The sequence below is a fragment of the Seriola aureovittata genome, chromosome 5 (assembly GCF_021018895.1).
Source record: "Seriola aureovittata isolate HTS-2021-v1 ecotype China chromosome 5, ASM2101889v1, whole genome shotgun sequence".
Classification (NCBI taxonomy): Eukaryota; Metazoa; Chordata; class Actinopteri; order Carangiformes; family Carangidae; genus Seriola; species Seriola aureovittata.
In genome coordinates, this window is record NC_079368.1 from 7176900 (window position 1) to 7723397 (window position 546498).

Below are 546498 nucleotides of genomic sequence, written 5' to 3' on the forward strand. Positions count from 1 at the left end.
ACATGCTGCGATGCAAGCAAGACACCAGAAACTGCTGAGTGCAACACACTGGTCCTTAAAGTCAAAGCAAAATGCTTTTTTGTACCTCTTTCTCACCAGTAAACTGAAGCCCAGCCTCTCAGTCTGCTCTTCCCCCCCTCATGACAAGATGGGTTTTGACAGTCCTGTGCCAAGTGTTTGATCCGTGGGCCCGGAGTGAAGAAGCGTGGGCCCCAGGGTTTGACAGCGACAGTGCTGCAGAGCCCAAGGGACCGAGCATCAGCCACCGCTCTCAGATGTGAGCCGAGCATTTTCTCCTTCCAACATCGGCCAAACATTCCCCAGACCTCGGCACGTCGACATACACAATGCACCGGGCCGCATGCGCTGTCAGGGAGGAACAAGAGCATTTCACTGCGCTTCCCGTGTGGCCCCGATTCACTCTAACCGTTCAAGACAAGGCCAAGGCGCTCGGGCTCTGTTGTGTTGTTCCTCATGCAGTTGTTTCAGTGGAAATGGAGATTTGCTTTGGAGTTTGATTTCATTACTGTGTGTCTTGTTTGTTAGTGTTTGCTTGGGATTATAATTTCCATAAAACCACATCCTGCAAGCATGAAATATTTTATTGATGCAACACAAAATGGTTATTATTTGGTTTTTCAAAATGTCAGCGCACAGGAATATCATCAGGATTAATTTAAATGATAATTCCACCTGTCGTTACTGGTACGAGTGAATTCAGGTCCAATTTAAAGGAAAAGAATATTTATTTGGAATAAAAATGTTATATTCATATTTATATTATTATTTGTGCATTTTGTTGTCTAAGTCAATTGGTTTGCCGATTTTTAGTCAGGGTTGAGTGTGTTGAATGTGTTTCTAGAGATAGCACTGTGTGCAGCGCTACCTGTGCACCGCTGGTCCTGACTGACTGTAATATCTCAACAACTGTTGGGTGGATATCCCCAGAAGACTAGAAACCTAGTGCAACTCTTACGCCCTGAAAAGAAGAGATATGAATAAAGACGTTCTGACATAATGCTTCCTCTCTGGCTCTGAGAATCTACAGTATTATGTTCCAACAGTAATATTAATAATTCTTCTTTCAAGGTCAAATTTCCAGCCTACTTGTCTTTTTCACTTTTCTCTTACAGGTAAGCGTATTGTCATTTCTCACCTTTCCTAAAACAAATAAAATCAAAAGTTACAGGTATCTATGAGAAAAGTCCATTAATCAGTAAACATAAACTTAAATGATCAAAATAAACACTGTTATATATCTTGTTCCTAGTCATAAACAATTACTTCAGAAAGGTAGACACACATCAGTAATTAATCACACAGACAGTAAAAGTTAACCACACATACACACATGAGTAATCTTGTACTCTGAATGTGTGTCTTATAAGCTAAACATGATCAAAATGCACACAAGATGTGTGGTACCTTTGCTGGCTACTGAGGGAACGGAGCCTAGCTAGCTGCCTCTATAGCCGTATATGACTAGCAATCTAAAAATTGAAATAATGCTTCCAACACTTAACGTACAATTAGCATGTTAACAAAACACAAACAAAACCATTTCAAGTCCAAGAGCATAAATACCTGCTTTTATACCTGAAAAGGGGATATATCAGTGAAGATGTTCACACTCGTTGCTTCGTCTCTGGCAGCTTCATTAAGATTGAGGCATCGCAAATGAGAGTTTCCCCTTCAGAGCTCTGCAGGTATGATTAATCAATTACAGGTCCTCTGATAGGTAGGCAGCCTTATGCTTATTTTCTAACCCTGTTTAACTTTTTTAAACATTTTCACCTCTTGTGTAAGTTGTATATTGAGCCTCAATTGGCATCCAATACTTGTGATGTCACTAATTATGTCACTAATCATGCTTGTAGCCACATGCACGTCTCAAACTGAGTTTTAAGGTGAGGACGGAAAAACTTTCACTGTTCAACAGATTGAAAACAACCCTCTTCTGCCATACTCTATTTATACATCTTTCTGCACAGTGATGCTCAAACATGCAAGTGACATAACAAAATGTCAGCGTTTTGGGTGGAGATAAGCTTTTCTACAATGTCTGCAGCCCAAAATTGTACTACAGTGCTCTTGTTAGTCATTACTGCCATAGCGTTGCCCTGTCATATTGTAATCCAGATGTTAGAGAGGTTGTTGAAGTGTTTTTGCCATTCATTTGTTGTACCCAGATGTGAGAACATCTGCCTTCCACATGGCACTCCTTATTTATTAATGGGAATATTTCCAGTGCAGTAATAATTCATGAAATTGAACTTTGACGAAAATGAAACATAAAATCATGGCACCACGGCTGTGCACATAACAGTCTTTACCGCCTGTTACTCAGTTTCCACGGTGCCATGCGTGATGTTCCAGCCTGCTCTCTATGACAGAGGCATTGTTTCACATTTCATCTGTGCTTTTACTCTTACCCCCCAAAAATCTGAGCGGCAACCTCCAGGGATGAAAAATGAAGTCAACATGGAAGTGCCAAAAACTGCAGTTCCTTGAATGGCTACTTTAGACTTGCTCCGAACGAACAAGTCAATCCCCATAGACTCCCATGTTAAAATGCCCAACTTCACAGAAGAAATGAACATGTTTACAGCCTGGTACAAAAAAACGTTTTGGTCTCTATGGCTAATTTCCCCCTTCATGACAACTGCATGGGGGGAATTTTTATATAACTCACCCATTTATATTTTATTAAGGCTTAAAGTTTTGCATAATTGAGAGCAAGTGCTTTGGGTGACAGGTGGGTGCTGTCACAGGCTGTTGACTCATTGGCTGTTTGTGCCTTGTGTGTTTGTGTTATGCAAATATTGCATTAACATGGCTTCGTGGTTAATTGATTAACAGAACATGAGGTAGTCTGTGCTCCTGTATTTTGAGGACAGCAAAATTCTTGTGTTATTTTATTTATACGTTAGCGCTAATTAGCAGGTATCTGTGTGCTCACCACACCTGGCTTGGCCTTAGCTTAGCCTGTTAACCAGCTAATGAGCCAGCAATTGAATTTGCTTTGAGTTAGCCTTCGAACAACAACAACCAGCTGTGCTAACGATGCTAACGGGAGTGTCCATATGTGGTCTATGAAAAAATCACACATCACCCATTGAACCTGTTCATTGTGTTGAGGCAGCTCTGGAGGAAGAAAAAAACTGATGCTACTGAAAAGTAACAGTTTACCACTATAGATACAAGGTGAAAGTAAAGCTGCCTTCACAGGTCTGATGATGAATGGAGGAATGAAAAGAAAAAAAGAAGAGGTTTTGGCCAGTGTTGGGAGAGGAGTCATTAAAGCGCACAGTGCAGCCTGTCCTCCTTTTCAGACTTGGTGTCACAGGTCAAATACAGTTGGCACGAGAAAAGCGTCTTCAGTGCCAGACGATGAGAAGACTCCACTTAACTGTTTAATTAGTACACACAGACTGAGTTCATCAGGTTTGTTTTGTGGAGGTTGAAAACTGAAGAGCCGGACTGATGGAGATATATCATATTCAACAGATACACGCACTAGTTTAATACATAATTTATCATTTTCAATTGATTGTTTCCTTACTAAGTGCAAGGCCTAATATTGATTTTAAAAATAATAAATCAGTTCGGCATGAATTGTAAAAGAAAATTTGATGTTATATAATTTTTCCTCTTTAGTGTGGTCCCCTGCTGGATCCTCAGTGTTTATCAGTGTTTATTGTTCAGTAACAATTATTCAGAGATAACGAGTGTAGATTGGAAATTTGTTTGATTTGTTGTTTGTTAGATGTTCAAGAGTAATTAAAGTGTTAATTTAACATTACCGGTGTAGATAAAACATGGGCACAACATTGACTGGTAATCAGTGGTAATGGGAAAACCTGCATATTTTCAGTGCAGCGACAATGGATACTGGCAGCAGAGAATGTTTTGGGCTATATTGCAATGTTCTGGTGTCAGTCAGTGAAAATCATAGAAAAATCTTCAGCTACCCCTTTTGAATTGACAGCCACCAATTTTACAGTTAGTCATAGTATATAGACTCTTCCAAAAGTTAGAACCACCTGGATGGTTGTAGAGATATAACATGATCAGGAACAGGAGGGGAAAACACAAAAGAAGATTTTGTCCGTAATAGTGCTGACTTTTATGTGTAGTATAATATTTGCCATGTTGCAGTCTGGAGAAAGCACAATTCATAGACACAACTGCATGCAAGTAAACATGTAGGGGTAAGACTGCTCAATATATGCAATAGCCCTATGATGTTTTGAATTAAAACTATTTAATTTACTTTGACTTCATTTTCATTTGTGTAAATATGGTGATGCCACTTAAATACATTTAAATTTGAGGAATACTGATTAAACAACATACAGTTTCTCCTATCAGCTTTAAAATACCTGATAGACAGACCCAGAGCCATATGTAAATTGAAAGAGTCTTTTATCAAAGAAAGCAGAATGGATACACAGCTTTGCTTTTTATACAGTGGACAGAGGAAGTAAAGTAGAGCTTGAAAACCTTGATTGTTTGTCCTTACTGATACAGTGTCAAGACATCATTTTTTAATTTAAATGAACCATGATGACGTTTGCTTTGTACAATAACAAGGTTTCTGTTTTCTGTCTCTTTTACACTGCAGCTTCTCCTCTTGTGCTAAATATGCTCATACTTGTACAGTGAACAATACCTAATGATGGACACTTGTAAGCTTGAAGGATGTTAAGTCTATTTCTCTGCCTGGCTGTGTAACTGTCTTGGCTGGAAAATGTTTGGCTCTGAGAAGATGATCTTGAATGATGGAGTGAACACTGACTGCTTAAAAGGAGAGAGAGTAACGTGCTGCTGCTTGGAAAAGAAGTGCCCGAGGAGAAGAATGCTTGTGCCATTTTAAGATACCAACCCATCTCAGCTCTCAGATCCATTAAGTGTGACATCATCGTCTGACTTGGGTGATAGGAGCATGAACATGGTACTTCAGATACACAACAGTTATTTTCTGACATATAATACATCAGAGAATAATCCCATACAGCACCAAACAGGAGACAGGCTAAGCTAGCGCAGGCAGGTAAACATAGTGGAGCTTTTAGCAGCTAAAGAAACACTTGCCCTCATGAACTGATGGAGACCAAAACAGAGCTAAAAGGAGATTGAACACACTCACACTCCAAATTAATTCTTAGGGAGTAAGCAACTGATCGTTAACAGCTAACAAGTTCGCCATAGCAACTTGGTATTTTTCAAAGATGTCTCTGTGATGTCACAGTTGTGGTTACAGCTTTTTTTCCAGTTAATGCAGGTTTAAATTGTAATTGTTTCCCTTTGAAAGTGCTCTCTGGATCAGTGCAGGGTTACGCAAGATTTGCTTGCCTTGAAAAATTTATGTCAGTTTCACTCTTTATACAAGAATATATAGTATTTGACACACATAATAATTATTTTATAAGCCTTAGAGCTGAAAACACTTTGGCCCAGTCCATTGACCTGCTGCTGGTAAATAAACAATAATGGAAAGTTACTGACTTCTTTCTGTTATTTTTCCTCTAGAGTACTCCTTTATATTTTGTACTTTTCAGGCCAGCGCGGCTCAGTTGAAGGAAAACTTTCTCTCAGCTATCAAGGCACAGCATGCGGCTTCTGTTTCTGTAGCTACAGTATTTATGAGAGATTAATGCTTTTGTTTAATTTCAGCCCAAGGGAGGGCTGGGTATTAAGAAAAATAACCCAGGGGAGATCCATTTAGTTCCTTACTTATGGAGTTTTAATATCTTTCATGATGGCATGAATTTAATGATGCACTTATCATTAGTGTTTTAATAATGACTAAATTGAGTGTTTGTGACTCTGGACCTTTGTATCATTGTTTGAAGCAATACAGGAACCTTGGTGAGAGTTCGATGAGAAGATCGATACCACTCTCACTCTGGCTTTATATTTACTATGCAGACATGAGACTTCTCGACTAACTCTTTGCAAGAAAGCAAATAAATATATTTTACAAAATGTTGAACTGTTTCTTTAAAATTCAGCAATGTTTAGGGCCTACTCTATTTGCAGAAAATGTAAGTGTTTTCACACAAAGTTTTAACTGGTGTTCATGTTGCTTTGCGGAGGTTTGCTAAAACAGAGCAGAGCACAGGTGGCAACTGACAAAAAGGATGTAGAGAAAGAAAAAGTACAAATTCAATAGGTACTAACCAGGCACCTTATTACAGAAACTTCCTAACTTGCAGATCTTAACTGTTTGGTAACCATGGTAATTGTAAAAAAGCCACTGTAGTTGAATAGTTCCTATAAGTCAGTGTTCCTATCCTAACTTCAGATAGGGAAAGTGTATTACACAAGCTTCCCAACTATGATCAGCTTTGAAGAGGTCTCTCCCTGTTGTGGTGCAACTGACAAAGGTGCCGTTTTTCTGCCAAAGTGGCCATTTGTTGTGTTTCTCAATGAGATAGCTAAAGGGTTACAAAAACAGCTCAGTGAAATGAGTAAAATCGTGTTGGTTGCTAGGTAACAGACATAAAAGTTGATAACCGATGTTGGGTTGAATATTTAGGATTTCCTAACCTGAGATAAGATAGGATGAAGTAAGATAAGATAGGATTCCTAATGTTTGCTAGGATTTGCTTCTGTAATACAAAATTGTAATCTTATAAATCTTATACTCTTAATTTGAGAATTAAGATAGGAAGTTTCTGTATTACAGCTCCAGATGATTAAATTAAATGAGAGATTATCCATAAAATTGAAAAATAAATGCAATAATCATGAACAATAATGGCAGGATTAATGTAGACAGCACAGCCCAAAGCTTTCCAGAATAAGCTGTGTATTTAATATTTGTTTTTTGCAAGTGCGTTACACATCTCAACACCTCTCTAACATTTTACTCAACATGAAATATTGTTAAAGAGGGTCCTTGGTGTATTTGGTTTGAAGTCATGCTCCAGACGGCTGAGTAGTGAAGTAGCCTTGGGCATCCTTGTAATTCTAGCGCTGATCCCAAATGGCATCTGTTTGTGTGTGGAATTATTCAGCTGGCCTCTTGTTCAATTCATTCATTAGTTTTTTTTTTTCAGCTAAATTCTACTAAACTACTTCAAACTCGTTAGTCATGTAGCTAAAGTTTATGCACCCTCAGGGACTGAGAGGCTTCTGGGTTTGTGGAAATGAACAAACTGCATTAATCTTGTCTTTATTGTAGCAACAAACTAAATAATCTTCACTTAAACCTAGAACATATAGTGCGTACTCTCACATCTAAGGCATAACACAAGCATTTCAATCCTCAACCTTCTAGTCCAAACCGACCATTTCTTAAATGCCCTTATAAAGTCACAAAAAATGAATGAGTTCTGTTGATAAATAAAGAGAATGAGATGAATAAATGACAAAGAGTTTTTTGGCTTAACAGTATGAGAGATTCACATTCCTCCAAAAACTACACAAAAACCCCTATCACCAGGCAACAAGAAAACGAGAGAAAGAAAGCCAAGATCTCATAAAGTCGTCCTAATCCACCTCTAGCTGATTTGAGACTAGATACATGATTACAAGCACTTTTCAGTGTGGTGACCTTTTAAGAGCATAATCACAGTCAGTGTAAATTTAGAGCCTTTAGAGCTCAGCAGCTGGGTAAAGATCATGAATGTTAGATATAAATCACTACCACCTGTACCATTCTGCAAAAACGAGGCATCAAACCCAGGACATGGGTTTGATCCTAAATGTAAAAGAAATTATCTGCATCCATATCTTCAAAGGTTTAACTAACTGATTGTTCAGCACCTGGAGGTTTACATCACACAGAAACTGGAGCAAAGTCAGAGATCTCTATTGTTTCTTCTCTGTAACATGGCAGTAACACTACTATCATTAAAGATTTCTATCTTTCTAGGCCAGAGACACCATAAATGTGTGGCCACCTCTCAGTGTACCACACATTGTAACACTTCTGCCTCAATAATAATAACAATAATAATAATAAAAGCATGTTACACTGCGTGTTATGATAAGATGTAGCTTGTGGATTTTTAGCAGTAACAATCTTAGAGGATGAGAAGCCGCAGTTGCAGTATATCACCGCTCTCTGCAATGCCCTTTATAGCCCTATAAACTGTAGCACAGCTACTCTTGGTTATACTTCATGGACGGATGATATAAAAGCACATGACTTTATTACACATTACTCTGTGTCTGTTGGATGTGTAAATATGAGCAAACGTTTGCTAACACGTTAGCTATATCAACTTACAGGGTGATAATATGCCAGTGTTGTGTCTTGTTTCTGCTGGCCACCAATGAGCAGTGGTTTGTGGAAGCTTTACACATAGTCTAACCAGATCTGTGATCAACTCGGTATGCTGCAGAATGTATTTGTCTTTTTATTTGTGTACTTTATATCTGTATTTGTGTATTGCTAGTTTTTTGTTTTATGTTACCTTCCTAGGGACTACAGATGTAAATTAGGATTTTTGCGACAATCCAGTATGTTTACATCATGTATTTTATATTGATGTACATTAACATGCATGGTCCCTATCAAATAAACAAATAAATACATAAATAAATTACTTTTTACTGACTATTTAATCTTTTTTTTACAAGCAGGAAACATGGGGAATGAAAACGAGATGGGTATGATATGCAACAAAGATCCATGGCTGAAACTGAACAGGGGAGTGAGGAAGATAGCAGTTATATGGTACACATTGTAACCAATAGACCACCAGGATACCCCTTCTTTACCATTTCAATTTCGTTTTTTTATTTGAGATGCAGGTAGTGTAGCAGTTTACAGAGGAGATCCTAGGGTATTGAACATTTCAGTAAAAAAAAACAAAAAACATCCTGTGGTCTACCTGAGGAGCCAAATCCATACAGCCAGCAAACATCAGCAGGCCTCTGTGGCTCAGACATGTTACACAGGGAGAAGAGGCAATGGTAGGAAGAGGAGGAGGAGTAGGAAGAGCGAGCTCATTCGGGCTGCCAGCCAGTGTCCCCCCAGGCTGCATGGAACACTGATGAACTTGATAGATTGGTGAGATCGCCAGGAGGTTTGGGCCGAGCGGAGCGCTGACCCAGCTCCAGTGATGGGAAGAAAAATAAATCTGGCTGACACCAGCCGGACAAGATCCGCTCCACACAGAACCTCCATCCACCAATTCTGGCTTATCGAGGAACAATCAAAAGTTAGATTGTGTTTGAGGATAAATTTGCCATATGTGGTCGCTGTCATAGTGAGGAATGTCTCCAATCACAAGTGCAAAATATGGCTGCTGATTTAATTTCCTGTCAAAGCATAAATAAAGAAATATGGAAAGATATTCATTATTTTTGGACTTTGATTGACGTGGAAAATGGTTTATTATTTCAAACCTGCCACAGGAAAGACTTGATGCATTGAATAAAAAATGCACAATGAAGCGTCAATACCAAGCATTTCTTTTATGGTTGACAAAGACAGGGACATAACACATGAAATCATTCTTTCACTATAAATATACATATACCATGTAACATGTCAAATATGTATGGTTGCTTATATAGACACAACCATATATCATCTGTCACTGACGGTGTCTAGCCTGAACCCAAGGTGTTATTTGGCAGGGGTTTTAATCAACCAAAGTAAATATTGTCTCTGGATCCCCCAGGGGGTGCAGTGAGGGAGGATGTTGGAGGATGGAGGGTGCAGGCAGTGACAGTGATGTGCCTCCTTCCATTAGCCAATCGTGGCGTGATGGAGACCATGCTAAAGCTCCTGATGGAATCTCTGCTGTGCCACAGACTCAGGCTCCGTGCACGCAGCCAGCCATCTCCATCATCTGTCTTCCCACATGAAATATAATGGAGAAAATGGCCAATGGGTGATGGAGACTGATTCAAAAGAAACATGAGTGGTAATCAATATGGTTCCCTACGCAGCCAAGCAACATAAGACTCCCTGCAACCACCCACTGCTTACCCCAGGCTAGAGTTGGGTGCCATCCTATTGCCTGCATGTAATTTATGATGAAGGTGTCACTCTCAGAAAGATACACCACGGCTGAGGGAGCCCAGCTCATAATGAAAATAAGAGCTTTTTGTCCTTGCAAAGGAAAAAAGAAGTTACTTGCGCCGTTCAATTCTGTTTCATTCATGAATTGTGATGATGGATTGATCCAAAGTATCCCATAAAAAGTTTGAAGTGAGTAATGCATTTAAAGTGGCAGTGAATGACAAATGATACAGATGAAATGTTCTTAAGCCTCTGTTGCGGAATAGTTTTAATTTCAATTTACAACACTTATTTAAAGGAATAATTCGACATTTTGGGAACTTTCTTGCTAATAGTTAGATGAGAAGGTTGATACCAATGTTATCCTGCAACTTTTTTTTGCAACGTTTTGCTATTGCTAGCCAAAATTAGCATTAACAGCTGTTCACTTACCAGCCTACAACAAACGTTGTGAGTTCAGCATCAAACTTCATTTCTTTACTCACCAACAGCTGTCTCCAGAGGCGGAAAGCAACACCAATGATAACTCTTAGCACGCTAACCATCTAGCCAATCTTGTCACTTTCCAATAGCGACTCACTGTAGCTTCCAATCTGCCCTGAAGACATAGCACTGCTCAGAGGGCTTATTGTGACCTTTGTATTATAAATACAAGGATGGCTGTAGCTTTTGTCAAGCAACAATCACCACTACCTGCTCCCAGCAAGAAACCACATTCGTTGGCAGAGAAAACGTACAAATGGCCCCTTTAACCAAAACACAAAATAAAGTGTTAATCAGTGAGCTTTAGAGGTACTGGTAAGTGGATGTTTTTTGTTTTGTTTTTTCTGCCTTTCGACAGAACCAAGCTAACTGTTTCCTCCCATTTCCGGTCTCTATGCTAAGCTAAGCTAATTGCCTGCTGGCCCCAGCTTCATATTTAATGAACAGACATGGGTGTGCTATTATCTTCTCTTCTAACTCTGCGTAAGAGAGCAAATAAGCATATTTCCTGAGATGTTGAACTACTCTTTTCCCTAAACGAGGGCAAGGTGCCAAAGTGTAATTTTTGGATGCAATTATGGATGCTTTAACTTCAATACGCAGCTCATTAGATTTGCATTGCTTCTGATTGAATTGATTCAGTTCAGTTTTTACCACATTGACCTTGAAATGCCCAAACAATGACTGCAACCTAAGTTGCTCAGCTAGCATTAATGTATTGCAGGAAACATTCCCAGTGATTTCCTCAACTTTCTTCACCCTAAAGATAAAAGAGACAAAGAATTCAGTGAGATGACCCCATTGTGTCTTCAGTACAACCTCAGCAGATCAAACTGTTTCTTTATCAAAGACATTCTTATTTCTTTTGAATTGCACATGGAAGGAGGCTTGTAGGCCAGCGTGGATGCTTATAGGTAGCCGAGGCAATTCAGCAGCAACAGAAAGCAGTGATCAATAATGAATATGTGGCAGGTCATAGCTCAAGAGCAGGGTAGTTGGGGGGGTGAAGTGTAGGTTTCTGTATCCACATGGGGTGCATACAAATACTCCTCTTTTCACAGTCAAAGTCGAGAAAAGGATGTTGATATGCTTGAGTTCTCCGAGGTTAACTGTTCCTGTTTTATCAGTGCGCAGACAACAGGCCAGTCATGACAGCAGCCCAGCAGGGGGAACAATATCAGTAGATGGGAGGTTAGAAGGGGGGTTGTAGAGATGAAATTTTATTTTCACTGTCAGAAATCATTTGTATGTGACGTATAGTGTGGTGGAGAGGGGAGAACCATATGCAAGGAGCGTTTCAGTCATGGGGGATGTCATTTTGCCAACAAGGGCTGGATAGTATACAAACTGACAGTCCTCTCTGACAGCGTCTACCCAGCAGGCTCCACTTCATCCGCACACTGAATGTGTTCTCCTTTATTTATTCATTCATTTCCATGTGGCCAAGTGCTGTCACTGTGATGAATGGGACTGGAACTGGCCAATTGTTTTCACTCGATGGGACAAGTCTCACACGCCCTGAACTTAAACGTCCACCTTGTCAGAGGAGCTCTGCCATTCTCGCGCTTTTTAGAAACCCACATAACCGCCGCCACCTTTTCTCACACGTACACGGACACCAGCCCTCCCACCTGACTTCCCTGGGGCTTTTCTTATTAGGATCTACCTGAGGAATTGGAGCTGTTCGCTGCAATTTCATCTCCACAGCTCAGAATGCTTCATGCTAGGTGGAGATTATGAAGTCAGCTCTGGCTTCTCAGGTGAGTGGTGAGGACGTAACCATGGTGGATGTGTGGAGGCACTGTGGTGAGGCCTCGGAGCGATTGCTGCTGTCTTGTTTGGACTTTTGACGGCTAAACAAGCCAGTTATCCGCCTGAAGCTGGTTTGAATCAGTGAAGCTCATTTAGTCAAAGTCACATTAGCAGTCATACAAATTTCAATAACCCAACATTTAATATTCTTTCCTTTCAAACTGATACTTGGTACATTGGTATCCAGTTTGATTAGACCAGTTTGAGATATCAGTTAGGTGGTTACTATGCAGTACTTTAACTGCATTTAAAGTCAGGCTGATGCAAAAGACCTGGAGCCACTCAAATGAATATATTACAATTGTCAGAGGTGAAACGGAGTGGAAAGATCAGAACTGGAGGACAGAATTAAAATGGAAGTAAAACTCATGAATGTCTGATTCTATTTCAGCATGAATTTAGATCATACCCACCTGTCAAATCTCTACTGCTGCTGTATTTAATGATGATAGTTACAATCGTCATTTACTCTGCCACGGTAATGTTTATAATTAATGCACAGAAATTAACCATATATGCAACAATTGACCTTTGACCTTCTTTACTACATCCATGATGCAGACTAATAATTGCCTCAGAGAACACTAAAGACAATGAACATTCAATAAAGCTGCTCAGTCAGCCTGACATAAACTGCATCTGAATGTAAAAAGGAATGTTGCATGAGCGCTATCCTTTTAATTTCTTAACGATTATGACATTCAGCTGGAGATTTGCGCAGCAGCTCTGAGCGGATGTGGATATGAGCTGAAGCACAGACACTGGAGCCGAACATGTCATTTGAAAAGTAGATGAGAAAGGCCAGCCGCCTGTCACTGATGACAGGCGATAACACATTTTCATTCTACACGTAGGGAAGAAAGAAGTGTTTACAATCCATCCGATGTGACAGGCTTCACATCTGCTATCAGTGTGCCCACAGTGTAGAAATAACACTTTTATTCTCAGATGATGTTTACCATTTTAAAACTTTTACACCATGACAGGTGTACTTGTTGTCTCTGGGAAACCTGTACTGCTTCTTATATGACATTGTGTTTGGATTTCAGACAAGTGTTAATGTAATTATGATGATTATGCTACATTATTATAGTTTGCCTGTGTCCTTTTGTCACTGTGCTAATGTTTAACAACATAATGCTTAGTTTCAGTGGATAATTGGGTTCTCATCACCATCATTATCAGCCTGCTTTCAAACTCTACTTGATAGTAAAAATAAATGAATAACTGTTTTACTTTTTAAAACAGTACTTTAATAAACATATCTCATGTTGTAAATATATCAGAACATTTTTATTTACCACAAGTTTCCACTCCACTGATTCACCAAACAAACTGATTTCCTCTTCAGACCAGCAAGTCTGAAATCAGTCTACTCTATATGCATTGATGGATGTGCCATTGGGAATGCATAGTCTTCTCACCTGTCTCAGGTGATAGAGGGGAAGGAGAAAACAAATTATCACCCTTTTTAAAGCAGTTTTTTCTCACGTTATCAGTGTCTCTGTAACCATGGTGAGGCCCATGGAGTTGAGGGAACTGGAGAAAGCTGTCAGTCTGCAACTACAGCTGTAATCTTCTTTCTGTGGTGATGTCTGTGGATTGTCGGCTTGCGTGAGTTGCCTTGGCAGAATGAACAAAGAGTGCAGGATGCCCGAGGAAGCCTCAGCACCATGTGAAATCCCTGTGTTGAGCGGTATCAAGTCTCACCCAGACATCGGTTCTTTCATGCATCCCTCGTCTGCTCATCCCTCTGTCTTTTCATCTCTGCCAAATGACAATGATAGGCTTATTTGACATATAATAGACATGAATCATTTATATTACATCCCTGAACAGTTGGCAGCTGATGGGTGCCAAAAAGGGCAACCAGGAGCCAGAGTAGCAGTCTCGTTATAGAGAAAGTGCAGTGGTTGAATGCAGCACATTATGTTTTTATGCCTGATCCTACTATTGTGACTTTAAATGTATAAAGTAACTGCATGACTGATATTTTTGTGACTACTTTCTGATAAATCACCCCTTTCTAGGTGGTTTATTGGATGTCACTAATATCTTTATTAATGCTTTTTTCCATCAGTTACAAGCCACCAATAAGAACACTTTTTGAGTTGCAAGGTTGTGAAAGAGCCTTCTGACTGGTGTGTTTACCTGTTTTATTTGGTAATAATGTACTTCTAAATGCTGGTAATACATAATAAATGCTTGAGAGTTTCACTCTTTCTAATAAGCCATCAAGTCAGCACTTTCACGTTTTAATAATCAGTTAATAAATGGATGTCAATTCAGATTCTCTGCATGTTTTTTTCCAGAGGGTAAGAGGTCTATTAAAACATAGCCAACATATGTTGACTAATAAATATACTTGTGTGAGCGGTCCAGTTCCAGCACTTAAGTGTTTTCAAAAATAAATCCTTTCAGTTCCTCCGGATAAATAAATAATCCTCTCCCAAATGATTCCTCTTCCTGCCAGAGGTAATATCTCTTCCTGGGAGATTGAAAGGGTAATTAACTGCTGTATGTGACCAACATTTACTGTTAAGTGTTAAACAGTTTAACTACCACTGACCAGCAACGACAAAAATAACGGCAACGAAAAAATACAGCAAACCGTAAAGGCATAAGCTTTACCTTTCATCAGGAATTGGTATCTTTTGCTGCAAAACAATCAGCCACCAGGTTGAAGTTTTAATTCAGCTATGGCACGGTGAAGGTCGACAGCCATGGGAGCTGAATGTGTTTTTGTTTTTTTGCACCCCTCCGCTTGAGAATGGTTGTTTGGGCAAGTTGCAAGGCGTTGTGGGATTGTGGAGCCCCAGCTGCACTTTGCAGATACACAAGCATGCGCTTTCATGCCCACACCCATCAAAATGGCCCTGTCAGGCTGCTATCTCCTGGGACTTGCTGCTACAGTACAGGGGGATTAAAGCTTTTTATGAAGCATTTTCACAGCCAAAGGTGTGCGCAGTAGCAGCCAGTGTGCCATTTTCCACAACAAGGGTGGACTTAACTTCGCTGGACTCTTAAAGCTGGAACTGTGCTGGAACGAATTTTGCATCCAATTTGAACAACTAATTAGGCTACAAAGGGGGCAGACACTCACACAAGTACAGAGCAAGATGGAAAAAAAAATAAAGAAAAGACAATCCCCCTTTTTTAGCACATTGTTCAAAATCCAGTTAATTATGCTCTGAGAGAAGTGTGGTAAACTGGGCCAGATTGTACTCCATCTCCTGTGGACTGTGAGGTGTACATTACAATGAAATGTTATTGTTTATTTTTGCTTGAGGGGCAGCATTTACACTGATGCGAGAACTGTGAATCTTGGGGGAAAATACCAAATGAAGACTGTGTATTCATTAAATCATTTGATATAAAATGTTTCAAATTATGGAGTTGTAGTAAATATTTTTACACCTCTATATTTCAGTTTCTTCTCAGCAGAGTTTATATTTCACTGATGACTCCTGACGCATAGACCGGTCTGGATACAAGCTGTAACAGCATTTTTTAAATTTAGCTCACAATCTGTGACAATTAACAATCCCTTCGGCCCATGTGTGATAAATTGCTTGCAGGAGAAGCCCGTTTGTTACAGCCTTATCTTAGAGGCTGCTGTTAGGAGGACTGAATTATCCATTATCAGACAGCACTGGAAATGAGTGGAAACCAAACACAGATTAGGGCTGCAGATTTGAGCTATCTCTGACTGGGGTACGTTTGCATGTAGTCTACCCCAGGACATGCTTGGGTGTTTGGTGTCCAATAACAGTCTAATCAACGACCACAGACAGCCACAGCAACACACTTTGCTCCATGTTGCTCCAAATGGATTTAAAATAGCTCTTACTGCATTTCAAATACATATAAATTTTAAGTAAGTATTTTATGAAAAATATTAATGGTTTAGATTACACCTCCATATAACAAGCAGCGCACACATACTCTTCTTTTGTTGTAAAAATCAGTGCTCATTCCTCCAAAATCCAGCCCTTCAGTTCAGACAGTTAGAATGAGATTTACTTATTCCTGTTCACCTTGGATATGTGATATTTTCAACAAACCTCCATGTCCACTACCCACTTTCCCTCAGAATACCACGGAAGCATTGAATCCATTAATAAATGTCAAATCCAACATATGTTCCCTATTTTTTTTAACCATTCTTTCCTTCCTGTACTGTCTGCTCTACCTTGTGTAGTCATGTAGATGCTGTCCATGGTGCTGATACGTGTTTTATCTGTGTGCAACCTCTGCCATCCAGTGGCTGACTGTATGAAACGTGTCTGCTCAGCGACAAGGTGGAATAAAGCAACTTCCGGAACCACGGTGTTTGTTCCTACCCGAGTAACAAAACGTAGTGCACCATTACTACTGTTTTGCATTTTCGATAACGAAAGCAAAGCTCTTGGTTTGCGTTTTAATTAGTAAGTAGGAGTATTTTGTCTCGAGGGACGTCACTTTTATGTGTGCCAGGATACAAAGCAGAGGTAATATGTTTAGTTCGCCCTAGACAGGACAAAATGACAGTTTGCTGGTGCTTGCTAGTTGAATCTGTTTTAGCTTTAGCATGCTGGAGATGCTAACCAGTGAATTAATAGGATTTCTTCCTTCGCATTAAACCACTGACGTATCTGTTATCGTGAAATAGCGACCCCGTTTCCTGTCTAAATAACTTACCTAAGTAGTGCTGGTGGAAAATATCGTAAAGAAGTGACTGACGGGTTAGCTTTGGGTGGGAGATCTCGTGTTTTACGCCTAAACTGATTTTCATTCACACCCTTTAAATAAATAAATTGTAGTGGACATAATCTAAGGTTTATATCTCAAAAACATTTTTAGCGATCTGTTGCTCATCAACAAAATCCACTCTTCACTTCGGCGTACGTCTCATCAAACAAGCACTATGTTATGTTATGTTATTTATACGTTTTGAATTGGTGCACTCTACTCACTGGCATTTATTGCGTATTCTGGAGGTCAGCAAGGGCAGTACGTGGTGAAATCAAATATATATATATATATGGAATGTAAATTAAATTATGTCATTTATCAAATAAATCAATGTGGGATTATAGTTCACACCACATAGTGGAGTATATGTATGCACATATATATGTGCACTAGACAGATCTGAATTGCAAATTTAATAGCCATCTCTCATTCTACTTAGCTGCATGTTAACCCTACTTTTCTACAACTCAACTATTATTTTCTTCCTGTTTCAATCCTCTGCTTCCCTCCTCTTTATCCAGCCAATGGTCTGACATAAACCAGCAGAGATGCTGTTCAAAGATCTTCCCAGAGAGGCCCTGATGCGGCCGTTGTCCAGGAATGAAGTGGTGGGCATGTTGGTGAGGTTGACCATCTTTGGTGCAGCCACATACTACAGTATCAAATGGGTTATAGAAGCTATGGATCCTACCTACAAACAGAAAAACCAAGCTAAGAAAAGGGTATGTAGAACTGTTGCACATAATATAAGCATGAAGAAGTTGTTAAATACTATGAGCTCAAGGGGGGGGGGGGGGGGGGGGTGGTGGTGCTGCTGTTTGTTGTTAAGAAATTAAAGGAATGACTGGAGCAGCATGTTGCACTGTCTGTTATCCCTTTCTTCAGCTGAGTTGTGTGGTTTAACTCTCCAGGCAGAACAGCTGATGAAGAGGATTGGTGTGGAGGGGGTCAAACTAACAGAGTATGAGATGAACATTGCATCTCACCTAGTCGATCCACAAACAATGAAGGTAAGAGTTGTAATCCTCACTCCATGACAGAGATTATCAATCAACTGTAGACAATTTTGCCCTTTTTTTGTGAGTGCACTTTCCCAGACAAGAAGTCAGACACAGTCCTCTACCCTCCTGCAGGTGTCCTGGAGAGATATAGCAGGCCTGGACGAGGTTATCAATGAGCTGCAAGACACTGTCATCCTTCCCTTTCAGAAAAGACACCTTTTAGCTGGATCCAAACTCTTTCAGCCTCCCAAAGGTATCACAACATGTCATTCATAAAGAACTGAAATGGTCAGATTTCATCAGTTTTTTAAAATTATGGGAAAAAATAATAAAAACTTCGTATAGTAATTGTGAGTAATGTACTAATGGATTGGAAACTATGCATATATCTGGCATTATTTAACCACCATTGCTTGTAGAAAGTGTAACGACATTGGCACGTTTTTTTGTGCTGGCTTTGTTCTCCAACACATATTTCAAATGAAATAATGATAAAGTGCTGACTGTCATCCTTTAGTTTAAGTATGTTTTTGTCCACATTAGGTTCACTTTGTAGGAATTGTTAATCTTTTTACACATGCTCGCTCAATTTTAAGGAACTGTCAGTTTCATTTTATTTGATTTCTTTATTGTTTCCCTCCAGCGTACACCCAGAAAAACAATGTTCCACACAAAATATAAGATGTGATTTGTCACAGAATAGTACACGTGTAATGATTGAAAAAGAGCAGGAAGAAGGGAAAATCTTGTGCTGTGTGTCCCGTTCTCACAGTAAATGAATAACATAAGTGGTCTGCCATAGATGATCTACAAGTACCATCAGCATCAGGTTTCTTAACCGGTGAGCTGCCAGGCTTGTACTGTGGCCAGCTTGTTTATTTTAGGAATTCTGTGCTTTCAGTCTGGTTTTTAATGAAAGTTGGGTTGAGATCAGGAGAATGACTTTGCCAGTAAAGACTGGGTTGCCTTGCGTGATCTTTGTCCAACTTCTTTGTGTAAAAACACAACAGCTACACTGTTCACTAAGTATGAATGTTAAGACCCTCAAGAGAGTCAGCTTTTTAACCTCATGGTCAATATTTATTTCTAAATCCAGTGCATTAGTATGTTAAACTAAAACAAACAGAACAGAGTCATTCCTACAATTTCTGACTGCACTTTCTATCATAGTTACTAATCATTTCAGTTGAAGTGCATAAAAAACTACAGATATCAGAGCTTGTTATAATTCTTCTCAGTTTGCCGTTGTCTTCATCATTATTTTTAGAAAGCCATTCACTACATCACGCTTCCATCTTTGTGCCAAATAGCATCTGACAAGATTTATGCACATGGCAGCGTGACAGCAGATGATTTCTTAGAGGAATACTTTACTTTCTGTAGAGAGTTTATGCTCTTTGGCACAAAGCTCTATACAGAGCTTCAGGATGAGTCAACATCCACAATTAGCTGCTTTGGGAATCCAGTTCCATCCCTTGACTTCAAGCTTTGTTTATATCTTGTAACTTATAAAAAGATAGGCCTCTAGGAACAGATTGGCCAAACTCTTTGTTTGTATATGAGCTAAAGAACACCAAGTTAGGGAAAAAAGATCCACAGAGTTGAGATTTTTGAGTCATTTTTACAGTTTTGCTTAAATGGGGAATATTTTACAGATATACAAGTATTGTGCACTCTTGACACATGCAGGGATTTTAGAAGAAGTTTGATCAAAAATTTAACACAATGTTGAAAGACGATGATTCCTAATTTATTTTTTGTCCTTGCAGGTGTTTTATTATTTGGTCCTCCAGGATGTGGGAAGACCATGATCGCTAAGGCAACAGCCAAAGCCTCAGGGTGCAAGTTTATCAACCTTCAGGCCTCCACTCTGACAGACATGTGGTACGGCGAATCACAGAAGCTGACTGCTGCAGTCTTCTCATTGGCTGTGAAAATCCAGCCCTGTATCGTCTTCATTGATGAGATTGGTGAGTTCATCTTAACTGGGTGCCTGTCAAGAGTGATTTCATGGAAAATGTAACTTTTATTTATCACACTTTTATTACACTGTCAGGTGTGATTTATCTTCATCTTGACTCTTTCAAGTAGAGATGATTTTAAAAATCTGATACTTAAATAATTTTGATGTTTTGACAGTTTTCAGGGTTTCCTTCACAATTTCATGCTTGTTGAACTGAGTCTAAAGCAGCACTTAAAATGAGAACAAAACATTTCTTCGATAGGTTACCAGCTTAGTGAGGTATCCTAGCACATTTTACAGACTGCCATCCCCGAATTTGTGAAGTTCATTCTTAATGTCCTCGGTATCATGCCAGGGTCGGGGATTGATTTGGACACAGTGAGCACCCACCACAGACATAATCTTGTTTATAGTTTGATAAATTGACATTTTTAAAAGAATGTAACTGTTAGCAGGTAGCTAACAATAGCTGTTTGCAGTGTACCATGGATCTACAGACAACTATCACTGGATTGTTCTGATGCTAAAGAAAACTTAACTTAATTTCTAAGTGGCTTTATGGACTTTTATTTATGATGTAAATCGATAGCAGCTAAAGTTAATCAAAAATATTTGTGTCTTGTGTGTGTGTGTGTGTGTGTGTGTGTGTGTGTGTGTGTGTGTTTGTGTGTGTGTTTACATTTGAATGTGTTCCTAGATGGAGGATGATTTTTGACACAAACTGTGGTAATCAGGCGCTAAGGTGCCTTCAATGGCTCCATGAGCTGTGTTTCACAGCCGCTGCTGCAGATTCAACTGCTGCCTGTGTTTGTGAATGCACCAAATCTCCTGGCCAAACTATAATAACTAACTTCCTGTTGTTTGCAGAACACCAGCATGCACCTGTGCGTTTTATTAGATAGTGAAAGTAGAGACGTGGAGATGGGAAACATGGGAAAGAGAGTAACAGACACACATTGAACTCACTGCCAAGGGCATGTACACCCATGTGGTATAGGCCCTTACCATTTGGCTCTGGGGAAGCCCCTCCTCATGCAGTATTTTTGCCTCACATCTCTCCCTCTGTTCTTTGCTTCTTGTCTCTTGTGTGTTAGAGTCATTTCTAAGGAATCGCTCCAGCCTAGACCACGAGGCCACAGCCATGATGAAGGCCCAGTTCATGAGTCTGTGGGATGGCATGGACACGTCCTCAACCACCCAGGTGACACAGCCAGTACTCTTTCCAATTTTGCAATGTACCCACTAGACTGAGTCATACTGGTAGGTGCTGGGTAAGTGGGAAAAGTAGATGAAAAGAAGCACCTATCCCATCTTGCATGCAGGACATAATATCGGTCAGCATTTCACATTGTGACTCTTTGAATTGTAGGTGATGGTGATGGGAGCTACAAACAGGCCACAGGATGTGGATCCAGCCATTCTGCGCAGAATGCCTGCCACTTTCCATGTTGGCCTCCCAGTAAGACACCAGCACAGTTCTCACCTCTGTACACAAAATTAACACTATATCTTATCTGTATTTTCAATTTACGTACTTTTACATTTTTCAAATATACACTGCAATTTTATCCATTGTAAATTGTAAATTGAAATGAAAACGCTAGAATATACTTCTATTTGCAGATAATTAACTGTGGGCCCCACTGCAGCACAACTCCTCTATATTCAGTGATAGAAATTGTGTGTTTTTCTGAGTGCTTTCAAATAGACATCAAGCAAAAGAGAGTAGCTTAAACACACACACTGTATGTCTCAGATTGTCTCATGGCTGCTTGCCAAACCACAAATAGCATCTTTGAACCGGTACAATAAACAGTGAGTCCCTTATCACGTCAGATGCACAGTAAGTGTTTGTGAGCTGTTAATGCTTAACAGGGGAAAACCGTAAATGAGAATTAAACACTGAGGTGTCTCTAAACTCTAATGTATTGACTTTGACAATGTAATGATGACTTTTTGCAGCAAATGTATTCACACATTGTTTATGTGGAACATGTTCGGGCAGTTTAAACTGCATTTATACAGTGTCTGATGATTAGAAAGTCTTTAAACGTGTGATTACTTGTGTATTGATAGGTCCATTGTTTTTTGATTCATAAACTGCACATTAACCTGTCTTTTTCCCAATAAGAACCACTGTCCCTCTGTCTTTGCAGAGCATAAGACAAAGACAGGACATCCTGCGGTTGATATTAGCAGGAGAAAACGTAAGATATGATTCCTTTTCATCCTAGTCAGCTGGGGAACAGGTTACTCCATTCACAGCACTCTTGTCATTCTCAGAGAACATTTCACACTTACATTTTCACTGTCAGGTCAAACTAAAGTAAATCTGATTACCCACGAACAGTTGGCACTTGAATGGCAGTAACAAAAACAGCCAAAGACTAGTGACAGCAAACGGATTAATGGTAAATAAATGTCTCATATTGCTGTCCTGCTTTTCTGTTCAGTTGAGCAATGCTATTAATCTGAAGGAGATTGCTGAGAAGACAGATGGCTACTCTGGCAGTGACCTGCGAGAGCTTTGCCGCGATGCCGCCATGTACCGAGTCCGGGACTACGTCCGCAAGGAGCAGATGAGGCAGATCGCTCAGCAGCTCCAGGACTGCCAGGAGGAGGAGGAAAAGTATGACTCATGTTCAAACACCCACAAGATTTCATAGCCTTTGTGTCCATTGACGTCTTTGTTGAACTACAAGTACTTACCCTCAACATTGTGTGGTTAGACCAGTGCTGGTTTTTGAAAGTTGCCATCAATATGACATGAAATGATGTACATACTGGTACTCTTAAACCATAATATTCCCTGAAATTAAGCATTCTTTTACTTTTCTTTGCAAAGCTTTCAAGCTTTTGAAACAGCACACTCATAGATTCATAGATCAGGTTAAACTCTCACATGCACAGCTACTGGAATACCGATCACAAACTACTGTGTGTCATCAAAATGAACAATACTAGAGGTGGATCTGGTTGGTTTTAAATACAAAATAAATATCTGATCTGTGTAACCCATGCTTCAGCTGTTGCTAAGCAACTACTGAAACCCACTCTTGGAGCAAGACAATGTTGCTAAAAGAAGAAATATTTAAAACTTTTAGTTTTCAATAATCTAAACAGTACACTCGTGGCTGAGCTCTCTGCATTTATGATGCCAGGTGTCAGCATGTGGTTTCAAGTGAACTATAGGATGCAGAAGCAAATGCTAAAGGCTCTCTACAGACATGCAGCCTTTCCGTATTTCTCAAACAGAGGGAAATAAATAAATATTCAAATAAACAGAAAAAAAATACATGTTGCAGGATTGATTGAACAGAATTGTGACTTTTTCATCTTGTCAGGAAGAAATATAAAGCAATATAATGTCAGCACAGAGCTGTGCAAAATAAGCTCAGTAAAACTTACTGCGATTTAAAAAACTGAATAGGTGATATGAAAAAGGTGATATGAAATATGTAGTGAGTCATACATATTTGAAGGTAACTAAGCATATTCAAAGAGAGATTATTGGGGGATTTCCAGAGGACATTTGGTGCATCTCAAATCCGTACTGCATACTAATTCTAAGCTGGTGTTGAGTGTGTTCATACTGGAAATATGAAAAGTGACTGTACTGTAAGTATACTCAAAACAGTCCATACTTTAAAACCCTTGATTTATGAGTGAGCTGTTAATTGACACTATTCTCCCACAATGCAATGCAGAAAATAAAGGAGCTGCACACAACTGGAAAAAAATGTAGACTAACTCTGGGTGGAGGTGAAACACCTCTGCTGTCTGTTTCTGAGGATGAATTTTCATTAACATCCTGAAGCCAGTTTGTTTGATGTCCAGCAGCTGATGCATAATTTCCTGTTAGGTTAAAATAGTTAAGTACAGTATGTTGATTTCATACATACTACAGCAATAACAGTATAACAGTTATTGTTTTTGTTTGCCTCAGTTCCTGACCTCTGCTCTCTTGCTCTAGACCTGTGGATGAGGAGCGGTTGCGCCCAGTCACCCAGCTGGACCTCCTCTTCGGCCTGGACAAGATGAAGGAATCTAAGCGGGCCACAGCCTCCATGTTGCCCAGTGTGTCAGAGGTTCCCCTGGACTAAACACCAACACCAGCGCAGTATGCTCCAGCTCACCGAGCAGAGACTCCTCCCACATGTGTGAGGTGCAGTTGGGCAAAGCCAACAGACATCAAGATAGCCATATTTTTCTTAAACTTGATTTCTCCGGAAAGGTTGTTTTGACCATGTTCATTTTCAGCACAGCCCCACCACATGTGTACAGTCACAATACATTCAGAAATCTACATTTTCCTCCTACCGACCACTGACAGCTCCACTGGAGAAATTTATAGTCGGTGCCTTGCTCAAGGGCGAAATTTCAGTTTGTGTGGAAGAGGTGTAAGCATTTTCCACAAACTCTATGAATCTTTCTGAAGTTACTACAAACTACTTTACTACCCCACTATACAGTTTCATATACCACCCCACCACGACTTACACATGATCATGACCGGGGGGGTTGAGTCATTCAGTCTGAACTCCAGATCGGTGTAGTCCTTTGACGTTTGCTGCTCGGTTTCTAAATCAGCTATCACTCCTATCATTCCTCTTTGAGCAAACACATTTTCGAATGACAAAGACTTTTAAATCACTTTACAGTGATGTTATCCAAGCACTTTGGAGGAAATGATTCAGCTGATCCTAGCGGTCTCAAGTCTCATTACACTATAATCTCTGCAAATGTTGTTGTATGATAGCAAATTGTTCAGTAATGCTTTTCAGTGATATCACACTTTCAAATAACAAGGTGTCTAACAAAAAATTGTTTCATTTTCAGGGATATCAGTATCCATATTCAGTCATTATGAATGTATTACTCGTTTTAAATTATATACTGTATTATATATTCAAGTTTGAATATTCGAAAACGACTCCACCTCCGTTTCTTAGCTGTTTTCCTCTTAACCTGAATCATTGATCTCTGCTTTTCAAAGTAAGAGAGGATGCATTTAGCCAGCATGAGGTTGTACCAGCAGTAATACGATTCTCATCATGTCATGAGTTACTGCTCCCAAGGAGCGCTAATTCAAAGTGTTTCATGTAATAGTCAAATCTATGTCTGCAGTCCTGAGGTCAGCACTGCTGTGGATGCTGTCAGGTCACAACATGTGTACGACAAGGAAGAGAAAGAGCAGAGCAAAGTCAGCCACAGGTGAAATAACATGTTGGCTGTCATTGTCAAAGAGCTCAGATAAACACCACTACATCATTCCACTGGGGGAGACCATAGTCATTGTACATCGTGTCAGTATTAGGCATAAAATCAATCACAACACAATGCATTGGGTCTGACGTACCAATATCAATGCAGCCCGTGTGCAGTTATTTCCCAGAGCCGTCAGTTTATCTGTGTAGACAAAAGCAGATAATGAAACAAATATTCACATGTCAAGTGGAAACAGGGTCACCACTTAAACCCTTTAATAGAAACCACAGCTGTAGTGATCTGAGCCGGGTGCAGCAATAAAACACACCATTACATCCTATTATCTCGATAATCATTATCCTACTACTAAATGGCTGTAAAAATATACTTAACTGTTGTATCACTGCTCCGCCGTCCCAGCTGTTAGCAGGTGTTTCATGCGTGTTGTGCCGTATGCATGTGTGTGTAAACGTGGAAGCAAAATATTGGCTTAGAGTTAAGGCCAAGATTTTGAATGCAGCTGAAGTTTCTCTTTTAGTGCATTTAATGCTGCTGTGTAACTCAGAGTCTTCAGACCTTCATATTTTTTTTTTTATCCCAGAAGACAATAGTTGACACATCTTCATGTTAAAATCTCACCGGTGTTTTTTTTGGAAACAAGTTTTTTAGTGTCATATTTATTGTGCCATTATCATTATTGGCAAGTCCCTGTTGTTTTACTGGGAATGTTTTTATAATGAACTTCTCTTGTCGTGTTACATGCATCAATCAGTGACTGACAGCAGCGGCTGTCACCGCAACACACATCAGGGTTACTTTTATTTTCACTTTATGGAGAGTACGACTTTAAAATTCAAATGCTTTCAATCAGCTGTCAGTCTGAAGTTCTGCCTCTCGTCTGTATAAAAAGCCTCATTATTTTACATATGATCACAGCATTTGCTCAGAGATCTGTCAGTGGGTCACAAACAGACCTTTCTCCCAGGCAGTCAGAGCAAGCCAGGGCATGTTTGTCATTCAACCAGGACCATGTGGTGGCACTGTAGCTTCACTATCCTGTGACTGAGGCAGGTGTTACAGGCTAAGATATGGACTGCTTTTATTTAGAGCAGTTTTATAACATTATGGTTGAGACAATGAAATGGAGAACCCTGCATACTGGATTGTTTCATTCAGTTATATTTAGACATCTGTTGCTCTTCATCAGAGCACCTCAGGTGACAGTTAAAGGTCAAGACTTTAGCCATGTAAACCACTAATTGTGTCACTGCAGCTTGCAGGTCCTCGTTACCTTCCATGGAGAAAGGTAACACCCGTGTAAAAGCTTTTCCCTCCATGCAATCTCACTCGCCAGGTCGTTCACCGGTTATGTGGCGGAGACTTCATTCTATGAATACAGTCTCCATATGCAGTTACTGTAAATGATACTGTCAATTATGTGTGTGTGTGTGTGTGTTGAATATGAAATGTTATTGTAGAGTGTATTTATTAAATCACACTGAAGAAAATAAGTTTTGTTTTTTTTCAACCAGCAAAATTCTACTGCTGTTACTTCCGCATGGATTTCATTTGTCTTTCTCCTCTCCTTGTTAAAGTCTATTAAATGTAATACGTCTCATCAGGTCACTAGCACTTGCAATGACACAGCAGTATTTAGCTCAAGGCCACTCTAAGCCTGTTCTTCTCTAAGATCCAACACCTGACTCTGGTCTGGGATTTCCAGACTAAGTGAACTAGTGTATTTGAAGAAAGTGATGCCAGTAAGTGCAGATAAATGTTGTTGCCTGTAGCCTGCACAGATGGAAAGGTAATATTTGCAATTCAGGCTTTAATGAGGCAAAGTCTGGAGTGTTTTCCACCAAATAAGTTCTGCAAGGATGCGTGTCTGATCTTTGACTAGGAACCATTGATTAGTTATTCATAAAGCTATTGATGAGTTATTCATGAAGAGGGAGTCGAAGTGAAAGTCTCCATTCCAGCTCTTTTCAATTAGAGGACAGCTCCCAGTCGATAAACATGATGGAAGAAGCTCTCCCCCGTAGCACAGCTGGCTGGAGATGTCAAAGACTTCCCATGGAGAGGAGAGCTCAGACACAGATAGATTCACTTTTGTCTAGCCACGGTTTGTCAGAACAGCAGCTCTCAGCGTTGGTCTGATGGTCTCAACCCTTTTTTCCATTAGCAGCAGAGGGGGGGGGGGGTGTGTAATGGCCCCACTCTGCTCTGTGACAGTCCTCTGAAAGCTTCAGTGCCATCAGACGTGATTGAGCGAGCCCAGAGAAATCCGCAGCAGCTGTTATCCCTGACATATTTCTCAGCAGGATATCCTGTTGCCTGCTGATGCTCAGGGTTTTATAGCTGGAGCAGATAACTCACAAAGGCACATTGCATAATAATATGAAGGGCCGCAAATTGGATTCAAGGAATCCTAGAAAGCCACTGCTGGGTGAGAGGACAAGGTTTATTTATCCTGTTTTGGGATCATTTTGCATTTTCTTAGCGTCATTAGATAGAAAAAAGAGGATGTGCAAAATGGTGCTGGGTTGGGAAGTTACATCTAGGACTGTGTCACTGCTGAGGTTTTAAACAGGCAACTGCTTCAGCTTTTTCTTCAACATAGGTTTATCATGCATCTCCCCCATCAATCATTCAGATGCTCTGGGCCTGAAATGTTGCATGTACTATGCCCGGCATTTTTTTATTTATTTTATTTTATTTGCTTTAGAGGTGGTATCCAGGGTGGATTATTTTACCTTTAGACAGAGACAGGCTAGTTGTTTCCCCCTATTTTCAGTTTTAATGCTAAGGTAAGCTAACTGGCTGCTGGCTTTAGCTTCACATTTAACATACAGACATGACAGCTGGTATCTTTTGGTAAGACAGAGAATAAGCTCGTTTCTCAAACTACTCCTTCAATTGGTAGACGCTGTATTCAATAAGAAAGTATTTATTCATGTCCTGTCACTTGTATGAGCTAGTAGCACAGCCTTCTTGAGAATCTACAGCTGTGAACAAATCATTCAGTCGCATGAAAACTTTATACAAAAAAATGGCAGTTATTCAGTAGCTAAGCAGCTTCATTTTAACTCGTCTTTAACAACTGTGTGTTTTGCAATTTATCCAAAAAATGTTTTCAAGTAAGTGATCATGTGTACTTTTTTATGACAACAGTTATTTGTATAGTGTCTTGCAGGTTATATAGCAAAAACTACAACTACTGCACTGGATCAGTATGGTAAATCATCCGCAGGCGCTGTGTACCACCTCCATGAGTTCCTGCAGCCACAGGGTCTCCAGAGCAGCATCAGTGGCTCTGGAACCTCTTTGGTTGCATGTTGTCTGTCTCTGCTGGATGGAGAGAAGAGGTCCTGCCTACATTAACCTCCCAGACCGATCTCTGCGTGAGCTGGCCCTGAAGAGAACACTCTGATGATGCTTCTGTGAGTACAGTGTAATCGTAAAAGTCACTGACATAATCCATAGGAGCCTCGCTCGCCCTTAACCAGGATGATGTAAAGCAGGGGCAGCAAATGATGCAGTTCATCTGTTGACATCACATTAAAATGTCCTTACAAATCAACCGAGCTTTGTGTAATCATTGTGGACTTTATGGCCCACAGGGTTTTATTGAAATTTCAAGAAAAAAGCATCATGGCTACAAGAGACAGTCCTGCAGTAAAAACTCCATGTGGTGATTCTTAAAAGGAAAAATTAATCCTTTTATGCTTAAAGAGCAAACATGTGGAAGCAAGAGGCCGTAAATTATATTACGGACATATATGAGACCAACAGTAAGTGTGAAGTAAAATTCAACAGAATTAGCTTTACGCTCCATCATGCTTCATGTTATTACAGCTATGGAGTTTATATTGACATTCCTGTAATGGCCCTAACATAATGTTTACTCCAGCTGCAGGCTGTGTAATAGGCTGCCAGGCATAATGATGCATGATGAGACAGCAAGATACACAGCTGGCCAGCACCCCCTCAGAGTTAGCTGTCTGCCTACCTGCGGAGAGGTTGAGTCGACTTATGCACCGTCTCTGCCCAGGATAGATAACAAGGCAGCTGATTTGTCATAAGCCACAATCCAAAGGTTAGCAATTTGAATTTGGTTACTGCTGGGCTGCACGTCCCAATTCACAAAGGGGACTGTGACTTAAACTATTCACAAAAATAGTTTTAATTTAGTTTTAATGATCAGGTGGTCAACTTTATTGTGCAAATTCAGTGCCTGGTAGGTTATGTGGTTAACTCTCTAATAAATCGATTTTTGTCAGTGAAAATCTGTTTTTAGTTTAGGCAACCATAAAATAGAATAAAAAATAGATGTCTTCACAACTTGAAGTGAAAAATCCTAAATAGTTTTGTTGGACCTGTCTACGTGCTGAAACTTTGAAGCACGTTGGATTCGTAGTGACGCCACCACCAGCTGTGATCACTGATTGGTGTGAGGCCACAAATACATGTTTAATGGTTTGAACCTGGTGCAGCAGCAGATTTCTGCCCAGTACGATTTCAGTGTTGATTTAGCTCTTAATGAAACTGTTAGCATCGAGGAACTGAGTTGTGGTGTTGAATGAGTAAAGCCATTTGTAGTTGTTTGAATATTCACTGCTTCTTTTTTTCTTCATAAAGCAACAAGTACTACTCTCCTGAGTGCTCACGGCCCAGCTTTTTTTTATCCAGCTATACTCTCACCTCTGCTGCCTCTCACCTAACTAGATAGAAGGGCAGATTGGAGAAGAGGCTGCTGCATTAGCAGATGTAATTGGAGTGTCTGATGGCTGTCGCACACTAAATGAAAGGTAATCAGAAGGTGTGTTGCTGTCAAGAGAAGGGTCACGGCTTACTGCTGCTGTTATTACGCATCCCCTCTTGGGCTGAGAGCACTCCAAAATCAAAGGCACAGCTCATCTTTTCCACGAGTGAGTACAGTGAAATTGTTAATCAAGTAGAGTGTGTGCAAGTGTCACTAAAGGATGAATTGTGACGCTGCAGTTACAACCTCAGATGTATCTATTCCCCAGACATGCAATAATGCCTATATCATGGTTTTCTGCATATGTTTAAGTCCATGTCAACATGTTATTCTGTGTCAGGCACATGTATTGTACAGAGCTACAACAACTCTGACTGGTGTCCACTTAGTTTACTGCGATGATGGTAGCAAAATACCAGATTGTTTACATGTAACGCGTAAAATATAATGTCAAAAGCCACCTGCACACTGTATGGATGTCCGAAGCCAGGACTTCACATTCTCACACAGCGGTCCTGAAGCTAGTGGAGTTAGAGGGTCTGCAGGGATGTGATTCCTTGAATTGATTTTACTTTTGGCTACAGCAGGGCCAGCACTATAATCGTGAATGTATATGTGAGCACCGAGAGTGGGAGAGAAGCAAACTGGCTGAATTCATTTACGACACAATGATGTCAGTTGTTCACAGCAGTTCCTCAGTTACATTGACCATGTTCGGTCCAGACATAGGTTTTGACCTGCTCTTGTTCTTTAAACCGCTGCTGCTCATCAGTTGTAAATTCATGTAAGGTTTATCACTCAATCACTCTGGATCTGAGAAGAAAACACAATGGATTGTGAAGGAATCTTCTAGATCAAAGCTGTGAAAGTGCAAACTGGATCCCTTGATTTAAAGTTACTCCATAATCACACAGTATACAGCAAAAGCAGTTGACTGTAAAGGTACAACCTAATCTTAATTTTATTTGAATCAGTTACACTGGATAATCCATAGCTATTTAAGAAACTACAATTCTTCTGGAAATGTGTCATACAACTGAATATTTAAACACACTAAGTATATTTCTAAATCTAGGCCATTACAAAGATGCATCATGCACAATTAGTCTTATGCATTTAATTTGATGCCATGTTTCAAAGTATCTTTACTCACCCATTTCATTACAGGCTTTGGCAGGGTTTCATTTTCAGATGTTTTTAGATTAGGCTTTTAATAGTTTCAAATTAACCCCTGCTCAGATAATAACACATTGTTGGTACCAGGACAGCCAGTCTTTTACATGCTGAGTGGTTTCAACTTTAAATTCCCTTATTTTCAAAATAAGAGTTATCCAAGGCGATGTCATCCAATATTAGTCCTCTAATCAATTAAAGCAAACTGGGGTGAAATAACAACTAATAATAACAACATCAAAAGGACATCAGCCTGCATTATAGTTATAATTGGCACACAACGAACACAAGTATCTAGTGGCTTCTCTGACTCATCAGAAATCTTCTGCTGAAAACATTTTGCATTAGTGCACCAAGATGTCAGTGACAGGGCTGTCATTATTCTCCAAATCCACGATCCGATTAGATATTTGGTTCAAACAATTTTTTACAGCAATATCAGTTATGCCATTGTTGGACTTATCGCATCTTGATTTGTAAAGATCAGCAGATCATTCGTTTTATGCCCTTACATCTGTCATTTACATTTTCAAATTCCTCTTTAAAATGATTACATGGCTGCATGGTATCAAGTGTGATACAACCACCATTTTTCTTTGGAATGTACCACACGGCTATGTGGTCAGATTTCAATAATTTATTTAAAATGTGAGACTGGGAACAAAAACACAGGAGGATCTGTCTCACAGGTGCAGCTGCAGGTAACTCATAACTTGCTGCTACTTCCTCATTCTACTTGCAGTGTCGACTGTCAAGTGTTTTCTGTTTTCTTCCTTTGGGTGCATGCCAGATGCGACCAAGTAGGCGGGGGTGGCGAGAAAAAAACACTGTGCGAATCGACAATCCTGCTTTTGATTTCGAAGGTTGAAATCGATAGGTCATTTGGAATCAAAATCGTGACACCCCTAGCGTGAAGGCAATATTTCTTGAAAATGTCCAAGCCACAGATAGAGCACCAGTCCATGAAAACTGGCATAGTGCATGTTTTTTGATGAATGAATATTAATTTAAACCTTTGTTCAGTTGTGTTTTTCCATGAATGAGCTTCTTTTTAAATGGAGCACAATTACTCTGATGCTCACATCACTCTGAAAGAGGTATAAATACACCCTGTACATTTCCTTCCTTCCTTCCTTCTTCCTTCCTTCCTTCCTTTTCATCTTCATTTTCATCTCATGTGAAGAAAGACATGTTAACACAGCACCAAAGCGTCTGATCAGAATATCGGACAGTCTGTGCCAGACCTCTGCAACACACACATTCCCACGTTCCAGAGTCACGTCAAAAGGCAGTTGGTAGTGCTGCTGGCTATGTTAATAAAGGCGAGGACAAAAGCAAAGCACCCACTGAGGAGAGCGGAGATGGGATAATGATCACTAATTAATCATGCACTGGGGTCATGTGGCTCATCTCTTCACCACCGACACAGGAGCAGGAGGGGATGACTCACTTCCCGCTGAAGGCTCCACATAGGAGGCAGCTGAATGAAGTGAGACATGGCTATCTCAGCAAGACGCCTTTTATTAGTCTGAGCCAGTGATGCAAATGTGTGAGCTGCTCTGAGAAAGAAAAAAAAACTGTTGTTTATGCATGTCCAATCATTTATTAATTAACACACATGTATATTTAACACAGCATCACACTTAGCAGAGTATTAAATTTCATCAAGCACAAAGCCTCATACTCAGATAAGCAGAAGAGTGGAAGCAACAAATTACTATTGTTACTAGCAGCTTAATGCTGTTGAATATATTTGCTATACTAATACTATACTAAGAATCATTATTGTCATGAGTAGGAGGAGAAGTTCACCTTTAGCCAACAGCTGCAGCCACACTCCAGGGATTTATTTGTCGTAGTTATGTGTTCTACTGCATTGTATTACTTTGAATAAGGACTAATGAGGACAAGTCAAGAAAATGTGCTCCTGGCATGTTCATCCAGCAGTTAACAACAGGTACGCTGGAGTAGACACCAAACGGACGAATAATCTTCACAACAATTTCGAATTAGTTGTCGGCCTATAATTTATTTCTGATATTCTCTAAACTGGGGAGAAGCTGCCGGCAGTGGTGGTGAAGACAACAACTCCCATGATCCCACGCTATTCCACAATGTAGCCTAATCAAGCGCCGTCTTTTGTTTGTTTTGTTTTAACTGAGAGACCCCCGGCAGCAGAAGTTATAAACTGTGCATTTTAATGCCTGCAGGGACCAGAAATATTTAACAGTAGTGAATATTTTAATAGTACCTGAAATATACAACAAAATTACACTATAAATTACAGGCTGTGTTTCAAAATGTTACCAAATATTACAGATTCTCTAATCCAAAACAAATCCCTGATCTAATTTTGTCTCATGTGGGTTTTACTTTCAGTGTCATTTTCGTTTTCAGTGTGAGGTTCCCCTCAGTTACTCTCTGTATATTACAGTAGGATATCAAACCAAATGTCTTGGTAGTTAGTTTGCAGGCTGCTTCCTGAATGTTGTCTGATGTGTTGTCTACAGTGTTGTATGTTGCATTATTATTATAAGCTTTTAATGTTATTGTGCATATTTTACTGCACAAAATAGCATCAAAGCTAACAGGAAAAACACTTTGTTCTTCACATAATGTTTAAAACTTTTTTATAATGTATTCCTCAGCACTGTAATTACTTTTTCTGTTCCTTTTTGTTTCTTCTCACACTCTGCTATCTGACTGGTAGCTTGACATTTGATTGCTGTGAATTACTTTGATAATTACTGACAGTTTGACAGGCTCCGTGGTTGGCTGACTGGTCTACACCTTCACCAGTGAAATAGCAGGAGTGAAATAGACAATAGTAGGATAGAAATAGACTTGACAGGACTGGTTGGCCATGCACATCACGGCGTTTTGACTTCATGGCACTGCACTAACAGACATATTACAGCAAACGCTTTATGTAATGACAACAAGCTGAATCTGGATCCTCAGTCAGAGCATGAGAATGAAACGTCAGGAGAAGCACTGTATCCCATCGTGCATATCAAAGCCGTTTTGCAGTGTCTCCCATCTTTAACATTAACATTTAGAGGTGCAGCTGATTACACTTTCATGCAGTTATTTAAGCGGATGAGTCCGACTGTGCTCATAAAGAAGGGGATTTCTAGAAAAACTTCAAGTGGAAAGGTTCGCTAATGAATATTCAGATAGGCACTTGAAAGGGATTTTAGAGGAGGGGGCTGTAAACGCAGCTCCAGTTGTTTGTGACAGTGGTTGCTGAATATGTATTCTCCATCATTAGCAAATGTTTGCTGTAACACAGCTGTGATGTAAATATTCAAACATGTTTATGGTTTGAAAGCAGGTCTTTAATGGGTCTTTGGATTTTCTGGGGAGACAGCAAGAGTCAGTCTGGCTCATAAATGTACCGGTAGATGAGCGATAATGGTAACAGGCATGTATTCGAGTGTGTGTTTTGTAGATTAGTATGGTCAAAGCTTACAGTTTTTCATACATACAACCACAGCATCTAGCACTATGCTCCATTAGCTTTCCTGTATGGTTTTGAATAGACCAGAGGTCATAAGAATGATTGAAATCAATTTAACATCAACTTGTGCTTTTCACTTTTTGTGGCCTTATTCCCTGAACTCAGCCTAAACTATTGTCTCGACAATACTTTGTAGTCTAACACCACAAATTGAAATGTACAGTATTTTCAAATTTATTGTAAAAGAAAAGGGTCTGCAATCACTGGAAACACACTGCGTACATCAGGGAATGAAGGCTCTCACTCATGGCTGCACTTGATTTCCTGCTGTGATGTTTGTCTTTAGCTGTGTCTTATTTCTGCAGTGGTCACTCAAACACAGCCCAGGTCGTCTATTATTTATTCCAGATATGAAAGAAACATAAAATACACCCTGAGCTGCAGGAAAGACTCTGACTTAGTTTAGAGTAACAGAAGACAGAGCTTTTCATGAACTGTATCTGCTTGAATCTCAACTGCATTACATTAATTATTGATGTTTATTGTTAACAGTATTTCAAGCTCACGTCCACACACTGTACTTTGGCATGAACCGATCCACCGTTCTTTACATTGTGTCCAGGCCGAATATTCAGTGTAGATTAAATCAGGCATCAGCTCCTCAGCACCATCAGTTCTGCGGACAACCATCAAAATACTCCTAAATGTAAACTAGGTGTTGGAGTCCCATACAATGCTCCATCACATGATCAGACTGTGACCCTGGTGCTGCTGCACTTTTTTTTACCATCAGGAAAAATATCAAGCACATTTGTAATAGTTTATATCATGAAAGCCTGAGTTTGCATCCACAGTTTCTTATATTTTTAGGTTGCATAACCACATAAAAGAAACAAAGAAACATTAAATGGTAAAACATGCACAGTTGTCTACATTTTGCTTTGAAAGGGGCCACACTTTTCCTCACTAATGGCAACCTGTCCTTTGAAGTACCCTAATCACACTACAGGGGAAATTTTCTCCAAGTCATATTAGAATTAATCATTTCCTTTGCTGAGGTGGCGCTTTGTCAAATGCTGAGCCCGAGGCTGGAGAAGCAAAGGAAAACTTCCTCGAGAGGATTTGGGCCAAGCGCTCACATTTTAGGTGCCATGTAAGTGATGAGCAGAGAGCATAAGACCCTCTCAATTAATTTCCTGTCTGTGAAATAATCACACTCATCCATTCAAACCCTCCGTATGAGGATTAAGGAAGCTAAGCAGTAACACATTTTGGGGTAAAGGAAATGCAAAGTTATGGATGATCATCCATAGAAATGGCTATTTCCCCCTGAATTATGTCTGACTTTATTCTACTTATTTGGTATTTACTTTCGGTATAGTTCTATTTCTCGTGCCTTTTTTGGCATGAATACATTAGCAGGTTTAAGCTATATCTAAACATATATATTTTTTTTTATCATTTTTTAAACATAAGTGACAATAAATCAACTAAAACGAAACATCTAAAATCCTGTTATTTCCCAGAGGCCAGATTCTGTCTCGTGGCCTGTCATTGATCTGACCCTGTGGGAGCCAGCAGCAGGACCGTGACACTGCGCTCGGATCTCTACAGCATAGTCAACAAATTCAGACTCTCGTACCTTGTCGCCCATCTCTCTGTCACTGTTTTTTTTTTAAGTACAGTACAAAAGCACCATAAATACAAGTTCAGACTGATTGATGAGACACTCTTGCCATCGATTGCAGAGACTCTTGGATTTCATGACTGAGAAGAAGTTGCATAAAAAACCTCCAGGTCTCTGGACTCACTGAGGAGTGATAAGATTGGCACTACCCACATCCACATCACTGTATGCTGTTTGATGGCTGATCTGAGCCGAGACATGCAGATATGTCATTTGCGCCTGCTGGCTGCTTAGCTGAAAGTTACATTTTTACAACTTTCCCAGACACAGAATCAAGGTGAGTATCACACATCAGTAAATGTGTCTGTGCTTATTGAAATGACATTTGGCAGCTTGTTCCTCGTGTGGTTTGTGGTGTGAAGAGACACCGAGGCCTTTTCACGGCCTGTTGTTTACTGCCCTAGATTCTACACTCACCACAAAGAAAGAACTGCATATATCAAGGAAAAAGAAGTCACGTGTACTTGAGGTATATTTCAGCGCGTACACACACGCCTCTTGGAGGGGGAAAGAGTGTGGTAGTGGTTGTATTCAGTTGTGTCTGCGTTGCTTTTGAGTTGATGAGTTTTGGGTCCTGGGAGTCTGGTGACTCGTCTTACTCAACGGGTGACTTTATTTTCTCCTCTGTGATTCAGCGCAGGCTGATGCTGCCATGCTTGACGTTGTGATGTGGAGCAAACAGCCAGCGGCCCACTGGCTCAACCTCATCAGCAAACACTGTTTGTGTCCATCACTTTTCCTCCCTCCCTTTTGCATCCTTTCTTTCTTTCTTGTAATTACTTTGATTGGTTAAGTCTGCTTCCCTGCAGTTTCACATAGCTGTCAAGGGAAGGTTGTTCAACTTCGTGCAGAGGCAGATATTTACACTATTAGAGACACATTCAAGCCCTAGCCCCTCAAGGATTAAGATGATTAGATTTTGGTAGTCAAAGGTCAAGATCACTGTGACCTCACAGAACACATTTTTGGCCATAACTCTTCATCTGCTTATTATGATACTATTTAACACAAACATCTAATGAAATCAAATGATTTCTGATTCATTCAGTTCTGAACTGAAGAAGCCTTTCGGATCAGTCCGGTTGCCTTTGTAAAGCTCTAAGAGATACCATGAACAGGACGACGGGGAATCTTCACAGACTTAAAATGATGAAGTGATGATATCCATATACTCAAAGGTCAACTTCACCCTGATATGATGTTCTGCAAAAACACTTCTCAGAACAGAATTGTGACTATTTTCCTGTAACTTTACTTGTTGGCAAAGAAGTTTTGTAAGCTGTAACTGATAAATGTCTCAGGCCAGGACAGAGATAAGACTGTCTCAACCAGTCCTGTAGAGAGATTTTTTTTATGGTAACAAAAAGGGCAAAACGTGACCATAAAATTACTTCAGCCAACTCAAGCGTAATAGGTCCTGTCACTGTCAGCTCTAACTGATGTTGGCAAAAATCTAGAAAAAAAAACGCACCAGAATTTGATATGACAGCAGCCCTCCTGCAGCTCTCCTCTCACAGGCTTATGCACACACCTCATACAGGCATGCAACACAAGCGACTCAGCCACAGCAGAAGCCTAAACTATTAGCAAAATTCAACATGGCCATTCTTTGCCTGTTTTTATGGTATATCAACCTATAAAACCAACCACTACAACACATTTAGATATTACCGGAAAATGAAGTTAGGAGCCTGTTTCCTGCCCGGGAGAAGTACAAGAAGTTCGCTCCATCTCTGACACATTTCATCAATAGTGCTGCAGGTGTGAGTCCTAAACGCCGGAAACTGGTTAGCATTTTAGCACTTCCATCTCCCTCGCTTTTCTTTAAGCCTTGGTGTGTTTACTCGTGCTCTTGCAAACTATTACTAACTTTATAAGAGGGAAGCCTTTTTTTAGAAGAGATTAGAGTGATAAATTAAACTACAAGTTGGAACGGCGGTGTAGTTCGTTTATCATCTGCATTTGTAGAGCAGCCAATACAGGAACACTCTCTCACTCTGAAAAGATCTGTGATTGGCCAAACTCTCAGACTATTTGAATTACAATATGTTGAAGGTGATTATGGAATTTTTAATGCAAAAACGACTGCCTACCCCAGTTATCTCCACCCACATTACATTTTAAAATGCAGCCCATTTGCATGTTTACACACTGGTCTACTGTAAGTCACACAAAAAGGAAAAGACCTCAACCCTTTTTTATTTAAAGTTATTGAGCAAAAAGCGCTCTCATGAAGTTGTAAATCAGAAAGTCTATAAATCAAACAAATGTATTTATTTATTTTACACCCCAAAATATCGATATTATTATACAAAAAAATTGGAGTTAACTGTCAGTGGCATCTTCTGCTAGCCAATCCACAGTGCAATGTGCCATACTTTATATAATATATATACTAATCATTCAAAACTTAGCAGTTGTGCAATGCTAATGCAAAATGGCAGTGATGTGTCAGAAACATCAGTTCGCTGCTCACTTTAGGATGACTAGTTTAAAGGGAAATGAAAATGAGTCATCAAGGGGAATGATTTTCAACACAGTCCAGGTTTCTTCCGTGTTGATGTGGCATGCTGCTGTAAGATGGCCAGCTGCACCCATCCACGAAAGGTTGTCAGTCTGCTAACTTTCAGTCTGATTTTGATGTCTTTTGGTTGGCTCATTCTCAGCTGACTCATTCTCTTGCTCTGACAGTCTCTATTTATAAATGCTGTGCACCCTCTGTGTTGTGTTACTTTGACAATGGGGACCAGCGTCTTACCAACTCAGACATACATCCTGAATTCATACATTTTGAAGATTAAAAAAATAAACTTATAGTCTAAAATCTCACCTTTTTTATACAGTAAATGTACAGTGTAAAAAAAAAGAATTTTAGATAACAAGCAAAAACACAGGCCTAACTGAGCTACCTGACTGCAAGCCTGTCAAGCAATAGACATACCTTTCCTGCACCGTAACTTGTGACTGACCTCTCATAAACAATGTTCAGATTTTTGGCTACTAGCTGATTAATTTGCTAAATGAAATAGTCACTCTCACAGACAGACTGACAGAGGTAGAGTTTCTGTGCCCAGTGCAGGCTCAGCGACCACCACCTGAAATTAAAACATAAAAGAAGTCGTCGACTCACACACAGACAAGGTGTAATCTCATTTACTTCAATGTCAACAGATCATGCGGAGTGGAAAATTAAAGACTTCAACCAGCAGCTTTTAGCACCAGTTTGAGTACACTCGCATCAATCATTGTGAGCAGTTGTTCAGCATATAGTTAGAACAAATGGAAGTCTGATTACTTCAGAGGTTGGAGATGTGACAATAATAAGGATGTCACAAAATTACAGCTCTTAATAATAGAATACAAAATGGCACAAATAAATGAGGTTGTTAACGTCATAAGAGGTTGCTCTGCAGTTACCACCCAGTTCCCTGACACTGTCTCTGATAAGTCACACTCCTGTTGTTCTCAGAAGAGTCAGAGTAAAGTCAATCTACTCGGACATTGGGCCAGATGGAGCGACAGTGGAACAACTTAGCTGCAGCCCGCTTTCTCTGCACAGCCTGCCCTGACACTAATTACAGCTCTGAGTGTGTATGATTGTTTGTACAGTAAGTGTGCGGAGAGTGGGGCTGGCAGCCCAGGTACAGCCTGAGGCGAGGCCCCTTGGAGACAGGTGTGGATGGAGGGTCGTGTCACTGCAGAGACAACCTTTTGAATGAACGCCGCTTCCCTGTGAGGAGTCCAGGAGAGCAGACAAGTACATTTTTATAAAAAGAAACTCAAAATGCAAACTCATTCCTCCTATTCCAACTAACTTTGTTCATCCCTGTTTTATAAGTTTCGTCACAGCCAATAAACACAAAATAACACATGAGAGTTAATATCTTGTTTGTGGCCAAACTACAAAATGACGGAATAAGCCGCCATCAATGAACTCTGTGCCAACAAGTGTTATCTATATTGTCTGGACAAGCTTACCCACTCCATTTATGCACCACAGAATCCAAAGTCATTCTGAAATACGTCTGAACGAACTTTTTATTAGCAATTTTTCCACGGTTCTGCAGACTGCCGCTCTGGGCTTTCTGTTATAAATTGCAGTCTCCTGTTCACTCATAGCTGCTAGGTGGGCCGTCAATGCTTGTCCAATCATGTGCTTGTATGCAAACTATGATAAGCGCTTATCCAGTCGGTTTCCTCAGTGGTGGCACTGCCTTGTCTAATTGTGTGAATGCATGCAAATTAAGTTCAAGTGAAGTTCAGCAATGGTTCGACAGTGATAGTCAGTGAATACACAGAGGAAACACAACTGGTAACTTACCTTATGTTCAACTTGACAACAGATACAGAGCGTATACTCATATAGAGCTGCACCATGGGACCGGATGAAGGATGTTTTAAGCTTGTTTCTAGTGATTTGTAGTTCTTTTCAGTTTAACAATGCCTTTTTTGTCGTTCATGTCCGGTCATGTTTTATCTTGCCATGTTTACAGCACAGTGGTGTGTCGCTGAAGCTCTAAACTCACCAAAACAAAGACTGACTCTCTAATACGCCTAATGGTTTAAACCAATCATTTATCCATCTCTCTGTTTTATTTTCATTTTTTGAAAATTGAATACATATGCGTTTTAGACTGTTGGTTGGACAAATAAATCAATATGACATCACTACGAGAAACTGTGATTGAAAAATCTGTCATTACCTGTCACCTTACAAGCAAACAATACATTTAGAAAACAGCTGGCAGAAAAATAAATCCTTCACATGCTGTACAAAGAGACATCTGAAATAGATCATGTCTGTTCTTTATTGAGACATATATGATTTTAAAAGTGAAGTCAAGGAATAGTTTGACATGTGAAATACACTAATTTGTCTTCTTGCAGAGACTTAGATGAGAAGATCAATACCACTGTTTTAACTGTCTGTTTGATGCGAGGCTGCAGCCATGAGACAGCTTAGCTTAGCAAAAAGACTGGAAGGAGGGAAAAACAGCCAGCTCTGTACAAAGGTACAACTGGTTATTTTTTACTATAGCTGTGTAGAGTATGGAAAAGAGCAGTCGTTCTGCTAAACTAACTTAAGCTAAGCTAAGCTAACTGTCTCCTGGCTGTAGCTTCATATTTACTGTGCAGATTTAAGAGTGGCATCAGTCTTCCCATCTGAATCTGCAAAAAAGGCCCATTTTCCATAATATTGAACTGATTTTCTTGGGAAAAAGTCACTTAAATCCTTACAGCTTAACTTTATTAATCTCCTATCATCCATTTTAAGCAAAGGATGATAGGTTCTTGGACCGCTCAAAGAGATATTGTATCTCTGTTGCTTTTTAATGGAGCTGGCAGAGTCCAAATTTCAATTCTCGGAGCAGCTGAGAAAATCTGCGTGGGAAAAAGGACACGAGTAACACGCTCCCCTCATTCAGCAACCTCTAACACAGAGCAGCTCACTGCCAACCTCTGCACTGCAGCTGTGTAGTGGCAACAAGTAGTGGAGGATACAACAGATGGGAAACTCTCAGTCGAGAGACAGAAAACATCCAACACAAGCAGCAGCTGGCAGGCGACATATTGCATGATTAATAGAATATATAGCAGTAAAGCTGTTGTTAAACTGAAGTAGCATTTCTTTTAAACTAAAGATATCATTAGGAATTTAAATTTAAGACACATCCCAGTGTCTAAATGTGAGCAACTGTAACACAGGAGCTTGGACTTTTATTCTCAGGGCTAGTATTGTTTCTGCAAGTGATTTATTTTTTTCTCGTAGTCAGACAGAGCGAGTGATCAGCACGCAGCAGTAAATCCTTCCTCTTCCTCTTCCTGACTCTCTCTGCTCTCATGCATCACTTCTCCACTCCACTCTCCTTGAGGATAGTGAGGATGTGGGGGGAGGGTGGGGGGTGGGGGGCTGGGTGGGGGGGGCAGTATATAAATCAAACACTCCCACGCCTCCGAGACATTTGTTCATGCAGGGTGTCCAGGGTGGGACTATGTTCCAGCATGGAGGATTTTTAATCTGTTCTCACAGCTCTGCTCACTTCTACCACTTACAGCTCCATTCAGTGGATCCTCCATGCTGTCTGCGACTGTGTTTACTCATACATGTTGATAATTAATGTGCAGTGTGTGCTGTGTGATTTCATCTACTTATGGGGTATATTTAAGCTTCTCCTTTGGGGAATACCCAGATGTTAATTGTATATATCCTCTATGCCTCAGTTGATCTGCAACATAAACAATGTGCACAGAGCAGAGCTCTGGCCTTTGGTGAGATGAATAAAGACAGTATGCTCCTTCTCTTTTAATGTTTTTCTAATTTCTTTTTTAAGAGGATACACCAAAGCTAGAGAGTTACATTTTTTGTATCATCGTCTCTGCTTCTTTTACAGCAGGTAAAGACTCGGGTATCAAATGTTGTGCACTCTGTCGTGTTGCACAAATCACTGAAAATGTTGCAGTAGATGCTAACTCTGTGGGCTTGTCTTAACTGCCCAGAGGGATATTTCTTTCCTTTTTAAAGCTTGAGTATGCCCCAATGTCTCACCACTTGTCGCTCATCTTGACAAGCTTACCACCCTACAGCATCTAGCCTGCGGCTGAGGTTACCAGTGTCTGTCATGTTACTGTAGGATTTCAATTAAAATTTGTGACAGTAATTAAACAAGGTCAAAACCTAGCAGCTTTATGACTGGACTGCCTACGGTCAAAGCCTGATTTTATAACTGCATTGTCGTCTGATAATCACCAACCACATAAATTAAAGACAAAGACTGCGGCAAGGACTAAGCCTAAATGGCACGCGCTCTCCCAGGTGAGACACCGGGGCTCAGAGATAGACTATTTTTCTTATTTTGTCTCTCACACAGAGCACAGCCTCGGGCTGGGATCCACAATAGTTTAGACTTTATTTACTTCCAACTCCAGAACGTAACAGACTTTTATTCTTCTTTTTGTCTAACTCCCTCTGTTTGATATGTAGAGTTGGTCATAGCGGTTAGTATGAAGCCTTGTTACCGATGACTTCTCTCTCTCTCCCTTCCTCTCTCCTACTCTCTCTGCTCGCTGTGTCTTATGTTTAGCTATTCCTCTGTCTCCTTTAGTAATAATGATACATGTAATGAAAGTAGTTTATTTGCCATAATGGAGGCAAGGCTCAGTGTATTAGAGGTGCTCCTCTGCCTGCCTTGGGAACTGCGCCCAAGCAGCTGGGAAACCAGAGCAGACTGCCTCTAAAAAGAGGTGTAGCTGAGCCCCTGGTTGGCATCCGTACACGGTCCAGACATGTACCAGGTTTATACCCAGTCTGTTTTGAAAAAAAGTCTCTAAATCTAGAGACAATATGCTAAATTGGCATCACTGCAGGGTGTAAACATCCCCTAGTAGAAACTGTTTGCACCAAAAACTCTTACGCTGACCAGTGGTGGAAATATGATCAGTCAGTCAGTCAGTCAGTCAGTTACTGATATTCCTGATTATAGGGCTGGCCCTGCTGTTGCGTGTCAAATGAAGCAAGATTGAGCAGGAGACTAATTAACGTTCATTGAGCCAGTTGAGAAGGTTCAATTCAATTTTATTTTTATAGCACCAAATGACAACATACATTATCTCAAGGCACTTTACAGTGCAAGGTCAAGACCTTACAAGAGAAACCCAACAGTTCCCACAGTGAGCAAGAAGAATTTTTTTACCATGGAAGAAACCTCCAATGGAACCAGACTCAGGGTCAGCGGCCATCTGCCTCGACCAGTTGAGTTGAGAGGAGAGAAATGGGGGAAAGAGGAGAAGGGGGGGGGGGGGGGGGGGGGGCAGTGATTGGAGTAATGATAGGAGCAGAAGGACCCTCACTTGTGTGATAAGCCTGTGTATATTCTCATTTGTCCAGGTCATAGTATCCTAAAGGAGTTTTTTAAATCGAAAACAACTGGACTAGGTTATTTGTCTGTGAAGAAGGACAAGGATGATGATGTCACTGGTCATCATCATCCTTGTGAACGCCCACAAGAGGTTAAATACCTGGGTCTCCACACCAGAAAGTAGGACCAGTCCTAGCCTGGTCAGATGCGTACACGAACTGATGAAGCCTCTTGGATGAGAGGTGAAACGTCTTCACAGACAAATAACCTAGTCCAGTTGTTTTCGATTTAAAAAAACTCCTTTAGGCTCACTTGTGTGATTATCTCTGCCTGTGAGTGTGTGTGTGTGTGTGTGTGTGTTGTGTGTGTGTGTGTGTGTGTGTGTGTGCGTCTGCTCCTCTGTCTCACTCACTGTTCAGACACTCTGATTTATTTATTTATTTATTAATCAAAAGTGCCAGAGAGTTCTGTTCTGCCACTTCGACCCCTGTGTACTTGTGTAAAGTATATATAGCAGAAACCCTTATTACTTTGAAAAACACTGATATTGTAAGGCACGTAAGCATGTAAGGCTTCTGTCACATTTGCCTTGGGCTATGGTTGCATCCGCTGTCACATACATTTTTTAGATTTTACATTAAATTTCCATTTTTTTTTTTTTAAGTTGAATTTAATATGAAAATCCTGCAGCAGCTATCTCGACATAAGTTAGTTGACTGAATACAAATCATCTGCGTTTCCAAAGCATAAAGGGATATAGTGCATTAAACTTGTCTTTTATGAAACGAAATGTAATTCATGACTAGATTGGGTGCACACCCTTTGACACTCTCTGTCTACAGCTGCTGATAGTGGAAGTATTCAAATGCAGCATCCGGTGATGATTAGAAAAAAAAATCTGCTCATCCAGTCACTCAGGCCACCTTGCCTGGGCACCTCAATCATGTTGTCTTATTAGGCTTTAGGACCCTCAGCAGAATACCCATGTGTAAGTTGAATATAACTGTGGTTGGGAAATGAACAGAACAGTAGGGAGAAGGATTTACATATCTTACCACTCTGATGTGAACTCTAATCAAGTCAGGAAATAACATGAATTATTTCAACAAAGACACATGGACGCAAAAGGAAATATCTGTTTAATATGTGACCTCGCTTTGCATTTTGACATGTGTGCTCTATCAGCTGTTGCTGTAGTGGGAAAATCATAACTACCAGGCTACAGCTACCAACTTTGCTGTTATATATAATTGTCCTGCCCCCATCTTTTAATGAAGGCTTACGGTGATTGTGATTACAGCTGCTCTCCTCGCTCCTGAGTACCACTGATTATAAGTCGCTTTGCATAAGAGCCTTGCTATATGGCGAAGATGTAAATGTGAATTAGCCTCAGCGCTAAGGATGCCGACAAGGGGGCCAGAGATGCTGAGAGAGCTTTTCTCTGGAAATTGAACTGACATGTTCATTTCCTGAACATTATACATTTTGACACCTGAACTTCAAAGTTAAGTATTTGTCTAAGAAGCAGGAAATACCCTGTAGAAAGTCCCCATTCGTTTCTTGCTAAATATTGCGAGTAGGTGTCACTTTTTCATGAGGAAACCTCGTTTTCGAATAAAAACTCCTCAACCAGTTCAGTGCTGTGTACAGAACATAAGTGTGTGAAGTGGATCGAGTTGACCGCTCACACTCACAGCATCAGCCCACAACAAGAGTCTGAATCCTATACTTCTTGTCAATGCAGTGTCAGCAATACAACGATGGCTTTTCTATGCTTTATATATACCAGGAGAGGGTCAGCTCACAAACCTTTCTTCTGCCTCAGTTTAAGAGCAAACATTGCATTTAGCTCCTCATATGTTAAATAGTTCACCGACACCATGTTTTATTTGTTTTCCCCAGAATTCTATGAAGTTTTGTGTGAATATTCATCTCTTGGCCTGTTCTTTTGACGCAGCACCACCCTTTTATTAAATGCTCCACTTGGGCATAAGAAATTGCACAATGTAACAGGCCAAATACTATTTGTGGAAAGTACTATTGTGAATTTTTCTGAACCCATGGCCTTTCCTCCACAACACCCAGGATAAACCATTGTTCTACAACAATGAAAATGAATTTGCATTCACAATTTCCTATTATTGGATTCAGTAAGAGTTTTAGGCCCCTTGTGTGCTGGTAGCACCATACTGTATAGCCTACTATCAGACCCTCTGGCAGACAGCAGCATTGTTGTTGAAAGGGACTGAAGTCTGACCTAATTGTATAGGCCTTATAAGCCTCGGATATAATGAACTTCATCGCAGTGAAATATGGCTCCAGAAATAGCTGCACTAAATCTGACAAACTGCCTCAGGTGATGTCATTTAAGTCAATGTCAGCAGGGGCTGAAGACCCAAGTTTGAAAATGAAAACAATCGGAGATGTGGAGTTAGAACAAAGTGAACTTACCACGTCTCTGTAGCCCACTCCTCATCTCTGCCTAAGCCTAACAGCTCGAGGCAACATTAGCTGCCATTAGCATAACGCACCTGAATCGCTGACCTGGACTGTTGGAGGCGTGCGGTGGGCCTGATCAGCACACCACTGCTGTCAGTATTTGTGAGAAGTGCTGTAGACGCAACACTCCAGGGCAGCAGCAGTTCTCCAGAGCATGTGGGCCTGTTGCCTCACAAACTGCATGCAGCATGCAGAATTAACTGAAATCTGGCTCCACATCCACTTCCAGCCTTTCAGTTCGACCAATCAAATTTTGCCACAACCTTTCAAGTCACAAATTCTTACCTTCAGAGTGACTTCTGGATCTGCGCCCATGTACTTGAACTCAATCATGCAGCCTTATGCTCCTTTCTCAGCCACTGCGTTCCTCCAAAGAATGTCGTCTGGCATTGCCATCTCTGCACACAAGACAGTCTCAGTCCAGACTGTTCTGGTCTGTAAAACATGTTAAAGACACGTTAAAGATAAGACACATACTAACTTCAATAAATCAGAGCGTGTTCATTGCACCCTGTTAGAGTGGTGCTGTATGTTTCCAGTGTGGTAGATGAAGACTTCAAGTACTTTAAGTCACATATTAATATATTTCATGAACAGTCATTCCCCTTAATAATGATAATTCATGCTCTTTTTTCATGTCAGCTACAGCTTGTCTAATTAAGCCTAATTAGGAGCAGCTAAATGTCAGTGGCATAGGTACCACTGGTGCAGAGCTGTGGTTTAATGTTAATACCTTTGACATGTACTTTTCCATTATGTTTCATTTGAAAGGGTTTTGTATTGTTGCATTCATATTTAATCTGCAAGTGCATTAGTTGGTGCAAGTTGTCAATAGGCCTGTATATCACTAGTATCAGTTTTGAACATTATAGAGCTGGTTTTATTATTTGAGTGGTAACTTTCTAGGATCCAGGCAAACTGCTTGTCATTTAACCCTTGGGTTGAACGGTTTGTATATTCCTCTTATTCTGGTTTACCCCTGTTCATAGCCAAGTGTTGGATGACACAGTGCTGATGTGTTCTTCTGGAGGGCAACCGAACAACACATATCGTTTTGTTTGGAGGACGTCTTCACAGACCACTTCTTCACCACTGACCTATATGTTAGGTATATTCCAACAAATACAGTACAGGAAATTCCCAAATACACAATGTCCAGCAGAGCTTTGGAGATCTGAGGAAGCAAAGGCACAGCATTGTGGAGAAAGTTGTTTTTTTTTTTGGCCAAGCAGTGGCTGTGCAGAGGCTTTAAAAGTGATGTCAGTGCATAATATCTGTTATATTTCTTTGTTATGCAGGAGAGACTTCCTGTAATTCATAAGGTCTGGATAAAAAACATAAATTATTCACCATCAGTAACCCATAAGCCTTAATAGCCAACCTTACATTATTTTGTTCCTTTCAGGATGTGAAAAAGGGGTTTTTATATAAACAAGCCAAAGTAATGCATTAAAAAAATCAAGAACAAGACATTCGCTTAGTCATTTCAAGCTCTGTCTAAAATTCTTATAATATTTCCAATGGGCTAGAGTCTGTTAGTATTGAATTTATTTCTTCCTTTCATTTATCACAAGTCGTGTTTAGTGCTAACAGTAACAGTAAAGCTAACAGCTTGTTTCTTATATTCATCTCTTCATTCACTAGACCATTTTCTAACATTCAGGGAAAGCCATTTGCTGCCATTCACTTTATGCTGTAGGTGCAGTTGCTTTCCCCGCTGACGGGTTTCTCATCTGCCTCAAGATTCTTCGTCTAATTTCACTGTCCAGATCTGTAGGACCTAAAAGGCAGCGACATTTTCATGCACACATACCAAAAAGCAAACTGTGAGGATTTTTTGATACTTTCAAATCTTGCAATAGCAAAGTGTGAAGTCTGAGGGTGTCAAGCAGAGAGGTGTTATTTTTTTCATGCAATTGTGTGATTCATTCTCTTTAGCATTTCAACACTCTGCTCCATAACAGAGGAAGCAGAATCAATCAGTTGGTGCAGAGAGATCAAGGTTTGTAGCACCTTAGTTTTTTTTCGTATTAATAAATATCAGTTTTTCTACTCTGTATCACCTATTTATGTTTCTTAGTAGTCATTCAATCTTTGGCTTTTCAAGGAGATCTCTTTATCCAAGTAAACCCTCTGCTGCCCAGGAAATGACGCATTTCACATTCATAAAGTTAACATCAGTAAGTGTTTGAAATATGTAGAAGAAATCTTTATTATTTTGTTATAATATGGTAAATCAATGCCAAACTCATAAATAACAAAAACAACAGTTTCACTTTTTAATATGTACCCCTATTTCATGTTGGTGCAAAGATGAAGGTAGCTCATTTCTGTCAGGTACTACAGTGTTAATGGTGGGAAGCCGGTGAGGGATCATGTCTTTGTTGCTGCACAAATGACGTCTACTGATTGTTTGTCCAGCGCTACAGAGTGTGGGAGGGTTATTCTCCACCATTAAAGCTCTTCGCTGACGCTTTCCTGTGTATGAGATGACGCACCTGGCTGGCTGTCAACACCCGCCCAGGCCAAGAGTGGCGTCAGCAGCAACGAGGGTTGTGGTTCTCAGTAAAAGACTCTGCAAACTGGCAGAAAAGGAAAAACAAATTGAAAAATGGAAAAAAATGAAATTGCTTTAGAGATGTGTGTGCGCACTGCATATGGTATGTATGATTTTGAGATATACATTACTATTATCTGCACATCCAATTACTCATGTGAGATTGGTGAGTTTATTTTGAGGATGTTTTACTGTGTTGGTTACAAACAGGCACAGTTTATATCATCATTGGTAAATGAAGGGGTTGTCAAATATGTTGAGGGTATTGTCAGCGATGACATTTTGTCAGTACCACTCCATGTAACACAGTTGTACAAGTACAGCAGCTTTACCGCACTTGAAATTCACTTGAAGTCAATTGGCAGCCTGGATGGTTCATCATGCTGCTAAGCAGGAAAGGTGAGTGTATTACACTAAATGATCTAAATTTGATGCCTTAAAAATAATAATAACTTACCTCAGATCTCCAGTTATCACAAAGAGGTGAAAGGTTTCCTAACAGTGAAAGTCCATTCTTAGGTTCTGCAGAATAATACTCTTCATGATGTAACTCAGACATGTCCAAACATTTCAGCTCTGTTGTGTGATTCCATCAACAGATGAGGATCTCTTCACTGAGCTGCTGCCAGTGTATTATTCCTGTCCTGTAGTCAAGTGACTCTGAAGAGTGTTGAAAGCGAAGATAAAAATGATGAATGCACTGATGAAGTGTCTCATTTTAAATTATATAATCAACACCAAATTCAAATCAAATAAACTCATGATTTGTTTTTACGTCCAATTAATGATTACCCTCAGTTTTTTCTTTCAAGGGCTCTGTGCCTCCACTTCTTTTTCTTTTTATTCATTCCGGGACGCGTACAAAGGGCTACAAATATCATTGGACAATATTTGGAATATGTAACCATGACAGAGCTAAAAAGAAATATCCCATTGTCAATTAATTTAATCTTATCGCCTGGCAGAGTGAGCAGAGCACTGTGGAGTGGCTTTTCCAAAGTAAAAGTATTTGTGTTCTTTCTCACTTCAAGATAACAAGCAAGCTGCATTCAGATAAAAAGTGAAAGGAATTTATGCCCCACATTGATACTGTATCTGGAGTGTGTGAGCACGAGTTCCCTGACTGACGTCTGCCATGATAACAAGCAGTGATTGACTTATATCCAAACTAACCAGGAACTCCTCTGTCTCTTATCATTCTCTACTTAACAGACTGAAAATATTTGCTTAATCATTCTGAAATGAACCTCACCCTCTGAGATCATCAAAACTTAAATTATTCAATACCCAGTGTTGTTTACATAATTTATTCTATTTATTCTTGAGTATATTTTGGTTAAAAAAAAAATTAAATCTGCAGGACTTTCCTATGGCACAAACATCCTCTTGCTTTAGATTGCTGTATTCATATTAAAAATAAAGGAGTACACTGACAAGTCCAGATGTGTTATAGTCCTTTGACTCAGCTGGATGTGTAGCATCAGCTGTTGTTGTAACTAAAGCTAGTACAGTCCAGCAATCACGTTGACAGGGAATTGTCTTTATTTCAGGGACTTGAGTTCCTTCTTAATTCTTGATTTCACTTGGATAGGCAGATAGGGTGCATTCACAGAAATGAGGACAATGTTGTAAAATTATCCACAAGCCCAGAAGAGATTTTTGTGATCCCTTGTGGTCTGAGACCCTGAGGAATTACTTTCCGTGTCCATATAAACAAGTAGTACTGGATTACTAGTGGGCGGAGGACCTGACAGAGATATAGAGAGACAGAGGAGGTAGAGGAGGGCCAAGAGCAACCATCCATCCTATCATCAGTTTATCACTTGAAGATTGAAATGTCATGTGAACCAGTCCCACTCCTTCTTCGCTGAGAAACAGGTGCTTCAACTGTTACTCCAACTCTCTGAAGATAATCTCTGGTCAGGTCTGTGCAGACAGCAGCCAACTGTGCAACCACTGTTCTCATTATGATTTATAAGTGACCATAGTGCTTTTAGACATTGTAGACATTAGAGACTGGTTGTCACAGTAACAGCTCAGAGCATGAACTCCAACACCTTTGGATGCAGCAACAAGCTGGTAATATAATTGTCTGGTCTGCTGTGAAGGTACCCCAACTGTGTAAAGCAGCTAGCAACAGATACATGTCTTATAAGGCATCAATAAGACTGTATCAAATTTCTTTTGGACATGTGTCTATTTTATTATAAGATATGTTGTTGGTGTGATGTTAGCTGTAGTAACAGGAGAGTTGTGAGTATCACTATCTGGAGCAGGTGTGCAGTCTATGGGAAACTGACTCGTCTTCTCTGCATGTTATCTTTGCAGCAGCAACTGTAGTCACAGTTTGCTGTCCTATTGTTTGCACACTGGATTTATTTGGTTGGGTGCCTAACTCGAAATGCTATGCCAGGTAACGTTACCTCCCTTGTTAGCTTAGCTACAAACCTGCAGTTCTCTCCTCTGTCACTTTAGCTTTGTAAGAACAATCTAAACAACTAACTCTCACTAGTTTTTACTCTGCTGTGTTTTGGATGGTGTGTTTGTGTGCAAATGGTTATTTTAGCCCACATCCTTTCAGTCAGTAGAAGATAATGTTGGAATCTATAATCTTTAACTGTGTAGCAGTAAAGATTTTGAAGGTGTATACTCCAAATGAATTTCCACCTAAATTGATAACTTTATTGTTTGAGTCTTTCGTGTTTGAGAATAATGCATAATGGCTCAATTGCATTTCACTCAACCATGTCAAATCTTAATTTTGCATGTACTGTATGTTATTTCCCAAAACAGACTCATCACAATGGAACATTTTTTTAGGAGGAAGAAAATAGTATGATATCAAATAAAAGTGATGGATAGTAGTGTCCATGGTATCGCTGTTTCATTCCTCCCACATAACAACATGTACATGAGTTCATTTTGGAGCACTGATGTCTATCAAATATGCATTATGCACATGTCGGCTGATCCATTCAAGCAGCACCGAGCTGTCCTTTGGAGGGTGAGTAATACAAGCTGAGCTATCAGCAGAGAAAATCTCAACAACTAAATCTGCTCTCCCACTCTCGCCTCTTGCATGCAGACAGGGTCACAAATGGATACGACTCCAACCAAAATAAATCCTGATTGCAAAGCGCACAGTGCACGGCTCTTCCAGGCTTTCTGACTTCCCAGTACGTTCAATAACCTTGACCAAAATAAGAGTTGCCACTGCTGACTGAGCCGTGATGCTATCGTGGATAATGGATGTGGAAAATTCCACCTCACACCTACTAGGTTTGGGAAAATGGAAAGGAAGTGAAACATTGCTGAATGAATAGACTGCAAGTTGTCTGCCCAGATGGAGTACATAATTCATTAGCAAGGAGGATTTGTTTTGTTTGCTGTCTTTAAAGAATGTAATAAAGGAACCAACAGTGCTCTTCTCACATGTGTGTTGTTGGCAAGTTGTTTGTGTATGGGTGAAAGAAAATATACAGAACTGAGTCTGTGCACTTTGAATCTCTGTAATAAGGTTGACACTGTTAACTGGCATAATGAAAGTTGACAAGGCAGTTTTATACCCACAAAGTGAAAATCAAGGAGCATATGATGTGTGTTTGTGTTTGTATGTGTGACTGCATATAGAGTGTGCATACACTGTATTGTTTTAGGGAAAATTTATTCATTTGCTAATGTTAAGTCTGTTAAAAGAATTTACATGTGCAGTGTATAGATGAATTAATACTTTTTAATTAGATGGTCCATCCATCCCACATGGGATGAGATGAAATACTTTGAAATAATTTCACACTAATCATTTAATAATTTCATACAGTATAAATAAAGACTTCAGGAAGTTTAAATTCGTGTTCCATAGAAAAACAAATCATTGCTGCATGTTACATATTATACTATAGTTGATTCTTCAACCAGACAAAAAAGTTGGACTTTTGTTTATGTCCTGTTTTATTTTGAAATAATTTACCTGTTTTACTTCCTGTTTTGTCGTTGGTTTTTTCCACCATCATGCTTGATATGTGTCACCTGTGTCAATTACCCATGCCTCCCTTATGCATGTAAGTCTCTATCTTCCCCTTTGTCTTTGTCAGTCCATCTGCTATGTTTACCCGGTGTCTCCTCAGTCTTCCCGGTTTCTCCTCATCTCCAGTCAACCAGCCACAGGCCTGCTAGCCTTCAGCCTGCACCCCTGCCAGCTAGGCTCAGCCCCAAGTCTCCAGCAACCAGTCCGAGCCTCAGCACCAGGTTTTTCAACTGCCCAGCCACCCAGAGCCCTAGCTGTCCAGTGACCATGAGCCTCCACAGCCCAGCATCACAGCGCCTCATCTGTTCCTGGGTCAACCACCCTGGCGGACACCGCACCTGTTCCAGCGTCAGGGTGTCCCAGGCAACATCTCTTGTGATCCAGTATTGGGGTTCCACTTACATCCAGTGTTTTCCTGAGTTGACTAACATGGCCGACACCTTCTCTGTTCCTGGGTCAACTGCCCCGGCCGACACATTCCCTGTTCCAGCATTGGGTCCCAGTGGACGTCACGTCTGTCCCTTAGTCAACAGCCCTGGTCAACGCATCAACTGTTCCATTGTTGTGGATTCCAGTCAACATCTCATCCCCTCCATGTCTGTTCCTGAGATCTTTCCTGAGTCAACTGCCCTGGCTGACACTTCGCCTGTTCCAGCGTCGGGCGTTCCAATCATCGCCTCGTCTCTTACTTAGTTGTCCGCCCTAGCTGATACATCACCTGTCCTGGCATCGGGGGTTCCAATCGACATCTCATCTGTTCCTGAGTTGGCGGCCTTGGCTGATGTATCACCTATTCCAGTGTTGAGGGTCCAAGTTGACATCTCATCTGTTCCTGAGTCGGTGAGTAGTTAATAGTTTAACAATAGGCTGCTTGTGAGATCAATGTCCTATTAACAAATCCATGTATTCGTCAAGATAAAAACCTGTGAAAAAGAGTCTGTATTGATGATGAGAGGCTACTGTTCTACTGATTCTGAGAAAGACTACTAGACCGTCTGTGTGAAAACATGTCACCATGCAGGTTGTGTGATGCACTTAAATGAGGAGGCGGTCAGTTACTTTCAATCATAGCTGTGAATCTGTATGTGTCTATATAATTTTACAAAAGAAAAAAAAAATTGTGGCAGTCACTCTGTGTCACGTAGAGTTATACATGGGCTTTTAATTTTCTATCAAACAAAACAATCTATTCTAAAACCATGAATCCTGTTCATTACTATGATTGGATCGGCTCCTCCACGCTTTCAAATCAATAATCATAGATCAGCTGAAGCCATGAGGGCGCCTTGTGTCAGTGAGCACTGAAATCTAAAGATGGAAGCAGTAACCAATGCTGTCCTTTGAAGCTTGTGTCTTGATGGGTCATTTGGGCTGCACGAGTTGCGTTCAGCCTCTGCAGAGCACCCCTGCCCACGCAAAGGTCATATATTCCATACAAATATCACAAAGCCAGTATGTCATTGCTGGTATCTAAGCATGGAGTACAACTAAATAGTGTCATGGATCAATATAGAAAAAAAATGTGAATTAAATGACACATCTGATCTGGGAGAGACGATTTGGAAGTCTTAATCCACATATTATTTGTACAATTTCATTATTTAATCTCAGTTTTGGGTGATAGATACTTATTGCACTTCCTTTATACAGTATCATTTATGAAACTGCATAAACTGCAATTACTATGGCTGGCCCTAAACTCTCTGTAGTGAGTCCTATACTTCAGCCTCTACTGGCTGCTTACTGAAACTCTGATTGTTTCGACGTGTCCTCGGAATAATGATATCCAGTCAATGCTTTGTATCATGATGTGTCCGCAATCTGCAAGGCCCATAAGGTACAATAAGACTTGTATACAAAACAAGTTAAACAAAAAACAGCCACAAAGTTGTGTGAGAAAAGTCAAAAACTGTTGGATCTTTACAATGAGCAACACCTGTTCACTGTAAGAGTCGTCAGGAGCAAACACAGCTGAGATTTGAGAGCAGTCAGACAAGGTGTCAGGATGAGAATTTCCTTGCACCAGCTCAGACCCACAGATCAGCAACAATGTGCTGTGACAACAGGCAGGTGCAGATTGACTGCTGCTGTAACTGGCTTAGACAGCAGAGGAACACCTGAGAGTACTTGAGTCTATGTTCACAGACCAACTGCTGTCAGTCCTCACTTGACACCCTGCTGCACCACCAGAGCTTTAACAAACTGACATAGGCAAGCTGTGCAATTTAGTTCCCACCTCACCCACTCACATCTCGGACTCCCGGTACACACCAACACAATCAGTCGTGTCTCCACGACTTCAGAAGACATTACATTGACTTACATTCTTACATTTCCTAGAGATTTACTGTAGTCTTTACCATAACTACTACTTGCTTAACCGTTATCCCAACCCTAACCTTAACCTAAACCCAACCATAACTAACATAATGATGTACAATATGGGGCCGTGCTTTTTGCCCCCGTAATACGAGTGTATAAAGAGATTTAGGTCCCCACAACATGAGTAATACATGGAACACTCACACTCACACTCACAGTACAAGTTTTGTGCATTTAGTGGAAAAATCGAGAATAAACTTGCACTGTTGTCAAATACAAATCCAGTTAAAGGTGGATTTCGAGTGCACGGCAGCAGTCAGTTTGCACAAAACTGAAGTTGCGTTTCAGCTGAGCCATATAAAAACATGCTGAGTGTCCTTGTTGGATATGATAAAAGGGTTCATGGGGATCAGTGCACAGAATACTTTGGTCTGTTTACATAAATGAACTTAGGAAGCCTGTAGAAAATGGTCTATGAGAATTTTTTGCAAATTATGCAAGGGGAGATGAGAGTTGCTCAGTGTTTGGCTTCCCAATCATCATAATGTAAATAAGGTAAAAGCTGCAAAAGGCACAGATCATATTAAAATCTTATCAACTAGGAAATCGGGGGGGGGGGGGGGGGGGGGGTTATTGGAAACTGCACAGCAAAGTACAAACTGTCTCCTCAACTACAGTGAGTACTTTTGGGTATTGAGGTTCAAATAAGTCCCATTGTCCTCTATTGTGAAGTTGTCTACTGCAGCTTTAAAGTGACTACATTATACTCTTAAGTTTGTTACACCAACCATCGAGGTAAGTGAATGTCAAAGCCACTTTGTGTACAATTTTGAATTTCAAATTAGTTTAAAGGATCCGGCAAAAACATAATTCAACTCATAGTGACTTTAACTAATTTATCTCTTGCATAAAAAGCCTGCTACTTAACGTCCCACAGCATGATTCATAGTATTGCGTTTTAAATCTGAATATAGCAGACAATTACTGACAAAGAAATAAGTCACACTAAATGATGTTCTTTACAGGTCAAGACATTTACTTGTCATTTATACATAGGCTGCTGGGTGCAAAAGGCAGCCCATTATCTTCATTCTCACCAAACTGCTATTTTCTTTCACTGCTCTCAAAAGACAGAAGAGGCAATCAAGGCAGTGGAGCAGACGGCAAGTAGGTGACCTGGTGACTGTGTGTGAGGTGTACAGAGTAAATGATGGTCAACTAATGTCTCCTGTGCAAACAGTCATTAGATTTGCCGGGTTACTAAAAATCCAGCAAATCAAATCTGTTGTTTTAGATCAGGAATATTGTTGACATTATTTTACACCTTAAAATAATTTTTTGTTTGAGGCTGAGGTATTTCAGTGGATTAAACAACTGACTATATTTTGAGACATAGTCAGTAGGTTGCAAATAATATTCAAGCATCCTCCCCAATTTTTTGAGCCAGGCTTTTCCATCAAGTGGGAGTTTTAAATTCTGGAAAATCTAACAGCAGGGCTTATTATAGGTCTGTTTGAAAAATCTGCTTCACAAGATGCTTTACACTCCACATTTTCTGACTGCAGCATATCTTTAAAGAGGAAAGAGATGTTCTCTTTTAAAGTTTCCAGTTTATGTAAATGTTGAATTTTAATTAATAAAAGATTAAAAAAAAAAAAACAGGCCTGTGACAGCGACTTGTAATACTTATGTGCATATGGACTTGTGTATTAATTACAAGGTTTGTGATCAGTGCACAAAGTCAATGAGCTCCCTGACAAGGGATGATTTAGGAAGTGCAATCACTTTGATATTTTAAACATTCAGTGAGGTCCAAAAGTCTGAGACCACTTTCCCATTCACTTGAACTTCACTTGACTTCAACATATGGATGTGCACACACACACACACACACATATTTAACAGACCTGTAACACGGATGAAGTGCAGCACAATGGACAGACTCACCCCGTATTCGACGTGTAGGAGGACTCTGATTCTTGGCAGTCTGCAGTGTGAACATGTGTGAAAATACAAGGTGATGAGTCAACACTCAGATACTCCACAACTAGAGTAAATCACAACATACGTGGCAGTGAAATCAATACAGTGTAAGCAGAGAGATATCTACTGTGTTCACTTTGAAGCGCACAGGGGCTGGTGCCCTCATGTACAGTTCCTTTGATGCTGGCACCCCTAAAAAGCATGCATTTACCTTCCAGCACTATGACAGAACCTAATTACACAAAACCTGCCTCCAGAAAATAAAATGAGGGGAGAGAAACTATTTTGGCTGTCACTTTGACACACTGCAGATAACTTCCCTGTGTGTTAATTTGCTACAGGCCCATCACCTCAGGAAGTGACATAAACTAATATCAGACTCTCTTGCTGCGATTGGCTGCTGGTGGTGGCTGTGGGAGGAAAATGATATTTCAGGACACACCACATAAATCGGATTAACACATAATTGACATGTTTACTGGGGTATTTATAGCTTCCATTTGATTGGAAAGTGGGAAACAAGGCTACATTCATTGTCCAGTTACATTTGAGGATATAAATGTTATGGGTGCACACGTGCCCAAACTACATTACAAATCTGATCAGATTTTGATCGCTCTATACTTGAAATTGGATGGTAACCTTGGTAAGGTGTAGGTAATTCATACCACTACTTAACTAAATGCTTTACACTCCACAATTTAATTGTATTTGAAAACATTTCTTGCAGATGATGTTGCTAAATGAATGGCCACTTTAATGTTAAACGTAAAAATAGTGAAACAAAATTTATATATAACAGAATTATGCAAAGTCACATAGTGGGGCTACAAGAGAAAGGCATTCAGCAAGTGAGACACTGAGCCATATTTGTCTAAATTATTTTGTGTGTGTGTGTGTGTGTGTGTGTGTGTGTGTGTGTGTGCAACAAATAAAAAAGAAAAAATAGTAGTTACTGAACGTAACTCCAGCTCTATGAGTACACGCAGGGCCTTCTAATGGGCTTCCCTAATGGTTAACCCCCTCCATACTCCGCCTCAGCACCCTGAGACAGATCGTTGCACTCATCACCCAATCAGGCGGTAGTGACCATCCCCTGTTGTCCGCAATAAAACCTCAGCTCACACGCTTTGCAACGCAAGTGGCCAGCTGTGCCTGCAGTCAGAGGTCTACACACGCACTCATAGAACCAGATTTACATCCAATAGCTCCGCCCTCTAACGGGCGTAGCTCACGGGTTAGCATACTAATTAGCTGCATAGGCAATCGGAATGTTAGCGGCCGAGTAAGCATAATAGCCCGCTGCATACACAGCCTATATTTTAGCAGCTGAGTTAGCATACATGCACAGTTTCTGTTTACCTGTGTCAGTTAAGCTTTGCCCATCCTCCAGATGTGTCCTCCTGGGAAAGCATTGTGGCCATTCTGTTATTCACTGTTGACATGCTACAACACCGGAGGGTGGCAGAGCCTTTGTAGGTACTATACAATTAATATATACACATACAAATACTGCAAACTCAAAGTTTGTACACACTGAACATACCAACAATCTTAACACCACACTCTTTCATACAGGTTTCATTCAAGATCAGACTGTAATATATGTTGTATATGACAAATGAATATCTTATAGTCCATATATGTTGTTTGTGTCATATGCAACACACACAAGACATTATACTACTACTTAACTAACAAGTGTAAACTTGACTGAAATATTTATAATGTATGACGAGACAGATGAATATTGTGTGTTCATATTTGCATGATTTGTTCATATGAGCATATTGTTTCGCTCCGCTACTCCTCTATAGACAGCAGTGGAGAATAGTATAGTGGATTGTAGTTGTTTGTATGAAAATTATTAATTTTTTTATTTATTGCTGTGGGCGCCGTCAAACATAGGTTGGCTCATAATCACTGAGTGTTTACATATGGGGGTGAAAGGGACACATTGCAAGATAGTAAATTCATAGCGCTTTAATTCTCTTTCCCCATGCTTAATCAAAGCGTCCCCACTTAATTACTGGGGCAGATTAAAAATAGCAAAGTGAGAGTGTATGTTCCCCCCGTCAGCCCCCGCAGCCTGTCAGAGCCGGCAACTGAGCCTGTGGGCAGCATATGTGAAAGACGCATCTGCTACTATCCTTTTTCCCTTTGATGAATATACGACATCACACGAAAACATTTCACCCTCTTCCCCCGTTCACTGATAGTGATGACACACATTGGGAGGCAGCGCAGGAGGCGAGCCACACTGTCTGCAGCACTCCTCTCAGGCACAATGGTGCTCATCCCCTGAAAGTAACGCCTGTTGACATGGCTGCTGGGAGACTGGACGTTTTAGGGGAGACACACAAAGTCCAGTACGGCTGCCTGCTATTTCATGTGCTAAAACAAATGTCAACATGCTGGCTGAGGCCATTTTCCTGCTCTTTACTTCAGGGAGTTTTTATGTCACTGCACCCAAAATAGACACATGTTTAGCCACAACGCCCCATTTAAATAGATTTTGCCCCAAGGACTCTGATATGAGTTTTTTTTTTTGTATTGAATTAGAGCTGAATTATGTAACAGTGTTCAGTGGAGGGATACTCATGGTGAGAATGAAAATTATAATTAGAAAATCCTTATGCTCTAATTGGGAACTGTCCCTCCAAATCATTTGACAGACGGCAACATGCAGGAATTGGCCAAGTGCACCGCCAACCCAAACAAGCAGATGATTTTTGGACTGTTATGTTATGACACAGAAAATAGGAAATGCTAGAATAGTAGTAGAAGTAGAAAATAATAGTAATAAATAATAGAAAATAGAAATACTGAGACAGAAATTTGAACTGGCCCTGCGGGAGGCAGACACACACAAAAAAACAATGTCACTTTTTTGGCATTTTATACACATGATGTAAACCATCAGCTCCACCTCTATTCAACAAAATTCTTGATACATTTCAGTGAATTGCCTCTAGTGAATTATAACAACCCCTGCAGTGATGTTTTAGTATGATGATATCTCATTAAAACATAAATACCAGACTGAAGTGTCTCATCAACTGTTGGATGGATTGCCATGGGATTTTGTACAGACATTCATGGTCCCCTGAGGATGATTCCCACCAGCCTTTTCACCAAATGTAGCGCCATCAGCAGTCAAAATGATTATGATAAAATACCTGAAAAACTAATGATGTTTCCTTCACCCTTTGTTGTGTTAAGTGCTAATTCACAATTGTAACAATCCAAACGGCTAAACTAAATGGCATTAGAAATGACATTAGAAAACATAACCTGCAAAATATATGTATGTTAAAGCAGCTATACTAAATATTTTTTATAATAACACTGGATCAAATGACAGAGCAGCTTGTGGTGATGACCACACAAATATTTAGCACCTGACTCCAGCTCTATGAGCTCCTTCTCTATGTAGCTGCATCAGTCTATCTGAAAATGAAGCATTCATGACAGTTCGTCATCCATTACAGCAGCAACTCACTCATGCTTGCTTCTTGTGTTGAGCTGCAAAGTTTAACTTGTGACCATCTAGGGCTTGTAGGAAATGTTGTTAAAAGGTTGCTAAAAACATAGATACTGAAGTATTGCAGTAGTACAGAAGTATTTTTTTCCCATCCTGCAGTTTTCTACCGTCCTTAAGATAGGAAGCAAACCACAAAACATGCTGTTGAATAAGGTTCTTTTCCATGGCTTTATTTTTAATTATCAGCATTGTTACATTGTCAGTGGGATTTTGAACAGAACCCGGAGGTTCACTTTGGCTCTCAATAAAGAGTCTGACATTTCCATCAGGAAATGGTGGAAACCAATAGAGCTAAAAGGAGACTGAAGATTGTACTTATTTTTGACAGGTGGCCAAACATTACTGTAACTGAATGTGAATATTTTTCTGTATGGGCAACAAGGTCACATCATCTTCAAAGGTGATAATATGTCTCTGTAATTACTGTCTGTGCTGAGATGCTTGCACAAATGAACACTCCTGAACACCTTCTGACCACAGGCCACAGCACATGACACATGTCAGGCTGTCGCCCATCCTCGTGTTTCAACAGGACAGCTGCAGTCATGAAAGCAAGCAGACAGCTGTCACCTAAACTCTGAATAAAAGATTTACCTCCAAGCAGACAGAGAATAAAGGCATCTTTTTTTGGGTCGCCATCCTCAAACACATCTCCAGAGTCCCGTAGCATGGTGGCCTTGGTACTAATTCTAATGCTATGAATGTTTTAAAGACATCTATCGGCCCTTAAGGTGCGTCCTTATTCCTCACGGGAGACGTATCAGTCTAGTCAGTGAGGATGATGAATTTTGTAGAACAAACTGCGTGTCAGGCTTTTGATGAGGATATGCTCTGTGGGGTTAGAAAGTGAAGGGGATCTGTGTGGGTTGTCTCCTGTTTGAAAATGTGGGGGGATCCTTTGATTCCCAATCTCAAGAACTGTAACTGCAACGCTGAACCAGTTCTGTTTGCATGAACGTATGAGGTTACCAATGTAGGCCACGGTGGTATTTTAAACAAGTGTTTCTTTATTTACAATGTGTGAAATGCTTTGCCACTTCCCCAGCTTGTTTCTGAAGGTAATGACAAAGCGGTCAAACAGAGCAAACACAGTAGTTGTAGACAGATTGATTTTACACCATATAAAATAGCAGTTAATTACAAAATGATGCAAGACAGCGCAGTACATCTGTTTGGAGGAAATGTACTGTAAACTCAAAAAAATTGAGGTAGAAAAAGCACACACTGCTGAACTGATGGCATTTGACACAGGCTCTTACAGGTCACCACAGAGTTCAGACAGAAGTGTGGCCAAGAAGGACGTGACCACATCCTGATTCAAAAGGAAAGATAAACACTGTTGACAACCAGTGGAGCAGAAGAGTCTGAGAAACACGTAAATTCTCTAAGTGAAAACTGCAGGGTTCAGCAGGTTTCATGTGCTGTACCATCCAAGAAGGTCAGCAGCCAAAAGTGGGATGAGACCGATCAAGGCAAAATAAGAAGAGTGAAAACGGTCCACAGTATCATGGTTTCTGAGACCTGGTGTCTGAGTTCATATTGAATTCAAGTGTGCAATAAAGTATTTGGGTGAAACATGGAAACCTTTCTGCCAAACCGTCCTTCACTATTCAAAATCTCATGATTTATGTATACAGTGGCGTGTAAGACAAATATGTTTCATGCAGACACTAAACAAACTACTTTCAGTTTCTTTTTATAGCAACAAACACTGAGATTCCATGAATGGAGGATGTTCCCTTCATGTTGCATCTTAACACCATTTTCCACCCGCCCCCGTTCATTTGGCATCATCACATTTTAAACATTTGTGAAACATTTAAGGTGCTCCTGGTAAATTTAGTTAGAAGACCAAATTGAAAGCTATGACTGGAGATAAAGTGATATAAATAATATTTAATCCTGGCACAAAGCACAATACACCTCAAAGTGTTCAACTCCTGTTTGAAAATTAATCTGGGATGTCCTCAAATGCGTGTTTGATGAAGACACTGTGCACAAAACATTTACTTATCAAACATCAATTTTGATATTGTACAGAAATGTGTTTGCTTTCTGTTCCCTTTGAAAGCACTGGGATGATTGATTGTGTTTACATGTCATTTCCTTTGTCACCACATTATCCCATCATAAATCCGGAGCCAGGACAGAATCGTGGCATATGCACAAAAGCAGTGTCGACTTGAATAGCCCATCAAGTACGCTCTATGATTTTCTTCCCCAAAATAGAAAGACTGAGTCACACACACGCTCAAGTAAACGTGCTGTCTCTCTGCCGTTGCAGAGGGGCCTGAGAGCCACCAAGTGTACAAGCACAGGGCACAGGGCATACCACGCTGTTTGAGACTCAAGATGCGCTGCTCGCGTACCCTGCCTTACACCTTGAGAGCCTCGTGCACGCCCACAGCGGACAGTCGACGGTTGATGTTGCGATAGCGACAGCGGAGAAGGTCACGGTAAGTGGAGCGCAGGTCTCGGTTGAAGAAGGCGTAGATGAAGGGGTTCATGAGGGAGTTGGCGTAGCCCAACCATAGCAGCGTGCGCTCCAGCCAGATGGGCACACAGCTACACTCCACGCCACAGATGAAGGGCCTGGCAGTGGACAGGATGAAGAAAGGCAGCCAGCACACAGCAAAGACCCCGACGATCACCCCCAGCGTTGTGGCTGCTTTCTGCTCCCGCTTGAAGATGGAGATGTTTCTGCGCTCACGGTTCAGCAGGCGGGACAAGGCGGCACATTCCTCCGCCACACCAGGTGGCTTCAGGCCCTGCATGCGCAGCGCCTCATTAGCCACCGTTTCAAGCCGTTCGCGCCGCGGAAGGTCAGTGAAGCGGTGCTTGGCGCCGCTCTTGCGAGCAGCCCTGAAGATCTTGTAGTACATGACCAGCATGACCAGCATAGGGATGTAAAAGGCTACGGCTGTGGAATAGATGGTGTAGCCAAAGTCTTGGCTAATGAGGCACACACCGGCTGTGTGGACGTTTTTGGCCCAGCCGCAGAAGGGTGGCAGGGTGATGGATGCTGACACCAGCCACACTCCCAGGATCATCTTTGCCATCAGCTGACCGTTCTGCCGGGCTGGGTAGGTGAGAGGCCGCGTGATCCCAAGATACCTGTGAGGACAGGAGACAAAAGAAGTATCAGTACTGACTCCAAGGCAGATTTTCAACACAGCAAAGCACACACTGGAGAGGTCACACGCTCTTTCTGACAGAAAGGTTTCCTGTCAGAATGGAAACCCAAACAAGTTGTGTTGGTACTACCTAAACTTTACCACACAGCAACTGAAAACTGAAAAGAAAGTTAAAGAATAGAAAGAAAATAATAAGATCACAAAGTCAAGCAGGATGTGAACCCCAGGCTCCTGCATGTAAGTTCTATGTTTGCCCCATTCATCCATCACAACAGTCCCCTCTGTCTGCAGACTTTGTCAGTCAGGCAGAAGGTACTATAAAGACTTTGTACAGGTTTTCTGCCAGAGAGGCTCCCTGAGAGAAAGCCTTGAAGGCAAACTTCTCCCGGTACCAGCTGAAGCTACCTTTATATTTTCCTCCAAAATACTTTAACACTGTGTCCAGTACAGTAGCTTTCATCATCTCATCATCTCTAGATCAAGGCTGGATATCCACTCACATGTAATGCACTCAGACGCTCTGCTGAAGCACAGAAATCTGCTGCCTGTCTTCATTAAGATGTAAGTGCAGAGTAGTAGCATCAAGTACATGCCCGCTCATTTCAAAGATGGACATTTCAGTCAGAGGTCACACACTCTGTCACTGCCCAGTGGGCAATTAGCTGCTTTTCTTTGGCTTTGGAGGAGCTTAGCGGGTAGAGAGGGAGCTATCAATCAAACAGGCATCTCAGTGGTTTCAAATAGCAGCTGGCAGTGTCGGAAAAATAAAGTGAGGTGTGAAAGGTTTGAGATTGTACAAAACTGGTAAAACAGCCACTATTCTCACATGATGATAAATCTGTGTGTACATCTCAGCGTGTTCTGGCTGTGTGCCCACAGCCTTCATCGGCATCACATGCGTCATTGATGAAAGCTGTGTATTTGAGACTCCGGGCTGTTTTTCTGGTTTCCACTCTTTTGTTAATCACAAGATAAAAACCTTTAGGGAGCACTGGCCAATTCGCCTCATCGTCCGTCAGTGATGCTATCAGCAGTGTGGAAATTAAATTCAACTCAGTCAGCCTCAGTTAGGATTCTTCAATTCACATTCAGGGCTTTTACACATCATGTCTGAAAATGTTACTTTATCTTAACAGACGAGCGTCAGTGTCTCTGTGCTTGTACCAAAGGCCACGGGACTGTGTAGAATCTGCACTTCTGATACATTCAGATTAAGGCATTAACATAACTTTGGTGTCAAACATGCTAAATGCCAAAATGACTCTGAAATCCATTCCTGTGCTTTTTTAAAACTTTGCTGGCACACAGTAGAGCAACAAGAAGTTGTTTGCGAATACAAAATAGCACTGATCCAAATTTTCAGTTTGCCACAAGCTAACTGGTTTTAGTGCAGTGTAGACTGGCATCTCTGCTGCACACTGTAGCTTCTTAGCAACTGACACAGGGTGCAAGTGGTATTGATTTAGACCAGAATTACTTGGAAAGGACAATAGGGCTGCACTGCACTGCAGGTGAACCCCCTCCCCCCTCCCAAACAGTCATTTTTTTTCAGCTCCTATCTGGCCTCAGACAATTCCACAGGCACCTGAGGCATGTAACCTACATGCAACTCGTATGAGAATTTGTCAGTGTTTCCATGACAACAAGTGAAACGTCCATCATTTATCTGAGACGTGTCATTATTTTGTCGCCCATGGCAGCACGGGTGATGGTACAGAGGACCACGGGACATGAGAATGAAAAGAAAGACAAATACACATGGCTCGTTTTAGCCAAAAATTAATATCACATTTGTTTGTTTCATGGCTGTAAGTAAAACTTTGTATTGCACAGAAGCGAAATCAGAATTTAAATAAATACCATTCCTGAGGAATTTCTTAACCCTGGGCAGTAAGTCTGATTCCTGTATACACTCAGGTGCCACACTTTATTACCATGTCCTTCTTAATGATCCCCTGGCTCGGGTTAGTTGTGCTCAGTGAATATTACATAATAACTACTGTTTATTCAACCCCAATCCCTCCAACGACTGCTCTGTCTGGTTTACAACTCTCACTTAAAATGTACTTAAGCTTTACAGGGGGGACTGAACACATCCAGGCGAACACTGTCAAATAGATACAAGACAGATCCTGAGATGGGTACACTCCATGATGTGGGAATTCTCAGGAATACATAATGGATAACCAGTAATGCAACACTCCTCTCCGAAAGAATTCTTCAGTAATGAGGGTGGTTGTGGTGCTTATTTCTGGGGATGTTTGTGAGTCTGTGTGAGGTGCAGGGCGGTTTTCCTCAACCTATGACTCATCTTCAGCCCTGTAGAAGGCAGAGCTGTTTTCCGATGCACTCTCATTAGATGCAAAATCCTTTCACCATCCTCTTAGAGACAAACGACTGCCAGGTTGGATAAGATAAGTGCACATTTTAACACTTCATTACATAGCTCCCTGCATGTATATTAGCAGAATGAGCTGCTGCTGAACATCTGTGGGACCCTCCGATGCTTTTATCTTGTGTGTTTTGACACAAAGAGATTACATTTTACTGATCCCTGTGAGGCAATAACAGGATACAGCAAAAATGAAAGGTATACCATGAGGTCTACATAGACATACACAACCAACAAGCACAGCACTAGTCTACTAAATTAGGACATGACAGTATGCACAATATGTGAATATACCAGAATAATGAAAAATAAATGGAACATGTAACATAAATCATGCAACATAAAGATTTATTAATTAATTAGAGTCAAATGCATAAATCAATGAAATTGCAGAAGATTACACAAAATCCATAATATATTTAAAACCCCATGGGATACTTCACACCTCAGAGGACACACAAAGTCAATATAAAAACTAGGGGGAAAGGATTATACCTCCCATAAAACAGTGTGTGCTTAACAGAAACAGTGACACACACACTGGGAGTTTAGAGGGTTTTTTTTTCATATCTCTGGAGGATTTGGGACATATCCACAGCCACAGCAGCCCTTAGGGATTACCCTGCCACAGGCAAACAGTGTGCCCGAGCTAATGGAGAATTCCATTACTTCCGCTAGGCTACCAGTATGGGGCAGAGTAAAGTGAAGTCTTTTCTGCGCTGAAAAACTGTGACTGGCGCTGGTGTTTAACAGTCGTCAGTCATCTCCAGGAGCATCTCTGAAACCTTTTAATGTCTGAGAGGGGATACACAGTGAAATATTTACCAAGCTGCACTAGGTTTGGTGGGGTGGGTGGTAAATTTAGAACAGGTTCTCCTAAAAAGAAAGTAACAGGGACAGGGGGGAAGTTTGTCAAAGAAAATTCCCCAGAAAATTTCCACTGGAGAATCTTTGCTCATTCATCTCACTACTGAGGCCTTTATAATTCCTATGTCATTGCACTTCAGGGCAATCCAAAATTAGCCTCTGAAAAAGTGAAGTGTTGCCCATTTTAGGGATAATATGTTTTTTTGCTTCAGTCTATCTGTGTGAGTGAAGTGGGCACAGAAATGCAGACATCGCCTGAAATCAGAGCATTCCTGTTGAAGAACTGTCTCAAGTTCAGTTAGGCTGCTTTTTATCCAGCAGTCCACAGTGCGTGTAGACTGCTTTCATGCTTGGTTTGTCTTACATAAAGTGAATGAGAGCGCTGAAAAAGGGGAAAATCTGAAACCAATTCCTTATACAATTTATGGTCAGTGAAAACTCTTATTGTTGCAAATCAGATATCTGCAGAATGTATACTTAAAAAAGCTTGTGAGCTTGCTTATTGATTTTACAGTTTCTATGAATAGGTTTTGCCAGCTGGACTAACCTTAAACCCGTGTCATTATCATCACAGAGTATTTATTCTCTGCTCAGCTCTGGACTGAAGAGCACCAAATCTGCCCAGTGGGAGACAACAACCTCGGTCCTCAAGGAATGCTTCAGCTCTCATTTTATATTTGAGGAACCTCCATAAGACAGAAAGCTGCTTGTCTCACAGAGAAAAGGAAAGGAATGAAGCAAATGAGCAATCCCATCTGTTTCATACTTAATTCAGCCTTACTCTTTTCAGTTCAGATGAAGAAGCACCTGTTTAGGTCAGGCTCTGTTTTGGTTTCTGTCTTCTGCTCAGGTTAAGGTTAGAATGAGTGAGTAAAATAGCAGCAGTAGTTTTTTTTTTTTTTTTCTCATTTGACTTACATAAGCCAAACTGAGTCATCCCTGAACAGACATACTTCTTCCCCCAGATTTGTTGGAGGGAACTGCTAGCTTAGGTCAGACCTGTGTCAAATACTCTGTGAATAACTGTTGGCACTTATTTTAGTCTAATCAAGGATGCTTGGGAATTGGCAGAGAGTAAAAGTAAGGAAAAATTCAGTATACTTTATTTTTACTGAGCAGTTATGGGCTTGATGTCTGTGCTGACAAACATCTAAATATTCAGTTTGTTGATGTTGAAGATGTGATAGCAGGATTTTAACCAGGTGTCAGACTTGCTTGGCTTGATATGTAACCATCCAGAAAGCTGCTAATTATTTATTAACACATATAATTACATTTTGATGACTCTTTTGATGAAACTTTCCATGGGCTCTGATACCTGATTTTCAAAGTCCTTCAAATTGTCAAAAACTTACAGTCACAAGATAAAAAAACAAAGATGCTACTTCAACAAGCATTCAAAGTACGAGCCAAGTCGGCCATTATAGTTGAATTGTGTCCCTGAGACAGAGGGAGGAAACATCACAGAAGAAGTGATTATGATCCTGTCCAAGATTGTACCAAAACACGGTGGATATTGTGCAAAGACTGATTCAGAAAGTGAGGGCTAACATGTCCAGGCAGATCACCTTGCAGTTTTTTATGAGAACTGCCAGCGATCAAGTTTGGAAAATCTCTATAAAGGCCACATTTTGGAACGATATGAAAACCCAATTAAAGACTTCTGTAAAGAGGACAGAGAAGTCCATGCTCGCCTTTGGTCACAGGTGGAGGAGGCCTGGAAAAGGGAACTTAAAGGAGCTTTTTGTAAGTTTTGCTATTGCTACATAGCCAACATTAGCATCAACAGCTGTTTACTTACCAATCTAGAAAAGAAAATGCAAGTTGAGCATCAAACTTCATTCCTATACTCGCCAACACCTGTCTCCAGCAGTGGAAAGCAACACCAATGTTAACTCTTGTCTCCATCACTAACCAGCTCGCCCCGGCCCATATTGTCACTTTCTGAGAGTGACTCACTGTATTCTGCCCTGAAGACGCAGCGCTGCTCAGAGGACGTATTATCAAGTCAAGCAACGATCACAACCACTTGCCCCCAGCAACAAACCACACTAGGCGGCAGAGAAAACTTACAGATAGCCCCTTTAAAGCTTAAGGACATGCAGTCATTGATGGCCGTCATTTTTCCCTCACTGTCAGCAGCTGTTGGAGATACACTGTGACTGTTAAAAATGTTTTAGTCTATGCAGCGAGGCCTACATGACAAGGGGGACTAAAATGAATGGTGTGGTACGTTAAGCATGAATTACATGATTATTTTTTATTGACAGCAGTCAGCTTGTTTCAAGCTTTGTTCTTCAGAGCCAACTCATAGGGCTTAATAGTGTTTGGCTGTTGGTTAACATTCAAATTATACTGTATAGTATTTTCTTTATTGTTGTTAAATGTGAGAGGTTAAATGTTAGAGATTCATTTCCTATTTCTCTTTATGTCAAAGAATATACGCTGCTTACATTAGGTAAGCTTTTTTTAAACAGAATCATTGTGTACTTGAAAGACACACCTAGCTTTACAAAGTGCATCCACTCATCTGACTTTCAGTCCTTACACCTTTATGATGTCTGTTTTACTTCCTCCTAATTGTCGTAAAGCGTTAGCGTGGATATTTTATGGCCTTCACAGCACAGCTCACCACCTGTCCCTATCGGTGGTTTAATGGCTCTCACAGCAATAGGGATGATGGGCAGCTATTAGTGCAACAGTGATAAACGGATTCCCCCTCCAACAGTCAGCGTGTCCATCCCTGCCGGAGCTCAGTGTCCTTGGACAACAAAGCAAATACCCTACAGGCTCTGCAGAATAGATGAGAGCAGCGCAGAGAATAGGGTAATAGACTCGAAGAGATACAGCAACTACAAAACCTTGCATAAACTCAGCAGCACAACAAAGCAATTACTGCGTTTCTAATTCAGTAAAACCACAGATAATGACTGTGCATTACACTCACAGTTAGAGGTGCAGAAGAAACACCAAGGAAAAATCACAGCAAGGTGACTTAAGGATGGGGTACTCTCAGAATAACATGTTGTCTAACCACATGTGAAGGCATTTAAAAGGAGTCCCATGATAATGAAGAGTGACACGCAGCAATGATTTAAATGGGAATAGACAGTGCACACTTTTGGACAATCTTTCTTTAGATTCGTTTGTACATACAAAAATTAACAGAGATACATTTGTTGTGTGACAAATGTAAAGAGAAGTTCGAACCTCAACACAGTATGATATTGTTGTAGGGATAATTCCAACATTTGGGAAATTTCTAATTTGCTTTCATGCCAAGTGAGATGACAAGATTGACACAACATTGATTCCTGTACATTAAATATGAAGCTGTAGGCAGCAGCTGGACAGGAAACACAGGGAAACAGCTACACTGGCTCTGGTCAAAGGTAACAAAATCCATGTATCATCCAAACGGATGTAAAAACAACACACTGGAGTCTTTATAGTGGAGCCAGGCACCAGGCCAAGAAATAATCGTTTTTTACGCTTTGGTTTGGTGCAGGTACAGATTTTGTTACCTTTGGACTACCATTTATATATCTTTTGACAAAATGTAAAATCTTAACAAGCTAAATTTTCCAGCTTTAACCTTTTTTTTGTCAAACCTCTATTTTCAAGGTCAAAAATGAAATTATTTGCTCAATGTTAATAGGCTGTTTAGTCATATGAACTCTTCCTGTCTTAATGCTGTTGCAAGCTGCTTCTGTTTCTGCTCAGAACAGCTATCACTGCTGCATCACAAGCTAAAACACGCTATCTTGCCTTTATCTACACATAGTAGACAGTAGCAGTGTGCACAACTTCAAAATACTCAAGCAATGTATTGGGTGCACGGCCATTTCAATCTAAACAGAGCAAACAGACTGCCAGCACTCACATATAAATAGTCTTCTCGTCTAATGTGGGGCAAAGAACAAACGTGTTTCACCTATCATAAACAATAGTTGTGGATGTGACCATTTATATCGATAGGTGAGGTTTTCTACTGCATTTTAAAGCTGAGTATAGCATGTGCATTTCATTTTAAGTTGACGGAAAAAAAAAGAAAAAAAACATAAGCGATTTTCATCACATTATTTAACATTCTTCCCTTTTCGTTTGACCTTTTGGACGTACTGTCCCACCAGGCTCTGACAGCATTATCTGATCCTGGTCTCTCACTGGTGTTTCGACCTCTTCACTCTGATAATATCAGCATCAGAGAGATTCGCTCAGCTCCTCTCACTCTCCTCAAGATACTTGGAAAGCACTCACACATATTTGAGCTATCCATCATAAACTGGACCAGTGTTATCTGTGGCTGCACTCATTACCAAGTGTTTTCTACTGGCCCAGCATGAGATGGATGTGTGATTTGACGATGCAGCTGCTTTGAATAAACTGAACTGAACTGAACGGAATCGTTGAAATGCATAAATCATGACAATAACACTTCTCTGACTAAAGAAGGAAGCGGTTATGCTGTAAAATATTTGGTTAAGGTTGACAACAAGGCATTCATATATACACACTATATATATGGTATTCATTATCTTTAACTGTGCATGATACTTCAAACATTCAAGCAATTTTCTTTGTCTCTGACCATCCTATCTCCTAGAATTTACATTTATATTTTCATAAACTGTTCTCATAACTTCTGTCTAGATTATGTTCACAGGGAACTTTTTTTTTTTTTTTGACTGAATGACGCACTACATTAGATATATACAGTATATCTATCTATATCGGTCGGGAAACAAATGAAATGAATTTTCATGTTCAGTATCAATATCTTGCCAGTTGTCAGATATGTCTCAACCAAAATGTGCAGTATTTGTTGTTGCAAATTAGATGTATAAAAATATAATTTCTAGAAGACAGGCTTGTTCTGAACGAGTTAAAGTGAATGTGAAAGAAAGGGCTGAGGACTCCCAAGCACGCCAACACCCAGGATATTAACTTTAGTCATCATCGACGGTTACTGCCAAATTATTAACTTAAAACTGTTTCATCCAGTGTCTGGTTTTATGCCAACTTATTTTATTTGGTGCTACAAATGGTTGCTGACATTTATTCTCCTGTTGGTCTCTCTTGGTTGAATGCCCAGACTGCCATTACTTGTTGTTTAGTCCTCGTTCATAAATTCGCAGATGGTCTTCTACTGTTTCTTGTAGTTAATATTCTGGAGCCGAGGCAAATTGGTCCCAACCTTAATTTCCATGGTCTCACCTATAAATAATTATTATGTAAGCAAAACAATGAGGTTAACACAAAATTTACATATGTATGACTACAAAGAGGCTTTTTTTTTTTTTGACCTGCACTGTGAGGAAGCTTCTCAGTCAACAAAAACTTGTATTGATGCCTTGTGTCTCTGGCCTTTGGGGCGGTGTAGCCCTACGGGTGTAGCGTGTGGTGTGCACAGTTTCCTGGATCTGAGCCACAGTGTTTTCAGCAGGGATGAGAGGAGCTAAGAAAAAAAAGATTGCTCTGTCAAACCACAGTCTACATTAGTAAATGCACCTTCTCATCACATTATTGGCTTTCACATTGTGAATGGATTTTTTCCCCCTGCTTGTTGTGCATTTAGTCAGTTCTTTAATGGACTTCCATTATGGTGGCAGCCATGTTGACCAGATTTGTGATGCAGCTACAAAGCCTCTCCAGAGCTTTCTCTGTTCCAAGAAAATTACATTTGCACATGTACAGTACGTACATCCCATGATCCCACTGGCCCAGTGGGACATTGTTAGAAAGAATCTTTCATTCATGGCACTTGAAGTGCTATTACTGACCTGACCACCATTATGTACATTTACTTTGGGCAGCGACCCTCTAACAGCGCCAAAGCTGCCGGCTCATTCAGTGAGACCCCAATACACTCTCTCACATATTAATGAATATGTTAACTCCCTCTTCATTATTTTACAATGACTGTAAAAGTCTATTAGTGGAAGGTGATAAGTATGTGCCAGTGAGTCCGTCTTCCTTTCCTTTTCCTGTCATGATGATGTGAGAGAGCCAGTGTGAAGAGCCACCTCACCCCCACCACCCCCACACACACACGCCCCCACCTCGCCAATCTTTGTCACCTTCCCTTTGGTTCTGTCCGAGCGTCTTTCAAAGGACACCTCGAAAAATTAAATAAGCTCAGAGGAAAGTCTCAGATGTGGGGGAGGAATCTCATTCTTCACTTCCTCCTGTTTTTCTTCTGACCTTTTAGAAAAAAAACGTTGAACAATTTTAGTTTCCAAGGATACCTCAGGCAGCTCCTCTTTTGAGCCGACTCACTTTCTTCCAGTTTGGCATGTAGCCAGCAGTTAGTATAGCTGAAGTAGCTGCACAGCCCATTATATGTCATCATTTCGTGGCTCGGCAAATGGAAAAGGACAGTGAGGAGGAGTTGTATCTAACTTGTTCCTGAGTCAGTAGACACCACCATGTAACATAACAGCAGCAGTTGAGGACTGTGCCGTTTTCCACCTCCTATTCTTGTACTGACCTTTTATTTTCAGGACATTAAAATATCATAGACCTCTTATTAAAAAAAAAACATACCTGTATTAATTTAAGATGAAAAAGATGCTCTGAAGGCTGGCATTCTTTATAAACAATATTTCCAATTTCATATCTCCCCTGTCCATTTTGTATTAAGAGGAAAAACAAAACAACAATCCTGAAAAAACAGACTAAAATCCCTGAATCATTCATATTCAAGCTCATCTCATCATAAAGTGACACCAGGAGGCCCAACAGCATTAGCATTAGAATTGATTGAAACAAAAATACAAAATCCTAATTCACATTAGGACACACTAATCAGTGGCCATATATTGAATTATTATCTGCCTCACACAGGATGATGAATGAAAACATGTTCAGTTCACAAATTTCCACTATAATTAAATGCACTCATCAACCAACCCTCAGCTACAATACATCTCTTCCAACTTTCAAACTGTTTGTAGTCTCATTATTCCTGATTGAAGTGTATTTTTCCAAACATAGACTAAGAAAGATGAAATATCTAAGGAATTCGCTCCAGGAGCCCAAAAAACAAAGTATCACCCAGTACCAAGTATCACTGCAAAGCATATCTTCTGAGCCTCTCTTCAAAAGGCAGATACAACATGACATTATAAGAAATGATTGACAAATTCCAAAGGGAAAAAATGTCATTCATCTGCCTCAATAATGCATCAAATCTTCAACATTTTTCTACACTCATATTCTACATACCTTTCCTTTATTCCTTTTTAAGTCTTATGTGAAGGACTTTGAATTGCCTTGTTGTTGAAGGATGCTACACAAATGAACTTGCCTTGCCTGAGGCCTCTCCCAATAGACTTTCTTATACAGAACAGCAGTTGTGTTTAACATCATTGACAAAGGCGTCAAACACCATCAGAGAGGCAGATGAGTACAGATGTTCTCTGTCACTGAAATTACGTGTTCATTTCATTTCATGATAGTCTTCAAGCAGATGTTGTGTGTGTGTGTGTGTGTGTGTGTGTGTGTGTGTTTGTCATTTTAATGGAAAACATGCACCTGATAAATTAATCAGTTGAGTTGTATTCTGTAAAGAAACATTTAGATAAAACAAACGAGAAACGTTTACAAAGGGAATATTTTATGTTCAGCTATGCCAGAATAATAATTCAAGCAAAAAGTAAGGTGTCTTCTTTTTTTCACGAGAAGAAAATTAAGTGAATGTAATTTGACTTTGCGGCAGATGACATACATCAGAGCTGCAGATATGGAGGTGGAATCTATGTTCCTGTCTGAGCAGTGCGCACCAACCTGAGGAAACTATGACTGATGACAGGAATATTCATTACCAGAGCAATTTTATTGCTGTTTATCCCGCCTGTGAGCAGTGAGACGGAGAAAATAATTCTCAATTATTCAGCCTCTGCCTACTGGAATAAAAACAGTTTTAAATGTACAGGATTACATTTGTACATTGCCAGGGTTCATCTCAACAAGGCTAATTTGAAAGATAGACAGACAAAATACCATTATAGGTGAGCAAACACAGCTGTGCCAACAAGGTAATAATACTGATAATACTGATCCAGGGAAGTGAAGGTCACTTTTGTGTTGCAGAAGCAGCGCACATAATGATGGGTACAAAACTGTCAATCTAGACATAATACTCAACAGTGCAATGCTTTAACATGTAAGAAAGAAACAGAGGTGTTTAATTCTTAACTGTTACAGTATATTTGGTCTACTGCAGAATAAATATCACTTGCCTGGTGCCCATTAAAATCACAGAACCATTCATCTGTGTCTATACGCCAAGTTCTGATCAAGGGAAAATCATCACCTGTGTCCGAATTCAGGGGTTGCATCCTTTTGGGGGAAGCAGTCTACGAAGGTGTTGCCCTTCATAGCCGCTGTAGACCGCGAAGGCCGAAAACGATACAGTCTATGGAGCAAGGTTAGTTAGGTTAATATTTTGGGATTTTTCATTAGTTTTTATTTTTATTTCCATTTTACAATTTTGTTTTCAATTTCAGTTTAGTTTTCATTAGTTTTTAAAGCAGGTTTACTAGTTTAGTTTGGTTTTGATTTTTTAAAAATGCTTAGTTTTAGTTTAGTTTTATTAGTTTCAATGTTTGTTTTAGTTTCTTTGTAATATGGGCTTCTAGTCCCTAGTCACTAGCTGTAGGTGCTGCAGCTCTATGGCACATCATTGTAGGTAAAACTACCAGGCTTCTGTATGAAATAAACTGACAAAGATGAAAAGTAAAGAAAGTTTTAGAATTTTATTTGTAGCTAGTTTAGTAAACACACAATACAGTTTCAGTTATTTATCTTTTTGTTTTATAAAGCACTATTTTTTTTCAGTTAAAAAAAAAATTTCATGTCAAGTTTTTGTTGTTTTGTTAGTTTTAGTCAACGATAATAACCTTGCAATGGAGGATTTTCATCCTTACCATTGCATCGCAAAGCGTGGCTCCTGTCACCTAGCAACTTTTTTTCACAAAAACTTGAGGTTTTAAGGCCTGTGGTTTTAACAGCTGTACCGTTATTGAACTGGGCAGAAACCCAATATTTATTCTGTCTATGTTGCTTGCTTTCAGGAATGGCGTACAATGAAAATTTTGGGATAGGTTGGGTCGCGAAGGATCCACCCCTTGGATCTTTCGTTGCCCAGGAAAAGAAGGGCCCATTTCTTGGCCACATTTGAATGGGACAGCCTAGTAACGCCACTGCAACACAATCAGTTTACAAATACAGCGTCCGAAGGACACGGCTATCCATCCTTCACTTGCGCTACAGCACATTGAGTTACAGTGGGCCACGAGTTTAACTCAAAAGTTGGACCATGAGCAGTTTTAATAAAGATAAGAGATGGCAAACGTTTATGGCGACAAACTCACAGAGATATGAGGAAAGCGGAGGGAGACTAGAGGAATATAACAGCAGGAGCTGAACACAAACACACTTGAACTTGACCTTTGGGGTGGCAAAGAGAGACAGTAAATATAGCACAAACTCCGGTGTCTCACTGGGCCATATACATCCTCACAAACACACACACACACACACACACACACACACACACACACACACACACACACACACACACAATCCCTACCCAGCACTGCCAAACTGCTCTGAATGCCTACCAGCTACTTTAAACTCAACATGTATCATATGCTACAGTGTCAAATACAAAAACAAATTCTCCAACAAGTCTCTCTAACGGCATCTAATATCTACAGCTGTCATGGAATTGCAGTTGTTCAGATTTCCATTTTTTTGCAGGTGTGACAACAGCGACTTGTGGATCTTGCGGTGAGATTGGTTTTGTCAGCTGTTGTTCCCAGGGTCAAGAATGAACTTTCCTCTTCTCGGTATGTCACATACACAGACACAGTCATTTGAAAAAAAGTTCTGGGCTGCATACAGCGCAATGACCCAGTTAGTAGTCAGTTCCGGGGTTCAGTGTCTTGCTCAAGGGCGGTTTGGCAGTGATGGGGGTGCCATAACTCAATTTGCTATTTCACAGCTGGAATACAAACTCGGTTCAGCGCCGGGAGTCAAATCATTGACTTCTAAACATCAAAATTCAGCTACAAAGTCACATTGAACATTTCCATCACGCAGGGCTCTTAGATAATGAGTTTACTTTTAAATGACAACTACAATAGATTGATGCAGAGCAGTGAACATATATGAAGATGAATTAATGCCTTTGGTAGCATTACAGAATAAGCTCAACCAGAGGCCCCTATAGTTTATGCTCCCTCTAAACATGGATGCACATAAATACATGAGACCGGTCACTAGTTTGAACAGTAATCAGCTGGCTGATTCCACAGACCTTATAAATATTCAGTTATTGTGCACAAACGAGCCGAATGCCAAAACTTGTTGCATAGTTATTCTGCATAAGTAACACTATGCAAAATGTTCAAAACATATTATCTGCAATCCACAGCGTGATGTGTGTTTGTGTTTGTTTGCAGTCTCACGGCTCCATCAACAGGAAGCCCATTATCTCACCACTTGGTGAATGTTCGCTGGCCCTTTGTTCGATCTTGATGAGTAATAGACCCCACCTTTGTTATGCCAAAACACAAAGCATGATTTATGCCACAGTAAAGTCACGCAGCACTTTGCCCTTTTCTTCTTCCTGTCCCCAGAGATCGCTAGGTAAATATGGTGAGAGGCTGGGAATAGCAACATAAAACTCTCTCTGTGGAGGGGTTACTCTTCCATCATCCTCCACGTCAAATCGCAAAGGAGAGTGCGACATACCAATACTGCTGCTGATGTATAAAAACAGGGTGGGGATCCACAGCTTTTCAGGAGTGAAGGGTTTCTAACAGTTTTCATCAAGCCTATGTTCATAAAACTTCCACAAAATATCAACAATTTTGTATAATTTCACTTCAAGGAGGTAAAACAGAAACATCAAATTGGGGTCAGATGGTTTTTACCCAACAAGACCTAAATCTCATTTGCGAAATCACTCTGGCGGCATATTTTCATTCCAGTCTGTGATCCATCAATACATTGCTACAATTCAAATATGATGCAGAGCTGGATCTGATTCAAGAGCTCACTGATTAGTTATGTAGGCAAATCTGATTTAAGTGGCTCCTGACAAAGTCAACCGATAAATCAAAGACATAAATCAAATCACAGAGCACGGGATCTGTGAGTGAAGCGTGAATCTCTGTGCTGTTTAAACTCATGTAGCAGTTTCAAATATTATTTTTACTACAAATTCCAACCAAGTCCCAGAAAAACTATGCTGTTGAATGGGATGTTTACTATGACTAGAGGTCCTTGGCAACACCGCGATCACGGCTCATGATATCCCGGCCGTGTTAGTGGTTTGGCTTTATGGAAAGGTTGGTCAGTCCATCACCACTGATTCAGACTGAGATATCTCAAAAACTGTTGCTATAACTACAAATAATAATAATAATAATAATATACCAGCCAAACATCAGCATGTTACGTTGTCATTCTGCGCATGTTAGCATGCTAACAATAGCATTTCCTTAAACCACTGGTTTAAGTGCAACCTCAGTGGGCTGTTAGTGTAGCTATAGACTATTAGTCTTGATTTTCTTCCTCTTCTTCTTGTTCTGTGTATCGGATCACTTTCAGTTTAATGCTGCATTTCTGCCCTTTCTTGCAAATTAGGAGGATCTCTTCACAGAGAACAAAGTGAGAATGCAAATGTAAGAGTGAGGACAAGGGTGGAATAAAGACAAAAAGACAAAGGGGGTTGTTGATAACCACATTATGTACGATATGCACTGTGGTTTAGTCACCTCTGCCTCTAAAAAATCAAAGAAGAAAAAACGGGAGACTTACTGATGCACATTGTGCATATGCATATGTTCTTGGAAATGGCTTTTTTTTCTCTTTATTTACATTTCACATGTCAACAGTAGGTGGACAGACTACTAAATCTACTAAATATGGAAACCTACACATGCTGTGAATGCAGCATACCACGATGGACCCATGCTGCACCGGCTGTAGATGTCATAGATTTGATAACAAGCCAGAATTTAAAATATTCCCCAAGTGAGTAACCTATAAACCTATACAACAACTGTGAGCTCATGACTCTGAGTACCAATACTGTGGTAAAAGTAAAGAGTCACAGACAAACAACAATCAGCTGCCATCACATTGCTCTCCTCCTTTTGATTTGACAGACATTTCCTCCCCCTTAAGGTCGATTCCCACACACACACACCACCCTCTCTGATCACATGATCAGTGGACAATTTGTCTCTCACTTCATGTGCTTCAGTACTAAAAGTCAAACAGACAGTCAAACAGGGTGGAAACAGAACTGCGGTTGATAGTAGAAGCAGCGCTTATCAATGATTAACTTGCCAAATGCCTTCACACAGCATTTTCATTTAATGGTGCTCTGAAATATTTTCATTGATGGCAGTTTTGCTCTAGAAGAAGTGTTGTTTACAGGCTATGGGCAGTGATAGATTTTAAATTTAAATGTTGTTTGCTCTGTAAAGATGAGAGTGGTTTGTCTTCTCAGTATGAAAAAGCTGTTGTGGCTTGTAACATTAAAAACGTCCCTTGTGGTTTCTAAAACCTCTGAAATGTAGGACTATCTGTAAACTGGTTGTGATCATAGGATTTAAGAATTCAGTGTAACATCCTATCTAGTATGGAAGCACACTTTCTGTCCCGATTTAGCATTCCTTCACAAGCATGAACTGCCTTTGATCTGGTCGCGCTGGCCTAGCTGGATGCGTCCAATCCTCCACGTTTCGGCAAGGTGGCCGACAAGTGGTAAGTGAATGGAGCCCGAGAGAGATTGAGGCTCAGGCGTCACATCACATTACCTGAGGATGCATCAGCTAGGTCAAGTCATCTGTGTCTGCTGCGGGTGGATGTTCCCCAGCTGCACTAAGCAAGCACCATCTCTCCTGGGACAAACTTAGGCGCTGACCTCACAAAAATATTATCAGATGTGGAGAACAGGTCGATGCGGGAGCAGTGTGTGAACTTGGCTCATCAGTGACACATGAGTTGGCAGAAAGGATGTGAAGGCTGTGGCTAATCCCGCTGACATCTATGGGCCCTAGCTAGCGTGATTTCCTCCCTCAAATCCCCTGCAGGAGCTTACGGGTGTGATCACACCTACACTGTATTTCCTTCAGTCTGACTGGTGGAAAAGTTTACTTTACTGCAGCTATGTGATATTTTTTCTTGACCTATATTCCATCCATCTTCCACAAGTTCCCAGATAGTTAAGCCAGGCTATATTTGATTTGCAAATTTAACCAGCGTCTGCCTCTTGCTCCTCTATTCCTCAAGCATCATCTTTTCTTAGACGTCTGAGGAGCTACAGGAAAAGGGCCACCCTCTCTTCCCACTGTTGTGAATAAATCATTCATATTTGACTTCTGAATTATTGAACATACAACATATTACTCTCAGTGAAGGTAAAAACCGACTGTAGCCAAAAGAGATACCAACTTTACAGGGAAGTGGACACGAAAGCGGCTAAGCCTTTGCTGAAAGTGCATGCTTGGATAGCAGACTGGCATTAGTTCAGACTGGCCTTGGGTATATAACTTCTTTTTTATTCCCTTTTTTTTTTTGGCTGTGACTGGATCAATGCTGTGGTGTCTTGTCTTCAGTTTGCAGCATTGCATCTCCCCCTAAAGAGGCTGGAGGTGATGAATGGGTACTCATCCATAAGCGCAGCTTTCACAGCCTGCAGTTACTTTGACAGGACCTAGGCATGATCCCAATAGCTTCCTGTTATTGTGTGAGAACGGCTACTGAACCAAGCTTCATAAGGGAAGAAATTGCTATAGTAGGTGACTTTTTCAAGCATATTGCAGGGGAATAATAGGTAATAGGTTGGAAATTCAGATTTGGAATTAATATAAAATTTTATTAAAAAGTTGAAAGGTAATTTCTTACATCCATTAGCTTCATAATACATATATTGGAGGTGAGTACTAAAACGATATAGTGTTTTAGGCCATTTTGGGAAATGCTGTGAATCAGTGATGTTTAGAGGCAATATTGAATTTGTATATGATCTTTGCATTCATGTGACAAAGTCCTTTGATTTACTGGGTGTTTAATCTGCAAAATTATATAAAAGTAACCAAACCAAATGTATCTTTCTGCATATTCTATCCATTAAAAATTTCTGTATTTTCATGATATACACTGATACTGTGAAGTAAAATTACATATATCATGACTGAGAATTTCATTCATGTCACCCACCTCTAATATTAAGTTACAAATGGTATTGACTGCCCTAATCTACCGATGATTGTATATGTTAATATGGGAAGATTAATCCTGCTTCAAGCCCCTTAACCACAGTTAGAATATAATTTCCCCACATTGTTTCCTGTGACAGGAAATATGCCTTTTTACAACATGATGTGGAAATCAAAAGGTAGTTGTAGTTGTTGATTAATCTTGTGTTAAGGTGGATGGTGAACGTCAGAGATAGTCTAATCCACCGGGATGACAGCAGTCTCTCTGAGAGCATCCATGTCAGGCCTGTCAGGTCCCTGCAGGATCATAAATCCTTTTGCCTCACACACTAGGGACCTTTCCTCTAGTGCCATCCTGTCCATATAGCGTTCCCCCCTGAAAATCTAAAAGAGCTCCGAGAGACGATCAGCATCCCTCTCTGCAGTAGACCTTTTCTTCAGGGAGTGTGTAACCAGACAAACACACCTGTTCAGTCCTCATTTGCAGCACTTACTCCTCTTCAGCTTCATTTTGCAAAGCATGTCCTTGGGAATCCTGGATGGCAGTGAGAGAGAGCCCTAATTACAGCTAATCATGTGTCTAATTGGCAATTCCCACCCTAATGAATTATCTCTTTGATTCCCATTGTGAATTATATGCCAAACACACTCTGCATTGTTTAATTAAAATGAGTCTGTTTTCATGGAGATTAGTGAAAACAGTTGACAGAACTGTCGGTACAGCTTGTGTGCGGATGAAAAATAATCCCAAACTGACATCACCTCATTTTAAATTCTCAGTATAATCTTGTGCCCGGCAAAAGGCAGAGGAGCTCTGCGAGAGCGGTGTGGTTTGGTGGGTGTGCACACTTTGATTTCATAGTAACACATTCAATCATCCTCCACTCTATCTTTTCAGACATGCTAGCTCACAGGCGGGTCCATTTGTACTTTCCGAGTATATACTATGAGCAATTCACATCTCTAACCTCAGACAATGGCTGTGACACCTGACTGAGCTGCTTTCTCACACTTCCACTTATCCTCCACCGGATGACAAAGAGAGCTTTCACACACTGACACTGCTTATTTCTACACAGGTCTATGTATATTCGCTCGGGTTACGATGGAAATAATGTAATTCTATAGAAGCATGTCGCAGAATGATGTGTAGCTGGTTCCATACGGGTGGCCAGCACATGACCTCAGCGAGGAGAGTGAGGGGCCGCAGATGACACACTAATCAGAATTACTGCCCATCCATCTTCAATAATCATTGCGACCTGTGTGACCTCTAACCTAACCTCTGAAGGGCTTCTTTGCCTCTACCTAACTAATCTGGTTACCTCCTATCCAACCAGCCCAAAACACAGTCACACCTCTGTCAGCGTTACCACAGCTGACCGGAGCAATCACACTGTATCGCAGCACAATATCTGTATCTCCCATTAGCTCCTCAAGCATCAACCACTGAACTCCGTCTTGCTCAGCATGAAACATGCATGAATCTGGGTGCTACACCTGATTGACCATCAAGGAAATAATCAGATCAATACAACATTGGGCCTTTCTTCATTAATGTCACTGAGCCAGAGCAGTGACACCAGTCACTTGACCTTTATTTCATCGTGGATTACAGTGGGAGCAGTGGATGTGTCTCATTTGTCACAAGCTATCAGGCTCAGCTCTGGCTTTATAAGCAGAGACTCCCAAGAGCTGCAAGATGCAGAGTGGATCTTGATGAATGTTGATTGGTGGGGATGAGTGCTCAAGCTCAGCTTCCCCTATTTTAAATGTAGAATTTAAAGCAACTCACTGTGGGCCCGATGGGAACTAACTTTCATGAATCATTTTTGAACAGAGTTTTGATGCCAAACACCAGGGTGACAAACCTCATATTTAGTGAGACAGAAAAAAAAACTGTAGTTAAACGAGCTGCTGCACTGTGTTTGAAATGAATTCCAGCAGCTTCAGATTTGATTTTATTGTTCTGGGGCCGTAATAACAGAGGGCAGGTGCGACCTATGTGCCCCTAACAGAAATGTAGGGCCATGTTAAATCATCTATCAAAGTCACAGCAGCTGTAAGGTCGGTGGGCGCTGATCCTAAATGCGTAAAGGAAACACTGCCCATGGTCCGCTCGAGCAAATTAATTAAGCATGCTATAAATTAATCACAGTCTGCTTATTAATTTTCTGGCTCAGCGGCTTTATATTCAGAGGAACAGTTGATCTGGAATAAGGCATTTAAAAGACTTCCTCTGGTGCAAAAACGCCCATTTATTCCATGCGTTTAGATTACAATTCATTACTTCATTTGTCACTTGAACTGTTCCTTCCCTCAGAGTAGTTAAGTGGTTCAGAGCAGTTTATAAGAGGCCACGTATTTGTGGTCTTCGTGTCATATTATACTGCATGAGTTTTGTTGGTGCCTTTGCAAAATGAGCAGCGCTCAGTATCGGAGCAGCTCCGCTGCAGCTGCTAACTTTCGAAACTCACCTATCCACGCTGATCACGCACAGGGTCATGATGGAAGCAGTGCAGCACATAACATCCATGCCGATGAAGATGTTGCAAAACGTGTCCCCAAAAAGCCACTTGCCCCCGGTGAGGTCTGTCACTATGACAAACGGCATCACAACTATGGCCACTGATAGGTCCGCCACTGCGAGGGACACCAGCAGGTAGTTAGAAGGTTGCCTCAGTTTCTTCACCACGCACACTGCGATCACCACCAGCGTGTTCCCCATGACTGTGACCGCCGTGATGATAGCCAGCATCACCCCGATGATGATCTTCTCCGGGCGCCCGAAATCCTGCAGCTGCTCCCCGCACGACACGTTCCACATGGGTGTGGGACTAGTGGTGACGAGGGGGTTGTTGAGAAGCTGCAGAGTGCCATTGATAACTTCGGAAAGAGTGACCCCAATTCCCGAAGTATTGAACATCACGACAACGATATCCCGGCAGGAGTGGAAGGGACGCCTCGCCAGTGCACTCCAATTACGCGCATATTTGGATACATGTAACCTGCTCTCGGCTCCTGTCCAGCGGTTCTAGATTGAGGCTATTGCAGCTGCACCACATCAGAGCTGCCAACAACTCAGAGGGTTTCTTGACTGGTTTCCGTTCAAGAATCATCCGTCTGCAAGAAGTGCTATATGTGTGTGTGGTCCATCTCCAGAGGGTAAAATAACTTCTGCTCCAAAACTATGAAATTAAAAAAAAAAAGTTACAGAATCTAAATCCAGCTGCTTCCTGAAGCGCTTGTTTCTCACTGCACGACCCTGAGATAAAAAAGAACTACTGTGTTTGGAGGATTGCGCTGCGCAGACAGCATCTAACCATGTGACGCGTCACTTAAGACGCACAGACAGCCTACTGAACACATGCGAGAATACAGCAGCCCAGCCTATAGGAGACGGAAAACTCACCCGATTATAAATAGAATATCTCTCAAAAGCAAAACCACTTAACAAAGAGTGCATTCGCTCTTGTGCTAGAAAAGAAATATTTTCTGTTGTTATGTGGTGACTTATGTGATGATGCTTTTCTTGGACCCTCACATTTAAGGTCTGAAAACAAACCAGAAGAGAAAACCCAGGACGTGGAGACAGCGAGGACATATGGCAAAGCTTCCCAGGACTCTGGGCTGCTTGCATCATCGTCCAGGCAGGAACAGCTGTGGTGCGTTTGTGTCCTCTGGCTCTGGAGGGGCCGGTGCTGCATCCCACCCCCACCCCCCATAGTCTGTCATACCCCACCACGCTCACATGCAAGCCACCACACAGCCATGGCCTTTTACTCACCACTACCTACTACTCAGTCTGACAGACAGGCCAGTAATGATTGTCACATCAGATTAATTCCAGTGGCCACTGGCAGTTTCTGCTAGACCTCCTGCTGTCAGGGAAATTTGGCCCATTCATGCTGGGGTTATTACAGATGTGTAGATGTCAGAGAAGAGGGGTCAGGTTTCCAAAGCGTTGGAGGGGGGTTTCTGAGGAAAGCTCTAGGGGCCTATGCTAAGCAGCCTGTCAGCAATGTCTGTAGTTAGAGAGGTTAAACAGGTATGGATTACTCCTGCTCTGGGAGCAATAATGACGATGGTTAGAAAAAACCATGACAAGACAATTCTAAATTAGCTATAAATTGCTGACAGGCAATGGAGCTGTTTCATCTTTGTGGAAGCAACCACATAGACAGGCAAGAGCACCTGGGCCAGTGCCTTTGAGGCCCGTAATCTGTCCATGCATTCAGGTGTAAGTATGGATAAGTCAATGATGCTTTCAGGTGTCAAGTATGTAAGGTTTTAACTCTGGAGCATCACGTATTTAATTTACTGACAGTCAAACGTGGATGTTTCCAGGTAAAAAATGTAAAGCATGCTTTGACCACCTCTTGCTGCCCAAATCTCAAGTGGCTGGTTTGGATGTCACGTTACTGAGACTCTGTCCAGTAAAGAAGCCCCATGTGAGTGCATCTGATTTCCACTAACAAGCCCTGGATCCCTCCTAACTGGGTAGTAAGAATCTTAATGAAACCAAAACATCAAGTAAACATGTCTTTTCACAGGAATGATGCAAGCTGCCGTCAAGTTTTCCATTTACATCTCTAATTACACTAACAGGTGGATTATTTTCTGATGTTTAAATGTCAAAACACATTGCCAAAAGCATCCCTACAGGGCTAACTCAGACATGCTGCATGAGACGTGACAGGTTAGGCTGCTGACTATGTCGCCTTAGAGCCCATCTGTGCTTTTGACATATACTGACATAATGCTATCAGTCAGCTGAAGTCAGATGTTTGTTCTTTAGATGTAGATTACAGCTGAAGGCAGACAGGTGGAGATTGTCCCTCTTCAGAGGCCAAGGGGGAGATAAACATTGTTTATCTTGTTTTCTTGGCAGTAAATTGGGGATTTGCAAACGTGACCTTATTAAAGTGACATAATCAGGCACAGAGCAGGAGCTGGGCAATGAACAGGTAATTGCATCATGACAACAAAATGTAAGTGAGCAGCAGAACAGAAAAACACATTTGTTTCAGAAGCACCAGATGACCAATGAACAACACACACAGTATTTGTATGTGATTAAGTGGGATGATCACTTCCAAATGGCAAATAAACAATATCATAAAACCCATAGATGTTTTCGTGCAAGTGTGAATCTAAGCTTTATTCATACCACAGAAGCCAAGCTGTCACTCCTGTTGTCTTTACCTCAATGACACTTATATTCATGCATATTTATCTGCCTTTCTTTACTCCGTTGAATTTCATTATCAAACTATAATAAATTGGATAAGGTGAACTTAATAAGGTAAACAATTATTTGGTTTTGTCATAATCCTTTGTGATAAGGTTACACTTAAAAATCAAGCTCTACACCAGTGTCGCTGTATCAGTGTTGTTTTGAACCTAAATGGAAACTCGAATCTTTAATAGTAAATGCTAAATATAATATAAGTTAGCTAAAAGCTTGTTGTGTGATTATTTTCTATTTCAGAAAAGATCACTCTTGGTTATGACTTAAAAAGTAAGAATTAGTCCTTTTTTATGCACATATTGAAGTACAACAAAGAAAAAGGTCATGTCATTTTTAAAAACAAAACGTTAGTTAATACATATTTATGTGGACAAACAGGCCTATATCAGGCTAAAATAATGCATCCTGTGATTGCAGTCACATGACGTGAGGTAAGTGTGTTGGGAACTCTTCCAGTGTGGACAGGGGCAATAGGTTCATGAACAATGGTCTAATTTTATATGTTCCTGCATTGTCCTGGTGTTCAACATTGTGCTCCACAAGGTTTCACCGTTTCCACGCTTTGACCATTGTTAAACAGAGATATACTACCAGTGACCACAAGTGATGTTTGTGAGACTTTGATACTAATCCTTATTGAATTGATTTGAAAAATAAGATGAGGTGCCCAAAGCAAAAAAAAAGATTTTTTATTTAAATTATCTAAAACTTTGTTCATCCGAGAAGTTGAGTTGTCTGAGTGAGCAGCTGAAACTGACTCATATTCCTAATGTGCAGCATTCTCACACCTGCAAACCACCACATCTCTGCTGCTGGTCACTGAGACAGTTTGAGTGAACACGCCTTGCTCAACAGTACAATACTTACTCTACTCAGATCATTCCAGCTGCGGGGGGTTTAAATACAAAGTCACAAACTCCTCTCACTTGAGAAGTTTATTCTCAACAGGTAAACAGTTTCTAATTGCTGATTACCCCCCAGTGAATCAGGAACAAGACTTGATCTATTTAGAATAACATCAAACCCTCCCACTGACAAGATATGAGCACATAGTTTTACATAAAAGTTTTCATGAGGCGTTTTCCGAGTCACGTGTGTACAGAGTCAATATACAACATGCAAAAATGTTCCTATATACCAGACTGATGTTGGCAGTGTTTACATTTATTATGGTCAATTTGATTCCCATATCTGTTGCAGTTAACTCAATATGTCAATAGATGGCATTGCATCCCTTTAAACTAAAATCATTTACAAGCTTCATCAGGTTCCCTTTTAGTTTTTGCTGTTTATGTGGTGTGGTCCTCCAGGAGTCTGTAAAAAAAAAACACAGAAAAGATATTTTCATCAATGGAAAAATTAACTATCAAACTGTTAATAAGTGTGAATTCTTAAAAGGGGACTCCAGGAGAGTTCATTTGACAGCAGTGAAACACACTGTCCCATCTGGTCACTCCCCAAAAAACTGTAGCTAATGTAAAAGAACCAGAGGAATGGTTCCTTTCAGAAACAGTGATTACTTTTTCCCGCAGAGACCACGTAGGAGCACAAAGCCATCACCTCAATAACACTGGGAGCATGTTGGTGATTATTTCAAATGTCTAAGACTAATTGCCAATACGCCTGACCGCTGACCTGAAAACCAAAGTCCTGCAGACTCATAGACCACAGCCATGACTCTTTTTTTTTTTTTTTCATATAACAAAGAGACCTGAAGCTTTAGTCCATGTTTGAACATCTTTTCATTATTATTATCTTTTTGGATCCAAATAAATGTTCATAGTTGTGGCATGAGACAGTTAGTGAAAGCAGCAGTGATACACAATGCAAATACAGAACTTGGTTAATTTCCCAAAAGACTAAAAACTTTCATCCAAGTTTATATTAATCACACAGTAGATTTTCTGGCATTGTCTCAAGTATTTTGAATATAAACATGGTTCATGATTTCTTCTGTGTAGGTCACAGTTTCTACCAATCAGATGGGTTTTATTCTGTTTATATATGGAACAGGGACATAATTGGCTGAATGTGGGATGATTTGTGAATAATTTAGCAGATTATTGAGCTGTCAAACATATTATTCACCACCACTAAGCTGCTAATAAAAATACATATTATATCCAGGTGACTTTAGTGGGCTAGGGTTAGCAAATTATTCCTGTGGGAAGATTTTAATGATAGGAAATCTATCTAATGAATATTTTTGTTGTCTTGTTTTGCTCTTTTAGTTTGCTGCTGTTGCTCAGGTGTTGTATCTGGGGGATACGGGTGGTTACCAGCAGAGGCCGACAAAACTGTTCCCTCAGTATCATGTAAATTAACAATAAATGATTGACAGGTGCAGTAAACCAATGCCTTTCTGCTCAACTTGATAGATTATCCAATAAGGGTATCGGAGGGCAGATACCACCTGTCAACCCCTGGAGGATCAATTTAGTGCAGAGTGCGTCGACTTCTAGCTCCAGGTGAAAGGCATATCCACCGATTATATGTGAGTTTTTATGTCGTAGCTTTATTAACCAACATTGTATTCTTGTTTGCTGAAAACTTGCTGTGTTATTGGAGGTATTTCGGTTGTTTTTAATTCCTGGCTCGAGGTTGTCACCTTCAGCTGCGTCTTTTTCTTTGACACGTGTTTCAATTAGCTTGCTAACTAACTAGCTAGTTAATTTTAGCTAACAGCCGAGCCACACTAAGAGCCCGGTGGGAAAGTATTTTGTCAAAAAATAATTGCGAAGTACTAACATACCGTAATGTTAAGTATTAGTTAATTAGGTTAACTTGGTAATGAATGGATATATTGCACGAGTAAGGTTTTTGTGAAGTTTTAGTAGTACTTTCATGAGAATGAAGGCAGATTGGTGAAGTAAGGCGCCTCATGTCGAGTTAACCAATTAACATTAGTAGCTAACGTTAGCAACATTTGAAGTAGACAAGCCAATAATATCAGGGTGAACACTGTTTTTATTTTCCCTCCATGGTTAACAGCAGATATAAGAGTCCTTACATATCAATAAATTAGTATTAGGATGAATCGTGAGTTTTGTAAAAGTGTTAAATAATTTTGGTAAATTCAGTATTTTAAGTGACCACAGTTTTTTAACTGCACCAAACTGTGAAGAAAACATAGTGAAAAGCATTTTGTTGCTTTATTAATGTAATAAGTACATACCAGAGCTGTCCCATGCTTTAGAGCCACTCCATGCCAACTCACCTGGGACCTACCAGATCATAACATGGATTTTCTCAAAAAAGAAAAAAAATTATAATAGAAAGATTACGTCTAAAAATCTCTGCTACAGCTCTACTTCAAATACCTAGTTATTATTTTTGAAGTTTGGGCCCCCAGAGCTAAATTGAACTTTTTTTTTTTTTTTTTTGCAATTCATGTATGAACATTCAAAGCCTCATCAATTTCTATTTAGGTTGAGATTGGTAATTTGTACTGAACATCCATGAAACTCAAAAGCTAATTTGCATTGTCTTTTCATGTAAATAGTTGTTGCTGAATGTTTTACAGTATCACTTTAATAAAAACAAAATTTTACTTGCATGAGGAGTCTTTTTTTCAACAATAGATATGTACATTAGTTTTCACTTTTTTGCAATCAATTTTCTTTATGTAGTATTTATACGTGTATGAGTCTACCACATTTAGAGATGATTTAGTCCTGCACGTATGGAGAATCTGATTATTAGTTTTGTGTTGTCTGCACAGTGTGCTTAATGAAAACTTACTGATGGCGAATGAGCTGACATGATGGTGTTATTGAAGCTCTGTCAGGTAAGTTAGAGCTTGACTAGGACAATCAGATTTCATCCCAGTACTGAGGGAACCACATGTGTTCTGTGTAGTCCTGTAACTGTTAATATTAAACTATTATCCATGCTATCTGACATAGTGACCTAGCCATGCACCATTTCTTTCGGTAGTATAATGGTAGGAGATGTACTGGTAACTTTTATCCTATGTGTTGTTCTCTGCAGTTAATCCATTGTTGTGTTAACTGTTGGTATCAGAAGTTGACTGAATGGATCCAAACAAGCTTCCTGACCTCAGTGGTATGACGGGCGTCCCCTGGCTGGGACGCGGAAGAGGACTACAGCCTGAGGAGCTGGCTGTAGGACGTAGTAGAGGGCTGCTGCTCTCTATAGAAGGGTCTGCTGTAGGACGAGCCAGAGGTTTCCCCACTCCTGGCGATACCCCACAAGGACGAGGAGTGACTGTGCCCATTACTGAACCTGTGCTTGGACGAGCTAGAGGACTGCTGGTGCAGTCTGATATTGGAGGAGCCAGAGGACTGCACTTCCCAGCAGGTGAACCAAAGGTAGGGGTGGCGAGAGGTATCCTGCCTAGTCTGGAGCCACAGCACAGACAGACACCTCCATGTGAAGACACAACGCAAGACCCAACAGAAGAGACCCTGGCTTTGACAACAAAAGAGGTTGGAGCCAGAGACGTGTCTATGACTTTCTAAATATTATTGGCCCACTTTAAGAACTGCTAAGATTTTTGGTTTTTGTTTGTTTACAGGTTGATATGCCAACCCAAGGGCAAGGGTCAACACTGGTCTCCATGTTCAGAGGAATGGGCATTGAGCCCACTTCATGGGGAAGAGGAACACTACTAGTGGGTCTGTATTTAAACCTTTGTTGTTTGTTTTTTTTTTCTTCTTTTTTTTCTTCTTTTGTTTTTATTTAAGAGTGAAAAAATGAAACAGCCTTGGTACAAGTTATAGGTTTGACATTTATTGTCAGCTACTGTACATTAACAATGTGTAATTATAATGACTTCCTGATAGTTTTACACCTAACATTATGCATGCTGTTCTGACAGTGTAAACAAAACAGCTTTATAACTACAATTGTCAGATGTGTGCAGGTGTATCATCAATGGATAATTTCTTCTGTATCTTATGATTCATTTTGAGAATTATGGAGTAATCCTTAGTTCCTCACTAATGCATTAACTTATTTAGACAGGGAGGAGTTTTAGTTAATAATAAAATAAAATGTATGGTGTGAATGAGACTTCATACACAGAAAACATGCACTGTGTAGACTTTTATAAATAGTGTAAATCCAGTATATCTAAACATATAGTTATCAATTATTATTATTATTATTATTGTTATAATTGATTTTTAAAAAAACATGATACGTTGTGTCAGCCGTATGTAATATTTTCCTCTTTATTCATTAAACAATATTTATTAACAGAGAGAATATAAAGTTAAGTATCCTGATGGATAGGTTAAGAAAATTAAATAAAATTTTATTGATAATAAAACTGTTCCTTCAGTACAGGAAAGCCCCAGTTGAGTTGATCATGCCAGGTTATGAGGACAATAGAAAACCTCAGTGTGTCGACCCAGTCAGATTAACCGCTAAAGCTGGTATAACTAGTGTCGCTGTGTATGTGCAGAAGAACCTCGAGGATTGAAGTGTTAAGTTTTATTTCAGAAAGAGGAGCAGCTGGAGATATGGGAACCATAAAGCTGCAAGGTCCCTCCGAAGGTTTCACCAGCAGCCCGGAGAGTGTCGGCCAACCTGAAAAGATGATTGGCAGGTAGGAGACAGACGAGCGACAAGATCTATCTGTTGTCTAACAGTGTTTCTTAGACGTCCTTACTCCTTCGCTTTATTAAAGACAAAGGTAGACTACATATTTGGGGAAAAAACACTCAGCATAACGCAATATAGTTAAACAGTACACTCACTACAACCTCCATGATGGCCATATTAAGTTGTATTTGGGGTACTTGTGGAAGTGTGAGAGCAGCTTTTGACTCCTCATGTGGACAGATTTCCATAATGGTCAGTTTAGAGTTTCCTATAGTAAACAGTTTCTCAAACTTCTATTTGTAGGTTCTTGTTGGTCAAAGCAATATTTGCTAGAAAGTTAATAAAACATGATCTGTCATTAAAGACATGTGGCCAGTTCAAATACTCTTAATTATTGCAACCATTTATCAGTATTGGAAAAAAATTTATACAAACCTGGCTACTGTGGAATTTGACCTCTTACATTTTTCTATGGCAGACGTTTGTCCCCGCAGACGATGGTGGGGCTTGGAAGAGCAGCAATGCCACAGTTTGGAGTAGGAAGAGGACGCCCATCACTTCCTTCTTTTCCTCCTGGTCATGTTGAGTCAGTTTCTCCTGCTGTTGAACCACAACCAGCCCCATACTGTCAGCCTCCCCATGCAGGTAGGGTAACTTGTAGTTAAATGAAATGAATGAATTAAAGGATTCTGACATTTCATGAAACACTGCACAATAGAAATTGTTTCCTTCAGATGGGTTAAAGTGGGTGTTTAGGCTTCATTTAAAAGAACTTCTTTGTAAACAAAATCTATAATATGTCTAATGAAATGCAAATCATGTGAAGCAGCCATACCCCCTGTGCCCACCACTCAAGATGTCCTGGAGGTTTCAACTAATGCACCAGCAAAGAGAGAGCTGAAAATGGAGGCAGTCCAGTAAGTATACTGTTTCTCCTTAGCATTTACCTCCTGACACACTAAGCTGTGTCCTGCACCATTGGTTCTTGTCGAGCTTTAGTGGAGGCCATTCAGTGAGAGAGCTACTGATTTTAGCAAATCGATAGCTTGATTTGCATATTGTGAGTTCTATGCAATATCCTCATTGACCTAGTTTTCTTCCATACCAAGGACTGAGGGTGCTAGTGCAAAAAGCAAATTGTTAGATTCTCAATGTATTGTGAGCATATGTTGTGAACATTTATTGAATTAAAATGTGTAATAAGATATTTCCTCTACTATGTGTGTGTACAGTATGTGTAGGTCAGCTGTTAGCAGGCCAAATGCCATACCACTTCCTGCCAAGATAGGGCCGCAGTGCACTTCAACTGTGATTTTCCAACTTGTTACATTAATGTTTTTAACATGTTTTCATGGTCATTCAGTGTGTCCCATTAATTACCCAGATGGCGGTCCACTTCAGTCTAATTTGTCCCGCCGTCATTATAATATGTCTGATGTTGTGTTTTGTGCCGTAGCTTGACTGTAGAGTTGCTCTGTCCTCGGGATACTGAATTACCACCCAGGGTGGTGTGTAGAAATTTAAAGCAGTACAATGCATTTGATCAGTCAGCCCTTATCAGTGCTAGAGGTCAGCATGCTGTGTTGGGGTCATTTGAGATCCGAAGAAATACACAAGTCGTGTAAGGTAATTGACTGATCATGTGAGTTTTGCTGAAATTGTCTCTTTGTGCTTTTACATTCTCCTCTGGTCAGTGAGCCACTTAACAAGGCTGGAACAAAAGGAGTTCCTATAACTATTGGCTCAAACCACATCCCAATTCGCTGCAAGAATGAAGCTGTTTATCAGTACCATGTGACATTCACGTAAGTATCATGTATCATTTATTTATTTCCTCTATTAAGCAAAAATTACTGGTAGAAATAAAATTTTAAGAAAAAGAATGTTTTACTCACCTTTTTACTGTCAGAAGAATGTGTTCTATTGTTGATAGTGAATTTCATTTTGAAACGTAATTTGAACCAAACAAAAATTACACTGAAGTATCATTGTTAATGAAGTCTCCGGGGAGACATAAGTGCAACAAGGTTATTCCAAAAATAGCCATTGTTGAATACATATTGTCAGTCAACACTGATAATTAGCACTGACAAGTACTGTATGTATTCTTAGAAGTCGTGTGTATTTCTAATCGTCTTTTTCAGTCCAAATGTTGAATCAATGGCAATGCGTTTCGGCATGATGAAAGATCACCGCTCAACTACCGGAGATGTGGTGGCGTTTGACGGCTCCATACTCTACCTGCCTGTTAAGATGAATGACGTGGGTATCACAGTGTTTATTTTTGTGGCTGATTGACTAAGGTGTGTTAACTGTAGATGTGTAATTTTGAGTTGATGTAAATTATTGTGTATGTAGATGACGGATTTCTTACAGAAAGGGAGTTGTTTGACAGTATAGATTTATTTTAGTTTTCATTGTGCAGAACTGTGTAATGTAAACTCTCCCATAATGCTGTACCCAACACCAGATGCTCTTTTTGGTTTGATGTGCAGGTGGTTGTTCTCAAGAGTTTGAGACGGACCGATAATGAGGAAATACAAATCAAAATCCAGATGACAAAGATTTTGCCACCAAACTCAGATCTATGCATCCCGTTCTACAACGTAGTCCTCAGGAGGTATATTTAAAAAGATTTTAAAAAACTCCTTCAGGGTTTTTGGATTGACCACTTTAAGTTTTAATAAACTGCCATATTGAAGTACACCTGCAGCAATATGCTCATACATGGTGTTTAATGAAACCAGTAAATAATGGCAATAATCTAAAACTTAACCTTCAACAGTCAAACTTCAAACATCAACCAAATGTGTAATTTGGCCAGAGGTGCCCAAAAATCTTCCTGGTCTTTTTCACACAAAGCCAGACTGCTTAAGAAAATTAAACACTTCTGCTTGTAATCATAAAAGCCCTTTAATTACATAATCTAAGCAGCCATACTTATTTTATTCATGATGTTTACTATTTGGATAATCAGATGACATGACCCAGTGTTGTTCTTGTTTTCCAAGGGTAATGAAAATCATCGGATTGAAGTTGGTGGGGCGAAATCATTACGATCCAGAAAGTGCAGTCATTCTTGGAAAACATCGGTTGGTGCAGAGTTGTATTTTAAAGTCATAAATTAGACACCAGCTAATATCATGACATCTCTACTCCATTTATTATCCTATTCGTCTGTTTGGTTTAGGCTTCAAGTGTGGCCAGGCTATTCGACCTGCATTAAGCGGACAGACGGAGGCCTGTACCTGTGTGTGGATGTGTCTCACAAAGTCTTGCGGAACGACTCTGTGCTGGATGTCATGTGAGTTCACACAGCAAATCATTCATTATAAAATATTTGTTACTTCCATTGCACTTTAATTTTGTAAAACCATTACATACTCAGTACTCATGGAAGGAATCGCACCTTGTCTTTTAATTGCAGGTAATCTCTTTTATCTTTGTTCATACTTCTCGATTTTGTAGCACGGCCCAATTGTGCTCCAAAAGTTCTTCTCAGCTCGCTGTTAATATTGTGAAGCTGCACAACTTAAAGTCACTTAACACCGTTGTAGACAGGTGTCACACTGTGTTCAGGCACACACTGATTACATAACTTGCCCTCCGGGCCCACTGTCTTTTTTCATCTTTTCAATAGACTTAAAAACCATTTGATACATTTTGTGTATCATGTGTGTCAGTGCTAGTGCCCACGTTCATCAAATTTAAAAATCTAATTTGTAGAATTCTAGTTATTAATACTAACCTGAAAGTGTCTGCTCCGTGCAGCAGCAGAGTAGCAGGGTAATATCAAGTGACCAGGAGAGTTGACCGACAAGAGAGAAGCGGAGGATTTGGTGTCAAAGTGAAAGCTAAAGCACTAATTCTGCCATGTTTTGGATTTAACCCCAACACAAAAGAAAACCTGATAACATTGAGGAAATCTGAAAACTTTGTCTTATGAAGGATGCAGTATGTGGAGGTAACACTTGTAATCTACAGATGTTGAGCCAATGCGTCATTTCTCATAAAATGTCCAATGTATTTGGTAGGAAAATTTGCACACCGTGCTATCCCTATTTAACAACAATAACAGTGAGCTGGGAGTAAGTCTGCTGATTTTGGGTGTTCCTATAATAAAATGAAGAATACATCTCTTCTGTGTGTCGTTTGTGTACTCAGACGTGCTCATTCAAGTTTAAACGTTGACTACCATGACCAAGACACACACAGCTATATAAATGTCCAGTTCTGTCATATATTCATACATATTTAAATACCAGGTTGCAAGATTTGACGTGTTTTGTCCTCTGAGACAGAACTGAAACGTTAACCACTTTAGCCTTACACTCTGGGAATGTGGTTTGATGAAAAGGTGAGTTGGAGGGCAGCGACTTAACAGACTGCAACAGGCTCATCATGTCTATAGATTATTTATAAACAGAAATGATCTTGCCCTTGCTTTGCCCTTTCACTTGAAACAAAATGCTAAAACGAGACATACAGCCTGTCAGTTTAAATAGAAAAGGCGAAAACTATGACCTTTTGACCCTTGCTGTCTTCCAGGAACACGTTGTACCAGCAGAGCAAGGAGAACTTCCAAGACGAATGCACCAAAGAACTGATTGGCAGCATCGTCATCACCCGCTACAACAACCGCACCTACCGCGTCGATGCCATAGAGTGGAACAAGTCGCCCAAAGACACTTTCCCTTTGATGGATGGCACAAAAACCACCTTTGTGGAATACTACAGGTGAGACTGCTCTTTCCATGAAGCCTTCATAACTGAGCAAGAAAGTACAGGATAGCTGTGTTTTTGTGTACTTATGCTTTGAAATGGTGACAGCCTATTTATTTTAGAGCAGCAGTGAAAGTCTTCATTGCATCTGGATGTTTTTCTAATTAATTCTTTTGTCACAATTGTCATTGCATTGCATGGGCTTCCACATTAACAGCAAGAACTATGGAATTACAATCAAAGAGATGGACCAACCTCTGCTCATGCATCGGCCGAAGGAGAGGGCCAAGCCAGGAGGGAAGGTTAAACCTCACTTCAGTTGTTTCAGTTATTGTAACATAAGAAATGCTCTAGACACAGTCAGGTGTCTTTTTTTTATTTCCTTTTAATGATAAGGTTAATATGGACCACTCAGCTGACCTGAATTCTTGCATCAGAATGCCATCTTGTGGCTTCACTTGGTTTTGCAACCTGCTTGATTTTCAGAGTATGTCAGTCTTTGTAAATGCACTAAAACACAATTGCTCATGACAAGCTGACCCATATTTTCCCGTGTGAGAGGCACTCTTACTTGAATCTACTCGTGCATCAGTAATACTTGTTCCAAATATAAATGAAAACTGTAGATTGGTCATTAGTCCACCAGAAGCATAGTGATAGAAAGAGGAAACTAGATTAATATTATGTCAGCAAAATGTGAGAAAATACTTATTCATTTTATGATATTGATTTTATTGCAGCAAATCATTACTGGAGAGATCCTTTTAGTGCCAGAGCTTTCCTTCATGACGGGAATCCCAGAGAAAATGAGGAAAGACTTCAGAGCCATGAAGGTAAATTAAATTTAAATGTTCTTGTCCTGTTCTGGTTTGAGACTTTGCAACTTTAGACAGGTAGCAATTTCACAAGTTCATGAAGCACGCTGTCATTGCACACAGGCACACAGAGAGGACCAGTAAAGTGACAAACAGTAAAGACTTTTTTTTTTTTTTTTTTTTTTATTTTATTTTTTTTTTTTTTTATTTATTTTTTTACGCTCCGAACAGTAAATGTGCTCAGGGTTTTTGCTCCATGAAGTGAATTGAATATAGGTTTTTATTGTAAAAGTAAATTCTCCTGGGTCGACTCGACACAAACATCATACAAATGCATTTTGGAAAATGTAGTACTATTAAAAACAGCACCTAATAAGTAATTATTTAATACCCATTATTTAATTATATACTCTGCGTTTTCACCAGCACAGACCGGTCACTCATCAACCAATTGCTGTGGTTCCTGCAAGCAAGCTCACCCATGAGAAATGATGTCAACCTCAGCAACAGAGTCTTACTCTAAGCTTCCTCTTTCTTGCTTTTCTTTAGGAAAGGGGGGGGGGGTTGTGGCGAGTGCGCTTTGCCCTGCTGTGACCCGGGTTGTGTGACCATAGTACCACAGCAGATTAAGCCGATTTATGTGCATGCTGCGACGCAGATCAGGCAGCGATGCAAATTGGGCAGAGTCAACTGAAAACTTAAGAGTCTGCTTGAAAAGAGATGGCACCAAAGCAACTTTGGCTGCAAAGTGTCTGGCAGTGCTCAGGAAAGCAAGAAACAGACGGCTGAAAAGGAGAACAGGGCAAGGCTGAAACATGCTGCAAAACAGTGAGAGTGGGCCCTTGAGACTCTGGTCTAGGCAAAGAAGAAAAAGTTCTCCTCACCAGTCCTAAATAAAGCATAATATACTCTCATATTCACATGTGTAATTTTCTTTTGCTCAAAGCACCAAAAAAATACATTTGAAAAACTCAACAGCAATGTCTCTTTCCAGAAATGATGACCCGGTTACTCAAGATAATCCACAAACCTTTATTGTGAGCAGTTTCGTGTAGGAAAAGATATCATTGTAAAAGATAAAGGTCTGAAAATATATGAATAAAACTTGGTAATAAAGGAACTTGTTAAAACCCTTACTGCACACAGTGAGAATATTTTTTTTCATACATTGTAGGACCTGACCATGCACATCAATGTGAGCGGTGAGCAGCACACGCACTCAATAAAGCAACTTCTGAAGAACATCAGCACCAACCCAGAGAGTATGAAGGAGCTCAGCCGATGGGGACTGGAGATCGGCTCAGAAATACTCATGGTAAGAATATGTATCACTTCAAGGTTTTGTCTCAGGGCAAGACAGTGATGCAAAGTGTCCATAGACTTTTTTTCTCCACAAGTGTGACATGATAGATGCAACATTTGATCATTATCATACCCCTTCCTTTTAGTCTGACATACAAAACAAACAAATTCTGTCTGAATTCACTGTATTGTCAGTTTACAAGTATTAGTTTTTGAGTTAGTCACTGTGTAAATCATATTTCTTTAAAAGCAGTGGTTACTGGTCAGGGAGCCAGAGCCCATTCAGACACTGAACTGGAGACTGACTGAAATTATGACCTGAGAAATAAGATTTAAAACCATCAACCATGTTGGCATCTGTTGAATATTTAAATGACAGGTGCTCAGTGGTTAAACAGGGAGGTAGGAAGACACTAGAATCTAGTGATGATATTTGCTCTTTTTTGTTCTGCCATTACTTTTTGCATTTCATTTGTTCCTTAGCCATTTCTGATCTTCTTAGCCGTTTTAATTTTTGTTAGTATTATGTTTGTATTTGTTTCCTGTGTTGCAGATTAAAGGTCGAATTCTGCCCCTTGAAACCATCTGCTTGCAGTCTTCATCCTTTGCCACTGGTGCTGAAGTGTCCTGGTCCAGAGAGATTGTCAGGGATGCTTCAATCAGTTCTGTGAGTAAGAGAGAGAGTAATCTCTGGTGCTACCTCGTCATTTTTGATTAATATAATTTAGCCGTAATGCAAAATATGAAACTTTTTAACTGAAAAGTTAAAGTGAGGTATCAACAATGTCCAGCCTGTGACATTTTTATCACAGTTGATAGCTGGTTTAATGTTGGCTTAATTCCCAGATTCTGTCTGCAGTGATGGTGGCCAGAGTTGCTGTCTGCCCTACTCAAGCATCAGTGTTTAGCTACATTAATTATTTTGCCTTTGCCTCAGTAATGGCTGATGTATTAAGTTTATTTCTTCACCAACTGACTCATCTTACTCTTAGATCCCCTTGAACATCTGGGCCGTCTTCTACCCTCGGCGCTGTGCTGAGCAGGCTGAGGAGCTCGTTTCCACCTTTAAAAAGGTGGCCGGGCCTATTGGGGTGCGACTGGAGCGACCCATTCGTGTGGAGCTGAGGGACGATCGCACAGAGACTTACGTCAAGAGCATCCACACACAGCTCACCAGTGAAGTATGACCGTAAAATATTGAATGTAATAGTATTTAAAGATAAGGATTCACTTCCTGCACTGTTTCCCTCCACACTCTCTCGTCTGAGGTTCCCCGATGGTGGAACAAGCTACCAAATGCAATCAGAGCAGGGGCCTCTCTATCGTCAAGAATCTCTTGACTCATCTCTTCAGAAAGCACCTCCTCTCCTAGCACCTCGAGCAACTTAACATGCCTAACAAGCACTTACTGTGCACTTTCTATGCACTTCTTTACCTAATCTCCTTGCACTTGTAGAATAGATGTAGTACTTACACCAAGGTCTCCTACTGCACTGAAGCTTTGTCACTCACTTGTAAGTGCCTTTGGTTAAGGCATCTGACATATGAGTAAATGTGATGAGTAACTGAAAAGTCCTGTCATGTTGGTGCTTTCCTGTGTAAGGGAGACAAATGGTAAGTTTAAAATGCAGCTCCAAGAAGTGATGATGGAGTCAAAGAGCAGTACATATGAGCCACTGTTGGCATTTTGACATAATGTCTTAAAATATGATTTAAAAGAGGAATAATGGCTAAATGCTAGTTTGCATTAGATAGGAAAACACCTAACATCACAATATTTGTCCTGCAGTAATTGTAAATAAATTGATTGATTGATTGATTAGTGATTAAATACCCTCCTCCCTGAATTCACAAACAACAAACCCTTGCAACTAAATAGCAGTTGCTGGCATCTAGACATTGGGCTCTGCCTCTATTTTTTACTGTGTAGTAGTGGTTGCTGCAGAAACAAGACCACAAAATGACTGGTCCCTGTTAGTTGCCCTCAGCAACCTCGGCAACTGTGAAGCCCTGAATAGTTTTGCATGTTTGAGCCCATTTAGTACAAACTGCGTTGACATGACTGCTAATTCACAGTGGTTTTTCAGGTGGATCCCTGGAAAACCATGTAAAATACAAAATGACAAAAGTCCCTCTTGCAATATCTGTCTTTGTCAGTAATATTGAATCCTGTGATGAAATTTAAACGGCTGCACAAGTTTTTTGACCATGTAGAAATGTTGACACTGTCTGGTACCACCAAAGCAAGCCTACAATGCAGTTACATCCATCCCCTGCAAGTTTTCTATTTCTCATCTGTTTGCAGCCCAACATGCAGCTTGTTGTGTGCATCATGGTCGGCAACAGAGATGATCTCTACAGTGCCATCAAGAAGCTCTGCTGTGTTAAAAGTCCCATCCCGTCTCAGGTTTGTAGTGTTTGTCCAAGTGTTTTAGAGATAGAGAAAAATGGTGTATAGTTTGGAACTGTTGAAAATGATTTCTAAATTGGACATATTTTCTACTTTGAAAAAGTTTTCATTACTTGTCATCAGGCCATCAATGTGCGGACAATTTCCCAGCAGCAGAAGTTGAAGAGTGTCGCCCAAAAAATACTCCTGCAGATGAACAGCAAGTTAGGTGGAGAGCTGTGGACTGTCAGTGTCCCTCTGGTGAGTATCGTGTCTTACAAGAGCAGGAAGGCTCTCAGCTCATCTACTGAGACCAACAGTTAGAGGGAAATGTCTCGTGGATACTGTTCATTATACTACCTGTGAAAACAATGCACCATATTCGAAGGAAAAATTGACACTGGAATTCAGATGTTGTGATTCACGTGAAAATCAGAGGTCGTAACATCACTGCATCCGATGGGGGGAAATAATGAAACTCTGTCGTATGTGAATAGAAACATTTGATGGTGGTTGGCGTTGATGTCCACCATGACACCAGCAAGGCTCATCAGTCAGTCATGGGCTTTGTCGCAAGTGTGAACAGGTGAATCTTTCCTCTTTCTTTCCCTGTTTTTGACCTTGTTGAGATTGAATATTTTCCTAGGCATCTTTGTAAAGAACCGGTGGAGGTAATATCTTGACAGAAAGGCATTTGATGTTTTTTTCTCCAGCTCACTGACCCGCTGGTACTCCAGAGTAACTTTCCAGACCCCCAATGAGGAACTGATCAATGGCTTCAGAGTATGCTTACTGGCTGCACTGCAGAAGTACTACGAGGTAAATACTACCAACATGCACACCTAATTATTTTGGCCAATGATAACAGACGACTTCCCTTCACTGTCTTATCTGTTCCTCTCAGCTGAGCCAGTGCCTTAATAAAAAATGTCCTCGCAATCTGTGTCCGGATATGTCCATCTGTACAGGTGAACCACAACTTGCCAGAGAAGATTGTGGTGTATCGGGATGGCGTGTCAGACGGCCAGCTGAAGATGGTGGAGCAGTACGAGATCCCGCAGCTGATCAAATGCTTCGAGACTTTCCCCAGTTATGAGCCCAAACTGGTCTTCATTGTGGTCCAAAAGCGCATTAGCACCACCCTCTACTCCTGGGCGTCAAACAACTTTGGTACTCCTCCAGCTGGGACTGTCCTGGATCACACCCTCACTCAGAAAGACTGGTCAGTATTAGACTGTCCAATGAACGAATTGTCAGTACATCAGTTTTCTTCCAACATGAAGGTGTATCAGATCCAAAGATCCTTCACAGCTCTTTGTGTTTGAGTTAGCATTTCAAACTATGGAATACAATCACGGCTTGGCACATTGAAGGCTGACATAAATTGTTCTTTGATAAAAGGTGAAAGGTTTGTTTTTACCATATTCTCTGCAGCAAAACTCCCAGTGTGCAAAAGCATGTGTTTCTGTTAAAATCAATGAGAAGGCTGAGTTTCTTGATACAGTGTTTTAAGTCTGAATCCAGCCTTACGCCCCAGATGGTCGGCACTCTGCTTTAATTCGATTTTACACAAGCAGTTTAGTTGAAAAGAAAAATTTGTTCCGGTGTGGACCAAGAACTCACAAGTACACCACAACACAGCGGTCTGAGGTGGTTCCAGTGTAACTGTGGCACCGTTTGTGTTCAGACTGAATGAAAATACCGTCATTGTCACGTGAAGATGGGAGAGATGAATACAGTCATTGTTCTATTAGCACCCCAACATCACTGGGTGGTTTTTACCTTTTTTCACCTGTGTACATCAAAATAGCTGCAGCCCCATCTCCTGGCAACAGCAGTAAATATATGCACTTTGATAAGGAGACCGTCAAAGACTCAGTGTATCTGATGTTCTCTACTTAACGTCTCTAGCCTTGAATTGATTTTTTTTTTTTTTTCTTTTCTTTCATTCAGGGTGGACTTCTATCTGATGGCACATCAGATTCGCCAGGGCTGTGGACTTCCCACACACTACATCTCTTTGTACAACACAGCAAACCTCACACCAGACCATTTGCAAAGGTACTGATAACCCATTTTCTTTTATCATTCTCACTGGTGCTGGTATATATTCATAGCATGTTGCTAATTCAGTATATGCTATCTGAATGAATGAGTTGGTAAGTAATTATTTTATTAACCAGCTGGTAAATATTTTTCAGAAAGAGTTTATATTTCACTAGGACCATGACCAAATCAACATCATTGAAGAAAGGAATTGGCAGTATACAATAACAGACCATTTTAATTTATTACTAAACATGTCAAACATGAGCTGAATAACTCAGACAGTAAATTACTCGGTGGCAGTGATTTTATGAGATTCAGATAAGCTAACGTCAAAGGAGAAGACAAGGTTAATCACATAAACATGAAACAAGACATCTATATTAGCTCCTGTACAACATTACAGTACAGAAATAAATCACAACCAAGGAAACGCGGAACTAAGGAAGAAGCAGATGTGTTACTGTAAATACAAAAATCAAATACAAACATCAAAATTAGAAACTTGACAAACAACTGAACATTTTATCTTAATGAAGGTAAAATTATTAAGGAGTAATTGGATTAGACTGCATTAGTTTTAGCTAGGTGTACCTAATAAACTAAATGTATGCTGAAAAGAAAACTGCATTACTGGCGAGGATCAGCAGTCACAAGTTGGACCCTCACCAACAGTGACTACAAAACAGAATATGATCAGAACCTGGGGGAAAAGTTAAATATCTTTTGACCTTCACCCTGCTGCATTCACCGCAGCAAAGTGTTTCTGTTACTCTGTAGATTTGCCTTCAGGCCAGTGAAAATCACAAAGGCTTTAAGGTTAATGTTTGGTCAGTTCCAAAACTTGTTTAACATTCTTGTTTTGGTCCCACACCAGGCTGACTTTCAAGATGTGCCATTTGTACTGGAACTGGCCGGGCACCATTCGTGTTCCAGCACCATGCAAGTACGCCCACAAACTGGCTTTCCTGTCTGGCCAGTACCTTCACTCAGAGCCGGCCATCCAGCTATCGGACAAGCTGTTCTTCCTTTGAGCTGCACCAGTTACAGCCACAAACAAACTGCTCAGGTCACAGCAAAAGCAGCTGTGATGAAAGAAACTACTGAAAAACCAGAATGACAAACAATTCATTTGACTGAATGAGGAATTCATTATTAACACGTGGCACTTAAGACTTTAAAGAATAGTGAAGATTTCCAGAGGAGATTCCCATATGGATCAAGTCGTTAACAATACTGATGTTTCTGAGAAGGCTGCTTTACATCTCACACCATGATTAAAAAAAGAATGCTAACTCTTTTCATGAAGGTAATAGTGTGTTGCGTCACTGAAATAATTTAAATATGTGTGGCATATTAGTAAAAGCATGTTTTAATTTTAGAGTCTAGTGAAAAAATGTGACGGTTAAGTTTGAAATGAGTACAAACCATAAGGTTCGTGAAGTTTGGACTTTGAGTTTTCAATGTTTTACAGCCACTGTTCTGTGGCACAATGATTGGTCGGTCAGTGGTCTGTTAATGTTCAGACACTCCCACTGTGACAGATTAATGTTTACAGTTCTGTACTTTATAAAACACCATTATACAGGTCTACAAGTTATACAGCTCTACGCACTGTATGCCCATAGTACTTAAATGTGCATGTTACAAATAAAGCTTGCAGGACTGGTGGGGTTTAAGTAAAACATGAGTGTCTTATTTTTTTGACTGGACAGCAACAGTGGGGCCAGCCCTGAAATCACAAATGTCGCTGATTGACAGTCATTGTAATTCCACCATTGGTCAACCGTATGCCATGTGACTGAGTTGGAATTTCCCCATTGGCTGTTGCTCTTTCAAAATCAATTGTCACAAACAGTTTCTCTTCGAGAGGGCAATTACAGCCTGCAGCGTTGCCAACATAGTGCATTTGAAGCTAACCAAACAGGTTTAAGTTAGATTTGCTGAGATCAATTCTTAAAGGTGCACTTTAAGTCTGAGTTGTGGTTCACCTTATCTGTGCATTGTCAACACAATGTGTTTGCATTTTAGCCCTGCTGTAGAAAGATCACATGCTGTTGCACTTGGATATCAGAAACTAGAGTTACCGCCTCGTGGTTGTATGCCTTCACCATTCAGACTAGTTTACTAATTGCTGGTAAATTACTGGCTAACAGTTATTTTGTGAGGGCACACTGACCTTGACCTTCGATCTTTAACCACCAAAATCTAATCGGTTCATCTTTTGACTCCCAGTGAACGTTTGTGCCAAATTTGAAGAAGTTCCGGCATCCAGCAATGATGTTGGCTGATGAGGCCTGACCTGCACTCGGTGTTGCAGTTAAAACAAAAGGTGTTGAGGTGAAACAGCCCAGGAACAACAACACACAAATGTACACTTTGACCATATAATGTATAAGAAAGATAAATGACCCTCTTTTCCTTAATCTTTTGCAATGGATAGGGAAAGTCAACTCCTGGTAGCAACTCCTGTTTAAGGTAAAAAATGGTTGAATATAAAGATGTGACAGGTTGCAAAATATAATGGATGCTACAGGAGGCAAATTAACTGCAAAATTTGTGACTTTCATATCACTCCATAAACTCCACAAGCACGTGACTACGGTGGCCCTGAGAGCTCAACGCACTGTAAATTGAGAAAAACATGCAAATAGACAAAACACAAATTCAGAGAACATCATCAATTTGACAACACATGTTTGCAAATATTGACAACACATGCAAATGCACAAACGCGCTGCAAATTCAGAAAACATCAATTTGACAACACATGCGCTGCAAATAATCCCAACACAACAGAGGTGTTTCCAGCAAACACAAGTAGTGACAATACTGTGCACAGCATGTAAATGTCACCAGATGCAACAAACTATGCAACCTTTTTATCAAGTAACTCAACAGAAACTCAGGTTTGGTTGAAACACAGCTGTTCCTCACAGAGAATATGAACAGCTGTTGCTGTGGTAAAAAGATGCTTCAAGAAAAAAAAACATAGAAAGGTCTTGGCTGCGTGAATTGTGTGGGTGTCTCCAAGTACACTTGCTATTTTGGTTCACGTGTGAGCAGCAGAACAACGTGCCAGGGGGTAAGGTGAGGTGGATTATAGATCAGGAGTGTGTGTGGTGATTAGTAGATAACAGTAAGCCAATCACAATCACTGATCTCGGAGCTCTGACACAAGTGTGGCAATCACAGTGAAGCATGACATCAACAGCTCAGCAAATGGAAAGATGCTTGAACTAAGCAACAAAGTGCAGTGGTGTTACTCAGTGGACCACTGGCTGAAAATGTTCACATTTAAAAGGGTTTTCAACATTTTCAGTCATCATATTAACATGAACAGCAAGAGGGAAAACCACTTGGAATGGAGTGTAATCCATCTGTTATTAGGCCATTATAACAAGGCCTACAGCTTCTACTGCTGCCAGTACTGCTCCTTTCACAGTTTCTAGCGACATTACTAGAGCTGACACTCCTGTTACATGTGTATGGATACCAGTGTCTTTACAACTGCTGCTAACACTAACATATTACAGCTACTACTTCTTCCACTACAAGGACTGCAACTCGTATTATTACATCTACCACAGAAGCATACATGTTAGACGGCTCTAAATATGGTGGATGTCCACATGATTTCAGCTATATAGTAACCTGCTTAAACTTGTGATGTGCTCTGGTGAACTTATTCTAATGTTTCATCCTAACATATGCTTCTTGTTGTTCAGAGTTAAACATAAACAGGTATGGGGCTATTCTGCTGTTCCTACCTCATACTTATGAATTTGGGGAAAAAATTGCCAGGAGAAAAGCCACGATTATCTTCTTTAAGATAATTACAACGTCTGAACTACTGTCTCTCCTGTCATCTCCTCCACTCAGAGATTTTACACTTGTTTTCCTGTTAGAGATGGAGAGTGGGAGGAATTAGGCCAAACTTGTTTAGTTAAATCCCTGTCAGACTTGTTACCTGCAAATGATGTATTCAAATCTTTGCTTAAGACTTTATGTATGTAAAAGCTTACAGGAGTTTGAGATTATTTTCATTGTTCTGCACAACTCAACAACAGTAACAATCTTCCCATTTGACTCTCAGAAAGAAATCAGTTTTACCAGAATGGTGAACAACTCCTTTGAGTGAATGTTCTACACAGACCAACATTTCAACAAACAAGTCTTAACTTAAAGGCTGAATTAAAAGCTGAAATTATGAACATGAATTGCATTTTTCATGCTAATTAATACAAACTACTCAAAAATTCTTTACATACGTGGAAGTAGCAGTACCAAAATAACATAATTAAGGAAACACAATGTTGATGTTGGTCAGTGTTAGAATTAGACAATTTGACCAACATTAAGTGAAGCGATGGTCAAATAAAACCATACATTTGGAAAATTAATAAATGAATATGCCAATTTCCACTGATGAGTACTTAAGTTGTTGGTTTATGCTAAATACATGATTGTGTATAGTGTTTTATTTGCCTTAAACATGTTTAAAAGATACACATTGTCAGTTTGCAGTCAGGCAGTTCATCCTTTTACATGGTTTATCAGTCTTTATCAAGTTTCAGTTTTTCACACCAAATACGTGAATCCCAGCTTTCTTTAGCTTCAGTTAAGTATGCAGGCAAGGCATCAAATAAAAGGGTTTGTTAACACTTTTTAAGTTTTATAGATTAGTTTGCTGTTGTTTATTTTACAATTTACTAAAATCAGATGATTATCTACAAGATTCATGAATTCCAACTAGTGTGGTCATATTAATTAATATCAATCAATTAATTCAATTACTTAATGTAAATATTAATGTTAGCTAGCAAGCTGAAAAGGCTAATGACCAAACCAACTGACCACACCACCCCCGTTAAGCGGTGCGGTGCGGCCATGGGATGCGTGGGTGCGACGTATGGTGCGGCGTGGCGTAGTGGAGTTCCGGATGGTTCCGGATGAAGATGATGACGTCACCCAATATGAAATCCATAGCAACCAAAGAAAACTAACGTCATTTCGTCAACATATTGCCGCTCGTCAGCATTTACAGTATTTATATAAAAACAGACAAAAAACTATTTTCTTTTCTCGAAAAAATAATTTTACATTTATTACATTTACATTTGTTATTTAACATTGTATTCTACACAATTTATTTACATTTTTTTTTGTTTTTTTTTTGTCGTGGTTGCCATGTCAGTGAATCCTGTTCAAATTTAGCCAGACTGAATCTGTGTTTGCATATACATTTTCACTGCCAACATTTGTGTGTCTGAGCAATATTTCATGATGGTAAGTAAACTAGTTACTCACTTTATCACAATAATGATGTGGATAACAGCATGTCAGGTAGCTCGGCATCAGCTAGAAATCACTTCGTTTGTAAGTTTTAATGTGTAATTCTTAATTTTTTTTTCTGTCCAGCCATCCAAGACTAAAGACAAAAAAAAGAAGCAGAAAAAGGACAGTCAGCCCAAAGAAGAGATGCCCACGGCTCAGGTAACTGAAGTGAGAGCATTTAGCCAACATTGCTAAGTATACATTTTCCAAAGAAATTAAGTTAGTTTCCAATTGTCAATTTCTGATTTGGCAGTTAAGGAAAACTTAATTTGCTGAGCAGTTTATTATTTTTACTCTTGCTGTTGTGAAAGTTTGTTAGACATTGTAGTTAACGCCTTAACACTGTTTGAAACCCACTTCCAGATTTGTAAAACCTTATTTGTCAAAATGCAAAAAAGAGAGATTTCACTGCTTTTGTCACATCTAGACCACATTGGACCAGGTCTAGAGTAAAAAACCACTACACTTAGACTTGTCAAATCTGGACTAGATTGGATGTGACATAGCATGTCAGGATGGTAATTTACCATCAACCAGGCGCTAACCATCTGTTAGGAAACTAGCTTAGCTAGCAAAGGGGTTTTACTATATGATTCCTGCAGGGAAATTACTTTGTTACAACTGCTCAACACTCAGTTAGGAAAGAGGAAGTAAATAAGAAGCCTAAGAAAGTTGTTGATAAAAATAAATAAATAAATAATAAAAAAAAGATAATAATAATAAATACACAGTAAATTAATACAAAAATCTAAGAATACAAATGTGCTAGGTAGAATCACGGTATGGACAAAGGACGAAAACATGGAAAGGTGAAAAATAGATTACATGAATTTAACAGTAAATTAACCATTATGTGCAAAGGTAAACTGAATGAAAAGTGTAAAGTGCGCCAACAGTAAATTCACAGGAATAACAGCAGAGTACTGATGGAGATGTGCAGAAAGGGATGGTATTGTATAACTGGATGGCAAAAGGAACGAAGGACCTCCAGACTAACCAGAACACTGTGTCGATGGAGGGGTTGTCTTTGAAAGACCGGAGCGCCTGCAGGAAAAAGAGCTGACTCTGGCCCTTCCTGTAGAGAGCCACATGGCTGTCCAAGTGGACACCCTCCTCCATCATCATCCACCATCTTTCCGCTAATGACAGGAGGAGTAGCAGGAGTACTGGGTCTCCTGAAGTCAACTGAAGTGAGGTCAACTCTACAGGCCTGTAGTCAATGGTGGGATTTCTTCAGTACAGGAACCAGACAGGGTGTCTTCCACAACACAGGAACCTTCTCCAAATGTAAACTGAGGTTAAAAAGGTGCTGGAGTATGATACACAGCTGGTGGGTGCAGGTTTTGAGCATCCTTGGGCTGATGCCTTCAGCAGGTTGGCGGTGTCGTTGTTCCTGGGTGGTTTTTGATCAAAGTGGTTAATATGAGGCTGCATGTCAAAACTACAGAAGAAATGTTTCAGGTTGTTGTTCCTATCTACCATCTGGCTGTTGGGCTTGTAACCACTGATGGTCCTCATACCTCTCCAGACCTCTCTGGTGTCTACCTGCTGCAGCCTCTGCTCCAGCCTCTTCCTATAGGCCTCATTTCCTTCCCTGATATTCACTGACAGCTGTTTATTATATGTCCTGCCAACAAAGACTGAAGGGGAAACTAAGGAGTTGGTTGAGAAGTCGCCTGCAGTGGTGGACAGGCATTCAATGGCAGAAAAGACCATAGACGAGGTGAGAACTGATTGCTTACTTACAACAGTAACCATCTGCATTTGGAATTTCAGTTTCTACTAAGCCCAGTAATCACTTGAAGTTTCCCAGTGTATTTAGTTTAATTGTAAAAATAGATGAACTCTCTTCACACACTGTCACAGATGTCTTTTCCTGCAGATGTGGGAGGAATATGGAACCCTCCTAGAGGAATTCGAGGGTGTGCAGAAGGAGAAGAAGCACTTGAAGATTGAGATTGCCCTAAAATCTTCTGAAAACACTGAAAGAAAGAGAAACCTGGAGAAGACCAAGGCCAAGATGAGAGAAAGGCTCAAGTTGAAGCAGGATGCTGAGAAATGCCGCTGTGCAGAAATTGAAGTAAGCCTCACACAAACTTTTCAGACAGAGTTTTTATACTTTATTCAAGAATTGATAAATTATATTCACTTTTACATATCCAGTGGTGAAAGAAGTACTCAGATCCTTTGTTTTAGCTAAAGTACCAATAAAATAATGTAAAAAAAAAAACATGCCATTACAAGTAAAAGTCCTTCATATAAATTCTTACTTCTTAAGAAATAGAAATATTATCAGCAAAATATACTTAAAGTAACAAAAATAAAAGTACTCGTTCTGCAGAATAATGGCTCTTGAGTTATATTAATATGTAAAACATTATTAGTGTGTTTATACTGATGCATCAATGTGCAAATAGCATTTCAATACTAATCTAAAACAGCACTCTTTCTCCCAAGTTTAAAAGTTGTATACCTCACACTCTGGAACTCATTGCAGTCATTTTTGTGCCTCCACGCTGGCAACAGCCAGGGGCCATGTTTTCAGGTTGTCCATCCGTCCGTATGTCAGTCCGTCGTCCCATTCTAGTGAACGCGATATCTCCGTAATGCCGTGAGGGAACTTCTTAAAATTTGGCACAAACATTCACTTGGACTCAAAGATGAACTGATTAGATTTTGATGGTCAAAGGTCAAACTTCAAGGTCACTGTGACCTCATCTTTTTGTGAATGCAACATATCAGCAACACCCAGAGGGAATTTCATTACATCTGGCACAAAACTTTAACTTGGACTGAAGGATGAACTGATTAGAATTTGGTGGTCAAAGGTCAAAGGTCAAGGTCACTGTGTCCATGACAAATTCATACACTACACAATTTAACTCAAATGTCTATAATGATAAAATGAAGTGATGACATTTAATATCAAATTGGTCAAAGGTCAACTTCACAATGTTCTGTAAAAACACACCTCTGGCTATTATTCAAAGCTGTAGCTCAGGAAGGGGAGATTGTGACCATATTTCCTGCAGCTTGGCTGGTTGGCAGAGGCATACAACCGCGAGGCAGTAATTCTAGTTATGTAATGTAACATGAGGTCAGAGATGCTATGACTTGCCAGCCCACTGTGTTTTAATAATTGTAACTGACAGCACAAACACAGAATCTCATAAGAACTTAATGTCTTCAAGGTTTTTGCAGAAATAAAAATCCAATCACGATCCATTTTCTTAGTTTAAGCCAAATGTAACAATAAAAGAGAACAGATTACTGGTTAGAGGTGAACACAGTGTTAAGTCAAATGTCGAACTGTATATCCACAACACCAGCTCCAACCCCCCATTCTTAAAGACAAGCTGTAGAGATGGGGGTGGATCCCCGCTTCACATCCTGGATTGTGGTTTACCTGACAAGATGACCACTGTACGTCGGGCTGGGTAACTGTGGCTCAACTCTGAGTCCTGCCACATCCAGAAATACTCGGATGACACAGCTATTGTGGCTGCTATCAGGAACCGGCGGGAAGAGGAGTACAGGGATCTGACGATGGCCTTCAGTGAATGGAGCGACAAGAACTGCCTCCTGAACTACAAGCTGGTCAAAAAGGCTGGGTCTGTGCTTGGCAGGAGTCTGGAATCACTCAGGACTGTTGTGGAGAGACGGATGCAATGTAAGATGGAGGCCATCTTAGACAATACCAACCATCCTCTCCACAACATTCTGGCAGGACAGAGAAGCAGCTACAGCTGCAGCAAATGTCTTATCTCACTGCGCTGCAGAACAGAGAGGTTCAGGAGATCCTTTGTTCACACTGCCATCGGGCTGTACAACAACTCAGCCAAAGGAAGTGGACTAATTTAATTATTATTGTTTATTTATTTAATGTGCATGTCTTATGACTGTGGGAGGACCCTGAGAACACACACAAGCACAGGGAGAACATGCAAACTCCACACAGAAAGGCCCTAGGCCCAGGGTTCGAACCCAGAACCTTCTCGCTGTGAGGCGAAGGTGCTACAAAAGTCTCTGTCACATGAATGTATTGTAATGTAAAGTGTCTGACTGCAGTAAAACATATTTACTCTTCATATTCAAGGCATATGAATTTCACATCTGATCATAACATTTTATCTTTGATTCCAGGAGCACCAGCAGAAGCTGGCACAGTTGGGGAGCGCACACCACAGTGAGATCCATGAGCTGAAGATGGCTGCCACAGCCATGACTTCAAAGACCCATAAAGAGCATGTAAGGTCAGAGCTCGAGCTTCATATGAAAATAAACCTTTTACAGGCGGAGAAGAGAGAGAAAGAGACCCTCACAGAACTCTACATGAAAAAGCTCAAGCAGGTGAGAATGCACAGAGTCAAGTATATTTTATAGACTTTTGGTTCTCCAGTTGTCTCTTGTTTTATTTGTACAAGTAAGCATCTGCAATACAGACGTGACACCTCTTTAACCTTAACAGAATCAACTGGCTGAATTAAGAGAACAAAATCAGAGCAATGACAAAGAAGTTAGAGGTAAATAAACTTGTGTTCATCTCTGAGCTGAAGTCAAAAAGTGCCATCATAAATTGTTTATAAACTATGATTTCTCTCTGTTACTTCTTAAATAGAAATGGAGGTCCGATATATGAATAAAACAAAAATCATGTTAGAAGAGAACATGAAAAAAACAAAAGGAGAGGTTGAAGAGATTGAAAAGAGCATGAAAATCTTCACTGCAAGTATTATAGAGAAGCATGACCGGTCTTCGAAAGAGCTCTGTGACCTCATTAAAAATTTGAATGACTTGGAAAGGGGGACATTGGAGGTAAGAGATGTTAAAGAAACACCACAGTCCTGTCACACTAAAGGACAACAACATACACAAACCTGTCACACATGAGAGGTGAAATTTATCCACAAGAGCTCAAGTACTCAACTTTGACAGGAAATAGAATTCAATAAATAGCAAAGTGTGTATAAAACTGAATGACAACTGAATGAAATCGATATGCCATTGTTTTTTGCCATTTGATAGAGAACACTTAAAAAGGTGACGGAAACGGTGGCGTGGCAGGACAGGTCGATCGCAGCAACTAAGCGGAAGAACAAACACATGACTGAGTCTCTGCTGGAAATGGGGCAGAAGTTTTCTGAGAGCCGCCAAGAGCTGAATGTCCAGAGAAAAGCCATGGCTAAGAGAATCCAGGTTCACTGCTCCGCTTCATTTTAGGGCTTTTTGGCAGAGTTCAGCCTGCAGAAAACATCATGTGATACTTCTCTATACAAACAGGCAATGGGTACAATGCAGCAAACCAGATATGTTGTTATTTCACTGCTGATATTTTAACTTGTGCATTGATGTTCATTGCCGCTCAGGTTTAAAGGAAAACTCCTTTAATTTATGGCAACTTTTTACTCACCAGGTCAAATGCTGAGACACCAGGATTCATCTTGCTTTGCTGTTTCTGTTTATGATGCCACCGCTAGGAAAGTCAGAAATGTTTAAATCCTCCTCAAGATCATTTGGTTTGAATTTGACCTGCGGCGCTTAAAAATAGCTCAGAAATCTGTACAGACAATTATATTGATCCAAAAACATTTCAGGTGTCAGTGAAATCAAAGTGAAAGTGGTAAGTGAGCTTTTTTAACCAACTGGAGTGTGAGCTAAAACTGTGAAAATGTCTCCAACAGAGGAGCAACAAAGTGACTGCACATATACTCAAGGAGAGACGGGATCTGTATTTGAAGAACCAGCAGTTAGAGCTGAAATATGAACAGGTAAACTTAATTTTAATTTGTCATGTCACTAGTTTTAACTATATTCATTGGCTCAGTTGATGGACACTGAATGATGCATATGCCTGGTGGGTATTCATGTGATTCATGCAGGCTCAGCAGGAGCGTGAAGAACTGCAGAGGAAGCAGGCCGAGGCCCTTCTGGACGTGCAGCAGAAAAGCGACCTGAAGGTTTTGGTGCTGGAGAGGCAGATCAAGTCTTTGACAGAAAATCTGGAGAAAGAGCAGTTTAAACTCTGGGTGGCGCTCGCCTTCGGACTGGGAGACCAAACGGCTGCAAAAAACATTAAGGTGCGGTTTTATATCTGCACTTTGTTTCAGCCTGTGTTCAGTAGATGGAGGAAACACATCATGTTTAAGAGTCATGTTATTTCATAGATTCTTTGATGGCTCCATGACCTTTCCTCTAGTGCCAAACAGAACCGACTCAACCATGTTAGGTCTTAGAATTATTCTCACAACAGTTGTTTTTTTTGTGAGTTGTTTTTGTTGTTGTTTTGTACAAGAACAAATCAGAAAGTGTGCGTTCACCTGTAGGAGCTGTTTGATTCCAAACACGCCACCATCAAGGCCTTGAAGGATGACATCTCAGGAGATTTAATGGTTGGTCATCAGTGATCTCATTGTAATTTCACACATGTTTATTTGATCTGAGAGTTATTGATGCTGTGCCGTCATGTGATCGGCAGGAGTATGACAAGGCAGCTAAGAAAGCCACTGCTCTGGAGACCTCTGTGGACAAGTGGCTCTCAAGTGGTGACATGGAAAAATCCATCAGGAAGACCTCGGAGGATAGCAAGGTTTGTCATCAGTTATCTTGAAGTGTTGTCATGCATCTTTTTAACTGATCTGAAAGTAATTGCTGCAGTGTGCTTTGGTATTTTTCCAATCAGTTCTGGTGCTGATGTTTTATGTAAAAACAAACGTGTGATTGGCAGGATTCTGTCGACTTGATTCGGGGGCTGCTGGCTTTGTGCATCTCTGAGGACAAGTCTGTCCAAAGGAACGCGCTGGGACTGAACCCTGCTGGTGCTGGGTCCACACAGTGAACTCAGACCTCTGGGCTGTGCTCATCTGCTGTTTCTGGATGTTTTTCAACCCAAATCACCAAATTTTTCCACCTCTCTCTCTTTCAATTCATGATAATTTAAATAAAGTAAACTGCACAAACAGATGATGTAGTCTATTTCTATTTTCACTGTCTTGGGCTTATTTTCATAGTGTGCAACACCATTCATTTCGACAAAGACACTGACAGTGAGGTGATGAGACAGGTTGTAGACAAGTCTACAGTTTATCCAGATGACCACTTTATTTTAAAATGATAATCAGCACATCTCAATAATAATCCCTCTTTGCACTGGATAACTGTTTGTGCCCATAACTGTGGCAAGTACTCTGAATCAAAATGAGGCAGGAAGTCAGTCTGTAAACTGTGATGGATGTTTACTGCATAATAATTTTACAGTTCGCCTTCATTTTCTCTCCCCAGTAAGTTCAGCTCAGCTCGTTTCCAGTGTGTCTGATCTTCTGACTGCTTCTGTTTCTTGATCCATATGAGTTTTTTTTCTTTTTATGCGATTTTACCACTTAACTTGGCGAGTACAATGTCATTGTTACTGTTAAGAATGATATCCCAGTAAGCTAATGGTTAAGACACACACCGCATAACTTATTACTTTAAGTTGTTAGTCTTTAATTACTTTGCTAACTATCAGTAGATCAAGTTCATGGCTTTTTTGTTTGCCTCCCAGCTGGAACTTTCTCCTTTATTCTCTTTTTTCATATTTATAACCTATTACAATAAATACCTCCCAAAACAATCACACAAAATAACAATGACTGTCACCCCGACATCCATTCCCCTGCATCCCCCCCACATAACATTGTACTTTCTTAGATACACCATTGGTGCACCTGGACACATCATCAGTATGCCATACATAACATTGTACATGATATAGAATAAGGAAGTACTGAATACTGTAGCTGTAATCTCAATTATGTCTGTACCTTGATGTCTGTCAACATCTGTTTCTTTATTTTACCAGTGTGAGGAGCCAGACGTTTGAAGGCTTTCAGGCTCTTTGGTCTGTGTTGAAGCTGCAGGGCACTGACTCTCTTCATGTCTTTTCATGTATTTTCCAGGAGCTTCTGAGTGGTAAATGATGTGGGTGCTTGAATTGCTTTAATCATTTTGTCATATCTTTGCCTGATAATTTGTTTTGGCTTGATAATTTGTTTTGTCACATAATTCATTATTTTTATCAGATAATTTATTTTTAGACTACAAGAAATGTATACACAAAAGAATAAAAGAGCAGTAATGGGAGGATACTGACCAAACATACACCAGTTGTAAATTTTACTATATAAAATAGTGATAAGCACAGAAATCTGTCACCAGAAAAATGCAGATAAGCTACAATAACTAAAATGCCACAACATCCCTGTCTTATGATGTATTGACAGCTTTTGCTCATCACTCTTGCACAGTGTTGTAAGGTTTGGATGTCATTGTCTTTTTATTTTGTTATTTTTTGTTATTCATTGAGCAGTGAGGGAAATGTTTTGGCCAGAAATGTGTTTGTCACACTGCCATCAACTGGTTGTACAGTATAATTTATTTCTCAAGTGGTGAACAAAAACTGCAGAGTACAGGGGAAACAGTTTGGCCACTGTAGGATTTCTGATCCAAATGGTCTTGTGTGTGTGAAGGAGGGTAAATGTGAAAGACTTCTGAAACCTGACAAAAGGAATCAATATTTGCCAGAGCAAATGGAGCATGAAAACATAACATCGAGCATACAAGTATTTTCTGTGACTTGATTGTGTGCTTTCAGGCTTTGTAAATAAATGAAAAATTAAGGGGGTTTCTCCACAGCCAGCCTCCACTGAGAGTAAACAGCTGACAGGAAACACGACCACTTTCACCGGAAAGGAGGAGCAGCTCTTATTGTAGCCTGAGAGCTGCTGTAATGGCGGTGTCCCGTCGTTCCTCGCAGCAGCAACAACAGCAGAGTACCTTACAGTCTCCGCCGAGAAACAGCTCGCTTTCGGGAGCTCCTCCGGCCTCTCCGCCGATGGCTCTGCTGACCTCGGCCGTCGGAAGCCCGGAGAATGAAAGGGAATGCAGCGGAGGCATTGACATGGCCCTGGCCTCCCCGGACCTACCAGCCCCGGTCCTAGCGAGCAGTGCGAGCTCCACCACGACAACCTCTGGCGGCGGCAGCAGCAGCGTCTCAAGTCCCGGATCTGGAGCTACGAGTCCCACCGACGGTAGCAGCGGCATCGGCGGGGCGTTCAGGGAACTGTTCGAGGCCTGTCGTAACGGGGATGTATCCAGAGTAAAGAGACTTGTCGATTCGGTCAACGTTAACGCGAAGGACATGGCTGGTCGAAAATCAACTCCCCTGCATTTCGCTGCGGGTAACGATGAGCTAAGCTAATGATGCAGCAGCGCTATGTTTTGTAGCTAGCATGATGTCACGGGCAGTTAGCCAACGTTGTTGTGTTTTGGTGGACGTGTTTACAGCTAACTTGTTTTTTAGTCCCTCCTGATAAGGTTAAAGACAACTACAATTTACCACTTCTGCATTAATAGCTAATTAGCCAAACAGCTAATTTGATCCAGTTTGATTATCAAGCAGACGACCGTCAACATTTGCTGAAAAAACACATACCGACCCCTACTTTAGCTTGGCAGAAAAAATAAGGAAAGAAAACGTTAATTAATGGATAATATTAGCAAGAACGGCAGCACAATGCGAGTTTACGTTTTGTGTTAAGTTTGCGTTTGCACAAGTTGTCCTGAGCAAAATAAACGCTAACTCTGCTGACACGTAAATCATGGCAATGAAGTATGTTTACAATGATGTTGCAGCGTCTCGATGCGGATTTTATAATTTAATAATAAGATCCCTGCAAATATTTCGCAGGGATTTCCATCTGAAACCTGCAGTTGTGATTATTCTTATACGCTTAGATTTACATAGAGTAAAAGCTACATTTAAATACATTTTAATCCTCTTTCAGGTTTTGGCAGGAAAGATGTGGTGGAGCACCTCTTGCAGACAGGGGCCAATGTTCATGCCAGGGATGATGGAGGACTTATCCCCCTGCATAATGCCTGCTCTTTCGGCCACGCAGAAGTTGTCAGCCTCCTCTTGTGTCAGGGCGCAGACCCCAACGCCAGAGATAACTGGAACTACACCCCGTTACATGAGGCTGCCATCAAGGGAAAGATAGATGTGTGCATTGGTAAGGATCCCTGCTGAGTATGTCCAAGCACAGACAACTCTTTAAATCTGATAAATGTTTTTCTAGGCTGTTTTAGTCTTATGTGTCATTAGTTGCAATTTAGCTAAGGTTCTGGAAAAGTTTGATATCTGGATTCAAAAGTCCGACTTTGAGACAAAGGTTTTTGAAGTATGTGAGTGCTGGTGCCAGGAAATTAGTTAGTTTTTAGTATTCGTTATTATTTTTATTAGTTATTATTATCAATTACTTTAGCAAACACTGAGGCGGTTTGTCTACCTAACTCTTTGCTGTATAACCAACTCATGTCTTTTTTTTATCTGCACCTCTGTCACTCAGTGTTACTCCAACATGGAGCTGATCCAAACATCCGCAACACTGATGGAAAATCTGCTCTGGATCTAGCTGACCCATCAGCCAAGGCTGTTCTCACAGGTCAGTGCTTTTCAGCTGCTTATCTCTCACATTTACCCATATACATTTTACTCACACTCTCACAGCAAGTGACTTATGACTACGGGATTAAATAAGGCCTCAGCTTGCAGATAATCATCATTAAATTTAAAATTATTCAAAATGTCATGGCCAAGTGAGCTGCAGATCCACATGTTTCTGGCCTGACATCAGTAAACCATTATTACACTGAACTGGGCATTTTGCAATTACACTGTAGGCTAAGCATGACCACCAGGTTTTCTGACCCCTTGCTCCTTTTGAATCCTAGTTTTTGTGTATCACTGTGGAACAGAGGCATGTAACTGCAGCACGGTGCTTTGTCAACAGCCTTTAATGCGCCTTCTCTTTATCAACACCCCAAACTTTCCACCTGAACAAAGTGTAAAGGCTAGCAAACTTAGTTTTGGTATTCCCCTGGCATGGAATGATTGCCACAAACCACAGGGTGCATCCCTTTACCAAGCAAATATGAGCAGTAAAGGCTTACATACCACAAAAAGTTACATCACATGCTTACATTTAGCTCTAATCTTCATGTTTATTTTCATTCAGGTGAATACAAGAAGGATGAACTTTTGGAAGCAGCAAGGTGAGTATTATCCTGACTGGTCATTACTATAATTTCCTGTTGGCCAGAGTCAAACAGCTGCATTGTTTTCTTCTTATCAGGTTTAAGTTTGACTTTACTCTTAGAGGGGACATTTTTAGCTGTGTTTGTGGCTATAACAAGAAGTGGCTAAGGTACAGTGAGAAGTAGACTACTCACAAGTTTATAACCACAGTGTGCCTGTAATAGTGGGTAGTATATGTTTATACATACATGTGAACGTTAAAAACATGTGAGTAACAAAAGCAGTACGTAGTTTAATCTATTATGGAGTTCTTATCATCTGTGAAATCCTGTGAAATGACATTGAGATTATGGCATTCAGTTTCTCCATTAAAATCCCAGGAGATAGTGATTTTGATGAGGAACACTTAATGAAAGTCTTTTCCATGTAATTACAGGAGTGGAAATGAAGAAAAGCTGATGGCACTGCTGACTCCATTAAATGTCAACTGTCATGCCAGTGATGGCCGCAAGGTAAATGAGCCACTAGCACCACACCACATCGCACCAGACATAACTTTCACAACAGTGTTGATACAACATGTTGTGCAGAGTTTCAAAATCATTTTAATGTATTTTAAAAAATAGCAAGAACGTTCCTGAGTCAAACTTCGTGTGATTAGTCTGATGATGGCTGGATTAGTTTGTGTGGTGCAGCTATAAAGAGGATTTTTATATCATTGGATTCGTGGGAGGCTGTTAATGGGGATCACTATAGAGGTTTTCTTTCTCTAATTATGCATGCGTGACTCTCATTAGACAATCCTTGAAGTCCATTTGCCCCTGTCATAACATCTCGGCTTTTACTTTACCAACTTCATTAATTGTGTGGAGGTTCAGCTTTTAATTTTTAATCTCAGTTTTTTCAATTGTCAGGTCTTTTTTCACAATAAACAATTTTTTTGGTTTTCATTTTCTGGAGCTAAAGTAAACAGACATCTCATTCAGTAACAGTTATGTGCTTTTGTTAATAATTTTTCAACATGTTTTAGATGGAACTAACTTTCTCTACTTTCCCATAATCACTTTTCCATATCAGATGCTGGAGCAAAGCTATTTGTGATCTTGAAATCTATTTAGGTTCACAGGCATCCCCTCAGATCAGAAAACAAGACTTCTATCTAAATATTCTGCAGCAGCCTGTTTTTGTAGTTTATTTGTCTGTATCGTTCTAGTGTTTCCTCTGAACTCCAAAGTCCATGTTATTGGAACTTGCTCATATGGTATTTGTGGCATGAATTTTTTTCCCTCTTTATTGGCAGATGGACTAGAAGTGTAATTATACAAATATGCACTTTTTATAGAATGTACTTTGCAGTTATTTTCTAACATCAGCATTTAGCATTGCTAATTTAAGATTGTTTTTGCATTTCATTTCCCTGTCGTTTTTTTTGCATTACTTTTCTTAGAAATAATTGAAGTATTTCCTGTCTTATCTGGCAAAATTGCTTTCTTTCAACCTCACTGTGGCATAAAAATCCATTGAAACTAACACTATATCAGCGTTAGCTCATTTCACTCATTTCTAACCACATTTTCTTCAACAGCAGTTAGAGTATTACTCCCTCCCTGCCTCCTTCGCAGTATGTTTAGAGTTTGCATGCTCTAAGTCAGTGTGCCAGTGTAGATTTGGCCGGGTACCATTAACCAGTCCTTGCCTTTTCACAAAGCCATAGAGAAAACCGAGGAGGAGAAGTCACACTTATCCTCCAGCTATCTACCTCTCTGGCCTGGTGTCACATTTCATTTCAAGCCATGTTTGATGGATCACACAGGGGTTTATAACTAGAGCTTGTGTTTCACTGACTTAGGAAGGGACAAAAGAATTGCTGTGAAAAGATACTGTCATTTTGTAATTTTTGTTTCGTTTTGTTTTCCGTGTGACTCTGGCAACATTTGTCGATCAGTCAACATCCCAAAAAATGCTGGTAAGTTGACCTTGATAACGGCCACTTGATTGATGCACTGTTGTGATCTCTTTTTTTTTTGTTTGTTTTATTCCTTTAATCCATTGTTTTTATTTGACCAATAAGCTGGCTGTCACTTGTTAATTGCACATCATGGACCTGGGTGTACGGGTCACTCATGTATCCTACCCTGATGCTCCTCTTTGTGTGTGTGTGTGTGTGTGCGCGCGTGCGTGTGTGAGAGCGTGCGTGGCATGTGATCTAGTGAGTGAGTTGGGTTGGTGTCTTGGTGACAACTCATCTTTTTGGATTTGGAGAGGAGCTCAAAATGTCCACTGCCTGCTTTCTTCAGCGTCTGTCCTCTCCTCTGCACACTCACCCACACTTCTCCAACTTTCAGTCACTTGCTCTCGAGTCAGTCTCTGATGTGGCTTTTAATTCACTCATTCATTTATTGTTTTGATGATGATCACTCATGCATGCCTGAAGGCCTGCCCCTCTGCATTTTGTCAAGCGAATCCTGAATACGTGTCTGTGAAATTTGTGTCTACTTCACGTTCCCTGTTGGATCAGTTGGTATGCAACATGAATGGACTACATTTCACCTGTCGTTGTAGTGCTATGCTACCCTCCATGGTAATGACTTTTGATTGCTCGTGTCATCCCACACTGAATGATGCCCACATGATTCGAATCTTTCGTCCATCTGATTTTTATCACTGTGGCTTGAGATCTAACGGCTGGCTTTCTGGGCTTTACATTAATAGCACTGCATGGAAATTGAATTGAATGATGTCCCTCCTTTTTTATTGTAAGCTTGACCTGAGCTAGACTGTTGAGTAGAGAACAAATGCCACTGAATTTTGGATTTGCAGCTTTGCTTAGACTAACATTTATTTCTTTTTGGCTGAAATAAGTAAAGCAATTTGATTAGCTTGCATAGATGCTTTCTCAAACACCTAACCTGCTTATTGTGGCTTCATTGCATCCTATTACGGTTGGGGTTCGATAGCATTTTATCAAACCTGAATCCAGTATTGAACCCACTTGTGAAACCTAAATTCTAATTAAATCTATTTACTGAATGTTAAGCTTTCAAGAATTTCAAGTAACATAATATATAAATATATTTAAGAGCCAAAACTCAATGATTGGCGTTCAAAGAACTGATGGTTTGCCAGTTTTTCTTATTTAGCCAGATAACTGCATACATCTCTTCTACTCTCCAAAAAAAATATAAAGGACTTTGAGCTTAACAACTTTTAATAAGTGAAACTGGATAAAAATTGAACGGGCTATTGAATCCCAACCATAATTCCTTCCCAGTCATTCTGAATTTAATATTCTAACAGTTGCACCAGTGGATTCTTTCTTGCCAGCTTACTGCATAAAACCTCTTTTTAACCCCCAAGCCCCAGAAGAATATTTTATTTTGCTGATCTTACCAAATGGAAGTTGAGGTAGATGAGTAATGATGTTAAAGTTGCTTGTTGTCACACACTCAGGTCAGACACAATATGGAAAGCAAATGAATTTTTGCCGCTGGATTTGCCCACAAACTCCATTGACCTTGCATCATATCCTCCATTCATCTGCAACTCACTGAGCGTAGCCTGCCATAGCACAATGCTTCTGGCCCTAATCAGCCGCTTGCTCCCGTGGCCATCTAAGGCAGCACACAGTAAAGCAGCCAGCGGCCCGCATGCGCTAACAAGCCGTCCTCTCTTCCAGTCGACACCCCTCCACCTGGCTGCAGGCTACAATCGGGTCCGCATCGTTCAGCTCCTCCTCCAGCACGGAGCCGACGTTCACGCCAAGGACAAAGGGTGAGACATCATGGACGTGTGAAGAACTAAATTTGTCATTCAGCCGTCTTTGTTGACCTGTCTTAACCTGACTGTCTTGTCCCCACAGTGGTCTGGTTCCTCTTCACAATGCTTGCTCCTATGGTCACTTTGAGGTCACTGAGCTTCTGCTTAAAGTAAGACCCGCTAAAGTCTCAATCCTTAATTCATGCACTTCCCATGTCAGGGTAGTTTTAATCCAGCAAAGTCAAACTTGACCCTGGTTACGGACATAGTTGAACACAGTATATGTACATTGGTGTTTACTGCCACCACAGCTCCATGTTTATTTTCCCTAGGGACGTGAATTCAAAGAGGTTTTGGTCTTCGATAAAGTGCAAATTCTCTTTGACTACATCAAAAAACAACATTACATTTAAAGATTTAAACATGACATAATGGTAAAAAATACCCCATTCCAGAGGAGTTTTTTGTTTTGTTTTTTTTCTTTGTGTGAAAGAAAATTGGGACTTTGAAACAATCCCTTTCTTTTCCAAACTGTGTGGAAGGTTTCACTCTGTGATGATGCAGCCAGCACACGCACATCATTTGGAAATGCTGTCAAGTTCATTTACTGGCAGGTTACATTACATACATGTATTAGGCCTTAGGTATATCTCCAGTGTGTTTTAGCGAGAAACACTGAACATAAACATATTTTGATTGTTTACAATAAACAAACAAATTAAATTATAATTTTAAGTACATAGTAAATACCATTGTGTGGTATAAAAACATATTGTCCACAATTTTAACCAGGGATTTAAATCTCCAAATACATATATATTTTTATACACATTTTGATCAGTCCGAATTCTGGGAAGTAAACAAATGTCATTTCATTGTTCTGTACATCATATCCTGTGCTCTGATGTGCTCTTCTCTCTGCAGCATGGAGCCTGTGTGAACGCCATGGACTTGTGGCAGTTCACTCCTCTCCACGAGGCGGCGTCCAAGAACCGAGTGGAGGTCTGTTCCCTGCTGCTGAGCCACGGGGCCGATCCCACCCTGCTAAACTGTCACAGCAAGAGCGCCGTGGACATGGCCCCCACCCCAGAGCTTAAAGAAAGGCTCACCTGTGAGTTCTCTCTCAGTCGCACAGCAAACACACACACACACAACAATGATTGGATCACATTTTATGGAGAACACTCACAGACGCAATATACTTATATTATAAGTTTAGTCCAAAAGCAATAGCTGTTGACTTCAAAAACCCAAATCAGTCTTTGCAGAATGCATCAATACATTCGAATAAGTAGCTTGACATCACTCGAACTGCACTCAAAAAATCAGAACATAAAACACTCAATTTTCTGTTCATTTTCCTTGTTTTTCGTCCATGTAGATGAGTTCAAAGGTCACTCGCTGCTGCAGGCAGCCCGGGAGGCAGACATGGCCAAAGTGAAGAAGACGTTGGCTCTGGAGATCATCAGCTTCAAACATCCTCAGACCAACGAGACAGCCCTGGTCAGAACCAACCTGAGTACTTGTGTACATTTGAGTGTAGCTTGTAAATGAAAACAGTGATGATGGAGCTCCTTTTCCCAGCTTCTTTATTGGTTACAAATTATGTTTATGCCAACAAACAAAAAAATTCCCTGATTTCAAATTTTGAATTGAATTAAAATTGGATCTCGCTAGCAAAGCTGTGTGTGATTAATGCTGATATACAGATAGTTAGTTGTATGGAATTGACTGTTGTGTTTAGTGGTTTGGTATTTACATAAAACATTTTTCCAAGGTTGCCGGTCTTAGATTCCAGTGCACAAATGTAATGTTGATGTCTATTTCAGCACTGTGCCGTCGCTTCCCCCCACCCTAAGAGGAAACAGGTGACGGAGTTGTTGCTGCGTAAAGGTGCCAACATCAATGAGAAGAACAAAGAGTAAGTCCACAACATTTAGGTTTTGCATTTTGAAAAGGAAGTTAAGTGTATGTTCCAGCACATTAACTGATAACAAGAAAAGAAATAACAAAACAGAAAGTAGTGATACCTTCCTGTCTGTTGTGTTCTCCAGCTTTATGACTCCCTTGCATGTTGCTGCCGAGAGAGCTCACAACGATATACTGGAGGTGCTGCAGAAACATGGAGCAAAGGTCTGTTGTTTAATTTACCGTTTTAAAATATTCATTCTGTGCAGCCAGCTTGTAAATGATTTTCAGAGATGTGTGTTGAATTTGCAGAATGCAGAAATGTGTTGCTGAACCTTAACTCCACCTCCTCTGACTCCAGGTGAATGCTGTGGACACACTCGGTCAGACAGCGCTTCACAGAGCTGCGCTGGCTGGTCACATCCAGACCTGCAAGCTGCTGCTGAGCTACGGGGCCGACCCCGCCATCGTATCTCTGCAGGGTTTCACTGCTGCCCAGATGGGCAATGAGGCTATACAGCAGATTCTTAATGGTAAGCAGACCAGCTGCTCGTCTAGCTGTTTACTATGGTTAGCTTTAGGTTTGTTTTTTTTTTTTACTCCATTTCAGTGCTCAATGCTTTTAGGTTACATCCCCCCTTTTGCTGGGGGGTAGCTAAAGTGGTGAGTTTTGAATTAAAACATATTAGTGTGGATGTGGCCGTACACGTTTCTTCAGAGGGATGTACCATATTAACACTGTTCAGAGGATTTTTAGATGATTTTTCTCTTCTCTTTTTCTCCAGAAAATGTTCCCACACGTAATTCTGACGTGGACTACAGATTTCTGGAGGCGGCCAAAGCAGGAGATCTGGACACAGTGCAAGTAAGTCCACGGTTTGTTCTGTAGTTGTGGCTACAGTTTAATTTCTAGACGTGGTACCTTGTTTTTTTTTATTTTTTTTTATTTGTTTGGAGATGATTTTCACTTTCCAATGTTGGCAGTAAAACTACTTTTGCATTATTGTAATAATAATACTGTGTTGAGTTGCTAATTGTCACGTTGTCTCTGTGTATGGCAGCAACTTTGCACCCCTCAAAATGTAAATTGCCGGGACTTGGAGGGCCGCCACTCCACTCCTCTGCACTTTGCAGCTGGTTACAACCGAGTGGCTGTAGTTGAATACCTGTTGCACCATGGAGCTGATGTCCATGCCAAAGACAAGGGGTGAGTTCTTTTTTTTATAAGCTATGTATGTCAGTACAGTGATGATTCATTCCTGCATCATTACAGTATGTTTAATGTTGAGTTTATTTTGCTGCAGATATAAATACAAAGTTAGGTAGGTGCAAAACACCTTTTCTTTCTGGTGTGAAGATTTTCATTTCTGTTTTTCCTCCTCCTAGCGGCCTGGTCCCCCTCCACAACGCCTGCTCCTACGGTCACTATGAGGTGGCCGAGCTGCTGGTCAGACACGGAGCTTCAGTCAACGTCGCCGACCTGTGGAAGTTCACCCCGCTTCACGAGGCTGCAGCCAAAGGCAAATACGAGATCTGCAAGCTGCTGCTCAAAGTGAGGATCCGTTATTGTCATCTGTCACAAGTATCGTCTGAGATTCATTTGTGTCCTCTGTTAGTGATTGTTATGATGATGATGATGATGATGATGATGATGATGATGATGATCTGTTTAACCTGTTCAGCACGGAGCCGACCCCTCCAAGAAGAACCGTGATGGCAACATGCCGCTGGACATGGTGAAAGATGGCGACACAGACATCCAGGACCTGCTGAGAGGTGATGCTGCCTTGTTGGACGCTGCTAAGAAAGGCTGCCTCGCCCGAGTCCAGAAGCTCTGCTCCCCAGAGAACATCAACTGCAGAGACACACAGGGGCGCAACTCCACACCTCTACACCTTGCAGGTAGTTATATTCTAGCTGCTTTAATATGTTTTTGGAAAAGAGCCATTAAAATGCACCAGTTATGCAAAGTGTTAAAAGAAAGCACATTTCCATGCTCTGACTCCTGCTCCTTCTCCTCAGCTGGCTACAACAATCTTGAGGTGGCAGAGTATCTGCTGGAGCATGGGGCTGATGTCAACGCCCAGGACAAAGGAGGCCTTATCCCTCTTCATAATGCTGCTTCTTATGGGGTCAGTCTCAACAACATAAACACATTTCTTATTAAACACAGATCACGTGGGGGTTTGACGCGTTGAAAAAGCTTTAAACTACAGCAAACTCACAGTTGTGAATTTGCAACATTTTTAAACTGAAATATATTTATTGTGTTGGTGCTCTGGCCTCCAGCTTCTCTAAATACCATCAGTAAATGTTAACTGTTGTGTTGTTTAACTTAAATTTCATCTGTTTTGTGGCTCAGACCAACACTGACTCATCCTCTGTTGCCTCTCTTCCTCACAGCATGTGGACATTGCAGCCCTGCTGATCAAGTACAACACGTGTGTGAATGCTACAGACAAATGGGCTTTCACACCCCTGCATGAGGCAGCTCAGAAGGGTCGCACACAGCTCTGCGCACTGCTGCTGGCTCATGGAGCTGACCCCACCATGAAGAACCAAGAGGGCCAAACTGCTCTGGACCTGGCAACGGTAACAGCTTAAGGGTTACTGTGAAATTAGTTTTTCAGGCCTACGTGGTGGTCTAAGGATTTATATTAAAACATATAGAATAGAAAAATCTATGTTTTCACTTATTCGTTCCTTAGATACATGACAGTCGGACTGCTATTTGTTTTATACTCAAAACTGATCACTCAACTGATCAAAATCTACTCGAAAATAAATCGGCTCCTTTTAACAAGTTTTTCTTTGTCATCCCTGCAGGCTGACGATATCCGGGCCTTGTTGATGGACGCCATGCCACCGGATGCCCTGCCCAGCTGCTTTAAGCCCCAGGCCACAGTGGTCAGCGCCTCCGTCATCTCCCCGGCCTCCACACCATCCTGTCTGTCGGCCGCCAGCAGCATAGACAACCTGGCCGGGCCACTCACTGAGCTGGCTGCGGCTGCCGCCGCCGGCACCTCCGGAGTGGCAGATGGAGCCACGGGCACGGACCGCAAGGAAGGGGAAAGTGAGTTTGTGGCATTTATGATATCAGATACTGGTGAATTCCAGAAAAATACAGACATTGAAGAAGTGCGCACACCCTGTTTTGACATTGTGAACTATTTTTCATTCAACTTTAACACCCTGTTTTTCATAGTGACAATGCTGGACATGAACATAAGTCAGTTCCTGAAGAGCCTGGGCCTGGAGCACTTAAGGGACATCTTTGAGAGGGAACAGGTCAGCTACCTCAATAATACTTCATATGCTTAAAGCTCAACCATTACTTTCACATTAGTATATGAAGTCTGTCATTCAGTCAGTCTCATCTCATGAATTTCCCCTAGGGGATAAATAAAGTATCTTTCTATACGACAGTATAACATAATGACACTTTAATACTGTGGTTTTATAGAAACAGTCCAACAGCATAAGATTGAGTTGCGTTTACTGGCTGGTATAAAAGTCTAAACCTGCTCTATCATTTCCTTTTTCCAGATCACCCTAGATGTGTTGGCAGACATGGGTCACGAGGAGCTGAAGGAGATTGGAATTAACGCCTATGGCCACCGACACAAGCTTATCAAGGGTGTTGAGAGGCTGCTGGGCGGCCAGCAAGGTGAGGAGGCATCCTGGGGATTTTTTTTTTTTTTTTTTCCTACGACCATTGGGTCACCAAAGTCAGACATTTTCGACCTTACACGTAGCAGCGTTAAATTTTGACTGTTTGCTTTTCAGGTGCCAACCCATACTTGACATTCCACTGTGCCAACCAGGGCACCATCCTGATAGACCTCGCCCCCGACGACAAGGAGTACCAGTCTGTGGAGGAGGAGGTGAGTTGAGTTTACTGTATTTGACTGCTGGGGTTTTTGCAATCTTTTTTTTGTTAGTTTGTTTGCAGACCATTGGCTGATGGCGAGAGAGTCTAATGATAACATCATGGTGTTTTTGGTGTTTGTCACTCAGATGCAGAGCACCATCCGAGAGCACAGAGACGGAGGCAACGCTGGTGGTGTGTTCAGCAGATACAACATCATCAAGGTGTGAACCAGGAGTCTCTCTGTACTTGTTCTGTCTGCTTTGATAATCCACAGACCTCTGAGCAGCTTCTATAGGGACTATTTCTTTGGTAGAAAGTATTGATGAAAACTGATTACAGCGACCTGACCAGATGTGTGCGAGTCAGCATTTAATCCTCAACAGAACGCCCGCCGTCTTGTTTGATACATGTCATATTGTGCCCCACAGATTCAGAAGGTGGTCAATAAAAAACTGAGGGAACGTTACACACACCGGCAGAAGGAAATCGCAGATGAGAACCACAACCACCACAATGAGCGGATGTTGTTTCACGGTAAACACACACACTGTCTCACCATCTGTTGGACTTGTGTGTCAGCATCAGGCGTCGGTTGTGTCTCATTTGAGTTCAGCTCTTCAAAAACTGCTACTAACTTTGGATTTTTATTCATCAGGCATCTATTTGTAATTGTGTAAAGTACTGCATGTCAGTTATCGTATATAATATCATTCTGCCCCTGTCGTCACGTCTTCCTTCAGGTTCCCCGTTCATCAACGCCATCATCCACAAAGGCTTTGATGAGCGCCATGCCTACATAGGAGGGATGTTTGGAGCAGGGATCTACTTTGCAGAGAACTCTTCAAAGAGCAATCAGTACGTCTACGGCATCGGTGGAGGCACAGGCTGCCCGACGCACAAAGACCGCTCCTGCTACCTGTGCCACAGGTAACTTTGACTTAACGTGAACCTTGAGCATCACAGGCTAAAGTGCAATTTCAAACTAAACCACAACATTGATAGATGTGTTGGTTGTAAAACTACTTTGTTCCTTTATGTTCTTTATCAAATTAAAGGTTATTCATGCAACTTTTCTCCTCTGGTCTGAACTTGCAGGCAAATGCTGTTCTGCCGAGTGACCCTGGGGAAATCCTTCCTACAGTTTAGTGCCATGAAGATGGCCCACGCTCCCCCAGGACATCATTCAGTAATCGGGCGGCCCAGTGTTAACGGCCTAGCCTACGCTGAGTACGTGATCTACAGAGGAGAGCAGGTAAACAAAGCATCTTTCCATTAATATATGTCTTTATTTAAACTCGAAGGTCATTGAGGGTAAAGCCCATATTTACAAAGATGTTGAGTAGATAAAAATACCACTTAAAAAGGACATCAAATTAAAACAAACATATAAATACAATTAATAAAATAATGACAAGAATCAATTAAAATGGGTACAGACAGAAGTTAAAAGGTCAGAGATTAAGAATCTAAAATGACCAAAAGGTAACAACGAATTCATTTGTAAAGTTCTTTGTAGTAAGTTCCAGGTGGACAGTGCAAAAAAGCCAAAAGCAGATCTTCCTAGGTCAGCATGAACTCAGAGGACACAGAGCGTAAGCCAGTCAGTAGTCCTGCTGTAATGTGGTCCAGTGGACCAATCTAACATGGATGTAAGATATGACGGCGGCTTTTCAAGAAAGGCTTTGTAAATAAACAAATACGTATGCAAATCGCATCTTTGGAGAGAGAGGACAATCCAACCTTTTCATACAGGATGCAATGACGAGTGTTATTGGCATCACCAGTAATGAACCTAAGAGCAGAGTTGTAGACAGCATCATGGGGTTTTAGAGTTGCAGCTGAAGCATGTCTGTACAAGATGTCACCATAATCTAAAACTAATTTTTAAAAACAAGAGTCTGCAGTATTAACAAAAATACATCAAACACCTTCTGTCTGGTGTTGACCAATGTCTTGCTGTATTCCTCCCTCAGGCCTACCCAGAGTACCTCATCACCTATCAGATCCTTAAACCAGAGAGCGCAGCCCAGTCTGCTGCAGGAGCCGAGCAGAAGTCGTAGTTATGTTACGTCACACACAGACACAGACAGACACACACACACACACACAAAAGGACTTGATGCTTGTTATTTTCTCCTTTGTATTGCAAATGCCTGAACACCTTTTCTTTACCAAGCACATTTCCAGTCTCCTGTCCAGTAGAACCCATGGTGACCAGTGCTTTGTGAGTGGATATGCTGTATAATACTCTCCTACTCGTGGTGATGACACACTTTTTTTTCCTTTTCCTTTTTTTTTTGCATCGGCTGCATGTTAATACAGAAGCATGTAAGGCCCAATAGCGTGTGTGGGTTAGTTCTCCCTCCTCCTCACCAATCAGGAGGATGCTCTTAGAGACTATAAAGTATCAGCATTAACAGTTTTCACTCTTTGTCGCCTCATGCCTTGTGACTGTGGAGAATCACCGACCCTTCACCTCTACACACACAAACACACACTGTCTCACTGTTAAAAGCCTGAAATCTGTGGACTACTACTTCCCCACTGTATCTGGGTTCATCCTGTACAGAATGGCCTCTGGTAACTGTGATTTTAATGCTAACCTATAATAACACTACCAAACAGGTAACAGTGCATTGTTGCTATGCTGAAATGCTGACTTTCCAAACTTTGACCCTAATAACACTACAGACACTGACTGAACTGAAACGTTTTTTAGTGGTTTTATTCAGGGCTGGACACATTAGATTGAGAAAGGTCTCTCTGTCAAATCACAAGAGACTATTTTATTGTCATTACAATATTGATTTGTATGAGAGAGGATGTGTGATCAGTAGCTTAATGCAATGTAAGGCATCATAATTACACAAGACGTGGATGTTGTACATTAAAAGCATTATATATGACTGTGCTTCAAACAGTAGAGCTGGTATATGTTGAAATGTACTTGTGATGCCTTACAAGTCATCAAGGCACCCTTCTGTCACCATGGTCTTACTCACAGACATCCCACGCATATGGATTTGCACTTTTACATAGAAACCTATTTAAGTTATTTTGAATTTAAATTGCAAATATGCGGGAAAAAAATATTTGTACAGGTTGTGTAAATGGTTGTGTATAACTGTTGCTGTTTAACAGTATCTTTGAGTTCAACTGTAAATGACATCTGAATTTTTTTTTTCCTTTCATGCCTTCTTGATTCTCCCAACTTTTTTTTAAATAAATGTCCCATTAACAGCTTCTTGTGTCGAAATTCTTATAGTCCGATCATTTCTGTAGAAAGCTTTGGTTTATGTTTTCACTGTATATAAGCTTTGATATCACATATAAAAATATAAAGCAGTACAGTTGCTGTGACATGTCAAGATGCAAAGGACCAAACAGGTATGATCTGATCTTGGTAGTTACTCAGACAAAGGTACAATGTGTCTAAACCAACACTCAGCTGTAAGGAACCAAGACAGCAAATCCAGTCCAGACTTTCCCCCTGGAGTGAGTGACTACGGGTCTATGTATGTATGTATCTATCTATCTATGCATATACCTACCTACCTAGATCTTTATCTATCCCTTATAATCTGCGAACTACGAAAGGTAATGCATGCACTTAAGGAAAAAAAGCTGCTGTTTTTTAATTAAGGAGATAATTATCTCATTTATTCAGAAAACCTTTTTTTTTTTAACTCTTCAAAAGATAAAATAAAAAAAAAATCATTTTCTTTACCGAGATAATTATTATCGTTAATTCAGAAAGTCAGGATTTTTTTTACTTAATAAAAAAATAATTTAAAAATAAGTTTTCTCTTCAAATAAATTTAAAAAAAATGAAATAACAATCCTGTTTTTCACTTCCGTAGAAAACAGACTTTACCATGGAAGACTACAGCAGGGTCGCATGTAATAAACGTCATCATGTTCAGCTGACTAGGACTGCAGCTTGCTACTGGAGTGAAAGTTGTGTTGTTAGTCTTGAGAAGGTGACTTAAGTTAAATGTCTCTCTTTCATTTTGTGCATACTATGTGTCAGACATGTTGGGGTGAAGCTGAGCTCTCGGTGCTGGTTTCACATCGTTTTAACTCCATTTCAGCGACGTACAAAGTTGTCATGCTCGGTCGCAGACATGCAGTGGAAAACTGTGTCCGTCTTAGTTTTACTTCTTAACGTTGCCACTGCTTCAGGAGCTTCGTATGTCATCACAGTAGATGTGGGGAGACCAGTAGGAGACCTGAAACACTTCTGGAGAAGCACCGGTTTCTGGTAGGTCAGATATATAAGTGTTTCTGTTCACAGTTCCTCCAGCGGAATACACAGAGCAGTGAGTGTGAACCGTGTCAGGAAGTTGGGATTTTATTGTACTGGAGAAATTATTGTGGGTTTATTTTTATACCGAATCTACCAGAAGACCTCTGGTAAATAAAATGTATTAAATAATGTTACATCACGTTAGCATCCATAACAAAGCCAAGACATCTTTTAAAATGTCCGTTTCTTCATTGGAGATTGGCATAGCTTTTCTAAAGATACAACAAATGTTATCCAGCTTTAATGACAAATGATGTCAAATGGCATGACTCAGTCTGAAATCTTCTACATGTGTGTATTAAATCTATGATCTATGTTTAGCATATTTTAGATATATATTTGTGTCACTGGTGCATTATGAAGTGAAAGAGGAAGCTGTTGTTTGTGTCCAGCCCCCCTCTGCCTCACACCCAGGCCCACCAGTTTGACCTGAGCATCGACCAGCAGCTGAACCTGGCCTATGTGGGCTCAGTCCCCCATGGAGGGATCCAGCAGGTCAGGATACACTGGATGTTGGAGCTGGTCACTGCACAGTAAGTGAACTAGCAATGAACATGAACTACTTGTGAAAGAAAGCAGGCCATTTAGTATAATTTAAGATTTGTCTAGTTTGAAGATGAGTGAGTATTTTGTGATAATTTGCAGCTGTCTGATTTTGTTGTCATAGAGATATTGGAGGACAACCTCAGTACAACTTCACTAAACTGGACCAGCTGATAGAGCTTTTGTGGATTAATGGACTCCGACCAGGTATTGTACCAGGCTGGAAAACATCATATCATATTTGTGATGCATATTTAACTAATCCACTTCCCAAATAACTTTATCTCCCAAATGCTCTCATCAAGGATCCAAAGTAGAGTTCATTTTTTTCTTGCACTTGTGGTCTTTAGGTTTTGAACTGATGGGCAGTGTCTCCAACTACTTCACTGACTTTGAGGACAAATCACAAGTGGTCGAGTGGAGGAATCTGGTTTATCTCATAGCCAAGAGGTACATCGGTGAGTGAGTGCTGAGTGCTGTTTTTTAATGTTGTATTGTATATGTTTACTCTGCATACCATGTAATCATGGTGCATAACACCTGAATCTGAAAAAATACATGAATTGTAATTGAGAAGCAGGTATTGGCCAAAACTGGCTGAAACAATGTTAAAAAAAAAATGTTTTGTGAGTGTTGTTTGAACCTGATTACTTGAATAAAAGATTTTACCATTTGTCATTTGTATTTCACAGTTAAAAAAAATACGTTTTTTGATTAAATGTATAATGTTCACTGTTGATTGTGAATCACAGACAAGTACGGCCTGGGAAGTGTTTCTCAGTGGAACTTCGAAACATGGAACGAGCCCAACAACCATGACTTTGATAATGTCACCGTGTCACTGCAAGGTAAAGCATTAACATCCTACACAACATTATATCAGTTATTTTTAAAGTTGAAATTGGTACAAGGAAAGCAAATTTGTTCTCATTTCTCCCATATATATAATATTAGTTAAATGCTTATATTGTTTCTAGTTATTCTAAAAATGTGTCATTTGACACTGGCTTGTTTGAAACTCTGTACATCCATGATTAGACTTTATATTAGGGAAACATTGGAATTTAATACATCACAATTGTCTATATGTAATATGACATACAGTATACTGTATATCTGTATATATGTAGGTATGTATGTCTACACACATTTTTTACTGGAATAGACGGATCATCATGAATACATTAGAGTGGTAATAATTTGGGTATAGTGCGGAGTTTAAGCAAACAATGATTGAGTATTTCCAGAAATTGCTGTTTGTGAACTTGATAAACCAGGTAAGGCAACAGTTCTCTGGTTCTTCTCTTTAGGCTTTTTAAACTACTATGACGCCTGTTCAGAGGGTCTGCGCTCTGCCAGCAGTCTCCTGAGGTTTGGGGGTCCAGGGGACTCCTGTCATTCCCCCCCACACTCGCCATACTGCTGGGCCATGCTACAGCACTGCTACAACGGCACCAACTACTTCACTGGAGAGACGGGGGTCAGAATCGACTTCATCGCCCTGCACAAGAAGGTGGGCCTTTCTGCACTCAGAGAACCGAGAACAAATAGGAAATCAAGAGATGATTTTTAGTCATTTATTGTATCAAAATTTTCAAGATTAAGGTTTAAATTATTTGTATTGATCTTTAAAAGCACAGAATAACTGAATATCTTGTATTTATTGTAGTGAAGACTTTTTCACTGTTGTGTGACACAGTCTGGTTGAAATATTTATTTCCAAGCACAAACACAAAGATAGCAAAGTTACTAATGTACCTCAACTCCTTAAATCCTATTAGCACAATCACCTGAGTAATGTAAAACTAAGCATTCATTAGTTTCTTTAATTGATACAAAATTTTAGAAGCTGATTTTCTGCCTCTGTCCTCCAGGGAGGAGGCTGTTCGTTGCCCATCCTCCAGCAGGAGATTCAGACAATGGGGGAGATCCTGGAGCGTTTCCCCCGCTTCCGCAGCCTCCCTGTTTACAATGACGAGGCCGATCCTCTTGTGGGCTGGTCCAGGCCTCAGGGGTGGAGGGCTGATGTCACCTACGCTGCCATGGTGGTGAAGGTGAGGTGAAGGGATGGAGAAGAGCAACATGAAAAAACACCTAGAGTAAATCATATTTGAATATTGGATGGTGAAGATCAACATGGGTATTTAAGTATTAGGACAAATAATGAGGATTATTTACACTATGACATATTTACATTCATTATTAATATATCAAGTCATTAATATTATGTTTTCTAATGGCTGCTTTAGCTATTACGTTTATGTCAACTTTGATGAGCACAAAATGACAGATGTTTTATACTTCACAGGGTATAAAACAAAATTAGACTATAGGACAGTGACACAGGTGGCACAGTGACGCAGTGGTTAGCACTGTTGCCACACAGTGAGAAGGTTCTGGGTTCAAATCCCGGGCCTGGGGCCTTTTTGTGTGGAGTTTGCATGTTCTCCCTCTGCCTGCATGGGTTCTCTCCAGGTACTCCAGCTTCCTCCCACAGTCCACAGTGTGTGTGCAAGTGCTTGTTTGTCTCTGTTTGTCAGCCCTGTGATGGACTGGCCTAGGTGTACCCCACCCCCCTGCAACTCTATAAGGATAAGCAGAATAGATAATGGATGAATGGACAGTGTAACAGATTTATTTATGTATTAATTTTTTTTAGTGACTTGCAAAGCAAAAATAAGTGTGACAAGAAGGGTAGACATAATGGACAGACATGTAAATGACAACTAAAACAATAAACACTTGATATAGAAATGAAAAGAATATGATGTGTATGGTATGTGTCTATGATGTGTGTGCGTGTGCATGTGTGTGTCTTTTTCATGGTTTATATGTGATGTAGTTGTATGTATCTGATATGTATTTGTATTTTGTGAGAAGGTGAAAGGAGGCTATTCTGTTGAGCTGCCAATATCAGCCTGGTCTAGTGGCAAAAGGTAGTCTAATCAGTTAACCCTTATACAGTGTACTGCATTATACTGCATACATACACTGTGTACTGTGTACATGCTTTAGAGTGCTGTGACTGTGACATTAGCGTGTTAGCATAGCATCACTTGGGATTTGTATGTATAGATTCCCTGAAATCGAAATATTAAATCACCTCTTAACAATCCTCTGTCCACCCCCCTTCAACAGGTCATAAACCAGCACCAGGATCTGCTGCTGGCAGACCCCAACAGCACCATCAACTACACCCTGCTGAGCAACGACAACGCCTTCCTCAGCTACCACCCACACCCCTTCACCCAGCGCACGCTGACTGCTCGCTTCCAGGTCAACAACACCCAGCCGCCTCACGTCCAGCTCATCAGGAAGCCTGTCCTCACCGTCATGGGCCTGCTGGCTTTGCTAGGTGACCGTCTCTTTACTGTAGAGCAGGTGACCCTCCAGGGTTTCATGTGGGCGTCAGTTTAAATGTATGATTGAGGTGTGATGGTGGTTTAATTCATGTATATATGTCCGTGTAACTAAAGGTCAGGTCACCAGGATGTTGCTGCTTCAGTGCTGTGTTAATGGCTCCGTTGCCTCTCCTGTATGTGATTTAACCTTAAGGAGAGACCCAGGTCCTGGCTCAGGTTCTGGACTTGGCAAGAACCAGCAACAGCACAGTGGGAGTTCTCGCCAGCAGCCACAAGCCCGTGATGCCAGGCAGCTCGGACAGCTGGCAGGCTGCAGCTCTGGTCTACAACAGTGACGACAACAGCACCTCCACCAACACTGATGATGTGACCGTGTCACTGAGAGGACTGGCTGCACAGAAGGGTCGGTTTAACCAAATACTGTTACGTTATTTAAGATCAAAATATTTGTCCAGTATCTGAAATCCTACAGGCTGTTATTTCTGCAGGTGAGTGGTCTGTTTCAGTCCTGCCCTCTCTGTCTGTTATCTGTATCCAGGTCTTGTGTATGTCACATATTACTTGGACAACAATGTCACCAACCCGTACCAGCTGTGGCAGAGTATGGGCAGCCCCGACTTCCCCACAGCAGACCAGTTCAGACGCCTCAGGGGTCTTCAGGTAAACAGGAAGCCTGAATCATATTATAGGAATGAACATTAGCACAAAAAAATTTTCAAAGCACAATTTTTATACTCATATTATTAAAATCATCATTAACTGATTGTTAGCTTGTTTTATTTTTCATTTCAATTGAATCAGTCCACTCTGAGAATTATTGTGATTGGTCATTTCCCACGCAGGTTCAGTCTTTGTCCAAAACCAGAAACTAATTTAAATCAGTCTAAATGATTTCTGTCAGATGAGCCATCGTGTTGTTCTGCAGTAAAGAAAAGGACAACGTTCTTATCAAGCTGTAAAATGGCTGAAACAGTGCACATAGACTATATTGTACATGTACATTGTACACTTAAATAGTGTAAATACTGAAACAATATGCTGTTTGCTTCCATTAAACAACAATATAATAATGATATATCTGTAGGTTTTGGATGCTGTTTGGTAGATTGCAGCTACAGTGCCTTATGTGCTGTAGTTTCACACTGTTTTGAGACAATGTGTATCCATGGATGAATTTGTTGAGACCCGGGACGTGATTGGTTTGCTCTCTCTCTCTCTTTGACCCACTGATGATGCGTCAATATTTCAGGACCCTCATGTTGATGGACCCTGGGAGGTTCCTGCAGGGGACACGCTGACTCTGAGTGCCAAACTGTCTGTTCCCTCCGTTCTCCTCATCCATGTTTGTGCCCTGCCCAAAGCCGCACCAGACCAAGTCAGTGCCAACACACAAAGACAACAACAACAAAACTCTGACTGGTTTTGTGCATTGTGCTTTGCGCATCAGTTAAATCCTACTTGGTGTGTCAGTGTTTGTCACTCTGTGCAGTTGAGGATGTGTTTCTGTGTCAGTGCAGGTAAGATAGATTTTCTCCAGTCACTGCAGTTTGCGAAACGAGAAAGTAATTTGATTTAAGTGTGAATACAGTTATGTCCTGAATGTAAGGAGTATATTCCTAAAGAGATAATCATGAACTAGTCTGAACTATATTTGACTTTTCATTAGGTTAATGGATTACGCTTCATCAGGATCACCAAAGGCCAAGTCCTGATCGTCTGGTCTGATCACTGTGTCGATTCCAAGTAGGTGCACACAAGTGATTATTTCTCTATTCATGTGTTTGCCACCACAAGAAAACCGTAAAGGAGTGAAAGTAGATAAAATAAAACTAAGTGCAGCAGTACAGTGGATTGAATCCTTGTATCGTGATGTTGAAATGCAGTGAATATATACATGCTGTACGTATGACCGTAAGCATTCATTCATTCATTTTCCTCTCTTTGTATTTGCAGATGCATCAAGACGTTTGAAGTTGAATTCTCCACAGACCACGAGAAATTCAGCAGGATTAATACACAGGACACCGTTTTTACCTCATACGTCTACTCACCTGGTAAGGATTCCCAGTAAACTGAATAACAAGTGATGGCAGTGAAGAAAAATCTTCATATTTCAAACTATATTTTGGCATTGTGACATGCAGTCATAGAAAATAACACTGTACACCGTGTTGTGTTCTGTAGTGGACCAAGAGGTTGGCGGTCTGTACAGAGTTCGAGCTGTGGACTACTGGGCAAGGCCTGGGCAGTACTCGCTGCCAGAGAAGTATTCAGAAGAGCACTAGACCAGGCTCAGGTCTGACAGTATTCATCTTATGTTTCTACATGGTTTTGTACAGTGTAAATACATTTTATAGAGATTAAAGTGCTGATTTATATACATTATGCAGCGTAGGTCATTTGTTTCATCTGCCCAATTGCATTATGAGCAAACATTTACTATTGATGCTCCTGCTCTATTATACAGTAATACAGGCCTCACATGTTTTTGAGTATAGGAATGTTTGTGACTCGAATATTAGATAAAAGTGACTGAATACATGACGTTGTAGATGAAGTGGCTTGTGGAGATGGATAAAGTGACTAAGCACATTCTGTCTTAGTGGAAACCTTTTAAACTCACCATTCACAGCATCAAAGCACACAGTAACAAGTAATTATAATCTTTTGTTTCTTCATAAGACAAAAGCGGTAAGGCTGGCATTATTCTATACTGGTAAATTGTAAACAAATCCCAAATGTGTTAGTCGGTCTCTTAGTAATTTGCAATTTTTCTACCCTGTCTGTGGCTCCCACTGGTTTCTATTAAAGATGTAAAAGAGGTCACAAATATAAAGCTTCATAAAAAAAAAGGCCTTAATAATTTCCTGCTGGGCACTGTAATTTTTTTTAACATTTCTCAAACAGAAGTAACCGGCAGATTTGTTTAGGACTATTTTCAGCGGTGGATTAATACATATTTGGTGCTTTAGTTTTTAATAATTTTGGACAACAGTAGATCTCTATGGCACAGAATAATAAAATATATCAGGTTTTGGATACACAGACAATAACTGTTACTTGGATCAATTAACTGTTGATTTTGGTCTTTTCATGTGATTTAATGATGATAAGAAAATACAGAATACAACACCTGATTTGTCGATTGATATATTTACTCCTGAATGTGTCACCTGTGTTATACATCCAGAATGAGAACTTGTTAAACAGTGTTAAAATGTGAGTTTGAATTTGTTATATTCCATTTTGTCGACTTAAGATTTTTATATGATGTGTTGTATTTGTGTTTGTGCATGAGCTAAGTAAAAGTTGGAACAACAATCTAAGGTTCTTACTCAGTCGTTTTTACAAAGAGAAGGACAACAGCAACTTTCTTTACAAAATTTATTGTCACCAACACAGAGTGATTACACAGTGCAGATGTTACCCCTCAGTGTGACAATACTACACGGTTGGTTCTATCATCACAGTCACTCAACCGGTAATCAGTATATTTTCATTTTGGCAGTGTTCATTAATTTTTGTTTTCATGGGGTGTTGAATTTGATTTATCTGACAACTCTTTCCTATGTCGGTGGAACACAGCAAATCATAAACGGAACAAGATTATTCTCTCTTCATCTCGGACAGGATGATCAATCCAGCGTAATGAAGGGCTGCTCAACAAACTCCTTCTGAGAACCAGTTTAGCAAGCTCCTGTTAAGAACAGAGAAAGAAGAACAAGTGTTAAATGGGTTTACAAGTAAGAGAGCCTGAAATATTTATCCTGAATGTAAAGACTAGAATATCAACAGTGATGGATTAACTATTTAGATAAGAAATGCTTTTTTTTCTAAATTTAAAGGTAAGTCAACAATAATACTATGAATACAAGAGTACCATGGACACTTGTACATCTTGTTTACTTCAGAGCATCAGAGCATCATAGGTTGAGTACATACCGGACTGCAGCACGGGCTGGAACTGTCCGGCCATGCAGATTTCCTCCTGTTTCTGGCGGACGACTCTCTGGATGGCAGGGGGGAGGCCGCGGGGGTTACGGGAGAAGATCAGGGCGTAGCCGTCCTCACAGCTTCCATCCTCCTTCAGGGTGCGGCAGGCGTAGGTGATGGCGTAGTTGTCATAGTCTGTGTCAATGACCCAGTAGTTGTCACCTGGAAGAGCAGAGAGCAACAAGTTAGTCTCAATTGTGTGTGAGAAAGACCTACAGTGTGTGTGTGTGTGTGTGTGTTTTTGCATATATAACTGAGGAGGCTCACCTCCGCTGGACAGGTAGCTGGCCAGTCCCTGGTAGTTCATGAACATCTTGCCGGGGGTGCCGGGGTCAGGCACTGAGTACTGAGCAGCCATGTCAGCGCACACAACCCAGAACCTGGAGGCCAAGTAGAGAGAGAAATGTCACATTATCGAGCAGGAATGGAAACATTTATATATTTAAATATATCACCTTAAGACTAAAGAGATTTCTAAAAATGCCAGTTACTCACCCAAAGAGAGTGACCCTGCCCCTGGAGGAGGCCACCATGGACCCATCGTCTCCAACAGTGTACTCAGCAGAAATGTTGTCCTGCAGGAACAAACCCTCTGGATCTTTCTTCTGCAGAGCGTACCATTTTCCTGCATACTGTCGTGAAAAAAAAAAACATCAAAAAGATGAATATACAAATTATTTTAACAGGCAGACATCAGTAGGCTACAGATATGTACATATACAACATTATATTTCATTATACACTGATGAGATCCTGGTTTAAATGGAGGGTGTTGATCATCCTATCCTGGTTGAATATATTTTTCCTACTTGATTGTATCTGTGGGAACTACCTAGCTGCCTTTCCTCTGTCCTCTTTGTGGATTTTTCTTTTTAGAGATATTTCTGTACTCACTCTTTGGGGGTCGAAGTCCTCTTTGACTGTGAAACTGTCCACCACGCAGGAGGCCAGGCCCTGCTCCACGCAGGCCAGGAACAACATCACCAGGGCAAAGATTTGGAAGTCCATTCTAGATGAAAACCCCAATCCAGCAAATGTCAGTTTGGTTGATACTGTGATTTTATTTTATTATTTTTTTCAATTAATAGTTGTTTGAAGAGGCTGCATACATCTTAACCAAAATGTCACTCTAGCAGCTCTATTGTAAAAGTATCAGCTGGTCCCCACAAAGCTGCATCTCCTTACCTGAAGTGCAGAGTGAAGCTGCAGGAGGTTTTCAGTGCAGAGCTGTTGCAGTGTCTGAGATGTGTTGAGAAGAAGGTGCATCAGCCTTTTATACCCAGCGCTTAGACAGACTCACTGATTATTTTCACTTCTTGAACCTAAATGCAGAGTTTAAATCTACCGCTAATCCAGTTAACAAAATCCCCCGGTGTAAGCTGATGAACCCTTGCATAGGCTTTATGTAATTGTTTGCAGGGCTACATAATGGAATACATAATGGCAGATGCCCCGGGGGGGCAGACGGGGAGAGGCCTGAGCCTCAAGTCACACGTCTACAGCGAAGGTTTTTACCTGAGCAAACAGGTGTATTTTGGGCACTAAGGTCACACGAAAACTTCAAATAGGACCAAGTGTTAATAGAGAAAGTAGTGTGAATATAGGCTGAATGAAAGACTGTGAGATACGAGGACTTTATTATGATTCTGTGGTTTGTTTTTCTTTACTTGGTGTCCATGAAACCAGCCATCTTCCTTCTATTTTTCTGTCCATCTTCAGATAAAATGTCCCAACATCTCTGGACTGGGATACTATATACTTACTGTAAAGTTAATGACTGGCCATAAAAGTTTTACCTGTTCTGTTATTATGCTTTACTATGTTCACAACTGGCCTTGAGATCTAGGGACAAAAATAAACTGCCTCACTTTTATTATTGATAGATTATTAATATCTCTGTTTAATTGGACGGTGACTGTAAGTATAAAGAGTTTTATTATTGATTACTGCAGACAAAACTATTAATTTGGACATAAAACATTAAAAGATCCAAGTCCTCAATCAGTTCCACATTCAGATACAAAATACTTTACAGGGCAAAGGATGTGAAACTGAAGAAAGAGGCATTTTCACCGTGACAAGCACCACAAATAAATAAAACTATAACATTTTCCATTATAAAATGGCCTGGAGAGAAGCACTGAGTAATGAATGTTATGTGAGCAGAGGCTCAGGTGTTCCCATCTGCTGTCACTCCATCGGTTAGGAACGTTCTGTCATCTTGTCTGTAAATGCTGCCAGAGCTTCAACCTGTAATCCCGAGCAAAACGTGTCATATCGGAAACAGCTGAGGTGTGTTACAGGAAGTATACACCACCTCAGCATCAGCAACATGCACGCAGACACCAAAGTGTGACAATGCCCTATTGCCAAAAAGCTGTGGTGTGTAACTTTCCATTTTGCTGCTGCAGGTGCATTTTTGTACTCTGTGTTTCCACTGTCATGTTTTTCTGTCATTTGTTAAACCACATTTTGTAGAAATGCTTTAAAGCAACCCTTTTTGTTTTTGTTAAACCCGTTTTTACTTTACTTTATTTACTTTAATGGTTTTCTTCAAGTAGAATCATTTTTTTCTTACTCATTTAAATTATTTCAACTATGAGCAGTGTAACAATTTTATTTGTATTCATTCATTGTAGCTGTGTTGTTTAAAAAAAATGTTGTAAGCAGATCACTGTAATCCTTTTCACCCCTAACAAGTTCCCATCACCAGTCCTCAGGAGATATTTTTGTTTTGCACTACAGTAGGTGAGAGCTAAGTAAAGACGAGAAGCATTCCAGTAAGTCCAGCTGTATTTTTAATCAGCCCTGTTATTGTTGTTGTTCTAATATTAACCTGTCCTGTAGATATTAGGTAAGGCCTCTGGGCTTTGGCATCCTGAGCTGTTGAGGGCAGTCAAAACAGTGTTAACGCTAATCTGAAAACAAAAACTAGGTTTAAACGATCCTGCTGTAAACACACACACTTGCTTAACTGCAGGTGAGCTGAGGCTGAACATGTCTGTGCTCGAGCCATCTCAGGTCACAGGATGACAGGCTATGGACGAGGCAAGTTCCATAACAAGAGGATGTGAGCAGGTGAAAACACTAATCATTTGAAAGACTCCTATTTCTTTTCTTCTTAGCAACGTAGTAATAGGGTTTAAATGTTTGGTCAGTCTTCAGGAACATGAATGCTGTTTTTTTTCTTCAATAAAAAATACACAAAGTTTTTCCATAGATATATGTATATATAAAATCAGCAGTGGAAATCATTTATATCAACATTTTTGAAACCCACTTGTAGCTGAAATGGTTATCTGATTCCCAAATGCCCATCAACAGACATTTTTCAAGCTGATAATACCAAAAAATTCCTACATCCAGCTTTCAGTTGTGAAAATTCACTGCTTTAATCATTTGTGACAATGAACTGACTTCACCTTACAGATAATGAAAATAATTGTTGGATTTCTTAACTCAGTCTGTCTTCATCATGCTAAAGTTGAAAATTAATGTCCAAAAGAAATGAAACACTGTGAAATAATAGTGGTTTTATGGCTGTAGCTAATGTTTTTCACAATAATTCCACATACAATTTAAGCATTTATTATTTGTCAGAGGCTCATAAAACTTCATTTGTAACACAAGGGGAGGAATTTAGGGGAAAGGTATACAATGCTTTTCCCATTAAAATATGAATAAATTACCATTTTACATCTTAAGGAGATTGTTCCCATGATATCTATGCATCTACTTTTTAAAATTATGCCAATGCAATAAGTTAGACCTGTCAAAGTTCTAGTGAGATCCACAAAGGTGTTGATGAACACTTCTCATTCTTCCCATTTCCAGGTAGGACAAATGAAAAACATCCTTTCGTCTTTTATATGATGACTTGTGAGTTTTAATTGCAAAACAAGTTATCACTATAACATTACATCTGTCTCATATGTGCTGTAACAGTTTCTGGGAGAACACCAGTTATACAAAGGTCACATTTGAGAAAACAAAGACAAGGACTACAGTGATTATGTACTTCTGTATTTATGACATGGCTTCATTACAAACATGAACATAATAACTTATGAGGCTGCATTTGCAGTGTTACAACGCTGAGTTCAAGAGCCTTATTTATAACATGTAACTTAAGTAAAATTGCTGTATCTGGCAATCCAGAAAAGTGTTGTGTTATTCAAGGTAACAGTGGACACATCCACAACATAGGAGTACTTGACTGGTTGTGACCTGACTTTGTCATTGTTACTCCAGAAAAAGGAGGAAGAGGGCGGAAATTGCACATCTACGGGGACATCCTCACATCGCCCTCCAAGCTTTACTTCAGAATGGTATCTTCGCTCGCTGTAGGGAGGAAAGTCAAATATTCAAGGTTAGTCAGTTTGGGATTTCGCATGATTCACAATCATGAGGCAAAGTGTAATATTTTGTTGTGTAAACTGGTGTTGCTATTATTGTGTTTGCCTGTATGAGCTGTGCAGCATACAAATGTATGTGTGTGCAAACTGGAGCCTGAATAGCTGACATGTGCATAAGGCTGAAGAGACTACCTTCTGCTAGCTGCTTGGCAATCCGCTCCTGCTCCTCACGGGCCTTTTTCTCCTCCTCTTCAATCCTCCTCTCTTCAGCTGCAATAGGCTTCAGGTGATCTGACAAAAAAAAACAAAAAAAAAACCATTAGTGAAGGACTAAATCGCACCCGTAATCAACTACATGCATTGTATTTCAAAATTACATCTGCTTACATCATCTAAAGTGAAGATCTTGTTGAGCTTCACCAGGAAACATGCTTGTATATAACTTATATATAATGATCTTAAATCTTTAAAGTGTTCACACCTCCGTATGTAAAATGCTGCAGTAATTTAGCACAGATTATTCTCCTCTGTCAGTTTATAAAAACAACTGTTACAACACTGACAGATCAACTGTCTCTAGTGTTTTAAACATAATGATTGGTGTGCAAAATTTGGTCCAAATCATTGTTACATTTAGTGGATTAAAGTGGGTTGATCGCAGTGCATTGTTGCTGTTAAAGACACTACATGATGACTATTAAGAGTAACGCACCATATCTCCTTTTGCCATAGATGATGCCAGCAATCAAAGCTGAATACCTGGCTGTCTGAAATGGAAAGGGGGATACACATTAGTCAAAGTCACAAAATCTCAAATTAGCTGATTAAGATTCAACACAGGTCCACAGTATCTGGAAGTACACAGCAGTTCTTGACACCCTTACATAGCAGCGCTTTCTAACACCTAAGAAATATTGCTAAAGTGTGTCCCTCTTTTAACTCAACAAGACAACAAAAATTAGCCTACTGTAATGCTCTTTTTACTAATCTTCCAAAAAAGTAAATCGAGAAACTACAGCTAATTCAGATGCTGTTAGACTTCTAACGAAAATATTACTCATGTGCTGTCTACAGTACATTGGCTCCCTACGTCTTTTAGAATTGAATTCACCAGTCCTACTTGTATACAAAGCGCTTAAAGGTTTGGCACCGTCTTACGTCACTCACACTCTGTCGTTTTAAGTCCCTCCACGAGCCCTTAGATCCTCTACAGCAGGTCCTCTAAATATCCCAAAAGTTCCCCAGACTAAAACTGGGGAAGCAGCCTTCATTCATGATGCACCTAAACTGTGGAACACCCTACTAAGAAATATTAGAGGGGTGGGCTCAGTGGACATTTTTAAAAGGACAACTGAAAACATAACTGTTAAATCAAGCTTTTAATGAGCTCTTAAGTTTTTTTTTTATTGTATTCATTCATGCAATTTTTTCATTAAATTATTTATTTGATCAATATTAGTTTATTTTAATCTTTTTTTATGATTGCCCTTCTTTAACTCCTTTTTATACTTGTCAAAGCACTTTGTGCTGCATCCTGGAAAGTGCTTTACAAATAAAATGTAATCTTATCTTTTCCCACATCATTGCTACATCCACTTAACTCCACAGCGTTATAGCGCTGCAGGAATTTATTGAGACCATGTTCATGTGAACAAAACACGCAAATTAAATTGGTTTCCAGAGTGTAAGAACCCACTCTTAAGTTCAGCAAACACACAATCCACCGTGAAGCATTAGTTTCATTCAAATATAACAACCCGTCACTCTGTCTGCAGTAGTGGGCAGTAACAAGGACACCTTGAATTAAATAATTATAGGTTAACTTTTTAAATCGAGATAAAGGATGCCATATTATATGTTAAATGCCTCGTGTTGTATAAATATCCATAATTTCTTATGACTTTCTTATTTATAAGCATCAGCTACCACTACGTCGTTTCAATGACAGCTTCTCCTATTAGCTTTTAGCAACGCCAGGAGTGATGTCCGTCAATGCACGTTGCGCTAAACAATAATATTCATCAACTGCGTTATTAAGACCTAATGCAGCACACCTGTAACCATTCACTGGCCTTTGTTTAACTGCAGACTTCAGTAACGTTGCTAAGTTACAGTTAGCTAATGGCTAGCATGCTGCTGAGCTAATGGTTAGCAGGTTAGCGTGCTCTGCGTAGATAGCAAACTGGAATACAACTGCAAAGGTCATTTTACAATGAGACACGAGCAACTTTTTTTATCACAGCATATTTGGCAACACAAACCTTAATCAAAGGCGACACTGCAACTGGAGGAGCCATTGTTTCAGAGGAGGCTAACTGCTAGCAGCAGAGGTCACTTTACCAACGCAGAGGACTGCAAGAGAAGACACGTCTTCTTCGTTGAAGTATTAGTGCAGCTGATATTCTCATTGTGTATGCGCTGCCATCTTCTGGAGTAAATGGTTCCTGGCATCGGAAACTAGATCAGTTGCGTTCGCCATAACGTTTAAGTTTATTTAGTGTATTTGTCATTGTAACTGTACAAAATACGGTTGATATTAAATATATAAAGATATTGAATAACAATATTCCCTTCCTTGCCATAAATATTAATCATCTATAAACAAAGATCACTCCATATCCAATTATATTTTATAAATGTAGAGTATCAATTAAATGTTAGTAATTTAAATAGAATAGAATGGAAACACACTTATACAATATTCATGATCCTAATTTTAGTTGCATAGATTTCCCATTCAAACTACTAGACAATAACCTCCCTCCATACCATGTCATATGCTTTCTGCACATCATAAAACACTGCAGCCTTGTCTCTTTATTCATTGCTCTCCATTCTCTGAAAACGGGGTCCATAATTCCATTACTGAAATACTACTACCACGTGGGACAAGAGACCTTCGGCATCTGTCATGATATTTCTGCATATCTACAAACCTGACAAATACAAAGTTCTGGTTCACGACGTAAGTAAGCCCCTTGCTTAATAGAATATAAAACAATGTAACTCATATAAATCTTTCCTTTTTACAGACAGTCATATTCAGTTTATGTTGACACGAAGTCGGAGATGTGTTAAATGAGTTGTAGTCATGTTTGTTGTGTCATTCAACTGTGACTTGACAACTGTTGCTAATATTTTATGCTCCCTTTTTTTTTTTTTTTTTTACATAAATGGAGTTGGAAAAATATTGCATAGACCAATCTGTGTGTGAGGTGCTGCTGAGTTTCTCTTTTTCATGCATTGTCCAATCAGTGGTCATTTTGAAGTGTTGCAATTTCTTTAGATTATAATTAGCTTTCATTGTTATAGACAGCCTTTTGTCTACCACAGGCTGTGTTAAAATTGCCAGCAGCTACAAAATGCTGAATATCTCAATAGTATGTGTTCTTTCTCTATTATGGCATCAATAGTTATTAGTGAACTAAAATTGGAGCATCTTATTAAACACCCACGAAAGGCTTTTTGCTATAGCAAAGGTCATCCAGGAGAGGGCAGTAGAGACATAGGCAGGGAAACAGGTCTGTGTCTGCCAGTTCTCAGGAAGTTGTAGTATTTTAGTCAATGAGGAGAATAGTTTCATGAGCAGGACAGTGTTTATTGACAACAGAGTATCAGACAACATTGTTTGATACTTTGCAAGTAAGCCATACTTTGCATACTTTGTAGGCAAAATTACTGAACATTGCAAACACATGAAAAGCAGCACCGGTGTTTCAAGGTTTAGTACACTTTGCAAGCCCCTGCAGACCTCCTGTGCATGCACACAGTTTTAAAACATCACAGTTGCAATTAGAAGATAACTAATGTTAGCTGCTGAGATCTATATTCATACCTAGTTAAGCTGCCTCTGAAAAGCACAACGTCCAAAATCAGTGGGGTATGGAGTTGCATTGTAGATTAGCAAAAAGCTCTAAGCCTTGAGAGCTGCTATGGTGATAACAAAAGCTTTTTCATTCATTCTCTTGTGGCCCGAATCAAATCAGCAAAGTCTGACCTCTTCACCCAAATAGTAGGATGCTGACATTACACATTTTCATTGTGGGAATTTGAACCAGGAGGACTGCTTTTAAAACATAAAAAACTTCACTGAAGCCACACTATACTTATACTGAGAGAAGTATTCAAACCCAAGGTGCCATATTCGTGCAGATGCACCACCACATCATATTGACATGTTGTAGATGTGTGTATCATTTTATACACGTTTCCCCAAAATTCTTTCTGACATATTTGATACAGTATATTTGAAAATATTTTAGATTTTGTAATGATGCATTTAACCAGTTGGTCTGGCAGGGTTTAAGAGTTTTAAATAGTATCACTAAACAGGGACTTTGTTTTGTGAAACTGCTCTATATGATAATATAGAGATATGACAACGAGGCTAAAGTGAAAATCGTATGGAGTGTTTCTTTTTTTTATGCCTCTGACTATCAAATAACAAAAATAGTATTTTCTGAATAGAAAAGTAAACATTTTCAGAGGTCAGTCAGTCATACTGCTTAATATACCCCCCCCCCCCCCCCAAAACTGTTTTCACTACTGACCAGCTTGGAGAAGGTGTGTGATCTTGCACCAGCTTTCCAACCACAGATGCTGCCAATTTATTGGAATACACAGCCAGATGTGCCACTACTGGGGAAATAACCCTCATCTTTTGTTCGTGTTACACCTGTTTGTCCCCATCACATACAATTTTTTCCACAGTTTTACAGTCAATCATATATTTCTTTTTTTAAAAAGTACATAAGAAATCAGTGTGCGTGACAATGGCGTGGTGCAAAGCAGTGGTTGAGCTTTTTTGCTGTCCTCTTGGCAAATCTGATCCTCCCTCGTTTATTCAGGGAGGCTGTGTACTGATTGGACTTGAGTTTAGAGTAATAGTCTGAGAACTTGTTGAAGAGGATGGATATGGGCAGGCCGTTGAGGATAATTCCAAAAGCGATGCAGATGAAAGCAAAAAGACGACCCAGTATGGTCTCTGGGTAGACGTCTCCGTAGCCCACGGTGGAGATGCTGACCTGCAGGGGAGAGGGGAGAGCAGTCAGTGTTGATGGAGAAACAGGAATCACAAACCTAACCAGCACACAGGTTCAGTCAGTCTCCTGGTTAGTAGACCTTCACTGACCCATGTTATCATTTTGCCAGTAAATTGGGGCATTTCACAGTTTCCCTGTGTGAGACAGCAAAGTGAGCAGTAGTAGAAAACAAAGGAGTATTGGATCCAAACTGTAAGCCTGGTGAATATATTATCATAAAGACAGCCCCAGTTATTCTGTTCCTAATCCAGTGACACAGGTGAGTATAAATGAGTATAAACAGTTAAACCAGAATGAACAGAACACACTGTAACAATGTAAGTATCAACCAATCATAAGTCTGGAGCCCCTCTCACTGTAAACACTGTTAACACAGGAAAAAGCATACACTGATTTGACCAGAGTATGCAGACTATAAAACCCCAGTACAGCTTGCTAATTATGGTGTGTTATATCATAATGGATTTACTTCTACCAGTTGGGGAAGAATTCTCTAAGCTTCTGTATCGCCCTACTTTGTGCTGTAAATTGTCTGTAGTCAAAGTAATAAAAAGCTAAGCAAAACCAACTATAGGTTGCTGATGGTTAATTTAATGCTCACATAATTATACTTCCACCAAAAATATTCAATTGCCCATTAAAATATTTTAAATTATAGATATAGATCACAATTTTATCCTGTTATAGCAATAATATATAGACAGTCACCACTGTGTGGTCATTAGCCCACGCTACAGTCTTTGGAAAAAGTGGTAGGGCTGTTAAATTGCCCACTCAGGTTTCCTGCTTCTTCTTCTTCTTGCTGATAGTCCAACAGTCTGGCTGTATTGTGTGAATTTATTCAGGGTGTATCTGACTTACAGTGAGAAGATGGACATGCTAACAGACTGCAGCAAACCTGACCCAGAAGTGGGTGTTCCAGGGACTCAAAGACGACACACAATTCTTTTCCCTCTGTTCATGCAAATACAGCAGGAGTCACTGGCAGTGAGTAGTGCTTAAAGTAACCTTTACCATAACCATTACTATGATTACAAGGATTATCGTTTCCTTCCCCAGGATTAGAGTTAAGATTGTACCACTTGGTCAAAGAGGGAGGACAATGATCTGATAATGGGTGTGTTCATGGCAACAGGCAGAATCAAAAGTTTGTGTTAGCTGTTTAACTCATATAAAGACATACAGACATTAACCAGGTTATTCCACCTTTCTTGCCAAGATTGAATCAGTAAAAATACTGTGCGTGATAAAAATACAATCTGTAGTTTGAATCTTTCCGTTGACCACGCAAGTCACACATACCAAAGCACGAGGAGACTCACCCTGGAGTAGAGCTGACCTCATTGTGTTTGGTAAGCCAAGTGGTGTTGGAGTGTAATCTAATAACATTACACAGTTAACACACCATTCAGGGACTATCTCAGCATTAAAGTAATTGAAGGACAGGGCACTTCATTATACTTAATTAAATAGGTTACTTTGGTTTGTTACTTGGGTAAGTGATCTATACAACATTTCTAATTTTAAGACTTGTATGTTTTTTTTAATATCTCACATTCTGTTTATTCTGTCTTTAGGATTGCTGTGTCTTCCCTCTGTGTTGTCACTTTAGATTATATTCTCCAGGTCTTTTACACTACTACGTTTTACGAAGATTTACTTACAGCTGCCCACCACCACGCATGAGGGATGCTGGTAAAGTTTGTTTGCGGCATGTCATGCTCCACGGTATAAACCATGGCAGAGAAGCTGAAGATGCCCATGGCGATGAAGAGGAAGAGGCAGCCCACTTGCTGGTAGCACTGACGCAAAGTGAAGCCAAAAGCCCGCAGACCTGTGGAGTGTCGAGCCAGCTTCAAGATACGAAAGATTCGCATCAGTCTCATGATCCTCAACACTTGCCCCAGCTTTCCCACCTGCCCCACCGCCTGCATGTCAGCCTCGTGCTTCATGTAGTTTTCCTCATTGTCAAAGAACTCTAGGATGGCCTGCAGATACTGAGGCAGGATGGCGATCAGGTCCACGGTGTTGAGCACACTCCTGCTGAAGGATTTGATGTCAGGAGTGGACACCAGACGGAGCAGGTACTCCATGGTGAAGAAGGCGATGCACATTGACTCCACGTATTCCCAGTATGTCTTGCCACTGAGCTGACCTGTGGGAGTTCTGTATTGCATCTCCTCCACCGTGTTGAGAGTCATGGCCACCAGGGAGATCAGGACAAACAGACTGGAGGCCACAGCCATCAACTTGGCCTTAACAGACGAAAACGGCTTCTCCATCAGGTTCCAGATAGCTCGGCGCTTGTGGCCCATGAACATGTCATGAAAGAGCTCCTCATTCTCCTCGATCTCCACCTCGGCCTCCAGCTCCCTCTGGATCTTCAGCTGGTCATTCAGCTCATCCTGCCTCTCCTCAAAGGAGATGCGGCAACAGCGGTGGGTGTTCTTGATCCTCACGCCCCAGTAGTTGATTTCCTCCAGGAAGTTGCGAGGACACAATTCATCCTTGATCCACAGCACCCCAGTCCTGTAGAAGTTGAAGATGCTGTGGAAGACATCTGGGTCCCTGTCAAAGAAGTACTCGTTGTTGGTCACAGTGTAGTCGTCACACAGGTCCAGCTTCATGTTGTGGTCAGTGTAAGTGGCCAGTCTTCCTATTCTGGTTTTGGGGTATTTGGCAGCCATCTTGTAGGCTATCTGATAGGGCTTCCCCCCTACATTGATATTGATCATGTAATTTCTCTTTGAGGGTGAGGGCTGCTTGGAGAAGCTGTAGGGAGTACTGTCATCTTCTTCATCCTCATACTCAGCGTAAATGTCGTAGATGTCTCTGCTCAGCTCCTGCATGGAGTTCCATGTCTTCACGCAGCTTTCCTTGGCTAGTGGGTAAACAATCTCAGAGGGTCTTCGATTAATATCCGAATCAGTGACTTTGTAGTTGGGGAAGAGACTCTGTCTCCTGTTCCACAAGTTGGCCACCTTGCTGGTGCTCCCCATGTCGATCCCCCCAGACTACACAGCAGACAGAGCGCTCAGACCAGCCAGCATTACTTCTGTCTAATACCCCCTTCACCTAAGCATGGAGGACAGGAGCAGGATGCCTCATGGCCCCATTAATGTTGCTGACTGAGAGGATCCGCGTGCTTACAGGACATCTAAATACCATTATCCCCTGCTGAGCTGCCTGGCTGACATGACGTTGGCTGCGTGGCATATCTCACAAATGCCCCTCAGGAATTCACCCACTTTTAGCCTATAAATATTTTATGATTTGAATTTATAGTGCTAACATCTGATTTGAGTAATTTAAAGATATAAGTTACAACTCAACTGTTGTTGTGCATTCATTTATGAATGCATAGGCAATGTGTCTTGCATTAATCTTTTTGAAATCCCTACAGATTACTCAAGGAACTCATATTGGAAGGCTATGATTGGAAAATACCATTGTGTGTGTTTTTAGTTACTTTCACGTTGCTTGTGGGAAAACTACAAGACTATGTGACCATTTCTTTCTATATTTATTACAAAATACGTTACAAATTTTTATTATAGTAAAAGTCTTTTAAGAATTGACTATAAATTGTTTATGTGGGTTGTTATTTATGTACTGCTTTAGGACTCCTGCACTGAAGGGGAACAAAGGAAGGCTGGTGGATACATTAAAGAGGATAAGGGCTTTAAGCATTAGCCTACTTCCTAATTGGGAGGGGTGCAGGATTCTTTGGACATGAGGTGTGTCTTGGAAATAATCTTTTGTTTTTATATTAAACCTATAGAGAGAAATCTGCTGGAAGGCTGTGACATGCTATAACACATTACCTTAACTAAGAGATAGCAGTGGTTAAACCAGATGAGATTTCTACTCAGAAGAAGTCCAGTATCTAACATAACAATGCAATTGCAATTGAATCCTCTTATTGGATACCAGATCACTGTCCTGCTGATTAACACCTGACCAGAGATGAAGTTCTGCATAGCTGCTGTTTGATGACATGATGGACAGTTTATTTTTTTATTTATTTGTAGTTTATTAACCTTTATTTACCTCTCTGATGCCAACTAGTTGCTGACTAGTTAAAACAATTAAGGATTTAAGTTGTTAAAGCAGTGACATTTAAATAGAGCTACCAGACTTAGGCTAGGCTTGTTAGTGTAGTGTGTCAAAAGAACTAAAGGTGAGCTGGATTTGTCATGATAACCACAGGGTCATACTGGGAAGAAGAGGCCAAAATGAAAAATGGAACTGTTAACACTTTTGGTATATGATATGATATACTGTATGATATACAGTATTTGAAAAACGTCATGGCTACTGATGCGAAGTACTCCACAATGAAGCTATGTAACTTTTAAAAGAGGAAATAACACAATCTTCTTCTTAGAAAATAAAAGTTGAATTCCTAAACAATGAAATGCACCTTTACTCAAATCAGTAGTCTCAAGGATTTTGCTGCTACAGCCTTACCTGGTCAGGTATGACTGGTTGTGTGACAGCCTCAGTTGGATGTCTTTATGACTCAGTGGTTTTATTACTAAAGATAAACAAGCAACTGACTGAAGAACATATATTGAAGGGAGATTTGATCCTATGATTGCTGCTTGCCGCCATCTTATATGGTATTCACCCTGGCAGAAACAAGTACATTTTCATTCTGAGTCAAAAGCTTTTCCATATTGATCCAGTAACAGCCAAGGAAGCAGTACTTTGTAAAGCAAGCACCAATGTATATCTCCATACTTGCACTTCACTGGGATTAATATCATCTGCTCTCAAAGTCTATGGTTGTCCACAAGATTTACGGATCAAATTTAGTAAATTCCGTTCAAAGCTGCTTAGTAAGACAAGAATGAGGGTTATAATCCTTCCTGTAGGTTTATAAAGCCCCCTGTCATATATGTTCTCTGTTATTTACAGCTAAACACAGTTTGCTCTGTAACAATAACTGGCAGTGTTTAACCTGACCTTTGCTCATGTGATTACAGGGTCTGCTCTAAATAAGGAGACACTGGGCATCCTTATGTTTTTTTTTCAGCTAGACTTATTTTCCTAAAAACAATGCCAACATTTTCAAAATTGCAACAGCAAATTTCACAACAGTTTACACACCACAAAGACACAAAATTGTGTATACTTTTTTGACCATAAAGGCACAATGAGGTTAAACATGGAAAATCTGACTTTTGTGAATGCCAAGATTATTGGTGACACATGAGTCTTGTGATAGGAGTTGTTTGCACCCATTAATTAAAGAGCTGCTGGGTTTGACAGCACATGTCATTGTGAGTAAGATTGGCCTTAAAAATATTATCTGTTTAAATGTGTGATACTTTGTTACTAATAGCATTCAAGAGAAGCAGCAAGACTTGCTTATCTGAGAATAGGGTAAACTGCTCATAGCTATATTTTTGGTAAACATGTGTCATGGCAGCATTTAGTATGAAATGAGTGGAAAGTTATTTCTTGTAATGCACAAATGAATCCAGCAGATGGTGGTATCACAGTCAGTGAGAGGCAAACCAAACCTGTCACAAGTGAAGCCGACCAAGAGATTCAGTCCTGTTTTCTTCTTTTCACGTCTATTATTTTTATTTTTATTTTTTAATTTATTGCTTTTGAGAATAAAACAGACTTATAAAACATTATCTTAGGGTTATAATGGTGAAAAACAATAGAAATTTACAGTATACTGTTTCATTTTAATAAATTAATATATATTACATTTACATATTACATATCTTTTGTTATTCCACTGTATTGCCTATCATTTTCCATCTCAATATTAATTTGTTTTCTGTTAAACTAAATGAAATCTAAGTCACAGAGCAGCAGCTTGAGCTCTGATTGGCCAGCTGGTATCTGTTGGTTGGACACCTGTGTGTCAGAGCTGATTAATGTTATTAATTACACCTGTGCTTTTGCTGCTTTGACATGTCAAAATGTCTGCAGTGAAAACCAACTACAAACAGCTTTGTTTTGATGTTCACAGATGGGTCTCTTTCCTGGAAATCTATTGAAATAAATAATGTATTGATGAGTTACTCTGTATCTGTATTTTTTTTACAAAAATATGTATTGTGACTACATCATTCACATGTGTTTTTTGAGAATGTGTTTGAATTACAACATGAAAGTTTATTAACATCAAGGATGGAGGGACATGTCACAGCAGAAAATGCACAGGTATAATAAAATTAATTAAGACTGAATTCCATTTAGCTGCTTCAGTTTCAGGGTCCTGCTCAAGATCACAGTGTCACGGCTGACTGAGACCCTTATACACAGACGGACCAGAGACATCTACAGTGAGAAACAGCTTCTCTCTTTTGTCTGTGGGTCACATGCATCATTTGTGGCAGGGCACATGTTATATTGATGATCTTATATTAAACATATAGAGAGAATTTTGATTTGTTGTGTTATCAAGGCCTTACAACAGCAGAAGATAAAGACCACAATATTTCCAGGGTTAAATAAGAATTTGTACTGCTCCCAATTATAAAAAGTAGGTGGGGACAATTTTTTATAATGTCTTATAGTCTGCCTGCTCTTACTTATGTGACATGTCACTGTGTCACTGCAGTTTCTTAATCTTGGCCTTTTGTTTGCTACAAATTTTGGAAACACATTGCACATATTCTTAAGAGATTTTGATGCAAGTTCTAAAAAAAAAAAAGGTGTAAAACATTATTTTGAAATCCTATTCCAGTCCATTTGTGGGACTTTTTTTTCTTTTTCTTTTTTTGACATTATATCAAAGTGGACAAAGTGTTATCACATTCATATATTTTCAGGAGGTACATTACTGAACAAATGTTAACTTCTTATTGTACATTCTCACTAAAAACCACAGACACAGAGGTGTCGCTCTCCAGGCCTGGCAACTGTGGGAGCTGCGTCAAGTTACTTACACGAAAAATAAGACTATTCAATTGTGCCTAAAATAAAAGCGCCACATTCGTGTAATTCTCCAATACGATTATTACAAGACAAACTGAAGTGAACACGTATGAACCCGTAGAAAAAAAAAAAAAAAAGCTGACATTACTACATGACTAGCACCGAAGGGAAATGTATATCTTTTATTGCCTGTAGTATTCTTTTGTCTGTGTGAATGAGTGTTTCAGTATTTTTAGTAGGATAGGAGTATCGTCTATGTTTCTACACTCCTATTGAAGCAGTGACATGAAATGAATGATTTTGTAGATACAAATATGATTTTGTAAATTATAATTTAATGAAAGCCATTCTCTCATGAAACTCTCGTGAAGTCTTATTTTGAAACGCATAAGCGGAAGTTATTTATGCGTCTAGCCTCATCTACTAAGAAAACGCTGTTTTTAAAGGGAAACCAAGGTTGTTGAGGTCTGTGGTGGGCATAGCAGGTTGAAGGTAGGTGTAAAATCATTGTCGTGTGCTGACTGTCCCGGTAGTGTCGGTGTTCTTGTCCTCTAAATGTCTCTTGTTTAGCAGCGTATCGCTTTGGTTAGCGGAAATCAAGATGCGGGCAAGTGTCAAGTCAAGACAAGTGGTAAAGTGCAAGCTAACTAGCTAGCTAGGATGAAGCTAACAAGGCTAACGGTACCGTTATCAGGTTCACGAGAGCAGGCTGCCGAACTCAGGGATGCTGCTCCGTTTGTTTGGTAGTAGTAGTCGACTGTGGAGAAGTGAATAAATATAATGGGATGTTAATTAATATACATTGTCACAGTTGTATTAAGTCTTACAAGTGCAGTGGCTAATATTTCCTTTGAATGGCTGTGGGGGTGGGGGTGGTATGGCTCCCTGTACAGGTACATAAACACACTGACAGCTTTTCTTTTCATTAAGTCAGTATCCTGCGTTTTAGCTGCTCCTGAGAGCCTGGTTTAAAAATATTAAAAGACCTGTAAGAACAGGTGTAATGTAATGTAATGTATACCTTACTGTCTAACACATGCAGCCTGTTTGAACTTTTCATCCTTTGATCTGCTGCTCTCATTAAATGACAAGTTTATATTTTGTGCGTGGTTGTCACTGTGAGATTGAAGTTTAATTTATTTTAATTAAAAACAACGGTAGATAAAAATACTTCTTGTATGTCATGTCATCTGGCCCTTGCAGCAGTTTGAATAGAAACAGCATTTATCATTTAGAGCACAGCACATTTAGAGAACAGCACTACGCCTTTTGAAAAATATAACTGATATATTAATTGGTAAATTTCAGTTTTTCTCAAAGGTATAAATCGTATAATGTACTCCGGTTCAGAGTGATTACTCCCACGGGCAGAAAAATATCCTTAGGTCACCATCTTACCCTGACATTTCCAACCTTAGTGTAGAAACAAACAATGAACACTGTAACAATGCACATTACAGCCCACATTTTTTTTTATTGTAATATAATTCTGAGGGGACCTTTCATTGATTTGTAAGCTTCACTGTCTGGTGTGAACATTGTAAAGTAGGCACTATGTTTAGTGAATATTTTTGCCTTTTCTTAAAACAGTGTGTATGACAGCACTCCTAAAGCCTTTATAAAACTGCTGACTGTGTACATTCAGAAAAAGAAAGGACAGTCATGTTTGCCAAACCATATGAAGAAACGCCTATACTTGAATTTTGAGTGTGCGAGAGGAATATGAATGTATGCTTATGCAGATATAGTGTCTGTTTATTTATGGAAATAACGTGAGAAAACAACACACTTTAAACAAAGGAAATGGTGTGGAAAGAACAAATATACCAATAATGTAACAGTTTTGACTTTTTACTTCTTTTACTAGTTACATGTGATGGTATATGGTGTAGCAGTGAATAAACCTGGCAAAAAATTACAAATTTTGATTTGCTTATTTGTTTCTAATATACTCTTACCTTAATGGTGAACCAAAAACAAAGCGAATTGAATACCCACTAACTGATTCTTTTGATAAATGTGAAAGTCAGTGGATATTTCATCTTGGCTGAAGGTTTTATTTTGGAAATAAACCCACAGTTACCAGAGCAACCTGTAAAGACCCTATCAAACTTATTTACCTGTTTCAGAGAAAAGTGAATGGAGAAGACAAAAGGCTAGCAGGATACTCAAAAAAAAAAAAAAAAAAAAAAACTGATTAACAAATGCTATTGACCTGCTGTCAAATGTGATGCTGAGAGCAAATGTCTGTATGCTCACTTGCTCACTTGTTTAATGATGTCCATGCAGATGGAGGAGCTTGTGTGACAGATGGGGGGTGGTCTTTGGGGCGGGTGAGTCATTGTCTTCTGGTGTATGGGTGTGTCAATAATAGGCATTCTGTCTGTGAACAATTTACTTTAACCTTTTAACCACGCCAGACTCTTCACTTAAAAACCCATGTGTACTTCCTATGAAGCAATAATCTATTGGTTCAGTTGGTGGAAATGGAAAGAAACCAGTCACATGGGTTTAATCAATTTCATATGAAAGCAATGGGAGCAAACATAGAAATGCCAAACTGGGTTGAAAGTACACTGTCAGCCTGTGGGCGGTCTCACTATAAATTATGGGAGAGTCCTAAAGATATTCAGTTTGCAATCATAGAAGACTCAGTAAACCAGAAAATACCCATTTTGAGAAGCTGGAAGCAAAGAATCAAAACGATTAATAGATTATCAAAATTAATTTTTGCTCAGCTAATTAATCTACTAATTGCTGCAGCTCTCTAAAATCTGTACTCAAATTTAGAGGTGAAACATAATGTGTAAGAGAAAAAGGGGAAGTTTATCAGGATGCACTTTTGACCTCTGGTTTTGCAGAAACAAGTCACTTCTCACTGTCTGTATAGTAATAGATATATACTTTTTAAACAATGGCATAGGATGTTTATGGCATCATATAACCCACCTTATACCCTGTCACTAAGTGATTGATTACTGATTTTAAAACATCTTTTTCATAACACTATGGCATACAGTATAATAATAAAGTATAAACAATCAAGTCATAAAATTTTTGTTAAAAATAATTTCTAACATTGCCTTATTTGTGAGTTTGACCTTTCTTTGGGAACAAGAGCTATTTCCTATTAGGATTTGTGTAGGAGAAGTTCATCTTAGCTCACTGTATATCCCCCCCAGGCAAAGGACACACTTGTAACTGTACACTGTGTAAAATGATACAGCCTGTGTTGTCCCATGCTTCCTCCACCACTGAGCTGACCTTAGCCGAGTCCTCATTCTCACAAGGGTACACTCTGCCCTGGCAGTACCTTTTACAGCTTCATGTTGCTGTTCATTTCTCCTCAATAGGTGCTTCTTTTTCTGTCTCACTGTTCTTGTGTAATCAGTGTGGGTGTCATTTAGGGAAAAGTTATCATAAAACATGGACATTGTTAAAGGGTAGCAGTCGAGCAGGTGTACAAAAACATGTATCTTTTATTTCTCTGCCATTTTGTTTGGGGTCATATTTCAGATTTTATGGTTTGTTAACTTAACAGTTAAGTTTGATTGCAAAATGTGTTTCAGTATTTACAGTAAACAGCAAGTGCTTCTCTCTCTCTCTTTTGCACTGATGTTTAACAATGATAGAGGGAGAAGTTCATTCAAGAAGAGGCTAAGATCCCAGTCTGTCCTCACAGAGCGGTGACGCATCAAATGTGTCCTACAGTTTCTGTGTTGTGTCCACCACCATTCGCCCTGGTTGTTATCAGCAGCCTTAAGTCTGTTTTAACTGGCATGTGTTCAATAGTTTGCAGTTTTTGTTACTTGAGACATATTAGCAATTTGTATTACAAGCTCATGAGAAGACTGTTTGATCAGATTCACAGTGATGTGAAAATGTATGACTACTTTGTGCTGTTCACCTCTCTACAATGTTCTCAGGAGTACAACATAGAAGTTACTTCCTGTCAGCATGTCAGCTGGCTTTCAACTGTAGTCTTTGCGGTGTCTTAAAGAACAACTTTAACAGAAGATCTAAGTTGGTCTTTGTTGCACTTATAAAGCCTGCGTAGACTCAAATGTAACACAGCTGCGATACATGTTGCATTTTGAGTGAGATGTAGATTGAGGAAACGCTCACAAAACTGTAAATCACACGGCATCACAAAGTAACTCGCAGGGGATCACACATTCACGATCACAGTGCAATAATTTAGCTGACTGATTTTTCATATACTGAAAAAATGTTCCTTCTCTTGTTTCAGGTTGCTGCTGGTTGCAGGGCCCTGTGGAGCAGAAGAGCTGTGCCATTCCCCCTTTTGTCCTCTCATGCCCCCTCCCCGTCCCCGTGTGTTCCCCTGTGTGTAAGTGACCCCACACCCCCACCCGCCCCCCACCTGATCCCTTCTGTTGTGTCGCCACTCCAGCCCGAAGCCCCCCTCTCACCCCATGCTTGGGACAAAGCCAGCTCACTGCCAGCCCAATGACTGCCTGGATCGTCCTGCCTGTCAGCCTGTCTGCCTTCTCCATCACAGGAATATGGATAGTGTGAGTTACAGAAACACTCAGCCGTGTCACGTATGCTGTAACATTGAAACATAATGTGTTCCTGTTATCAGGTGTACAGATGGTACTCTTTCTTGTTTGTATTCTTTCTGCTGAGTAACCCTGTATCTTAAGGCCAGAGTAATCTTGTTTCTTGATAATAATCCTATTTGCTTCATCTGGGATTATAACACTGTGACATTTGCCATTTCTTGCTTTGAATTATGATGTGCTCCTTACCCTACAGGTATGCCATGGCTGTGATGAATCACCATGTTTGTCCTGTGGAGAACTGGTGAGTGATTTTATTCCGTTGATCTGAAGCTGGCTTAAAGCTTTTTATAGTTCCAAACCTGGACGCAGTCCGATTCCACAGCTATCAGTAGGGAATGAACAGAACTCATTGTGTCACTGCTACAGGTCTTACAACGTAACGTGCACAGAGGAGCTGCCCCGACCAGGCTTCCCCAAGACGTGCTGCACCATCCAGGACATCCCCCTCATCAGGTCTCCTGCTCCACCTCTCCTCCTCTCTGTGGATCAAGTCTTTGTTTCTGCTGAATACAAAAGCAATTTTGTGTCAGCGAAAGCCCTGAGGCATGAATTAGCACCTTGTTATGTAGTTGCTCTATGACGGTCATTAACCCACGCTTTGCATAAATTGCATTTGTGTAATCTGCAAATAAGCCTCTAACCACAGGCAAGTACAAAAGCACTCTTGTAAAAAGGCATCATGAGACTTGTAGGCTTTTTAGCCGTGTACGTAGTGGAAAGTTTTACATCTAGATAATATCAGAGCAAAGTGGTTTCTCATTCTTTTATATTCTTTTATTATTCGTTTAGTACATATATCTGTAACTGTAGTCACTTTATTTGTTCCTGCACAATTTGATATTTTGAAAACTGACACATGGTAACTGTGTGATACACTGATTTGTTTATATCTCCTCCCTCTAATATTGAGAGCTGTTCTGTCTTCATGTCCTACAGTAAATGTGGCTCCTACCCTCCTGAAAGCTGCCTGTTCAGCCTGATTGGCAACGTTGGAGCTTTCATGGGTAAGGCCTTGTTTTAACTGAAGTTAAATCATGTGATTAAAAGACATTGTGTATGCAAGAGTTCATGCTTAAAAGGAATAGAATGATATTTTGAGAAATGTACTTATTTGCTTTCTTGTTGAGAGTTAGATGAGAAGACTGATACCACTCTCACAGGTGTACAGTAAATATGAAGCTATAACCAGGAGATGGTTAACCTAGCTTAGCCAGAGACTAGAAACAGAACAGGGTGATGGAGCTAGACTGGTTCTCCCCACCAGCACCTCTAAAGCTCCCTAATAAATAAAAACATGGCTTTATTGTGGTTTATGTGCTGGCCTATGTCTTGGCTAATAGCCATGACATCTTGATGCCTCTATAAGGTTGCCAGGCAACCAGCGGATACTTCATGAAGTGAAGAGAAAAGAAATAGTTTCAGCACATAACTCCCATAAAACCATAAAATTACTGTTGTGTAAACGGGGATTTAAAATGTAAACAAATTCAATTATTTAAGAATCTAATATTCTGTAGCTTTTGCAGAATAATAATAAAATGTTAACTTGTTTTCAGCAAATATTGAGTGATGTATTGTGAGAATTCCTCATGAAATACTAATTATTCAATATGCAATGAAGTGACATTGGTTGAATCTTTAATTAGATCTGCAATTTACCCTTCAGTGTAAATAAGACTGCTGCCTTCTGCTCTTTAATACAACACAATTACAGAGTATAGTTGAGGTGAGAAGTGTTTAATGTCTGTCTCTTCTGTCCGTTCTGTGTGTTAACATCAATCCTCCATGGTGCCCACAGACGTCAGCCGCTCCCCTCCAAGAGATATGGAGGGGCTTGAAATAGCCTGTGCTCTCTAATCAATAATGAATGCAGCTTTCCTTCCACTTCCCCCCTCTGTCCCCTCCACTGCATGTACCCTCTGTGGCCCTCCTCCATCACTCCTCCTCCTCCTATCTTGTGTGATCACAACTCAGTTCTGCCCCATTTTCCCCCTTTGCCCTTAATTGCATGTCTTCCCTGCTGTTTCCACTATTGCTTCATTATTCACATCACCTTTCGTTCTCATACATATTTAAATTGTTTCTAGTCCACACGATCTCCTATTGTTTCCTTGCATTTTTATTTCTAGATTTCATTTCATGTTTTCCCTGCTTTTCCGTCACTGGTGTATAAACTGTCTGGATGCTCTTTGACCTCCTTTATTGTTGGTAGCTTGTATTGTTGTTGACCTGTGTTTTACTGCCTAGGTGGTTTTGTTCTGTTTATAGTTTTCAAACAGTGACAATAAACCTGCCAAGATGCAACCAGAGATGTCAATAGTTGATAAAACACATCCTCTCTGAGACAGCAGTAAAACCAAATCATCATCAACATCAGCAGAATGGGTGCAGTCACATTGTGTCACGTCACATAGGTGATTGTCCACCACCTATAGATAAAACTGTAAACAAGTAAGAGTATCATATTTAAACATGTCAAAAAAAGTCCGCAAATTTTCCACTAAACAGTGATTAAGTTTCCACCGACAGATTCACATGAAAAGACTTTTGATGTGAATGTGTATTTGATGTTGTGGATGCAGTGTAAACGTGTGTTCGTTGTGTCCTGCAGTGGTGATGGTGTGCCTTCTGCGCTACGCCCAGGTGATCGAGCACAGCCACCGATGTTGGGTCAACACCAGCGCTCTTGTGTCCGGCTGCACCAACGCCGTGGGTCTGGTCATGGTGGGCAACTTCCAGGTAACAACAATGACTTGAGCACATTAAATTCAAAATTTGAAGGACTTTTTGCTACTTTTTTTGGACCTCAGACAAACTGTCATTCCGACTGTACGTTTCTGTCTGACAGGTGGATCATGCCAAATCTCTACACTATGTGGGCGCCGGTGTGGCATTTCCAGCAGGGCTGCTGTTTGTGTGCCTGCAGTGTGTGCTCACCTACCGGGTAGCTGTAACCGCCCTTGACTACTGGATGGCCCATTTCCGGGTGGCACTGGCACTGGGAGCCATGGTCTCCCTCGTCCTCAGTATCCTTTACTCACCAGTGGGACATCCCCCCTTGCTGTTTACATATAGCAGTTATGTACTGTTTGTTATATCTAAACACAGTTTCGGTAGATGTAGTTTTCACTCTTCTTTTAATGGAAGTGTTTGGTTTATTTTGTTTTCTCTTAAGTACGTCACGTAACTGACCTTTTTCACAGCGGGCGTTTTGACGTGATATTGAGAAAAGGCACAGGTTTTTTAATAACAACTATCTGTCATTTAGGTCATCCAGTTCAAGGGCCCTGATATTGTTCGTGCTCACACTGGAATGACTTTCATGGCATTGAGCCACCATTAAAGTTATTAGTTACACCTTTGCTTTTCCTGTTTTTATGCTAAGTAAAAAGGTCAGCCTTGAAAAATGTCTAACTCCTGTCAAAATCTTAAACGCATCTGCTTGTAAATGGTTCCTGAGGAAATATTAACTTTTGCTGTTTTTCATCATATCTGAGTTTCTCTTAGTCATCTGTTTAGTGATGAAACAAGTTATTCATTGTAATCAAAAGCATGTGGTGTAGTTCAAAATGAAAGGCAGAGTTTGTTGAGGTTGTGTAACTGTTTGGTCTTTTTTGTATTGCTATATTCATTTTGAAGAGGCTCCACCTCGTCATCCTGAGATCAGAGAGCACACAGTCCAATCATGTGATGGCATGCCAATAAAACATAAGGGAGACCTTGTTTTCCCTCTCCTTTTCACTCCACAAGCCTGGAGACAGTTCAAGACGTTTGTCCTTCCATCTCTGAGACAGAACCTCAAGGCCATGTTGCTACATCTGCCTGGGTGGACTTTCATCTCCCCCTCCTGTCCTCTTGTGAAACCATCAGTTCATTGTTAAACGCTGAGCTGATAGCTTCACTTTCTATGGCAGCCTCTCCTCTGATGTCCAGTGAGAAACATGGCTGTTGAGCTGTGGGTTTGCCTTTGTCAGTCTGTAGCCTCTGATGCTTTAAGCTGGCTCTTTCATAACTCCATTGTTCTGAAGTTAGGAAGCAGTTTATGTGGGATTGTTTTCTCTTCACCACTTATCATTGTCATCCTTAATTTCTCTCTGCTGTCTCCTCATCCATTTGGCAGCAAGAACCATTCTGGTTCATGTTGATTATCTGATAAATAATAAGTATATCCCAGGTGAATATACTGCATTCACTGTTCAATTTTTTTTAAAACCTGTTTGTTTAATAGAGCTGCAAAGCCAATTGCAATTTAACCCTAATCATATTTTGAATTCACATCTGGCACCCCAAGGTTAAACTACCTGTGATATAACTCATCTCCTTATATCATGGAGTGAATCAGGCTATTGACGTTTGTTATTCTTTCCTTCCTATGCCTGTAGACTCAGTGGAAATGGGAAAGTAATATAATAATGGTAGTAATAATAATAGTAGTATTAAGCTTTGTTTGTTCAGCTCATGCATGTACCAGCGATATTTGTCCTCCTTAACTTGTCGTCCTCAGGTGGCATCTTCTTCATCCATGAGAGCTTCATCCTGCAGCACGCTGCGGCCATCTGCGAGTGGGTCTTCACTGTGGACATCCTGGTTTTTTACGGCACCTTCACCTACGAGTTCGGCACCGTCACCAGCGAGACCATGATGGCCGGCCTGCAGCGGAGTCACCACCACGGCTCAGGTGTTATCATGGGCCCCAGGGCCCGGGGCTCAACACTAGGCGGGGCAACTAAGGGCCTCAAGTCCCCCGGGGGAAGCAGCACATCCACACATCTCAACTGTACCCCGGAGAGCATAGCCATGTTGTAGCTCTGCCTCGCAGCCCAAAGGTGTGAAGTGTCACTGCAGAGGTCTTCACGAGCCCCCACAGGAAGGCAAGATGACAGAGACAGCATGTGCAGGAAGTTCTGGTATCTTTAACCATTGACCCAACACCAGGTTATCCCATCTGTAATACTATACTGCTTTATTTTTATTTTTTTATTTTTTTCTTCTCAATGTTGGTGCGAGCCCCTGCAGTCAAATGTCCCGTTACATTTTCAGTGGTGATGTTGAAAGGAGGGCTGAATGTGTGGAGCCAGTCTGAGCTGGAGCCATGAATGTTTTCTAAGATGGCTGTTTGTCTGGGCAGTTCTTCACTAAAACCCACTAGAGTAGGTTGTTTTCTTCTTTTTTTTTTTTTTTTTTTTTTTTTTTTTAAATAACTGGATGTCACTGGTGTCATGGTGGAAAAGTAAATTACTTAAACCCACAAGATTCTACCCCTCCCCCAGACACTCCTTCATGAACTACCCATTGCTTTTGTGTGGCCCACCTGTCGTGGCCTCTTGCTTATCTCTGCACGGCACACTTTTTGAATGAGAGAATAGGAATTTTCCGTTTGTGTAGAAAGTAGAAAATACTGAATGTTTGAGATGTGAATAGTTAACAGTTATGTATGTTTTACAGGCTGTAAGCATATGGCCTTCTTAAACCAATCAAGCATTAATTACCTGTTAAATGATTTGGCAAAAATCATTCATTTCACCTGACAATTTGATTTGTTTGCACAGATGATTTGAATGCAGGTTTTGGTGGTATTTTTAAATTATTTTACAAAATGTGTATACGTGTATCTTGAGCCACTATCATTCTTGAGGTCATAATCCATTTCACTGACATGCGAGTGCAGGATGGCTGCTCTGTTTTAATGACTTGGACTTTGTGTCTCAATCACTTTTAACTGAGAATCTCTGAAGTCGTCTCTCTTGATGTCCTTCCATTGTTGTCCCACAAACTGCATGATCTAATTATTTCTTTGTCATGCTACCTTTTTTATTTCATACACTTGTCATGGCCGGTGCAATAATCACCATCAATCACCTGATAATTTACACTCCACCAGAGTGAATAATGCCTTTTTCAGTGTGTTGGAATTGAACACAGGGCTCTTTTTGTTTAAAAAAGAAAAAAAGAAAAAAAAGCTACACCAAGACATTTGAAGTGATGTTATAGGACAGTTATAATCCGACTAACACATCTACAGAATAACATAGTTCTTGTCCACACACTGATCTGGTTCCAGGCTGGACCCCTGGAAGCCTTATTTGAGTTTCTAGTATAGGTTTTCTGTTGAATATGAAATGAGGTGAAGCCTTCCCAGTAGTTGCAGGGGAAGTTTTGTTAACTGAGAGGTGAATACGATGCTCGCAGACCTTGTGCCATAAAACCTCAAGGCGTCACAATGGTGTCAATACAGTGTAACAACCTGACAATACAAAACAGGTTGTAAACTGAAGTGAAAGTGAGTCATATTGAGGTTTTTGTATAATTTCCTGTTGCCAATTTCTCTTATAGTGAAAACTAGAGCTTTGAATTAGCTTTAACACCAGACTGCCGCAAAACGACCACTGCTCAAACTGAAGCTGACAAATGCCACCAAGTTTAGGTTACACTCAGATTAAGTTTTTATTTTAAATGAGCCGTTTGAGAAGTATGTTTCGTAACACATGAATACACAGTATTCTGCCCTCTGCGTAGTGTTGATGCATTTTAAACTGTCTAACCACTGGATGCCAGCAGTACACATTTTTAAAAGGTCACATCACCTACCTCTTTTATCTTTTGTGGGTTTGATGTTATTTAAATGTGAAAGCTAGAGTTCCAACATATTCTCCATCTCACAATGGTTTGAGGTTGAGAAAAGTATTTAACATGATGGTGGCTCAGCAATCCACAAAGGTCTGTCTTAATAAGTGTTGTTAGCATTTGACAGGACAGTGGATCTGCTGTGCCACAAGATGCCTAATCATGTGTCAGGTCAGTTTTCTTTACTTTTCATGCAAATCATTTAACTTCCCATTCTTCGTGGGACTGCAGCCATCCTCTCTGGTACTGCAATCTTGCCAAAAAAGACTGGAATCCTCTGGAGTTTCGAATGGTTTTCTGTACGACGGCAGCAGGTGTATGAATTGGTATGTGTGTAATGTTTTAGCCTTATCCCTTGTACAATGCCAGGGGAACATGTTCAGATCTTATCTTGTGTTCAGCTGTAGCCTCTTTCACCATACTGTAACCAAGTCACGACGTGTGACTACAAATGGCAGCTTGTAAGAGCCCTCACATCAGGGTTGGATTTATTCTGTAACACCATCTTCCACAGGCCCAAATTTAAAGGTGGATTTTACAATCTTTTTTTTTTTTCTGTCAAAATGTGCACTTCACTAAGCTTTCAAATGGTATGTTTGTTCATGGGAGAATCCTGTATTACAAAAGGCTGCCTGACCTCTACATGTGTTGAACTCTAGCAACAGCAACACACAAACTAAACAATGTATTTGTTTTATTTCCTCGATTTGAACAATATGTAAAAGAATGGTAATAGAGGAGTCAGATAATTCCCTGAAAACAAGTCAACACAGATTATTTTGTTTCCTTTTTATAAATTCTGTAAATATTTAATGATTTGTCTATCATTTAGGTATTTTCATTTGACAGAGATTTATATTCAAATATGAAATAAAAATGATAAATTATTAGCAGGTGGTTTGCATTGGTTGTTCTTTGGACATGGACAGTTTGATTCTTTCTAAACAGCAAAATTATCAGTAAGTTGCTTCTTAAAACACAAACTGACAGTTTATATAGTAATAAACAGTGTGGAATAGTATTAGCAACATCCTTTCACTGTGGTTGATAGGGTGGTTGTTTTACATATGTATGTATGTATGTATATATATATATAAATGTGTGTGTGTGTCTGTGTGTGTGTGTGTGTGTCCATGTCATACATATAAACTATACACACACATGTATACCTATATTCTGCTGGTTAGAAATCACAGGCAAGTTAAATTAAGGGGTCGCCATATGATGTACAAGCATCGAAACCGATCCAGACGAAATTGGTTGTGTTACTGATAGTTTCTGTGAGTCAACCAGAAGAGAAGAGATGCTCCTTCAAACATCAAAACATCATCATGGGACAAGTCAAAGGGGAACAAACAATTTTAACAACAATTTTACACATGAAGGTCAGTTTACTCGGCATGAGGAGGACTACTGTTCCTGTGAAGACAGTGGTATCATGTCTTGTGTGGCTCTTGGGGCTGCAGACCACGCATTGAGACAGAAAGCTGTTTGTTTTTACCAGGCAGGGATGGTCTAAGTGTAGGATCCAGCATTCTGGCGATTGACCGATACTAAAAGTCATGATATCTCAACCGCTGCTTCAATTTTGACATTTCAACCCAGAATTTACAGAAGTACGTACTACTAATATAATATTACTCTAATGCAATGTAAAATTAAAAGTCTCTCAGATTTAAACATGATTTTTTATAAAAAGGAATCGCTGATCAATATATATATGTATATTCCTGTCTTTAAATAATTCATATTCTTTAGAGAAATAAAGCTGAACACATTTTTTGTGGTTTTAAAGTTCATAAATTTATGTAAAAAAAAGGGACAAAAAGACAGAGTGCTTAGTGCTGCTGTCAACAGCATACTCATCTTAAAATATATTCATCCTAACTAATGAGAAAAGAGCATTTACTAATAAGCATTTTCAATTTTCAATGACCTCGTTGTTTATGTTGCATTCATGCCATGTCAAATGAAAGGAAGGAGCAGCAAACGGGAGCGGTCACACATTATTCCAACATGGTTACCCCCACTGCGAGCCTTATAGTCACAACAGATACACACACACACACACACACACACATATATATATGTATATATATATATTTCTCTAAATATCTATTTTTATTGCGTTGCATACCCGGGTTATATTTAGAAGGAGCTGCCAGTGATGTTGACTTTGCGGCTGTTTCACCAACCATTTGTTGACAGTTCTGTAGTTCTTTTCGCCAATTGGGAGATATTGATATACTACAAATATGAGGCTGACACATGAGCTGCATGCTTATGATTACATTCTGTATGACATGGCATGAACACATCATTATGTATTTCCTGAAGCTTCCTTTTTTGTTTTTGAGTAATTTTCAGTAAAATGTCACTGTGACACAAACTTGCACCACAGCACCAGGGTGTCATGTGTACATGGCTCCATGTAGGTCCTCCAGCCTGTGTTCCCTCTGTTTTCTTCTCTCCTACAGGACAGAAAAAAACTGCTCAACCAAGGACTGGTGCCACATTGAAAGCATGGTTAGAAGTTGCAGATCAGTTGTACCATCCAATGCATATTTACACGCACCTTGTCTTTTTTAAACTCCTCATACTCTGGATTGTCAGTTGGTAATTCAAGTCGGCAGAGCGGACAGGAGTTAGTCTACAATTTAAAACACAAAACATCAAATCAGTGTCAAAGAATCTGGGAATTTAACCAGCCACTCACACATTTCCATAAACATATCTAATGTAGGATCTGAATGCTTCACCTTGCCCAGCCAGGGCAGTATACATCCTGAGTGGAAAAGGTGTTTGCAAGGCATCTCTCGGACTGTTTCTTGTTCCTCGAACTCCAGCAAACAAACAGGACACTTGAGCCCTTTGTCTGTGAGAAATAAAAAAAAGCTTGATTAAATCCCTATACTATTATTAATCCAGTAAAGGATTGCAAAATAAGCTTGCTCCTGACTGTGTCATGCTCACACCAGTATACCCAGGTCCTACTGCTGACAAATGAAAAGTTTAGTTGAGAAATTGAGGGGAAAATCTATTCTCAGATACAAACTATTTGAACACATTAAGTTTGTGGTCCACCAGCTTCCTCTCAGCCTGAACGCTCCCTCTGCCATTATCAGTTTCACTTCCACTACATTTGCTGAACGTCAGTGAAAAATGGCTAGTCGTAAATTTCAATGTAAAACACAATTAATTATACTGGAGCAAATCTCTCTTACCTGCTTGCTCTGGAGAAATGATGACCACAGTGAGGGTCTGAACAGCAGTTTTGGCAGCCGGAGGCGGAAGACGTTGGTCCCAGTCTGACAAATCAAACGCCCCTGAGTCAAGTAAGTCCAAGCCTTGCATTAAAGACCTGTACATAAAGAGCAACAGTCAATCAGAGCACTGTTAACTATGTATCAATGTACAGCAGTATAATGCATCTGCAGTGTGTTTAGCCTCACCTGGCCAGTTCAAGTAGTGCGTTCTGCCGATACTGTTCCTCTGGGTTGGTGGGCTCACAGTCGTGTTCATCAAAGTAGGATGCCATTTTGGTCCAGCTAACGATTGTGTCTTCTTTGTATTAAGATACCTGGCAGACATATGGATACTGAAGGTTCAGTAGTTTGTCAGAAAAAATGTAAAATCCACAGCTGATATTTAAAATTACAGTTGAGTGATTTGGCAGAGCCTTAGAGCTGATGACTAACTATCACATGGTGTACATTTATTTATGAAATACATGAATTTATTGACATTTCAATCACACTTTTGTACTTCCCAGGGATAGAAAACAGTTTTGTTTTAATCTATTAATATGACCTAAGCACATGTATGGATTACTGAACACAAGCCCAGGGGCCTGAGGGGTCAGGGCTCCCCTGGACCAGGGCCTCTGGTTTGAAAGTCCTTAAAACTCAGTTACAAGACTACAAAGACAGGCAAACCCAGAGACATGTAAAACGACCACAGATAAGTTTGCTAAAAACAACCACTCTTTATTGCCAAAATGGACATTTGTCAATTATAACGAAATTTAAGATGTTTTAATACTTCTAATGCCTTTTTTATGAGGGAAGTGAATCGTGTGGTTTGTTTTATTCACTTTGTAAATTCAACAACTAAAACCCAGATATACCACAGTGCTGTGACTACGTGGTGTAGTATCTGTGTAAAATCAATAGACAAAGGTTTGACCCTCAATATATGGTATTCAAATATTTTTCAAAGGGCGCTGCAATACAGCTGAAGACTTCCAACAGACTAATTAATTCATCTAATACAAAATACAATGGGGTCATTGATATAAAATGCGACTGTTTCCGTCATTACATTATAAAATGTTTGACTACCAAACTATAAAGCTTAGGTGGTGAGTAACAGCAACCACCCAATGTTACACTCAAAAAGTTCCCCAAATAAATTAATGTTTGATAAACTTTATGAATGAATACCCATCAAGATATAAGAGAGATATGCTATAAAATTGTCCATTTTGTTAATAACTGTTGAGGTTACTTACTGAGCGTGTTTTTTTGACAGCAGAAGCTCAGTTAAACTGACGCTATCAAACCCCCAAGTTTCTTCAACTTGTATAAATAGACATAACATGTTGTAGAAAAGTATAAATTATTAATAAATTCTTGGCCAGACTTTAGAAATAAGCTCGACTTACCTTAAACGTTAGCAACAATAATAGATATTTGTCATTCTTCCGGGTATGACGGTTTTACTACGTAAAACTTTGTCCAATCACAGCAGAGACACGCGCTCTGTTTCTTCTTCTTCTGAAGGTTTTATGGCGGTTGGCAAACGAGGACGATGCATTGCCGCAACCAACTGGTACGAGGCGTGTACTGCCGTTATAAATCTATGGCTGTGTGGATACAAGGCCTGTTTTTCAATCAAGTCATGTGGTTTACTATCTGAACGGTCAAACTGATGAAGTTGAATGTGAGCAAACAGTCACTAGTGTCTTCAAACCACTGACAGGTTAACATACAACTATCACTGTTTCCTGTATAAACTGACAATTGATTATTGATTGATAATTCTCCCAGTCTGAAGGTTACTCAAACTACAAAGGCAATATCAGTTTTCTTACTTGTATCCTTTGTAGTTTGAATGCTGTGATAATAGTGACTTTGTATATGTCTCCATTGATTATGTATTAACAAATAAACGTCTTTATTAATCTTGAGTAGGAACACGATGAAGTAGGTATGGATGGATTGGATTGTACAGGCTTAGGGGCCCAGGTTATCAGTGGGACCATGGTCGAGAGCCTCTTTTTCAAGTGGCTGATAATGTTTCCTGTTGGAAACTCAATGAAATGATTACAAACAGTCACAAAACAACAACAAAGACGCACATAACTACTTGACAAAAAGATGCGAAACATCTACAAAGAGATGCAAAATAAACAAAGACATGCAAAACTACTTCAAAATGACAAAGAAACACAAATTGACCACAAACAGACATGAAAGAACTGCAGACAGACACTAAACGACTGCAAAGACATGCAAAACAACAAATACATGCAAAGCAACTACATAATTACTACAGTCACAAAACTACGAACAACAGCAGCCTTGTCAACTTCCAGGCTGGGTGTCTTGCTCCTCCGTAGGAGGGGTGAGGGGGCCTTTTACATAATCTGATCATGGAAGGAGGCCTTGCAGAGTTGGACTCATATTTGTTGTGTTTACTGAAGCTTAAGTGCACCGAGTGACAGTATAAGCACAAATGAAGCCTCTGGAAAGCATTTTGATAACAAAACAGAATTTATTTGCGTAATCAGATTAGAGGTGAGGAATCTCACTATTCATAACTATTGACATTCGAAGTGAAAAGAAAAGAAAAAGTGAACAGACAAAAAAAAAAAAAATTCAAAGAAGGTATGGCTTTGGTTAAATAACACTCTACTAAATTGATTCAAAAAGACAACTGTTACATGATCTCTTAAATAGAGTGAGAAAAGATTTAAGGCTCTAGAATTCCCTGAACAAGACAAAAGGCCCGATAAATCTGCTGCATGTCACGATTAAACCATGTACAGACCCAACCTGGTGGTCATACAGTAGATGCTACTCAGATGCTGAGGGAAGAGTCATCTTAGTCCTACCATTCACTCTGACAGACCACCAGGCTCTCATTTTAACAGCCTACATTTCTCAGTGGACTCACAGACTAATAACATGAATAACTGTGGACTATTGACCTGTTCTCAGTATTTTGCTGAATTTGCCAGTGTTATTAGACAAGGTACTGATAAAATGGCACAGACGGACTGTTATGTAAGAAAGATGCTGAAATACAAAGTTGTTAATCCACAGTTGCATAGAGTTACTGAAGTATCACAGGCACATTTACACATTTTCTTGCATTATGTACTACTTCTTTCAAAACAGTGAACATTCATCAGCTTCTCAATACAGTAATGACACCAAAAATATCAAAGTATCTTTGCTTTGCCTTCTCACCAGCCCTCTCCCTCTTCCAATGAGTGGTTATTAAACGTTAAGCTTATGGCGTAGCTGCATTGGATATTTACAAAAACACTTCTGAAGATGCACTCACAGTCAGTCATGGTAGTATAAGAGATGCACAATATTATCCCAATATCTTTGTGAGGCTCCACTTCGCTGTATGAGACAACTGCAACAAACCCTTTTCAGATTGTTTTTCTCTTTTCTACAGTGAAAAAATAAGGAATGATTTGGCAGCACAAAAACGTGAGGTTTATTCAAACATGTAATTGAGAGTAAATACTGCAGCTTCTGGTGGATGGCTTCATATTGAATTGTTTCATTGACAATCACTGTAAAATATTCACCCATGCATGGTTTGCCTTTGGCTAAAAAAATAAGTGTGATTGAGATTCTGACGTTAGAGACTGTAAAACTGACTGATTCTCACTTCTTGATTCATTTATAATAGAAACTCAACTTTGTAACACTCTAGTATCAACACTTAAAATCTTCAGATAAGGGCGTTTTCTTAGGCTGAATAAGTGACACTACAATCAATTTCACACATACAAAATAATTGTCAACGCTGACTCAGACCATTTTTTTTTATCCATCTGCACTTTCCAACTTAATATCATGAAAAAATTATCTAAAAGCTCATCAGTAAAGACAGGTCACATTGTAATGCTAAAAACAACAGGTCACCTGTTCCCTGTTATGGTTTTCAGATTTTTACATTTCTCTTTTTTTAATGGTTTTTAAAATTACACACTCAACCAGTGAGCAACAATGTCAAACACTCTAGTATTTTATGGATTTCTACAGTGATCAGTAAGATAAAGAAAAAAAAACAACTAAAAAGACTTGAAAAAACAATGTTGTGAGAGTTACAAAAACAAATGACAACTCTTTGCCTGTGGAAAATGTCCAACACATCTAAAGGAGACTGGGTGAAAATGATGTCTTCTGCACATCAGTGTTGATCTGTAAAACCTCTCTAAAGTCACTTTTTCATGTTCTGAAAAATCTCAATGTCCTTTAAATACTGAGCACGTCTGCATCAATCTGAGGCCTATACTCCAATTCAAACCCATAAAAACTTCAAAAATAAATGGCTGTCAGTCTAAAAAAGGTTTTCCACATATCTGAAGGACACAGCAAAAGTATTTTAGTCTGGCAGAGACAGTGTGGTGCTTCGGCCTCATGCACATACCTGATCCATACACACTTCCAATGTCATCAATAAAAAACAGACAACTTTCTTTGATACAAACACGATCCATTCTCACCCTACCTGTGCTAAAGATGCTTTAGATACTGATCCAAGCCCTGACACACACAGTATGTGATGCTGCCAAATGCTCTCCCTAACTGAACAGCTTGATGAAGCAGCCGTGGCAGTAGGGTTTGTCGTTTTGTTCTTTAAAGGTGCCTTTGTTGAGTTGCTTCAGGCAGAAGGCGCAGACAAAGTGCTCCGGGTGGAACTTCTTGGACATGGCTGTGATGCAGCGACCAGTGATGGGCTTCTGACAGCCGGAGCAGAGGGAGCCACGGCGCTCGTGGTAGTGCACTTCACAGTAGGGCTGGCCATCGTGCTCGAAGAAACTTCCATTCACAAACGGGGTAAAGCACTCCTGTAGGCACAGACAGAGGAAGATGGTGTCATTCCCATACTTTACTCTTATTACAGTATCTTGTTGAGTCATATTATCTATACAGTGTTAGGCAAGCTCAGGTGCATTAACCTTCCTGCTTTCAAATGTTTTTATATCAGAAATCTGGCTGGATTTTGGGCGTTTTATTCAAATTTATAGCATCTGTGGTCTTCCTGGGTCAAATTTGACCCGGCCACTACAATGGGTCACACTACTAAAATGGTTTCAAAATAGTATCCTGATTAAACTGACATGTACCTGTCTGTGATAATCCATCAACATATGTTCCTCTGATTGTAACTATAGTCAAAATAATTCAAGATTTTGTTGGTTTTTTTTAAGCTAAAAAACACAATATATTTTTATGTAAATTAGGTTTATTTACCATCAAATTCCAAAAGAAGGTGGAAATGTCACAGTATTGAGTTGGAATGAAGTCGACTGAAAAGGTGTAATGCAATTATTGGGTAATAATTTTATACTTTATACTACTTAAAACAGATCAGGTCAATTTTGACCCATGAGGACAAAAGTTGCATGGTCGACAGGAAGACAATACGAATGTTCAATAAAAACACCAGTTTTACAGACCCTGCACACAAAACACTCAGGATGCCAAAGACAGTTCAGTGCTGAGATGTAATTCTCCAGAATGGCTCTGGCACAGCCTCCACATTTCGGTGCAAACATGTCAAAGTAATCCTTCCTGCAATAAGCTTTTCCATCCTTCTCATGAAAACCTTCACAGGAAAAACAGAAACAAACAACAGATGTTATACAATCCATAATGTAAACAAATTATAAATCAAGTATGATGATTATGGAGTGCACAATTTCAAGTATAAATACAAGTCATAGTGATGAAGAAATCAAAGCACAGTACCCTCTGGGCCAAAGAAGGATCCACACTGAGCACAGAAGAAGTGTTCAGGATGCCATGTCCTGTCCAGCGCCGTCACAACTTTCTGTACAGACACGACAACATTCATTGGTGGCTGACTGTGAACTCCAATATACACGATCACACACATGTAAACAGCAGTGACTCACATCCAGTATGGGCCCGTTGCAGTAGTAGCACCGTGGGGAGAACAGGTTGTGGTAATCTTTCTCACAGTAAGGCTGTCCGTCACGCTCAAAGAAGTTCCTGGAACCGATCTCCTCTTGACAGTGTGTGCACACAAAGTGTTCAGGGTGCCATGTGCGGCCCATGGCAGTCACCACCTACACAAGCAGAATAGTGGACTTTTAATATGCAAAATCTACTTTTTTATTCGAGATATATTACCTTAATAAAACCACCTGACCTGTCCTACGATTGGCTTACAGCAGGCACCGCACACTCCTTTAGCTACTGTCTGCACACCCAGTTTGTTGAGGTCAGACTGCAGGCTACCAAGCATGTTGTCCAGCTTGTTGACCTGTGTTGGGGGCCCACCAGGAACACCACCCTTACCTTGGGCCATAATCTGAAATGGGTCAATTATGAAAACAGTTATGTATTTCTAAACGACAACGAAACGGGAGAAATGCAAAGTCTGAGGTTACTAAGATAAATAATGATCACAGTATGCTTCTTCTCAGTGTGAAAAACAGAAAGGATAAGAGACAGGGGTTCATGCCTGCATCGGAGGGAAGATAGGGTCATACTCTGTTTGGCAGCCTACAGACACCAGGACTTTGGGTGCAACTGGTATCACTGGCTCCACTGGTGGAGGTTGTGTCGGGATTGTAAGAGCAGGAGGAGGGGGTTCTGGTTTAGGGGCGGGAGGTTCCTGAGGTAGGGGTGGTGGTGGTGGTGGATGTGAAGCTTTTATAATCTGCCGAGGTGGAGCGTGAACTGGTTCATGGATGCGTGGATGTTGTGGAGGGGGAGAGGGAGGGGGAGGGGGAGAGGGAGGTGGTGGAGGAGGAGGTGGTGGTGGTGGTGGTGGTATAGGAATGAGGGGATGCTGTACAACCAGTGGCCGCTTAGGTTCTTCTACATTAGGAGGGCGACGAGGGGCTGGGGGAGAGAGAGGTGGGAGCACCTTCCTTACGGGGACAGGCGACTCTGGGGGAATTATGATCTGAGGAAGAGGAGAGAAAAACAGAGAAAAGGAAGCAGACACACGGAGGAGAATGTGCAGAAAACGAAGGGTGAATTAATTGGGGAGAAAAATATTTGGGAAAACTGCTCAGCACACTAAAGCCAACCTTGTCGACCTCACTGCAGGCCCCATCAGGACGGAAACGCTGGGGTTTGGAACTGACGACGACACCCTCGGTCAGCCAGTCATCAGACTGCTTACGCCGCCGCTCTGAGCGGCCGATCCCGAGCTTTCCCTGAAGCTCTTCTATGAGGCGGTCCTGAGAACTGTTCTTGTTTACAATGATGGGTCCCATCTTCCTGCGCAGGAGACCATCTCTGTACATGGGATGTACGTTGGGAGTCTCCTTGGTGCGCCTAATCACTGATTTTATCTGAGGTGGAATGATGAGCAACTTATCATATGTCCACACCAATCATAAAGCAGCTGAAGCAGTTATAGCAGAGCTCTGTAGCAGCAGGTGAGTCACACAGATTATGATTTTCATATCACCGATGGGCCGGGAAGCAGTGGTCAGTGGGCTTAGAGTCACACTTCATGCTCTTCTTGCATGCTTATGTCTGATGCTTTCAAAACTCTGACCCAGGAACCCCCCACCCCCAGCCTTCTCAGTCTCTCAGCAACCACTCCAACTTCACAACACAGGTCAGAGGTCACATTCGGTTCCTTCCACACAAAACTGGTGCAGCAGGTGAAAAGGACTGTGGTTTACATGTGTAAACATGCTGAGTACTGAAACTGGAAATCAGTGAGTTATTTATAAAGTGCAGCATAAAAAAAAAAAACTCCTGATTAGAAAGAGCCACTTCCCTTTTCAAGTTAACGTCTATTCCACAAGCTTCTATCTGACAATGTATTTTCTCAAAGAGGGTTTCTTTCATCTTACATTATGCAAAGCTCAAACATAATACTGTTTTTTCTCTATAGTTTTTGCCCAGTCAAAGGAGTATCTAATACTGAGCTGGACAGTGAAATCAGAGCACCTCATCTGATTAATCAATAAGCCATGTAGTCTATGCAAGGTGAAACAAATATGTGGCGTTTTATGTGACCAATAGTCTATAACTCAAAGATATGCAACTTAAAACAATATAAAACATAGAAAAGCTGCAACATTTAATATATGAGGAACTGAAAAATGTGAATATTTGAAATATACGCTTGATTAAATAACTTAAAGGCTTAACTGATTATCAAAATTGTTGATTTCTTTTCAGTCAATCAAAAAATAAGTTAACTGACTAATTGTTCCACCTATACTTGAGAGTGCTAACCAAGATTTAAGAGATGATATGAAATGTAAACACAGCAATCATGGTCTTTTCTGTGTTAAAATGACCATTAGTGACCATTAGTGACTTCCCCCTCTCTGTCTCCTTGTTCCCAGTCACTTCACATCTCTCCTCTGTCCACAAAAATACTTCTAAAATAGTCTTGATGAGTAAAGTACTGAATAAATATTTCATGTTTTCAGGTTTTCAAGAAAACACATGAAAGAAACCCTCTGAGCGAAGAGTGGTGTAGCAGACACTAGAGCTTGTGTCGAAGCATCAATCTCACAAGCAAGAACAAAAATCAAAGCTAAATGTGAAGAAAACAAGTGCAGCATGTGTCGAGCAGGAGAGGAGATGCATACATGTCCGGATGCAGACACTCTGTCTATATTTGGAGTCTGCAGCATGGGCAGGTCCAGGGCAACGTCAGGGGTCCCGGGGCATGTAGATGGGGTCATGGACTCATCCATCCAGCTGGCCTCTGTCATCGGTGTCATGCTGCCATCTGTGTATGGCCTCTCAGTGTAAGGCGTCATGGTGCCATCCAGTCCGTCATGGAAGGACACAGACAGCTCCTCATCAGCCCAGTCCAGATCTCCATTTCCATCAGTGCCTCCATCCACTGAGTCGTCTGTGATGGTGTTGGTGGCACTGGTGAAAGTGTCTGGCTGCACACTGTTTCTGTCCATGGGCAGGATGAGTTCCTCGTGCAGCTCCTGCATTCCTCTTCCCAGACACTGTGCATCCATGTTCAGCTGTGGTTCTTCCACATGTGCTGCTGAGTGATTCTGGGAAAAACCCATTGCTAGCAGCTTGTCTAGTGCCTCATCCAGGGAAGGCCCAGCCATGGGGGGTTGCTGCTCAGTGAAGGGGCTGGCTCTCTGGGTTGTGGGTGCCGCCTCTAACAACTGTCTACTGGGGGCCGTGAAGGCCAGTGGAGAGGGGGACACCAGTGAAGAGACTGGAGATGGTGAAGATGCTTTTAGGGAAGCGTGTGCAGAAGGTGGAGATACAGAGAGAGCGACAGGGAGGGGTGAAGGAGTCTTTGGCGCTGAGAGAGGAGGGGTGAGGTTTTTTGATGGAGGTGGAGAGGAGAAATTCAAATCAAGGTCATGAAAAGAAGCAAAGCCCTTGCTCCCGGTCTCAGGAGCACAAGAGAATTTACCAACAGTATTTGAGGGCGAGACCCGTTCTACAGACGGAGTGGAGCACTTGGAGGACTTGTGGTCCAGGACAGTGTTAACTGAAGTAAGTGAGGGGGTGGTGGTGGTATTGGAAGGACTTGGGCTATTTCTCATCAGGTTGGAACTAGAAGAAGCGGACTGAGAGAGGACTAGCAGAGACTTGGTTTGGGATGACAGCATGGTGGCAGAGACGTCTATGATAGAGTCCAGGTCTAGATCACTGGCTGCAGAAAGTGAGGATATAGGACTGTGGGGAGCGAGGCGGTTCGAATGGGACATCGACACCCCACCGTCTCCTCCATCCTCGTCTATATGCAGCTCTAGACCAGTAGGCAAAGAGAAGAGAGGAGAGGCACAGGCAGACGGGTGGGACAGACTAGGAAAAGGAGAAGCCACTGGGGTGACGGAGGAAGAGACTGGAGGATGAGGGGAGCTGGAAGATGCTCCTGCTGGGTCCAGCAGAGAGCCCAAAGAACTGGGCTGGAGAACAGAAAAATGAGAGAGTAAGCAGAGGAAGAGGAGAGGGAAATTACAGGGAAAATGACAGATCCCCTAGCTTGACTTTGTTGATCAATGAAGCTCTTCCAGTATTTACTCCTTCTGCTATTTACCTTGAAGTCAGACAGAGAGGCCATCAGCTCATCTAACTCTCTCGTGGCACAGGAAGCTGAAATTCTGGCTTGTTGCTGAGAGGGGGTGTCCAAATCGCTGTGGCAAGCAGGGGGGCTGGAAAATACAAATTATAAAATGATCTGTATTTACATGCAAATGTTGAAACCTTACTAACAGCAGAAGTCAAAACATCTATTGTTCCCCACGAGATTCCCTCTGACCCTACGGCAAAAGTATAGCTCAGAGCTCGAACACACCACAGCCACACCACAGAGAACAAGCTTCACATTTTCTATTATAATTTGCAATTTAACAGAGACGACAGCTGACAGGCTAACTGACTGGCAGCATGCATTTATGTTCTGTCTGTGTGAGAGGAGATATCTCGTTTTCCTAATCCCAAAAAACAAACATCACAAAGTCAAACAAAACAAACCAGGCACCATTTTCATGCCACTGTCAATCTGTTTACACGGTCTTGTTAAACCATGTGCTGAGAGAGAAGTTATCATAAGACATCAGCACTGTAGAGTTTGCGGCCAGGCATGCAGACATAGGTAGGAGCAGGTAGCATTTGAACTTCTCTTTCATTCTTCACACAACTACTTCCACTTTTTGCGTGGAAACATGAGTGCAACAGTACGAACGGTTTTGAGGAAATATGATCCAAACAGTGTTCCCTAATTTAAATGTTTCCATCAACCTCTTTTCAGTTGGCACACAAAGAAATCTGAGTGGAAATAGCAAAAATTGGAAGCAACTCAAAATATCGCAGGAACATTTTCGGGCTTGGCTGATGTGGAGGTGTGTTTACAGGTGTGTGTTTATAAAACCAAATGCAACAAAGTGCAACTGAAGCAATCTTAAAGAAATAAATCAACGTAATGAACATTTGGTCAAAATCTGTAATACATTTATCTGAGTGTATTATGACAGCAGAACTTTCACCCTCTCATCTGGTTGTTTTTCAGCTTAATGAGTGTCATAAGCTAGAGAGAAGTTGTGGGGGGTAGACTGTCTGTACCTGGGTGAAGGCACTGAGCCCTCCAGCTCGTCCAGCAGACTCTCCACAGTTGGTCGGGTTTCGTCTAACCGTTCTGTTCCGTTCCTCTTGGGTTTCTCCTGAGGCGGAGGGCTCACCATGATGTCAGGGCCGCCGCCATTCTCATAGTGGGTGATGCTGCAGGAAGGTAAGGGCGGAGCTGCCTCCTCTGCGGACACATTAGCAGTACAACTCATTCTGCTCACCACAAACAAAACTGATAAAGCTGAAGGCTTTGTGTCTACCTGTTGTGGGGAATGAAGGGGAGCTTTGTTGCACTGCGTTAAGTTCCAGCAGCAGCCTGTCGAGCTCTGAGAGGTTACTGCCCAGGGCAGAGGTCATGGCTGCTGTTGATGAGTCCGAGGACTTCTGTTTGTTTGGAAAACTGACGAGGAGACGTAAAGAGAAAACTGTCCATCACAACTCGTGATAAGCTCAACATTATACCCACAACATCGCAGGTGTGTGGCAGGCTACCTGTAGACGTGGTCCTCCTCAATGTGAGACAACGGAGAGCTGCTACTGTCCCTAGACCAGCTCTTCTGCGCTGAACCTAATGACTGCAAAGGATACATCAGTCAGACATACTGAAAAATTTTTACTTGGCTTTTAATTTGACATTACCAGGAGCACAAATCTTATTATGTATACATCTTTCATTAATTTACTATATCTAACATGCTGTGTAGCATTCTTGTACTTTCTGTTGCTTGGTAAACAGTCTATAAATCAGTTTGTTGAAGAGCTTCAACAAAAAATCATCAGTTAATGAGTTTTGTACATGATCACACTACAGTGATCTAACGTGACTTACCTGCTGAGAGGAGTGGTGGGAGTCCGGCTGATCTACCAGGGAGCCGTTCAGCGCCTCGGCTGAGGGTGGAGGAGGGACTGGAGGTGGAACTGACACATCCTGGTATGAGTGTCCTCCGGTGGGGATGGAGTAGGGGGTCTCGTCAGGCAAGAATACCGGTCGCTTTGAGATGTGGGACGTAGTTGATTCCAGGTCCGCCAGCAAAGCGTCTGAAAGGTATGATGTTTGTATTTGATTGGGTTGGTTGTAAGTAAATCATACATAATGTCCAAATACAGTGGTGCTGGCCCATAAAATCTTTGTATTTGCTTTTACAGTTGATTAGAAAATGTCTTACTTTCCTTTAAATAACAGTCTTTTCAAAATTAGACACAGTAATACAAACATTCCTGAACTGTTTTTGCTGTATGTCTCAACCTGCAAGCATGGTTGGTCTGGAGACCATTTAATTCTGTACGGGGATTGTTGGGCTCTGAGGCGACCGCTGACTGTGGTGTCATGCTGTGAACAGTCAGTCGGGGAGAGTCGGACACAGTTTCTCATTCCAAAAAAAGATTTCTCCTCAGCATGTATCTCCCAACGATAAGGTTAGGCCCAGTCACCATCACAGACTGGAAAAGTACCACTGATCACTGAGCCCAACTTACATTCCTAAACCTTTTAGGCCTTCATAAAATATCCCACTGAAATCCCCAACATACTTTTTCCATCAGTCCACACTATAAATACAAGCCTGCTGAAAATGACATCTACCTGTCAATGAGCTCGATGTGTCATTTTCAGTATGTTATACCTCTGTGAGTCATGTTTAAATGTCTGTGACCGGCCTGTGTTTTATGAGAACCAGTGTGAACTTAACAAGCCAGACTGATAGGAACAAAGAAGCAGACAGGCAGACAGTGTTTCTGAATCCTGTCCAGGGCTAAGGGGGCACAGCGTTGCCCTGCTGAGTGTTCGGAGGAACGCAGGAACAAAATAGACTCTTACATCACACAATCCATCCATCCTCAGCCTGTCCAGAATAGACCGCAATCACTGGCTGCATAATCCTACACTACACAGGCTTGGACCTGTGACAGTCCGTCTCAAGGAAGCACTGCACATTTAAGCTTGTTGAAAAGTGAAAAAATGTCCAAATAAATAACACTTCCGCCACCTCTAAAATACAGTCTATGTAGTACAACGTTTTCCTCTAAATTTGGAATTTGTTCATGGATGAAAACTTATTTCCTCTCCCGCCTTGGAGTTGTTTGAAGAAACAAGTATATAAATGGAATAAAATATCATTATTTATGTCATACTGTTGTTTAAATAATTCTACTTCTCCAAATACTCCACCATTAATTCAAACAAAGTTGCATAAAAGTAAATATTTAACTCAAAACTTCATGTAAAGTTGATTAAAGTTACGTACAGACTCATGGCAGACACTGCCTCCACACTACTCACAATCAGCTGTGTAAAATCAAGTCAGGCATGGTATAAGGTCTATAGCTGTTCCCATTAAAAGACCAAACAACAAAGCCTTTACAATTTAATCTTATAATAAGTAAATAAAAGACAACATCTAATATAACAGACAAAAACTGTCAGGTCACAGTGATCGAGCATCACAAATATTTAGCTTTTAAATCATTAAAAAGTCCAGTATCTGTACTCACATTATTTTTTCCACTTGCTGTACCTGTAATATCCTCCAGTTAGGGTTAGGTGTATGTGCATATGTGTGTGTGTGTGCGTGTGTGTTTGTGTGTGTGTGTGTGTGTGTGTGTGAAGCAGTCAGCAGACAAAGATAGTGTGAGCAACATGCTGCCAGTCTACTGAGGGGAGGGGGGAGTGGTTTGAGGGCCAAACATGGGTTACAGTATCCTTTCAACAACAGTATCCTTTCAGTGGCGCTGTATCTAGTAACAGTGGAAGTCTAATTCATTAGTGCCTTCTTGTCCACAAATTCCCATTTACAGAGTATATATAATTTCGGCTGTTATGTCAAACCTAAAGTAGAAAACTTGTGACAAAGGTTAAATCAACTAGGATAAGTTTAAAAGGTTAGATGTTAGATGAAGTGGTGAATTCCACTATATTCAGTCACGTCTCTTCATCATCGTCTTCAGTGCAAAGGGAGATCCTAGCCCAGAAGCTAAATGTTTTAGCCATGAAGTTTGACATAAACCACATGGGAGCACAAGCCTATTTAAAGCGGTAAGCTCAGTAAGTAGCCCATGTCTGTGCAAATGTGCTGAAATATCATGACCAGCTCAAAATAATCTGCACCTGGTGCTGACATGCTAAACAAGGTCTTACTGAAGTCGACTTTGTTGCTCATAAAACAAAGACTCCATATAGAAAAATACCACAACTGGTTTTGGACAAAGGTAACTCATTTAAAACAAAGTGAAGGATTTAGATTAAGATTCACATTTTGCTTGGAGCTGCTCTTAAAACTTGTCAAATGTTTAGAAAATGGCCCAAAACTGACTAATTATGGTAATGTATTCCTAGAAAGTTCTCTGTGGCCTTGACAGAGGGGACGGCCGTACTGCCTGAGACCTTCCAAAACATTTGGAGATGGAGCCAAGTTTTTGAGACTCCCTCTGTAATAGAGTCTTTGCACTCATTATACCCCCTCCCACCTGCTGATAGTACACATCTGTGAGTCAGGCCGAGGCCCATCAAGTCCAGAAAAGATCTCCACAGGGGACATGCATCACGGCTAGATTCATTGTTTAAATCAAACTATGATGGCAAATGCATGAAGCCTGCATTCATTCCTTGGTGGGTAATAAAACTACAGTAGGTTTTAAGGCCCCTAAGGACAGATTTTTTTATGTGACTACAGCAAGTTTTTCTTTTGTAGAAAAACAGATCAGTCCCAGTGACAATTGTTAAATTGTTTCAATTACTTTTAGCCCTTCGTTCTTGGTGTCCATGTCCTACATATAAGGGCTTCAAAGAAGATGAGGATGAGAGGTAAAACATTTAATCAATTAATTAATTAGTCAAACAGAAAATTGCAACTACCTCAACTAACCAAACATTCTCCAGTATATTCTGCTTTTCTTATGTGATAGTGAAAACAAGTTATTCAAAAGGTCTCATATTTGGGCTTTAGGAAACTGTGAAATTTTGTGATTTTTCACTTGTATTTCACATTAAAACAAAAGAGAAAATAATCAACAGATTAATCAACAATAAAAATAATCATCAGTCGCAGCCCTAACATGGACGGCAAATTAATCACAGTGGGAGATGCACAAGTATGGTTTTTGCTATTTCTATATCAGGATAAAGAAAGACCAAAACCGGGCATTAGCAGAGACCAGTAACACAGTCAGACCTGTTTAAATTTAGCACCAGAAAAGTATAATTACTAAATCCAAAATTTCCAGCTCACATCCTTTTGTAGCCTTTTACAGAGCAGCCTCCATTAAACACACACACACACACACACACACACGCACACACACACACACACACACACACACACTTCTCAGTGACCATCAAGTGCATTTCTTTGATATCATTTGCTGCAGGTCATAAAAAGAGGAAAATGAAGATGCTACTGAAATTTTCTTGCTTCCCTTATGTCCCTGAGGAGGGCAGCATTGAATCGGGCAAGAGGACGGACACCAGGCTTTCGCCAGCCTCGGACGAGTTTGGTCCAAGAAGAGTTAGAAGCATTAAGAATGCAAACATGCACTGTAAGCCAAGTGACAAGCTAATCTTTTCCATTCCAGACAGGGGGTAGAAGCCGCGATGGACAAAGTCCAATTCTACTCTAACAGCATCCTGACTCAATAGTCCATTGTGCAGGGTCTGGAGGAATAAAGTTGTCATCAAAAAGGACATGACTGGGACTAATAATTCAAGATGAATTCATCAATCCCAGTCAAACAATATACGATTTACTTAAACAGTAGCTAACTCTGTCATAGGATCCATCTGTGGTCACACTGTGGTAACTAATCTCCATTATGTTCAACAAACAAGTCTGGAGTTATGTGGATACTGTACATTCTTGTGGCAGTGGGTACATGTACAGTCCTGCCTGTGCACACCCCCTCCTCACTCAAGGCCCTGCCACGGTCCTGCAGTGTTTATCAGATGGGAGCGAAGGTGCATGGGGAATTCCTCACATTCCTCTGTCCGCTCCGGGAATCAAAATGATGCTTTGTAATAAAATCTACTCAAGCAGAACACACATTCCTCCAGTACCGCAGGACTCAAGGTAGAGAGCCGGTGAGGAATGTGCTCGGATACAAAACCCTATCTGTCAGTCCAGAAAATGAAAATAATGTGTTGACAATTACAGGACCCATTCCACTAACTACAGCATGCTTTGAATACCAGGATAAGGGAGATGTCAATGTTTTTACTGCACATTTCCCACAGAGCATGGAGTACAGCGCAGACAGGCCGGCAGGGAAGGAACCGGAGCCATCTAATCTCTTCTATTAACATGTGGGCAACGCTGGGTCCACAGCTCACCTGTTTATAGCCAGGGAGCAAAAGAGCAGAACCGGCCACAGCCCCACAGCGAAACCCTACCCCATCAGGACAACCCGACACGATATTTATATCAAACAAGACAGGCAGGGGCCAGGGAGAGGGGGTGAGATGCCAGGGGGCTGGGTAGAAACCAGGGGCACAGAGACAGAGAATGTGAGTGAATGAGAGAAAATGAGAAACAGATTAAAAAATGCACCAAGAGAGGAATATTCAAATAAATGATAAGCCTTAGAGCTTAAAAATGGTACAGTACAGTATAACACACAGGCCCACACAGACAAAGGATGAATGAGTGTAATAGCATACTATCAGAAAGACAGAAGCATCTTGGGGTGATTACTTCAAAATAAACATATCTAAAAATACCCTGCTCAGCAGCCCCATATCCGAAAGATGACACCCCCCTCGAGAGAACGCTGGACCAAAATAAAAGCACTTCCCCACAGACCAGTAAATCAGATGACAGGGGAAAGTCTAAAGACTGATGTAACACCCAGTCACTGTGGACACATTCAAAGCCATGCATGTGTGAGGACTGTATGTCAGTGAGTGGTCTTTTGTGCCATACGAGAGTGTAATTGTGTAGAATGAGGAAGACCCAAAAAGAAAGGCTGTGTTGTCCTGTACTAAAACACTGAAACATCCAGCCATGCTCCAGACATGTAGATAACCTATAGATGAACAGGACAGTTGTCTGCACCACCCAGTCTGATTTATAACCAATAGGGCTGGGTGTAGCTTGGCTGTAATCTTTTTGTTCTGTTTTATTATATACAATATTTATTATATTCTGTTTAATTATATTTTTTCCAATACCATACTATCTAAATCTAAACATGTCTCTCTACAAAACCCATTTGCTCATTTAGTAGAAGAATCCAATCCTCAAACATGTTAAATATTGTCTAAAAATCAGCAGCTGTACATTAACTTTGCCTGAATGAAACACACTCTAGAGCTACAACTAACAGTTACTTTCAATATTCATTAATCTAGAACAGTGGTTCTCAAAGTGGGGTCCGGGAACCCCAGGGGTCCTTGGGGTTGGGAGTGGGTTCCTGGGTGTCCCCAGCAAAAAGGGGAATCATTTATTTCCACTATAACTAACACTGTAACTAACACAATGACAGAATGTATGAATATGTTGTTCATGGGTTTCAAACATTTTCTGTAATAAAACATCTAATAGCAAATACCTCGTGTGTGATGTGGGACCCTGGTCTTGATAAACATTAATCAAGAAAAGTTTTTTTTTCTATTAATCACTTAATAATTTGGTACATTTCATTTGAGAAACTGCAACCAGTAAATCTTTGGTAGTGTTTTTCTTTCGCTTGAAAAGTGACTGACAGAGTCAGAGTATCACAATAGTTGAAGAATGTTTTCACTTGACAGTTCTCACAGTTTACATTTACATTTCACATGATAGTGGAGCTTGAGTGTTTAGAAAACAGAAGTGAGAGTTCCTGCCCTGCTGAAAGACATGAAACTCCCCGCTCTTTAAACATGTCCTTAAGTGTTCCCCTACTTGGGTAATGTTAGAAAAATCCAGCTTGGACTCAGATTCCTACTACATTACCCAGAACTGTCAGGAAAACAATCAGCACTGTTCTCTAAGCCAAGTTACAAGGTCTGAAACAAGGAAGGTGTGGAAACAGCATGGCAGGAGGAAAAGAGTGACGAGTGCTGCAACTGAAGCAACAATGCGAGACACTGCACTTGGTAGTGAAAACGCTGTTGTGGCAGCAGGATCACAGTTTGAAGGCCTACAGCTGCCCCCCTTTTACCAATGTTAGCTGGACTCCAACACTGACTCTGCTCATTGTTTTTCTCCTCTGTTTCCTCAGGATGTGGGGCAGGGTCTGTTGCCTAAGCGATGAGGTCAGCCATGCAGCTTTCTCTTCCCCAGACCCAGAACAGGATGGGTGTGGAGCTCGGGAACAAGACTGATTTACAGCCCCGAGCTTCCCTCTGGCCTAGCAGGCGAGCCCGCTGGTTAGGGCCGGTATGCACTAACCTTGCAGCTCTCATGGGGTGATGATAGCTAGTCTGGTAACACTAACTCTGTGCTGCCGACGCACTGGGACACAGAAACCACTAAAGACCTTCTAAGATCTTTTGGTATGCTGTGCAAACGCTGTAAACATTTAAGACCATGCTGCTTCTACAACAGCCAACTTTCACTTCTGCTTGGAGAATATGGCCTTCCTCTACAAGGTGATTAACTGATATAGTTACAGTAAATCTAACAGGACTGCTGCCTGTTTACAAAAGGCATGTATGTGTAGCAGGTGCTGCTGTTTCAGCCCTCATAACCACCGCCTGTAGCTACACATGGACCTGTGTGTGGGTGAAAATTGAGCTGAGCGGCTCATGCGGTTGTTAGGCCTGGCTGTGACAGACCCCTAGATGCTCTCTGCTGCGTTTTTTGTTGTTGTTGCAAGAATAAGGCATGTTTGTACATTGGCAGGTTACTGAACTCTACTGTGCAATATTCTTTCTTTAATGTACGTCTTCTTCAATGTTTTACTTGCTGAGCCAATCTCATTAAAGTAAAAAAGATTAAGCCACATTTGTCTACAGCTGTGTGTATAAGCCGACTTACATACAGACGTCTAATAATTACTAGCTACATAAAAGTCTGTAAAGGAAACAGCTAAATCATGAAGGGTGTAACAATATGCGTCAGTTCTTTTGCTTTGTGTATGTTGCTGCATTGTGCAATTTTCTGGTCACACTATGAAAACTAACCTAACTGATTTGATCTGTATTGGATTAACTTGAGTTCCCAAACTAAGAGTTCCCAAAGTTAGGTGCCTTTGGGTCCTTATTTCTGTTTCTATTTTGATTTAATGATGCTAAACAAATACATACACAGTGAATCAAACTGCCACACAGAGAACCTGGGGCTCCTGGGGTAGTTGCCCACTTCGCCAGGTCGATAACAGAGGGATTTCGCAATCAAAAGGAGTATAGCATGCTCGAGTCTTATTCTCCCTTTAGTCATGACCCTCCAGTGTAACGCAAGGCTGCACTAATCCATTTTCTTCTGTGTTAACCTGCAGACATGAAGCGGGGCGTCCACAGCCCAATGAGGTCAGCCTGCTTGAATCTCACACGATCGTGAGGAATTCACAGAAAGTCGAGTGGCGGCTTCTTATCCCACAAACATGAAACACAGAAGCAAAACAGGCAAACAGACAGGACACTGTCACATATGGTTTCAGGGCCACATCTGGGTGAGGACCTGTCCCCCTGGGCGGTAACGACAGTGAAGTCAGGCCTGGCTGCCACCTGGCCTGGACTGATTGGAGAAAACCTCTGGAAAACTGTGACTCAGAGGTGGAGACTGGAGGATTGCTCACACTTTGCTGAGGGAATTCCCTTCCTCGAGTGCTAACCAACGTGGGCAGATCGATACCAATTTAAAGACGGAAAGAGTAGAGTGTGATCAGGTTTCCAGACACCTCCATGTAGACCTGTCAGTCATCAGTGAGCCTCAGGACAAGGACCTGTGGGGGCTTGTTAGCTGGGGATTTACTGGAAGTACAGTTGTCCACAGTCATAAAGTATTTACAAATATTTAACATGGTTTGTTCTTGCATATTTAGGGAGGACATGGGAGGGGTTAGCTACATGATGTGTACAATAATATTTAGATTTTGGTAGCAGAGCAGTTGAATGACATTTAAAATTAATGGTTTTGCTCAAAGCTCAAAGACCTTTTTACAATCTCTACGTGTCTCCAATTACCAGAGGACTTGTGTTTGAGGAGAACCGACTGAAACCGACAGCCCTCCCTCTGGTGGTAGTGGTAGGAGGTGAGTCATGACCCAGAGAGTATTTGGCCTTAGACCCTGATACAGAGTGATGTTCGACATTCCTCTGCAGCCTCGCCCCCTTCTTCAGCCTGCTGTTCTCACTACTTCAGTGGGGCTGCAGGCTCCCTCTCCACCAACAATCAGCCCTTTCACTAGCCCATGGCAGCTAGAGCATCTAATGTGCCCTGGAGGTATTCTCACAGCAGGCCAAGCTCAAAATGTGGGCCATCGTCTCTCCACTTAAACAATTCACAAATCTACTGCCTTTCTACTTTGGGAGCTCAGGACAATGGAAGCACTCCTACAGATACCTGGCAGGCAAAACAAGTGATTTATTCTGAATTAGCAAGGTAAATATAGCAAACTGACCAGCTGGTGAAAACTATAACAACAAAATTAGAAGTTCAGAGGTTCAGGGCCAAAGGTCAAGGACCAATGAACCAAAGAGGAGGCTGGTTAAAGTGGCACAAAAAAAATAGATGGAGTTGACTGCATGGAGTTACCCCAGCAGGATAAATTAATTGTCATCAGTGCTGGTAATAGACATGGGGGTGATAAGAGTATCTTAAAAGCCAACAGAATTTGTTACTTTAATGATTTTTCAATCGACAGAAAAATAATGGTGTCAATTTTGATTATTGATTAATTTTTCAGACATTTATTAAGAACAAATGCCAGACATCACTACTTCGATGTGAGTGTTTGCCGTTTTTCCATGTTTATAACAGCGACAGGTGAATATCTTTGGGTGTTGGACTGATCGTCATACAAATCACACAAATCACCCAGTTACTCTGGGCTCTGAATTAGCATTAGTCAATATATAGAGCTTAATAAATGATAACTCCCCAAAAAATAATATGAGAGGCTAAAACAACTTTATCATCAATCAGCAGACACACATTTGTAGTAAATGTAACTTTAACACGAAATGAAACATCAAAAATAGGCACCATCAACGTGCTGGAAAAAAACCTGCTTTTACCTAGTAACTTTATCTACTTTGACAGCCATTTTGACAGATAACCATTGGACCAATCAGAGCTTCATGTTCTACTGAGAAATGGTGTCAAGTAAATAAATAATCAACTGTTAATTTTTAATATGTAGCCACTGTGGCTGGTAGCCAGAAGTTAAGTTTGTGTCTTGGAACCATATGATATGAAGACACTTCTAATTTATTAATGTGAAATTAATCATCAGTTAACCAAGCAATTGTGTAGCAGCTCCATCCATTAAAGTAGCAGAAATCAACAGGATAAGCACAAGGTCACGACCCTACCAACAAATACCACTATTTTACCTACAACCAAGTGTTATCAGCACCTTTGACATACTGAGAGACCATGTTCGGTTTCTTTTGAGTGTTTTTTTTCCCTCTTGAATTGAACTTGTGACTCCCACATCTCATTATGTACAGTATTTAACAAGAAGTACAATTTCAGCGTTTTCTACTGTCCAAATGACACCTTTGTCTCCCGTATCAAGACTTTCCAAGGGAGAGTATGTTCAGTTATTAAGTATCACTAGCAGTTAAGGCTGCTCCATCAGACTGGAGATCCATTATAAGCCAGCCAAGCCAGGGCTGAGCTCACATTGTGCTGCACTGAGCAGTCTAAATGGGGAGGCCTGTTGACTCCACCACTTCAAAGCTGGAATGAATAGCCTGGGGGCAAAAGTTGAGGAGGTAATGTTAAAGCTCGATGTCAAAATGTCAGCCAAATATCTCCTCCCTCTGGCACGCATGTTGATAAAAACAGGTTGATTTAAATGAGCAGGATACGGTGTTATTATCAGAAACATCCACCTACTACACGGAGGAGAGTTTAAAAGGAGGTAGTGGTGAAGGCTAACCATGTCCAGCCGTTAAGTTACTACGCTGCTTATATATATAAAAAAAACAAAAAAAACAAAGTGGGTAAAATGAGAAATGTGTCACACAGTCCCACTGCACTGTAACACAATTATCTCGCTTTTCCTGAGCTGTGTGACTACACTGGGCCAGAAAGTGTCTTTTCAACGTAAAATCTCGTCGTTAACGTTAACTCCTCCACCCTGCTCTCCGCTCCTCACTGACCGCTGTAGGAAAACACCGAGATTTGTAAAAACAACTCCATAACTTACCTAAATCGTCCATAGTGGCTGCCTGGTCGTGGCCCGTGTCAGCTTTGTGTTCGGTGAGCCTCTCGACTGTTTACGAAGTCTGAATTTTCCTCCCAGAACTTCACCACTGCTCCTCCTGGAAGTTGGTCAGGATAGCTCTCGTGAACGCGCTGCGATTTGTGCATGTGTACTTCACTTGAGCGCGCGCTCTGACTGAGGCTCAGTAATGAGCGGTATCTAGTGGCCACAGGTAGGAACTACACATTAATATAGGATTCGATAGATTAGATAGATAGATAGATAGATAGATAGATAGATAGATAGATAGATAGATAGATAGATAGATAGATAGATAGATAGATAGATAGATACTGCATTAACACTAAAACATATACCTAGGACCACACTCTAACTCTGAAGTTGAAAATAACTATACAGTGAATCCCTCTGTATATAGACTTCAATGAAATACAGGAACATATGCAGGTATCTAATAAACAGGATGTGTAGCATGCAGTAAACAGGATTTGAAAGTGTAAGAGGACGGTGAACATGTTTACTGTTTGTGGCAAAAGGGCACAGCTAGATTGTACTGCTATACATCCCCAGCAGCAAGCATATTTTCAAGGCAGACCAAGCTTACTGCCTTCATAATAGTAATGTGGCATTATTAGTAAAAACACTGAGCATCAGCTTATACATTAAGTGCTGCATCCTCCTCATCTGAAAAAAAAAAACATAGAAAAATGGAGACAACACTGAAAACATGGGATAACACATTTAATAAAATCAGTTCATAAAACACCTTGGAATGTGACCATGAATGTAATCATATCCTCCCCAGAGATTGGTGCAGTGGGACATAAGAGGTAGCATAAAATAAAGAAATAAAACATGCTGTCTGTGTGAGATTGCAGTAAAATTTAACTAGAAAATGAAAAAAAATGTTGCAAGTCCTTGTCTCTGCACCTCACATAACGCAGGACTACACTTGTTAGGTGTGTGTAGATAATTAGTATTTAAAAATCCAAATGATGCTGAATCACAAAGTTTAATAATTAACTGAAAACAGAAAAATACTTAATTTCATACCAAAGCATTAACATAAGCAGAAAATGTTCCACTTTTTCCCATCTCCTATGTGTGTTGTACAGATGGCAAATTACTACAAAAACCACTGGATACATGTACCATTCAGCTATTATTGAATAGTACCCTAAGGTAAACACACATTTCTGTGTCCACATAGTATCTCAGTGATCCAGGTCAGCAGCTGTAAAACAGAAGTGAATGGACATTCTGGTGTAAAGACACAACACCAGTGTAACAGGTTTTCTCAATTTTACTAAAAATTGAATGTAACAAACATATGAACTTAATGAATATTCTATTAATGATGAATGAAAACAAATAAGAGATTTGATTTCTTAGACTAGTCTTTTCCCATATAAAACACAACAAAAGTGGTTTATTCTAAAATTTCATTATATATCTTCAGTCCTATAGTAAATAAACAGGTGATAATAACTGTCAAAAGTCTACTGATTTCAGCTTCCTCTCCTCCTTCTCGGTAAGGGGCTGCTGGGAGAGGATTTTGTCATGCAGACGGTGGTGTTTGCCTATACCCAGCTTCGGCAGGCCTCGGTTCAGCCCCTCTAGCAGCACACAGGACTTGCACAGTGCTTGGCTGGAGATGTAACCGCAGCGATTACAGGTCCCCTGCACAGGCATCTTCACCCCCTCCCGCACAGACAGGTTCTCACCGGAGTGAATGATATCAATGATGGAGCTGGGCCTTACGCTCTCCAGGTCCTTTAAAAAGGTCCTTGCATAGCCACGATAAGCATTGGGAGAGTAGATACACTCTGTGGAAAAGTAGTCCAACTTCTTAAAGTAAGCGTACAGAACAATTTCTTTTTCATACGCATATTTAAGGGGCTTGCAGCGCGGCACGACCCCTTCGCCCTCGCTGGCTGTGGAGATGGCAGTGCAGCGACGCAGTCGAGCTATGTCACCTCGCAAGACATTCATCAAAACCGTTTCTGCCACGTCGTCAGCATTGTGACCTGTACAAAAAAAACCACATCCAGCTATTGAAACAAATTCTAAAAAAAAAAAAAAGTATTCTTTGACATTAACACTGAGGCTGCCATCATATTTCAAGGTTAAAACTTGCACTGATACTTTAATAATGCCATTTGGATTTGAAGTTACCTGTACATATCTTGTCCACTTTCAGCATGATGGCTCCTCTGTCTAATGCCTGCCGTCTGAACACTCCACAGAAGGTGCAGTTATTTTTCAGTCCCACCTGCTTCACTATAGCATCCATAGTCCAGCCATACAGCTCCTCATAAGACACAATCTTCAGTGGCAGCTCATACTGTTGCTGATTCCTCTTTACGGTCTCCAACGAGTCGTCTCGGTAACCAGTGATTCCCTCATCCACTGAGAGAAGCATAAGTTCAAGGCCATAGTTGTATCGCTCATTTAGGAGCTTCATTACATGTGCAAGCACTGTAGAGTCCTTCCCTCCTGAGGCGGCGATTCCCACTATTTCCCCAGGTTTGAAAAGCTTTGCTGCCACGATCGTCTGATGTACCTCCTCCTCGAAGGCCCAGAAGAAGCACCCCTTACACAACGAGTGGCCCGTCTTTGGACGTTTCAGCACAGCTCGTTTCTCAGTACAGCTGCTGCACAGGACAGGCATCTTTACTGTTGGAGGAAGTTTGTTGAATGATGTTAGAAATTAGCAAAACAAATGTTCCCAAATATTTTCATGCCAAATTCCTGTGAACAAATTAACCTATAATTCCCCATCTTTTTGTTGTAGATGTTTCCATACACTCTGTTTCCTGTACATGGATTATCATTCATTGTGGTATCAAATCCCATCCTTTCACCATGTTCACACTTGATATAAGTGATTTTTACAGTATTATTTTGGTAAACATACCGCTGAAATACCTACATCTAAGACTCCAAAAAGTTTAATATACTGGCTGTGCTTTGGGAAAGCTTCTATCAGACAAATACATTATTTATCTAAAGAAGAGCTCATCACACAGAATACTACAAATCTGGCAATTAGCCCACTATGTGATTCAATATACATAGGCAAACACTGTCTGTGTCCCAGTTCAATACTACATACATACATACAACAGTATGATAAGCTGGAGAACAGTGATTCATTATACTCGGTGTTCATTTGCTTATTAAACTAACTTTAATTAACTTTTACTGTGTTGTTACTTGGTGCCACAATGTGCAGCAAAACAAAATGGAGCAGCTATTTACACACGGACATTTTGGCTAACTCACCTTTTACAACATGCGGGCATTATGAAAAAAGGTAAGAAGCCACAGTAACATCAGTGATTGGTGTGTGTTCACGTTATGCCGAATTCAAGAGTTGGGACAAATGACTCATAAAACGCCTTTAATCGTTATTTTACAGGAAATGTACTTTGGATAAGAAACAACACTTTTTTAAAATGCCAGTTTTGAAGGTGAATCTTGGCTAGCTAAGTTAGGTGTGAGGTTGGGTCTGTCCCCAGCAACAAAAACTTACTAGGCTGAAGTTGATACAGACGACGACAACTACAACCTTTCATATAACTCTTTGAAATGAGTTAATACAGGTAAAGCACGCGATAAATGACACTTAATTATCAGGTTTAGTAGCTTGATTAAAGTCCAGCGACACCAAAACTGAGAATCAACAACATTAAACGTGTTTCTCGCTAGCCAAGTTAAGCTAATAGTTAAATATATCTTATTTAACATTTCATACCAAAGTTTCCGATGAACCGAGGTCTGAATTGAGAGTGCGGGGAGGAAATACACGAGGAAAAGTACTGATAAAATATAACTTTTCTTACATAAACAAGATAAGTTTTACACGACTGGGTTAAGTAGCATGTTGTTTCATCATGTACCGTCAGCTCTTCCTCACCGGAAAACAGCGCGTGACTCACACGTCTGCAGCACAGCCTAGCGGTCGGGGGTTGAAATGTGCACATGAAGCTGTAATAATGAAAGCCCTGAAATGCATCTGTGGTGCTTTCATAGATGATTCAAATAGTTAATAAACATTACTGGCATAGCTTTAAATCCTTCCCTGTAGAGTGTTGGTGAGAAGTCTGTAAGCAGACGGCAAATCAGAGGTAAACCACACAACCAGGTCAAATGTAAGCAATAAAGATTTATTAATTTGCTTCAAAGAATGTCACTATTGCAACAGCTGCAATAGATATCAAAATGCTTTGTGGTGTACATGAAGGGCAAAGGGTTTGCTGCTGGCGGGGAGTAAGGCGGCCGAGGTCAGGGTTCATGACAGGGAAGAGTCACAAGCTTAGTTGACGGGGTGAAAAGCGCCCCTCTGATGCCACTGCATGTCTCTGATGCGCCTCACCGACTGGATCTGAGGAATCTGGGCTCCGAACTCAACGCTGTCCTTATACTCCCCCTTTTCAAACAGGTACTGATAGCCTCTGTAGCCTGGATACTGATAGCCCACCCAACTGGAGCACCAGCAGCAGAGAGTGAGGGAGAAGTGAGAAGACACAGTTAGAGGTCAAAGGACAGTGAAAAGAGTATCATACAACATTTTCTTGCACGGTGGACTCACGTGCCACTCTGAACCCGAACAGAAGAAACCTTCTCCTGGTAGCCGTGTGCGTGAAAGCTGGGGACATCGTCATCTATGATTTCTATCTTCTTCCCTGCAAAGCTGGGGTTTTCGTAAAGGACAATCTTGTGCTCCTGGCTGTCCTGAGAGAGCAACAAAACAATCCAGTGGGTGATTTGTTGAGCCACTGTTGGGATGACTGATGGGGGGGGGGGGTAAAAAAAAGTGTGCTGTCTTACCACTTTAATCGGGCGGAATGCAACAATGGTGTCACTGCGCCTGCTGTTGGTCCAGGAATCCCAGCGAGGATACTCCCCCTTCTCAAACACATACTGCTCCCCCTTACAGCTGGCCTGCTCGTATCCCACCCATCTGAGAGGCCACAGGAGAAAAAGATGGAGGGTTGTGGTTGGTGCAGGAAATAAAGCTACTTAAATATATGTACCACATATTCATTTGTTTTTCAGTCCATTTTTTCCCACGCCATCCCTCCGCTCATTGAGGGTCAGTCCCTCTTTGTCTGTCAGTCATCTCCTTGTTTTCTGTCTGTGTCTGACCCACACTCACGGTCCACACAGCACCAGTATGGAGCCCACTTTCTCCACGCCTGCTTCCTGGAGGTTGTTGCAGGGGCCAGTCAGCTCATGGCAGCGTCCCTGGAAGTTTTCCTGCTCATAGATAACCAGCTGTGTACCAGTGGGAGAAAAGAAGAGAATATGTGTGAAAGAGTTCTGTGAGTGTTATTGAGCTACTGGTCTTAATTTCAAGCATGTCCATCTGTTGCCAATCTGATGTTTGGGAGATGCAAGCATCTAAATAAGGAGAGCGCACAAGTGTTTACAAGAAGGAGGAAGTTGTAAATTGTGTTTGAGTCGGTCTCTGCCTGTCCTCACCTTAAATGCACTGGTGCCTGGCTGCTGCTGCTTGGATGCAGGGTTCTGGTGGTCTGTGGCCATAGTGAACGGATCGGCAAGGATAAAACTGAAAAGAAACAAAGACTAAATTGTAATTTTATTGTTTCTGATAAATATCTATGGAGGTTCACATAATCTAAAAATGTATATATATATTAAAGCTAAAATCCGAGCAGTTCAAACTGCTATTAATCCCTCTTTTACAGATTTTGTTTTCTATTATTTTCTCATATTCAAAAGTGCCCATTCCTGTCCCTCCAAAACAAATTCACAACCATCTGAACATAGAATCACTGCATTGCAGCATGGGATAGAGTTTGTAAAGATTAAACCTAAAACATAGTTGCAAAAGAAAAACAAGCGGTTAAAAAAAAAAAAATTATAAATGTAAACTTAACAAAATACAGCACAACGGATATAAACCCCTTACCAGTACCTGTCTGTGCCAGTGTGTTTGTGATGGCACGATCAGCTCAATATATACGGGATGCCCAGGGGTGGAAACTTTGCCAACAGTACCCAAAGCGTCCAAGCTGGCCTGCAGATCGGCCTGCCATAGGCCCAGCACACTGAAATGAGGGGTCACCGTGTAGCCTCCCCCCTCCCTTGGGTGTCACACTCCCACAAAGTTATTTCATTAGTTGTCAGTTTTGTCCAGCCAGTCATTGTTCGATATCCACATGATTCAGCACAAACAGTGCCAATAGTTCCACACCTACAATGAAAGGGAGAGAGAAAGAGAAGGATTGTAAAAGATGGGGTTTACTGTGCTGGAGAGATTGGGACTGAACTGAATAACAGTCCAAAACACTGCTGAATATTTACACAAGTGTAGGTTTATTTAGTATTTCATTTCTAGAAAACAGTCGTATTGTTCAATGTGAAAATCCATTGCCGCTGCTGTTTGCAAAGATAAAAGAGAACAGCGCCTGTGGTTGGATTCAACTTCAATCAAATGACATCTTTCTCCTGTTGACAGTAAAAAAAATTGTTAAGTGACAATCCATTGTATTCAATGTAAGTAATATGGCACCCGAGTAAAGTAAATACATGTAGTGAAGCACTGTGTCAAACTACAACTTTGAGGTTCTTGTACTTGAGTATCTCCATTTTATGCTCAGAAGGAAAATCTAATAGTTTTTACTCCACTATATTTATCTGACAGCTGCAGCTACAGACCAACTAAAGAGTGATTTCCCCTCCAAACATCTCAGATGGTTTCGATTAAATAATTGTTTGAAGCCCAACAAGGTCAAATGATCCAATATTTCACAAAAACAGCACAGTCCCTAAATCAGTATCATTTTGTGCAGCTGTCTTTTCTTCTTTTTCTTCTTTTCTACCATATTAATCTCACAACCATCAGATTTATCTTGTGACCGTTTGGAGGGGGTCGATTCCCGGGGTGGGATCCACTGAACTAAAGTACGTAACTGTATGTGAAGTAGATAAAACTATCTTCACCTCCACTAACTACAACAATAAAATGCTGTAACTAACAATAAACAACATTTTGCTTATAATAACGTCTTCTGTACTGTTACTTCTGTACTGTTATTTTGAGTATATTTACATTGTTTACTGTATAAACAATTACACTTCTTCTACTGCTGCAAAATGGTTCATTTCCCCTTTTATTTAGTTTTAATGACCTGATATCTGCATGCGACAATATCACAAGGGGACAGAAGTTAAAAATATATATTGTGTGAATATGTAGAGAAGTCATTTTTGAGCCAAGTGTAAATCTAAGCATTTAAATAATATGTATAACTTAAACACAACTCGGTCAAAGTGTCATGTGTGACGTGTGAGGACAGATAAACTAAAGTGGAGGTTGTAGATCTGATGTTTTGCGTTGGTCTGTTTCAATGTAGAGGCAGAGGTGTGTCTACTGAAATACTTCTGTGCCATTTTTCTGCGCTTGTTGTGATACTTTAAATGTTTACTCTGCTGCCTTTAATAGGGATCTTTTCACTTGGAAGTCACGGTGTAATTACAACAGCTAAAACTCTAAAACACGGGTTAAATCCACTTTTCTCCTGCGCACGTGCAGTTAGAAGGTGTCTGCATGGCCTTGACGACACAGCTCAGTGGGCATGAGAAGCATGTGGAGTATTTATGTTGGTATATAGGTGCAAAAGAGATTTTTACTTTAATGAGATACCTGATGAAATTTACTGTGAAGACTTCTATGCAATTTGTCTGTCTTTCTTAGACAGTGGTGTTAAGGTGTTCAGTACATTACATGATCCCCATCACAGCTGCCCTGCACCCTGAAGCTAACAACTGACCACCTCTAGCATTGATACTAAGGATACTGTCCAAGCAATCCTCCTGTTATTTCAGAGAGTTCATACCGTATTTTGTTATTTACCATTGAAAACAGTAGTGTATCAACCTCAGTGACTCCTCCCCTCACCCACCCACCACCTGTATACAGTAGCTCCAGCGGCGCTGACCTGACCTGGTGCTCTGACCTGTGTGAGGACGTCCATAAAGATCAGTGCAGTTGTGTCATCTTGTGGTTGTCTTTCCATTTTCCAAACACCAAGATAACTTCCCCAGGGGTCACATAACACAACTGTCGTATTACATTATGGTGCTGGGTACCTCAAAGAGCTGATTAATATAACAGTATGTGTGAAGAGAGTGTGTTTTATTGAACTGACATACAGTGAAAGTCCTGGATGGAGACTGTGAGGATCATGGGCCTCAGCTCTTAAACTACCCACATCATGTGTAAAATGCTCCAACTCCTGTAGATGACTAAACCTCAGAGAGCAGAAACAGATCCAGTCGGCCCTAATTACCTCACAGTCAGAAATAGTTCAGTGAACTGTTTGTGCTGCATTCAAATGTTGTTTCATCATCTAAATTAATCTAATAGAGGAGTGTGCTTCTATAAGACAGATGGCCAGTTTGAGACACAATCAGGATTTTGGCAAATTCAGGTCTATGAGTTTTTTCGTGTTCAAAGACATGTGCTGCTGATCTTATGTTTTTCACTTCATTACACTTCATTTCAGTTCAACAGAACCAGGAAAAGATTGTATCAGGGAGCACTGGTTAATTATCTGTTTTTCCTGAGATTACAGCCAAGATTCACAATCAACATCTGGTTTGCAAAATACAGGCCTGAGCCTACATCTAGTGTTCATGAGGAATATAGTACAAGCCTTTGCATGTATTGAGGATTGTATCAAAGAATTTAAGGGTACAAAAAGCAATACAGCTCCATATTTTAGTGCAACCCTTTGTGTACGTCTGAATTAGGGCTCTGGGTGTTAGAGCTCATGTCAACAAGACTTTATGCTGCACTTCACTGTAGGACTGAAAGTGACACTACAGCCCAAAAATAGCTCATACACACCATGAAAATTAGTGTTAGAAATCCAGATAATCCTTATTCAGTGTGGTCAACCCCCTGGACTCGATATGGATTGACGTTAGGATGTGTTTTCTTAAAGCTCAGAGGTAGAATACATGTTTTTTTTGTCGTTGCATGTATTCAATACTGGCATGCTAGAAAATCTAAAGCATAGGGAAGAACACAGTGTCACTCTATTCTGTTTTTAGACCTCTAAACGTCTCTTCTTAATCATGTTATAGAGGGAATTGTTATATTTTTGAATAATACATCAATAGTACATTGAAATATTAGCCTGCATGTGCACTGTTTGGATGAGAAGTCTAATATTTAACTTATCAAAACTATGCACATAGCTGATATATTTTTCAATATTTACATGATTTTAATGTAGTATATATTAGCTCCTATATTAACCTGGTGACCGTTCATCACGAGGATCATTAACCATCAATTGCACAGTGATGACTGTGGATGGGAATGCTGTGCACCCTGTTTTAATAGCGAGCATACGAACAGTATGACATCATTTCCAGTGCTGTTAAGCAGATGCGTGTTCACATTTTCACTGAATAAGTCATATGCTCCTAATGCTGGATGAGCTGTCTGACTAAAGTGGGGAAACACAGGCAGTAAAAATGGCACACGTGCCTTGGAAATGAATTCAGCGCTAAACACATCTGCAGTTTATCTGCTGCACTATTTCCACATCGGTGTCATCACTGATAGTGGTTTTTCCACATCTTTACTATCTCAGCTTAAGCTATAATTTCCACCTTGACGCACAAGTATGACATCATCAACAACAGGGCCGACTCCAGGTCAAACAACTTTTATTCGCCACTGAAACATACATGGCACTCCTCACTGGGCACAAGCAGCGTTTGCCATGGTTAGGTTAAGGCAGAGGGCAGGCACTGTTGTCAGCATGGGGGGAGGCTATGAGGGTGAGGATCCTGCTCAGCTGGCTCCAGCTGTTGCAGGGGGGGCAGGAGGTGCTGGGGCGGGGTCGGGGTCGGGGCCGGGGCCGGGAGCTGGATCTGGGTCAGGAACGGTGAAACAGCCCCTCTTGTGCCACTGCATGTCCCGCACACGTCGGACAGACTGGATCTGGGGCGCAGGGGCCTCCCAGTCATTCCAGTGCTTGAAATCTCCTCGCTCGAAGATAAACTGGCGGCCTCTGTAGCCTGGGTACATGTAGCCGACCCATCTATAGGAAGGGAAAACAGAAAAAATAGATTATAATAACTTATTATCTTGGAGTCAGACTGGTTAAACAGGAAAAAAACAAGAGAAATGGATGAAATGGGGATTTAGGGAGGATCTTACGTTCCGTTAAGAGCCTTGACACTTGCTACACGATCCTGAAAACCATGGCCCCACAAACTGGGAACATCATCATCAACGATCTCCATCTTTCTACCTGTAAATCCAGGGTTCTCGAACAGGTGTAGCTTGTGCTCAGCGCTGTCCTGTTGAGGAGAAACAGACACATGGATACTTGGTAAAACCAGGTAAAACAGTGATGGCAAAATACAAAATTAAAAGAGTGACTAGTAAAAAAGTAACATATGGGCAGCTTCCGTTTGAAACACTGCACATGTTAGTTTGTAAGATCTTGTTTTGCATTGAGACGAGCCACTCACCACTTTGAGTGGCCTTACAGACAAGAGGGAGTAGCTGTTCTGACTGTTGGTCCAGGTGTCCCAGCGTGGATACTCGCCCTTCTCCAGAATAAACTGCTCCCCTGTGAACCCATGTCGATCATAACCCACCCAGCTGTGAGGGAAAAAAGGAGAACACAGATGGTAACATTTATCTGACACCACATCAAACATGACAAGGTTGATAACACATTTCTTGGTGCGTATGTGAGGGAAGATTAAATGAAAGATGCACTTTACTCACGGTCCTGACTCGACTATCACAGATCCGACCTTCTCCAGTCCCTTCTCTGACACATCTTTAGACTCTGCAGAAAACTCCGCCTTGCAGCCCTGGAAGTTCTCAAACTCAAACAGCACCACCTGGATCACAGAAAGAGAGAGAGAGTGAGAGAGAGAGAGACTTGCATGTCACCAGGAAGTTTGAGATCAAGACCTCCAAGAAGTGGCATTTAATGTCTACGAAGAATTCATGTGGTGATGATATGATACAGACAGGATCCAAAGGAAAGTGTAAGAGTAAAGCAGTGGAGCAAAGAGGAATTCCTCCCTGATTAAAGCAGCTTTTCATCTCTGGTCAGTACCTTATACGTGGCTCCAGCTCCACCCTGGCTCTTCCCAGCAGCCAGCTGCTCCGGGGCACTCTGCTGCTCCGACATCCTCCTGATCCACTGCTCCTCCACTTTTTGGCAGCAGCACACACACAGACAAAGCACCATCCATCATACATGTACACACGGGAAAAAGATATGCACACAGGAGGAAAGCTCAATGTCATAGTTGCAATTTATAACTCACCCTTGAACAGGAGGATTGAATTCATTTTGGCCTAAGGTAAAGTAGCAATCATGTGCATAGTATTCTGTTAACATGATATCAACTGACACAAAAGATTACAGCCTGATTCCTTAAAGTAAACAGTCATCAGTCCTTTACAGGTTCAGTTACAGTCCATGAGTCCTCCAAACCTGGGTCTTCACTGATGCAGCACCATCTGATTCCACTGCATTGGCATTAATACACTACAAGCTATTGATTCCTATGTCCAGAATGAGGCTTTTACCTGGGTATGCCTGCTTGGAAGTGGTAGTGTCCCTCTTTCTCTGTGCCTCTTGGTGTTTGGTGGGGTTGAGCCATTAGAGGGCAGGGACAGGGGGGGGGTATTTATGGTTTATTTCTGGCCACAACAGCAGAAAAGGGGAAGCTGTTGATACAGCAAGTCTGTCGCTTACATTGTGTCCGTAACACTGCCTCTCAATAGGCAGCTGTGTTGGCACACGCTACCCTGCCTGTCCGCCTGGCTGCCAGTGAGCACTGTGTGCGGGTACAGGGAGATAGAGCCAAGAGGATTCAGCAAATAGCCACGCTCAGCACAAACACATGCATACACGCACACACACACACACACACACACACACACACACACACACACACACACACACACAGGACTACACCCAATCTCTACCACACTGAACTTCCTCACACCTTTCTCGCAAATTTGGGTTGGTGTCATCAGATCAAATTCTTTCACTCACATGTTTAACAATAAACCTGAATAACTTTCATCACTTTCATCAGAGATTGTGATTTGATTAAAATTATTTTCATCAACACAAATCTTTATCATGTGCACACAACACTCACCCATCTCACAGGAAAGAAACACTAGACAGAGGCTGTAGCTAAAGTCAAGTAAATTTTATTAAGAATTTATTCGCTTTAGGACACTGGCCAGTACAACACAGTGCAATATACATCTTTACTTTCAAATAAAAAAAGGACAAGGAAGGACATAAAAATAAACCCTCAAATTTTATGACAAAGTAAAACATCCATGTACATAGAAACCAGGGACAATCACTCCAAAGACTCGATCAACACATTCACTTGCATTGCATGAGCACTCCAACAATACAGGAGACAAAACATGGCCAACAAGAGGGGGCAGAGGTCAGTGCTGTAGTGCATCAAGTGACAAAGTGCTTTACAGGAGCGCAGAGCGAGTGGGTGGATGGCAAACATGAGGAGTTCAGCTAGTAAGCAGGTGCAAACAGTCAAATCTGCTTGGAGTTATACAGAGGGTAGAGAGTCATTTCAACAATGTAGAGAGTGAAAGATCCCTCCAACTGGAGTCATGTAAACCAACCCCCCAACTCTGAGCCAGTCAGTCTGAGCAAAGCCTGGTTTGACAATAAAGATTGTGCATGCACATTAATGGGGACAAAATAGAGGGAAAATTGCACATTCATTGGAAAAACATTGTCAAAACATGATCGAGGAGTGTGTGAAGGAGACATGTATGGCTTATGATGGATGCTTTCAGCTACAATCATTCTAATAAAGGAAGGAAGACAGGTTGAGTAGTGTTTTCATAAAAGACTGAAGAATGTATTTGTGCTGAAAAGGAGTGTGCATGATTGACAGAAGCAAAACGTAGTTGGCCAAAAGTCCCCCATCGATCTTCCACAAAGACAAAACATACTTAGACAAAAGATATACAGTACAGTATGCAGGAGCTGGGACACTGTTAGGTTGCAGGGTCTATATCAAAGTAAAAGGCTGTAAAGCCTCTACGGTAGTGATGCATCTGAGTGTTGTTTTCAAAACTAGCTCTCTGTCTTTGTTAAATCAATGATAATACAAATATAACATTTCCTGATTACACTTACTAACATGATATACACTCCCACTGACAATCAAGTCAGAGGTGATTTGTTCTCTATGTTCAAAGATTACTAGCATCTGAAATGTTATCCTATGGCAATGCTTGTTTGACTCCCACCAACGACCTCCACAGATAACACATGCACGGACGACGCAGACGCAGCCAAGTTGTACATATCAGTCGAGTAAGGAAACTAAATACAAACATCTTGTAGAGGATTGGCTGGATTGTCCTCCAGCTCACGATGAAGCACATCCAGGATAGAGAGGCATCGTGGTCCCACAAGAACTGACTTTTCCCCTCCCCTTTTCCTGGTCCCTGTTAAACCCTCCTGGTGCAGGAGAGCTCCCACAGGTTCAAGCATGAATTGGATAAAGAAGAGCAGCCCGATGTTTGTTTTTTTCCCTCCTTGCTTGTGTTTTTCTTTTTCAATAAGACATTGACTCTCCTTTAAAAAAGGCACCATGCACATTTATCGACCCAGATGGGCAGAGAACAAAAAAAAAAAAAAAAAAAAAAAACAGATAGAAAAAAAAAAATATATCAGCAGCTGTAGATTCCCCTCTCCTGCTCTCTGGGTCAAACGTTAAGGCTTCTGTTTCACATAGATTCATCTGTTAAGGCAACCTTGCGGAGAGAATGAGAGGAAAACAGTTGGCAAAGATAATTATGAGCTTTTTGATGTGTTTTGAAAAGACACACAGAGAACACTAAGAACTATCTCACCTCATTATTTCCTTAGCTCTCACTTTCATATTGACTCAAACGCTTCTTGGACTTCAGCTCTTTCAACCACTGGGGTGAGTCCTCCTCACTAAAGAGATATGAGAAAGTTAATGCGAGAAAACAAAGAGCTAAGAAGAAATCCTTGTCTCCTGAAAAAGCATCCTCTATGCAAATGGTGTCTCTTACCCATTTTCTTTCCCACCAGGTGGGGGCAGTACACGGGCTGCCCGGGGAAGGAAGGGGGACTTAGGTGAGCGAGAAAGCTGGGAGGGAGAGGGAGTAGGTCCATCAGTTTGATTGTCAGAGTCACCCCTCTTTTTCAGCTGGGCCTGAGAACAAGGAAGAGCCATTTCAGAACTTTCAGGGGAGTTGAAAATAAAAACACATCAGTTTCAGTAGAAAATACATGAAAGGAGTGTGCTTTAATATCAATTAAAGTCAGATTCCACTGGTTAACATAAGAATACTTTCAGTAAATCTGTTTTTCTACTCAGATAAAGGCTCACCTTTAAAGCTGAAGGGTCCATCCCAGGGAACAGGGCGACCCTCTGTGGTGGAGAGGCAACAGCAGGATGGGCGTCAGCTCCTCTGGCCTGCTCCTCAGAGTCTGAGTCATCGTCTTTACTCTCAACCTTTGCCTCTGTCATGGGGAAAACACAAATTATTCTTACATGTCAGCATGTAGTTGTCAGTTAAAAAGGGGTATGAGGTGGGTTGCAGTTATACATTCAGTCTTCCATTAAAACTGCAATTCGACTACAAAATTAAATTTCTGAGTGCATCAATTTCACCACCTGATCAGTGTAAACTGATGGAAGAGCATCGTATCAAGATTTTAGCTGGTTTTGTTTGGTGCAACGACGAAGATTAACGCAAAGATTACAGCTCTCTAGGGGAAGTGCTAACCTGTGGAGTCTCGGTAAAGCCAGTCCTCAGTGGTTCCTCCCTCTCCCTCTAGCAGCGCAGCACTCTGACGGGCGGCTCTGCTGGGTCGTGACCGTGGCGCTCGTTTCTTCCCCAGCTGGGCTCTGGAGCGGAGAGCGCTGGTGTCTAACAGAGTGGTCGGAGCCTGGATGTCAAGACACAGAAAGAAAATATATGAGCCAAGATGTAAACACGCAAGTCTCATCGAGAACATAAGTGTCAAACATGAAAAGACCCAAACGGATAAAAACAAAATCACACAATCAGACATGACGGACCGGCACATGTGACATCAAAAGACCAGAGCTGTGGTTGACTCAGCTGTCACTCAGGTGACACTTACATCAGGGAAAGAGAGTGGCTGGCTGTCAGATGAGGATGGGGAAACGAGGCCGTCCAGAGTGTCAGTTTCAAACTGTGAAGCACGATCACCTGGCGTGTATGGGGGAGTTTTCTTCCTTGGTGAAGGGCTGATGTTGCTCTCTGAGCTGGGAGTGGCAGGAGTGAGGCTGAAATGGGTTAAAAAAAAAGAAGAAAAAAAAGGAAAAACATCTGAAAACAACTGTGTGGTTGCTGTAACCACAGTTACAATCAAATAGTCTGAGTCATACTTTTGTTCCTGTCAACACTGTGGGAAGCTTTGATTTACATGATGCACCTAAAAACAGACTGCAAGCCTCCCCTGTCACCATGACAGGCTTAAAAACAATTATTCATATAAAAATATATCTCTAACAATTTAACTTATTTTTTCACAAGTTTGAATTGCTATCCATTCTTATAAATGCTGGTTAATGTTGTGTTGTTATTCTCTGGCCACAGGAGGTCAGTAACAGATTGCAATGTAACAACTGACACAAAGGAGGAGGAGGAGGACAGGAGCAATCTGTCTGTGTTACAGGATGGTGCTGAGTTATTTGACCTTTTTTATTTATCATCCCCGAGCTAAATCCAACAAATAATGTATCCATGTATCCTGCTACAGCAATGGTTTTCTGTGGTGTACAGGTTCCAACATTATAAGACTGTGGCTACAAACAATGCTCATTAGGATTAATTCATGTTTGGATTGAGTCTTTCCAGGGGAATTGTTTCTAAAAGATAAAATAATATTGGTGTTTTCATCAGTCTTGTGTACACAGTTCTTTATCAGAGCTCCACAAGAGAGATGGTCAGAATCTCAAATCTGATCCATAATGATTTATGCGCAATGAAGGCAGTAGCACCTTCTTGGTTTCCTTTAAACACTACACAATACAATGGTTTTTAATAATATGTTAATTAAAAAAATGGCATGCAGTATTTGGTAAATCTCTTGTGTCACTGGGCTTCGAATAAATAAAAAAAAGACTGCATATAAGACCTCATATTAAAGCTTGTTGCTAATGGCCTTTAACATTAAACATTTTATCTATACTGTCTCTTTAAGCAGACGATGGAATCTTATAGGATTTTAGCCAATGTAATCTTTTTATTGAGTATCAATCCATCCTCCATCTTTAAATCTTTGTTAGTTCCAGCTCCTCTGAAGCTGCATGCCTTCAGTTATTGTGTGTAGAAACAATAATCTGTGCTGGGTAAAAAACAGCTTTCTTGTGCTGTTTTAGCACTGGTGCTGCTGGTGAGGCTGGTGAGGTAGTTGTGTTTGCATGCAGTTGACAACTCTGGACTGTTTGGGGACACTGACATGTGTTGTATGCATGTAAACACACTGAACACATCTGGAGAGCGGAAACAGTGCATGTTTACCTGTCATCAGTGCGCAGTCCTGTCTCCCAGGTCCCGTACTGACTGTCAGTCTCACGGACCGGAGTTTCTGAATCATTCCCCTCCTCTTCACCACTGACACTTTGTTTCTGCTGCACCTGGAGGCAGCAGGGAGGGAGAGGAGAGACGGGGAGATTATTAATGAATGCGGAGGAATCAAATTGGATCTCAGTTATGTAACACACTAGCTTGGGAGACACCAAAAGCAGCTCTCACTTGACATTCAAAATCTGTATGTGACAGCTAACAATCTGACCCTGAGCTAAGTTTGGTAGATATTTTAGATTTTATTGCTATGCAAAGCTAAAATGTCTACTGGTCAAAATGCTGTTTAACTGACCAGTAACACATTATTATGAGTAATAAAGTACAGTAGTTGGTTGATCTATGTCATCACTATTAACAGCAGTGTTCTTAATTGAGGTGCATGCTGCTGAGCTACAGCAGACAGCAGTGGTAAGATGCATTATGAAAGGTGAAGGGATGAGTTAATGGACATAGGTCCAGAGCAGGGACAAAGACAGAGATGGGTGCTTGGGTGATTGAGAGTGTGTTTGCTGTCTACTGAACCATGCCTCTTTTAATGAGGCTGGTACAGAGGACATACTGTCTGAAAACCACACAGAGCTCACAGAGGCACGCCTGCGCATGAACTGATAACCCTGGCCTATATAGGAAAAAACAACAGAAAATCCCTCAGTCCTCAGATGTTGCCTAAGGGGTGGACAGAGAAATATGATACACCTGCCTCTGTAATTGCCCAGGTTCCTAGACTATGAGAGCAGTTCACCAGCAATGTTTATATGAGCAGCGACTGAAGATCAGAGCTCTCATTCTTAACGCTCCATGAATGCTATCCTTGTTTTCTTTGTGTATGTGGGAGCAGAGATACAAGAGTACGGCAAAAAAGACTGCAAGAGACAATGACGTAGAAACAACATTTCGAGGTGGAGTGTGACGGCGAGAAATTTTGATGGAGGGAGCATAAAAACAGAGGGAGGAAAAAAAGAACAGCAGCGCAGGGCGTCATTCATCAGCTAAGCCTTTCCTGACAGGACAAAATAAAACAGAGAACATGAGAATGGCATTCAACGCTGCTCCCTGCATCTGAGAAAAAGCTTTTCCAATCAAGTTCATCCTCTTCTCAAGGATTTGCAGCTCTCACACTTTTCAAGTTGACATCACAGGGTCACACCACTTAGCCTGAAATACACACACTTCTGAGTCCTCCTTCCACTGACAACAATGAACAAAACCCCTGGTTCAAATCAGACTGACGGTTCAAAATGGAGAAAAAGTAGCTACATACTATACTAGTCTACTGTTCTTTGGCGCAATTACACAGGGCAGCTAATTCAAACAAAGAATAAGGTAAAGAGAGATCTAACTGAACTATAAAGACATATTGATACTACTTTGCATACAGTAAAGATCAATACCATCTAATGCATGGGTCTAGCCAGATATAAAAGCATTCACATCTATAAACAGGTCATTCTAAAAACAGCAGCAGGCGTTATGGTACAGAAGTAACAAATGTATGATTCTGAAATAACCTTATTTACAGGGTTAGAGGCCTCAGTATGTTTCAAATAAAATGCGTGTTAGATTGTCTAAGGGCAAGGTTTATCTGAGAAGAACTAGTTCGAACAACATGCTGTCTGACCACGTTTATAACTGTCCCGAATGGCCACAACGAATTTGTTATAGTTGTTATATTCTTATAGTGAGGAGGAAGACACAATAATCAATAATATATGGGAGCCACTATTCCAAATTTTTCAGCACTGCACACCTAGCCACCTGCTGCATAAAATGGATTAGCTTAGGGGACTGTCAGTTTCGGAAAATAAATTGTTGGACACAGTTGCAGGTATGTGGCATGTGCAGTAACCATTTGGCTACGAGGGCACTTATTACCTCCCCTTCATTACAGCAGGCTTTTAGGCCTTGCTTCTAATGAGGCCATTCAGAACAGGTATAAAGACTGTTGACTTTAACTTATTCAGATAACCTAGTTTGTATGTACTGAGACCATAAGAGTCTTTATAAGTGATTTCAAGACCCAGTATGGGGCATCACTTTGAGTGCACCCTGTATTTGTTCCACCTTTGGTTCAGTTCCAGCTGGAGACCTTGGTATTATGTCATCCTTCTCTCTTCTACCTGTCGCTGTACTCTGTTATCACTGTTGACAAAAGGCCCCCAAAAATCTAAAAACCTGGCCTTATAAAATTCTGGTGATAAAAATTCCTATTCTGTGTGGGTGTGTGTGTTACGCAACCTCAACACTCCCAGAACACACCCTCACCTGATCAGCATAGAAGAGGAACATTCCCTTTGCTGGAACATGTTGAAGAGAGGCGCCATTATACAGTAGCTAAAAAAAAAAAAAAAGACTTATGGCAGGCTGCTCAAAGCAGAATGAGCCTTTTAGAGGCTCATTGATAACCTCAGGCCATTTATTATTCAGTAAAACAGGAGCTCTTAACATCTGCGGTACTGATTCAACTGACTTTCTTTTTGGTGCAGTCTGTGTTAATCTACAGACAATGCCTGGTTAGACAGGTTTATTGGCCAAACAATGAAAACGAAAAAAAAACTTTGAAGCACTAAGTCTGCTCTGCTGAATGGACACTCGCAGGTGTAGGCTCTGCTATCAACCACAAACATGGAGAATATGGTTGATGATGGAAGCATACTAAACCAGCAGGTCCAGTAGCAGTGATTTATAGCTGTCAGGAGGAAGGCTTTTCCTTAATAACATTAGCAATAGTCAGCTTCCCCTAGACAGGAAGGGTGTGTTGGAGGAAACAACATAACAAAGAGCGGATGAATGGAAGGTTGAAGGAGAGAAAGCGCTGATCATTAAATAGGGTTAAACTGATAATCTGAGGAGGAAGGGGCTGGAATGAGGCCTTGGAAACTTCTACCTGATAATGCACTGATCGCTGAGCGCCACACATAACCCACGACAAACACAGATGGGACTGAGAACCAGTGGTGTAGGGTTTGCTCCTACCTCACCAGTTACATGTAAAGTGAGATATTTGATTGCTGTTCCATGAAAAGGGAAGGGCTCTGCTGTAAACAGATGGTCTTACATCAGAGCGGAGAACAAAGTGAACAGCTACTGTAGAGACATGCACACGGCATCCAAGACACAAGCTTACAACCCAGTGTATGACACTGTCAAGGAATGTGTGTGCCTCTCACGATCCCTATTATTTTTGCAGTTACTCTAGTCAAAATAACACACCATAAAAATCTATTAAGATGTTTACATACTTTACTGTTTACATACTGCAATGAAAGTGTGGTGCCTCAGGATTAAGACACAAGCTTATCCAGGTTATCATAAATGGGATGTGACCACCTCAAATACTGTGAGACAAATAATAACCATAAGGAACACACTGAGTCACAACATTACCCCAGCAGTATGTCACCACGCTCCATTCTCTACTCATCTGCTCTAATCAAGCTGGCTGGGGTGGAGTGGGAAAATATGCTCTGCATGCACTCATGCACACAGCAATAATCGATATCAATATGCTACAGATATTCAAAACAACTGCTCCCACAGGCACCGATCTCATGTCAACAAACTGACATTCCAGCTGCATGTCCGAGGGCTTACATTAAGACAAAGTCTGCGAGGCAAACCCAGCGGTACTGTGTAATTCTTTCATTACATAAGTGGTACATACAGACGAGGGCTCAGTTCTGTTCAAAGCATCTGGTAAGAAAGGAGGGGAAGAATGTAAAAACCTGACTTGGCTTAGGAATTTAGCCTAGAGAGCGCTGGACCTGACTTAAAGGATTATTCTCATTATTTTCAGTCTAGGGTTTATTTTCCTGGTTTTTGCCAATATGACAACTGAGGTCAAATGTTTGTCACTTAGATCAACATGTCTCCAATTTGTTGGAAGCACTGGCGTCAAATACAAACCTACAGGGCTAATATCTGACGCCAAAGATGATTTGAAGATACAAACCAGCTATACACTGAAATCTTTAATTATAGCCATCATTTGATCTATTTGATATTATTTAGTAATAATCGCAGACAGTTTTGTCCTGTCATCAGATCGTATTAATCCCCAAAAAATGAACAAATGGTTCTGATTTCCATTCATCAATTTTAAGTCCACCACTAATAAATTAACGTAGATATTTCTGGACCTGTCTTTATTTACCTTTGTCTTTTAATGCTGTTTGTGTCATTCATACACAAGAGCAAATGTATTTCCACTGATGAGATAATTAAGAAAATTTTCACTTAACTTGTTTTTAGCAAATGTGACACACTATACTTAAACTGGTGGGTCCCATATGTTTACTGCTTGTATCCAGCACTCATGACACTAAGCGGGTGATTTCGAGGTCTGGTCGACGTGAACAGTTGGCAGTTTATATTTACACAACATCTGATATGACACAAATGTCAGAGTACTTAAATGGTATAAATATTTGTAAACCTGTCATTTTAAGTCATCTGGGATTAGGAATGACTGCTGGCTATCAGATGTCAATATCCATCTTTACATACTAGTACAGCCATATGGGAAAATATCAAGGAGTGCCAAATCAACTGTTCACAGTGAGCTTTAGTGCATTAATGCATTGCAAAACTCTAGAAGATTTCCATTTACTGCTATAATGGCAGCCACAGCTTTTCAAAGCAACCCAATACCAGATACATGTCTGTGGTTATGACAGGACAGAAGTAGGTAGCCTTAATTTTCACATCCCCTCCCTCCTATCACCCATTAACTGGCTACCTGGCGGCTGTCCATCCCATTCAGCCAATACTGTCCTCTTACTGTCACTCACCACTTACCACCAACCCAGTGTAGAGACATGCTGCTCCCAGACACCACAATCACAGTTGGTGATGTCTAAGACTAACTAAGACATGTCAACACAACTGACAGCCACACAGACGTCATGAAAACACCTCTTATCTTTAGGAGTTGTGACTCATGAGGTGTTGCACAGCAAACAGGCGTAACCTAAAGATAGGAACAACTTCACTGCAACGTATCCATATCCTTACACGGATTTCTATATCTGTCCTTTACACAGAGCACAGACCAGGTTAGTTGTGAGAGTAGAGGCCTTAAACCAGTTGTCATGCCTAATTTTAATCACAAAAATACAAATGGTAGGTGACGTGATGACCTGAAGAACCAGTATAACAACAACTCTGCTAAACAAAGAGAGAGGTTTACATTGTGCCAAGGACAATATAAGATGGAGAAGTGATGAAAGGATAGACAGAGATATATGAGAAGCAGCAGGGGCTGTGCATAACGAGGCAGAAGGATAAGTTCTTGACATGTTTGGCTAGAGACCAAACAGTTGATGAAGAAGCAGCTGTTGACACAGTGACTTTAAAAAACTGGTTGGAAACTGCTGCAAAATGACTTGAATGCCACTTGTTCTTTATTTAACTCCAACTGATGTTAAACTTACTGCTGAGCACATAGTTACAGTGAAGACTGACTCTACTGGTCAGTTTAAGTAATGAATCACACTTGTGCCTGGACAATACTTATGATTATATTTTGTAAATGGTATCAGCAGTGGAAGGAGGCACCAGTGCTTCCCTGTTATGTGTTTAAATGTGTGTTATCTTACAGCAGTAGGGGTGTTGGGTGCGGTGCGCCTGCGTAAGGACAGACGTTGCTGGCTGCGCAGTGAGAACCTGCGGATGGACTCCCTGCTGCGGGAGGCCAGGGAACGCAGGGAGTTGGTTCTCTTGAAGTCCCCAGTCCCGTCCTCTCCCCTGCCTCCCCTCTCCACCGAGCTGGATAAAAAGCCGAGCGCCCCGTGGAGGGAGCGTCGCACATTTCCCACCCATCCTGACACCTGAGACTGAGCCACTGACAGCTTGTCCCCCAGATATTCCATCACAACCCACTACTGGCAAGACCCGCTGTGTTAGAAGAGAGTCTGTGAACTTATCTGTGACTCTTGTTATCCCAGCAGCAGGAAATCATTAGAGTCTAGTTATGCTGGAGAGGTGGCAGTCCAGGGATAGTGTCCTAGGTATTCACTGAGGTGTGTTGCTGGGTCAATACTGCAGCAGTGAGGAAGGTGACAGAGGGAACACAACACAGCTCAGCTATTTTGATGTGGTGATGTTGGTGGTGTCTGCTGCTCACAGCACTGCAGCATGGACAACGCCAGTCAGTCCCTGACCATTACTGGACTGAGCCTCTCTTCGGTTTCACTCCTAAATGGCCTTTCTGCAGTGCAGTCCCACTGGAGCCATCAGGACTCAGCTTCAACTCATCACTGTCAAGGCTCCAGGCTGTCGACGTGGAGTTAATTGTGAAGCTTTCTAATGTCAATGTCAATGAGCAAACTATATACTAACTATGATATGCTTGGCACAGCACCTGAAGAGAGGGCATGTAAAGGTTATATACAGCCAGCACTTACTATTAGTTATACAGGCCACTACTCTATGAGAAAGCCTGAAAAACTGCTGCGCTGTCTACCAACAGGTTTCTCGGCCATGTTTCTCTGGTACAAACAACAAACAACTATGAGCATTATCAATAGAATCACATCCTCAACATACCATTTATGTTTGGCACAACATTAAGTTATCTATTACCATCATATTGGCTGACTGCTAATAATCCCAAGTATAAGAATTGGATTTTTAACCACACTCAGTGACACCTCTGCCAATCCTCGAGGTCTGAGTTCCCTGTGCTGATCCCAGCCTCAATCACAGCCGACCTGACAGCTCCTCCAGAGCTGATGTTGATGTTTTGCTTCCAAAACAAGGCCCAGGTTAAAAGTTGAGAAATCCGTCCATCCAACAAGGCTACATCCCCATGGTGCGTGGTGTTATTCTACCCTGTGGCAAAAAGCTGGGAGGAGAAATGGTGCAGGACAGCTGGAGAGGTGGCAGTCCAGGAAAGCTGCTGTAGTCATTCGTATTCCATAAGGAAAACCAGGGGGCAACCAACGCAGTGCATAACAGGAGAAACAGGAGGGAGTGCTATGGTAGAGAAAAAGGGGAAGAGAGGGAAAATGTTGCTCTCCTTGCCTTCTTCTGCAGGTACAGGCAGGTAGGAGAAAATGCGTCAGCAGTGCTGCTCTCTGTACTCAGCGCTATAGGACTCACCGTCAAGGAGAAACTGGGTGGAGAGACAGAGTGTGGCACGGAGTCAGGGAGAGGGAGAGAGAGAGAGAATGGGAGGTCCCTGATTCAGAGCGGGAGGGAGAGGGGAGGGTGATATATGTTCTGCGGTGCTCTGTTACTCCAGCTTGATTCAGTTTGCAGGGCAAGACAGAGAAGTGTCACAGCCAGGGCAGAGGAGCAGTGGAAACAAATGCAGGAAGGAAGGAAGGAAGGAAGGAAGAGATATGTTGCTGTGAAGTAGCATCTTCATTCAAAACAGAAAGAAGCTAGAAAGTAAACGATGATAAAGTATGATACAATCAGGAAGGAAAGAGAAAGTGAGTGATCATGATAAAGAGAAAGCTATAAATAGACTGATTAGACATGCATGAAAGAAAAGAGTGAAAAGACAGGTGCGACTACCAATGACATGACACTGTAATGTTGCTCATCAACCAGTTCGTCCGCACATTGTAGCCAAAAGCAAGAAGCACAAGAGTCAAGTGAAAGTTTGTTTAAATCTCGCTCAGTCAGTTTCTTGCAAACAGCAATACACACTGCCAACTTAAACAAGACTGTTATATGGTGCCAGAGAGCTGGTATCCTAAATAAAGCCACAATGGGCAACTCCAGACGCACTTCAGAGAGTGAACCTCAGAGCAAACTGGGACAGAGGGGCTCATAAAAGCTGGATCCCTGTCCACATATGCCCCCTACAGGTAATCTAATTAACTTTTCTTTGAAGTGGTGTGTTTGAGGCAAGTCTGTGGCGAGCTTTTCTGTTTCCGAGAGCACAACAGCAGACCTCTCTAACATACTCCCCAGCCTGAAAATGGCTGCCTCTTCCTCAGCAATCTGACCTTTAAGGACAAGCTAAATTCCCCTAAAAAGAGCTAACTTGCACAATTACTGAATATTGAATGGTTTGGGTGGTAAAGGCATTACAGGAGTATTATCATATTCCTGTAACATGTGGAACATTATTCCCTCAATATTCTGTTTTCTCAACTTAAAAATCAAGTTGACAATTGAAGCAATTAGTCCAATAATTGATTAAGCAATTCACATACATTTTGTTATCACTTTTTAGAAATCATTTTAGAAATTGTTTTAGTCCTTTGTTCAACTCAACATTTGCTGGTTCTGGGCTCTCAAATGTCATGTAGGACTAACTAATCCCAAAACAAATTGTTAGATTACTTAATTATGAAATTAACTGAGTTGTTGCCCTACTCAAAATAAATAGTTCTTGCCACACTCAATTGTTATTTTCTGCAATAATTTGTCACAGAGGAGAGATGGCAAAAGAGTTAAGATAATATTCCCTCTATTTCAATAAAAGGAATAAAATTAGACATCAACAGAAAGAACCAAAGACAAAGAAAGAACAATCATATTACTGCTCCCGTATTCTTCTAATGCCCCTCCTCCTACTACTAAACATCATCTACTGGAAGTGATTCACATCTGCTCAACACTTCCCTTCTCGTGCTGACCTCATCAGGCTGTGTGCAGCATCAGCCACAAAACCAACAAGCATCCACACACAGGAGAGAATTGGGCTGTAGCAAAAGAACATACACTATACTGCAATAATAACTAACTACATTCAGTATCATGAATATACCTCTAACAGAGAAACATCTGTAATAAGAGAGTTGTGCTGTCACTTACCCAGAGGCAGTATGGAGTCAGGCAGCATGACCACATGTACAACACAGCTCTCAGCACAGTGCCCATCTCCGCTCTGCCTCAGACCCTCCGACTTAAACCAGTGATGTCACTGCACAACTATTATCTCATCTGTGTGAGTCTGAGCACACGCCCACCAGTGAATACAATGTGGGGAAATTAATCATAGCTGATATCTGCCAACACTGATGACTACATTTTTGTATTAAACATAATTTCTGTTCTTCCAGAAGCCAAATTCTCAACCAGATTTATAAAACATATTCTCTGGGATTTTGCTTATGGGCGTTTATTTAAAACTCTGCAGGTCAATATCAATATAAAAATAAATATGCTTTTATTTGTGGTGGTGTTGTTATTGCTTTGTTAATACACTCACAACAATCTGATAATATCACATGAATCTCTGGATGTTTTTCTCATCCTGTCCAAAATATCAAATTTTGAGTACCTACTTCTGATACAAGTATCACCGAAGCTGAGCTGAAGAATTTATCTATTCGTAGATTAACAGAAAATTAATTTTTGATATTTGATTACATGTTTAAATAAACATTTATTTGTTTCAGCTTCTCGCTTGTGAGAATTTCATGTCTTACTTTGTTTCATGTGATAATTAAATGAATTCCTTTAGGTACTGGACTGTCCGTGGGACAAAACAAGCATCATGAAGATGTCATCTGAGCTTAAAGAAATCAGCATGTTAACTTTCAAAATTAGTTACTTAGTTAAAACAAACCCATGGCATGGTCAAATTCAACAGTGACATGTGGCATGTTCTTCAATTACAAATGTCTGTATTGAAAATAACTATAGCCACATTGTTCCTGCAGTCTGAGAAATAATCACATACATGTAATAGAGAGGTGAGTAGACACATTCTCCAATTTCAAACCAATTAGAGGAGGTGGTCAAATGGTGTAATGCAAATCATTATCATTTTCATTGATTTTACAATATTTAATCTCACATGAAATTATTTTATTGCATCTTTATTACCATTTTTCGATCATGTGAAAGTCTCTAATCCAGTGGATCTTGGTGGAGCAGTGTGTATTCCTGCTTGATTAAACTATCATCAGCTCCACCAGTGCCACCTTTTAAAGCAGCAGGGCAGTTTCAATGTCAACCTGTAGACAACTGTAACTCAGCTACTTTTAAACAAAAAACACACAAGCACTGACAGCAGCAATTAGGGCTGAACAATTCGTTGAAATATTATCGGAATCTCAATATGGCCAAGATCAATATCCAAATCGGAGGAACTGCAATTTTCTTGATTAAGTTCAAATGTGTCACAACATACCATAAATTAAGCATTGTGGTGTTACAGAGATGCTCCAGCGTTCAAATCATATTCTCCAGACATTAGGGAACATGCTCACCTCATCATTATTTTTAAATTTTTTTTCAGTGAAAATGAAATGCAAAAATCACCATTCCAACTGAAATCATGACTCATAATCACAATCCCAATATCTGCCAAAATAATCGCAATATGTTTTTTTTTTTTGCACATCATTCATAGAGTACCTGCATTGACACCGCGAGATTGATACTGATAAACTAAAACACAACCACTAGATGGTAGTAGTGACCTTAAACTCATGATGACTTAATCTGAGCTCTGAATCATGGCACTGTGCAATTATGGGACACAATACACTGTACTTCTGGGTTCGTAGTGTTGGCCTTTAACCTGGGCCTACAATTACAGCCTCAAAACCTAACCCTGTACAGCTTATAGACACTGAACAGATATACTTGAAAGCATATATATATGTATGTCATGTGTATAATTACAAATACGCAGACAATGTTTTGTTTACCAATTTCAATATAGAAGAAAAAGCAGAGCTGAACTACAAGGTTACAAGCTTGGAATGACAGGTGTAACCAAACAGCGCTGAGAAACACAGTCACACAAATATTACGTGTCTGCTTGGCTGCAGGACACATGATCATTACGGGCCATTTCACTTCACAGGTTTGCCTGAGGCATGCTGACAGGCTTCTGATAAATGAGCAGTGACTCTTACACATTAACCATTTCTCTAATCCAGTCCTGAAATACAGGCCTGAGAGGGTGTTTGGTTGCCACTCCTCTGGAACGTGATTGGGATGGGCAGAGGTGAGTCTAGAAGGCCATGCCGTCAACATTAGTCAGCCACTCTTTACTACCTTAGCACAGCAGTATTCAGGTGTCAATCATCACTCAACTAACTGCATTCCACGTCTACCTACTGTCTGTCATCAATGCACGAGAAACACGCACACGCACACACACACACACACACACACACACACACAGGTTCAAACACATGTAATACTGCTCAAGGGCACACAGACTTCCTTCCCTGACTCCAGAGAGTTGTGTGAGAAACAGTCCAAATGAAAACAGTGCCTCCAACAAAGGGCTCACAGCCAGTCATCAATCTGAAGGAATGATTTGGGCAGCAGTTTTATATCTCACTGGGCTACAGGTTTCCTGGAACGCAGTATTAATGATGCAGAGGCCGAGATGCAGCCTGACTCACCCAGCTGTGGCGGTCCCGCTCTCTGTGGGCGCTGCGACTCCGCATCCTGGAAAGGCTGCCCTCCACAGCACTGCTTGAAGGAGTTGATCGCCGTGACACACTGCGAGACCGCATCCTGTTCAACTCCTAACAACACAAAAAGACCAAAGTAAACTCCTCATCTGCTTCACTTAATTCCCCACTCAGAACTACATTTAAGCTTTCTGACTTTTTTCAGGTGCTTGTTAAACATACTATGGCATATGCATACATAACATACATGTGAAAGTCATTAGGTGTCCAGCAGACATGCAAAGTCAAAGCGTGAGACTAGTTCCATGAAAGAGGTATGGCATCGCTGGAACAACAGCCCTTTTGTATTTTAATTTGAACTATCTGTTGTTTCTTTGGAAATGAGACTTGTTTCAGTTATTTGTTAACTAAATATTTATTTGGAGAGACAATAAAGTTTTATTACTGTTTTGTTAACATTTTTCCTCCAGTGACTAACCACTGTAACTCTACTTCCTGGCAGTTCAACTTCTGTCACTTTTTAGTAATTTTATACAGGAATAATGGCACATGTGTACATGTTTTATGACTGTGAACACTCTTTCCAAATACAGTTTTATTTTGGGCACCTACAAAATTACTGTAACAGTTAAGAGACTATATAATAAAAGCTGCTTTCTGAGAAACAATTTTTCAATTTTAGAGCCTTGTTTTTGGTCTTTACTTATACATATCTATAATGGAGTAATGTTTTGCAATATATTGCGTATCGCAAAATAACCTGTATTTTGATAACAATGGATTGTACTGTGTCATAATCTACCATTTCGATTTCCCTCCCTAACTTTTAAATTGTCAACCTGGTGGTTGATTTCTACAAAAACAAAACAAAAACTTAACTTAACTTAACAATACAAAAAACGACTTTAACACACCAAAGCTTTTTAAAGTAATATTAGTATTTCATGGATCCATCCAACTCACCTGGGATCCCTGTGATCGCCTGTGGCTTCGGGCCTCTATCCTGCTTTCCGGAGGCTGTGGCTCTCTGGGGAACCAGATTGGCTCTGCAGGAGTGATGCTGGAGACTCCACCAGGAGAGCCACCAGCTTTGGATTCTGTGCCGGGAAAAGGGGCCAAGTGAAGTGGCTCGTCCAGCAGGGCAGACCAGCGCCCCTGTGGAGCCAGGAACCGTTCCTCCTGCCTGAGGAGGAGTTGCTCTGGACTGACTTTGTTGGAATGTTTTCTGGGTTCAGCTACAGCGGTGTCCACAGACATCTCAACAGGCCGCAGCTCCCACGGGTCCTGAGGAGATGTTGTCCATACTGGGCTTGAGAAACCTACTGAAGACTGTGGTGGCACCTTCCAGCTAATATCTCTCTCGGGTGTAGACTGTGACCTAGCTCCAAACCCAGTGTCTACTCCCTGAATACTAGGAACAGGAAACAAGTCTTTACTGGAGGAGAGCTGGGTTTGGGATGAGAAAGCGTCAATGTCAAGGATGGCAGGTTTGTAAGACTCTTCAGCTCTCAGAGACGGCTCCTTCCATCGTGTTGCGGGGTCACTGCGCTGAGAAGCAGCCTTGGGAAATGGGTCATTTCTGAGCACAGAGTCCAGATCCACCACTTTAGGCCTAAGAGATGATGCCTCCAACCTCGCCCTCTCCTGCTTCTCTTTTAGTCGCTGCCTCTCTGCTTCTTGCTGTTTGGCTATTTGTCTCATTTTCTCTGCCTCCTCTCTTTCAATCTTCTCACTCAGTCTGCGTTTCTCAAACTCCAAAATTTGCTGTCTCTCTGCTTGCCTTTGCTTTTCAAGCTCCAAGAGCCGTCTTCGCTCCATCTCCTCCTTCCTCTGCCTTTCCTTCTCAAGTTCTCGTTGTCTCAGCCTCTGGTTTTCTAATTCCTGTCTCTCGATATCTAGTTGTCTCTGTCTCTCCAGCTCTCTCTGCTTTTCCCTCTCCATCTCTTTCTGAAGCTCCTTCTCCATCTCCTTTTGTCTTTCCCTTTCCCTGTCAATCTCTTTTAGTCTTAACATTTCATGTTCTAGTGCCATCTGTTTTATTTTCTCAGCCTCCTCTCTCTCCATCTTCTCTCTAAGTCTCTGCTTCTCCAGCTCAATTATCTGCTGCCTCTCCATTTCTCTCTGTTTCTGTTTTTGAAACTCTAAGAGCTGCTGTCTCTCTAACTCTTTAATCCTTTCCAATGCCTCCATTTTCCGTTTCTCCTTTTGGATTTCCAGCAGCTGTCTCTCCTTGTCCAGCTCTCTCTGCCTCTCTTCCTCCCTTTGTCTTTGCCTCTCCTGTTCACGCTCTCTCTCCTTTTCCTGCTCTCGCACTTGCGCTCTTTCAATCTCTCTCTGTCTATCCAATTCTCGTCGTTTTTCTTTCTCAAGTTGCCGTTGCTTTTCTCTTTCCAGTTCTCTTTGTTTCTCTCTCTCCAATTCATGCTGTTTCTGTTTTTCGAGTTCTATTTGTTTCTGCCTTTCCAGTGCACGTTGTTTCTTCTCAAACTCTTGTTTCTCCTTGTCAAAGGCTATCTGTCTTTGCCTTTCAAATTCTCTTTGCAAATCTCTCTCCTTCATTCGTGCAAATTCTAAATGTGCTTTTTCCATTTCAAGCTGTCTTTGTTTTTCAAGCTCTTTTATTTTTGCTTTGTGTTTTTCTGTCTCCTTTCTAAGTTCTTTTTTCTTTTCAACCTCCATCATTTCCTCTGTCGCCTGTCCATCCAACGCTGAGCTAATCTCCCTGTGTGGCATGTGGCTCCCCATCATCAGCTCCTCAATTTGATCTTGAGAAGTTTTTCCAAAAGCTTCCTCCAATGATGGATTCCTCCTAACTGGAAGAATCTTCCCTTGGGAGCCTCCCAGTGCAGACCTTACAGTAAAATTATCAAAGGGCACAGTCATGTCCCTCATATTTGCTCCTGCATCTACAGGAGAGGATGGCTCTTGTATTTGTCCGGTCAAAGCAAAGTAGGTTGCCCTTGGTTTCTGCTGGTCTTCTGGCTGCAGCATTTTCAAACGTTTAGGTGCTGCAGCCACTTCCTCCTGCTCTTGCTCTCTTTGCCTGTCTTCATCTACAGCCACCTGTCCTTCCCTTTGTGGCTCCTTTAGCATCCCTTTCTCCACACCTGCATCTTGGTCAATGCCTGTATTGTTCCACTTCTGCAAAGCTCCAACTCTCAGATATCGTGGCTGCTGTTCTGGTGCCACCAAAGCTGGTTCTGCTTGTGCTGAACCAGTCCTTTCTGCCACCGGCCTGCTCCCTTCTGAGCGCCTGGAGCGTAGTGTCATGGCCTTATCTTCCCACTGAGCTGATGGGACGTTCTCACTCACTGCCCTGTTCTCTTCGATTGCCTGCACTGTGTCAAAGGCATGTAACACCCGCATGGGACTGGATGGAGATAAAGGTTCTTTGTAGGTGGCAGTGACCAGAGTTCCCTCATCCTCGCTATTTCCTCTCTTAACTGATGGGCTGCTGAGCGAATCCTTGGGCTTGTTTACAGGCTTGGCCTCATCCACCATCAGCACACTGTGCCTCTCCACAACATTTTCAAACAAAGATGCTCGCACTGTCTGTACTTCACCACTGGCACAACTTTCCTTGGTAGTGGCGCCAAATGTCTGCCCTCCCTCAGGCCCTTCAGGGGTGGAGGCCTTTTGGAGCTGCTCTTGGGAATCTTTTAAATCCACAAATGTCCGGTGGTCACTGGGGGTAAGAGCTAACTCTTCATTCTGAGAAAATAAAGATACATATTGAGAACTGTTAAGTGATTACATTGCTTTTTTCTCTAAAACTGTTTCACCACCAACAATATGCAACATAAAATATGGAGTCAGCTGAAAGAAATAAAAGCTTTAAAAACTTTGTCTGAACTGAAACACATTACTACAGAATGACACAACAGAACAGGAGGAAATACAGTAAACAAAGGAGTTCAACTGATTGAGTGAACAAATGTCAGCGTAGAAACGATATCCCCTTGTTCTATGTTGGCCTCATAACAGTGGGTGTGGTGCAGAGGTGGTAATCAAAGCCTCTCTGTGTTGACCTTTTCCTGGTGATCTCCTCTCTGTGTGTTTCATAACCAGCAGCCGCCAGGCATGATTAATGTGCCGGCTGTCTTAGGTTTCACAGCTTAGTACATCTGTGGCAGTGACAATTCTTTTTCCTGCAGTGCCTCACTTCCTCTAGGGAAATCTTCCTCTCAATGCAGACAGGGATCGACAGGAAATGTAAACACTCTTATTTGTCGAAGGTGTATTTCACAATATTTTTCCTATTCATGTATATAAATTTACAGGGGTAACTACATAGGCAAATACACAGTTAAGCTCATTCTATCAACTTACATCTAGTTCACATTGTATTACTCAGGCTTAACGTCTATTAGCAGTTCGCAAATATCCCTTCTCGTTTCTCTATCCCTCTTTTTGTTTTATGTCTTGGATTTTTTGGACAAGACATGACAGGAAGCCCCTCTGAACCACAACTCTGTTTTAGAGGATAGCACGTGAAAGCCTTTCCTAGCACTAAGCTGACAAAGTTTCACATTGTTATACTCATTTGCCTGCTAAACATAGACTGAGCCCAACAGAAACCAGCTCCTGAGAAGCCAAGTTCCTCTCTTACCCTCCTCTGAGGATCTTTGCTGATCTCATGGTGGTCTGTTGTCTCAATGAGGGAAACACTGCCAAGGTCGGGTGACCTCTCGGATGAAAACCTGATGAACATACAGCACACAAGACAAAAGCCATGCATGACAATGGATCTCATGGACAAAGACATGGGACAAAAGCAAACCGAGGAGACATGAAGAGCAGCTCTTACCTTTTTGTCAGGTCCAGGGGCAAGGGGCGGGGCTTGAGTGCTGGTTTCATGACGGGACTCTGAGTTGGTGGTGTGTCCTCTGTCAGCTGCTTGATGAGCTGTTTAACATCAACTGCTGGTTCATTTTCAGGGACCAGCTGCACCGGAGAGTGAAGATCTGATCCTTGGCCTGGGGCAACAGTCCCAGGAGTGGAGGACGAATCCAGGAGAAGACTGATTCGTGACTTGATGCTAACCCCACGCTTATCCTCATCAATCTCTTTCGCAGTCATTTCCTCTGTCTTTTTGTTGCTTTGGTCTGACAGGGCACGCTCAGTTACACCATCTGTACTTTGTGATGTAGTACTCTTAGGGGTTTTCTCTTGTTCTTTCTTCTGTGGCAATGGCATGTCCTCTGGAGTGTTCTCCTTACTGTTTGTTTTAGGACTTTTATAGTGCAGTGAAAGACCGATAGACTCAAACTTGGATGTGAGATCAGCTGAAAGCGGCCGTCTCGCGACCCAGCGAGGGGCAGGAACTGGTGCCTCTGTCTTAGTTGGGCTGTCAAGGAAAATGGCTGATACAGGTCTAGGCCTAGAGCCTCTGGGCTGGGGTCGCAGTGGCACAGCTGTCTCAGGCTTAGCTTTTTCCTTTTCTTCTTCCTCCTGCCCCACCTCTAAAAGAAAACCCATGGACTTTGCTCTGGTAATGGAGGCCCCACCTGTGCTGGATGTCATTTTGTCCTTGTCATCTTCCTTTTTAGTAGTTCCAGACCACTCTGCAGCTGGGGCTTTTTTAAGGCTCTTGGAATAGCCCAAGCTTGATGCACCAGGTTTCTGCCTCTCTGCTGGCACAGGAGGAGTGGGTTTGCTGGGGTCTCCAGGGTCAAGCGGAGGGGCTGGTTTAAATGGCTGTACTACTGGCTTGGTTGTTTGTCCCGTGTTCAACTTATTAGAAGTTTTAAAGGAGGTTGGGGAAGGACGATTGGGATTGGTTGACACTGGCCTGGGTTTAAGAGTGGCAACTGGTTGCTGTGGTTTTGGACTGCTTGGAAGCTCTGGTTTGTATCCAGCAAGGCGTGTGGACTCTGGCCGGGGCTTGGTTTGGGGCTTAGGGGCAAGTATGGGCTTAATGGTGGGGTTTTTATCCACAGCAAAAGGTTTAGGAGTGAGCCGTGGCTTTGGTCCTGGGACAGGTTTGTTTGGCTCTGGAGTGATGATATGGGACTGGTTGATGGAAGGGATCTCGATGGGGCTCTTATTGCTGGAGTCAGTCAGGGGACTCAGGTGAAGTCGTCCTCCCGCCACCGTCCTCCCCACCTCCCCAGTCTGAACCTCCACCTGAGCAGCCATCTTGTTCAACGGCACCTTAAAGTAAAAACCAAGGTTATCCTATGAACAACAAAACAAAAGCTAATCTATGGTCATTTTTATTATTATGGTACTCAATCGCAGCACTACATCATGCAAAGACAGTTCATAATTTGCCTCCCAGCAGTCACTATATCTAGCCATTACGTTGGACTTTGTCTTGGGAGTGCCTTACGCTGCACCACAATTATACACCCAAGACAGATACTTACACAGTTATTGATCACTCTTGCAGGTAAAAACACATGCGTCGATAGCTGAATAAATTTGTTAATTAATGAAATAAATGATAATTATCTATAACTAGGGCCTTTTCGACAGCAGACTTGTCATAAGAGAAGAAGCATGTTGTTATTAATAACAATAGCAGCGGCTCAGGTCCATTAAAGTGTCCCAGTGAACCAACATGCACACCAGGAGACTGGAACTGGCAAAACTAAATACGAATTACTAATGTTATTACTTCCACTTTCACCTGTGATGGTGGTGAACTCAAGTTATAGTTTGACTGATGTCTTAACGCCAGTTGCACTACATTTTGTTTTAAAAAAGCAAGAAAGAAGAGGTGTTAGAGTAAGTCAGCAGAACTAACTATGTTGCTTCATTTTTTCAATGTGATATATATTTTAGCCTGATCATATTAGAAAAAAAAAAACACTGCAGAAGCCTGGAATCAATACAATTATTAACAATTATTAGGCTTGGCCTACAATGTGGGAAATTGTAATTTGTCTTTAACAATATAATTTTTTGAATTATCATAATCACTTGTAATCTATCAAATTAGTTTGTGTAAAACATGTACCACTGAGCTGAATTTCTGGTGCATTAGTGATCTGGACGGCATACCTTTAAGGTGGATCCTGACACAGGGGAGGGGCTGGAAAACTGTATGTCCTTGTTTTCTTTTTCTATGTTGTAACACAGGCAAGTCAGGCTTTGACAGTGAATGGGGGATTCCACTGCAAACTCATACCAGACTGCCATTAAAGATTCAGTCCCTCCCCTAATTACCTTTCATATGTTTATCTTAAACTGAGTCTTCAGTCTTAAGGAGTTTTAATGATAAATATTAGATAACAAAAGTTATCTGTCTCCATTCTTTTGACAGACAATGACAATAATCAGTTTTATCAGATGGTTCTATAGTTAGACTGAAGATAGAAAACATTACAACTCTGTGCTAGCCCTTTAAGAGGCTTCTTCTTCACATCTGATAATGCTTTCCACATGTTGCTGTGTTGAGATACTTCACTGTTGAGACCAGCAACAATTCTTTTGGAAAAATGACATGCTGGAGGAATCTGCTGTTATTAATTCCAACATATCTTACCTGACCAGATGTCAACCCTCTGCCGTGGAGCTCTGACTTTTGTTGAAACCAAGCAGCGATGTCATATCATAAAGGAGGAAGGACTTGAAGGAGCCTAAGAGGAACACACTTTGTGTCAACAAAGCACACAAGCTTCTAGTGATAGACAAATCACAGCAGACCCACTACGGAGCTGTCCAAGTGTTCCCTCACTGTGGTATTCTCACGCCGCCATACAGGAGCAAATAGATGATAATGTTTACACTGACACAGACTTGAGTAAACATAGTCACACCCATACAGTCGAGCTAATGGCATATGTCCAGGCATAAAAGACAACAAAATGCATGAGGAAAGTCATTAACTGAATGCTGCTACGCTGCTGTTTACCTTTTCCTGTTGTTATATTTGCATTATGCCCTTGATCCCTGCCTGCCTGACATCACTCACACACTACAAGCCGTATCTATGTAAATTCAGTATGTGACTATTGGAGCTATAAATACTGTAAACATGACTATTTGCCTGCTAGTTCCTATTCTGTGTCAACCGTGCCACAACATGTCTAATCTTTTTCTGTGCATCTCATAATATACATTAACTGATAAGTTAGACTGATGAATTCCAGTTACTTTGCTGCTGATTAAATGATTTTTATTCACAAATCTACAAGTGCAACAAGTGTGGAAGAATACAAAGAAATGGAAACAAAATGATGCTGAGAAAACACAGTGACTTTTGCTTGGCAAACAGATTGAAAACTTGAAAACTTGAACTTTAGATGTTGACAGGAAACGCCTTCGCTAAGATGGAATGCTAAACATTCGCTGTGATGGTGGGTCCAGCAGCTCAGCAGGGATTCAGAAAGTGTCTGCCTTATATAGCCTTAGAAATACAAGTATCCTAAAGAAAACCCAATTACTGAAACCCATAAACAACAACAACAGTAAATAAGTATTTCTACTTGCATGATACATAAATGTATTGACAGTTTAAAACATTTGGGAGGCATCTTTAGTGTGTAGCAAAAGTCACAATTCTTTGATTCCTGGCAGGAAGCACATACAGAAGGAGAGTAGGGAATAGGGTAAACCAGCACAGTGTGTTTGTTGTGTTTCAGCATAGTGTGTCACTAACAAAAGATATCAAGTCAGTAACCTGGTTCAGCCAGTTATACAAAGGAAACTTCCTAACATAGACAACAGCCAACTTCATGATAACTCATTAACAACTAAAGGAAGAAGTTTAGTATTCCTCACACAGCTACAATCAAGCTTTAAATTAGAATCCACAGTGTTAAAGTAAAAAATTTGAAGCTACAATTTAAGCTGTCTGGTGTGATCCCTGAGGACTGTAATACTTAACAGCTTTAATAAGAACACGACCCATTAGATTAAGGTACAATTCGCTATAAATGTGCCACAGTTGATCAAAAGGCTAGATTTAATGTTTTACAAAGGTAATCCCAAAAAGCAACATAAATACAACCTGTGGAGGTTGTCAGATAAAACATGTTGATGCAGATCATTCATCGTTATTCAATAAATCTAAATAAGGCAAACTTGTATTAAATACGCAACGCAATATAAATTGTTTTGGTGATTTTTTAAATAACAGCTATTCCCATTGAATTAATTCTGTCCCAGTGTGGAATTGGCAACAAGTGTCCTCTCCTTCTCCTGTCCTGTCCGCTCACCTCAACTACTTCCAATCATATCGTGGACAGTTCCCGGTCCAGTTTAGCAAAAGACAAGAGTTGGCCTGGTCAGAACAGAACAGCATTTTATGCACTAAAACTATGCATAAGTATTGAATGAGCATGATGCATTCAGAGCAAACGCATCGTTAACGGTGTCTTATAACTGCGGAGACTTCAAATGAGATGAAAGATAAACGCATCAACAGCTCGCTGGCTAGCAACCGTAGGCTAACTACTCAAGAGGCTGAACTCGCAAAATGGAAACACTGACTGAACCTGTCCGTTGGTGGCCGTTTGATCCGAGTGGAGACAACTTACCGGACGGGAAAGTCAGTTTTGCCTCTTCTCTTGTCGAAACAACTTCAAACACGATACATTTAGCCAACTTAGCAGAATAATTACGAGTCGTGACAGTTGGTTAATATAGGGGCTAGCGGAGCAGCTAACTTAGCTGGTTTACTTAGCTAGCCAACTGGCTGGCCGGCTACCCCGTCTCAGGTTGCAGTGTTGTTGACAAGCTGGACTAGACAGTGCTGAACAACCCGCCTGCCCGGTTAACACCAGCGTTAAGTGAGCCAGCATTACACGTGTCTTCCGGTTAGTGCTTTCGAAATAAACTACAGCACAACTATAAACTGAACTAATAATGAAGCCAGATATTTTGGGATATTAATGTAAACATTCACACGTTGATAAATGAGTCAGTTTAAATCTACAGGACATTTCTTTGGTGAACAGCCAACATAAACTTTCGTCCAACTCGTATATTTTGTAAGCAAATCACCCTGACTTCCGGGCTAATGTTGCGCTGAATCTATGTAACTTGAAGCGTCTTTAGGTTGATACTAAACTGACAATAGGATAATGAGATTGGGCAAGAAATATCCCATCACAGCTATATAAAATTAATCAGTCATTTTCTTGGTGTAAATACACAGTTTGGGGGTTAAGACTTTGGCTAATATCTGTCTGAATGAAAAGAACTATTGTTACATGGACAATAAAAAACCCGCATAATTCATTCATTTCAGTTGTTTCATACATTAAATGAATGTCTGGCCCTGCTCCAAGCCTGGTAATTAACCAGCCCCTTTGTGTTTCTGTGGTTGAGATAACTTTATAATAAACAGATTGTACTATAGACCTCAAACTTATCAGGACTGCCCTCGTGTGGTAAAAAGAAAATACTGCATCAATAATACAGCAGCCACTGTCCTAATTTCATGATGACCTTACCAAACATGATCCTTTACTGTCGCTGGCATTACACTAACTGCAGAATCAAACAGTCACTTCTTTGATTGTGCATAATTGTTTATTCATTTCAACAGACTAGTTATGTCCACTAGTCTATACACTTGCTCAAACATAAAGGTGAATATAGAACCCTCAAAACAAAAAAATTAAATTTTCTACTTTTCTTCAGGTTTCACAAGCATCCTTTCAATGTCAGCAATTCACTAACTTCACACATTTCCAACACTGAAATTAAACTGGGGGAGTAATGTTAAAAGTTAGTTAACATTCTACAACCGAAGATGAATGAGAAGAAAATGTGTATTTATGGTTTAACCAAGCAGAGTATACTGGAGTTCTGTTCAAACAACAGAACTAATCTCTTTAATACAATACTGTGTTTTCACCTCCTCACAATGGTATTAGATCATTATGCATTCATGTTGTTGTTACAAAATACTAGGGCATAGATCTCAAAGCAGCAATCCACAAAATCTATCCTCTTGAAAGCTGATGAAGAATAGGCCTAAATTATTACCTGTGAGAAAACAAAATGAAGTGTTTTTTTGCTGTAACATAACGTTCCAGAGTTATAATGTTTGTGCGTTGAGTATCCTGGAAAGATTCAAAGGTGCAACGTACCTGCAGCTGGCTGACTGCTACTGTAATATAAAGCACCCTCGAATTATCTTATCCTTATTACTCATGGGTCCCAGATGCAATGCTCAAGGTCAATTTTGAGGAAAGTTGGAAATCATGTAGCAACCACTGTGATGCAAGCCAGGCATCTGGAATCCATGAAAAGCCTGAAGCAAACATAGTATGAAAGCCAGCAGCTTGTTCTATTCCTTGCTTTACATAGCATCTGAACTAAATGTTCCCCATATGGCTTTCAGTGTGGCAGGTGGTTGCTGCAAAGCTTTGACCAAGTTGTACAAAAAAAATTAAACTAATGGCATGACACCCAAACAATGAATCAAGCCAATGGAACAATGACTTAAGCAGCATGAACTTTGGCTACATGCTAAAACCTATTTCCATAGCTTGTAAGTCCAAGAAAGATCTGCATGGAAGTAAAAACACAAGCAGTGGGAAGATCAACTCAAGAAATGATATGATTAAATTAACTTCAGTGTTGTCTACTTTGTGTGAACCATGGATGTGCTGAACAAAAGTTTCTGCTTTTTCTTCTTCTTCTTGCCTCCTTTCTCATCTGAAAGAAGAAACCAAGAATGAGTGCAAGTGTAAGAACACACATTGGCTTCAGACAAAAAAAAAAAAAAACTAACTTGATGCAGTTAATTCATGGATACCAGACCTGGGTCAACCACGGGTTGTGGAGGAGAAGCTGGACCATTGTCCAGCTCCAGAAGTGCCTTTTCAATGGCCTGGCTGAAGGAGTTCTGGAAGCTGGGCACCGGGACACGGTCCGACCCATCACTCTCTCCATCACTGTCTGCTGCTGGGGGAGCTAGGAGCTTATCTACATGGCACAAGACAGAATACAGACTTTAGGGAGTTCCATTGCTCAACAGCCCTAAAAACAGGTTTTACAGGAAATACTCAATAATACACTGAGCTCTGGTTTTCACCCTCACACTTATCAGTATGTGCTACTTGTACCAAGTGACTCAAGTACACAAGCAATCCGAGTTCATAGCGATCCATCAACACAGAAATGTATTCTTTTGTAACCAGCAGCCTAACAGACCATTTACCAAGTAAAGCATAGTTTCAGTTGTCAGTTTATTAATGTAAGATTTAGCATTATTATGACTAGAGATTTTTCCTTTAATATAGATTTTCAAAACTTGATACTATGACAACCTTAATAAAATAACAAGGACATTGTTAATATACAAACATATACTTAAAGAGCAAACTGTTGTTGGAACTCAAATATAAGACAACAGAAATGAAGTCAATTAAAGCACTTAAGTTACTTTTGCATAAAGATATATATTATAATAATTGGTCTATATAAGCTCTAGAAATGATGGGGTTGATGGTTTGTCTCCTGGTTTAAGTAGAATCAACCTGTTAACAACAGGTGCATTAACACTGTTAGCATTATTTTAGCTGCTGCATTTCACTATCAAAGGCCTCCAGTATTATACATTAGTATGTGTATTTCTACATTTCTATAATTGTTTGTACGTTAATCTAATTCATGCAGGTGCTACAATGCCACCATAAAACAAATATCCACTAATTAACTCTACAATGCCGGACTCCTGTGGATACTAATTACTGTATATTAAGTACTGCATATTTTCTAGTCAACACTAAATCTAGTCTTTTGTTGGGTGCATTATAATATCAAATTTTCAAGTTACTGTGTTCAAACCTCAAACAGTGTGATGCCTATCAGCACTTTACAAGCCACCACAACATCAGCGATCTTGCACTACCTTTCTTTGGAGTGATCCTGGGCCCAGCATCGGCTCTGGCTTTCCCATCTCTTAGCATCTATACAGGACAAAGTCAGGGTCACACCATGTCAAGTATATAAAGCTATGTGCTACAACAATTATGTTACACATTACCCTTATGACAAAGGCAATTTCAAACCATACACACCTGTGCAAAGGACATGCAGTGGGAGTCGTCCTCCACACTACCCACAACGGGTGAAGGGCTTTGCCCATTCAGACTCGGGAATCTCATCCCATCTAAGAGAGTAGAAGAAAACCAATTCACATCTCTCATCATACGCCATAAACAGCCAGCTGAAGAGAGTGAAAACATGGCACCATAAATTGCAGAGGAAGGAGCTATACTTACCAGAGGATGGGCTGCTGCTGAGAGGTGAAGGAGGGGCAAAACTGAAGTCAGGTTGGATCGGGGGGCTGCTGTTGTGAGGTGGAGAGCCAAATGCTGGGAAGTGCTGAAGGTTCTCTAATCCAATATGCACCTCAGGATCTGAGGGGACAAATATATTGTTAGGGAGAGATTTTTTATTCATCTTACTGGATAGTCATTTTCAGCTGGTGCTGTGAAGTGTTCCGCTGTACTTACATTTACCCTGCTTCTTGTTCTCCTCGATTTCAATTCGCTTCTCTCTGCGCTTCTCATCCCTCGCTTTCTTCTGCCTCAGGCGCTTTCTTTTCTCCAAGTCGTCTAAATATTTGGGGAAAATGTTTACTCAAAAATCTCTTTGCTGCAACTGTAAATTCACATCCTGTAAACAGGAAAAGTGTTCTGACCTGCAAATGTGTCCAGAGTTTCTTTGGAGAGGACAGGGGGCTGTAGGGCTAACTCACAAATACTGAACTCACAGGTGAGTGGCAGGTGAGCCAGATAGCGATGCCGACGACGGATCTCCTGCAACGAAGCCATACAGGAGAAATCAAGGTCAAAGAAGTAACAGAAAAATGTTTCACTTTTGGAAATAAAAATATTACAACAAAAAACTATTAAATATCAAGGTCTCATCTATTATGGCTACATTTAAATTGTATCAACAGTATGTGATTTGTGTTTGCTGACCTCAGTGACTGTGTGTCCAACTATCTCCACTACTGTGGCTGTGATGGAGTCAGGACTGGCCTCCAAGCTGCCGTATTCACGCAACAGACAGCGTACATTCACAGGATGCAGGAACATCTGTTGGCAGTCCTCAGCTGGAAGGAGAAAAAATGTGAGGGAGCAAAAGTTGATGAGAGAAAGTCTGAATCAACACTGAAACTTAAATGTGAGGAAAGAAAAAACAACAGCCAAGACAAACAAAGGCTTCCTGTACTTTGTAATGGTCAGACCCAAGGACATCCTTCATTGTTTTGATTTTTATGATGAGGACAAACATTTGAACTATGTTTAAAGAAGGTTAATGTCCCTCAATTCTGATTTTTTTTGTACAAAAACAAGATTTGTCCCATGTCTTGCTTAAGTCAGATTCAACCATCAGTTGGTGCTTATGTAATCACAAAGTTTGCAGTTCAGTTTCCTCAAAGTATCATTTCCCTCACAGCAGCCAAGCTTGACAAGTTGAAAATTACCTTTCACTTTTGGGAAACCACACAAGGTTGAGGCAGGAGGGCAGAGAATCACCCACCTTGGTAGAAATAGTAGTAGGGTCCATGCACCACACTGGCTGAGGGACGTGCTGGCAGTGCCTGGTCGGCTGGGTTCTCCTCATCAAGCTGGGGCTCTGGGGGTGCATCCATTACAGCCTCAGGAGGCTCTTCCAGCACACTCTCCAGAACACCTCCAGGTAACCCTGGCAGCTCCTCTGTGGGCTCTGCCACCTCATCATCAAATGCAGAGGAGTACTGCAGCACAGGCTAGAGAGGGTGGAAAAAAAGTAAAGTAATTTGATATCATCACCAACAGATACGATACAGACCAAAATGTGTAGAAAAGGTGCATTTTCAGACTCACCTTGGCACTGGTGACGTTAGTCACCACTTCCTCCACAGGGGAAGGAGGATCTTCCAGAGTCAGAGAGGACAATTCAAAGCTGTCTGCTGCATTTGCCTTCACCTGCTTCAGCAGCATTTCCTCTCGCTCCTATACCACAGAGACAGACAGTAAATGATCAGTCTGCAGCTGTGTATGGTTTTACTCTGTATAACAAAGTAGGTTTCATGTTCCACTTACACACATGCAAGACAAAACTGCATTGATTTTACATTCAGTGGCATTTCAAAAACCCACATGTTACCCTTTATCAGTGTTTCATTGTTCATGTTTAATTCATGTATTTTGCATGCTATCATTTCATACAGGGACACTGTGTTCCCTATGTACTGTCTAATGTTTTATTTCTGTCTACAGACAAAGTAATATAATTGTTCATTGTCACAGATAGGCACGTAGCTTTAGTTACCTGCAAAAGACAAAGAGCGCTCTGGATGAAACAGCCCTGGGCGTCCTCTTCCAGTCCAAGCTGAGCCTGCAGGGCAGCCTTTTCCTCTGCCACCAGGCTGAGGCCCTGGGCCGGGGAGGTCAGCAGCAGCTTGGAGTACGGGCTAAGACACGCATCTAGAAAACACACACAAACCATCCTGTCAACACATTTATTCGTCCCATGACCTGTCTTTACTAACATTACCTCTTTTATGATCAAGCAGTCATCAGTGTGAGGACAAAGACAGTGATCTCTTACATTCAGATATCATACATGGAGCTCAGATTAAAATCACATTGGCCATCTTTATGACACTGAGCAAGATTTTTAAGTGCAGAATAGACACCCAAAAGTGTATAGTCAGTATTAACTTGAATGCTTTTTCAACTGAAAATCGCAAAATCATGAGGGTCAAACTATGAAGTTACAATCATAGATCTATAAACATGTGTCTTATTAGTTTCATCTATATTTCATCTTTTGCTACAGCAGAACTTTTTCCCCATCAGGTTACGGCTGATTAAATATTTTAACATTTAATCTAACAAGTGCTTTACATCCATTAAAGGACTAAGAATCCTAAATAATGTGGTCTAGTGAAGTACACTGAATAAAATGTAATTGTTTGCACTTATTTACTCTCTTCTCCAACTCAGGCTCTTTCACTACTGCTGTTTTTTAAAAATAAATGTGCATTTATGTGCCACATTAATCTTTCTGGTACCACTGGATTAAAATGGAGGCTCTGCTCTTTATTTACCAGCTGTCATTGTGAATATTGAGTCGCAGCTCCATTGATGATGGCTATTTTTCATTCACTGTGCATGCAGTTCACAGAACAGACTCAGAGTTGATTGAATTAACTCAAATCAGCTGCTCTGGAACTGATAACTCAGTCTCCCATCTCAGGGTTCATCAACTCATAGTTCAGGGTTAGGCTCAGAGTTTGTTAAACCTGTTCTCTGGAAGACCCCCCCAATCGATCTCTTTCATTAACAAAGATGCCGCTGCCTCTCACCTCCAAAGCGCACAGGCTCCTCCACCTTCACCCACTGAGAGCTAGGCATCGCCACCAGAGCCCCCTTTTCCCTCCGCATCAGGCGCATGGTGATTACATCACCTACTGCATACTGCCTGGTTTCCATAGCAACCACACTGCAACAAGAAACCAATTGTTAGAGGCAAGTGTCAAAACACACCTGACCAAAACAAAATATACTAAACTGCTTCTATGTGAAGGCTTCAGAGTTTTCCTTGTTTAACCTTTATTAAGAAATATTTACTCCTCCTTAGCGCATGTGTCTATATTGTGTTTGTTTCTTTTTTCAATTATTCCCAATGAGGAGAGAGGGTATGCGTATTTTTTCAGAGTGCTCCGAGCGCTTCTAGTTGAAAATCTCTGAACTTTTCAGAAATGTGCTGGTGTCATCACTGTAGCTCCTTTTCAGGTAACTGAGCTGGGGTGGGACTCGTCACGCTGGTAACCAAGAAAAGAAAGAGAAGCTTATTTTGGCCGTTTATGTCTATTCAGAGCTGTATATGTCGGATAGAAACTACCACAACACAGACAGAAAAGCCCAATGGAGGTGGTGATATGCTCTCAAGATTTTGTTGTCATTGAAAGAAAACCCATGCACATCTCTTTTTTTGACAAAGTGCTGGGATGAGTCCCTCCTCAGTGCCCTACCCGGCTCTTCCACTAGAAAAAAAAAAAAATGCTATATGGATGCACGCCTTTAAGTTTTATTTATTTCTCATTTACCTCTTCAGGTCAGCGGTGTGCACGGCCTCATAGCAGATGGGACACTTGGACCAGCTCTTGTCACTGAGAGAAAGGTAGTGCAGCATGCATGGCCAGCAGAAGATGTGTCCACAACGAGTGATGCGTGCTGCCAGAGGAGCATAGAGGCAGATGGGGCAAGACGGCACCTCATGGCTGTAAATGCGCTGTAGACGCACACAAACAGACTGTCATTATGTGTATCAGTATATAAATGAATGTGGGCTACATTTCTTACACACGTGTACTGGTGGGCACAGCTCAACAGATGGCGAGCACTCACCACTTGCTGCACACAGTCCCAGTTGACCAGAGTGTCTGGATCAGTGAAGTGAGCCTTGTAGTCCTGGTCATCAGTCACAACAAACTGGCAGCTGAAACACACAAAGATAGGTTGACTCTCACATGTTCAGCCTGTCTACATATGTTTTACTGTCTGCGGGGCTGCTTACTTGGCCTGCAGAAAAAGCTCCTTGTTGAAGGGCTTGTGCTTGTGGCCCCACTTGTTTCGGCGGCCCCAACAGGAGTGGCCTCCATCTCCAACGCCACCATTACCTCCACGGGGTTCAAAGGTGAAGTTCAGCAGGTGGTTCAGACTTATTTTTTTCGGTCCAGCAAACTGAGCCGGGCTAAACTCGGCCCGGCGCGTCTCTGCTACCTGGAGAGGCAGATGTGGAAAACAATCTGTTAAGTACATTTTAACTTAAAACTAAAGCTATACTTCTCAAACTTTCACATTAAAACATATTTCTTAATCACTCACACTGATGAAATGTTTTTCACATGAAAGACATGTTTTAACAAATTAAATACAAGGCCACCCTTTAAAAATACCAACCTCCTCACGTCGTCCTCCACCTGTAACTCCATACTGTCGTCCTCCGCCTCTCTGAGGGGGTCTCTTGTCAAAATTCTTGCTTTTCTGTGAATTGGTGCGGCGAGGGCCTTGGAAACCCTCAGCTTTAGGAAAGGAAGGCTCACGCTTGCGGCTGTAGCGCTTGGAGCCTCCATTATTTTTACCTTCTGAAATTTAAGAAAAAATATCCATTAGCTACATGAATACAGAAATGTATATTTAAATATAACCTCTTCACTTTGTTGACATGCGCTTTGGAGGTTGTTAACCAGAAACTGGTGGACGAAAAAAGTCATCTTAGTGACTTGGTAGCCTGGGCTCTTGTAGGCATGTAAACATATCTAATTAAATTTGCCATCATTAGTGCTATGGTTAAAAATAGGCCTTCTCTACAGCTTCAAACCAGCTGGTGGAATAGATGTGCTTGTGAGCAAACCACACACAGCATTATAGAGAATTTAACAGTTTAGTAGTGACACAGGCCAACTTCTGTAGGTTGTGCATTTTCTAGCCTCAAGGTGGTGTGTTGAAGCTAGGGACAACATCCACACATCCTAAAGGTCATATTCAGACTGTACAAAAGGAATGGAAGTGGAAGTGGACTCTCACTTGAGAAAAGGGATTTTAAAATTATGCACGAGGTAGGAAGTCGTTCAGACAAAAAAAAAAAACCTAAAATAGAGTGACATGTAAATTATACAAGTTGTAGGGAGATAAAACTTTGTTTATGCAGAAGTTGATTGTTAAATGTGTCACTGAGACTCCGCATCCATACATATGACAGCTGTGGTGCTAAATACAGGGCAAATTGAATTACAAATGCAGTGTTGTCTGAAATATCAGCCACAGTTCTGTCTGTTAGTGGGTCAAGTGTTTTGACAGCGACGTCAGCCATACCAGATGAACTGCGCTACTGCTAGGCCCCAGCAGGCCAAACGGCAATGAGGGTGTTTAGCTGCGGATGATGTGTGTGACAACATCGAGTGACATTCGTGGTTGCTTACTGACGGGTTTTCACCTGTTTTGGGTTTAGATTCGCCCGGTGGTGGGCCTGTGGAGCTGGAACGGGGCGGAACCTTGGTGCTGGTGCTGCTGTTGGGGTTTTTCTCCATGTTTGTTTCCGTGCAGTGAGCGGTGGTGAGGACGAGCTCCGGGCAGAGAGCTGCCGAGCTCTCTAGCATCAAACAGAAAAACGGAGGAAAGCGGGCTGCAGTGAGTGCGGGTCAGGCGACGAAGGCCCTGATTCATTTCTGTCAAACGCGGAGACCCCATCACGGCGACATCTTGACAACAAAACAAACCCGAGAAAAAATAAGAGACACGATCTCGGCGTCTCAAGTTATGGAGGCTGTTGCAAAAGAGGACGAAAGCTCGCCACGAGGGGCCAAGACCCCTAAATTTAAGGTTTTTTCTCGTTAAGGAAAACTATATGCCCTTAACAAGGCCTTAAGTGTTCTCCAACGGCTGGAAAACGAGTCAATTTAAAGATTTTGATCAAAAAAATATTTCCGTTACGACGAGCTTGCACTAATGGCGACGGGTCGCCAGACAAGAAGAGAGACCCGGATGTTTCTTGTAATGCCTGCCTATGTTGGGCCCTGTAGGCATCATGGGAAATGTAGTAGTAACAGCGTTGTCAGCTATGTAGGTATAAACCAGGGTAAGTTTTAGGGTTTTACGGTAATAAAATGGGTTTAGAAAAAAAAAAATTCTGTTAATTATTTGAATGTGGTGATAAAGATATTAGTATGACACCATACTGACCTAATACCAGTGTCGTTAAAGGTTATTTAATATCAACTGATATTGACCAAACGTAGATATCTGGGCATCTTTAATAAAATATGGTTACCAATTGTACAGTTTTGCTAAGTTTAGATGATCTACGTGTCATCAACGTGTGTGCAGTAGTTAATTATTTTTAAGCGAACCACAACAAAAATGATACCAAAGTAGTTCTTTAATTTGGAAATAAAATAAAGATAAGCACAAAACATAGTATAAATACAAAAGAAATTCAGAAAAAAATAAACTCTATTTCTTCAGAATTAGGCCAATGTCTTATTGATATGTGACACTTTTATTTACATTGTCCTTTATTAAAAAAAATAAAAAAAATAAAAAATTTGAGATACAAATTCAGCTTCAGCATTGGAAACAAACCTCACCTTGCTGTGAAAATATTTTCATGCTGACCATCAGGGGTCTATTCCAGATGGTGGGTTTAGTGAAAAGTGAGTTTCTTTATCCTTAGATGAAAGAATCTCTGGGTTTTCCCTTCCTGAAACTGAGATCACTTTAACTCTGGGTCAGTTGCCACAGTAACTCACTGTTAAGCTCACTGGCAGGTTTTCTTCAACAAACCATAAGTTTCTGTCTGTCTTCGCCCCTCCTGCAAGCTTCTGACATAGCGTGTCATTTTCTCATTCATACTGTCTACATAAAAGTGGAGATCAGACACATTCATTTAATTAATGTACATTGGGAGATTAAAATCCCGATTAGACCATAGTTTCTTACCGTCTTTACTAACATTACCTCTTTTATGGTTGATCAGTCTAAGGACACAGACTGCGATCTCTGACATTCAGATATTATATATAGAGGCGTCACCCTCAGCTCTATGAAAATCTGCATTGTCACTCTGAGACTCTGGACATTAAGATACCTGTCATATTGTCAATCAGTTCCTCTGAACTGAAGCATTTACTGTGCATTCATCACTGAATAAAAAACATCTGCTTTAGACACACAAGCCTCTGATCTATGAAGAATCATTTCTCATGTTCTGATTGGTCTCACTGATGAACAGTCCTATCATAGCCGTCATATCATTTTGTAGATGATGTGATATTTCTGAGTGAGGATGAAAGTAGTGCAACTGAAAATACTTTAACATTTAAAAACTACACTAAATGTATTGTAAAAGTGAGGTTTTGAATATAGGCTGCAGATAGTCTGAAAGTGTTTTAACAGCAGATAGTCAATTTTTTAGGGAACCACAACGAAACGATTCCAAAGTAGTTCTTTAATTTGGAAATAAAATACAGATTAGCTACGACAAAACATAGTATAAATACAAAAGAAATTCATAAAAAAAATAAACACTATTTCTTCAGAATTAGGCCACAGTCTTATTTTGCTATGCGACTGCAGTTTTATTTACACTGAGCCTTATCCAAAACAAATAACAGATACTAAATCAGCATTGGAAACAAACCTCACCTTGCTGTAAAAAATTTTCATGCTGACCATCAGGTCATCCTGCCAACCCAAATTACTTATGTGACAAAGTAAAACAAACACAATGTAATGTGTTCCTTTGTTGAAAACAGGCATAAGGTCAGTCATCTTTCTGTGGTTACAAATCCGCTGAGCAGCGGCAGGGGACCATGTTTCCACGCAGCTGGGTATGCATTTCTTCAATTGCTTCATATCTCCCCCCTATTAGTCTTGTAACCAAAATAGTCAGAGCCAGACATCCAGGGAGAACAACATAGCTGCCACCTTTTACTGCACGTTGTGAAGTCACTCTCCTTCATCTTCTTCACTTCCTAAATCATCTTCTAATGCTTCATTCTTTCCTCTTGTTAGGGAGCAATTCAGAATTGCTTGGCGAACCTGTTGTTTTTCCTCTGTAATTAAAAAAAGAGAAGTAACCAGTCAAATGCTGTTTTTCTTTGTAGGCCTTGTATTGGGATATGTTGAGACCTTCAGTAAACTAAAGGCTAAAGGCTGCAATGCAAAATTCAAAAGGCTAAATGCTCTAATCCATCCTATAAGAATCACACTCAAAACTGGTAAACATTTAAGTTAATATCAGAACTTTATCATTGAAGAGTTTAAAAAAACACATCAGCTAAATAAATAAACAGACCACTACTGACTGTAAGTGCAAAGTTCTGTATAAATGACATTAAGATAGGAGTCAATCAAATCCCTTACCTTCGTTTTTACATTTAGGGAGCATTCGATGGAGCTGCTGGGTATTATATCGAATCAGAAACTTCTGACATGTTCTAATTGTTCCTGGAAAACAAATATTGCTCAATGAATGTTTAAGATTGTTTAAAGGTATGGCTGATTCATTATGAAATGCGTGTTGATGTTTTTCTTACCTCCCACATGCAAACAGTTTAGAAAACATGGAATCTTCTGCCCACGAGCTTCAACACTAGTTATGAAAGGCAATGCAGACCAGAGGAGTCTGTAACACCTTTTGGGCAAACGCAGAAATACTATTCCAGTATGAGCATTCAGATACTTCACTAAAAAGAGACAGAAAAAGCAGAGAACACAGGGAGATTAGAAAATACTACACTATCCTTTAAGTATTAGTGATGATTTTTGGAGTCAAAACCAGTATCAGCACCTAAGAGTTGAAGGGTTGGGACAATCCTTAATATTCTCATGTTACATCTAATGTTTTTTTTAAGAAGTCTGGACAGATTCATATTACTTCAGCTCTAAAACTATAGTAATTTATCCTACAAGCAGTGATGGATATTAACTTAAATAATATATATGTACTTGCACATGTATGCTACTCCTATTCAGCAAATTTCACAGGCAAATAGTATAGGCTACATTTTACTCAATTACATCTATCCGACAGCTGTTTTTACTAGTTAAGATTTTACATACAAAAAAATATGATCAGTATCAGTTTTCAAACCATGTCAGAATCTGAATCTCAGAATCTGGTTTAAGGTTTTCAACATACAAGGAATTTAATTTGGTGTTTGTGTGCATGACAATAAACTTAGTAAGAAGAGAATAAATATATACAAAGATGAAACAAGTACTGCAGGCCAGATAGCTTAAATATAAATAGAAAAGTTTAACAATAGGATAAAATATTTACAATAATGAATTAATAATAATAATAATAATAATAATTGTGAAAAATTTTGATAGAAAAATATAATTATATACAATACAAATATGTATGCTGTGCAAAATGACTTGGGGGTGAATTGTGGAGTTAGTCATTTTAATAATCCAATTAAGTAAAAGTAAAAAAAAAAAAAAAAAATCAATATATTATAACACGTCCCTAGGCCATTCTGATACATGAGTAGTTTTGGCAGTTTAGGTACATTTTCTGATTATAGGTCTGTATTTTTTATTTGAATGCAGGATCTTTACTTGTAATTGAGTTTATTTAAATTGTGTTTTTTCTACGTTACCAAGGTAAAGCTTTTAAAAAGTACTTGCACCACTTCTTACCCGAGAATCCGACACTGCTGAGAGCTAATCCGTAGTCCCCGTGTGTGCGGGCCACCGCTGCCTTCACTGCAACCGCAACAGTTCGGTCATCCAGCAGCAACAGGCGGCTCCGGTCCGACACGTTGACTTCGCACAGCAAATACCTGCCGACGGATAAGGTACAGTCAGAAATTAAACGTGACAGCACAAATATGTGGGCAAATGAAACACGAGGGGGACATTTTTTTACCTCGACTTCACGCGTACCATCGCTGCTCCACTCTTCTTCTGTGGGAACTTCCGTCAACAAACCTATCCGCTATCCGGGGAAATGCAGTAGCGCCACACGGTGGACATTAATAGCAACCGACACTTGATGTACTTGACATGGTACACTGGGCAGCACGAATCTGTAGCTGATTATTTGTCAAGACTCTTTTCCTAACGGCAAACAGAAACACTGAACGTTAGTAACATTCCTCCAAGAGAAGAGGAGAAAACTGTCTGATTTAACGCAGGCCAGTCTTTAGCACATTAGTGGTAACACAATACGCACACTTGAAGAGGAAACGGGAAGGCCTGGGCTTTAAACCATTCATACCCTGTCGGTAACTATGACAACCTCCATCGTTCTCAGCCAATCACAATCTTGCTTTTCCGTCTCCCGTACACGTTTTACGCCATCTTGAAATTACACCCGCAGTTTGTCAAGTCGCTCCCAATTTGGAAAGCACAACAACTCTTTTCATTATCGCCACAGTTTCCGGTATGAACAGTTCTCGAAACAAACCGACACAGGCAGTCGGCAAGGGACAAGCGGACGCAGACAGCAGTTCGGAGACGACCCACCGGGATCGAAAGATCGGAGGAGGTATGCTGAAGAAGCTGAAGTCGAGGCGCAGTCAAACGGATAAGTGGCCTGTGGTCACAGAGGATGAACTCCGGGCTCTGGGAAGAGATATTTCCCCGGACCATGTCCTGGGTCTCCGGGCTGTCACGGAGGGTAAGTTTTGTGAACGTTAACTTGGTTTTATTTAATACGGTTAAATCACACCACTCAACGGGCATCATTCATTTACCCAGAGCTAATTGTGGCTAAGCACCCAGTTTGCAAAACAGCTGACAATAGGTCCGCTAATTGTAAATGGATCTACTGGTTAATGTTGAATTAGTGAAATGCTTAACGCCATATATCTCTGCTGTGAGTCAGGCATTCTCATTGTTTGTATTGTTAACCAAAGAATAAGGATGTTCCCAGGGGTGCAGCTAGGAATTTGGGCCACCTAGAAGGACTGTTGTTCAGGGTCCCTTGTCCTTAAACCTGCATTAATGTCAAGCAGCTGAAAACACAAGACGGACCTTATGATCTTAAAAAGATTAGAAAGACACAAACAGTTTTGCCATCATTGTTGCTAAAATTAGGGACTTTTCAGACACCTTTAGTGACTTTTTTTTTTTTTTTTTTTTTACCAAGCGACTTTTTGGACAAACCTCAGTCACTTTCATAGATGACGGTCAGCAGTTAGGGCAAGAGGCACCTGTTTCTATGTCTGCTCTGTTCAGTGAGAGCACTTCAGCTAACATAGACGAGAATGAGCTGCGCATGTGCAGACTGTGCACTGTGTGAGAGAAAAAACAAAAATAAGCTATTCTTTAGCTTCTTTCTCTCTGAGTGATCATTTTTACATTTACATAAATATAGGCAAAATCACAGCACAGCCATTGTCTTTAAATTATATGTATGGTGATTCTGGCAGGATTTTGACGGTGCTGAGCATCATCTTGGAAATGACTTGAAAGTTACTGCTGGTTAACATGTAGTCTTAATGGGCTGTGTTTCAGTCACTATTTCATACTTTTCCCGTTGTCTGACAACAGAAACATAAAAATATGTAAATGAAAACAGGTGAATCGGGAATTTGGCTGTATCAAAATACTGTGTGAGAAGCAACCAGATGTAAAGACCATTTGACACTAAGCAGAGCACAACGCATTGAGGTGACAAACATGGTAATTAGTGCATGATGTCATCCCGTAACATTTAGCGACTTTTCAAACAGGCGTTAACCACTTTCCATTGGAAGTGGTTGGCAACACTGGACACAAACTCATTCACAGCTATGTCTCTTACCACCTGTCGAATGTAGGTCTGCCCACTAAACATTTAGCTTTATTTTGGTCTCCAGCCATTTGTGAAGGTAATAGTCACAGACTTTCTCGGTTTGCCATTTGCCAAGAGTTTATTCATCCAAACATCTTCATGCAGCTTTAAGTAGTTTAAATGGACGTTTTTATACAACCTTTCCACAACTGCTCTGCTTGAACCCTCTGACTCAAACCCCAGGGTCTGTCACCAGACACCCTGTCTGCAACAGTTGCAGCTAATGCTTAATGCCTCTCATTGTTTTTGGCTTTTTCACCGACCAGACAACAATGTCATTACTTCCCTTCTCTCTCACAACACTTTGTTGAGCCTGTGCTTTAGCATTACTCACCACAACTGCAGCTTGCCAAAGCTAGAAAACAGATACTGAAACCCTAGTTGCTCATCAATTGCTATCTCAGTTCTCTAAGTAAGGGTAAGCCTCTGTGCTCACAAAATTCATCCTAATGAAATATGAAAGACTCATTTTAAATATAATGTGACTGCTAATGGTTGGTTGCTTGTTCGATAATGATCTCACCTTTTATATGTTTGTGTTTTTCTTAACACGAACTTACACTTTTATTTCATATTGCAGACTATCTTTGCAAACCTGAAGACAATATCTACAACATTGACTTTACACGTTTCAAAATCAGAGATCTGGAGACAGGGACAGTCCTGTTTGAGATTGCCAAGCCTCCCAACAGTGGTAAGTGATGTATTAACTTTTGCCACCCAACCAAGCTTAATATCCTTAAAATGTAGGATGGACACAAAGGAAATGTACAAATTATGGGCCCACTTATAGATGCAACTATTTATAAATTTCACACAGAGATTTATTTCTTGCAGCAAGCCATTTTTTTCTTGTACAGTCAGAGTTCTGTAAAATTTGTAATTGCAAACTTACATCTTCTTGCAGTGTGAATACTCAATAACTGTTTTTGTAAAGCTGTCCTTTTGTTGACCAGTTTGGAGAGACATATATATGTATATACATATATATGCAGCCAATTATTGTAATTTTGCCTATCCTGTCAATGTATACGAGTTAAATGAACATGTTTTCTGTATTAGGTCCTATGGAGAGCGAAGAGGAGAGTGGAGATGTAGACACTAGTGCAGGACGTTTTGTCAGATACCAGTTTACGCCAGCCTTCCTAAAACTGCGCACTGTTGGTGCAACGTAAGTAAAACTGACTATAACTTTCTGAATGAACATAGTTGTACATAGTAATCAAGCTTTTGTCTTGTCAGTGTCTTGATAGTCAATTGTAAATTTTGTCTGTCTTGTTTGTTTCTTAACTACAGTGTCGAGTTCACAGTGGGTGACCGGCCAATCAACAGCTTTCGTATGATTGAGAGGCATTACTTCCAGGGGCGCCTTCTCAAGAACTTTGACTTTGACTTTGGCTTTTGCATTCCTAATAGCCGCAACACATGTGAACACATTTATGAGTTTCCACAGCTTCCAGACGACCTCAGTGAGTTCTAGTCTGTTGTGGTCAGCCACTTATTTTAATGTTACTGGGTTTATATTTTATATCATAATCCATAGTATAATAATCTTAGTTTTTTTGTCCCTCACTCCTTCTAGTTCGCCTAATGGTGGAGCACCCTTATGAGACCAGATCAGACAGTTTCTACTTTGTGGACAACAAACTCATCATGCACAACAAGGCAGACTATGCCTACAATGGTGGTCTGTAATACCTGATGTGAAAATGTGTGCAATACCTCCCAGGGGATTGATTTCTTGGATTACAACCATCAGAAAGCTTTTCAGTGGACAGAAGTATTCTCTCCTTTGTGGACATTCCTACAAACATGACAACATACTTCAGAATCAACAGACCACATCTGCCTTGTAATGAAATCATGGATCCATTCATCAGTACCTCTCAGAGCTCCGTTTCTGGGACTCAGAGGAATGTTCTGTTAAATATTTCTCTGTTAAATCTGATTGAAGCCTTTTTGTTCTGTCTTTCAGTTTGTCATACAAGTATCATGTTACTGCTTGAACACTTTTTGCCTTTTTTTTGTCTCTGTCTCTGCTGGAAAGGGACATGTTGAGTCACAGACTTTCTCATGGCAAAGCCCATAGACTGTGTTAGTTACTACTTAATTTACTTAAATATATAGATTTTATCAGTTGCAGTTTATTTGAACCACCTCTTGCCATTGACCGCTGTGTTTCCCATATGGAAAAGCGAGCATTAACTAGATGTTTTACAGTATTGTTAGTCATAGATGATCATGTAGCACTAGTTGAAATTGTTTGAGTTTCATTGCTCCTTAGATATCTACTATCAGTTGTGAGTAATTGAGACTGTTTTTGTCAGATATTTAAGCTTGGTGTTCATTTTATATGGTACATTGTTAGGTTGACCAATCTCTTCAACAACAGCATGCAGTCCTTTCACAATTTCAGATGTCATCTTCATCTTGCTAGAATCTGTTACATTTTTATGACAAAATCTTTTTAACATCATGGCTGTCGACTGGGAATCTAGTGCCTGTCAAACTCTGGGATACCTGAATAGGACATGGTAGCAGCAGAATCTAAGTTACTTGACTTGATACATCTTTCTTTAAATGCCGTCCATGTCTAAAACTATTTGATCTGTTTACCCACTCCAATGTGTAATCACAGATATTTAATCCCTTGAGGTCTGTTTCCCTGGTTCATTTAGTACAACAGCACTGTGAATCCCACTCTGAAGGAGTTGACTTTGGCCAATGGGGTGGTGTACCTATTAGTAGCATACAACTTGACAGTACAGAGTTTTGTAGTTTGGTAGTTGATTTATTTTTAATCAGGGTTGTTTATTTTTAATCAGGTCCTGGGGTTGATACAGAAGTTGACCTGTCTCTTTCGATTCATGGAAGCCCTGCTTAAAGACCAAATCGGTGGTTTTGCACAATTTATTGTAAATGTTCTACGTTCACTACAAATTGTGTAATATTTTTTATTACACACAAGTCTATTAAGTACAATGTAATGAAACTTTTCACAACAGTCCTGCAATAAATCCTACTTAGTTAGAGCTATTTGTAAGTTTTGCTATTGCTACATAGCCAGCTTTAGCATAAACAGCTGTTTACTTACCATTCAGCCATCATTGCATTTACAGTACAAGAGGTTATACACCCTCTGAGCAGGGCTGCTCCCTCAGGGCAGTCTGAACGATACATTGACTCTGTATTGGAAAGTGAAGAGATGGGTCAATTGGGCTGCAGCTAGCCAGCTGGTTAGCATGCAAATTGCAGAAGAAGAAAATAAGTGATAGAATTAAAAGCAAAAAAGGACTTGGTTTCCACCACTGGAGACCGGTCTTGGTGAGTAAAAGAACGAAATGTGATGCTGAACGTGCAACGTTTCTTCTAGACTATTAAGTAAATAGCTGTTAATGCCACCATTTGCCATATAGCATTAGCAAAACTTACAAACAGTTCCCTTAAGCAGATTATGCTTATTTGTTGACACTCAGAGAAGTGTTCATTCAAGTCCATGGCCATTCAGGAGGCACTGATACTGTTAAATTATTCTGCATATACTAAAAGGTGTTCCTTAAATCTGGTAACTCGGTGTAAAAGTGTCTGATATACGCCATAAATCATTCAACAATGAAAAGCTTGAAAATAGTCACTGCTTGCAATGTAATTTCCAATGTAAATATCCACTGTGATTATCTCGTTCAATATTACTGATTTTCATATTGCACAGAAAAGAATGAAAATCAGCAGCTACCTGAAAGGCTAGAAGTGAGTCTTAAACCTTGTAGATGGTCACAATTGCTCTAAGAGTGGGATATGTAATTTGCAGTTAATCGGTTAAATCATGCAAAACCACCGAAACGGTCTGATAATCTTTTTCCATGCTCAAATGATCTGGGCTTCCTTTTACTGTACATTGTAATATTGATTCCCTGTGCCTTGTATCCAGGCGTTCATTGTGTTTTTTAATGTCTGAGAACCTCGCGTTTCATCCTGCTGAAGGCAAGCGCTGCAGTACGATGCTCCTCTCACCCAAAATAAGGTGAAGGGAAGAGAATTCAGCTCTTCACATCACACTCTCTGATGAATATAATATTTTGCAGCATCTTGCAGTACTGCCATGTGTGAAACAAGGGACATCATATAGCCTAACATAAGACATTTCAAATACTCAACGTGTTACAAAATTGTCATCATTACGTAGCCCATTAATAACATTCAACAAGTGTGATGTCAGGCACACACGGCCGTAATCTTTGCTCCATGACCCTATACAACCTCAATTGTTTTGTCAGTTGGACTCAATGGGTGTTTGTCGGTTGAACTGCTGGGAAGCAGCAGTGATGGTGTAGTAGTTCATAACACTACATTTGTTTTGCCATACAGTATCAGTCAGTGGTATTTTATCTTAAATTCTGATTATCTAAATGCCTTGAGAAGTGAGTACACTTTGTGTATCTGCACAAAAAGACTACATGACTGACTGTAATTCCTCTTTTTATATTGGCTGCTTTTACAAATGATACACATGTCATAATAGATTTATCGTTAATAAAAATGTCTGACAAAACATATTCACATTGAAAAGCTAGTGCTCTTTATAAGTAGATTATCAGGGATTTTGGGGGGCTTTCCTGTCTTCCAGCTGGCTTCACAAATAGCATGAATAATAAACAATAAGCAGGTAATCTGATCATGTGGCATGTCCAGGACACTAAAACATGGTTTTATCAATGTACATTTACACTATGTCAGCTATATTTGTACCTCAAAATATAAGCAAAAAATAGCAAGTTGCTGCAGCTGATATTTTTAAACCCACATGATTTTATCCCATTGTGTTTTCTTTTAAATTTTTAATATGACATTATTCTGGCGCCATGTTCATTTTTTAAAATTTCAAATTGATTCTGATCTCCACTCCTGAAGTTTAAATTGCTTTACCTTTCATGAAATGTTGTCATTTTTGCACAAGCTCTTGTTTTTCAAGCTCTTTGAACTCTATAATCACAACGAGGATTTTAATGAACCTGTCAAGACTTGTTTTATATTCTTGTTCAGTTTGTTTCTCTACGTTGTATGAATTCAGCGATGAATAAAAACGCACAGGCTATCTGAGAAATTAAGATTGTTTCTGTCCGCACGGATCCCGTTGGCGAAAAACACTACATTACCCACAATCCTCAGCACAAAACAAGACGACACCAGTAGCAGCACATGCCTTATCATGGCGGCCCCCGTTAAAAAGATGGTTGGCGTCTCTGACGACTCCAGCAGCAGCGACGATGAAGCGCTGAAGAGATGTCAGGAGGCGGTTTGGGAGACACGACCTGTCAAAGACAAAGGTGAAAGTTTTTCTGTCATTTTGTTTTTCGTGAGGGATCCAGTCAAGTAATGCACCGCCGATAAACTCCTGCAGAAAAACGACATTAGGCTGGTGAAGACCACCCCATAATATTTCTGATTTGTGTGTAGAGGAGTTAGTTGTAATTCAACATTGGCTAAAGTTGCATAACTGTCAAAAAACACACATTTGACTTGTGTGAGTCCAGCGCCTTCCTCTGACCCAGTGGTCTCCAACGATTTTACTCTGAGAGCTATTGTGACAAAATAAAAGCTCTTCATGTCTTATATCGCTTGTTACATTTATTCAAAACACTCAAACACATCTCCAACCCAAATCAGATGAACATGATAATTTAACAGGTCATCTAATATTAACATTCAAACCTCACATTTTGTACCTAAAACATCTGAAACTCACATCAGACAAAAATCTGAATCATGTTTCAGTCAAACCTGAACAGGCAGACATGATAACACCACTGCAAATAAACGTCCATAAATCTGCAGAGAAACCAGAGGAAAGAAGCTCCTCAGTCAGTAATCCAGTGAGAGGTACATAATAAACAAAAACATCACATTGCTATTTCAGCACATTTAATTTTCAGACATGTCAACAAACATGAGCTAAAAAAAACACACAAACAAAAGTTGAACCCCACAGTTTAACTTACTGTATCCATGACAACACATTTCCTGTTTGTTGGAAAACTTTAGTTTATATGTTATCAGAAGAGTTGCTATCACTACGTGTCACCTACAGCAGATCTGATGTAAACAAACAAACGGTAACTCATTGGACTGACAACTGACAAATAATTATTTGCTGTTGAAGAGGGGGTGTGTGTTTCTGTATTTGATTTAGTTGCTTTTAGTTGCTTTTGGAAGAGATTTACTGAGTGAAGCTGTGTTGATTAAAGATTGTACTATCCATCCACGGTTTATACAGACTATATTCTCTGAACCTTTGGGTAAGCTTCTCTAAAACGGGGTGAGCTCCGGAGACCCCTGCCCTGACCTCCTGCAGTGTATGGGCTTTAACTTGCTGCTAGTCTGTAAAAACAGTGGTGGAGTACTTCATTTATAACATTTATGTCTCTGTTGATGACTGTAGCTGTCTTTGTGTATTTTCAGAAGGAGACAGCGATGTGAAACAGTCGAAACGGTATGTCTTTCTCTCAAAATAACCAGCCATTGTGCAGACAGCAGTCGTGTAATGCAGTCTGTATCCCCACACAGTTTTAGTAGCCTTCATCATTAGCCTTTCAACTACAGATACCATAGGAAGTTCTGCAGACCTTACTGTACGTATCCCTGTCACAAATATAAAGATTTTTCATCTGCAGCTTGAAGCAGCCCCCAATGAAAATGAGTGGTTGAATTAAGAAAAATAAGTACGTTTCATTATTGTCTTACTGTGTCATAGTGTTGTTGTCGCTGACCATGAACACGATGGCAACGAGCTCCAGGTCAGTCAAGGGTTTCGAACACACGTTGCCAAAAAGTTGGGACATCTTCTTGACAGGTAAGTTGTTAGAGAAGTTTAACATGTCAAAGTGATGCATTTTTTTCATTTTAGTTTTGTGAGGAAAGGATACATACACATTTTTACACCTCTTTTATGCTATATGTATGTTACTGTAAGTTGCATTACAGAAACACAGACCAAAACTTCATCCTATGTGCAATCAGCAAAATTTGATGATGATGACGACGATGATGAAGGTAATGTTTCTCTGTCTTATTACCCTTATTGCTTTTATGGAAATTATGCTGTCTTCTCTTTAAGCATGGCTACCTACGCTTTATTTTTTTTTTCAGGATTTCGTCTGTTTTCTACATCAGTCCCAGGACAGACAGCCGAGGAGCCTCCAGCCCCTGTGAGGCGTCGATCAGTTCCTAGCTCAAGGTTCTTATTCATTATATTTCTTTAAAATGTTGATTTGTTTAAATACTTGGGAATGTAACATTATTTATTTCTTTATCCTTCACAGTGACAGCGACAGCGAGATGGAAAATAGGCTGAGAGAGGCAGCGGTGGCAGTCAGAGATCTCTTACCGTCGTTGAGACTGCCCTCTACACTTTCCCCTCCCTCGGCGGAGCCGCCCTGCTCAGGAAAAATAAAGAAAAAGAAAAAGAAAAAGAGGCAGAGGGAGAAGACAGCCATGTTGTCAAGAAAAAGAAAAAGAGGAAACAGAATCAGGAGGAGCAGGTGGACTGTGCAATTTCTCCTCTTAATGCTCGAAGCAACGGTGAGCACGGGAGCTCAGAACAGGAAAACACGCAAGTCAAAGTAAAACGGAAAAAGAAAAAGAAGCGAGAAGGAAACACAGTGGAAGAAGCTTTGGACTGAATTTCTTGTGACTAACCTTTTACTGTTATAGGATGTTTGTCTATGTTCCAGTCAGCCATGTTCTGTCACAAGCTTGAAATGATTGGGTGGTGAGATATTCAAAACATTTGGGGGATATTTTTGGAAGCCATTTTTTCATTAAAAATCTTTTAATACCATTGTCTTGGTTATTCTTCAAATAGCCTTTACTTTGAAAGAGACTCATTAAAATGTGAAAAAAGCATTTCAAGGCAGTGAGTTAAAAAATAATGCAGGTAACAAGTGCTTCATAAGTTTCACCTGAATTTACAATTTCTGAATATTACAAAACATTATTTTAATAAAAATACATTTTTGTGTTGATTTTCAGTTGATTCTCTTGAGTATCAAATCTTCCACATCTTTAACGTGCATCCTTGTTCACATTGCAGTTGTATGGCGTTTGCGTCCGAGAGTCTTTGAAACATCATGTCCCCGTGACTCCAGGTTTCTGTGGGAGCTTAACACCAGAGGTAGCTGTCTGTCACAAAACTGAGTCCAGCTGATAGTGAGGAGACGCTACATTCCCACAGCGCTTCTACTGTGCAGTCGAGACCATTTGTGTAGGAATGTAGGAGCTGATATCTGTTGGTGAAGGCGAGAGGAGGTGGGACTGATGGCTGTCTGTCGTCTGAGAGGCAGGGTACAGCTCCAAGCTCTCAGAAGATGCTGATGACAAAAAATGAGAAAAGTAGTTTATTTGGACTGTAAAGCAAAATTAGCTCTGAATGTTTCTTTGAAGATATATAGAGATATAGGTACTAAATACATGATCTGTAATCACATTTAAAACATCAATTTGCTAAGAACATTTTTTTAAACTGCGTACTGCTCAGGCTTCATAGCAGAGGTTTGAGTGTTTGTTTTCTTTGGGTTCCTGCCTGTGTAGCTGGATGTAGAGGTCATGTTGAGTAAAGCTAAGGTTAAAACTATTATTGTTTATCATATGAAACAACAAGAACAAGAAGAATTTTATTGGTGGAGCCACCAGCTGTTAGCTTATCTTAACATTAAGACTGGAATGGGGGGAAACTGGCAGCCTGCTAACTACCAGCAATGCTAACCGTCATCAATTAACGCTTTATATCTTGTTTCTGTAATCTGCACACAAATTGAAATTCCAAAATGACGTTATGTGTCGTACTATTTCTTATTTCCTGAATGAACAGGTAAGAGAGTGGTACTAATCTCACCTAATGTGTGGAAAAAAGACCAACGTAGTTCCCAAAATGTTCCTTTAAAATTTTTGTTAGCAGTTGTTTGAGTTTATGTGATAAAATGAATTAAAACATTTAATTTCCAGCAAAACATTATTCCAGAAGATTATAATTTCTCAAATTTATCCCTCAAATTAATCCCAGATAATTTTACCCACCCCAAGGTTCACACAGTGTAGAGCAACGTTACAGTTTTTCTCTGTCGCTTTGGTACATTTCTCAGATCAGAATTGAAATTCTCAAAACTACTTGTTCAATCTTCACATCATTGTGTCACTTGTGCAAATCAAAAAAGCAGTTTTTCATTTCTTTGAACAAGTTGCAAATGCTTTGGTTCATCATGCAAATGATTATGTTCAATTCTCTGCTGTTTCCTACATTATCAATTGCTTATGTCAGGTTGATCAAAATGTATTATAATGGGCCTCTGTGAATAGTCTCACCCCCCACAACATTTAGGCATTAGTTCATCGCATAAGTCTTTACATGCAAAATGGTTGAACAAGTTGTCATAATATGTCAAACATATCTCTATACATTTCCATTAGACTTATTTTTCTAAATCTGTCCTGAATTGATTAATTGCTCCCAGGTGAATCTTGACTTTCTCTAACGAAGGGAAATGTGTGAAGCATTAGATCAACGAATGATCAACCAGTTTTCTGAAATTCTCAAAGGTGCATCACATGAACCAACTGGCAAGTATATATATATATATATATATATATATATATATATATATATATATATAGCCGGAGCACAACACAATGTTACAATGTCTGACAATGGAAGGACAAGGAATTGGACGGGGTCAACAGCCAGAGAGAAGAAGAAGAGGAAGAGGAGTGAGGCTGCGTGGAGGAGGAGTTGGGAGGCAAAACAGAGGAAGAGGCAGACGAGGCCTTTCTGTATCACAATGACATGGTCTGTCAACAAATTACAGTACAAACAGTAAAAGCGTAAATGTGAATCTTGTCCAGTCTCTTGCAATCAATACACTAAGGTGTAACTTACAATTTACAATAAGTGTCATCAAAACTTTAGCCATAGTTTACATCAGAACATCCCTGCAGAGTAAACTGTTATATTGACAACACGACTAAGCAATTTGACTGTCTTATCTGTACACAATAACACAAGGACTTGTCATCTGATGGCAGTGACGTGTTCATTGACACAGATATTTACTTTTGAGAGATGAACTAAGGATTTTGAGCAAGAGACTGGCTTTTGCAGGTAATCCATGGTGTTTTGCTATTTGTACGAATTGTTTTGAGAAATTCACTTACTGTTTTGCAAATGTCGAGGATGATTCGAGAAATGTACCAAAGCGACTGAGAAAAACTGTAATGTATTCTCATTGACTGTCATGTTGAATGATGAATGTGGCTCTGAAATGGTCAAAAGTCATTGATCGGGAGAATATCTGTTGAGGACCAGCGATGTCACAGGAAAAGTAATAAAGCATTCCCTTAAATTCACATTTTAGGCATTAAAAGTAGGAATTGTCAACATAATTAAATACACCCTTTTAAATACATTTACTAATTCATGAATAGAATTTGAAAAACGATTTGAAAAGCTATTTCCTGGATTCTCTCCTCAATTTCCTTTTCCTATTAGCTAATAAACCAGCTTAGTCATTTAGCTTCTCCTTTTAGCCTCTCCATAGTTTTTCAAATTCTATTATTTATTAATGAATTAATATTGATATTGATATTGATATTAATAATAATATAATTGTTCATTTATACATTCTTTTTACAATTCCTATTTTTAATGTCTATTAAAATATTAAATTAAGGAAATGCTCTATTACTTTTCCCGTGACATCCCTGGTCCTCCATAGATATCCCTTTGACATTTGCCTAACTAGACATGACGTCAATTCAAAAATGTTGTAGTACGATGCAGGTGTCTGGGATTACACCTGGATTTACGGCTGTGTACCTGGCACAGGTGTGTTTGGCTGCAGATGCAGAGAATCCTCCTGTAAAGGTGGGTCCGTCTGTTCCTCAGGATCTGCTGTTAGAATCTAAACAAAACAAAAATCGAGGACAATTTAGCAAATGTAATATGAGAGCAAATATTGCTTGTTATGACCTGGCTCAGGAGGCCACAACAAAAGGCAGACACCATCATCCCATTGCGCTGAAGCCTTTCTTTCCTAAACTCGGCGGCCCATCAGGCCTGTTACCTGTCTGACGGCAGCGAGGCTGGTCAGGGTCCCCAGGCTGCTGCTGTCAGTGATGACCATGGCTTGTGACAGCAGACTGGATGAATGGTACTGGGGCGAATCCGACTTGTTGTACACTGAAATGAGGAGCACATGAGTGAAATCCTTACTCAACTTAGCATGTTAAACTCATGTCTTTTTATTGGTGAAGCCTTACTGTGACATGGCAGCTGTGCCATGGTTGCCATGAATGGACTGGCGCCCATGTGACTCTGAAGCTGCTGTGATATTGGCTGCTGTGGAGAGGCGTGAAGCTGCTGCTGGAATGAGATTGGCTGAAGCGTTGTGAAACCTCCCCCTACATTGTTTATAACAGGTACGGTCTGAGGCTGCGTGGAGGCTAAACCTGTGAAACAACAGGCAAAGACACGGTCCTCAGATTTTTATTTTTATTCTTACATGGAAAAGAAAGGAAACTAGCGAGCAAATGTTACCAATGAGAAGTGAGGACTCCCCCAGGCTCATGATGCTGGGCAGTGAGGCCATGATGAGGCCCTGTGAGGAAGCAGGGGAGGCAGACAGACTGTGTAGGGAGGTCAGAGTGCTTACTGGGGGCAGTGGGCCTCCACTGGACACCTGAGATCAGAGAACAACATGGTCATCACAGCACCAGGGCCTGCATGTAGCCTATACTCTGAACTAGAGACGAACCACGACACACTCACCGGCTTGGGGTTGTGGGTCTCGAGGAGTGTGTGGCTTGGCTCCAGTTGGACAGGGCTGACTGCAAGACGTCCCACTCTCTCTCCTCCGCTACCCCTGGCTGAGCTCACAGTGTCACATAGGATTTGCTGGCTGTATTTCACACCTGGAATACAACACAAGTCAGTTCCCAAAAACACAACATCTAGAGATCTGGCCAAGGCAAGTCCAACTTTGTATGAACAGATCACTCATTCTTTAGGAGGCAGTTTTGATTTCACTCTTAAATTTCACTTTGTCCTGCTTGAGGGTTGTTAGGGTATTACCGTGCTCGGGACTTGGTGGAAGGTTGAGGTTGGAAGATGAGGCAGATTGGTTGGTGAAAGGCGTGTCGAGGGCCAGTTTGTGACGGAAGGCCTCCTCTTTGCGGCGGTTGGCGAACCAGTTGTACACCCGAACTTCAGTTACCAGGTTGGAGCCCAGTCCAGCCAGCTGAGAGGGGGACACCCCCCTCTGGAGACACTCTGCCCTGAGAGAGGAAGGGCATACTGATACATGGCTTTACATTTCAAAGCCCCAAGCTGTCTCTTTGAGACTAGATTTTTTTCCGACTGGTGAATTTAAGTCAGTCAGCTACAGTTATTAAACACAGGTTACTGTAGGTGTTCGCTCATGCACCAGACGAACCCACCAGGGACACACATGTTTTTCATACTATCATCTCTTTAAATATTGGGTAAAATGACCAGTAGTTTTTCTTTAGAGATACAGCAGTTTCAGCAGTCTTGTGACATATAATAGTTTAATGATCATTGAAAGACTGTAAGTCTACAGCCATGCTAGTGGCTTTGTGAGACCTTACTTGGACACAGCAGTGCTTTGAGCTGTCAGTTAAATGGGACCAAACCAGACCCACATAGTCCTGATGCTGCAGATTAGTTTGAACTGTTTTCCTCTCTGACTTTAATTGATATTGTTGCTAATCTAGTCATATTATATTGTCATAGAGAAATGTGTGAGATCAGACATCATTTTTCAGCAAGGTTGTAAAAATAGGTAGAAAATATAACTGTTTGGTCTTGTTGCCATCACTGTATCTCACCTGTTACACTCCTCCACCAACCCCTCTCTCTCCTCCTTGCTGGGGTTCTTCTGTCGTTCGTAGGCATGGAAAAGGATCTGCAGGGATGCTGGACCCCACTTGAACCTGTTCCTCCGGCCTTTCTTGGTATCTTCTCCTTGCTCCTCCAGTGATGCGAGGCCATGTTTGGCATTGGTAAACTCTGGAAGGAAGTGGTAGCGTGTTATTCTTTTTCTTTCTTTTCTTTTTAAAATTTTCTGTCTCAGTCTCCTAGAGAACTGACATTTGATGAGTGTGTGAAAAGGTGTGTGTTTGTGAAACATGAACCGTGTGTGAAAGCAGAAAGGAGGGTCTTTGCAGCTCCACAGCTGCGTCAGTACTCACGCTGGCTGATCTCGCACTGCTTCTTGACGTACCAGCTGTACAGAGCAGCTCTCTTCTGGTTCTTCATGGGCGTGCCCTTGTTGAGGTGCTGGGAGAGGTGGGACTGGTTGAGTCCTGTGGACTCCACCACCTCTCTCTGAGGGAGGTTGTGCTGCTGCATGTAGCTTTTCACCATTTTTGCAACATGCCAGGGGTCCTCCCTATTAGAGAACGACATCATGTCTGTGTGAACTTGCCTCCTTCATCTGCTTGTGCACTTTTATTTACTTAAATCTTCATGTGTATTTTTTATTTATTTACATCTTCTTGTGTATTTTTCTATTTATTTGACTGATTATTTTCTTTTCCCAAACATTTCTGGGTATTTCTGATAGTTAAACCCCTTCTAGAAAAGTGCTAAACAGGCACAGTTTGTTACAACATTAGATATAAAGCATGGCCACTGAGAGCGAAGTAGAGAGAGGCGTATTGACAGAGAGATAAGGGAAAGCACACAGGGGCAAAGTCCAGCCCTTTCAGATCACTGGAGGGGAAAAAAACATGTAAAAGGTTTATGAAGCCTAATTTAACGCTTTCTAACTGTCAAGTCAGGAGCAGTAAAAATACACAAAACTGCAAAAAACCCTAACTTTAACAGATTCAAATTCACCCCACAAATATTAATTAGGTATTGTATTAATAAAACGTAATAAAATATTTTTAAACAGCCTGTCAAAGAGCATTTTATAACTATATTTTACGTCTCAATAAGTTGTTCAATAAATACAGCGTGTATTCCAAACATTAATCTTGTAACTGAGTGTAGAAATATCACTCATGCGTTGTGTAAACATAATCTCACATGACCAGCCCTACTCCATTAATCTTCACCTATGCGTGTAGCTTATTTATTAAGAAATGGCCAGAGAATAATGATGGAGGTGGGTAATTAGTAACTAGCAAAGGAGGAACCCTCTTTAAATTCGCCTCAGGAGCCAGTTTGCAGAGAGAGACAGGCAGAGAAGCAGGGGAAGGAGGGAGGAATTGGTAAAGAGAGGAGAACCAAGCTTTAGAAGAATAAAGGAAAAAAGAGGTTAACGGGAAAACTTGTTGTTTCCACTCTCAGGTGCTTAGTTTTGATGGTGCCAGAGGTCAAAGAGAGGTGGGGGCATCAGAAACAGTGCTGATGACGTGGTGAGGGCATTTTTTAATTTTACCTGATCAGGTCCTATTGGGAGGCCCAGACAAATTGCTGTGTGAGAACAGCAGTTAGTGAGAGATTAAGGTGGTTTTCCTGTTGCCATGGAGCTTCCAAAGAAATGCTCGGATCTACTTACTGCAGTAGCCGGTCGACTTCAACCCTCAGTTTGGCTGCCTCCTCTGGGGGAAACTTCTCCAGCTCACGGAATATGGGCGGTGGGAAATCCATTTCTCCCTCCTCGGAGCTCTCTCCATCCCCCCTCTCTCCCCTCTCGGCGCCAGCGCTCGCCCTGTCTTGCTCCAGTTCCCCCATGGCTTGGACCAGGACGTCCCGAGACAGTCCAGATCCCAGCAGGGCCCAGATCAGCTGCTCCTGAAGGGCAGTCAGACGGCTCGGCCTCGCCTTGGCTGCCCTGGTAGTATCCTCTCCCTCCATTAGTCTGTTGCCTTTCCTCGCCACTGCCTCGCGAACAAACACTGCTCTCATGTGCACTACCACACTCAAATGAGAGCCAGGCAGCCAGCGTTGGGCCTCATTATATCTGTAGTCCCTCTTCAGCTCCACAGAACGTATACTTTCATTTTCCTCTGTGTTGAATTTCCTCCTGAGCTGTCTGGTTTTAGCTCTCCACCTGCTGTTTTGCTTTCAAAGGTCAATTTTCTTCTTTTTTCTTTTTTTTAACCTTCCTCCTCTTCACCCCCTCCTCCTTACATGCGCCCTGTGAACTTTGTCCTCCCTCCCTCAGTCCCCAACAGTGACCAAAGTGCAATTTAAAAACAATAAATAAATGTGAAGGGATGTTGCTGTGGCAAACAAAGCTGCGAAGGCAAACAGATAACCTCTGAGCGCAGACTTAGAAGACAAAGAAAACATAACAGAAAAGTTGTGAGGTGCAGATATTTCTGATTTCACACTGAAAGTGACTTTTGGGGGAAACAAAATCATCCTTTTGTTTGAATTGTAGATATTTCCAAACTTGAATTTTGAAGCATTTGGTTAAAACAGTCAATTGTAGGCCAAGTTTAACACAATAAAGGCACCGACCAACATTAGATTAACTGAACAGAAACATGGCTTCACCTGTGATATGCGCCACTTGAGAGTGCTGTTGTGTCATCTATACATCAGAGCAGCCCAGTCTGGGAATGTATCTCTGTACCACAGTCACCTAATGTTGTGGGCTATTACATCATTATTATTTTTTATTGTTTTAAAATCAGTATCCTCTTTTAAATTACTTTTTCTTTTTATTTGTTTTTTGTTTCTTTGCATGTATGTGTTTTTATGCTTGTATACAGTTTGCTAAAAAAAAAAAAAACTCAAAATCCTGCATAAGTAAAAGTACAGAAGTATTATCACAAAATACTTAAAGTATCAAACCCAAAACTGTGATTTGTATATTATTACATAAGATATTAAATTATTAATATTGAACATTAATGTGAAAATTGCATTGTATTTTTATTTTTTCTTGCTGGTTGAGGTGGAGCTAGTTTAAACTTTTTTATGTTTGGTTAGATATTCAAAACCATATTAAAATGAAGCCATGTGAAATCAATGTATCTTTAGTGGAGCTGCAAACAATTCTTAGACATCAGAAATGTAACCCCAAATAGACACTGATTTATTATGAGAGTACACAAGCCAAAACGCTTGGGGACCTCTGGCTCAATATTTAACAATGTGTTGTATTTCATAAGCTTGTATGTTTGCATGGAAAAATCTTTATATGAAACATGAATAGCAATTATATCTGTCAAATAAACGTAGTGGAGTAAAAAGTGCTGTACAACACTTGAGTAAGTTACTTTCCACCACTGGTAAAATATTTTATGGTTTACTATTCTCACTCTTTGCGTGTGAATATGACTTTGTATCTGTATTGTGACTTTTTAATTTTCCTTGTAAAGCACTTTTTGGTTTGATTAGTGCTTCAAGAATAATCTTCTGTTATTACCGCTATGTTATTATTTTACACTTCATTTACTCACCTGTTGATATTGAAACTACTCTCTTATCTTTGTTACCACTCATCTCCACAAACACTCACCTTTCCTTTCATTTTGATTTTGAGTTAAGGATCTTAATGTCACAGAAAACTAAAATAATGTAATTTTAAAACTCACTGACCTGAGCCTCATAATAAAAACCAGCTGTGGGCATGTTTGAACTTTCAGCTTCCCCCACAGGTAGGATAACTAAAGTATTTTTCTTCTTCTCTATGTTTGGTACAGTCTGAGTTTTTTTTTGTATTTCCAAATTCAAGATTACTTTGTCTTTGTTTCACCCCCTTGTGTTTTCTTCATTTTTGTTTTTTTTTTGTCAAAGAAAGTTGGCTAGAATGATAAGTTGGCAGCAGACTGGAAAGGAAAGAGGGCAAACTGAATGTGAGAAAACCTTTAAGAGTTAATGTAGTCCTTTATCTTTGCCCTCTCTCTTTCAGTGTAAAACGCTCACTTTCTCTGCCTGGATCACCTTATCCCATTCTCAGGTTCAGCCTATCAGCACCTTTTTGTGTGGAGCTGGTGTTACCCCACCCCACCCTTGGGAAGATGGCATTATACTGTATTTGGAAGGGTAACAGAGCTCCCTCTATCTCCCTGAGACATGCCACTGACCTGTAATTAAGTCCCATTGTACTATTCAGAGGAAACTCCTCACCAAACCGGACAGAGGGCAGTGTGTGTGGATTTCCAACAGCTCAGATACCGCTGTGACTAATGCTCCACCACACAAGCTGGGTTTATCAAAAAGGACCACATGCAGCACACATTAGAGCTTGCATTTTCTCTCTACACAGAAACTCAAAGCTATGTTGATTGGTAATGACATACAATCCACACTGTCCATCTCTCATTAGTGAGCCATTGCTGGCTTCTCTGTATGTGTTCTCACTGCTAGCTCTCTCTCTGTCTCTGCCTCAGCCTAGTCCCCACCACCACCTCATCCACAACCCCATCCCCAACCCCGCCATTCAACCCCATTGATCATGCATGCAGAAATTTAACACACCCCTTAATTCCTGTCCAAATAGCGCCTGTCCCACTTCCAGAGCTTCATCTGCTCATCTGCAGAGGGTAGAGTCGGCCTGTGAGCGGGCAGGACACACTCAGTGAGAATGAACTGTGTTAGAGAGGACAATCACAAATCTAAATCTGTGCCCAAACATCCTGCGTTACACACTCTCAGCTTGTAGTGGTGCTCTGAAACACAGACGCATTGTGAGGACATAACCAGCACTATTTCTGCTTGTTCCCATTTGTTTCAGTGTCAGCATGCACAAAAAGCTCCTAAACTCCACAGACTTCACACTGCAAACTTTGCAAGAAACTCTGAGCCTCAGGTAGGACAGCATCCATTTTATACCCGCAAGTCAAAGCCGCCATTGTCTTTGTTTGAATTGCTCAGGCTATTGATTGGCCTTAACGTTGGTTACCAGGTCACATGTTGAGTCAGTGTTGAGAAGATTAGCCGAAGCTGGCTTTGGTACTAATTAAATACTTAAACCCCAGCAATGAATGAGCGCACAGCACACAAACCTCCTGCTATACCACATAGCGTAAGCCTGTTTGCATTATGGAAGTTGCATGAAGACAGACGGACACATTGCGAACGGTGATATCTAAAGCTGCAAACAACAACACTGATACAAGCCGGCTCTCCATAGACATTCACTTGAAATGATTCAACAAGAAGCCCAATGATGAATAGGAAAAGCTAATGAAGTTAGCTAGTAGATTAGCTAATATCAAGATATCAGCAAAGAGGATGTGAAACCATGTGCAAGCACCTCAGACACACTAGTATTTTAAAAGAGTAGTGTGACATTATATTAGTGAGAAATATATAAGGAAATGTACCTGATATTATATAAACAGGCAACTGGAGGTGAGGATTGATAACCTGTTTCCTAATTCTGAGTGGTGGCCAATAGTTGTGAAACTGATTCACTCTGTGTCCTGATTTTTGCACTTTTAGGTCAACACAGCACTAATAGAGCAGCCTACCACGTGGCCTATTGAGAGTAAGTTATGTCTGTATTGTTTCTTACCAGATCAAAGTAACAGGCACATGATATTCATTAATATTTACATGAGGTGTGTCAGACTTTCAATGTAATGTGTAACACGTCATCACTGAGGTTTCTTTTTTTTTTTTTTTTTAAAGCGCTCTCTAAACGGGTTAAGAGATAATTGCAATGATTGTAAATTGTGCCTGTTAACACTTTATTTAAACTAATATGGAAATTGCATCAAGTTAGTCAAAACTATCCAGAATTTGAGAGGAAGCAAGGAGATTGTACCTTCATAATAAAAGCTTAATGTCTGTCAAAGCAAATACAGAGGTGAAGTTGAAAACTTCAAGCTATGAGAATCAGTTTTGAATTACTTAAGGTTTATATTAATGTTTTGTTCACTTTCAAGATGTTTTTTCAGTATGGTTGTTTTTACCAAGCAAAATATGTTTTTGCTTTAAGCTTTATCATCATACAAGCTATTTTTTTTTCACTTAAAGCTGGTCATACCTCCCACTTTGACATAAATGATATATGGAATTTGCTGCAATCCTTATTCTATAAATTAACTCCAAAGACTGGTGAGCAGGACTCACAGTTTGTCCAAGGAAAGACCTATAAGCTACTGAGCATTCAGAACTAAAACAAGCGAATGAAATTGTAATTCATTTATATGTATTCTCTAATTGATAGAGAGGGAATGTGTGTTGTTTGGATACTTTATATGGCTTCAGTTAGTTACCTCTAACTGAAATTTAAGGGGGCAGCAATATATTATGCTAATTAATTTTAGATTACTTTGAAGTATTTTAGCAATAAAAAATCAAGGACATTTTGGACACTGTACTTGAAGTTCCCTTATTTAACATTTATAAGAAGCATAAACCTTCAAAAAATGGTTGATAGCATGTGTTAATGTAGTTTATCGATGATGTATTAATAATTTGACCTGACATGTTTAGAAATGTTAACTTGGGAGACTGAATGTCAAGTGTTACCAACATGTACTTTGGACATTCATATGCACATGCACGGTCCAATAGGCTTTTATTTTGAAAGGTTGAAACGGAAGCGTTGCGGTTAATGACAGCATTGTTGACGGCGGGGCCGCGTGCCTCCGTTGTGGGATGAGAGGCAGCAGCGGGGACTGACTGGAGGAGGTGGAGTCTGTCCCAGCCTGCATCTGGCCCGCTCCCCTCTCTGTCACCCCGGGCCAAACCCGCCCAGCTCCTCTCACTCACTCTCCGTCTGTTTTCCCGCACGGCTCGGCCCGGACACACACACACGGCACTCACTCACGCACCCAGCGAGGACAAGGAATGGAGACGGAAGGGAGCCAGAGCAGCCTGTCCACCACGGACTCCCCTCACGACCCCTGGTAACGAAAAACTTTTTTTTAATTCCCTCTTTCGTTCCTCTGCTCGTTCACCTCAGTAACAAACCTGGTATTCTGCGAGGGGACTCTGGTTCGCAGCCACACTCACACACACCTCCACACTGAGAGCCTTCATGTAAAACCAGAGATGATACACTCTCACACACACGTCTGTACCTCCACCATTACACTTTCAAACCCTGAATCACAACTTTGTCTTTCCTCTGTAACCCTATAAATATTAAACTCACGCAACGCTCCTTTAATGAATATGTAAATATAGATATTTTCTCTGTTTTTTTCCACAGCAAAATGTTCATAGGTGGACTCAGCTGGCAAACAACACAAGGTAAATCTTTTTCCACCACTTGCTCTCATAAAATGCCACCATGTCTGCAAAACCCTGGCGTGGGTTTCATGGAACCAATAGCACTCCATTTGAAAAGCTGTATTTCTTATTATTTCTCTTACTTTGAATCCCTTTATTTATTTTCTGTTTTTTAAGTTTTACATATGAAACCCGCTCCAGAATGAATGCCCCCATTCAGAGCTGCCATAGAGTAAATGTGTGATTCTTTAAATCTTATTAAAAAGCCTGAAATTAAATTATTTAGGTTGTGTTAAGATGAGAAATTTAGGTTGGAATTATTGTGCAATTTTAAGCCTTTTGGGCCCTGATCATTTTGTGTTTGACACATTTAACTGAAAAATGCATGAACTTTTGGTAAAGGAAATCTCAGCAGGGTGAAAAAGTTTGCCCCTGTAGTCAAACTCCTCTAACTTTTTATTAAAAAGTTGTCATCTGTTTTTAACCTCTTCATTCATCCACTAACGGGTCTTGTCTCCGCCTTGTTTTGTTTCCCAGAGGGTCTGAAGGAGTACTTCTGCAAGTACGGCGAGGTGAAGGAGTGTATGGTGATGCGAGATCCTGTTACTAAGCGCTCGAGGTGAGGGTAGCTGTAAGCCCGGCTCCTCTGCCGGAGCTGAAAGTTTATATGACCTCTGTGATTCCTTACCGCTCAAAACGTATCATTACATGTCAACATCAGTTTCTGTGTCATTAATACCGCCTCCCTCCCTCTCCCTCTCCCTCTCCCCCTGATGTCTGCAGAGGGTTCGGATTCGTCACCTTTGTTGATCAGGCCGGCGTGGATAAAGTTTTGGCCCAAACCAGGCACGAGCTGGACTCCAAAACAGTGAGTTCTCTGTATTTACTTCCCACCACCAGCTAATCCCATTGCTTAGTGTTTGATTAGTGGATTTTCCAATAATCCGCTAGAGAGGTGTAACATTGCTACATTTTAGTATGTTTACTGAGGTCCCACCGTGCTGATGTTTTCCTCTCGCCATGTCTGTGTCCGCTGCCACACCTCACATGTGAGCACGTTACATGATAAAGTCAGTAGCCGACAGTGGAGACACATGGGAGACTGAGCTCTCTCTTTGCTCTGCAGCCAAACAGGCAAGGAAATGTCACCCAGTGTCAATTTCCATAGAAACAAGGGGAACCGGACGGGGTTGCATTCACTGCCAATCTTTGATTTGGTCTCTAGGAAGAGTGAAGCAAAACTTTCTTTCTGCTTTTTTTTTTCTGTCCCCAAGGGGCAGAATTGACCCCCCCCCCCAAAAAAAAGTTTCTCAATGGAACAAGTGAATGCAACCTGAAACCATCAAGGTGTGAAAGAAGCAACAAACAAACTGCTCGCAGCTTACTGTTGAAAGAATAAAACGGTGAATGTAACGATAGAAAAGTCACCGTGACACATTCAGGCCCTTTCACCTGTGTGAATTGTAACTTGAAATGCATTAATTGCCTGTGTTGCAGAGTGTGTGTGTGTGTGTGTGTGTGTGTGTGTGTCTTTTTGTCAGTAATGAATGTGGGCCGGTCTGGGAACAATGTGGCCCGTTGGTCGCCATAGGGACCACTGCCCCCGCCTCTCTCCTCAGTGGGAGTGGTGATGGCTGCGGGTTAGTCACTGTATTGAAATGAGGGGAGGCTATTTCTTCTTTTTCCCTTTTGTGCTCTGAGCGATGCACCTTCTCCAATCTCTGGAGCATAAGTGGAGGTGCTGAAGAGGGAAATAGAGAAGAAGAAGACGAAGAAAAAAAAACAAACAGGTTATTTGCTGTAGAAAGTTGCGAGGAAATGAGAATTTTTTATTATGAATCAGCAAGGTGGAAGTTGTTTGATAGAGAAGACGAACTGAATTTAGTTTTTCTTGGTTTCCCCAGCGCCCTACTGCTATAATGTCACTTGCAGGCATGACAGCTATGACAAGTAGCGCTATCATGGTTGGACGCCACTAACTCGCCATGGGGTTTGTTTCCATAGTGACCCCCCCCCTCCACAGTTGAAGAATGGCTCTGTCACAAAAGAAAAAAAGAGGGAGATAACAATGCACATCATTTACAATCATTTGGTGGATACCAGAAATCAAGACTGCATAAACAGTCGTGGTGACAGAGAGTGGAGGTCATGATACTGACAGTCTATCCTCACATCGCCTCCTCTGATAAGAAACCTATCGGCTTGATTCATGGCAGACTCCAGAGATGATGATTGCCTCCTTTTTAATTTGAGTTTTCCCCTCACAACTTGTGCGTGCGTTAACTCCCCGCAGCCTCGTGGGCCGTGGCAGGGCCCCTTGTGGCTGGCAGTTGGGTGTGTCGCTGGCGTTTGGTGGGGGGCTGTGGCAGCCTCAGAGAGTGTGTGTTTGGCGTGGAGAGGGCTCAGTGATCAGCCACAGGGGTTGGATGGTGAGTAGAGTAGGCCTTTTAGACTACTCACCCTGCCCCCCTCTCCCTCTCTCTCTCTCATGCAGACAGGTTATCCTGTTAGAGAGGGGAGAGAAAAGTTCTCCAGTGGCAACAGAAAGAATGTGCCATGCTGTGACCGACTGAACCGCTCCGGCACTGGAATTAACAGAGCTTTGCACAGCCGAGAGGCTAAAGAGCAAATACAGTGCTGCACAGGAATTTATTGGTACTTATTGTGTTGAAGGACAGATGCGGCCCGGTTTTGACCAGTATAGGAAGCCAGGTTTTACTGGGATTTATGTAACTGCCGCTCTGTTAGTCGCCCCTCTGGGTGCCCTCCCAGTTTCCTGCTATCTGTAAAGTTAGTGACGGCCGATGCAAACTGCACCTTTGTGGGACAAAGTTTCCATTCAACTGCAGCTCTTAAGGCACACAGAGGAGAGTTTTTTCAACAAAGTCAGAGTCGCATTAGGCATATTTGTGGCCCCCATTAACCATTTCCATGCTGACCTGGGTAGAAAGATGAGGAGGTGGCGGGGGGGAGGGGGTGGGGGTGAGGGGGTGGTGGCAATGCAGGATAACCCCATCTGTGATTAGTATGGCTCTTCTAACTAATAGGATTGGAGTCAACAAGCTTGAGTTGTTCCTCAGGGCTGTTGAGTGCTGCCCAATCGGCATGTTGCATTATAAGTGTGTTCCCGGCTCAGGTGGTGACAGGCAGCGCGCTCAGCCAACTGTTGCATAGCTGGGACGTAGTTGGTCAAAGTGGATTGCCCTGATTTCATAAACCTCTCTTGGAATTACGTTCAGCTTGTTCCCCGTTACCTCGCTGTGAGCGCAGAGAGGTTAGGTCTCTCTTTAAACTATGCTGACGCCTCAAACTGATGTAGGAGAAAGTTATAGATCCCCTCCAGATTCGACATATAATGACATGAAAACACTCTGCTGGGGATAATTATTTTTGACTTTCCACAAAATTGCAGCTACTTCTTCATCCTTAGTGAAAAACCTTGAATGTATGAATATGCAATTATGTTTTGTTTCAAAAGTTTAACTGCTGGACACACAACATGTCTTCTACTTAAATTAAAAAAAAAAAGCCCATTCCCAGTGTATGTGACCTGAGATACATATTGGACCACGATTGGCTGCTGAAGTAGTTGTGATGTCACAGATCCTACTCGTACGTTCAGATTTTAGGTAAACGCAAAGAAGCATTTCCCCTCCAGCCGTTAGCATCAAACTCTGCACAATGAAGCTCAAACGTCCAAGTGAAGTGACAACAAGCAAAACACATTTTGAAGCGGGTGGTGGTGGTGGTGGTTTTAAACACATCTCTGCTGTGATCAACATTTTTTTTTATCCCTGAAACAAACCGATTTCATTAATGCCGCCACTTTATCTGTTTAACGTCCACAATTTCCTCCCTGCGAATGTGCTGTGTGCTGCCATGTGTTTGATTTTGTTTGTTTGTGTGTGTGTCTGTTTGTTTTTGAATGTGCACAGGAGTGTTGGACATCAGGAGGGTTGGTGACCGGAGGTGACTATCAGAGTAGTCTAGCCACCATAGAAACTAAACAGTAGACTCTGCATCTGATCCTCCAGTCTTAGCCTATAGTCTTCTCACTCTGCTCTCTAGAACAAAAGAAAAAAAGAAAAAAAAAGAACTTGCGGTGATGTCAACTCTTATTAGAAACAACACTGTTACCCTGACTCTGGTAAACGCATGTGGTTTACCATAGAGGCTCTAGCTCTCTACTGTAGTTCAACTCTACCCTCTCATGGTTACGGACTAATCTTAGCGCTGTACTGTCTCACCATCTGTTAGTGTAACAGCAGTACAGTGTGGAGTAGTCTAGTTGTTCTCTAGCTCTATTAGACCAGTATAGACTAATATAGAGGTCTCAAATTTCAATTTTACAGCCTGTCTATGATTGCATTCTCATGGCATGGTGTGGTTCTCTCTCCAATCTTAACCTTGGTGACATTCAGTGGGCTCAGCCTCATTATGGATCAGTTCTGTTGCATTGTTTTGTAGCTGTAGTGCTAAGATTAATATCAAAGGAGTTACACTGCTAAAGAAAAGTGAAGTGTGTCCTTTTTCCTGGGTGTAATGTAAGGAGCTGCAGGGCAGAGGACGATCCGGATCAGCCGAAAGTGCACAGGACGCTGAATAGTCCCTGTTGTGTTGTCGTCATCATCACTTCTGTCCAAAGCTGAGAGAGGCAAAAACAAACAAACACAAACAAACAAAATTGGGTGGATCTGCTGTCAGTGTGGTGTGATTGACAGCTCCCTCTCCTCCGTCCCGTCCCGTCCCATCCCATCCCATCCCCGTCCTCTTCTCCCTCCTTGTCCCTCTCTCTCACTCTCTGTCTGACACACTTGTCCTCCCTCCTCGCCGAGGTGAGGTGTGTTTGTGATTGTAGTGCCTGTGTGAGATTCCAGGAGATCACATGTCACATGGTAGTGACGAGAGAGGCAGGGGTTCACTGGACATTCCCAGGCATTCCACCTGAGCACAACAGCGTACACACACACACACACACACACACACACACACACTTACTTACTTACATGTATAAGTACGTCAAAAGTGCATTTGTGTTCGCCATTCACATCATTCACACACTGGAATATAAACACAAGCAAGCATACAAAAAAACCCTCTGGAATAATAACACACTCGCTTTCATGTTGCACACACACACACACACACACACACACACACACACGCACACACTGATAATAACCTGACTCTAGAATCTAGAGCAGGCGCCACCTAAATTCAGTTTACACACGATTTTTAAACAAGTGTCTTTGCTTCTAATTCGCCTGAAATGATTAGTTGATTGATCGATTATTTATCAGGAAACGCTGCCAAACATTCACTGGTGTGAGCTTGTGAAATATGAGAATACGGTGCTTTATATCATTATAAACTGATCACCTTTGAATTTTGCACTGCTGGTCAAATAAAAGACCAGTGTTTGGAGCAATCTTTTATAGCTTCACGGTAAATGAGTTAATCAAAATAATAATGGAAATAATGAGTCTTTGTAATATAAATAGTCTAATTTACAAAATGAAAAAAAAACAGAAATCTGCATAAGAAAAATTCTGATCAGTGATCAGTGAGGCTGAGAGTCATTTGAAATGTTTGAGGATTTTGGTACTGATACAAAAATGGTAATTTTTTTCCGAATATGTTAATTTGAGAAATATAATGTTTCTCTGTCTTCTAAAAAGCACATTTTCAAATAATGTATTTTGGCTAAACAGAAGCAGCTGCACAAAAGCTCTAAATACTTTAAATGAAATACTGTCTGAAATTGACAAAATTATGCAATCAAAGAATCAGATGATCAGGAATGTGATCAAATTTGATGTCAACTTTCCATACTTGAGTTTTCGGTTTTGTGGTAAGACCTCACTCCAACAGAAAAATAAAGTTTGATAGTGAGCCCTAATGATCCAACTAGAGCAGACATCATCTACCACTACATCACTGTTGTTACAGGTTCACACACACTGACATCACTGTCAGACACATCAACATACAGCAGCAGTACGTTCAGACCAGGATGTAGTCAGGTCCCGCTCTGCTGTCTGAAGCTGGTGATAATAACATAACCGTCTTTTGATCTCAAACTGTATTGATTTGAGAATATATGGTCCATTTGATGTCAACTTCATCTAGATTTTCCTTCACAACTATAAATGGTGTCGTTGTGTTTATCAGCACTGCGGAGTCCGGGTATGATAAGCCCTAAAAAAAACAAAAACGGGTGTCTTTGACATCATTGCTTTGATTTTGGATGTGTGAATGCACTGTGTTAGGCCAAGAGGAGTGTAACATGGATATATTACACCTTCATTGATGAGTTATTTAATGAGGGTGTGATGTCAGCGTGCACCGACAGGCTGATGGTTTATCTCTGTCATGACACAACGCTAATAACCAGTCATCTCTTCTTCTCTATTCTCTCCTGCAGATTGATCCAAAGGTTGCATTCCCTCGCAGAGCTCAGCCCAAGGTGAGTGGATCTGTCTCCTCGTGTTAAGTTGTGTGTGCATTGTTTGCATCAGGTTAGTGTGTGTTGAGTGTTTCAGTCTCTTATCTGGGCTAATGCCCCGTAATCTGATGAACATGAGCAGCGCTGACATCACTGAACTGTTATGTGATTGTGTGTTAACAAAAACTTTCTCGACTTCAGAATCACAGCATTGTCAAACCGACCTAATTGTCTATATTGTATTTCAAGTACACTCTGTCCAGATCTAAGGCGACTTGTCTTTTCCATTCACAACAACACAGTGGGAAACTGGAAGAAGCTTTATGAGACAAGCAGCACAAATAAATACTGGTAGTGAGTTATAACATTTACTTCAGTACGACAGATTTTCAAAAAATAGCTGCTTCATAGGTTGTTGCATGGCTGGTGATCCATTATGTTTAGCAGAAGCTGCAATGTGTGAGCAAAGGCATTCACATATAGAAAAATAAAGGCAAAATGAACCATGCATAAAAATGCCAACAAAAACCACCAGAGTTACTAGTATCAGAAATCAGGTATCGGTGAGTACGCGAGTCTGTACACCGATCAAATACCACCTAATTTATTATCAAACTTTACTGCTTCACACCCAGAAATCAATTCTTCTTTATCTAAAAACAGTAGCCTATACGGGAAGTTGGGCCGTGCAGCCACTGGCAGCTACTGTTTTAGAGCAGCGAGGAAGAACTGGTTTCTGGTAAATAGTGTAACGTTAGCCGTTAGCAAAATGTCAGCAATTTGGCAATATGTTGCACTGGAAAGTCCCACTAGGAAAAAGGCAACGTGTCCAGTATGCGAGGCTTTAATATTGAAGGGTGGCACAGGTGTTAGGACAACTAGTGTAATAAATGTTATTTATTCTTAGATTTATTATTTCATGATTAAAAGTCAAATTGGATAATAAGAGAAAGATTCTATGGCGTTCATGTATCTGTGTGTGTTTTACAAAGACACATCTCATCCATACAGGGTTAGTGGTATACAGCTGTTAAAATAATTTTTTTAATACAGTGGTATCAGATCGGTAGAAGTTCAGGTATCTGAATCAGTATTGGGAAGGAAAAAATTGTGTCAGAACATCTCTACAAATCACTGAAATTGCTTGATTTTGCGACTCGTAGCTTGAGAAAACAGCACAAAAGAGTGGTGAACCCTGTGGAAAAAGAAGTCCACATTTTTTAAATAGTTGTGATCCAAAGTCACAGTTTGACTTACGTTGAATAATATTACGTTGGCTACAATAGTAAATCATTTCTGTTTTGTTGTGTTTGTGTATTGTAACGTAACTTTAACAGGCCTCCGGTGTTATGTGGTTAAATCTGGCCGACAACCTGTTTCCCTGTATTTGTTTCCTCAAAGAAATAAAAGTCAGTCACAGTCACACTTACAGCCTGACTGAAAACTACGCTGCTACAGGCTGCTTGTCTTCCACTTTGTGTGACTGAGCAAACTCTCGTCACAAACAGCTGTGAAGCAAAGTGGACCATCAAAACTACAAGTGTCAAGGGGTTAGCTGCAGAGTGTTGGCTTTGTGTCCAGGAAATAGTGTCATTTATTCAATGATTTAGTGCTTCAGGTCAGCAAACATCACAGAGGAGACGGACAGAGGTAATATTAAGAAGAAATGAGATGTGCCTTGGGCTTCAGAGGCTGGAGCCAAACTGTGCTTAACAATGGCCCCTATGAACCCAACTTAAAAAGAAAAATTATATTGATAGTAAACTAAATATTTATATGGACTGTTTTGCTCTCAGGCCTTGAGATGGGCGTTCTTCACCGTTTTCTCATGTTTTGTTTTTGTATGGAAAAAATATTCGGCAGAATCAAATCAAATTTTCACTGATGAAAATAATTGTTAGTTGCAGCCCTAATATCTCATCTAAATTAGCTTTTAATGGGAGATAATGATTACACTGATGTGTTAAGTGACGTGGATTTAGCGGCATTTGAATCTAATAATACATTAGTTTTATTTCAAAGTACTGAAGTAGTAAAGTGTTTGGAATTGTTGTAACCTTTACAGCACCTTTCTGGATAAATATGCACGTTTTAAATAGATTGTTAAATGAAAATTGTAACAGAGAGAAAAAGTGCATCATCAGTGCTTTTCCTTCTCTTACAGTTGGTGACTCGAACCAAGAAGATCTTTGTGGGAGGCCTGTCAGTGAACACAACTATCGAGGACGTCAAGCAGTACTTTGACCAGTTTGGGAAGGTGAGCGACTTTTAAGAGAGTGTGAAAGCTGCTGTGGTGTCAGCTTGTGGTCAAAATGTCATGACGCAAAAACAGCAAGGTGGGTCGACATAAGGATCACTGTCACTTATAATGGATTCACATAAGTTTGTCCTGGTGGGGGTCAGTGCAATAACAAATCAGCAGCTTAGAAACACGTAGTGCTGCACCACACCAGCTCCGCAGAGTCTGACTCACCCCTAATTCTCGGAGAAAAACTTCACTTGGAGTCGAGCGACTGGCTGGAAGTGAAGGAGTTACTGCGGGGAAGATGAGGAGGAGGAGGTCGAGATGGGATGGAGAGAAAAGACTTGAAGAGGGTAGGAAGGGAAAAATAACGAGGCTGAGAGGCTCCGAGAGCAGCAGGCGAAGTTGGGGGGACTAGAAGAGGGAGCAGAGAGAGGGGGGGGGGAGAGGGAGAGGGAGGGGGGGGAGAGAAAAGTTTTGTAGTGAGTGTGTGGTGATGGTGAGGAAGGAGGAGGGATTATCAGAATCTGAATTAATCTGATGTAACAGCTGCTCCTACCCACAACCCCCTCTTGGCCCGTTACCGTGGTGACCAGGCTTGCCCATTGTCCCCAAGTAATTCTGTGGGTAAGGGGGTTTTGTTCTGGAGGAGGAGGGATGAGGTGGTGTTCGGGGGTGTTAGCATGAGTGTGTGTGTTGGGTGGGGGTTAACTCAGGAGTTTAGTAACAAGAAATACAAAGTCGACTAATTCTCAAAAACCTGCAGACTTACCCCTGAACTTTTACATCATTTCCTTAATGTGTTTGTGTTTTTACAAAAAATATATTTCTACATAAAGTTTTGCCCAAGTTTCTCATATCGTGAGGCCTGTGAAAGGCACGAGGCAGAGAATAGATGATGGGCTGACAAAGGCACTGACAAGGGAGGGAGGGCCTGATTGAGAGAGGTTTGCAGAGGCATAAGAGAGGGAACTGGGGCAAAGATGGGGTGTATCTGCATGTGTGTGTGTGTGTGTGTGTTTGGGGGGGGGGTTACGAAGGCCATTATGCCTTTATACAAAGCTAGACAAATATTTTGTTAGTTTGCTCAGAAGTTATCTGCATACTGGAAGTTTCTGGATTGTTCCAAATCCTCGATGTGTATAAAGAAATCAATGATATGTGTGATTTAAGTGTCATGTGACTTTTGGTTCAAAACAAATCAAACAAAGCAATAAAAAAAAAATAAAAAAAACTTTTTTTTTTCAGTGGATTTCAGATTGACAGTCTGCGGCACAAGTCCTTGAAACTTTTCAAAGTCAAGCATAGGAAGACTCTTCTCGTTTTAGCTGTCGCATTTCCGGCTTCATGGCGCTTTTTTTTTTTCAGTGCCAAAGGTTTGGCCTCCAGTTTCTCTGTGCTCCCTCCTCAATCATAACGTCTAGATGAATTTTTGCCGAGAGAGATATCGAGGGATGGACGGTGAAATGTAGGCTCCAGCCATCCATGGAAGTTCCTGATTAGACTGCCTCACTGGACCTTTTGTGTCCCGTCCTGGTGAGGACAAAGGAGCGCGGAGAGGGATGGGCAGGGGATAACAGGGAAGATGAGAGGTGGAAAAAAAAGGATAAGAGGGAATATTGTCCGGCAGAGCGCCATTAAAATGCCCAGTGGTTGAAATATCGAGCAATGATGTGCAATGAACTCAGTTTGCGGTATTTAAGAAGAGCTGTGGGCGTTGTTGTGATGTTTTGATAGCCTCCAGGTTCAGTTGATGTTGGGATTGTGTGCGTTTCTGTGCGTTTGCATTGTTCAGCCTGTTTTTGTGGCTCAAATTGAGATCGTAGCATGAAAAATGTGTCCCGGCTATCTTGACCCTACTCTTCATACAATGCGTCATTTCAAATTTGGCCAGTCTGTGGACTTCCTACTTGGATAAAAGTGTTTTTGCAGAGATCCAGAGATGACCATGTTGCAGGCGTTGAGTAAATGTCATGCTGGAAGGAAGCAGTGACTTGAGAGGCATAGAGTAACAGGTCCTCTTTCAAACTGACACTCCTCACTCACCTTTGACCTTTCTGTAGGCAAACTGCCCTTGGGGGTCCACACACACACACACACACACACACACACACACACACACACTCACTGACTCACTCACTCACACACTGTGTGCTAGTGTGTGTGACTATGTGGCTATGACAAATTATTCAGTGGACCATATCCAGTAAACTTATTATAGACTGAGAGCACAGATTTATTTACCAAATGTTTATTGGGACCTCTGTGTGGAGTATAAACATGTCAGCTTGTGGCAAGAGACGGGGGGAGAGAGGGAAAGAAAGAGTAGGTCAACTTTGACATAAGAAACTCTGTGTGTGTGTGTGTGTGTGTGTGTGTGTGTGTGTGTGTGTGTGTGTGTGTGTGTGTGTGTGTGTAGAATAGACACCTGTGTCTTTGCTCTATAAAGGGAGCCTGGGCTGGAGGGAGAGGTCAAAGGGAGAAGAGGAGGAGGAATTATGGCTGACTGTGCCAACAAACAAAGCCTCCAGGCCTCTTTGTTCTCGTCTCCCTCTCCCTTTGTCTCTTCTTTCTCCTCCCTTTCCACTTTGACCCAATCCTTTTTTTTTTCTTTCTCTCTCTTACAGGACTCTCTGTGCTCTCTTTCACCATATCTCCACCTGTCGCTATTCCTCTCCCTATCAGCTCTCCCCTCTCATCGAGTCTCCACCTGCCCACAGGATTCACCTTCCTGCTTGTGACTGGCTAATTTCTTTTTGTGTGTGTGTGTGTGTCAGTGTTTCTCTCTTTGCGGCCCTCTTTGTCTCACTGGCACTCTCCCACTATTCATAAAGCATTTTTGATGTTGGCTTGAGCTCTTTTATAAGGACTTTTTGTACAGTTGCCATGGGAATGTCAAACTTTGGAGGGGAGAAAGGGGGCGGATTATGTGATCTCTGTGAGAAGGATTGTGACCGGGGCAGTTCAGCAGCAAACGCAACTCCCAACTTTCCGTGCCACCTATTATGTCTGTTTGCCATGTACAGTATTTCTTCAGATTTCTCCTGTCTTTGCTCCTCTCCTCTCCTCTTTGTAACCTGTCGCTTGTCTCCAGTCCCCTCCCTCCCTCTCTCTCCCTCTTCCCCCTCCTTTCTGTCCATCTGTTGCTGAGCCTCCCTGCAGAACTTGAGAAGGGCTGAGGTCAGGCAATATGCCGCGTGGCAAGAGAACGCCACGTTAAAATACTGTGTTGTGTGTCTCCCCCCAGGTCGACGATGCCATGCTCATGTTCGACAAGACCACCAACAGACACAGAGGTGAGACAGGCTGATTCTCTCCGTCCGTTCATTCCCTACATCTCTAGCTTTCCTGTCCTTCTCTTCCGAAGTTTACTACTCTTCCACCAGTCATTCCTGGGTGTCTATTGATCCCCCCCACCCCGGCCACCCCACCCTCCACAGGCCTCCTTCCTGTGGGCTGAGCTGGAGGAGGCGAACGGGGCTAGTCTAATTAGCCAGTCCGTTAATCGGGATCAGGATAAAGCCTCCTTAAGCACCACCTCCCCACCCGAGGACTGATCGATTATGACAGCCTACCAGCTTTGCCCGGGCCTTCTGGCCGGGAAGGGAGGGAAGAAAGGATGAGTGCAGAATAGCAGCATTGAAAGGTGGGGGAGGGGGGCAAATGTGTTAAGCGGCTATTACAGCGCTGATTACTGGAGACTATTAGCTATGCCACTGCACAGACAGGCCTACTGTCCAAATCCAACATACTGTCTGAAATTTTGCCACTCACAAAATTTGCCTCGTCCTCTCCAGGGTTTGGCTTTGTGACATTTGAGAACGAGGATGTGGTGGAGAAAGTCTGCGAGATCCACTTCCACGAGATCAACAACAAAATGGTGAGTGGCTGTGACCGTGACAACGCTCTGATGTCATCATTTCACTCCGAGACTAGAGGCGCTCAGATGTAATTTGTCTGGAAACAGGTGGAGTGTAAGAAAGCTCAGCCCAAGGAGGTGATGTCCCCCACGGGCTCGGCCAGGGGGCGCTCTCGGGTGATGCCCTATGGGATGGACGCCTTCATGCTGGGCATTGGTATGCTGGGTAAGTTCGTATTGATCAGGACAGGAAGGATGTTGCTGTACACCTGACGATAACTATTCCTGCATTAAGTCCCCAGCTGCCTTAAAGGTCACATGGTGGCTCATGGGGAGAGGGCTGACCACCGAACTGGGCTGCTCGCCTCAGCTTGTAGCTTTGATTATCTAGACCTGAGACTTTAGAAGTGACCAAAAAAGTGGCGGTAATAAAAAAAAAAAAATAGATGTATAATAATAATAGACTGATTTGTAGAAAAACATTTCCAAACTGCTGATTAACTGTATACATTTAGCTATATATATTTGTTTCAGGCGTGTTTCATAATGTTCTCATTTTATTAAAGTTTTAATTTTACGTACAAAGGACATTTTGAGACTCACAGTTGAAAAGCAAGTGGTCACAATAGAAGCAACATAGGCGAGACTTTTTGGTCAAGATTAAAAAAGTTCGATCCTACATTTCGCATAATGCAACCCCTCAAACCTCATACCTCCAGTTTGAAAGTTTAAAAGTTTCTTGATCTCATTTTACAACAATTTTCACTACCAACTTAGTCGCACTCCTCATGACCAGTAGAATGAATGTCACATGTAAAGTTAGTGACAGTTCCCATCTTCTCGTTGCCTTGACCATTATCACTACATTATTACTGCGGTAGGCCCAACTCGTTAACAGATCCACAAATATTCACAGTCGTCAGGAGCTGTTTGTGGATCTGAAGCTAACACCAATACCACCACCTACTGTTCAGTGTGAGAACTGCACCTTTTTCTACAGTATTTCGACAGTACGGACACCACCACATATTCAAAAAAATTTAAATAATAATTATTAATTAGTTGTGGCATCTTGTGGTGCTGGATTATGTTATTTTTACCCGTCTGAATGCTGCTCTGAGGTCAGTTCTCCAGGTGGCAGGTTGTGTACAAAGACAATCTCTGTGTAATGTGCACTGGTGAGAGTGAAACAGAAGACAAAGACAGTAAGCTGCTCAGGCCTGTCCCACTGAAGAAATCCAGACCTCAGGTGTAGAATATCACCCACCTGCATTTAACACACTGTGCAGGGCTTCACTTAGGGGGCAGTACAACCCACACACACACACACACACACACACACACAACACACAACACACAACACACACACACACACACACTGGAAATCATTTCATCAATCATTTTACAATCAACATTTTACATAGTATCAGAATAAATGCAAATAGATTCACTTTTTTTCCCCACACATAGAACAAAAAAAAAAATTGCAGCACATTTGATAACCATTTTACAGCCAGGCTCTTCCAGAGGTTTTCTCTTGTAACATTAGCTTTAATTATTTACAACTGAACATGGGACGCTTTCACCTTAGATACTACAAAGGGTTGAATGGGGGAAAGAAAGAAGGAAAAAGAAAAAAAAGGATAAAGAACAAGGTTTTCGATCCAAAACACAATATACTCTCCCTTATTTATTCTCTCAAATCAGTTAAAGTCTGGCCTTACAGGTTTCATGTACTCTGTCCACTTGGGCCAAATCCAGAAAAAATAAAAATAAAAAATTGGACTTTAAGGAAAATTACCATCTTTCCATAATGTTAATTTCCTTTTAATAGCATCTTGGTATACTGGTTTGCGCTGTCTCTTAACTGTGCAACAACACCATGTGCACATCTCATTTTTTGTGGTGTAATCCAGATGTTGACAGTGACTTTGTTTCCGCAGGTTACCCAGGCTTCCAGACGGCCACCTACACCAGCCGGAGCTACGCTGGCATCACTCCTGGATACACCTACCAGTTTCCTGGTAATCACAGCACATTTTCTGCTCCTGATACGCTCTTAATTGTTTCCGTCTAATTTAACCAAGAAATAAACACACAGCCATGTTTCAGTTACCAAGTGCAAGTGTTCACCAGACCTGCAGATGCCTGGGTGCTGGGTGAGACATAAAAGGAAACTTGTTAAGAGTTTGGCTCTGTGGTGACTTGTAATGTAATTAAAGCACAGATACTAAAATTATCCTTGCCCTAGCCAGTTAAACATACACTACACTTAGTTACTGAAGGGAATGAACATCTTGTGCTGCTGGGGAATTTGACTCAAAGTTTGGTGTTAAAATAACATGTTCTTGTTTCCATAGGAAGTGATGTTGTGTGGTGAGCGACTGTTCATGTTCATTCACTAAGCAGCAGCTAAACATGTGGTTGAATGGAGTGGAGTCTTGTAACAAATGATTTTTCAGGGGAAAAAGAGGATGACTGCATCTTAAATACACAGTCCGTAGCTGGTGTAGTTTTGTATTGAACTGACAGTATAGACAACGCTGTCACAAATACAAACATGTTTCCATAGAAGCACATGAAACACTGCGAGCGTAAATGGCTGCTTGTAAATATCAGGGAGTGGAATTTGCATATGCTTAGCATGTGTTTATGTGTGTGTGTGCGTGTGTGTGTGTGTGTGTGTGTGTGTGTGTGTGTGTGTGTGTGTGTGTGTGTGTGTGTGTGTGTGTGTGTGTGTGTGTGTGTGTGTGTGTGTGTGTGTGCGTGCGAGCATGACCGTGTATTTCACTGGAGTGTTTGATCTGGGAGTTAATTCCAAAATTAGATGTCCACCAAAGAAAAATGTGATGAAATCAAAGTGCTTTTTTGAATTGAAGTTATTAGTTTGTATGACACTTGCTATATTTTTTCTTTTTCATGATAATTACTGTGTATAATTTTTAACACCACTTTTTTTGGCTTTAAAACATCCTTCCATCCTTCCATAATTCCTGTTTGCATTCCTCAAACCCTGTGTGTGTACTTGCTCACCCTGCCTGTGTATGTATGTATGTATGTATGTGTGTGTGTGTGTGTTCTCCTCGCCGGCGTTGGTGGTGTGTGTCTCAACAGCACTCTGATGTTTCTGTTTTAGAGTTCCACTTAGAGAGGACTCCCCTTCTGACTTCACCCCACCCCCCTGAGCTCACAGGTCAGTCAGTCCCTCCTCTTGACTTTACAAGCAGCATGTTGTCAGTCTGCTACACGCCACGTTAGCATCAACACCTGATCACTCTTTGGTTTGCATGTTTGTGTTTGTCAGTCCTCCTCGGTCTCCGACTGAAGGCAGGATTGCTGACAGTAAAGAGGAAGGTTTTGTTGTTAAAGTCTTCCTCCACTGACCTCATGAAGCCGCCTGTCTCTGTCTGATAAAAAGATACACAGGATGATGTTTTTACTCCTGTTTCCTTGTGCGTCGGTACAGGACTTGGTTTTCTGAGGTCCCTGGAGTGAAGCTTGAAATGGTGTGTTTTTAGTTGGCTATTATGTTCTTGCACATAAAAGGTGTTAAACCTGGATTTTCCTTTTCCTCTCTGTTTAGCCATTCCTCTCACAGCATATGGACCAATGGCAGCAGCAGCGGCAGCAGCAGCAGTAGTCAGAGGTATGAAAATGAAAGAAAATGTCTTTTTGTTTTTCTCATCAGATTTTTTCATACATCTGAGCATGTGAAATGAAGATTACTCATTTCACAATACACAGAAAATCAGTTGAATTTTAATTTTTAAAAAAAGCTTTTAGTCCATCTGCACCTACAATTCCTGAATTGCACATGTAGTTAAAGATGTGAATGTTACGGATTGTTTCTAATTCAGTAATCCTGAACAGATTCTGCTGTACTGTACAGGAAGTAGTAAAATATCCCAGCAAACCTGCATTGCTCTGACTTTGTCTTTAAGCGACAGTAGAAAGAAGCTGAAGAACAGTCATTAAAAAAAGTCATTAAAAACAAGTCTAAGAGTCTGCAGTCATGCTAACAGCTCTGTGATACTGTACATGCTAATATGCTGGAGTTCACCATCTTTATTTAGTGTGTCAGCACGATAATATTTGCCAATTAGCAACAAACATATAGTACAACTGAGGTGGAGGTCATCAGTTTTGTTTGATCATAAACCAAAGTACTGGACAAATTGGTTCTGTGACCAGATGGTGGCGCTAAATGAAAAGCCAGGAGGTCACTAAAGTTATTTCAGTCCATCCTTAGGGGAACATGAATGTCTGAGCCAAATGTGACAGCAGTCCACACAATAGTTGTCAAGACATTTCGTTAAAAACCACATCATGACCTCTAAATCGTTCTGGGTAAGGAAATGTACAGTTTAATGTGCAGGAAATGTCAGTCGAGGTTTAGTTCGGATAACATTCACTGACTTTCCTTCATCTCCCTCGTGGTTTAATTAAATAGTACTGTGTGATTTAAAATGCAGCTATCTGAAAGAAACTGGTTCTGAGCAGTAAGCCTTCGAGGCTGCAGATAGGAGAGATATTAATACAGTAACAATCTAAGGTTGTTCTTATTTTTACTTTTAGGTTCAACCCCGTCTCGCTCAGCTGGATTTTTAGGTACGAGCAGCCCGGGGCCGATGGCAGACCTGTATGGAACAGCCAGTCAGGAGTCGGCTGTCAGCAGTTACCTCAGTGCTGCGAGCCCCGCCCCGAGCACTGGATTCAGCCATAGTTTGGGGGTGAGATATCGTCGCTGTATTGGAATAGTCTCTGTACTTGTTCCTTGACATAACTAAAGCATGTGTGTGTTACATCCAATCCAGTGAAACTGTAGGTGTATGTGCTTCTAGATCCCTTTAAAAGTTTAAGCTAATTTCAATTTTAATTGGTCATATCTGTCCATTGGCTTAGTTTAGCTTAGCACAAAAACTCTCAACAGGGGGGAACAAAATCTGCTGTACAGACTTTGTGCTAAGCTAGGCTAATTAGCTGCTGATGGCAGATTCTTATTGAATGGAAAGACACAAGAGTGCTATCAATCTTCTCATCTAACTTTGGCAATAGAGCAAAGAAGTGTATTTCTCAAACTCTTGCTTTAAAGCTCCTAGCATTTATACTGATGTTGAATCTACTGTGCTGTAAATAAAACCAGAAGAAGAAGAAGCAGGTGCAGCTCTGCCATCCTTTATATGAAAAATCTGTCTTCCATTTCCACCAAAGCCAAGAGGAAATATTTTTTCTTTATTTTGGATGTTTCTTTTTTCTTTTCTCCAAATTTTTTACTTTTTAAAAAAATTTACATTAGAACAGGTGGATGGAAACTCATATTTTAACTGCCTCAAGCTGCCTGAATCTGGAGCCAAGCGCTGCTGCTGAAAGTGCTAGATTGATTCTTTCAGAGTGTGCCATCATGACTCAGGATGTGTGGTATTCATTCAGGCAAAGCTCAGCGGCATGCAGAGATAGATGGAGAGAAAAAACCTAACTCTGAATAGATGAAATCAACGTCTGCGTTTTGCCACCGAAGAAATGAACTTCAAACTTGTATTCTTGCTCCCACAGGGCCCTTTGATCGCCACGGCGTTCACTAACGGATATCACTGAGAGTGTGAGTCAGTCCTCTTGCCTGTCATCATGTTACCATATAAAATCATTTCTGACCTGTGAGTAATCCACATATTTTTTTTGTGTCAGTGCAGAGCTGTAGACTGAGAGCTGGAAGGAGTTGAAGCTGCTTTGGAGCTGATCTGGCCTGTCTCTGTCCAGTCCACCTCTCCGGCTGGGGCGGCTGGACCTTCAAACTCACCCCCACCCCCCACCCCCCCTTCCCCCAAAACCTGGTGTCCCCAGCCGACCCTACTGAAGCCTCACTAAACTCCACCAGAAAAAGTTCATAAAAGGAGCGGAAATGTTTATCACTACATGTAATAGCAACACATGCAGATGCTGAAATTTTAGTGTGTTTTTTTTTTCTGTTGTTATGTTTCACCTTGCTATTTTTTGTGATGGCTGCATTGTTTCTTTATCTGTTTTGGCTGTGTTTTATTGGTTTATTTGAATCTCTCTGAGATAAGAGGAGTTAAATCTCCAGGTGAAGCCTGTTTGAAGGTCAAGAGCTGTAATTTGTACTGGAAAACTGTATATTTGTCTAGTTGTCTATACTAGTTCATACTGAATTTAACAAAACATTTGTGATTAATACTATTTCTTGAGAATGTGTCACAGAGTGTATATCTTGGTAGGTTTTTAACGAAGACTTGTTCTACTAATAATGGTCAGACGACAAAGGTCATTAGTCACAGTTACATAATATGCCTACATGAGCTGTACAATTTTGTAAAATATTGTAAATATGACTCTGGACTCTGGAGGGCTTAGAGGGGGGGTCAGCTAATTTTGTGTCTGGGAGGTAGGAGGCTTTGGAGAAATGTGTTGGAAAGCTTGACTGTTACGTATCATAGCTTCACATGGAGGTCAAGAACATTTCAGTTTGTCAGTCAATATAAGACCAGCCACATGCTGTATTTCTCTCCAGGCATTTATGAATGATTTGAGTCTGTTAGTGAATTCAGGAGCTGCCCCAGAGCTGACACACCTTCAGCTTTGAGTCCAGCAGGAGAGTCTGGCTGAGTCTTTGAACAACACTTTACTGTTGGGGAAGTATGGGTGTGAAAACGCTCCCTATCAGGAGAGGAAAAAAAAACATGCTGTTTTCTTACATTGTCATATTGTTGTTTTAACTGTGATTTTCAATATGTGATGATTGTCTGTGAAGGAAAATGAAGGACTAGTGTGCAGGAGCAGTCATACACAGTTAACATGTTTATGACTGGTTCACTCTGCAGGTTGTTGATGTTTGCGTGAGCATGTCATATGGTTTTATACACATTGGTTTTCCCAATGTGTTATGTGCTGGGTGGTTTTTTTTTGGTGGGGGGGTGGGGGTACCTCAGTTGCAAATGTGAAATTTTAATCTGACGTTTTTTTATTATTGCATTAACATCTGTGTCAAAGTGTGGATGATTAAACCTTTTAGAAAGGTGGCTTTTCCCCAATCCATCACTGCGAATCCACCGGAGGTCACAGATTGTAGCAATGTGACAACTATTTTTTAGACCAAAACAATTATGTTCAGAGCTACTAGTACGTTGCACTGGCCGATCACGATAAATGTGTTTTCCTTCGAATGTTAGCTTAAGAACAAAGCACTCTCGATCTACAGGATACCAGGTTTTACATTTTGATACACTCGCTCACACTGCTGCGGGCTACCACGGTAGTTCATACTTTGATGCTGTTTTCACTGAAAAATAACAATCTTGTCAACACTGTAACATTTTCTGATTTTTCTTTTTTCCTGTCATGTTTATTCCTTTGAAAAAAAAAAAAACAACTTTTTAAAAATTCCTAATAAATTATTTTAAAACATTCCACTTTTGTGTCCTGTTTGACCTTTTTTTGCACATAGTGACCCATGTTTTGTTTTTCTGAGAGATGAACAGGAATCCAAATTAATTAAGAATACTTTTCATATTTATGCAGCTATTTTCTGTTCATTTTTGTTGTTATTTTTGTTGTTAAGCTATTTGTTATGAGGGTTTAGGATTTGGGGCATTATTCCTCATTGGCATGAGATGGTGCTGTGTGGGATTAGTGTATATCAAGAAACAAGAACACAAGTAACACCAACATGAAGAAACCTCATTTAACAACACTTCCCTCCATATGATATTGTTTCTAGACAGCAGCAGCATTGACTCGGTACGTCTGCTGCCCTGAGTCTTCAGACTCGTCACCAGCCTGCCTCTGCGTCCCTCTCATGTCTCTCTGCTGGCATATTTCTCTCTTCCATCATCACTGCTCTGCTGCCTCCCCTCCCCTGCCTCCCACTTCCCCTCTCCTCCCCTCCCCTGCCTCCCGCTTCCCCTCTCCCAGTGTCTCCCTGCGCTTCTGCTTCGCCTCTCTGCTTTCACTGTCTCAGGGGGGGACGCCGCAGCCGGTCATGAACACCAAGCCCTCACTGCAAGGAAGCTCTGACCTCGTGAAGAACGGGGAGGCTCAAGAGATCCCCCCTCTGAGGAACTACCTCTGTCTCACCATGTTCACCTGTTTCTGCCCTGCGTGGCCCATCAATATTGTGGCGCTGGTTTTCTCAGTGCTGGTGAGTTTTGCCTGGACATACCAGGTTACTATTAATGAGTAGTTATAGGATACAAGTGATGTCTGTGTGAGGTTTAGTTATATGCTGGCGGTGCATTGAGACCGGTCAACATGTGGCATGACATATGGATATCTAAATTAGAGAGGAGAGTGCCGCTGCTGGGAAAACCCCCAAAGACTGTGTGGGATGATGTGCCTGGATATAACATATTTAGTTAGTAATTTGTGTCTTTTTCATCAGCAGACGTGTTCCGTATAGTTTATATATGAAGCATCATGAGCCAGTTCAGACACAGAAATAGCTCCTTCACTTCTCCGAACCGCCCAGCTACATAATTAACACATGCCTCAGCTGATCAGTGCTAAGATGAAATATACTTCCAGTTTATGCTCTGTCCAAGTGCCAAACCATGTCCGTAACTGCTTACCACACAGTTCATCATTTCTCATCAGTGTTTAAAACTGAAGCGGCCCAGCCTGTGGATGTGGCTCTTCCTGCACCTCTCTGGCTCATATTAATTTCCTGCCGGGATGACACAAAGTTTGAAGCAGTAGATCGGCACAACACTTTCAGATTTGACTCACGTCTTTGAGCCGTCTGAAGGGACGGAGCTGTGTTGAGACGATGTGCCAACAGCAGCTGTTGCATCGCTGTAGCTGTGAGTAACAGGATGAGGCATGCAGGCACAGCAGTCCAGTGTATTTCACTGCTGAGGACTTCTGGCTTCAGCGCAAATATGAATTAGTGACAACAGGAAAGGCAGGTGCAGGGAGATAAATGTGGGTCCAAATCAAGACAGTGAATAATATATTTCTGAATGTTTAGTATAGATTCCCATGAAAGACACGTGCCTATGGGTCATATATAACTTGTGCTATTGACTGGGAAGGTTGGACTAGCTTCTTCCTCATAGTTCATGCCTGTCCACAGGATCTTACATGTGCACTATGAGCATGTACACCATCAGCATTTCTGCCTCAGTTGTGTTTGAATCTTTCTCACCCCGTAGGCCCAGAAGAGCTATGACGAGCAGGACTATGATGGCTCCAAGCGGCTGGGTCGGAAGGCTCTCCACATGGGGGTCATTTCTTTCATCATCGGTCTCATGATCATCACTGCGTATACCATTGTGCACTTTACTACGGTACGGATACACCACATAAATGATGCAAAATTTAACAGAAGAATATTAAGATTTAAAGTATCCTGTCCCTCCACAGCATGTGGTGTGACATCCTGAGGATGAAGAGGAGGTGGAAGTGCAGAGGAGGTAAAACTGTCATGGAGACATCAGCTCCAGGGGACGAGGAGGAGCTCTGCTTGGCTTCTATCATCAACAGTTCTGGAGGTTTTCTGCATGAGCCGGCAGAGTCCGACTTTGAAACACAGCCGCGCACATCTTTGGTCTCTGCAGCTGTCTACATTATATTGCAATATAACTCTAACAGTTTTTGTATTTGCACGGTGACAGAAATGATCGTACAAAGGTCCTTACGAAGAAGGATCCTACAGGACTTCTTCTGATGGAGCTGGTCCTTGACCTTTAATTATGAACAAACTGTGATCTGACATTGGCTAACTTTGCCAATTCCAAGCAGAGGAATATCATGACTCTTTGAAACATTGACCAGCTTCACTGTAGCTTACATGTTGTGTGCATAAATGTCTGAAATAAAATGTTTACTTTCACAAAACATGGTCTGGTAAACAAAACAAAACTCTAAATAGAATCTAAAAAGTAAGATATTATTGCTTTGAAAAAAATGTAATGTTCTCATATTTCATGAGACGAAATCAAAAACTAGTTCTGAAATGTAGATTTCATAAGTTGACCTGACCAAAATGTTTATTTCATATTTCATATTTCCATATTTCTACACAGAAGCAATAAATAGTATGACACAGCAACAATGTTGTCACTGTGCAATAATATTAGTGGGGGGGTTTTGTGGTACTGACTGGTCTCAGTTCACACCCACCTTTGACACCTGTTCCAATTTGTTGAGTCTGAGGGATGGTGTACTCTGATAGGTCATATTGACACTGTCACAAGGCTAAAAATAGAGCATATAATCTTTAGGCTGTGCAGTGATCCAGCACATTAATTACAGAGAAAATAAAAGTTTCATCACCAGCTTATCAAGGTGGAGGGTTTGCATAAATCTGCATAAAGAGTGTTTGAGTGTGTGTGTTCTGTTAGTTTAACTGATACCAATGATAATAATAATGATGATGATAATGATCATGCTTATAATAATAACGCTTTACCTTTTGAAGCATCAAAACAAGAATACTACAAATAAATAAATACAAAAGCACAGATGAAAAGACATTAAAACAAATTTGTACAAGAAAATAAAATAAAAATAAAAACAAGGTTAAAAAATGAATAAATAAATCCCAGAACACTTTAGGCCAAAGACTGATGCCTGACCTTTTAGTCATTTGTTGCAACTGCAGCCAAGTGTCTTTGACACTGATCTCGACCTGCCAGTGAGCTGTATGAGGTGACAGAGGAAGCTGCTGGGCGGGTGTGGTAAACCAAAACAAAGTGCAGCGAGGATGAACTGGAAACATCAAAAAGAGTCAAACTATCAGCTCTCACCTGGGGAGGCTGGCTACATGAAATCTGAGCAGGCAATGTTCAAAGCCTCCTTTGCTGATGTGGCTGCTGGGAGTTGTGGTCAGAAGGTCAAGAGGCAACTCAAGAACTTCCAGGTGGACACCAGCTGAAGTGGGAGGTCTTTTTTGTTTGTTTAGGCCCCGGGGACCCCATCTTCCAAACGCATAGACAACTGAAGCAGGGGAGGCAGGGTCTTTTCTCTGCAGGGCTGGAGCACTGCTGACCTTCTCTAAGGGCCGAGCATTGGAGGCAACACATGAAGAAACTACTGACCCATCCAACATGCTCTCTGTGTGTCAGATGTTTAACTACAGCACCTCCTCTTGTTGTTCTGGACATAAGCTATTTGAGTGGCTCCTGTGTGTGCCGAGGCACCGAGGACCAACTTTACAGAGAGAATCCATGGGAACGTAGTACAGCTCTGGGAATCACTAACGAGGTATTGTTATATAATGACCAATCATTGATCATGTATCTTTATCAGTGCAGTCACAAACAAGACTGCAAAGACGTTATGTAAAAAGACATATTTGTGGTTGAATATGGATCGAGATTTGGTGAATTTTGGATATGGTGAATTTGGGGGGAAAATTTGACTAGTCCTCACTTTCTGACACACCCTCAAAATGCTGTTTGCAGGTAAAGACTTGGCTGGGGTTAGGCATTCAGCTGCGATGGTTAGGTTTGGTTGCTGGGGAATTTATTACATCAATGAGTGTCCTCGCAAAGATAGAAGTGCAAGTGTGTGTGTGTGTGTGTGTGTGTGTGTGTGTGTGTGTGTGTGTGTGTGTGTGTGTGTGTGCGCTTCCGGGCGTCCTGTGATAACCATGGCAAACCCCATGTTTAATGTCACAGTGCTATGAACTTTGGGTAATTCCCTCATGCAAATTCTGCAGAAATGCGGACTGTGGCTTTGAGGTCGCTGACCTGGTGTTCAGTTCACGATGTTTGTCCCTGAACCCAAGTTCTCACACCTGGTGCCTGGTCCAGACTGGTCCTCAACCCTTAGCACGTTTTGTTTTTTACATGATGGTGGTGTGGAAACAGTTTTTCAGGTTTCATCATTTGATCATTAATGATCATTTGGTCAATACTTTCGGTATTGACAGGTGTGAGGCCCTCCCAATGACAAACAGCCAGAGCTGGCAGCCTGAGGCCAGTGCCAGGGTTTGAGAACGAGAGGACAGTTCAGGGAGAACTTGTAAGGTCCTCCAAAGCCCAAGTAGGCAGAGGTGGGGGACTAGAACCAGCGCCAGGGGTTGAGAGCCACAGGCGGGGATCGAGGGAGGGGTTCTCAGTTGTGATTACATGTACTAAAAGGTTGAACAATGAAATACTGATGACTGTGTGTTTTTTCATTTTGAGTGTGTATAGCTACAGGCTTTAGATAGGTGGATAACATGAAACTGGATAGCCGTGAGAACCTCTCAGAGAAATCAGATGTGATAAGGAGCAAGGACACTTTTTTGTCTAGCTGCAGAAATCTTAAAAGGCTTTTCTGACTACAGACGTCTGGTTTACTGGCCACCCCACGACATGGATACAAAATTTAAAAACTAGAAGCTCACTCAGAGAGTACAGACCTCCGCTAAGGTCAAAGTCAAACAACATACACAAAAAATTCATAGTAAATGATCTAGATCTGCCAAACTGACAAACAAACTGACACGGGTGAAAGCATAACCTTCTTGGCAGAGGTAATAAAACAAACACAAATATATGAGCTAAAATACTTATTTGTTTTTATGATACATTTAAAAATAACCCAAACACATTCTGGCCACAAAATCATTTTGACAAAATGTCTTCCAGGCCAGCGGGTCCCTGTTGTGTTTGGCTTTTGACCCCTTAACATGAATCAGTAGCTGTGTCCCAATTGCATCGTTCGGAGGCTGCTTTTGCAGACCGATGGCATCACAGTGATGCCACTAGACATTTCGAGGCTCCTTTAAATGTGGCCGAGAAATGCGTCCTTCTTTTCCATTAAGGGCCACATCTTCATAGACCCCTGAATTGGGACACAACCAGTGTGTCCTCAAAAATTGCAAGTCAGCCAAAAACTATGACATCATGTTACAAAAAAAGTAACATTAAGAAAATGAAAAAATATATGAATTTTATTTTTTAAATATTATTTTTATTGCCTCAATTCCATTTCAGCATATAAACTACACAAAAATCAGTAACCCAAAACCCAACAAAACATCCACACACACACACACACACACACACACACACACACCATGGGTAGCAAAATATTAGATTTAAATACATTTATAGGAGGCATATGTACAAATAGAAAAAACAAAACAAAAACAAAAATGAATGACTGATCTCTGAGCATGCGTGTCTTTTATTTTCTTCCCCCATGTAAACCATTAGCAGCCTGTTTTTGTTGTCAGCCTGTTTTCATGTTGTAAATTCAGCCATCAAACGGGTGAAAGTCACAGTTTTGTTCTTATTGTATTGATTTAAACTTGTTGAAAACGAGTCACGTACGTAAAACCAAACAGTTGGCAACAATCGGGTTAAACTTCAACTCGCCCTGATCTCGAGGACGGGAGGCGGAAGAGGTGTGTTTTCTTCAACACACACTCACACAGACTGAAGTTTCCACTAAATGGCGAAAACGCAGCCGCAGCTGACAACAGGAGCCTAAAGACAGAAACAGGTAGGTGAACACGGGACAGAGGGGATCGCTCATCTGTGATGAATCCGTGGGACTCTGCAGCTGCTTCGCCTCATGATGGTTTTTGTTTTAGTCTAAGAGGAAAACTTCAGCCCCAAGACAGGAACAACAACGAGAAGGACACGATTTCACGAAGACATGTAAATTAGCCCCGAGTAGATCGTTTGATAAGACTGCAGAAACACAACCCGCGTCTGGGAAGATTTTGGGTTGGTGGCGTGGTTGTTGTGTTGTTGTGTTCTCCACTACAGCTGGTTACAGCACAGAGGGTAAAAAAAGAAAATGAAACCAGTGAACAATCACCTTTGTTCATAGTAGAGATTGCAAGAGGCCACTTTTAGCTTTAATAATAGAAGGGCCTTTTGGTCATGTCCAGGGACCACTGCGAGGCTCCTGGTGGTGGTCTGTGACCTGCATGTCCCGGGACACAGAGAGGTGTTGACTTGATGTTGATGTGTGTGTGGCAGTGGTTGATGCCTCCAGGATGGGGAACAGCAGCAGCGACAGATCCAGCGGGGGTCAGGGTGAGAGGTCGTACAGGGATGGACAGCAGGGAGGGAAAGAGGCTCGTCCCAACATCCTGATGGACAGCACAGAGGACGCAGATCTTTTCCAGAGAGACGATTCAAAGGTATGATAAGAAGTTCACACCAGGAATGCTGTCACACAGTCATACTGCAGACTGTGTGTGATGAAATCAAATAGCCTTTTGTTTTGGACTTTCCCATTATATTGCACTAACATGAAACGCCCTTAGTGTTCTGTGTGGTTTTGTACATTGATTATGAATTGGATGTGATTAATTCCATAATTTTGGTTGTGTTCTTGGAGTAATTTGCTGGGGGTAAGAAATCTACAGTGTGTTTTTGGACTGAATTTGCACACGTTTGTGTATTTGCATGTGTTTTTTTTTTTTTTTTTTTGCAAAGCATGTTTTGTTAAATTGATGAAGATGTTTTCTTAAGTTGCAGAGCGTTGAGCTCTCATGGCCACCATTGAAATCCTTGATGCTGAATATTGAATTGCTTTTTATTTTCCCCATAAACCTGAACCAAGACATTTTTCTCAAAATAACATTAGGGTAAGATCCATCCCAAAGATGTGACTGGTGTGACAGAGAAAACATGACACACTCTTTCAAAGCAAATAATGGAAAATGTGTTCAAAAAAACAACATAATGCTGTTTTGGACTTTTATCACAAACCTGCAGTTTATAATGTATCTGAAAAAAGTCGTAAGACCCAAATGTCATGTCTTTATTTACTAACATACATTTAGAAGTGTGTCTTTCATTTCATTATTATATTCATATTTAAAGCAATAGCTATACGCTTTTGTTGGTGAATTAAGAGTCTGAAGAGTTTGAATTCCCTGCAGTGAAAAAATGCTGTTCAACAACCAACTTTAAAATCCCAGGTTAAGCAGTTTCCGAAAAAGCATTTCAGTGTTTACAAAACAGCCCCACCATTGTGCAGTGCACAACTATAATGTAACAAAAAATAAGGGCCGCTAAATGTTCAAGCTGATGGATAAACACATTTCAACAAATTTGAAGTCACTGCGAAGTGATTTTCATATTAAAAGGCTGCTGCAAAGGAAGTGAATAAATCAGAAAAACTTTTTGGTGTGCTTTGGAAAATGGTTGGCAGTAATATAAAAATGGGCAAAAACACTGGTAAAAAACACCCTTGTAAAAACTGAATAGTTGCAACAGGATGAGACAAAGTTAAAATATTGAAAGATTAGACCATAAAGTATTTCTCTTATTGTGCTATACAGTGGACTGTACTCACTCAAACTTAAAATATTGTAATGACAGATTTGGAAGTAACTGACTTACCAAAAATTCCAGACAGAAGAACGAAACGTGAAAATGTCCAAAAAGTGTGTGTGTTATGTTTGTTCTCATGAGAAGGATGAATGTCAGAGAGTTCGCAAGAAAAAACACACTGTCCATTTTTCAAAAGCACACTAACACATGAACCGGTGGACTCGATCTTCGCCTCCCTCCCAGCTGCTCATACAGTCAGGAAGTGTTGTGTTGCTGTTGTGCAGAGGCTGAAGCCGCTCTCGTTAACATGGCAACAATGCATTGATATCGCGCTGTAAAGGCTCCGCAGGAAATACAGGAGTTTCTGGCCTGGCAGCAGGACCTGGAGAGTGACAGCAAGAGTCCAACTCAGGCCAGGCCAACCGTGTTCAGATGGTCAGGGGCCGCCAAAGAAGTCTTCGTGTCCGGCTCCTTTAACAACTGGGCCACAAAGATCCCACTCAACAGAAGGTAGTTTGACACATGCAGAACGCTTATCAAGGCCTTGCGTCCTTGAACCGTGTCTTGAAATGACAATGTGACACGTGGCTGTTTCTCAAACCCAGTCAGAAGAACTTTGTGGCTATAGTGGACCTGCCGGAGGGAGAGCACCAGTACAAGTTCTGTGTGGACGGTCAGTGGACTCTGGATCCGACTGGGGTGAGTGAAAACCTACATTTTAGAGGCAAACGTATCAGAGATGTACTCTTGTTTCTCCTGCCGCTACAAAATGCCTAACCTACACTCACAAGTGCCGCTATCAAATGTCTGTTTACGCTCTCTCCCAGGCTGTGATGACGTCTAAAACCGGAACAGTCAATAACATTATCCAGGTGAAAACGACTGACTTTGAAGTCTTTGACGCCCTCAGAATTGACTCGCAGGATTCTGCAGATATCTCAGGTACTGGCACCTGCATTCGTTCATTAACAACTACAGTTTTTCGACATGAGGCTGTATTGAAATAGTGTTAATGTGATCGTTCTTTCCAGACTTGTCCAGTTCCCCACCCGGCCCCTACCAACAGGACACGTATGTGACCAAATCAGAAGACAAGATCAAACACCCTCCTATCTTACCTCCCCACCTGCTGCAAGTGCTGCTCAACAAGGACACAGGTGTCTCTGTAAGTACGGCTTTGATGCTGGAATACATGCTCGTCTTAATGACACGCACCGCTCGACAGACCTGTCACCACAACATGCAGTTTAGTGAAATGCATCCTGTCTCTCTGGATCTTCATTAGTGTGACCCGACGCTACTTCCGGAGCCTAACCATGTGATGCTTAATCACCTGTACGCCCTCTCCATCAAGGTAACAAATCCTCCTTTTTTAAAAAAAAAAAAGTTGTCTCTCACAGTGTGAGGGGGAAATTATAGATCAACCCCTCCGTCTGTCAGCTAAAACATCTAAACACCTAATGGATTTCGATCAAACTGTGGGACAACGCACAATGTTAATGCTTGTATTCCCAATAATCACAATCATTGTAACGTTTCACCCGGGTAATCAATTTCCTCTTGTATAGTGTCAACTTCAGCTTTAAGCCTCATCTGTGTGTAAATGCTGCTCTTGTGGTTGTGTTTTAGGACGGGGTGATGGTTCTCAGTGCAACACACCGATACAAAAAGAAGTATGTGACCACTCTTCTGTACAAGCCAATATAATCCACACAGCCTCGATCCCGCCTCGTGTATTGGAATGATAGTTTTTCTGTTGTTGTTCACAGCTGCTATTTGGACTGTTTTGTTTAAAACGGAAACTAAATGTCTTCCTGATTTCAATTTAAAACATTTTTTTTTTTTTTACCCATGTTGTAATCTCGTATTTTGTAAATGTGCAAATTTTAGTCGCCACACAGAGATGATGTTTCACGACGACGCATAACTAGAACTAAAGCTTCTTTCTTTATGATCAGTAAAACAAAAAAAAGGCTCAAATGAAGTCTCTTAATCCATATGTGTCAGTGGACGATGTTGACGTTGGTTGTGTAAGATGTAAAAGTTAAAGTTAAGTTTTAGTTAAGTAAACTTTAAAAAACTCAACCTCTGCTGCAGAAGCTCTCCCCGTGTGAGCAAACACACATGAGGACACAAAGAGGGTGAAATTCAACTGGAGGGCAACATGAGTTTCACTGTTTTTATTCTCTCTATTAAACTCACGCCTTTGTACAAAATCAGACTTTCTTTTACATCAGGTTTTATTTAAAAATCATGGAGAAATTAAACATTTTTTTTAAAGAACAATATTACCAATCCACCATTCTCTTGTATTTTTTTGTGGGAGGTTGTATAACTCAGTTGACACAGTGGACTTTGGGATCCAGGTTCTTGTTTTGAGGGTTGTATGTAGCCTGAGCGAAGCAGTGAGCGGCCACACGGTCACACTCACACACTGCAGCCTGGCACTTATTGTTGGCAGCTGTAGAGAAACGGGTAAAAAGAAAACATGAGGCACGTTTTAAACATATGTTGGTCACGTTCTCTAAATGCCGGTGTGAAGGTGCTACACAGGAGCGGGAGATTCCAGGCTGTGTAATGCCTATATATAGCTGTTTCAATACAGTCCCTATATATACACACTACACTCAGGCCCATAAATGCGGCCTCGTTTAATTCATTTTATTTACAGTAAATCTACCGTCTGTTTTTCACTGAGTTCTGCCAATTCTCTACCGTTATATAACCGTTATAGAAAAAAAAATAACATCAACATTAATAACATTAAAATGTGGCAACTAAATATATCAATATTTATATCATCTGCCTAGGGTAAACAGAAAATGCTCTATGATCAGCTCTTCCCATCCAGAGTTTTAAATTTGAAAATTGAACCTATTGTATAATTTTGACCAGTTTCATCCCAGGACATTTCAAATTGAAGTCCTTGAATTTCATCAGGAAGAGTGAGAAAGTCAGTGAAAATGGCATGAATCTGTATCAGTTTGTGCCAGTCTTACCTGAGCAGGTCACTTGTTGGTTTGAGCAGGCGAAGTCGTAAACAAGAACATAGGGAAGGTCAGCAATGGCCGTGCATCCAGGAGTCTTTCTGCTTCTTTCATAGCATTTATCATGAACTTTACAGCACCTGAGAATACAAGAGGAAGGTTTAGAGAGGCATGATCGAGAAAGTTTCCCAAGTGTCTTTTGTTTTAAGGATGATGTATGAGAGATAAAATTGGGGAGTGACAGCTTCCTACATGTCCACTTCGTCCAGAGGGGTTCCCTTCCCCCCGAAGCCGCACCAGCAGCCGTAATCGCTGTAGCGCAGAGGGCTAACATCGGGCTGGGCGCACTGGATCATACTCCCAAACTGCCATAAGGCCTTGGGAAGCCGACCGCCACTGACCACACAAGCTGGTAGAGGCACATAAGGCAGAAAAATAAACAACGAATCAGGAGAAAATGAGTCTCCTAATACAAAACATACAAATATGATTAACTGTGACAGGACTCTGGTAGAGAGATGCACCCTTCGCTGTAAAGGATTGACACATATTGACAGTTGTTTTTTCAGTCTTACCGGAGAGAAGCAGCAGCAGAGGAGCTGACAGATTCATGGCTACAGTCATAAGAACCTGAGGTTTGGTTGCAGTCTCTTATATCACAGGAGGTGTGAGACAACTACAGATAAGAGGGGGTGGGAGCTTTAGGTGACCTGTGCATTTTGTTTTGACTTTATTTCAGTGCTTTCAGTACCTAAGCAGACATTTTAGGAACTTTTTATTTTGTGCTACTTGATACTTCTATGGTCCTTCTAAGATTCAAAGGCAAATAAGATGTTGTTACTATTCACTAAAACATATGGTTAGTTTAGAAAATGTGCCGCTCTGTTATGATTAAATGACCAAACTAAGTATGAAATTGTTATGAAAAATAGCTCTGCCTCACTGTAGCGGCAAAATGCCTCTTCCACATTAATGCATTGACAGTTCACTTTTGATACTTGTACATTTTGCTTATAATGCAAGACTTTTATTCAAAACAGAGTGTTTTTATATTGCAGCACTTGAGTATCTCTGTGAAGAAGCAGTTAAAAGAAAACACGAACAAGGAGACTGACAGTTCAGGCCTTGTTCATGTATAAAATCCTTTGTATTTTCCCTCTTCATTTACATGAAACTAATTTGTCTCTTCAGCTCGACTCCCAGGAAACAGCTTGTGTCTTCCTATTGTCTCCACTTGTGCCCTAAATGCCAAATGTCTTGGTCAAGTGACTGTTTTATGCCTGACCATCAGTAGTGAAGTGGAACCGAATCCTGAGAGAGAAGAAAAAGCAGATGCACAGTGTATTGTGCTCTGGTATGTGGCTTGATGTTCATGGTATTGAAATAGAAAGGATAATGAGTTGTAATAATAGATAATAATACCCTGTTCATCCTGTCAGTAGCCGAAGCTTTTGGTCAAATTCAGTCTGTTCCCACACAGTGTAGGATAAGACATTTCAAACATATCCACAGGATACACAACATGTCGAGATGATCTCAGGTTTGCCTCCCACAAACCCTTCAAAACCTCTTATCTTATCCTATGCTAATCAAATATTCCCTGATCTATTTGTTCCTGCTCACTCTGTGCTCACTTGAGTTTAGACTGAAGTTGAATTTAGAATAACTCGACAGCTGTGTCAATAGCTGGCACCTGTCAGAGTTCCCGTGACTTTCCACTGCAGGTTACTCAAGTTGAGTGTTTATGTTAACACAAAAGGAAATAATCTATAGTATAATAGTACAACATCACAAAAATAATATGTATATGAGGGGCTCTTGTTTGTGTATGTGTAGGTATACACTATATGCATTGCATAATGTATGAAGGTTGGGAGACTCCTGGCAATTCAGTCAAAAAGCACCAGCTCTCAAGGTCAACAGTCAACGTAAGCTTTAAGCTTTACACACCTGCATCATGCACATGACTCATTCCCTGCTTATCCTGTTCCTCAGCATCCCAACCCATAAGTACTTAAATGTCTCTGCCATGACAGCTCTCATTCCTGGATATTTTTATCCCTTGTGAGGTACTGCAAGGTGGTTTTGCTTTGTCTGAGATTCTCCATCATATCCCACAGTGATGGGTTACCCAGCTCTGTGGCAGTTCAGGGCGATGATCATCTGCACTCTACCTGACAGCTGGCCGCTGTTTGACTACACTGACTACGGTTGCTACTGTGGGCTGGGAGGCTCCGGCACACCTGTGGATGAGCTTGACAGGTGAGGGTTCGGGTACAGAAATACTCCTCTGCTGTTCTGGTTCATGTTCTGCGTTGTGCTTTTATGATTCGATTCTTCAGCTCCAACATTCCTCTAACTGTAGTACAAAAACTTAAAAGGCCGACAATATTTTCTGACTTCCCCTCTGTTGGTATCGTGACATGCAGATAGTTTTAGTTTCATTTTCTCAGGTTTTGAGATGCCTATCTCTGAGACGTCCTGCCGTCACCCAGAGACGATACAGCTGAATGGAGTTTAGTTTTTGACGCTAAATGCTCTGAAACATTTGTGAAGTTTTCATAGTAAATCAACAAAAATGAATCAGCAACAAATCAGCAATTTTCATTCAATAAATCAAGTATTTTTTATGAGCAAAATGGCCATGAAGTCAGTGGTTCCTGCTTTTTTAATGTGAATATTTGCTTGTTTTAGTCCTGTTGCGATAGAAAAGTGACAACAACAGACTGTTGTTCAAAGGAAACTTGGCATACGAAGACATCACCTTGGATTCTGTGTGATTCAATGTTAATTAATGAATTAATGGTTAGTAATTGAACAATTAATTGGCGGTTTAATTGATAATTAAAAAGTAATTGTTAATTGCTGCCTGATTTTAATTTAAAGCTTCCAAAAGATGGTGAAATTAACTTAGTGTTTTTCTGCAGCTTCAGCTTGATATGCAGAACATGCTGTAATGACCTCCTCATGCTTTGTGTATCTTGTAGGTGTTGTCAGGTGCACGACCAGTGCTACGGTCAAGCCATGCAGCATGACGATTGCTGGCCCATCTTCGACAATCCTTACACTGAAATATACAGCTACAGATGTGACAAGGCCAGCAAGACCATCACCTGTCTGAGTGAGTGTCGGACAACAATGTCGCCTCTAAACACGGCAACTTCTACCGACTAGCTACTGAGTTTTCTGTCAGGGAAAAACAAGGAACTACATCATTCTTGTTTATAATATCAATCAGTGTTTAACAAACTAGAACTAGAAGGGCACTCAGAGAACACAGACCTCTGCCAAGGCCACTGTCAAACAACATACACCGGACTTCATAGAAAAAATTCATAGTAAATGATCCAGATATGCCCCAAAATATAACGGGGTTTCCCCGGCCCTTGCCCCATCCCTTCACCAAGTTCAGTGCAAATTGGTTCAGTACTTTTTTACATAATCCTGCTGACAAAAAAACAAACACAGGTAAAAACATAACCTCCTTGGGAGAGGTAAAAATGGACCAAGAATTGTTGTCTCCACCTCTTTTATTCTCTTCCTAACACTAGTATTGCTCTCTTCTGTCCTCATCATGTAGATAACAACAACGCCTGCGAGAAGTTCATCTGTGAGTGTGACAGGAAAGCAGCCTTGTGCTTTGCCAAGGCAGGTTATAATGAAGGAAATGCCCACCTTCCCAGTGACCGCTGCAAGTGAGCCGAGGGATGCAGGGATACGCAGTCAGAAGAAACTCACCACCAACATTTAAGAGTGACTTTTTATTAAAGATCACTAAAGGAGAAAAGAACTATTGTAATCGTAGTCATTATTTTATTAAAGTTTCAAAGATGTGTATGCAAATTTCAGCTTTTTGTGATCCACACTCTTAATTATAAAGTGATATCAGAAACATAATTTGCATCCGTTTTAATTTCTGCCATTTTCCCCCCAACAAATCAGGCCTGTGATGTTGGTGTGGGCTCAGCAGCTCAGAGAGGTCGGCTGTCTCTCATGCCCTGTGTTCACAGATGTACTGGTACTGCAGGCTGCAGTCTGCATCGTTCCACCTCTTGCGTTTGCGTCGGTCAGAGGCGTGAAGCTGCCCGCAGTCCTCTCCGTTCTCTCTTAAGGCCCAGTTGTCAGGCTGACCTTCATCCCAGAAACTGCACACAGAGGAGGGAGGAGACATAATTATGTTACACACAATGATGAGTTCTATTCCCAAGCATTTGTTTGTGCTTTTCATTTTCACAGCTTCTTGTTTCTCTTACGTTGGGGTTGAGGAGAAGTCAGTCCCATCCACCCAGGTCCAGTGTCCCTCCTCGTGTCGCTCCACAAGTCCAATCCAGTAGTTGGAATAGATCTGAACAACTGATGAAATGTAGTCCTAGAAATAAAAAAAGATAGCAACAGGTTATTTTAAAACCTTTGTTACACTTGTAAAAGTGCTTGTTATCAGTGGCCTGTGTACAATCATAACCAGTTGCCAGCGCCACTGTAACTATGTGGAACCAAACTGGAGAACACTTAAACCTCACCAGCTCCTCTACATTGTTGAGGACCAGCAGGTGTCCTCCCTGTGCTACGCACAGAGATTGTGCTTTGATCCAGGTAGCTGCAGTGGTGGACAGCAGGTAGCAGCTTTCACTGAAAGACGTCCATCCATCCTTACACGCTCCTGGTTTGAGAAGATTGAGACAAGTCATACAGTGCGAGTGGCAAAAAAATTGTGAGTTCTGATTTTATTGATATTTAAGTATTCAGGTTTTACCTGTAACTTGGGCTTCTTTCTGTACAGTTGTTTCACTTGCAGTTTGGAAAGCCACTAAAACAACAAAAACATTTTTTAAGAGAGGGCATCAAACATGCAGCTGCATCAATATATCCAGACCTGAAAACCTGTTTGCTCACCCGAACTGGACGGTGAAGATACTCCTGCATGACTCATACTCTCAAGGTGAAGTTTGACATCAGTGATTTCCTTGTTTAACTGGGAAACTTTGAGATAAGAAAATAGTCATATTATAATTGTTGTGTAACAATCCAGTATATGAATGACCCAGCTCAATTTGAGTGTAAAGTCATACATTTTATCCCAGTGACCATCAGCAGAATTAACAGCAACAGCACCAGGAAGCCATACAGGACAAACGCCACGATCCTCTTCATACCTTCAAACAGTGACAGTCTTGTTCTCTTAGTTTAAGGCAACATCTTAAAGCATGAATCAAAATCAGCTGACATGTACATGTTGTACCTGGTTGTGTAGTGATTTTGATTTCTCCACTTAGGGAGCTGTTATCAGGTGGTCCGAACTGGTGGAACTGATAGTCCATAACTGAAAGAGATCAGATTCATCTGGTAAAAGTGATTTTTTTAGGCTCTTTATTGCTGGTAGTGCAATACTATGTTATTCTTTGCAACCTTGAAAACATCTTGTAATTAATAATCAAAGTATTCAGTCCATAGACAAATTGAGATTCTCAGAGAGCAATGGCGAATCAGAGAGCAGCTAAATCTCACTTGTTTGTTTTCAGGCCTAATATGTTAACTATTAACGACTCAATAAATAAACTTTGGCCATTATATCCTGTATACAGTATATAACGTATATATATAACACTAACATGCAACAAATTTAATTAGACGCTTCACCAAGTGAATTATGATGTAAGAGCATTGTCCTCATTGATGTATAAACTATTCAGTGTATAATTCACTGTGTCATTTGAACATGCATGACAGTGCAGTGATTAATGCACATTTCTACACAGTTATGGATTTCTATGCATGTTGACAATAATGACTGCAAAGACATTTCAAAAAACAAACAAGACTCAATAGACTCTATGATAAATTGAACTTTCATCACTCACCTTCATCATCCAGATTATCTCTGGATTTCTCTGGTTGGACTCTGACCATGAGATCACAGAAAGTCCTCCCCTTTAAAGAGAAACACTAAACTTCCTTAACAGCACGTGTTTTGAATGTATCTCACCCTGTCAGATTTATCTTGTGAACTGAGAGGTGAATCTTATGAGGGGTGCCTGGCCTCTTTGTTGGGGGGGGGGGGACTAGTTTACAGTGTTTAACTATACATTAAGTAGTTTAAATTAGCTCCATCTTGCTGCTTCAAGAATAAAATGCAATTTTCTCTTTAAAGTTTCAATATTAAAAATTGTGAACCAGTTTTCTGTGGACTTTTGCTTTTGGTGTTGTAAATACATTTTATGTTAATATTTTTAGAGGATTTTGAACATATGACTTTGTAATGGAGTATTTTCACAACTTGGTATCAGTACTTTTCCACAAAGAAAGGATTAGCTTATCTTTGAAACTAAATACTGAGTACAGTTTATTCTTAACTTAAATTTACATTCTTACACTACATTGCCCTCTGGTGTTGTTTCATAATTTTTCCAATTTTCATATAAAAGTCCCGCGAGAGACAGAAACTTGAGCAAAGATAGTCTTGTAGTTCTTAGTTTCACCGCTGGGGGCGAAGGAGAGGCGTCAAGCCGTGGAGGCCCACGTGACACCTCTATAAGAAAATTCCTTCCGGTCCCATCGTCTCTCAGAAAGGAAAATGGCGGCTCTCGGACGTACTTCGCAAGTGTTGCTAAGGTCTGCTTTGACCCAGGCCCGGCGCCAGCTTTCTGCTTCTGCTGGTGGTGGACACGGCGCTTTAGGTAACTGTACCACCTCATTATAACTCACTGGTTGTATTTAATGTAATTTATATTTTGAACAACTTGTTATACTTTGGCGGTGACCTTGCTGGGCCAGCGTTAGCTTTCTTAGCATTAGCAGTATCTGAACACCCTTGAGCGGACAGTGCGTAGAAGAAGCTAATTTCTACCTTAAATACATTTTAATATCAGTCTGTCCCCCCCTACAAGCATTAACACTTATACTCATAAAGTCTTAGCGTTGTCACTTTAAGTTTGTTAATTACATGGCTTGAAATTTCAGTAGTGTCATGAATAACACTTTCTGCAAGCTAAGCAACAACACGGTCACATCAGGTCACTGGGTACTCTTATTCCTAGTGATAAATGCTCTCAATTTTGATCAAGTTATGAAAGTAGTTTACAGAAGAAGTCATTGAAGAAAAAACAAATAAGGTAATACAGGATATAAACAGGATACGAGCAGATATTGCAGAGGGGTGAAAGGTAACTTTGAATAGATTACAGTAGTTTATCACGAACAGAAAAAATGCATTACAGTTAAAGAAAAAACAGATTTTAACACAATTATACAATGGCAATTATTCAGTTTTTAATTTTTCATTTGATATAGCTGAGACAGAAAGAAAATGAGCAGAAGTAAATTGAATGTGATAATTTTTACTAAGTGTAAGGCTCAAACTAATTATACCCAGCAAGTGACATGTTCATAACTTTTTCTTTTTTCAATATTTATTTATTATTTTTCATAACAAGGTTACACATTCAAACATTCAATAGCCTTGACAGTTCGTTCAAATAAAACTCCTGTGACAAACATTACTTGCATGAAATTGTCATGAGTAGTTATACAGCAACTTGGGACAACTATGACAGTACTTTTGTAATAACCATACTGATTCAATGCACTCAAAGTCTTAATAATTTCTAAGTATGTCGCACTGACTGTTGATTGCTTGAAACAGTAAAGAGGGCAAACTGCAAGGCGAAAAGGAAAAACTATCTGTTGCCCCCCTAATGGAGGATGCAACTTCCTTGTAAACTGAGAAGGTTAGGCTTTTTATCATAAGAAATGCTACAAACTTGGGATGTTGGGTATGTCACACCAGATAATACATGACAAGCAGCTTGGGACAGTCAAGGCACACAGGGCACAAACAAACAAACAAACAAACATGTAATATTAATTTTGCATAATAAAAATACTTGATAAATATTAAGATCACTGGCAAATAATTACCAAAACGGTTTTTAATTGGATTCCAAACTTTCATGAATAACCCTGACTTTTTAAAAAAAAAGATATCTCAGGTCTTCCAAGTGTAATACATTGCTCAGTTCCCTAAGCCTTATTTCAAAGGTAGGCACAAGCGCCTCTCTCCACTTCTGATGTATAGCCTTTTTTTTGCTAATACCATACATAATGAAACTGCCTGTGATTGACATTTATCAGCTTTATTAAATGTGGCACCCAAAATACCTATCAATGGGTCTGGCTTCAATATGACAGCATAAAAATTCAAATATATTTTTCCAAAATGGCTGAAATTTTGGGCATGACAATAGAGAGTGGATGCTCATAAATTTGAAAGGCAGATTTAATTGCTAGGAATTAAATGTCACCTAAGTTAAGAGCATGTCAAGGTGGCATGATATGACACAGCACAATGGGGGGGGGGGGGGGGGGGGGTGTCTATAAGCTGTTGTGGTAAACTGGGTGCAAAGTCTTGATCAGAGGGCCATTCAGCTGTGTGTGTGAAGGGATTTTAGCATTTGCTGGAAAGGACACTGCGTTTACTGACCCATGGCTAGTATTGAATCTGGTAACTCACCACCATAAAACCATCTTGACAGCCAATTTTTTAAAAGTTAAATCAGGATTTGCTGTAAATTGTGTAGGTTATTCCAAGCCTCATCCTCTCCTCTGTGTAGTGTACAAAAAAATGGTGGAATCTGACATTTTAGTCATGGTGAAGAGTACAGGGTAAGTGCAGATTCATAACATCATAAGGAAACCTTGTTTTCCTGCTGTTCAATTCTCAGAAAGCCTAGTCTTTGGATGTATAATTGTTCATTAAACAAATCATTATTGTCTTTCTCCTTCAGCTGAGAAATGGAGGATGCTCAGTTTCCTGGTTGCCATACCTGGTGTTGCTGTGTGCATGTTGAACATGTACCTGAAGCAACAGCAACATGGCCATGATCGGCCAGAGTTCATCCCTTACAGCCACCTTCGCATTCGCACCAAGGTCTGACTTTATAGAATAATTCGCTTTCCAAAATGTCTGACTTAAGAGACACTTTTATCAGTATTTTTACTTAATTATGTGATGCCTTGTTTTTTACTCCTACAGCCTTTCCCTTGGGGAGATGGCAAAAAAACCCTTTTCCACAACCCACATGTGAATGCTCTTCCTGATGGCTATGAGGGTACGGATGAGTAAACCCTCCCTCCAGACCTCATAACTGGGACCAGTCCCTCTGTTTCTTACTGGACCACACTCACGTTCACAGTTTACTCTTTTAATTGTTGTTTGGTTACCTCTGTGCCTTCAACGTGGGGCACCCAAACAGTTTCCTTTGCTCTGGACCATTAAACACAATGTCCGCTTAAACTGAATTAACATAAATAAAGTAACTATTATTACCTCAATTTGTGTTTTATTTCTGTCTGTTGCTTTGATGTTTGTAATCAAGGTTCTCAAATTATTGTTTATATGAATAAGCCTTTTTCACAGAAGACATTTTAACACATCACTATAGGAAAAACACAGATGTAAAAACTTTAAAAGAATGATGACTGAATTGCATTTAGTTGCATCAGAATCAGGGTCATGGTGTTGTTCATACTGGGTCACTCTGACACAGGGCCTCCAACTGGTGCAGTTATTATAATGGAGCCATTGTTCCTGTTAATAACACCTGGGCTTCCCCTACTCTTGACAGGTGTCTGCTGTGGAAAAAGGCCTATGCTCTACTGTATGGGTTAACAGGTTCCCTTAGTATAACCAATCTCACCCTTAGATATACCTGAATTTTGCTGAATTTAATTGAAATTATTAGATATTTAATACTACTGCATACCCTCCCACCCATACAGGTGATTTCACATAATGCCTCTATGTGAATAACATATTTCCCACTATTAAGCGCACTGCACCACATTGTAACCTTTACCTGTTTTATGTTTTCCTGATCATTACACAAAAAATATTATTCATGAGGAAAAATACACAACACCTGAAGAGGTCTTTTCTACAGCAGATATATTTTGACATAACAGGAATAAAAGCACAGGTGTTACTATTAACATTAATGGTCAGTCAGTTCTATACGGGGTCACAGTAAGCCTCATGGCAAACACCAGCTGCATGAAAACTCCTGGGGGAGCCTGAAACTGAAGCAGGTTCATGACATTTGGACAACATTTAATTGTTTACATTAGTGCTCTTCCCACTGTGACATGTCAAACTATTTTTATTTGAAAGAGTCCTATCCACTTATGTCATACACTCACTCTAGGCCATTCTCGTGGACCTGTCAAAGACGTGGCATCACCAAAACATTAAAAATAACGCACGCTTATTTGTGCTGTTTGAACTGTGACCTTGTGATCTGTTGTTCCACATAACAACTTTAGTCACTGAATCAGCACCAGATTTTGGGCTCGAACAATAGTTTATTTATTTCCATGGCTCTGGTTTATTTTATCTAGGCGTGATGCTCCAGACCTGTTACACGTGACTCGCGCTTTGTTACAGACTCCACCTCTTTCGCGTGAACGCGCTATAAACCGAATTAGAAAATCCAGGGTTAACAAAGCTCGTCGATATCAAGCTTCATGACACCGACCGTTTTTTCCTTGGTTCCGTCGCTTAAACCGTTATTGATAACGTGAAGCGTCTCGCAACTGACTGCAGCATCGATTAAACTCGGGTTTATTTCGTCTCACCTCTGTGGGTTACGATTTGATTACTAAATCTAGCATTGAAACATCTCGGATAACTGCGCGTACCCGCTCCGCCATTAAGGGGAAATCAATCGAACGCCGAAACCCGGATGTCACTACAGTTCATGAACACAGACGGAGGTGAGAAGACCTAGCTCAAGATATAATGACATAATAAACTATACAAAAACAATAATGGTTTTGACTCCTGAATTTACATTCACAGTTCCTTGTTTTTTTTTTTTGTAGATTTCCGGATGATGAAAAAACATGAGAGGGCACATTTTTTCAGCTCTAAAGAGCAGGAACTCATTTTGAAGTTGTATGAAGAAGAAAGAGAGATATTGACTGCCAAATCCAACACCACAAGCGCCTCAAAACTCAGAGAGGAAGCCTGGCAGAGAATTGCTGATAAAATCAATGCGTAAGAAGAACTGTGGCCAGTCTATAACAAAATATAATTCATAATATTGGTCAGCCCACAGTAATGTAACTTGCACTTTTTGATGATGTAACTGTACTGACACCTAACAACATTATTATTTTTAATAATTCACAGGGTATCGGACAGTGGCTACAAAAGGACATGGCAGCAAGTTAAAGTCAAACACAAAAATATAGTGCAAACAGGTATTATTGCAAACAGTGGTTAACAGTTACTCAATACCATATTTCTTCACCGACAAGTATTCGTTTGATTCCAGTATTTTTACCTTGCTAAACTCACTAGTTATTTTGCAGATTAAGATTTTGCATGTAAAACATAAGTTCTTTAAATATGATGCATTGTTATAAACCAACCAACAGTGTAAAAAGCTGTTTAAATTAGTTCCAACTCCACTTACCAAATCTTTAAATTGCTGATTACACATTTATGCATCATGAAAACTGATCCAATAATTAATGGTAATATTACTCTAACAGGGGTCATTCTGTTGCATAATGACTAATTTTATTTTTAGTACATTAACTACATTTTTTTCATAAATTTTTACTTGCACTTTGGTATGTTTTTGAATTCAGGGGTTTTACTTTTAATTGAGCATTTTCACAGTGTCTCATCGCTCCTTTTCTTTATCTGAATACTTCGTCCATTTTCAGCACTGTACTGTAAACTGTCCAGGGGAATGACTTACTTTACTGATCTATCCTTATGCAGCAAAAAGAAGAAGGGTGGAGCTAATGAGGAATGATGGGGGGTCAGCAACTCCGTCACTGACCTCTGCTGAGGAGGATGTGCTGCAGCACAAAGACAACAGGCTTAGAGTGGAGGTCCTGCCTGGGGGTGCCTGCATTGAGCCACTGCCTGGATCTGACAGCTCTTTTATTAGTGGTAGGTGTAGTTCACTTTTCATAAAAGACCTGGAATTTACCACATGGCTTAATGTAATGTTGACCCCACCACTACAGTGTCAGGCCACCCTGTACTCCTCCTGCCTGTAACAAAAACTGAACCAGAGAGCTTGAGCGGTGATGAGACGGATGTCAGTGATACACATTTTGAAGGGGTAAGTGCTTCTTAACGTGCATTTTTTCAGCCGTTTGTCTTTTAATGCTTAACATGTTGACTTGTTTGTTTTACTGCAGGATGTGCACAGTAGCATTCTGCAGGAAAGGTCAGATTCAGCATGTGCTACAACCGGTGGCAGAAATCCAGAGGTGAGGTTTATGTGTCAGTAGTAGGTAATAAGAAGAATAAGAACAATATGAGCACATGTGTTGTTTAATTTCTTTTGCAGAGGCAGACAGAAGACATAAAGGCCCTTTACTGTCGCTACCTCAAAAAGGAGATAGAGAACCGCGACCAACAGATGGCGTACAGAGAACTAAAAATGAGGAAGCTGGAAAAAGAAATCTTATTACTTGATAAGCAGCTACTGTGACCATGTGAAAAATGATTGTGTTTTTATCTTAGTATTATTATAAATTAAAACAAAATTTGATTTACTTAGGTCAGACAATTGTAATAAATCGCTTTAGTTACATTGTATGTCACATTCAAGTATTTTGACTTGCCTACAGCACACTTGGAGTGGTGTGTTTGTGTTGGGGATTTAACGGCACTTGTTGGCAGCAATGTCTCTTATTAATGAAATTCTGGCATTCAGTTGGTCAAAATATGCCTTGTTACAATATGGCACTGTACAGCTCTTCACATGCAACAGCACATAGGGTATCTAATGCAATCCTCAGACTGTAAAATCTGAGGCCCGGTGCAGGGCTCAGTGTAGGAGGCTCATGAAGAAGGGCTTGTAAGTGGAGCCCCTGTGGAGCCGCTGTGTAACCCTGTGCCCCAGGAGGATTCCATTATCACATGAGTTACAGAGTATTGACACACTTTTGGTTGTGTTGGCTCTGTACTCCAGCGCACTGGATTTGAAATGAATGAAGCAAACAATGGCTTTAGTTTGACAGCACTTATACTCACATCAGATGAGTAGTGAAGGAATGGTTACTCATTTATACATATTCCCACAATTTTAGGAGACAGTAATTGGACAATTTAACATGAAAGAAGTCCTAATTACGACATGCTTGGTAACAAATCCTCTGCCTCGTTGACAGCCTGAGGTCTGTGACTGATGGACCTCAACAGACACTTAATAACTTCCCTGCTGAGGCTCTGATATGTCTGTACTGCTACCATCTATATGATTTGAACAGATTTATTTGGACATATTGTGGCCAACCCCACATCACTGCGCTGAAATATTTGTAATAAAATGTGGAATCACAGCTAATGTGAAATTTGACAAAAGTTTAAATTGGGTTCAGTCACCAGCAGCAGACCACTCTGTCCTTTGCACTAGCAATGGAATTGCAAGGTATGACACCAATTTTATCATCACACCCAAAACCTATAATCTCTTGGATTATTCAATTTTGTTATATTTAAAAAATCAATTTATTATTATTATTATTATTTTATATAAATATTTATGAATTATTGTTTTGTTTGTTGTTTTTTTCCCCAATCTTGTGTTTTACTATGTATTTATTAATTATTTTTGTATGTCTTGATTATTATTATTACAATACAGAATAGTTTGTGAAATGTAGAACAACATGTATCTGGGTCTTACCTAGAGACAATAAAAATTGTTTGTTCAATATCTGATATGTGATCCAGACACATGTACAGGGCTGAACTATTAGGCCTATAAGGTATTAAAATGGTAATTATGGTGTTTGATAAACATGCGTTTTGGCAGATTTTAACAATGCTTCATAGTAAGTCTGACTTAACTGCTGACTTGCCTTGTGTGAAACAGACCTTCACAAAAAGCTCTACATACTCTAGTCTCTGGTCAAATTGATGTATGAGAAAATGTGTGTTTTTCTCTTCTCTTCTCTTCTCGGATTGTCAATTTTTTTTTATTTACATGGTGCCAAATCACAACAGAAGTTATCTCAGGGCACTTTCCATATACAGCCTGTCTAGACTCTTAACAATATGAGTTACAGAGACACAACAATCAAACAAAACGAGCAAACACTTGGCGACAGTCGCTGAAAACCAGGCTCGCGGTGGGCGGACGTCTGCCTTGTGCATCCAGCAGCAGGTCACAGTCGGAGCAGTCTGGACGTCCTTCAGCTGCACGCTGCGATGTATTCTCGCGCGGCCCTGCACGGATGTTTGGACAAATTCAAAATGGCGGATTGGTCATTCAACACAAATCCCCCCTATAGTTTATGCACTAGACGATCTGGGGCGTGAACTTGGCTCCTGCCTTCAGAATAGATGTGATGTATCTACAAGCTTCTCTCCTGAGTAGATGATAAAAGTCGCACCCAGCTTTAATTCAGCCATTGGCTGACAGAGCTGTGCGCGTTCACGGTCAACTTCTACAGACGTCCTCAATCGATCACTGAGAATCGGATTCATCATGGCTTCAGAGCGAAGAAACGAACGGTGAAGCTTAATTTTCTATCTGTTGCCCACGAATAGCGACACACAAAGTCAATGTGACAGTCCCTAAATTTCCCATGGCTCAGCTGTGCTGCCCGTATATTTTAACATTTTAATTGGTATTTAATGTAGGTATTTAATGACTGAAACGTGAATTTAAACAGGTGGTATTTTATCTGTTTACTGTGATTTCTTTAAGCCTGTACATTTTTAGTTGCGTTTCCCCCCGAAGGATGAAGGCTTGAGACCCTTACTCTCCTCTTTCAGATTAACAGAAGAATTTGCTGATCAGAGTTGGTTGGTATAGCTACCCTGATCATAGTCCCTCCATATACCTATATCTATAGATATATAGATATAGGTATGACATTCAGAATTCATATTTCATCTTCTGAACTACCTGCAACTACAGCCTCTGCAAGTAGGACATTTCACTCCAGGACAAGGGTGAATCAGTCTCAGATTTTCCAAAGAATCAAGTTAATGCAATTTTCTGATTAATTAATCACAGTGCTACTACTACTACTACTACTACTACTACTACTACTACTACTACTACTACTAATAATAATAATAATAATAATAATAATACTAATACTACTACTAATAATCATATTCGTCTTAAGGATGATCATAATCATGGGCTATTTACATAATAAGTAAATGCAGAGTACTGTAGGCTACCTATATATAATTCATACATTAATTTAAATGAGTATTTCTACTATATACTTCACTGTACTTCTAGTTCACTACATTTCAGAGGCAAATGTTGCAGTAAATACCCACATTTGTCCGACAGCAACACTTTTAAAGATCAAGACTTTATTTTCTCTGAGCAAAATCAAACATAAAACATGATCTGGATTGAACTAGTGAGTGAAATAGTTAATATCACTTCAATCAGTTATGAAATGCTGCTTTCACATTAATACATCCGTAAGAATCTAATGTAACACGCTGATGCTTTGGTAAAATTGTGACATTTACTTGTAGTGGACTTTATCCATCGCTACTTTTACTAAAGTAACTTAAACCTTAAGTAGTTCTGGTTTCTACAGGCTTGTTGAGCGTTTTTGAAAAGCGTGCTAGTTTGTCCCAGTGAACTTGCCGTACTTTCACATGACTTCCACTAAGTGTGACTGACCCGCATTCCTCAGGTAGCACTAGCCCTGTCGCAATGATTCATTTCAGGGGCGAATAGAAAATAAACAGTGGCTGATAACAGCCGGGATTTAAAACGTAATACTTCTTGTTGCTGACTGAACCGCACAGCTGACAGTCCGCCGTGTGTTGCAGGTTGTGACACGTCTGACTCGGATCCGCGGCGGAAATCTCCTGTTCTACTTTTTGACGGAGTGCACCTACAGCCAGGTGGAGTAGGAATACATAGACAGAAGATAACTGATGACTGAGCAACTTTTCTCTTTTCCTGGGCTTTGTGTCGGTGATGGCAGAGCTGATAAGAAGGTGAGATCAGCTGATTCTGTCCCAGTCTAACAAGCTACTGCCTGCAGGATGGTCTGAGATGACACCAATTATTAACGTAAACCAGACATGAAGGTTTTCACATGATCCCTGACTTTCACATTATAATAAATGTGCTGGCTTCACGGTCGATCGTGGCTGCAGGTTTTTCTGCTACACCTGAGACATTGAGTGAACTGGAGCACCACAACAATCTCTGGCATTTTGCATTTTTTGTCCAGCATATAAATAATTATCCAGTTTATGTGTAGGGGAACTAAATGCACATCTCAGAATTTAGACATTTATTAGAGTATTTATTTTGCAGGTGTAGTAATTTCTTCCTCTACGATGGATCAAAGGTCACAGGAGAGGGCGACCCCACGAGAGAGGGAATCTGCTACTTCTATCCTGAAGAGGTTTGACTTTCACAAACTGTTCCAAGTCACACGTGTGGTTGTGTTGTGGGTGGATCTACGTGTGTATACATTTAAATCCACAGATTACAACTCAGTTACCTTAATGTTTTCATATGTTTTTTTCTTCCAGACACCCATAGACAAGCAGGAGCTGCTCTGTGGACAGCTCGCCGGCGTGGGCCGCTGTGTCTCTGAGCTGTCCTCCTCTCCCGTACGCATACTGAGGCTGCGCCGCAACAAGTATGCCATTCACATGAAAGATGACTTCTTCTGGGTGAGTGCTCTCACAGGTGGCCCAGCTGCAACTTCTCAAGATGACTTTGTTTTGTCCTGAATATGAGGTAATGTCTTTGATGGGTTTTTTGGGGGATATGTGTTTTTTTTCTCCCAGGCTCTGGGCTGCTCAGTGGAAGTTCCCACCGTCAGTGTCTGCGAGCTCCTGGATCAGCTAATAAAACTTTTCTGTTTCTACAACGGCTCTGTCCGACAGAGCTACCAGGTGCAGTCTCCACTTGTCTAAATACTTCTACAATAGTCTTTTATTTTGAAAGGCTGATTTGTTCTCCAAGAGTCTCTTTATTTAAAGGACTTCGAGACACAGAAAAAAAAGTCATGGACCAACATTTAAGAGCGATTTACAAAAGAATGAAAGTCAATATCACAAGGCAATGATTCAGTATCAAACCGATGTATATTATAAAAAAAAATACATGAACATTTTTGAAGTCAGAAATATCATGTCTATCTCTGCATGTTGTAATTTGAACTTTGTTTTGTTTTGTAGCTGAACAGTCGAGAGACTCTGGCTGCTCGATGGGCGCGGTATCTCTCACACCTGCAGTCAGGATCCTCAGAGCTTCATCACATCTTCAGCTGTTTGAGGACCATTGACTCGACCAATGTATGTACAAGATGTCAGAGTTCTGCATTTAGCCTGGAGTGTCTTTATCATGCTGCTGCTGCACATCGACTTTCTCTGACAGGAAATGACTGTGTCACAATGTCCTGAGGTATTGAGTAAGCCGTCAGTACGTCTTAACAATCACGCAGAGCCAAATTTATACATATTTATTGTACCGAGAGTACACAGTTGTGATGTGCACGAAGCCAATGCCAGTCAATCCTGGATACTTTTGGCCTGTTAGCCACATGAAAGGTTAAATTATAATGATTCAAATCTGCTACTTGTCAAGCTCGATTAGTCAAATCTTGTTTTTGGCATAATTTTTAAGCTTTTGCAAAACAGGTTTGTCACATGATGGATGACATAACAACTTAAATAATTATATTCCAACATTCACATAAGTGTCTTGGTGCAACAATTGAACTAATGAAGTTATTAATCTATATCCTGTTATCTATGTATTACCTCAGTTTATGCACTTTAAGCTGGTGATAAATTGAATTTTTGTTCTCAGGTTGACCCACTTCTGCTGCTCAAAGCTGCCCTCATTCTTCAGGCCTGTCAGCGCTGCCCTCTAGTGTTAGCAGGCTGTATTCTGTTCAGAGGAAGGTGGGCTGACATTTTGACATGATCCAACTCTCAGTGGGATAGTTTTTGTAAATACAGCACAGTCTAAAACCAGCCTTTATCTGCCTCTCCTCCTCAGAGTTGTAAGCACACAGATGTCTCCAGAGCTCACAATGAAAGTCATGGTTCATGAGAGTGAAACGTACACAAAGGTAGGACATGAAAATTAGTCCAAATGCCATTCAGAGTTACATCCCTATTTCTTTAGATGTGTTGCTAGGCAGATTTTATTAGCTTTGGACAGAGCCAGGCCAGCTGTTTGTCCCTGTATTCATTTTCACTTAAATCAAAAACAAAAACTGTTTGGGAAATTCAGTCACATGTTTCCATCAACCCACTTCATATTTAACGTACAGACATGAGAGTGGAATCATCCAACTCTCTGCACTGGAACTATTAACCAGACACCAAATAAAATAAAATCAAATAATAATTAATCATATTAAAATCAAAATGTTGAACTATACCTTTAACAAGAAAAATGAGAAGCCAGTTGTTTTTAATTTTTATTTAGGCCCAGAAGCCCAATGGACTGAGCTCCACCAGCTCCTCCAGCGCTGCTGTCTGCTCCACTACAGTGTTTCTGACCATGTCTGAACTCCAGTACCTGCAGTCTCCCCCCGTCGACAAAGACCTCAGGTAGCGTCCTACCCTCCTCACGTTCAGTTATTTGGTTCACAGGAAGTATTTGACTTACACCGGCTGCCTAAAACAGGACGTTTGAATAACATTTCTCCAACTGTTCTCCAGGTCCCAATCTACTCCACACAAGGACGGTCCCCTAAAGAAGACCCGCCTGTCAAGAACTTTATCTGACATGGCCTCCACTGAGTCCGATTCATCTGATCCGGGTCCCTCCCAGTCCCCCCAGAAGATGTCCTTCAGCCCTTGCTTTCCAGAATCAGATAACTCTCTGTTTAGCCCAGCTCCTTCACAGAGCGCTGCTGATCCACTCCACCCCCCACCACAGTCCCCCGAGCCTCCTTTCTCAAATGGGAAACACTCCCACGAAGCTGAGGAGGAAGCGCTGGAGGAATTGTATTATCAGAGTTTTCACAGCAACGGAGATGGAGACAGCCAGATACATAACAAAGGAGACGACTCTGCGTTTGAAGGAAACTCCCATTTCAATGGAGGTGGAAGAGAGGGAGACACAGCTTGTGGGACGGTGTTTGACTTCCGAGGGGGCGAGTCAGGCAATGAGGAGTCACATGACGATAAGGAGGTGGTGGGAGATAGCGGGAGAGCACAAGGTCAGACGGCGGAGGTGGGAGATCGTCCTCCTTGCTTTGGTGCTTTCGACAACCCAGAGGAGAGTCCGCTGCTCCCCATGACGCTTTACCTGCACCGGGTGAAAGGCTTGGTGCTGGCCCTGCTGGTGGAGCCTCACTTCCTGAGTGACACGGCTTCAATGGAGGAAGTGGTGAGAAACAAAAGCAGCCCTGCTAATAACCAGGATTTCTCTCATCTCTGTCACATTTTCATACAGAAGCTCTTGTGAGCACAAAACTTTACCACAGTTCCTTTGATGAGTGCAACAAAAAGAGTTCTTCATGACACAGCTGATGTAATACATTACAATGTCCGCCTCTGTAATCCACCAGCTGTGACTCAGTAGAATTTGAATTTAAGTGCATGAGCGCGCTAATTTGCCTTTGAAATGCTAATATTTGATTCTGCCTTTATGGTTCGTATCCAGTATCACAGCAGCCTGGCGTCACTCAATGGACTGGAGGCCCATCTGAGGACCATCTCTCCAGGGGCCCCTGGCGCTCCAGGACCCTACATCTTTGCCCATTTTGACTGCATCCAGAGCACGCTGACAAGTAAGACCCCCCATAATAAGCTCACATACATCCCTTTATTCTATATCCTCTTTGACTCTTTCTATACTTATCTTTCCTCTGCATCTGGTCATTTCTGTCTTTTCCCAGTTTTCACTTTTCTGCTAGAGTGAGTAAAAGCTCTGGCATGTCCACCTGGGGACTGGGGTGGGGTTTGTAACTTTATATTTGTCTTTGCATGAGCTAGCGGCTAATTAGTGAGACTGTGATCAGCATTCCTTTGTGCAGCAGACATGCCTGTCCAGGTTAATGTGCCGCTGTTATTGTGTGTCTCTGCAGCCAACCTGTCTGGTCGACCAGGGGGAGCCCCGGAGCATCCTTTTGTCAGAGCCACATCACTTCTTCACTTGCATTTCTGTAACACTGAAACTCTGCAGGAGGCTATTATCAGGTCAGTATGGCAGTGACGTGGTGGTGGTAGTGGTGATGGTGGTTGAGGTGGGGGGTGGAGGGGGTACTCGTGCCTTTCATGGCTCCTCAAGTAGAAGTCGGGGGTTGGGGGCTGTGTCGGTTCTTCGTGTGTATCATCACATCCCACCAGTCCCTGAATGTTCTCCCTTTACTTGCACAGATCGCACTGCAACAACTGAACACTGAACAGAAAACCTTTCCATCGTTGCTCTGCGTCTCTTTATCGGCTCTTTCTTCTGTCGCACGCCATCATGCTTGAAACATGCTTCAAATGTAAATGCATGTGACCTTTTCACCGCAGGAGTGCCGGTGCTGCTGTGTATGGAACCCGCAGCGTGGCCCAGGAGACTTACTTCCAGCAGCACGGGGGTTCACTGAGGAACTCGGGCATCCCTAACCACCAGGACAGCGCGTTCTCGCTGCCCAGCAAGGCCCGACACAGACTGCTGAAGCACGGGGTTAACCTGCTCTGACGTGACGGAGCAGGTTTGCAAATTATTTAATGAAGTTGAACTTGTCCTGTGAATAACTATTGTTTAACTTGCATTTAATTATTCTTTTCCTTGCTGCACATACTGCAAAGTTTGTTACATACATTTCTAAAATAATCTGAAACAGCTTTTATATAAGTTTCTATTTATATCAAATCAACTCTTTGGAAACAAGAAAGTGTTATTTAAATATGCACCTATTAGATCTGCTGTGTTTGAATTGGAAGAGTCTTTTTTTTTTTTTTTTTTTGAAGAGATTCACTGTGCTGTGTTATTAGTGGACATTAAATGAAAACATGATCCATGAGTCTTATTTGAGCTACTTTTGTAAATGCTTGTTTAAAACCACAGGGGCTACACGGCCTTATGAGGGCCATCGGCGGCCCGCATGTGACCCTGCAATCTAGCCCCTGTTGTTTTCACCTCAGGCTTAACGCCTTGTTTCAAAATGACTGAGGGATGACGTGCGCTGAGGGCCGTTTGAAAAGCCAAACACATGCTCATAAAATGTTATTATTCATGTTTTTGTCCGAAGGTTTCTGTTCCGCATGTGTTGTAAATGAGATGGTTCCTGATGATCCAAATATGGAGTAATTAGAGTCATTAGCTCAGGAGTTGAATTTGAATGGACGGGGTCGGCGCTCTTCGGGGCGCCTCATTATGCAGGCGCATTAAAAGAAAGCAGCGGGGGGCAAATGGGTGGTTAAAGGTACGAACAAAAAAGAGGGGCAGGGACTGTGAGGAGGGCAAGGATTGAAATTCTAAGTGGTGAGATGTCCCCATTGTCAGTGGAGTATATAGCAGGCAGAGCAAACTCCGGATGCAGAGCTGGCGACACGCAGAAGCTGCCTGTTATTCATCAGTGAAGATCCAAAGGTCAGGATTTAGAAATCTCACAGAAATGGCCTCCTCGCGCTGCATTTGGATTTCTCTGTTTCTTCTCTCGGCGTTGACAAGTGACACTGGAGTATTTGGTCGCGCAGTGGACACGCTGGGATTTGTGCCACAGTCGCCGAAAGCTGGAGATGAATCCTCTGGAGCAACTTTACGCACGGACGCGTCGAGGCGGTGGAGGCGGGGGGTCGAGGAGAAGCACCGGGAGCGGTGCGCGGAGCTGGCGGCGCCTTGGCTGGAAAACACACAACAAGCTCCAGGGGATAACGCAACAGTGCTGCAACTCCGTGTGCGGCCCTTTTCCCCGGGGGCCTCCCTGGGCCTGGTGTTCCCAGGAAAACCTCTGTTCAGCTTCGTGCGCCGGGTTTACCACTGCTGTCAGGAGGGACTGAGCTGCAGAAGCGTCAAAGGGATTCAAGGTCGCCTGAGAGGAGGTAAGACTAAACAGATCCATGCCTTCTCCTGATGAGGTTTTTTTTTTTTTTTTTAACACTGTAGATCTTAAATGTGTTGGTCGTGTTCAGTCTGGAGTGATTCACATAGAGACGCTCACGAGGCCCTGATGGGCTGAAGTTTATTTCCGTTAGGTTGATTCCACTAAATATGGCTTAAAGCAATATATATATATACATACACACACACACACACACACACACATATATATTGTAATAGCTACTGCAACCACATGTAGGCTGAAGGGTTTGAGAGGGAAAACTTCTGCCCAGTGGTGAACACTGCACCATAACACACCACTGCCATGTCTTAGATTCAGGTTAAACTGACTTCTTGACCTTGCACCTATCTACAGCATCCAGATCTGTAGAAGAAGTCAGAGAAAGCACATTTGCCCACATTACTTTTTAGTCCAAGGATCAAAACTGCCCTGTAACTTCAGGAGCTGTGAGGATGATCCAGTTGCCTTGAGGATTAGTAAAGAGAAGAGATTTATCTTCAATAGCAAAAATGACTTTAGACTGACTGTATACACACTTGAGATGCCATTTACACTCAGAAAAGCCCATCCAGCACTTAGGGTTGAAGGAGTGACACTGTGCAGGAATGTCAGAAGCTGGAGAAGTGAAAGCAGTTGGGGTGGGGGGTGTCTTAATAGCTTAATACAGCTATAGAGGATTGTGTTATCTGCATACAATGAGCCTGAGCTGGTTGAGATGTCCTGCTGACAGATTAACAAGGTATTAGGAGTGAGAACATCGCCTCTGTGGTGGAGATTTCTTTCCTGATCCCTGGGATTTGTGTGAATGGAGGTTAACATGAGTGTGTGTGCTGCTCTGTGACATGAAATGCTGTGTGTTAAACCAGACTGTGACTCTGACAGACTCCTGACTGCCTCCTTCTTCTTCTTCTTCTTCTTCTTCTTCTTCTCCTCCTCCTCCTCCTGCAGAAACAGATGTGGAGTTTCTCCTCACCAGGGAGATTTTGTCGTTGACAGTTACGAGAGCCGAGCTTCACCTTCAAATCTCCAACCCACAGCACCTGGATCTCCATCCCGTGCTTCCGTCCATGGCAAAGCGCAGCCTCCCTACAAGGTAAAAACTCCTATCTCCAAGTGATCTTTTACTAGCTCAGTTTCTCACAAAATCCCTTCATTGCAGCCGTTAGTCTAAAGGCCTCTGTTGTCTCTCTAGGTACAGTGTGTGGTCCCGGGGCGACATGGTGGAGCTGCGGGTGGATCTGCTGTTCCTTTTCCAGAGTCTGCAGGAGGCAGCAGGTGGCGCTGGAGGGGGTCCCAGCTTGGTGAACATGCGGCGGATGGTGTTCTCTTCCAGGGGGGATCCGCCAGCGCCTCACGCTCTGCAGGACACTGACGGTGATGTGTGGGTGGATGGGGTGGCCGGCGCGCTGCCTGCTCTGGAGCTGGGCTTGGTCCTGGGCTGCGGTCAGGCCGGAGCAGGTGTGTCCTGCGGAGGCGGCGGCGTTCACCTCACACACACACCTTTCATGGCGCTCTACTACAGATAGATGAAGTCAAACTGAGACTGTGACTCTGCATGGAAACATTTTATCTGCTGAATTACTCTTTTCTAACAAAGGAAATGATGCACTTCAATGTCAAATCTATTAATTTATAAATGTTATGTTTTGTAAAATATATATATAAATTTGTAAATAGTGAATATGATATACTGTAAGTTTATGGAGTCATTCTTTGGTTATTAAAACTAAATCTAACAGCGGCTCTTGACAGAAGTGTGTGGCCCCCTGAGTCAGTGGATGTGCTTTGTTCAGCTGTGTTTGTCTTTTAAATATTCTCCTCCCAGCACCTTTTTAGATACGTGCTTCTATTTAAAGAACTTTTCACAGTTGGTAGGAAAAGGTGGGGGAAAAAACAACACCTGGATAAACAAAGGGCCTGTACATGTTGCTGTGACCCTGCTACCCTTTTTTTTTTTTTTTTTTTTTTTAGCAAATATCAGAGTTTCAAGGTATTTAAAGATTCATCTAAGATGCATAATTCCATACAGACACAGCACTTGTCATTAGACCAATCAAATTTAACGCAAGACAACTATTAAATACCAAATTACCTCACAAAGCTGCAACACAGGGATGCTGGGGGTGGAAAAACAGCAGCGACACAGTCTGATAAAATAGCACATTTATTAAAAAGAGACAGCATTTATCAGCATTTCCCATTCTGCAGATGTACGCCACATCTGAGTAAAACCAGAGCTCTCAAAAACAGTTCTCTCCACCTGCTGCCTACAGCTCTCAGAAGAGCTTTTTCTTTACCCAACACACGTATATCTGTACAGTAGGACTCGTATTTTAAGCACACACTCACTGTCTCACACACTCGCGCTGTGTGATCGGTGGCAGGCCTCGCTTGTTTGTGTACGTGGTCTGCTGCCTGGACGACGGCCGAAGCTGACTGATGTTTTCGCTGTTCAAATTTGTCTCAGTTTAAATTCATCTCACATGATCAGCTGCTTTGAAAATGAGACACAAGGAAGAAGAAAAAAAAAAAAAAGCATTGAGCGTGAGATGGTAATCTCGAAAACAAATTTACATTAATTACAGAGCAATCAAAACGACTCTTTTTTTTTTAGGATGAAAACTTCAAGACTGGTGTCATGGCAGGCGGATAATTAGTGGTGACAAATCTGATGACATGACATGACATGTTCGCTTCCCCTGGTTTGTTCACTGCTTCACCAGGTGAGAGAAAGAAAAAAAGACAAGAACCTTGAGTGTCATGTTGGGACACTGTGCTAAAGAATTTGGGTGGAATGACAGCAATTCTTTGGTTCTCATGAAAAAACAAACAAAAAAAGAGCAGATCTTCATTCCACTCTAGTTCATTCAACTGTGAGATGTATTGACAACAACAGGTCCGTAAAAGGCTGGTGAGGAGCGAAATACACAAGGTAAGACTGTCTGCAACAAGTGCTGGACATTTACATTTCACACAGATCTCTCAAACCTTTCCATTTTTGTTTTTGACTGGCTTTGCTCCTAGAAAAGTTGAGGTTAGCGACAGATTCAAGATTTATTAATTTTACTGACCCTTACTACGAACAAGATCTGTTTGTGTGGAATGAAAATCTAGCCCTGAAGTGTCTTTAACAGAGAAGGAAAAAAAAAAGGGGGCTAATTTGATATAAGCCAACAAAAGAGCAACATCAAGGCGAATGATGGTAAAGCACGTTGTATTCAATAATTCAAGGCAACAAAGACGAACATACACATACACACGCACACACACACAAAATGACGATTTTTAAAATACATGAGGCAGTGCAAAATGTCACACCAATAAAATATCACGTTTTAAAAACTCAAAAACAAAACAGATCCTGAGGAAAAAATTCAAACATACAAATCCAAGCGTATTATAAAATATCTCCAGATCAGCCCCACTCTGATTTAAATTATATATATGATAGAATGGAAGATCCCACATTTTCAGACACAATCTCATTTATTTGACTTTCTGACAGTCCGTTTATCTGGCTGCCTGTTAAATTTTTTTCATTTTTTTTTTATACTCTGTACCATCAACCGTTTCCTCCCCAGAAGAAAGGCCACAAAGTCTTCCTCATGAGAAAAAAAAAACAAAACAAACCCTAACACCTCACCTGCTACAACACAAAAGTGATGAGATCAAAACTGGTGTCACACAATAAAAAGTGTGATCTTGTACCTTATATACACACGCAACTGTGTAGACTTGCAGACGAACAGAACACGGTGACTTTGGTGCTGAATTAAATGAACTTTTTGCATCTTTTCAGAGGGAAAAAAAAGGTGCGTATATGTCTTAAATATGAATTGAGTTTACAGCTTCAAAAAAAAAACCAAAAAACCAAAACAACAACAGAAACCCCAAAAAACCGCCAACAACTGACTGAATATTTTCTGGCACTAACTTCCTACCCACCATCAATCAAAATGGGAAGGAGAATCGAGGAGTGAGGGAGGATCCGCAACACCTGAATTATTAACCGTTTTTCAAGTACTGCATATGGCAACAGCAATACTGGCTGGGGGAGGGGTCGGGGGACATTTAAGACGCATTAGTGAAACAGGCAAAGTTACAAAATTGTCCTTGGAGTAGAGCTAAGCACTTGAGGGAGGTAACTAGATACATAAATAGCAGGGTTCACAACACAACTCCAATAAAAATGAGGAACAAAGCTGCTTTTCAGTTTAAATGCAAAGCAAAAAAAAACAAAACAAAAAAAAAAGGATATCACTGTCCAACAGCTGAGGCTAAAACACAGTCAAAGTGGACTCTGATAATATGGCCATGTAGAAAATAAAACAAAAGGCTCAAAGATTTCGTTTTATCCCCAGTTTGTTCAATCAATTCAAGGACCGGAACATGTAGCTTAATTGCACTGAAAGTTCACACTGAATTAACAAAATGGTACAGTCCACATTAAAACGTTTTAAGACAACAGATCTGAAAAGGCTGAGTGAAGAAGTAGAAGGTGGAAAACTTGAACAGATGTTGATCTAGAACATCTGGTAAACATTTGATTTTCTGCTTCCACTGATGTTTGTGCTTTGTCATCTCTTACTGCAGGTGGATGAACTTGTGGTACACACACAGCGACTTTGTACGACACAAGTGCATGGACTGGCACAGATTCTTGTGATTTATTATATTAACACTGAGCTGCAGCGGCTGGTTCTCTCAGTTACATGGACTGAAGATCACGGCCCATCAGAGTCAACACAGCATTCTGTTTTAAATCAAACATAAAGATTTATGACAAAACAAAACAAGAAAAAAAATTACAACTCTCCCCACTGGTCTAGCCACTGATGTAAAAAAGTGGAAAAACTCTGTTCCACTAAATCAGCTGTTATCAATTTCATGTGGTAAGTGTGCTGTCCAGTTTAACCGTTAGCCACAGAGACATCACAGACTTGAATTTGCGAACTATTTGTCAAATTAACAGGCCACCAAGTTTTCCTTCTCTAACAAAAGAAAAAAAGAAAGAAAGAAAAGACATTCTTTGGTGAAACAAAAAGGCAGGCATGCATAATGAATGAATGGAAAAAGGCAAAGATCACCTCAAATACAGCAATGTAACTTTAGCATTTCACAGCATAAACTTTGCCTCTCACTAAATGCAAGTATGGCGTCTCTTACTGAAAGAAACTGTCAAAGGCTCAACATTCACACCTTGTAAAGTCTGAAGTTTAAAACAGATCTATCATTGGAAAAAATGAGAATCCAACAAGGACTTTCAATTTGTGATCACTGCTGCGGAGACTTTTTATGGCCCTTAACAAATTTGTGTAACCAAACCTAATTTTATGTAAAAGGCAAGACTAGTTAGACGGCACACAAAGAATAATCCCTCCAGCTACAGAGCTGGTTCAACACCAATTTCTCTTTTTTCAACATCTCATGACAAACAGATGATGGCACGTCAACGCAGGACTAACTAGATCTCAGTGGACAGACACAAAAAAAATGGGAGCCTCTTAAATGGCAACTGTTATTTCCACTAACCGTCTTGACTCATGGATTCTATTCTATTTAACCAATTTCTAAGCAGCACCATTTCCAATTTGAAGGTAACATGTCTGACCAGATGCTGAGCAGGAGTGTTAAACACCCAGTACAAAACAATGCTTTTAGTTTATAAAACGGGCCCAGACCAATCACTCCTGAGCATCCCTTAGCTGCTGAAATGTGGTTTCAAACCGTGAAGACTGGCATCTGTAAATCCTGCCCAGTCTCTGAGTGGAAATGACTAACATTGTTCAAAAGGGTCAGCAGAGGTGGATGCGAAACACATTCACAAAGAAGCGCACAGCATACACTTCCTACATCTCCTTTTCTCTCCTCAGCGGTACAATTCACCAGCAGCGTCTGTTTCCTCTTGCAGTGGCTCTCCGAAAAGTTATTGTCTCTTTTTGTTCCTTCCGTCGTCGTGGTTTTCTCAAAGCCTTCAGCTCTCTCCTGTGTGTATGTTTTTACCTGTGCTGCTGTTGTCACCTTGACCCCCTCCCCCCCTTCTCTCCCTCTCTCTCTCTTCATAGTCTCACGTCCGTCTTGTCCTCCTGACGTCTCCTCGACCGCTAGTTTTAGCTCACAGCCGACAGAGGCAGAACAGTGTAGGGATGAACACCCCAAACGCCACCAGGATGGGAAACATTAGGCTGCTGTTGTCGGCCGCGTATGGGTTTGGTGTTCGGGGGCCTGACTGGACCCTGTACTTAGAACCTGATGGGACCTTTTTCTTCCCACCTTCCTCGCCTCCTTCACTATCTTCCTCTTCTTCCTCCTCTTCCTCATGCTTCTCCAAGCCAGGATGAGGCTGAAGTTTTGGTACATCTGTCAAATAAAAGAGGATGGGGGAAGTTAGTCCACGTCTCAGAGGTCTGGATGTGTCTGTAAGCACGGGCATGTAACACTACTACTACTAAATCTACAACTGTTATATGAAAGTGCTTCCATGTTGTTGAGCCAGACGTCAGAAACTACTGAATATAATGGTATTTATGCCAAGTGCCAATGGTTACAGTACGTTTGCAGTCTCAGGACTCACCGTCTAATGTCCCCTTCATTACATAGAGAGCGCAGACCTTGGGGTTGTCATAATAACCCTGAAAAACAAAACAGATCAGCACCACACAAAACAAACGCCAAAGGAAAGCAAATAATATTAGGTATTTATGAATGAAAAACTGCAGTTTTAATAGCACAGTGGAGAGGTGATGACTGAGCATGTTGGTCCCTTTACACCCTCAAATATGACTCTCCAAATGAACTCAGATCTCACATATATATTATGGCTGCACCATATACAAAATAAATAAATGAATAAAACTCATATTGCGATTAAAAAAATAAAAATGATGGTGTGATTTTTGTTGCAAACATGTTTCTTTGTAATATGGAGAACACACACACACACACACACACACACACACACACACACACACACATACACACACAATACTATATTGTATTACTAATTTAACCAAATACCACAGGAATGTGGATAAGACGTAATTATAGCAGCAGCCATCTTGTTTCATTTGTGAAAGCTCCAGAGAAACTATAGTGAACTGAACCCCCTTCAGAGCTAAGGTGGACCATAAAGAGAACTGAGTCCTCTTTCAAACGAACGCAAAAAGAGGAGATTCCCTTTTCTGTTAGTCCAATGTAAGAGGGCTGACTTTGGTTCATTTAAAAAGGAGTATATGTGAAAACACCCTAAGTAAGGCTGAATAAAATGGTAAAATTAAGGTACAAAGAAACAAATAAAATACAGTTTCATTGGTCAATCATCTCTTTTGCTTTCAAGAAACATGGTTGGAGCACCCTTATCTTACTATGATGCTCATTAAAAATGTCTTTCTTCTTTGTGTTTAGTCTGTAGAAAGAGCAGACAGTATGTCCCACTTCTCCTTTTACAGAAAGAAAATACAGAGGGAACAAGTAATCTACAAAAAATAAAAAGAAAGAGGTCACTGCGGAAAAACTTTTTTTTGAAGTATGCCATCCTACAAATTTAGCCTATAGCCACATGTTCTACAAACCCCACTAGCAAAATCTTTCATTTGTTAGAACCCAGGGCTTAAAGGGAATACTAATCATGTCAGAAGAAAAAAAACCCCGTATGGCCTCCAGCTAGCTCATGAGTATTTGTGATTAGGTCCCAAACTGCAAACCAGAATCAAACGTAATCTCTGTTTTTGCTGTGCTGGAAGTAGTGGTGCAAATATGGGCAAAGTAAACAGGTATGTGTCAAGCCAATGACATATTCCTAATATAGTCATGGGCCTTAGTCAGGAGATTAAATTTAACCTACACTGATAGATAATCGATAAAGAGTCATGCCACTAGTAACAGAAGAACAGTATCATAGTATGAGATGGTGCTGTATTGATAACAAGGAGACCATAAAGGGAAATGTAATACATATCAGGTTGTGTGAAGTGACTAAAAAGAGGAGTATGGCTGTTGGATAAAGTGAAGGGGAGACACTTGAACCAAAGTACCAACACCTACTACCTCTGCATGTGGCTGGACATGGTAGATGTATTACCAGAGAATAAAATGTGACAAGGAAAGAAGGGAAACAATTACTAACCTCATCAGAGGCTCTTTTCATTAAGAATGATGGGTTTGTGGCCAAGCTACAGACTCCAAAGCCATCCAGCTATTTCTTTTTTTATACAGTACTAACAACAGATTTTTTGGATATCACAATGTCCTTTCATAAATCACAGTAACCCGCAATCACATTCATGAAAAGGGGAAACGAAGGCGAGCAACCACAAACTTGAACGGGTGAATAGTGGAGAATTTGACACATGATTTATAGAGAGAGGCAGTTTGGTGAGAGCTAGAGAGCAAAGTTAAAAGCTGCAGCACATGACAAGTAAACAAACACAATAGAGGCCAACCAAATTTGGATCTGCTGTCAGTCATTTGCATGGCCCACACACTCCAACTGGCTGTCAACAGCTCATTTCAGATGAGGAGTTCATTATGTAAATGTGCTGTCAATTTTATATGTCAGCCTCCTGTTGAATAAGCTCAAAGATTCACTTTTCCATAAAAGTCATGATGGCAATTTCTCTTGTTCGGACTAACACTTCCAAAGAGTTGAAATATTAAATGGGTGACCTGTTCTGCTTTCTATTATTAACTTGACTTTCTTGTGCTTAAAGAAATTTGTATATGACAAATACTTCCATAGATACATTCTTACTTACTAGAGAAGATGACTCTTTTCACTTCTGCTTAAATTTTTTTAAAAGCAACAATATTTTAGTCACTATTCTACTAATCTGTCTGTTGCACATAGTAGCCTATTGCCAGCTCAAAATAATAAAACACTACCGCAAAAAGAAAATAAAGGAAACAATTACACATGTAGAGCACCTCTTAACATACACACAATATATGGTTTACTTCATATGAGAGAAGAGAGAGAGAAAAAAAGAATGACAAAATTCACATTTTCTTACATGTCAAAATTAAAAAAAAAAAAATCTTTCTTCTTTCTCAGAATGTAAAACTATCTTTAATTGCCACCTCATTGTGTACCAGTTTCAATCTACCAATAAAATGATCATAGAATTGAGCAATTCCTTCAGCAAGGTGCCTTGTAAACAGGCAGAAGATATGTGTAAGTTATATAATATAAAATATTTGAAAAGCTGATTTTTTATTTAATATTTAAAAATGTTTACATCTATGTTTGCTGTAATAGTCAACCAGCTGAATAGAGTGAAACCATTGGAAGGAGATAAGTGTGTATGTGCGCGTGTGTAAGACACATGCATGTGCACAACACATAAAAATGGGCACCAACTCATGGTAAACATTGCTCCATAGCACTACTAATCAAATACTCCACAGAGCACCTTTGATTGCCTGAAATTGGTATTTGTAGTAGAATATATTATAGACTTCTACCTGATTAACCTGGTTAAACAGGATCAACTTGTTTCAAATGCCAATGAAATATCTAACAGCTAAATAAGCAGACTGACACTCCTTTTCACAAACAATGACATCCAGAAATGTCTAAAGTAACTCAAATAAAATCAGCTCACCTTTACAAACTCCACGGTGAGCTTGCCGTTGAAAGTGGACACCTCTCCTTGCACGCTCAGCTTGCCACGTCGAATAGAGAAAGGCACTATCTCATCATGAGCGGTGCTGTGACCCACTCGATCAAAGATATCCAGGTCCTTCACCACCACATGGCCGTTTAGACGGACATCAAACACCTAGAAAAGCATATTCCAAAATCAACAGTGGATAACAGCTAATTCACACACACACAGCCTAACATTCATGGTGACATCAATAGAGTATACTCAATCAACTCCTTGAGTGCTGTCTGAACACAAGTATGCACTGACATGTACATTAAAACAAAAAAAATTACATTCCTGTCGTATTGGATATGAAGGAAAAACAATGAGAGATGAGAATGACAATGAGATATTAACTGACAAACCTTTTGCTGTGACTGGGCGAAGTAAACTTCTGCATACTTCATAACTAGTATATAGTCTCCTTCCTCACGAATGGGGATATCATATCCAAAAGTGTCCTCATTGTAGCGCTCTGTCTGATACAGGATCTGGTCCTCTGGACTGGAGCGCAGTATTGGCAGACGCACCCCATAATCGGAGGCTACGAAGGAGAACAGCATCAGGTTCAGTGTGTGCACTTTGCTCACAATACCCCATTAAAAGCTGCATTTCTGGAAAACTGATCATGTTTTACGTCAAGCAAAGCACCACATTAGGCGAGCCTTGACCTTTTCCTGCACTCAGTGAAATACAGTGCCTCTCTGTTGCAAATGGCAAGTCACCACACTGTGTTCACTCAAACTTTCAATTACAATATCTCTGCCTCATAACTGACGCCAAGAATGACTCTACAGTCAATAAGATCATATCATCACCTGCTTCCTCTACATGTTGAGAGGGGCGGAGCTGTAGCCCTCTATGCTGACTCCTCATTAGTTTGTGGTTACTTGCGGAAGCCATACCATGCAGAGGTTTCTGCTGGAAATTTCTCAAGCTCTGGGGAGCACCATTTACCTTCACAATGTCACTCTCTGCAACACCTTACAGGTGTAGCCCAGCAAAGCACGAAGACTCATATTAGAATTTAACCGCTGATAAAATCAACTCACCTTTACCAATTTTCCCTTCCAAAGGGTCCTTTTTGAAGTGAATACCGTGCACGTCTACATGTGCTTCACCCCCGGCATTTACAGCCCAGATAACCCGTTCAGCGAGGCTGGGGCCCCCGCCGTCCGCCAAACACTGCTCTGCCAGCAGCGACAGCACCGCTGCGAACAGCCCGGCGACGAGCTGCGCCGTGACCCGCTGCATTGCCACACACAGCCTGGTCCTAGACACAGAGACAGACAGTGTTGGTATCCGCTTGCATGCAGCACAGACTCAGTTTCTGCATGGAAGTAACCCTTCCGTATCTAGCTAGCGTAAGGAGCTAGCAAGCTCGACTTGATGACATGCAACGTGATATCTTTAAGTTAGCCAGTATGCTAACGTTAACAGTTCCAATACCGGCAGTAGCATTAGCACAAAATCACAGAGACCCAGAAAATGACAGTGAAATAATAAACCGGTATTGTAGTTTAACGTTAACAGATTCATGACATATTGTTACCACATACGTAATAATTAGTAATATACTACAGAATAACGAGAAATTAGCAGCGAGTAACGTTTGTCAGTTAGGCTAGCAAGCTAACCAACCTACCTACCTAACCAGAAATACTTGGTCTGTGAGAGCCCGGCTAACGTTCATGCAAATATCTCTTACCTTCTCCTGTCACCAATATATTCAGCCTATCTTTTGCCAATGTGTAAGCTTCTCTCTGCTGATACAGTCTCGCCAGCTGCCTATACTCAAAACTGTAGGATAACTTGACTGTGCAGATATTCTCAGTTGCTTGTGGCCACAGCCTGCTACACTGACTTTCATTCAATGTGTGCATCCAAACTAACATTTGCTCTGCCAGTGTGCAGGAGCAGGAGGCGGAACAGCGCTACCTAACCTTAAATTTCACATGGCCAATGAGTGACACATACTCTGTCGAATCACGACTTCCTGTTAAGGTTTCCTGACCCATTCAACACCATTTCATGCCACAACCCAATCACATCTTACTTTGTAACTATGTACAAATAACGATCATCACGTCATTAACATCAAAAGTCACAGATTTTGAGGGTTGTAAACACTTTATGCTCATATTCTGACCTTGATTGGTGGAAACGTGCAGGAAGAAGCCCTGTGTCTTTTTAACACGTCAAGTGAAGAGATTATAATTTATGCCCGGAGTTTAGACTTTCAGGCAGAAATCTAGATTTGTGTCCACACCCCCTGCTTTAGACTGACAGACCTAACGTTAAGCGTCGATAACCAAAAATTTAACTTTACCAGTTACACGGTCGAGATACTTAAGGCTGAAGTAAAAAAAAAAAAAAAGAGAGCTTACATCCCAAGGCTCTGGAGTAGTTTCTGGGGAATGTGAGGTCTATTTCCCAGTCCATGTGTTTCCTTGCTCTGCAACTACCTGATCCCAGCCTTAACCAGTTATCTCTGCTGTTAACCTTTCAATAAAGACGCCAACATGTTAAAGGAGGGTATTCTCACAGTGTTATATATGCTTTTTTTTTTTTTATTCCAACTGCAGAAAAAGGTATTTGTAAAAACTTGGGTTGTGTCAATTCTACTGACACTGACAAGAAAAGGTGATGTCTTCAACATTATATTTCCTACATTGTTATTCAAGGGACTGAAGTGTAGTATATGTATCTTATATATGTATTATATGTAGCCTATCTTATTAATCTAATGTTCACGCCCCTCCTTCTTCCGGTCTGACATGGTCCTACTCTTGTCCAATCAGAAGAGTCCAACGCAGCGCGCACACGGCGCACTCAAGGGTTGAACTGAAAGGAATGAATGGAGATAGTTGCTATGGCAACAGTATTACCTCTAGGGTGACAGGTGTTCAATGATTGTTTTTTACCTGACACAGCGTCGGTAAACATACGGTAAAATGCCCTCTTTTCTTAAAATGAACACACAGCTTTTTATGTTAATTGTTTGCTGCAGCTGATGTTGTAAATTTATCAATATTTTCCATACAGTAACTGAAAACTTCAACAAATTCATAATGTTTAAAGATGTTTTTATAAGCAGATGTGCAAATATGTGTTGCTGTTAGCTTGTTGCTGCTGCTTGCAACATTGTTTCTTCAGAAGTGGCCCGGAGGCAGCATGTAGCCTACTAGTTTCGTCGTGGGTGTTTCTCTGCCTGCAACAATCTCCTGTGTTCTTGCTAGATGAAAAACTTAATCTTGCACCGAATATTTTAGCGTTTATATTATGTTATTGTGGTCATTTTAACCTGTTACGAGACACTTTTATTTGTACTTTCACTTTTCATAATGTACCCAAAATAAAAACGCTATTGTTCTTCAAGTGTTTTGGTTACAGTCATAACCTTGAAAAAGTAAGATTGAGTATTTAGATATTGAACCAAAGTTACAAAGGCACAAACATGGCAGAAATCTAAGTTGTTTTTTTTCCTCACCTATTTTTTTGGCATATAAAATGGAATAAATCTTTTGTTTGTAAAACTCATTAAAGCTACAGTATAGCCATAAACCTGAACCAATTTTGTGTCAACAGCTGTTGCAGAGTTATGGGGATCATAAAATGCTATGCATAGATAGAATCAGGAGACTTTGAGCTTTCAAACAATGTATAATTTGTCATGGCTGTGTGAAGACTGAGTCCAGTACAGACCAAAACACCTAAAGTACCAAGGCTGAAATGTCTCATGGGCAGGGTGCTGTATTTTAAAAGGTTAACTGTTCCGCATTATTTTACAAGTGTTCATGTGATACCAAATAGTTTTAGCTGGAGTATGACAGTGAAATAAAATTACTGCACTTTCTTGTAAATTCTCTCTGTCGCTGCTGCCCAAACAAAGCAGAAGAGCATCTCTTTATGATATAATTTATGAATACTGTATCACTACCTAATATGTCTTTTGTAATATGTGTAATTACCAAACATGTTTGTTGTATAACAAATCTTTCATCAAAGATGAATTAGTCAAAGGTCACACAGGGACACAGTAAAGTTATTTACAATTATTTTCATTTGGTGACTTGCACAGTGATGGTTATGAAGTCTTTCTGCAGGGAAAATGTACCCAGCCTGCAGTCTTACCAGAGACACATATCAATAATAGATGTTATGAGGAGGTTTTTCCTCAAGACATTCAGTGTCAGCACACACTGCTAATATGCTCATAGTGACATTCTGACAGGAATCATAGACACACAGTAAAGATCAAGAGGTAGTTTGAAACTTAAGGTCCATAACAAAACAAGCTTTTGTCAGTGTGTTTGAATATGTACAGTATATTTTCATTCAATGTCTAAATCAAAAACTCAAAACCATTTTCTACTGTATTGCTCCTGTATTTTCTTTGACAACTTCTCCACAGGAAAAGGGGCACAAATGTAAACACCTTTTATTTTTCTACAGTTAACTTGGCAAAGTATTTTGTTTACCTTGTTAGACAAAAATGCAAATGTGCATACTGAATTTAATAAATTTCTCTCTTTGGCATGCATAAAAATTGCTTTGACAACACAGATGTGTGGAATGTTACCACAAATACAATCATATTGACAGTGACGTACAGTACAGGTACAACATAATCATATCCACTGTAAATACAGTTCACACATGTCATTCCTACTGTATGTTCTCAGACAGGGCAAAATGGATTTTCCAAAAAAACAAAACAAACTCATTTCTTGTTCCCAAAGCTAGGTTAAAGACTCCAGGAATTCAAACCTGTGAGCATTGAAAGACAGTCCCGAGATGCTCCATTTACACTGCATAGGATGCTGCAAACCACAGTGGGCTATTGTCAGTGAGCACTTTGGGCCTCAGGATTTAAGTTCTGAAAGAGAGCTGTGCATCCTTGTAAATAGTGTTTCAGCTTCCCTTGATCTCAGACTGTAGAAGATAACATGTATGAAAGGTATTTCAAACTTCTGTCTCTCATTAATATCAGAGATCTGCTTCTTCGTTGCATGTAGCTGTCAGACAGTGACGCTTTTATCGGATCAGACTGGCACAGTGAAAAATCACAGATGGTCACACAGTTACAATACAGGTGTGATATTGCCACGTGGGTTCCTTGGTGGAGCACCAATGTCACACAAAGGACATTCCACTTACAGTTTCTAATATAACACATACTGTGTGAAAATGAACTGAAATGTCCAACAGTGCACTGATCTTTTACATATTTTCTACAGACATTCACTCTCTCGTCCTGACTTAGTTGTACATCAAAGGCGACATTTTGTGAGACACTTATTTTAACCATGTAGAGGATGAGACAAGACACCAGCAATCTAACCACACAGGAAGTCATTTAGTGAGAATTAAAGTGCAAAAACATAAGACAATCATTAGCTAGGCTACAGCAAATTCTGCCTCACTTGAACCAGAGACTTGTCAGGAAGAACACTTATTGATTGAAAGTGTGAGGTGACTCCTCGCTCTATAACATTCAAGGAGTTTTATTTCCAGTGTCACTCAGATTTGGATGGCTCAGAAGATCTTTGCAGGTCCTCTGTTGTACTTGGGCACGTTTAGAGGAGGACACAGCTTCACATTCAGGGCCGATCATTTTATGATCTTAGCGAGACATCATTCGTACAAACTCTGTGAAAAGAGGTGGAGGATGACAAAATGCAACAGTAGCACCACAGTCTTCAGTATTCTGTAAAGCTATCTGTAAGTTTTGCTATTGCTACATAGCTAACGTTAGCTTTAATAGCTGTTTACTTGTTTACTAACTCACCAGTCTAGGAGAAATGTTTCGAGTTCAGCATCAAACTTCATTCATCACTAGGAGCTGCCTCCAGTGGTGTAAACCAACTCTCTTGTTGTGCTTCTATTCTATCACCACTCATTTTCTTTTACTGAAGTTAGCATGCTAACCTGCTAGCCCTGGACCGTCTCATCACTTTACGATACTGAGTCGCTGTAGCATCCAGGCTACCCTGAAGTAGCGCTTCTCAGAGGGTATATTATAACCTCTAGTATTGTAAATGCAAAAATGGCTGAAGCTCTTGGCAAGACTGTTTAGTAAACAGCTGTTGATACTAATGTTGGCTATGTAGCAATAGCAAGACTTAAAAATAGCTCCTTTAAAGTGAGTAGTTTGTGAAAGCTTGCATTACCTTCAAAGTCAACAAGCCCATCACCATTCAGGTCAACATCCCTCAGGATATCTTCCACTTCCTTTAGACCTACCTGGAAGAAAAAACAGGTTGGCAGAAGTAAGTGAAGCACCACACTCATATAAGAATGGTTTAGAGTCTTTCTGTTATATTACGATCCATATCTTACCTGTTGGCCCAGCAGCTTTCTCATTGCGTCTCGGAGTTCACATGTGCTTATGGCACCATCTCCATTAGTGTCAAACTGAGAACAAAAGGCAGAGTAAAGACATTAAAAATGGAAAAGCTACAAGTAAATATCAACACAACCAGAACTATGGAAACCAGTCATCAAAATTTGCATCCAGACACTCTTACCTCTCTAAACGCATCTTTCAACTCTTTTATTCCGATCATGTCTGCAGTTTCGGCGAGGAGTTTTGGGCCCATCAGCTCTACAAAATCCTCAAAATCAACATGACCTCCCACTAAAGAAGAATAGATTTCGGCACAGAATTTCAAACAACAATACACATTATATGCAACAAAGAGTTATATACATGATATATAAATACACACGACAGTTAAGTCCTTACAGTTCATGTTTATCTGTTGGCTCAGTTCAATCAGCTCCATTTCAGTGGGCATGTATCCCATGGTTCTCATACAGTTTCCTAGGTCTTTACAGCTGATGAAACCGTCCTTGTCCTTGTCAAACTCTTTAAAAGCATCCCGCAACTCTGATGAGCAGTAACAGAAAAATGTATTATCAAGTGAACAATACGGCTCTCATTTTTCTTACGTACTATTTTGCATGTAAGTACAAATTTTGGCAACACACATGAAAACCTGTTTGTTGTGTAAAGATCTTTGACAAACCTGTGGCATTTTCAATTTCATTTCAATCTCTTTACAAAACATTTTGTTTGAATGCTTAACTTCAGTAAAGAAAGAGAAAACAATAAAGAAAGAGAAACTTACCATCCATTTCTTCTGGCCGCAGCTCTCTGTCCTATGAAGAAAAACCATTTAATAATTGGTCAATACAAAAAATATCACAACACATGAAAAAATAATAATCACACATCATAACAAACACACTCTTCTGTGTATGAGGTACATGCAAACATACCGCTGACAACGCTGTGATTCGAGTGATGCCCAAACCTAAATCAGCAACCTTCTCCATAACAATCCTCAGCAGTTTTTCCGAACCTCAACCTAAGGATGCCCAAAGGTAACAGTTGACTGGAACTATCTCACATCTCGATGACAAAAACTCCAAGTATAGATAGGCTGATTCCTATCAAGCACGACTAGGAGCCGTAAGTTCAAAGAAGAATGTGGCTGTTTCTATTTTTTTCAGAGCTTGCTCACAATGAACACCACCTTTAAAGGGCAGAGAGAGAGGGAGACATATCCCAGAACCCTCAGGGGTTAACAGCAGGAGCATTGAGAAGTCTAAACACAACAGTGAGTGCTGACGTCAGGCCCGAAGAACTGTCTGACCGGAACCACTGAGATATAAAAACACAGGAGGCAGCACATAAGCCCAAAGGAGCATAACCAGCCAGTCCAACATGCATGCATGCACAGCACCATCAGCGCATCAGCCATTCATCACTGCCGGTTCATCATCCATCATCGTTTACACTGACACGTTTTACGCCTGATCAGCTGACTCAAAAACCTCCATTACCCTGTTCTTTTTTATCAAGATGTGAAAGTACAAAATATTAGTTTGACAATTTGCCATTTATTTGCTTTATTGAGCGTTAGGTAAGAAGACCAGTAACACTCACTCTTATATCTGTCTGCTGAATATGTAACAGTACAGCCAGCAGTTGGTTAGCATAGCTTAGCATAAACACTGGAAACAGGGGGAAGCAGCTAGCCTTTGGACAGAACTAGGCTACATATTTACTGCACATACGTGGTATCGATCTTTTCATCTAACTCTTGGCCAGAGAGTGAATTATTGTATTTCTCAAAATGTCAAATAATCAAACTGTCAAAATATTTCACCAGTACTTTGTGCACTCACAGTACAAAATACAGATATACGCATCTGTGACAGTCAAGCAGTGGGACAAAGAGTCGGTGCATCGCTACACCTGTTTGACCCTTAGAGGTTGGAAACTGCTGATATAATGTGAGTATGTACAAATGTACAAATGAATATTGTTGCATTCACAAGTCCTACAGACTCTTGCAGTACTCACTCTTGTGAGCTTTCAGGCTCATCCATTTTCCAAACCTGTGTGTTCCCCACGGGCAGATGGCAGGATACCAGTCAGAAGCAGCGAGAGTAGAAACAGCAAGAAGTGATGATAGAAAAAAGGGTCTCTACAAGCCAGTGGTGAAAATTATTACAGCAGATTGTTTGGTAATAATAAGCTTTGCTGATATGAATAAAGACAGAAGTAGATTTACAAAAAGGTGTTTGTCCAGACTTACGTACAGCCTGCCTGCACTTGGCCACGCCTTTACTCAGGAAGACACAGGTTTGTCCCAGTATGTTGCTCACGAGAACACAGTTTTGCGTCATGGAAACAATGGACTCCTGATAAGGCACAAGATACCCTGCCTGGCCCATCTCCTCACAGGACAGCACCCCTCTGAATCTCCTCTCTGCATCCTGGAGCATCTTTCCAGAGGGGTGCAGAGACAGAGTTAGAGGCTTCAGAGTTGAATAAAGGTACAAACTAAGAGAGGATGTGGCACAGTCTATGTAGACTGCGTATATTCTGGAAAATACACACTAGATTAAATGGAAATTTATGGAAATATCAAAACAAGGCAGACGTTGAAATGCATCAATAAAGCAGTATAATGTTGCCAACTTTCCGCTCATTGTTCATAACTGTTTACGTGCCACGTTGTGCGGACTGGCACCATACACCTATACACTGTCACCGGAACAGTAAACATACTCAGAAGCACAGAAAAGGCGAACTAAGCAGCAGCTGTGTTGTCACAGAGATTAAAACATTATTCTGTGAAGACATTTGGACATATTTTCCCCTGTGTGCTTTTTAGAAAACAGAAGCCTGTTGCACGCCAAGGGTCTGAAACCATTCATCTAATGCCAGGTCAACAAAACACACAACAGAGACATTTATAAGCCTTGGCAGAAAAAGTTTCAGTAACTTTCAGTACAAACCACCAACATTAAACAGTGTGGATATTAAAACTCCTAACCCCATAATCTAGACCTAAACTGAGTCTAGTATAAACAACACATGCTGACTTTGACTGCGGGAGGATATCATCAAAAACACATACAGATAAAAATGTTCTAAATCCTCTGCACACAACTCCGCATAAAATATAAACAAAATTTCCAAAATGCCAAACTACTGTCAAGTTTTATTTTTCAGTTTCAGTTTTGAATGCAGCAAACAGATTGAGAAAGACAGGGTGTAACAGTGCACCACACTGAAAACAGTCTTACCGTCCTCACAGGCCAGTCTAAGCAGTTTCCCATACCAAAAGAGAAAAGAGACACCAAAAAGGACCATGAGGACTTTTTCTCTGATAAGTTTGCAGTTTGGGTTTGGAAAGGAGTGCAAACTCTGGTTTCAGCAAGACCCATGAAGCCCCGGGTGCTAACCTACAGCTGATCAAAAAAACACACAAACTGTGAGCTGCACTGTACTGCTCTATCTGTATGAAATGAAAGTAGCAAAGTAGTGTCAGTGACACGGTGTGTGTGTGAGAGAGAGAGGGAGAGAGAGAGGGAGAGAGAGAGAGACGGGGGAGAAGAGTGAGGGTGAGAAACTAAATGAGGGAGCGAAGTGGACCGAAGAGGGAAAGAGAAGTATGCCTATTAAAGGAAAAGAGAGAGTGAGTGTCTGTGAGATATTTCACCCGAGTTGTCACACTGACCAAACTATTGCAGTTATTCTGTGAACCACACAGATAATTCACAAAAAGCATCACAGGCAAGAATAAACAAGAGGGATGTAATGCGCTGTTTCAGCTTTCCCACAGGAAGCTGCACCTGACTAGTAACCTTTCACTTCAGGGTCACACAGATAGTGCAACGTGTTTGCTGTTTCTGTGCTATTAAAATCTGAAACAGGCAAGTTCACAGGAACACGCTGTGTTTAATGACCTATTTCCACTCTCGCTGTTCTCCTCACCTGCACTCTCGCACTCAAGTGCTAAACCAACCAGTCAATTTGCAGCCTTGAGATTACATTTGAATTCATATATTCTACCTCCGGTTTCTGCATCTGCTGCTTTGTTTTTCTTGCTTTACACCCCCCCCCCACACACACACACACACCATCCTGTGCCCTCTGCAGGCGAAGACAAGGTCACTCTGACCTACAGCAGCCACATGGCACCAACGACAATCACACAAAGACCGTGAAAGGCTGGAATTCAGTCACTGTATGTGTGTGTGCATATATAAATAATACTATAATAATAATAATAATAATAATAATAATAATAATAATAATAATGATAGAATAATAATACCAGACTAGAGGTAGTTGTCACAATGTCCACAATCACCTTCTGTTCACATGTATTTCCAACTGGGCAAATCAAAACAAACCTGTAGCCAGAGCAGTGAAAATCTGGTTTACTTTGAATTGCATTGTTCAGACAAAATGCCAAAGGCAGTGTGTGTGTGTGTGGTGTGTGTTTGCGTGTGTGTTTGCGTGTGTGCGTGTGTGTCAAACCATGCGTTTCATTTCTGCCTGTCACTGAACTCCTCTCCATCTAGCTGTCTCATCAACGACCTTTTTCAGGTCACACTAATGTTTTCACTGAGCTGCTCGCACACTGACTCATGGGTTATTTGTAGAATAGGCTTTCATACTATAAGTACTAGAAGACATTTCTCTTGGAGCCATCTCTTCCATATGGAGCCTATTTTACAGCCGAGAGCTTCCCAATTCTGTAACGTACGTAAATCCCCTCCTGATTCTTGAAGAGATCAAAATGCGAGCACCATACATGGAGGCAAATAAACTCTGACTTCTGTGGAAGAGAGCAGAGAGATGCCCTCAGTAAACAACTTATCAGCAGGAGTTAAAACAGCGAGATGGAAACCAAGGCAGGTTGCAGACTTTAGCTTTCTGAGCTAAAATTCTGCAAAACCACATCACTGATAAGAATCCCAGCATATTAAGATGAACGCTCTTCCTCTGTATAAATAGATCTGTGGCTCAAAATAGAGCCTCCACCACCAAGAGGAACATCAAAGTGATTTCCTTCTAACTCAACACAACAATCACTGCAGTGTTTTCCCGGCTCAGTGATACAGGAACATGAATATCTGTCTTTGACCAAATACACATTAGCACATCAGAGATTTTCACCTCTCTGATACTATAGAGCATTTCATCTGCCCCGGCACATCCACTTCAATAAGGCAGGGCTTCCTGGCTGTGGAAGTCTGTAGGAGGCAGCGCTGTATTTACAAATTACATAAGGAATGAATGTGTAGAAGGAGCTTTTCCCCTCTATGCTGGTCCAGTGATAACAGTGTTTGCAGACTGCATCACAGAGCACATTAGCTTATATTGATTGGAAACAGGACGTCATTGGAGCCAGAGGCCACGGTTCAACCTCTTCTGTAGAAATATAGAAACGAAGCACTATTTTCAACTGAGCAGTTCTGCAGGGAAAGACTCAGTAAACTTAATGCATTAGATTTTTTTTTTAGAAGAATCCTGCAGGAAAAACCCTGGCATCATCCATTCAAATTAGTTTACAAAATCATTTCACTTCGCAAACCTTCTCTTAGTTCAACATATAGAACAGATTACTCCAATTAATTTTCACATAAATTGTGATTTGGGTTTGGTGTGTCACTGTCACAGCTTGTCAGGGGCCACGACATTCACAAGGAGCATCTCTGCACTTCACACACTAAAACTCCTCAAATGAGTGTAACCAACTGACCGGTTGTGGGGTTGATTTAATGCAGACAAGTCTCTGTTAAGCACACATTCATTTGTCCATATTTCAGGGCCTTACCTGCCCAAAGAGTGAGTTAAGGATGGTGCGTAAATTGATATCGGATGCAGAAGAAGCAGCGCTGGACCTCCGGGAGCGACGAGAGGACCTGCTGGACAGCGGGGCCAGGGAGCATGAGGACGGGGAGGGACTGATGACCTGAGCGCCAGTATTTGCTAAACTGGCCCCCTTGTGGTCCCTGGGTTCGCAGAGAGGAGCCCTGTCGTCGTTGCTGTCCGACAGTGAGGGCACCCTGGGGATCGGGCGGGTGTGAGTGTGACAGCGGCGGCGATGCTCGGGTTCCGGCGCGCCTGCTGCCGGCGGACGGTCCTCCCGGTTGTGCTTCCTGCGGTGGTGGTGCCGGTGTGTGGGTTTGGATGACCTGCAGCGCTCCCTCACACCTCGGCCCGCCTCGCCGTTGGGCTCCGGCGGGTCGGGAACTTGGCTGTGAGGGGCATGTGACTTGCACTTGTCCCGAGCGGCTGCGTTAGTACTACTGTCCTGGCTGCCGAGGAGGGAGGGGTGGCACAGGGGTCTCCGGGCACTGATGTCGCACTCGGCCGACCAGAAGGACTCCTCGGCTTTGCTGCTGCTGCTCTGGAGTGCAGCAAGACGGTGGTGATGCTGGTGCTGATGCTGATGGTGATGCTGACTTCTCCGGCTCTCTGCGGTACGTTCGGGGAGGTGTGTCGGTCTCCTCGCCGCCGAAGATGATTTCAACAAGGAGGTTGTTGATTCAGATTTTGGAAAAGAGGAGCTCATAGCTGCGGATCTGGTCTAGTCTATCCCGGCGGGCTGATCCTCGACATCAGTTGCCGCTTTCTCCCCATTGTCGACCCATATTCTCCAGCAGCGCCTGCCCGCGTTAACTTAAGCTACATTTCACCACCTGGCTGATGTGAGGCAGCGCAGGCGGAGCGCGCACAGACAGAGGAACGGAGGGGGCACACACGTCGCTGCAGAGCGCGTCACCTTTTCATTGATGTGGATGCTTGTCTCTGGCATCGTGGCGATGACGTGGGTGGGGACGGTAGTAAGGTATAGGCTGCCAGTGGTCGGCAAACTTTCCCATGACAAAGACAAACCAGACAGATAAAATCCCAGAGCCCCGTGAAATGAAAATTTGCTCCATTAGGAGCTCGGATATCGACTGAGATCTCATGATCCACTGTAGGCAGAAAAAATATAGTTATTCTCATGGGTCGGTAAAAAAACAAAAAACAAAACAAAAAACCAATGGAAATCAATGAGCTACTGCGAGCTTTAACACATCCCTGAAATTTTGTCAGCAAAGAGTTAATTCTATTCTAATTCTATATTATGTGGTTTGTGTGGTCACAGATATTGGTTTGGCATCAGAGACAGTATAATACTTAGTGTTTTTCTGTCTTAATGGACCCATTTCATCCTATTGAATTAAACTACTAATAAAAATATCCCCAAATGTCCAAAAGTCAAGTGAACACAAACTACTGGATTTCACAGGGGTCATGCTGTTGTGTCTCTGCCTGTATTTCATTTCATATCATGTCATTTGAATGAAATTAAAATGATATTAAACAATTCTTCACTTTGTCTGGGGCCCATATAAGACCCCATCAGCTACACCTAGAGGTCCCTGGATCCCACTGCAGCTAATCCCCACACAGCTGTGGCTTATAAAAGAGACACATTTTATTACATTTGTACACCTGTGGCTGATTATTTATTATGAATTATTGATGTTAATGCATATCACTCAAAGTATAATACCTCTGCAGACACGTGTCTCTGTGTGAGCTTTAAATCGTTACTCCCTCCCACCATGCTCACTCAAACTCACAGAGCTTCACCCAGTCTGGATACAAAGCAGTGATGTAACAGTAACTGCTACAGTCTGCTTTAATAATTCAGGAGCTGTCACATTGTAACAAAAGAACATGTAGTCTATACACATCAACACTAAGGTCTTTATACATGAGTTATGGGTTATTATTGGTATCAACCTCACATCAACATGTGCCTTCATCCATGAAAGCCACAGGCCGACAGATGTGGACGCTCGAATGCACCTTTACAGAATCCATGACTCCCAGTGAAAGATGCTGATTTGTGTTTGAATCCCCTTCCTCGACAGAAGTATCAACCTGTGCGTATGTTCCTCATGAAGCCATGAACTTACAAGTAACGACGACACTGCTGTTTTTATCTAACATGATTTTACTATTGCCTCAGCATTTTTAGTGCTGCTGCCTTCGTTTCTTCCAGAGGCGATACCGGTCTGATAGGAGAAAACTGCTGTGAGAAAAACAGAGCAGTGACAACATCAGAGCATGCCCACACCTCCCAGTGCCACTGCTATAAAACTGCATCTGGCTGAAAATAGGCGACACAATGTATCTTGTCCCCTTGCTTCATATAGATAGATAGATATAGATAGACTTTATTTATCCCCTAAGGGAAATTCAAGTGCCCAGCAGCTCATTAGTAATAATAATATTATAATATTAATAATAATAGTTAATGATAAATAATAAACATAAATATAATACAGTAAAATTGGTCCACTTCCTTTGTCTGAGTTGTTGTGTAGCCTGATGGCAGTGGGAACAAAGGATCTCCTGAACCTCTCTGTTCTGCAAGCGCAGTTTGCTGCAGCTGCTTCTCTGTCCTGCCACAATGTTGTGGAGAGGGTGGTATGGTATTGTGAATAAGTCTTTCTCCTTCTGAAGCGGCTCATTCAGCAGTAAAATCTCATGCTGTGATTAGTCCATCTCTTGTTTCACATCTGTGATATCTGTGTAAAAGTGACACTTCTGACAACAGCTGGTTAAATAAGATACTCGACCATTTATTAAATGTACAGAAATACTGTTCAAAATCCACACAAGAATGTGTTAAAGGACAAATCATTAATCCAAATGTAAACAAAATGGTTGCCCCGTCATATACTGTATATGTAAAGCAAATGCTTTGGGAATGACAGTTTTCGTACTCTAAAGTGGATTGACAGCACTCTTGATTTGAACCCTAATCATGGACAGCTCAATGTGAGTGTCAGTGTCGTCTCGTGTTGTAAACAGCTTGTAAGTGATGATCATACTTTTGTAAACATTATAGATGATTATCTTGAATTGCGATGGACTAGTAAAGCTGCTGAAGATTAATTTTCACTACCCTTTAGACTGTGCACATATATCCATGAAGTGCTGTGGGAGAATTAAGGATTGTGGCTTTTTAATAATGGATACCATATGGCTCGGCCAAATTACAGAGTGACAACATAAAAAAACATCACAGAACAACAGAGATAATACTTCATAAACATTTTACAGAATCTACAAATTGAATCTATCAAAATGATTTTCATGGTTGGCTTTTCAGAGAATGAAGTGCAATCACTTTAGCTGTAAATCAAGACAACACAATAGTTATAGCATTGAAGACAATCATTTCAAAACATCTCAGACTGCTCGGTTTGTTACCTCAACCCTATTTACAGAAATACAAACCTGATATCAAATACAACCAAATTACAAGAGTTTAGTAAATTTACCAAAAACACTTCATCTCCAGTGTTACAGCACAGGCCGGCTCACACTATTTGACCTAAAAATGTGCTTCTCTAACCATGTCTTGTGAAAGCAGGACTGATTTTCGAAGGGGAGCACAATAAACTACCACACCGGCAGGAGTCGTGACAGAGACATTAGCTGCGTCTGTAAACATTCACGTCATGGTGGACATTGGACCTCGGTTATCAAACCACATGTGGATGAATCTGTTCGCCTCAACGACGTACCACTGTCTGCAATGCATGCGGTTTATTTATCTAGAAACAGTCGCCAGTTCAGTCAGAATGTCAGAAAATCTAAACTGTGCAACCTGTAACTCACCGAGAAACATCCCAGTGTGGCTCAATTAATGACCTCGTCATTGACTCAATGTGCCTATCAGAACCTTTTCCACAGAAAACCCACCAGTGCTCTGGCAGTGGTTCCTTTTAGCATCACTTTTGCTGTGACGTTACATGAATCATAATGGATTCTACAATCACTGAAAATATGACAACATTCTTGAGGCGGGAGAGCGCCGGGTCGTTCATCAAAACTTAAAACAGTCGAAAATTTGAATTTGAAGTGGGACTGGATGTGTTGAGGAACATCAAAAAAAGTTGAATGATCAAATTTCTTAGCCCTTGCGGAAATGTATGCAGGTGTTACAGCAGGTGTAAAAGAATCAGTAAAGATGTGTTCGATGTTAAGTGTAAAGTAATGTGTGTTTGTGTTGTGTCTCTAAAGTCTGGGGAGAGTTTGGGGGCCCGTAAAACGCTTACTCAAGTGACTCCAGCTCATTCATAGCTAATAGAATAGGTTGGCCTGTGGAACTTTTTATGTGTAACAGCGAGAGTGTGACACATTATTGTTCGGCTCGCTACGACTCATTTATCACATCTGTAGTGTACTTTGCTCACTACCAGCAACCTGTTGAACTGTTTCAAGCAGCAGCCAAACTAAATCTGTCATGATCCAAATCTTGGACAGAAATAAATTCGGTCCAAAGTTAGAGGAAAAATATATTTGCTGGAACAAATAAATCACTCATTTATGTGTAAATTCACAGAACAGTCAGTGATTTCAAATAAAATAACCTAAAATGTCACTGCCATGGTATTAATCCAAACTAATAAAATGGCTGCATCAACAATAGTGCGCCTGCTATGTTTTAAAAAAATGGAAGTAAATACTTTCAAGTGTGGCTGTCTGTTACCACGCAGGCAGAAACATGAACATGGCTGATAAAAGAGGCCCAATGTTTAGTCATCTGCTAAGAAGAGTTATGAGAGATACTGTACGAGCCGGAGAATATGTACACAGTGAATGTGAGAGCTGGTCTGGAGGCAGAAAAAGAGTCGCTCCCCCATCCTACATACACTTCCCTAAAGGCCATCTGTCTCTCGCTTGGACATGGTTTCTCACTCACACCTATTTCCCTTCCTTGTCCTCTAAACGGCCCGGAGTAAAAATGTAGTCCAAGGCTTGTCTCTCTGCAGCGGCCACGTTGGGGTGCCAGAGGTCCACCATGAAGACCACCCTGGGGCCGTCCTCTGCGCCACCTACACACACACATGCGCACACACACACACACACACACACAGACACACATAGAAACATAAGAGGCAGAAAAAAAATCAAGAACCCCACGGTCTTGAACTGAAATCCATATCAGACTCATAATGAAAAGGCTCTCCAATTCCCTAAGCGATATTGGATTATACCGTTTTTTAGGTCAATCCTCCTTCAAGGAATAAATAAAAAGGGAGCGAGTGCAATAAAAGATTCAATTTTAAATCCCTTCTTACCCTCGTGAAAAGCCCTGTGGAGGAAGGAGTCGTCAAAAAGCAGACAGCTGCCCTCAGACCAGCACTGTGGCTCTCCACCAACAACAAGCTCACAGGAAGGGGGCACTCTGAGACCTGCCGGGAGAAAAAAACAAAAAAACACACAAGTCCACTTACTGCATACAAGGCATTTAGAAACATTTTGTGTTGCTAACCAACCTCCCAGGTGACACATCCCACACAAAATGTTCTGTTCTTAAAGCATCCTGTATCATTATAGTATGCCGTTTTACAGCATCCTGCCTACACAACAATGGACATTACTATTTATAGCCGTCTCACAGAGTACAAATGGAAATAGAATCAAAAGCCTCAGGTGCAGCGAAAACAAATGGAATTTTTTTGCATTTGCCTGAAAATTTCATCCATGAGGCTCCATCGCTCGAGAGGATTCAGGATCTCGGTCTAAAAACTACAGCAGCTGATTCGCCGGGCTGCTCCTCTCCTCTACTTAAATATGCTTCTTACTGAAATCATCTGCTGTTGTGTTGAGTTCAGTACCCATAGAGCCACACACATCACATGGCTGAATCAGTTTCAGCTCACTCCACACTTCACTCTCTTACCCAGGTGGCAGCGCAGCCTGACATTTGTTGGACCGTAATGCTCAGTGATCAGGGCTCCAGGCGTCAGCACGGAGAAGCAGGCGTTGCCAAATACGTTGTTGGCGATGAAGGTGCGCAGCTGTCCCAGCACCCTCCACGCCCGCGGGCATCTCCTGACATTCAGAACCAGAGGGGTGCCTTGGTTGACCAGGTAGTAGGTCCACCACTGCCCACGAGGAGTGCTGTTGGCTTTCCACCCTGGCGGGAGGGAGGAGCCGCTGCGGGCCGGCGGTTGGTGGTAGATGCTCTCAAACTCGGCCAGAAGGGCGGGGAAGCTCTGCTCCAGCAGCTCCACGTCGTGTCTCTGCACTTCCCTGGAGAAGAAAGGGGCTGACGGCAGGTCGGGGAGGAAGAAGACCTCTGGCCGCTGGATGGTTGGTCGGCTGTTGAGGTATCGGCCTTGATCGCGGACCCCTTTATGCACCCGGCCCATACCTGACCAGGTGTAGCGCTTGGCGTAATCCTGCAGGCTGTGATAGAGCCTCTGGTTCAGGCTTTCCCCAGCGCTGGTGCAGCGGAAACACTCTGACGACTGGCAGAAAGCAAAGCCGTTCTGCTCCTCTAGCATTGATCCGTGTTTCCCTTTGCCCCTGCCGCGACAGTCTGAACTCATGAAGCCCCCCACCACCCCTCCGATCCGGCCGGGCCCAGCCAGATACCTCCCACGCAAGGGGCTGGATCCGTGCTCCCGGCCCACCCTGTAACAATACCACATAAACAGCAGCAGCACACACATGGCTATGGCAAAAGCACAGATCTCACACTCCCGTATAGACTGCATCCCTCCAGCCACCATCTCCCTCACACTCTCTAGTGACCACTCCATCTCGCCTCCTCTCTGGATTGCTGATTCTGACAGGAGGGGGGGAGGAGTGCTGATGAAAGATGAGCTAACACGTCTTTTCTTGATTTTCCTGATCGTGATTGAAAGGGGCCTTAAACCACACACGGGGTGTTAGTGAGTCTAGTGTTGAGCAGCTCTTATCGCTGCCCCTATTGTAAACAGTCTGCTGATTAGATCTGACACCCTCGCTCTTCAGTCCTAACATTTCAGCACTCTGCAGCGAGGGAAGGTTTCTCCTTGCATGATGTCTGGCTGTGCGGTATTTGTGCTGCTCCCTCTCTCACTCTCTCAGACAAATGCAGACAGACACCGCACCTTAGGGTTCTCTGTTCTCTGAAAAACAAAGACAGAAGGAGAGAGAGAGGGATGAGAAAGAGAAGAGGATGCTGTAAGTGACATCAGGACAAAGCAGCGATTGATATTCAGGCTCCAAACTCTGTTCAATGTGAATGTGTTCGCTCGCAGAGGGAGTTCATCTGATGCAGGCGTCCTCACTCTTTGCTTTGTGTCTGTGAAAGATAAATTCCTCCTCAGAGTTTGACAGCAAATTCTCCTCTTGTGTGCAGCATATGTAAAACACACCTGCTGAAACTCACCCACACACTGTGGACTTCAAAGTGACTGCACCCGAGTGCGCGCACGCACGCACGCACGCACGCACGCACGCACACACACACACACACACACACACACACACACACACACCCCTGTGCTGCACTGTGTAAAATCATGAGTCATGGGCACATAGCTGCATTTAACACAAATCCAAAACCCTTTTGTCTTTTTTGGCCCACCACGCGCACGCACACACACACACGCGCGCGCCCTAAACAGTGAATTATGTAAACGTAAACAGTGTTGATACCCACCCACATTTATAATTGGCATTCATAGGTTGCTCAGCAGGAGCTGCATAAATGGATCCTCAGGGGGAGGGAGGGGGCGAGCTGTAGACTGTGTAATCGTATGCTGCCTAAGTAAAAAAAACAAAAAACAACAGAAGATTGGATTACATGAGAATGATTATATAATGATAATGGTCCAGCAGCCAAAACGCGAGGAGTGCAATGCGTCAACAGTGATCAGAAGTCCACGATGCGCCCTCACCAAAAATGGTCGGGTAATCCTGCTCCAATAGATCCTCCCCTACATCCTGTCTGACAGCATCAAGACGCCCCCACATCCCCCACACACTCCCGCTGCTCTTAGGATGGACTGACTATCAAACCCAACCATGAAGCCATCCAAAACACACACACACACACACACACACACACACACACACCATGCATTATTCCTCCAATACTGCACTATTCTCCTGCTAGAGCTGCTGCCACCAGGGCCAAGCTGCCATACAAACTGATGATCACGATATTGATGAGCTGTAACGTTCAATAAGCTATACGGCAAACAAGCAGGTCACGGTAACCGAGCTCATGTGTCCCCGCCTGGAGCTACGTGGCTGTTTGGTGCGTTGATTCGTGCACAGGAGTGCGTCCATACCTACTCAACATTCATGACTGTGGCCAGTGGAGAGGAGAGGCGCACAGGTGTTTCTCCAGGCGAAGCTGCGCACCACTGCAGTGCACACGGTAGACGGATATCACTTGCCAACATTATAGGAAAATGCACAAAAGAAGTCCTAACTGGAAGAGACACCCATCGTATGACTGGGAGGAAAAAAAACCCAAAGCTGCCGTAGCGACGGTGTGACTCGCTGTCTGCCTGTCTGTGGTGGACAGCAGCGGCGGACAGGCTTCAGATAATATTGTTGTAAATACTCAAGCTCCACCAGGGGAAGCCACCCAGCGTCAAGCACCCGCAGGAATATGCAAGTGTTTCCGGGTACACATTTCAAAATAAGCGTCTAGGTGAAGACGGTGAAATTAATCTGCAAAAAAAGCAGAAATGCTTGAACTCCAAACTCCTCCCACCTCCATACAAGACCATGGTGCAACAACCTCCAGTAAAAAAAAAAGAAGAAAAAAAAAGAGACAGATTGTAAAATAACAAAATGGTCAAAATCAAACTAGAAGAGGCAAAACTTTTAGTCCCTAAAATGGCTTAAGCCTCAAACACTGAATCTTACAATTCCCACAATCAAGCTTAATAGCATCTTGCATCTGCCATATAAAATGCCTCCACCTTGCAAACCCCATCCCCACGTTACAATGCAGCTTTACCGTCAAATACATCTCAGTCTCAAAACAACCCTGGTGATTATTTTGTCAGACTTTTAAACGCCCCTTCCTTAGCCACAGAACACATCATACAACTGTTTTCACAGGCTGAGTTGTGGAGTTGAAGGAGTGTCCCCTGATTTTTTTAGTAACTGTGTCACTGGGACAATGACACAGATTTGTTCTGGCTCGTGTCGACTCGATTGTTTACATCAGCACGGATTCACCTCCAACTTTACCTGGGATGAAAGCTGGAGGGGAATCCAACTTTGTTGCCCACGTTCAGGTTTAAAACAGGCCACTGCTCCGGCTGCCTTGATTCGAAATGTGATCAGTTTTAGGGCCTGAGTGGCCAAGCTATGTGACTGGGACTGAACACCTGAGTGAGAAACCACAGGGTGATGTCGCACTCACCTGATCCGCAGCCGTCTGCAGAAAATGGAACCACATAAACATATTTTTTGTTTTCATGCTAAATTTGTTTTCAGGTTTTTCCAAGACGCTGGACTTAATTACTGCTCTGTAATTATTCCACTGAGAAGGTTTAACACAAAATTTTTCCCTCTATACCTGTGTGCTGCAGCTAAACAGCTTGACTGATTACTTGATTAGTCATTCAACAGAAAATTCACCTGCAACTATTTTGATAATTGATTCTTTATTTCAGTCAGTCATCAAGGAAAAGGATTTGATACTTTTCATTGTCAAACATGATATTAAAGTGAATACTGTGGGATTTGAACTGATGTGACTGTGAATATTTTCCTACAATTCATAAACAAAACGATTAATTGATTAATTAAGAAAATAACTGGCAGATTAACAGACAATGACAATAATCGTTAGCTGCAGCACTAATAAAAGCCTAGAGATTATTTTTAAATAAACTCACTGTTGTCTCTTCTTTTACTTTGAAGTCAGAGTTACCTTACATCCGGTACAGCTCTTATTACCTTCGGTTGACTTGACACATCTGAAAGCCTTCTTCCGTATGTCTCATGGCTCGCCTAGCGACTACTGGTTGACACAACTGCAGACAGCATTTCCCAAGATGCATTGCAGCTTGTCAAGATTTCGCCCGCAGCGGTCGCAGAGCAGCGGCTTGATGTTGATGGTTTAGGACAAAACACGGTTAAGAAATTTTTCCTAGAACAGTCCAACTGCAGACACCCCCCCCCCCCCACCACCACACACACACACACACTCACACACTCACACACCCCACACACACACACACACACACACACACACACACCCCACACACACCCTCTCCCACCGGCTCTCAGACCTGGTTTTTCCAATAGTAGACTAAAGTCTGCAGTCGGACCTTCTTGTTTTTTTATTTGGGGCGGGAAAATGAAAACTCGCACAGCAACATAATAAGATAACATCATGACATGCCCTGACTGGTCTGTTAGGAGGATAAGCTCTGTTTTACATCTGTTCAGCACCAGTAAAGCTGGTTATTGAACAAACTTTTTTAAAATTTAATTTAGTTTAATTAATTTTTTTTACCTTAAAGCTGTTGGCTCAGCAGGGGGCAACTCAGGGAATATATTCATATTCTTAACCATAAATGAGGAATGATGAAAAGGTAAGGTTTGCTCCCTCATGCCGGCTCTGTTACAAGAATCTGATTTTAACGGAGTAATCTGGAGCTTTGCTGAGGAGAAAAAAACAACAAATTCTCCTCAAATCTGGAGCCTGGAAATTATGTAAAAACATGTTTTCCCCAGCTAAGTGACCCAATTTCATTTTTGGATCACACCCCTGAAAAACATAAATAAGTTTGTCAGTGGATTCAAAGACCAATTTCGGAGGTGATGAACACTCACAGTAAAGGTGGAGACTTTTCATCTGGATCGCTTATAGCACATTTACACTTGATCTGATCCGTGGAGCTTGCCTACAACTCACACCTGCCAGCTGTTACCTGAGTTCAGCAATACACAGTCATAGCAACCAAGCAGAGCAGCGTGAGTGCGCAACAAGTGTACAGTCGGTCGTCTTTGATTGCAGAGGCATGTTTTGAGGTTAACACTCATGACTAAACAGATGCGCCACAAGTTTCATTCCTCTCTTATCTCGCTACGGGCGGAGGGCGGAGCCAGGCTGTCTGGTGCACGCCCCTTTTGACGGGGCAACCGGGCCCCCACTCAGTCAGTCAGTCAGTCATTCAGTGAAGTTGAGATATTTCAGAAGAGACAAACTATAAAAGTGAGATGAACTTTTAATGATCCCCGCAGAAACATCTGGCAGATACATCCATGGCGAGGTCAAAGGCGCGGGTGTACACCTGTTGCGCGCTGACGCTGCTCTGCGTGGTTGCTGTAATTTTGTGTGTCGCTTTGCTTGTGAGGCGCAAGTGTCCAGCTGATACTTTCTCTAGTGCTGCAGTGGCCGCAGACTCTGGAAAATGTTCAGAGATTGGACGGTGAGTGACACTTTTCTAATGGCATGGCATGGATCATTCACTTTGTTCAGGTCTGTAAGATGGTTGTGAATTACGCACATTACGCACAACCAGCACGGTCTGTTTTCAGGGAGACAACTTTTGGACTTAAACTTTTTTATTTTATTTCTTAGAGCAACCTTACCTTCAAATTCAAAACGCTATAAATCAGCTGTTTGTATTGTTGTTTGTCTGCACTTACAAAACTATAAGAAGAGTACAGTTTATTGTATCACGCTCCTTTTACTGGTTGTAACACCTTTCAACTCGGAATCAAAGTAGAGTTTTGTTTATGATTAACGTGTGACATCTTCTAGGGACATCCTTCAGAGAGGAGGCTCAGCGGTAGATGGCGCCATTGCTGCACTGCTGTGCACCTCCGTCATGAACCCACAGAGTATGGGCATCGGAGGGGGGTCCATATTCACAGTGATGGACAATTCTGGTAACAGACACGTTCATTCATCCCTCTAATAATGCTGCGGTGTCCAGATTTGCCAATAAAGTTAAATGATAACATCTCCCCTTTTTCAAAGGTAAAGTGAAAATCATCAACTCCAGAGAGACCGTACCCAGGAAGTTTAAATCTGACCTGCTGAAGTCTTGTCCCAAGACCTTCCAGCTGGTGTCAGGTCAGACTGCTCTGACATAAAGATCACTTCTTGATTCCTTTGTGGGGAGCCTTGCTCGTTTCTCTTGCTCTGGCTGTTGTGTTAGATTTTAGGTTACTGGGTTACTATGCTCGGGCATGATGAGGAAGCAGGGACAAACATTTTTCTCTTCATATCAGACTCCTTCCTTCCAGGTATTCAGCACGGAGAGCTGCACTTACCATATAAGGGCACAAAGTTGAAAGATTTATGTCAGGTCCAGGGCTGTAGATACCACCAGTCCCTTCTTGGATATGCAAATATCTTTGTTTCTACTTTGACTCTGAGCCAAGACCACACACACACACACACACACACACACACACACACACACACACACACACACACACACACACACAGAACCAGTCAAACAAGAGCTAAAAATAATGAGAGTCATTATCTTTCTATCTACCTATCTACTATACCTACACACCTCAGCGGTGGAACTCAGCGTCTCTTTCTTGAAACTCACGTTTATCTAATTAATGGTATTTGTTGTAATTATTTAACTTATTTTTTTGTTCTGGATTTTATTATTTGTTTTAACTGTAAAACACCTTTTTTGAAAGGTGCTACATAAATAAAAGGATTATTATCATTATCATCATTACCTCAGTGGAGAAAGAAGTACTCAGATCCTTAACTTAAGTTAAAGTACCAGTACATCAATGTGAAAATACTTCATATCAAGTGAAAGTCAGACACAAGAGCAAGAGCAAGCAAGAAAAACATACAACATACTTGATATATATGAATTTCATGACACAAACCAATCTGCATTAACACATAATTTAGTTACTTTTATAAACTAATTTACCCAAATTGAATAAGGTTATGAAAGAGGCTGATCATAAAATAAATTGTTGGAAACAATGTAGATGACAAAAAGCAGTTTAAAAGAGATTATTCACAAGTCTGAAAATCTTTTCAGCAGTAATTCATTTAAAATATATAATCAGATTATTAATAATATTACATAGTAGTATTTAGTAGTAGTAGTTAATGTACAAAAAGTATGTTATAGCTGTAGTTGCTTTAGGTGGAGGTAGTTTTAACTGCTTTATATACAGTTCGGTTTTGTCCAGTGGTTTCCAACTTGGTGGTCAGGTCCCCTCCAAAGGTAAATCTGGGGAGTTGTGAGATGATTAATGTTAATTAAGAATGAATTATGAATGTAAGTTCTTGTACACAAAATTTTATTGTATGTTTTTATTGTAATTTAAAATCTTAATCTGAAATGTAACGAGCAATTTCACCTGTTAGATCAGTGGAGTAAAGATTACAATTTCTTTTTTCCTGAAATGTAGTCAAAGTATATTGTTGCATAAAATGGAAAAAACTCAAGTTCAAGAAGTCTACCTCAAAACTGTTCAAAAACAGAACTTGATTAAATGTATGTCTGACCTATCCATCCAGGAAGCCAGTGGATTGGGGTCCCAGGGGAAATCCGAGGTTATGAACAGGCCCACAGGCTTTATGGGAAGTTGCCGTGGGCCACCCTCTTCCAGCCGGCCATCCAGCTGGCCAGAGAAGGGTTTCCTATCCCTCAAGTCCAAGGTCGATACATCCCGTACATTGATACGAACCAGACCCAGCCACTAAGGTGGGAGAGACACACCCACAGAAACATTATATGATTTACACATTTCTACATCTGAGTTATATTTTCTCTCACTGCATTTGTCCTTTAGGAAGTTGTATTCGGATGAGGAGGGGAACCTGCTGAAGACTGGTGATATAGTGAAGTTTGAGAAACTGGCCGAGACTTTTGAGATGATTGCGAATCACGGGGCAGACGCCTTTTACACGGGAAGAATAGCAGAGGATTTAATCCATGACATAGAGGAGGCAGGTATTGTGAGACGGGTTTCATCATATTCTCTTTCCCAGCTATTTTCTATCTCTGCCTGGCACACTGATCTAATTACAAATGAACAAATCAATCGGGTCTGTGAAGCACTGCAGTGATCACTCACAGACTGCGGTGTGAGCTGCCTGGATCCATTGAAAGTCTTGATTATGTGGAGCTCAGATGCGCTTTCCTTCCGTTTTGCTGAGCAGGACCATTTGTTTCAATGTCTGTGCTCAGGAGGAACGCTCACGGTGCAGGACCTGGCGTCGTATAGAGTTACAGTGACTGATGCGTGGGCTGTTCCTCTGGGAGAGTACCAGATGTACATACCTCCACCCCCTGCAGGCGGTGTCATCCTCAGCCTCATCCTGAACATCATGAAAGGTTGCTGCTGTAACGCAGACTGCAGAGCTGCTGCTCAGCTACACTCTCAAATCACATCTATCTTGGTAGCCGTGTTCATGTGTTCAACAGATAGGCTACAGCCGAATTAGTGCTTTTACTGGTTATTACATATACGAGTTGTTAACTCACATGAGGAGACTGAATGGCGATGTGAATATGTTTCTTTGTTTCATGCCAGAAAAGGATCCAGGCTGAGCTTTGGAAGTTGGATTCACTTAACCTAAACTGACAAGCAAAGAAACCAAACCAGTGTGTTTTTATTTACAGGATACGGCCTGAATTCAGCGTCTCTGACAGGTGAACAAAAGACTCTGGCTTATCACCGCTACGCTGAAGCTTTGAAGTTTGCCAATGGACTGAAGAAACGCATCCATCAACAGTTCGGCTCAGAAGAAGTAAGAATCATATAACGCTGCTGTGAACGTTTGTGCTCATACTCACACATGCTCCTGCTGCACACATCACCGTTACCTCAGTACTTAAGTTTAGTTCTGGCTTATAACCAGTGCTTTCAAAATGTTACATAAAATAAAAGTACAAGTCTTATCTTGAAAATGTACTGAAAACATCAAAAGATAAATCTACTTCTTTTGCAGAATAACTGTAGCTGGATCTACTTTGTATAATGTTAAGAGGTTCGATCTACAGTTCATCATACACTTCGTATAAATATGAGAAATCTGAATCTGCAAAGTAACTAATGCTCTCAAGTAAAAGTAGTTTAAGGTTCAATGTCTCCCTCTGAGGTGAAATTATAAAGCTGCATGAAATGGAAAGACTCAAGGGAAGTGCAAATCCCTCAAACACTTGAGCGAATGCTTTTAGTCGAGTCTGTTGCTAATAACAGTCGAAGAACTGTTCAGTGTTTAATCCTCAGCCCCAGTGAAGCAGACCCTCCGCCCACTGACTGGTGTGTCTCTGTGTCAATCAACACATCAACAGTCCTTATGAGCTAACACCTCCTGTAAACCCTCCCCGTGTTGTCATGGTGATCCAAGAGACATGTGTGCATCATGTTAGCTTGCGTGTCTCTCTCCTGGAGTGGGGGAAGGTACGAGTGTTGACCCGTATATTAGGTTTGAAAAGCCAGCAGGTAACTTTGAGCAGTGTCTTGTTGCACTGTTTTATTAAATGGTTGTGTTTGTGTTGTAAGCCCATAGTTAGGTAAGTTACATCCAGAGCCTGTGAAATTATTGGACGACTGTTCTGTTTTCTTCATCTTTCTATTGGCCTGGTTATTTTGAAAAAGAATAAGCGCTACGTTTGAATCAAATCAGAGAGTACAAAAATAAGGACTCAGAGATTTCAAATGGAATTCAATTCTTTTTCAAATTTAGTTCTGCTTTGTAAATACGATCATAATTTTACCTTTGAAGTTTGTTTTTTTTCTTGTGATGTGTGTGTTTTTTTAAATGCTCTGCACTTCTTGCGGAAGGCAAGGAAATTCACAGAGGACAGCTTCGCCGACCACTTACGGAGCTTGATCAGCAGCGACAAGGCTCACGATCCTCAGTACTACAACATCACCCCGTATCTGGACAGCATGGGCACCACGCACGTGTCTGTGCTGGCTGAGGACGGCTCTGCCGTGTCTGTCACCAGCACCATCAACCACATGTCAGTAGCTGAAAAGTGTGAGAAACTAACCATACAATAATAATGTTGGTTTTGCCGTGTCATAGCATCACGATCCAGTTTATTTAATGTATTTCCTTCACAGATTTGGCTCAAAGGTCTTCTCTCCGAACACCGGAGTCATCCTCAACAACGAGCTGTCCGACTTCTGTGGAAGAGTCGACGACATCTTTCCTGGTAATCACATCAGCATGACTTTCATTAATCATTAAAAACAAGTAACACAATAGTAACACAAAATTTTATATTCACGGAGTAACTTTTTGTTCCTTGTTTAACCAGGATTTCTAAGGATTGAACACAACATAGACGTAGAAATTCCTAAGGCTCCAGTGAGCAGCTCCATCAGTAGAATTTGCAGCAGATATTGTTCATGATAACAAACAAAGATCCTTATATAATGTAACTTCTTATGACACATTTACTGTTCTGCTTGGGCTCCTGGAGAGACTTTTAACAATTCAAACTCCACATTGTTCTGTCAGTTTGATACTCTTTTCCTAATTTTATAAGAATTGCTTCTAAACTGATTATGTTAACCTGTCAGCTGTAAAACATGGTTAAGAACAATGGATTTTCTCGTGCTCTATATCCGTGATTAGTGTTGAAATCACTTCTTAGGCAGCACCACCCTCCCATTACTAAAATAAGTCCATGATGTCTGTGGGTGTGTAACAAGGACTCAACCCTCTCTATGAGCTGCCTGACCCCAAACTTCACAATGGAGTAAAACTTTTCACACATATGCAAATGTTTTATATGTACATAATAATACATAATAATATCCACATATCAAATATATTTACATATAAAATAAAAACATATGTGTAAAAATTATATATGAAACCTATTAGAAATTAGAACAATTTCATGCATTGACATATATGTCCAGCCCATACAAATATATGTTTATGTATGCTTACATTGTACATATGTCAGTGTCATATGTTACATAAATATTTACCCATCCCAAATGCCTGTCAGTATATGTTGATATTACTGTATATACAGTAGGCTCCAAAAGTCTGAGACCACTTTCCCAGAAAGGAAAGATAGACATGTTTAAGATAAATAAGAAAAACATGTTTAGGCATATAGGATTTTTATATGTGGGCCTATCTCAGTTTAGTAAACTTGCCTATATAAATTAAACATATTGTTAACATATATGGTTGCAACATGTTATGCCGTAGAAAAATTCATCACATAAATATTCTCAACAAATTACAAATTTTACTGTGTGTATTTCATGTGTTATAAACTTATATCTACATATATCCAGAGGATGTATATGTGTGATTCTAATATATAATAATAATATCCCCTTACAGGTGACATATATGGAAAAACAAAAGGAATATACAGGGAGTGTTTTCTTAATTGGAGTAATAATAACAAATTCTTAATGGTACTTTCTTTATTTTGTATTTTATTTTGGGTTTTAACAAGGTCAGTGAAGTGAAGAGTGAGATGGGTTGATTGACACATACAGCAGTGGTTTGTGTGGGGTCTGTGTTTACCAGCTGCTTGTTCCTCAGTTGTTCAAAAATGATGAAAAAATACTCAATCTGTATTAATGTCTCTAAACTATAGAAACGCAATCATACAAAATAAATAGTCTCAGAAGTTTAGATTTTCACTTGTTGATGAAGCAATTTATTGAGCATTTGGCCTGTTTTATTAAAAATATGCAGCATGTTAAGAAGAGGTGATGATATGTATAGAGAGGGAGAAACATCCATGTGGCCTCAGCCTCCTCTACTGTCAGGTGTCAGCTGTTGAACAAAGGTAAAGTCACATGTGAGGGTTGAATAAATGCCCTTCACCCTCCGTTATTCAAAAGCACTCTGCTGATTGCATTTATAATCATTTTCTTCTTGTTCCTCTCACACTGATGAGTCTGAATTGTAGCTGCGTGTCCTGTCAGTCAAGGCGTTTGCTGTGTTTGCAGGGGAGCAGCCTCCCTCCTCCATGGCCCCCACTGTGCTGAAGTCTCAGTCAAAGACGCTGGTGATTGGATCGACCGGTGGGAGCATGATCACGACTGGGATTGCCTCGGTAACGTGTCCATGGCAATCACACTAAGTGCCATTAAGATAAATTGATGCAGACTAATGCTCCTTACTGTTGTCATAGCAAGAGCTGCCTTCACGAGTGTCTTCACCGTGTCCATAATCCATTCTGTAATCATCACTTTCCCATCTGCCAGACTACAGTGCATTGTTCTGCCTCTCTTCTAGACGCTCATGAACCACCTTTGGTTTGGAAAGAGCCTTAAGGAGGCGATCGCCTCTCCGGTTGTTTTTGTCGACTCTCAAAATGCATTGAAGTTTGAACCCAACTTTGACAAGGTAAAACATTCGATGCCTTTGTTTGATAGAGCAACACATGACACCGTCTTCGTGCCACCCGAGTCTCCCTCTCTCCTCTCTTTTCACTGCAGAATGTCATTGAGGCTCTGAAAGCTTTGGGACACCATCAAGAAACGGCCAGCAATTTCTACAACGTAGTCAACGCTGTGGAGAAGGAGGACGGCTGTATCTGTGCAGTGTCTGATGCCAGGAAACTGGGCCAAGCAGCTGGTTACTGAGACCGGGAGTCGGGGGATGCTGGTTATGCAGGATGGCCTGAAGGTCACTGAGACCTTCAAAAGGCTGCAACAGGTGGCGTCCGTCCTGCTTGGAGAATCATTGTATAAGGCCCTGAATAACAGGCTTCTTCAGCTGAACACTTACAGCAACATGTAGCAGTTAAACACGAGGCCTCTGACTTTTTACTGTGCAAAGAAGAAACTGCTGCCTTCACCTGTGATTGTATCTGACCTCCTGTGACTCTTCCTCTTGATTGTGCACATGTTTTTTTTCTCATGCCATTTCTGACGTGTTTCTGTGTGAAAACTGATTACAACGCTGATCCAGTTCATTTCTTCCATTTTTCACATCATGGTGTGACTTTGTAGTACAGATCCATGTTAATATCTGAGACATGAAATACATAGCAGGCTATTAGACAGTCTCACTATGTTAATAACAGAGGTGGGGCTTCAGTCACATGACATTACTCAAGTCAGACAAGTCACAAATTTGAGCTCTTGAGATTTGCTTGAGCAACACTGATAAAAGACTCGACTTGATTTAAATTTGGTTTTCATTAGACTTGAGACAGATGACTCGAAAGGACTTGACTTTTTTTTAGGGTTAGGGTTGAGGTGTTACATTATGCTTGGGTGATTTCTAATGCGATGCCCACAAACCTGACAACCTACTTGGACGTGGCAGACTGAGCCGAGGCCAACACACAAAACCAGCTCCGATGGGGAGGGGCTGAGTCCAAAAATAGGATTGCAGGAGGAAAGAAAACGTAGCACATTGCAGGTTCCACTTAGAGATATATAGTAATAGTAATAACTAGGATTGGCACTCAGTAGAGCGCATACCTTCGCCAAGGCCAAACAGTCCTACACACTAAAGAAAATGATAAAGAAACTCCTGGATCCGTCCCTTTAACCAGATCTGCACCAACATTCAATGGGTTCTCCCCCCCGGCTCATGCCCCATCCCTCCACCAAGTTTGGTGCAAATTGGTTCAGAACGTTTTGTAAAAATAAACAGACACAGATGAAAACATAACCTCCTTCAGCTGAGGTAATAATAAGACTAATAATAATAATTGTAGCAGTGGGCGGCTGCAGTCACAGTTCCAGACTCTACATGACCACAAAATGTCAACTATCAGTCAGACTTATAAGGTGTAAGCAGCTGCAACAGTTTTTGTTAATGTTGAGAGTAATTTGACAAAATGACATTTTTATATAACATGACTTGTGACTTGCTTGAGACTTGCACATGTGTGACTTACTCCCACCTCTGGTTAATAACTTGTTCATATCTGGTATTATGTGGAATTCACACTCTCACATGTTGTATGCTATAATGAATACTGCGTTGAAACATCTGGAACAAGCTGCTTTTCAGTGTAAAAAAAAAAGAAAAGGTCTTGAAAGAAAAATGTTAACCGTCCACACTTTGAAGGGTAGTTATCACAAATTGACTAAAACCAGTTGTTTGTTCAAATTTGACTTTTGCATATAGAAAATGCATTTTATAGAAACACATCTGTGTCATTCTTAAATTGCATTTACTGAGTTCAGCACAGTGAGAAGAAAAAGTGCTTGACATTGACTTCATATGTTTTTCACAACAGAACAAGTGGATGAAGACTTAAATACATAAAAAGATTAAAACCGACTATGAAAGGACAAAAAAAAAAAGACAAATCCTGGTTGCAGTCTATGACAAGCAACTAATAATGGCAAGTACTTTTTTTTTTTTTGGATGTGCCAGAGTGGCCCTCAGCTGGCTGTTCAGTCTCTTTAACCCGAGGTCACAGCTATTGAAATCTGCTCTGTGGATCTGTTTCTTTGTGCCATAATGTATTCTGAACAATGTGCGTGACTTCTCTGTGCTGTTTTCCATAAATTATTTCTCATTTCTGTGATGGCGCATGCTGCAGCTGGAGCAAGATAATCGCATCAAATAGTGACTCAGACAAACAGGAGAGCAGTTTCAGAGAAAGTTTGTGAAGAAATATGATGCACTCTCTCTGTGTCTGTCCCACATGAGCCATATTTTCAATTCTCACAATAAATATAATAAATGTCTTCCTTTTCTTATTTTTCTCAAAATCCAGGGAAATAAATCAATCCTGAAGGGAAAAGGTCAGGTAATAAGATCCTGGAGATTTTTGGGGGTGGGCTCCGTTGCCCTGTCTCATGGTATTTGGACCTTGGGGGGTGTGACAGTCACACTGTGCCCTGACCTTATAGGAGCCACCTGTTGCAAATGCCACATTACCATGTCTGGCAGCAGGAACAAAAGGTTGCCAGGAGAGGATCATGGGTAGGGCCTCATGTGATGACCACCCTGCCTTTCCCTGGTAAACGGTGGCAGCTCAGGCGTTTCCCTGACAGCACACAGCGCCACAGATGATCTGCTGGCTCTGAAACAAGTACACTGCTCCCCCAGCCAATCCCAAACAGCTCGGTCTGAGCTCATTTCTTTTATTGCCCTATTTGCAGGCTAATCTGCATAAATAAATCCTCTGTTTGTTTCTGTGAGCAGCTGCAGGTTCTGCTCGTGACACAGATATTGCCACCAGCACACTCCTTTCCTTTCTTTTTTTTTTTTTTCAAAATAAAACAAATCACTTCTCAGTTTGGATCGGATCTTTTATTGGCAGTCAGTGTTTGGCATGAGACAAATACACACAGGCTACAACAAGGAAGAGTTTGACGTCGACACACGAAACAAAAACTACAAACCGAGTGGACAGTGCGCTCCGTTATTCAGATTAAACATTCGACATAAGAGGTGTCTGCCCTGACTGAAAATCACATTTACTGAACTGTTTTCTGTTTTGCTGTGTAATCCTATCAGCCACGTCCCCCTTTTGTTTACTGTTCGAGCTTACAGCAGGAGGTCACTGGGCTCAGTTTCATTAGAGTCATTATTATAATTACCGAGTCGGACAAAAGACAAAACACAAAAACAATAACAATAACACAAATAATTACAGCAGTAATCAGACGTTTTACTGTTACAAACACACATAACACACACTTAAACATTTATTATATATATGGTGATGGTGTTTTCAATGATCCTTCTAACAATCATGAGCCATTTGGTCATTTCACCTTGGAGAGGTATGCTTTCAGCTGCTGCTTTGTAAATATCTCAGTCAGTTATAAACAGTGTACACAGAGTATATGCTATGGAGAAACGGAAATATAAATAGAATATAGTGCCTTAAAGTGCATTGCAGTGTTTCGGTCAGTCTAACTTAATCATCATGTGCTACCGTAGACGGACTATAACCAACAGATAACAGTCATGGCTGCGTCTCATCGCAAACACAGGGCCGCTGAATTTCAACACATGGAAATGGCAACATATCTGTAGAGACACACGGCAGTTGGAAGGACACAGACTCAGTGGCCCATATTACAGTTGGCTGTGGTGTCATTAATGCGCTGAAACACTGTGGTGGTGACTACAACGGAGCAATAATTACAAAGAGGTGAATATCAGCATTTAGGCAAGTACAAAAAACAATCAGTGACAGCTATCCATTGTTGAGTCCTACCTGTTGTCTTCTAAGATTGCTTTGTTCACCAAAAGTGCACAAAAATAGCCTGTGGAAACACAACAGAGCCATGTTTTGTGTCCTCATTTACATCTACACAAGGGCTGCGTGGGTATTCACAAGTGGACATTTGGAAAGGGGGGGAAAACGCAAAAAGTCTTGACCTAGCAGTTTTGCCGGCGTCACGTGACAGGTCGTCGGCTGTATAGTCTGTTGAACTTGTGTCATAGCTTTTGTTGAGAGATTAACAGAGAACACACAATGTGGAGCTAGGCCCTGCCTGCCAGAGATAGTCTCAGTCCTGGTAGAGAACCCAGAGGGACCCACTGTTTCCAAACTAACTCCAGTTCCACTTCAGCTACCGCAGGGATGCTGCTCCTCCATCCAACCAACTGATCCAAACCTCCTTGGGACTGGCTCCTCAGCTGCCACTATCACTGAGAGAGAGAGAGAGAGAGAGAGAGAGAGAGAGGGAGAGGGATAGAGAGAGAGAGTGAGAGAGAGAGGGAGAGAAAGAGAGAGAGAGAAAGAGAAAGAGAAAGAGAAAGAGAGAGAAAGAGAGAGAGAGAGAGAGAAAGAGAAAGAGAGAGAGAGAGCGAGCACCGGTTCATTAACTCTTCCAGCCCCCCTCCAATGAAACCGCACCTTGTTCCCAAGAGCACCATCCACCAACACAGTAAGTCCGCCGTTGTGACTGTCACTATCTTGTGTGGGTTAACTCAGAGATGGTTAGGAATTGCTTGATAGCTGTGTCGCGACGAGAAGTTCACAATGTGGGCACTGGTCTCCCTCGTGCCTCGAAGGGTGACTGGGCTCGTGGTGTGAGGGCGAGAGGACGAAGGAAGTAACGGAGTGCTGTGGGACGACATTTCATCCACAGTGGAAAGAGCCTCAGAGAGAAAATACCTCATCACCTCTCACAGTAGTGAAGGGTGAAGTCTTTGGAGAGCTGCTTCTGCCCTAAACCCCACGGCTCCAGCTCAAATTTGTTCCCCATGTCATCCTCGTCGTCTTCCGCCTCCTCCTCGTCCTCCTCTTCTTCCTCGTAAAGGCTGGGCTCCTCGATAGAAGTCTCCAGGTGGTAGCAGTAGGGTTGGCCCTCTGTGTACTCGTAGATGGTTGGTAAACTGCTCTTCAGGCTACAGCGCCGACGCAACGCGACCAGCAGCGGCTGGGGCATGGTGAAAATATCCACGTTGTTGCCCAGGTCGATCCAGGCCAGGCTGGAGAACATCTTGGGGTCTTTGAGCATCTCGGTGAGGTCTTTGAGGATAGCCAGGGTGAGGCGGTTACCGTTGAGAGCCAGGGTGCTGAGTTTGGGCAGAGAAGCGAGAAGAGGCAGGAGAAGCCTCAAGTTCTCGTCCTGGAGTTCGGTGAAGCTGATGTCCACAGCCACCACACTGTCTCTGTTGGTTTGGAGGTAGAAGGCGACTTGACGGACGTCACGAGTGGACAGAGGGATGCCGGACAAGTCGACTGAGTCACTGGACAGCTTTTTCTGTAGGGTTGTCTTGAGACTGTTGGGGAACATAAGGAGAGAGAAAGTGGGATTACTTAGATGACTCTTAGACACGAAAAAGCACATTACAGATTAACTTTGAGCTGAGGGGCTGAAAGGATCTTAGAATGATTCCCCTATCTGTGACTTGGGGACAAGGCCCTGGTTTTATGTTGTGTTTCCTGTGTTGTATAGAGGAGGGGGTGACTGGGCTGGTTTGGAGCGGAAGGCTGACACAGAGACTCCAGCATGGGGATTTACTAGTGTAAACAGAGGAGCCAAAACATCCGAGTGAGCCAGGAGCTTGAGCCGAAAGCTCTGAAGGCCAGGAGCACAGAGCTCCTTACAGCACAGAGCCAAAACAGTTTACTACTTAAAAGATAAACCATGATGTGTTTTACAAAAAGATGAAACTTGAATAGAAGATGCTTGGCCACTTTATTTTTAGGACAGGAGAGATTTTATTTTTTTTGGAAATACATCACAAAATGCTGCCTATAAGTTGTTGTTATTATTGCCACCAAAAAAAGTTGTTTTATGTTTTGTTTCTTTGTTCGATAGCAAGATGTCTCCCGTGAAGTTTGGTCAAAATGAGGCCAAAGAACACAGATCAAAGATTTGCTAAATGGGGCATTTTCATGATTTTCTCACACGTATGATCATCATTGACACTTTATAACAAGGGTACAAGACATATGTTTAAGTAAAGCACAGTTAATTCCTCATGCATCAGCACCACATTTACAATTTTATAATGGAACACGTTTCAAAATTTTTAATCTGACAATCAGGTAACACTTTCTGATAAGGGTACAAAACATATGCTGAAGAAAATGATCAAGTCACTATGACTTTATGTGATTAGTTAACACTTAATGGATCATCAGTTAAGGACTGTTGAATCACAGCTACTTCATACATAAATTCATAGTCTATACCATGAAAATTAGCTGAATCCAGTTACATAGGAAAGTGCATTTCAGACTCATACATTTAACGGGCCTAATTTGGTGGCATATTAATGAATGTATGTTTCACTAATTGATGATTCAGTAGAGATCACATAAACTCATAACATGTTAGTGTCAGCAACAGGAATTCATGATACATCCTTGCATTAAATCATCATGAATCAAGCTAATCAGTACTTAAGCATATGTTTTGTGCCCTTATTAAAATGTGTCACTTGTCACTATCAGTGAATATTTTAATGCAGATTAAAAATTTAGAAGCATTTCCATTATTAAAATCAGACATTTAAAGGATTATGTAACTGTAGCTGAGGTCTGCTCGCTCCAGCTGCTTTCTAGTTTTGTCTGGGTGATTTTTTTGTGCGTTTGAGACACTATATTGATTTATAAAATGAATGTCAGTCATTGAGGGAAGCGATATTTGATGTGGGAGTAAGGAGAACTCAGGACGTGTTTTTTGGCTCACACACACAGCACAAACGTCTGAAAACCTTAAAGCGCTTTGAGGGTCATTTGCAGAGCAAGGATTTGACTGAATATAAGTGATACTTTTCTGTAGCATTAGTTATTGCTTTACACCGCAGATGAAAATATTAGTGCATTATTTACACCCTCCCTTGCTCTTTTGTTTCCAGTCAGTACTTCCCCCTTCGTGAGGATGCGGTGTGTTTAACTCGAGCTGTTACTGAAGTGGCCTGTAACGCTGATTCGGTGTCAGAGTGAATTATAACATCCTCCAGCGCCCAGTGACTTTCTGTGACATTCACTGCAGTACCTGTCACTTGTGATGCTTTAAAGTGTTTTTTGGTCACATCGAAGATGGATGTGCCCTCAGCAGCATCCACAGCTTCATTTTAAAAGCAGATGGTGGGCTAATGAGCACGTTTAAATTTAAGTTTAAATTAATTGCAACAAAAAAAAAAAAAGGAAAAAAAAGAAAGTATAAAACCTGCTGGTGAAGCCAGGATAAAGTGGAGTTTAATCAGCTTTGGAGAACAGAATCTGTCAGATAAAGACATTTGTCAAGGCTGCTGCATCTTTAGCAAAGTCTTGTGAGCCGCTCCCACCCCCTCACCCACCCATTGTCTGGCCCTGCCAGCCTTTTATAATTGCCAGAAACCTCATCTTCACCAGAGGCACAAAAGTCCTAATGGCCACGGCCTGGCAGCGGCTCCCCTGCAGGTGCGAATGGGTTTTGATCACACAACTCCCTCCTTTTCAGACAGACTCGTCTTTTCGAGCTCAGGAAGCATGAAAAATGGACGTCTGCGGCGTCCTCTCAGAAAGCCTCTTCCATCCTTCCTCCGGATTAATTTGACACCAGGAAACAAGAGTGTCGCTTATAACTTTGAGAGGACAGCTTTTTTTGTCGTCTTTACATCCATGAGAACACAGACAACAGGGCTCAGGTTAAATGACAAAACTAGTTTATAGGTTAAGTGATTAAAAAAGATGAAAAAAGAAGTGGTGCAGAGGTGCGGCGTTCTCCGCTATGAATCAAATCACATTCGATGCATGTCGCTAAGTAGAGATGTTCACAGCAGCAGACAGTGAGAGAATAATCCCCTCCTGCACTAACAATGAATTGAAGCCAGTAATAACACAAATGGCATCACCGTTTTAGTAATAGTGCTTACCAAACTAAATTCACAATTACGTAATCTAATAAATATCCCTTCCATTATTAAGTAATCAATTCAATTTACATTGAATAATGAAGTCATCTACTTGGTGTTCCCAGTTAAATACTGAAGAAGCAGAGTGCGTCGCTTGTCTTCATGTGTGGCTCATCAGTCTTTGTGTGTCAGTGATTTAATATAATGAGGCAGCGTTTGAATTCAGTCAGCGTAAATCAAATCACTCTTGTCATTTATAAATATTCATATCTGCGGGGTTAGGTGAAGCTAATTGTGACGAGGGGAAATGCTATTTAAACAAATAAGGACACTGTTTGAAACAGTTAAAATGCCTGTGTTAACAAGTGGGTGGATAATGACAGAAGTTATAAAAAATCCATTTTATCTCAAAGTATTAAAGTATTTTCCAGGAGTTAATTTCCTCCTCAGCTCTCCCCTCGGCTATTATTGCATTGGATTTTTTTTTTTTTTGCAGAGTCATTTTATGTTCAAGCTTTGCTTTGTTAGTCACTTCAATCCTCTGATGGCTGAAGACTGAAATCTGTACGAGAGAGACATGAAATGAGATGAGTCAAACCACATCTGCTCCCCGGCATTTCACTTACATTTTCAATTCATTTTCTGCTGTACTATATACAAGAAACTGTTCAAAGGAGAGTGTGAGAGTGCACACACGCTCACACTGAAACCACTGCATTGTCCTTCATGATACAGGGAGTCCAACCTCACAGTCAACAGCCCATATCAATAACACAGCACCTGCAAGCAAATACCACCTCCATATCTTTCTGTGTGGTGGATGTTTTGGTAAAAATCTGGATCTGGAGAGCTGCTGTGAGCACGTCGTATTTTCCTGGCAAAGGAATTGAAGCTAAAACAATCAGTTAAAATGATTGATGTGCCCCTGAGAAAGCTTTAATGTGCATGGTAAGCTACAATGCGCAATATAATGTATATTAGTGAATTTGAGGTGAAAAAACGGACGATTTATTATGCAGTGGATGAAGATGAGCAATGTGGGAACTACAAAGACAGAGCCCACTAAATGCTTATTTTGTATTTCTTGTTTCTGAGCATTCGGGTGACAAAGGAGGAAGATAATTATGAGGTTAAGTAAGCCTGATGGAGCAGGAAGACAGCGGTGTGAAAACCGAAGCTAAAAAAGGTCACCAAAGTGTTGGCAATTTTTCCGCTCACATGAAATTACCCTTAAGGTGGGAGCGCCTCAGCAGCATTTCTGGGTCACTGCCTCCATCAAACCTGTTGTGGAGCTCTTTCATTCAAATGTAAAAAAAAAAAAAAATCAAATAAACTAGTTAGATAGATTAACAGGATTAGTGAGATTCAGACATTAATTCAGTGTGGCATTCCAGTCAGAAATGTGTGTAAAGTATTTAGAGCAGCCGGTGTGCAGTGCTAATGCTGGATAATGAAGGGATGAAGAAGCCGGTGGCATTAAGCACTGAGCTGTTTCTGTTTCCTCTGAGTACAGAGAAACCTCAGAGGTGAGGCTGTTGCATATTTTCACAGATGAGGGCAGTTTGCCTGCAGCTGGACAAAGATGGAAGTGAAAAGGAGGTAAAATCCACCCTAAGGTCATTCTCTTTTCTTGTTAATGTGGACAGGGAAATCCTACTTAATAAAGGAATTGTTCAACATGTTGGAAAATACATTTGATCATCTCTTCTGCAGAGACTTAGATGGGAAGATTGATACCACTCTCATATCTTTACGCTAAGTATGAAGCTACAGCTGGGACGCAGATAGCTGAGTTAAGCATAAATACTGGAAATGGGGGAACCAGTTAGCTTGGCTCTGTCTGAAAGTAGGAAATAGAAAAAATAGAAGAAAAAGTTTCTCAACCTGTTCAAAAACCAAGGTGTAAAAATGCCAAGATGTAGTTTTGCAAGCCAAAAGATTGCAAACATTTTTACAGTTTTGTGTGTGTGCAAAGCTAAGCAAGCTATTTCCTCCTGTTTCCAGTCTTTATGCTAAGCTAAACCAACCGTCTGCTGGCTGTAGCTTCAGATTAAGCATCCAGACATGAGAGTGGTATCAATATTCTCATCTAAGAAAGCGAACAAGTGTAGCCTACTCCCCGAAACCTTTACACAAACAACCCCTGAACCTTCCCCTCCCAACAGAACCACATGACAGTACAACACACTACAGCCTGAGCTCAGCTGCTTCCTGTAAAAACACTAAATGGAAAAGTAACTGTGCTCCCGGGGAATTATCACACAGTTGCTTTTATAAAAGTGTTAAACCAGACAAACCAGAAATCGAGTGTGTGTGAGGTGAATTTCCTTTTCACATGCAGCAGCAGGCTGGCCGGGTCTCGTCTCTCTCTAGCTTTGACAGGTGTTTGTTCATGAACACGGCGGCAGGCGAAGCTGTCAGAGCACACAGCATCCACTGTATTAATATTCTGTTTTAGGGTGGATTTCTGTTTTAATGATTCATGTCGCTCCTGCTGTCTCAGTCGGTGCCAGACTCTGTCTCTCTCTCTACAGGTTTGTGAAGCCTACAATATGACTAAGTAAAAAAAAAAAAAAAGAAAAGAAAAAGAAGGCCCCTCAGCTCTAGGAATTTAGAAATCGTATGTATCTGCACATTTTCAGAGATGCTGTCAGAGTCAGTTAATTCCTGCGTCTTTCCTCTTCCGAGCTGAGCTAAACGTCCACGAGCACAACAAAGCCCTGCAAGTGCAGCTCGACAGTGAAGGGTCTGATCCTGCCAGATCCCTGTGAATATGTCTTCGCCTCTCCTCAGATTGTGCGTGTTGATACCTCTGACTGACTCATAATGGACCTGCCTCATCTCACCGTGTTTGCATTGTCTCCTTGTCAATCCTGAGATTATTTTCATCTCCAGAAAATGAACACATTATGTGCAGCGTCTAACCAGCTGTAGAATAAGCAATTACACGAGCGAGAATTATGATAGCCTGTTTCTATTCATGAATAGGATTACCAAGCAATACCTAGGCGCACAAAAAACCTATTTGTGCACAAGCTAATTCTCTCATCATCATTTGCACATCAAAAGCAATTCCATCTTTTCATCAAGACGATACAATTGTATTTTAAAAAAAATACCCTCCCAGCTTTTCTTCAGCAAACAGATGGACAAATTTGCGGCTGTGCCACTTTTCAAGAGAGAAAGGCCAATGGCAACGCGCATCCACTTAAAAAAGATAGATGATTGACAGCTGTGGTTACCATGGTGTTCCCGTCAGGTCAGCCCGTGGCCAGCTCTGCCCTAGTTCAATGTCAGCTACAAAGATGGAAATCTCTACAGCTCGACATGCAGCAGAGCCCTGTTCTCAGTTGTGCGTAGCTGCAGATTTATTACAGACTGGATGTCTGGACAGAAGGGCTTACCAGGCCTGGGATTTCCGTCTGGACATGCTCTGCCTCAGCCACTTTGAGTGCGGGGTTAGGTGGTAGATCAGCTGTCTGCAAATCTTATCAGAAGACTTTATGGTGTCTGCATCCTGTGGTAGGAAGCAGACAAAAAAGAGACAGGAAAGAGACAAACTGTTGTGAAGTTTCATATGAACAAAATAAAAAAAAAGGTTTGTTATAATTCGAGATACCTTCAGCTGCTCCTGAACAAAACACAATTTTGCTGCCTTGCTGGAGGAAGAAAATCTAATCACATACAGCATGCATCGAGGGGGAAAACACAGGAAGTACACAGGAGAGGTGAGATTTGACACAGCCACTGGCAAACACTGGTAATTTCAGCTCATTAACCATGTCGTGGCTTACATCCAAATAATTCAATATTCACTGTAGAAGGTCGAGACATACGGAGTTATGAATTCATGTCTGTGCACAAAACAACCATTTTTATTCAGCGTGTTCGTTCAGTTGATTCCTTCAAGGTTATCACTTTGCAGATATTCACAGGTTGTTCAGGTTTATGAGTTTTCAGGTATGAGATTGAGAACAATTCAACAAACTGGGATCTGGGATTCATACTGAACAGCTCGTCCTATTTCTAGCTCCTCAAAAGTAACATGTGTCTGCAGAATTCCCTTCAACCGTCTGTCAAATGAAAGTAGATAATATCCTCAGATTGGATTTGCATTGATCTGGATAACTTAACAAAAAGGAAACCATCAGGGGAATATGTTTAAGAGAATGCTTTCTTTTGCAGAATACTAACATCAAGCTTTGATTTTTTTTTTTTTTCCTGGATACGCTGTGAGTGTTATGGGAAGGAGAACGCAGTAAAAGCTGACCTTCTTAGGACACTGCATCTCTCGAGCCAGGCTGAGCAGCAGCTCGTGTGAGATGGGGTCCACCAGGTTGAGGAAGGCAGCGTTTTTGTACAAGATGTCGTTGAGGGAGGTGCCTTCCAAACCCAGATCCTACCAAAACAGAAAAAGAAACATGAGAAAATCAAAATCACAGCAAGATGAAATTGTAAAAAAAAAAAAAAAATCAGGCACTTTCAAGGCAATTACAATTAAAGTGTCTTTGGAGCTGAGGAGAATAAAATGCATTAGTGATGGAGATGGAGCCTTTGCTATGTCAAGGGCAATGTGACTTGAAATGGAAAGATAAAAGAAATGTTTTGTTTTAAATATTCATTAACAGAGACAGAAGCTTTTTCATCTACAGCAGGAGAGTGAAATCTAGAGGGAGACACATAAATTATCACACCTCCATGGCGCCGAGCCACAGTGCATATCCCGACATGCCACAGCACGTACTGTTTGCATAAACAAAACCACTTTAAGAACTATGCTTGCTCTGCTCTCCTTGATCATTCAAAACGCTCCTTGGAAGAATGTAAAACCCTTCCCTGCATGCTGTTTACAATCTGTATGCAACTTTCTAAACACGTTTAAGGTATTTCTCTTACTTCATCATTCTTTTCACCGCAAAAAAATATGTCAGTGGCACCTGAAAATGATTTTGAATACATTTGAACAGGATATGAATACATTTCTAAAGAGGTCAAAGCTGACAGCTGTCAAGTAAGCTTACTCATAAATATGACAAATCCAGAAGCATCTGCAGTAAAAACAAATCAAAGCGACTAAAACGAGCAGATTTCCGATGACCTTTTGAGTGTGATGAGACAAGCAACAGTCAGCAGTGCAGCTGCGTGTTCTGAACTGTACAATCTGCCTTCATCAACATGTCCATCCTCAAGGTGCTAAGGAGGCAGACTACGACGACGAGCACTTGTGCAGTCCATGCAACTTTAATGAGAGAGGCAAGCCTTTGAGACATACAGCGTCGACACACCTGAGCACACGCACTTTTTTTTCTCTCACGAGCACAATCGGCATTGATTATAACAGACAGTTTGAGTGGGAGGTTGGCAGCTCAACATTATTAGCTCCCCTTTTAACAAGGGCAACAGTAAACACAGACTGAACCCAAGGCGGGAGAGAAGCTGCTTCTGCCCTTCTGAGAAACAAGGTATAAAAATATCTCCCCATCTGAGTTTAGACACGATCAATTGTCATGTGCAAGCGCAGCATGAAGCCACGAATCCTTCCCGTATCCGCAGCAGAGCTCAGATCTTTTTCATATCTGGAGCAGAGCTCACTGTTACACACCAATTAACTCTACCACAAACTCCTTTTAAATCCAGAGAACAGGAATCTCTCAGAAATCTCTCTCTGCCTGGTTGCGACGCTGCGAGTAAAGATAAAGTAAGGCTTATTTAATAAAAGTGGAGCTCATTTAGAGGAAGCGAGCCCATGTCCCCTGTGATGTGGCTGTCATGGAGCCTTGGCTGGCTAGTTTATCTCATCGGCTTGATTAAGGATGTTCCACTCTCTCCCGTGTCAAGGCTTCAGAGTAATTAATGCTAGATTGGCCGACAGCTAAAAGACAGAGGAAGGCCTGAGGGAAAGCAAACAAATGAGATCACAGAGGCTGCTGTCACATATTCAATGCACCTACATATTCTTTTACACCTTTCAATGCTACATATCCCACAGCAGGTGAGACTTTGAAAACAAGCCGCTTCACTCAGTATAGTGGAGCTGGATATACTCTAGGTCACGACTACATCTATTTATAACTATTATCTTGGTCAAGTGAAAATTGCATCAAACATACTGCAACAAATGTCAGTTGTTTTTTTTTTTAAAGAAAACAATAAAAACTGATGTTTTTGTGCATTTTTGATCTGATCCGGTGGGTTTTAAAGATTTTCATCAGCCAAAGAAGCTAAAAAAATATCTAATCTCAGGGGAAAAACAAGTAATCTTCTATGAGAATCACATGGAGCACAACAAAGTATGAACGAGCCGCTGGTAAGATTTTCATTTCTGTGACCTTTTTCCTCTGACTAAGAGTTAATAAAACCTTTTGGAGAAGAATAATATTTTGTATTGTGGAACACAGGACTCCAGGGCTTACATTGTTGCTGCTGGAGCACAGGCCATTACACACACAGAGAGAGACATTAGGAGTGGAGAGGGATGGAGGGGGCAGGTCGCTCTAATGGGAGTATTAGAACAGCCTAAGGAGGAGAGGTGAGACTCTGGCCACAGTGCGGGAAACAAAGACAGATGCAGAGGGGATGGTGGAGTGCGTTTTGTTCGTGGTAATACCCAGATCACATCTGAGGACAATGAAATTTGGGTTGAAGCGATGACACACGGCACGCAGTTTGACCATTTCCTTATTTAGACTGCAGGTTATCCCTTCAAATCAAACGTCAACATGCTGCATGTCAGACCCACAGCCAGAGAGAACACTGTTGAGTCACATGCTGCGTCTGCCACTGAAACAATGTGTCACAGGTACACTGCTCTGCCAGTGGCCTACTTTCTACAAAAACAAATGCTTCTGGAGGAAGTGGCCGAGGGGAGAGGTGGTCTGGGCTGGGGGTGGGGGTCAGAGGTCAGAGGGCAGGGGTTGATGGAGGCACCTGTGGACACATCAAACTGCATTCACGCACATGAGGAGCACCTGCCTGCTCTCCATCTGTTGCTTGGCGAGTAATGTGGGGGATGCGTGGCTGCATCAGCATCAGAGCAGGCTCACAGCTGTGGCGCACGTAGTGTATGTAAACGGGTCTGACTTTACCGGGTGCTGTGTGCAGCTGTGTGCAGCTGTGTGCAGGTTCTGCTTACCTTCCTCAGTAATTTGAGCACGTCGGTTGCCTGCTCTATCCTGCGGTCACGGAGCAGCTTCTGTATCTCTTTGATCCACGCCACTCGCCTCATGTACGGGCTGTGGTTGGTCCTCCGCAGCATCCCAGGCAGTTTGTCTGATTTCAGCATCAGTGCAAACAGAAAGTCCCCGCCGCCCCGACTGCCCCTGTCGCTCTCTCCGGTGCCATCCAGAAGCTTGCGTCGCTTTTTGGAGAAATTCTCATTGTCCAGGCTGCTCTGCCTGCTCAGTCTGGAACCCATGGTTTGATTTTTTCTAGACGCAGGCGACGTTCGTGTTGCAGCTCAGACAATATTACTAGAAGGAAAACCCCATGATCAGATCCCAGATTTTCAGCCAGCGGATGCTCCTCAGTGGAAGGTAGAAAACAGCGCCGTGCTGTCTGGCGCTGCGTTACCGCCTGGCTGTCAAGCAGACTGATCCGGTGCGGAACAACACAATATCCCAAGACAGTCTAATTTATCACCATTCTCTCATGCACCGGTCACACACTGCTATTTTGACTTTCTCACCCACCGCGGCAAATACGTGCGCCTGGCTCGGATGATGAAGATGCTCCGGCTGCTTCATCCTCCGACCGTCTCTGCTTTACGCTGCTGTTTAGGTTCGTGCAACGTGGAGCGTCCGACCAATCCCAGCATCTGGTGCCCGCTGCGCGTCTCTCCTCCAAGGCTTGCCCCCCTCCCTCCCTCTGTGTAGCTACAAGGGAGAATAAAAGAGCCAAGGATGTCAATGTTGTTTTTAATATTTTAGGCAACTGTGCTGCAAGAAGTCTTCTAAATAATTAGAGAATTTAAAGAAACTCAAATTTCAGTCTGTTTTTTATTTAGTTTTTCTTTTTTTCTCCAGTTGCCTACGTGCTTTGCCATTGGCCCTGAATAAATATGAATTTCTCTGCTGGCAATCTTGCTGTCAGACAGCCATTGCACGAGCTGTCAGATCCTGTTTGCATCTGTCATAACTCCACTAAACCACTGTCATCCTTTGAAGAACAACCATGTCCCAGTGCACCTTTCTGTCATGTGGATCAGTATCTTGCTCAGAGACCCACAGGGCGGACTGAAAGGGGACTCATGGGTGCATTCAGTTCTCAGTTAAGACATTTCACAGCCCCCAACACCTGCACTACAGGAGATTAAATTACCGCAAACATAAATGTAGCTTTTGCAGATTGCCTTGGATCCAATCTTATCAAATGGTGGCTTGTGATGCAGTGTGGATCTATTTGTAGACCCATCATGAGAGAGGCCAGGATCCGCCTGGTGGCTCCTCGGTGGCAGCCGGTGGCTCTGTGGTCTCCTGGTTTGTTTTCAGGTCAAGTCTGTTACTTTTTACTAGTGGCATCGGGACAATGTGCTTAATCCTCTGTGTTATCATCACAAGAGTGAAGTAACTAGTGTTATGTAAACATAATCCCCCGTTTTATTATTTCTAAGAGTGGAATTGTGTTATGTAAAGATAATAGCGTAAACACTGGTTTTAAAATAATTGAGCAAACATAGGCTTAGTAACATGGAGGTCACATATATATGTACATGAAAATATATTAATGTTTACTCCATTTATTCACTATCAAAACTAACAAGTTTGTAAATAAAATTATGAAAACAACAGAATTTTATTTTTATTTTTTAAGTAGCCTATATATTACTAAACCCAACTTTGCTCAGTTATGTTTAAAGCTAACTTGTATGCATGAAAAATGTATAAAAAATGACCAGACCTATGTTAGCCTATATATTTTGTTGAGTTGTGAACTTACATTATCTCAAATGTTTCCAGCAATTTTCAAACCCAGAGAAATCTCATTTTAATCAAGGTAACGGTCGGTTTCATTTAGTCGCCTGTCAATGACGACATATCCTCTCTGCGCATGCGTTAGCTTGTGGCTGTTTGCCAGAAGTGGTCAAAATTGACTCTTTACGCAGTTTTCTTGCCACGTGTTTACAACATACTTTACAGATCTTGGTTGTTTTTAATTATACATTTTGACCAGAGGATATTCATCAGATGTCTGAAAGTTATCAGAGAAACAAACTGAGCAAATGTTCAGCTCACAGCCTCTCTGGGACAATTTAAACGTAAAACTGCATCATTTAGTGTTTTTACAGGTTTTAGTCACCTGGTCTGTTTGTTTTGGAGACGATGAGGAGACTTTGGCTCCTGGTAAAAAGCTCCTGAACGACCGATTGACAGAAATGACAAGAATAGTGACAACAATAGTGACAAGAGCCCCCGTGATCCCACGCTACTTCATGATGTCAACAAATGTGGTCTTTTGTTATTGTTTTGATTGAGAGACCCTTAGTGGCAGAAAATTACATACTGTGTGTTTATGAAATTATGTTTACATACCACAATTGCAATAAAAAACATGGAGGATTAGTGAATAGTTTATATATATTTTTTTGATCCCTTTTATTTCAAAATGGGCAAAATCATAACCCTCTTGGTGGAAGTTATTACATAAAATGGATGAACAAGTAAAAAGTGGAACATGGCAGCTCAACCACCATCCTAAGACAGACCCATGGCTGCTGACCTGTCCTGAAGACAAACAAGGAAATTTGGCCCTGTCCTAGTTGACAGTGTGTCTTTACCTGCCAATAGAGAGCCACAGGCTGCCACTGAGGTGCCACTACCTGCCTGTGCCACTAGGAGGATCCCGGCCTTACTGCCCATCACTGTGGCTTTAGGGACTTTGATCCTGATTTGACCTTGTTTTCTGGTATGATTCAGCCTTGTTGAGTGGAGCAGGAGGGTTGATCTCTAATAAACATTCCCCCTGGCTGCACTACACTCTCCCCGGACTCAGCCTGCTGCATGTTTTCCTTGAGGTTGTAATTATGACTGACTTGTGCCCTTAATTTAATGTATCATCACCATGCTACTCATTTGTTTTGTCAGAGCTTTGTCTCTCCAAGCAATGCTGATGAAACTCATTTATTCATCATGTGCTAAACATAACTGTCCCTCCTGCTCTTGCATTTTTAGATTTTGAAATGTATATAAAGTGACATTTCTTCAGATAAGGGAGAAAACAAATAAACAAAGGGTCGGGATCCCGTGAGTGTTCACAATGTTTGGACGGGTCTGAGGAGTTGTGAAATGATTAAGGTGGCAGCCAATTTTCACAGATGAAGTTCAGTTTACTCGTCACGAAATGCGCCGGTCAGCTTCTAAAAACAGCTGTGTAATGTCTAACCCTGATGTCATCTCAGCCTGAGACTTACCGCTTTTAACAGAAAGCTGGCGCTGTGGGATTTTAAAGACATGGTCATTTAGGACCAGAGGGGGACTAATTACTAATAGCATTATGGGAGTTGTATGAACCAGGCTTTTAGGACCGATAGTAGAAAACAAAAGTCAAAAAATCTAAGCTGGTCTCAGTTCATTATTTTGTTTCTTCCTAACTTTGGAGTATCTCATGAACACAACAGATAAACAGGAAAATACTTTTATGCTGCACAAAATGCACAAATGTAATTTTTTAATTACGCAATAATTTGACCTCTTTGAATCTTACACTACATTAAAAAAGTTTAAAGCATTTTCTTTATTTACAATGATAACACACATTAAAGGAGCTATACGTTTTGCTATCGCTGCATACCCCGTGTTACCATTAACAGCTGTTTATTTACCAGAAGAAATGATGCGAGTTCACCATGAAACTTTATTCCTCTACTCAACAAGAGCTGTCTCCAATGGTGGAAAACAACGGCAATGTCTCAATTCTTGTCTCGTTACGTCTTTTCTTCTACTGAAGTTAGGATGCTAACCAGCTAGCCCCGTCTCGTCTCGTCTCTTTCTGATAGCGACTCACTGTAGCCTCCAGTCTGCCCTGAAGACGTAGCATTGCTGAGAGGGCAAATTATAACCTCTGGTCAAACGACAATGGCCACCACCCGCTCCTGGCAAGAAACCACATTCAGCGGCAGAGAAAAAAATGCTAATAGCTCCTTTATCCTGTAAATGTGCCAATGTTAGCTAGCTAATATTCTACTGTAGTCCTTTGGCAAGATATTCTTAAACCAAGCATTGTATTAATATAATAGGGCAGGAAGATATGACTGATATGACAACAATGGAAACAAATTCAACCTTCTAATGACGGCACACAAACATGCTGGGTGACACAAAGTAGCATAACATTAATGCAACTGGCGTGCTCCTATAGGGGTCGCGTCTGCTGAGGGACCTCTGTTGCACGTCTTGATTGTTGACTATCAAATAAAGGCACATAAGCATCAAAAATACTTAAAAAACATTACTGCATGAATTATAGCGTTATAAGCATGTACAACCACACAAGCAAATAAGTTTGGGAACCTCTGGGATAGAGGACGTGTGTGAGCTGTTCTTGCTTTCCACAGTATACAAGCCTCTAAATACATATTTTTCCATCACTGCTTAGAAAGAAGCTGAATTTCCAGCTTATAATTGCAGCAAACACGACCCGGTGTCTGTCTGTGGAGTCCCTATCATTAAAGGACTGCAGTCACACATAAAAACACATGACATCACCTCCTTTTCTATTGTGGCCATCGCTCTGCTGTGTTTCTGCAGGCTGCGTTTCTGTCCCTTAGGAACAACAGCAGTGTGTGATTTGATTTGCTACTGACTATATAAGTATAGACAAGCCATCCCCTCTGTTGTGCAAAAACAATCGGAGCGAAACCTGGACGGGTAGGAGTGTATCCCTCCCAGCAAAGTCAAAATGAAACCTATAAGCCTCTTGCTCAGGGATGAAAATATAACCGATTTCCAGCTGATATTTCATAAAAGCAACCCCCCTCATCCAGTGACTGATGCACACACAAAAGCTGAAGGAAGGCTTTTGTGATCTGCGACAAACAGATATGTAATTGTCCTCTTCCGCTATAAATCATCTCTGTCCATTAAATAAACTCCAATCCTTAGGGTTGCTCTGAACCTGGGAGATCCAGAACAGGATAGTAGTGATTAGATTTAGACACAATCACAGCCACAGCAGTAGCAGCAGCAGCCCACAGGCTCCTTTGACAGTGCTTTATCAGTGTGGCCCAGCAACAGGAGTGCACGCTGGATTAGCTGAGGTACCACAGAGGGGTAGTTTGCTGTTGAGAAGCTCCTGTCACAGACGTTGCCAGCTTGGACCTGTGTCGTTGGGATGAAGGCTCAGGCATCTCAATCAGTCTGAGGATGCCTGCAAGCCAAATAGAGTGTGACACAGCTACTGAGCATGGCAACGCTGCTGGCTGAGCCAATCACACGGATCCCCGAGTTGGGGCTGAATGCCGCCTGCATCTGTAAACAGATCACTCTCACCTTCACTTTGGCAAGCCTGCCAGATTGATATCAGAGTGAAATGGAAGGTTATAGAAGACTAGAAAGACACACTCAAGAGCTTCACCCCAATGTGAGGAAAAGGGGGGCATCCATCATTTGAAAAGTGCTGTCTACTCTTTAAAAAATGATCCATTAGACCACAACAAAATCAGTTTTTTGTGAAGAATTGAAAGTGCAGTTTGCTGTCAGAGTTTAAAACCTCATTGCTTTATTGCTAATATGGAGCTCAAACACACAGTCGCTACAGAAGAAAGCTTTCATGACCTTGACCTCCCACTTCCGTCTTCCTCTACGTCCCTGTCTGTCTCCATGCATCTGTTTTTTTGCCTGTAACTTTCAAAAACGTACACATGCTTATTATCCACAAGGCTTTGCTCAGCAACATTACAATGACACCTGAAAACCAAAGATGACACATGATGTTCCATCATCAGCATGGCACACACTGAGAGTTAGCTGAATGGACAGCTCCCTTCTTCTGTCTTCTTTTTGTCCTGTATTTGACATCTATCTGTGCAAGAACAACTCAAGGTGAGTGAACTTTCTGCTCTCCAAAAAACAAAAACAAAATGTGCTTTTTTTCTCCCTCCCACGTTGTTATTCATGTAAAGGTTCTGCTACCACGATGAAAATGATGGGTGATGTCTGGAGGAGAGGACACTTGTTTCTGAGCTGAGCTGGATCCTGTCTTGACTGTGAGGTGTGTTGATTTTCCCCGGGCAGGAAAATGGTTGGGAAGTCCCTGATTGCTGGCCTGGTGGTCCTTCTGGTGGCTGCAGTGAGCCTGTTCCTGGGGGTCTTCATGGGGCTGGGGAAGAAAAACACGCCTCCCCCCTCTGACTACTTCTACTCAAAGGCTGCTGTGGCTGCAGATGCTGGGAAGTGTTCAGAAGTGGGGAGGTAAGACGACTCTGATGCTCTAGACTTTTGATTTCCAGATGTGACATTCACTGGTATCACATTGTCGGTGTTTTCAGGGACATTTTGAAGAAAAATGGTTCGGCCGTGGACGCTTCCATCGCTGCCTTGCTATGCGTCGGCCTTTTGAACGCTCACAGCATGGGCGTCGGAGGAGGGCTCTTCTTTGTCATCTACAACGCCTCCACAGGTGAGTGCGCATCGTTAGTGTCAACTTGCCAACAAAGTTAACTAAGCAAAAATCCTCAATCTGTCCTCATTTTCTGCTCAACAGGGAAGGTAGAAACCATCGATGCGAGAGAGACTGCGCCCATGAACGCCACCGAAGACATGTTTGGCAACAACACCAGGCTCTCTCGTACAGGTAGGGACTAGCTGTGAGCTGTTGGAGTATTTCCCTGGTGCAGAGAGAAGAGAGAGTCACTCAAAGCACATCTGGCTTCATTGAGTTTTGGTGACACTGAAGCTACTGGAACAGGACTCCCATGTATCAGAGGCTAGAGAAGGATTTAGAGAAGATGAATATTCGTCCGGCTCCTCTCGGATGTTCTATCACACTTAATCTTTCTCTATCTTCCCTTGCACCTGTTGGTGGTTACATGAAAATGAAATACCGAATCTGGATGTGCTGCACACTGTATCTATAGATGTCAGAGGGTGTCTTTGTGTCTCTTAGTATGCTGCACCTCCACACGGACAAGGGACAGAGACAAAGCTTGTGAAATTCAAAAATAGTGCTATTGCTGTTTCCACCTGACAGGTGGATTGTCCATAGCCATTCCCGGGGAGATCCGTGGTTACGAGATGGCACACAAGAGGCATGGCAAGCTGCCATGGAGGGAGCTGTTTGAGCCCAGCATTGCCTTGGCTCGCGATGGCTTCCCTATAGGAAAAGCTTTGGCTCATGCCATCTTCAAGAGCAAAGAGTCAATTCAAAGAGACGCCAACATGTGGTGAGCATGAAGCATTAAATACACACACACTTGAAGGGCAGCAACAATGGCTCTGCTAACTCTGCTGCTTTTTCTAATTTTCATGAATGAAATTAATATAAATCATAAAGTAATTTGAATATAGTCCAAGAATCTGTGCTGGAAACTTAAAGGACTGGCTTATAGCTTATTGTTTTTACACTAAGCTTTTTGTACATATTAAACGAACAAGATAAAACTTGTGGATAAAGGTACAATTTGTGTTCTTTAGAAGTACTGGTAGCTACATTTATTTTACTTAGGACTGTGTCAGGCCGGCCGTTTCCCCCCAGCTTCCAACCTCTCTAGCTTCTGTGGATGTATTAGAAGAAAGGGACACTCGACTCCAAGATGACGCCCCATTCACTTTAATGCAAATTACTCACCCAGTGCATGAGGCAAAAAAAAAAAGTTTTCCTGCTTCCTGGTTGGCTCCTGCCTTGTGTGGCACACTGTACATGCAAATTTGTGTTTTGCTTTCATGGCCCTACCTGCTCAATCCTGTTGGGCCTGTAAACTTTACACTGGGATGAAGCCACACATATAATAAATAACTTTTCTAGGTTCTGGAAAGTTTTCAAATCTAAAATCTTAATGGTTTAAAAAAAGAGTAATAATTAACCCTGTTTGAAGTTGCAGTTGTCCTGTCTACAGGTTTACAGGCATCTCTTTTATAATGGTAGTCTATGAGAACAAGGCTTTTTAGGCCTGCAGGGTTTTTTTTTTTGTTGCAGAGAGAGTGGCCACTGAAACAAATTGGCATGTGGCTGTAACCATATTAATGCATCCACAGTAGCTTCAGGTTTAATGAACAGATATGTATTAATCTTCTCATCACTGTGAAGTCAGACATTTTCAAATTTGAGTCATAACAGCTTTAGCATACATTAAAAAAAAAAAAACAACAACTGATTTTCATATTTTTGTTCTCATTTTCCAGTGAGGTGTTTTGTGATTCTCAAAAAAACATCCTGAAGGAAAATGATATCGTTAGATTTCCAAAGCTGGCCGACACGTACCAACGAATAGCAGAAGAAGGACCTGACGTGTTTTATAACGGGTCGATGGCCCAGAGCATCGTGGAGGACATCCAGGCGGCAGGTCTTATTCTCCCGTTTATTTTTATCTTTAGAGATACATGAATGAACAAATGTTGTCACTAGGCTCAGAACTCAAACCAAGGCTTTACAGAAATACGGCAATCAGCGATTAGAACTTTATTCCTCATTTTAAATTTCACTCTGTTCATTTCTGTGCACGTTTCAGGTGGCGTTATCACCCTAGATGATTTGTTGGAGTACCAGCCTGTGCTGAATGAGAACCCTCTGAAGCTGAACATTGGGGAATACACCATGTATGTCCCAGACGCCCCCTCCAGTGGCCCTGTGCTGGCACTCATACTCAACATAGTGGATGGTGAGCAGCTTGGCCAAGTGCTTGTGCAGCCATGCAGAAGAAAGGATGTCAGGTTTCCCCAGGTCGTCCCTGAAATGTTTCTCCGCCCGGTCTGGAAGCAGAAAACAGAGCTGCTGCTCGGTTCTGCTTGCCAAGTTGAATTCACCATCAACACCCCATCTGTTCAGACAGAGAATCTTTAGTCATGCTTTAAATAAAACGTGGCATCATTAGTTTTAAATGAGGGGTAAGATTTAATGTGTTCATATATGACTCTGGAGAAACGTGTCCCCACTAGATTCCAGATCTGCTGGAAGGGCTCGTGTTGTTATTTGACTTAGACTTTAATGACCTGCCATGGACTGAAATGGGCTTTTAGCACAATGATGGAGAAGCCTCATTACCTGAGTGGGCCAAGAAAATGTAATTCTTCATTTGCTCCAGACATGATTTTTTCCTGTGGATATTTTGCAGGGTACAACTTCACAGACACAAGTGTCTCTACAGCAGAGAAAAAGACTCTGACATACCATCGCATCGTGGAGGCTTTTCGTTTTGCTTATGCCAAGAGGAGCAGACTCGGGGACCCACGTTATCTCAATATTACTGATGTGAGCCTTAATGTTATTGTTATTATCCTTCAGACCTTTATTTTGGAGCATTTCTATAGTGTGTGAAATGCATTGCCTGAGGGCAGTATGATCATTTATTTAGCCTTGATTTTAAAAATCCAGGTAGTGTCTTCTGTGTTGTTACAATGGCCAGAACGAGTGCTCTGCTTTAGTTTAGCATTCATGACAAACAGCTCTGCAACTGACTTGTTTTGTTCTCTCAGCTCATCCAAAACATGACTTCAGACTACTTTGCTGATGGCATAAGAAGTAAAATTACAGATGACACCACTCACCCAGACAGCTACTACGAGCCAGACTATTTTGTCCCAGACAACCATGGGACAGCTCACCTGTCGGTCATAGCTGAGGATGGAAGCGCCGTGGCCGCCACCAGCACTATTAATCTATAGTAAGAAGTCAGAGAATTTGAAATATATAGCCTTTCCTTTGTTTTGCTATATAGATATGATCTGTGACTTTGAGTGAATCACTCATTAAAAAGCTGTTTTATTTCCCCAGCTTTGGTTCCAAAGTCATGTCTCGATCAACTGGAATCATTTTCAACGATGAAATGGACGACTTCAGCTCTCCGTACATGACAAATGGGTTTGGAATCCCTCCCTCGCCCAACAACTTCATCCAACCAGGTGTGGCTGAACTGAATTGTCACACCTGTATTACTCCAACCCCCAGTTTAGGTTATACATTTTGGACATGTCTGTTTTGGTGGATGGTAGTGTTTCTAAATTCAGTCACAAAGAGGATGTGACTTGACCCTTTCTCTAGTGAGGATGATGCAGAGGTGATGTTTCCAGCAGCCTTTAGTTTGTCCCTGCATCTGTCACTGTCAGGAGCTCACAAACAGAGTCATCCTTCTCCACTTTTAGAGCTATAAGCTCATTTCCACACTCAAACTGCGGCTCACTGCTGCTCTTTGGTTTGTTTGCAGTCATTTTAAATATGTGGCAGATTAATGCGGCAGCTTTAGGTATTAAAATGCTGCGTGGGGACCATGAAACCACAAGGTAAAAAGTAAACAATTCTCCATTAAGCAGTCGTAGCAGCCTTCTGTTTATCTGTTGTAGGGAAGAGGCCGCTGTCTTCCATGTGTCCCACTATCATCTTTGACAAAGACAACAGAGTGAAAATGGTTGTAGGAGCGTCCGGGGGCACAAAAATCACCACAGCCACCGCCTTAGTAAGTCTGATTCATTCACATGCATCCTCATCCCACAGACTCACACACACTTAATTATTTAACGTCTTGCATTTTCTGGCCAAAAACAGGTAATCCTGAACTCCCTGTTCTTTAACTATGACCTAAAGAAAGCCGTGACGGAGCCACGAGTCCACAATCAGCTCAACCCAAATATGACAGTGGTGGAGCAGGGCTTTGAAAAGGTGGGTGGAGACTTATGATGCAAAACAACATCATGGAATATATGATATCACTAAGCAGCCTCTGGTGTTGCTGATTAAAGAAGCATTACTCATTACATACTAATGTGGCTACAAACTTAGAGTTTTTTGCAAAGCATACCATGCCTTTTTTTGATTGATTGTCTACAGTCCAGACAACCATTTATTTCAGCTCACGACAGTATGAAAATCAACTTGCAAAGGCTTGAAACTTGGGATAATATTAAATTCGGTTAGGTATTTGAGATTGTATCAATCATCTAAATTCACCAACAAAAAATGTTTAAAAACAATCCCATCTGTCACCTGCATCATCACAGGACGACAACCATAATTATGAATAATAAATAAAACGTAAGCAGTCCTAAGACACTATAGCCACGCTAGTGTGTTAGCATGCTCACATTTTCTAAGTAGCGGTAAACACAAAGTACGATGAGATTGTCATTCGTTTTGCAGTTATCAAATGTGGTTTTGGAGATATTACAATTTTGACCTGATGGTGGCGCTAGATGAGAAGTGATGGGATCAGCAAAGTCTCTACAAATAATCCTGAGGGGGGCGTGAATGTCTGCACCAAATGTCATATTTGTTGGAAGATCTTACTGAAAACCACAAATGTCAATGTCATGGTACAGAACTAGAGAACAGAGGGAAGGTCAGGGTCTCACTGAACTCACTGGGATTCATCCTCTGGACATCATGAAATAACCAAATCTAACTGGCAAGAATAACAAAGAAAAGGTGACCAAGTGTTTCCTCCGATAGATGACCCATCTCAACCAAGTTTGAGGTTTATGGAAGTTGATTTTCATAGCGTACTGGGTGCTAGAAAGGTGGGAAATCATTCCACAGATGTGTGACATTAGAAAACAATAATCAAGGATATTAATGTGACATGATGGAGAATATATTCCTTTTAGATCCTGTTATTGACCTCTATCACAGACCAGTAATACCTTAACCTCCTGCACAAGAATCTACATGTTTGTTTGTGTGTGTGTGTGTGTGTGTGTGTGTGTGATCATACCATGGCAGAGTGTCCTGGAGGGTCTGGCCCAGAAGAACCACGTAACACAACTGCTGAGGACTCCAGACTCTGTGGTCCAGGCGGTGGTGCGGCAGGGGGAGCGTCTCTGTGCAGAGTCCGACCCCAGGAAAGGAGGCTATCCAGCAGGATACTGAGCGTGACTTCAGGGCCTCCTCTGACCTGTCAGCCTGGAACGTCTCCTCAAAGACACTTGGACAGAGCCACTATACACAAAAGGTGCCTGCACTGAAGACTCAAGCAGTGTTTAAGCTACGGAGACACAGCCACCAATCCTTCTCTGAGATGAATTTCTTTTACTCAAACATGGAACATGACTCCATTTCAATACCTCTTTTACTCCAACTCAACGATTCAGCATTACTTTTTACTTTGGCATTATTTTTGTGTTTTGAAGTAAAATAAGAGGTTTCACCTAGTTTGACTCCCGTATCATCACTACTGGATACTGGTCAGGAAGGAGATGTTTTACGAAAGACCGAAACACATCTGCTTTATATAATAACCCTGCATGATACAGTATCCAACATATTAAAAACAAGTAAGTACCAAATATTAGGCAAATTATAATGTCATAATAAGAAAAGTTCTTAGGTTTCTTCACTATGTTTTAGGTAAGAATCTGAGTGGTTGTAGGTTGTCCATGTAGTATTTTCTTTTTATTTCTTTTATTGTCTAAGGAAAAACTATTGTCAATAACTGGACAGTTTGTCTGAGAGGGGAGGAGTGGGGCGGGGGAGAGGGGTTGGGTTTCATGTCAAACTGGTGAAAAACCATGAATTAAAAACATGACCAGCAAGCAGGTACATCACTTAAATATAAGAACACCTCAGGTTGTTTGCCTGTTTTACCAAAATGTCTACCTACATCTTTCTCCTGATGTAAGTCGATCCTGCAACGAACATTATTTAGCAGAAACTTACCGTGTTGTTTTCTACCGTGACTCTATAGTGAAACTATTACTTTTTGAATTGTAAATGTTTAATATCGAGTAGAGGTTAAGTGAATGTATAGTGTATTCTGAAAAATACATTTGCAGATATATTTTTCTAAACATGCATTGTTCCTATGCCATGTTTGTTGCCATGCTTGTTATTAAACATTTTGAACAAAGATGTTATATTTTACCATAGACACTGTGCTGTTTCTGTGCGGGAATGCCGGTCCATGAAATCACCATATCTTATCTTTTAGTTTGTGTTGAGTAAGTTTTTTTCTACAGTGTTAGTGCAGAACCTCATGTATTGTGGTAAATACATTTAATCCAGGGCACATATGGTGAGTCAGGACAGTTAATCAGATGTTCACAAGAACTACAACCAACAATTCTTTCCATTATCCATTAATTGTTTAATACTAATTAATTTGAAACATTTCCACAAAAAAGTTCCATGAAAACATTTTCGTAAGCTCAAAGTGACATGTTCAAATCTCTTGTTTGTTTGACAAGCTGTCATAACTCAAGGAGGCTGTACTTTGAGCTAAATGCTAACACAAGCATGCAAACATCCTTGTAAAACATAATGTTAGCTCTCAAAACTCAAGGAGACTGTACTTTGAGCAGTACAGTTATGTTATGTTATGACATGCATGTTAGCATGTCAACATTAGCTAATTAGCACTTAACACCGAGCACAGCAGAGGCTGATGGAAATGTCTTTAATACTGCGGGTCACAAACCAAAGAACTGGACAGATCTAAATTTTGATCTGATGAAGGTGCTGGATTAAAAGTCAAGGGATGCCCGATCTCCATTAAATTCATCCTGAGGAAGATCATGAATGATGATCATGTCCGTGCCAGATTTCATGGGAAGTCATCCAATAGCTGTTAAGAAATTTCACTACAAACCAAAAGTGTTAACCTGATGATGACACTAGAGGAGAAGTCAGGCTAGCACCAAGGTCATTAGGATTCATGGCAATCCACAGATAGTGGTTACGACATTTCAGTCAAGAGCAAAGTGGTGGACCAATACACCAACAGACCCATCCTACTGCCATGTCAGTAGCATGGCTAACACAGAGAAAAGCAAAAATTGGATTTGATTCCATTGATTTTGTTGATTGACTCACCATTTCAGCACTAAAAAAAATACAGTGAAAACATTTTTTAGGACATAATGGGTTCAATTATGGTCAGAAGAGATAAACAGAAGCTGTGGAGGACTCAGGACCCCTGAAGAGTCTGACCCCTTTTTACTTTCACTCTTCAGTGAATTTCAATCAGTATTCAGTAAATATCTGTGCGCTCTTTGAGCAAATGAAAAACCAAGTACCAGCAACAATGGGAATGCTTCACTGCCTTTAGGTAAAAACTTCAATCTCAAAAATGTCAGCTTTTTGTCATCCATAAATTTTCAGAGCTTAAAAAAAAAAAAAAAAAAAATCTTTTTAGTTGCTGTTTTTTAAATCTCGTCACTGATGGAAGAATTCTCTGAACTCATGGAAATTGCTCTGCTGCACTGAAAGCCTTTTGTAACCAGCAGCGTCAAATACAAATAGGAAGCTTTCTGCTGTAAATGGTTCTGCCAAACTTGATGGATAATGATTAGTGGTTTAACTCCCACTGCAGCACCACCACCATACCTGCATTCTCTCTGGGTTAAAAGTATAAACTGAATGTTCAGCTCTGCACTATGTAAACACGGAAAAGCGTTAGTTTATCCTAAACTAACCCTGTGACCTGGCTCACATACTCTACCTACTGTTTACCTTCTGCTTTTTAAGCAGCAAATGACATAAAGTCAAACATGGCACTTAAATTGATTCAACAGGAACCTTCAGGGGGCCGGCACAGGATGTAAATGGGAAAGAAATTTCCTGTCAACAAGGCCGGACAGCTCCAATCATTCAACCACCAACCTCAGAGATGCTTGTGCACCAAGACAAACAAAACTAGTAACTTTAAACCCTGCTGAAACTTTACCTATCCTGTACCACACAGATATTCCAAATGCAGACATATTCCTATTGCAATTATTCCTATACTTGTGTCAGATTAACTGAAAACTAAATTAGAAGAAACAAGTCGTTTATTTTTTTGAAAGAAGTGCTTTCAGTAATGGATTATGGTTCCGTCAGAACAAATGTAATGTTATCAGCCAAAAATGGTTCTCACAAATCGTGTCAGACATAAGTGGAATACAGATACAGTATCTGCTGTTCTGTCATCGCAAGTCTATTACATTATAAATGTGATCACGATTTCTTTCCTCTGGATTCCAGCTTCATCAGTATTCTTCTGGTGGAATATGAATCATCCAGGCCACTGAAACACATTCATCTTGTAGCTAACTGTGATATTACCCTCATTCATCAAGTAGCGGTGGGTAAATCAGCGCTGCTGTGACAGCTCCTGATAAACTTTCATTGTTTCTGTGGTGCCGTTGCCTAGCATGTATGTTTGTCAGACAAAACTGGACTGTTGCTGTGGCACAAGCTTTTAAAAACATGTGTTCATTAACAGGCTATCATTCAATCTGTAACAGACCACAAGTGAAGAGACAATAGACCCATTCTTAATCTACTGGGAACTCAGCCTTATTTATCTCTGTGGACATTGTCCTATTTAATTATTATCCTGGCAGTGCGTGCAAAGAGTTCCACAATTACCTCCACTTCATATTTATAAAAGAAATCCTTTAGAGCTGAGAGAGAGCAGAACAGAGGTTCACCACCATCTAGTGGTGAGCTGAAATGACTCAGCTCAGCAGGTAGAGGAGGTGTTGTGTCCTTCTCAACAGCACAAAAAAAAAAAAAAGAAATCGAGTTTGTTGTTGAAAAAGGAGCAGTTAGAGTCGCATGGAGACTGGTGGTGCTGGTGACTGCAGCTCCTGGTCCAGCAGCCGGAAGAGCATGGCACTTTTGTTGCACTGTGAAGTTTGTCCCAGAGAACGGTGGAGCTGAGCCTGCAGATAGTGGACGTCACGCAGCCGCTCCTTACAGTTCAGTTTTGAAAAATAGGCAGCAGCCTCGTTTAGCGTGTCAACAGCCAACACTGCCAAATGCAAATCTGCAGGGATACAATAAGCAGCAGTGTATAAATGTAATTGAACAACCACATGACTCTGTGACATAGAGATCAGTGTCCAGCAGGGGGGCTGAAGCTGTTACCTGCTTGCCCTTGTCCGTTTGGCCTGAACCCAGCCACCGCCATCTGACAGCGGGCTGTCAGCAGCAGGGCTCGGCCCTTGTCCATGACTGCTCCGTGGGCCAGGACAGGCTCAATGGCTTCATGCAGGACACTCAGAGCCTGCTCAGGAACCCCCAGCATGAGCTGAAGAGAGGAGAGACAAAAAAGACAATAAATAAACCATGCGTGCACGCCTGTCCTGCTTTTATTTAGCATTTACAGCTGTCCCACCGCACATAACGTCTGTGGTGATTTGCATATATGACAGCTGTAACAGAATCTGAGTGAAGACTGTTTCTCTGTTGTGGATTACCTGAGTAAAGGCCAGGTGAAGGATGGTCTCTGAGGCCAGGGATTGTAGGTGGTGCTGTCTGGCCAAAGCCAAGGCCTGCAGGAGCAGAGGGAGAGCTGTGGAGAAGCCAGACGACTCCCAGTGAAGCTCAGCAGTGGAGAGCATCACTCTGTGTGAGATATAAACAGACAAGAATAAAAACATGACTTAGTCTGATCCCTGAAAAAAAAAAAAAAAAAAATTTTTTGGAAAAGGCATTTATTTTTTATTCAGTCTTTTTATACCACAACACTTAGTGCTTCTTAAGATGATGCATAATGTGAACATCGTACATTAAATATTCATGACAGCCCTAAAAAAGATGAGTCAATTCAGTTCCACAAAAACTAAGATAGATTAAGTTAAGGTGTGTTCACTCTCCTCTACACTCCAGCAAACAGTTCATCATGTTATCAGAAAATGTCATTATAATGTGTAATTGTAACAACATAAGTGGCCGTCTACCTGATGACCATCTCTGTACATTTAGTCTTCTCACAGCGAACCTGCAGTTGTTGTAAGATGCTGTACGCCTCGGTGCTGCGGTTGAGAGCCTTCAGAACTTGAGCTTTCCTGTCAATAAACACATCATTACTGCCACGGCACAATTTACACCTGAATGAGTCAGCCATTGTTAAGATTAGAACTGAAGATCTGTGCCTTGGCGTTACCTGTAGAGACCTTCTGTTTTGTTTAAGGCAGAGATGGCTGTGACTAGCAGATCCGCTAAGTGGTATTTTCCTTCGTTCATATGTCTCTCAAACTGGATCTTAAGATCGCACAGCATCCAGAGCTGAATCAGAGATTGAAAGGTCAATAAAAAAACAATTAACATCTTTTTTTTTTTTTTACATTTCCTCTCATTAACTATGACTTTTTGACATATGTTTTACCTAAACATACACAAACATAACATATAGAAACATAACAACATATAGATGTTGGCACTTTTATTTGCTATCCCACTTAATTAAATGAGGCAGTAGTTAAATCTACTCATGATGAAGAAAAAAAAACTTGAGCTAAACTCCTGCCAACCACGTTAGCTTAGCGGAATAGCAGCAACTGCCATCTCAACTATTGACTCTATGCCAGTAGAATTCGTTGTTTACCTACATTTAAATCACATATGTCAATATACTAAAATATAAATTAATTCATTATATTGATTTAAATATAAATATTAATAGACAGATAGACACTTAGCACTGTAAATAATGTCAGAGAATTGGACACCAAAGAGGACATTCTGGTAGATACAGCATTTTCTAGTAGTACTTTGTTTTATCATTATCTAAAGGCAGACTGTGGTATTGTAATATGTAAGTTCTATGGTAATGATTTATTTATTTGGTTAAAAACTGAAGGCAAAACAACTTTCTCATCTGTTATGGTGTTTACTAGTGAGCTTGCACATCTTTCCTCAACTTCACTCTTTCTGCAGTCATAGCCTTTGTAGGGCAGCAATGAATAATACAATTTAGAGAGCACACCTTGGCATGCTGCGAGTGGGGAGGAAACTGCTCTTTCAGATGCCGAAGAATCTCTGAAACTGCATTGTACAGGCCCTGCGACAGAACAAAGGTACAAAAGGAGACAAAAGATTTAATAGCTGGAAAACAGACCTGATCAATGTTTATTACCTTCCCGCAACACTGGGCCAATGAACTAATGGATATGCAACAGCGGGGCAGAAAGCAGACAGACAAGATCAAATCAAATGTGTTACCTGCTCAGCGTGCAGCTCGGCCAGGTGGCAGAGAGCCACGGTGAACGCCTCTGTGTTGTTCTGCTGGACGCTGAAGTTGACTGGCTCCAGACTGCTCATGTTGAGAAGCAGCTGGGCCTGCTGCAGAGCCATGGTGCTGCACCAGACAAAGGGAGCCACATTAATGCCTTTTCTATGGCTGCTGTATTTATGCTTTTGCGAAGCCTGACTTGTGCAGAAGATGTTCAGAAAATTTTACACCCATGCATAAAAATATTAGATATTTCAGTCGTGTTTCACAGGGCAGATTTAATTTGAGTCGGGAGAAGGCTGTGAGCTAGCATGCAGCCAACTGACAGTAACAGTGAAGTGAAGTGACAACTGTGTGGTGGGGTGGCAAGGTGATGAGCCTGACCTCTTGCCGTACATCCTCCATATGGACGTAGTCTGAGCCAGGCTGATCTCGATCAGCTCCGACAGACTGTGCTTCCAGTGCAGGATGTCTGTGTCCTTCAGTGCGTCCATCAGTTTGTGTGCTGTCTTACCCTGTGTCGCCCCCTGCTGGACCAAAGACTGAATGCCCAGAGATGCCAGGTACTACAACAGAGAGGATTATCAGTCAGTGTGGTGCATAACGCATGTGAAGGATCAAATATAACAAGGTTTAGCCAAGACACGTGGTAAATGATGCATTCTGTGTTGTTTCGCTTAATGTTTTAATTTACTATTTCATTTGCACTCATTAAATGTTCTTTTAGTCTCTGTAGGTTATTATTATGTTATTAAAACAACTGAGTCAAGACTGCTAAATAGGAACTTATAAAGAGAGGTACTAAAGTGCTGCTGACTATTAATATGTTTATCCAAAGGCCACTGTGTAACAGCTGTACATGCAGTATAATTACATAAAGAACATCTCTTACAGTATTTTACTATTTCTTTGACTTTTCACCAGTTACAATGTGCAAAACACCTGCTGCAAAGATCCAAACTGATGTATGAAATTCTCTGCTTCTCTCACAAAATTCTGTCCTTGAAGACAAAGTCTTTTGACAAAGACAAAAACACTAACTCTACCTCAGTCCCCAGAATAGCAACACCTAATATTTGCACAAGATCAAATCCTCATTACTAAGTGCTAAGATCAGTGAAGAAATGCAACATGTGTTTGAAAGTATTTCTCCTTTATCTTAATATAACCTCGACCACTTCATCACAACTAAATGTATCACAGTAGTGTAAAAAATGGAAAAGAGATATAACTTGTTTTGATTTCCATCAAAATGTTGCAAAGTATTTAGTGAGAATTACAATAGTGTAAATTGTAGTTTAATGTTTTATGCCTTAATTCATTTTGATATTACTGAAGTTTGTTGTATTTTACAATATTAAACCTACTGTGGATTGAATTATTTAAGCTTTGGTGTCTGGAATAAAATAAAACTTTGTGGTCGTCACCAAACAGATACAGTGAACTGATGCAGTGAAGGGTTAGTACAGTCACAATCATTGTTTACCTTGTATGGAAGTAGGATTTGGATAGATGCTAATGTTTTACGTAATTTGATACAATTGTTTTTATTTTGTGTGCTAGAAATGTCTGTGTGCTATGCAAAAATTTGAGGTATCGCATTTTGTTGTACGTCATGCAAATTGAAGCTGTTATAAAAATTGAGCCAAAGCAATTAAAAAATAATGAACAACCACAGCCAGTTTAATATATGCATACTTATTTAAGAGCTTATGCAAAACTCACTGGCAGGCAGAAATGGGCAGCCATTTTCACTGAATCCTCAGTTAACACTGTGCTGTCAGATCCCTTCATCTGTTCCAGTGTGTAGAGCCAACTCTGGTATAAGACACAAAGAGACAGGGAGAGATAATCTAAGGCACACTCATTAAATTCAGGCATAATGAATCATGGTGTCAACAGTGGTGACACAACAGTAACAGGAAGTAAAATAATAATAATAATAACAGTAGAAAAAAGTATCTTACCAGACAGTGCTGCAAGCACACATGGTCATTAGACTCCTGGGCAATGCGGATAGCCTCCTGTAGAGCCAGATCCGCCTGCTGACTGAAGGGACAGGAAAGGAAAAACATCTATATAATTAAGGCATTTATTCTTTGTTTATGAACTTGTCCTTCTACTCAGAATTGCCCCAGCACGTGTACTTACTAGTGACCAAAGCGACAGTGCAGGCTTGCCAAGTTAAGAGCAGCATAGCGGAGACTTCGACCATAGCCCTCATCCCCGTTGCTCTTTCCCTCACTTCCGGACAAGATGAGGCGGTCAAAATAATGTAAGAGACTGTGGGCGGAGAGGAAGATGTCCTGGACTCTCATGCTGTTCAAGTAGTTCAGGTAATGCTGAGGAGAGAGAAATGACCATATAGCTGATGAAGGACATACCCCCTCCCCAGGGATTCTCTCTGGTAAATTATGAATGGACATAAAACATAAAAATTATAATGAGTCGGGGTGATGAGTCTCACCGCCTCAGCAAAATCGGGGTTAAACTTCAGCATGTTGTTAAGCTCTTCCTGCAGTGCAGCGGGCTTTAGAGCTTTGTTCTCATCATTCTTCAGAAGATATGCCTGGTGACAGATGTTTTAAAAAAAAAAGGTAAGGGCCTTTGAGTGCCACAATAGCACATCTAGGTTTGACAGGATGTTGATGGTTAAAATTTGTCCTATTTCGTCAAATCTACTGGTTTAAACAAGATGGCACTAATACATTTGTGTTCACTGCAGCCTTGATTTAAACACTCACCTGTCTTGCAAGAAAGTACTCTGCTTGTTTTTGTGAGAGGGGACCTCTGCTTGGAGCATTGTCATTTCTAGAACCAAAATAGTACACAAGACTCTGCTGTAAAAATCATCCAAATCACATTAACATCAAAACAAGTTTACATTTACCATGATTTAGATATTTTTCACACAATCAAGGTAGAGATGACATATACGTGTTTGCCCAATGATAGTAGCACACTTTATATAATTATGCAACAACAGCATCACTTACCGAAGCTCTGACTCATGCAATGGTGTGTCCAAGTCCTCTTTGTCCATTCTGTCTCCTACATTGTCCTCAGTGCTGGTGAGGTCCATATCAGAGTCGTCGGCGACCAGCGCTGGCAAACCCACCTGCCCATCAGTCGGCTTGGCATAGTGACTGTGGTAGTAGTGCTGCAGGGACTTGTAGAGTTTGTAGACCTGACTGAAGGACAGCTTGTTGTAGGCCAGGAGCATGTGTCTCATAAAAAGACCTAAAAAAAACAAACAGGTGAGACACAGCTTAATGTCTTTTTAATGAGAATAATACAGACAAATCATGTGCACTACTCACCCACAACACTGGTTTTATAAGCCTCGGAATCAAAAGCGGTGAAGGGAGTGGGAAGAGTGGAAAAGAAGTACTCCATGTCTTTCAGCTCTCCATCTGCCATTTCATGCAGCCTGATGGAAAAACAATAACCTCAGCAACTAGAAATGTCAATATTTAAACATTATTGTGATATCATATTGTTTGGGTTCTAAGTATCATGTATCGTCTTTCCTTTGCTAAAAGCTATATTATTATGAGGTGATACAACTTATGGAGACCATGAAAGCCCCAGTAGTCTGAGCCTAATATTGATTTTTAACATACTGTAACTACAAGACTGTATGGGTACAAAGCAATTAAATCTAGTCGGTGTGTATCAAGCCGAAGCACCTGAGTTTCACAGCATATGCAGTCTGAGGGCAACACTCCTCCACTGTCTGCAGGAACTGGCCAAGAGTCAGATCTGGACCCTGATAAACCCCACATGAAACAGAAGATACAGCTATGAGACACCTGCTTCAATACAGTTGCGTGCAAGACAACTGATTCAACAAAACAAACCTGCTGCAGGGGCAGAATCAGCTTGTTCAGTCGTCTTCTTTCCGGTAGAGTGATTTTGGATGCGGTCATCTCATACAGCAGCGCCAGCACGGAGATTTTATACGGAGTCACCCAGTCTTTGATGCCAAACACGTTAGCATGGACCACTCCATTCGTCATCATTGGGTTGAAATACAAACTTTCATGTACACTCGCCATCTTCAGTAGGTTAACTACGGTTGCTACAACTACTACTACTAGGCTACGGCGAAGAAAGACACCAGTTTTACGGTACACTGGGTCAACGTTTAACGGAGAGGAAAGTTAAGACAGGCAGCAGTCAAACAAGCAGCAGCGAGCTAGCTAACGTACCAAGTTCACTGAACATCAGCTAAGTCCTGCGAAGAAGCCGAAAACAAGTCAACGTTTAGTCTCAACTAACTTGCAGATGAGGCATCTTACTGACAGCGACCAGTCACTTCCACATTTATCGGGTAATTTGGTTAATTGTAAACATGTTGATAAAATGTTCATTTTTCCTTTCAAACCGCCCTCCCTCTGTCCCCTTAAAAATACGTCATAAAGAGGCAGTGCATTTTTTTTTCATTAAACTTTATTTGCACATTTCAAACTTGGACTCTGGTTCATAGCAAGGCTGGGACAACAACAACAACAACAACAAAGACTGGGAAATGAAAACGATGATGTCCAAGTGACGATTTTCTGCTTTCAAAGGCTGATACTTTGCGGCGTGTAGTAGTCAGATTTAAACACCATATTCCCAAGGTCAACTTTATTTTGAAGGTCTTCACCGGAAGTGCTATTGCGTCTGCCTTGACCATGGAAGCCCTGTGCTGAAGTGGATTTGATGGCTGCCATCTTATAAAATTAATTGCCTCCAATGGCCACAATGCGTAACTATATCTATGAATTGTTCTACATTTTATTTTGACAGTGCTCACCATTACAAGCAGAGCTGTAGTTCATAGTTCAACACTGTGACCACCAGATGGCAGCATACAATAAAATCATCCACCAATTCTATCAAGTATCTATGGTATCAAGGTTGACACATCATCCTCCATCACCAGACATTTAAAAAACAAACTTTTTGATTTGTCAAATAATGAAAGATTATAGTAATTTTAATATTTAACACATGATTGAATATGGATAAAATAGATAATGAATAGTTTGTGGCTTTAATACTAAAACAGCGCAGGGCTCTACCTCAAATGAAACATTTTATCTAAGAGTTCAGCAAGTGACTATATTGATAATGACTATTTCTTCATCTTAAGGATGGAGTTACACATCGTGAATATAGCCTATATAGCAAATTAACCAAAAACTTTTGCAGGTTTTGTGAAAGCCCAGTATAAGCAGTTTTAAATGCATCAGTTTAACATGTTCCCATAATATTATGGAAGTTGTCTCATTTAGCAGATGGCTGACAGTCCTGGGAACACTGGAAGAGGCTCTCTGTCCCAGAGCTGTGCTGGAGAGAGTCCTGTCTGTTTCTTCACACATCCTTCAGGAATGTGTTGGATACCTGGTGGCACAGCAGATAGCTCAGCTGGTCCCACTGGTGAGTGAGAAGAGTTCAACTTATATTAAGTTAAATACACACTTCATAATGTTGTTTTAGTGCTAGAGGTTCATCTAAAACCCAAAGTGTGCTCCCATTTCAAAATTTATGTTTTAATCATCAAACATGTAATACTGGGATTTTAGGAAACGATTAGTAGCTATACAAATCAAAACAGAGTTTTCAGCTATGTCTGAAGCTGCTGCCTCCACTATTACCTCTACATCTGTAACACTACTGCTACAACAACTACTACTAGCTGCATAACATCTACTATGTCTGCTTATGCCTTTCTTGTTTATTCTGATCATCTCTCGCCTGTTCTCCTCTTATTTAGATGAGTGCTGTAACTCTGGAGACTTCAAGGAGGACCCCAGGTGTCTCTGTGGATAAAAAACTCCAAAACAGCCTCACGAAGACATTTGGCACATCTGTTGAGGTAAACATGTAAATAAGTGACAATCATCTTACAATATCTGGATTTTTCAGTCAGACTATACAGTAGGCAAAGACTTTTCAACCGGCAGTGCTCTCAGTGAGAGTTGAATCCTCAACCTCTGGTGTCTAACAGTCATAAACAAGCGGCCATAAAGCTACAAAGTGGGATCATTTTAGTTTAGGTTCACTTATGTTTATTTATGTAAAAAAGGGATGTTCTTATACCTTTACAACTTCACAAAGATCTATGGATCTAAAGGCATTATTGTAATGTACAATGTCCATTGTATACAAGATGCAAATGGATTAAAATCTACACATTATTTCATACATATTCATCACCCAAACATTGCTGTTCTGTACTGCTTCTTAGTTGAGGTTGTAGCCAGTAAAATCTAGTGTTAATTATTTATCATGAACAAATATGTAGCTCACAGTTTTCACTTTTCCCTCACATTCTACACGCAGTAAAAAGTTGCTTTTTTTTTAGTTTTTTCTTATCTGTTCCAAATGATCTATAAATCTTGATTCATTTACAAATCATTTAAAAAGCTTGTTGTAGCTGCTAATCTGAAGTGCGAGAAATTGACATATGCATGGTGCACCGTGATACACTGCCTAAACAATATTATCTCCATACTGACATTTTAAAATAAAAAAACAAACCCAGTTCAAACACCGGAGACATTCAGTTATCTTACATTAATTAATACAGAGCCTCAGACTTCAGTCAATCAGATCGCAGCTCTGCACGACTCCTGCTAAACTGGAATGTGTAAAGGTAACCCCTGTATTTTCCTCCAGTATCCATTATAGTATGTGACTTCAAACACAAAGACTGATGTCACTGGTCACATTACAACAGAACAACAAAGCTGCAAAACCTGATTTTTATCCACATAGTATTTCACCATATTTATCTACTTACCTCTCATAGTTTGCACTCGTCATTTTGGTGTGGCCATACAATTACCTCACTACTCAAACAGTGCTAGTATTTACCTTTAGAGGGGCTGGTAGGAAGATTTTGTTACCTCCAGACAGAGCCAGTTCAGCTAACTGGCTGCTGGCTATAGTTACACATTTAAGATAACAAACAGACATGAGATTGTTACCAATCTTTTCATTAACATCATAACAGGAAGTTATTCAAATTTACAGAAAATCCATTAATAAATATGCACAGTATCAGTATGATGGAGGAGCTCAGTAGCACGACAAGCTAATCAGATGGAACATTTCTGTGTTGCTGTTAGCTAATGCCCTCAGGTAAGACTCAAGGTTCAAGGTTTTATTGTTGTCATTCGACAACATTCATTACCAGGGAAATAGTTAGATTTCCAACATTGAATGTCATTTACATTGTAATTTCATCAGCATTCATAAACATGCTCCCCCTTATTGTGGCACTATAATGGGAGATGCGTTTAATGTGTTCAACAGGAATGAAGGATAAATGAGATAAATCCACTCCTGTCATAGAAATACATAGCTTTTATCCACCTTTAAATTGTTCTTATCAGTAATGTGTTTGTTCTTAGTCTTAGGTTAGGGAGAAAAGTGTCATTATTGGATGAACTTGGAATGTGAATATAAGAATGGCATAGGAAGAGTAAATTTGACTGACATACTGAAGCCTGAAAGGTGAAAACAGACCAAGAACATAACCATGTACCGATACCTGTATATGAAAATTTGTTGGGGCATGATCCCCGAAGAAGTTTAATGACAGTACAATACACAACTTTATCCAGGAGATGGCACTATTGAAATACCAGCTCATTCAGTCTGGTTCAAAATTTCCTCTCATCAGAAACCAGTGTGAGAGGGAGGAGAGACAGTACAATCAATGTGCCCCCCGACCCCCACCCCCCATCTCCATCTCCTCTGTCTCTCTCTCTCATATTAATGTAAAGTCAGGAGACGGTGCACAGTGACACCTGTCAGAGTTTATATTTTTGAAAAGCTTAAATGAATTGACTGTAAATGCCTCTGTCAATACATGAGTCATTGTAAGCTAACATTACCAACTGTATGACTGCACAGTTTGTAGGATTAGATATGCAAAGGATCGGCACAAACAAACTTGTGAGTCGTGTCTTGAGTCTTATTCGGCTGAAAAACCGTCATTAGCCTCCAGGTTTCATGACCATTGGAAAACGTTTGACTTTTTTATCTATCTATCTATCTATCTATCTATCTATCTATCTATCTATCTATCTATCTATCTATCTATCTATCTATCTATCTATCTATCTATCTATATCTATCTATCTATCTATCTATCTATCTATCTATCTATCTATCTATCTATCTATCTATCTATCTATCTATCTATCTATCTATCTATCTATCTATCTATCTATCCATCTATCTATCTATAATAATATAATAATAAGTCCAAACATTAAGTAGAAAAATCATATCAGGAAAAAAATATCCCTATTTATTCTTACAGTTGCAAAAGAAAAGAAAGAAAAGAAAAGAAAAGAAAAGAAAAGAAAAGAAAAGAAAAGAAAAGAAAAGAAAAGAAAAGAAAAGAAAACGAAACAAAACAAAACAAAACAAAACAAAACAAAACAAAACAAAACAAAACAAAACACAACAAAACAATTACCCACCATTATTTCAGAATGTGTCACTTCTTCAACAGAGGATATTGAGTTATTGAATCTGCCCCTCTTTGTCCTGAATGGAAAAAACTTTGTTACAATCATGAAAAAAAATAAAAATGTTTTTTTTTTGAGTAAATATAAATGCTTTGATTACCAGTTGGCACATCATCAGTCACAATTGTTTAACAGGAGTCATTTCTCTGGATTCTCTTTACAGAAATACCCTGGAAAATACCCTCATGTCCCGCTGATTCACACCCCTCTAACAGCTGCAAAACAAGGTCCGGTCAGCTTAGCTGAGCATAAAGGCTGGAAACAGGAGAAATAGCTACCAGCACCTACAGCTCACTTGTTAATATGCTATTTCTCATTAATATAATACATACAAAAACTGAAGAGTTAATATGACATATGGAGCATTAGAAGGGCTGGTAGAAAGATTTGGTTGCCTCTGGACAGAGCCAGAGTAGATGTTTCACATTTCGAAGTCCAACTAACTGGCTGCTGGTTCACATATTTGAGCTAACGCACAGACATGAGAGTGGTAGCAAATATGTGTCTTTCTCAAAATATAAAACAAATGTTTATTTAGCATCTAAAGAGAAAGTTAGTCAAATACACAGTACATTCAGGAATGAACATACACAGTGTCAGTATTATGGAGGAGCTCAATGGCATGATAAGCTAATCAGATGGAACATTTCTGTGTTGCTATCAGCTAATGCCCTCAGGTAAGATTCAAGGTTCAAGGTTTTATTGTTATTTGTATGTTTTATGTACATATGTATGAACAAAATATTGTTTCTCATGGACTATTCCTATTACATGTAGCTATACTATATATCACCTTTTTAAAATTAAATTAAACTGAAGAACATTTATTGAGAAATTGTGAGGATACAGGTGGTTTTGTATTTTCTCTAATGGCTGAAAACCCATCATTGCCATCATTTAGATGCGATAACCAATGACATATTATTGTATATGCATAGCTGTGCTCTTCACTATCTTCTCTCTTTAATAATGCATGTTGTTCCTGTATTATTTTTAAATATTATATTTAAAATACAGCCACAAAGCTGTACTCCGTATTTTTCTGGGCATGTTAAAAGGAAGGTCACTGAGACCGCTGTGCACCCAGCCAATCTTTCGCTACCTTGGAACATGGCTTAATTAATTAACATATTGAACTCTTCCATTTTCAAAAAGTCATTTTTGTCGACCCTTAACAACTCAAGGATTTTGCATAACATATTTACACATCTAGCCAGTGATGTTCTTACAGTCTTTGGAAATGACAGAACATATACCACGCATTTTCTTCTTTTCGAGCACTTGTGTAACCTCAGTTTGAGTAGGCTCTAATGTTATGGTGCCTTTTAATCATCATGGTATCAAAACAAGATGACTGCATTTTTGCTCCTGCCTCTCTGCTGTTTTTGTCTGTTTCTTAAGCGTGTGGAATAGATTACCAGAGATAAACTTATTGTCCCTCGTGTGAGAAATGACAGACCTCTGTGTACATTGACCCTGACTCAGCTTCCTGCTGCTTACTCAGTGTCTCTAAATGGATTAAGTTGTCAGTTGGACAGCCCATCTGAGATTTTTAATATCCAGCCTGAGGTATATCAAGCAACCGTCTGCCAAATGGTATCTGAGGGATTTACTTCGGTTTTATTGCAACTTTGTCTCTCTCTCCTTTCTCATCTAAGATATGGTCATGCCCTCTATGATTCCTTGAGGGTATTTCACTCGTACATTAATAACACATTGAGGAGAGTGAATAAAAATATATTCCATCAATTCCTGAGCAACTATTATGTTTTTTTTCAACTGCAGTTAGTAGCATATGTGAGGTAGAAAAATTAAAACTACCGCTACATTTATTGATTTCCAAGCCTATTTTTACATCTTGGCAGGTTTGCATCAGATTGTGTGGTTTCCACCAAACCCAAAGCCAGATAAGACTATAAAAGAAGCACAGGAGAATATTGAGGACTTAATGGATTTGGGCAGAGACACTGACCAGAAGCTCATTGACCTTAAGTGAGAGGACACACAGCTCGTTGGACCATAAGTGACACCCACCTCTCTATGTATGTAATAACTCCCCATTTCATTCTCTTTGCAGAGACTCTCTCTTTGAATGGACCTTGAATAAAGCCTTGACTTCCTCTATCCATGGTGCTGAAGTACTGCCCATATTTATCACAGTATAGGCTTGAGGAATGGAGTGAAGTCTGTGACAGTGCATTTGGACCTATTTCATCACATCAGGTATCCAGAGAGAGAAACACGTCAGTTGTTTGTGTGTGTTTGTGGATTTTCTTCCCTGGAAAATGTGTTTGCTTTGTTGAGCCTGGTTATTTGTGCTTGTTTGTGTATCTGTGCGTGTGTGCGTATGTGTGCGAGTGGGTGTTTTTATAACACAAAAATATCTTGTAACAGTTGCTACTGTTCGTGACAGAGCCATAAACCAAAAAAGCCTTAACAATACACTGAAAAAGTTTTCAACTTCCATTAAAGATGTTACTTTTTTTTTTTTTCTTTTTGTTTTGGGGGGCGGGGGGTGTTGAACTGTGAAAATGGTTTGATTTTTGTTGGCCAATTAGGTGTGCCTTATTACTTAATCAAAAAATGCACAGATCCTCAAACATTGTTCTGTACAAGTATCATCACCTAAGAGCACGAGAATTGTTTCAACAAAAGTGAGGAAGTCCTGGTGAATTAGAAATCTGTGGTTCATTATTAAGAGGAAAAGTTCTGCTAACACGTCTTCTTCAGCTGGGGAATGCAGGAAAACTTTACTTTATCGTTCACATTGTAAAATCTCATATGTTACAAATAACCGGTGATTCTATAGATGCTGTTTTTATGTCCCAGTGACCATTGAAACTAAGTTAACTGCCCGAGGGTGTTGCCAAGATGGCTGCTGAGTGGCGAGACTTGCTTATAAGGACTTTGACCCTATGACATGTCCAATAGGAGTGTCTCCTGAAATAAATAACAAACAATAATGAACATGTGGTTAAGCTTATGGTACAGTCACGGTTTGGTTGTCGTTTGGTTTGAAATAAGTACTTCCGTAAGGTAAGAGGGCACCTGATTGTCATGGTTACAATAATAAACATACAGTTCATGGATAAAAGAAACAGCAATGACTAAGGTTGATAAACTGCTGGCACAGATGACCTACGTGGTGGTTTTCTCTTTTTAAGGTGGACAGTCTCACATAGGTGTGTAGGAAACTGAAAATGTTAATGAAAAGGTTGTATTCCTGCTCACTGTAAGCACTGGGTTTATTAGAGATCATGCAGCTTTGTCAGACATTGAATTCACAGTACAAAACATCTTTATACTAGAGCCACAGCCTACAACAAACAATCAAAACAATGAAAAGAGACGAATCTCAGACACCTTGCACAATTTATCATGAATAATTGATTAAATAACCCTAAAACGAGGCAAAACATGTCAAAATCCATAGAGTATAAAGGTATTTTTTATATTTTTTAATTTGAAGCCTTACGAAGGCTCATAACTGAACCTTTGATTTAATTCAGTTAAATCTTTAACACATGTCATGCCTATTTGTTTTTGTAGATTGTGTTTGTTATCTCTCCATCAAAATATCTTTATGAATTTCTAGAGCCATGATACATAAAATGTCAATTGGACAATGAAATGATTATCACCTTTCATCAATAATACATTACAGTTAGAGGAACTGTCTACAGTAAATGGTGGAAAAGCATTAGTCATAGAGAAGTATCTGTAGAACATACTGGAACTGAGCTTTGAGAAATACTGCAGGCAAATCACAAGAAGCTTTTTCAGCTCCACAAAACAGAGCTGTTTGCAATAGTCTAGTTTGTTTAAATCCGCTGTGAATTTTTCTTGCATGAAATACCTCAAGGACACCTTTATCCGGCTTCCACCCACAGTTCTGCACTCTCCTTGTCTCACCATACTCATCGGGAATTTAGTTAATACATAGCAAAATCATTTATCATTTTAAAAGGAGTGACAACAACAAGGCAGCAGCAGCAAAGGCTACACGATTCTTCATGGTAATAAAAGAACTTTGAGTCTGATTAGTATCTCCTGTCTTACAGTTTTAAAAGCGGGGGGGGGGATAAACATCAGGGATTCTTGCTATGCAGCCATGGCAACTCAGGCATTGACGGTAATCTCTTTCAGGAATGTGTATGACTGTTTTCAAAGTGACTGAGGCTTTGTCAAGCTCCTCATAGTTTGGCTGGCTTTACTTTGAACTGAACTGACAGCATTATATTAATAGCAAATCTAACTTTTGTACAATTTTATATTCAAATGTGAAGGTTCTTCTATTATACAAACATCACAGTCAACAACATTGTCTTTCACACTCTGTAGAAATCTATAACCTCTGAATATTGCTTCAGTGGAAATATGTAAGGATGATCTTCACGCCTGCTAAAAATGTTTAGGGGCAAAATGCCCCTAAATCAATTTTTCTAGCCATCAACACTCATGCTGCTCCCATTGTCCTTATGTCAGGATGACATACCGTCTCACCTGTCCAATTTCAAGTTGACCCATCGGATATCATTATGGGTGGCCTGACAACCGTGAAACTGTCAAAGAATAATTGATGTCATGGGATGGGTGTTAGTGGTGCTATACATCATCTGATCTCTACCAACTTACCTTTTTTATGATAGTACATTACAGGATATAATAAAGAAGCAGCATCTGAACTAAGCCTGTCTACAGAAATGCCTGCTGTAATTGCAAATTATGTTGATAAATGTAAATTAAATTCAAGAGTGATTTTAACATATTTTAAATGAATAAAGAAGTGTATTCGATTTTTAAATAATTGTCCAGCACAGATAAGTTTCTCTCTCCTGCTCTTTTGTTTAAGCCTTTTTCACACCAAATTTTAGTGCAGTGGCTCTTCAGGTAAACTGCCTACACAATCACAACTTATAAGTAGCTGTTTATGGTTCTAAATGTCATCCAGTGTTGCAGTCCTCTGCTACACGGTCTTATTCTGCTGCGCCAGCATCCCTGGGACTGCCATTAAATGGAGCCGAGCCACTGGAAATTATCTCCTCTTTCTGCTGATGAACTAATTGTACTCGTATGCTGTAATAACACCATTAAAATGTAATACACTTGGGATCATTACTTCACATTTGATATAGCTGCGTGTTGCTGGACAAAGAAAGAAAACAAGTGCTTCAGTTACAACAGTGTTTACCCTTGTGATTTTATCCACTTTCAAAATCAGGAAAACTATCTCTCTCGTGGAATAAGTGACTTTAAAGGGAGTTGTGTTTTTCCTATTCATTGTTGGAAATTGCTCTCCACAGGTGCACTAAATAATCATATTAAATAGAGGGAGAGAACTCAAGTATTACATTGTAGAACTACAGATATGAATTAATCTGAGGTTTTGTGCAGAGAAAAGACACATCCAGCTGCTAGGAGTGACTGATACAGTGCTGTCATCTCAGGCTTTGATGAAAGATCTTTCATTTTCTTGGCCACTAATGGGAATTCTCACAGTGTCACTGAAGCCCTCATTTCAATTCCTGTTTTTAATTCATCATATAATTTCTTCAGGGCAAGGATAATGGAATGTTTGCCACAATATTTCTTCCCTTTTTAGCGATTTTAAATTAAAATTACATTCATCTATCTTAGCTTATTCGGGAAATGAAACTGACTATTTTAGGAAACAAAGGCTATCATCAACACACCTACATGTGCGCACAGACACACGCTGAAAGAGATAAATAAGTATGGTAGCTTCAGCCTTGTTTTGAGCAGCACTTGCTTGAGTCTCAACAAAACTGACAGAATAAAGTTTGTTTTGTTTCCACTGTGGATACCCTGCCATTAAGGGACATTGACTGACGTACGATGCCTTTGAACAAAGCTCCACTGGAGGATGGTTGGATAGTGGTTTTAATAAAGTCCTAGCATTTTCATAGTGTAGCCTTAGTGACTGTAGCAGTGGGGGAGTGTGGTTGCCAAGCCAAATGAATTCAGATGTGATAAGACTTTGGTTTTGACTTAACATAATTAGGCAAGATGCAATAACACAATGACCTTGGAGCAGCGCACCTGGATAACAAGCGATCAAACAGCCCCATCCATCCACACTTACAGAATCTCAGCTCCTGCAGCTCCCTGTTGAAACAGGCTGTTACCTTGAAGCTCAAGCTCATTAACTCTTTCAGACACTGTTACGTACTCCATCTTTGATATTTTGCAAGTGTGTGAGCACATGTTCACACCACGCTATCAATCGGGGTCTGTTTTGCATAATTTCCATGGTTGCCAAGCTTTTTTGTCTAATGTACTGCTTCAGCCCTCTTCAGTGAGCTGTGGTTGCCAAGTGGATGCTGTAGCAATAGTTTCTTCAAACATCTGGATGTTAAGTGTTTAGGTTAGTTTGGTCAAATTTACATTTGTACTTCTACCACTTGAAGTAGTAAAAGAAGGATGACATTTTAACCATTTATCCATTAATCTAAGCTATCTGATTAAACCATTTATCTACTATCATTTACTTCAAGCTATCTTTTTCATCTATTTATCCATTACTTTTAGCTAACCGGTCATTTATCAATTTTCTTAGCTATAAATTCCCACTGTGTAGTAACTGTATCAGTTACTAGCCAACTATTTCAGCTGTTTTTCAGTTACTTTTAGCTAATTCAACCATTTATCTATTACTTTAAAGGGGCTATTTGTGAGTTTTCTCTGCGGTGGTGATGATTGGTGCTTGACAAGAGCTTCGGCCTTTGTTGTGTTTACAAGAAGTTAAAATACATCCTCTGAGCAGCTAATTGTTTCAATAATTTTTTTGAACTATTTCACCATGTATTCTTTACTATTAGCTAACTATTTCAACTGTATTACTTTTAGCTATATCAACTGTTTATCCATTACTGTTAGATAACTATACAAACTTTGTATTCTCTCAATATTTAAGCTATACTTTTAGCTAACTATTTAGACCATCCCTCTAGCTTGCCAACTAAATTTGATTCACTCAGTCACAACACACATTTCTCAGGTGTTATAGGTGCTCAAGTGCTGTAAACAGAAAAAACCTGAATCAATATTTGGTGTGCCCACTCTTTGCCTTTACAGCAACATCAGTTCTCCTCAGCACACTTGCTCACAGTTTTTCAGCGCTGCATGGGTTGTAGCAGGTTGCTCCAAGCACCTCAGAGAACTATACATTACTTGAGCTACTCCACAACCTTCCCATGTGCCTCCTGGCAACTGTAGGCACCTGAGGCAAGAAGTGCCCTGGGAGTCACTGATTTAAACAATGAGAAGGGCCTTAATGTAGTCTGTCAATATCTACTATACTGTATGTGTGAAAGTAATGTTAAAGCAAAGATCTTATCTCAACAATGAGGCTACTGGGAGTAATTTGAGCTCACACAATCTACAGATTTGTCCTAGATTAGGTTTGAAAAGCACCCCGCACACACACACACTTTTCACTGCATTTACTTACAAGGAATAAAGAGTCTGCATACAATGACCAATACTTTATAAATTTTAAAAAGCCAAAACACAAAGACCCATATGAATTAAATACGATTTGAGAGCAATTTATTTAGAGGCCCTTATCAGTTAAATTATGCTGTTTTTCTGTTTAGAGAATCCAGGTGCAATCACTGAAGGAGGTGGAACTGAATCTGTTTCTTAATTTATTTATGTAAACTTGGCCTCCCTCCAGTTGCAGCAGATGATTTCATTTGTCTGAGCAGAGTGCCTGATATAATAGGATTACAATCTGGCTGTTGGAAAATTGTCTGTGGACCTCTGTGCTTCTGAAGGCTTGAGCAGGTCTATTAGCCCATGATGGCATCTTTATGTTTTTTATTCTACGACTTCATCTGACATTTAAATACACATCATTTCATGTACGTCAACCACTTAGCATGAGCGAGGATTTACTGCTAAGGTCAGGTATGATCCTGATCAGTAAAGTAACTATTCAGAGGTTATTGATTTGGAATATCCACCCAAAAATGAGCTTGGTCATTTGAAGTTGAAGCATTTAGAAGCTAAACTTTGTTCCAGCTCAGTTGCTGGTAAATGCTCCGGTATTTTTTCACTAAGTTTCTAGTTTCTAACTTTGACTGTGTGCTGTTTGGGTTCTGAGCAGTTCAGATTGTTTTTATTGTTTTTTTTTTTTTAGAGCTTCTTGGTTAAAAACAGCTGATTGCTCTGTCTGGAAATTAGACTAATGACGCTAGTGAGATCCAAAGACAATATTAAAATTATGGGCCAGAAAACCAAAACAGAGAGCTGAAAAACTCTAAAATGCTGCGTAGACCTCGGGAACTCCAGAGGCGGGTTCTCTGTATGTTCATTATAACATGCGACCTGCTTCACATTACACATGGTCACTTGATCCAGTGCTGATTTACAATTTTTGAATAGTGTAGCTTTAAAAAAGTAGAGACAGCTCGCAAAATACTTCATCACATTTTTGAAACTGTATTGCACTATAGTGTCGTTATAACTGCACATGAAAACATGGTGAATGCTGAACTTTCTACCCAGAGTTTAAATGGAGACATGATAACTTCACCCACGTTTCCTCTTGGGAGACATTCATCTGGACTCTCCACCCTGTTACAAAACTGTAAGTGGATGAGAAGATTGGCTTTAATTTTTTTCCAGTAACTTACCTACTCATAATATATGATAATGAATTCTTCCTAACCTGTTTTTCATGTGCTCCACCCACAAAAATACCAAAAATGCACTAACCACGCACAGCACACTGTGCGCCCTGCACCTCGCTTCACCATATTAGCACCATCTGTCTCTTTCCCTGTTACTATCCACCATTACCAGTGAAGCCAACATGGAAATGAGATTGAGTAGAAAAAGTCTCATCAGAGGCACAAACTCAAGTCTCCAAGGCATATTCAGATGAAGGGCTCCCTGGAGACATTTGGCAGCTTCAGGAATGTCCTCGAGTGGGATTAAGTCAAACTTCTTTTTTTCACACCACGGACACATCCACACTTATGAATATGAATATAAGACTAACGCTATCTAGCATTTCATAAATTACCTTCAGATGCATTTAACTGTCTCAGATACTTTATTGCAGTATTTTGGTGTCAACATGAGAAGAGAAATGTTAACAAATGAAAGGCTTTCTTGTCTGTCAGTCTCATTATGATAGCACTGATTATTATATAACCCTCATTCTGCTGTATTGGCCTATTCGTTTAATATCATCACATCCTGACTGGGGGTGCTCTTGTATTATCTTGTAGTATGAGTGATAGGTAATAATTTCATTCTGAATGCCCTGTTTGTCTGTCTATGTCACTAAAATCTTGTTTGGGTTCTTATTCATGTTGATTTGTTTTTTTTTAAATTTTAGACGTAAGCAATTTTAAATGTAATGTTTCAGCTATTTTTGCCTCCAGTACACACTACATAGCACAATGCCACATAATCCTTGAGTAAATATACAAGTCAAAGAATATCTAGAGGGATGTGGCATATACCTTTATGTTAAAATTAAGCACTGCTGTCATCTTACAAGCAACACACTGCACAGGGTTGCGCATGAGTGAGTGCATAGAGTACCAAAGGAGACAGGAATCTGCATTTTAGTCCCTAGGCTACCTATTCTGAAACACAAGCTCAGATACTCAAACAGGGTGAGACCCGGAGAGCAACACGGGTGAAAATATCTTGCAGGCGTAAGAAATGATATGATAGATGCGGTGCAAAACAGAAATGTGGTGCAAACACAGGAAAACAGCTTAGAAGCGCTCGTCTCTAAATAGACTAAGGGGATCATTTTCTATTTTCTGTTTCATTGCCGTCTGAACCTACAAGACACCATGAAAGTTTGTGCTGTTTCATCCCGGCAGACACAAATCCTGGATGACATGGCAAATCCATCCAGCGGTGATTAGCACCAGTGACGCAAAGAGACGGCAATTTGTTCTTTGACTTTAGGCCTGACCACCTACACACAAGCTTAGCATGGCTCTTCCCTCTCTTGTCTGATGTTTCTAAGAGCCCACTGAGGACTCCCCAAGCACTACTTCATCTAGGAGGATGTCAAACATAATGTTGACAGTTAATGTGGTCATTTGGTGCATGGCTGGCAGTGATGGCTTTTCAATTAATACAGCCCAAATGGCAAAAACGCTCAATTAGCTTTAATGTATTCTGCTCTGTGATGAATGCTGTGTAAGTGAATGAGGGAAAAGTAATTTATCTGCTGCATTTTACCTATAGTGACTTAAATGTGCGACGTTCAGCAGTGCTGGAAGACCAACTTTTATTGTTTTTATTTATTTATATTTTCATGTAATGTCAACCTAAACCTCGGACAGTATAGAGACAATATAGAGTGTTGTCTGAGAGACTTGCTGTTCTCCCTCTGGGCGGTGTAATGGACAGAGAGCTGGACAGAAAGACACGTTGGCAATGCCGGGTAGATGAAAAGTGAAACTCAAGCTGCTGCATTAAAACTTCTTATACCCTCACAGACAAGAGGAACAGATGTAAACATACTGGTTAATATCAAACACCGACAGCCTTCAGAAGCCATGTGAGACTGCGGGCCCCCAGAGTGTTGACTACAATTGGATGGCACATGCTGCTCGTGCTGTGTTGAGCTCTCGGTTGCTGTTATTCTTCCCCATTCTTTCATCATATCAGCTCTCAATGTGTGTGGTGAGAGCAACAGAGGTTTTTAGTTTGAATGTGTCAATGACCACAGTTGTGGTTTTGCTTCTTACACTGATTGACATGTTTTTCCTTTCTGAATATACGATCCTCAGCCCGGCCAAAACATAGCAAAGACCAGCATGTGTGGTGTCTATAAGACTCAAGCTGGGTAATCCTCAAACTGCCTCTGAGACCAGTCTTCAAGTCTGCCAATCTGAGTCGGATTAGACATTTGCTAACAGGATTGCCTTGGAAACATAATATTAATTTTAGTCCTCAAAAACAGGACAGCCACACTTCATGTACTGCTGCTTCGGGGCAATGTACTGCAGATGTCGAGTTGAGTTTCCCCCGCTGTAAAGTGTCTACCAAATACAGTTCTTCTCAGAAGGAGAGTAACTCAATAAAACCAGAGAGCCTTTCCTTGAGCATTAGTTCCAGATGTTTGGCCTCAGATGTTTGGATTCACACCGACAGTTTGGGTGTGTGTGTGTGTGTGTGTGTGTGTGCATGCATTGGTGTGCCAGTCCATGAGATTTATCTGCCAGTGCAGTTGAGAGAAAGCCAGCAGCAGCTGTGAGATTATGGTTTGTTCTTATTTTGAGGTGAGCAGATGTGGTGCTATTAAAGCCCTACCAGATGCACAAGCTGCTCTTTTGTATCATTCTTATCATCCATCGTATCACGTCTAGGACTCTGGCAGCTGGGATGACGGCTTTGTTGAGATGGATCTTAAAAGGGACTTATTACGCTCATTTCCAGCTCTATATTTTTATACTGGGACTCCACTAGAGAAGCTTTGCATGATTCACAGTTCAAAAACAGATCCATATTTATCTGGCACTGCCTGTTATAAGCCTCTGACTGAAACAGGCTCTCTGGGCTCTTTAGGCCCCCCTCCTCTACTTTCTTCTGATTGGCTAACCCAGTGCGCCTCATAGCAAACTGTGAAACTACAAAGTAACGTAACGTGATTGATTTGAAATAGCAATTTCTCAAATCCATCTGTACATGTTCAAGACCAAGACCAACCGGAATATGAGAATACAGCCGGACGTCTCTGTTCGATAAATTTTACGGCCATTACCTGCGTATGGTGTGACATAACAATGGATTTATTCTTTCAATCACAATCCGTAGATAAAGATTTTTCTATATACGTCCCTGTTACTAGTTGTACGTAAGGAAATGCGCCAATATGCCGACTGAAGTGGGAAACGTCTGCTGTCCGGGAATAACAAAGCTACCTTTGCTCGTAAAATATTCTGCTGTTGCCAAACGATTGCACATTGTTACATTAAATACTTATGATACTGCTCAAGTACACTGTTTTGGCAGAATAAGCCTAAGTGAATAACCATATAAAGAAATCTGTCACGAGATGATGTCAGCTCGTCGCAAAAGTAGAAAAAACATTGGAGACCTAGTGTTCAGAGCAGTCTGACACCTGAGCTTTGTCTGACAGGGATTACTGTACCGTATTACCGTATTATTTGAAAGTTTGGTCACATTTAATATGGACATCCAACATTGTCACATTATATATATATATACTGTATATATGGCAGAAAATGAGGAAAAGCACAATAGGTGACCTTGAAAAAGTACACCATCCTCAAAAACGTGTTTTAGGCACTCTTAAAAATGGCAACAGAAAAAAGCTAATATCAGTTCAAGTGTTTGCTCTATTTTGAATATTTTCAGTGTCAAACAACGCTTTCCTTTGGAACTACATTTTTGTCAGTTGTTGAACTAACATATTCCTTCACACAAGTGCAGCTACGCTTAGCCAAACAACTGATCTGAGCAGCGATACAGTGATCGCTGTAGTTACGGTACGGGCTCATCTGAATAGGAAACATGAGTGTTCTATATTTCTGTGAAAAGATGCAAACATGCAAAATAGTGCTAATTAATACAGTATCTTCAGGTTGACTTTGCTGAGTTTACAGAAATCATATGTTTGGAGAAGATCTGGAAAAAATGTTGTTTGTAAATGTCTTTAGCTAAAATGCTAAACTACATTTACAAGTCCAATGTGTCCTTAGAGCTTCTTTTGTTGCCTGTTATGTATGAGAGCTGTGACACCGAACAAAAACATTAAAGCTGCAGGTTGAAAAACCAAAACAAATTAGCTTAATTGTTAACGTGACATGTTGATTAGATCATCTAAGTGAACATTTTGATTTGTTTATTTCTATCAACATTTTTTAACTGTGGACCTGTGCAGATTATTAGATTTCTTTCATCAGCAATATTTAATTAAACGGTTCAAAGTGTAACTGTGAATCATTACTCTTCTGACTATAGGGACTGGCTGTTCACTATCAGTTGTTATAGGTGCCATTCATTTGTCAATAAGTTTCCAACCAGAAGCTGTGGAAAAGGCTGATTGGTGCTTCATCTCAGACAGATTTCCTCTTTGCCACTCAGGCACTGAACAGCGCGCAGAGATCTGGGCTCAATGTTCTGGTCATTAGTTCAAGACCATTGACTTGATAATCTCACCTGGGAAGGACAGGTAATGGTTCCTATCGGCGCAATTATGGCTACTCTCACAAACAGCTATTCGTACTTGTCATGTACATACCTGCTCAATTTCTCTGACCTCGGGAGCTAAGTGGTGATGCTTGACATCTGGCACAGACATGGGGGCATAGTCGCAAAATGCTGTCAGATTTCTTCCCTTATTTTAAGAAAGTTTAAGAAAACCTTCCACACACTTTGAATCATTCAATTTGAAGTCACTAATTTAAATTTTCATATAAACAGTACTTCGAGGTGCATGTTTACCTCCTGTTTTTACTGTTTAGCCTAACTGGGATTGCTACCAGCTGGTATTTGTTTTTAGTGTTAGCATTTTCTCCACCTGCAATTACTGTCTTTTCCATTTTTACTAAATGTGGTATCTAATGAGTTGAGTCATTGTGTGATATTTTTTTGAGATGAACAGCATCAGTTAAAGCCTCATTTTAAAAAATCTTGCCTTTTCTCATCAGTGTTCACCAATGACAACCAACAGTGGATATGGTAATTTTAAATTCTTGATCGTGTAATTAGTGTTTGAAGATGTGATTGAAGTTAATCTGATAAACTATTTACATGACTGCAGATGTCTATTTACTATGATATGGCTAATTGCTATGTTTTATTGTTATACATCCACACCATAAAGCAGATAATAGTTCATTACTGCTGCCAAATGTTTCCTCAACAAATTTGGTCCTTTCATGCTGTGTATATTTATTTCATACTTAGTATAGGATTATCATTTGATGGAGAGGCAAAAAAATGTCACATTTAAAAAATATAGGATCATTTAATCTAAATGACATTCTATTATTTATAGTTAAATAACCTCTGTAAATCTTTGAGGTGCATTGATTTGAAAAAACCCAAAAGAAAACTGAAAGTCTATTGCTACTTTTTACTTTATTTTTATTTTTTTTACAATGTCATGTAAAACAAACATTTGTTGACAGTGTCCTGTAAAACAAAGAAATGTGCTGTAAGCTCAATACACAAAATATTGTGTGTATTGCTCTCATAATTTGTTTAGGATAACATAAAGGAGACACAAATATAGAGTAGGCATGAATGTAAACTCCACAGACTCTGTGTTAACTAGGTATAATTTATTCAAATTTGAATGTAATTTTAGGGTCATTCATCAGCTCAACTGTGTATTTGCAGGTATTAACAGAAAATGTGCTGTAAGTGAGTGTAAGTCGGTGCACTTGGACACACACATGATAGGATGATTTCCTGTCACCTTGCAAGATACCACCTCTGTCCCCACCACATTTTCATTCCTTTCTTTTTTCTTTTTTTTCTTCCCAAAAAATACAATTACAGAGATATCCAGGGGAGTGTTGTGACATTTCACAGGTAAGTGTTGGTCTTTTTCTGAACCCACCAAAAGGTCACATCCAGTGATAAAGGAAATCAGCACAGTGTAAGGCATTACTCTTTGCAGAAATATCTCAAAACAAAGGGGGGGGGGGGGGGGCAGGAGAGAAAATCTGTCTTGTCACTTGAGGCTGAAAAAAAAAAAACTGAAACACTTCCATTTCCACTTGAGACAGTTTAAGTGCTGGGCATGTTAAATCGCACACTCCTGAAGCACTAGCTTCCCCACCAGTTAAGTAGATTAAGGTAGATTAAATGCATTAATGTTTTAAAAGTGCTTTAATTTCATATTTTTCCAAGGGGCAAGTAATCCAAAGATTAGACGACAGAAACATTTTGCTGAGTTTAAGGAATAACACGGCCGATTACACTTTTTTTTGTCTAATTTAACCCGTAATGTTTTAGCACTAACCTCCCCATCCTCCTCGACAAGGTGGCGTATGCTTCTCCAACATGAATGAACCTCTAGTGCTCTGAAATTGACTCCTGCTCACTTCAGTGCCCTACATTTCTCGCCTTTCAAATGGAATGTTTCGGATTTGATTGATTTCCAACTTGATCTATCTTTGCACCTGTACTCAACCACCTCCATCAACTTGGCAGAAATGCAACTAGAGAGCTATTGATTTTTGTACCCCTGAAATCACTTAGAGGAGGATATACACTTTGCTCTCACTGTAAGAAAAATAATTTTATCTCTCCAAAATGGTTTCCTATATTCCCAATTTCAGAAACCCATTTAATTCAGGGGAACATTACTGTGGGAGGAAATTGAACATGGACTGGCTGCACTCAAGTCAATGAAACCCTAAGATATAGAGCCAACATTTACAGTGTGTGGAGGCACTGACCGACCCACTGTGATCAGTGACACTTTTAATGTATAGCTGGTATTATAGGTTCCAGTGGACATTCACAAGAGAACTAAGAATAAAGAAAAAAGAACTTGGTTCACGTAGTTTTCATAAATACTATTTTAAGTGGTGTTAATAACAGGAGCCTAAAAGGACAATAAGATATACTGGTCTTTTAGTATCCTTTAAAATTACATCACAGGTTGTATATAGAGCGGTTTTCACAAACCAAATAAATCACCAAAGATTTTAGGGATACAAAAACAACCCAGTGACCACAGCTTTTACAGTTTATTTAAAGAAAAAAAAAAATCCCTGCTCCCACATGACAGTGTCATCCACAGTTCTACTCTTTGTGTCAAAGTCACCTTTCATGTCACTGCTTCATGGAAAGCTGCCCAATGATGAGCTGCCAGGTATTAAGAATTTTTAATCTCACTTAATCTCCCCCGAGTTTCATCCAACCTTCCACTTTCAAGGAGTTAAAACTTTATGATTTGTGATTCACGTTTACGATTCTCATCTTTCCTTCCTCCCCATTTCCTTCCCTGTCCCCGAGGTGACATTAAGTGAGCATTTTCCTAATACACAAACTTGCTGCAACACAGAAGCAGATGACCCAGTCTAAACACAAACATATTCGTCATTATTCAATTTTTCAATTTTCTCGTGCAGTATAAAAGAATAATCAAAATGGATTAGCTGTAAATTAGATTGAACATAATCCCATCTTCAAGAAAAATAATCCCATTTTTTTCCATCACTTGGTCTTTTTGTGCCCCATGACCGAGTACGTCACCCTAAGACTTGAAGACAGAACTGTGGTTGCAGTAGCCAAACTCCACACATAAACAGCACAATCCTGATTTAATTTTACAGAGCTGCATTTAGTCTACACTAGACTGATCCTGTTATCCCCTGCACTAAACAGTGCTGGATATTCAGAGGCCATGTACAACACACATAAAATATAAACATACACACAACAGCCCACAAACCTCAAGGGTCCTAAAAGAACTGGAAAGGGTGGTCTGTGGAGCCTGTAAATCAAATCATTTGTTAATTTTCATCCCAAACGATATTACTTTAGGGGTATATAATTAAATAAATGGATTGTAAAAGAAATGAAATTGTTCAACAAAAACAGACTTGCTGGCTTCAGCAGAGAGAGAGAGAGAGAGAGAGAGAGAGAGAGAGAGAGAGAGAGAGAGCAGCCTGTTTTTCTGCACAGCAATGCTGATCCACCATTTCTTCCTCTTGTCTCATTCGCTTTTTTTTTTTTTCTTTATCTGTCTCTCCTTTATCTTTACCTTTTAGCCTCATAACACACACCGGGAGAGGGGCCTGCTGCAGATTTATGTATACTGCCCATGGGTCAACTCAGTCTCAGATGCAATTGAGAAAGTGGATATGACGCTGGCAGGGAAGCGCAGCTTGACGCCGTTCCTTCCCTGACTGACAAACGTCATAGAAACACAGGTTATGAAACATGGTGGAGAAGGGTTTGCATAGTAACTCACTATCACCCGCAAGTATTCGAAATGTTTTGTGCAGCAACTTTTTTTTGGTGCGATGTTTGTAAGGTGGATAAAGGAACCATAGAAAGCACAAATAGATTTTTTTTTTCCAGATTTCTGCCGAATTAAGTGAAGCATCTCCAATGTCATAGTCAGTAAACAAAAATAACCAAAATAGATTTTTATATTCCTTGTTTTGTTTGTGCTGTATAATGCGGAGGAAAATTGGTGCAATGTTCCTCTGCTCTGAAGTACGAAGAGCTATTTGAAATCCTGCTGTGCATAATTATGATGGATGTGCATAGGTCTGGGTGGCACGGAGGCGGTGAATCTGTGTGGGAGTGTGGGAGTGTGTGTGTGTGTGTGTGTGTGTGTGTGTGTGTGTGTGTGGGGCATAGCAGTTGTCCACAGGGCCTGGCAGCTGATGAGCTGTTACTCAGGGCAGACAGACAAATACAGAGATTGTGTGGGTGATCTCTGGAGCTGACAGGTGTGAGAGGTTTTGTGTGGCTTGTTGTGGGTACATTTTTTATGTAGAAAATCCAATGCAACAGCACTCAAAGAGGAGCAACAATTTTGATTTTTCATCTTCTTACAAAGAAGACTAAATTTTTCTTCATTCATGCCTCTTACCAGTGTGGATGTGCACTTAACAGATGTGAATTTTGTTATGTTTTATTTGTTTGTTTATTTATTTATCTATTCATTTTTAAGATGAAATGGCTGCATTTTCTGAGCGAACATCCTGTATTATTAAAATTTGTTTGTAAAAGCATCCCTTCTCACTTAATATCCTCATGCATAAAGCACTTCAAATAAATAAAATATTTGATTTCCTATTCATATTTTTTAAATGTCTGAAGTTTAGTGCAAAAGCTCAATTGAACAGCCAACTTTTTAGCTAAACGCTGGCAGAGAAACTCAACCAGTTGGAGAGGAGATCAGTGTTTTAACAGACACTTGAGCAAACATCAAAGCATTTCGCAGTTATTGGTATGGACACACAGTGGTAATCCTTGAGATTTAGCGACATCTTGGATGCTGATTTCTCTGGTGTTTATGTATTGCACATCCAGGCTTGAGTTTCTGTAGATGGAGACTACTGCTGCCCATGACCCAGGTCTTCACCAGGAAATGAAAATGTGAAGGGATTCAGGTCGTGAATACAGGTTAAAGGACCAGTTAAAATAATATAAAGTGGTGAAGAACTGTTTAGATCCTAAACCTAAGTCAAAGGAGTAGTAGCTATACAACAATTTAAAATTGCACCAAGTGAAACTCATTCAAAATCTTACTTTAATAAATGTATAAAAGTATTATCAGTATTACCCATTTTGCAACAGATTATCAGAGTTTAATGTCATGTTTGGCCTTTATCAATGAAATATCAACTGTATATGTTAAAAAAAACTTACATTTTGTATCCAAATGTCACTGATAATTACATATGCTAATATTCACTAACATGGGAAAGCAAGTGCAAAGTCAAATCCAACAGTAAACTTAAATGTTCCTCTGATTTAATGCCTCGTTAGTGTAAATCAGTCCCAGCTGTGGTGATGCCAGAACCAAAGCTCATGCTGCCTTCGAATGGGGTCCACATGAACGTCTGCTCTTGTTGTAGTCATGACCTCAGATCTTTCATCTTCTGAAAACTCCTTGTTTATGAGTGATGTGTTTCATTAAGTTGATATATTTTAATTTTAGTCATATATTGTTTTTCTTGTAATCTTATAAATAAACCCTTTGCATTTCCTGCACTACGTTCCCCGCCTGCTAGCTTGCTAAAGTGTTAGCCTTTGTGACTCTTTGAGCGTTAACGTTGCCATTGCCTAAAGCAGCGATGTTCTGATGACTTTACCACTTGTCACAAGTTTCACTTGGAGGCAGCATCAGCCACACTCCTGAATCCAGACCACAGAGTAAATCGAAGCAGGTTTTATGTGTGTCAGGAGTCAGGATGCTTGTTAAAAAAAAAGAAACACTCAGATGTGAAACTGCTTTGCGAAACACCCCAGAGATAATAATAATAATAATGACAACGATAATGTTATTATCAAAAAAATAAACTACTGCTAAATCATCAGAAAGACATTTTGCTTGTCCAATTTGCCCACATATTGTATCCTCCCCTGTTAGTATGAAACACTTAAATATGTTGTATGATGATTTAACTGCAAAAACAATATATACTAAGACACTTAGTATATATTGTATACTGCACACATTTTGTATGGAACTGGGACACAATGAGAGAATCCATATTTCTGCATTTCACATACAGCAGCACAGAAACCTGTGAAAGAGGGATGAATCAAAAACAGATGTTTGTGTCCTTTTCCTTTTCAAAAAAGAAGACCAACATATGGCTGCATCACAGTTCTTCTTCCCACATACTGTAGCTAATGCATATATATATATATATATATATATATATATATATATATATATATACATATATATATGTGTGTATATAAAGCTCTTTTAAGAAATGACTATTTGTGTATTTGTTTTTCATTCTTCTTTTTAATTTATTCAGAGAGGGTCCTTGGCTGAATAGAGATGATCAATTAATTTGCCTAATGTTAATTTAATCAATATTTTCCACAGCCTTTCATTAACATTATCATTGAACAGTGACAGTACGCAGCAATATCAAAACACTCCACTGTGAATGTGAAAATGCCACATTAGTACAAGTGGATAAGTTATTAGCAAAATGTCACAAAAAAAAAAAAAGCCTTTATGTTTGCTATACTGTTATATACTATATCATTGGATTATTATAACTGCTACATAAGTGTGTAAATAGCACTTTACTTCTGTTGTAGCTGGTGGATGTGGAGCTAATTTGTACTAGTCTATAATCTACAACAGTCCATCATATTTTGAAGACTCATCCCATTAGTTATGTAATCTGTAACTAATAAATAACAAGTAACTAAAGCTGTCAAATTACATGGTGCAATATTTCCCTCTGACTTCTAGTGGAGTAGAAGTATAATAATATTTTAGGCCATCACTTCACAGCACCATTAAAGATGTAGAGTGATATACTGTCAAGCGGTGAAATAATGTCAGTCGTCATCATTAACGGTGCTCACATGTGTGAACGTGAACTGATGTAAGTTTTGGTCGACATCTGGAGGGTATCAATTTACATCCTGAGCACAAAAACAGAAAATATCAGAAGCTACAGTAAGTACATCTGACACCAAAGATGTCGGATATGAAGAATAAAAAATCACCTTTCACTTGCAACTTACATGTCCTTTTATCATTCATTTCCCTTTTAACTGACAGGAAACTCTTAAAGTCCTATATGTAAGAGTACTTGCATGAATTCAAGTTCTTCTGTTCGTCTGTCAGAGATTGTGCATGTTCTCACTTGGCTGCTCTTAATGTGATTTATCATTTTGGGGCACTGATGCACCAGTCATCACACCAGTCTCCTGCTCCCCTGTAATATGGGGGATATTTGTGGCTGCTGTGAGGCAAACAATTCAATAAATCAGTTCATTGCAGAACACTTGAAGCTCCTGGGCTTTACACACGAACATCATGCTCCAGCATTTAAAGGCTCCAAAACACAGATGAGAAAAACAACCATTAAACAGTCTCTTTAAGGAAGGCTAGTTTCTACTCCGCAGTACATCATGACATTTGTATTCCTGGGTTGGTGCTGAAAAAATATGAAACCAATAGCTGTAATGGCTAGACTTAACAGCAATTAAAACAATCATTTCCAGCCACATTTGCGGGTTTACAATCCTTTTTATATATTTAAATGATTCTAAATTAATTGTGCGACTCTCGTCAACATAATAGATAAACAGGAGATTAGCTGTAGATTAATTTAGCGAGTAAATGTAATAAGAACAGGAGAATGAGGTGCAAAACAGCCTCACATCCTGAAATGAAAAAATTATTTATATTGGGAATCTGGCTACACATACAGCGCTTAACATATTAATTGCAGGCTGACGACACATTTATAAAAAAAACTACTGCTGTGTATAACACTTTTGTATTACAAAAGCAGTAATGTAAATACGATGAATGTTGGTTGCTTAATCCATTCCTAATTGCTTTATTCCAAATGCTTTTATTCTGACCTTTGTTATGCAGCCTAGATAATGTTAACATGTGGCAGTAAAATTATACTCCAACAAAGGCAATATCCAATAGTTGTAAAATCCATTATTCATCTTTGAATTAATGAGTAATGAAACGTGTCATCGACCTGTTATGAATACACAAAGAACTTAAAAATGGATCTGGTTTCAAAGGGACAGAAGCTTTACAGAGCCCAGCTTAGGATGATACTGATCTCAGGTACATGAGTACGTGCTGTGCATCCAACCCAAATCTCTCTAATGGATTTCCCTTCTGCCAGATGTTTGTATGTAACCTAAAGAGATAATTCCTTTGTGAAATCCCTGCCAGTTACAGTGAACCCTTTTTCTGCTGAAGGTCCTCTAACCCTCATTCGTCAGTACGAACTCTAATAGCAACATATCTTCCTGTTACTTAATCAGGTTTAGTATTCTAATTCATTTCTGATTACATATATAAGCCCACTGATTAAATGTGATCAAATGAGATACTTCTGCAGCCTTTCTTGAAGTTCTTGATTAGATCTGCCATGATAGATTCCCAGTCATGCAGAAAAATAGGGGGAAAATGCTGGATTTCCACAATGAACTGCCTTCTGCCAAGGAGATGTAAATCAGCGTAGCAAGCTAAAATTGATGGAGCATCCTCTGGTTTTATTCTTGGCTCCCGAGATCACCCCGAATGCTCCAGCCAGAGCATACGGACTCTAAAAGATGGATTACAGGCAGAAATGAGAGGTGTGAAACAAAGAAATTCAGCATCAAAGCTATCAATCACATTGATCCGATACTGGTTTTTGTGGCTTAGATTGTTACATAAACTGTAATTATGGACACAGCTGAATACGGGGCCTGTATCTGTTTTGATCCCCATTGACAGTGCTTATGTTGAGTTAATTGAGCTCATATCCCAGGATACATGATGAGAGGCTGTAACATTAGCCGTTTCCTGCATGCAGCTCATTGGGATGCAAGGGCAGTGCTGGCAGAGTAAACTGCGCCTTGGCAGAGATGCTGAGCAGTGGTGGTGCTGCTGCTGCAGGGACATGACAGCTACAGTCTTCCCAGCCATAAATCCCCCCACACTCTGCAGGGCACACAGCCACACCTGTGTATTAAGTTGAAAGACAGCTAAATTCAGTCTGCCCCGTCGTGCCATGTCAATGGGTGAACTCGGTCAGGTGTAAGACATTTGTGCTGTTTCATCAACAGCCCATTATTTATTCTGGATGGTTTTTTTTCTCCAATGCTTTGGGGGGGTGGGGGGGAGTCACTCAGTCACCACAGAGTGTGAACCCAATTACGCCACATCCTTCACTTGTCCCACTCAAAATCAAAGCAGTTTGCTCAGAGCAACATCCTAAGCTATGTCAGCCACAGATGTAAGCATGTAATACCCTGAATAAGGTTTGTTGAATGTTAAGCTTTTCTCTTTTTTTCCCCCCTCAAAATAACATAATCAATCACTGACTAATTTATGAAATGTACTTAATTGTTCATGTCGCCTGTTGATATCAGCCACTTGCTGCTGCGTGTGAGGACAGGAGGTAAACAGCTTCATTCAGCAGCTTGATCCTCTCATTCGGCTTCCCATCTCAGTGTGATATGACTTTGATTGTCTACTTACAATTTACCCAGCAACTGCCAGCTCTCTGTCTTCTCCACATCTCATACAGACCTTTTCTCAGATCTCAATGGATTGCCTAGCAACCTTTTTCCTCAGTACAAATACCAATCTGTGCACTGAGCAGTGCATGGTGACCAGTATAATTATGACGCAATGGGGACTAATCAGAAAGAAACAACATAGTTATATAAATACCTAAATAGATAGACAATTAAACATTTCCACTTATCTTGCCATGTGATTCCTAGCCCCATGATACCTGCCTTCAATTATGGGATCTTTTCTGGAGATAAATGGTGTAGGAACACACCCTGTCCCACCTTAAACAGGATAATGAAATCACACCTCTGCCTTTTTCTACCGAGGGACAGAAGGACAACATGGAGAAGTAGCTTCGGATAGCAGGAAGAAACTAGATTAGCGTTATCTAATATGTTTCAGGAGTTCAGGGACAAGTTGCACAAACAAGTTAAACTAAACACTTGGCTCTGTTTCTGCCTTCAGATATACAAGGTGGTCTTCCAAGTCCTTTAACAAAACACATCACATCTTTTCACTAAGGAGGAGCTCCTCAGTTTGTTAGCTTCTCCTTCTCTACGTAGCAACAGAATCAATATAGTGGCCAAACATGCTACTCGTCCTCTTATCTCTGCATAGTAGAAAGCACAGGTATAATCACATTATCCAGTTTAAGGTGTAAATTGTTGTGTTCCCGCATCATTTACCCCACCACAAACAAAACACAATACACCTTTAGCATATAACGCTAACTCTTATAGACTCCGGTTTAGTGAAAGAGATAACTGTACACATGCTGTCAGAAAATATCTTTCTATCTGTCTTTTTTCCTAATTTCCTAGAACTTTTGTTACACTGGTAAGACAGCCTGTGCTTATTTTTAACTAATATCTGTGAGTTGGTGCAGAGACCACTTGCTAAGGAAACAGAGAGAGAGAAATCCTTGAAACAGGCCGACCCACATACACCGCAGCTAAATGTGACACTAGATTAACTACATTTATGGGATGTGGATGGATGGAGAATTTTCACATTATATAGCACCTACTGCAACATAATCCTGGAGTGAGCGTGTGCCTGGTTAAATGAGTGGCATTCAGCCTTTAATACAGAGCACACAGGCACAATACCGGCTTAACTATGCCTCTGTTTACCATAATTGATTTGTAATTTCAACACTGAATGTGGCATTGAGGGAGATGGATTCTGCCACTATTTAAATAGCAGCAATTGACTATGCATGATCTTGGCTTTCAGGTCTCAGCTAGAGACAGTGGTTGAAACAGCTGTGGCTACAGCCTGAGATTTTTAAACTTAATGTGATTGCTTACTGGCTTTTTTTTTTTTTTTTTTTTTTTGAGAGGAAGTTCGCTACCAAACATCATCCTGTATTAACCCTGTTTCTGGTGCATCGACATGTCTTTCCCCAACTGAGTTTTGTTGAAGGAATCAAGGAAAAGCCTACTGTATGTTGCATGCTGGATTTAGGTATTAAATCTTCATCCAGTAATACCAACATCCCCACTATTATTAATTCAAGTGATGAAGATTTATATGTTATGAGGAATTTGTGAGTGAATAACCAGATGACAATGGGTAAGGGACTGTAGGAATATTATCAGGGGGAGAGAGGGGTTCAGGACGGTGGGGGGGTTGTCATTTTTCATTTGGTTGGAAGTAGTCTTACGGTTTTTTTAGTTTCAGCCTTCGTTTGCAGTATAGTGGCATAAATAGTTAAAAGAGAACTTCCACTTGTGCCATCATAAAGGCTCCCTCTGCCATAAAGGACAGCAATTCTGTCTCTGTATTAGGGTTTAGGTGAAACATAAGGTTCGGCCCTCACACCAAACCAATGTTTTTGTGCAGTCCTAACACAATGATACTGCAGAGAAGATTAGTGGGTTATTCAGGGATAGGTGTCCCTTCCCATCAAAGTAATGGCCAACTCTAAGATATAATTTATAAAATGGAGGCTGGTGTAGTTGAATACCAAAATGTGATTCACAGAATGTTTCACTTCAAAAGAATCACTGATTAAAGTAACTCAGATTGAGACAAACACAGTTATGAGTCACTGGGAGTATTAAAAAGTGGAAACACCTTTGACCCTGAAATGTATCAGGAAAGTAGTCGATTGCCTTGTGATTTCAGAGACAGTTTAAAAATAAACTAGCAGCACCAGTGTCATAGTGGGCCTGTGAGATGGGAAAGGTAATCTCAAAGTGTGGGCATAGCAGCAGTGTAACTCCACAGGGAAATCAAGAGCTTTCACAGCTGCCCTGCCCGCCAGCAGTTGCAACACAACTCTAAAATGACAGGGCAACGTGCAAGCAGACGAAGACAGACAGAAACTTGAGTCCGACCTTAAATCGAAATACTTCAACTACACCATAAACTCATGGGTAAGACAAAGCCGCATGTTTCCAGATAAATACACTGCTGCCTGAGGTGCAGCCGAACATGAAAGCAGAAACCTTTTGCCCTGCAAGTTTGGGATGAAGCATACATCTATTGGAGTCTTAAAAGGTGAATATTCCCACTCATTTTGTGTTATGCAAACCTCTCTGCATACATGAGGGAAATATAGGTTAGACTGAGCCATGAGCAAAAACATCTGGCCTGGTTTTATGGGATTTTAGTTAATTTGAGTAAACAAGTATACTGAGTTATTTGTATCACACAAGGCTTTGTAAAGAACTGCAAAAAGTACATAAAAAGAAGAAGCTATCATGACTTTTTACACCTCCTCTACCCTTTACTTCACTGGGCATTTATGATGAGTCTTGTAAATGTAGAGAGCTCCCTTGATGAATCCCACAGAAATAAGATCACTAGATGAAATCAATGGAACAGAATGAGGGATGAGAGGGTTTTAAGCCCACGTAATATAAAGTGTTACATTGTCTGGCTTACTTTGACAGCTCAGAGGACAGAGAAAATAGCTTGTGTCTGCTTTCCAGGAAAATGCCAACAGATTGTCAGAAGGACCAATATGTTGTCCAAATAGATAAAATGTCAAGGGAATAATAAACCAAAAAAATATCTCCTGCCATTACCTTGACACTTTTCATTTCTGAGAATTAAGCCTGTGATAGAACCAGATATAATGTCATTCAGCCACTGTAAGGAGCATATACTGCCTGTTGTTTCTGCACTGAGCACGCTTGGGCATGGTCCTTTAAAAAATGATTTTCTCAAATGACCTCTGACATAAAAGTGTATGCACCGAATTGTGAACAGGGGCTTTTGCTTTTCAGACTATTTGAGTTGCTACTTAATTAAAGGCAGCTGGGATCATTTCAAGGCTTCAGATGACAGCATATCTTGATTTGAAACATTTATCCACACGCCAAAATCATTTTGTGACCTGTAAAATCACAGATCCCTGCTGGTTTGAAAACTTCTTGTACTTCTCTTGTGTTTCTATGAGTCACACAGTTGATTTAAGACGTGCTTTGGGTGATAATTATTTTCCTAGTTTGTGGATAATGTACAGACAGGACTGCTCCAGAAGTGGTTATTGATTGAAGTATCATAAGTCATCAGTGTAAATGCATGTGAACCGATAAGTCAGAATGCTATTCTGTTGCATCTGCTGCTCCTCCCTGTCCTGATTCTTTCACCCAATGCTTTTCTGAACACTTGAGGTGAGTGCTGTATATGCAATCTATCAGCGTCGTTAAACTGCTTCCTGTGTGTGGCGACAGTGCAGTAAATCCTCCAGCAGCGTGAATCTGTCATGTGTCAGAGCACGTTGTCATAAGCAGATATATCTTCTGCTCTGCCTATTTTTTTCCTTTTACAGAGGAACACCAGGCAGAGCATTTACAAAATGTCTGTTATTGAGCATTCATTGAAAATCTGACAAACATGTATGCCATTGCACACAATCAATGCGTGATTCATTTGTGATTATCATGGCAGATGACTGATTTTACACAATCAGCTTATGCATGATGGACACAGTTTTGATAATGACTGTGAAATATGACAGAATACTGTACAGCTCTCATCACATTATCCCCCGAATGATGCCCCGAAGATGACATCTCTATAAAAGGATAAAAAGCAAATATATAATAAATATATCATTTTTTAAAAAAAAAGACAATTTAATCTCTTATGTCACATGATCATAAACATTTTGTTGTTTCAATCAATATATTGTAAAAATCCATTCAGCAACATTTAATTGACCGCTTGCTAAGCCCTGCATCCCTTAGTTACTGTTGCTATGCCTGTCAAGCTTTCTGGCTCTATACAGTTTACCGTGGTAACGGGGCAGATTTACTCCTTGAAGTTCATGTTTGAATCGATGGGTCCTTGATTTCAGACATTGGTATACAAAATAAGCTTCTCATTTCTAGCCAGTGAATATTGATTTTCCCATTTTCCTAAATGACAACTGTTGCTGGCATATTTTATCAACTGTAGCTAGCTAGCTAGCTAAGTTAGCAAAATTATCCCCATGAACTGATTGAAAAACACTGTCTCAGGCTGACTTTTTAATGTGTCCACCTGACTTTTTTACATGATGTTGTGCTAAAAACTGAAGCTGAAGCTACATGTTCCAGGAAAAACCTTCACAAACAGTGCAGACTTAGAAATAAAGAAGCTGTTTTTATTGGAGTGTAGCTTGTTAATCCTTGTTTTAAAGGTGTATTAGGTATTTTTTACATTGTCCTCTCTGGATGGAGCAAGACAGATTTTAGATTTATTCTCCGTTTGTATTTTTGAACAATATGTTTCACTTTTAATCTTACAAGAGAAAAGATTTTTCAGATGAGTGCTTGTTGAACATAGTGCTCTCTCTGGTAGAAAGTTTGATAGGGTTTCTGGATTGTAAACATCTCCAAATCCAACAGCAGAACAGGGTCAGGATGGAGCTGCTAATGTTACCCTACACTGATGTACATGTATTAGTGTTAGTGACCTACTTCCATGCAGTGGGGAAATACATCACAGTGGATGTGCTAGTTATGAAGCGTGGTTTTTGTCTAATGTAACCTCACAAAATGTAGTTAACTAATAAAATGTTCCATGGACTCAGTTACTGCTGTAGATAGTAAGCTAGTTACCCGTACATTTGTATCTTACATTAGAGCACACAAACACAACATTTAATTGATCGTTTGCACTTTTTGCTCTTGTTTTATGGTTTTAGAAAGACTAAATAAAAAGAAATGGCCCTCCTAACTCTTTAAATATCCAGTATCACAGTTAAAGCTACATGCACATGTTTCAACGTGTGGAGACATCCGAAGCTTGACAGGCCTGCTCTGGCCTATTTATGGTTGCCAAATTATGATTGGAGAATTGCTGTTCAGGGGACTGATTTAGCTAGCGGTCAATTCCCAGCTGACAAATATTCAATTTTTCAATCATTTACCTTTCACCATTTTCATTCTCACTATTTGCATGTGAAGAACACGGAGCTGCTGTCAATTAATATCCAGGTCCCGTTCTGTTTTGGACACAAGTTTGCTTCCCTGGAACAAAAAGCCATGAGCCGAGTATACTGTATTACGTCAGATAACGGTCACACACAGTCACAGAAGGAGAGAAAAAAGCAAGTGAAAGTTACCATCAGGGTCTTGATCACCAGGGCAAAAACCAGACACATATCATTATTATACAGTCTTGCCTTCAGCGCTGTGCTCTTGAGTCTCTTCAGCCACCTACGCAGCCGTCTAAATACAGCAGACAGTTGTTTGAGTTGATACCACTGATCTTGATGAATGATACTGTTACTGGTCATTTACCACAGTTTATTTACCATATATTATAATATAACATCTTGTAAAAAGCACACACATGTAGATATATGAGTGTACAATCAGATAATTGGTTGAAGAACACATTTTAAAAACATAAACCATTAACTACAAGGGTGATGTAAATGGCTGATGAAACGTAAATATCTGAAGGTTCCAGTGCAAGATCTGTACTTGGTGTTTGTTTTTCATCTTTTCATTTCTCAGCTTGATTAAATTAATTATAATGTGATCCACATCACAAATCATTAAAGAAATCAAAAGTCACCATGTAAAATTATACATACTGCCGGCAAGATGTGTAGGCTGTACATTTTATTTGACAATTACTGTCCGTTATTTTCTGACTCGTGTCTCTCGTCTTGGGTAATTTCATTTGAGTGGCTCGAGATGAGAAATGCTACAGGGACTTGAGTTAGGGAGAGACCTCTGACTGACAGCGTGAGCAGAAAAAGCAGCAGAAAATGTTTTAGCTCGGCTGATCTTCCATTTGTTCTGCTACTCATTTGCTTATCATGCTGTTTTCCCTGCTCTGTTTATAGCATTTTGCATTTGATTACTTTACCTGACACGGCCGAGGGGTGCACAGATTAGGAGAAGTTGAGGAAATATGTTTAATAAGATTAATAAAGCATTAAATTATTATCCATAATGCTCCTCAAAAGGCAGAGCAGAACGTGGAAAGTCATGCTGCTGTTCAGCCGTCTTCCTAATTGAGGACATTGAGGGTCAGGTAGGTCAGGAGCTCACTAATCAATACTGCTGCACCCCTTTATTTCCACTGAGAAATATTTTCATTTTCATTACCCTGGTTCCAGGGTGCTCTGCAGTAGATTAATTGTCTCCTTTGCGTCTTTAGCAGTCCCAGCTCCCTCCCACACAGCCTTGTGTTTCACTTGAATGGTCCACAGATTCTGTGCAGCAGACATACAGTATTATGGACACAGAGCCTCACAGTGTGCACAGCTCACTGGTGGAGGGAGTGGGTCTGGGGGCAAGGCAGCACAGGCTTGGAGGGAAGGGCCGTCATTTGGTACCCAGCTGGCCTCGGACCTCCCAGTGCCTGAGTTTGGGGCTCAATGCCCACGTTGAGGTGCAGTGACAGGTGGGCATGACAGTAATCGAGGACCGACTGCTCACACCTGTACAACGTCAGAGCACTCAGCTGCCGTGGTATCTAGACAGAAACAGAAAGCAGAAAAGGGAAGAAGAGAGAAAAAGAGAACCAGATGTAAGCCTCCTGAGTCTGCCGAAGAAGCCCCCGTTTCAACATTTCATCTGCTCTCAGAATATTTGGAATTGGCTTAATTTACTTCATGCAGTTGTGGCAGAGCACTGTCATTAATGCAGCCTTGGCCGGTGATACAGTGCATGCCCTAAGACCTGAAATCTGTGGTGCTCAAACACCCACTTTCAGTTGGAGTGATTTATATGCAAGATGAAAGCCTTAAGCAAGAGTGCACACATATTTTCTGCCCTCTTTTAAATGGAGTCAAGGCTCCATTTAGAAGAGAGCGCTTATTACATTACAAGCACTTTGCTGATTCGAAGACCCCTCTTAGTTTTACGTGCTAGTGTGGTCTGAATTATGTCAATTAAATGGGATAAACCCGCATCACAGCCCCTGTGATATTGATATTAATATCCTAATGTCCATTCATGCTTTCACACAAAATATAGATGCACTCATGTATCTAGAAAAGCTGGAAGCAACATAACACAGTGTACAGAAACATTCATATACATCAGATCGTAATACAGTACGCATGCAACGCTCGCATGCACGAAAGTCAACCTCTCTAAGCTTTCACTTCCATGTAGAGATACAATGCTTTTGTATTCATCTATTGTAAAACATGTTGTGTCAGATTATTTTATTGGATTACAAAAGGATTTACTTAAAGCTGATTTGATGCAGAAATGGCCTTTGGATGGGTTTTCTCTTCTTTCTATCTGCTTAGGTCAAGTTTCACATTGCTGTCACCATTCAGACCCTTAAATTTAAAATCACAGCTTTCAAAAGGTTATGTTTTCCTTTCTGGATGCAACCCGGCTGTGTTTGCTCTCAGCTTTAACAGGAAGATTAGTTGAAAACACTCTATATTGTGACTATTGTCTAATTCAACAGCTGAACTTTGCACACACACACTTCAGAGGACCTAATAAAGAATTCATGAAAACAATGCTCCGAATGCAAAATGAGATAAATAGGAGGGTGGTGGGTGGTGTCTGGATCTGGGAGTTCTCTGTATAAAGTATCAAGGGGAAAGGCTTCACTGTGGACTTGTTTTCTCCAATTATTGCAATAGAAAAAGTCAAACATGCAAGTCGTGAAGTCAATATAAATTTGGTTGGTTGACTGGTTGAACCAAAAGCCCTCTTTTCCTCTGTGTACAGCAGCAGTTGGCAGAACACTTACAACCTTTGTCTGTCCAACATTTCTTGCCTCCTCTAACTTCTACATTGCCAGTCTATCCCAGCAGAAATCCAAAGGCGCCATAAAATAACCCGAGCTGCAGTTACTGAGAAATAAAAGGATTTTTTTGCCAATTGCTGCTAAGCTCTGGGGAACTCTGCAGATCTGTATACATAAATAAATGCACCTTTAAAGGGGTATAGTGCTATTATTATATAGTTCCTCTCACTATGAACAGTATGAATAGTTCAAATGGCATAAAAAGACTTGGGTTAGGGTTAGGGTAAAACTTCTTTTGACCTCTTAAACGGTTATGAGGAATCATATAGACTTTGTTTTGGACTAAAATAGCCTTTTTGGTTTTTGAAGGATTTTTCTTTTTCAAAATAGTCAAAATGGAAAGTGAAATAATTAAAAATTGCAATGCAAAGCTCTGAGAGTGACTGCTTGTTTGTTGTGCTTCAAAAATGCGCTGTATCCTGTCTGCCATCGCTGTGCAGATTGATTTAACCTTCTCAAAGAACCTGACAGAAGTCAGTCAGCGTCAAACACATCAACGTCAAGGTTTTTTGTCTCTGTTTGCACTTTACTGTTTGGTATCGGCCCATTCTCGACTCAAAGAAGTAAAAGATACTCTATGCATGCGATACACATTAACCTTAACATTCACCAGTGACATGGCGGAGGTTTTAAATTGTGCCAATGTTAAACTCCTTTCTCTGCTCGCCCAGGAGGTGCAGTGTGATGCAACATGTGTGGTAATGCCTTGGCTCGGGCCGAGTGCTGTAACTGTTACATCTCCAACCAAGAAGAGGATGCACTGAAAACTCATTTCCAAAATAGCATACATGCCATTTTTTTGGGTTCATTTGGCACAGATCTGTATGCTACTGTCAAAATAAATAAATAAATAAATAAATACATACATATAAAGATACACACAAATATACACATGCTATTGCCCCCAGCGAATTTGGAGGGGAAGTCAGTTAAAAAAAACACGACCACACTGTATCACAACCTTTTTCTGTTTTTTATTTCCTCCTCCTCAAACGCTTTAGTCAGTTGCAGGCTTTTCCTGCATTTTTCTAAACTGTCACCTCCAGTAGCTTACATTAAATGCACTCTCAGCCTGCAGTTCACTAAGTTACACTCACATTTTTTATTCAGATCGAGCCGCTTACCATGAAATAAACTATAATTTCTATTTCACGGGGTCTTTAATTTTTGCAAGGCCCTCACTGGTATTTTTTTTTTCACTGACAGCCGAGAGTGGTGTATCTGCAGCTCTTAAATGTTGTAAAGTAGAACTGAAACAGAAACACTTGAGCCCAGATGACTTGCTCCAGATCAGCCCTCTAAAGCCACACTTCACAAATACTATACAATTCATTGTTTCGGGTGTTCCACAGACACCACGGAGTTAAACAGAGACAAAAACATTTGTAACTCTTCAGCACTTGTCATTGAAAATGGATTTCAGTGAAACAGTGAGCGAAGTTGGATGTGAAACAGCAGCTGGTGAAAGCTGAGTTTTCACACTTAAGGTATGAATTGGTAAACGGTAAATGGACTGCACTTATATAGCACTTTTCTAGTCTTATCGACCACTCGATGCACTTTAAACTACAAGCCACATTCAAACAGCACTTTTTCTATATATACAGTGCTTTTCTATCACACACACACTCACACACTGATGATACATTGGGGCCGATTTGGGGTTCAATATCTTGCCCAAGGAAACTTTGACATGTGGACACAGCCTGTGAGTGTGTGAGGCTGCACAGTGGTGCTTTGAGCTAAATGCTAGCATGGCAACCTGCCCATAATAACAATGCTCAGCAGGTATAATGATCGCCATTTTTACCATATCAGTTTAGCATGTTAGCATGCTTACTTTTGTTAATTGGCACTACATACAAAGTACTGCTGAGGCTTCCACCACCGCTTGAGCCACAGCGAGCATGGCTGAAAAGTGAGGATGCATACAGGTACGGCCGACCAACAACAATGAATGTGACGGCTTTAAGATGCTATAATTACATCCAAAATTCAGCTGTTCATATTCACAGTCTAGTGTGGTGTAGTTAATATAAAAACAGCTGTCCTGTAAAGGTCACATTTTAAACTCCCACAACATCTTAATGTCTTTCAATTAGCCAACTGATTATTATGTCTACTCCTCCAGTGTTTTTGTGCAAGATGTCAAACATTCATTGCCAGTCCCTCCAGAAAATAGCATCCACGAATGAATAAACTACAAAATGGCAAAACAAAGTAAATTAACTTGATGAAAAATGAACTTATGTTTTTGAAGTCACCTCACAGGTTAATGAAGCATTGTACAATTTAAAGATGTTCCACTCACACTCACACGGATACAGTCTTTTCTCCGTTTGCATTTGTGAAGCAGTAAACCTAAACAGGATCAGTTTCATGTCTTAGCAATAGAAGAAAAGAATAAAAGCCTTTTTGGCCAACCAAGCAGAGGATGCATTCAGGTTTAATCAGGAATATTGGGGAAATGCTGGCTGTTATGGTTGGAGCTCTTAGAGAGGTGAGTCATTGGCTACCATGGCTTGGACAGCCGCCAACAGAGCTGCTTAAGGCTGAACGCTGCTCACAGTCGGATTTCGCCTGAGGCATGATCACCATCTTTCCTCAACTCTAATGGCTCAGGAAGTCCTTTCCAATCTTGCTGTGCACTACACACCCGAATAAATGTAAAATGAATTCAAATCTCTTGATTACAATAGCTATCTTAGAATAGCCTTGTTTCCTCTTGACAAGTGTAAGTCGTTATTCAGTGAGTCACTGGCCACTGCCCAAAGTAATAAAGCAAGCATCTGGCATCAACCCGATCTTGTCTTCACTTTATATATTAACTGTTTAAACTGTAGCTGAACTTATTTACCCTGAGGTGATTTTAAAGAGAATAGAATACCTTGAGTGTCCTGTACATTGGCTGTTACCTGTGGAAACTACACCACTATTTGAGGAGCTCTATTGTATGTTAATATTGTGGGACACATTTATACCTCAGGTTAATACATCCCATTTCAATTTCTATGATATGTTTCACTTTTTCTGCATCTTCCTCTGAGCTAAACTGACAGTGTTCATCACTGATAACAAATGGAGTATAAAGTGTTAAGAAATGATCCTCTCAGTTGGTCTGGAAGTAGCTTGGGCTTCAAGTGGCTACAGCTGCACTCTTTTTTTATCATTTCTTGAGTTATTTTATTTCATTTCAGTTTAGTTGTTTGTGTGCTAATAACACAAAAAGTGAAGTGGCTATCACTGTGACAAAAAAAGAGAAAAAAGAAAATAAAAAATATAAATGACTAAGACATAAAACACAGGGAGAAACTGTGTAAAATACAAGCTGGGGGAAATAGATTGGAATGGGCCTGATGCAGAGACAGAGATCACAGTGATCATGCGGTTTTTCATACACTAGTCTGCCCCCAGCAAAACATCAACACTGAAATCCTCACCTCAGGTTATATATATATATATATATATATAATTATTCACTATCAGTTCTAGTGACCATTTCAGCTCAGGACTGCAGTTTGTAGCGTAAACTTTTCTGTGTAGCAAACACCAATTTATTTTGTGATGTTAATATTTCACAAAATTTTAATTTCCTGGCAACAGCTTAACTATTTACAAAAACATTTCACATTTTGTCAATACACTTTCTTTCTTAACGAAAGTTAAATTAGAAGATTGATACAAAATATGAAGCTAAATATTGAATTATCGGTGTGGTGCTGGCAAGTTAGCTTCATATATATCTTATCACAAAGGCTATAAACTGAGGAAAAACAATATGAATTCAATATTTGTTACTGTCCGCTTTAGTTCTTGTATGAACTAAACAAAGAAAATATAACGTGAATGAAAGAGTTTTAGAGGTGGCAGTTTGCAGATTTTGTTACCTTGTCAGACTGAGCCAGGCTAACAGTACAGATAAGAGAATGAAATCAAACTACTCCTTTAAAAGAACAATGTTTAGAAGTGAAGGCCTCACGCTACGTAATGCCCTAATATCAGAAGTATGTGTTCAATGTTACATAAAACTACCTCTCTGGCAAATGCAGCGTTTTATAACAAAAGGCAGTTCTTCAATAAAGCACTTCACTGACCCACTCTAAAGCACTTTACTGCAGATGTAGAAGAGGACAATGATATAAACTCTTGTGACACAGCACACATCAATTAATTCTAATTCCCAAGCTATTAGCTTTGGATTGCTAATAAAAACATGCACATAGGTGGTCCCCCTTTTGCACTGCTCTGAATGTAGGTCAAGCTGCAGCTAAATGATTCCCAATTAGGTGATAGGCAGCTGCACCATGCCAGCATGCCTCTGACTGGCACGGGAGGCATGAGCTCTCATTGGCATATTAACAACATCCTCCGCCCGAGCTGTGCTGCTGCTCTCTGTCAGCTGGATAATTCACTCAGTGGTCAACGCTGCGGCGGGAGAGCACAGACAAGCCTCTATTATCATCGCTGTCTATTAGGCTACACACCCATGGATGCTGAATGGCATGCTAATGGCCACAAGACCCCCTTCCCTGATTGTTGCTTAGCATGGATAAATTGAAAAATGATTTCAGGGTGAGTGACACAGACATGAAGCTGATAACAAGTGGTCAGTAAAGTTAATTAAGCAGCACATACTGTACTGAGGGTGCCTGTACACATTAAGACTGTGTATTGTACATGTTCATTATTATTAATGTTATACGTGTGCATGAAAAGCCAGGATGGATTTTTCCTGCACAATAAAAAATAATATTTAATATATCAGACAACAAACATTGTAGACAGCAGACCATTAGCGTCCTCCCAGTGAGGATTAAGAAGTAATCAGGGGAGAAAAAAACTGACATTCATCTGAAAGGCATAGGAAAGTTTTACATTGTAATATTCCATGTGCTAGAATTCCAGAAAGATCATCTTTTGCTGACTTTAATATTCACCATGTAATTACATTTCTATTTGAAAAGCGTTTCGCATTTGTCAAAATAACCGTAATCCTTCAGATGTGGGGATTTATCTCATCCTAATGCTGCTCATCCCATTTTCTGCTCATCAATGTTGGCAATGCATGCTGAGATTTACTGTTATTTCCTGGATGGACAATTTATGAATCACTAGATATTCCATTCTGATGTATGTTGATTTAAGTAACCTGAATATAGAAACCAAGAAATATAGATGCATAGATTAATCCATATTGAATGGGAGACATACAGTAAGAAGATGTGTGTGCTACAGTGTTTGGTTCGGTCTCGCTCACTGACTGTTTTTCTCTCTCTTTGCACTCCCACACACATTCCTGAGCGCGCGCGCGCACACACACACACACACACACACACACACACATACACACATGCATTTGCTGCTGCTGCTTGTCAAAACAACCATTAAATGCCTCAATCCTGTAAAAACAAAAATATGTTGCTTCTGAGGTCACAGTTGTTTACTTGGAAGCATGATGGTATCATACAGTAGTTCATTTTTATTTAAAACTCCATAGGTAATTCATGTAACAAACATTGCACTTCTTTTACTCTATAACTTGCACTGCACTGGGGACTAAATATAGCTCTCCTCGATGCAATCACTAATCTCTATAACAAGAAAAATAAATCTTCAGCAAAGGTTTTTTTTCTCCTTCAGACGGGAACATAAAGAAACAAGATGCTGAACTAAAATGGCCACAGTGCACAACATGTAAAATGAAATTTGAACTGGGATTTTTGTATGTATGACTGCTGCAAACCAGCGTTGGTATTATTTAATTTGAACTCTAGTTTTTTGAGTAACTGATTTACTGGGTGTATAAATGTAATAGCATCTTATTATGGCCTTGGACTGTCTAAGAAAATATTTTGAACATTTTTCTTCCAAAGCAAGAATCCAGAGCAACCAAGACTCGACCGCACACATTACCATAATATTCTAGTGCTGTCCACGGGTAACACTCAGAAAATGTCACAGCTAGTCAGGCTGAACAAACTCCTGACTGTCGACTCAACAGACAGCAATGAGCTGCCTCTGGTCAGTTAAAATAAACTTAAAGCTGCTATAATAAATATTTTTTATATTAACTATGAACCAACAGATAATTATCAACAGATTCTGCACTTTTACCCTCAGCTCTCTGTAGCTTTTCAGTATCTTTCAGTGAACTGTTTTTGTTTCATTCCATGTAAAGTTACTGTTTTGGTACACTCTCACAGCTCTCATCGCATAATTTGTCATCACAGTAGGCAGCTGTGAAAAAAAAAAAGCTGAGGTCAGACATTTGCCTCAGGAGTTGTTAGAACTGGGAGTATTACACTTACATTTGCCAGGTGGGCAGGGACACAACTCCAAGTAATTGCTAATGTTGCTCTGTATTTGCTTGATGTGTAAATTAGCAAGCGTTTGCTATCAAGTCAAGGTTGTATCAGTCTTGTGTTCAAAACTTGTTTCTTCTAAACTCAAGTGGCCAAAAAAATCACTTATTATATATCAGTTTATATATATAAATACTTATTCCGTTAACTTGTTAAGTGCTATTTAGGGTCACAGAGGGATGGACCCTATCCTCGCATGCCTTGGATGTAAGGCAGGTCCAATAGAGTAGAATCATATTTTAGAGAAATAACAAAGATATTTATAAAGGAAAACAGAGCACAAATCATAGACAGTTTATGTATTTTATATTATATTTCTCTGACTCACCAAAAGAAAAGGGGCTTGTCAAGATCAACATAGTCACTTACACTAAAAGAAAGACTTAAAGGAATTCAGTGCACCAAGGCCAAAGCTATTTCATTCTCTAATGGATGTCTGGAGTTTATCAGCCTTGCTTTGTCCAGATGAGATACTGGACTAATGTTGCAAATCACAGATAATTTAGTAAGTTCAAGAAAGATATGAAACACTGGACTGACAGGCGTGTATTTAATGGATATGGGAATAGTACAATCACCTTGGTTCAAATTGAATGCTCATTGACTGTGCGGATGATTGCTTCAGAAAAGGGGCCAATATTTTGTGTGGGAGGAAGATTTTACAGATAGATTCTACACACAGTCTCTGGAGTTGGGGTCTGTCTTCCCTTATTTGAAACATCTTAAATCTGTGTGAATATGCTAAAAAACACGTACTCCAGGAAATCAGAGATAAGGCAATTTTCTCACAGTTTATATGGGCAGTCCAATTAAGTGATTGTATTTGTTAGCAAGTTGGCAGAGTTCAGCCATAACTGATAATTATGTGAAAAGGATAAGTGAAAGTTAGGGGCAGTGGTTAATTTGGGGATTACAGTCAAATTTAAAAATAGGGAGAAGTTAAGGGTTGAGGTTTAGGATTAAAAATAGTTGGGATAAACCTAAACTCAGTTTTGGGGGCTGAGTTGATCTGACTCAAGAGACACTGCTATAATCCTCCCGTTGGCTTTTTCACTATTACATTCTGTCTCCCTCCACTCTTTTTTCCAGTCTCTGTTGTAATTGTGAGAGACACAACAATATGAAGCAGTCAAGCTAACAAGCTATCTGCTAATTAAAGAAAACTGACAAATGCCTGAATTGTGCATAAGGCAGGTAATTAGTCATGTGCAAACTGTTCTTCAGTTACATTTCCCCTCCAGTGCTTTATTTAGAGTACAAAAAGTTCTGCATTTCAGGATTGGATTGTTTTAAGAAATTCAAATAACTATGGACATTTTTACACATTTTACACATTACAAATCAGAGGACTCAATCCATGATTGCAGGACCTTCAAGATTTGGGTCTACCACTTGCCTACACTAGTCCAGTGCCTGTTCAAACTGTGCCTGTCGGTAGGGGCTGATTGCTTATCCTATGTTAATCCAGCTTGTAGCTTTCTTGAGAGCGTCATTCAAACAACTTCACTTTCAACACTGCACTTCATTGGGTCCTGAGCAATACACCCTGCAGTGTGCATGGTCAGTCGGTCTCGTTTGTGACTGCTGGAGTTGGCCGCTCCACTTCGCGCCGATGGTGTCTGGGTGACGAAAATGCAGTTGCAGTTGAGTTTGGTCTTCCTCACGCCAAGAACATGCCTGCATCGCGTGTGCATGATGGTTGTGTCACTGAATTGCTTCAGCTTGCAAACCTGAATCGCTGCTCCTGCCAGCTCTGTCTTTCTACATAGAGTTTGCCTTGGAAAATGGCTGTCAGCAGGCAACTTGCATGTTTGATTTCTTTTCATTACAAATACATTTTTGTTTTATTTTTGACAGAAAATGTCAATAAAATGCAGCTGTCTCCATATGCAGCTGGTAAAAATAGTTAGTAGTGGTAGTTGTTACTTGCACCTCTAAATTTTCTTTGTGTTAGGGGGTAGCTTGTTTGCTACTCTGTTAGCTTAGCCTAGTTTATCAAATCAGCTTCTTGTTCCCAGCTAACAATCTAGATTACTACGATGTGTTAGCTGTTCCGCTCTTGTAGACAGGGTGTCTCTGCTAGAGAGACAGGTCCATCCTTCTCCTAACATTACCTTAGATGTGACAAGTACTCCACATAGCATCACTAGCACAGCCTCATTGACAGATGGTGCAGAGTTCATCCCTGATAATTGGTATGGAAAGGGTCGTAAGAGCAAAAGACCAGTTGTATGGCCTGTTCTGCAGTCACTTCTCCCATCTACAAACTGGTTTTTCGACCCTTGCCAGCTCTGTTGGTAGTACTGTTGGCCTGCATGTCTCCTCCACCTCTGCTGACAGGGTTAATGCATGCTAGTTATAGGGTACAGGCACACTCCACCACTAGCTCTAGTTATAGCAACATAATTAAGCAGCCAGAGATCACAAAAGCTATACTCGTGAGGATGTTTGAGTTTGCCAGAAAGATGAGATAGCATCAAATAACTGATTTCTGGACCCTTACCCATGTGGGGTAATGATGAAAAGTATAGTAGGCTTACGTTTCTGAACCGCTGACTGGCTCACCATTGTAGAGAGCAGGGATTTGGATTTGGAAAATCCCCACGCTGCAGACTATCAGCCTGATTGCCAGATTTATAACGATGAGTCTCTTTCCCTTGTCATATTACTTAAGTTCCCTAAATTTGAAAATCAGCATGCACTAACGACCTTTCCTACCACTGGATGCAATGAAGTCTTCCACAAGGCATTTGATGCATTTTCCCAAAACAGAATGTGTCCCCATATCGTCATGTGCACAGACCATTTAAATTTCCAATTATCCCTATCAATGCTTCATCTGCCAGTAGATTTACCGATCAGCATACTACTGACAACTCCAGCCTCAACAACATCTTGAAGTGACCTTTAACTCTTTTGTGGCTCTTGTACTGAAACAATTTTTACTAGTTATGAATTGCCCTCTCCAGGACAAAAGATTACTAATCATTCTATCTCGTGGTACTTTGCAGACACCTTGGCCCGTATTCACAATTTTTAGAAGAATTGTCTTGTTATATCCAGTAATGACATTCTAATTAGTGGTGACGTGAAGGCCTGTGATCCTAAAGTCTGTGTAGTAAATAATGACACTTTTGGTTTCACCCTGTTTGTGGGTGCAGTGACTTGATCCTATTCCGTGGGATATAAGTATCTAGTCTGACTGTTTCTGCCATCACTTTGAAGTGACACTAATCTGTCCTTTTATCATTAGTTTAAATGTATTTACTACATGACAAATTGGTCCAGCAACTTTAGCGATTGCCGGAGGTCTTGGCTCCATCTAGTCTCTTGGACTCAGTTGGTCCTCTCACCACTAAAACTAGACTGAGGAAACATGTGCTATGAGGAAGGCCTGCAGAAGATTGGAGAACAAATAGCGAGAACAAATGACGCAAATCAAAATCCAGTCACACAAATGTGTATCAAAATACAAGTATACTCCCTCCACTGCTAGAGCAGCATATTTCTTTAATCAGTAACAATAAACACAATCCTAGATTTCTTTTGGACACTGTAGCCAAACTTCAAGAGCAGCCATCTCTTAGCAGCTCACCCAATGCAGCTCATGATTTTCTAGCATATTTCTGCAATAAAATACAGGAGATTAGATATAAAATCAGCTCTTCTCCAGCTTCTTCTGCAGAACCAGCTGTGCATTATGTTCACCCCTGGACAGTTTCTGCTTTACTATTATATGTCTTGAATCATTCTAATCCCACCACCTGCCTAAACTCTCCAAAGATCTCTGGCCAGTTTTGGGACCTTCAGTGCTAAAAATTGTGAATGTATCAGTAACTACTGGCACTGTCCCCACTAGTTTTAAAACTGCCATGTTAAACCTTTACTAAAGGAACCACACCTTGGTCCAGGATCTCTAAATAACTATCAGCCAGTCAGGGCCTGTCACTCCACTGAAACAGCTCTCATTAGTAGTAAATCTTCTGATTTCTATGGATTCAGACTCCACCTCTGTGCTCCTCTTACTGGATCTCAGAGCAGCTTTTGATACCACAGATCATTGAATTCTCCTAGAACAACTGGGAAGCAAATTCTGCATCTCTTGCCTGGCACTGGCCTGGTGTACCCCAGGGCTCTGTTCTTGGTATTCTAGTTTTCTCTCTTTATATTTCACCTTGTGGCCAAATTATTCACAGTCATGGAATTAATTTCCACTGTTATGCTGATGATACCCAGCTGTACGTGCCTATAAGAGCTGACGACTCTTCTCAAATTACAAAGTTAGAGTTCTGTTTGTCTGCTGTGAAAAACTGGATGTCTCAAAATGTTCTGCTCCTAAATTCTGATAAAACTGAGAGGCTGGTCATAGGCCGGCTTGACAGGGACACCATTTTGTTCAATAACAGTTACTCTCGACAACTGTGTGATTCCCATAGTCTGACAGCCAGCAATCTAGGTATCACATTTGATCCAACCCTCTTCTTCGTTCAGCACATTAAAGAAATTACCAAGACCGCCTTTTTTCACCTACATAACATAGCTAAAATTCTGTCTTTTCTCTCCATGACAGATGCTGAAATCTTAATTCATGCTTTTGTTTCTATGATGTGATAAGGTTTTGTTTTCTGGCCTGCCACATGCTTGTATTAAAAGTCTTCCATTCTGTTCAGAATGCTGCAGCTAGAATTTTAATTAAACCCAGAAAATTTGATATTACACCAATTTTACTTTCCATTCATTGGCTCACTATCCATGTCAGATCAGACTTTAAAGTGCTTTTAATTACATACAAAGTTCTAAGTTTCTGCTCCTTCATACCTATCTGATCTCCTCAAGCCTTATACTCTATCTTGTGCCCTCCCTTTCCAGAATTTAGGGCTCCTGTCTGTCTCGAGAGTGAAAAAGACGTGTGCTGGCTGCAGAGCCTTTTCCTATCAGGCCACCTTCCTCTGGACCAACCTCCCTGTTCACATCAGACTGTCTGACTCCATTGAGGCTGTCAAATCCAAACTTAAAACTAATCTGTACACCTTAAGTTTCAGTTAGCTCCGTATTCTTTCACAACTTCTGGCTTTGTACCTTTTACAGTTGGCTTTACAATTTGGCAAATGGATTAGCCTCATAAATCAGTTAAACCCAGTGTTTACAGTATAGTCCATGTCCTGCCGACGAGATTACTGTAAACTTTCTGAAAACCGCTGCATCACTCTGACTGTTTCTTTATTCCCTCAAGCATATGAGCGCCCAGGCTATGCACCGCTCTCCATCTCCTTCTTGCCCCTATTTTGCTTTCTCCTCTCTCCTGTTGCTTTCTGCATCCAGAGTTGAAGAATCCGGATCTGCAACTGCAAACCTCCTGCCATCGCTGTGATCCTGCTCAACATCTGCTGCCAGAATTATTATTATTATTATTATCATTATTATTATTATTATTATTAGTAGTAATAGTAGTATTAATATCATCGTCATTATAACTGTGGTTGCTGTTACTATTATCATTCTCATTATCACATTATCATTGCATGATGGTCCTTCCTCTCGCTCTCTTTCTCTCTTTCAACCAAACCAGTCATTGCAGACGTCCAGAGTCTGGTTCTGCTCAAAGTTTCTGCCTCTTAAAATGAAGTATTCCCTTGCCACTGTCACCAAGTCCTTGCTCAAGGTGGGAATTGTTGGGTCTCTCTAATCAATATTATAAACAGTAAGGTCTAGACCTGCGCTATATGAAAGTGCCTTGTGATATCTTCTGTTGTTTTGGCGCTATATAAATAAAAATTTACTTACAAGAAAGCAGCAGCAGCATCATATTAAAGTCAGCATGCAGCTGTGAGATATGCTAAAACTCCTGTTAATAATTTTTCAATCCCATTGGGATTTGTCCCAGTATGCCCAATGGCAAGTGCACCACTGCTCTGGTCTGGTCTCCAACAACTCCTGGGGGAAACATCTGTCTCTTTAGCTAGTGTCCCACTTTGTCTATTTGCTATTTGGTGCTATGCAGTTAGCATACAATACGGTTATCAGAGAGTTTTGTGCTGAAATCTGCCTATAGCATCTATACAAGATGCAAATAAGTGCAGTGACAGTGAACCAAAACAGTAAAGCTGCAGGCTTTAAAACCAAAACAATGGGCTGAAAGACACTATAAAGCTCCACAGTGTTGAGGGGAACAGTAGAATCTGGTTATAATTATCTGCTGGTACGTCACTGTGAACGATACATTTCATGTTACAAGTAGTTTTTTCATCCTTTGTTAATACAAAAATATTAACTATTGCAGCTTTAAATTAGATTGAGTTTGCAACATGAGAACCAGTTTGGCTACTGATGTATAACTAAACTGTTGCTGAGGAATCAGAAAAGTGACCCCCCCCCAGGTTGAACTGCATTGATTCAGTGTTAAAAGTGGAAAAAAATACATTTTGCATTTCAGAGGAGTTGTAGACAGAGTTTATACACTGTGCTACACCATCTCATATAAATGTCACAGTTTAGGACCCAGGATGTTGACGTGCCATTGCTCTATCCATCGTAGTACAGGCTTTTCACTCCTGTCCAGTTTCCATGGTGATAACTCTGGAGAATGGGCTGTGCGTCCAACTCTTGACGCTGTGGAAGATTACGTGTGTGTGCGCGTCCGTGTATGCAGCATGATATTTTATGTGCTTTGTCATTATGTGAATATCCCCTTTAGTTTACACATATTAAATATTTAAGGAGACTGACCAGAGAGCAAATAGAAACAGGAACACACACACACACACACACACACACACACACACACACATCATATTCCTGCTCTAGATGTGATTTCTCTCCTCATGATTGGCTGAAGAACCAACATATCTACTAACAAACAATTAATTGCACAAAATATTCATGACAGTGAACTACAGGAAAAATATATCAGACTTGGTTTATCCGTGTTCTGTTTGTCTGTTTCCTTCAAAAGAGGCCTGGAGGACAGCCATCTGTTTAAGTGCTACAGTCTGAAAAAGCCTCTGAACTTGAACAGACTTGTCCAATATTGATGTGGCTGAAAATGTGAGGGGACAAGAGATGAACTGCAGCCAGCTGTTGGCCTCTTGTGATATTTCCACAGAGGAACGATGTGCACAAGGAGGATCGGGTTGATATTAAGAGCCAAGGCCCGGCAAAGCTTCATCTGTGGTGATGAGATGTGAATATTGCAGAAGGCTAATATACAACTTGAGGGAAATGGCGTGATGCCAGTGCTGTGATACAATAGCTGCTGTGTGGAACCATACATTATCTTGCCATTCTTCTCGCTGTCAAACATGGGGGATGATGTTGATGGAACTGTTGCCCCACTTTTAGTAGTCTCAAACTGTCATCTCCATGGAACTGATCTGCAAGATTAATAGTTTTTGTTGTAATTTGGTTTCACTGGTGTTGCTCATGCCACTTCCCTGCAGGCCTGGTAAACATAATGACACTTCAGCTGCGCTGTCCTTGTGTGTGGTTGCGCCCCTATAGTGGTGACTAACTTTGCTTCAGCACTGTATAGTGAGCAGGACATAGCACATAGTGTCTAGACTCTAATTAAACTGTCTTCCCCTGCTCAACATGAGAGGTAGTGCAATGGGCTAGAGAGACATTTTTCAAAATTGTTGAGCTTTGACTTGCTCTATATGTGTATGTATATGTTCAACTTCTGCATTTCTGTTTTTTTGCTTTTATCTTAAAGCTAGTGGTCCCACTCCCACTGTTTTCAGAATTGCTTATCTCTATCTGTGCTATATTAAATGTAACAAAATCTGTTGTTGTTACACTACCAGTGGAGTTGGCTAGTAATAGACTGCATGGGCGTCGCTCCTCCACTGTGGCCATCTACGCAGTGCCTGACTCCGCCTAACTCCCGATTAATCAAAAAATGGGCAAAAAGATTGGGTTGTGTGGAGCTGAGACTTTGGTGCATGCCGGTATGTTGGAAGCATACGCTCACCCACCTGTTACTCAAAGTGGCACGCCCCCAATTATGCATAGCTGTAAGCCGTAATACTTGTAAAGTTGCCACAAAGGCGGAAATTAGCTGTAGAGACCAAAACCATTTTCTGTATCAGACGATAAACATGTTTATTTCCGCTGTAAAGTCGGGGATTTTTATATGGGAGTCTATGGGGACTGACTTGCTTTTGCAGGCAGCTTCAAGTAGCCATTCGAAGAAGTGCAGTTTTTGGCACTTTGGTGTTGGCTTCATTTTTCAGCCCTGAAGTTTGCCGCTTGGCCTCAGTGCAAAATTTTTTATGGGCCCTTCCAACCTTGTGTTTGCATGATTATGCAAATACACAGACACACACCCACACAGACAACCTGAATTTTAGAGGTCAGTCTTTAACAACACCATTTTCTATCCATGGACATAAAATCCAAGGATATAAAATTAGAAAAACTTGGAAGAACTACAGACTAAATCCTGAAATGCAAAAAAAAAAAAAACACAATTTGGGAAACACATGCAACAGGAAATGGCACACTAGAAGTGCTTTGGGACACTGGGGGAAGTGATGAGCTCGATATGGATGACCAGCAACATTAGAGATACTTATGCCCATCAGACTTCATGTACATAACCCTTTATTAAGATTCAATGTTTGTTCAGGCAAGAAAGTAACCATTTAGATTTCAAATACATTATCAGTTTATCCATGTAATGCATGTTTGGAAATTTTCTCTGATGTTTCCAGAGATGTCTGGACCGCCCCGCTGGTTTGGACCGGAGGTCATCTCAGCAGCTCGCAGTCCGACTCCCGAGTTGACCGGCCGGTCAGTGTCATCCCAGGGGAACAGTCTTATCTCAGCAAGTCCTGTGGTAATTTACTGCTGGCTCTAGCTTTTTGAAATTTAATTCCCTTTGAAAGATAAAATTCAGTCTCGGAGTTGAATTATAATATTTGTTGATGCCTCTTTGTCTGAAGGTAAAGCTGAATCCGTAATAAATACATGTTTTGTTGACAGTTTAATACCAGCGCTGCCTCTGTGGACTTGTTTGGGGGTTCTTTTATGTGCAGATATGTTACCACATTTGATTAAAAATATATAGAGAGAGTCCTGGAGCATTTCTGGTGTAGAAAATTCCTGTTGCATGTTTTTTCCCCTATTTGTACATGTTTAGGAATTTGTTGCATTTCAGGATTTCGAGTCTGTTTCCCATTATGTTTGTGCTTTCTCTATTGTATGTGCTTTGTCCTCTTGCACAGGTCTTCCACCCTGTTTGCGTTCGGGTGATTACTTGTCAATCAAACAACACCTTTTCCCCTGGATTTCTGTTATGTTTGTATAGTTGATGAAATTGTAGCTTCTGTGGGTGGTACTGTTTTCCTTGTTTGTTCACTGCTTGTGCTAACTACCGAGCATTTATTAGAAACAAACTGCTGGCAACATAAAATGCATCATTCCCTGTATGCCAGAAGATATCTTATGGGAAAGACCTCGCGGACCGTGGGTGTTTAAAACAGGAATATATCTGCCTTCCTGCAGTAACAACACTTTGAATCACTGTCGTGCTACAATATGTCAGCCAATGATGTGGAGTAGCAAAAACGGTTTATTTGTATGAAAATATGACTTGACTATGATTTTTACTTAAAAGAAAAATGGGGCTGCCGAGCAACTGGGAGTCAAATTAAAATATGCTGTTCTACAAAACGAGCTTTTGTGCCAGGATGTTGCCAACAGGTAGACAGGTACTGTTCCATTCAGAGAGTCTGGGAAAAACAACATTAAACTTACAGCAGAAGGAGCCTTTCCCACAGCCCTGTCTGCTTCGCGCCTCTCCTCTCTGTCTCTCTGCGTTTCTCCCTCTGTCTAACTAGCACCTCTGCAGCCACATCAGTTTGATGGTCCACTTTATTAAGATGAATGAATCTCATCCGTGTGACGCCGTCCCTCATTTTGCTGCAGAACATTCCCCATGCGTGCGACGTGCTTTAGGTGCTCAGCTGTCACCTTGGGTAGCCTGACAGGAGCTCCCTGGAGGTCACCTTGGGGATCTAAGTTCACAGTCCCAGTGCAAACGTTTTGTTGCCCTGACAAAACTGCTGCAGCATGACTCAGTTACACTGTCTGTCTGCTGAACATGGTGCAATGTACCCGGCAGAATGTACTGTAATAAATCACATGAAAAAAAACTGTGAGAGAATGAAGGGACCGGCGGAGTGGAGGTCAGCAACATCAATGTTTTCTGAGCAACATACATTTAAATTCACTGATATGGTGAATGAAAGGGAGGCATAAAAGATGTGTTGTGTCTGTATCCTGCAGTGATATAAGACAAGTGTCTGGTTTTTGGGCAAAAGCACAACCCTGCATCTGTTCTTTAAGTGCTGCAGGACTGGAGACAGTAAATGTAATTGATGATAAGATCTAGTAGTTCAGTTTGGTCTCAGTTTTGATTATTTAGCGCCGCTCACAATGGGGAGTAAACAACAAGCAGATTAAGGGTTGACTATTAATCTACTACACTTAGCAATCACATTAATTCAGAAATTTAGGGCACTGCTCTGGTATGAAATCCTTGTTTTTAGTCATGCTTGTGGTCGTGACAGAAGGGGTTTGCTGGTCCAACCTTAAGCCTAACCAAGCCTTTAGGTCTAAAACTGAGTTAAAGCTGTTCTGATCTTAGCAGTGGGTCAACATTAACAGTGGATGAATTAAAAGGATTCCCTCACGGTGATGAATCCACAGAGAAATATCATCAAATTCTGCAGTTGCCCTCAGCTCTACAGAACATTTCAGCTCATTCTTGTGGTTTTTACGGTCTGAAACCTGAGGCCACGTCCACACAAATACGTTTCAGCCACTGCATTTCAAAACGAAAACTATCTCTGTCAAGACGACTGTTATGGCTCTGTATCACAAATAATCTCTGTCCATAATAACACATCTGAAAACGCCTAGCACATGGCGCTTAATGTACACTGGGCATGCATGTGAGAGAGGTGTGGGTGGAGGCCTCTCCAGTTCTCTACCTTCCCATTTGCTCTGTTTCGTTCAGTGATGTCTCACATTACAAACAATAAAGATGGTCTAACTTCTGTTTCACAGTGAACTTTACATATCTTGTCCCTCTAGTGGTCTGTGAGGAGCAAAAATATTTCCATGTTTCAACCACTGATTTTGTTTCCTGGCGTGTAACGAGCATTAAAGCCTCGCAGGGACACTAGTGTGGCTACAGACTTTCATGAGCCAGAGTCTGAATTCTGTGTGCATACTCGATTAATTACAGGATTACAATGCCTGTTCCAGCCTGTTGTAGCAAAGATCATGGAGTGCTGAAAAGAACATAACAGGAGAGAGGCCGTAATCTAAATGAATACGACTGAACAATACAACCAGCTGTTTATTGTAGCTATAAATAACAATAAGGTGTTCTTTTAAATAGCAATTAAAACATCACGGCACTATCTTTCGAGCAACAAAGGAACAAACAGGCCTAATAATTCTCAAGGAGTTGAGTATATATCCTGCCTAAAAATAACTTCTGTTTGTTTTCCCTCTGCCAAACTTGGGGCTTTCTTTCTTCCCCTCTCTTTACCCACTGTCAAACACAGCTGACATTAGTATTCTGATAAGCCTCCTTCAAGCAGTGTTCGGTGCCAGCCACTTAATTTGTCATTTATTGCACCATGACAACTGAAGTAATTGAACCTCTTGCCCATGGACGAGATCTGCCAGCCTCGTGGCCATTTTCTCTCATTGTGGGAGAGATGGAGCTACAGGACCTTGGTGCAAATAAGGGCACAGATCTCATTTTATGGGGCAATGAGATGGTTAGTATGTACCCAGGCCACAAGGGCCTCTGAGATGTTTATTGCTACACCTCAGAACCCCAGCAAAGGCCAACTAGACTCCAGATAAAAAAAAAGAGGAAATTAGAGAGTATAAATAGCTATGAAAATGAAGGAGCAATGACACAAGAGATGAAAAAAGACCTTGTGATTCTTTTTCATAAAATGTTTCGTCGATATGAATTATTTTAACAAATCATATAAAAGACAATGAGGATGCAAACTAATTATGTAGCTACAGACTGGGGGTCATTTGTGTGTTTATCTCGAACATCATCCACCAGGAAATGAAAGCAATTGTGTATCAGATTAAGATACAAAAGAAGAAGATTAATCTGATGATTTACTGTTCTGCAAGGGAGTGATCACCTTGGTCCATCTATTTGTTTTTGAGTGGTTTGTGTGTTTGATTTCTAAAATCACTGGCTAGTATGAAATGTTACGAATATTCACACAGCAAAAAGAAAGAAAGCTATTGATTTCGGGGACCCCCGCCCTTTGTTGCAGCGCCGTCACTGAGGCAGACATGCATACCCTTCATTATTCTGTCATCTTCCTTACACACTGTTGACTGTGAAAGTAATATATATTAACTTTAGAGTGCACTTATTTTGCCGTCTACCCTGTTCACTGTTGACTCCATTTATGTTGTCATGCACCTTGAGCAATCAAATTATATGTGGTTAGGGATTAACACTGAAGAAAGCAGATGGAGAAACACTCAAGACACATTAAGAACAGATTGAAATCCAATTGACTAAATTAGTGCAGGAGGCGGTTTGAGACACATTCAAGACAGATGTTTTACTGTGCAAGTTCAAATTTATGTCTTACAGCCACACATGATAATCATGTAGTCAGGTTATTCTGCTCTCTGGGATCCAATGCTGAGTAAAACTGAGTCATCTTAAAGGTCCCATATTTTATACTTTTCCAGTTTTTTATTTGAAGTGTTGATCCATAAGAAGATATATTTGTGGTTTTAAGTACCAATAACCATCTCAATGTAGTTTTACCTCTCTCAGACTTCTCTATGGAGCTCTAGTAATGATAGGTCAGTGAGCCAATCAGAAGAGAGGAGGCTTTATAATCAAAGAAGATATGGACCTCTCACTTTATACAATATGTGACCTTTAAATAAATAGGGTCTGAACCATCAGTGTACAGTGTGGTGGAAAAATCACAGTTCCATTAGTTAGCAACTAGCCTCTATTTAGTCAAGTTGTCAACTTTTCTGTGTCGTTTGGTGCTACATACATAGTGCACAGTGTGTGTATCAGAGCATTTTCACTGCGTCTGGAAATGAAGCTGATGAACCAAAACATTAAAGGTGCAGGCCATAAAACCAAAACAATGAGCTGAAAACTGCTAAAAAGCTCCATAGAGCAAAGAAGAAGTGTGGACAGTGGGAATAGTTATCTATGGCGTCGTCACTACAAGCAAAACCTTTTACATACATTCCTATTACACATAGTCCTTTGATCCAGCATTAATATAAAAACATTAATTGGTGCTGCTTTGAAAATTTTACCACTTGAAAGAAACATTTGAACAATCAAACATTTGGAGATGTGGAGCCCCCTTCCTCTTTCATCAGCATGGTAGAAAATGGAGAATGGATAAAGCTACATGTTGAGTTAAAACACAGTGATGGAAAAAAATTGTAACACTGTGACGGGCTCAATTCACAGCCAGTGGAGTAACTACATACATAACATAGCCGTGAAACCATGAGAAGTGAAGGAGATGCATTTGCTTCCAGAGAACATCTCACGTTCTCACGTTTCCTCTCACAGGGAAATATATAAAACTTCATCAGCATCATCATCATCATCATCATCAGCGATGAGATGCATCCTTCCTTTAAGCTAACGAGTAATCGGGTATCCATCAAGTGTTCAGAGAGCAGATCTGTAACAAGGTCCAATAATTTCCCCAGTTAGCCGTTACTTTCGTAGTCGATACTACGCTGTGTGGAAAACTGTTGTATGTATAAAGTTAGCCAGAGTTTGACTTGTGGGGCTGTGGATCAGAAGTGATGTGTATTTATGTGGGTTTTGGAGGCAGTATTGCAAAAGATGTTGTAGTTTGTTTTGTTTTTTTTAAATATGCGTCACAAAAGCCAGTCAGCATGAGATTGAAAATGCCATCAACAATGTAGTGTTGTAGTGATTAAAGTGACTCACGTAAATCAAATTCTGAACATATCTGTAAATAACAGAGAGGAATTGGTTATATAATGGAGTTAGCTTATATTGACAAGATAAATGCTGATGAATGTGAGAAAAATTTCTTTTAAAATGGGCAAAAAATTCATAACACCCTCTCTTCTTCATTCATTATATTTATGGTACATGTTATTTTTCTCACAGTGTGCCGTCATAAAGACGTATGAGCTTTGTCAAGGACACTCAGAATTCAAACATTGTTTTCCAGTCTGATATCTTTTTACTCAAAAAAAAATGCTAAACACTTGAAAACTTCACACCTGGCTCAGGCCTGAGTCATCACAGGTTTTACTCATTTGGCATGTCTCTACATCCTTGATATCAATCACTTCAGAAAGGCTAATTAGCCCTGTGGACTTGGCTCTCAGCGAGCTACAGTATAATCACCAAAGGTGAAAATTACAAAAGATGTGAACTGACTCATCTTTTCTCAAGTCACAAGATCAAAGTTTGAGCTTAGGCCCATGTCCACTTCAAGCTACTTCTTCAGTCAAGTCAAGACATGGCAGGGTGGGACGCAGACACAAGGACACAAGGTGGGGTTTGTTATCTTAGATACTAATTTGATATTTCTTTGTCTTGCTACTCATGTGGGTCTAGAGAGACACAGCAAAGTCAGCTACTTTACCACTTGGCTACATTCTTTGCAAAAACACCAGCTTTTACTACTTTATTTCACTATAACCCTAAAACTTGTAAAAGATGAGTTTAACCTTTGTAAGGTCACATTAACAAACAAATACGCATAAATAATTATCCCCGGGAGGAAGTAAGTGTAGACAGACATGTCTCTTAAAAGCGCTGCTTTTGTTCATCTGTTGTTTCTTTGTGTTAGTAGGAGGATGTAAACATGTGGGTTCAGACCAACCAAGACATGAGCGCTCACAACAAGAAATCACCGCCAGCTATGCTGGGAAACGCATATAGTGTTTTTTTCCTCATATTTTTTTTCTACTTTATTCTTTTTTTTTTTTTTATGGATACTGCTCTCTGTATGTGTGTTACTTCACTTTCATGGACAAACTGTGCGACAAAGTGTGGGCACAACAGGAGGTGATGGACACAGTTAGTACACAGCTGCTTTCATCTTAGCCTTGTTAGACAGAAAAGATATTTGGCTTCCATCTCTGTTTCCGTTTATCTTCACAACTCTCGCAACCAACATTTTAATATAAAGTTATAGTACAGAGGGTTGAAAAACATAACGGGGTGAACATTAAAAATGTTCCTATGCATGTTTTATATTCTGATGATGCTCATAAAATAATTCATTTCATCTGTAATATATATACCCATAATGTTCAGATGCAACTTGCCCACATTATATCTATATTTGTTGTCAAAAATGCATTATCATTGCTCTCATCTTCCTGTGCTTGACTCTGACAGCACTACCTCTCCACAATGACAGTTAACATCTGTTTTCATTGTACTGGATTGTAAGTCCTATCCATGTCTAATGGCTGGAGCCAGTCCCAGTGTGCACTGGGCTGAAAGGAGGAAAACACTGTGGACAGGCCTCTAGTCCACTGCAAACACACACACACACACACACACACACACACACACACACACACCACACACACACACACACACACGCACACACACACACACACACACACACACACACACACACACACACACCACACACACACACACACACACACACACACACACACACACACACATGCACGCACACATATTTAGACACACAGACACAGACAAGTTTGTGCAGCTATCCTTGCTAGGACATTGCACTGACTTCTATTCATGGACAGCCTAACCCAAACCCAAACCCTGACCTGAACCTTGACCATAACCAATTCATGCCTGACTCCTTACTCTACTTTAACCTGGACCTCAGAAGTGATGTTTTGCCTCATTAGGACCAGGCTTTGGTCCCCATGAGGACTACTCAACCTGACAAGGTCGTGTTTATACCGTAAAAGGGGAAAAGGTCAAAAGAGGTAACAACACACGCACGCACGCACACACACACACACACACACACACACACACACACACACACACACACACACACACACACGCACACACACACACAGTCACACTCTTAGTCACACCTACAGTATGAGCAATTTGGAGTCATCAATGTACCTGGCTCGGTTTCAGTGTGTGTGTGGGTGTGCTGTGGATCTATGATGAGGTTCATGTACACTGTGTGTAGTGTAGGTAGTGTATGATATCAGCCAGACATTCCCATATGTGTGTAGGCAAGTGTGTCCTGACAAGTTCATCATTGAAAACAAGAAGTACTATTTGTTAATATTCATTATGACAGCTATTTACATAATGAGAAACACCACTTGTACTGTACTGCTGTTAAACAGCTGCGTGTTAAAGGTTTAGAGAGAGAGAGAGAAAACAAAGTACCAACAATGTGGATGTAACGCCGCTGTTTGTTCTATTGCAATGTTGTTATGTGGACAGATCAGACCCTGAGTCAAACACAGGTATGGACGCAGTAATACCCTCAAACACCAACCCTTTGAACGCCTAAGCCGATGAGTACAGCACCACACAGGAAATACACACACATTTAAACAACAATATCAAAGTATAAATACATATGGTATGATTACATTTGTTATAACTGTATTTAGAAAATTAAAAAAACACAAAAATGACATTTTTCTACCATCTGTCAGTGATGACGCAAAGTGATGAAGAGTCATCTAAGTGTATGAAATGTGCTCAGAGAAAACTACAAAGTCCATTATAGGGAATAATAAATGAGTGAACAGACGGAGAGATAGCTGTGTCCATATCCGCTGCTTAGAGCAGGTTCAGGACAATGGATTTATTAGACTGAAAAGCCAAAGTTGAACTCTATCAGGTCTTCATGAGACAAATGGCCAAAGTGACAAGGAGCAAGATTCATATGGACACCAAACTGATTACAACATCCTTACATCATTATATGTATAATTTACCAAAGGACTCGATTTGGAATATATTTTAAATATATTAACAGCGCTGTCCCACCAAATATGTAAAAAAAAGTCTTAATTTTAAATAGATTTGTTGCACAAAACGTATTCCTTAGAAGGAGAAGTGCAGCATAACAATAAATAAATAAAAGATGAGTCAACAAGGGCTCATTTTGTACATTTTGTACAGCCATGGTTTGTTTCGTGGGTTTGTAAGTTTTTTGCCTCCTAGCGCTCACAAATTGCTTAATGTAGCTTTAACTACATTTTCAAATACAAAACACACTCTTATCAAAAGATTTAGTATATCAAGTATACCGAAAGTGTGTGGGTCTCAAAATGAAAAAAATCTTGCACATTTGTTTCTCCTAGTTAGTTCTACTGCAGAGAAGTAAGAAGTTTATATATGCTTAGGCAATGAGAGGCACCTGATTAAGTTAAAAATTGTGTTTAGAAATGTTAGTTCAATACTGACTTAAAGAAAAAACTGTGCTGCAAAGCAAAGCTCCAGTTTCAGTGGCTGATCAGCTGCGAGCGCCTAAAACGCCGTCATTACCGACACAAACAGCCAAATGAGATTCCTTCACAGAGCGGCCGGGCTCACTTTGCATAATAGGGTGAGAAGTTCAATGATCTGAGTGGCGCTCAGTGTCCTGCCGCCGCCGCTCCGCCATGTTGAGAGGACCAGCTGAGGCTTTTTAGGAACTTGATAACCTGCACCACTGATTTCTGTAAATAGAGCCCATGGTTGTTGGCCTCCATATAAGTGATGATTAATGGAAGTAATTTTGAGATGTCAGGAAGTTCAACTTGAGAATTTTCTTTACTCCAGTTTCTCAGTCAAGTTTAGTGAGTTTTTCTCGTTTCTACGTTTGCTCAAAAATTCAGGATCCCACTAAGTCATGTAAATTACGCAAAATTTGAATAATTGCCACCGAATGCTAAAGGCAGTTCCTAAAACAACAAAAAGACTGAAAGATAATTGGCAGGAAAATAAAACTGAGTTGTTATTTTGTTTTGAAAATTCACAAGTGTACAGTGGCCCTGGCTTCACTTATTGCAATCTTAGTGGAGTCTTCATAACTGTATGAGAAACGCTTTTCTGCGAGTGTAACCAGTCATCATATAAATGAACACTTAACCAAGAGAGAAACTCAGGAGACTGAAAAATCTCTCCATTCAGCATCTTTCAAGTACATTAACAGGAACATGATGGGATGTCAGCTGGCCCTTTTGCCAACACACAAGGTTTGGGGGCTGCTTTAGGGCCCTTGTCATGGGTTTCCACTATCTGTTGCGGTAATTGTCACTGATTTGGAAAACCACCAGCCGCCTGACTCGGAAATTGCTGACAAACAGAACACGATGAAGGATTTATTCATAATTTCCACAATGAAAGAAAAAAAGCGCTGGCTTTCCTCACTTTAACTGCCACCATGTCCGCATCACACAACTCTTTGGTAATTAATGCTACAGTGTGACTGTGTGTGATGTGTGTGGGGTGGGGGGGTGGGGGGTGACACTAAGCTGTGGAGAGAAGTCCATGCATGCATGACTTCAGCAGTATGTGCGAATGTGAATCTGTGTGACTTGTGGTTTGAGGTGATGCAGACTGAACTAAATAACGATTCATATCAGCAGCCTTGTTTTCTGCTCACTTGAGACATCTAAATGCATGAAGCCCCTTTCTTGATTACTTCAAGTGTGTCGTGGCACCGAAATGTCAAGTTCGAGCAAAAAGAGACGAAGAGAAGCGCTGTATCCCTGTAATATATGAAATGTGGTTGCACAAAACATTACCACTAAAAATGCATTGTGGGCAATATAATGCTCTGCAGGGAAAATAGCTTCCATCATTGATTCCATAAAGCAAGACATTAGACTCTGAATTAAGCTGCTACAATACGGAGGACTACATTTGCTATTTAAACGTGGTCAATTTTGCTTGATTAGCTTTGACAGTAAACCACAAAATCAGGTTTGGATCAAAAGGAGAAAACCAAAGACTGAAAGGCTGAAAAGGACGGTGTCTGTGCAACACAGTCAGACTATTACAAAGAAGAAGAACAGCTTGACAGGTGGGTGTAAAAAAAAACAAAGAAGAAAAAACTACCTTTGTAACAACAGAAGCACATGACCTCGCAGTTCTGTCACTGCAGCGAGCTCACACCTCTGTGCTCTATGGAAATGGGGATTGACTGAGATCCAAGAGTCACCAAAAAACAGAGAGGTTTCAGTGATGTCAAACATGCATTGGCTGCAAGATCAATACAAAGTCCTGATCTCCAATTGATGAAATGCCTCTCCTGCTGGCTCCAGGGATAATCTCACCCACTGATTTATCTGTGGTAGGAACGTATCCCTGTGTTTAAGCCTAGGTGGAACCTCAGAAAGAGATCAAATTAAACACTATAATCACATGCAGCATATGTTGGATCAGTTGTTAAAATTAACGAGCAGTGTTTCCCTAAGCTAAACCAGCACCTGTTACTGGATGAGGACTCAAACATTTTACCATAAACACCCACAAGGGTTTGTTCAGGTAAAGCACCTGGTGTTCAGAGTTCCAGCTCACCCAGTTTAAGGATTTATGTTGGTTTTAGGGGATCCGGACAACTGACAATGGACGTATAAAAGACATACAAAAGAAAATACATGTCAACTAACCCCCACCCCTGGCAGCAACCCAATTTGCATTAGAATTGCCCTTAGTAGATCAAAATCATGAATAAAATAAAGTAATTGTGGGGAGAAAGAAAAAGAAACTGACAAAAATTGTTATGCATATGGGGGAGTCAGATCAGGAAACCTATACAGGTAATTTTGAAACCAGTGAAAAACAATGTGTTTTGTTGTTTAGTTTTGAGAACTTGGTGATGAAGTGGGGTAAAGTAATAGCATTTGTGTTTAAAGAAAAACTCACAGCTTTTCTGCAGCACACAGTTTGCTAGAACATGTATGTTATGTTCACACTGGCTTTTTGTAAACAAAGAGCTTTAAAGATGAAGTGATACAGACGGACAAGTTAGTCATTGATTGGACAGTTGTGGTGAAGGTCATCTTGCATCGAGCTGCATGGATCAAAGTAGGGAAATCAAATTCCAGCTGCACTTTAATGCTTTCTATGTATATTTATGTTCTCTGGTGTCACACAGAGCTCACAAAGAAATAACTGATTTATTGACTGACTGATTGATAATTGATGAATATTATTAGTACTATAAGACTGCAAATCGACCAGATTATTGTTGGATAGCTGTCACACACTTTTTTAATGAACTGAATGAAGCACACAGAGCAGGATAAAAACATGTCAGAACTGTAATGTCAGTATTACTGTTGCACATATGTGTTACCATGGTTACCTATTATATTTTATACATATTGCTTGCAGATTGGTTCCTGAATGGTTGACACTCAGGAGATGGATGCATTAGTACTTTAGTCATTGAGAAGTCAAATAGCTTCCATCTTGAAATCCTGTGGCCGGCCCATTTGCTTTCACACCACAAATGAACTGCACCAGAGTCCACCTGGAAACAACTAGACCGAGACTGAGAGTTTGAGTGCCAGCTTTCATACCAGCTCATACGAACTGCACTAAGATGGAAAACATGCCAGAGTTCAGTAGAGCTGAACCAAACGGGTTAGGTGTGACAGCACCCTAAAGCTGCTAACTGGTGGTATGCCATCAACTCTCTAAACCCACCTCAAGAAATGTGACATTTTCAAGACCTATGCAAGGGATATCATCTTGCAGCATCTCTGTTTGAAGAGTGGCTCACAAAAACTGATATGGGTCTATCCATTGCATCATACTGATGGGGGAAAAAATGGATGACATGCATTAATGATGACTTCACCTCAGAACCAAGTAACCTTTGTACTGGCTCTCACTATTTGTAATATAATATTGCCCATCGAGCAGCATTAAAGCCAAAATAGAATTTTTTATCTCAATTGGTCATTTGCAAGTTAATTTGATTGCAGAGCATAATGGCAGAAAAATGAACTCCTCTCCAAGAAAACTGGTAAATTCTGCTGCTCTCTTGTGTATTTATTTCCTCAGTCCCTCGCTGTGATTTTGTGCAAAAGGCACTTAAGAGTCCCACAGACTTCTTCTTTCTGACCAAAACAATGTGCTGTATACTGTTTGAAATTCTGCTGGTAGCAGCTTTCTGTCTTCTGTACTCCTTCTGTCTGTCTACCTATTGCAGGTTACCTGGTTTGTTGGCTTGTTTATTCTTTCACTGACTGAGGAAACACGGTTGGAAGAGGATGTTGGGGATTAAAACATGGCACTAAAACATGGAGTAAGGTACCTGGGGAATGGAGAATTGAGGGGAAAAAAAGCCTGAAATCAGCTGAGGTCTGTTTAAATTCTGCTCAGTCAGAGCACATATAATCCTAACAGGATGATCTGCCCCACATACTGTATTGTATAGATAGCACTGTTTTTCTTTTCCGTGAATGACCAAATTTACTCTAATTTTACCCAGCATGCAGTGAAATTTTAGGTTAATATTTGCCTAACTCAAATCTAAAAGCATTTTAATTTTGGAGCGCTGCAACACCCTGCTGATCAGAGTGTATTACATGCCTTTTTAGATAGGGCAAGTAAAAATATTCTGCTGGAACAAAGGGCTGACCCATTTGTTTGATTTGAAAAGGATGCATTGGCACCCAGAGTGAAAACGGAGAGATGAATCCCTCTTCTCCCTCCACCTGTGCACAATACATGTCACAACAAATTATACGGCAGCAAATACTCAAACATCTCTACAGCGCTCATTGTCATTTGCACACAGAAATGATGCGTGACACTGGCAACATTTCATTGCTTGAGTCAATATGCTCAGATTGCTGGGAAGGCTGTGGAATTATTCAAAAATTTAACAATATGATTGAGATTAAAAGTGTGATAGATTTGGGGATTGAGGCTGGTTCTTGCCACTTCTGCTCTTTATAGTCATAGTAAACCCACACTAGCAGCGTGGCTCGAGGGAAGGCAATCTGTCAGTCCTCTACTTTGGTCCACAATGAACTCTCTACAACTATTGACTATATGACTTTTGGACGGATTAACATATTTGGTGCAGACGTTTCCCTCAGGATGAATTACTATTATCTAGTACTATTCTAGCTATTTGTATGTTTTCTCTGCCATCGAATGTGGTTTCTTGCTGGTGATTGTTGCTTGACAAGAGCTTCGGCCATCATTGGGTTTACAAGACAAGAGGTTATAATTTGCCCTCTGAGCAGCACTACGTCTTCAGGGCAGATTAGAGGCTACAATGAATCAATCAATATCGGAAAGTGACGAGACAGGCCGGAGCTAGCTGGTTAGCATGCTAACTACAGTACAAGAAAAGACGTGATAGAGACAAGCGTTAACACTGGCGTTGCCTTTCATTTTAATTTTTTGTCCAATTATGTAGTTTATGATTGAATACCTGAAAACTAGTGACAAATAATAGCAGCAGCCTCAGCTATTTAGTTAATTTTACATTTAAAAAAAATAATGTTAGCATGCTAATGTGCTAATCTAGGATGGTGAACATGGTAAACATTATACTTGCTAAACATCAGCATGTTGACATTGTCACTTTGAGCATGTTATCATGCTGGCATTCACATTTAACTCAGACCACCACTGTGTCTATAAGATGAGATAATCCAGATGTTAGCATTTAGCTCAAAGTACCACTGTCAAAGTACAACCTCACACAGCGACTAGCAGGGCTGTGGCAAATATTGGTTTCAATTTCACAAGTATCTGTAGTTCATGTAAAAGGAAGAAGAACACTGTCGGTTGTCAGGTCCAGAAAAGTCTCAGCTTGTGCTTTTTTTGGGGAAATCTCCCCCCACACATGCAGTGGTCTGACAGGCATTTCACAATAACCTGAGGAAAAGTTGGCAGAGATGCTGCATCATTCTCAGTTTCTGCTGACTGACTCACCATTTTGTCCCATCAGACAGGCTGAGACGTTGTAGCAACATGATGAAGGGGTTTTAGTTTCTGGGGAAATCACAATACTATTCTTGAGGACTTCAACATAACATCAAAATCCCTCCCACTGGAAAAAGATAAAAGAAACCGCACTGTCTTCATACAGACGACAGTGGAGATACAAATTGCAGTCCACCAACTTACTAGGACATGTGGTAATGTGTCAAGTCAACACTTCATTCTCTTCTAAGTATCACTTTCAAGTTTTTTTGCAGTGAATGAAAGTGACACAGTAGGCAGAACTATAGCATCTGAGTCAAATTAACTTAATTACCCTTATTAAATGATGGGCTAAATGAGCAGTAACTGCTTCAAGCCGACTTGAAAAATTAACGTGGCTGCTGTGACCATAAAAAAGTATAAAATGTTATGTCTAATATTGTACAGTTATATTATTCATTCTGTCTGCAGTTCCCGACTTTTCATAAAGTGCTAGATAAGCTGTCAAATCCCATTGAAGCAAAATTGCCACTGATTGAGTGAACAGAAGCTTAAACTGAGGGAATCCAGGGCATGCGATTACTGAATGATAGATATGCCATGATAATAGGACACTCGATATGGGATTCAGATTTTTGAGGAGTATTTACAGATTTCTGCAAATACTTTTTTTCAAGGAAAAAAATTGTCCATACTCCCAGAGAAGTGAAATAGTTCCTTTGTTCCTCAGCTCCAACAGACTGAAGACTTAATGGAAAAATCCACCCTTGGATACACTTACACTGTTATGTATCATCAAACTATGATGCTCAGTGCATGCCGGGAGTAATTTAGCAATGGGCTGACATAAATTATTTTTTGGGTATCCAGCTTCCCTCAACTCACCACATCTGCTTCAGCTTCTGTTAGTGTTTTCCTGCATTTCTCTAAATCCTTTCGATAACTGCCAGAGAATGAGGGGGAGCTTGTTGCATTCGGCTGTATGTGTTGGCAGACAGATTACAGCAACAGTGATAGCATACAGTAAGAGCATGAGAGGCAAAAAAAGTCACACCCCTCACTCAAACCACAGCATATCATGAGGCTGCATTGCATTGTGGTCTATTGAGGTTGCTGTCAGTCGAGAAATTGGTTTCTGTGCCTCTTCTACAATGCAATTCACTTTTATGATGGGCTGTTGAATGCCAGTGTAAAATTGTGAGGCAATCTTTGAGAGTGTCTGACACCAAAACTAGATGTTTACCCCTGAAGTTATAGCCAACTGGAAATGTTGCAGTGGAAGAGACATTATGTCTTCAAACAGCAATATCAGGCCAGAAAGGCAAGGCATATCCCCCGATAGCAGAACGTTAAAAATGCTTGATAAAGCGGTTTCCATAAGGCATTTGTATTAATTACTTTGATAAGACTGAAAAATAAATATTTAAATTTTTGGATTTCAGTTTTAGACTGTCCTCGTAAGAAAAACAATAGCATGATCAGTTGTTTCAACAAATGCCCCAATACGACATATGTTTTGTGCTAACTACAAAGCCCCCTAGTGGCTGTTGGAATTATTACTGTTGTCAGGAGCAAATGTTAAGATAGTGTGACACTAGCTGCAGTTCCATTAACCTGCTTAATGCGCAATTTGATTAGCAAACTAAAAAACGAGTAACGGAAACACGTGGATTAAAAAAAGAAAACTCTCAAATGTCGCAAAAAAATGTACACTATTGCATGAGGTGGTTTTTAAGACTATTCGACAGCAATATTTTGCAAAACTAAAATGGAAACACTTTTTCCACATTTAAGTCACATGACATGAGTAGTCACATGACATCCAAAAACACTGTAGATTATCTCCCAAAAATCCCTAATACATGGCCGATGCCAGATATAAGAGATTGGCCTTTCCATCATTACGTGCACCAGATGTCGCTTTCAATTAAATACTACAATGGCTAATGCTGTGGATGCAATCGAAATCACCGCCCCAACACTTTGCTTCACATGCTGGAAATCCCTCACTGTGTTTAACTGAAATCATATCGCAAGAGGAGAAAACCCAGCTTTATTCATAACATCACTCAATGGAAACACGGACCATTCACCATCGTGTTTTGTTGAGCTTTCTAAAAAAATACTTCTATTTTGCACAAAACTGCAATGGAAACTATTCCACAAAGTCAGGGAGGAAGTTAAAGAGCTTTGCTTGGTCTATATTCGGATTTTAACATGGGATATTGTGGTCCATTTGACAGTCAATGCTGGTTTCTTTTAACTGTGACTATGATCATTTGCTAACCTTGACTTCAGTGCATATTATTGTGACTATGACAACAAAGGTCCCCTAACTTGTATTAAGTAGTAATTTTAAACTAAACCAGGATGTTTCCTGACATTTTTGTGCTTAAACCTTATCTAAGCATAATTATAGCCCTGACAATCATTTTTGGAAGGTACTGACAAATGATGTTGTGTGATCAGAAAATGCTTAAAGCCAGTTACAATTGATGCATTTTGTCGTTTGATGTGGAGGAGTCGGGTTTGTCAGCCATGCTAGCAACATGACATGACATGGCGCTGTAGGTCAGTCAATCCAACATTTTGATCTGGACTGAAATATCTAAAACTAGTAACACATTGATTCCCTGAAACTTTCATCTAGTGCCACCAGCAGGTCAAAATTTTTACCTATCCAGTGAAATATCTCAAAATCTACTGCATGTATTGGCACAAAGTTTGGTTCAAACATTCATTTCCAGATGATGAACGCTAATGACTCTAGTGTTCCCTTGACTTTTACTTTCGTGTCACCATCAGGTTGATATGTGTGATTTTTAGTGAAGTAAGTCAAGCATTATGGCAGGGACTGCCATGAGACTGGGTGCAGTCACACTAAATATCAGTATATTAGCATTTAGTAACGGCGTGGCTGTAGACTTTCGTTTTTCCTTTTTGCTCAACGCTTGCTTTCAGTAACGCATCCAGCTGTTCCCACTGTTTGGGATGTGAGATTTTCACTGTCAGAGAAGATTTCCATCAAAACATTACTGTAATTAAAACAAAACTGGTTTTTGGCAGATTCTCTATTTCCTGAACAAAATGGCCTTGAACACAACTGAGAAGTTTAATATCACATTAAATATTCATCATGGTTTGCGTGTGGCTGCAGGAGGGAAGGGCCACTGGAGATTGTGTGATGGGAAAGGATGAATTAGTTTGATTTATCTCTGTGGTCTTTTTCATTTATATCCAAATTAGTTTGTGTAAAAATAGGCCTTTGGATAAATTCTGGTTCATAATTTCCAGAATTCTTTGATGGTACATTAAACCATACAGTACAGTCAAAACATGTACTGACTCACCTGATTTGTTTATAACAGACAAGTTAATTTGATCTTCTTGGGCTTACGTGAAGGACTAGGTTATCGTTTTATATCAACTGTATATCAGAGTTAATGATGTTGTCAATCATTGCTGACCTCAATTTAAAACAGAGGTTTGGAGGTCAACAAAACCGTGACTTTCATTTCTACTTTCTCAGCAGCAGAATGTTTTCTCAGTGATCTATCTACGACTATCACTAGGCCTGGCTTTAGGCATCTGCAAGAGTCTGTAATGAGTCAGTCAGAGACACAAACAGCATTTCATTGTATATGTTCTTTAAATAAGTACATCTAACCCAGAGTGAAATTCAATATTGTCTGTGTTGAAGCGTGGAGGAAGAAAATCATATTTCCTGCCAGTGCCAAATTAAGCTATTAGTAGGCTGGGACATGTGCTATTAGTACATCATAATGCGAACAATACAATCATGAAAACATCAATTGGATGAAAGAAGAGATGCTAAGATTAATTATTATGAAACAACAGAATTTGACACATTCACTATAACAAGCCATTTAGATTACAGGCCTTTATTGCACAGATCTTGTGTTGCCTCTCCTCGGGTTTGCTAAATGTATTCCACCTCCTCACCAGAGCAGACATCACACCTCCGAGAGGAACATCTGTCAAAAGTCTGAATCATACATATCGCTGAGTATGTTTATTTGGGGGAGATCTCACCCCACACACACACACAGCAGTCTGAGAGGTGCTTAACACCAACGATTGGTCCGAGGTGTGATTATGTGCATTTGTGCTAATGAATCCCACTGCAACGTTTTAACTCAGCATGAAATCACAGCACTGACTGGAATGAATAAAGTCTGTATAAAGTCTGTCACAGTGGTATGTAAACGTCTGAACACCCATCGGCAAATTCCATGTTCTGTTGACTTCTCAAGTGAAAAAAAGATAAATCCAACAGCTGCAGCAAACAGACATTAAAGATGAGCTTTTTGGAACGGCCTGCACAGTCCCCTGACCTAAACATCATTGAAAATCTGTAGCTAGATCTTAAACATGCCGTGTGTGCAAGACAGCCGGAGAATGTCTCAGAACTTGAAGTGATCCGCTTAAAAAATGGGCAAACACCCGTAAACCAAGAAAAGAAAGTCTTGAGAAATTCTAGATCAGGCTGTGCCCTGCCCAGCACCACCGCTTGAGCTATGCTGACTGGATTGGAGGGGGGTCTTCAATGTCATGGCATATTCAGAGGATATGGTTAGAGTAGTCCTCTACTGAGTAAGTTGATGCTGAATGAATACAGCTGATAGCAAATTATCAATTGTTCAACTCAAGAAATGTTTCAACATTTCGTGAAATACACTTTTTTGTTTTCTTGCTGAGAGTTAGAGTTAGAGTTAAATATGAGGCTACTAGCAGCAACCGGTTAGCTTAGCTTAAAATAAAGATTGGAAACGGATGCTGTGTCCTTCCTTATAATAACTGTAAGGCTACCAGGCATCCAGAATAGTTTGGGACATAACACTGTGTAACATCATGACACGTCACTGTTGCATTGATTTAAATGAGATCAAACATGTTAGTGAGCTTTAGAGGTGCAATGCTAACTGTTTCCCCCTGTTTCCAGTCTTTGTTCTGAGCTAAGCTAACTAGCTGCTCCCTGTAACTACACATTTACTGTATACATGAAAGTGGTACCAACCTCAGAAAGAAAGCAAATAAGTGTATTTCCTTAAATGTCCAACTATTCCTTTAAACAGATATGAATTACAACATTGAGCCTGTTGCTGTCAAGAGTAATTTATTTGGCTCGTCTGCCATAAAAATATGAATTTCAAACTGAAAAAAGTAAAATTTCCATAATTATATACATATCCCCAGCATATCAAAGCACCTTGAAACAGTCTGATGTGCTTGCTCATACACAGAAATCTATTACAGGGGCTTTTTCAGTGCCACCACTTACAAAATGTGAAGCATGACACTAAAATAATGATGTTGTGTAACAGCCATTTCAGCCAATTCACTTAAAAGGCTGTTTCTTCCTGCATTTTGCTGTAGTTGGTTTGAATCAAGTTGACCAAAGCCCATTTTTCACAAAATCATCAGGTATGATAAAAGCTAAGTAGTCTACTTCTGTGGACCCATGGATCATTGCCAACCAGTCTCGCAGTTACAGTAATTTTCAATTTCACCAAACAAGAGGACGACCAGGCAAAATGAGAATTAATGGCAAAAGATATAGCTTTTCTAAGGAATAACCAAAAAAACAAAAATGACGAGTCATTTGTCATACAGTGTATGTGTTACTTCTTATTACAGTAGTGTGTTGTGCAGTGCTGTCATTAAAATGTGTTTAAGTTACAGCAGTGTGTGCTGCGCCACAGCTTACTAACTAATGCATTCAAAAATGACACATCCTTTTTAGACGCTATCAGGCGCTCATGTGGCTATCCTTTATTTAGCAAATGAATGACAAATACTGAGAGCTGTCAAACTCCCTTCACATGATGGAAACCTGCCTTCTGTGCATTTACACACAGATGAAGTGCAAGCTGCCATCTCGCCAAGCAGAGGCAGTGTATTTTGATCACTCATCAACTTTGTCTCTTATTGCTGACATTTTAAAGACAGGGCTCGTACTCTAGCGCCTAAAAATTAAAACAAATATTTGTTGAATAAAATGTACCCACAGCTGCAGGATTTGTCCTAGGCAAACACTAATTAGATCCATAGAGGCCATTAGTTTTTAATATAACCAGGAGGGGGACACAGGGTGCCACATTTCTGAGTGCAAATGCAGAGAAAAATGAAAACAACGTAATGCATGATTAAGGCTTGTGTTGGTCTAAATTGTTATTTCAAAAAATTGGGCTGCTCGCCGGTGTTGACATTACAGTGTTTCTGACCATGTCAGCTTTGAAAATTAGTAAAGTTGGAAATTGTAATTATTAGTCTAATCTTACAGGCATTTTTAACAGTCAGTTAGATGCACCAGCAGCTCCAAACCTTCCTTTCTCCTCCCTTCATCTGCCCTCTCACAGCCCACTTTAATTATCCGTGAGCAGGATCTCCTCACCTTGTTAATGCTTGAAAATTCTACCCAAGCACAAGAATCGCCTTTGGCTGAGACGGTGGGATTTTCACCTTAATATTTTCTGAGCTAACTTCGCAGGGGATGATCTGTGGGTGGACAGCAACCACTGCAGCTACTCTGTGAGCAAAGAAGTGGATGGCATACAAGACAGAGAGAGGTTTTTATTTTTTATTTATTTAAATAATGTGTCACAGGAAGACCGTGGAACTGCACAGTTCAAAGTGTTCATCAGAATTCACACTCGGCGAGCTCGGTTTGCAGCGTCGAAGTCAACCTGCTGAGCTGTGCTGGGGGAAATCTATAGAAACAAATTAACTCCAAGTCTGTTGGTCTGGGCATGTGCAGAAGATAACAGGCTTCAATTACAAAGCTCTTTCTCCTAATTGAAAATGCAGCTAATAGCTTAAGTGCTTGCTATCTGGGGTAGCTAAAATATGCTGGGGGCTCACTGGGTTCGGGCGTTTACAGTATGCCTCTGACTGCAAGTTTGAACCCTCTCTCTCACTTTCATCTTCCTTGACTCTCTCAACTGTGAGCTATTCAATAAAACAGAAAAACCCTCTCATATGTCAGAAGATGTTGTGCCGCATTTCCTTTATTGTGATGCAAATAGACCTCAACACTATCACTTGCACATCATGGCCTTCTTGAACTACAACTTATACTGAATTCTGGTGCGGGGCTGGTAAAAATGAGACTGTACTGGATGGAAAACAGTTTGAAACCGTTTGAAAGTGCACTCCAACCTTAACATGCATAAAAAGGTGATGGTGGTTTTAAAACTCCCCTGTTGTACTGTGTATTCTTGCTTTGCATTGCAGTGTTTGGCCCAAACGCACACACACAACACACCTACACACACACGGCAAAAAAAATCCCATTACATTTTTAACAACTCAGGCTGCTCCCTTGAGCTGTAGAGGGCAAGGAATAACAAAGCAGAGGGAAGTCTCGGCTCCTTACCTCTGATGGGCTATTAGTTATTCTAGCTAGCAGAAGCCCCATTAGGTCTGCCATTTAATGCTCCCACGCCACATTCTCACATGAAAGCTACAAGATTGATAAGCCGGCCATCTCACCTCAAGCTTCCCTTGTGTTTGAGAAATGCTCTGCCACAGATAATCTGACAAAGAGCTGATTTAGCAACCTGTGTACCTCGTGGTATGTGACATTACTGAAAACAATGGGACATATTTGTGCTATGCTCCCCAGTGACTTCGGAAAAGGACACAAGAAGAATGTAAGTGGTGCTACAGTACAATCCTACGACTTAAAACATATTCCAAAATGATTTATAGCTTCCACGTGGAATATAGGAAATGAACTGCGTGGCAGTGTGAGATAAAACTTGGTCTCTGAGCTGCGCTGACGGATATAACGGAGAAGAAAGATGTCTCCTGCAGCCCACAGCATGTCTGCTTAGCCTGACAAAAGGTGCAGCTAAGATTCCAGTGACACTACATCTTTCCCAACACAACATGTCCTGTTAATCACACTTAACCATACCTCCAAATGAAAAAAAAAAAGCTGCCGGACAAAGGAAGACAGATGCATGGCATTAGGGAAAAAAAAGAGTACACAGGCAAAAAGTGCCTAATTAAGCATGAGCAAATTGATTAGTCTTTCTGTCTCAATCCCTCTGTGCCGCACAGTGGTTCAGAGTCAGTCATGTGGGGGAGTCCAGCGTTAGGATGAGAATTTCAATTTGAACTCTTTGGACAAAAAGTTTCACTTGTGTAGCCGAATAGTTTCTTTATGTTTCTGAGATTAAACAAAAGTAGTATAATGCAGTTTGCTTCTGCAGTAGTACACAAGAGCCAGACAGAAATCAGGCCCAAATGCATAATTTATCCTCTATTTGGCTTCGGGCGTTTTGAGTGTTCTCCAGCCTGCGGTGACTGTTTGAACTTTGTAAATTAAACTAAAGAGTAAAATCTTAAGTACATGACTGCTAGAGGCAGAAAAACAGAATGGGCTATATGAGCAGCAGGTGTGATTGTAAATATTCATATCTTAAATACAGGGAAAAATCAATCAAAACTCAAATGGCTTGTGTATTTGCTACTACAGCTGTTGTAGCAAACACACAGGATAGGAGAGGACCACCTGCACAGTGACTTGATCTAATAAATTTTTATTACTTCGTTCAGGACTGCGAGCCATTTGTGAATAAATAAATAACAGGCTGGCTGATAATACATAGATTCATCAATGGGCTCTTTTGTGTCAGGAATGAAAGATGAACCTACTCTGTGTATAATGCATCTTGCTGTATGTAAGTTATGCAGGGAGAGGAGCTGCCACTGCAGTTTCAACTAATGGGAATCATATTTTAGCAATAAAACTGCATGATTCAGAACAACAGCTGGGTAATCATATGGAACTGAACAAACCCAGCATATTGCAAAACAAGTCACCATGCACCGACCTTTACTTCCTTATCCCGAAAAAAACAAAACAGACAAGAGCAGAGCAGAGGAGAAAAAACAGTAGATTTCTCCGCAGATTGTTAGAAAATTTACCTCTCATGCCTCGCAGTGGAAATGGATTTTTGGAGGGCAACGGTCATACCTCGCATTCCCTGGAGCCTGAGATGGTGTATGTGTAAGGTCCTGTCCCATTAACCAGCACATCCATAGTCTCTGAGTGTGAAGGCTTGTAGTCCACATAGTACTCTTGCAGCGGTGAGTTAAGGGAGCGCTCAGTCTCCCGTGCCTTTTTCTGGCGCTTTTTAACCGCCGAGCGCTGCTGAAGCTGTTTGATACTGCTGGGATAGCGCTTCCATGAGACATAGATAACCAGTAGAATTATAGCCACAGATAAGAGGAGGGCCACGCTACCAGCTATGATCTTGTGGAAGGACACATACTCTGGCAAGGGGATGGTGGGGGAGGCCTCGGAAGGAGTCGGGGACGCTGTCATGTTCCAGATCAGCTTCTTATCCACCACAGACTGTGTGGGGAGAGGCAGCAGCTTGGGCTGAAATGCTGGAGTGAGGGGCGATGTTGTTGAGGGGATAGGAGCCGGCGTTGCTGTACAAATGTTATACGTCTCCACCACATCTGTCACTTTCTCTCCCTGCGCCTCCTTAGGGCCAGCACAAATCATAGTGGACTCCTTGTTACCCTTGAAGGCCTTGAGCCAGGCCACCAGGGGACATATGTTGGGGTTACAGTACCACAAATTGCCAGCCAGACTGATGGTGGTGAGCGAGATCCAAGCCTCCACCGTCTGCTGAGACACATTGCTGAGTTTGTTGGAGTCCAGATTAAGTGTCTGGAGATTTGGGAGGCATTGAAATGTACTCGGGTCCAGCACTTGGAGTTCATTTCCTGAAACATCCAGCTTTTGCAAGGAAGTCCACATCCATGGCAGGCCCTGGGTTAGCAGTTTGATACGGTTCCACTGTAAATAGAGCGCCCTCAGGTTAGTCAGGCGAGGGAAATGAGCAAAATTTATCTTTGAGAACTGGTTGTGCTCCAAATGAAGCTCGATGAGCTTAAGGAGTCCTGCAAAGGCATTACGTGTGAGGCTCCGTAGCCTGTTGTAGCCAATATCAAGAAACTCCAGGTTGCGGCAGTCAAGGAAAACTCGCATCGGGACAGTTTTTAAGGAATTTGACCTCAAGTGCAAACTCAACAGTTTCCGTAGACCCACGAACTGGTTAGGCTGGAGAACCTGCAGTTTATTGTAGGAAAGGTCGAGATTGCGTAAATTCGGAACGTCGTGGAAAGTGTTGTTTTTTAGCTGCGTGATCTTATTCGAGCTGAGAATCAGTTCTTTCAGCCTCCGTATCCCATGGAAAGCTTGGCCATCCACAGCGTTGATGTAATTATGGTCGAGATAGAGCCAAACTAGTTGACTCAGCCCTGCAAACTGGTGGGCTCTGAGGTTCACCAGGCTGTTGTAACGCAGGGACAGGCCCTGTGTGCCTACAGACACATTGCTGGGCACGTCACGGAAGGCATTGGATTCACAGTATATTATTTTCCCATCACATCTACAGCTCTGGGGGCAGGGACGCTCACGGATGGCGCTTGGAGCGGCAAGCAACCAGGCGGGCACCACCACTGTGAATACAAGCCATCTGAAAAGCACTGGAAGTCCTGCAGACACACAGAAAAGTGACAGATCTCAGAGCATTAAACATGGAGCAAACAGAACCAATAAGCACAGACCGGAATGAGGCACAGCTGAATAAAATAGAAATGAATTAAGGAAAAAAACATTATCACCCATACTGTGTTCTCAGGCATTTGATAACAGAGTGGGTTATTTGCAGCCTTCTTCATTTGCATCCCTGGCAAATCTACACACACACACACAAACACACACACCCACACTTACATCCATTATCCCAGTCAAAGTCATGTTCTCGAGACATGGAAAAGGTGATTGAGAACCACATGCATCAGGAATTATCTGTCAAATAGTTGTTGAGAGGAAAGGCTCCTTCAGATCCCACAGCCTGCAGTCATCATTCATACACCGAAGGGGGGCAAAGACACCAGGAACATTAGCTTTAAGTGAATTGTAATTGGCAAACGACTAAAGACTTTGCGCAGAAAGGAAGGCTTTAAGTACCTCGCAGAACAGTCTACATACCCATATTTGCGCGGTGACGGCTCCTCCTCATGTTTCAGGGCTCTCTGTTGCAGCCGTTCCACGTCCACATGTTAGACGCACTCGGCGTTTTGTCCAGATAGTTGGACAAGCACCCAGGACGCCTGTCTGCACGGAAAACACACGCACTTTGCGCCGCAGCCAGATCCGCTTTGCGCACAGCCGCCGCACACCTGTCGGAGATGAGAGTGGCTCCAGAAGGTGTGCATCAGCCTCTGCCAGTAGTTTCCCACGTTACCGCACAACATGAGCTTGATAATGCATATTTCTGACCGCCACCTCACAAAGCCCTTGGTTGGACGCACTCAAGCTTGTCTCCTCACGAGAACGACATTGTTTAGCGCGTTTTGCGAGGCTGTAAAATAACCTACAGTGTAACAGCCGAGTCGCCAATTGTTGAGTCTAGGTGAAGTAGTGGCAGAAAAGAGACAGGAAACCCACCAAGTGAAGAAATTTGAGAGGAATAAACTGAGGTCCGAAGCCGACAAGTTGGATGTGTCTCAATTCAGATGTGGACAGTGGGAGGAAAAAGGCGCAGTCTGCTGTGGATTAAACCCGATGACCGTGGCATCAAGAATAAATCAGTTGTATAGCAACAGGAATGATGTTGGGGTAGGATCTGACTGAGCTCACTGGCGCTCGTTTCAGGACTTGAGATGCCCTCTCCTGGTCACTGAGTGACTCTCCGCAGCTTTCACTAAAGTAGACTTCATTGTCCTCAGGTACAGAGGCTGCATATCAATTAAAGCAGGGGAATGGGAAGACTGTTTGCTCTGCATTTAAATATTTGTGAAGATACACAGTCCAACGCTCCTGAGCAGCCTATTAGGACATTTTCAGGATTAAATACCACGAAATTACAATTTACCAGGGAGCTGAGAAATGTCTGTGACTTTTATTACCTATATTTTCATTACAGCCACACATGAATAAGCCTCAACAGTAGAAGTACTCATACAGAATGGCCCTATTTAATGTTATATATTTAATATACTGTTGGAACATTATTACTGACATTAACATCTATGGAGCATTTGCAATGCTGCAGCAGGTGGTCAAGCTGATTTTATAAAGGTTCATCATATTTCTAAAAGCTTAATCTACAAATAACTATTAACTATGTCAAATACATGTAGATGACTGAAATATTGTCTTCTTACAATATTAGGTAGGTAAACTAGGCATTGCAGCATAAAATTGAAATATTTAAGTAAAGTAAGCATACGTAAAAATTAACTTTAACTTTGTTATATTACTAAAGTAAATGCACTTAGTTATTTCCTTCGCTGATAATCAAGTCAATTTCCTATTGTAGCCTATTATTATGTTTTACTGTTGTTGTGCCACTTGCCTATAGTTTATTGCATTAATTGATAGCCAATTAGCCAATTACCATCTCCTGTCTGCAAAGTGTAATTGTAACCACTACTGCCCCCCACTAACTTCAGCAGCTCCCCCTTGCTTTTACTTTGCATCTGTGCCTATATCTAAGGAACTGTTGGCAAAATCTCAGATGTTAATATGATTCTTAATTAGTGCTTCATAGGCAGGTGGGCCTGTCATGAAAAGGTCAGCTTGTTAAGCCTATTGGTTTGTGTTACCATAAAGCACAGTAACAAGCAAGAAAAACATGTACATTGTCTACTCTGGCGTCTATGGGATCCAGATGTTGGCCATGTTGCTTTCTTATATTTGCTGACTTTGAAAATTAACCTGAAATAATGTAATGTCAAAATGGTATTTAGAAACCTCTGACAGGTGGTGTGAATTCAGCATAGAGAGGAAAACAACAGATGGGTTTAAAGGCGTGTATGTTCTTATCCCATTTATCTGGTTTTAAATGTCATATTTAATTCATGCCAAAAAAAGTTAAGAAAGCGCAGGGTTTTTTTCTTCTCTATTCATGGTTACATATTGACTCTGCTATGCGTCATGCGTAAACAAAGGGTGCTCTCAGGACCTCATAATGGGACTTTGAGTCAGGGTCAAAACCATCACTTCTAATGGGTCCCTCTGCCTCTGTACTTAATGAGTAGCGTAATTACTGGTAATGGATGATAATGAACATTTGAGCTCAAATTGCAAATAGTTTGTGACAAAGAAATCGGTGGAAACAAAAATAAAACTGATGCATCTAGCACTTCAGTGGCATTCACTGATTTAATTCCCATTGTTAGATCAATCCGCTAACTGGAGTTGAAGGACAGGGCAGGAAGCTAGCTGCTCTCTCTCTCCCACTCTCTCTGTCTCTCTCTCTCTCTCACACACACACACACACACACACACACACACACACAAACCAAGGTGACTGGAAGAATGTCAAACTACTACCCAGTACACTGTACAAGCTTTCAGTGTAGCATATCTTTCAGTGTGCGTTACACTCATGTGCCATTAAAAGATTCTGTGATAATTCCAAACCAAGCATTGTTGAACATGAACTGAATTTTATTAATTCATTAATCTTTTGTTAGACTCAAGTGTGACTCCATATGGTACACAAGCGTAAAATAAAAGAGATAATACAAAATACATCGATTAATCTAAAACTACATCTTCACAGAACACAGAGGCATGTTGAGTGCTACAGATTTTCTGCAGTTTGTTCGTGCAACAGCTTCTCTAAGGCTTTAGTTATACAATAAGTACCCCTATAATGTTGTGTAAAATGAGACTTGTGTGTAAAAAGTGTATTATTTTGTCGGCAGCATTGAAGGGTAAATTAGAAAGAGCAGTGGCCCGAGAATGGAGCCGTGCCAGGGTTATGCCTTTGAATAGTAGCATGGAGTACATGTATTCATGTACAATAATCAAACTACTACGTCGCATAGCGCAGTGGCTTACACAGGCGCCCCATATATAGAGGCTACAGTCCTCGCTGCAGCCGGCCCCCGGTTCGACTCCCGCATTGGACGGCCCTTTCCTGCGTGTCATTCCCCCTCTCTCTGCCTCCCCATTTCCTGTCTCTCTACTGTCCTGTCCATTAAAGGCACAAAAAGCCCCAAAAAAAACATTCCATTTGAACTCATACACAGATAATCCATCAAGCGATCTGTGTTGGCAGCTTTCGAGAGATCAAGAATCATGTTTTCAAATTATGAGTGAATAATTTCAGATGATCAAATGAACTAAAAGAAGTGTGAACTCTAATGAACTCTATAGTGCATAAATGAGTATATGGTAATGACACTTTATCCCTGTCCTCCATTAAGTTCCCACTATACACAATTATGTTCATATATTCATGGTTGAAAACTGGTTATAATTTCAAAATATACTGTACAATTCTAGTGCTGTCTGTCATGACTTTTCTCCTCTTGGTCTCTTTTCTCCTTATCCACAAACAAAGTAGTGGTTATTTTGGTTTGCATCTTGTTAAATCTCTGATGATATACGGAAATAAATAAATAAAAAGATTTGTCTATGAACAAAACGTGTTATCTCCTGTTGTAATCCCATGGTTAAAAATCACTGCACGCAGCTACTGTGCAATCATGCCATGCTGAGTTCTTGTAAATTCCCTATGGTCTGTTTATATTGTCGAACAAATCTGACATGACCCACTTTCACATTTCATTCAGCTTTTTTGGGGTATTTGGTATAACTGGCATATGCGAGCAATGCAGAACTGCCATGGATCAATAATTGAGTTTCACAGTATATTTATAGTCAACTTTCAACACTGGAAAGAATATCACTACCTCAACTTCTTTTGACTCTACCAACGTGAATCTTTTCTGGCTTTTTTTTCAGACTAACAACTGAGATGTGACAGCTTGTTGAAACATTTGTCAAATAAAAGGACTTGTGTTTTAGATTTTGTGATGTGCTGACTCTTTAATGATTGTCGGTAGTGTTTGATAATGCTCCCTCAGGTGTCATCGAGTAAAAATTAACCCCGTAAGAGAACAGAATGGCATGAAAAGCAGAGAAAACCAGGCCATAAACAACAAAGGTATAGTACCACCATATGCACTCACCTCACTTTGCAAATAACTCAGGCACCAAATTGCTTCCTATGAAACTTTAATGACTGTCTGTGACTGACTGAGCCCTGAATAATACAGCAAGGGAAGGACCTGCTTTTTTGCAGCATAATGAATCCCACAGAAACAGGGTGTAGAAATGCATAAATAGTAAAATAATTAGGACAAAGAGAGACTTAAAAGAGTGGTGAAGCAGGTTGTATTTACACTGACCCTGATTTCTAAATGTGTAACTTGCATTACCCTGCGAATTACTCATACAAAATTTCAAAGCAGCAGGTAAATACAGAGGGCTGGTCCCATAGACTGTATATAAAAAGGCTTGTTCCAAAACATCTGGCACTTGAGCCCCTATCGCTACTACGACTCCAAACAGAAAAAAAGAAAGTGTTGCATACTGCTTCTCTTTTGTTATAGAAAGGTTTATATATTGACTTTGATTATATGAAGTTGAAGTTATTTCCTTAAGATTTACCCACAAAATTCATATTTTAAATAAAACTTCTTCTCTTAGAAACTACAGCTGGACTAAAGTCAAAGCACTTGAAATAAGGATTGAAATGATGATTCTTATTCTGTTTTATTTTAGGCGACTATTTTCTTTGGATGTGTTACAAACATCTTGTCTCTTAAGACCGATTCATATTCAGAAACACCAGCAGCCGAGGTGTTACAACATTCAAGATGTTAATGAGAGAGGTGGTTGAAATCACCATTAAACCACCATTAAAACACCATTCTTCCAAAGGTTGAACCAGTTCTCTTCAGAGTCCTTTCTCCAGCAACATTCAACAGAAAATGATGATGAGACCAAGTCTTTATATTGTTAGTCTACCTTCTCAAATACCACTTTCATGCATAAAGAAAAACACTTCTGCCAGGAAGTCTAGGATCCGTTGGTGATGCATTATAGAAATGATGATAATGGGATGGGTTCTATATTTAAATCCAGAGTCAAACAACCATAATACCTGATAGGTTCCTGCAAAATGAGCAGTTTCCTGCATCGCAGATGTAAATGTTCTTTGTTTGCAACTCTGTTTGTTCATTTGTACATTTCCTCATATATAATGTATCATGATAGCATAGCACTGTACACGATCTGCTTCTACTCCAACAGGAAGAAACACAACAGGTAATATAACATTTATTTAGGATCTATTAAAAACATTGCAAAAATGACATACAGCATTTCCTGTAACTTTTGGGTTTAAATGAGAAATGTGAGAAAGTAAAGCCAATGAGGAGACATGATTCGGTCCTGGCGGTCATATCTTTTGTGTTACGTGGGCAGGAGAGGCTTAGAGGTATGTCCCAAAACACACACTTAAGTACATCTTCATGTAAAGCAGGGCATGAATTTACTGCCTGTGCAAATCTGAAAAATAACGCACTGCACGGTTAAACCAAACTTGATGCAACCTTTCACTGATACTGCGTCAGAAAATCATCAAAGCTTCAATGAACGTATTTCTCACATTATTTCAAAGTAATCAAGTTCACGTCATGTTAGATTTATAGCTTCAGTGGTGCATTTATTTGCCAGGCCATTCTACATTGACCTCTTTTTATTAAAATATTCAATTGCTTTGGTTCCTGGTACAAAATTCCTTTTAGTTAACAAAGGAACTTTATCTAGATAAAGAGGTGGGGTTATCAACCCTAACCAAGTTGGTGGTTCAAAAACATCAAGTTCGTCAAGTTTAGCAGGAGATCCAGAGATGGCTGTCACCTAAAATTGAAACTCCACCCGGCTTTGAATCATTATAGATTTGAATTTAGATTAATAATCTTCCAAATGGCAGATCCGTCAGTGTGACACAAATATCCTTATGTGTAAATATCACACAAATAAATAAAAGTAAATAAAAAACTTCCTTCTTGAATTTGTGATTAGAAACCACATGTTTGTTCTTTTTTTTTTTATTATTATTATAATTTATGTGCACTGACACATCTAATAAACAACCATGTAATGACTTTTTTTTTTAAGCTTCCTGGCTGTTTATTCTTCTGTTATACTCTTTCATTTTACTGTTGATTATGTTCAGAGTGCCGGCTGCTTGTTCCCATGCTGTTTGTTCTTTATGTGCAAAATAAAATTTTAATGAAGCACCTAAGATTGAGTGAGTGAAAGTCATGTATTTGCATGAGCGACGTAATGCTCTGAAAAGCCCCCACACACAGACACACACACTGGCAGTCTTACAATGTGTACCCTGTCTGATAGTAGCACAATATTAAAACAACATTAAAACACATTTACACATAACACGGAGAAGGTTTTTGTGGATTACTCTGTTGTCACCCACATCTCTCAAGAAAACTCTCAAGCCACCGACTTCTATCGAGAGATTACCTTCCATCTTAGATATTTCAAATATCTTGAAAGACATTTTTGAAAAGATAAGCATGGATGATAATCTGCTGTTTGCTTACCGCAGTGGTTTTAGTTGGGTGACATGCCTGCACCTTCTGATCTGACAGACACTTTGTGGAGAATAGCGGCTCAGTGAGGAGAGTATAAGGTCAGTGGAAGATGAATAAATCTATCAGTCCATCTCTACTCCATCTGTGTGGAAATATTGATAGCAGTGAGAAGAAATGCAGACACAGTACAGTGTGTAGTGCATACTGTATTTGCAGCATGGCAGGCCTTAAACCAGCCACTTTACATGCAGACATTCAAAATCCAGCTGTCCGTAAGCTCCTGCTGTAACTTTACTAAAGGTCGTATTTTGATTTCTCTTAATGGAACAGGTTATTTGTGCCGCCTATCAAGTCGTGATGTATTATCCACTTTCACAGCTCGATATTCCTTGTGTCATTGGCAGAAGATAGTAGCTGTCACCTGTCGGAGATTGATCACATTGTCAATTGTCACTTTCAAGAAGCGGCCGGTGTGCATACATAGTCGTTTTCTATTTTTCATATACAAGATAAGACCAGCTGATAAACTAATTTAGGAGGTGACACATGATCACTGGCAGTCAGTGCAGCACCGCCTCCTTCACCGAGCGCTACAGGCTTCTTTCTCTGTGCAGAAACCACCACACAGTGTTCTTCTGCCTAAACGTTGCAGAGTGGCCTCTCCTGACAGCATCATTGTCAAGCAGCACGTTTTCCCCATCCTTTAGATGCACATTTCTTGAATAACGTGATCTCCCAAGACACGTGTGAGGTAGCACATCCTCTAAGGAGCAGATTTAGTTTGACACTCAATTGCAAAATGTGCTACTATAAATCTGAGAGGTATTATCTTAACAGAATGGCTCATTTTCACACCTCTCAGATTCACCCCTGCTGTGGTGCTCATGGAGCAGATTTTCATGAATACATTTCTCCTTAATGCAATCCGCAGGCATCAGAGGAAATCTTGTTTGACCTACGATATTACCACATTCGTAGCTAAATATTGACATGAATTCATTAGCTCATCTCGTCGTGACCACAGGTAATCTGGAGGCTGATTTCGCTCTTATCTTCAGTGAAGTCTTGATCAATGTCAGCAGCTCGTAAAGCAGGGCATTTCTCTCTGCGTGCACAAGAGGTTGCTGTTACCACACATTACAATTCAGACTCTCCAGTGCTGTGCAGTCAGATATGCTGATTTCCACACTGTTGTGTTCAAAGTGATGAATGTCTGTTCAAAGCAGAATGAGCAAAGGATGAAAAATGAGTATGAAATGGCCACAGAATTACAGGTATCCCTATCTCCTCCTGCTTTAAGCATGCCCCCCCCACCCCCCGCTGTCTGATGACTGCCAACTTCATAAGCGCCAGTCATTTGAATACCAATAATCCTATTGTTTGCCACCTCTTCAGCAGCATCTCCAGACACTGAGAGGTGTTAACTGTTTATCTACATTAACTCCCCCTGCTGCTCGAGAGCGTGGACGGATGCTGTATGTCAACATCACCTTCAAGCTGTTCCATAATTATCCTTTAAACAAGCTACTGAGACAGGGACCGAAAATCCTGATTAACCAACTTCCTGTTGTTTCTTAACGAATGACTGAAAGCGTTAATGAATTAATTCATTAATGAGCGGATTTGGATCATGCCACCCTCTTGTTTAGATAAGGGAAATATTCATCATGGTCAACAGTGTGTATTATTACACAGTGTTTGATACCATCTTTTGCTGTAGCCCCTGGGGTCATGCTTGGATTCGGATTATAAGCAAATAAACTGAAATCTGACGAAATAACATAACAAAATGCAACTGTTAGGGCTGCTGTGCACGCACACACATACAGAGATAGAGACACACACACACACACACACACACACGTACACACACGTATGTAAAACCACCAACTTTTAGAATTCATAGAGGGCTCTACAAAACGAGAATTAAAATTGAGAAAATGTTGAATTAATTGATCAGATAACGGGCGAATTTACATGCTTGGTATACAAAGTATATTTATAAGCTCTTATGTGTGCTTAAAGACGCCTACGCCTCTGAGAGAGGAGAAAAGGGGGAGGAGAGGTGGGGAGATTGGGGGGGGGGGGTGTAGGAGCACATAGAGGAAGAGAGGAGGGAGAGAGACAGACAGACTGCATGGACCAGAGGATTGTGTGCATCAGGCGTTTGGCGCTCAAATGGGTTATTGCGCACACAGCGGGCTGAACTACAGCGGCGGCTCCAACTACGACCCAAGTGTGAAGGCGTCCTATTTCTGAGCGTCAGACGGAGATCAGGGGGTGTCGGACCGCTGCGGAAAAAAAAACTTGCCTTTATTTGATTTTCTCCTCAAATTGAAGACATAAGTGATGCTCAGTATGCGGACCGACTCTGGGGCTGCATGAACTGCGATTTTCCTCATCTGAGGGCAGTTTAATGTGCTCTTTATCCATTTGTTTCAGAGGATTACTCCTTCCCTCAGTAACGATGGGTAAGTCGTTATGTTCTTCACTATTTAGTGACACAGTTTCTCCATCTTAATGCTCCTCGCAGCAAAGGCGACAGCTATAATCAGTTTCCACACTGACATATTCATTAGTTCCTAAACTGAATTTCTGACATGTAAAGAATCTGCTCTTTTATTTAATGATTGACTTGAATGAAATTCCCGTTTTCCTCCACGTTTCCCTGTGACTGAATATGTTCTCATATAGGCTACATACCTTTAAAGTGGCAAACGTCAGACTCTTGTCATCAATTCTTCATGAAGCAGGTCTGGTGTCTCAGACATCAGACCCCAAACTGCTCCTCACTACATGATCTCCTGTTTGAAGAAGACATTTCTCACCTTTACTTATTTAAAAGGTCTCTGAGCACACATTTTCTAAAACCAAAGCATCCCTTTGATTGCCTGTGCCCCACTCTACCCCCAACAGGTTCGGTGATGTTGGACTGGAGGGTATCATGTCTTCTTCTGCAGGCAGCTGCTTTGCTGCTGCTCAGCAAGGGGGAGCGGATGTGCCCTGTGAGTTGCCGCTGCGAAGGGAAGATTGTTTATTGCGAGTCTGGCATCTTCCAAGACATCCCAGAAAACATCACCACGGGATGCCAGGGTCTGTCTATGCGTTATAACAACTTGTTGGTTCTGTTGCCTTACCAGTTCGCTCATCTCAATCAGCTCATTTGGCTTTACTTGGACCACAACTCTATCAATGCAATAGATGCTTTAGCCTTCCATGGTGTGCGCAGGCTGAAGGAACTGATCCTCAGCTCCAACAAGATAAACCATCTGCACAATAACACCTTCAGCGCCATACCAAACCTACGAAACCTGGACTTATCCTACAATCAGCTGCAGTATCTGCAACCGGGACATTTTTATGGTCTTCGCAAGCTACAAAATCTCCACCTTCGATCTAATGGACTGAAACAGATCCTCATTCGCACCTTTCTGGAATGCCGCAGCCTGGAGTTTCTGGACTTGGGTTATAATCGCTTGCGGAGCCTCACCCGTACAACGTTCTTAGGCCTGTTCAAGTTGAAAGAGCTTCATTTAGAGCACAATCAATTTTCCAGGATTAACTTCTTCATTTTTCCACGCCTAACCGACCTCCAAGCTCTTTATTTGCAGTGGAACCGCATACGATCCATCAGTCAAGGTGTGCCTTGGACTTGGCACAAACTGCAGAAATTGGATTTGTCAGGGAATGAAATCCAAATGTTGGACCCAGCTGTTTTCCAGTGTATGCCAAACTTACAAATGCTCAACCTTGAATCAAACAAGCTGAGCAGTGTGCCTGTGGAGGCCGTGGCAGCGTGGACCTCCCTGACCACCATCAGCCTGGCCGGCAACGCTTGGGACTGCAGCCCCAGCATCTGCCCTCTCATGGCCTGGCTCAAAACCTTCAGAGACTCCAAAGACATTAGCATGATATGCAGCAGTCCCAAGTCTGTGCAGGGAGAACGAGTCGTGGACGTAGTGAGAAACCACTCGACGTGTGTGGCAATGTCGAATGTGTTCACAACCACGGCTTTCATCCTTCTGACACCAGCCCAAGTTGTGAATGTCTCACCTCACCCCTCTCCCTCTGGTTTTACAGACCTGACTCATAGCGATCCCCCTGCGCAGGGATTAACCCCCTCAACTGTTCATCCTATTTGGACAGACAGAAAAACAACAGAGTCCACATCCATGAGCTCTACAACACTCATCTCCCCTGAACCCCCAACATCGTTTATCCCTGAGCCACAGTTTGAACATATGGCTTTCCATAAAATCATTGCAGGCAGCGTAGCCCTGTTCCTGTCAGTGTCATTGATCCTTCTGGTTATTTATGTCTCGTGGAGGCACTACCCCAACACCATGAGGCAGCTGCAGCAGCACTCAGTCAACCATAAGCGCAGGAAAAAGGCCCGCAAGCAGGAGCAGGATCTTAACTCTCAGTTGCAAGAGTACTATCTGAGCTACCACTCAAACTCAGAGACTATGGACTCCTTGGTGAATGAGACAAGGCCGTGCACGTGCACCATATCAGGATCCATAGAATGTGAGGTCTGAGCTGCCCACTCCACCATAAAGAGACTAAAAAGTGCAATTGCTAAGCAGAGGTAACTGGTTTTTCCACGGGATTAAGTGGCTTTATCTCTAATGTGAGATGATAGATTCTGCAGCACTGAAGAAAATACTTGGGGGCATAGTACAATATAATTATGTGCACCGAAAAGAAGACAGGAACGGAGAGATATATTTGGAGAGAGCTAATTATCACCCTGACTGACACGGGAACAGTGGCGGGGTCAGCCAGGTTAGCTGTGTACGATTTCACGTAACAACGGGACCTCTGCTACAGTAGTAGGAGTCAGCTCTGCAGAGACTGACCATATTCTTAGTCAACCTAGATCGCCATCTAATACGAACCAACAAAGCCACTTTTTACTTGCTAGTTCTGTTTTTTTTATTATGTAGCTTGTAAAGCATTTAGGGTATATTGTATGTGTGCATCTTTGAGTGTATGTGTGTTTGAGTGCGTCATGGCGATGATCTGATAATTTTCTGACTTCTGGTTGGAAGAGTTACAGAGTTACAGACACCATTTGTCCAGTTAACCTGATTTGCATTTGACATACTACTGTAGTGCTGTGATTAGAAGTAGCACTACCACAAAAAAATGGAGGAACAATTATCGAGAGAGGATCTTGTCCTGAGGTCTTTTGCATGAATTCATTCTCCTTACTTAAGGTGCTTCTCTCGCCTGTAAAACGATCAGTTCTAATTGACAGAAAAATATGCATTATGGTTCAGTGTGGTTCAAACCACACAAACAGATTATCCCTATCTCAAAAGTCTTATCTCAGGACTGATATTTTCCAAGTTGTACAAACCTGTCCAGGTCCAGCTGAAGTGATAATGTTGATTTTCATAACAAATTTTGTATTGATTATTCCTATCATTATGATTATGCATTGTTTGTGTAAAGACATAATATGGGTACTAGGCATTCTGTGTGATAATGACTGTATAATTAAAAGAAACACTGACAATTGATGAAAAATTGTGTGTGTGATGAGAAAATCGATGACTGCTGCATCACATGGAGAAGGAGAAATCGCTCTCTGTCCATGCATTGTGCTCGAGATGTTAATACATTTCATTGGATTTGCTGCTGCACGCGAGGGGAGCTGACATGTTTTCCATTACGTGTCTTGTTTTCTGGCTCTCTTCACTTCTATCCTCTCCTGGCACTCCGGTATCGACACCAGTATCGATTGCATCTGTGTTACACTCTTCAAACTGAGGGTAGGGGGCCACATGTCTGCTTTTAGTGCAAGTGGAGCCCAAGTGGGCGATGTCATTCTTTGCTCGTCCATTGGACAAAAAGACACTCCAGTCCCTGAGACCGAAAACAGATTAGAAATCTCTGCTTTTATATCACCATGAATTCTCTGTCAGTTTGGAAATATTGCTCATGTGCAGTGAAAGGAAAGCGAGAATAGAAGCAGGCTACTGAGGGACGGTGGGTGTTACGGGTCAAGGTAGATATGCTATTAAGAAGATATCACCCACCTTGCGCTGTCTTGTCCCATCCCCTCCTTCCTTTTCTCTCTGCCTCTTTTTCCTTTCTTTTTTTCCCGCTTGCCCACAGTGAAGAGAGAAAACTAACCTGCACCAGGGGACATATGTGGATGTGTTAAGCCAGGCAGGATTAGACGTTGCTGGTGTTCGCACCTAAGAGCTTTCAAAAAGGTGTTTTTTCCCTGTGTGAGACTTGTTGAAAACAATAATCCACTGCTTAGTACACTCTTTCGCCCACCACATATTTATCCCACAGCTGTTAGTCATTTTCTTAGGCCTCTGGTGAAGTAAACAGACGTTTGCTTCCTTCTTGTTATCAGCCCTGAACATGTCCACGCATCCCGTCCGTAGTATGTATAAAGTTTCTGTCTGGTCAAAGGTTGTTCTGATATGGATTTATGATCTCCCACAACTCACTTTCTCAACATGACTCAGGCTTTCTTCATCCTCCAGGCAGGCATGGAGGCATGCTGCCAACCGAATTTATATCCATATATTTAGTTTCCAGCACTCTCATATATGATGAATTTCTTCTCAGGGCCGATAGGAAAATCTGCGAGGCCGTCCGAAAAATGTAATTTGAACACGACAAATGATTTGTTGATCTAATTTTGTCAGATATTGTAATTACTGTTTGATTTGTCATATTGTGACTGATGAAAGGCAATTTGCCATGTTTTGAAATCTTTTGGTGTTGTGTAGCGTAGAAGAGAATGCTGATTAGCGAGCTGTGGTCTGCATCCTGCAGATCATTATTGAGGACAGTTGTTTGGATGAAAAATTATGGTTGTACACAGTATTGACTTGGAACAACAATGCACAAATAGGAGCAAACTCCACAGGAAAAATCTTGAAGAAAGAAAGGGGGGGCACAGCCTAAATGTTCCAAGAAATGAAAAATGCCTTTTTGAGCTAATCGGCACTTGAAGCAGATGAGGGAAACATGTTCGGTGAAATCGTGCCTGAAAACATCCAGTGCTGTATGTTTTCTCTGTGCTTCCTGTAAACTCTCTGTGTGGGGTAATTCGCTCAGCCCTCACTAGCAGGCATGAAATTTTGATTTACATCTCTCACTGGGGATCTTTTCTGGGGTAACGTGTGCAACGCTCTGTTCATCTTTGCCAAAGGTTATGCTGGCAATTTGAAAGGTAGGCATATTTAAAGCAGTGATGATATGAGTTTTATTGTCAATACCTCAAATACAGGTTTTCTTTTTTACCTTATGGCCTGATTTCCAAGTCATTTAAAGTAATAAACATTTAGGGAATTAATCTTATTTGCTTTCCCCCGTTAGATTGATGCACTGCGTCTTTGTGCTAAGCTAAGCTAACCGGCTGCTGGCTGTAGCTTCATATTAAATGTTGCCTACAGATACAAGAGTGGTATTGAGCTTTTCATATAACTCTCAGCAAGAAAGTTAATTTCCCAAAACGTTGAACAATTCCTTTGACCAAAGATTTCTTTTGAAATAATTACAAGCAAATCAGTTATGCTAATGTTTTCAAAGTTGACTAAATGCCTTCAGCTCTTTCCTATGCCATGAGCATATTTCATTATTGCACTCTCTATTGCTTTTGTACTTATCATCCTACCATCCACTGGAAGGGATTTCTTCAAGGATGATCGAGCCAGAGATCTTAAATTGGACAAAATGAGCTCAACAGACAAAATAGTCTTACTTTCTGTCTTTCTTTTTTCTTTCTTTAACACCTACTGGAATCACATCTACTCTTATATGAATTTAAGGGTCCAACATGTAGTACCTTTAAGCTCGTCAAAATAATGAGTTCCAGGCCGTTAAATTCAAATGATTAACGTCAGCTGCAAATAGAGTCAGTGAAGTATGAAGGCATTCAAAGACGGTTGTCACAGTTTGAGTTTAAAAAAAAAAAAGAAAGTTGTCCTGATCCTGTGCTCCAAAATAGGATTTCTTTGTTACTCCACCTTTTGTGCACTGTATGTCACCTGTAAAATTCATTTGAATACTAATGCTTTACAGCTTTTGTTACGTGTCCCAGTAAGCCCTCAGAGGAGGGAGGGGGGGGGGGAAATGAGTGAAAGTGGTGGTGGTTGTGGTCAGAAAGTCCTCTGAGTGCTGTAAAAGCAGTCTAACACCACTGCGCCGACAAGAGGACACTCAGTAGCTCGAGTGTCGCCACAAAGAGTTTTGAAATCACCTCCAAGAAAATGATTTTGTATGATAATATATTCTCTCCTTTCATCTTTCCAATTCATTACTCACTTGAAACTTGAACATATACAGGATGCCTAATGAGAAAGAAAAAAATTTGATTGCTCTGCATTTCGTATAAAAGCAGTAGGAGGTAAAAACTTATATCCGTCAGCAAAAGTATTCATTGCATGGTCCTGTCCTGTCAGTATGTTTATCTTTATGTGTGTGTGTGTGTGTGTGTGTGTGTGTGTGTGTGTGTGTGTGTGTGTGTGTTAGTATTTCTAGTATTCACAAGGGTTTTCACAAAAAAAATAGCTTTCTATTACAGTAAATTCCTTTCAGCTGTGTTGTATGACACTACCAGAGCCGGGAACATCCGATGTGATATATTACATTTTATGAGTTATGTTCTCATGCATGATAAGTGACCTCAGAGCAGCTTTGGTTTATTTAACATGAGGAAATCATCTGAAGCATAAAACCAGCAGCTTGACCTTCATAGCTGCACTTTTACTTCCTTTTGACAAAATGTCTGCTATATTTAAAGTAATATTTATAGAACTTGTAGCCACAGATTTAGAGCTAGGGTAGGTTGTCTTGTAGCTAACACATGTTCATGCAGACCGTATGATGTAACAGTAATATAGTGCTTTCTTTTGAGATGTTACCTCGTTGTTTCATTGTTTCTTTGATTTATTTCCCCTGATTCCTTCAACAGCTCTGCCTCCCACACCAGGGAAATCAACGAAAAGTCAACAACAATTAAATGTATAAGATTTATAAGCAGTGCACCTAGTCATATTGTGGTTTCCTGAGTAATAAAACATCACCATGGTACCTATAATAAAGACACTGGCGCTGTCCACCGAGGATCCACTTTGGAGTTTAAAAAAGGAAAGTTGCTCAGTTGTGCGAAAAAACATTTTCACTCTTCGGTAGCCTCACAAACACACACACACACAAACACACACATACACACATGCACACACACACACACATGCACACATATACACCCTGCATACCACTCAAACTCTCCTCTCAAAGACAGTCTTGTGATTTGACAGCTGCCTATGTGACTGACAGACAAGCTGACTCAACAAAAGTGGAACAAAAATAATGATAAATAAAATATGTGAAATGTACACATCCTGTCCAGATTCTTTCTACTGCTATTGTTGCTATTTTAAATCTAAGAGGAGCTGAAATAAACCACAGTATGACTGATCATTTGGAAGTAGATCAGGTATTAAACTCGACTCCCAAACAAAACATTTGAATTAAAATATTTAGACCTCTAAGTATTGTGATTCCTACGTTACTGTGTGTAAAAGCACAACCACAAACACTCCCATTATAAACGGCTGTAAAATATTGCTCTTATTAAGTTTTTTCTGCTTAGGGCCTCCTTTTGACAGAAGTCCCTCAGGCTCAACGCTGTGGGCTTCTCTGCTACGGCATGAGTGATGGCGGCATTAGCACAGCAGAGGCATCCAGTGCCGTGGCGCTTTGAAACTCCCTAATAAAGATAAAAAGTACCAAACCCATCTTTATTACCACCGAGACTCCACAGTGAAGGTTGTTAGAGGGCAGGAAAAAAAAACACAGGTTACACAGGAATGAATGGGCGATGGATTGCCGTAGGATCACTGGGGTTTGACTGCCTTTAACAACTTGCTCCTTGTGGCGGCTGGGATTTCCCCTACAGGGCCCTGTCTGATCCCTCTGCAGCAGTGTCATCCATCGACCTCTATTGGCAACCACAGAGCTGTGACAACATCAGCACCGACCGGTCTGGCACAGCTGACAGCGTGGCATAAATAATAAAACCACATTTTCAGCAGAGCTTGTTTGCTAATTAGAGCAAAGATCCATCAGCTGAAGTGGATGAATATTATAATGAAAAGCAGTGTCATGATCATCCTGTTTCGTCATTTGATGTTTTTTTGGCTTGAGAATCAAATGACTTTGTCGTAGCTCCGTCCTCCATGAATCCATCAGCAATGTGTGGCACGTTTTGGCCAAAGGGACAGTTGAACTCTCACTTGTTGGCAAATAATTTCAGTTGACAAACAGAACAATCTTGTATTTACATGATTGAGGTCCTAGGTGTGCCAGTCCAAAGACTCCCAGTCATCATTCATCAAAAGCATTGTTGTCACTGACCCGCCCCCTCACAGCTGATTTAAATTGCAATGTTTTTAGGTTTTCTCTCTAAGAGCAGAACATGTTTCTAATACTGATCATTTTAAAAGCTGCATGTGAATATGTGTCTTTTAGTGAGAGTTGCTATGGTTTCAACAACCAGAGCTGGAGGCGTTGTGTTTTCAGGTTGTCCATCCGTCCGTCCTTACGTGAACATGATATTTCAATAATGTCTTCAGGAAATTTCTTCAGATTTGATGCAAACCTGAACTTGGAATCATGGATGAACTAATTAGAATTTCATCATCAAGGTCAAGGGTCAAGGTCACTGTTACCTCACAAAACATGTTTTTGGCCTCATTAATGCGATAGCTCACACCTTGAGAAACGCCCTGCTACAAACTTTCACTTGGACTCAAAGATGAACAGTTTAGATTTTGGTGGCCAAAGGTCAAAGGTCACTGTGACCATACAAAACACACTTTTGGCCATAAATCAAGAATTCACACACTAACTGACTTGAGGTAGACTGGCTGGCAGAGGTGTGCAACTGCAAGGCTGAATGAAATGCTATTCATACCGTGTGTCATCTAAATAATCCTATATAAGCCTTCTCCACAATTCAGGGCTGCACTTACATCCAGGTCAATAACACAGTAATCAGCTGAAGTAATGATTGCTCTGTATTTCCACTGTCTAATCTATAACTCTTGATATTTATGAATGAGGGCTTTGCTATAAAATATGTCTGGCATTGTGCTTCTCAAAGACAGATGTGAGCTTCTGCTGATCATCACGAGTGTAGTGATTACGTGACAATAAGTAGTGATTAATTAATTAGCAGCTAGCTGATGAGAATTTCTTTTTGTTGACTTCAGTGCCCTAATTGCTTTCAAAAATAATACCATCCATTACTGTTGGATAACTATTGTATTATTTTCTTTGGGTATAATTAACATGATTTCCATTTCAGTCGCTTATGCAATATGTAAATATTTTTTTACTAAAACATTGCTGCAATATTCATGCATTTTTGTCCTTAATGCAGTCATCTCTATAATATTATGATAATGTGTGTAGTGATGTGCAACGAGAGTTGTCATAGTAAATGCTTTGCCTGGTTACACTAGAAAAATATTTTAACATTTTAAAAAGATTAATTTATTTATTTGAATCCAGGCATGCATGGCAAATGCATGTAAGCATGTGGGAACAGCAACTTAGTTGACACAATATACTTGTTGAAATGTGTGTGTTTGACTTGTCTGTGGGACTAACCTCTAAAAGACAACTATGGGTGGAGTCTGGGAGTTGCTGGGAGTTGTAGGAAATATTACCATAACTTTTGAGCATGCTGTTGTCTGTACATGACATCTACAATGTGCATTTGAATTGCAAAACCAGCATACAAATAAATAAAACATGCCCATGCAATAAATTCATAAATTAGTAGCTGCATCGATCTGCATATTTACAACAGTGTAAAGTTCCTGTCAGTCGTTATACGACTCATGATGATCACTTCTGTTATTGTCTCACAAACCATAAAACAGGTGTGTTACTTTCTGATGTCCCCAGCATTTCTGTGGCTGTCAGCTCATTAACAGAAGATATCTAACTTTACAAAACATGTACTTTAATGTTTAAATTAGCCTCAAAGTTTACAGTGAAGCTAGCAGCTATGTCAGGCTGTATTTAGGCACAGCATTGCTTTGAGCTAAATGCTAATGCCAGCATGCTAATATGCTGATAATTAGCATGTACAGTGTTTACCATGCTCATCATCTTGGTTTAGTGTTAGCATACCCGGGCCTTTATTTGATAGAGTTAGAAAAGACATACAGGGAACATGCATAGGGAAAGGAAACGCAGTGAAAGGCCCAGCCAGCCAGCCAGAAGTCAAACCAGCGAGTCACTACTCAGAGCGATTATGCCCTCAACACTCTGCTATCGGCCCTCCCCAACAAGTTAGTATTTTAATGGGCTTACACTATTTCAATTCATCCTGAGGGCAACATGAGCGTCTGTGCCAAATTTCATGCCAATCCATTTAATAGTTGTTGAGACATTTCACGCAAAACCACAAATGTCATCCTCATGGTGCTGCTAGAGGAAAAGTCAGGGGATCAACAAAGTCATCAGTATTCATCGTGTAGCCAACAGACTGATCGCCATCCCCACTGATGCTAACATAGCTAAAAAGGCCAAATAATTAACTAAAACAACCTCGCACTGTAATTTTTGTTGCATTACACTAGAGTAAAAAGTGCATTTGATGGGAGCTATTTTTTGCAGTGTATTTGGAGCTCTATTGACTACTTTCAGCAACAAGACGGTGTGTGTGGGAATGACTCAAAAGAAAAAAGTGTTCATGTTTATTATAATGAGGGAACATATCACCCAGCACAACAGTATGGCTCATTAATATGTTTTTAGACAACAATAGCACAGAAGAATAAGCTTTATTAGGCTTTGGCGACACAGGCAAGTGTTTGTTTATAATAAGGCAAATATAGAATATCATCAGACTTCTATTTAAACCTTGCATTTAGTAGGCTGCAGACATTTTACCTTAATAAAGTGTGGTTGAGAAATCTTCTATTTACAAAGTCCTGATTAAAAACCATGCCTCTCTGCAATACATTTATAATTAAACTAAACCCATCTAATTAAATTTGCATGTAAAATAATTTAAATATGGCGAGAGGCACATTTTATTTATTTGCACAAATGATGAAATGGTGCACGACAGACTAACACCATATTTGCAGTTAATGCACAATGTGTGACCTTTCACCTGAACAAATGTTTAATGCAACATAACAACTATCAAATCTATATTGATGAAGCTTTAAATGCAAAGATGTATCAATAAGGAGTGTAAAACAACTGGACATCTCTGTAAGTTTATAACCTTATCAAAGCCTCTCAGCTAATTTGCGCAGTGAGTCATTAAAACACTCATTAAACATCTTGATGGGGATTGACCCATGCGGCTGCTGGAGCATACAGTACCTTATCACACACACACACACACACTCTGGATATTGAACTCCTCTATGCAACATTGCTTCAACCGCAACATAACAAATGAGACCCCATGTTCTTGTCAAAGCCTCATGACAAAATCCAAGACACACAGTTTCATCCAACGTGTGGGAGAATATTATCTCTGAAAGATAAAAATCTAAAATACAAATATTTTCTTCAAATAAAAAAACTACACAATGGATCATTATTTATTTTTAGCTAAATTTTACCATCTAAAGCAGCTTTATGTTGTTTCTATCACCTGTTCTCCAAACCTGCACTATTGTTTCCAACTATTCATCTGAACAATGGAGAAAAAACTGCACAGATTGGACAGCGGTGCTGCTGCCCACCTAATCCCTGTTGAACTGTGTGAGATTCATCATCTGTGTGTCCAGAGTGGAGTAAAATGAGAGCTTCTCTGGTTGGAATCCACATTTCAGTAAAAATTGCAAATTGAGTGTTTCTGTTCGATTTATTTCTCTTCTCAGACTTGTGTCTAAACTCTTTTTTCTTTCCAGTTGAAATTGGCAGCTCGTTTCAGAGCAGGCATTCGGTCCACAACACTCATTCAACTGGATAGATGGCGTGGGTGTGTATGTCTGTGTTTGAGTGAGTGAGTGAGTGAGTGAGGGAGAGAGAGAAAGAGAGAGAGCATTTTAGTCCTTCAGACTATTATGTGAGGTCATTCTCTAATGTCTTCTGGCCCGATCTTGCTTCTTAACAGGCTGGTTTATGGTTTGCAGTTTGATTTAACGTTACAGACAGGATTAGGCTAGGATTGATAATATGTTAAAACTGTTCTACTCAATATTTTTATATTAACAACAGATCAAACGACTGTGTGTAATGTAAAAGGTCACTCATAATGGCAGACCCACAGAGGATTGTCATCTAGTGCTGCATTTCCCAGCAGCTCTACAGAGCATTTTAGCATCTTTCAGCTCATTCTTTTGATTTTATAGCCCGCAGCTTTACTGTTTCTAGTTCAGTCTTACTGCACTTAAAGACCGACTCTGATGAAAATCGGAAGTGTTTAACCGTGTTAACATGTTTTTTTCTATAATACAAAACATATCGTGACCAAATAAAGTAGTCAACGCCGTGACTGCATATTTCCACCTTAGAACTGCAGTGAACCAATGACAGCCTCATAAAAGCAGATTCAGACAGCCAGGCTTTCATATGTCATATAACTAAGAAACCAATCACGTCAACATGCAGGGATGGGGGGGGCGGGCAAAATAAATCTGAAACAAACAACATTAACAAATAAAAGATGCTAACATTGCTAACCATTCTGATACTTCTGCTAGTCATTGAATTTGGTCTCTACACACTCCTCATCTCGTCTGTGTCTGACTGAGGCTCAAACATGAGGCTGAGTCTCTCTGATGTTTCCTCCTCCAACCATCTTAATACGCACTGCTCCTTCACCAGTCCCTGAAACCAACTTTGCACTATCTGACCAGGACTAATACCAGGAACATACTGCCTGTTGCGTGTCGCTGTCGCTGACCTGCAGTGGAGCAACTGCCAGCTCTAACTTTCTAAGTAGTTTGTAGATAGTTTGCCGGTCACTAGAATGTTGGATTTCTTTTCATTATAAATCAATTTTTGTCGATATGACATCAACAGGTCTTTTTTTATCACAACTAGTATCTCACGGGTGTATCTCACGGGTGTATCTCACGGGTGTGTCACGCAGGCGGTGTCACCGCTCTAACCCGTTTGGCATAGGTGCCGAAATGAAAAGAAAGACTGTGCTCTGACAAACGTCACGCATCCAGTGTGTTCCTGGCCTTAGGCAGGGAAAAGACCTGTTGACAATCACATTAACATCATACCAGCAACATTATGTGCTTCTTCGCAACAGGTCAGCGACAGCAGCCGCCGTTGTACACGCAACGCAGGCAGCATGTTCCTGGCGTAAAGAGCAGGCAGACTAAATTTGTGAACATGATAGATCCTTTAGCTAGTTAGATATTTTCCAGGAGTTGGTGGAGACCAAAACAGAGCTAAAAGGAGAGTAAATACTGGATTTGCATTTAAGTCAAATATGACTCCAAAGCTGTGTTCACTAATTTGTAGCTGTGACACCGAACAAGGACAAACAGCATCAGAAGAATGTAAATTGTACTCCACAAACTAATGTTTTTGTTTTGATGAAAATTTCCATTACTCAATGAATCATTATGACGATTTCCAGCATGGCCGAGCACACGTTCACATCCCTTCAACAGGGTTTGAATTCTGCAGAGATTCTTTCATTCTTTCTAAATGAATGTTTGCTTTTTTATTGACTGAGATTCAAGAAACAATAAACCACAACATTATACTCACTTTCATCACCAGTCTTTTGCCATAATGCAGTCAGTGAACCCGACTGTTATTCCAAGAATATTTTTCTTAATTTTTTTTTTTTTTAGAGAGAAGTGAGCATTAAATAACATTATTATATCATAATTCCCCAATGTGTGTGGGAAATATGAGCTATCATAGTACCAGGGAGGGGGAGAGAGATCTGAAGTTCTTTATCAGAGAATACAGTATCCATCCCACTCCTGCAAGCGAGGTTTAGGGGACTGTACTCCCCATGGACTCTCTCTGTGTGCCAGACTTCACTGGGTTTAGCACAAGAAGCACAACTTATTGGATTATGGGGTCCACCGTCTATGCTCATATTGCTGGAGGCTGTGTGTGTGTGTGTGTGTGTGTATGTGCAGGGGAATATGTGGGTGTGCAGCTCCTGAACCGAGGGAGGGATGGAGTAGTAAATACATAATAAATTCCCATTTACTTTTCTACTTTATGTACAGAATTTCTAATAGAGCCCTACCTTTTCATGTTCAGAGGTTAGAAGTTTAAGCAGGCCCGACGAGCAGCAGCGTACTGTAAATGAATCAGGACGGGCATGCCTTGTCTTGTTTCACGTGGATTTAACTGCACCTGTTTAATTTCAATCCTCAGGAAGTGTTTGGTCTGCATGGACAGGATAAGGTTTTGGCACACATTCCTGGTTAGATAGACTGTCTGCTGACGATAATTGTCCACATGCAGACAGAGATACACAGGGGAAGTGATTTACTGGCACGAACACACTGTCTATTTGTGTACTTGGTGCTTATTTGATGTAGTAACCCAGCTCACCCTTCACAGATTTCAGCCCAGGTAGTGTGGGATGTTGTGTTTTCAAGCTGAAGTTAATCTTTCCCTCTCTTTTTCTCTTTTGTCCTCATTTCACTGTACATTCTCTCTCAGTGCTGCAGAAATAGAAATAAAATCATGATAATGTTTTCTCTAGCTGCTCTACTTTCAATATCATTAATGCTTGAGAAAGGAAGGATAGTAGGCAACCAATGGGATTCTGTCCTGCTGTGTCCAGCATCATTCAAGCATGCTTTGATGGTAGATGTGCCCTTTCCTCAGTACTGAGAAAAGAGTCAGAGAGGCTGGGAGGAATCCCTCCATTTGCCTCTTTATTATTTATTCTGCAGCATGGCACATAGAAAGCATGCAGGGCAGGAGCGACTGAAAATGTGTTCTGCTCAGAGAGAGGCAGCACTCATACCAGTATCACACTGTAACAAGGCAACAGTTAAAATCGGATAACTGGCAACACTTATAATGAAGCTACCTCTGCAATCATTATTGCAGGGTCCAACTAACATCACTCTGGCCGCAGGGTATATGTTTATGACGGGCAGGGCATCTTTGAATAACAACTGATTGTTTTAAAGGAGACAAAAAAATCAATTCACTGTCAAGAGTAGACATTTAATTGCAAATATTCAGGGGGTCATGAATATCATGTGTGGCCCACAGTGTGCTGGCTGTATTCCTCTCACGTAGCCCTTTGAGGGGCTGAGTGACTGCCTCCCTCTGCCAGAAGCGCCATCCTTGTCCCAGTGGCGTTCCACCTTAAAAAGACGAATATATGTGTCTAACTGGCTCCCTGACATTGACACGCCGTGACTCACGCTGCCATGCTATTTCAGTATGGCTGCTGGCAAGCCCAGCTTTTCTGTCGCCTCTCCCCTCTCATGGTTAGGTCATTTGTTTGCCTCCCCTGCTAGGCTGTTTACTTGTAATTTGGACATCTGTCAAGGTGGTTTGTTTGCTACCCTGCGGTGTGATTAGGCTACCTTTGCCAAATCTAGGAAGATAGATGGGGTTATAGCAAATCTTGGCTGTAAAGACAAAGCCACAGTTTGGCTACCTCTCATCTACCAAGTTTAGTAGGCTAATTAAGAAAGCACAGGGCAACAACAAAAAGGGCACTGTGAAAGAGATGCAACAAGTTCAGCAGATCCAGGTCAGTGGTCACAGACGTATTCATCATGCTTGTTCACACTTTCTCTCTCCATCAGTCTTAATGGTGGTCCTGTGCAGTGTCCCAGTACTGTCTGTTCAGTCCCGCCTTGTCCTGTCACACAGTCTGTTCAGCTCCGGTGCCAGATCCTCCTCTTACACCAGAGGGAAGGAGTGGGGCAATTAACCACCTGCTGGTAAAGCAGCCGCACCGCACGGCCTAACACACACCCCAACATTTGCAGGATCACTCATGAAAACAAAGATTTATAGACATGCTGTCACTCATTTTGTTGCACTGCTGCATGAAGCAGCAGTGCAACAAAAGAGGTGGGGGTGGTGCTGATTTCAAATTTGCTTGCTGATCATGTTTCATCCTGAGCGTTACAAATTTGTTCATCTCCTTAATGAACATTATTGCCAGGATCGCATTAACCCAGCACTTAAGTTTCCTAATGGCTAACGTCATGCTCCATGCTCACATCACATTGCATAGCTACTGTACATTCTCACACAGTCAATACTGAATAATTTCACCAGCCCATCTAACGTCACTGAAAATGTCTTTCTTATCATTTTTGGATCATCAGCCACAGTGAGATTTTTTTGTAGATTAAAAACAGGTGATAAAAAAACCCCAAAAAAACAATGACCAAATATCTGAGCTGTTTAACTTTCCATGTTGGTAAATCATTCACAGCTGATAGGAACTTGTGATATTGTGAGCTGGTTCAAATAACTCCTGTGATAAATTTAATCAGTTAATAAAATACCTAATTTACAGCCTGAACGCTGCAGCAGTCGCGCTGCAGTTGGCAGTTCTGTCACTTATGTTGCCACTGATGCACAAATCAACAAACGCGTGTCGCTGTCGGCCGTTTGTCTGTGAGCAACAATAACAGAGTGTGTTTTCACGGGTGTGACAGTAGGGTGTGTCGGGGGGAAGGGTTGTGTAGGAAATGTAGCACCAATTTGTAGCTGCTCTCACTTAAAGGGGTTGCATGGCTGTAAAGAAGAACTACTTTACATATTCAAACTACATTAAATCCTGAAGAAACCTTGTTTTATTGAGGCACAGCTGCACACAGGAAGTTATGACCTCATTATAATGGAAAGACACATGATAGATACTGTATGTTCACCTGCATTTAAAAAAAAAGCAGCACAGCAACATTGTTGTTGAACTACTCAACTCAAGGAAGGTAATCATTAATTTGTGCCATCAGCTACTGTTCACAGGTGTGTGATTAGAAAACATATTCACCACAGTAAGAAGAAAACTTAGTTAAAGTTAAAGTTAATTATATATTTTTAATATATAGAAACGAGTTTCCAAACCATAAACATGTAAGTTTCCAAAAGCGAAACCCTTTATATGGTATTGTAAGAGGTTTGACATGTCTAACTCTAGGAGTGGCCAACAGATGCACTATGGACAGAGAGGGTGGGGCCACCCTTACTGCTGCCGAGTTTCACCTGAGAGCAAAATAAGCAAACTTCACCAGTACTGAAACAGAGACTGGCCTTGAAGCACATACTTTGGGATATTTCTTCATTTTAAGGTATGTCAGAGCTATTTTATTTTCCTCTTTAAACCTTATTGCTCCACAGAACTCCATTAAATTTTTCTCTGTGGTGTTTGGTGAAGAAAGAAACAGTTTGTACGAGTACTTTTTGTTTCACATTGATATTCACATATCCTTCCATTCCAGTGTTAGCATGTTAGATTTCAGATGACTGTATTGAGAGAGGTGGTTGACAACTATGCGAGTAGAGATCTTTTCACCTGTATGAAATGAAATAAGAGGTGTTCAAAAATATCAGACAGTTGCTGAAAGGACATTCCAAGAATAATTCTTTCACTTCTTGTTACATTTGCTCTCAGGGTCATTATGGAGCCCGCACTCACAGGCATGAAGCTAAAAGTGACTGTGCTGTTTCTGGTAACGATCCAGCTGAGGACAGGTGAGTCTAATTTCATATCTCACGCCAAAGCAAATATCACACCTGACACTTCTCTGATTTCCCTTGTTTGCCCCCTGACTGCTCTTTTATCAGACTTAAATATTCTGAACATGCAGAGCGGAGAATATGTGATCACTCAGATAACAGGTGTTTTGTTTTTTTCTGGGTGGTTCAAGTCTGATCAGTGATTCATGCGATAGCCTGACCGGCCTGACAAGCTCTTAGCCGACGATCTGAATGTCATTGAGTGAACTGCATTGCAGAAGCTCGATGAACCATGTATATATAATGTGAGTGGCCGACAGGTATCCTGCATAACATCCACACCTCTGTTGCAGCTGATGAGGGTCAGGTTGCTGTGTGTGTTAGTAAAGCTAGACCATAAAGAGACTTTATTATCTCCAGTGGGGAAATTAGTCTCAGGCTTAAATCCAAGCTGCCGGATTTAATATTTACACAGCTTAAAAAACAGAAGTAAAATTAAATCAAAAGCATGAAGCAGAGAGAAAACAGCCTGAACATATAAGATACATGCAAAACTCTTATCATATCCCACAAAAACCTCCTAACTCTTCATTTTGCACCACCTCATTAGATCAGTGTACTGGTATTACTAGAGCCTTGATTGATTCTTTAAATTGCAGTGCAACCTCTTTGTAGTAAAGTGACAGGAAAGTGTCACCCCAGCCCGCCATCTGTGGCACCGAGGAGGTGCAGAGGATTTGAATATTTGCAGCTCTTTGTATTAAGCTTAGTGACTGCGTTTACTGGCAAGTTAGCTTAGCTGCCTCTGCACATAGGAAACACATCTTCCGTAGATCACAGTGTTGAGCCCAGGGGGGGCTTTCACAGTCTAAACATTTGAGTGACTAATGTGAGCTTTTTTTCAGGCTCCCTTCATCACATCTGCCATTTACACGCTTTCATAAATACCTCTGACATACTTTGTTTTGTTGCAGTGGCATTAAAGTGTTTTCAGAGAGTTATAGTGGATTTAATGATGAGAAGTTGATTTGATTTATCTGCCTGCTCCATTTGGATATTTAGTGAAGGTTAAACATCTAAAAAGTTAAATTACTACATTACCAAGATAAATAACTGGGATCTGTTGAAAAGTGCTGCCACGTAATAATAATAATAATAATAATAATAATAATTAGCATTGAGTTTTTTCTATAAATGACAAGCTATCAAGAATAATTAAAATTCACAGCCGTAAACAATGAGTCAGCAGGGTGTGTGTCAGCTCCAAGACAGATTTTAACAGCCACTCGTCAACTGTGTTTTTTCATGTTTGCTCATTTATTCAGTTTTCAAGATCATTTACCAATAAATTTCTGACAATTAATGAGCCTGAATGAGAGTTTTAAATTAATACATAAGTCATTTTTACTCTTATTTCAGCTCCAAACACTCAAATCTTCAGTTTGACTTAAGAGGCCAATTAGACACAGATCAGCAGTCCTACTCCACTCTGAGACTGTTTACGAGCACAGGCCCAGAGCTTGAATGTCATTAAGTGAGGAAAAAATATTAATGCATTTGAGAGAGGACATTGTTTTGTTTTGGGTTTTTTTATAATGTTTTGTCTTTTGGCCAGCGTGGATGATTATGAAAGTCAGAGGGAGGATGAACTGTAACCTCTATTATGAGATCTGACCAAAAACGTTTCTGGCCCCATCAGATGTGACGGAGGCGATGCAGATAACATCCTCGGGGCCACAAACCATTCGGAAACCCGAGTGGGACACAGTCCAACTGGGATGCACCTACACCCCCGGCCCAAGAGACACAGGAGATCTGGACATCGAGTGGTACAGCCTCAGCCCAGACATGACGCAGAGAGACACACTGGTAGGTGTTTGAGGACAGTGAGGGAGGTCGTTTGGACAGTTGACTTTAGCATGGATTAATCAAGCGAGAGGGTGGGTTGTCTTTTAGCTCTGGGCTCTCTTCGTGAAAATAAAAACTGCTTTGAAGATCACTCAGTGCAGTCTTTGCATCTCAGATCTTATCATATACAGGGGGCCAGATGCACTACTACGGAGACACCAGCATCTCCAAGAGGCTCCGCTTCATAGCAGACCCCAAGCTGGGAGACGCTTCCATCTCCATCTCCGATGTGAGGCTCTCAGACACAGCCACCTACCAGTGTAAAGTCAAGAAGGCCCCGGGTGTCGAGATGCGAAAAGTCACTCTGGTGGTGATGGGTGAGGAAAAAATTCCTTTATACTGGTTTTACCTGTTCATTTCCTCAGCACACTCTCATTCTTCTTTTAAACGTCGCTGTCATTCAGGAGGAATGTTTGGGCTCTTTCTAGTTTCTCCTCCTCTCATCGTTTCTCTCATCGTTTCTCTGTAGCCAGACCCAGACCTGTTCTGCTCCTTCACACCTTCAACTCTCCCCTGAGCCAAAGCATTGACGCATAACTCTTGAAAAAAAAAAGAAGTTTTTATGCCATGTGTTTCTTTATTTCCTTTCACTAGTTCCCCCATCAGTGCCAAAGTGTTGGGTGGAAGGTGGCGAGGAGAAAGGTGGCCCGGTCTCCCTCCGCTGCAAATCCTCTAAGGGATACACTCCTCTCACTTATCTGTGGAAGAGAGAGAGCGGAGGTGCAATACCAGCCACTGCAACCCAAAGTGAGGAAGCAACCCTACAGACAAAACAGCTTTTCTAGAAGCATATACACACATTCATGATGCTGTATTTGTGTAATATAATTGAACTGAATGCTCTCCTCTTTCATTCAGACTCAGAGTCTGGGGAGCTTTTGATAAGTAACCATACAGACAGCAACACTGGAACTTACATGTGTGAGGCGAAAAATTATGTCGGCAAAGCACAGTGTAAATATGAACTGCATGCATACAACCGTAAGTCTATTTTATCATCATCTAATTTTACTTTTAAGTACTTAACGTTCTTATATCCTAAAGGCACCTTTTTATTTTGCTTCTGCATGGTTTGAGTGTCTGCTGCAGTGTGTGATGCAAGTAGCAAGATCACATGTGAGCCTTTTGTTGAAGCTGGAATTCATGACTGTAAAGAATGAGAGCGGCATCTGTTTGATCTTAAAGCACCATGTCCTCTCTTTTAGCTACCAATAAGGCGGGTGTCATCGTTGGGGCGGTGATAGGTGCTATTTTGCTGCTCCTCCTCCTCCTGTTTCTCATCTGGCTCCTGATCTGCTGCTGCCATAAGCGTCGCTATCAGAAAGAGGTCGCGAATGAAATAAGGTATTGCATCACTGCTGGAAACAATTTCAAGCACTCATGAAATCATCCAAAATCAGAGGAACCATCTGTTTGAGACCCATGTGACTATTGTCTCCTCAGGGAGGACGCCCCGGCCCCAGAGAGCCGACCCTCCAGCAGGAACTCCAGCCTTCGCTCAGTGATGGGGTACCGCACCCACCCCGGGGTGCACTACAGCTCGGTGGGGAACCACCTGCCCAGTATCCGTGAATCTCAACGCGGTTCCGTCTACACAGGCGGGAGTACCAGGTCGACACAGCCACCTACTGCAGGGGACAGACCTGCTCCCCTTCAGTACGACCATCAATACGGATACCCTGTGTAGCGACAATCAAACTGCATAAAAGACTTTCTATCTTTAGTATCAAACTACAGAAGAAGAATGAAAAACTTTACTTTGATGATAAATTATCTTGTAAAGAATGAACAGTATGTTTTTTGACAAATGGTGCAGTATCATATGTTTAACTGGAGAACAATGGGAGTTCTGGTATATTGGAGACTCCTAAAATCTTACCTCAGCCCTTGGACAAACGTAAATGTGCAACTGGCTGACTTTCACGATGCACTCTAGGACATATAAGAATAGGTTCTTATAATTTAAGTCATTATTACACTGATTAAGCTAAAGCTGTGTGTACATGTACATAGTTAAAATATTTGTGTTTTTATTTTATTTTTTTCTATGATGGATATGAAGCTTCAGTTTATTACTTTTTTTTTTTTTTTTTTTTTTTTTTTTTAAATATGTACAATAAAACATTTTTCCACAAGGAGAGGACTGATGGATATCCTGTCTACATTCAGAGTTTTGTGTCTTGGCTCCATGACACAATAGAATTACAATAGAAACATATGAAATCTCCCACTCAGAGGACGCAGAATGTTTAACCCTTCTGAAAAAGATAAACCTTAATCAGTAATTTTGTTTTAAACAGTCACATTTTTTTTATGGTCAGAGGTTCAAATGCGACTTAATTGGAGCGGGTCGTGATGTCCGAGAGTTTGGAGAGATCATTAAAAATAGACTTGGTTCAAAACTTTGTGATTCTTATTTCGGTGCATAAACATGGCCAGACAAGCATCGTATCTCTCAGTGAGGAGACTGGGTGTTTTCACGGCTGTAATTGGATCAATACAAATTCAAACTTTGAGAATAGCCGGAATATTGGGAGACAGTGAAGTCAATTTTGAATCTGATCTTTTTATGTGCATTTGCCTTGTGGAAAATTTTGGCATTTGCACAACAACCCCCCCCCCCCCCCCCCCCAGCAAAATTGCCTTGTTTGTGTGGTGCGTTTCTCCAGCAGCCTGTAAACTAGTTGTTGGAGGAACAGCTCGCAGTTGAGGCGCTAACCTGCAGCTGCCACCCTCAGCGGGCAGAGTCAGCACTGTGCCTACGGCCCCGCCTCTCTTCAAAAGAGCCTCAAATGGCCTGGACCAATCTTCAAAAGGTGTACGCTGAATTAATAAGAGCTGCTAGAAGTGGTGAAGGTTTGCGGGCCCCACAGTAATGATTTTAAACATGCAAGAAATGCACTTGTTTCTAAACAGTGAGTTTTTATTTTATTTACAGTGACAGCACACACAAACACACACTAACAAAAGATGTTTACTATTTGCCTCTGCTGCGTTCGACCTTTTGATTCGTTTGCGTCACATGAAGACAAATTGATTGATATTGTCTGTATCTTTCTGTTAGCGACCATCAGAAGGACCAGTTCTCTGTGAACAAAAGTCTTTTTTTAATGTGCGTACACATCCTTTGATCCACGCTTGAACTGGGGCAGTAGACACAATAATTAATTACAAATACTTGTCTGGCAACCACAGTCGGAAACCACATAATCTCTTCTTTTAATAAGTTTCTTAGAAGGCAGAACTTTTAACAGCGTTAGCAAAGTAATTATTTGAAGGGCTCCCACTGCAGAGTTTGCTCTCACATCCAGTTTCAAAGAGCTTTTTGTCAAAAAGAGATTGTTTTATGCTACTGTGCAAAAAGGCAAAATCTGGCCTTGAAATTCAGCTTTGGATTGTTTGGTATTTAAGACATAAACAGGCTACATTTAACTAAGTGGAGGTGTTATTCATGAAGCCATATCGAATGTTTATGTAATTAGGATCTTGGTTTGGCTGGATGTATGTAAATTAGACAAAGAAGAAATATAAATGAATCTGAAATACAATTGAAGTCAGCGTCGTGTTAAACGTCTGTCTACAAAGTCGGTGTCCCCCACGGCACAAACTACAGTGATAAGGTGCTGCATTAGCAAGGCTCCTGAAGGTGATTCAAAGGTGATTTGCTTTTCTTATCTGGTAAATATGGTAAATAGGTGTGTGTGTGTGTGTGTGTGTGTGTGTGTGTGTGTGTGTGTGTGTGTGTGTGTGTGTGTGTGTGTGTGTGTGTGTGGTTTGGTGCTTGTAAATATGTGACCAAGCAGGAACAGCCATTTGCATGTGTCATGCTGCGATGATCAACATACAGTAAAGTCACCGGAGATCCATAATGAGCACATATCCTGCCCACCTCGTGTCAATGCAAATACACTGATGCAAATCATATCTAATGCTTATGTATAAATCCCAGTCAAGGAACAATTAAATCCAAGGACTTCACCTTGCTGTGTGCATCCAGCAGACAACTCCAGGCTAGGCTTAATGCTTGGATAAACAAAACAAAAGGATTCTTCAGCTGCAGCCAAAGGTATTGAGTCTGACAACGACTTGTGACGACGAGCCGACAAACACAATGTAAGCAGGAACCTTGAGTAGGATTGAGAGTGATAAAAAGCCTCATCCGACCCAGGGGAGCGTTGAGGTAAAAATGGAAGATGTTTCTTATTCTAATTGCGCTAACCTTCTCAACTCAGCTGCTCTTTGCGTACGGCCACCTAAACTGCAGATTTCACATATATTCGAATCATAATAGAAGATTTTAATTGAGACTATTTGGATTTGTTTTATGTATTTCAAAAGCTAAATGTGCGAATCTTTTCCCCAGGCCCCAGTGACAAACTGTGACTGATTCCATTCTGCGGCGGAAATGAAGAATCGTCTGGTTTGGAGTGTGTGTGCATAATTTTCTGCCTTCTTGTCATCTCTTTGAACACAGCCAAAACAAAACACTTGAGAGCCCCACACAGACTGCTGAGTGGTACACAGAGGTATAAAGATTAAGTTATTCCCATAAAAGTTTACACTGCAGATGTGTTCGGGGTAAAGATTCTCATTATGTTGGGGGCAAATAAATTTGCGCTCTGGGTACTGACAGGTCTGTTTGCTGTCACCACTGTCTTCTTCAATGCATATATCTTCTTGAGGAGTCTGTTGAATTATAAGCAGAAGAAGCAGTGGAGTCCCAGCGAGACCATCATCGTGGCTCTGTCGGTGGCCGACATGGCTCACCAGCTGGTCTGTTACTTCTGGATGACCATGGACGAGGTGGACAGCAAGTGTCGCATGGCTCAGATGCCTTACACCGTCATGCTACTGATTATCTCCAGCCTCAAGTTCACCATCATGTGGGACACCGGCTTCCTCACTTTCTACTACAGCACCAAGCTGGTGAGCACACCCAACCACTGCTACACACGGATCCAGGCCGCCATCCTCAAGCACGTGACCTTAACGGTTTTTCTCATCCCCCTGTGCGGCCTGGGCACCTGCATGCCGATGCTTGTGGTGTTTCACACTGACAACAACACCATCGGGAACAAAGATTGTGGGGTTTTGTTGCCCGACACCCCCTCTGGCCAGATTTATGAAATCATTTATCTGCTCCTCGCTGATGTACTGCCGGGGCTGCTCATGGCGAAATGCTGCATCTCCATCTCCGTCCACCTGGCCATCCACCTCCGTCACATGAAAGCCAGCACCAACGGAGCCCACGCCCCAAAGCTGGGCTCTCAGATGAGGGTGATTCAGATGGCTCTATCCCTGGTGGCCGCCTTCACTGTCTTCCTCGTGGTCGACCTGTACGTGAACTACCAGATGGCCGTGAACCACGACAACGTCATCACGCTAACCTTCCTCTTCACGGCCATCTACACGACTGTCACCGCCGTGGTGCTGATCTATGGGAAGAAGAGTCTCTGGAAAGCTCTGATGCACGACGTTAATGTCTGCCTGGATGAGTATCCGCGTTTGTCTTGTCTGAAGGTGCCTGAACGAAACGCCAAACCCAGCGCTCCTGCAAAAGTAAAAAAGTGAAAAGCCAATTTGCTTTGCAGTGGAGGTCTTTGTGCTGAAATCAATTGGTCATTGTCTGAACTTATTAAAAACTTTGAAGTAACTTATTCTTTTATCTTATGTGCCAGCAATTTCAGTAATGACTACTGTCCTGCTGTATCACCATTTATTACAGTTTCTTTCAACCATAAGGTAATTTAGCTGTTAGTCAGTAAGAGCAGAGAAGGCAGAGTGATGCACAGATCACAGCAGCCAGGTAACCACCTCACCATCCAATCACAAACTCATCAGACTGTACCTATCAATATTAATATTTCATGAGGACAAATAATAGTAGGGGCTGTAAAATAGATCCCAAAGAATTTTTGCGTGGACATGATGTAACTCGGGACCCATCTAAAAATGCTGAAAAATACATGTGACTGTGGTGTGAGTACAGAGCATATTAATAAAACAAGAAAGTATGCACAACCTTCCACAACATTCTTTTTTTCTTCTTTTTTTTTTCATCACAGAGGTTTTAAGAGGTTTTTTCCTCAGTCAGGTTGCAGATGGTTTAAAGCTGCGACCTGACTGAGTGTGTTTGTAACCGGACGGTTGCCGGACCAAACTCCCGTACCAGTCGGGAGAGAGAGAGAGGGAGGAAAAATTGACTTGATGGGGAAAAGCACATGTAATCACCACTTTCTCTTGTTTATCTGTTCACTGGTCCTCAACAGAGGTGTGTGTGCCTGCACTCGACAGCTCCCAGGTGTGTAACTGTAACTCTGTGTGTGTGTGTGTGGGTGTGTGGGTGTGCGTGTGTGTGTGGGTGTGAAGCTGGGCGTTCCTGAAAAGTGCACTCATGCCCAGCAAACCTACCCTGAGTAAATAGAGGTTTAAAAAATGCAGCAGATCTCTTTGCAATGCTCCATTAGTTCACACCCTCTGGCACCACCTAGTGAGGTTCAAAGCGGAGATACAATAGTGCAGCTAATCCCACTCCACACACAGGCTGGGGATCCCTCCGGCAGCTAAATGGACAAAGTAAGGGAGGGCATATTTTCCTTTGATGCAGGCGAGTTAAGTCGCACCAAGGCCTCGGCTTCGACCCCTCCTGTCCTGTCTCTCTCTGTGGGAGGGAGGTGGGTTTAGCATGACGGGGGGGAGAGCAGCTCAAAATAGTGGCCAATATGGATGCAATGCTAATGGTGGAATATTATTCACTGTCTTTACTCTTTACATTTTTTATTTGGAGAAGAATTGAGATGATTTATAATATAAAATACGCAATTACAAGTAATAGCCTTAAGCAAAATTACACAGGCATTAACAGCAAAACGTACTTTGAATTTATTCAGCAGAAAAATAGCTTCTGTGACTGATGTATTAGAATATATAATATTTTCAAATTGTTGTTTCAAATTGCATTTTTGCCTTTATTCTGATAGGACAGTAAGAGTTAGACAGGAAGGTCAGGTTCGCTGTGGTTAGGACTAAGCCCATGTGGTACGCACTCTACCAGGCGAGCCAATGAGGCAACCCCACATTTTCACATTGTTGATGCCTTTGCATTTGTGTCTAAGCAGCATTTTCACTTGTATTTGTAGCTGGTTGAGATGAAGAAGGTATTAACTACTGTGCACAGAGTTAGTTTGGTCCCATTTGGCTCCCAAATCAAGGGGTTAGGGTAAGTGTTGTATTCTTACAGTTTTGGATTTTCTGCAACCTTGGATATTTTTTTTCAGTGAGATATTAGATAATTTCACCTCCTTGGACTTGAAAACAGCTACCTGAATGAAACCATCTGCAAGGTTGAGAGTGAATATCTCTTTGGTGGAACTGTTAACAACTCCAAGACTTATGCAATGTGATAACTAGACACAGCCTTTCTGTACGGGGTCACAAACCAATGAGGGTTTTGTACCACTGGTGTAATCTTTAACAGTGTGTTATATTGTATTTCATGTTTTCATTTAATTCTTAATCGGAAAACTAGCTGTCGGATAAATGTAGTGGAGTAAATAGTACATTTCCCTCTTAATTGTAGAGGGGCAGTGCAGGTATATAAAAGCTGCACTTAAGACCAGACCTAAATGTACCACAGGGAAATGATGCCTTAGAGTTTGCATCCATCTGCTGGAAAAAAACAACTTCCAACTGCTTTCCACTGATGGTAAAGGAAACCTTAGACTCATGACAATTTAAAATGAGACATTCATGTGTCATCGGCTGATCGTCAGTAAGAGGAGGCTGGACAGACATCTGCAATATAAATAAAAGAAGGGAAGCTGCTATGATTGATGTCCTCATATTTCTATACAGCATGAATTTGTAAACATGTTTATGGTATGAAGATCGTTTCTATGGAGATGCTCCTGAGGAGGCTGAAGCTGCCAGTTGCAGAGCTGCTCTTCTTGCATGGGTGAACCTCACTTCAAATAAGTCATTTCTCCTGAGACTTGCAGCGAGAGCGATGTCCTGTACCTCACTATCTGACAGGAAGGAACAGGCCATTAACAACTCAGATTAGCAAGACCAGCACCCATCACACAACTCCTATAAACATCTCATAAACTCCTCCCTGCAGACGGCCTCCCCAGATAATGCCTCTTTAGCACTTGCATCAGCGTGAGCTAAAGAGGCATCATTTTCCTACACCTACTGTAATTGTACCTGAAATGCATAAATCAACCATTTCATACCAATTTGTTTAATGTTTTTAGCTTGAATGGGTAATTTTTCAAACCATCAGTAGCATCAAAATGACTGTCTGTGTGAGTGGAGGAGTTTCCAGGGAGGGCGCAGGGAGTTACCTGTATTCACTATGTCGACAGGATCGTAATTAAAAGATGGAGAGGATGCCTCTAAAATGATAAATGACACCAAAAAAAAAAAAAAACACAGGAGTTTGCTGGTCTTTTAATACATCTTTATTTTTGTTCAGTCAACAGTTTGTTCATAAAAAAGATCATTATGCATCTCTTGAGGCATTGTTTGTATAAAGTTTCTTTAATCCTTATTAGGAAAAATGTATCGTACAAAAGAGTTTATCCCTTGTAAAACAATTTAAAATTTAAAAATATAACTAAAATACTGACAGCTTAATTATGAATTCAACTTGATCATTTTCAAAACAGCTTACATGCATAGATTTAGCACTCTGAAGGCACATAAAAATTTAAACAGTGCACATTAGAGCAGTATGCTGAAATTAGACCCAAATTACTCTGCATACAAATAAACCATCTCTATACACACTGGGTGTGCAAAACAATGGAAATATTAAAATTTTAATGAATAGCAATAATTTAAATTTCAATAAAGAACTGAAATCTATCTATACCTGAAATATAAAACTAAAGTGAACTTCAAAGGCATTTATACTTGTACCATACAGCGGTTTGTGTTCTTTAAAGGACCATGTCAAAATTTTGGTAAATGTGTTTCTCTGCTTCCTTATCCAGAGTTATACTTGGAGGTTGATACCTACCTCATGTCTGTACAGTAAATACGCAGCTGAAGGTGACAGCCGGTAAGCTTAGCTTAGCATAAAGAGATGAAACGGCTAGCTTGTCTCAATCCACAGTTAACAGAATCCAGTGTTACGAAAGTTCACTAATCAGCGCCTTATATTTCATTTATTTGATCTGTACAAAAACCAAGGTGTGTTCTGAACTGCTTTTCGCCAGGCTAAGTGTTTCCCTCCATTCCTAGTCTTTATGCTAAGCTAAGCTATCAAGGTGCTGGATCCAGCTCTGTATATATCCTTTCAGACATGCGTATCTGTGTATCATATCTGATATTCAACTCTTGGCAAGAATGCAAATAAGGCCATTTCCCAAAATGCTGAACTATTCCTTCAAAGAAAAACAGCCACTGAACATCAACATCAATGTGATGCAGTTTGGAAGCATCAGTTACAGTATTCATTTCATCATAAACATCAGAACAAACGCGTAATCTGTACCACATTCAATAATGCCATCCAGTGTTTCTGAAACATCGTGGTGTAGGGAAATTGGGTTTGACCATGGTATTAATCAACACCGACATCAAACACAAAATAACTACATTTCCAAACATCAGTTACATTCTGTACATTGTGTTCCCTGCTCTTGATCAAGTTCGACATTGTGTCTAATGCAGCTTTTTCCTGTTCAGATCTGGAATGCCGGTACACAGCGAGGGGGGAAATAATTCATCCAGTGTCACTCCAACACATAAAAATAAAATATTACATTGCAACATTGGTCATTCCTTTTCCCTGCAAGTGATAAAAAAAACATCATAGTGTCTTTTCTTCAATAATAAGAATAAAGAATAAAAGCATCTAATCATTATTTCATTAACTCTTAAAAAAAACCCACATTGAATCCAAGGCTGTAGTGACCTTATGCACTCGAAATTGTTGCTCCACAGTTGTACACTATTATGACGATAACCCCATACATATACTTCCTTGCGGCTTAAAAACAAAACTGCTAAAACTCGAGAACAAAGGACTGTTTGGAATTATTACTGACTTGCATCAGAAAGACCCCCCCCCCCCCGAATATCTTGCTTACATCCCACATAGATGGAAACTGCACTTTTCATCGCAGCCAAATCAGAGAATTAGTGAAAATCTTTAAGGCCTGCGCGTAGGTGTAGCCTTACTGGGGGGTGTGCTCGTACGAGGGGAACATCGACTTCCGTGTTTTCGGAGGCGGTGGAGGAGGCTTGCTCTCAATCTTCATCGGCAGCGGAGGAGTGAACTGTGGGGAAAGAAGAGTTCAGGCTAGGACTTCAAATGGAAATAAAAACTGAATATTTTAACGTTTACATGCCATTAAATATGCATTAGTGTGAAGGTGCTATTTTTTGCAAGCAGTTGTACCTCTGAAGAGATCCTGAGGTTGTCAATCTCGTGCGGGTGTTTCTTCGGAGGCATGGGTGGTGGGGTCCCTGGGGTGTCAAATGTATTGGCATCATTGTCACTGAGAAGCGATGAGTAACCTACCACAGGAGAAAGGAAATAAAAGCTTTTCAGACCACATGCATCAGTGAATATGTGCGTATGACCTGATTAGGGCTATACACCAGATATTCCTCGTTTTTCTGTGTGTGAGGTTGATTTTAAGAGAAAGTAAAATGAAGACAGAGAGTGCAGCAGTATCTTTCTCTGCTACGTACTGGAGCTGCGTGGTGTGTGCGGTGTGTGCGGAGAGGCAGGCAGCGGGCTGAGAGGGTTGGACAGGCTGAGCTGGGATGAAACACCCTGGAACAGGGTGAGGGTAAGTCGTCGGTCTCCTAACTGTAAACTCTTGGGCCTCTGCTGCTTCTCTGGAGGTGTCTGGAAAAAAGTGGAAAACAAAGATACAGGCATTCGTGTAAGGCAGTAATGGTGGTATTCTCAATTCACAACCAAATAACAGAGACTTAATATTAGGATGAAATGGTCTCCAAGACTTGCAAACAGCTTATATAATCACCTGAGTGTAGGTACAGTATGTTTTAGATAGAAATGAAAATAGCAGAACATATGTGTAAAAATAGCTCCTGCACACCTCATCTGTGTCTGACTGCCTCTCCAGTAAGACCTGGGATTTGCTCACGCTCCAGTCCTTCCTGTTCTTTCTAGCAATCCTGTTGTCCTCCTCTGAGCGGGACAGAACAGAGGCCCTGCGATCGCTGGGACGGGACGACAAGGAACTGCTTGTGAACAATCAGAGGCGGAGATAGGAACATACAATCAGAGAGACAAACTTTTGATTTGAGCAAAGACAAAATCAGTGTTTGAAGTAAACAGCCTCCATAGTGGAGGCAAAACAAGAACACAAAACTCCAAACCGGAGACAGAGAGTGGGAGAAGTAGACAAGGGAAGCAGAGAGAGGATGAAGGGACTGACTCTTGGGAGGAAATGCAGGAGGGCCCATCCGAGGATGCGTAGCCGCTGGAGAGGCCTGAGGAGGCGTTGGAGAGGGTTGAGACAGTGGACATGCGGCGCAGGGTGGAGGACAGGATGTAGGGCATCACCACGGAGCCCACGCGACTCTTCTTCTTCTCAGTGAGAGAGCAGGGCTGGGACACACAAATGGGATTAAGCATCATCGGGGGAATCTTGGCAGGGGAGGAGCACAATGACAGGCAAAACACGGGTCGTGCTGGGCTGGCTAAAGCAAGATTTATGGTCCTGCGCTAATATAATGTACACTCTGCTTTGAATGAGAAGCGTTTGATAGGAAGGCAAGAGGGCCAATAGCTTAAGTTGGCACCCTCTTACATTAAATTAAGTTTGCGGTTGGCAACGCACCAAGGTTATGACGCCATAATGCTTCTCCACTTTTTCCCGAAGGTCTTGGAAACAAGTAACCAGACGGTTGTGTAAGGGCTTCAGCTGCTCCGTCGTCTTCTCCCCGTGGATGCGAATACCATCTGCCAAGAGAGGGATCTGGAGGGGAAGACGGCCACTTGAGCGTTACAAAACGTCTTCTGCTTCGAGGCCAACGTAAATGACGACGATGGTGGAGGGACTTACCTGCAGAGCAATGAGGTGTTTGAGGACCTCGATGCGCTCGTGGTCCTGTGGGTGCTGTTGGATGTAGGTGTCTGTAAAGAATGCCTAAAGAGGAGGAAAACAGGATGAAAACTGGGCAGCTTTTTTACACACGCTTTCGCTTAAAATACGGCTGCGAGCAACAGTGAACGCAAAGGTTTTCACAGCATGACAAAGGAGGCCACCGCGGCTCCCTCATGAATAAAACTTTGCTGCTTATGAGGGCAGCCAGAAGTCATGTTAATGAAAAAAGAATCCACAAATTCATATAAATGTTGCAGTTATTTGTTATTAGTGCATTTTGGCAACGTTTCATATCAGTGAAAATCTTTTCCAAATCAATGACTTGAGAACCAACTGTGCACACAACCTGAAGCTGATTTAGCAGGTTCAGGTAAAATAAATACAGTGCAGTCTTTAAGCAGTGATTGCTATGATAGATGTAATTATTTTATTTCTCTGTATGTAGCAAGTAAAGTAGGATGGAGTTGTTCTTGTCTGTTTTGTTTTTTTCTGCATGTGTTTGCTCCAAGGACACTGCAATCCCAGTAAAATGACCTGATTAAATATTGCTGACTGTTTTTTCAGCAAAGTGCACAAATAGACAAAGAAATAGTCATGTTAAAGAAATACATCAAACCTTCTCATAGTTGGAGAAGCCGCCCATGACAGCTGGGTCGACGATGCCGCTGAGCATCATGGACAGCGGGTTGATGGACAGCGAGCGATCACAGGCTTGATGCTGCACAAGGTTACTCAGCTTTTCATTGGCCATCTCCATTGTTTCTACGGCGTTCTCCAGAGGACTGATCTCCTCCTGCCCATCGGGAGAATTACATGAAGAATAATATGCGTTAGAGGAAACAGAAACAAGAACAACATAGTCTGAGCATCAGGATTGCTTCTTACCACTGAGACAGATTTGACTTCAAACCATTTCAGAATCCCAGGGAAGCGATAGGCGGTAATATAAGTTGTTCTCTCTATCCACATGGTCTGTAGGGCAGAGTAAATATCAATAACACAATAAAGGCTGACGTTGTTAATGTCTTTATTAATCTTCAGAGTGAGGTATGTGCAAACACAGGGTTGTTTATACCTTTTTTCTGAGCTTAGTAATTAAAAGTAAATTTAAAAAGTGCTCACTGCAAATTCATTGTCTGGATCCTTTTCACCTTTCCTGAAGGGCCTGGAGTACTGGAACTGGTCCATTTCATTGGTCCTGTAATAGCTGCAAGAGAACAGGGAAGGACAGCAGTGAGTTAGTGGTTTGACCAGAGAACTATAAATCCCAGCGTGTTCACGAGAAAATAAATCAGCCTTTAAGTGTTCTGTTACGCACTTTAATATCTGCTCTGGAACCCCCTTGTCTTTAAACTGGCGTGGCACAGTGAGAACAGGCTTGACAGTAAAGCACTGGATGTCTGTGGAGTTCAGCTAAGGATAAAAACGGGAACAGTGTGGAGGAGCAGATAAAGAAATGTTGTACTGGATCAGAATTTTTTTTTAACCTGTAATTGTGAAACAAGAGTCCACAGCCATGCTAGCAGCTTTGTCAGGCTGCACTTAAGCACAGCCATGCTTTGAGCTAAATGCTCACAACGACAATGCTAACACGCTAATGTTAAGCAAGTGCACTATTTACCATGTTCACCATCTTAGTATAGTGTATTAACATGCTTATATTTGCTAATTAGCAATAAACACATAATTAAAGCTGAGACTGATGGGAATTAGTTTTGCAGGGTGTTAGGTCATAAACCCGCCCACTGGACAAATTAAATATTGATCTGATGAGGTCGCTAGATGACAAGATCTTACAATTCATCCTGAATGCGTTTCCCTAGAGCCGTGTGGCTAAAATGGCTAAAAATCTTGATAATTAAAAAGCTTTTGTGTGGCTCATTAGTTGAGGATACGCTGTCCCGGGGAGCTGCTGATGTCGTCTCCAGGAGCAGCTGTGCTGGTCATCCGGACTGCGTTGGGGAACTGGGAGAGCAGCTTTAAGCTGAAGTCTTCAAGCCACTCATACTCTTTGCCTCTGTAGATGAACATCTTGTTCTGCAGCAGACACGTGTAACACAACAAATGAAACTGAGTGAAAGGCTAGAATTATGATCAAGCTCATTTTTCATAAAACATGAGAGATGTGCTTGCTCTACGCCTTGACAGGTCTGTATTCATCCTGACGTTCTCTTGTGTCTTCAAAAAGCCAATAACCTTTATCGGCATTATTGCACATTGCCCTAAGAAATGTTTCAAAAAGCAAGCACACTCCATAAGCACAGGCATGAAGGTTTCTCAAAGTTTCTATTTATTGAAACAGGTAATCATTTTCTTACCCTGAGGAAAGAAGGGAATCCAAGGCCATAATATCCTACAGCGAAGTACTCTGGCTGTGGCCGCATCGCATGCATGATATTTTCATAGAACTGGGCTTGTTTTTTCTGACAGAACACAAACGAGATGATAACGTTGCAGTACGCACACTGATTGTTTCAATTAGTCTGTTAGTAGTTACAAAATGACATTTTCATTATGAATTAATTCCAAGAACATCCTAAAAGAAAAAAACAACAACAACAAAAAACATTTTTACTCTCATTTTCTTTTGTGTAATTTTGAGAAAAGCTTATTGGAGCACAATCATACCAAGCGATTAACACAAAGAGACTTTATAAATAGATTCTTCATAATACATTCAAATTCCACAGCATCAGCAGACACTATCAGGGTAGAAATGAGTTGAGTAAACAGGCTAACAAACACTTATCTCCTCTCCCCTGCCTTGAGTTGTTCTTTCAACCAATCGCACTCAAGCTGGCACACAATCCTTGTCCACTATTACTCATCTGACTTATTTCAATAGTATAAACCAGGCAGGAACAATAAAATCATTTGCATTTTCATAACAGTTTATGAAGCTGCCTTTTTTTCCGGGGTATTTTAATGCTTTAAGGAGTGACAGTATTTTGTTTGTAGGGCTGAATTACAATGCACGTATCCTCTTACCAACAGCTGGCTGAGCTCCATGAAGTCAAACATGTGGCTCTCATGCATCTTGGCCAGCTGCTTTCCCAGCTCAATGGCCTTCTCCCACATCTGAGAAGACATGTGCATCGCTCAGTTAAAAGGAGACATAAAACACGAACATAAAAACACAGGACCACGAGCTAGACTTTGCCATCTGGCTCCCACGGCTGTCTTCTGCAAAAGCCCCACCTCACCGCTTCAAGGGAAACTGTCAGTCTGCAGCAGCCAATGAAGAGATCTAAATACTTACACAACAGAAGAACCTGCGGCTAGTGTGTGAGCTTTAGTAACTTCCTCTGGAGTGTCACAATATGAACTGAGAGGGCGGTTTTCACACATTATTAAGGATAATTTGTGCATTATGTGTAAAAAAAAAAACAAAACAAAACAAAAAAAAACTTTTGGCGGCAGCTCACAGAGCAGTGAATACTCACTTTGCCCTTGTCCAAGTAACATATGATCTCCTGGAAGAGCCTCTCTTTCAGCTCCTGCTGGGTCCACACATGTTGCCCATCTCGCGGTATCAGGTGAGGAGCGCAGGTTTTGTCAGACCACTGATGAAGCAAATTTGTAGGTTAATAAATCAACACTCAAATTAACATTTGGAAGTATGGTGATATCTGGAAAGGTTAAACAGCTCAAACATAAAAAAAAAAGCTTTAAGCTCTGTTTAAGCTTAAAAAAAAACAAACTCTGACCTCCAGTAATTCAGCATGTAGTAGCAGAGTGTAGGCCGCCTCTGTGTAGTTCTCACAGTCCAAGTGCAGATCTCTCAACTTGTACAAGTACCTGGTTACAGAAGGACATCAGTTAAATGCAGGTAGCAATTTTGGTCAACAAAATACACACTCCATGTTTCCATCTCATTCACCGGATGTAAATGTCCTCCCTCTTCTTTTCTTTGTAGAAATTCTGAAAAAACATATAATTGCATATTTCAGAAAAACATTCTCCCTCGAGCAATTTGCACAGGTAATTGCTTTATGTCCATGTACAAATAGTGTTAGCCCCTTTGTAAATACAGGCACAGAGCATACCAGCACGTTGACGGTGCAGCTCATGCGGTGCTCTGGACTTTCATCGTGTGTGATGGTGCGGTATGCCAGGAGATTCTCCAGCAGGCTGCTCAGGAGCAGAGCCAGCTCCTCTCCTGACTGTGACAGGTATCTGTGGCGTCTGCAGTGCTCCAGTAACCTGCACATACAAAACAAATGTCCTTCACAGACTGCTCTCGACCTGTAAAGGGCTATTTCTAGTTTAGTTTGCCAAAGCCTGCCTTTCCTCTCGACGAGCACATTGAAATCTGTTGGTGCTCGTCTGGGGTCGTACATTCTGTCCTCAAGTGTTTACTATTGATTAGAGGTTGCTTATGATTCTTGTCCTTCTGGCGCCTTGCAGGCATTCAGAAAAGCTTTTTGTTTTCTTATATGTATTCCCTATTACACAGAAGGATTTTTCATCGGCGTGTTGTACAACTTATACAACCCTTAGAATAGAAAGAAATATTTTCTGTTTGATCTGCTCCTCTGCCTTACGTTTTCTCCAGCAGGACTTTGTACTGCTCATCCCCTCGGCCTCCTTCTACCTCTTGATCCAATTTTGTTATCAGTTCATTTTCAAACTGCAAAGATAAGAAGGGAATTAAAAAAACACACCATCATACACATCACAAATGTCATATTTAGCCAGGAGCAGCTTCTGTCAAATTCAAACAGAAAACAAGAAAGTGCTGAACTTCTGAGATAGCTTTTTACCGTTTCAAATGTTCGTCCGGGGCTGAAGTTGTGCTCACACTGCATCATATCAAAGAAGATGGGGATGGTAGCTTTCCTCAGCTCGGGCTGAGGCACCAATGTGACCTCCAGCATGGGCCCGACCATTGCTGGGATGAACTTCATTTTGTGGGGGCCTGAGGGACAACAAAACATTATCACACAGAAATATCATAGTACGATTTGAGAAGGCAATAAGCCGCATTTTCATCTCTCAACAAACAGAGGCCAAATCTAATAATGTAATAAACAAAACAACAACACACTGTGAAACTGGACGACAAAAAATATTGTCTTGTTATTCCACTTGCATAACTGGCAGGTACTGAATAAACAATTCCACAAACTCTATGATAATAGCTGCATTATCAGACTCACCAAGATTGTACCACATATCTCTGATCTTAAATCCAATAGTCTTCCTCATGTCTCCATATCTGTGGCAGATTCAAACCAAATTACTCTTGAATTAAGTCTTCTCGATTTAAATAATCGTTTTGATGAATCGTAAATGATCTTACTTGTTCAGTATCTTATTCCGTTTCTCTTGCGAGAAGGATTCCAGCTGCAGTGTCTTGTGGGTGAGGAACGCCACGGTCAAATGAAAGTAGTTATTCCACAGCTGTGAGGGGAGCAGGGTTTTCAAATATTAATGCCATAATTAACTTCTCATAACACTAGCTTTTGATTTTCTGTTTAATAAAAAATGTAACCTCTACCAAGGCGGGGGAGGGCGAGAGACACACCTGTAGTTCAAAATGCGCCTGGTCCAGAAAATACATGTTGAGGACGTCCGAGTACTGGTTGATGGCCCTCAGGAAGACCTGCATCTGCACCAGGTTCATGTTCATCCAGTCAGCGGGGAAGATGTTTCCCATCAGGTCTTTAAACATGATGAATGTCTCCATGAGGAAGTCCTGAGGGAAGAAAAGCAGCTTTACAGCAAGTGCACGCACACTGCTGCTTTAAAGAAACACAGTAAGTAACATCTGCTTAAACCAAACTAAGCAAATCCACCGCAGTGCTGCTACACGTCAGGCACACACATAACGCTCCCACAGCTTAATGGAGGCCCACTGACATCCTCATCATGTCCAATCCACTGCATGAAATGTCTATAATCAATATTCTCTTAAGGAGCAGTAAGTGGCCTGGGTGGTTTAATGCCTGTTATTGATGAGATGTTTCAGGACAAGATGTAGCCAACAGGGGAGGAACGGGGACACTTACAATGATATCCTGTCTTGTCTTGAAGGTGCTGATGTAGTGGGCGTAATGCATGTCATCCATTTGCTTCAGGATGGCCGTCATGCAGGCAAGATAGTGGCCCTGCCACAGAGAAGTCCACTATTACTGTCATGATTTCAAAGTAAAATATCCCTAAAAACCTGCACATGTTCTTTACTGTATTTGTGTTATTGACATATTGGTATATTACTATATTTAGCTGTTGTTAATGTCACTATTGTTAATGTTAGAATGGATGCTGAGGATGTAGTTGTGAAGGATCACACTGTGTCTTACGATGAGAGACGAGGATCTGTCCATGCTGATGACAGTGCGATTGACCCTGCGAAGAAGCCGCTCCATTATCAGCTGAACGTGCCCTCTGGTTGGACCCTGCAAAGACAGAACAGCCTCAGGTACCATTCCCAGCTGAAACACAGCGGCACTGACATGCTACACAAAGCTGTCAGTGTTTAAGGGCTTATTCACCTAAATTACAAAAACCCTATTTTTCTTATTTGTTTTTTAATGCTAGTTTTACTTGACAAGTTCCTGGGATATTTGACATTTAGATTCCTCTCTCCACTACATACAGAAAAAACACATTTAAAACAGTAATCAGCAGCAGGTCTTACTTTAAAGGCTGTACGAGTTACTATGGATACTGCTGTGGAGAGAGGAAATGAACTGGAGCTGAAACAATTAGTCAATTGACAGACAATTAATCTACAACTATTCGTAAGTTATTTATTGTTTTAAAATGCCCTCTATATCACAATACACCCTCTAATTTGCAAGCATTTGATGCTTTTCCTTGTCCTAAATTATAGTTAACTAAATATCTGTTGGTCCCCCTCAGATCTTAGGAAATCGTATTGGACATTTGTCACTATTTTCTGAACAGTTAATAGTGTGAAATCAGAAGGTTAGGTGATGATGGAAGGAATAATTACAGTCAAAAAAACAATTAATAAAAACTGTTTTCAGTGAGGTCTGTGGATTATCCTCTCTAGAAAACAATGTTGCTGCTGAAATTCTTCATATTATTTTTATTTTTATCACAAACAAAATTCCACTGACCTCCAGGTAGTGGCAGAAATCTGAGACAGTTAACTCAAAACCTGGAAAAATAAAACCAAAACTATCTGAAAGAATAGATATTTCATCCATTTACCTACTTTCCCCTCACATCCACTATGACCTAGACCTGCTAGCTAGCTGGGTTTTGGTCACACTGGAAACAGGCTAAGCAGAGTAGCCCAGATGTTCCCTCCCTTAGCTATGTCCTCCAGCTCCTCCAGGGGGATCCCAAAATGCTCCCAGGCCAGATGGGAACTAAACATCCCTCCAGAATGCTCTAGGTCTGCCCTGAGGCTTCCTTCCAGTTGGACATGCCTGGAAAACCTCTAGAGAGAGGCCCCAATCACCACAACTGGCATCTTTCAACCAAAACAGCAGCAGTTTTGCTACAAGGCCCCCACGGATGCCTGAGCTCTTCCCTCTACCTAATCTCAGGAAACTCATTTTGGCCGCTTATAGCCACAATCTCATTGTGACTAAATGTTTCTTTTTCTGTAATTTGAATGTAATGACCCTTTAAACTCGTTATCTCTGTGTTTGTGTGTCTGAAGGTGAATTCCTCACCACATCCTTGCGGTCCAAATTGTCCAGCACTGTGCTGAGCAGCTGGACGCAGGCCTCGTGGTCAGGCTTACTCGAATGGTCATCCAGCTGCCCACTCAGCTGGTCAGTAACAAGTGGCAGAAGCACATCTCGACAATCTGTGCCAACACAGCAGAGGAAAAAAGAAAAGCTCGCTGTATCAAACATCACATTTTCTGTTAATGGAGCTGCCCTGACAAACTTGTATGTCGGTGTCATGCCGAGCAGGGTTTTTTTTCTCCTTCATCTTGTGCGAAATGTCATTATGTGGTTTTTGAGCCTCAAGGACTCCTACCTGGCTGCCTGAAAAGGTCACTCTCCACCATTTTACACATGCAGCCCAGCTTCTGACGCACGAGCTGAGAGTCAGGAATGCTCTCAATGAACTTCGCGAGGAGGATGCTGAAAAGAGAATGAAAGGAAAGAGCCGAAAGAGTAGCGCTGACAAGTTTAATGCTATTCACATTTCACATCTAGCAATTATTGTCATGGAGGACTAATGAGCAGCACACGTGCAGCCTAATTTTGCAGCAGCAAGAATTGAGAGTAACGCCTCCTTTACTCTGAAGTAAATATGATAATTTGCACTGAGACAGGCAATTATCATTTCCTGCTGTGCAGAGCCTCTGGAGAGTTACCTGAGCTCCACGGGATCAAACACAGTCTGGATGTCATTAATGATGCTGGGGAGGTATTTCAATATTGCCCCCTGAAAAAGAGAAGAATCTGGTCTCATCAGGCTGAAGCATGGGGATGTTTTTCATTCTCTGGTAAAACAAGCTTTTTACCAGATTTTTTCCCCCTCACCTTAGTGAGACTGCCAACAGGAAGCCCAGACTTACTCTGCAGTTCATTTGTAAAACTTTTCATTAACTTGTCCATGAAACAGTGCAACACATTTTCACAGCTGGACTACTGCAGTCATTTACATGCATAGACAAATGCTGACTGAAAATTAAAGCTCTTCATAGAGTCTACATGCAATTTAGTGTTTAATATGTAATTGTAAACCAGATACAGTGCATATACAACTAAAGCAACAACAGTACAGTACTTGTTGAGCCTACCTTTATCTTCACTCCCTCATCAAGTGGTCTGTCCATGAGAGTGTTGAAAGACAAGAAAAGGGTGCGAATGGAGTTGAAGAACGCGTCCCCATCTTCACTGTTGCCATAGAATCTGAGAATCAAATGCCAGGAATTGGATCACAAGAAGTCTTCCTTATGAGAGTGCAAAGTGGATTCTTACATGGCAGCGCCTCTGATACCTAAGATACAGGACCCGGGACTGCACAATGAACCTGAACAGGTACTTCAGAGCTTTGAGTGCTACGTAGAGCCTCTCTGTCAGGATGGGCTCCTCGGCATGGCCCACATAGTAGTTAAGCACCCCGGTTAGCTTCCTGAAAAAATAAGTGAGTCAGGCATCAAGGTCTGCTGGTAATTTGGATGTAGGTGGAGAAGAGGAGCAAAAGAAGCTCTAAAAATAAACAGCGTGAAGTCATCAAAGATGGGAAATACAGAACGGAGACTCACATGTAAGCCAGAGTGGCACTGAAGTGCTTGTTGATGTATGTTTCCAGTACTGGGTTGAAGTGCTGGAACTTTATGTCACCAATGAGTGTGATTATAAATACCTGGTGACAAAAACGAGGAGGAAACAAAATCAGAGCCTTGTCTAAGTTGAAACATTATACACATACAATACTGTATGTCAGTGGTTCCAGAGTTATAATCTTAAAGGTCCCATGTTGTATAAAGTGAGATTTCCATGTCTTTTATGATTATAAAGCAGGTCTAGGTTCCATGTTAATACTGTGAGAAGTATTAACACGTTCAGTCCACAGAGAAATGCACAGTCTGTATTCAGAAACTGAGCCTTAAAACCAGTCGTCAGGTCTTCTGTAACTTTGTGATGTCACAACAAAGCAGTCTCTGCTCTCAGTCATGCCCCAAGCCCCGCCTACCTGGACCCACCATCCAACCTTGCAGGATTTAGTTTTGTGTTTACCTGAAATCTGCTAAATTTTTATTGGATCACTCAGAAAAACAGTCAGCCAATCAGAAGAGAGGCTCAGAGCCTCAGAGACCTTAAAACACTGGAAAAGTGTAAAATATGGGACCTTTAAACATTTTCATGAAATGCATTTTGATACTTTTCATGGCCATGCATGTGTGTAATTAATCCAGCATTACTGTTTATAATTTTATCCAACTGATATCACCCTAATTCTTTATTGCTTTCTATGTTTACATAGAAACACAGCTAAATTCAGCTACTGCTAATACAGAATGGAGCATTATCCTGCTGCTGCTTCGCATTAAGGGCTGGGTTATTCCAAAAAAGAACAAGTTTGTGTGGCATGTTGTCGAAGCACACACAAAGGCAAAAGTGGTTACAGTTCTATAGGGCGACAATCAAAGGCGGGGGAGGAGGTAACTGAGGCTTTTCAATCATCTGAACAGCAGTTCTGAGTATAAAAGCACTGAACGGGCAAAACACAGGGTTCTGTTATAATTATTATTGCTGAGGTTCGTGCTGATTGTAACTGTCAAAAATGTGTCATGAGCAAGTCTTGATCATTTTCAGCATTTCACAAGAATGGAGCAAAATTAAGAGAAAAGTCTGAAAAACAAAACAATTAACAAAAAAAAAAAAAATTAGCAGAATTCAGTTTAGATTCATCTTGTCACCCCTCGGTTCAGAACCATTGCTATGTACAGTTCACATTTTGTTTTGATTTAAATTAATTTTGTTTTAATTTAAATACATTTTGTTCTCATTTATCTACACTCAATACCCCATAATGACAAAGTGAAAACAGATTTTAATAAACAAACAAACACATTTATTGAAAAGGAAAAACTGAAGTGCAATATTGACATAAGTATTCAGACCCTTTACTCAGCACTTGGTTGAAACACCTGTGGCAATGGTTACAGCCTTGAGTCTTCAAGGGTATGATGTGACAAGCTTTGCACATCTGGATCTGGGGATTTTCTGCAGATCCTCTCAAGCTCCGTCAGGTCAGATGGGGACAGTTGGTGGGCAGCCATTTTTAGGTACCTCCAGAGATGTTGGATTGGGTTCAAGTCAGGGCTCTGGCAGGACATTCAGAGTTCCCTAAGCGATTCCTGCATTGTCTTGGCTGTGTACTTAGGGTCATTGTCCTGATGGAAGGCGAACCTCTGGCCAATCTCATTCTCGTTAAGGATATCTCTGTGTTTTGATCTGTTCTGTTTTTCCTCAACCATGACCAGTTTCCATGTCCCTGCCACTGAAAAACACTCCCACAGCATGATGCAGCCACCGATCAGATGGTATTGGGCAGGTGATAAGCGCTCCAGAGATCTACTCCAGAGATGATGCTTAAAGTTGAGGCCAGTTCATTCGTATTTCATCAGACCAGCGAATCTTGTTTCTCACAGTCTGAGAATTTTTCAGGTGCTTTTTTAAAAAAATAAAATCCAAGCAGCTTTCATGTGTCTCTCTTGGAGGAGAAGCTTCAGTCTGGCCTCTCTGCCATAAAGCCAAGATCGATGGAGTGCTGCAGTGATGGTTGTCCTTCTGGAAGTTTCTCCCAACTCCACACAGGATCTCTGGAGCTGAGCCAGAGTGAGCCAGAGTGACCATCAGGATGGGGCGGTCATTTAAGATTTACGGATGTCACTGTGCTCGTGAGAACCTTCAATGCAGCAGAAATGTTTTTGTAGCCTTCCCCGGATCTGAGCCTCGACACAATCCTGTCTCTTAGCTCTGCAGGCAGTTCCTTCCTGCTCACGGCTTTTGCTCTGATATACATTGTCAGCTGTGAGACCTCCTATGGACAGGTGTGTGTCTTTCCAAATCATGTCAATCAACTGAGTTTACCACAGGTGGACTCCAATCAAGGTTTAGAAACATCTCACAGATGATCAAGAGAACCGGCAGGCACCTGAGTTTTCAATTTCAAGTGTCATAGCAAAGGGTCTGAGTACTTATAGTATGTCAGTGTGATATTTCAGTTTAGCAAAACATCTGTTTTCGTTTATGGGCTCTTGAGTGTAAATTGATGAGGGGAAAAAATTAACTTAAACAATTTTGGCATAACGCTGAAACATAACAAAACATGAAAAAATTGAAGGGGTCTGAATACTTTCTGAATGCACTGTATCGTGTAATGCCATCCTGTTATGGATATTTCTGCACTGCATGATAGAAATTACCACTGACACTATGGCTTTAGCAAAAACTAACCAAGGCATTGAAGACCAGGGTATCATATGTGTCCTTCTCTGAGGTGTCCATCATGATGTTGAACAGGGCATCAAGAGTGTCCTGGAGAAACTGTGCATAAAACAGAAACCTTTTACAAAAGTGTCATTAAAAGGACATTATGCAACATCTATAAAATCAAGCAGAATTTTACATTTTCAGTGCAGCATTTGTGACAGCAGAACTCACTTTCACAATCTCCCCTCCCTCGACCTCCATCAGTCTCTGCAGAATCTGGTCCAGATCTTCAGGGTTAGACCTCCAGTTTAACAGGCCAAGTAGATCCACTGGAAAAACATCAACACATCAGAATAAATACAGTGGCAGCAACACCTCCTCTGTTACGACATTAGTTATGATAATTGTGTTAAAAGCCTGAAATTTCAATATAAACCTAATTAGATCTGCATCAATTAACATGAACACATCAGCAATATATTAACAACACAGATGGGCTTAATTAATTTCAAGGCAATCTGAAGGGAGGAAACTACGGTGTCACTGCACCTCTATCTGATGAAGAATCAGTTTCGTTTCTTAAAGATGATTTTTGACAAGATGTTTAATTATCACAACTTTAGCAGATTGGAGGATTGGGGAAAAATAGAAATGTGCCCTGCGGTACCGTTTTGAGTGAGTTTAGTGGAGCAGGTGAGCGTCGCAATCTGAAAGCTGTCTTTAGTCACAGGAATCAGTCCTGAGTGGTGGAACTGCTTTCCCGTTTGCTTTTCCTTCTCCTCCACTTCATCCCAGGTCGCTGGCAAGGTGAGATAAACCTTTGCATCCTCAGCCTTTTTCATGTCAACCTAAGAAATTCATAAAGTAGGCAATGAATCATGAAGCATATTGATCGATGGAGATCTAATGTCATATTTATTGACTGAGGAGGGATTCGTGCATAATCCATCTACTGACTGTCAGCTATTCAAGACAGATTTTTGTGTAATTAGATAAAAACAATAAACAACCTGCTGCTTATTTTAAAGATAAGTGCTATTAATTAAATTTCATACAAAATAAGAATACGCAAAGATCCTGCAACCGCACCTTATAGACAATAAGTTCGTGCCTGCCATCTTTTAGTGTGGTCCCATCTCCTCTCATGAGCCGCACGAAGGCCATACCAAAGGGCTTCTCCGATTTATCCCGAGCTGAAGGATGCAAAGGAGCGTAAGACAGGAACCTATCTACCAGCAGTCACTCTAGCTCTATTTAACATTGTGGCAGAACTACATGTGGGTGTTTGTCATACAAATAAGGCACAGTCACTCACAGTCCTGGGAGGATCTGTGTCGAAACATCACCCTGAGGTGAGAGCGGCACACGTCTTCAATGGGAATTGTCACCTTGCGGGGAGGGGAGGAAAAGTCAGGGGAATTAAGGAGAGAAGTGTGAATACAGGATTACACATGGAAGAAACGTTATCTGGTAGGAAATTTGTATGAGTAGCATATTCTGCTCTGGTATCTTCCCCAGAAGATTATTTTATTATATTGAGCCACAGAAAATCCATTTGAAGAACTAATTAAAGAACACAAGATATCATGTTGGAAACACAGAGCTGCACATGTTGGTCCCTGTCATGGGCTTACCTTCACTGTTTCATTCCAGCAAGGCTGCTTCACCTGGTAGTAGATGACAGACTTGTACTCTGTGATGCCATCATAACCAGCCCCAGGAAATATGGCTTTCTACAGAAATGAAAGGAGGGAGATAAAAACAATGTCAATTTGCTCTTTGATGCATTTGCAATCAAAAAAAGTACCAGAGTCATAGTAATACAAGTCAATGCTTGAACAGACATTCATATAACCTTTAATAAGAAATAGAAATACAGAAAACAAGACTAAGGGTAAGTGTCTTTGCTAGTTTCAGACCAACGTTTTTCTGTCCAGTGCCCATGTTGTTTGAACAGCAAATACAGTTGTGTCCATCTGAGCAACCCTGGCCGTGTTGGTCTCAAAACGAGGTGTGGTCAGGCAAATTGTTAGCATATTGGTATCTCGAGTCAGCAGAAAGGGATTGCACGATTGACCAACAAATACCTGGTCTGAAATCATTATATTGCTATATTGAGCATTATCAAGATAGCATATCAAGAAAGATATCAAGATAACCGGATGCACAATGTGCATACACTGTGCATGTTACAAACAAGTGTGGTGGACTGAAAATGCACCTCAGATGTGTGGATAAGTCACATGGATCATGATATCATCATAAATGAGGATCTGTTGAGAATCAAGTGTTCTCTCTTACTAAGTTGTAGACCTAAATCTGCCAGTGTTTCCCATTCATCATCTAGACTTTTTCCCACCAGTTTCATAATTAACCGAAAATTTATTTACACTTCTATTATAACATAAATGATGTCTAACATTGTGATTTGCGCATTGATTTGCTCAGCCCCTCCTAGCCCCTCAGGGTGCACAGAGCGTACTGCAACTGGGTTCACTGGCCAATCAGAATATGTAATCAGCTCGCCACAACTAGAATCTACTTCTGTGTGAAACACTGCACCGTTATAATAGCAATCCTCCAAGGTGCAAGCATATCTAACTTTCACGGGGAATGGGGGATGGCACTCGAATTGGTTTTTTGTCAAAAACTAGATGAAGGGGACCACTCAAGTCAGCAGGATTGTTGATACAAAATTTCATGGAAATCCATCCAGTAGTAAAGCGATGACCCTGCCCAATATACTGCCTAACCATGGAGCCATGCTGTGAGCAAGGCTAAAATGTATTTACAGCAGAATTACAAAAAAAAAATTTAAGAGAAGATATTAACACAGTTAGTCAAGTGCATTCACTAGGTTAATTTTACCTCCATGGGATTGCCCTCATCATCGTGCACAGTCAGTATGACCTCGACATTTTTGGGGGTCTTCTTTTTACCACGGTCAAACTCTCCCTGCAGCAAGGTTATGTAAATATCATTCCTCACGTTTCCTGGACAAGGGACAGCAGATGATCAGGTGGATGAGCTGACAATTTATGAACCCTGCTCACGGCTTTGTAAGCAAGGAAAATGAACATGACCATGGCCTATGCAGAGCAGTGCCCAGCAACAAAGACTTTAATCCACCTGGGAGGATGATTTCCGGGAAGCCCATTTTCCTGACGATAGCCGTGCTGCGATCCACAAAGTGGGGGTAGTCCTTCCTGACTTGGGCAAGATCCCCTGGGAGGAGCTTCAGGGTCACAAACAGCCCTGCCAAGAAACATGTAAAGAAATTCAATGAGGCAGACACTGAAAGCATACACCCTATAGACCCCTCACACATCATTTATTCCCCTCAAAACAAAAAGGTCAATTTAGAGCAACCCACTGAAATCACAGGGGGGGACAGTGTCTGTAAGCACTTCATTTTACCCTGGCCTTTGTGATTGACCTCCCGCGTGGCAATGACTTTGTTGAAGACAGCAGTGAGCGGCTCATTCTCCCCGATGACTCGAGATGGCATGAGCGGAGACATGATGAGCTGCCTCTGACGGATGTAGGTTTCCATAGCTATCCTGAGTGAGAAGCACCGGCATGAGAGGAAGAACAATCAGCTGCCAGCATCTCTGACAGGTGACAAAGGAATGGACAGAGGAGCCGCAAAGGCAGCGTGTGGAAATACTAATGAAGAATGTTTTGGCCTTTCAATAAGTAATTTGGTTTTGTCATAACATTACGTCTAAAGGTATGCTAGTGGCTCTGATAGGCTATACTTTGAACTAAATGCTAAATGAAAAAGGTATAATGTATACCATGTTCACCATCCTAATTTAATTCACGCTAACCATAGCAAATAAGCACCAACACAAATTACATCTGAGACTAACGGGGATGTCATCAGCGTTGCATGTCACTCCACAAGTTTTTGTGCAACTTATCAGGTTTTTAAATTTTGCTTCCAGGTGCAACTCATGCAAGTCAAATTTATATTAAATGGGGTGTAACTGAGTTTTCTGTAGCATGTAGTGAACATGGATGAGGCAAACATCAAAGAGGGCATTCATACAAAAGAGAATATATCAAAGTGTACTGCGGTGGTGTGGTAAGAGGGAGAGGTTGACACAGAGGGAGGACAGAGTCTATATGTTGCCTATATGGACGTCACAGCAGAGACGTGTAGGGGAAGTTTTCACAACGCTTAAAGAGGTTGGTGTATTGCAAGAGCAAATATATGACGCGAGGTTGATGAAACGTTGTGGCCAGGCAGGAGCGTTTTGACAATAGGTCCTGATATACTATGTCTAATTTACTGTGCAATGCTATACTGCTTTTGTTTTTTTTTTATATTCTACATTATTGTTCATTATTGTCAGGAGGTTTCTGTCAGTAGAGGTTAACACAATTTGTAGGAATGAGCTGACTGTTGATGAATACCATTCAGTTGCCTGTAGTGCATATGTGACTGCACTATTGGCTCACTGTTTGTAAGTCTAAAAGAGAAATTAAATACAGAGACGAAATGTCAGTGGGGTGACATGGAATGACACAGCTCCTTAGATAAAAATGACTTTCTTGGTTAAGCAACAATAAGGGGACATGTCATTTCAGGAGCAGTGAGGAACCTGCTGATGTGATTATTGACTTTTAACTGATGAATTTAATGTTTGTAATGACTACCCACCTTCTGAAGTACAAATTAAGTGTTGTGCTGCACTGTGTGGACGGATGTGGTAATTGCACGTTTTAGAAAATACATTTAACCAACTAAAGAAAAGTCAAATAAAATATTGTTATTCAGTTGCTATTTAAATCTTAAGGAAATATTTTTTCCATTGGTCAAGTCATTTAGCTTGACCTTTTTTGTCATTTGTAATTTTTAATTTGTAATTTTTAATTTGTAATTTTTGTAATTTGTAATTATCCTGTTAATGATTTACTAGTGCCAGATTAGTCACTCAGTGTGAATGAAATCTAAATTCATTTGTCAAAGCTGCCAACAAGTTCTTCAGTGGTACAATCTGTCTTTTGTAAGGAACACTGGCATCTACTGAAGAGCAGAAAATGGCATGTCCAGGAAACTTTTAGTCACGTTTACTTCAGCAGGAGAAACTATGCTGAAGTCTGGATTAGTATATAGTCCTGTTTTTCAGGTTAGTTAAGTGTCATAAAAATGCACATTTAATATTTTAAGTTATCATCCAGACATTTGCTGAGTCCTGATAAATATTCTACACGACAAAAATGTCTTTTTTGTCTGTACCTCCTCAAGAAGACACAACGAACTGTGACACAGAGACAAATAGAAGATAAACCTTGGTAAAATTTGGTTTAGACATCAGGAATCAGTCAAGATATTTTTGGGCCTCTTCCAGCTAGGATCCCTGTGAATATATTATTGTCCTCATCCCCCCAGTGTGCAGGTGCTATGAAAACATGGCCTTGAAGCCTGTCTTTGTGAAGAGCTAACACTCAGTATTGCACACACTTTTTATATTTGCCCTTGAAATGCAACATAGAAAAAGCTGAAATGCATCCTTGAAAAATATGTGATAGAATGTAGTAACTCGAGTCCTATTCCATTTCTTTTCCATTATTCGATTGTGTTGAGTAAGAAAACAAAGCCGGGCTGTTAACACCAGAACAAGTGTAACAACATCAAAAGACTTACTGCTGAAAGGGGATGAAATGCTGCTTGTCCTCATCGTCTGTTTTGCCATGGGCAGTATCTGTAATGTCCATCACTGCAATGACAAACACACAAGTAGCATCACAGTGAGGCCGCAGACTCAAGGGTAAACTCATTCACCAGATGTAATGCAGTTTTCTAGTTTTTGCCAAAACAACAGCAACGTGTGGAATTTCCTAGTTTTAATAAAAGTGAATTTACTCTTTATAAATTTGGAAACTGTATGTTCTACTTTTGAAACAGAAGCTGAGCCAGGTGTTGGCTCTCACTCACCTGTTGCCTGGCACAACAGACAGCCAGCATAATAAGACAGATTGAGGGTTCTTGATCTCCAGCTTGCAAATGCCTTTGGATCGTTCATTCCACCCAGCTCTTTTTCTAAACTGCTCTTTTTTTTTTTCCTGGCTAAGAATTTGACTTCTGAGTTAAACGTTCTTTCTGACTCTGGTTTCAGTCCATTTACTCGAACACCAGAGGAAACCATTTCTCATCAAATCCACTAATCATCTGGCCAAAAACAAAAAGACCGTTGCTAAACCAATTTCCACCGACTCCTTTGCCAAGGCAGAGTGGAGGCATTTTCTAGGTCAGAAAGCAGGTGTTCCCATTTCATTCAGCACAGGGATCCTTCATTTTTACACCTCGACGGGACTATTCATGCAACTACACCACCAGAGAGGAGTGGCATTTTTTTTTTTTTGTTGAACTGACTTTTGCATTGCTTAAACAAACATTAGGACATTTAAAAAGCTGCTCACCAGCCACACCAAACGGCCTCCTCAGTCCGCCGGTGTGTTTCTTGCCCTCTTTGAGCTCCATGCTGCCCACTCTGATGATCTGACACACCAGGAAGAGCCGTTGCCTCATTAAGTCACTGCTGCTCAGGTCCTGGGTGCAAGGACACACAAAGATGATTTATTATGGGATATTGGGTGATAAGGTAGATACAAAAGGCAGTTGACTGCACGTATCACCGGCCTGTCATTATGTGTATTCACAGGGCCGGAGCTGCAGACCAAATGGAAAATATTACAGGATGAAAGCATGCAGTAAAACCCTCACACATATCACCTATCCAACATCTTCATGTGTTTATTTTTCTGGCTGCTTTTTCAAGTCAAAGTGGAGTCTAGTCCGCTTTGAGGAAGCAAGTGTAAGTATAAAATTTCAGCTTTGATAAATGTGGTTTCATCACGTTCTGAACCACTAATTCCTGGTGGCACAGATGCAGGTTAACACAATGACTTGTTTGCGGTGGAACAGCTGCCTGTGTCATTACATAAACAGAAGCAAAACAATGGTAGCAAATGTATTCAAATTTTCAAAGATGTGCCGTGAATGTGAGCCATTCAGTGAAACTTTTTAGTAAATTAGGAGCAATCCAGGAACAAATTGTTCTCTTTGTCACAGATTTCAGGCAGCGTTTGGATTGTTTAAATCCGGAGCGGAGGGAATACAGTCAGTGGGTTGGGATTCGGTTACCGTGAATAGTGCTGGCAGGTTGTTGAGTTTTTCAATTTCTTTAGGCATCCCCATACTGTCCCAGCGCACCAGGAAGTTCTCACTGCATGAATTTAAATAAGAATCACAGTTAGAGATCACATTATCGAAAGCATCAGGAGAAATGGAAAAATGTAAAAGTAAATAATGTAAACTTTGGATTTTATCAGATGAAACTGATAAAAGTGTCAAAAAAATCCTAAAACGTTTGCATATTTTGAAAAGCAATAATGTAAGAGTCAATTGATCCAAGCTGATAATTATACTTGCCAAATACATAGGTTATGGCTGAAAGGCCTGGAGGGACACAACTATAATTAACGCTTTTAACTATTGTCTGTTGCGTGTAACTACTGCCTTTATTTACCCTCGCCCCCTCCAGGGAGGTCAGAGGTCAGCTGCTGAACGGCACCCCAGGAGCTAGAGGGGACTGAGTGTTTTTAGTTTTCACATCAGGTTTCACATCATTAACATTCATAAAACTTACCATGTAATCATTTTTTAAAATGTGTTAGAGGTTTTTTTTTTTTTTTTTTTTTTAAATCACTTCCATTATTTATGCTGGCACCATTTTCACCAAGCTTAGAATAGAGATGTTACATTTCTACCCCAGCAAGCAGAAGAAGCAGCAGCAGCTTAATAAACGCCTGAAACAAGCAGCCTTCCAGCTTCCAGTGTTCATCTCAAACAGTGCTGAAGCCGCTACATCTCAGCTGTGCAGCGTTATGTGACAGTAACGCACAACCTCCAGCCATCATTATTATTCTTCATTCCCATAGTAAAACTAATTATAATTCTTAATTCTTCACTTTGTAACTTGTGCCATAATGTGACAAAGTATGAATAGTAGTAATTGCTGCAGCACTGTAGAAGTAGAAGTAGAAGAGGTTGTGTTTTTTCATTTTTTTTAAAATAAAGTTTGAACCCTTTTTTATCAATCATGTGCTAATTGTCGACATGTGAGGTACATCGACATCAGTTTGCGTCAAATCAAGATACATTCTGTTGTACGGAGTGTCGTTTTTCTTTTTCTCAGGGAGTTTGACATTTCTTGGATTAAAAGACCAATGAAAGCCAAAACTGACCCAAATAGACAAATAACCGCAACTTGATACTTAATTGTGGATGTAAGAGAAAAGTGAGGAGCTAACCTGATGAATTCAGACTGATCAGGGTCATACAGAGACATGAGCAGCTCAGCATCTTCTCCAATGTTGCATACAAAGTTCTTCAGGTTCATGAGTAGACTGTAGGTGTGCACTGTGCTGAACAGAGTCTGACGCCTCATTTCCAGGTTCTGTAGCCGTGTCTGCATGAAAACAAGGCCCCCGGGCAGTGCATGGAAATACATATTAATTGAAATGGACAGGTACAATGGAGTACAGCGACTGGTAGCATCAACAAATCAAAAGTCATGCCTTCTCTTCTTGTATCCTGTCATCGACACTGCGGGATGCGGTCTCGTGCGCCCGGAACAGACTGACCGTACTGGTCCAGTCAGGATCCAGAGTGTTTCCTGCTTCATCTCGCACCACCAGGTCCAACCCCAGAATCCTGAGCAGCACAGAGGATCAGACAGCATCAGATGAGTTTACAGAGACAATCTCAGAGCGATGACTCAAGCCTATAAAACTTTACAATGGTGTTTATGTCAGAAGGCATTTCGTTGCAGTAAAATAAGGCAGCACGACTCATACCGGTTTCCATAATCAATCTTTGCTGTGACTTTCTTTTTCAGCTCGACAAGGTCATCCTTGGGCAGCGTTCCTGACACTATCTGAGATCGATATTCGATGAGGCTGTAGGCCATCTGCTGAACACTCCTGAACAGGGTGGTCTTGTTCACCTGTCAGATAAGCAGGAATATACTTATAGCAACGCAACCATCAGAGGAATGAAACAAAACAAAAGTGAGTAAAAGTGGTGGGGATCAGGGAGGTGAACATGACTGTGTGTACTAGAAAAACAGAGGGGCTGATAACAGAGAGACAATCTACACATACCACGAAGAGCTTGTGCCATATCTGTGCCCATTCCCTCAGAGTTGCCCCGAGCTCCTGCACCAGGGGTAAATCTGCTGGAATAATTATTTCCTGCTGGCTACCAGCCACAAGAAGAGAATAATAAGATACTGAACAAGTGGCTCATCAGTCGCAGATCATGTCACATCATTTGGACAAACTCAAGTGCATTTCTATACATGATAAATAGTTGGACGGTTTCCCTACACAGCCAAGTAAAGCATTACTGAATCCTCACTTATGATAATTACAAGTACACTGCTACGTTATTGGCAAATGACAAGGCAGGGCAGCAAATCAAAAGGAAAGTGGATTATCATCAAGATGATATGTTTACTGATATGTGATCTCACCCTATTCCTTCAACTGTAGCCTCCTTTAAGTGGATGTAGGAAGATGGGAAAATGCCCTGAGGAAACAATGAGGCACTATCAGCATATGCATATAGAAATAACAACATTGGTTAGGAGATAACGGAGTGCTAATTAAGCCCTTACCTTGTGTGATTTCTTTCGTAGCGTGTAGCCCCTGTACCAGCCTGGGGAGAAACAAATTAATAGAGAAAGCTATTACAGTGAGGGAGAGGTAGTGGACAAGGTAAGAGTGATGACAGTGCAACCTGTCAGGAGGACAATGCGGGAGACTCATTTACATTGTTATGTATTGCATATTGATCGCCGGCTAATTCAACATTTCATCTAAGTCCCTGAGTCAGCTTGCACAGAAAAAGGGGATAGAGAGAGAGAGAGAGAAGGGATGTGTCGGGGCGTGTTGTGTTCAGCTTCACTCACCTTCCAATTTCTCAAGTATGTGCACCGTGTCCCCCACCTGTAGACACAGCTCCTGCTCACCACTGGGATCATAATTGTAGATTGCTGAAGTAAAAAGCAGGACTGTCTCATTATGAGAAACACACACAACATTCAGTAACCAGTGTTGACAAAGAAAAGGTTTCGGTCGACAGTTTGACTGACAAGTTTTCTTCCTCCTCAAGGTCCGGTGGATTAAGCAAAACCCCAAATCCCTTTTCAATAACTGCTAACACATAGGAGAAAGTGTGTATTTAAAAAGTTTTGGATCAGAGGTTTGCCTTCTCTCCCTGGAAAGGGAAACCAATTCGCCCGCCGTGTCACAGAACTTGGACTCGAAGGCAAAGAGGATCTTCAATCTGTGATTTATTCCTCATCTCAGTGCTCTTTCTTACAGCAGACGATGAGCTGTGCAGGAAGACTGTGTGACTCAAACCTCTAAAGCATTTTGATGACTCTTAATTGAAATGGAAGCCCTGAGGCTGTGTTTAATGTTTCAGCAAATGGACTGTTCTGGAGCAGGTATCTTCAGTGTCAACAGTGAGAGGCAGAGCTTAAAAGAAGGCGATGGTATCACACTCTCTATATTTCTGACCTCATCATACCACTGTGGCCTTTGGTCACAAGTTTCCTTTCTGCTAAAAAGGCTCACCTACCAGCCTTGCCCTTCTCTACATTCAGTTTATTAAGCTAACAGCTTTCCTGGAGGCGACTCCTGTCTTTCCCTTTTTAACTCTCCAACAAGGACATGTATGGGGCGGATCAGACGAGCGCACACGCAAAACCAGACAGGCGTTGCAAAAGACAAACCTTGCCTAACAATACTGTAGCAAAGGTCTTTGTCATGACTTGAGGGAGCTGCTATAGTGTGGAGCCACTCATTCTCACAGTCAGATAGAAGAACCATGAGCAGAGCTCTGTCCTGACTTGCATGGTGATAATGCTTGTTGCTGGAGGCCAGATTTCCGAGCACGCTTCAACTGGCTCAGCTTATCACACCTCAGTCTGAATACCAAAACTTGACAAAACAGTGAATGTGACTACCTCTTTTTCTCTCCACGATTTCCTCCTCGCTGACAGATTTTTCTAACTTTCCAGAAAAGAAATTTGCACAGGCATACATCAACACAGGGAATCAGATTTTAGTCCGAGACTGTTTTGTAACCAGTCCTTGGGCTTTTAAAAATACTAGGTAGACCCATGCTGACTATGTTGTTAGGATCACCTGAACAGGTTCCTGTGAATGACATTTTACCAGGAGATCCCACAAGGGAAAACAAATACCAAAGCCTCTGCAAAACAAATTATGTTTTTCTTGCTTTTATTTACCCTTAAGTAAAAACATGAGTTTCCTCACATGGTGGTTATCACCTCTAAAAAGACAAACCACAATATTATTATGAACAGAAAGTTCCGTCCTGCAACACCACAGTGTGTGTTGTTTTATTTAAAAAGAAGTCACTGGCATGGTGTGAATACTGTTGAAAGGAGTTTTTGTTTTCCCCAGGAAATTATTTGTGCAGCCAGAACAATATCGAATGAAACGTGCACTGAAGAAATGACATCTGCCTCTGGTCATGCCGAGAGTGACAATGGTCCATTCTCCAACTTGACACAGTGTCCAGGCCTGGCAACGGCATGGCAATATGCCAGTGGCAGCGACCCAGTTGAGCGTGTTGCGATGCCACACTGTCTCAACTAAAGTCAGCAGTTTGGGCCTTGGCAGCGCAGCTCATCTGTGCAACGCTGAGACGCACTATCTTCCTCTTAAACTTGAAATACTGAGGCTGTATCTGCTGTTGTAAATTCCAATAAAACCTCTATCTGCTCAGGTTCAAGTTAATGTGCATACTAATGTTAAATCAAAGTCAGCCTAATTCACTCTAAGTGATTTATCATAGAAGTGGATTAGCCAGCAATTTAAGAACAGCAGGGCTGAACAGTTTGAGCAGCTGCTGGCAGCTCATCAAAGTTAACACAATGCAACGAGAATCTATTGTTCTCATCACTGGCTGGGTGTGAAAAGCAAAACATAAACAAATTCTCCAAGTTATGGCCATGATAGAAAAATCGGACCAATGAATAAAACAAGTGGGGGGAAAAAAAACTTTGAAAAAAATGATGCAAGATACAAGAATCAACCCTTGAACATACAATTGAACAGAGAGATTGGTAAGCTGAACTCTGTCTGATTCCCTGCTGAATAACGTTCAGTCCAATACATGAAAGAAATGGAATAATAAAGGCAGTAATGGAGCAGACGAATGCCATGCTGCACAAACAGGCTCTGATGTAACAAAAACAACAACCTTCTTTTTCATTTGTACAGAAGAGCTTGAAAGCAAACCATTTTACAAACTACGCTATTCAATTTTTTTTTTTTTTAAATCATCACAATTGAGAAATGTTTACTTCAAACCAAGTGGACACAGGTATTACATAAAATCTGATGTATTCGTAAAGGTCTTCAGGAAGACAACACTCAGTAATGTATCATCTATTTCTCATAAAACTTGTGTCCAAATGAACAAATTTGTGCTACCAAAGTAGGGAGAGGTACAGTTTATCTACAAAAAGTCATTAGGTAAAAGCAGGTCTATTAAAGCTTGTTTTTCAGCCAAATCTCCTCAGGCAGGACGTTTCAAAACATAAAGACCTCGATAGAAAAGCCTTTCACCTCCTGTCTACAGTCTAGACAGCCAGAACGATCCGCAGCTCTTAAAACTAGGCTCCAGATGATAAGTCCTTATAGGTTATCCATAAATCAGAAAGTTAATTCTCAAGTTCCAAGCTAATAGTGCAAAAAGGGACAAAATTAGACCAGTGTGGGCTCATCTTCTAATTCTAGTTAAAAACCCTGATGCAACATTTAACAGAAAGAAAATAAAAACTGTGTTATGTGATGGAGAAAAAAAAAAAAGCACCTTTCTCCAGGTTCTTAAAGAATTATTCTCAAATTAAGTTTTAAAAAGTCACAGGCTGCCCAACCATCTGGTCAGTTCATCAAAACTGAGAACAAGGTCAACACCTCCAATCTCCAAATCACCTGCTGCAATCAGGTTTGACATTGCAAGATGGACAATCAGGGGTGTAGTGATTGCAATCGATGGAGGCTGCAAATCTCAACAGCTTTAAATTTGTTTTACTAAAAAGACACCCACACAGCCTGCAACACCTGCACAGACAACAACTTTAAGCTGCTCATAATCTTAAGAAAACTCATTTGCTATTTATTGCATAATATCACTGAGTGGAAAACGGGGTTGAGCACTTGTAACCCAGTTCACACGACCTGAAGTGAGTACAAGCAGAAGTCAGTCTTTACGACTCGAATGGGTTGAAAGGCAGTTCCCTGAAGAAAACTGATAGTAATAATAGGAGGCAGCATTGCTGCTTTGGAAGAAATGTAAGGTATCGCAATCATTATATTATTATACAATATATACAACAAGTAAACCCCAGGGGTTTGCTGCTGTGATTCAAATATAATCATTAGAACAATAATATATTAAAGTCTCCCTCCATTCAAAGATGTGCTTTGCCTTGTGTGGCTTTTTGAGGTTCACGGTGCAGAGTTTGTCAGTCGTAGTATGTTTTCACATTCATCTGCTGAAGGGGAAAAGTTTCTCTGCACTAACCTTAAATCTGAGTTTACGATGTTTACATACGACGTGGATTTATGACGTCACACACCCCGACAATGTACTTTTCAGTGAAGTTGGAGTTTAACCTTTAAAGGGGTGTCACTGGTGAACTTTTAAATTAAAAAGTATTGGCATGTTCAAAGAGCTGCATTTTTCAATGAGGGAGAAGAAGCAGATGTGTACCATAGTCTTTAAGACTACGCTACACTATTTAGCACTGCACTCCTGTAACATTGTCAGACTCACAATAGTCAGGTTTTGAAAAAGGATATAAAATGATGTAGCCAGGTGTACCATCTTTTTTATTCCATACATTTTTCTTCCTTGTTAAAACCTGGTTTTGCCTACATTACCCACAATGCTGGTAGTGGCTGGTGTATCCTGGAGGATCTAGCCTAAAGCACAGATGAGGAGCTAGAGGTTTGGTAAGTTCACTTCACTCTAACTCTATGTCCCCAAATTTTTTTTTTCTCATTTTCAAACTTCAGACCCAACCGCCTCTGATTCAAGTCACAGTATTTGAGGTGATTTAATAGAGCTTCCTCTGCAGCCACAGGCTTTAAGCTTTACACAACTTGTCACATATGTAGTAGTATTCCCCAACACCTTCTAAACACACTTGATGTGTAAAATCAGCAGAGTTCCCCTTTAACTTCCTGGCTTACTGTTATTCAGTGACCACATCTGTGAACAGCAGATGTGTAATGTTGTTGACATAAGCTGTCAATACAAATGGGAAGCTTTATCTTGGTTTGTTAAAATTCATGTAAGCATTTGCTCCTCATTAAAGACACCTTGCCTTGAAATCTAATAAACATACAGGATGCCAGTATAGATGCAAATAGTGTAAAAACAGAGATGCACATATTTTTCACCTGCTGATTTCAGTGCTTCATTTTAGCCTTTAGTACAGTGCTTCTCTTAAGGATGTGGAAATTAGGAGGCTATCCTATTATTATGGTGTCACAAATTCACCATAAAAGATAGTGATATCTTAAGCCCCATATTATCCATATTTCCCTGTTAGCTAGCATGATATAACTGATATTATCAGAAACCTTGCGATCTCTTCTTTCATCCCAAAATGTAGTTGCCTGTATTTGAGCGCAGCCTGGGTTGACTAATCGGATTAAAAATGTAAGACCTTGTACAGGGTCCGATGGTATTTTAAGGATTAAGTACAGTGTTAGTGACTCCTGCCCTGTTTCTTATGTGAATGTCAGGAGAACAGCACAGTCTACAGAATCATGCAGAGCAACAATTTTGAATGCCATACTAGGATCTAAAAGGATTAACACAGAGAAAAACATTCCTCAACATCAGCTGCTAAAACAAGGTCATACATGACCAAGTGTTTGTGCTGCAGAGCAGAACCTATATGCCCGAATTGTGAGTTCAAAAATGATTTTTAGTCACAACAGCGACAGAGCAAACAACACTGCCTTTAAAACCTAAGCTGAAGTCAATGAGAGAGGATCCAGCATAGGTGAGGTATTTTCAGTCCTGGGCTCTGATTCACACCTACGCCAGAAAAACTACACACTAGGTGTATTCATTATCCCCACATGCAGGGTTTTCTTCATGTGTTAACATCTACCGCACACCAGGAAACACGGTCTGCACAAGTGTCTGTAGCTTTAAGTACAGTCTTCGAGGTGAGTCAGAATGGTGTCCAATGACCAGCTAACCTGTGCTGGCTATAAAGTCATAAAGTCAGTAAACCAGACAGGGATTGAGCCAACAACTTTGGTTTGTGCTGATTTACTTTGAGGGTGTGGAAGTCTACCTGATAGCATGAACATGCATGCACAGTAGTATGCAAGCCCACAAACACACACATACACACAGGTAACAGGGCCACACCTTATCACAAACCACTGGAGTCAAAATAAAAAAAAATCTAAACTCTAGGTTGTAAGGAACACAGACATGTGTTTAAATATGCTTACAAGTTATAGTTCATTACACTGATACAGGAAAGTCCTATGTAAGCATAGCCAAATACCATTTGTCAACCCAATGTCTATGCAAATTTAATTCTCTTATCTCAAATACAGTACAGTCACAGCAGTGTCTCCCATGTGGGCCCCTACAGGAGTCCTTGAGGGGGCTTTGAGGGACCTTCCAGCAAAGTGAGGATTCATTTAAGTTCACAGTAACTACAGCAAGTCAGCTCAGATAGATTGAGTACAACAATGACTGCTATGCTCATTGAACTCTTGGCTCTTCTCCATATTTCCTCACCACCTATTATGGACAGCCATAAAAGCTTTTTTTTTTTTTTTTTTTATTACAACCAAATATCTGGAGTCACTGGGACAACACGGAGGGTAAATATCAAGTTGCCTGGTGTAAGAAAAAGTTTGTGAAACCCAGCAGGGCAACAGTGTTCATATCCGCAATGTACCGACGACAACAACAACAACAACAACAACAACAAAGTCGCCAATAACTTGTGTTTCCAAACTCCACTAAGTCCCCTTTCCTTTGAAGTTGTTGGTGTAGTTGCTGGGAGTTCACTCGGCGATCCCACCACCAACAAACCACACGCACGATAAATTTAAGAACTTACCGACTCCGTATTTCTCTTTTTTGGTGGGAATCCAACGGGTCATTGCGTGGAAAGATGTAAAGTTGGCTGAATAAATAAATAACTATATACAGTTGCTAAACGAGGACGGGCGGTGCACTCCTGCTCATACCGAAGTCTAGAGTTCCGCCATCATGACTTGGGAACGGGGAGGGGAGAGGAGGGCAAACACTGCTGCGAGAGGAGAGAAGGGGATAGGCGTGAACCACGAGCTGCCCAAACTACCCTCCCCCTCACCCCCCTACACACACACACACACACACACACACACACACACACACACACACACACACACACATCCAGCACATTACAGCACGGACGCTCACTTCATCAACGGTTTGTCTCCAGGAACCTTGTACGAGAAGCTATTCTGCCCGAGACGCCAGTCAATCGATACCTGTAACAATTCCTCATAAATCCTCAAATGAACTAAAATTGAATTTAGAGAAATTATAGTGACTGAACTATTCTTCGTTTTGCTTCAAGGACTCCTGATGGTGTTCACCTCACTCTCACAACTACACTGACACGCACATTTGACAATCTAGAGGAGAATAATTAATCTAAACCCGGGTTATAAATCACTCATGTGTCATAAATAAATTATAACCAGGTTATTGTTTTTAATTTAAAATGAAATTGAATTGCAAGCTCCTTGCTGCTGCTGCTGCTGCTGCTGCTCACACTGACTGATTTAAAGGAGACCCACTGTATTCTGAGTGACTAGACCTGGGACATGTTTATATCCTCAAATAAGAATTTATTTGATTTAGCTGTGCAGACCATTTCATACAAGCAGCACAAATAACTGTTTAGAAAAACATAAGTATGGGTAAAACAGTTGTATTGAAATCCATCAACGAGGCTGCTCGGTTTAATTTTTAATGTGGTTTCATCATGGTCAGTATATCACAAATATAGCTCACCACCCTCCTCCCCTGCCCAGTGAAGTAATTTACAGCTGCTGGCTGACACCTGGTAGCCCACTTAGCCTTTTGTTTGTGTTTGCCCAGTGTGTGTGTGTGTGTGTGTGTGTGTGTGTGTGTGTGTGTGTGTGTGTGTGTTGTGTGTGTGTGTGTGTGCGTGTGTGTGTTTGTGTGTGTGTGTGTGTGGTCAGCCAAATGGTGCTGTCAATAATGTTCAGTCATCCAATGCTTTTGTTGTTCTCTTTGACAGGATGATGTCCATTTTTTCTCCACCTATTGTGATGTAGCTGCTTTAAAACACAGCTTGTGGTGAATTAGTACTAACACAACACAATATAGTGTGATTGAAAGCCATTATTGAATCTCATTATATTTGAAAAAGACAGAACTACGGAACATATGGACACTGCAAAACAGCACTGTGAGCCGTTTGTTATTGGCCAAAACTATGATCAGGAATGCAGAAATTTTTAAGAATCATAGTTTCAGATGACATTTTGAACTTCTGCTACGAAAACAGTTACATGCATTAATCATTTTCTCCTACTTCTCAGACCCAGTATTGTCTTCTATTGTATTTTTGACAATTCATAAAGGATTGAAACACACTAATTGAACTCATCCGGAAATTAGCAACTAGAGATATATTTTGCAGCTACATGTACAACTTCCAAGCTTATGACTTGAGCTGTTACACATGATTATGGTGACCGGTTTCTGAGCTGAGCTGCAGGTGCTTGCCTCTGATTCTCCTCATACCTTTGGCAAAATTGTTCACACTTCATATCAAAAGTTATCTGCAAAAAGGAATACAATATTGCCATCACCTGACTGCTTTGTGCTATTGCAAACAGTAGACTGATGTATCACATTCTGTTGTGACATAGTGTTTTAGATGTCTGCTTCTATAACTTCATTAACTCTTCCCTGCAACAGAGCCTTTATAGGGAAATCAGTAAATTCACATGGCGGTGGGCTGGTCTATGTGTGTGGGTGCGGGCCTTGCATCAGTGTGTGACAGCTGTGACTGAGTCTCCACAGAAAATCCATGCTTCCCTCAACTTCTTAGATCAGATTGTGTCTTCTATTAAAACTCTCCCGCAAGGTGCAGCATGTTAGTAATAGCAAAAAAAAGCAAAAAAAAGTCTATCATCTATGTGCAGATGTGTGGGGTAAAGATGCACATGTGGATAAAAAGTCACAACAGCTGAACGTAAAAACTGAAGCTCTCACTTTCTGCATGAGAGTGAAGAAGTGTTCTGGTGAGAGTGGGCTGTGGTTATTGTCGAAAAAAGAAAAAAAAGAAAAAGAAAAGATGAAGCTACTGTTTTTGTCCTGAAACAGGAGTATCCAGTCTGTTTGCTTTGCCTGAGGGCCTCCCAGTGTGTCATAACAGACACGCTATGAATGAACATTTAGCGTGACAGACAATTGAAATGATAACTTCCCACACTATTTGTGGAGTATTTGTGGGTATACGTGCTGGAGAGTGTGTGCCTCTGAGTGTTTGTGTTTGTGTGTGCCTCTGAGTGTTTGTGTGTGTATGTTAGTGTGTGTGTGTGTGTGTTTGTGTGTGTGTGTGTGTGTGTGTTGTGTGTGTGTGTGTGAGCATCCATATGTATGAAAGGTACCATATGAATAAAGCTTGACCCGTCTTGACTCCACTGTTATTCAGTTGCTGACATTAATAAACTCACTGAACCGTGACTTCTATGATGTGGGGAACTACAAGAGACTTCTGAGTGGTAGGGCTTTGGACGTAGCCCCCGCCAAGGTGTTCAGTTCCTGAGACAAAAGCGGACAAAAGGCCTAATGGATTTATGGGTCCACTGCCAGGACCGCATGACGCCAGAGGCAAATTGGGCCTCAGCACCCACCTGGCTGTCTGGCAGCAGAATCAGGTAATAGCCCGGTCCTGCAATGCCATGCAGATAGATCAATGCGCTATCTGCGCACAAGGACTCAACCTCCTGGGGCAGAAGTTGATTTGCAGTTGACTTTTTGGTGCTAGAAGTCATATTCAAACTTTTCTACTTCTACAGAATGTTAAATAAAAGATGTGTTTTTCTTGCTCTCGCTGCGCGAAGTCGCCATGGTCACTGTGTAATGATGCGAGCTGTCCATATTTTTCTGTGCTTATTTTGACAACTACATGAATTCCTGTACATTTACTGTGCCTGTGATCTATCTTCTGATGTTATGGTCAGATAAACAGAGTTATTTTTCACAGATGGGTTTCACTTGCAGCCCAGCCTGAAGAAATACAGACAGTGGGACCTATGCAGTGTTAATGCATGTGATCACAGAGTCAGTCGACTGCAGGTGAGTTAGGGTTAGCACATTTACACCCACAAGTCTAACATCTAATGTCTAGGTTGTGATGCACGACAAAGGATGTGCCCTCAGGCTCCCCCATTTGTCTCCATCTGACTCAGAGAAGCATCCTTTGTAGCACTGTAGTGGGTATGTACACCAAGAGAAGCAAGTCTCTATTTTTAGAGCGAGAGCGCCACATCTTTAAATGAAATAGTCTGCTGTCTGCTGTCTACCAGGCCATTGCAAAGGCTCGTTCCACAGAGGCTTTTAATTAGGTGGTTCTCTGAGATCAGCAGAGGGAGCCACAACTCTTATCTGAGACTTCCTTTTCTTTGTGAAGACAAAGCGTGGCTGTGTGACAACTGAAAAGGCAGACTGCAGCGTGACCACCCACCCTGCAGTCTGGACCACAGCCTGAGCAGTCTGAGAGGAGTGCACACATCCTACCTACAGTTTCAGAAAACACAATCAGGATGACAAGCGCTTCCCTCAAAGTCAAACTAATCCAAAGACATGGAAAGCAATAAGTCTGGTTTTTGATTCTAGTCTCCCAGTGTTCATTAAAAGTAATGAATGCAAATATATGCTGTCTTTTGGAGGTGCCGACATCTGTGTACACTAAAGTGCAACATTTCACCTCAGCATTACCTCGGTTATAAACCTAAAGGTTGTCATGTAAGCCTGAGTACAAATCCAAATAACAAGCCGTGCTTCTGGTACTCTGGGTTGCAGATTAGATTCCTGACACTGAGACCAAAACAGTGCATGACTGTATCCTGTATCCTCCTGAAATGTGATAGCCATTTATTGTATTAGAAAGTTGATATTCTTCTCCATATGCAGACAACGTGTAATGACTC

General features: G+C 40.9%; 41 protein-coding genes and 1 long non-coding RNA gene across 68 annotated transcripts; 21 read left to right on the plus strand and 21 right to left on the minus strand.

Annotated features, from left to right (window-relative positions):
* The first annotated feature begins 16629 nt into the window (after positions 1-16629).
* atad1a (ATPase family AAA domain containing 1a) lies at positions 16630-26697 on the plus strand. Its single transcript, XM_056377342.1, has 10 exons — positions 16630-16770; positions 17536-17736; positions 17926-18024; positions 18148-18268; positions 19785-19985; positions 21073-21179; positions 21348-21437; positions 22135-22185; positions 22432-22607; positions 23952-26697. Exons 2-10 carry the CDS (start codon positions 17563-17565, stop codon positions 24079-24081), a joined length of 1149 nt encoding a protein of 382 aa, XP_056233317.1. The 5' UTR covers positions 16630-16770; positions 17536-17562; the 3' UTR covers positions 24082-26697.
* Positions 26698-62043: 35346 nt separating this feature from the next.
* On the minus strand, positions 62044-85410 carry htr7c (5-hydroxytryptamine (serotonin) receptor 7c). The gene is made up of 2 exons (XM_056375432.1): positions 84170-85410; positions 62044-64170 (listed from the first exon to the last, which is right to left on the minus strand). Exons 1-2 carry the CDS (start codon positions 84616-84618, stop codon positions 63432-63434), a joined length of 1188 nt encoding a protein of 395 aa, XP_056231407.1. The 5' UTR covers positions 84619-85410; the 3' UTR covers positions 62044-63431.
* A 3926-nt stretch (positions 85411-89336) lies between these two features.
* piwil2 (piwi-like RNA-mediated gene silencing 2) lies at positions 89337-105475 on the plus strand. Of its 4 annotated transcripts, none has more exons than XM_056375458.1 (24): positions 89337-89437; positions 90934-91391; positions 91481-91580; positions 92410-92515; positions 92990-93156; positions 93338-93428; positions 94206-94316; positions 94656-94773; positions 95007-95131; positions 95523-95603; positions 95702-95815; positions 97060-97248; positions 97451-97535; positions 97974-98066; positions 99223-99363; positions 99904-100017; positions 100343-100531; positions 101656-101757; positions 101884-102000; positions 102237-102325; positions 102453-102558; positions 102708-102961; positions 103693-103800; positions 104663-105475. In XM_056375458.1, exons 2-24 carry the CDS (start codon positions 90978-90980, stop codon positions 104817-104819), a joined length of 3171 nt encoding a protein of 1056 aa, XP_056231433.1. In that variant the 5' UTR covers positions 89337-89437; positions 90934-90977; the 3' UTR covers positions 104820-105475. The 4 variants fall into 4 exon arrangements, with proteins under 4 accessions (XP_056231433.1, XP_056231436.1, XP_056231434.1 ...); XM_056375461.1 differs by having other exon boundaries at positions 93341-93428; XM_056375459.1 differs by having other exon boundaries at positions 89374-89437; positions 90967-91391.
* Positions 105476-108874: 3399 nt separating this feature from the next.
* Positions 108875-116082, plus strand: LOC130169860 (dynein regulatory complex subunit 4-like). Of its 4 annotated transcripts, none has more exons than XM_056376894.1 (13): positions 108875-109074; positions 109207-109290; positions 110762-110845; positions 111005-111202; positions 113266-113472; positions 113591-113645; positions 113741-113937; positions 114148-114318; positions 114804-114890; positions 115002-115199; positions 115446-115511; positions 115598-115708; positions 115847-116082. In XM_056376894.1, exons 1-13 carry the CDS (start codon positions 109069-109071, stop codon positions 115955-115957), a joined length of 1575 nt encoding a protein of 524 aa, XP_056232869.1. In that variant the 5' UTR covers positions 108875-109068; the 3' UTR covers positions 115958-116082. The 4 variants fall into 4 exon arrangements, with proteins under 4 accessions (XP_056232869.1, XP_056232870.1, XP_056232872.1 ...); XM_056376895.1 differs by having other exon boundaries at positions 108877-109074; positions 109207-109281; XM_056376897.1 differs by lacking the exon at positions 108875-109074 and having other exon boundaries at positions 109207-109281; positions 110734-110845; positions 110989-111202.
* A 1141-nt stretch (positions 116083-117223) lies between these two features.
* Positions 117224-132971, plus strand: LOC130169569 (poly [ADP-ribose] polymerase tankyrase-1). 2 transcript variants are annotated; one of them, XM_056376426.1, is made up of 28 exons: positions 117224-118337; positions 118944-119168; positions 119505-119600; positions 120174-120210; positions 120630-120705; positions 122139-122159; positions 123870-123964; positions 124053-124119; positions 124874-125060; positions 125331-125452; positions 125779-125870; positions 126004-126082; positions 126219-126390; positions 126643-126722; positions 126919-127064; positions 127244-127409; positions 127540-127759; positions 127880-127989; positions 128261-128449; positions 128684-128930; positions 129063-129145; positions 129404-129524; positions 129644-129741; positions 129875-129949; positions 130157-130262; positions 130469-130655; positions 130824-130980; positions 131702-132971. In XM_056376426.1, exons 1-28 carry the CDS (start codon positions 117887-117889, stop codon positions 131786-131788), a joined length of 3792 nt encoding a protein of 1263 aa, XP_056232401.1. In that variant the 5' UTR covers positions 117224-117886; the 3' UTR covers positions 131789-132971. The 2 variants fall into 2 exon arrangements, with proteins under 2 accessions (XP_056232401.1, XP_056232402.1); XM_056376427.1 differs by lacking the exon at positions 122139-122159.
* A 675-nt stretch (positions 132972-133646) lies between these two features.
* On the plus strand, positions 133647-141260 carry idua (alpha-L-iduronidase). Its single transcript, XM_056377472.1, has 14 exons — positions 133647-133989; positions 134427-134567; positions 134702-134784; positions 134928-135035; positions 135330-135425; positions 135888-136090; positions 136452-136631; positions 137716-137932; positions 138133-138342; positions 138478-138599; positions 139189-139314; positions 139606-139682; positions 139893-139993; positions 140124-141260. Exons 1-14 carry the CDS (start codon positions 133853-133855, stop codon positions 140222-140224), a joined length of 1902 nt encoding a protein of 633 aa, XP_056233447.1. The 5' UTR covers positions 133647-133852; the 3' UTR covers positions 140225-141260.
* A 586-nt stretch (positions 141261-141846) lies between these two features.
* LOC130169212 (purpurin-like) lies at positions 141847-142940 on the minus strand. The gene is made up of 4 exons (XM_056375721.1): positions 142827-142940; positions 142428-142564; positions 142200-142312; positions 141847-142094 (listed from the first exon to the last, which is right to left on the minus strand). The coding sequence occupies exons 1-4, from the start codon at positions 142938-142940 to the stop codon at positions 141847-141849; spliced, it is 612 nt and encodes a 203-aa protein (XP_056231696.1).
* Positions 142941-146247: 3307 nt separating this feature from the next.
* LOC130169213 (potassium voltage-gated channel subfamily V member 2-like) lies at positions 146248-154366 on the minus strand. The gene is made up of 5 exons (XM_056375722.1): positions 152994-154366; positions 151072-151311; positions 147000-147054; positions 146480-146578; positions 146248-146273 (listed from the first exon to the last, which is right to left on the minus strand). Exons 1-5 carry the CDS (start codon positions 154326-154328, stop codon positions 146248-146250), a joined length of 1755 nt encoding a protein of 584 aa, XP_056231697.1. The 5' UTR covers positions 154329-154366.
* Positions 154367-158658: 4292 nt separating this feature from the next.
* On the plus strand, positions 158659-170329 carry LOC130169733 (transmembrane protein 150A-like). Its single transcript, XM_056376683.1, has 8 exons — positions 158659-158724; positions 162482-162764; positions 163009-163056; positions 163182-163268; positions 163752-163819; positions 165427-165554; positions 165664-165841; positions 167320-170329. Exons 2-8 carry the CDS (start codon positions 162700-162702, stop codon positions 167619-167621), a joined length of 876 nt encoding a protein of 291 aa, XP_056232658.1. The 5' UTR covers positions 158659-158724; positions 162482-162699; the 3' UTR covers positions 167622-170329.
* A 947-nt stretch (positions 170330-171276) lies between these two features.
* On the minus strand, positions 171277-174193 carry rnf181 (ring finger protein 181). The gene is made up of 6 exons (XM_056376684.1): positions 174103-174193; positions 172892-173019; positions 172664-172800; positions 172199-172314; positions 172015-172089; positions 171277-171910 (listed from the first exon to the last, which is right to left on the minus strand). The coding sequence occupies exons 2-6, from the start codon at positions 172975-172977 to the stop codon at positions 171851-171853; spliced, it is 474 nt and encodes a 157-aa protein (XP_056232659.1). The 5' UTR covers positions 172978-173019; positions 174103-174193; the 3' UTR covers positions 171277-171850.
* Positions 174194-175194: 1001 nt separating this feature from the next.
* Positions 175195-195164, minus strand: LOC130169869 (paxillin-like). 2 transcript variants are annotated; one of them, XM_056376906.1, is made up of 14 exons: positions 195026-195164; positions 184572-184780; positions 184235-184317; positions 184003-184142; positions 183740-183926; positions 182715-182829; positions 181282-182583; positions 179752-180018; positions 179178-179624; positions 178863-179024; positions 178606-178779; positions 178439-178520; positions 178147-178295; positions 175195-177534 (listed from the first exon to the last, which is right to left on the minus strand). In XM_056376906.1, exons 1-14 carry the CDS (start codon positions 195036-195038, stop codon positions 177268-177270), a joined length of 3597 nt encoding a protein of 1198 aa, XP_056232881.1. In that variant the 5' UTR covers positions 195039-195164; the 3' UTR covers positions 175195-177267. The 2 variants fall into 2 exon arrangements, with proteins under 2 accessions (XP_056232881.1, XP_056232882.1); XM_056376907.1 differs by lacking the exons at positions 179178-179624; positions 179752-180018; positions 181282-182583.
* Positions 195165-195769: 605 nt separating this feature from the next.
* ctu1 (cytosolic thiouridylase subunit 1 homolog (S. pombe)) lies at positions 195770-198962 on the minus strand. Of its 3 annotated transcripts, none has more exons than XM_056376466.1 (3): positions 198889-198962; positions 197219-197719; positions 195770-197070 (listed from the first exon to the last, which is right to left on the minus strand). In XM_056376466.1, the coding sequence occupies exons 2-3, from the start codon at positions 197712-197714 to the stop codon at positions 196535-196537; spliced, it is 1032 nt and encodes a 343-aa protein (XP_056232441.1). In that variant the 5' UTR covers positions 197715-197719; positions 198889-198962; the 3' UTR covers positions 195770-196534. The 3 variants fall into 3 exon arrangements, with proteins under 3 accessions (XP_056232441.1, XP_056232438.1, XP_056232439.1); XM_056376463.1 differs by having other exon boundaries at positions 198801-198954; XM_056376464.1 differs by lacking the exon at positions 198889-198962 and adding an exon at positions 198329-198733.
* A 281-nt stretch (positions 198963-199243) lies between these two features.
* On the minus strand, positions 199244-200593 carry crybb2 (crystallin, beta B2). The gene is made up of 5 exons (XM_056376679.1): positions 200531-200593; positions 200205-200323; positions 199877-200009; positions 199638-199780; positions 199244-199530 (listed from the first exon to the last, which is right to left on the minus strand). The coding sequence occupies exons 1-5, from the start codon at positions 200591-200593 to the stop codon at positions 199362-199364; spliced, it is 627 nt and encodes a 208-aa protein (XP_056232654.1). The 3' UTR covers positions 199244-199361.
* Positions 200594-204757: 4164 nt separating this feature from the next.
* On the minus strand, positions 204758-206875 carry LOC130169728 (beta-crystallin B3-like). Its single transcript, XM_056376678.1, has 6 exons — positions 206649-206875; positions 206170-206267; positions 205830-205948; positions 205568-205700; positions 205251-205393; positions 204758-205131 (listed from the first exon to the last, which is right to left on the minus strand). The coding sequence occupies exons 2-6, from the start codon at positions 206242-206244 to the stop codon at positions 204882-204884; spliced, it is 720 nt and encodes a 239-aa protein (XP_056232653.1). The 5' UTR covers positions 206245-206267; positions 206649-206875; the 3' UTR covers positions 204758-204881.
* Positions 206876-207262: 387 nt separating this feature from the next.
* si:ch73-138n13.1 (trichohyalin) lies at positions 207263-232757 on the minus strand. Of its 2 annotated transcripts, XM_056376222.1 has the most exons (13): positions 232537-232755; positions 230541-230634; positions 227859-229204; positions 227661-227751; positions 224015-226762; positions 223040-223165; positions 211650-211765; positions 210244-210409; positions 209883-210045; positions 209483-209616; positions 209163-209305; positions 208977-209064; positions 207263-208877 (listed from the first exon to the last, which is right to left on the minus strand). In XM_056376222.1, the coding sequence occupies exons 3-12, from the start codon at positions 229187-229189 to the stop codon at positions 208989-208991; spliced, it is 5094 nt and encodes a 1697-aa protein (XP_056232197.1). In that variant the 5' UTR covers positions 229190-229204; positions 230541-230634; positions 232537-232755; the 3' UTR covers positions 207263-208877; positions 208977-208988. The 2 variants fall into 2 exon arrangements, with proteins under 2 accessions (XP_056232197.1, XP_056232198.1); XM_056376223.1 differs by lacking the exons at positions 207263-208877; positions 208977-209064; positions 209163-209305; ... (2 more) ...; positions 210244-210409; positions 211650-211765 and adding an exon at positions 213830-214046 and having other exon boundaries at positions 232537-232757.
* Positions 232758-233511: 754 nt separating this feature from the next.
* Positions 233512-242499, minus strand: rnf10 (ring finger protein 10). Its single transcript, XM_056377482.1, has 17 exons — positions 241958-242499; positions 240922-241106; positions 240536-240741; positions 240367-240457; positions 240066-240250; positions 239322-239458; positions 238283-238437; positions 237835-237963; positions 237509-237737; positions 236944-237077; positions 236661-236778; positions 236473-236574; positions 236239-236376; positions 236035-236126; positions 235866-235923; positions 234773-234937; positions 233512-234667 (listed from the first exon to the last, which is right to left on the minus strand). Exons 1-17 carry the CDS (start codon positions 242118-242120, stop codon positions 234594-234596), a joined length of 2361 nt encoding a protein of 786 aa, XP_056233457.1. The 5' UTR covers positions 242121-242499; the 3' UTR covers positions 233512-234593.
* Positions 242500-243952: 1453 nt separating this feature from the next.
* pop5 (POP5 homolog, ribonuclease P/MRP subunit) lies at positions 243953-246542 on the minus strand. The gene is made up of 5 exons (XM_056377486.1): positions 246398-246542; positions 246169-246311; positions 245058-245207; positions 244885-244968; positions 243953-244574 (listed from the first exon to the last, which is right to left on the minus strand). The coding sequence occupies exons 1-5, from the start codon at positions 246415-246417 to the stop codon at positions 244468-244470; spliced, it is 504 nt and encodes a 167-aa protein (XP_056233461.1). The 5' UTR covers positions 246418-246542; the 3' UTR covers positions 243953-244467.
* Positions 246543-246723: 181 nt separating this feature from the next.
* Positions 246724-252865, plus strand: unc119.1 (unc-119 homolog 1). The gene is made up of 5 exons (XM_056377485.1): positions 246724-247150; positions 248889-249002; positions 249371-249479; positions 249605-249777; positions 249891-252865. The coding sequence occupies exons 1-5, from the start codon at positions 246916-246918 to the stop codon at positions 250001-250003; spliced, it is 744 nt and encodes a 247-aa protein (XP_056233460.1). The 5' UTR covers positions 246724-246915; the 3' UTR covers positions 250004-252865.
* A 561-nt stretch (positions 252866-253426) lies between these two features.
* c5h12orf43 (chromosome 5 C12orf43 homolog) lies at positions 253427-256145 on the plus strand. Its single transcript, XM_056377484.1, is given in 7 exon segments — positions 253427-253635; positions 254768-254798; positions 255060-255158; positions 255279-255358; positions 255455-255542; positions 255628-255766; positions 255769-256145. Coding segments are annotated over 7 exon segments (774 nt in total). The 5' UTR covers positions 253427-253517; the 3' UTR covers positions 255988-256145.
* A 9-nt stretch (positions 256146-256154) lies between these two features.
* hnf1a (HNF1 homeobox a) lies at positions 256155-264964 on the minus strand. The gene is made up of 10 exons (XM_056377483.1): positions 262882-264964; positions 261566-261765; positions 261203-261383; positions 260427-260629; positions 260124-260266; positions 259893-260034; positions 259616-259804; positions 259420-259535; positions 259173-259257; positions 256155-256674 (listed from the first exon to the last, which is right to left on the minus strand). Exons 1-10 carry the CDS (start codon positions 263229-263231, stop codon positions 256544-256546), a joined length of 1740 nt encoding a protein of 579 aa, XP_056233458.1. The 5' UTR covers positions 263232-264964; the 3' UTR covers positions 256155-256543.
* Positions 264965-267904: 2940 nt separating this feature from the next.
* On the plus strand, positions 267905-288433 carry msi1b (musashi RNA binding protein 1b). Of its 3 annotated transcripts, none has more exons than XM_056376718.1 (15): positions 267908-268138; positions 268444-268484; positions 269001-269082; positions 269247-269331; positions 274888-274929; positions 277073-277165; positions 280398-280446; positions 280948-281030; positions 281118-281235; positions 282953-283033; positions 284146-284202; positions 284593-284655; positions 285585-285739; positions 286563-286608; positions 286700-288433. In XM_056376718.1, the coding sequence occupies exons 1-14, from the start codon at positions 268080-268082 to the stop codon at positions 286602-286604; spliced, it is 1050 nt and encodes a 349-aa protein (XP_056232693.1). In that variant the 5' UTR covers positions 267908-268079; the 3' UTR covers positions 286605-286608; positions 286700-288433. The 3 variants fall into 3 exon arrangements, with proteins under 3 accessions (XP_056232694.1, XP_056232693.1, XP_056232692.1); XM_056376717.1 differs by having other exon boundaries at positions 267910-268138; positions 286695-288433; XM_056376719.1 differs by lacking the exon at positions 284146-284202 and having other exon boundaries at positions 267905-268138; positions 286695-288433.
* A 566-nt stretch (positions 288434-288999) lies between these two features.
* Positions 289000-290401, plus strand: LOC130169214 (transmembrane protein 233). Its single transcript, XM_056375723.1, has 2 exons — positions 289000-289161; positions 290171-290401. The coding sequence occupies exons 1-2, from the start codon at positions 289003-289005 to the stop codon at positions 290399-290401; spliced, it is 390 nt and encodes a 129-aa protein (XP_056231698.1). The 5' UTR covers positions 289000-289002.
* Positions 290402-294310: 3909 nt separating this feature from the next.
* On the plus strand, positions 294311-298533 carry prkab1b (protein kinase, AMP-activated, beta 1 non-catalytic subunit, b). 2 transcript variants are annotated; one of them, XM_056376405.1, is made up of 8 exons: positions 294311-294455; positions 294941-295104; positions 296586-296755; positions 296851-296944; positions 297073-297187; positions 297277-297410; positions 297531-297599; positions 297875-298533. In XM_056376405.1, the coding sequence occupies exons 2-8, from the start codon at positions 294958-294960 to the stop codon at positions 297950-297952; spliced, it is 807 nt and encodes a 268-aa protein (XP_056232380.1). In that variant the 5' UTR covers positions 294311-294455; positions 294941-294957; the 3' UTR covers positions 297953-298533. The 2 variants fall into 2 exon arrangements, with proteins under 2 accessions (XP_056232380.1, XP_056232381.1); XM_056376406.1 differs by lacking the exon at positions 294311-294455 and adding an exon at positions 294473-294613.
* Positions 298534-298575: 42 nt separating this feature from the next.
* Positions 298576-299856, minus strand: LOC130169554 (phospholipase A2-like). Its single transcript, XM_056376408.1, has 4 exons — positions 299808-299856; positions 299485-299641; positions 299245-299372; positions 298576-298706 (listed from the first exon to the last, which is right to left on the minus strand). The coding sequence occupies exons 1-4, from the start codon at positions 299854-299856 to the stop codon at positions 298582-298584; spliced, it is 459 nt and encodes a 152-aa protein (XP_056232383.1). The 3' UTR covers positions 298576-298581.
* Positions 299588-303080, plus strand: pla2g1b (phospholipase A2, group IB (pancreas)). Its single transcript, XM_056376409.1, has 4 exons — positions 299588-300586; positions 301353-301494; positions 302220-302353; positions 302813-303080. The coding sequence occupies exons 1-4, from the start codon at positions 300565-300567 to the stop codon at positions 302929-302931; spliced, it is 417 nt and encodes a 138-aa protein (XP_056232384.1). The 5' UTR covers positions 299588-300564; the 3' UTR covers positions 302932-303080.
* Positions 303024-305154, minus strand: asgrl1 (asialoglycoprotein receptor-like 1). Its single transcript, XM_056376407.1, has 8 exons — positions 305091-305154; positions 304472-304552; positions 304302-304385; positions 304126-304212; positions 303986-304039; positions 303753-303892; positions 303486-303601; positions 303024-303377 (listed from the first exon to the last, which is right to left on the minus strand). Exons 1-8 carry the CDS (start codon positions 305137-305139, stop codon positions 303224-303226), a joined length of 765 nt encoding a protein of 254 aa, XP_056232382.1. The 5' UTR covers positions 305140-305154; the 3' UTR covers positions 303024-303223.
* A 593-nt stretch (positions 305155-305747) lies between these two features.
* Positions 305748-308559, plus strand: LOC130169557 (cytochrome c oxidase subunit 6A, mitochondrial). Its single transcript, XM_056376410.1, has 3 exons — positions 305748-305906; positions 308013-308155; positions 308261-308559. Exons 1-3 carry the CDS (start codon positions 305804-305806, stop codon positions 308348-308350), a joined length of 336 nt encoding a protein of 111 aa, XP_056232385.1. The 5' UTR covers positions 305748-305803; the 3' UTR covers positions 308351-308559.
* A 991-nt stretch (positions 308560-309550) lies between these two features.
* Positions 309551-311845, plus strand: LOC130169045 (uncharacterized). Its single transcript, XM_056375448.1, has 7 exons — positions 309551-309996; positions 310105-310279; positions 310415-310485; positions 311015-311188; positions 311266-311363; positions 311443-311514; positions 311595-311845. The coding sequence occupies exons 1-7, from the start codon at positions 309966-309968 to the stop codon at positions 311736-311738; spliced, it is 765 nt and encodes a 254-aa protein (XP_056231423.1). The 5' UTR covers positions 309551-309965; the 3' UTR covers positions 311739-311845.
* Positions 311846-314893: 3048 nt separating this feature from the next.
* Positions 314894-323030, plus strand: hps4 (HPS4 biogenesis of lysosomal organelles complex 3 subunit 2). The gene is made up of 15 exons (XM_056376143.1): positions 314894-314925; positions 315065-315235; positions 315561-315651; positions 315782-315925; positions 316043-316150; positions 316436-316552; positions 317070-317164; positions 317262-317334; positions 317697-317821; positions 317933-318605; positions 318882-319008; positions 319306-319417; positions 319739-321256; positions 322225-322369; positions 322469-323030. Exons 2-13 carry the CDS (start codon positions 315216-315218, stop codon positions 319908-319910), a joined length of 1857 nt encoding a protein of 618 aa, XP_056232118.1. The 5' UTR covers positions 314894-314925; positions 315065-315215; the 3' UTR covers positions 319911-321256; positions 322225-322369; positions 322469-323030.
* Positions 323031-323422: 392 nt separating this feature from the next.
* mlec (malectin) lies at positions 323423-332833 on the minus strand. The gene is made up of 6 exons (XM_056376144.1): positions 332629-332833; positions 331973-332193; positions 331286-331464; positions 330876-331052; positions 327851-327908; positions 323423-327636 (listed from the first exon to the last, which is right to left on the minus strand). The coding sequence occupies exons 2-6, from the start codon at positions 332172-332174 to the stop codon at positions 327392-327394; spliced, it is 861 nt and encodes a 286-aa protein (XP_056232119.1). The 5' UTR covers positions 332175-332193; positions 332629-332833; the 3' UTR covers positions 323423-327391.
* Positions 332834-335344: 2511 nt separating this feature from the next.
* Positions 335345-344585, minus strand: cabp1a (calcium binding protein 1a). Of its 4 annotated transcripts, none has more exons than XM_056376378.1 (8): positions 340527-340739; positions 339534-339719; positions 338054-338084; positions 337669-337812; positions 337451-337560; positions 337263-337337; positions 337094-337166; positions 335345-336572 (listed from the first exon to the last, which is right to left on the minus strand). In XM_056376378.1, the coding sequence occupies exons 1-8, from the start codon at positions 340665-340667 to the stop codon at positions 336547-336549; spliced, it is 786 nt and encodes a 261-aa protein (XP_056232353.1). In that variant the 5' UTR covers positions 340668-340739; the 3' UTR covers positions 335345-336546. The 4 variants fall into 4 exon arrangements, with proteins under 4 accessions (XP_056232353.1, XP_056232355.1, XP_056232352.1 ...); XM_056376380.1 differs by lacking the exon at positions 340527-340739 and adding an exon at positions 338205-338293 and having other exon boundaries at positions 339530-339545; XM_056376377.1 differs by lacking the exons at positions 339534-339719; positions 340527-340739 and adding an exon at positions 343070-344585.
* Positions 344586-345857: 1272 nt separating this feature from the next.
* asphd2 (aspartate beta-hydroxylase domain containing 2) lies at positions 345858-353148 on the minus strand. Of its 7 annotated transcripts, none has more exons than XM_056376385.1 (5): positions 351385-351713; positions 350747-350850; positions 348995-350210; positions 348390-348503; positions 345858-348143 (listed from the first exon to the last, which is right to left on the minus strand). In XM_056376385.1, exons 3-5 carry the CDS (start codon positions 349857-349859, stop codon positions 348013-348015), a joined length of 1110 nt encoding a protein of 369 aa, XP_056232360.1. In that variant the 5' UTR covers positions 349860-350210; positions 350747-350850; positions 351385-351713; the 3' UTR covers positions 345858-348012. The 7 variants fall into 7 exon arrangements, with proteins under 7 accessions (XP_056232360.1, XP_056232361.1, XP_056232357.1 ...); XM_056376386.1 differs by having other exon boundaries at positions 350751-350850; positions 351381-351713; XM_056376382.1 differs by having other exon boundaries at positions 351381-351713.
* A 1056-nt stretch (positions 353149-354204) lies between these two features.
* Positions 354205-363711, plus strand: ggt5a (gamma-glutamyltransferase 5a). The gene is made up of 12 exons (XM_056376419.1): positions 354205-354491; positions 354827-354954; positions 355046-355141; positions 356576-356762; positions 356851-357011; positions 357249-357395; positions 357684-357811; positions 358852-359033; positions 359137-359228; positions 361003-361109; positions 361292-361402; positions 361495-363711. The coding sequence occupies exons 1-12, from the start codon at positions 354325-354327 to the stop codon at positions 361639-361641; spliced, it is 1653 nt and encodes a 550-aa protein (XP_056232394.1). The 5' UTR covers positions 354205-354324; the 3' UTR covers positions 361642-363711.
* Positions 363712-364265: 554 nt separating this feature from the next.
* Positions 364266-377129, minus strand: lrrc75ba (leucine rich repeat containing 75Ba). Its single transcript, XM_056376420.1, has 4 exons — positions 376413-377129; positions 373551-373679; positions 372685-372797; positions 364266-366712 (listed from the first exon to the last, which is right to left on the minus strand). Exons 1-4 carry the CDS (start codon positions 376692-376694, stop codon positions 366106-366108), a joined length of 1131 nt encoding a protein of 376 aa, XP_056232395.1. The 5' UTR covers positions 376695-377129; the 3' UTR covers positions 364266-366105.
* A 4727-nt stretch (positions 377130-381856) lies between these two features.
* On the plus strand, positions 381857-388285 carry ggt1a (gamma-glutamyltransferase 1a). Of its 2 annotated transcripts, none has more exons than XM_056376958.1 (12): positions 381857-382683; positions 382761-382891; positions 382976-383065; positions 383462-383654; positions 384613-384773; positions 384939-385088; positions 385542-385678; positions 385903-386090; positions 386201-386328; positions 386767-386879; positions 386969-387082; positions 388139-388285. In XM_056376958.1, exons 1-12 carry the CDS (start codon positions 382511-382513, stop codon positions 388283-388285), a joined length of 1725 nt encoding a protein of 574 aa, XP_056232933.1. In that variant the 5' UTR covers positions 381857-382510. The 2 variants fall into 2 exon arrangements, with proteins under 2 accessions (XP_056232933.1, XP_056232934.1); XM_056376959.1 differs by having other exon boundaries at positions 382976-383059.
* A 2879-nt stretch (positions 388286-391164) lies between these two features.
* Positions 391165-398762, minus strand: anapc5 (anaphase promoting complex subunit 5). Its single transcript, XM_056377398.1, has 17 exons — positions 398213-398762; positions 398042-398121; positions 397673-397782; positions 397349-397592; positions 397097-397163; positions 396820-396921; positions 396504-396694; positions 396320-396401; positions 396078-396170; positions 394737-394918; positions 394343-394478; positions 394107-394181; positions 393285-393406; positions 393079-393186; positions 392596-392743; positions 392264-392426; positions 391165-392162 (listed from the first exon to the last, which is right to left on the minus strand). Exons 1-17 carry the CDS (start codon positions 398408-398410, stop codon positions 391942-391944), a joined length of 2322 nt encoding a protein of 773 aa, XP_056233373.1. The 5' UTR covers positions 398411-398762; the 3' UTR covers positions 391165-391941.
* Positions 398761-403101, plus strand: LOC130170211 (uncharacterized). Its single transcript, XR_008827957.1, has 3 exons — positions 398761-399779; positions 400117-400218; positions 403050-403101. It is a non-coding gene; the product is annotated as an uncharacterized LOC130170211 (long non-coding RNA).
* A 26587-nt stretch (positions 403102-429688) lies between these two features.
* On the minus strand, positions 429689-474800 carry LOC130170228 (leucine-rich repeat transmembrane neuronal protein 4). Of its 2 annotated transcripts, none has more exons than XM_056377425.1 (3): positions 474187-474800; positions 472153-473687; positions 429689-432551 (listed from the first exon to the last, which is right to left on the minus strand). In XM_056377425.1, the coding sequence occupies exons 1-3, from the start codon at positions 474215-474217 to the stop codon at positions 432342-432344; spliced, it is 1776 nt and encodes a 591-aa protein (XP_056233400.1). In that variant the 5' UTR covers positions 474218-474800; the 3' UTR covers positions 429689-432341. The 2 variants fall into 2 exon arrangements, with proteins under 2 accessions (XP_056233400.1, XP_056233401.1); XM_056377426.1 differs by having other exon boundaries at positions 432413-432551; positions 472104-473687; positions 474187-474799.
* Positions 474801-482743: 7943 nt separating this feature from the next.
* lrrtm4l2 (leucine rich repeat transmembrane neuronal 4 like 2) lies at positions 482744-486146 on the plus strand. The gene is made up of 2 exons (XM_056375478.1): positions 482744-483091; positions 483537-486146. Exons 1-2 carry the CDS (start codon positions 483037-483039, stop codon positions 485156-485158), a joined length of 1677 nt encoding a protein of 558 aa, XP_056231453.1. The 5' UTR covers positions 482744-483036; the 3' UTR covers positions 485159-486146.
* A 13637-nt stretch (positions 486147-499783) lies between these two features.
* Positions 499784-504325, plus strand: vsig8b (V-set and immunoglobulin domain containing 8b). The gene is made up of 8 exons (XM_056376681.1): positions 499784-499891; positions 500215-500294; positions 501979-502148; positions 502303-502504; positions 502782-502934; positions 503046-503168; positions 503393-503531; positions 503631-504325. The coding sequence occupies exons 2-8, from the start codon at positions 500222-500224 to the stop codon at positions 503872-503874; spliced, it is 1104 nt and encodes a 367-aa protein (XP_056232656.1). The 5' UTR covers positions 499784-499891; positions 500215-500221; the 3' UTR covers positions 503875-504325.
* A 2255-nt stretch (positions 504326-506580) lies between these two features.
* Positions 506581-507758, plus strand: LOC130169215 (uncharacterized). Its single transcript, XM_056375724.1, has one exon. The coding sequence runs from the start codon at positions 506781-506783 to the stop codon at positions 507756-507758; it is 978 nt and encodes a 325-aa protein (XP_056231699.1). The 5' UTR covers positions 506581-506780.
* A 4546-nt stretch (positions 507759-512304) lies between these two features.
* Positions 512305-542537, minus strand: dock5 (dedicator of cytokinesis 5). 2 transcript variants are annotated; one of them, XM_056376671.1, is made up of 51 exons: positions 542379-542537; positions 536145-536228; positions 535851-535891; positions 535707-535762; positions 535336-535432; positions 535030-535178; positions 534751-534886; positions 534484-534641; positions 533315-533396; positions 532591-532720; positions 531815-531887; positions 529579-529721; positions 529291-529416; positions 529030-529154; positions 527796-527894; positions 527477-527549; positions 527251-527354; positions 526829-527009; positions 526393-526490; positions 526186-526275; positions 523485-523585; positions 523217-523351; positions 523017-523128; positions 522588-522658; positions 522245-522351; positions 521932-522068; positions 520585-520680; positions 520291-520389; positions 519807-519977; positions 519582-519682; positions 519439-519497; positions 519043-519197; positions 518824-518909; positions 518326-518482; positions 518160-518200; positions 517987-518077; positions 517723-517842; positions 517268-517357; positions 516598-516702; positions 516175-516316; positions 515598-515679; positions 515402-515486; positions 515165-515251; positions 514896-515072; positions 514238-514321; positions 514013-514150; positions 513608-513780; positions 513266-513389; positions 512892-513051; positions 512596-512714; positions 512305-512473 (listed from the first exon to the last, which is right to left on the minus strand). In XM_056376671.1, exons 1-51 carry the CDS (start codon positions 542419-542421, stop codon positions 512372-512374), a joined length of 5595 nt encoding a protein of 1864 aa, XP_056232646.1. In that variant the 5' UTR covers positions 542422-542537; the 3' UTR covers positions 512305-512371. The 2 variants fall into 2 exon arrangements, with proteins under 2 accessions (XP_056232646.1, XP_056232645.1); XM_056376670.1 differs by having other exon boundaries at positions 513266-513410.
* Between the last annotated feature and the right edge of the window lie 3961 nt (positions 542538-546498).

Excerpts from the sequence above, each read along its gene's own strand:
- atad1a (XM_056377342.1), top strand. The coding sequence starts at position 17,563 with ATGCTGTTCAAAGATCTTCCCAGAGAGGCCCTGATGCGGCCGTTGTCC. Across the intron at positions 17,737-17,925 it reads AAAACCAAGCTAAGAAAAGG|GCAGAACAGCTGATGAAGAG; the intron begins GTATGTAGAACT and ends TTAACTCTCCAG. Across the intron at positions 19,986-21,072 it reads CGTCTTCATTGATGAGATTG|AGTCATTTCTAAGGAATCGC; the intron begins GTGAGTTCATCT and ends CTTGTGTGTTAG.
- htr7c (XM_056375432.1), bottom strand. The coding sequence starts at position 84,618 with ATGTTCAATACTTCGGGAATTGGGGTCACTCTTTCCGAAGTTATCAAT. Across the intron at positions 64,171-84,169 it reads TGCGTGATCAGCGTGGATAG|GTATCTTGGGATCACGCGGC; the intron begins GTGAGTTTCGAA and ends CTGTCCTCACAG.
- piwil2 (XM_056375458.1), top strand. The coding sequence starts at position 90,978 with ATGGATCCAAACAAGCTTCCTGACCTCAGTGGTATGACGGGCGTCCCC. Across the intron at positions 93,157-93,337 it reads CTGTCAGCCTCCCCATGCAG|CAGCCATACCCCCTGTGCCC; the intron begins GTAGGGTAACTT and ends AATCATGTGAAG. Across the intron at positions 100,018-100,342 it reads GGGATGCTTCAATCAGTTCT|ATCCCCTTGAACATCTGGGC; the intron begins GTGAGTAAGAGA and ends TCTTACTCTTAG.
- LOC130169860 (XM_056376894.1), top strand. Across the intron at positions 114,891-115,001 it reads TAGAGCTGAAATATGAACAG|GCTCAGCAGGAGCGTGAAGA; the intron begins GTAAACTTAATT and ends TGATTCATGCAG. Across the intron at positions 115,200-115,445 it reads CGGCTGCAAAAAACATTAAG|GAGCTGTTTGATTCCAAACA; the intron begins GTGCGGTTTTAT and ends GTTCACCTGTAG.
- LOC130169569 (XM_056376426.1), top strand. The coding sequence starts at position 117,887 with ATGGCGGTGTCCCGTCGTTCCTCGCAGCAGCAACAACAGCAGAGTACC. Across the intron at positions 119,601-120,173 it reads AGCCAAGGCTGTTCTCACAG|GTGAATACAAGAAGGATGAA; the intron begins GTCAGTGCTTTT and ends ATTTTCATTCAG. Across the intron at positions 129,525-129,643 it reads GCTGCTGGGCGGCCAGCAAG|GTGCCAACCCATACTTGACA; the intron begins GTGAGGAGGCAT and ends TTTGCTTTTCAG.
- idua (XM_056377472.1), top strand. The coding sequence starts at position 133,853 with ATGCAGTGGAAAACTGTGTCCGTCTTAGTTTTACTTCTTAACGTTGCC. Across the intron at positions 137,933-138,132 it reads GGGCCTGCTGGCTTTGCTAG|GAGAGACCCAGGTCCTGGCT; the intron begins GTGACCGTCTCT and ends TTTAACCTTAAG. Across the intron at positions 138,600-139,188 it reads GACGCCTCAGGGGTCTTCAG|GACCCTCATGTTGATGGACC; the intron begins GTAAACAGGAAG and ends TCAATATTTCAG.
- LOC130169212 (XM_056375721.1), bottom strand. The coding sequence starts at position 142,940 with ATGGACTTCCAAATCTTTGCCCTGGTGATGTTGTTCCTGGCCTGCGTG. Across the intron at positions 142,313-142,427 it reads GGCAGGGTCACTCTCTTTGG|GTTCTGGGTTGTGTGCGCTG; the intron begins GTGAGTAACTGG and ends CTTGGCCTCCAG. Across the intron at positions 142,095-142,199 it reads CAGCTACCTGTCCAGCGGAG|GTGACAACTACTGGGTCATT; the intron begins GTGAGCCTCCTC and ends CTGCTCTTCCAG.
- LOC130169213 (XM_056375722.1), bottom strand. The coding sequence starts at position 154,328 with ATGGGGAGCACCAGCAAGGTGGCCAACTTGTGGAACAGGAGACAGAGT. Across the intron at positions 146,579-146,999 it reads CTATGGCAAAAGGAGATATG|ATCACCTGAAGCCTATTGCA; the intron begins GTGCGTTACTCT and ends TTTTTTTGTCAG. Across the intron at positions 146,274-146,479 it reads TGCCAAGCAGCTAGCAGAAG|CGAGCGAAGATACCATTCTG; the intron begins GTAGTCTCTTCA and ends TCCTCCCTACAG.
- LOC130169733 (XM_056376683.1), top strand. The coding sequence starts at position 162,700 with ATGACTGCCTGGATCGTCCTGCCTGTCAGCCTGTCTGCCTTCTCCATC. Across the intron at positions 162,765-163,008 it reads ATCACAGGAATATGGATAGT|GTATGCCATGGCTGTGATGA; the intron begins GTGAGTTACAGA and ends CTTACCCTACAG. Across the intron at positions 165,555-165,663 it reads TCATGGTGGGCAACTTCCAG|GTGGATCATGCCAAATCTCT; the intron begins GTAACAACAATG and ends TCTGTCTGACAG.
- rnf181 (XM_056376684.1), bottom strand. The coding sequence starts at position 172,977 with ATGGCATCCTACTTTGATGAACACGACTGTGAGCCCACCAACCCAGAG. Across the intron at positions 172,801-172,891 it reads GCACTACTTGAACTGGCCAG|GTCTTTAATGCAAGGCTTGG; the intron begins GTGAGGCTAAAC and ends CTTTATGTACAG. Across the intron at positions 172,315-172,663 it reads CATTTCTCCAGAGCAAGCAG|ACAAAGGGCTCAAGTGTCCT; the intron begins GTAAGAGAGATT and ends TATTTCTCACAG.
- LOC130169869 (XM_056376906.1), bottom strand. Across the intron at positions 182,584-182,714 it reads CCTCTCTGTCTGACTTCAAG|CCCAGTTCTTTGGGCTCTCT; the intron begins GTAAATAGCAGA and ends TCTGTTCTCCAG. Across the intron at positions 178,780-178,862 it reads GTAAGCCAATCGTAGGACAG|GTGGTGACTGCCATGGGCCG; the intron begins GTCAGGTGGTTT and ends CTGCTTGTGTAG.
- ctu1 (XM_056376466.1), bottom strand. The coding sequence starts at position 197,714 with ATGCCTGTCCTGTGCAGCAGCTGTACTGAGAAACGAGCTGTGCTGAAA. Across the intron at positions 197,071-197,218 it reads AGTGGACAAGATATGTACAG|GTCACAATGCTGACGACGTG; the intron begins GTAACTTCAAAT and ends TTTTTTGTACAG.
- crybb2 (XM_056376679.1), bottom strand. The coding sequence starts at position 200,593 with ATGGCCACAGACCACCAGAACCCTGCATCCAAGCAGCAGCAGCCAGGC. Across the intron at positions 200,324-200,530 it reads CAGGCACCAGTGCATTTAAG|CTGGTTATCTATGAGCAGGA; the intron begins GTGAGGACAGGC and ends ACTGGTACACAG. Across the intron at positions 199,531-199,637 it reads GTTCGGGTTCAGAGTGGCAC|TTGGGTGGGCTATCAGTATC; the intron begins GTGAGTCCACCG and ends CTGGTGCTCCAG.
- LOC130169728 (XM_056376678.1), bottom strand. The coding sequence starts at position 206,244 with ATGTCGGAGCAGCAGAGTGCCCCGGAGCAGCTGGCTGCTGGGAAGAGC. Across the intron at positions 205,701-205,829 it reads GTGATAGTCGAGTCAGGACC|CTGGGTGGGTTATGATCGAC; the intron begins GTGAGTAAAGTG and ends TTTCCCTCACAG. Across the intron at positions 205,132-205,250 it reads GTCAAGGCTCTTAACGGAAC|ATGGGTCGGCTACATGTACC; the intron begins GTAAGATCCTCC and ends CCCTTCCTATAG.
- si:ch73-138n13.1 (XM_056376222.1), bottom strand. The coding sequence starts at position 229,189 with ATGGCTGCTCAGGTGGAGGTTCAGACTGGGGAGGTGGGGAGGACGGTG. Across the intron at positions 226,763-227,660 it reads GCAAAGATCCTCAGAGGAGG|AATGAAGAGTTAGCTCTTAC; the intron begins GTAAGAGAGGAA and ends TTATTTTCTCAG. Across the intron at positions 210,410-211,649 it reads GGACTGCGCACTGATGACAG|CCTCACTCCTGCCACTCCCA; the intron begins GTAAACATGCAC and ends AACCCATTTCAG.
- rnf10 (XM_056377482.1), bottom strand. The coding sequence starts at position 242,120 with ATGCTAGAGAGCTCGGCAGCTCTCTGCCCGGAGCTCGTCCTCACCACC. Across the intron at positions 240,251-240,366 it reads GGGACTGTGTGCAGCAAGTG|CGCATTTACAGCCATGAGGT; the intron begins GTGAGTGCTCGC and ends GTGCGTCTACAG. Across the intron at positions 234,668-234,772 it reads ACAACCCGTGGTTGACCCAG|ATGAGAAAGGAGGCAAGAAG; the intron begins GTCTGGTATCCA and ends TTCTTCTTTCAG.
- pop5 (XM_056377486.1), bottom strand. The coding sequence starts at position 246,417 with ATGGTACGCGTGAAGTCGAG. Across the intron at positions 246,312-246,397 it reads ATGGTACGCGTGAAGTCGAG|GTATTTGCTGTGCGAAGTCA; the intron begins GTAAAAAAATGT and ends ATCCGTCGGCAG. Across the intron at positions 244,575-244,884 it reads CCCTAAATGTAAAAACGAAG|AGGAAAAACAACAGGTTCGC; the intron begins GTAAGGGATTTG and ends TTTTAATTACAG.
- unc119.1 (XM_056377485.1), top strand. The coding sequence starts at position 246,916 with ATGAACAGTTCTCGAAACAAACCGACACAGGCAGTCGGCAAGGGACAA. Across the intron at positions 247,151-248,888 it reads TCTCCGGGCTGTCACGGAGG|ACTATCTTTGCAAACCTGAA; the intron begins GTAAGTTTTGTG and ends TTCATATTGCAG. Across the intron at positions 249,778-249,890 it reads ACAGCTTCCAGACGACCTCA|TTCGCCTAATGGTGGAGCAC; the intron begins GTGAGTTCTAGT and ends CACTCCTTCTAG.
- hnf1a (XM_056377483.1), bottom strand. The coding sequence starts at position 263,231 with ATGAGAGCAGTGTTTGTTCGCGAGGCAGTGGCGAGGAAAGGCAACAGA. Across the intron at positions 260,035-260,123 it reads AGACCCACAACCCCAAGCCG|GTGTCCAGTGGAGGCCCACT; the intron begins GTGAGTGTGTCG and ends CTCTGATCTCAG. Across the intron at positions 259,258-259,419 it reads GCCTCGCTGCCGTCAGACAG|ATTCTAACAGCAGATCCTGA; the intron begins GTAACAGGCCTG and ends TGTTTTGTTTAG.
- msi1b (XM_056376718.1), top strand. The coding sequence starts at position 268,080 with ATGGAGACGGAAGGGAGCCAGAGCAGCCTGTCCACCACGGACTCCCCT. Across the intron at positions 281,236-282,952 it reads GCTGGGCATTGGTATGCTGG|GTTACCCAGGCTTCCAGACG; the intron begins GTAAGTTCGTAT and ends TTGTTTCCGCAG. Across the intron at positions 284,656-285,584 it reads AGCAGCAGCAGTAGTCAGAG|GTTCAACCCCGTCTCGCTCA; the intron begins GTATGAAAATGA and ends TTTTACTTTTAG.
- LOC130169214 (XM_056375723.1), top strand. The coding sequence starts at position 289,003 with ATGAACACCAAGCCCTCACTGCAAGGAAGCTCTGACCTCGTGAAGAAC. Across the intron at positions 289,162-290,170 it reads CGCTGGTTTTCTCAGTGCTG|GCCCAGAAGAGCTATGACGA; the intron begins GTGAGTTTTGCC and ends CTCACCCCGTAG.
- prkab1b (XM_056376405.1), top strand. The coding sequence starts at position 294,958 with ATGGGGAACAGCAGCAGCGACAGATCCAGCGGGGGTCAGGGTGAGAGG. Across the intron at positions 295,105-296,585 it reads TCCAGAGAGACGATTCAAAG|GCTCCGCAGGAAATACAGGA; the intron begins GTATGATAAGAA and ends CGCGCTGTAAAG. Across the intron at positions 297,411-297,530 it reads ACAAGGACACAGGTGTCTCT|TGTGACCCGACGCTACTTCC; the intron begins GTAAGTACGGCT and ends GATCTTCATTAG.
- LOC130169554 (XM_056376408.1), bottom strand. The coding sequence starts at position 299,856 with ATGACTGTAGCCATGAATCTGTCAGCTCCTCTGCTGCTGCTTCTCTCC. Across the intron at positions 299,642-299,807 it reads TCTGCTGCTGCTTCTCTCCG|CTTGTGTGGTCAGTGGCGGT; the intron begins GTAAGACTGAAA and ends TGCCTCTACCAG. Across the intron at positions 299,373-299,484 it reads CCTCTGGACGAAGTGGACAT|GTGCTGTAAAGTTCATGATA; the intron begins GTAGGAAGCTGT and ends TTGTATTCTCAG.
- pla2g1b (XM_056376409.1), top strand. The coding sequence starts at position 300,565 with ATGCACAGTGTATTGTGCTCTG. Across the intron at positions 301,495-302,219 it reads CCTGTGGATGAGCTTGACAG|GTGTTGTCAGGTGCACGACC; the intron begins GTGAGGGTTCGG and ends TGTATCTTGTAG. Across the intron at positions 302,354-302,812 it reads CAAGACCATCACCTGTCTGA|ATAACAACAACGCCTGCGAG; the intron begins GTGAGTGTCGGA and ends CTCATCATGTAG.
- asgrl1 (XM_056376407.1), bottom strand. The coding sequence starts at position 305,139 with ATGGTCAGAGTCCAACCAGAGAAATCCAGAGATAATCTGGATGATGAA. Across the intron at positions 303,602-303,752 it reads TCAACAATGTAGAGGAGCTG|GACTACATTTCATCAGTTGT; the intron begins GTGAGGTTTAAG and ends TTTTATTTCTAG. Across the intron at positions 303,378-303,485 it reads GACTTCTCCTCAACCCCAAC|TTTCTGGGATGAAGGTCAGC; the intron begins GTAAGAGAAACA and ends CTCTGTGTGCAG.
- LOC130169557 (XM_056376410.1), top strand. The coding sequence starts at position 305,804 with ATGGCGGCTCTCGGACGTACTTCGCAAGTGTTGCTAAGGTCTGCTTTG. Across the intron at positions 305,907-308,012 it reads TGGTGGACACGGCGCTTTAG|CTGAGAAATGGAGGATGCTC; the intron begins GTAACTGTACCA and ends TTTCTCCTTCAG. Across the intron at positions 308,156-308,260 it reads ACCTTCGCATTCGCACCAAG|CCTTTCCCTTGGGGAGATGG; the intron begins GTCTGACTTTAT and ends TTACTCCTACAG.
- LOC130169045 (XM_056375448.1), top strand. The coding sequence starts at position 309,966 with ATGTCACTACAGTTCATGAACACAGACGGAG. Across the intron at positions 309,997-310,104 it reads GTTCATGAACACAGACGGAG|ATTTCCGGATGATGAAAAAA; the intron begins GTGAGAAGACCT and ends TTTTTTTTGTAG. Across the intron at positions 310,280-310,414 it reads ATTGCTGATAAAATCAATGC|GGTATCGGACAGTGGCTACA; the intron begins GTAAGAAGAACT and ends AATAATTCACAG.
- hps4 (XM_056376143.1), top strand. The coding sequence starts at position 315,216 with ATGGCAGAGCTGATAAGAAG. Across the intron at positions 315,926-316,042 it reads TGAAAGATGACTTCTTCTGG|GCTCTGGGCTGCTCAGTGGA; the intron begins GTGAGTGCTCTC and ends TTTTTCTCCCAG. Across the intron at positions 316,151-316,435 it reads CTGTCCGACAGAGCTACCAG|CTGAACAGTCGAGAGACTCT; the intron begins GTGCAGTCTCCA and ends TTTGTTTTGTAG.
- mlec (XM_056376144.1), bottom strand. The coding sequence starts at position 332,174 with ATGCAGCGGGTCACGGCGCAGCTCGTCGCCGGGCTGTTCGCAGCGGTG. Across the intron at positions 331,465-331,972 it reads GGAAGGGAAAATTGGTAAAG|CCTCCGATTATGGGGTGCGT; the intron begins GTGAGTTGATTT and ends TCTCCTTCGTAG. Across the intron at positions 327,637-327,850 it reads AATGAAGGGGACATTAGACG|ATGTACCAAAACTTCAGCCT; the intron begins GTGAGTCCTGAG and ends TTTATTTGACAG.
- cabp1a (XM_056376377.1), bottom strand. The coding sequence starts at position 343,810 with ATGAGCTCCTCTTTTCCAAAATCTGAATCAACAACCTCCTTGTTGAAA. Across the intron at positions 338,085-343,069 it reads TTAACTCACTCTTTGGGCAG|GACAGAGAGCTGCGGCCAGA; the intron begins GTAAGGCCCTGA and ends TTTTCTTCATAG. Across the intron at positions 337,813-338,053 it reads GCGGCCAGAAGAAATGGATG|AGTTGCGGGATGCTTTTAAA; the intron begins GTAAGTTTCTCT and ends ACTGCTCATCAG.
- asphd2 (XM_056376387.1), bottom strand. The coding sequence starts at position 349,859 with ATGGAGTGGTCACTAGAGAGTGTGAGGGAGATGGTGGCTGGAGGGATG. Across the intron at positions 348,504-348,994 it reads CAGGCTGCGCTGCCACCTGG|GTCTCAGAGTGCCCCCTTCC; the intron begins GTAAGAGAGTGA and ends TTCTCCCGGCAG. Across the intron at positions 348,144-348,389 it reads CCACAGGGCTTTTCACGAGG|GTGGCGCAGAGGACGGCCCC; the intron begins GTAAGAAGGGAT and ends GTGTGTGTGTAG.
- ggt5a (XM_056376419.1), top strand. The coding sequence starts at position 354,325 with ATGGCGAGGTCAAAGGCGCGGGTGTACACCTGTTGCGCGCTGACGCTG. Across the intron at positions 354,492-354,826 it reads AAATGTTCAGAGATTGGACG|GGACATCCTTCAGAGAGGAG; the intron begins GTGAGTGACACT and ends GACATCTTCTAG. Across the intron at positions 355,142-356,575 it reads GACCTTCCAGCTGGTGTCAG|GAAGCCAGTGGATTGGGGTC; the intron begins GTCAGACTGCTC and ends CTATCCATCCAG.
- lrrc75ba (XM_056376420.1), bottom strand. The coding sequence starts at position 376,694 with ATGGGTTCCAGACTGAGCAGGCAGAGCAGCCTGGACAATGAGAATTTC. Across the intron at positions 372,798-373,550 it reads AGATGCAGTGTCCTAAGAAG|GATGCAGACACCATAAAGTC; the intron begins GTCAGCTTTTAC and ends TTCCTACCACAG. Across the intron at positions 366,713-372,684 it reads AGACGGAAATCCCAGGCCTG|TCTCAAGACAACCCTACAGA; the intron begins GTAAGCCCTTCT and ends GTTCCCCAACAG.
- ggt1a (XM_056376958.1), top strand. The coding sequence starts at position 382,511 with ATGGTTGGGAAGTCCCTGATTGCTGGCCTGGTGGTCCTTCTGGTGGCT. Across the intron at positions 382,892-382,975 it reads CATCTACAACGCCTCCACAG|GGAAGGTAGAAACCATCGAT; the intron begins GTGAGTGCGCAT and ends TCTGCTCAACAG. Across the intron at positions 386,880-386,968 it reads TCACCACAGCCACCGCCTTA|GTAATCCTGAACTCCCTGTT; the intron begins GTAAGTCTGATT and ends GGCCAAAAACAG.
- anapc5 (XM_056377398.1), bottom strand. The coding sequence starts at position 398,410 with ATGGCGAGTGTACATGAAAGTTTGTATTTCAACCCAATGATGACGAAT. Across the intron at positions 396,171-396,319 it reads TGTGCTTGCAGCACTGTCTG|AGTTGGCTCTACACACTGGA; the intron begins GTAAGATACTTT and ends GTCTTATACCAG. Across the intron at positions 393,187-393,284 it reads AAAACAGAAGGTCTCTACAG|GAAAGCTCAAGTTCTGAAGG; the intron begins GTAACGCCAAGG and ends GTTTATTGACAG.
- LOC130170228 (XM_056377425.1), bottom strand. The coding sequence starts at position 474,217 with ATGAGGAGGAGCCGTCACCGCGCAAATATGG. Across the intron at positions 473,688-474,186 it reads CCGTCACCGCGCAAATATGG|GACTTCCAGTGCTTTTCAGA; the intron begins GTATGTAGACTG and ends GTGTGTCTGCAG. Across the intron at positions 432,552-472,152 it reads CAGGCTCCAGGGAATGCGAG|ATACCACGGCAGCTGAGTGC; the intron begins GTATGACCGTTG and ends GTTTCTGTCTAG.
- lrrtm4l2 (XM_056375478.1), top strand. The coding sequence starts at position 483,037 with ATGTGCTCTTTATCCATTTGTTTCAGAGGATTACTCCTTCCCTCAGTA. Across the intron at positions 483,092-483,536 it reads CCTTCCCTCAGTAACGATGG|GTTCGGTGATGTTGGACTGG; the intron begins GTAAGTCGTTAT and ends TACCCCCAACAG.
- vsig8b (XM_056376681.1), top strand. The coding sequence starts at position 500,222 with ATGGAGCCCGCACTCACAGGCATGAAGCTAAAAGTGACTGTGCTGTTT. Across the intron at positions 502,505-502,781 it reads AGTCACTCTGGTGGTGATGG|TTCCCCCATCAGTGCCAAAG; the intron begins GTGAGGAAAAAA and ends TCCTTTCACTAG. Across the intron at positions 502,935-503,045 it reads ACCAGCCACTGCAACCCAAA|ACTCAGAGTCTGGGGAGCTT; the intron begins GTGAGGAAGCAA and ends TCTTTCATTCAG.
- LOC130169215 (XM_056375724.1), top strand. The coding sequence starts at position 506,781 with ATGTTGGGGGCAAATAAATTTGCGCTCTGGGTACTGACAGGTCTGTTT.
- dock5 (XM_056376670.1), bottom strand. The coding sequence starts at position 542,421 with ATGACCCGTTGGATTCCCACCAAAAAAGAGAAATACGGAGTCG. Across the intron at positions 529,722-531,814 it reads CATTTCATCCCCTTTCAGCA|GATAGCTATGGAAACCTACA; the intron begins GTAAGTCTTTTG and ends CTTCTCACTCAG. Across the intron at positions 527,355-527,476 it reads ACACAGATCCTCCCAGGACT|CTCGGGATAAATCGGAGAAG; the intron begins GTGAGTGACTGT and ends TGCATCCTTCAG.